Below are 576,716 nucleotides of genomic sequence, written 5' to 3' on the forward strand. Positions count from 1 at the left end.
GGCTTGATGAAGCAGTGCTGAATGTGTGTGCTTAGCACACACATTCAGCTCTACTTCATCGGGCTAATAGAATGCATTGGCCAATCAGCGCTGGCCAATGCATTCTATTAGCGTGAACTGAGTTTGCACAGGGGTTCTAGTGCACCCTCGGCTCTGCTACATCAGATTGCTACATCTGATGTAGCAGTGCCGAGTGTGCATCAGATGTGTAGTTGAGCAAAACTGACTCAGCACTGCTAAGTCTGCATTCGCATAGGAATGCATTGGCCAGCCTTCGGCCAATCAGCGCTGGCTCTGCCGGAGGAGGCGGAGTCTAAGGTCGGACCTGAATGGAGACTGGTGTGGAGCTATCTTAGACTCCGCCTCCTCCAGCAGAGCCAGCGCTGATTGGTCGAGTTCCGTACTCTGGCCAATCAGCACTGGCCAATGCATTTCTATGGGGAAAAGTTAGCTTGCGAAAATCGCAAACTGACAGGGATTTCCATGAAATAAAGTGACTTTTATGCCCCCAGACATGCTTCCCCTGCTGTCCCAGTGTCATTCCAGGGTGTTGGTATCATTTCCTGGGGTGTCATAGTGGACTTGGTGACCCTCCAGACACGAATTTGGGTTTCCCCCTTAACGAGTTTATGTTCCCCATAGACTATAATGGGGTTCGAAACCCATTCGAACACTCGAACAGTGAGCGGCTGTTCGAATCGAATTTCGAACCTCGAACATTTTAGTGTTCGCTCATCTCTACTGATTGTCAATAAAGCTTTTTTTAATTAAAAAAACAAACCAACACGTAAATGACTCAGGAGAGTTGTGCTTGCAAAGAGCCAGTTCACAACTTTACTGGATCAGGATGCAAACAGTAAGCAACAGCTACCCCAATGGTGGACGTAGAGGTCTTACTCAGAGGTCCACTGTGGATGTGGGATGAGCTTGGTGGTCATGGTTCCAGCAGCCTATGCTTTGGTCATGACTCTTTAAAGCCAGGGCCCCGCGTGATGGAAATGCCGTGATTTGACCACGGTGGAAATGCTGTGGGAAAAATTGCAGTACAGGCAAAGTGCATGGGATTCTAGCAAATCCCATGTCTACTTTGTGGTAAAAACCGCCATGCGGACACACCGCGATTTCCAAAACTGCCGCTGCTTTAGAAATGGCAGCATGTCAATTATACCTACGGAAACGCCGGCGGTTTCCCCATAGGTATAATTATAACAGAAAGTCCGCGGAGGAAAACTCTGCGAACTTTCTGTTTAAAGTGCTGTGGGAAGAACCATGATGTGTTCCTGCCTTGGTTTTTCCCGCAGCGCTTTATTGCTGCAGTATGGACCCGTGGGGTCTTAGCCTAAAGGCTTCCCTGTCTTATGGCACAGCAGGGTCTGTAATATAAGGCTTGTGCTATAAATATCTTGTAAACTCTCCACATTTCCAAATATCTTTTAGACAGTATTAGGCTGCGTTCACACGTAGTAAAGTGGAGCGCAATCTGGCACGTATACGGTGTGTCAGAGTTTGCATGCTCAAAAAGATCCAATTGATTTCAATGGGAGTTAAGAGGGTATACGCTGCGTAATTTTGCGCCCGTAGCCTGATCTATGTTCAGGGTTTCTGTCCCAAAACCTGCTTAAAAAATGCAGAGAGGAAAGTCCAGCAAGCATCACTTTTATTTCTGTATTTTTCAGGGGAAACCTTGTGGACCGCATTATAATTCATGGGGCCCGCGGGTAACCACTTTTTAAGTGGATTAGGTTTGTGTTCTTCAGGTCCCCATGCAGACTCAAAGAACGGAAAGCCAATCGCTAGTATTAACGAAGCCTAAAATAGCCCGAAAGGACCCAATGACTAAAATGGTTTCTGTTGGATCTTTATTCTTTTCAAATGAAATTTCCAGATAAAAAAAAAGTCAGGATTTTTTTGCCCAGTCCTTTTACATGGCCACTGTGACGGAGTCTTGGATGTAAATTCTATCACAGATGTAATCCTAGTCTTAGTAGTAGAGCAGCACGTATCTACACAAATGCAAATACATAGATAAAATAAATCTATATTATATTATGTCGAAGCTAGTGGAAGATACCAAATAGCAATAGAACACATGTCTGCATAGTGACTAAATAAAACTTCCTATACTGTGTTATAGCTACTGGCAGATACCAGATAGCAATAGACCAGCACATGTCTACAAAGTGAATAAATTAAACTTCCTATATTGTGTTATAGCTACTGGCAGATACCAGATAGCAATAGACCAGCACATGTCTTCATGTAGATTCTCCTCTTACTTTTGCTTTATTGCACTACATACAGGTGGGTTTGGGGGGGATTCTTGCATGTGCTAAATTGCATTGTCTCCTTGTGAATCCTAGCCCCTGTAAGTGGCGCCCCCTGGGACATGAGCAATCACACACATTAGGTATTGTAGTGACTCATAGTTAGACTTGGCTTTGTCTTTGTAGTCCTTCTAGACTTGCTTGCCATTTGTGCAGTTTGTCTTCATCTTCTCCTGTATTGTTCTTGCTATCACCCTTCCTATCTATATAATTATTTCCATTTCTCTCATTCATGTTCCATAATTTCGCTGTGGGTGGGCTCTTGCAGATTACATACATATTGTATGGATTGCCATTCTGTATGATTCTTGCTTGTCTGACACTCGCAGACGTCCCAGCACTTCTCCCCCTTCCCACCCCCTGATGCAGCTCCTGTAGTATACATATAGTCTATGTAGCTGTGTATTCAGAGATCAGCTTCTCTCTTCCTCCTTGCACATTCTCCAGCCCCAAAATCTATGGAGCAATCGCCTGCACTCCCCCCTGCCACCCTGTGACACACCCAGCACTGTGTACAAGCGGAGCCCAGGACTCATCTTCTGGATACGAGTGCAGCAGTCTGCAACATGGGACCAAAGTCTTCCTCTGGCTTCTACCTGAGCAGGACTTCTGCTGCTCTGCTGGCACTGCTGCTGGCTGCCCTGCTCCTGGCACTCATTGTACTGGGGGCTCTGTATGCCAGGACTAGGAGAGCAGACCTGGCAGAGGGGCACACAGACAGTGCCACTGACAGCCCCCCCTGTCACAACATGACAACCCCCCCTGTCATATTTACTTTGTCTCCAGAAGCCACAGGGCGACCCGGGATTTGGGACAATCCGAGGCTACCCCCTGACCTGGTGCCTCTACACTACGACCTGGAGCTGTGGCCAAGGACAGAACATGATGATGGTGGTAACTATCCCCTGTCTGGGCAGGTGAACATCAGTGTCAGCTGTGTGCATGGCACAGACATCGTGCTGCTGCATAGCTTCAACCTGAACATTAGCCGGGCACAGCTGGCACTACTGACAGAAAGCTCCAAGTACAAGAATGAGCAAACTCAGAGCAAACACTCACAAGTGGGACTCAAACTAAGTAATGGAGCCAGAGACAACCTCTATGAAGAAAAGAGCTCCTCACACTTACAGGACACAAGTGCCAGCTCCCCTGACCAAGGGCACACCATTGCCATCACAAACCTATGGCATTCTGAGCTCCATCAGTACTTGGTGCTGGAGTTAGAGAGGCCACTTGTAGCAGGAAACCTGTATCTGCTGGAGCTGGACTACCAAGGCTTCCTGAGTGTGGACTATTCAGGACTCTTCATAGCAGAATACAAAGATTTTAACATAGACAAGTAAGTGACTAAAAGTGTCCCGAAGGTACTATATGTTCATATGATCCTTCTGTAGTGCATGATAGGTGTCAGGTAGGGACTGTATGATCCATTGTTCCTTTTGTAGTGTGGGTGTAAGGTAGGTAATGTAAGTTCCCTAGATCCTTCCATAGTACTTGGTGTCTGTTAGGTAGGTAATGTAAGTTCCCTAGATCCTTCCATAGTACTTGGTGTGTGTCAGGTAGGCAATGTAGGTACCCCAGATTCTTCTATAGTACTTGGTGTGTCAGGTAGGTAATGTAGGTTCCCCAGATCCTTCTATAGTACTTGGTGAGTGTCAGGTAGGTAATGTAGGTTTCCCAGATCCTTCTATAGTACTTGGTGTGTCAGGTAGGTAATGTAGGTTCCCCAGATCCTTCCATAGTACTTGGTGTGTGTCAGGTAGGTAATGTAGGTTCCCCAGAACCCTTCCATAGTACTTGGTGTGTCATTTAGGTAATGTCGGTTCCCCAGAACCCTTCCATAGTACTTGGTGTGTCAGGTAGGTAATGTAAGTTCCCTAGATCCTTCCATAGTACTTGGTGTGTGTCAGGTAGGCAATGTAGGTACCCCAGATTCTTCTATAGTACTTGGTGTGTCAGGTAGGTAATGTAGGTTCCCCAGATCCTTCTATAGTACTTGGTGAGTGTCAGGTAGGTAATGTAGGTTTCCCAGATCCTTCTATAGTACTTGGTGTGTCAGGTAGGTAATGTAGGTTCCCCAGATCCTTCCATAGTACTTGGTGTGTGTCAGGTAGGTAATGTAGGTTCCCCAGAACCCTTCCATAGTACTTGGTGTGTCAGGTAGGTAATGTCGGTTCCCCAGATTCTTCCATAGAACTTGGTGAGTGTCAGGTAGGTAATGTCGGTTCCCCAGATTCTTCCATAGTACTTGGTGTGTCAGGTAGGTAATGTCAGTTCCCCAGATTCTTCCATAGTACTTGGTGTGTCAGGTAGGTAATGTAGGTTTCCCAGAACCCTTCCATAGTACTTGGTGAGTGTCAGGTAGGTAATGTAGGTTCCCCAGATCCTTCCATAGTACTTGGTGTGTGTCAGGTAGGTAATGTAGGTTCCCCAGAACCCTTCCATAGTACTTGGTGTGTCAGGTAGGTAATGTCGGTTCCCCAGATTCTTCCATAGTACTTGGTGAGTGTCAGGTAGGTAATGTCGGTTCCCCAGATTCTTCCATAGTACTTGGTGTGTCAGGTAGGTAATGTCAGTTCCCCAGATTCTTCCATAGTACTTGGTGTGTCAGGTAGGTAATGTAGGTTTCCCAGGACCCTTCCATAGTACTTGGTGTGTCAGGTAGGTAATGTCGGTTCCCCAGATTCTTCCATAGTACTTGGTGAGTGTCAGGTAGGTAATGTCAGTTCCCCAGATTCTTCCATAATACTTGGTGTGTCAGGTAGGTAATGTAGGTTCCCCAGATCCTTCCATAGTACTTGGTGTGTGTCAGGTAGGTAATGTAGGTTCCCCAGAACCCTTCCATAGTACTTGGTGTGTCAGGTAGGTAATGTCGGTTCCCCAGATTCTTCCATAGTACTTGGTGTGTCAGGTAGGTAATGTAGGTTCCCCAGAACCCTTCCATAGTACTTGGTGTGTGTCAGGTAGGTACTGTAGGTTTCTCAGATCCTTTTATATTGTATGCCTTCAGTTTCCATTATACATCATCATAGTACATGTACTGTAGCTGTATGATGAAATGTGTGATGTCAATATCCATTATCTTATAAATGGAAAGCAATGATTTTATTGTCCATAGACATGTACCGTAAACCACACATGTAAGTACAGCTATTGCAAGCGTGATCTGGTGTCATTTTGGCCAGATGTACAAAGCAAATGAACAGAGAAGGCAAACAACTCAGTACAATGTTACAAAGATAAGGTTTCCTCTAAACGCTTCCTGGTTATGAACACAAGTGTTTTTGATAGAAGGAGGAAGAGTTCATGGATTACACTAATACTGGTTAAACAAGAGCCTTGGGTATAGTTTAGTTCACATTTGTCCTGCCTCTGAGCAGGGGTCCTGTGGAGAACACATATGCGGGAGTTTTTTTTTACGTGCATTTAGACTGTTATAGTGGTGAAATACATAAACTGATCTCTATGTATGTACAATATTTCTCCATGAAGCCGCATACCGGGTAAACAGACATTGCCCTCCCCTGTTTATGAGGCCAGAACTGAGAAATCCAATCCTAATAAAATATCCATTATATAGTTAAACTCTGCTTGCTTACAACAGAATATCCCTTTAAGAGGCAGACTATGATAAATGACTGTAGAGTTATCAGTAACACACAGAGATGTTGTAGTAAACAGTGACTATTACATGTAATTGACATGATATTTTAAGATACTAAATATTTAGTTTGGAAGCTTTTTACATAGTTATGTTTTAAACAGGATGTGAGCTGTTCTACATGGCTTGAGTCTATAGCATTGTATTATTCCCATAGAGGAATCAGGCTATGTAATAATCACTTCTGAAGATTGAAAACATTTGTTACGTACATGTCTTTCAACATGTCTACGAACAAGGGGAGGCCTGTGGATGGAAAGTATATACACTAAAAAAGTAATGTGCAGGCCAGTTAATGTAATAGGTTACTGCAGCTCTGCAGTACTCTGGCATGGCCACTAGGCAGGGGTCAGCGTCTACTGGTTCCAAGTACATCCCTTGTATAGTTTACAGCTTCAGCGACATCCCAGAACAGTTAACCAGATCATGGTCCAGGTGTCATACCCAACTGATCTGATAGGTCATCAGTATCAAAATGGGCCTGGGGAACACTAACCACTTTAAAGGGTCATTTGCTCACTTTCTGATGTTTTAGCACGTTCCTTTAAAGAGGACCTTTCACCACCTCCAACAAGTCCAGTTCTATTCAGGTGTTGATCCACTCATTCCATCACAGTTGGAATTCTCTATCCTTCACCATTCCTGAGCAATAAATGGTGCCTGATGTGCTATTTAGACTCTGTACTGTCAGAAGGGTGGTCTCAGGCAGGAGCACACATCAAATCTATCTGCGCTTGTTGCTTGGGAATGTTGGAGACTAGAGAAATATTCCAAATACACTGGAATGAATGGTGCAGCACCTATTAAATTATGCAAAGAACTTGAATTGGTGCTGCCCCGGCCCCCCCGTCTTTGTCTTGTGGATGCAGCAGGCCTGTCCGACACCAGTGCACCCATGAACCCTGGGCCCCCACCTAGCACCCTGCCTGCCCCTTCCCCTCCTCTCCCCCTGGCCCCCCATCTTTTTCTATACCTGGTCCCCTATTCCCTCGCTTCTTCCCCACTCCCCAACCCCAGACCCCCTTACCCCCCACCTCGTGCCCCCTTTCCCCCTCCCTAAAGGTCCCCCAACCTGTGCCCCCTTTCCCCCTGCCTAACCACCCACCTACCCGAACCTACGACCCCGGCCTCACTACACCCCACCCCGGGCTCCCCGTGCACTGAGGTTACAGGGGTGCATAGGGTTGGCAGACCGTGCAGCACAGCTGCTGTGGCCATGCACGGCGCATGGCACAGGTACACAGCGGTTCGCGGGACTTCGACACAGTTCACTCTACCCCTTCCGACCCCCGGCGGATTCACCACTCCAAGACGTGCGCCGGGCTCCAGTGATGCCGGCATGTGCGGCTCTCGGCTGCCGGCATGCACGCCGCCATTTTCTTCATGTCAGTAGGCGGCCGACTTTTGGTTCTATAACTCCGCCCCCACAGTCCACTGGTCCAATCGGAGCCCCACGCCTGACATCGTAACGTCATCTCAGGTCCTGCAGCCTACACCGAATGTGAATCCGGTGCCCGCGGTCGGCAAACCTGGCAATATATGGGGATGGTGAGGTGCCTATGTTCTTTTCCAGGTGCCATTCTAGGTAGGTGCAAAATTTGAGTGAAATCCGTTTGCCCATTGCGGCGTGATTGCGGAAAAAACATCCAAACATCCAGACACACAAACAACTAAACACACAAACTTTCATTAGTAAGGCTATATATATATATATATATATATATATATATATATATGTATGTCTGACTGATTTTCGATAGGGACAGTTGGTTGTAAAGGAATAAACATGACTTGGCAAAATATCTGGTTTTGTGATTGCAGGAAATTAATAGCCTCAATATGCACAAACAATATTATACCTGGATAATACACACATAAGCAATACAATTTGCGAATGATACAGACATACACAATACATACACTAATGATTTACAAGCGTAAAGCATTGTTAGGCAGATCCATACCATATTCACCTTGTATTTTTATGGGAAGAATATGCAAATCTGTCTTCCATGATGTAAATAGGAAGACAGTGCCTCAGTCATGCAGCCCACTAGGGGGCGCTCCCTTTATCATCAAGCCTGATCTTCCCAGAGGCCTTTTCTGCAATCATGTGGGATTTTACCAAGTACAGTCTCTCAGCTGAGGACAGCTCTTTCGATCTATTTGGATATCTTCAGCCCGGCGTAGAGAAGACTGACTTGGCAGAGGTGAGAGGCTTCTAGACAGGGTTAAGGGGATATCGTCAATCCTTAGGGAGAGACCACCATGTAGGTGTGTGGAGTCTTATTAAGCCATAGACGCTTCACTGTGAGGGAAATGGGAAGAATATGCAAATCTGTCTTTCATGATTTAAATAGGAAGACAGTGCCTCAGTCATGCAGTCCACTAGGGGGCGCTCCCTTTAACATCATGCCCGACCTTCCCAGAGGCCTTTGCTGCAATGATGTGGGATTTTACCAAGTACAGTCTCTTAGCCTTGGACAGCTGTTTCGATGTATTTGGATCTCTTCATTCTGGCGTAGAGAAGACTGACTTGGCAGAGGTGAGAGGCTTCTAGACAGGGTTAAGGGGATATCGTTACTCCTTAGGGAGAGACCACCATGTAGGTGTGTGGAGTCTTATTAAGCTATAGACGCTTCACTATGAGGGATCATGGGAAGAATATGCAAATCTGTCTTTCATGATGTAAATAGGAAGACAGTGCCTTAGTCATGCAGTCCACTAGGGGGTGCTGCCTTTAACATCATGTTCGACCTTCCCAGATGTTAAAGCGAGCGCCCCCCCTAGTGGGCTGCATGACTGAGGCACTGTCTTCCTATTTACATCATAGAAGACAGATTTGCATATTCTTAATAAGACTCCACACGCCTACATAGTGGTCTCTCCATAAGGAGTGACGATATCCCCTTAATCTTGTATTGTTAGTATTGTATTGTATTGTTAGTATCTTCAAATATACAATCACAGAAACAAAAGATTTTTAATGTTTTGCATTATTGATCAGGCCCACTGGGGTTCAAGAACCTTGGGGGGACTAACAATAACTGATTAAAAAAAATAGACAGACAGACAGACAGATACTGTAGATAGATAATTAAAAAATTTAATGACCCCGCTTTTCCTAGAACACATATAAAAGTAAAAAAAAAAAATACTGTGAAACACATACACATTAGATTTCTCTGTGTCCAAAAGTGCCAGGTCTACAAACGTTGTAGTAGGAAATTTTTTTTTAAAAAAGCCGAACCGCTGTTTTTTTGCTATATCAATTCTGAGAAAATTTTTGAATAAAACGTGATCAAACCAATAGACACTCACAAAAATTATATAACTAAAAAGAACACTCTGTTGTAGAGATGTAGCGGAGCTGAGTGTGTGCTGAGCTCTGCTACACACGAGATGTGTGTCACAGGAGGAGTAGGTGGAGGGATGGTTGGGAGTAGTGCAGATACACCAGAGATGTAGCAGAACTGGCCGATGTAGCAGTCTGATGCAGCAGAGCTGAGTGTGTTAGTCTGCTGCATCAGACTGCTATATCTGCCAGCTCTGCTACATCGAGCTGTGCGCTCAGCTCAACTCCAGAGTAGTTGAGCTGAGTGTGCAGTATCGGATTAACTCCCTCCCCCTCACTGTTGTCCACTTACCTGCAGTTCCCAGCTCCTCTTCTTGGTCCGATCCAGTCCTCTGTCTGGTCTTCAGAGCGCCCTGCCCCCTTTCCCCCCGACTAGTATTATAGAGAAGGTGTGGCTTAGGAGAGTGTAGGTGGGTCTCCCTGCCCAGTACCCGCCCACACTCTCCTAAGCCCCGCCTTCTCTATAAGACTAGTCAGGGGATGGGCGGGGCTTAGGAGAGTGTGGGCGGGTACTGGGAGGGAAGAAGTGCATGATGCCCTGCCTACTAAGCCCCGCCCACTCCCTGCATCTCTACAATACTAGTCTAGGGCAGAGGACCCCGCCTCCCTAGACTAGTATTGTAGAGATGCAGGGAGTAGGCGGAGCTTAGTGCGGCTGGAGAGTGTGGGCGGGGAGACATGAGTGCATCACTCATATCTCCCCTTCCAGTACCTGCCCACACTCTCCTAAGCCCCGCCTTCTCCATAATACTAGTCTCGGGAGGCGGGGGCAGGGCGCTCTGAAAACAAGTGGACAGAGGACCGGACCAAGAAGAGCTGGGAGCTGCAGCTATCTAGGTAAGTGGACAACGGTGGTGGGGGGGTGTTAATCACTACACGGTGTGGGGGTCCAACAATTTTTGGACTACATGCTGTGTAGTGAAATGGATCGTTTTTAAAATCTCTGAATGATCTGGAATTGGATTTTAAAAATGATCCTGATATGACAAGATCAGCTCAACCTTAAGTGCTGGCGATGTAGCAATGTCCAATGTAGCAGGGCTGGACCTGCTACACACTCAGCGCTGCTGCATCGGATTGCTACATCGGTACAGCTGAGTGTGTAGCAGCTTCAGCTCTGCTTCATCTCGGCATAGGAATGCATTGACCAGCGTTGATTGGCCGAATGCCGTACTTCTGTATGGCATTCGGCCAATCAACGCTGGTCAATGCATTCCTATGGGAAAAAGTCAGCTCGCGCATATCGCAAGCTGACAGGGATCACGATGAGATAGAGCCCCAAAGAGCTGGGTGAGTAACATTCCCCCCCAAATAAAGGTAATCCCTAGCTAACCCTGCCTGTAGATCTATCCCTGTCTCACATACTTCAGAGTCTCAAATTAGTCGAATGGTAAATCCACCATTCGTCTAAATTGGAGGTTATCTGTTTCCGGCCGCCAATTACTTTTTTCGTTTTTTTTTTTTCACTGCCTCCATTGTCGTAGATACAAATTTTTACTGCGTTTGCGGCCTTGTATTCCATTGTAATCGAATATCCCGAACGGCCTGATATTCAATCGAATCTGTATTTGATCGAACGGCGTTCGCTCATCTCTAGCAGGTTCCCCTCACAATAACTTCAAAACATATACAATATCCCTGGTCCAACGTATTTCCCCCTAGAATATCCCAGGGCTCCTCAGGGGACACAATTAAGTCCTATACATCTGATATAGTAACAGACCAAACACAGATATATGATAATATACTATATACAACTTTTCAATGAAGACTTTTCCGACCCTCCACCACCAAATTCTTTTCACCCTTTAATAGGGGCTGCTCCACTGAGTTTGGCACAGTTTTTCCTCTAGATCCTAATGTTTCCAAGCAATCAGCGCAGTTTATTTTTGTGTCTGACATCCTAACTAGATTCTATAATGTCAAGTGGGTGGTGTCAGGAAGGAGCAGGTGAGGGGGGTGGTTAATAACTCAGAGTCAAGCCCAGTTGCCTGATTCTGCCTGACACCACTCACTTGATGTTAGAGAATCTAGCTAACATATCAAGTCACCAAAACTAACTGCGCAGATTTCTCAGGAATGGAGGGTTTTAAAAATGCAAGTTTTATGGTGACAAAAATGAGAATTTGTATGCAGTGTTTATAATAAAGTGATATCATATCAGTGACTTTCATGCCATTGAAAAGTTATGCTCATTTGTGCTGAAAAAAATGATCAAGTGTTTTTCGTTTCTTTATTTGATGCAGACTGATGTAATATAGTTCTTAATACATTTCTATACCATACCTTATACACATGTATACACCACAGCCTATACACATATATATTATACATGTTCAGGACAAAGACACTAGATGAAAGAAGTTGGATGTGAGCCACGCATGTGTGATATCATAGCAAAGTAATAGGGTTTGCACAGTAAAGCGGCCGTGTCTTTTTACAATGCTAATTAATGGGTCTCTCGTGAATACATTAGCCTCGTAACATTCTGCTATAGAAAATCAACACATTTATTCACCGTTTGCAGGTGGAGAAATGATAATCACATGAAGATGCTGCACCTTGATACGGTTATTCATTTCAGTACATTACATCTTCATTAAAATGGACGGGGGCTTTATAATAGATAAATGAAAGCTGTATTGAACTTTCTGTATAATAATCTTCTTGGCTCACAATAACGCTGCATACAACAGGTAAATCAACCACAATACTTGTAATGGAGTCTCACACGTTTTGAGTATTTTTGCTGAAAAGATGTGTCAGTCTGAATTCACACTAGTGTTGGAATCCACCGCAGAATCAGCCTAAAATCGGCAGAGGGAAATATCCTGCAAGGAGGACCAGTTTGATACTGAACCTGAATTATAGTCTAAGGGGGGTTACCACATGTTGCCGTTTTTTAAGCAGACGGGGTCTCCAGTTTCAGGGTCCCCATGCGAACCTGAAAGACATAGACCCGAACACTAATGTGAACCTAGCGTCAGTCTGTTCCACAAAGTATTGTACCACCAAGCAAGATCATTCCTGAACAGTTGGACCATTATCCGTCATAATCTTGCACATTTTCTTCTAATCATGTGAGGCATTTATCGGAATGCTGCATTTACTCTCCTAAATCATGGTCAGTACATTTGACTGTAAGTGTTAAACCTGATGGCAATGTTTCCATTGTGAGGTTTTGTTCACATCTACGGCGTGGCCTACATTTATAACAGAAGGCAAAAAGCTGTCATGGACAAAGTACCCAATCGACCCCAGTGACTTATGATGGGATCCATTGGGTTCTCTCCTGTGGTGTCTTGTTTTACTGGAAGAGGATGCAGCATGTTGCATTATTTTTTTTCTATCAATGGGATACTACCATCAGAAATATCAGACACCACAGGACTCTTATTATCCTTTTATGTCCATCAGTATCTATAACGTATACTATCATGTATATTTATTTGCACTCAAATTATACATTTTCTTAATCACAGAGGTCCAATGAACAAAGAATAACTTGGTCTTTATGCAGCCTCTTGGGCCCATGCCACAGATTTAGAGAGTCAGTTGGAAATGAGGAACAGAATACTTGTTAAACTTAGGCAAAATTAAGGGCTTGGAAACCACATGTCCATACAGTGGCGTAAATACCAGGGTAGTAGTGGTAGCCTCTGCCATAGGGTCCGGGACACTAGGGGGCACAGCAGGCCCCTGATTTATTTATTTTTAAAAGGCTCTTACCTTCTGGAGTAACCCCATTAGGTAACGGGCCCTATTTACTTACCAATCCCCACTGTTGTTCACGGCCACCTGCACTTCCTCTTCTATGGAAATGAAGACGGCTGTGAGCAGGAGGCAGACCCCAGAGTATAATGATTGGAGACCCAGGGGAGGTGATGGAACATAAAATACAGTGTTACTTCTCCTGCACATTGGCAGACTTCGGCCTCATTTGGTGATGTCCCTGATGTCACATGGGCCAGTCTGGCATCATTATGCATAGCATCTTTATGCATAGTGTTATACTATGTAGGGTCCAGGATAGGGGCTGTACGCCGTGTCGGGGGGGGGGGGGGAAGGCCCCAAGTATAAAGTTTGCTGTGGGCCCAATCTTTGCTAGTTATGCCACTGTGTGCATATCATTATTACTTTAAATGGGTTTCATGTCTTTTTCTTGCTCTCTGGTGAAGTAACATATAGAATATATTCACTGATGCATTCAGCGGGGGATCCAGTGGGAGGTCTCCGTTTAGGTTCCCAGTCTATGATGGCGCTATATAGATAAGCCAAATAAATACATAGAAATAAATAAATAAGATATTAATTTTATATTGGTGTGGGGTAAATAAGATTTGGAACACCCCTTTAGATGTGACCCTTTTATTTGATGAATGAATCTTTGTACCAACCCAGAGAAGATTAGGGCCACTTATTCGTCTGATTCCCTGACAACAGGACCACTTACGTTGCCCTTATGTTGGCCCTTAGTCTGCTTCTGACATTTTTTGTTACCCCTGTTCTTTTTTACTTTGTATCACAGAATTCTGACTACATATCACAAAGTTCATCCTCTCTCTTCCATTTCCTATTTTTGTACCTTTATACTACATTTTAAGTATAAGATAATTGCATTAACTCATTCACTCCCTTTAGCAGAACTCATATAATCAAACACATTATCGTGACCTAAAGGTGAACAAACCTCCTACTCTTTTTTGAAAAAAAGAAAACATCTGAGACCTTAGGTCACAAGTTCTAGCTCTTTCTCTAAAGCATTCACTTGTTTTATTTTGAACCATTGACCCATGCTAAGGTTTGCATTCCAAATAATTTTTGCAGCTAGAATGAATTCAGAGTCGCATGTACGCAGCTTGGATTTATTATTAGTTTGGTTATATAAGGCAATATCTGCTTCATAATGTCAGGGCACACATAGAGAGAGGGCAGTATAGAAACGGCGAGATAAGTAGAATGGAATAGAACAGAATAGAATAGTACAAACTGTGAGACCCTAATATAACCCCCTTGATATTTTACATTTTCTGTTGCTGTTAAAGAGAGAGATTGCCAGGGGAATAAATGATCTTCTCAACCTTTCCTTGCCACAATACGATTAGATGGACCTACTGCTGAAAGAGCTTTGTTGACTCTGACACACCTGGTAGAGAGTGTATGGGATTACCTGCAATAGATAAGAACTTCCTTATGATCATCCTCTGCTGCACTATAGTCTCCCAACTTCTGATGTCCTACTACGGCCCTGTTGCTAAGTTTGCCAATCTTTTTTTACATCAGTGGTCCTTACTCAAGAAGTGACTGCATAGAACCAAGTCCCAACAACCACAGAAATTAGAAATTATTCTAATAACTCTACTAACTACTCATGTTCCACAACCAGAATCATATTGAAAGTCTAACTTTTTTACAATCTATAGAGAAGGTGCTAACACTGTGCCTTGCAGTTCACTCCCTATTTGAGAACGATCCCAATCGAACAAGTTCTGATCTCTTCTTGAGATAATCACTGATCCAGTTCAGCAAACAATGAGCGACCATCATCTCACCTTTTGTCCAAGCAGCTCCGGCTGGATAGTATCAAAAGAACAGCTAAATCAAAGAAGGTAATCCTAACATTAGACACCCAACCCTCCAAGTATAAGTAAATCCTTTGCAATAGATTAAGAACGGCATCCTCTACCCCTACAGTATAGAAACTCCAAGCAATCTATGAATGTGCCAACCCACGCTCTCAAGAAAGACAGAACAAGGTGTTCAATCATGACCTGCAAAGTCAGGGAAGTTGGACGGTAGTTACTAGGGATAGGTGAAATCATATTCACCTTCCCTTACCTCATTTGGCCCTGCTTGTGGTGTCCTGGTGACAACCTTACATAACAGTGCCGGATATCAGCCCAGGGTCATGGCTGAGGGCAGTGGCGTAACTAGGAATGGCGGGGCCCTGTGGCGAACTTTTGACATGGCCCCCTCCCCCCACCGACACCGACGCCGAAGACCTCGACCGACCCCCTCCTACGCATTCCTGCGTGCTCTATTATGCCCCATAGTGGCCCCTTCACACAGTATTATGTCCCTTAGTGGCCCCTGCACACAGTATTATCCCCCATAGTGGCTCTTTCACACAGCATTATCCCCCATAGTGGCCCCTGCACACAGTATTATGTCCCTTATTGGCCCCTGCACACAGTATTATCCCCAATAGTGGCCCTTGCACACACTATTATGTCCCTCAGTGGCCCCTGCACACAGTATTATGCCCCATAGTGGCCCCTTTACACAGTATTATCCCCCATAGTGGCCCCTGCACACAGTATTATCCCCCATAGTGGTCCCTGCACACAGTATTATCCCCCATAGGGGCCCCTGCACACAATATTATGTCCCTCAGTGGCTCCTTCACACAGTATTATGTCCCTTAGTGGCCCCTGCACACAGTATTATCCCCCATAGTGGCCCCTTCACACGGTATTATCCCCCATAGTGGCCCCTGCACACAGTATTATCCCCCATAGTGGCCCTTGCACACACTATTATGTCCCTCAGTTGCCCCTGCACACAGTATTATGCCCCATAGTGGCCCCTTCACACAGTATTATCCCCATAGTGGCCCCTGCACACAGTATGATCCCCCATAGGGGCCCCTGCACACAGTATTATCCCCCATAGTGGTCCCTGCACACAGTATTATCCCCCATAGGGGCCCCTGCACACAATATTATGTCCCTCAGTGGCCCCTTCACACAGTATTATGTCCCTTAGTGGCCCCTGCACACAGTATTATCCCCCATAGTGGCCCCTTCACACGGTATTATCCCCCATAGTGGCCCCTGCACACAGTATTATCCCCCATAGTGGCCCTTGCACACACTATTATGTCCCTCAGTTGCCCCTGCACACAGTATTATGCCCCATAGTGGCCCCTTCACACAGTATTATCCCCATAGTGGCCCCTGCACACAGTATTATCCCCCATAGGGGCCCCTGCACACAATATTATGCCCCATAGTGGCCCCTTCACACAGTATTATGTCCCTTAGTGGCCCCTGCACACAGTATTATCCCCCATAGTGGCTCTTTCACACAGTATTATCCCCCATAGTGGCCCCTGCACACAGTATTATGTCCCTTATTGGTCCCTGCACACAGTATTATCCCCAATAGTGGCCCTTGCACACACTATTATGTCCCTCAGTGGCCCCTGCACACAGTATTATGCCCCATAGTGGCCCCTTCACACAGTATTATCCCCCATAGTGGCCCCTGCACACAGTATTATCCCCCATAGTGGCCCCTGCACACATTATTATCCCCCATAGGGGCCCCTGCACACAATATTATGTCCCTCAGTGGCCCCTTCACACAGTATTATGTCCCTTAGTGGCCCCTGCACAGAGTATTATCCCCCATAGTGGCCCCTTCACACAGTATTATCCCCCATAGTGGCCCCTGCACACAGTATTATCCCCCATAGTGCCCCTAATGTCCCGGGCATGGTGGCAGCTGCCTCTGCTGCTATGGCAGTAGTTACGCCACTGACTGAGGGCTGTGATTGGACCACCAGCAGTCATATCAGCACACGGAGCCTAGAAACTAGAGTATGCGGTGGCCATTTTAGTTAATTCAAGATGAATCTCCATTGATTCAGTGTTAGCTAGCAATTGTTTTTGGTCGAACTTGGCTTGGTACAAATCCATTCACACATCTCTAGTAGTTACCCATGTTACAGCTTCTTAGTACATTGTAGGGAATATTAAATGGTAACATTACAAATTTGTCCTGCAAAAATGAAGCCCTCCTATGGCTCTGTGAATGAAAATATAAAAAGTTTTGACTATAGATAATAGAAATAATAGACTAACCTGTAACATGTGGCTGCAGACCTTATACCTTATATTTCTATATGCATACTCCTTTATGCTGTCACGTATGATTTAACACACAAGTGACCGCGCCATTGTTTATAGGGATATAATGCTTATATTTATTCCTACTATTTCCAGACATTGCCGTTTGTTTTTAGCCCTGTATGATGTTATCCGACAGTCTTCCACAATGAATTATGAATGCATGATTGGTACCGGAAGGTGCAGCTCTGCCATCTCATGTAATGCATTTGACAGTCTTTATTAAAGTATATCTGGCAAAAAGAGGGCAAAAAAATAAGTGCAAAAAAACAAGATTATTTATTTATTATTTAAAAAAAGCTTCTCTGTCTGACAGGGAAGTTACCGGCAGATGAAATAATTGGAGGTGAATGTGAATGTATGAATGTGTAATATACATTATATCAAGCTTGTTTGGACGTATCTTTCTAGATTTACTAAGACTATCGTAGAAGATGAAAATTAGCCATAAAGCCAATGTGTCCTCCCGCTTTTATAATTAATGTGTCCAGTCATGTAAAGAGATATTTGCTATATTGTCAATAGTCTGGTCCTGATCACTTAGTATCTTACTGAGATGTCACTGATACAGACGGATTCATTCAGCTAGAGGAAGGAATACTGATGGGATAGACTGACTAATCTGCACATATTAAAGTTTAGTCCCCAAACCTTGTGTGGGTGAGTGCAAGGAAGGGCGATTTAGGTATTTATAGATAATACCGAGCTGAGATTGCTGGATGTAGCAGAGTTCATTTTGTTATTTAGCACAACATAGTGTGATGTCATAATGTGATGGCAGATAACCACACTGCTACTATACAACACTTTGCATTAAAGGGGAATACTTCTATGATTCTCCTTAGACATGTTATATAAAAGTGTCGAGGACCAGAACAGCAGACACATGGACCGCTAAGATAGTGGACACCGATGGTCGGGTGTCTATTCTTTTAAAATGAAACCACTGGATGAAAATGATACCACATAGTAAAAAATGTGTGCTCGATCAGTATGCGATCTGGGTTTTTCCCGGATAGCATACTGACCCATTCATTTTGGTGGGCCCGTGCACATGACCATATATTACACAGATCAGTGTGTGGGCCAACAGTCCGGGGAACAAAACACAGGACATTCCTGTTCTGTTTTGCAGCTGTACCCTGCGGCCACTATTCACTGGATGAATGGGGCTATGGAAGCACGGCCAGTGCATGGGCGACACACGGATGACAGTCATAGCCGGAGGCCCGTACATGGTCGTGTGCAACCAGGCTTAATCTATTAACGGAGCTGTAAATGCAGATAAAAATGGTATCTGTCCATTTTTTGATGGCCTATTAAAAATGATCATAAAAAATGGCCATGCGAATTACTGAAATTCATAGTTGGAAGTCATCGTTCCCTCTATACCAAAAAGCTGATATTGAGCTGCACATCTACAAATGTGGGCATTGCAGGGCAGCCGATTCATAAATCTCTTGGTCGCAATGTTTTCTAAAAACGTCTGTTATAAAAACGTCCATCACATGGCTTTTTTTCGTGTTCATAAATAAGGCCTAAGAATAAAAGGGATAAAATGATTAAAGTGCCATAAAAAAGTATGTGCATCTTCTGGGGCAATAACTGGGCATTATTGCCTTCCAATGGGGCCGTATTAAAGTAAAACCTGTATTTGAATGTTAGATATATATTTGAATAGGTAAGTATTTTATAAGCGAAATGTAAATTCTTGTTATGTAAAATGTAAGAAAAACAAGCAGCTACAAGCATATTGCTATCTACAGTACCACCAACTGATATGCCCTGCAGACCAAGCATTGCATCCTGTGTGATATATGCAACCTCTCAGATAGAAAAACTTGTTGATAGCCCTGCTAATTTCTATCTTAGACTGTAAACTGTAGAAATTTTTGGGCAGCAAGTCCTGGTATTGGGAGATGTCAGTATTCAGAGCACTGAACTGGAGCATGAGGTTTAGATTTGGAATCTCTCCGCTTGTTTATCAGCAGTCAGAGTCTTCTGAGCAATAATTGCTTCATTATTAACTGAGACTGCACACTGAATAATAGAATGGAAATCACTTTTCGGAATAATGATATGTATTTTTTGCATTTACAATTCCTTCCGATGCGATTTTAAATAGTTGAAAATCATGCAATTGATGGTCATGCTATTCTGCCTCTATAGCAAGAGTCATTTCACACTGTGCATGGCAAGTTAAGAGGCAGGTTGGGTAGCAAACTTTCATACTGGCTGAATCGCTTCAATTTGCTTTTGATTGCAAGGAAAAGTGAGCACCTAATCTGACTTTCCATAATTTAATATGTGCACACGACTAACATACACCAAGATATTTCCTTCCTAAGCCACTTGTAGCAGTTTTAGTACAGAGACGGACGGTAAAGTACGTATCATGTGTGATCTGCAGGAATAATTCAATGTAACTAAATGTGGATGAATGCAATTTAAATCCATAGGCAGGGGAAATATTGGATGTACTCATAGTGAGCGAGATACCATGAGCATGCCGGCGGCTAACTCACTGCAATGTATAGTAGCAGCATAGTGTGGATAACATTTCTACAGATCTTATCCACATGGTACAACTAAAACCCATAGCACAAAGCGACCTACACAGCGACTAGCAAACTCACAGCATGCCATTATTGCTACAGGTTCCACTCGCAGTTTTCATTCCTTGCAATGTAAAGATTTAGGCTGGATACTGACATGGGGGGGATTTATTAACTCATTGAGATTGGAGTTTCTTACAGCAGTCATATGCCTGGTTTACATCAGCGTTTGGTAATCTGTTTGGGGAGTCAGCATGAGGACCCCTCGAACGGACTACCGGACGCAATGGCAGGTGGTGTGCAGTGAATGTACACAGACTTCATAGACTATAATAGGGTCCGTGTGCATTCCGCACGCTGCCCACACGAATCATGAGGACATGAAAGTAGATCAAAATCTACTTTTCTGTCCGCATGTTCCGTGCGGGCACCGCGCGGAAAGCACACGGACCCATTATAGTCTATGGAGTCTGTGTACTTTCATAAGTTCACCGCTTGCCAGTGCATTTGGTATTTTGTTTGGGGGGTTCCCGTGCAGACTCCCCGAATGGATTACCAAACGCAGATGTGAATTAACCCTTAATTAATTCCTTGACAGGTGCAAGACATGGCAAAATTGCTATAAGACTGCTTTCACACAGTCAGTGTTTAGTCAGTGATTTTCATCAGTAATCGTGCACCAAAACTATGAGTGGGTTAAAAACACAGAACAAGTACAAATATTTCTATTATACCTGATCTCAGTGTAGTCTCCTAATTTTGGCTCACAATAACTGAACAAAATCACTGACCAAACACTATGAAAGCAGCCTAATGCTTAGTTCACACAGAGTTTTTTGGACCAGATTTTGCCGCAGAATCCGCCTCCAAAAAATGACTCCCATTGATATCAATGGGAGCCGCTCACTTCTTTTTTCCGCTAGCGTTTTTTTCCCGCTCATGCAACATGTCAATTATATCTATGGAAATAACGGCGGCTTCCCTGTACTGTAGATATAATGTTAACAGAAAGTCTGCGGAGGAAAACTCAGTGAACTTTCTGATAAAAGAACTGCGGGAAGAACCGCGATGCTTTCCCGATGAAGTTTTTCCAGCAGTGTTTTAGCGCTGTGGATCGTCCCCTAGGGCCTTAGCCTCAAACATCGTTCCAGAAATGAATAGCACAGGTCAATATAAGAAATATTGTCATATATGTTACTAAAGAAAAATGTTTCCTCCTATACTTAGAGTAAATTATGGCTCAGGCCAGATCACATCAGCGTTCAGTATTCTATTCAGGGAGTCTGCTTGGGGACCCCCAAAAGGAACACTGAACGCAATATAAAGTGGTTAGTAAAGAAAGCACCCCATAGACTATAATGGGGTCCGTGTGTTTTCCACACGGAGTCTGCACGAATCACGTGCTGCTTGAAGTACTTTTCTCTCCGCATGATTCGTGTGGACACTGCGCGGAAAACGTAAGGACCCCGTTACAGTCTATGGGGTCTGTGTGCTTTCTTTGCTAACCACTTGTTAATGCATTCGATATTCCGTTCGGGGGGTCCCCAAGTGGACTGCCTGAACAGAATACCAAACATAGATGTGATCTGGGCCTTAGATAGAAGTCTATGAGGAGGAAGTGGGAAAGCAATTCTGACACTACATTATATTTATAAGATAAGGCAATATCGCTGCACAGATTGTGGCAATAAATGATTTAACCAGCTGGCAGCGCCTCCTCCTAAACAAATCATTTCCCACCACATTTAATGTTTCCATACATCCACAGACCCACATGCAAATCATATACCATGGGGTATGGTCACTTTGTGGTGCCATACAGTATAGAAAGCACAGTAGGCTGTGAAGGAATAAATATATCCATGTATATGTGTGTAGCAGAAGGAAAATCTGTCTAGCACATGGGATAAAAGCAGATTAAGAACAGATACTGTGCTTGAGAAGTAGTAAATGCCTCTTGTGTGGTTATTGTAATGAATTTTTGAAGAAAGGCAAAACTTTTATCACATATAATATCATCATATGGACTTTTCCCTCATATCTAAGACTATGTATGGAAAGCTTAAATAAAAGACAAACGCATATATAATTTTATTACAGCCCCGGAAGCTGAATATAAGCTATGTGTATGAATGCGCTGCTCTCATGGCCACTTTTTGCTCATCGGAGTGGACTTTGGACAGACAATATACTGTACGGGGCAGTGCAGATTCGCTTGACAAGCACAATTGTTCTGCTTCACAGTATAAGAGAGATTTTAATGGCCACATCACTTTCCTCAAACATTATATATCTCAGAGGTGCAGATGAATATAAGAATCTCCCCAGGTGTTCTTAAAGTAATCTATTTTATCAGAGAAAATTGACTTTTTCAGTTAGACTCTTTTGTTCCTTTCCCCATTCACTCTGAGTTATCTGCTAAATCCTTCATGGTCTCCCAAGACAGACTGTCAACTCAGAGAATTATCCGAGGGCAAAGGTGAGGCTTTGCTGAGTGAGAGAGAAGCAGAATCACACATAGAAATGTTACTGTAGCTAACCTTTCTAGCTCACCCCAATGCTTTATTCACATTAGGGCTAGTTCATACGGGCATAGAGGGGACGGATTATGGCGCGTAATCCACGTCATAATCTGCCCCCTGACAATGGCGGTCGGGCAGGCTGCCCTTTCTTCAGGCGGATTCCGCGGTTCTTCGAGCCGCGGCGTCCGCCTCGCGGCAGCAACCTCCGGAGTTGGCCCATTCATTTGAGACTACTCTGGAGGGGAAGCCGTGTCAGTTGTGGCAGGCAGGTTTATGCTCCCCGTGTGAATTTACCCTTACTACTCCTATTGAGTATTGTCCTCCATGCTACCTCGGTGTGCGTGACTATTCATTCTCCCACCAATACCTAACAAGAAGCTCCCATCTATATGCAGAAATGGATGCACGCTCACTCAGCTGTTTCCTTATCTCCAATAAAATTTAATACAAAGTCACCTTGCAAAGTCTCCACCTTTTCCCAGTATTTAAGGATTTGGATATCTCCTTTCAATTTATGAAGAAACCTCGTAATTTTTATGTAGTTCTCCTCCAAAAAGTATATATTTAAGCTGTCATTTTTCAAGGAGGTTTTACAAATTATAATTATTTCTAGGAACAAACGCAAAAGGAACATTTCAGAAGGTTTCTGGGTCAGTAGTTTTTGGCCATTTGTGGTGAATGTGTTGTTAAAGGAAAATGATGGGCTTTAATCTCATATGGCTTAAAAAGTTCAGAGAGAGTTTTAGTTTTATTATGTGACCTTTTACAACTTACAATTAGCCTTAGATATTGTTGGGCGCTGATGATATAATATAAAATGGATTTACGGCTACTATAATAAAATTAAAAAGAAATATGAACACAATAAAAGACTTGACAAATTTAAGGAAATGCACAAGATGAAATGACACAGTGGGGCCCATTTACTAATAGTGTCCAAGGTTTAGACTTAAACTTAAACTGCTTCAGATTATTAGAGTTTCCGATACTTTTTGATAAATCTCTATCTATTGTTAGACTGTCTAGTCCAACATTACACCACTTATTAGTTGACTTAATCCCGTTTTTGGTGCATTTCCGTAGCACAGGAGCCACAACCCTTTCCCATAAGGCTTCGCAGCCTCTTTAACACAAGCTAGAAAAGCCTCGAAAACACTTGAGAAATCCAAACAACATTAAAACAGAATTCTGGAAAATTTTGCTTAATAAATCTCTCCAGGTGTTCTTAAAGTATTTTGATATCTTAGTATTAGACTGTTAGACTGGAAATGCAAGAAATCCTGGAACACTAGTGCAATAAGGATACAAAACTGATTTTATGATACATATCTGAATGTACTGTCCAGTGGTGTAACTAGGAATGGTTGGGCCATTGACATGGTGTCCCCTCCCCCCCGACAACCCATCCTGCACAAACTGCATTCCTGCATACACTATTATGCCCCATTATGGCCCCTGCACACAGTATTATGCCCCATAGTGACCCCTAAACACACTATTATCCCCATAGTGGCCCCTTCACACAGTATTATGCCCCATAATGTCCCCTGCACACACTATTATTCCCCATAGTGGCCTCTGCGTACAGTATTATGCCCCATAATATCCCCTGCACACAGTATTATGCCCCATAGTGGCCCCTGCACACACTATTATGCCCCATAGTGGCCCCTGCACACAGTATTATGCCCCATAATATCCCCTGCACACAGTATTATGCCCCATAGTGACCCCTGTACACAGTATTATCCCCTATAGTGGCCCCTGCACACAGTATTATGCCCCATAATGTCCCCTGCACACAGTATTATCCCCCATAGTGGCCCCTGCACACACTATTATTCCCCATAGTGGCCTCTGCACACAGTATTATGCCCCATTATGGCCCCTGCACACATTATTATGCCCCATAGTGGCCCCTAAACACACTATTATCCCCATAGTGGCCCCTTCACACAGTATTATGCCCCATTGTGGACCACCCATGAATAATTATTATACTCTGGGGTTAACACAAACTGTAGGAGAGAGCTGTATGCTTATGTCTAAGTGTACTGCTGGCAACCAAATTCATTAATATCCTTAGCCCCAGTTGTAAGTCTTAGCTAGGTGTCAGACAGAGAGCCCATTGGTTGGTCTTCCCCTTTTACTGGTCAGCTGACTGACCACTTACTCAGATCTCCGTGTTACAAAGTAATGTGTTACACTAACATAGTTACCAGCATAGTTGCTAAATTTGCTACATCTAAGTCCTGTCCTGAGACCATTCCCCAAACACCTAGTATTTGGCAGGGTTTCCATAAACCACTTTGGGCTGGGACAAGCCAAATTTGCTTATATTGTCTCTGATATGTAGGACCAATCCCTCTAACTTTGGGATAGCACTAGCGTCTTCTGTTACTCTTGTTTCTTTCATTTCTACTATTTTAGTTGTGTGGCAGCCTATCTGTATGAACCAGTCTACAAGAAACATTTACAAGTGTTTTTCCTTAACAGAGATTCCCATCTCTTAATGATTCAGTCTTATAAATAGCTTCTAATGTTGTATGAATATCTGACATACATTCCCAGGACAGGGATTAGCGGGTTAGTAAATCAGCCTGTGTATGGATAACATCTGCAGTAAATACTCCAGCCTTTAATTCACTGGATCCTTCACCCAGTATTGGAAATAACATTATAACGGTTTTATTTTATGATATGCAAAGAAACCACTTACGTGGAAAGACGGTTTAAATGTCACAAAGTAATAAAGTTTTTAACAAAAATGTGAAAATTATACTTTAGAAAAGCGATTTCCATGAGAATAAAATCCGATCTACTTTGAGTTGTATAAATGATATACAGTAATCCATAGTTAATAGGTTATGGGATTAAAACGCTACAAGGTGCAAAGTCATTAGCTCACGGAGAATAATGTTAGCAATCATGGCACAATCTTAAAATTATAGCTCTGGACAAAAAAAGACTTGTACAAAATGTAAAGAGTTAAGTGCCCACACAGTGGCTCTGGGCCGATAACCTGATAGAAACGTTCACACTGCTGTGCATTATTCAAAGATTTAGGGGGGATTAAAGTTCTACTTTGTTCTTGGTACAGACTGTACACACAAGCATATTTCAATGCTTACATGAGATTGTTCTCAAATTAGCTTTAATTTTCTTTCTTTTATTGAGAGTTTACAAGAGAAATGAATCTAATTTACAGTTCAGGACAATGCTATCTCAGTTGCAGATTTCCATTTTCATGATCACTAAATTTACCTGTTTTAAAAATAGATTTATATGTATTCCTGGGGGTCATTTATCAAAGAAAGCGTTGTGATAAGGTACATGTTCACCCTCAAGGCACATATTCGATGATATTCCTATTCTACTGTGTGATGCAGAACTGAAGAAATACCAGAGGTCAAAAAGTGTAAAAAAATAAGAACCTGGCTGCTGGGGTGAATTCATTCCCTAAAGTAAAGTATTGTAAAGGAAACATATGAGACCTGTTCCATCTAAGCTCTTGTAATGAGAAGAAACTGTCTATTAGCAGTAGGCGCACTCTTTACGGGACACTATGTTTTAAGAGGTTGTGCTATTAAGGACACTTACCCCCTATCCACAAGGTAGGGGATAAGTGTCAAATCTTGGAGGTCAGACCGCTTGATCCTCCTGCAGTCAGGAGAAGGGGGGACTGATAGTCCTCCTGCATCCTTCCCATGAATCATGTGGCCATACACTTGCATGACCTGTGCTCTTTTCGTTTATATTGGGCCACTAGGACCACAGTCTCCAGAAGCAATATAGATGTAAATGGAGTGCCAGTCATGCAAGACTTCAGGGGGACTCTCCTCCATACTCCTGCTTGCTGGGTGATCCAGTGCTCAGATCCCAGCTATCTGACTTTTTCATTATCCTTTGAAGAGGGACTATGTGTCTTTAATTGCACAGCCTCTTTAACTCAGATCATGGAGAAGTGTCCATTGGGTGTCTTACCTTCAGACTCTCCTTGCCCGACTTGGCTTGATTGAAAGGTCTCTCCCTGTTTCCATACAGATAACTGTCAGTCAAGTCTACCTAGATTGTATAATCCTAAGGGTCCATTCACACTGAGTATTTTGATGCTGATTCTGGCGTGGAATCCGTGTCAGAATCAGCATGAAAAAAAGCCTCCCATTGACGTCAATGGGTTCTGTTTTTCACGCAGAACCCATTGAAATCAATGGGATGCTTTTTTTTTCACGCTGATTCTGACGCGGGTTCCAAGCCAGAATCAGCGCCAAGATACTCCATGTGAATGGACTCTGAGGGTAAGCGCCAAGTGAACATGGCTCACTGTACCCAAATGACTTTAAAACTATAAAACAGAGAGGGGCAAAGCTATAGGGGTTTCAGAGGTATGTCACTCTAGAAGTTGGGGGCAACCCAAAGGTCTCACTGCCACATAATATATACCACTATTCTAAATGGCACAAAGTATTAAGGGGCCTCATTATAGAGTGTACATTGGAGTCCAGGAGCTGCATGCTACATCTCTGTATGTATGTTTATCTGAGCTGACATGCAGGTGTATAGAGAAGATGGAAGTAATAGCTGTTGGGTGTATATGTCTATCCTTAGTGATATGCACTACTGTAAATGTACTTGTATATATGTATGTGAAATTCCTTATGATCTCACTTTTCACATTTAATGAGCAAAAAAAGTAATTATCATAAATTGTGAAAGTTCTAGAGGTAGAGTATTAAGTTACTGTCAGATTGTTAGAAGGTTTATTACTTGTTCTCTTTTCCTTCCTTGTGATCCAGTCTATATTCTGTATAAAACCTTTCATCCACATGATGCTTGAGGTCATGATCACTATCACAGTTTCTGTCCACAGGGTCCTAATTGCATCAGAACTGGAGCCGACATCTGCTCGGACAGTCTACCCCTGCTTTGATGAACCTGCTCTTAAGGCAACTTTTAGAACTAGAATTGTCCATAATTCAAGCTACGTGGCATTATCTAATATGCTGGCTATAGGTATGTGCAAAATTATTTATTATTTTATTATTTATTTTTGCATTTATTTCCAAAGGAATATTTTCCATAATTTGTAAATTTAGATAAAATTTGGGTAGACTGGTTGATATACAAAAAAGTCACAATGCCTTGTTCATGATATTGGGGTTTCTGATCAGTCATCACTTCAAAGATTTATTCCACTAAAAACTAAAACTTTCATGAATGACTATAATTTCCTATCCTCATCACACTTTCACATGTCCATGAGACAGAGATAAGGCCTGACTTTGGAGAACTAGTCCTGCAGGATAAGGAGTCAAATAAATGTGTTTAAAGCTAAGGCTCCATGTAGCATCCTGCAGCACTTTTCACAGAAAGTCCGCGTGTTCAGTGCAAAAGTAGAATTAGGAATAAAGTTCCTCCAGTCGGTAACGGCTTATTAAAAAAACCCAAAAAACGCAGAGGTCCCCTAATGTCCCGGGCCCTGTGGCAGCCTCTACTGCTGCTACCCCAGTAGTTACGCTGGTGCAGGGATCTTTTACTCATTTATAAAGTGGCCGGAGCATCTTCATGGTCCCCTGTGGGAGTCAGGCGCCTGGCATACAATACGCCAATCTTAATAAATCTTATCTATTGTATGTTCACATTTTAGAAATGTTCCTTTGCAATGATATTTTTCAAGAATTATTAGAGTAGTGTACCTGTTTGTGAGACTCACTTGTGAATGCAGGAAGTAAAGCACATTAATAAAATGACTAATTCATGCACAAAGCAAAAAGCTGGTAAAATTGTTCAAGTGTTGTAAGCTTTAGCTAGTGTAAATGTAATTGTAAATTCCATTTTTAATTGGATCCTGCTTGGAAATAATAACTATTACATGATGCTCTGTTATGAGAAGACGGTACCTCGCTGGTGTGGCCCTCCCTCCACTAAAGAAATATTATTTGCATATAAAATTGAGGAGCTTTTACAAATAAACAGGTGTAACAAGAGAGAATAGCAAAAAATAATAGCATAACCAGGCAAATATAAGAAGTAGATAAAAGCTATGAAAAATATAAATAAAAACTTTATTATTTGTACACAAGAAATAGATACAAAAGGTCGAAACCAATAAAAAGTACCATGTGGATTGCAAATTCCCAATAGGTCCTGCTTTACCTCTATAGTGTGGATTGTGCTGACCCCCATCTACAATATAGTTGGGACCCAGGTATAATGATATGGAACATACTGAAATACCAATCCAAAATTCCTTACATTACACCATATCCCAAATAAGGCATGTTTCTTCACTGTATTACATGATGTTTGTCACTACTATGATCATTCCCATTACATCAATTATAGCTCTATTACATACTGTAATAGTAAGTAAAAGGAGAAATGGGATTTTTGTATGTAGTAGGTATATTTGTATGTCTTTGTGCAGTTTATTTTATGTATTGAGTGTTTCTGTGACCTGACATGTTCAGGCTCCATCTGCACATAACGGGACACTGACTGGTGACGGCTCATACAGCTTTTCTTATATGTGTAAGGAAAATAACCTTTAACATAAAAACAGCTGGTCCATTGTATAAGCAATACTACCTCCAATGCCGCCCCTGCTACCTCTTGTGCCACCCCCTCTACCTCATAGACTGTAAGCTCCTGGGAGCAGGGCCCTCAATCCCATTGTGTCCCATCCCAATCCCATCTTTGTCTCCTGATAAAAAATTATTTGATCGAAGTGCCCTGAAAATTTTTTATTTGTTCAGGGGTGCCCTGAGTCCGAAAAGATTTAGAAACACTGCCATGTGAATGTCTGTACCCTGTGCCTGGTTTGAATACGTCTGTACTAAAATGAATTCAATTTCTCCAGCTACATCCGAAAGAGAAGATATAGATGGAACTAAATGGACCGTCACAACATTTAACACTACTCTGAAAATGTCAACCTATATCACGGCTTTTGTAGTCTGCGACTTTGATTACGTCAGAACAACGGAGAGGGGCAATGAGGTAAAGCGGATCTACTTAAGAAAGTGTTTGGCAGCTCTGCTAAGGCAATAACGTTCTCAGATATTTGGATTCTCATGTAGTAACCTTTTAAGAACATTTCTTTTCAGTCACTTTGATCCTTAATGAAGAACACTTTATACCGTATTTTTCGGACTATAAGACGCACCGGACCATAAGACGCACTAAGGTTTTAGAGGAGGAAAATAGGGAAAAAAAAAATTTTTAAGGAAAAAAAATTGGTGAAATATTTAATAACCTAATAATATAATATTTCACCAATGTAAATAGAACCGGGGGCTTTCGGACACAGGGATACCAAATGTGTATGTGTTTCACAGTAATGTTTTTGTTTTATATGTATTCTAGGGATATAGGGGTGATTTGAACATATATCTCTATCTATCTATCTATCTATCTATCTATCTATCTATCTATCTATCTATCTATCTATCCGTCTGTCTGTCTGTCTTTCTGTCTATCTATCTATCTATATCTAATCTATCTCATCCATGGATGGAAAGAGACACCCTGAAGTGAAGCTATGCAAGAAGAGAAAAAGGGGCGGGCCAGACGGGTGAAGGAGGTGTGGTTTTCTAAGCAAACTTGAAAACACACCTCTTTCACCCGTCTGGCTCGTCCCTCCTTCACTGCCTCTCAGATCTTGCTTCTGCAATGAAGCCACACAGGCAGGGAAGTAGGGGCGGGCCAGACGGGTGAAGGAGGCGTGGTTTCAAGCTTGCCGAGAAAACCACGCCTCCTCCTCCCGTTTGGCCCGCCCCTCCTTCCCTGTCTGTGTGGCTTCATTGCCAGAGCCAGATCTGAGAGGCAGTGAAGGAGGGGCGGGCCAGACGGGAGAAGGAGGCGTGGTTTTCTCGGCAAGCTTGAAACCACGCTTCCTTCACCTGTCTGGCCCGCCCCTACTTCCCTGCCTCTCATATCTCGCTCCTGCAATGATGCGACACAGACAGGGAAGGAGGGGCAGAGCAGGCAGGCACCTTGCTGCTCTCCTTTTGATTCACACAGACGGGACACAGACGCTGCACACGCTGCATTCGGACTATAAGACGCACACACATTTTCCTCCCATATTGGGAGGAAAAAAAGTGCGTCTTATAGTCCGAAAAATACGGTACATAAGTTGCACTTCAGACCACTTGTGATACTTTACACTTTAGTTCATGAATGGGTCTTTATAAAGCTTAGCTCTATATTTCAGTATAAGAACGGGTTACTTAGATGTTTTATAGTAATTCCTTCTCAAATCCTTTGCTTTACTGTTGAGTTACATGGCGAGTTGCTCATCTAGCCAATTCTGCATTTATAAAGTGAGTTGGTTTTCTGTTAGCTGCTATATCACATCTTCTCTCTGTATAGGATATATTCCACTCTCCAGTGGCTCCTTAGCAGAATCTTGAAATCAGTTTAGAGGAACCTGAGAAACTTTTTATTGTTTCCATGGATGGTTATTTTCATAGTTATGTTAGGGGTTATTCTTGCCTCTGCTGCTGTGTGTGTTTGGTGTACGTTTTTGCTGTGCCCGACTGCGCAAATAATTGCTGGCTCTGTGTATATATATATATATATATATATATATATATATATATATATATATATATATACAGTCCTATGAAAAAGTTTGGGCACCCCTATTAATCTTAATCATTTTTAGTTCTAAATATTTTGGTATTTGCAACAGCCATTTCAGTTTGATATATCTAATGACTGATGGACACAGTAATATTTCAGGATTGAAATGAGGTTTATTGTACTAACAGAAAATGTGCAATATGCATTAAACCAAAATTTGACCGGTGCAAAAGTATGGGCACCTCAACAGAAAAGTGACATTAATATTTAGTAGATCCTCCTTTTGCAAAGATAACAGCCTCTAGTCGCTTCCTGTAGCTTTTAATCAGTTCCTGGATCCTGGATGAAGGTATTTTGGACAAACAATTCAAGTTCAGTTAAGTTTGATGGTCGCCGAGCATGGACAGCCCGCTTCAAATCATCCCACAGATGTTCAATGATATTCAGGTCTGGGGACTGGAATGGCCATTCCAGAACATTGTAATTGTTCCTCTGCATGAATGCCTGAGTCGATTTGGAGCGATGTTTTGGATCATTGTCTTGCTGAAATATCCATCCCCGGCGTAACTTCAACTTCGTCACTGATTCTTGAACATTATTCTCAAGAATCTGCTGATACTGAGTGGAATCCATGCGACCCTCAACTTTAACAAGATTCCTGGTGCCGGCATTGGCCACACAGCCCCAAAGCATGATGGAAACTCCACCAAATTTTACAGTGGGTAGCATGTGTTTTTCTTGGAATGCTGTTTCTTTTTGGACGCCATGCATAACGCCTTTTTTTTATAACCAAACAACTCAATCTTTGTTTCCAAAATGAAGTTGGCTTGTCCAAATGTGCTTTTTCATACCTCAGGCAACTCTATTTGTGGCGTACGTGCAGAAACGGCTTCTTTCTCATCACTCTCCCATACAGCTTCTCCTTGTGCAAAGTGCGCTGTATTGTTGACCGATGCACAGTGACACCATCTGCAGCAAGATGATGCTGCAGCTCTTTGGAGGTGGTCTGTGGATTGTCCTTGACTGTTCTCACCATTCTTCTTCTCTGCCTTTCTGATATTTTTCTTGGCCTGCCACTTCTGGGCTTAACAAGAACTGTCCCTGTGGTCTTCCATTTCCTTACTATGTTCCTCACAGTGGAAACTGACAGGTTAAATCTCTGAGACAACGTTTTGTATCCTTCCCCTGAACAACTATGTTGAACAATCTTTGTTTTCAGATCATTTGAGAGCGGGCTGTCCATGTTCGGCGACCATCAAACTTAACTGAACTTGAATTGTTTTGTAGAAAGAAATGGTCCAAAATACCTTCATCCAGGATCCAGGAACTGATTAAAAGCTACAGGAAGCGACTAGAGGCTGTTATCTTTGCAAAAGGAGGATGTACTAAATATTAATGTCACTTTTCTGTTGAGGTGCCCATACTTTTGCACCGGTCAAATTTTGGTTTAATGCATATTGCGCATTTTCTGTTAGTACAATAAACCTCATTTCAATCCTGAAATATTACTGTGTCCATCAGTTATTAGATATATCAAACTGAAATGGCTGTTGCAAACACCAAAATATTTAGAACTAAAAATGATTAAGATTAATAGGGGTGCCCAAACTTTTTCATAGGACTATATATATATATATAACTAATAGTATTAGTACAAAAAAATCCTAAAAATTAAAGCTATTTACTGCTACAGATGCTGTAGATGTTTTAAATATGAACATAAACAGATGCAATTACAGTCTTTGTTACCCACTATTGTACTCTATTGAGATTATAAAGAATTGCAAACCAGAGAGTTCCTATTATATATAAGACATAAAGAAAATCTGGCAACCAACCTAACTTTTTTTGTTTCAGTAAATACTTGTATCCACTATAAAATAACAATTCTGGATCATCATTTTTTAAAACTCTGCAAAGTATTGCTCCACCATTACTCCTCCTGAAAATGTAGGAAAAACTTGACAATTCAATGAAATGTTTCTGATCTGACCGAGCCATACTTTGTAGGGAGGTGCCGTACTAAGGTAAAATGATAGAGGACAATGATAGAGCATTTCAGTGTTTTGGTGACCGTAAAAAAACAGCCATGTCAATAGACATGAACAATTCAATGTGTTGTCAAAGCGACGAAAAACCAGCCATAATGTGGCCTTTCTTCACAGCCCTAAATCAGCTCACTGAATCATAGCTGACTATGATGCAGTGACTTCTATGCACACTCAGTCCAGGTCCTTCTGCCCACATGGGGCCATTTCCCATGGACAGGACTCAGTCATGTGCAAGTACCCTAAGGCCCTATTCACATTTGCGTTTGGGTTTCCATTCGGGGAGTCCACTTGGGGACCTCCCGAATAGAAACTGATATGCATTAAAAAGGAGCTACCTAAAGAAAACCCCCGGACCCCATAGACTATAATGGGGTTTGTGTGGATTCTGCTCAGTTTCCGCATGAAATATGCGGTGAGAAAACTGCTGCTTGCAGGACTTTTCTCTCCACATGTTTTGTGCAGAAACCACACGGACCCCATTATAGTCTCTGGGTTCTACGGATTTCCCAGGTAACTGCTCTTTAATGCGTATAAGTTTCCGTTCAGAACGTCCCCAAGCAAACTTCCAAACGGAAACCCAAACACAGATGTGAATAGGGCCTAAGTCTCCTTCTGATCTGTAAAGTGACGACTGCAATTTTGAACGAATCATGCGCAATGAATCCCAAAAGTTTCAGATTCAGATTTCAACAAATTATGGTAATTGTATATTGTAGATCAAATAATTGTTTTGCAACTTGGCAAATAGCCAGCCATTACCTTCCAAATATCACAATACATAGTCATAACGTTGTCTGTAGTCTGTTACTGTTAATGTCTGTGAGTCTTCTGCCATCTAGATTGCAGTTTTACTTTGTGCTGCGAGTTGACTTTACTTGTAAGGTGAAGCCATAAAAAGCAGCATATACTGGAGGGCATAGAGATGAAACAGAGGAAGGGCATATGCATCAAAGGAATGGAAACATTCATGTCAGTCCTACAGAGAGTAGAATGTTGAGAGCACCATCAGAAGATTTCTGAACCTCTGCTTTAAATAACATAGTAATAAAAACTCACATAAAACAGTGTAGTGGGAGGCAGATGGTTATTCTTATGTTGTAAATTAGCCTAGAAAAGCAGTTTCAAAGCCTAAGCATGTGCTCTTATATTTAAGAATATTTTTTACTTTTTGTGTAGTTTGTTACTATGTTAATTATATTGAACTTGAGATTGCACTTAGGCTATTATGTTGTACCATTAAGGTGTAAATAGATATTGTTTTCTATTAGCAATATTCTGTTATATGGCTTTTTAAGAAATTGCTCTCATGTTCTTTATCTTTATCTTCTATTTTGTAATTGCTTGGAACCTTGTGTTTATACAAAAAACAGCAGTGAAACATCATGTTCTTTTCCCTATACAGTCCTAACCTATCCAAATGTGTGCTGTAAAAAAAAAATCAAAAAAAAAATCAAGTGAATATTAAGCCATCAGCTACAGATATAGCCATATAAGTGTTGTCTTCCAGTATGATGCTTAGTGCTTGTTAGTACTCTAGTTTCTTTTTCCTACTGCCTAATATAAAATGCAGTAGTGAAAATCCTATCTAAGGTGTCGTTCACATCTACGTTTGGTAATCCGTTTGGGGAGTCCGATTGGGGATCCCCCAAACAGACTACCAGATGCACTGGCAAGCGGTATTCAGTGAAAGCACACGGACCCCATAGACTATAATGGGGTCCGTGTGCTCTCCGCACGGTGTCCGCATGGAACATACGGACAGAAATGTACTTTGTGATCTACTTTTCTGTCCACATGATTTGTGTGGGCAGCACATGGAAAGCACACAGACCCCATTATAGTCTATGGGGTCTGTGTATTTTCATAAGCTCACTGCTTGCCAGTGCGTCCAATAGCCAGTTTGGGCGGTCCCCATGTGGACCCCCGAACGAATTACCAAACGCATTGTAGCGAATGTTATCCACACCCTGCAGAAAAATACTCTCAGCAGACATGCTGCTTTTTCTGCATTTTTCCCACAGTGCGTTTTTGCTGTGACCTGCTACTTAAAGGCTAAGGCAACATTCAGAGTAATGCAGTTACATAAACCTGCAGAAAAAAACACAATGGAAACAACAGAAAAAAATGGAGCAAATTTTTCATTTTTGCCTTCGACTAGGTTTTCTGCAGAAAACAAAATCTAATTCTCTTTGCTGAGACTGTATAAAGCTAAGGCCCCCTGTAGCAGGCCGCAGTATTGAAGCGTTGCAGGAAAGACCACTGCGGCTACACATCATGTTTTTTTTTTTCATAGCAATTTTCACAGAAAGTCAAGAGAGATTTCCTCCTCAGAGTTTCCGTTACAATTATAGCTATAGGGAAACCAATACTGTTTCCGATGGTATAATTGACACGCTGTGATTTCTAAAACCACAACAGTATTGGAAATCCCAGCGTGTTTTTTGCAAGATGAGCATATCCCATTCACTTTGCAGTGACTGTAAACACTTTTTCTGTGGTGTATTCACCTAAGGGAGCCTTCACACGGAGTTTACGCTCCGCTCATTCAGACGCGTAAACACCTGTCAAAGTGACCGCTGTAAAACACAATCCCATAGACTTCAATGTGTGCTGGTTTTACGTGCGCTACACATTGAAATCAATGGGAGGCTTTTAAACCCGTTGATTTCAATGTGTAGCTCACGTAAACCAGCACACATTGAAGTCTATGGGATTCTGTTTTACAGCGGTCACTTTGACATGTGTTTACGCGTCTGAATGAGCGGAGCGAAAACTCCATGTGAAGGCTCCCTAACATACTATTTTTTTTGCCACGTTTCTACAACAGCCAAAACCTCTGTATTTCCTGAACTTGTGGCGTTAACACATTTTCTTTTCAAAGCGCAGAAGGCTTTTCTGCAATACCTAGATAAAGTGAAAGGGTTAAATTTCCGGGATAAAGTGAAAGGGTTAAAGTTGTCTGGGATAAATTAAAACTTTACCCCTAAGCTAAACAACCTTCCCCACCTAACTTCTAATATATTTCCTTAAAAAAAAGTATACTCATGTGACTGCCCAAGTCACATTTTCTGATTTCCTGGTGACATTCTATTTTGGCGTTTCCAGAGACTATAGGCCACCAGTTCTCCTCTCTCGCTCCCTCCGTCCCCCTCATATTCACCAATGCTGACTTCCTATTCTGCTGTCAGTTGCTTCCTTCATAACGGAGCCAGAGCCGGCGCCTGTGCAATGTGTACTATTGCACAGGCGCCAAGTCCGGATCCCAGGTGAAGAGGCAGAAGAGGGGACAGTGGCACCCCAAAGTCATCTCCAGGAAGAGAAGACGCGTAAGTATTATGGGGGGGAGAGGGGGTTGGGGGACTGAATTAGGTAGCTAGGTAAGTAGATAGGGCTTGTAGTCCGTGGGCTAGCTAGAGAAACAGGGGGGGGGGGAGGGAGAGGACACCATGAGCTCCCAGAGAAAGCCAGAAATTCTGTGTTTTTTCCACTGTTTGCTGCAGCAGCCAAAAGTGCTGTGTTTCTGCAAGATGGGACTGTAGCCATTTCATTAGATGCGTCCAGCTCAGGCAAAACTAAGGTTCCTTTACACCATATATTTTGTTTCAGGCATAGTAAAATCGCTGCAAGACAGCAGGAATGTAAGAAGTCCTAGCAGCAGAGATAACCATTGTACATTATACTAGGAGTTCCTCTCCCAACATGATGTTCAGGCCAGTAAATCCGGCGAATGCCTGGACGGGTGAAACTTGGTCGTGTTAATGAGCGGTAACAAAAGTGCAGGAATCTGAAAACCATGCTCTTGGATGCAACACTAAATGACTACTTACACTACGTTCGCACTAGCCCTAGCTCTGCATCGTTCAGATCTGTAGATAGACTGCTAAAACAGCAGTTACATACGGAACCTGCTGGACCCCAATTTCTGCCATTTAACACTATGCCATATGTTAGTGTTAATATTTTGAGCTGATTTTTTTTACAATATAAAAATGTAGTTGATTTGACGGTGACTCTTAACAAGTTAAATAGTTCCAAGAAACTTTGCTTCAGCTTTTTCAATGGCTCTCATTGGCTTTGTGATCAGATATCTGACTGTCATATTCCACTGACATAATATGTATCACCTTAACCCCTTTTTTTAAAGCTGATGACCACTATGCTGCAGTTCAGCCATCATAACTACCGGGTCCATTACAGTGGAACTAATACCCATTATCAGGGCCCCTTCACATGGCGTAAGCGCTCGGCTCATTCCGAGCCGTACACGCGAGCGCTTCTAAACACTTCCCATTCACTTCAATGGGAGCGCTCGTAAAGCTGCCTTTACACGCGCTCCCATTGAAGTGAATGGGAAGTGTTTAGAAGCGCTCGTGTGTACGGCTCGGAATGAGCCGAACGCTTACACCGTGTGAAGGTGCCCTAATGAGAGTGAAATCTGATAGCAGACACTGCACTGTGGTGTGGTGAACGCTGTAAAAACTACACCCCTAAGAAAGTCACACAAGTGCACTTTTTCGCCAATTCCAGCCCATTCAGAATTTTTTTTCCCCAGTACATTGTACAGAATAAAAAATGATACCGTTATGAAGAACAATTTGTTCTACAAAGATTAAGCCCTCATACGGCTCTGTGAATAGAAAATTTAAAAAGTAATGGGGTGTAGAAGGAGAAGAGTCAAAAAACGAATATCGAAAAATTTCTCTGGCGGGAAGGGGTTAATATTTTGGCTGGGATATCCAATAAACTCCTGTCTCTGCATAGTGGAATATACGTACAGGCATCCAGAATTTTACCATTTAACGTTTTGGGGCATGAAATTTGATGGGTTGTGTGTATCCTGTTCAGTCTGTTATGTTGCAATGTTGATTTAAAGTCAGGCAAACCTCCATGAGCCAGTTCTTTGCATGTTATTGTGAATCATAAGGAAATTCCTGGATCAACAACTCATATTCAGTAATCTAGTAACTACAATTTCTATTGCCTTATAACAGCATATAAGTGGTTTAGAAGTGATTAGAAGACTCTCTTCTAATGCTAAGGACCCACATGGCATCCCGAAGCAAAAATGCACTGTGAGAAAAACTGCAGCATCGACGCATTGTGGTTCTAGACAGAAAGTTCGCAGAGGTTTCCTCTGCGGACTTCCTATTTTAATTACACCTATGGGGAGACCGCTCTCATTTCCATAGGTATTTTTGACATACTGTGATTTCCAAAACCACGTCAGTTTTGGAAATCGTCGCATGTCCGCAGCGTGGTTTTTACTTTTTAGTGGGCATAGGTTTCGCTAGAATCTCATCCACTCTTCTCTGACTGTAAAACACCACGTGGGGCCCTGGCCTAAATGTGTTCACCATGACAATCTTCTATGGCAAATAGTTCATAGTTTTACTGATCTTACAATAAAGAACACTCCTATATTGAAAGCTCAGCTGTTATAGCTCCAGTCCTGGATATACGGTACCTTGGGGGGGGGGCGTTGTTTCTCATTGAAGAGTTCCACTAGTGTATGGAGATCTAGTTATCAGGCAATGCTCCGTAGGAAGAGAAAGTACACATTAACTCATACCAGGTATTTGTCTAGTACAAGTTAATGTGCAGTCCTGAGTATAAATAGATTTTGGGGAAGGTCTGAGAACCAGGTCATACTTTTTCACCTATCTAGATTAAAAAAAAGCATTGTTCAGGGTAGATGTTCACTTTGAGAGAACAGTAAGGCTGCCTTCATACCTGCACTTCAAACCTGCACTTTTTTAATGGTATCTTCAATTTTATTTTCAGACACTTTTCTTTCTTTCTTCAATTTTTTTTATCACTTCATTTATATCTTATTGATTTCATAGAACTTGCCGAGTTGCCATATTATGAAAAATCTAATGTGTCTTTTCATGTTATTTAGATACGAGTTTGGGCACGTAAGGAAGTAATAAAGAATGGATATGCAAACTTTTCTTTGGATATTGTGGGGCCAATTTTTTCATATATGGAGGATTTACTTAATACCACCTATCCTTTACAAAAAACAGGTAAGATTTCTTTTCAGTTTGAACATAAATACATTATTAGATAAAGATCGGATTTTTTCCCTTCAAACATTTACATTTGTAGACAATTAAATGGTAAACTTTTTTGTGAATATAAATAATGCAGAGTTGTAAAAATTCTCGCCCATGTGTGTAGTCTTCCAGCTTGATATCCCACCTACAATAAGAAAATCATGGCTGACACAAGATTGTACAGTGCTGGTCAAGCCTGTTGCCACTGGAATCTTTAAAACTCTTTCAAAATTTACAATTATTTATATTTGCAACAATGTTTAGTTTATAATTTTCTATAGATTTTAAATGTAGTTAATTTTATTGAAAATCCCCATTACGGCAGGACCCCACATCTTTAATGCTAATGCTCTGCAGCAAAAACCACGGCATTTTACGCTGCTGTTTTTATTGCTGCATTTCACTACCTAGGGCTTTAGTCTCACACTGAAGCCCCACATTGTTGAAAAGCTGCTTTTCATGTAGAGTTTGCTGTACTTTCTTCAGCCAAAGCCAAGAATGGCTACAAAATATTGGGGACTATATAGGAAGATCTTATAACTTCTTCCTTCTGCTTAATCCACTCCTGGCTTTGGTTTAAAAAACCACAGTAAAATCTGCATAAAAAATCCCATCCACTTTGCAGGTACTGTCAAATGCAGCATTTTTTGCCATGGCCTTTCTGCCGCAGCTAAAATGCTGCATTTTCGCAACGTAGGGCTTCAGCCTTAAAGAGAACTTGTTACCACTCTTGACATGTCTGCTTTGGTAAACACAATACTTGAATTTACTATAAAGTAACAATTTTTGAGCATCTTTTCTCAAAACTATGCATTACTTGGTTATTTTTTTCTATATATTTATGTAGAAATTGACAACTAAACATTACCATTTTCCCTGCCAAAGGGGTGTGTCTCACAGTCCAGCACTATCATTACTGATCAGTGTCAGACTGTGTAGAGACACCCCCAACTGGTAACCAGTTGTCAATTATTCATACATTTCTAGAAGATACAGTAGATAAACAACACAGTGTAAGTTGTAAGAAAATTCACTCTAGAATTGAAATATTATGGAAAATAGAAGTATTAACTAAATCGGGCATGTCTGGACTGCTGACAAATTCTTTTTAAGGCCAAGGTGTTTTCAGTAGTCCATAAGCTCCTTGACATAAACTACACTTCATCAAAGACAATTTATCAAATTTCTAGCTTGATTAATATTTTAAATAGTTTTTTTTGCCTCATTTTGAGATTTTCTGCATTTTTGCAGCTTTTCCAAACAAAGATTGTTATGCTACCAATTCTTATTACGGTGTTGCTTGTCTGTGTATTCAGTAGTGTAACCACCTACCTACTTTCCTACCAGCAATTCCAGTTCGTTGCATCCTTTAATACATACCACTGCACTGATTCTGGCACAGTTGGATTTTTTTCCCTAGTTAGTTTAGAGTCTGGTATGTTAATTAATCTTTTTTCATTCTGCCTCTTGGCAACTAATAGCCTATTGTGTAGTTACCCAATTATACACACTTATAGTCCATTTATTAAATATTTAAAAACTATTTGCATCCGTAAAACCTACAGAGTACAAAAAATTCCCTGATTATAAATAAGGAAAAGGGGAGGCTTTGTGCTTAGTATACTGCTCTTTGAAATCTCTTATTCAATATGCCACAATCCTAACTCAGAGTCTAAGGCTGGTCTTACATGGCCGTAATGTAAGTCCGCAAATGGTCACAATTGAGGGTTTTCAATCGCGGACTATTTGCGGACACATTATACTCAATGCGGCCTCTTACACCACCGGATATTTTATCCGTGGTGTGGCCGGACCGCAACCATGGTCCGCAATTTATACAACATGTCCGTAATGGCCGTGAATTGCGTCACTGCACGGACTCGCCCATAGAACTCTAAGGGCGAGTGCGGCAGGACACGGACGTCTGCGGAGTCTATGTTGCCGATCAGCAGGATCCCCATTGTGAAAAGCAACTAATGACCCCCGACATGTTTCATTGGCTCTCCTGCATCTTCAGAGGTATCAGGGCACTGTGTGGGTGAATAGTGTCTTGTTTTCCCTCGAGATGCTTGAGAACCAGAGAAACAAGTTAGGCGAGGAAGGAGGGGGAGGGGGGGTCATTAGTTGTTTGTTTTGTTTTTTTTTTTTAGTTGTTTTAGGCCTCGTTCACATCTGTGTAGGTAATCCATTCAGGGGAGTCCGGGACCCGCCTGAACGGACTACCGAACGCATTGGCAAGCGGTGTGCAGTGAAAGCAGATGGACACCATAAACTATAATGGGGTCCGTGTATCTTCCACACGGTCTCCGCACAAGTCATGTGGACAGGAAAAGTGTGGACTCCCCCGTACGGATTACCGACGCAGATGTGAATGAGGTCTCAGACTTCCAAAAGAACTCTACAACATTAAACACTTAGTGGTAAGATTATTATGACCACCTACTTTTGTTTTGTCCATACTGATATGTATATAATCATAACATAAGTATATGAACTAATTTGGTTTCATGTACAGTACAGTATGTTTGCTTGTTTGTAACTCCGCTCACTCAGCGCCCTAGTTGTAGGTTGAATACTTGTAATTTGATTTTTTTTTTTTTGTCCCAAGATTTGAAAACTTTGAAATGTTACTCCAATTGTCATAGAAACATTTTAAAAACTTGATAAAGTTCATATCGGTCTATTCTAGAAGTAGCACCAAAATTTCAGCCATTGGGCCAAATTTCTACACCAAAATTCTGTTGTAAACTAAGCCAACAACTGAGTGGTGTGAAGTTAGAGTAGACAGACTAAAAGATTGGTGGTTTAAGACTGTGTAGTTAATCTACTTTGCACCATCTAGTTAGACAGCTTTAGTTTATCTGCCCTAATGTGTCTCTAACCATCACGATTCACTGAAATGTACTGTATAGAACAAAACAGAAGCTTTCTATCGTCTTGTTTCTTTACTTTTCAAACAGAAGACGAAATCCTTTAGGCTTCCATCTTGTTTTACATTACAGTGAATAATGATGGATGCAAACAGTATATGGTCCATATGTGTCTATTATGATATTAGTTTTTCAGCCTGTTGCTCTGATCCAGCACAGATCAGCACAACAGACTGGTGAGAATGTTGCCATAATGGCGCAGGTGAATTTAAGACACTTTGTAATAGATATTCTTAAAGAAAGCCCTGGTGGTGATATATTGAGACATCTGTACAGGGCTCAGCTTGTAATTGCCTTGTAGCATGTATTTGATACACAATTTTTGAAATTTCGTTATATCATTTTCTCTTAGCGATTAGAAATAATATGTGTTATTATCACTGGTGGCCAAAGGAAATATCGTCCATCAAGTCCATGGTAACTTAATCAAATTGTGCCCCTGTCCCTGGTGATCCTGTGGAATAATGCCCGATAACTGCTGACCTAGAAGTGTAATAAAGTTGTTGATGGAAATTAACAAATTGGTACAAGTACTTTTTGGGCTACAGCCACCATTATGAATGTATGCATGACAATCTTTATGTCTTCTTACTACATTTTTACTACATGATGGTTTTAGATATCTTTACCTTCTTTTCACAGTATTGTCAACACCTGTTAAACTGTATACAGTAGTCCTTCAAGTTACAATGGTCTCAGGATACAACATTTTCAATATATAGTGATCTTTTATGGCCCATTTTATCTTGAAACAGACATACAATACTTGTCTGAAGGTTCCAAAAAATCAGCATGGTCACTTCATTGGTAAGACCCCTGAATTAGTGAATTGCATGCATTGACTGACTGGTAGCGCCTCTCTACAGTATAGAACGGTACTACATATTCTGTACTACTCTTTATTTGTGCCAAGATGAATTGCTCCTTTGGAAGTAAGGAGACACGGCATGTTATTTTTTGGGTGCACTGTCACCATCATAGAAAGATTTACAGCTTCCAGTAGATCTTTCTGACTTTTATGTGTAAGGATCTATGTTAGTTATCTGGTAATTTTTTTTCATCTACATTTTTTCATATTTTTGTAACATTTTGGGATTTTCAGAACCAATTACTAGTTTTCCATAGAGTTATGGTTTCAATTTACAATGGCTGCCCAGGAACCAATTAATATTGTAACTTGAGCGACCACTGTTCTACATGATAGCATTTTAATAAAGTAGAGCTCATAAAGTGATCAAAATCCATCTCCCTTTCTTTCAGATTTAGTAGCAATGCCTGACATCGGTGTTGCCGCAATGGAGAACTGGGGATTAATTACTTTTCAAGAAACCTCCTTGATGTATGATCCCAAGCAGAAGTTTAGCAATTCTAAGGCTCTGACATGTTTGATTGTTGCTCATGAGATAGGACACCAGGCATGTGGTAAAATGTCCCAAATCTTTATTCATTTCTTTGTTATTTCCGAATGTCGTGAATGGACGGTGATTGTTCGAAACTGAGTTATAACAAATCAATAATTTCTAACCAAAATGTTGAATAAAACAAAATCCTTATAGACTTTAATAACTTTTAAAAAAATTGCAAACTTAAAGGCATTTTCTCAACCTCAGTAGAATATGCCATCACCCTCTTATCGATGGGCATCCTGGCAGTCACACTCTTGTTGATGAGATAATTCTGAGAATATTGGGACTCTGTGATCTATGAACTGTTTTTTCTTCACAGTTATGGAAATAGTATAGCTAAGTGTGCTTCGCTGTTTCTGTAGTTTCTGTTTTCTTTTATGGGAGTTGCAAGAACAGCCTAGAGCAGATGACTTTCATTGAGGCACACTGAACAGCTTGGTAGCACACATCAGCTAGTATTAGCCCCTAAAGTGGGTCATTCACTAGTGATTGATGAAGCTAAACAACAGATTTTGGGAATTGTGATTTGTTGATCTGAACTTTTTAATGTCTCAAAAGGCCATATTTGAGAAAAAAAAAATAGTTCCTGAAATTTGTCTTGGACTCAGTCTGGAATGTTGTATTTAAACTGATTTGTACAATGTCTACCAATAAGTATTTGGACACCCATGCAAATGAAGATATATGGGGCCGTGATGTACGTCATGCCTTCCACCGTAGTGCATTGGCCTTAGTCACATGCAAGATGCCACAAAGTGCAGAGTTTCGAGAAAGGGGTAACTGTAGGGTACCACAGAAATGGTCGTTCCTTAAGGGACATAGCAAGTGAACTGAATTACCCAAAATCGACAGTGGCCTATGTAATTACAAAGTGGAAGGTGAACAGTGATTGTTGGAATGTGCCCCGAGTCGGCAGACCCCCGAAACTAGGAGATAGAGTCCGACGAGTGCTGGTCAGAGAAACCGCAACCAACCGATGGCTCACATACATCAGGAGTTTCACCAGGCATCCGGGAGTATTGTGTCGATCAATATCATCAGTAAGGAAGCATCTGCTGGGGTCTACCAACTATTGGATATGAATAAATGTTGTTTTTCTATTCTACCACAGGTGTCCAAATACTTATTGGTAGACAGTGTATGTTGAAGATGACTACTTTTATATCAAATCATTCATCACAGTTCAATATTATGCAGTTCCTGTATCCTATCATGACACATCTGTTACTGTTGGCTTAGTTTGTAAACTGGTGGTTATCAGCTAAGGGAAATCCTTCAGTTTACTTCCTTCACTGTATGCTTTGCCAGTCAAAAGCTGTAGTATACACTGTTTCTAATTTGATGCAGTTTTTATAGACAAGCACAGAAGTGAATACAAAAGAGAGAAGTCAATATATTTCCTTCTGGATCTAAAACTGGATCTAAAACTGCTACATGAAATGCATTTCCAGACTTTTATGCAGTACGAATACTAATATTATGGTATATTAAAGGGTTTTTCCCATCTCAGGATTTCACCTGCTTTGCTGTCTCCTCTCCCCTCCACCTCCTGGTTTCTATGACAAGTTCATATGTGTGCTCCTGAGATTAAACTGCCAACTATCTCTAGATTTAGATACAGATAAAAGGCACTGTTCAGGCCTTTGTCAGAGATCAGCAGTTAAATGCACATAGAGATGGACCAACAAGCCATACTGCTAGATAGCTGAGAAGGGCTAAAACTTAGGCAACAAGCTGTAAACACTGAAAGTACATATTCAGCAGTATCTGGCAAACAGAACAAGACAGATGAAGCAATGTATTTGGTACATCACTTCAGTTAGATTAAACTATGAGTTTAAATATGGTTCTGGAGATGAGAGTATCCCTTTAAGAAGAATAAATGGGAATTCTTTTTATAATTCTGCAAAGCTAAATTTAAAAACTGATCTGAAATTGAATGCTGAAACCTAACTTTTTGGGTTGTTTTATAGATTTATAATGATCTATCTAAAGTAAGTAATAATTAAAAAAAATGTGTTTGACTTATTTGATTATGCTTGACTATGTTAACAGTTTTGGGTAAAGTTATCTAAAACATCACATACTGTATAATTCACGTTCAATAGTGTTAAAATGGACATAGACGTATGACGTTTTCTGCCAAGTTTATCACTATTAACATGCATTCTGAAAAAATAGGATAACTCAAAGAGGCTGATTTTAAAATCAGTCTATCTATCTATCTATCTATCTATCTATCCTTCTATCTATCTATCCATCCTTCTATCTATCTATCTATCTATCTATCTATCTATCTATCTATCCTTCTATATCTATCTCCTATCTATCTATCTATCTATCTATCTATCTATCTATCTCCTATCTATCTATCTATCTATCTATCTATCTATCTATCTATCTATCTATCCTTCTATCTATCTATCTATCTATCCTTCTATCTATCTATCTATCTATCTATCTATCTCCTATCTATCTATCTATCTATCTATCTATCTATCTATCCTTCTATATCTATCTCCTATCTATCTATCTATCTATCTATCTATCTATCTATCTATCTATCTCCTATCTATCTATCTATCTATCTATCTATCTATCCTTCTATCTATCTATCTATCTATCTATCCTTCTATCTATCTATCTATCTATCTATCTATCTCCTATCTATCTATCTATCTATCTATCTATCTATCTATCTATCTATCTATCTATCCTTCTATATCTATCTATCTATCTATCTATCTATCTATCTCCTATCTATCTGTCTATCTATCTATCTATCTATCTATCTATCTATCTATCCTTCTATATCTATCTATCTATCTATCTATCTATCTATCTATCTATCTATCTATCTATCTATCTATCTATCCATCCTTCTATCTATCTATCTATCTATCTATCTATCTATCTATCTATCCTTCTATCTATCTATGTAAGATGGACCCACAGTCTCAACATTGACTTTTTGAGTGAGAAACCAGTCTTTTTGGCCCTGATTTTCACAATATGGACAGCCTATTTACTGAAATGTCCTCTAACTATTATAGTTGATACTTACAAGGGAGCATATCAACAGCTGGTGCATGGACAGCAAGAATAATGTACAAGAATATTTAATATCTAAATAAAGGTTATGTTTTAGTGCCATTAAAGTGTACCTTCAGTTATAAACAACTTTTCACAAATGAATAGTACAGTACAAGTAAATATAATAAACTATGTCATATATATTATTAAGGAGATCTGTTTCCTTCACCTCTATTTAAGCTATTCTCTGGCTCCAAATCTTCAATCTCACTGCTTGTTGACATTATATTTGTCTTACATGTATTCAGTCTGACACACAGAGCTCTATAGAGGGGGGTAAGAGAGATTGAGATTCTCTTACTGGCTGATTAATTGATTTATTGCCTCCTTCTGTGTGCTAGCAGCCTCTTATCTACAACCAGAGTAGAACAGCAGCAATTATTGGAGTGTCTTTTCTACCCCCTCCTCTTTTCTTAGACTAATTTGGAGAAAGTAGCTACCTGAAAAGTGGAGAAGAAAAATATAATTCTTTGATAGGATATATAATACAAAGTTTCTTATTTTCACCTGTACTATTAACCTATGAAAAGTTATTTATAACTGGAGGCATGCTTAAATTCTCTGAATACTCTAATTTAAGGTATAGCAGTGTAACAGAGGGACCAAAATTAGGCATTTCTCTGAAGTATATGGGCAGTGTGCTACATATTTTATAAAATTGTGTATATATTGTATGCATTTTTCTTTTTGCTATAACACTGTCTGTAAGGATTAATCAAATTTTTGATCACACAAGCAATTGTCATTTCATATTTCTTTCTTTTTTAGTGGTTTGGAAATCTTGTTACCATGAAGTGGTGGAATGACATTTGGCTGAATGAAGGATTTGCCTCTTACCTTGAATATATTGGTGCCAGTTTCATTGACCCTAAATTGAAATTGGTAGGTATAATACATTGAAATTAATGGCAGTAGAGATCCGTGGCTCTCTTAAGTGACATCTATTACATCATATCTGGCGTATCTATCTCTTTATTTCAGTTCTACGGGTTCCATCCATCATTTCCCATCAAATTAGTAGAGGCATCTTTTATGATGTGGCTGTATTTTACACTAATTTCTTTCAATGAACGGAGTTTCTTAGATAGTTATTTTTATATTGTTATCTACCCAATTATTTGAGATAACTGTATAATAATACTTTGAACAGCCATGTGAAGTACCATTCTATATATGCGCCTTTCCTGGGATGTATGCAAATAAGCTCTTCCCCTAAAGTAGATCAACGTCCTTGTCCTCATTAGTTTTCGCACAGTTTCAATATATTCAAATAGGGTTTAGGTCTACATATATAGAAGCAGCTAGCTAGGAGATGTTGCCAGACTCTCCCTTCCTGACACCACTTTAGTATATATCCTTATTTTACCAAGAGACTCTTGTAAAATAAAGAAGTATCAAATTAAAGCTGTCAAACTTTCACAAAGAGGGGCATGAAGGAGAAAGAAGTATTTTTCTCTGATAAGATATTATATTAATGGGATTCTACCATTAAACTACCTTTTTTCTAATGAACACGTCGGAATAGCCTTAAGAAAGGCTCTTCGTCTCCTACCTTTAGACGTGGTCTCCGCCGCGCCGTTCCGTAGAAATACCGGTTTTAACCGGTATGCAAATGAGCTCTCCTCAGCAATGAGGGCGGGCCGATGAGTGCATCCCCATTGCTACCCAAGAGCTCTTTCCTGCGCCGCCTCCTTCTTCTGCAGCAACTCCGCCTCTTCTGGCTTCTCTTGCTCTTGTAGTTGTTTACAGGAGTATAGAGAGGCCACCCCAAAATGGCCGCCGGCCAGCTCCTGTATTGAACTGCAAGAGCGGCTACCGCAAAATGGCCGCTGGCTGGCTCCTGTATTGAACTGCAAGAGCGGCTACCCAAAAATGGCTGCCGGCCATTTTCGGGTAGCCGCTCTTGCAGTTCAATACAGGAGCCGGCCGGCGGCCATTTCGGGGTCTCTATGCTCTCTATGCTCCTGTATAGAACTACAAGAGCAAGAGAAGTCAGAAGAAGCGGAGTTGCTGCAGAAGAAGGAGGCGGCGCAGGAAAGAGCTCTCGGGCAGCAATGGAGATGCGCTCATCGGCCTTTCAGCGCTGGGGCCTGCCCTAATTGCTGAGGAGAGCTCATTTGCATACCATTTAAAACCGGTATTTCTATGGAACGGCGCGGCAGAGACCACGTCTAAAGGTAGGAGACGAATAGCCTTTCTTAAGGCTATTCCGACGTGTTTATTAGAGAAAAAAAGTAGTTTAATGGTAGAATCCCTTTAAGTTCTTTATTTTAGCTTTATTGATTTATGCAAAGTTTGTTGGAACTACAGTAACCATGTCACATTTATCTTTATATATAGACAGTAGTACTCAAACGACTTGATACAATAGAAAAACATTTGATGCATCAATTGCAAAAATTCTTTAGCTACATTGTTGATAATTTCTGTGTCCATTAATAGGGCACGATGATAATACCATTCGGGTGAATTACCAGACTAGGTTTTTGTACAGAATGAGATTTCAATGAAAATGTATCATTTGAGGCTTTTACATCAGAGGATAATAAAGAACAACATATCAGAAATATTTAAAGAGGGTCACTGAGTGTGTCGAGAGTAACTTTAGGATTCATTTGTGAAAGGAAACAATCTCGGGTATATTTTTCCTTTGCTTATTGGAAGGCATTTGCTATGGCAGCTTTTATGGACAATTATGGTGGTTCTTTTTTTGTTCTCTTTAACATGGCAGGGTGTAGTTTCCTATTGGTTTCAGCAAAAAGGCATTCACCTCCAAATGGAAATGAATTTTCTGGTATGTGAGAGCTTGGAATAATTATCTCTTATGTACTGTGAAGGAGCAAGCTGTGCCATTTAGAAAGCAAAGAGCGTTTTCATCTCCACAGACATCTCAGAGTAGTGCTGAAAGATTTCTGATATTCTTTAAGTCTCTAAAACCCTAAAAGAACAAGGAAAGTAAAATAATTTTTAATCATCATCATCTTATCTAATCTGTAATGGGAAAAACAATGGAGAAAATATATATTGTAATGAAGGAACCTGGCTGATTTCAGCAAGGCAAAGTTTTTATTTGAATAAAAGGGACAAATGAATATTTAGACGTGATTATTTGTCTTTTTTTGCAAAATCATGTTGAGAACAATTCTTAGCGTTAAAATATAATTTATAAAGTTTGTTCCTCAAAGTGATTGTTGAGTAACAGATGATCACAGCTTTTCCTTCACTCAGTGACAAGTCTGTTAGTTTTAATAAAAATCCGCAGGTCTCATAAGATTTTCTGGAGATCTTCTGGTTGTCCCGCAAAAAAAAAAAATTGATAATGCCCCAATCCAACACTTTACGCTAGGTTCACACGTGTGTTGGGGTTTCTGTCCTTCAGATCTATTTGGGAATCCAAAACCCAATCCACTAATAATAGACTATAATGTGGTCCGCCGGGTTTCTGCTTGGTTTCCACATGAAAAATTCAGAGACAAATTCCTGCAAGTCCTTATTTTCCAAGTGTAATGGGGGACAGAATCCTTGAATGGTCACCCAATGCAGGTGTGACTTTAGCCTTACATAGGGAAGCCTACTCTGTAAGGAGGTTTTCTTTTATTGCATAAGCAGTGAGGTGAAATAAAACTGAAAGCTTGGGAAGCTATCAACACCTTAAGGGCCCCTTCGGAGTATACGCTGGCTGATTCTGAATGTGTAAACGTTCAGAATCAGCGGCGTTTAAAACAGATCCCATTGCTTTCTATGGGAGCTGGCATACATGCGCTCCCCATAGAAATGAATGGAAAAAAGCAGCCCATTCATTTCTATGGGGAGCGCATTAGTCTGGTATGTGAATGTTGTAATAATAAAAAATAAAAAATAAAAACACTGCCAAAATTGCCAAAATTGATTCTCTTTTTAAAACCTGCTTCCCACAAAACAGCATCAAAGTTAAGCAAAAGTTGTGCTAAGGTTGTAAAACAAAAAAAGGTTTAGTTGGTATTGCTGTAAATAATACTAAAATAATACTAATACTAATACTAATACGCAGAATAAAGTTACAGTACGTTACCATCTGCACTATCCTATACTTAAAAACAGACAATGGATCCCAAAAATTGCAGACATTAATGGATCATGCGGGACTTTTTCGTCCGCCGGTTTCTTACAGACACTCTGCACAGATGACTGTATCCTGGTTTATATTTGGGCAAAGGATTTTCTGATCTCTTCCATATACCAGGGTCCAACTGCTCTTCTGTTGTATCAAGATTGCGGCTGGCCAGGGATTGCAAGGGGTCCATATTTACCGTGTAATTGCTCTCACATTACGGTGCCCTTGGATATTATAAAGTTAACATGGTTTTCCAGGCTTATTAAATGATGACTGATCCTTAGGATCAATCATCAATGGAGGATTCTCAGGGGTCTGACACCTGGGCCCCCAACACGTGCAGATCAGCTGTTTGAAAATCAAGCACAATGCTTGGTATTGTAGCTCCGTCCATTCACTTAGATGAGAATAAGTTGTGAACAGGACAAGTGACTGTTGAATGTGACATCACATGGCAGGTGGAGCAAAAGCAGTGTTCAAGAAATGCTGCTGTCACTTCCAACAGCTGATCTGCGAGGTTTCCGGCCATCAGACCCATGGTCATCTACAATTGATGACCTATCCTAGGAGTAAGCCATCAGCTAATAAAACCTGGAAATTTCTTCAATAAAAGTGAACAATATCAACCATAATGTTCATCAACACTGAACAATCTTTATAGCCAAAAGATGACACAATATCATTGGATGAAAAGAAGTCAATCATATGTAAAAATTTTGTGATATGAAAGATTTTTTTCCTTATTTTTCTTTGAAAAAAATCTTTTTAGAATATACCCGGAACATTCTCAGAAAGACTGTTTGTCCTTTGAACATGTGTGGCCAGTCTAAACCACTGTAACAATCGAGTTGGACGTTGATGTGTATGGCTGTGCCCATGAAATGATAGTCCACCACCGGAAGATGGTTCATTCTATGGTTGTTGACCATCAACTTCCTTCCATCTACTGTTTGTGCCTTTAGGTTACATAAATAGTCACTGATAACTTTTATCCACAAAATAACTTATTTATTACTTACATTGAGAACTCCCTTACTTAAAGCAATCTCTGCTAACCTATATCACAGATGATTTATTACTGTAAGAATAATTGGGAAGGTCAACTGGTTAGGTTCTGTTTTAACTAGTTTTGTAGACAAGCCCAGTGTGTGCATTATACAGTGGAAACTCGACATACGAGCTGCTCCACATATGAGTAATCCAAGTTACGAGCCTCGATGTGAGCGGAATTTCAACACACGAGCTCAAATTCGGGATACGAGCCGAGCTTGCGCGTCACCTCTCTGACCCAAAATCCCCTTGCATCCGGTGATGTCGGCCATTTTCTTTTGCATCATGGGTCCCAAGAAAGTAATCGCTGACAAGAAGAAAGTGTTGTTTACATAGCCTAAGGGAGCGTTCACACTACCGTCGGTGTCCGACAGCTAGTGTCCGCTGCTAATGTCCGTGCAAAATTTTGTGCGGACATTAGCATCGGACACTAGCTGTCGGACACCGACGCTAGTGTGAATGCTCCCTTTGTCCTGTGCAGTCAACTCGTCCTTCCTCCCCCTCGCTTGTCCTTCCTCCTTCCTCCCTCGTCCTTCCTCCCCCCTCCGCTCGTCCTTCCTCCTTCCTCCCCCTTGCTCGTCCTTCCTCCCCCTCACTCCGTTAGCCACACTTGTCTTTCGCCAATGTAAGATTACAGTACTGTACTGTACCGTGTACATTTAATTAAAAATGTTGGGGTTTTTTTAACCTTTTTTTTACTAATTTTTGGACTTTTTAGAGGGCTGGAACCAATTAGATTTATTTTACATTATTACCAGCTTGGGTCTGGAACAGATTAAACTCGTATGTCGAGGTACCACTGTATAGTTGTATTCATATTGGCGAGTATGCATTGATGTTTAAATGTCCTCTCTATTCTATTTTTAATATTTGCAGAATGAACTATTTATGATGCACAGCTTGGTGAACATTTTTGAAAGAGACACTCGGGCATCTGCCAGGGCTGTATCAGTCAAAGAAGAAGAAATTAATAATGTTGAGCTTATAGAACCATTATTTGATGAATACTCCTACAACAAGGTAACGCCATCATATTAATAAGTTAGCTATTTTGGGCATTTTTGAATTACATCCAAGATTTGCATTGGATCCAGGAATAGAGTATATATAAGTCATTCCTTTATACTCTACCTTCCTGCTCCTTAGCACATACTGCTCATTATAGTAAAACATCAAAATTGCAAAAAAAAAGAATCAAAAGTGTAACCTAGAAAATGTATTTCTGTTAATAAATATGGAAGAGATGTAGGATGAACGACTAAACATTTTTCTTGTATATATATATATATATATATATATATATATATGAAAAATATAGTGACTATAGGTTATTTATTCACATTACCTAATACCATTATATATGTATATAGACCTTGAAAACTGAGCATTTGAGAAATAAATTGGGTCGAATATTATTTATATTAAATATATATTGTTGTAAGACCTCTTAATTACATAAAATAATTTCTTCTTAAGAAGAACAATATGCATCATCTTAAGATGGTGGCCTATTTTGGCCCTTGAGATGTCGCCTATTTTTCGCCTCTTTTTTTATCCGTCTTCTGAGAACTTTTATATTTTTTCACCAATTTAGTAATATAATGACTTGTTTTTTGCAAAACAAGTTGTATTTTTAATGGAACAATTTTTGGGTATATATAAACTTTTATTATTTTTATTGGTGGGGTTGGTAATTCTGCAAATTTTTTGTTGCTTGGATTTTGTTTTTCTGTAATTAACTGTGCTGAATGACTGACAAATTAACTTTATTCTGCAGGTCAGTAATAATATAGCAGTACCCAATATATACATTTGCCTATATTTAAAAAATTTTGCACAATAAAAACAACTTGAAAAGTAATTTGTTCTTGCTTTGCCACATTCTAAGAAAAACACTTTTTTAAAATTCTTTATTTGATAAAGCATGTAGTTTTTTGTGGGAGGAGCTTTGAGTTTCATTGCTACCTTTTCAGAGTAGATTAAAATTTCTGAACACTTTTTATTCCATTTCCATTTTGGGTGAAAGATGAACAAAACCAGCAATTTTTGTGTTTTTCAATGTATATATTTCTACAATGTATTTCTAATGATATAACTTTTACGGTAGTTCCAATTGTCTTGGACGCACCCAAACCAATTACTGGTATTTTTGTATTATTTCATGTTTTTTACTTAAGAAACGTATGTGTGAAACAAAAACATTTTTATTTTTTATTTACATTTTTATTGTTATCCCCACTAATTTGAGTCTGTGGTGGACACAGACAGTAGAGAGCCCCTGTGTGGGAAAAGTGCCTGGGCCCATTTTTATTCCAGATCATATCATACAGCAGCACTCTTATTTTTCTCTAACAATGTATTATTACTTCAATGGCTATTGACTGTGGCATCTAAGGAGTTAAACTGTTCCGTCTTCAAGTAAATGGCAACTGAGTTGCAATGATGTGACATAGTCACTAAACAGAGCCAGTGTACACACCCTTGCATACATGGATGCCAGGTTTCAAACCCCCGCCAATACTTTTTGACAATCTACACTTGGATTTCCCACTCTACTTGGTTGATCAACAGTTGGCTATACAGATCACTCCACTGTAACCAGTAGAAGGAAGTGTCAACAATTGTCAGCCATTGTGACCCTATGTGTAACTATCTTTAGTCACCCTTAAAGAAGAGAGCTTCACACAAATATGTGCCACCAAATAAAAGTGTTTTATTGGTAGAGCGTGATGGAGCAAACGTTTTCGGCCACAATAGGCCTTTTTCAAGCTCTACATGAAAAAGATAGTAACAACCAAAATCAGTATGTACAACACCAGCACACTTCCAATATACAATTTCACCAATATTTACATATGGACATTTATATACATAGGAGAACCATGTGAATGTTGTTATAATTATACTCCGGGTGGTTTCAACAAGAGAAACTAAGAGAGACATAATATATAGTAAACTGAGTTAGGGTAGATGAACATGCCAGAAAAGGTACTAGAACATAAAGACAACCATCTATCCTGGACTCCTATACATATCAATCAGCATAAGCCATGACAGTATTATATCATATCAAATAGTATAGGGAGCAGAGGCCAGAATAAAGCAAAGAGTAAAGAAACAATGAACAAAGAATACACATATACCTGTATGTATGATGCAAGAAATCAATAAAGACAAAGTCCAGCAGGTCAAGAGGGGTCCAGTTTCCTAGGAGTACCATAAGGTTCTAGTTAGAACCAAGAAAATAACATGAATGTATGCACCATGAGAGCTCGTCTCTAGGGGTCCTTACCTCTGCTGCCGCTATCCGGAAACCCGCTCCCCAGATGGGGAAAATGAAAATAAGTGAATGACACTATGCGCACAAGAATAAAGGGGTTAACTCCCACAGGAAAGCGCTACAATCGTGGCGTCTCCCCTGCTATAAATAGAGCACAGGATCACATGTGATCCGTAGTGCCTGCGCGTGTACCCGGAAGTGCGGGTGTAGTTGAAATGCGCGTGCGCGTGTCAAAGCCGACTCGCGCATGCGCAGTGACTAAAAAATGAAACTTAGTAAAAAAAGGGGCAGAAAGACTGGACGGACGGCGCATGCGTGCGCCCAGCTCGTCCGGTAATATACAAGAGGAGGAATAAAGTGATTGTAAGTAGCGAAATGTAGTAATAACAAGTGAACTAATACACATCCTAAAGGGGTAAGAGAAAATAGATAATAATCTAAGGGGATACACCAAGATTATGATAAAAGGAAAAAGGCATGAGTGACAAGAGTGAAAAGAAGACAGAAAGAAAGAGAATGGAACAAAAAGAAAGGAAAGAGAGAGGAAAGAGAATGCAACTTAAACTACAACTAGACAAAAACGAAAAAAGTAAAGAATAAAAAATAAAAAATAAAAAATAAAATATGAAAAATATAAAAGATCATAAAAAATAAAGAAAAACGAATCTTATGCACAATGAAAAAATGAAAAACTGAAAAATAAAAATTAAAAAATAATAATATTTAATTAATGAAAAAATAAAGAGAAAAATTAAAGAAAAAGTGCAAAGTTTCGGCAAGGATACTGTTGAAGGCGGGCCCAGTAGGGTCAGTCAGAGGTAGACCTAGCGAGCCTGTGGAATAAAATACATACAGGTAAGTATAATTAAATCATGGCATGTTAATCAATGAATATAATGAACAATAATCAACAAAGTAGATAGAACATTGGTTTACAAATACGCATGAATTTCGTATTCTCGGTTCATGCCATGTGGCTCCATAGTCTGCAATCTATGGATCCAGTGAGCCTCACGTTTTTTGAGAAGAGTGATCCTGTTACCGCCTCTACGTGGATTTTCCACGTGTTCCAGAACTTGAAATCTAAGTTGGGAAACACTGTGCCCTGCCTGAATAAAGTGTGCTGGTATAGGTAAAAGTAGATTATGACAACGGATGTTTGATTTGTGTTGTTTGATGCGGTCTCGCACACGTTGGGTGGTCTCCCCAACGTATGCGAGACCGCACGGACATTTGATAAGATATACTACAAAATTGGTGTTACAAGTGAAAAAATCATGGATGGGGAAAGTCTGACCAGAGTGAGGGTGGTAAATTTTGTCGCCTTTAAGTATATTGGAACATTGATGGCAGCCAAGACATGGAAAGGTACCATGTCTTTGGCTGCTAAGAAATGTTTGGCGAGGCTCCTTAATTTCTGATCCTAGGTCAGCTTTAACCAACCTGTCCCTCAGATTTTTGGGACGTTTAAAACAGGCACGAAAATTATTCTGAAACTCGGGGATTTCGGGATACGCTCTGGATAGTAGGGGCCAGTGTCTTCTTAGAATGCTATGAATTTTGTAGCTAAAAGGATGGTAAGAATGTACAAAAGTGATCCTCCTGTCTTCCTGCCGGGGGCTAGAAGACGTTGGGGCAGCTTGTTTGGCCTCAGTCAAGGCTTTCTGTAGAATTTTTTGGGGGTAACCTCGAGTTGAGAATTTGTTCTCCATTTCTTTGTATCTCAGCTCCCTTGTCGCAGTATCCTGAACTATTCTCTTTACACGAAGGAATTGAGATTTTGGAAGAGAATTTTTAGTAGGTTTCGGATGGCAGCTGGAAAAGTGTAGGATACTGTTGCGATCAGTTTCTTTACTGAAGACGTCAGACCTAAGTTCACCTGTTTCTGATTTAGTGATGAGTGTGTCTAAGAAACTGATACTTCTGATGTCATAATGGAGTGTAAATTTCAACTCGGGCCAAATGTTATTTAGATAATCAACAAATTCCATAAGGGTAGTGATAGAACCCGTCCAGACGCAGAAGACGTCATCTATATATCTTTTCCAAGTGGTAGCATGTTCACGGAATAGGATGTTGGTATATATGAATGATTCCTCAAACAATGCCATGTAGGCATTGGCATAGGGAGGAGCCACATTAGAACCCATTGCGGTCCCGCGTTTCTGTGCATAAAAAGTGTCTTGAAACATAAAATAATTCTCATTGAGAATGATTTCTAATAAATCAACGCACAGATTAACGATTTTTGAATCTACGTTATTAGATTCCAACAGAATGCGGCTTGCCCGTATGCCTTTGTCATGTTGTATCGATGTGTAAAGACTAACCACATCGAGTGTGACAAGAAGTGCATATGGTGGGGGTGTATCCATACTGTGGATAAGATGTAAAAATGCAGATGTTTCGAGTAAAAAAGAACGAGTGTTTTTGACGTGTGGTGTTAATATTTTTTCAACAAAAATGGAGAGTGGAGAGAGGACCGAGTCACTGGAAGCCACAATTGGACGACCAGGAGGATCGATCAGGCATTTATGAATTTTGGGTAAAATATAGATGACTGGAGTTATTGGATCATGTTTATTGAGAAAATTGGCGGTGTATTGATCAATGGTATTTGTAGCCAAATGTTTGGCCAGAACTCCATTAATACGGGTCACAATTTTAGGTAAGGGGTTATGTTGTAAAGGGGTATATACATCAGTATCAGCTAGCTGTCTTTTAATCTCCTTAATGTAATTAGATTTATCCATGACAACAATCGCGCCGCCTTTGTCGGCAGGTTTTATAACTAGAGAGTCATCTCTAGTTAGTTGTTGCAATGCTATCCTATCGTTTTGGGAAAGGTTAGATGTACAAGTGAGTTTATCCTTTTCAATATTATTACGAAAGATTTCAAGATCTTTTTGAATTAATGAAATAACTGTTTCCACAGCAGGAGAATTCTTTGGAGGTAGAAAAGTACTTTTCATAGTTAAGCCCAATTCTTTACATGATATTAGGCTAGGTGAATCATGTGTGGTAGGAATACTCGGGGATTTTGAAAAATGTACTTTTAATCTAAGTAGTCTAAACAATCTATGCATATCCAAGTCATGTTGAAACAAATTAAATCCATAGGTGGGACAGAAAGATAAGCCCTTTTGTAGCAAATCGATTTGTGCTGGACTCAGAATCTTAGAGGAAATGTTCACAACCAGTGATCCCCTTTCATTGTGTGGGGTTACAGTAAGGGAGGGGGAGGAGATAACACCCTCTACCTCCACCATGTCCACAAGGTCACAGGTAGGAATCTCCTCCCCCCCCCCCTCCCTTACTGTAACCCCACACAATGAAAGGGGATCACTGGTTGTGAACATTTCCTCTAAGATTCTGAGTCCAGCACAAATCGATTTGCTACAAAAGGGCTTATCTTTCTGTCCCACCTATGGATTTAATTTGTTTCAACATGACTTGGATATGCATAGATTGTTTAGACTACTTAGATTAAAAGTACATTTTTCAAAATCCCCGAGTATTCCTACCACACATGATTCACCTAGCCTAATATCATGTAAAGAATTGGGCTTAACTATGAAAAGTACTTTTCTACCTCCAAAGAATTCTCCTGCTGTGGAAACAGTTATTTCATTAATTCAAAAAGATCTTGAAATCTTTCGTAATAATATTGAAAAGGATAAACTCACTTGTACATCTAACCTTTCCCAAAACGATAGGATAGCATTGCAACAACTAACTAGAGATGACTCTCTAGTTATAAAACCTGCCGACAAAGGCGGCGCGATTGTTGTCATGGATAAATCTAATTACATTAAGGAGATTAAAAGACAGCTAGCTGATACTGATGTATATACCCCTTTACAACATAACCCCTTACCTAAAATTGTGACCCGTATTAATGGAGTTCTGGCCAAACATTTGGCTACAAATACCATTGATCAATACACCGCCAATTTTCTCAATAAACATGATCCAATAACTCCAGTCATCTATATTTTACCCAAGATTCATAAATGCCTGATCGATCCTCCTGGTCGTCCAATTGTGGCTTCCAGTGACTCGGTCCTCTCTCCACTCTCCATTTTTGTTGAAAAAATATTAACACCACACGTCAAAAACACTCGTTCTTTTTTACTCGACACATCTGCATTTTTACATCTTATCCACAGTATGGATACACCCCCACCATATGCACTTCTTGTCACACTCGATGTGGTTAGTCTTTACACATCGATACAACATGACAAAGGCATACGGGCAAGCCGCATTCTGTTGGAATCTAATAACGTAGATTCAAAAATCGTTAATCTGTGCGTTGATTTATTAGAAATCATTCTCAATGAGAATTATTTTATGTTTCAAGACACTTTTTATGCACAGAAACGCGGGACCGCAATGGGTTCTAATTAGAGATGAGCGAACACTAAAATGTTCGAGGTTCGAAATTCGATTCGAACAGCCGCTCACTGTTCGAGTGTTCGAATGGGTTTCGAACCCCATTATAGTCTATGGGGAACATAAACTCGTTAAGGGGGAAACCCAAATTCGTGTCTGGAGGGTCACCAAGTCCACTATGACACCCCAGGAAATGATACCAACACCCTGGAATGACACTGGGACAGCAGGGGAAGCATGTCTGGGGGCATAAAAGTCACTTTATTTCATGGAAATCCCTGTCAGTTTGCGATTTTCGCAAGCTAACTTTTCCCCATAGAAATGCATTGGCCAGTGCTGATTGGCCAGAGTACGGAACTCGACCAATCAGCGCTGGCTCTGCTGGAGGAGGCGGAGTCTAAGATAGCTCCACACCAGTCTCCATTCAGGTCCGACCTTAGACTCCGCCTCCTCCGGCAGAGCCAGCGCTGATTGGCCGAAGGCTGGCCAATGCATTCCTATGCGAATGCAGAGACTTAGCAGTGCTGAGTCAGTTTTGCTCAACTACACATCTGATGCACACTCGGCACTGCTACATCAGATGTAGCAATCTGATGTAGCAGAGCCGAGGGTGCACTAGAACCCCTGTGCAAACTCAGTTCACGCTAATAGAATGCATTGGCCAGCGCTGATTGGCCAATGCATTCTATTAGCCCGATGAAGTAGAGCTGAATGTGTGTGCTAAGCACACACATTCAGCACTGCTTCATCACGCCAATACAATGCATTAGCCAGTGCTGATTGGCCAGAGTACGGAATTCGGCCAATCAGCGCTGGCCAATGCATTCTATTAGCCCGATGAAGTAGAGCTGAATGTGTGTGCTAAGCACACACATTCAGCACTGCTTCATCACGCCAATACAATGCATTAGCCAGTGCTGATTGGCCAGAGTACGGAATTCGGCCAATCAGCGCTGGCTCTGCTGGAGGAGGCGGAGTCTAAGATCGCTCCACACCAGTCTCCATTCAGGTCCGACCTTAGACTCCGCCTCCTCCAGCAGAGCCAGCGCTGATTGGTCGAGTTCCGTACTCTGGCCAATCAGCGCTGGCCAATGCATTCTATTAGCCCGATGAAGTAGAGCTGAATGTGTGTGCTTAGCACACACATTCAGCTCTACTTCATCGGGCTAATAGAATGCATTGGCCAATCAGCGCTGGCCAATGCATTCTATTAGCGTGAACTGAGTTTGCACAGGGGTTCTAGTGCACCCTCGGCTCTGCTACATCAGATTGCTACATCTGATGTAGCAGTGCCGAGTGTGCATCAGATGTGTAGTTGAGCAAAACTGACTCAGCACTGCTAAGTCTCTGCATTCGCATAGGAATGCATTGGCCAGCCTTCGGCCAATCAGCGCTGGCTCTGCCGGAGGAGGCGGAGTCTAAGGTCGGACCTGAATGGAGACTGGTGTGGAGCGATCTTAGACTCCGCCTCCTCCAGCAGAGCCAGCGCTGATTGGTCGAGTTCCGTACTCTGGCCAATCAGCGCTGGCCAATGCATTCTATTAGCCCGATGAAGTAGAGCTGAATGTGTGTGCTTAGCACACACATTAAGCTCTACTTCATCAGGCTAATAGAATACATTGGCCAATCAGCGCTGGCCAATGCATTCTATTAGCTTGATGAAGCAGAGTGTGCACAAGGGTTCAAGCGCACCCTCGGCTCTGATGTAGCAGAGCTGAGGGTGCACAAGGGTTCAAGTGCACCCTCGGCTCTCCTACATCAGAGCCGAGGGTGCGCTTGAACCCTTGTGCAGCCTCGGCTCTGCTACATCAGAGCCGAGGGTGCGCTTGAACCCTTGTGCACACTCTGCTTCATCAAGCTAATAGAATGCATTGGCCAGCACTGATTGGCCAGAGTACGGAATTCGGCCAATCAGCGCTGGCCAATGCATCCCTATGGGAAAAAGTTTATCTCACAAAAATCACAATTACACACCCGATAGAGCCCCAAAAAGTTATTTTTAATAACATTCCCCCCTAAATAAAGGTTATCCCTAGCTATCCCTGCCTGTACAGCTATCCCTGTCTCATAGTCACAAAGTTCACATTCTCATATGACCCGGATTTGAAATCCACTATTCGTCTAAAATGGAGGTCACCTGATTTCGGCAGCCAATGACTTTTTCCAATTTTTTTCAATGCCCCCGGTGTCGTAGTTCCTGTCCCACCTCCCCTGCGCTGTTATTGGTGCAAAAAAGGCACCAGGGAAGGTGGGAGGGGAATCGAATTTTGGCGCACTTTACCACGCGGTGTTCGATTCGATTCGAACATGGCGAACACCCTGATATCCGATCGAACATGTGTTCGATAGAACACTGTTCGCTCATCTCTAGTTCTAATGTGGCTCCTCCCTATGCCAATGCCTACATGGCATTGTTTGAGGAATCATTCATATATACCAACATCCTATTCCGTGAACATGCTACCACTTGGAAAAGATATATAGATGACGTCTTCTGCGTCTGGACGGGTTCTATCACTACCCTTATGGAATTTGTTGATTATCTAAATAACATTTGGCCCGAGTTGAAATTTACACTCCATTATGACATCAGAAGTATCAGTTTCTTAGACACACTCATCACTAAATCAGAAACAGGTGAACTTAGGTCTGACATCTTCAGTAAAGAAACTGATCGCAACAGTATCCTACACTTTTCCAGCTGCCATCCGAAACCTACTAAAAATTCTCTTCCAAAATCTCAATTCCTTCGTGTAAAGAGAATAGTTCAGGATACTGCGACAAGGGAGCTGAGATACAAAGAAATGGAGAACAAATTCTCAACTCGAGGTTACCCCAAAAAATTCTACAGAAAGCCTTGACTGAGGCCAAACAAGCTGCCCCAACGTCTTCTAGCCCCCGGCAGGAAGACAGGAGGATCACTTTTGTACATTCTTACCATCCTTTTAGCTACAAAATTCATAGCATTCTAAGAAGACACTGGCCCCTACTATCCAGAGCGTATCCCGAAATCCCCGAGTTTCAGAATAATTTTCGTGCCTGTTTTAAACGTCCCAAAAATCTGAGGGACAGGTTGGTTAAAGCTGACCTAGGATCAGAAATTAAGGAGCCTCGCCAAACCTTTCTTAGCAGCCAAAGACATGGTACCTTTCCATGTCTTGGCTGCCATCAATGTTCCAATATACTTAGAGGCGACAAAATTTACCACCCTCACTCTGGTCAGACTTTCCCCATCCATGATTTTTTCACTTGTAACACCAATTTTGTAGTATATCTTATCAAATGTCCGTGCGGTCTCGCATACGTTGGGGAGACCACCCAACGTGTGCGAGACCGCATCAAACAACACAAATCAAACATCCGTTGTCATAATCTACTTTTACCTATACCAGCACACTTTATTCAGGCAGGGCACAGTGTTTCCCAACTTAGATTTCAAGTTCTGGAACACGTGGAAAATCCACGTAGAGGCGGTAACAGGATCACTCTTCTCAAAAAACGTGAGGCTCACTGGATCCATAGATTGCAGACTATGGAGCCACGTGGCATGAACCGAGAATACGAAATTCATGCGTATTTGTAAACCAATGTTCTATCTACTTTGTTGATTATTGTTCATTATATTCATTGATTAACATGCCATGATTTAATTATACTTACCTGTATGTATTTTATTCCACAGGCTCGCTAGGTCTACCTCTGACTGACCCTACTGGGCCCGCCTTCAACAGTATCCTTGCCGAAACTTTGCACTTTTTCTTTAATTTTTCTCTTTATTTTTTCATTAATTAAATATTATTATTTTTTAATTTTTATTTTTCAGTTTTTCATTTTTTCATTGTGCATAAGATTCGTTTTTCTTTATTTTTTATGATCTTTTATATTTTTCATATTTTATTTTTTATTTTTTATTATTTTTTATTTTTTATTTTTTATTCTTTACTTTTTTCGTTTTTGTCTAGTTGTAGTTTTAGTTGCATTCTCTTTCCTCTCTCTTTCCTTTCTTTTTGTTCCATTCTCTTTCTTTCTGTCTTCTTTTCACTCTTGTCACTCATGCCTTTTTCCTTTTATCATAATCTTGGTGTATCCCCTTAGATTATTATCTATTTTCTCTTACCCCTTTAGGATGTGTATTAGTTCACTTGTTATTACTACATTTCGCTACTTACAATCACTTTATTCCTCCTCTTGTATATTACCGGACGAGCTGGGCGCACGCATGCGCCGTCCGTCCAGTCTCTCTGCCCCTTTTTTTTACTAAGTTTCATTTTTTAGTCACTGCGCATGCGCGAGTCGGCTTTGACACGCGCACGCGCATTTCAACTACACCCGTACTTCCGGGTACACGCGCAGGCACTACGGATCACATGTGATCCTGTGCTCTATTTATAGCAGGGGAGACGCCACGATTGTAGCGCTTTCCTGTGGGAGTTAACCCCTTTATTCTTGTGCGCATAGTGTCATTCACTTATTTTCATTTTCCCCATCTGGGGAGCGGGTTTCCGGATAGCGGCAGCAGAGGTAAGGACCCCTAGAGACGAGCTCTCATGGTGCATACATTCATGTTATTTTCTTGGTTCTAACTAGAACCTTATGGTACTCCTAGGAAACTGGACCCCTCTTGACCTGCTGGACTTTGTCTTTATTGATTTCTTGCATCATACATACAGGTATATGTGTATTCTTTGTTCATTGTTTCTTTACTCTTTGCTTTATTCTGGCCTCTGCTCCCTATACTATTTGATATGATATAATACTGTCATGGCTTATGCTGATTGATATGTATAGGAGTCCAGGATAGATGGTTGTCTTTATGTTCTAGTACCTTTTCTGGCATGTTCATCTACCCTAACTCAGTTTACTATATATTATGTCTCTCTTAGTTTCTCTTGTTGAAACCACCCGGAGTATAATTATAACAACATTCACATGGTTCTCCTATGTATATAAATGTCCATATGTAAATATTGGTGAAATTGTATATTGGAAGTGTGCTGGTGTTGTACATACTGATTTTGGTTGTTACTATCTTTTTCATGTAGAGCTTGAAAAAGGCCTATTGTGGCCGAAAACGTTTGCTCCATCACGCTCTACCAATAAAACACTTTTATTTGGTGGCACATATTTGTGTGAAGCTCTCTTCTTTAATATTGAATACGGGGTGGGACCCTAGCTTCAAACACTGGGACATCGACTGTATCCCTGCGAAACTATCTTTAGTCACCCATCACTGAATATCCATTACAATTCTATAAAGCACTGCTACTGCTTTCCTCTCCACCTCTGTCATACATGCATGTTGCTTCCATAGCCTTACCCTGCGGCTTTTTGGATTAGTAAGGAAAGTATATCTGTCTACCTTTGTATGTCAATCACACATTTATGGCATATACTGTTATCATGCAGGTCAGTGTAACCCTTTAGGAGCATATACCGAATTTAGTTGTTACATTATTGAGACACTATTATAACATTACTTTGTGCATCAAATCCCTTTTACTTAGACTCCGTTGAATTCTCTATGTTTTTAACAGTTCCAGAATGTGATAGCCGAAGATAATAAAGCTGATCTCTTTCACTACAGGCAGCTGCTTTAATCCGAATGGCTTCAACCTTTCTGACAGAGACACTCTTCTTCAAAGGGATCAGCGTGAGTTTAGAAAATCATTTTTGGAATTTATGAACTTTTGGCAATATAAGACTAGACAGATACATGGATCTCTCTGCTTACCACCTGAAGAAGTAATGACCTTCCATTTGTCTCATCACAGTCATACTTGAAGAAATTTTCATTCTCAAATGCTGACCAAGATGGTTTGTGGAATCATTTACAAATGGTACATTTTCTATATTTCTTGCCCAGTGTGGCATCCATAAAATATTCAATGTCATTGTTGGTGATTATTAACATTTAATAACTTTTATTTGGCATTTTCTTGCATACTAAATGATAGACAACATTCAACAGCTGGGAGGAGAGGGGATGTAGTGGGCAGAGCTAGTAGTAGCAAAGGAGTTTGCAGGCAACTGGGTTTTTTTTCTAAAGCCGGTTGTCCGTGTGCTAACCGGCTGCCGTTAATGAATGGCACAGGAGGTGCATGGGGGACACATGGATGTCATCCGAGTGCCACCCGTGCACCAGCTGTGCATCTGCGGCCCTTTTCATTCACTGAATAGGAGCCATAGAAGTAGGGCCGGAAAATCGGACAGTAATAGGACCTGTTCCATATTTTGTGGCCCAGACTGTGGGCCCCATACACATGATCATGTCATTCAATGGTCATGTGTACGGGCCCATAGAAATGAATAGGTCAGTGTGCTATCTGTGAAAAGCCTGGATAGCACACTGGCCATCTATACAGTCATGTGCAAGGGGGCTAAGCCTGTAATAGCTTTCAGCCTTTGTAGTGCAAAGGCTGAAATCCATGGGAAAAACCTGCAGCAATAATTGACATACTGCGGGATTACAGCCTGTAGTCTCTTTGTGCTGCAGGGTTTAGTTGCAGAATATAGATAAGATTTGTTTAAATCATCCCAGTGTGACCACTGTAGATGGCAGCAGGTTAGCCACCAACACTTTTGCTGTGGCTAACTCGCTGAAATCCCTGCCTGTGCTAGCATGGTGTAAAGTGGTTTTCCTGAGAAAGATATTTATTGTATACTGATTATAAATTTCAAGAAGCGGGTCCAGGTCCATGTTCCTAGGGCTTAAGTGGCCCTTGTCTATGAATGTTAATAAAAGCACCACTTTTTGGTACATAGTGGTCAGATCTTTTTAGCATATCATATTGAGAAGCCAAAAATGTCTTTCATATAAAAGTTTTGTATTTATTCATATCAATAAATTATATGAACACTTGAAAAATAAATGACTAAAAATATTAGCAAGTTAATTTAGTTATTATAGTGGAAATTAAAGTAGTGCACGGTGCCAAGCAGTGGTCCGGAGAGACCAGGACAAAGAGGATGACATGTTTGTTCTGACATGTCTTCCTACTTTATGCCATTCCTGTTATTTCTCCTAGAGTAGGTGTTAGCATTTTCATTATTAAACGTGTGATCTTACACAGTGATCACTGAATGAACAGTGTCAAAGAGTGATAGGGCCTACCCCCAGCTAGTAAGACCCAGATGTCAATCTATAGATCTGTTTAATTGGCTGTGGTTTACAGAGAAAGAGGTTTCAAGAACAAGCAGCATGGCTTAAGATGTTGCAAAATTGCACCAGAAGTTTGGTACAAAATTCTATTGCAAAGCAATGCCCTATTCACACGACAGTGCTGTTTTTGAATGTCTATTCTTGACAGTCGTTTTGCTTTCTGCTTTTGATGGCTGAGTGTCATCCATATTGCATCCATTTTTAATGGGCCACTAAAAAGCAGATGAATTTAATTAGGCTAAGGCCCCACAGTACGATACGCAGCACTAAAGCACTGCAGGAAAAACCACGGCGTGAATGCATCCTGGTTGCTCCCGCAGCGCTTTGAACAGAAACTTCACACAGTTTTCCTCCGTGGACTTTCTGTTACCATTATATCTACGAGAAAGCCGCCGTAGATATAATTGACAAGCTGCGATATCCAAAACTGCACCGGTTTTGGAAATCGCAACATGTCCGCGCTGCAGTTTTAAATGCAAAGTGGTCATGGGAAACTGTAGGGCCCCGGCCTTAGCTAGTTTTTTTGATCCAGCTGACTGATCTGGTTTTACAAACATAACTCAGACATTTTACATCTGTTAAAAAACAGTTCATTGATGGTATTGATGGATTACTGGTGTAAACCTAGACTAGATAGTCCAATGATACACTAAATTTATTTCCCCAGCATGAGCCTCTTTGAAAACATTTTTAAACTAATCTAATCTAATATTGCACGTGTCTTCATCTTAAACAGGATCAATAAATCTGCGTAATCAATTGTAGTTGACTCTGGGTCTGGTTCCATTCTGGTTGAATAAGAGCTATGTCATGTTAACATCTAACATCCTTGGCCCCCATTTCCCCAACAATCTTTATCTGTCTTTGAGAACATGATATTTTGTAAGCATCACGGTTATATAACCTTAAAATGTATGAACTTTTTATACTATTGTTGATACAAACAACAACATGGTTAATGTTCTAAGTTTATAGATGACCAGGATGAAGTTCAGTTGCCAATACCATTGAAAAATATCATGGATTCGTGGACATGGAAAAAAGGCATACCTCTGGTAACGCTCAATACATCTACTGGAACACTAAGTCAAGTAGTATTGAAGACAGGCAACCATGAAAATATCACCAGTGATTCCAAGTATGTTCATATTATATAACACCAATATTATTACTGAGAAAGACTAATGCCATATGCCTATGCTAAGAGTATAATAACAAAACATAAATCTAACTCTTTTCAGTTGTAGTACTAGTATTCTAGATATATGTATTATTAAAGTGTACCTGTTTGTTTTCACATGACAAAACCAGATAATATGATGATCGCCTACAAGAACCTGAATTACATGTTTTCATAGCTGGCCATTTGGAAATTCAGTATAGCAAAAAAAAAAAAAACAACTGACCTATTGCTTCACAAGGGTTTGTCCAAGAGTATAATAAATGAAACTACATGCAGAATAAGAAGCCAACAAGTTGTCAAATCCATTGTCACTCAATCTCTATTGCTCCTGTGGTCCCTGCAGCAATGATGTGCCTTAGATACACGTGACACAGAAACACAGAAGAAAGCAATGGACTACTTAGCATGTCATTGCTGCAAAATAAGTAGCCAAAGCACATGGGGGACCACTAAAGCAAGGAGCTGGAGCAATGCAAGGTGTCACTGTAAGGAACTGTTGGTTTATTTGTCTTATAACATTTCTTGGAGCAAGGCATTTTTATATCTTCTGAATATGTTAACTTTTGATGTTTTTTAAGGTTTTTTTAATGTCTTTTTTCATTTCCTGGTTCACCATGTGTACAACCTAGAATGTTTAATTTTTCACACTAAACAGTGAACCTAAACAATATGCTGACACTTTCTGCTTTAAGGAGATCACTTTTCAGCATTCATTTCATTATCATCACAGGCAGGAATACAATAAAAGGCAACACCTCAATTATAAAGATGGGAATAAATAACACAAGATCAAATTACTATATAGGTGTATATATATATATATATATATATATATATATATATACCCTATATACTATATAAATAGGTGCTGAGTAGAGATGAGCGAACAGTGTTCTATCGAACTCATGTTCGATCGGATATTAGGCTGTTCGGCATGTTCGAATCGAATCGAACACCGCGTGGTAAAGTGCGCCATTACTCGATTCCCCTCCCACCTTCCCTGGCGCCTTTTTTGCTCCAATAACAGCGCAGGGTAGGTGGGACAGGAACTACGACACCGGTGACGTTGAAAAAAGTAGGCAAAACCCATTGGCTGCCGAAAACATGTGACCTCTAATTTAAAAGAATAGCGCCGCCCAGGTTCGCGTCATTCTGAGCTTGCAATTCACCGAGGACGGAGGTTTCCGTCCAGCTAGCTAGGGCTTAGATTCTGGGTAGGCAGGGACAGGCTAGGATAGGAAGGAGAAGACAACCACAACAGCTCTTGTAAGAGCTAAATTCCAGGGAGAAGCTTGTCAGTGTAACGTGGCACTGACGGGCTCAATCGCCGCAACCCAGCTTTCCCAGGATCCTGAATGGAATACACTGTCAGTGTATTCCCGTATACCCGATATATACCCCCGATACCCGTTCCAACGGTGTGCCCCCCCACCTTCACCCCAGAAATACCCTGCAAGTCCCCTAGCAATAGAATTGGGGCTATATACACCCACTATTTTTGCTACTGCCATATAGTGCCAGTTTCTGACTGGTAATTCAAAGAATATATTGGGGTTATAAATACCCTCATTTCTTGCTACTGGTATATAGTGCCATTGTCTGACTGGGAATTCAAAGAATATATTGGGGTTACGTGCACCCACAATTTTTACTACTGGTATACAGTGCCATTGTCTGACTGGGAATTCAAAGAATATATTGGGAATACAAATACCCTCATTTCTTGCTACTGCCATATAGTGCCAGTTTCTGACTGGTAATTCAAAGAATATATTGGGGTTACGTGCACCCACAATTTTTACTACTGGTATACAGTGCCATTGTCTGACTGGGAATTCAAAGAATATATTGGGAATACAAATACCCTCATTTCTTGCTACTGCCATATAGTGCCAGTTTCTGACTGGTAATTCAAAGAATATATTGGGGTTACGTGCACCCACAATTTTTACTACTGGTATACAGTGCCATTGTCTAACTGGGAATTCAAAGAATATATTGGGGTTATAAATACCCTCATTTCTTGCTACTGCCATATAGTGCCAGTTTCTGACTGGTAATTCAAAGAATATATTGGGGTTACGTGCACCCACAATTTTTACTACTGGTATACAGTGCCATTGTCTGACTGGGAATTCAAAGAATATATTGGGGTTATAAATACCCTCATTTCTTGCTACTGGTATATAGTGCCATTGTCTGACTGGGAATTCAAAGAATATATTGGGGTTACGTGCACCCACAATTTTTACTACTGGTATACAGTGCCATTGTCTGACTGGGAATTCAAAGAATATATTGGGGTTATAAATACCCTCATTTCTTGCTACTGCCATATAGTGCCAGTTTCTGACTGGTAATTCAAAGAATATATTGGGGTTACGTGCACCCACAATTTTTACTACTGGTATACAGTGCCATTGTCTGACTGGGAATTCAAAGAATATATTGGGGTTATAAATACCCTCATTTCTTGCTACTGCCATATAGTGCCAGTTTCTGACTGGTAATTCAAAGAATATATTGGGGTTACGTGCACCCACAATTTTTACTACTGGTATACAGTGCCATTGTCTGACTGGGAATTCAAAGAATATATTGGGAATACGAATACCCTCATTTCTTGCTACTGCCATATAGTGCCAGTTTCTGACTGGTAATTCAAAGAATATATTGGGGTTACGTGCACCCACAATTTTTACTACTGGTATACAGTGCCATTGTCTGACTGGGAATTCAAAGAATATATTGGGGTTATAAATACCCTCATTTCTTGCTACTGCCATATAGTGCCAGTTTCTGACTGGTAATTCAAAGAATATATTGGGGTTACGTGCACCCACAATTTTTACTACTGGTATACAGTGCCATTGTCTGACTGGGAATTCAAAGAATATATTGGGAATACAAATACCCTCATTTCTTGCTACTGCCATATAGTGCCAGTTTCTGACTGGTAATTCAAAGAATATATTGGGGTTACGTGCACCCACAATTTTTACTACTGGTATACAGTGCCATTGTCTGACTGGGAATTCAAAGAATATATTGGGGTTATAAATACCCTCATTTCTTGCTACTGCCATATAGTGCCAGTTTCTGACTGGTAATTCAAAGAATATATTGGGGTTACGTGCACCCACAATTTTTACTACTGGTATACAGTGCCATTGTCTGACTGGGAATTCAAAGAATATATTGGGGTTATAAATACCCTCATTTCTTGCTACTGCCATATAGTGCCAGTTTCTGACTGGTAATTCAAAGAATATATTGGGGTTACGTGCACCCACAATTTTTACTACTGGTATACAGTGCCATTGTCTGACTGGGAATTCAAAGAATATATTGGGGTTATAAATACCCTCATTTCTTGCTACTGCCATATAGTGCCAGTTTCTGACTGGTAATTCAAAGAATATATTGGGGTTACGTGCACCCACAATTTTTACTACTGGTATACAGTGCCATTGTCTGACTGGGAATTCAAAGAATATATTGGGGTTATAAATACCCTCATTTCTTGCTACTGCCATATAGTGCCATTGTCTGACTGGGAATTCAAAGAATATATTGGGGTTACGTGCACCCACAATTTTTACTACTGGTATACAGTGCCATTGTCTGACTGGGAATTCAAAGAATATATTGGGGTTATAAATACCCTCATTTCTTGCTACTGCCATATAGTGCCAGTTTCTGACTGGTAATTCAAAGAATATATTGGGGTTACGTGCACCCACAATTTTTACTACTGGTATACAGTGCCATTGTCTGACTGGGAATTCAAAGAATATATTGGGAATACAAATACCCTCATTTCTTGCTACTGCCATATAGTGCCAGTTTCTGACTGGTAATTCAAAGAATATATTGGGGTTACGTGCACCCACAATTTTTACTACTGGTATACAGTGCCATTGTCTGACTGGGAATTCAAAGAATATATTGGGGTTATAAATACCCTCATTTCTTGCTACTGGTATATAGTGCCATTGTCTGACTGGGAATTCAAAGAATATATTGGGGTTACGTGCACCCACAATTTTTACTACTGGTATACAGTGCCATTGTCTGACTGGGAATTCAAAGAATATATTGGGGTTATAAATACCCTCATTTCTTGCTACTGGTATATAGTGCCATTGTCTGACTGGTAATTCAAAGAATATATTGGGGTTACGTGCACCCACAATTTTTACTACTGGTATACAGTGCCATTGTCTGACTGGGAATTCAAAGAATATATTGGGGTTATAAATACCCTCATTTCTTGCTACTGCCATATAGTGCCAGTTTCTGACTGGTAATTCAAAGAATATATTGGGGTTACGTGCACCCACAATTTTTACTACTGGTATACAGTGCCATTGTCTGACTGGGAATTCAAAGAATATATTGGGAATACAAATAACCTCATTTCTTGCTACTGCCATATAGTGCCAGTTTCTGACTGGTAATTCAAAGAATATATTGGGGTTACGTGCACCCACAATTTTTACTACTGGTATACAGTGCCATTGTCTGACTGGGAATTCAAAGAATATATTGGGGTTATAAATACCCTCATTTCTTGCTACTGCCATATAGTGCCAGTTTCTGACTGGTAATTCAAAGAATATATTGGGGTTACGTGCACCCACAATTTTTACTACTGGTATACAGTGCCAATTTCTAACTAGGAATTCAAAATGCGCAAGGCTCCCGGAAAGGGACGTGGACGAGGCCGTGGGCGAGGTCGGGGGAATGGTTCTGGGGAGCAAGGTAGCAGTGAAGCCACAGGGCGTCCCGTGCCTACTCCTGTGGGGCAGCAAGCATTGCGCCACTCCACAGTGCCAGGGTTGCTTGCCACATTAACTAAACTGCAGGGTACAAACCTTAGTAGGCCCGAGAACCAGGAACAGGTCTTGCAATGGCTGTCAGAGAACGCTTACAGCACATTGTCCAGCAGCCAGTCAGACTCTGCCTCCTCTCCTCTTATTACCCAACAGTCTTGTCTTCCTTCCTCCCAAAATTCCAAAGCTTTACAGAACAATAACCCAAACTGTCCCTGCTCCCCAGAGCTGTTCTCCGCTCCTTTCATTGTCCCTCAACCTGCCTCTCCACGTCACGATTCCACGAACCTAACAGAGGAGCATCTGTGTCCAGATGCTCAAACACTAGAGTCTCCTCCATCTCCGTTCGATTTGGTGGTGGATGACCAGCAACCCACCCTCATCGACGATGATGTGACGCAGTTGCCGTCAGGGCATCCAGTTGACCGGCGCATTGTGCGGGAGGAGGAGATGAGACAGGAGTTGGAAGAGGAAGTGGTGGATGATGAGGACACTGACCCGACCTGGACAGGGGGGATGTCAAGCGGGGAAAGTAGTGTGGATGTTGAGGCAGGTGCAGCACCAAAAAGGGTAGCTAGAGGCAGAGGCAGAGGTCAGCAGCTTAGGCGAAGCCAGGCCACACCCGGAATCTCCCAAGATGTTCCAGTTCGTACCCAGCCCCGAAAAACTCCCACCTCGAGGGCACGTTTCTCGAAGGTGTGGAGTTTTTTCAAGGAATGCGCCGAGGACAGATATAGTGTTGTCTGCACAATTTGCCTCTCGAAATTGATTAGGGGCTCTGAGAAGAGCAACCTGTCCACCACTTCAATGCGCCGTCATTTGGAATCCAAGCACTGGAATCAGTGGCAGGCAGCAACGGCAGGACAAAGGCCGCCTGCCGTTCACGCCACTGCCACTGCCTCTGCCACTGCCTCTGCCTCTGCCACTGCCACTGCTGACTGTGCTGGCGATGCACTCCAGAGGACGAGCCAGGACACCACTTCATCTGCCTCCGCCACTTTGTTGACTTCTCCCTCATCCTCCCCTGTTCCTGTCTTATCTCCTTCTCCTGCACCATCAAAGGCACCATCAGGCGCTTCTTTACAACAACCCACCATCTCTCAGACATTGGAGCGGCGGCAGAAATACACTGCTAACCACCCACACGCGCAAGCCTTGAACGCCAACATCGCTAAACTGCTGGCCCAGGAGATGTTGGCGTTCCGGCTTGTTGAAACTCCCGCCTTCCTGGACCTGATGGCAACTGCGGCACCTCGCTATGCCGTCCCTAGCCGTCACTACTTCTCCCGGTGTGCCGTCCCCGCCTTGCACCAGCACGTGTCACTCAACATCAGGCGGGCCCTTAGTTCCGCGCTTTGCACAAAGGTCCACTTGACCACCGACGCGTGGACAAGTGCATGCGGACAGGGACGCTACATTTCACTGACGGCACACTGGGTGAATGTAGTTGAGGCTGGGACTGCTTCCCAAACTGGCCCGGTGTACCTCGTCTCCCCGCCTAACATTCCTGGCAGGGACACGAGAAGAACACCCCCCTCCTCCTCCTCCTCTACCGCCTCCTCCTCCGCCACCGCCTCCTCCTCCGCTGTTAGATTGACCCCAGCTACGAGTTGGAAACGTTGCAGCACTGGCGTTGGTAGACGTCAGCAGGCTGTGCTGAAGCTGATCAGCTTGGGGGACAGACAGCACACTGCCTCCGAGGTGAGGGATGCCCTCCTCGATGAGACGGCAATATGGTTTGAGCCGCTGCACCTGGGCCCAGGCATGGTCGTTTGTGATAACGGCCGGAACCTGGTAGCAGCTCTGGAGCTTGCCGGACTCCAACATGTTCCATGCCTGGCCCACGTCTTCAACCTAGTGGTGCAACGTTTCCTAAAGAGCTACCCCAATGTTCCAGAGCTACTGGTGAAAGTGCGGCGCATGTGCGCCCACTTTCGCAAGTCGACAGTAGCCGCTGCTAGCTTAAAATCTCTCCAGCAACGCCTGCATGTGCCACAACACCGGCTTTTGTGCGACGTCCCCACACGCTGGAACTCAACGTTTCAGATGTTGAATAGAGTGGTTGAGCAGCAGAGACCTTTGATGGAATACCAGCTACAAAACCCTAGGGTGCCACAAAGTCAGCTGCCTCAGTTTCACATCCATGAGTGGCCATGGATGAGAGACCTTTGTGACATCCTACGGGTCTTTGAGGAGTCCACAAGGAGGGTGAGCTCTGAGGATGCGATGGTGAGCCTTACAATCCCGCTCTTGTGTGTTCTGACAGAATCCCTGATTGACATCAGGGATAACTCAGATCACACAGAGGAGTTAGGGATAGCATCCGATCCGTCACAGCTGGAGAGTAGGTCCACACATCTGTCCGCTTCACTGCGTTTAATGGAGGAGGAGGAGGAGGAGGAGGAGGAGGAGGAGGAGGAGGAGGAAGAAGAGTTGTCCGATGATGTGATGGTGATACAGGAGGCTTCCGGGCAACTTCGAATCGTCCCATTGTTGCAGCGCGGATGGGTAGACATGGAGGATGAGGAGGAAATGGAGATTGAACTTTCCGGTGGGGCCAGAGGAGTCATGCCAACTAACACTGTGGCAGACATGGCTGAGTTCATGTTGGGGTGCTTTACAACCGACAAGCGTATTGTCAAAATCATGGAGGACAACCAGTACTGGATCTTTGCTATCCTTGACCCCCGGTATAAAAACAACATCTCGTCTTTTATTCCGGTAGAGGGGAGGGCCAATCGCATCAATGCTTGCCACAGGCAATTGGTGCAGAATATGATGGAGATGTTTCCAGCATGTGACGTTGGCGGCAGGGAGGGCAGTTCCTCCAGTAGGCAACCAAGTTCTCACCGGTCCACACAAACGAGGGGCACACTGTCTAAGGTCTGGGACACCTTGATGGCACCCCCTCGCCAAAGTGCCGCCACGGAGGGTCCTAGTGTCACCAGGCGTGAGAAGTATAGGCGCATGTTGCGGGAATACCTTTCCGACCACAGCCCTGTCCTCTCCGACCCCTCTGCGCCCTACACGTATTGGGTGTCGAAGTTGGACCTGTGGCTTGAACTTGCCCTATATGCCTTGGAGGTGCTGTCCTGTCCTGCCGCCAGCGTCCTATCTGAGAGGGTGTTCAGTGCAGCCGGTGGCATCATCACTGACAAGCGCACCCGTCTGTCAGCTGAGAGTGCCGACCGGCTCACTTTGATAAAAATGAACCACCACTCGGTAGAGCCGTCATTTTTATGCCCACCTGTGTAAAGCACCCCAACATGAAACTCCATGTCTGTACTCAACCTCTCCAATTCCTCCGCATCCTCATACTCATCCACCATAAGCGTTGCACAATTCTGCTAATACTAGGCTCCCTCCACCCTGATTTCCCCCAACTCTGCTGGTTAGAGGCTCCCTCCACCCTGATTTCCACCAACTCTGCTGGTTAGAGGCTCCCTCCACCATGAATTGGTCCAAACTGGGCTGTTTAGCGGCTCCCTCCACCATGAATTGGTCCAAACTGGGGTTTTTAGAGGCTCCCTCCACCATGAATTGGTCCAAACTGGGGTTTTTAGAGGCTCCCTCCACCATGAATTGGTCCAAACTGGGGGTTTTTAGAGGCTCCCTCCACCATGAATTTGCCCAAACTGGGCTGTTTAGAGGCTCCCTCCACCATGAATTGGTCCAAACTGGGGTTTTTAGGGGCTCCCTCCACCATGAATTTCCCAAAACTTGGCTGTTTAGAGGCTCCCTCCACCATTAATTGGTCCAAACTGGGCTGGTTAGAGGCTCCCTCCACCATGAATTTGCCCAAACTGGGCTGTTTAGAGGCTCCCTCCACCATGAATTGGTCCAAACTGGGGGTTTTAGGGGCTCCCTCCACCATGAATTTCCCAAAACTTGGCTGTTTAGAGGCTCCCTCCACCATTAATTGGTCCAAACTGGGCTGGTTAGAGGCTCCCTCCACCATGAATTTGCCCAAACTGGGCTGTTTAGAGGCTCCCTCCACCATGAATTTCCCAAAACTTGGCTGTTTAGAGGCTCCCTCCACCATTAATTGATCCAAACTGGGCTGTTTAGAGGCTCCCTCCACCATGAATTGGTCCAAACTGGACTGTTTAGAGGCTCCCTCCACCATGAATTTGCCCAAACTGGGCTGTTTAGAGGCTCCCTCCACCATGAATTTGCCCAAACTGGGCTGGTTAGAGGCTCCCTCCACCATGAATTGGTCCAAACTGGGTTTTTTAGAGGCTCCCTCCACCATGAATTTGCCCAAACTGGGCTGGTTAGAGGCTCCCTCCACCATGAATTGGTCCAAACTGGGCTGGTTAGAGGCTCCCTCCACCATGAATTTCCCAAAACTTGGCTGTTTAGAGGCTCCCTCCACCATTAATTGGTCCAAACTGGGCTGGTTAGAGGCTCCCTCCACCATGAATTTGCCCAAACTGGGCTGTTTAGAGGCTCCCTCCACCATGAATTGGTCCAAACTGGGGTTTTTAGGGGCTCCCTCCACCATGAATTTCCCAAAACTTGGCTGTTTAGAGGCTCCCTCCACCATTAATTGGTCCAAACTGGGCTGGTTAGAGGCTCCCTCCACCATGAATTTGCCCAAACTGGGCTGTTTAGAGGCTCCCTCCACCATGAATTTGCCCAAACTGGGCTGGTTAGAGGCTCCCTCCACCATGAATTGGTCCAAACTGGGTTTTTTAGAGGCTCCCTCCACCATGAATTGGTCCAAACTTGGCTGTTTAGAGGCTCCCTCCACCATTAATTGGTCCAAACTGGGCTGGTTAGAGGCTCCCTCCACCATGAATTGGTCCAAACTGGGCTGGTTAGAGGCTCCCTCCACCATGAATTTCCCAAAACTTAGCTGTTTAGAGGCTCCCTCCACCATTAATTGGTCCAAACTGGGCTGGTTAGAGGCTCCCTCCACCATGAATTTGCCCAAACTGGGCTGTTTAGAGGCTCCCTCCACCATGAATTGGTCCAAACTGGGGTTTTTAGGGGCTCCCTCCACCATGAATTTCCCAAAACTTGGCTGTTTAGAGGCTCCCTCCACCATTAATTGGTCCAAACTGGGCTGGTTAGAGGCTCCCTCCACCATGAATTTGCCCAAACTGGGCTGTTTAGAGGCTCCCTCCACCATGAATTGGTCCAAACTGGGTTTTTTAGAGGCTCCCTCCACCATGAATTGGTCCAAACTGGGCTGGTTAGAGGCTCCCTCCACCATGAATTTCCCAAAACTTGGCTGTTTAGAGGCTCCCTCCACCATTAATTGGTCCAAACTGGGCTGGTTAGAGGCTCCCTCCACCATGAATTTGCCCAAACTGGGCTGTTTAGAGGCTCCCTCCACCATGAATTGGTCCAAACTGGGTTTTTTAGAGGCTCCCTCCACCATGAATTGGTCCAAACTGGGCTGGTTAGAGGCTCCCTCCACCATGAATTTCCCAAAACTTGGCTGTTTAGAGGCTCCCTCCACCATGAATTGGTCCAAACTGGGCTGTTTAGCGGCTCCCTCCACCATGAATTGGTCCAAACTGGGGTTTTTAGAGGCTCCCTCCACCATGAATTGGTCCAAACTGGGGTTTTTAGAGGCTCCCTCCACCATGAATTGGTCCAAACTGGGGGTTTTTAGAGGCTCCCTCCACCATGAATTTCCCAAAACTTGGCTGTTTAGAGGCTCCCTCCACCATTAATTGGTCCAAACTGGGCTGTTTAGAGGCTCCCTCCACCATGAATTGGTCCAAACTGGACTGTTTAGAGGCTCCCTCCACCATGAATTTGCCCAAACTGGGCTATTTAGAGGCTCCCTCCACCATGAATTTGCCCAAACTGGGCTGGTTAGAGGCTCCCTCCACCATGAATTGGTCCAAACTGGGTTTTTTAGAGGCTCCCTCCACCATGAATTTGCCCAAACTGGGCTGGTTAGAGGCTCCCTCCACCATGAATTGGTCCAAACTGGGCTGGTTAGAGGCTCCCTCCACCATGAATTTCCCAAAACTTGGCTGTTTAGAGGCTCCCTCCACCATTAATTGGTCCAAACTGGGCTGGTTAGAGGCTCCCTCCACCATGAATTTGCCCAAACTGGGCTGTTTAGAGGCTCCCTCCACCATGAATTGGTCCAAACTGGGGTTTTTAGGGGCTCCCTCCACCATGAATTTCCCAAAACTTGGCTGTTTAGAGGCTCCCTCCACCATTAATTGGTCCAAACTGGGCTGGTTAGAGGCTCCCTCCACCATGAATTTGCCCAAACTGGGCTGTTTAGAGGCTCCCTCCACCATGAATTTGCCCAAACTGGGCTGGTTAGAGGCTCCCTCCACCATGAATTGGTCCAAACTGGGTTTTTTAGAGGCTCCCTCCACCATGAATTGGTCCAAACTTGGCTGTTTAGAGGCTCCCTCCACCATTAATTGGTCCAAACTGGGCTGGTTAGAGGCTCCCTCCACCATGAATTGGTCCAAACTGGGTTTTTTAGAGGCTCCCTCCACCATGAATTTGCCCAAACTGGGCTGGTTAGAGGCTCCCTCCACCATGAATTGGTCCAAACTGGGCTGGTTAGAGGCTCCCTCCACCATGAATTTCCCAAAACTTGGCTGTTTAGAGGCTCCCTCCACCATTAATTGGTCCAAACTGGGCTGTTTAGAGGCTCCCTCCACCATGAATTGGTCCAAACTGGACTGTTTAGAGGCTCCCTCCACCATGAATTTGCCCAAACTGGGCTATTTAGAGGCTCCCTCCACCATGAATTTGCCCAAACTGGGCTGGTTAGAGGCTCCCTCCACCATGAATTGGTCCAAACTGGGTTTTTTAGAGGCTCCCTCCACCATGAATTTGCCCAAACTGGGCTGGTTAGAGGCTCCCTCCACCATGAATTGGTCCAAACTGGGCTGGTTAGAGGCTCCCTCCACCATGAATTTCCCAAAACTTGGCTGTTTAGAGGCTCCCTCCACCATTAATTGGTCCAAACTGGGCTGGTTAGAGGCTCCCTCCACCATGAATTTGCCCAAACTGGGCTGTTTAGAGGCTCCCTCCACCATGAATTGGTCCAAACTGGGGTTTTTAGGGGCTCCCTCCACCATGAATTTCCCAAAACTTGGCTGTTTAGAGGCTCCCTCCACCATTAATTGGTCCAAACTGGGCTGGTTAGAGGCTCCCTCCACCATGAATTTGCCCAAACTGGGCTGTTTAGAGGCTCCCTCCACCATGAATTTGCCCAAACTGGGCTGGTTAGAGGCTCCCTCCACCATGAATTGGTCCAAACTGGGTTTTTTAGAGGCTCCCTCCACCATGAATTGGTCCAAACTTGGCTGTTTAGAGGCTCCCTCCACCATTAATTGGTCCAAACTGGGCTGGTTAGAGGCTCCCTCCACCATGAATTGGTCCAAACTGGGTTTTTTAGAGGCTCCCTCCACCATGAATTTGCCCAAACTGGGCTGGTTAGAGGCTCCCTCCACCATGAATTGGTCCAAACTGGGCTGGTTAGAGGCTCCCTCCACCATGAATTTCCCAAAACTTGGCTGTTTAGAGGCTCCCTCCACCATTAATTGGTCCAAACTGGGCTGGTTAGAGGCTCCCTCCACCATGAATTTGCCCAAACTGGGCTGTTTAGAGGCTCCCTCCACCATGAATTTGCCCAAACTGGGCTGGTTAGAGGCTCCCTCCACCATGAATTGGTCCAAACTGGGTTTTTTAGAGGCTCCCTCCACCATGAATTGGTCCAAACTTGGCTGTTTAGAGGCTCCCTCCACCATTAATTGGTCCAAACTGGGCTGGTTAGAGGCTCCCTCCACCATGAATTGGTCCAAACTGGGTTTTTTAGAGGCTCCCTCCACCATGAATTTGCCCAAACTGGGCTGGTTAGAGGCTCCCTCCACCATGAATTGGTCCAAACTGGGCTGGTTAGAGGCTCCCTCCACCATGAATTTCCCAAAACTTGGCTGTTTAGAGGCTCCCTCCACCATTAATTGGTCCAAACTGGGCTGGTTAGAGGCTCCCTCCACCATGAATTTGCCCAAACTGGGCTGGTTAGAGGCTCCCTCCACCATGAATTGGTCCAAACTGGGCTGGTTAGAGGCTCCCTCCACCATGAATTTCCCAAAACTTGGCTGTTTAGAGGCTCCCTCCACCATTAATTGGTCCAAACTGGGCTGGTTAGAGGCTCCCTCCACCATGAATTTGCCCAAACTGGGCTGTTTAGAGGCTCCCTCCACCATGAATTGGTCCAAACTGGGGTTTTTAGGGGCTCCCTCCACCATGAATTTCCCAAAACTTGGCTGTTTAGAGGCTCCCTCCACCATTAATTGGTCCAAACTGGGCTGGTTAGAGGCTCCCTCCACCATGAATTTGCCCAAACTGGGCTGTTTAGAGGCTCCCTCCACCATGAATTGGTCCAAACTGGGTTTTTTAGAGGCTCCCTCCACCATGAATTGGTCCAAACTGGGCTGGTTAGAGGCTCCCTCCACCATGAATTTCCCAAAACTTGGCTGTTTAGAGGCTCCCTCCACCATTAATTGGTCCAAACTGGGCTGGTTAGAGGCTCCCTCCACCATGAATTTGCCCAAACTGGGCTGTTTAGAGGCTCCCTCCACCATGAATTGGTCCAAACTGGGTTTTTTAGAGGCTCCCTCCACCATGAATTGGTCCAAACTGGGCTGGTTAGAGGCTCCCTCCACCATGAATTTCCCAAAACTTGGCTGTTTAGAGGCTCCCTCCACCATTAATTGGTCCAAACTGGGCTGGTTAGAGGCTCCCTCCACCATGAATTTGCCCAAACTGGGCTGTTTAGAGGCTCCCTCCACCATGAATTTCCCAAAACTTGGCTGTTTAGAGGCTCCCTCCACCATTAATTGGTCCAAACTGGGCTGTTTAGAGGCTCCCTCCACCATGAATTGGTCCAAACTGGGCTGTTTAGAGGCTCCCTCCACCATGAATTTGCCCAAACTGGGCTGTTTAGAGGCTCCCTCCACCATGAATTTGCCCAAACTGGGCTGGTTAGAGGCTCCCTCCACCATGAATTGGTCCAAACTGGGTTTTTTAGAGGCTCCCTCCACCATGAATTTGCCCAAACTGGGCTGGTTAGAGGCTCCCTCCACCATGAATTGGTCCAAACTGGGCTGGTTAGAGGCTCCCTCCACCATGAATTTGCCCAAACTGGGCTGGTTAGAGGCTCCCTCCACCATGAATTGGTCCAAACTGGGGTTTTTAGGGGCTCCCTCCACCATGAATTTCCCAAAACTTGGCTGTTTAGAGGCTCCCTCCACCATTAATTGGTCCAAACTGGGCTGGTTAGAGGCTCCCTCCACCATGAATTTGCCCAAACTGGGCTGTTTAGAGGCTCCCTCCACCATGAATTGGTCCAAACTGGGTTTTTTAGAGGCTCCCTCCACCATGAATTGGTCCAAACTGGGCTGTTTAGAGGCTCCCTCCACCATGAATTTGCCCAAACTGGGCTGTTTAGAGGCTCCCTCCACCATGAATTTGCCCAAACTGGGCTGGTTAGAGGCTCCCTCCACCATGAATTGGTCCAAACTGGGTTTTTTAGAGGCTCCCTCCACCATGAATTTGCCCAAACTGGGCTGGTTAGAGGCTCCCTCCACCATGAATTGGTCCAAACTGGGCTGGTTAGAGGCTCCCTCCACCATTAATTGGTCCAAACTGGGCTGTTTAGAGGCTCCCTCCACCATGAATTTGCCCAAACTGGGCTGGTTAGAGGCTCCCTCCACCATGAATTGGTCCAAACTGGGCTGGTTAGAGGCTCCCTCCACCATGAATTTCCCAAAACTTGGCTGTTTAGAGGCTCCCTCCACCATTAATTGGTCCAAACTGGGCTGGTTAGAGGCTCCCTCCACCATGAATTTGCCCAAACTGGGCTGTTTAGAGGCTCCCTCCACCATGAATTGGTCCAAACTGGGTTTTTTAGAGGCTCCCTCCACCATGAATTGGTCCAAACTGGGCTGTTTAGAGGCTCCCTCCACCATGAATTTGCCCAAACTGGGCTGTTTAGAGGCTCCCTCCACCATGAATTTGCCCAAACTGGGCTGGTTAGAGGCTCCCTCCACCATGAATTGGTCCAAACTGGGTTTTTTAGAGGCTCCCTCCACCATGAATTTGCCCAAACTGGGCTGGTTAGAGGCTCCCTCCACCATGAATTGGTCCAAACTGGGGGTTTTAGAGGCTCCCTCCACCATGAATTTGCCCAAACTGGGGTGTTTAGAGGCTCCCTCCACCATGAATTTGCCCAAACTCTGCTGGTTAGAGGCTCAATCCACCCTGATTTTCAAAACAAATGTTGGTGCCAACCTCAACTTACTACAAGGGCCAAATTCACTGCTGGTGACAAGCTCTCCTCACTGCAAGTGCCAAATACACATGTTTCAAGGTGTTTTCCTACTGTCAGAGAGGTGGTATTGAGTGTGTAAAGTGTGTAGTTGTTAGGCTGTGATGTTGGGGTAATAGAGGGTCTTTGGTGTGTTAGATGCCCCCAGACATGCTTCCCCTGCTGTCCCAGTGTCATTCCAGAGGTGTTGGCATCATTTCCTGGGGTGTCATAGTGGACTTGGTGACCCTCCAGACACGGATTTGGGTTTCCCCCTTAACGAGTATCTGTTCCCCATAGACTATAATGGGGTTCGAAACCCGTTCGAACACACGAACATTGAGCGGCTGTTCGAATCGAATTTCGAACCTCGAACATTTTAGTGTTCGCTCATCTCTAGTGCTGAGTATATCTCATCATGTCTCACTCCTTCAATTGTCTCTCTTGTGATTGGACACCATCTCTTGTTTCAGATATGATGGATCTGAACTGTCACTTATGGCAATGGTTGTCAACCATTGATACATGTACTCTAGGGGATATGTAGTCTATGTAGTCTCAGGGGGTATGCGCCATGGCTGAAAACCGGTGCTCTAGAAATTACAGATATTACTAATTTATCAAGTGCCCAGATCCTGAAGCTTATGCGGGTCTGGTGCCACTCAAACTACATACCATATTCAAATACTGAAACACAGTAGCTGCCATGCAGAATCAGATGTCAGGGGATGTTGTGTCAAAGTTGTGGGGGAGGGTCTCTGAATAGAAAGATAGCTTCTGATGAGCAAAAGTTAAAGGACCCTCAGAACTTTTAGTGTGCCTACCACAGGTACCCTCATAAGCAATAGCAATTACTTAGCAAGCTATGCATGCCAGTTTTTTCTTCCCTTTTTGAGATCGGCAGTAGGATCTGTCATATGATACTTGGTTGGAATTTTTTTCACATAGGGATACTTGATTTGAAAAGATTCTCCATAGTATTCTCCATAGGAGACAATAGGTTATTTTCAGGCTTAGTATTCTTAGGTCAAAGCGGCTGCAAATCCCAGAACTGCTGCTTAAAGCTCTAAGCAGCTACCTGGGCAAACTATCTCTATAGGTATGTGCAGAAAATAGTATAAAGAAAAGTACATAAGAGAGTCAAAATAAATTCTAAAACTAGTTACCGGTATACCATTAAAGAGGATATTCACTTTCTAATATAGATGGCCTCTCCTTAGGATAGCTCATCAATGTTAATTGTATGAGGGTTCTGGGTGTCAGACACCTGCAGATCAGCTGTTTTGGGACCGCATGGATTCCAGTAATGTTTACACGCCAGGGGGTGAGCTGCTTACTCACTGTACAAAATGTAGAGGGGCAGCGCTGCAACCTAAAACTGATGTTACACATTACCAGGAGCCATGCTCCGATCTTATACTCATAACCAAGATCAGAATAGGTCATCAATATTAGACAATGGATAACACCGGTGTTTTAAATAGCATTGATGATCTTGTTATAATAGCACTTGTTTATTGAACAGTCAGTCCTTGAAGGTTCTTGACTGGTGTTCCTTGTATTCAGTCGTTAGTACCTACCAAATATGGTCCAAATGACAACAGGGTTGTAGACACTCAAGACTCAAGTCCCTAGCTTATAGTTTATATAACTTATAGGATCTGCTGCTAACATCTATCTGCCATATACCACAGGACACCTTCAGAAGTCTGGTGGAGAGCAGATGTCAGTATCAATAGACAATACAGTATCAAATGCCAGAGGCCTAGAGATATTCCCAGTATCAACAAAACCCTTATAATTGGCATCTAGGTGACCCATTCAGTTCAGAAGCACATTTATCCTGCAGAACTGTATTATTAATGTAAGTGAGTGTCATATATTTCCCATAAATCAAAGCATAGTTCAATCCTATATCTCTTTTCTATAGTCATACGTGGATTATTCCAATTTCTTGGATGAAAAATGGAGTTCAACAGCCATCAATATGGCTAGACACTAAGACAAGTAAGTAACTATTCTTACTTTCTATGGCATGATTTTTTTCTCAGTGGGCTTTGTGACTGCAAAAATTAAGGGGTTTTTCCCCTGTTAAAAAAGACAGAAACCTGCTTACCGTAGTTAAAAATCCATGAATATGAACTGAAGCGTCACTAAATAAATTTGCAGTGTTGCCTATTTTTTCCAGTTTGAATCCAATGGATTCTGATATAAATCTGATTTGTGGATTGTCATACAACACATTCCTCTAATCCAATCTCAATTTGGTCAGCTTTATAGTTTTAATGTATACCATTTTGTTTAGTTTTTTTCATATCCACATTTCAAAAGCCAAAACTTTTCAAACTCTTCTGTCATTGTAGCAGAATACGAGCTTGATTTTTACTGAAGGATTTATATTTTTAAATAATAACATTTTGGGCTACATAAAAAAATATTATGTAAGTTTTATAAACTTGATGTGGGAGATAAATTAAAAAATACACCAATTCTTCAATATTTTAAGGTGGGGAGTTAGTTTTTACACTGTTCACCATGTGCTATAAATTACATGAAAATTTTATTCTAACAGCTGGTATAATTTCTGTAATTTTTTTTTAAAAAATGTTTTTCTACTTCTGCACAATAAAAACACCATTTTTTAAAAAATATATTTTAATTTTGGTCTATAATATTCTTACATTTCAATCAATGAGCTTGTTTGCAGAACAACTTGTATTTCTTTCTTATCTCTACCATATGGACTTAGATATAATCACTTTTTTTTATTTGGCAAATTAACATTCAAAATGTAGTTTTCCTATTTATTCTTAGAAATTGTCCCAGAAATGAAGACTACACGAGATGATGAATGGATTATATTAAATATTAATGTCACTGGTTACTATAAAACTAACTACGATGTCAAGAATTGGAACAGCATTGCAAAGAAGCTTGAAGATGATATCGAGGTAAAGATACGCAGAAAAAAAAATATTTGTCCTTGGTTCTTTTTTATTTGCTTTATTTTCTGTACAGGTTCTGTTTGTTCTTGGGTACTGGATTCTAAAAAGGTAAGGGCTCGTTCACATCTGCGCCCAGGTGTCCGTACTTGAGGTTTCCGTTTCCTGCCTAAAACAGAGGCAGGATACGGAAACCTGCAGGAGTCTCTCTCACCCATTCATTTGAATGGGTGAGAGAGATGTCCGGCCGTGAGCGGCGGTGAGCGTTTTGTGCTCTCCGCCGCGAAACCGGGTTTTATAATCCGGACACAGAGTCGGACATGCAGTACTCTGTGTCCGGATAAAAAAAATCCGGTTTCGCGGCGGAGAGCCTAAAACGCTCACCGCCGCGCACGGCCGGACCCGGTCTGTGGTTTCCGTCTTCTGGCATGCAGAAGACGGAAACCATAGAACGGAGACCGTGAACGCAGGTGTGAACCTAGCGTACGGTGTTTCTTAGTACTGTAATTCACATCACTTTTCATCTTGGAGCCAAGTACTAGAAATGGATCATAAAAATATATGGGCTAGAGCTTCCTTTGTTAAAAACTTTAAAAAACCATTAAAAATTTATAACAGCAGCTTCAACAAGTAACGAAAGCATGGTGATGCTACATGTTTGAGACAGTAACTGTCCTTTGTGATAGTTGATAAAGGACAGCTCCTGTCTAAAACACATGGCATGGCAGTGCCTCCATTATGTATCGAATCTGCTGTTATGTTTTTAATTATTTTTTTAATGGTTTTCAATTAAAACAAAAGTTTTTAACATATAAAGTGCTGGACTGTAAAATTTTATGATTCTTTTGATCAACTTCCTAGTTGGTGAGAGGAACCATGCACTCAGGATTGGGCCTGACTGCTCTAGAAGAAGAAAGTGGTTGAGCACTATATTATTACCAATATTAATAATAATTTTTCTAGTACTAGAAATGTACCATCATGTACTGTCAATAAAACAGAAATAAAGTATTCTATTGGTAATTCAGACTGCTAATGGTCTGTCTTCAAGGAGCGTTGCTAGGGTCATATAGGATCTGGGGCCCAATACTTAATGACTTGCCTGCCTATCTTCCCATGCCAAAAACAGTACTGATCACATTCAAACATGAAAGACAGAAAATCATGCATACTGTTAGAGAGTTGCTTAGATGACAATTCCCCAGTAGCTGCTGGAGAACCCTGGAGGAAGGGGCACAAGAGACAGTGAGCCCTAAGATGAAACCCCCAACTGTCCCTTCCTTTTGCCAGGCCCTATCCTATGTAATAGGTGGCAACTTGGAGACGATCCCTTCCTATATATGTGAGACACAAAGCGCAGACAAGACAAACAACAACAAAGGGAGGTCAGCTAGCCAGGGTTCGGTAACAGTCGAGCAATACAGTGCCATATCGGAGTCCAAAAGAATAGTCAACAGGAAAAGCCAATGGTCAAGGATTAAGAATACAAGTAAAATAACAGCAAGAGAAAACCAGCAAGCACGAGGCAATAACACGCACCAGTGTGAATTTGAGCCAAGGCTAAATAGGAGAAGATGAACCCACCCTAGACTTGACAGGAAGGCAGGCTGTCAATCACAGGGCAAGACCAAATTTAACTACTTCATGGACAGAGGCAGACAAAGGCAGGAGACAGGTGTGGTGCAGATTCAATTAAAGAACTAGAGCCGTGTTCACACAGTGCACCAAAAACTCTAAGCAAGGAATTAAACTGCACACGTCTCCTGCACCGCCGCATACGAGCATAGGGTGGGTGGTGAAGTGACCTGAACAGGCAGACATGTTACACATACCTATTGCATCTAGTGACTCATAGGTGTCATCTGCTCTGATTGTGATTGCTCTCTTTCCCTATCTTCTCCATAAGACCCAGACCACCATTTGTGCTCTTCCAACACTGCAGCTTTACCATGCAAACAACTAAAGTTCCTCACTTTTCCTTCATCACCTCCATCCCTAACATTGTCTTCTTGATGCAACCACTAATACTAAGGCTGTCCAATATCCAATTTTGTACTGGACAAAGAGTGCATTATAATAATAATGATTACTGAGTGTGCCCTATTAATAAAAGTGCTCTCAGTATTAATAATGTACCCCTATGGATAGAGGGTAACTTGCTATGGCTGCACAACCCCTTTAATATGAGGCACATTTCTAAAGTATTAACTCCAAGTGCTTCATGTTAATAGTACGATATAAATCCATCATGTACATGACCTCCTCATATTATTAATACAAAATGCCCCACAAATAACACAAAGTAAAAGGAAGAGTGAGGGGGCTGCAGTTGCACAAGTTACCCTAGAGACAGTGAGATTGAATACATAGGACAAGGTAGGTACTTATTCTCTATTGTGTGTATTCCATTAGTCTTGGCTGTACCAGCGGTGTGGCTAAGAAGGCACAATGGTATGGAGGGAGTGAGGCTGATAATGAACAGGTCACCATGTAGAGAACACTACATGTCCTATGTATAGAAGGGGTGGACAGATTAAAAAGAGACAAACTTCAAATTATTCTGGGGTACAGCGGCAACCAAATGATGTATGACATTTAGTATTTTGTTCATGATGACACTGTAAGTCATGTCATTTATCATTCTATTTATACACCTGGCTAATATACCAAATATATATATATATATATATATATATATATATATATATATATATATTAGGAAGAAGCAGAAGTTGAAAAGAAATAGAAAGGAGTGTGACCAAACTACATGGTTTGTTATGGTGTTTGCTGTAATGGAGAAGCATTAGTCTATATAGCAGCTGTAGACACAGAACTCAGTGGCATAGCTAGCAAGGGGGGAGTTGGGGGTTTGGGGCAGAGTGGGCAACTGACCTGGGCCCACTGACTCTGTGGGGGCCACCCAGGGGGCCGCCATTAATACATCCTTTACTTTTAACTAGATTGGTGTCTGCAGACACTGATCTCATTAAAATGTATCCGCAACTTAACTGGCATGTAAACCGCAAGCCTTTTCAGGCCTACAATTTACAAGACACAAAGACCACAGACAGGGGATGTCTGCTTCTTGGCCAAACATTGAGCCTCCTGCACGTTTTTTTTAGCACAGTTTTAGGTAATTTTATAGTATAGTAGAATGGGGAATTAAGGAGCGATGGGGGGGGGGGTGTCATTTATATAAAAGTTATTAGGGGTCATTATGAATACAAGGGGAAGGTTATTTATATAAGGGGCCCTTAGTGGGCATAATTTATATTAGGAGGCATTATGTAATAAGGGGGTGGTCATTTATATAAGGGATCATTAGGGGTGCAGTATTTATGTCAGGGGGAATCAGGGGCATAATATGAGGGGACAATTAATTTAATTAAAGTGGCACTTGGGTGTTATTAAGACTAAGACCCTATGTAGCGTGTTCGCAGAAAAAAGTGCTGGTGGTTTTTCCCGTAGCGCTTCTCACAGAAGGTCCACCTTGGTTTTAATATGAAATCAGTGAATCACCCACTGATTAGCTGTATGAAGGGACTATGGCACCTATTTATATCACACGCTCTCTGTTTATAGTGACCATGCGATATAATTACATTATTGTCACAGATGTGTATAGGACCAGGTAGTAGTTACATTATGTGACTGCTATGAACGACGCTATGTAAAGAGAAAAGGGGTCACTATGCTTACACAGGTACCGCAGTTCATTCACATAGCTGATCCAGGTATTGGAACCCCACTAATATTTTTTTTCCTATCAGTATGTCTTTGGAGTGTGGGAGGATACACACGCAAACACAGGGAGAACATCATTTGTTTTATACCTTTAATTAGGAAATATCTGGGGCAATATTAATAAAGGCCTTATTTAAAGAGTGTACACAGGGAAGTTATTAATTTAAAGATGCACTTTGGGATATTTTTCATTATTGGGGGGGTTTATATTATATATTTTATAATTGAAGTAGCAGCAGGATAGGTGTGCAAGTAAGGACAATGTGGAAAGATGTCTGTGCTCCAAACTTTACAAAGACTGGAAGAAGTGGTCATGGCTGTCCAGATGAAAGAGATGGGTAAATGGGAATGTTTAGTGAGAGACGTCACTTGTAAGTCACTAGCTGTTACTGCACTGTATTCACCTAAATGGCCTGCAGAGCACTGGGTACAACCAATGTATAGGCACCATATTGCGATAATATTGGTATATCACTTGGACATGTTGGCCCCTCAACCTTTGCTCAACCCCCTAGCTACACCTCTGCACAGAACACTAGGCTATTTTTTATCATGACATTTGCAGTGAACTTGGGCATGGTCTTTAAAGCCTTTTTTTAACCTTTTATCATATTTTGTCCTTGTATTATGAAGACTATAAATCATGAATATTAACATACTAATGTGTTCTTCTGCTTCCACTTATATTTTGTTTCATTTATGTACAGCCTCTGCCAGTTGTTAACAGGGTGCAGATCATGGATGATGCATTTACATTGGCAAAGTAAGTATGAAAATTGCTGACTGTTGAATACTTTTAATAAGTAGATTAAAACCACTTTCAGAAAGCAACCACAATATAGCATAAAAGCCTTTACTCCACTGCCAAGGAATAAGAGGGGACTAAAGGACATTGCTCCATATGGTAGATCTTACAATATCCTACTCCTTACCTGACCCTTAATCGATCTACACACTCCCTTGGTACCCCAAGAAAACTTCCATCCTAACCATACTGCATCAAAATGCCTATTAAAGTAATTACAATTTGCAGAATTGAACAACTCTTTCTCTTTTTTTTATTTAATTTACTAGTATATGACCAATTTCATGTTATGGGTGTGAGGTTGCTTAGGATAATTAACAACACTTGCAATACTATGCATTTTCCTCCCACGTTTTTGCATGTCCTGATATCTTCTTCTCTCCAGCTGTCAACCTGGTATCAGTAACCACAATGTAAATGCCTGTTGATAGACATAAGGACTATGGTCACTGGTAGTTATAGTATATAATATATGTATATACCTATGATACTGAAAGGAACTGTTATTGCATTAGTGAGTGCTAGTGCCTCTACATTGTGTACAGCTCCATACAGTCAGCAGAAACAATGCCTGGCATTAGAGTTAAAAAGATTTTCTGGCCTTATAAAATTTGGGACGTCTACCAATCAGCTTAATGGAGACACCAAGCTGAAAACCAAGCACTGTGTTGTATATTGGGTAGTGGCTGTGCTTGGTATTGCAGATTTCTTTCAATTTAAGTGAACCGCAAACAGGCCATGTGGACAATAAATGTGACATCATGGAGTGCTGGTTCATTTCAAGCCCCTGATGCATGAGAGTTCTGCGTGTCTGACCCCTGCTGATCTACTATTGCTGGACAGAATACCTCTAAATACTTACCGTACTCTTATTAGGGGAGACTGCAGTACCAGGTACAATCACTACAAATTGTATAGAGCTGAGGAGCCTAGAGATAGGCATCCACTTATTTTTTATTCTGTGTAAAGGCTTAAAAACCCCTGTAAGGAAGTAGTAGCATTAAATATACACTAAGTCTGGGTTCACACCTGCGCTTGATCACCGTTTGTGAATTCCATCCCCCATTCCGCTTGAAAAGCAGGACTTTTCTCTCCGTATTCTTCAGGCCAAAACCCAGCGGACCCCATGATAGTCTATGGGGTCCACAGGATTCCATGGGTAACCACTTAAGTGGATTGGGTTTCCATTTTTCTTATTCCCAAGTGGACCCAAAGAATGGAAAGCCCCAATGCAGGTGTGAACCTAGCATAAATATTTCATATACATAAAGTAAGAATTTTATTGTGATGCCATCAAGTGTTGTGATCTGTTCTTGTATAATATACATGGGCAATGCAGCTGGCAGAGCCAATATGTACATTATAATAATGCAGGGATCTGGTTTTACAATAGATGGCCCCATTGCTGAAGTTGACAGTCTACAACTTTGTAAGCATGGTAGTCTAATGTGAAGCTCCTGGGCCCCAGTGGAAAAATCTGTAACAGAGCCCTCAAATTATGACATGTAATGTATAATATTATAGTCTTATGTGGCAAAAGGGATTTTGAGCTGCCTCATGCATTAGGTCACAGGTGACTTGTAGGGAATTGTAACAATTGTATCCAGATGTAAATATTTTCAGAAAACCAGGAATAATCCAGATTAGTAGATAAATTATTATTAATATCTAACCGACCTGGTGTTTTTTTCATTTCTAGTGCTGGTTACATGGAATATGAAACAACTCTTAATTTAACAAGATATCTGGAAAAGGAGATGGAAATCCTGGTGTGGTACAGAGTTCTGAAACACTTAAATAACTATAAAAAGTCACTGGTCACATATCGCTCTTTTCCACTAATAAAGGTATACACAATATTTTTTATGTTATCAATCACAACAGTTATCCAATGTAATGTTTAAAGCTATTAAGGGCAATCTTTAAAAAAAAAAAAAAAAACATCTTCATTGAAATGTCTGTTATGGTATATACTTGTCTTTCCTATAAATAAAAAATTCTGTTGCGCTTTTTCTTAGAACTCTGCATTGTGCCTTTCTCCTCCATTGTTTTACCTAGCAATGCATGAATAAACTGATATGATTAGGATTCTTAGTGTGTATTCTCCTCACTGCAATACTGCTTGCTACTGTTTTTTAAGGTTGCTATGCCCACATATGAAGCTTTCTCTGAGTGTCTCGCTAACCAGAATTCTGTAATGCTAAACCCATCAGCAGCAGAGGAGACATATTTAAACCCTCTTCCTTCTCAGCCAGGTGCCTGCTAATTGGTTTTACCTGGTGTGGCTTTCTTATCCTGATCGTGTATACTGAACTGCTCTGAATAGATCTTTGGCTTGTTACTGGAAATCTGCTTGTCTTCTGAATTTGGCCCTGGCATTACCTCTCAAAACCAACCTTTGGTTTGTTACTGGATATTCGCTTGTCTTGTGATTTTGGTTCTGTCACTATCTTACAGCCTGACTCAGACTGACTGTTGGCTTGGATGTTGACTCTCCTGATTTAGCTTCCTGATTCTAATCTACCTTGTAAGGTATCAGTGGTTTTGGTGTGACCTCAGTTTGTGGAGCATTTATTTCTTGTACGAGTTTCTGTGGTGATAATTTGGACCTCAACTTCAGATAAGTGCATCCATGGCTTTGTGGCTGGCTTTGGTAAAGGCTTTAGGTGTCTGGGCTCTATCTTTCAGCAATGTGTAGGACTTAAACAGCTAGTTCTACTCCTTTCTGTTGTCAGCCAGTTCCTGCAATTTCTGATATTTCCTATTACAGATATTTGGAATTACCTTTTTTAGTAGGGTGTGTCTCCACATACTCTGACACTGTCCAAACATTTGTGACCCTGTCAGACTTCAAGGACACATCCTGTTGGAAAACAGATTAAATTTTTCATTATGGGCAGTGCCGAAGTCAGAGATTATTCCGGATTCCTCCCACACGCTGAACAACATACTGATAGGGAATTTAGCTTGTTAGTCCTACTTGGGAGAATGAGTGATGACAATATTTGTAAATCTCTGTGAAATATGTTAGCGCTTCATAAGTAAGGAAAATAGAAGCAAAACTGTAGAGTTCTAAGACAAGATGTCCCAGAATGGTTACACTATGGGGAAAAAAAAGTATTTAATACTGGATACATAATTTAATTTAATATTGGATACATAAATTGAATTTACTAAAATATCTACCGATGGCAAAGTATATACAGTATTTGACGCACAGCCCCGATTTCACTTTTCTGCTTCTGTGCCCGCTAGCCACTCACCAAAAAAGTGAGCAGAGCAAAAGTCAAAGTGGGTGGGGAGCAGACACCTCAGCCCATCAGATTTACTTCAATTTGTGCCAGAAAACTGGTGAAAGTTATAGTCAAAATCTAAGCCAGTCCATGGTTTTCAATTCCGGCTCATGGGACCATCTGTCCGTATCTGAATCCGTCTTTTTCTACACGTTACAGCACTGAGAAATGGCATTGACTTGCATGTATTTTCTCATAGAAATATATTTTGAAGAGAATGAACCCAATATTCCAACACTATGCAAGTATGATTCGGCGAAATTTTGAGGAAACGGCTGATGATATTTTTGTTCAGTAAGTACTTCACAGTTCTTCCTGTTATATAAGTAATATTGATATACTTTCTTTACTTGAAGCAATCTTTATCAATAGTCTGTATTTTAGTGGTAGGCTATACTTGCCTGAGCAGGCTACCTTCAATCTACTGTACATAAATGCAAAACCTATTATAAACCATTATACTACTTCACTGATGAAGGATCTTTGGACCTTATTGTAAGTCCTTCCGGTGTACATTGCCTGGAGAGCTTTGTCTAACTGAATGGAGAACTGCAAGCTCACTGCAAGCTTCCAGAAAACAACAGGATGTGAGAAGGAGCTTCTTTTAATGATGTTTGATTAAACAGAACTTCTCACAACTAATTTACAGTCTTTGGGTGCATTCACACAGAGGAACATGGCACTGAATTTGGTGTGGAATCCGTGTCAGATTCAACGCTGATAAAAAAAAGCCTCCCATTCACTTCAATGGGTTCCTTTTTCTGCTAGCAAAAAGGAACCCATTGAAGTGAATGGGAGGCTTTTTTTCAGCGCTGAAATTCCACACCAAATTCCTCACCATTTTCCTCCATGTGAATGCACCCTTAGTGCTGTGGTGCTTGTTTTCTACATAGTCGCCTGACTACCTAAACACAAGGAGGCACGTTAGTTGAAAACACTGGTTTTGATATGCCCTGGGTCAGCTGAGGAGGCGCGTAAATTATGGCAAAACACAGGCCTCATCCAGCAGTTCATGCCTTGATACTGAAACGTACACTAGCTCATAGCTGACATAGATTTCCGACATGATTTATGAAAGATGTAAATGTTGACAAAATAGGCCGGGCCTACCCATGACATGACCCTACCATGTCCTGTTATTGGAAAGTAGAGAAGGCAGTGTAAAATCGCTTGTTCTGACAGAGGTTAGTGACTTTTTCCTCCAGAAAACTGGTGTACTTCAGTAATAAACATGGCGTAGGGTTTCACAACTCTGGAAAACTACAGCTCACCATGGGCACCATCTAAAAGGTTATCTGGGCAAAATAAGTATTTTTAAAAAGGCCACTGAGGCCAATCAGCAGCCTCAGGAAGAGACCCCGAGACCCTGGAACATCACAGGTACCCATGTACCCTTCACTGAGGCTGTTGATTGGCCTCAGCGGTCATGTGTGGTGGGGAAAACAATGCACCGGCAGAACCAGGCCACACTGGCAGGCACCGCAGCATTGGGGGAAGGTGAGTAGGATTTTTTTCCCCACATCCCCAAACCTATTTAAAATATAACATTTTTGCTTACACAGAGTGTATTCCATAAGCATATGTTCTGCTATTGAAATAATAATGATGTTATGTTTTTATCAACACTGTCTTATTTTTATTTTTTTAAGTACAGCAATAGATGACATTTTTAAGACCGCCTGTTTTCTTGGAATGAAAGATTGTCTTAACCTGGCAAGTGAACTCTATACAAAGTGGATGGCTAATACTTCCACTAATGAGTAAGTTACATACTATGGACACATGTTATACAATCCTGGGTTAGGTCTCATATACTGTATTAGGGCTTTGTTTTGTACAGAGCGATAAAAGTACATAGACCCTTTACTATATCTCCAGATATCTCATTTTGTACAGAAACATGCAGAGATATTCCAGATGGATTCCCTTGTTTGTGGAGATTTTCGGTCCTTGAAGCATTACTCTAAAGTGTTGTAGCTCTCTATACATTGGAGCATTGTATATATGCATACGGTATGTCTGTTTCACTGTAGAAACCTGTGTGTTTTGCTTTACAGGTATCATATGCATGAGGACAAAAGCAAAGCATTTCTTAATTTCATATGTTATAGTGTGACCAGGCATGAGGGAGAACAAGCAAAATGCTTAGTTACATAGATGAAGGTATACCAATAGAAGGCTAGAGATTGTGATTCAACTGTATAGAGCTCTAGATAGCCCATACACGGTTTACTGTAATCAAATCTGCAGACCTCATCTAGTATACTGTCACCAATTCTCACCTGCACAAAGACAATGCTAAAACAGAGTGAGTCTAAAAACAGGCTACAAAGTTGGTGGATGGTCTTAAAAATCATGAGAGCCTTCAAGAAGTTAATCTGTGTAGTCTGGAAGAAAGAAATGAAAGGGAGAAGGGGGGCATGACTGAAACCTTTAAATATGTTAGAAGTATTTTATTCTTTTGCAGAATACCTCAATCTATCAAAGGTTCAGTTTATTGCTATGGCATTGCCGAAGGTGGAGAAAAGGAATGGGAGTTTGCTTGGAATTATCATAATAAATCTGAAAGTGAAGATCATTGGATGTTGGCCTTCCTTAAACAGGGTTTGAGTTGCACCAGAGAACCTTGGCTATTGTATCGGTAAGCAGCAACATGCCATTCTTCTTATACTAAAGAAAAATCTCTGCTCTCTGAATTTACTTCAGTTTACTTATTACAATGCATTGACAGGTACTTGAAAGATAGCATGGCTGGTGAATCACATAATATGTTGGATATCCTGTTACATATGATGAAAAATGACATAGGAAGACACATAGCTTGGGATTTTTTGAAGGAGAACTGGATACAACTTAATGATAAGTGAGTATTTATTGTGTTCTTCATACAATAATTTACAAGAAATGCTTACCCTTCAGAAATATAACTTAATAGAGTTTATTCCTCTTGCTTTGAGATAAGATTGGTAATACGATAGGTTGGAGTCTGATCAGTCATTAGAATCCTGATTACCCATGTTCCTGTGCCATACAACTGCACCATAAAGACGCAGAGGTGGAGCAGTAGTCAAGTGGCTTCTGAATAGAATAAGAGAAATTCAAAGTTGTGTTATTCCAAGAATTGCAGAAAGTACCTTTATGTGTGGAGTAAAGTAGGTTTAATATTCAGTTTAGGAAAGTGATCTTCACAGTAAGGCTATGTTCACATCCGTGTCTCTGTTGGAGACTCCGCAGCAGAAATTTTTCTCTCTGCTGCTTTCAATATGAAAACGGTGGACACCAGTGATCCCCATTGACTGCAATGGAGTCTGCTGGTTTTCATGATTAACTTCTGTTTTAGTAGTCCGGCTCTCCATTATTCAGGTGCCGCAGATAACCCCAACGACAGATGTAGATGTGAACATAGCCTTAGAGTAGCGGTGTCAAAAGGCAGTTTGTGTTGAAGAGGTTGAACTTGATAGACATGTATTTTCTTTGCCATGTATATTCCTACTATAAATATCATGTGTATACTGTATGTCTCAATATATCTGATTTATTAATTTATGCATTTATGTCTGCATTTATATTTGTGTTATTTAGAAACATGAATGATTCCAATCACTTTTATGAAATGTTATTACCAGAATTGGGATCAAAAGCTACTTCTGAGCTGCAGTTCCAAGAGGTGAGTTTACAATACCTGTGAGTTTAGTACAGTCTTATCTGTTTCAGGGTTTAATTCTATCGCATTGTTATGAATTTTTGTCTGGGAACACTGTTTCTGCATATGCCGATCTTGTAACCTATAATATTAGGCTCATTGTCAATTCCAGTTTCTGATCTTTCCTATTTAATCTAATATAAACAATTGCTCCTATTTAGATTGTGGGGTGGATAAACTGGGGAATAATATGTCAAAGAGAGTCTGGGAGAAATAATATGACTGTTAAAATATTGTAGCATTGTAGTTAGAGGCATACCCAAGGGTTTAGCCACTAGGTAAGCCAGAGGCCTATATAGTTGAAGGTGCTGCTTGTGTTTGTGGCAGCCTCAGGGTTGATCCAGAGAGCCAGTGTGTCCAGGCTGCCGCCTCTGTCCCCCACTAGCTGTCCCCCCCATTGTAGTATATGCCATAAATATTTATTGTGGAAAACCATTTTTAACAATCATGCTATCTAGTCCTAATATCAATATACATTGTAACATGTGTGGACACGTAGTCCTCCTGCCAAAGATAGATAGCCTTAGCAAGGTCTGAAGGTGTAAGGCTAAGGCTAAAGCCGCATGTTGCAGAAACACAGCTTTTTTGTTGCAGATTTTGTTGCGGTTTTTTGAGCTAAACCTGGGAGTGGATTGAGCAGAAGGTAGAAGTAAAAGAACTTCCTCTATATATCCCATTCATTTGTAGCCACTCTTGGCTTTGGCTTTAAAAACTGCAACAAAATCTGCAACAAAAAATAGCTGCGTTTCTGTAACGTGAGGCCTTAGCCTAAGAGGGATTATGGAGAATTCATGCAGCTCACGACATCCATCTCATGCTTAGCATGCAAGTGGTTTGTGATATCACAATGAATTAGCTAACATTTTGGGGCAATATACCGGGTACTAAAATAGACACAAGATGAAAGTCATAGTATGACCCTCTCATAATGTTATCATGCTCACTTATTGTCAAAGGTGGGTGTACAGATTATCTTGACTTCACACCACAATGATATGTCCCTTTTTTTATGAGTAACACATCGGAATAGCCTTAATAAAGGCTATTCTTCTCCTACCTTTCGTTATCTTCTCCGCGCTGCCGTTCTGTAGGAATCCCGGTATGCAAATGAGTTCTCTCGCAGCACTGGGGGGGCAGGCCCCAGCGCTCAAACAGCACTGGGGGCGTCCCCAATGCTGTGAGAGAACTCTCTCCAGCGCTACCTCCATCTTCATCAGCAGTGTCTTCTTCATCCTCTTCTTCCGCTACAGGTTTCCAACTTCTAGGCCTCGGGCCTTGGGCAGAGCAGACTGTGCATGCCCACAGGCCATGAGAAAATGGCCGCTTACAATACTGTGCAAGTGGCCAAAAAAAGGGTTTCTATGATAGGATCCTTTTAAAGGTGTTATCCAGGGAGCAATAAAGCTTACCAATGAATTCTCTGCATTGGTTAGGCTTTATTAGTAATATACATCCCCCTCCCCTTGAGCCTCATTCAGTACTTTTGTGTAGGGCTGCAGGGAAGGCTATAACTCCCATTCCTCTGTCTCCCCTGCAGCCCTCCTGCTCTGTAACATCACTGACTCCCTAGAGACTTGGGCCACAGCTCCATTCAGTAGAATGGAATCAGCCATGTGACCAAGAATCAGAGTGGCTGCAGGGAGGCAGAAAGAAGAGTTTTAATGCATTTTAATGTATTATACCAACTAAAAATGCATTCAATAAAACTAAATGGGGTTGTTCCTGCAGTTTGAGCATTGACTTCTGCAAGCTCTTTTTGTATGAATGGGATAGTTGCAAAATGAATCTGCTATACGTGAGTATGTCTTTTAGGTCCCATGTACATGACTGTAGTTGCTTTCCATATATTATTCACAATTATGGATCTGTAATTACAGATAGTATATAGACCTATTCATTTCTATGGCCCCATACACATGTCCATGGTTTTTACAGATCAGTGCTCACACCATAAAAACAATCCATCCATACAAACAATCCCATCCATATTTGTGGCACTAACTCGCCCATACAGGTATATGGGATCATACAAGTCTTTTTGCAGATGAGTGATTATAGATGACATACAGATGCAATCCCGACATTTTTTTTTATTTTTTGTGGATGTACCCACAACTCTTCTCCCAATGCTACCTGGTCTCTGCTTCCTGCTTCACCAATGACATCCAAACAGAGGGACACGTAATCATGGCAGCCAATCGCTGTGGTGACAGCAATGGTTAAATGTCCCTGTGTTGGGATGTCATACAGCCAGGAATACAGACCAATTGGGGGACTGGACATTATTGGAATGGGAGAGGTGGGGATGTGAGGTGTGTCTGAAGTTTAAGGAGTACAGTTTTGCATAATTTGCTGAATATATTTAGTTTCTCCTTGTTTTTGTGTTTCAGTTGGAGCTATTTATCACAACTACTATGGATGAAAGCAGTAGAGACAATGAACTTGAATGGCTGCAAGCTAAAAAGAAATCGCGCTTAGAGTGGATAAACATTGTGAACACCAGAATTACTGACTGGTTACAGAGGAATACACTGGATTCTGATTTCTGATATCTATCATTTATAATGCAGCTTTTGAGATTTTGTAGCTATTTTCTAAAGATTATTCTCTTATATATAAAAGTTCCAATTATTTTTTGCTTAGAAAGCAAACCTCTTGATATCTATTTTTTTACATGTGAGGATGTGATTAAACTTGTGCTGATTTACAACTTACCGAGTCTGTTTTATTCAAATCAAAAGCAATATGTATCATGTAATGGTAGGATCGCACAAGCTCCAGGCTCTTCGGCGTTCAAGTCCCTCAATGGACCATAATAACGAAGAACTTTTTAGTGATGTGGACAGTTAATGTGTCGGCAAAGCCCTTTTTGGAATGTGCCCAATAAACATATCAAACCACAGGTCTCAGCGATGACCCTAGAGCACAAGACTTCACCCAGGGGGCTGAAAGAGGACCCAGGGAGAGTGACGGATGCCATGAGACGGCTCAGAAGAGGGGAGGTGAAAGTGTGTATAACAGGTTATATTATTACACCTCTCCTGGGCCTATTATAGTAGAAAATATCACAGCACTCAAAGTAATATGGAACGTGGCTGTAGGATTGAGGTGCTTCACTCATTCATTCTGCCTGAAGCACCTCAGTTCTATTACTTTGATATTTACTAATGAAGGTGGGATATATCGAAACGTCTACATTGAATATCTTGTCTTCCTGATCTCTGGATTATTTGGTGCTGTAGAGAAATAAAACTACTATATTTCTATGGCATTTATAAAGGAGGGCTGTGATTTTTTTCTACTATTGGAGTGACTGTGATACGTCCTGCATGGGCACACTATCATCTACCCAGAGAGTGCGGGGACATTATCTATATAATCCATCTACACAATCCAGTCATATTAATGTGACCACCGCCTACTTTTGACGTCAACGTTAAATAACCAATCGCAGAAGGCACGTGTCATCAGCCATCTGGGTGCACTCATCATTGTGGAAGGCATGATGGATCAACACAAGTATGCATCTATCCTTGCGGACCATGTTCATCCCTACATGCAAATTGTTTTCCCTCAGGATGATGGCATCTACCAGTAGGACAATGTGTCGTGTCATAAAGCTCGCAGTGTACGTGCGTGGTTCGAGGAGCACCAGGATGAGTTTACCGTACTCCCTTGACCAGCAAATTCCCCGGACTTGAACCCAATCAAGAATCTGTCGGATCATCTCGATCGGGTTGTTCGCACCACGGACGCTCAACCGCGTAACCTAGCGCAGCTAGCCACGGCATGGCTCAACATCCCAGTGATCATCACCACAACATCCCCTCTCTTCCTGCACGTCACGCAGCGGTCCGCTCTGCTAAAGGTGGTTATTCTGGATTTTGATAGGTGGTCACATTAATGTGACTGGACTGTGTATTATACTCTGTGATTTGAAGAGACCCTTAAATATAATAATTTGTCTTCCAATTCATGGGTGAACAACCCCAAAGTTTCAGATTCGGGTTGAACCTGAAATATTTGGAAACTTTGGGACAAATCTGGTTCAGTCTGAACTGGTTTGCTGATATCCATTTAGGATCTTTATCTATCATTATAATGAATTCCGGCAGTACTCATACGCACCCCATACAAAGCACATTTTATATTATCACTATAAATGCCACATTAGTCAGAAAAAGTCTGTTACAAACACTATTAAGCATATCCCAATTACAAACATTATTTTTCACACCTTCACTTACATAGAGAGAACATTTTCCTATAAACCAACGAGATAATTGCTTCTTCTTTTATGCAGAAGTCCGAAAGAACATGAAAAACTAAAAAGATATTCACTTTATGGATGCAAGGGAAATGACCCATAAACCTAATGATGTTAACCATGCAGAGTTGTGACAGAAAAAGTGCTGCCTAGTTTGCCGTACATTGTATTCAATGATTTAATGGCGTATTTGCGAAAAGGCTGATCCATGTGAATGAGGCTGAAGGTTATTCTGGAACAACAAAGATGTTTTCACAATGTGACATCTCATCTAAGAGGTCAAAGTATTTTCTCAAAGTTGATTTTTTAAGCAGGTTTCCAGCTGCCAGCAGTTCGATGCTTTCCCATGGGTGAATTCCATATAACTTTAAATAGATTCATTCTGGAAGGAAATCTAACGTTTACTACCGCTTTCTACCGCTTTGCATTCTTGCAGCAGGTCTTTTTATTATACTATTATTCTACAGACGATTACAATTTTATGTGACATTAATGCCCTCGGCTTGTCAAAAAAGAAAGAGCTTCATAATACTGTATTACCCACACACCCATGGACATAAAATAAACCTGTAAATGTATGGCCACTTTTGAAAACCATTTTATAGATATAATCTATATTGAACAGTAACTATGTATACAATTCTGCATTCAGAACTCTGTAAACTTAAAGGGCTTGGCCAGAATTTTATAATGTATGCCTTATTCTTAGGATAGGCCATAAATATCTCATCAGTGGGGATTACAATGGAGCCAGGAGCTGTTGGCTCTGGTCCCTGTATAGTGGGTGAACGCTGTCACTGCAGCTCAGCTCTCATTGAATTCACAGGATAAATTCCTGATCAGTCGGGTCTGACCACTGAGACCCCCACCAGCCTGAGAATTGGGGGTGTTTTTTCTTTCCAATTGACAATGTAGCAGTGGACGCACATGCACCTCCAGTCTATTAATTTTTAATGGGAGTACTGGAAATAGCTGAAGTACAGTACTCAGCTATCTCCAAAGCTCCCATTGAAAAGGGGGCCCAACTGCGTCCACAATTACATTCTTAAAAAAACACCCCCTTTCTCAGGAAGGAAGGTGAAGTCAAGTGTTCATAAAGTGCCTATGTCATGTATAATATGAGCGGCTGATTCAGGAGCATCCCAGAGGGCCTGGATGATTCGCCCACCTGGATGCCAGGAGGTCCCCACTTTTTCCAGGAGCTTCCTGGATGTTTCGGGACACTTGACAAGTATGTAGTCAGCACTGACTGGTTTAAGCACATAGTGGGCTCCCTCTAATACAGCACTCCTTGTCCGCCAGGGATTGGATACTTGTGAGTGGTATGTTTTCTTACAATGGTAGCGGGGTTCCCTATGGACAGGTGCTCGGGTAAGATTCTACTGCCTCTGGGTCAACATTCACAGAAAACCTGGCACTTCAAAGATGATGCTCCCTTTTCTTTATGCATGTGTGTATGTATGTGTGTAAGAGACACAAGACGTTTTTTGGAACTTTTTATCTCTATGAACATGTGCACATTGAGGACAGATAAGAGCCGGGAGGGGCAGGCACAGATCTAGCACACTGCAGCAGGCAACTGCACAATCCACACTACTGATCCCAGCACCCCCATGGTATTACTGACAGTACAGAGTAGTATTTACACACATGTACAGAGAGTGGAGGAAGAAACTGCGCTGAACTATACAGGCCATGCCTGTTACTACACATGCGTGTCCTGTTTAGTAGCAAACATCAAGAGGACGGGTGTAGAGCAGAAGAAAGACGCTACATTCATCTGTAAGTGAGTTTATATTGAAAGGCAGATAATGTGGGGCTTTCCTTATTGCACTTTCCATAACACTATCTTCAAAATACGTTGGTGGATATCCAGTGTGGTGTGGACAAGATAGGATGAGCTACAATATACACAAATAGCTTTGCAAAAAAAAAAAGTTTTTGTCATTCACACTAACACCATGGTGCAGATGACCCCTAAAAACATAGAGCTCAGCCTCCCTATAAGAAACCTCTGCTGTCTGCAGGTTACTATCTGCTCTAGCCTGCTTGTAAAGGATACAGAAATAAAACCTTAGAAGCGATTGATCTGTCATAGCAATAGTATTATATATAGATCACCTCCAGTCTTCAGCTTTCCTCGGATCAGACAATGGTCAGATGGATAACTAACGTCTATTAGGATCAATAGCAGGCATCATGAATTACACAAGGTTACCCAGAGGGGTTGGGTATTGACTGTTGGAGCCATCTGGCAATAAATGCAGGTATACCCTAGAGAGCCATCCTCAATAAACACTGGCACCACCCTCTCCACCCTGCAAGGCTCTAAGTCTCTATTGTTACTTCACAGGTGAGAGAGGAAGCAAACAGAATCCACAGGTATGTCGCACACCACTCCTTCCCATCCATTGTGAAAAATATAATATTTATAACAAGTTACTTTCTGTTATGTGCATAGGAATTGCAATAGCATAGACAATAGAGAGTCCTCTTGACCTCTTGATGATAGATTTGTATACAAAGATATTGACATAGAGATGTAGCAAGGTGGAATCTGTAATAGGTCACCAGACTCAGCAGTGCTGGCCAAATGGTATGGCAGAGTAGAGTTTAAACAGATCACTAGATGCAGCAGAGTTGGCCACAGGTATACAAGAGTAGCGTCCGAACAGGTCAGAGGATGCAGTAGAGTTGGCCACTAACATAATAGATTTGAGTCTAAACAGGTCACTTGATGCAGCAGAGCTGGAATCTAGTAACGCAGTATGGAGGCTGCAACAGATCACTATGCAGCCAGACTGACCACTGGTATTGCAGATTGGTCCAGCAGTATTAGAGCAGACATTAGAGAGGCCGTAGGATTCTGCTTGACCTGGGGTGAAAAAGTCCTGGAGTTGTGACATCTGTGAGCGCCTGGTTGCTGCAGCTGAGCTAGGCAGATCACTCACAGATATGATATGATGTAGAGATGATGTTCAATGTCATTTTAGAATCAATAATCATTTGACATAAATATGTGAAAACATAAGCCTTTTGAATAATTTCAAACGTTATGGACAAAGAATATGAGCTGCTAGTTGTGTACTGCTCCATGAAAGGTATTCTCTGCCTACAAATCTCCAGATACTCAGAAAATACTGTACCATCCCTCCTATTTCCTTGCACTTAGTAAACAGTGACAGATGTTTATATTCAATGAAAGAGACATATATTTTGCATTTCTTGGTAGATGAGTGGATATCTGCTGACACTCAGTCTCTGGTTTTGCACAGTAAGGTAGTTGAAACATAGGGAAGTTTACAGAAAATACCTATTAGCATATAGATGCGTAGGAAATGTTGGGCATATCATTGCAGCTTTATATAACACACCTGGCGTTCTAGTTCTATTTATGTATTTTAGCCCAGTCCAGCGAGTATCTAAACAGTATTTTACAATATCCAGTGTATAGTGAGGGTGTTATTTGTCATAAAATTCCAGACGTCCTGAGTTACAGTTGTTCAAGGATGAGATCTCTCTGATCCATTCAGGTAATGTGCTATGACCTATTCTATGTCTCAGTATGATTCCAGGGATACCAAATTGATTTTGTTTTATTTATATTTTAACCCCTTAACAAAAATTTAAAACTTTATAACAATTTTTTTTTCTAACAGTCGCCATACTCTGACACCAGTAACTTTTTTTTTTATATTTCTGTGCATGGGGGATGTATAGGGCATCTTTTTTTGCAGAGCCAGGTGCACTTTTTATCTCTAGGTGCACTTAGGTGCACTTTTTATGCCTCCTGAGGAAGCCTGAATAGGCGAAACGCGTAGAGGCGTCCTGGGCACAGTTTGTTGCGATCTGCATCTTGCTTCCTATACACCATGGCCACAGGTATATCACTTGTCCCTAATTCCTGGCTGTGATTACTTATAGTGGGATGTGATATTGTTGTGGGATATGTATGACACTCGTATTGGTTGGTTGGTTGTTAGTCCATATTAGCCTGGATACTATTGTCAGTGGGTTATCTACATCATATATTTAGTGCCTCTGTCCAGCACATATTTTGTGGTACAAAAGAATCTTTTCTGGTTCAAAATTGCACATATATATTGTTAGAAAGGCTACCTTCACTGTTTACCATACCCCCTGACATACAACTACCTTATCATCTCTTGATATACTCATATGCCATGATACCTGGTGTGTAGTTATATATATTTGTGTCTGTACATTTATCTTGTATACTTTGAAAGATTTACTATTTAGTACATACACTTTACTATTATGTTGTTGTTTCCTTGTCTGTATTGTTCAAATTGCTATTTCCATCTGCCCTGCTGAAATGAATTTTTAGTATTTATTTCAATAAAATTTATATATTTTATAGCTATTGTATTGGATTCATTTTTGACCACTATTTCTATGGTATGTTTAGGTGTTTGCTTTGTATGTGGTCTTTATATTCATGAGGAAATGGTTTAAGTGTTGGCACTTTTTAGCTTGGCAATTTTGGGGAATATCTATGGCTTTAATAACTTTTTATTCAAATTTTTATCAGAGGCAAAACTACGAAAAAACGGTGGTTTGACACTTTTGATTTGTTTTCTTGCTACAGCATTCACCTTATGGTAAATATTATTTCTATAATTTTGTAGACCTGGCATTTTCGGATACAGAGATACCTAATGTGTATGTGTTTCACAGTAATTTTTTTTTACTTATATATGTATTCTAGAGAAAGGGAAGTAATTTGAGCTTTTAATTCTATTTATTTTTTTTTTATATTTTTTTTTTATACTTTATTTATTAGACCCCCTAGGAGTCTTGAACCCCAGGTGGTCTGATCACTAATGCAATGCAATACAATGCTAATGCATTGCAATTCTTTGCAAAATACGGGCATTTGTATGACAGGCTGCATAAAGCAGCTTGCTATACAAATGAATGGCAGGCAAGCCTGGAAGCTTTCAATCGGCACCTAGCTATCATGGCAGTGTATCACCAAGCCCAAATCTTGTTCTGGGTGTCAATGATCCTTGCCATAATGGGCAAAGATCACGAGCATTAGATTTGGTCTCTGGATGTATAGTACAGCAGAGACCTGGGTGTCTAGGTTGGCACCTGAGCTCCTTAGCGACTGCCATATTTAAATACCCGACATCCGCTGTACAATTACGACAGATGTCAGGAAGGGGTTAAAGTGGATCCTGGGGATGGACAGTTTATTTGTGTCTTTTTGATATGAGAGGTTGGCAAAGATTATGGGATTTAAGACATTCTTTTAAGCTGTTTATAAATATGAAAGTCATTAAAGGGGCTCTATCAGCAAAATCATGCTGTATGAGCCCCACATATGCATGAATAGCCTTTAAAAAGGCTCTGTGTGCACAGCAAAGCCGGCTGCCGACTGCCAACTGCCTTTGCTGTCCGTGCTGCTGTAGGATGAGCTCTCCCAGCTCATCCCAGAGGCAGCAGCCGGCATACAGAAGAGACAGCAGCCGGTTTTCCTGTGCACACGGAGCACAGAGCACAGCTGCTGTGTCAGTGAAGTGGGGATCGCTAAGCCCCGCCCACGAAAGCTCTGCTAAGCCCTGCCCACCACGGCCAGGACGAACAGCAGCACCAGTGCTGCTAGGAAGATGGGAAAGGTAAGTATGATACCTTCTCCCCCTCCCCTCCCCTACACTACCTACAACCGGCAGTCATGCTGACGCTCCACTAAGGAAGTGCCGGCATGACTGCCGGTTGTAATAAGACATCCCCCGAAAATAAGACAGGTCCTATATTTAGGGCAACAATTTAATATAAGACACTGTCTTATTTTCGGGGAAACACGGTATGTAAATCATACCTTAGCGTGCACACTGGCCGGTGAACCATGGTCCAATGTCATCTTCTGGCACACCTACCTCTTCTTTCTTCTTCTTTAGGCGACGACCTCCAGTCCTGGCTCTTCCCTGGCTTCATCGTCGTCTTCGTCCGGCGGTGCAAATCCGATTGGTTCAAATCCAGCCTGTGTGCGCAGCAGCGCTCCCTCCGGAGCTACTGCACACGCACTGGCGCCATTTTCTCAATGGCAATGCGCACATGCCGGATTTGATCCAATCGGATTTGAACCGCTGGAAGAAGATGAAATGAAGCCAGGGAAGAGCCAGGATTGGAGGGCATCGCTGAAAGAAGAAAAAAGAAGAGGAAGGCGTGCCAGAAGATGACATCGGGTCGTGCACGACCGCCCAGCGTGCACGCTAAAGTATGATTTACATATATGTTTTTATAGTTTTATTTTAAAATGGGAGGGGGAAGATTAGCGGTGCCTGAATGGCCTTTTTAAAGGCTATTCACACATATGTGGGCCTCATACAGCATCATTTTGCTGATAGAGCCCCTTTAAGTCAATTTTAAGGCTAAGGAAAACCGCGGCAGCAACATATTGAAGTTTTTCCCACATTGCATTTCACAGAAAGTTTGCAGAGGTTTCCTCTGTGGACTTTCTGCTTCAATTATACCTATAAGGAAATTGCTGATGTTTCTGTAGGTATAATTGACATGCTGTGAAGTCACAATGTGTCTGCTACATGTAGAATCCCATCCACTACACAGTGACTGTAAAACGCTGTGTTTCCACCACGTGGGTACCGGCCTAAAAGTTATTCTGCATTTTACAGGCAGCCACTTCAGTGAGGGGAGGATGGAGGTTATGAGAGCATGTCGGGTTGTCTAGTTATTAACCTCGCTGCAGCATTTTAGACTAGCTCAGGCTGATGTATTTCTTTATATGGAAGATATGAGTATAGGGCATTAGATTAATTCAGAGTTGATGTTGTGAAGGCACGGACCACCGTGAAGAGATCTTCTGTTGGAATAAGGTGTTTGATTTTTGCAATGTTCCTCATGTGGAAGAAGATTTGATAATGGGGAGTACCTGGACCCTGAGAGACAGTTCGCCATCAATAACTACACCCAAGTTTTGCACATAGTTTTTGAGCTTTGAAGGGTTGTGGTTTTTAGGGATAGGGGTGTTGAATATACAGATTGCCCTTTTGTCATTAAACGTTGACCTCCAACCGTGAGAACTTCAGTTTTGTTTGGGTTCAACTTTAGCCATCTGGAATTCACTCATTCATGTGGGTCAACTAGGCACGAATTTATGGCTAGATATGAGTCATTGACTCCGGGTTTAAACACATAATGCTAAACTGTGGAATCCATCAACAAAGGATTCCATTGTAAGAATAAAAATGTACACATTTACACGTGCGTTCTCTTACCGGACTAATGGTGCTGCCGATCAGTTTACCAACAGTTCCTTACATCTTTTATGTAGTATAAAAGATACAGTTTATTGGCATCTCATTGCCCAGTGTGAATAGGGATGTGCTGACAATAATCCATAATAATTAGAGATGAGCGAGTAGTATTCGATCGAGTAGGTATTCGATCGAATACTACGGTATTTGAAATACTCGTACTCGATCGAGTACCACTCGCTATTCGAATGTAAAAGTTCGATGCAGAACCAGCATTGATTGGCCGAATGCTATACAGTCGTCCAATCAACGCTGGTTCTTCTCCTACCTTTAGAAGTCTTCTCCGTGCAGCTTCCCCGCGCCGTCTTCCGGCTCTGAATTCACTCTGCCAGGCATCGGGCCCGGGCAGAGCTGACTGCGCATGCCCGCACTACATTTTCTTGTAGTGCGGGCATGCACAGTCGGCTCTGCCCAGGCCCGATGCCTGGCAGAGTGAAAGAAGAGCCAGAAGATGCCGCGGGGACGCTGCACGGAGAAGACTGCACGGAGGATCCAGCCCAACCCTCACTCGTGGACTTGGTAAGTGTAATTTGATTGAACGTTGCCTACCCCTGAAACGAGCATTTTCCCCCCCCATAGACTATAATAGGGTTTGATATTCGATTCGAGTAGTCAAATATTGAGGGGCTACTCGAAACGAATATCAAATATCGTTTTTACATTTTACTGTTCTCTCATCTCTAATATAATGTGTAATAGAGTGATACAAATGAGCGCCAATTGTCAGCACTCATTCTCATCCAATAGGACCTTTAGATGGGACTCCACAGAGAAGGCTTTTTACAACATGTAATAGGTACAACAGTGATGAAAATAAATAATCGATTCATCTGATTTTCTAACTGGTTATCAGAATAAGAATACAATATGAAGTGAAGGCTACTGTAGTATAGACAGTACACATTTCAGGGATGTGACACATGCAGCATTGCAAAATGTAGTTCTAATAATAAGATATTTACATACAATCAGATATTGAAGGGGTTTAGGATAGGTAATAAAGTGAAAATTGGCAGGGTTTAACAACTGGACCCGCACTGACTCTTCAACTGTTTGAAGAGACCATAGTGTTCGGAAGTGCACTATGGTCTTTTCCCACATCACCAAGCACAACATTATACTTTCAAGAGTGGCTGTGCTTGGTATTGCAGCTCAGCTCCTTTCACTTGGGTACGCTGTATGCTTATTAGGGTAAGGCTGCCAATCACTGAGGGAGACCCCACTAAACACAGAAAAAACCCCCCAGATTTTAATAAAAAAGTTACAAGTCTACTCAACTTTTGCTCTATAATTTGATGTTGATTGTATAGTATTTTCATGGTGGACATTCCCTATAAACTTCTATTGATATGATTGTCCTATAGCTTAGAGTGACCAGTAGCTGAAGTCTATGAGTAGTGCTAAAGAAGTCTGGGTGCTTTACACATCAATTTCATTCGAGAAAAAACTAGCGGTCCAAGATCTCAGATTTTATGATCTTCTCAGACGCATCTAACATGTCAGAAGATCACAGGCTGATTTCCTCTGTGATGAATATTTCACTTTTGAAAGACAGAATACAACATGACTTCTTCAAGAGTCAACAATGTTCTTAAGAAAAAGGGTAGGATAGGGATTGAAAGACATTATTTGCTGATTTATAAAATATTAAAGTATACGCAACCATTCAGAATGCAGGTTTGTTTGTTTTTTTGCTTTGACTCATCAGCAGATGTTCTTAATGTTTAGTATTTTAAGGACGTAATAATTATACATTATTCCCAATTGGAGTGTAAAATTACCAGATTTCTCTGGGGTCATTTGTGTTGTCTGTGTTATATGATTGTCATTCCCTCACCATTAGATGTGTCTGAATGGAAGTGCTAAAACAACTATTAAAAACACGATATGTAGCGCTCGTAAACTCACTGAGCAGGTAATACATTACACTGCTTATGTACAGAGATTCAGTAAAACTGCTGCAATGTCTGTGTCATACACACTTCATTGTTCATTGTCTGTTTATCGCAGTTGGCAGACATAACATTGTTGTGATTGGACTATAAATATGTAAGGCTGAGGCCTCATTTACACGTCCACATCTGCAATCCATGATTTTGTCTGTGATTGCAAATCAATTTTTATATTTTAATTTTGCTATATTTTAATGTCTCTGGGTCCATGAAATATGGATGTCACACGAATTTCATTTGTTTTCTTTACACAGACCCAAAGACATTTATTGATGTGATGCATCAGTGAAAAAAAAAAGACATACTAATGTTGTTTTTTTTGGACTTATAGCCTGAAAAAAGGCACTGAAGTCTGAATAAAAACATTAAAATGAATGGGTACATACGGCACTCATGAGGCTGTCATACGTACATGAAATACAAACATGATTTATTTTATTTTATAAAACTGAACATGTCCTATTGCTCATTTTTTGGCTCTTTTTATTGGGGAGTTTCAATGTCCACAATTATACCTATATAGAAACTGACAGATTTCCAAAAACTCAACGGTTCACACCAGCGTTGGCTCTACATATGGAGATTCCATTCCCCTCTCAGCTTGAAAAATGCAGCAGCGCTTTTTTTCAGCATTTTCGGGAGGAAACCACACGGACCGCATTAAAGTCTATGGGGTCTGTGGGTAACCACTTTTTTAAGCAGATTAGATTTCCATTCGGGGGTCCCCAAGAGGACCCCCGAACGGAAACCCAAACGCAGATGCGAAGCTAGCCTTAGACTAGTTGTAGACAACTGTGTGTATTTTGCGGTCAGCAAACTAGTAATTAGTCTTCAGATTTTGTGGACAGATGGACAGAGCGTCTTCAGTGTTTCTTCAACAACAGTGAAGTAAATCCGCAAAAAATGACAGCATGTCTGCAGTGTGCCATCAGTGTGTGATCCTAGTTTGTGGATCCGCCAAACCGCCCCCCCCACCCCCCCCCCCCACAGGAGACAGCTAATGATATCCCCAGCTTGTCCGCAAAAATAGGCGGCACACTGATAACACACTGACTACATCCATGTGCCATCCTAGGTTTTTAGTCTACCATAGGCTTCTATGGACGAGTCAGTTCTGCAAACACTGAGCAGTGGAAATCACGGTTGAGAGCATGTACCCATAGAAATGAATGGGTTCAGTGTGCTATCACATTGAAAAACACGGATAGCACACTGATCTTGCCCATGGTAGTCTTCAAGGGGCCTTACGCCGGTTGCAGACCACCGTGCTGCAACCAGTCTGTCGCGATTTAAAAGCATGGGCTGCACACGGGAAAAACAGGGATGTCCCCATGTGCCGTCTGTGCACAGGCTGTGCTTCCGTGGCTCCTTTCATTAAATGAATAGGAGCCATGGAAGCAGGGGCTGCAAAGTAGGACAGGAATAGGACGATCGTAACCCCCATTGAAATCAATGGGATATTTTTGAGCGCGCAAACTCTGACACGCCGTATACGTGCCAGATCGCTCTCCACTTTACTCCATGTGAATTCCCCCTTAAAGTGTATAGCACTGTGCATGTCCACGTAATGATCTGAGTGCTGGTGGATACTAATGCTCATTCACTCTATCCATAGACAGGTCTGAGAAAAGTGATCGGGATCGGAATTCCGATTGCGATCGTGAAATTTTCTTGATCTCCCATCGGAATCCGATCTTTTCCGATCCCGATCGCTCAACCCTACTCACTGCTTGAAACATTTCATGTAATTATATGATATATGCTGTTTTGCAGTTTTATAGATCTCCCCAATGTCATGAACGCAATTGTAGTGCCAGATACAAAAAAGAATGACATCAAATTGATGTTCATGTGGATGCCAGCAGCTGACATTGTTTATTACAAAACTGTATTGAAGATAAAATAATTTGTTATACAATTTCCAGTTTCTTGTGCAATAGTAACTGCAGAAACATGTAATACTAATAACAGCAATGTTTTTCACATAAAAAGCTTCTATTATTCATATTAACACTTACAAGTTCTAGGCCTCACCTGTTAATACTTATCTATTTAATTCCAATTATCATTGTTGTTTGTGAAAACAAATAAATATAATTAGTAGAGATGAGCGAACAGTGAAATATTCGAGATTCGTTTCAAGTAGGGTCTCAATATTCGACTACTCGATCAAATATCAAATTTCATTATAGTCTATGGGAAAAAATGCTAATTTCAGGGGAAACCACTATTCGAATAAAGGAGAGTCACCAAATCCACGAATAGCAGGAGGAGAGTGTTTAGGAGGAGAGCTGTGCAGTTAAAGCGCACGGATCCCATTATAGTCTATGGGGTCTGTGCACTTTAACTGCACAGCGCTTGCAGTTTCGCTGATAAAAAGTCAGCTCCCTCGTAACAGCAAGCTGCCAGCTCTCCTGACTAGCAAGGACGAACCTGCAGCAAATCAACGCTGGTTCTGCAACAGGCTCGTCCTTGCTAGTCGGGAGAGCTGGCAGCTTGCTGTTACGAGGGAGCTGACTTTCTCATAGGAATGAATAGACCAGTGTTGATTGGCCAGTGTACAGCATTTGGCCAATCAACGCTGGTTCTGTCGGAGGCTCGTCTGTGAGGAGGCGGAGTCTAAGATCAGACCACAATGGAGACTGCTGTGGACCGATCTTAGACTCCGCCTCCTCACAGACGAGCCTCCGGCAGAACCAGCGTTGACTGGCCGAATGCTGTACACTGGCCAATCAACGCTGGTCACTTCATTCCTATGAGAAAGAGAGTCAGCTCCCTCATAACAGCAAGCTGCCATCTCTTCTGACTTGCAAGGACAAGCCTGCTGCAGAACCAGCATTGATTTGCCGAATGCTATACACTGTATAGCATTCGGCCAATCAACGCTGGTTCTGAATCCAATATTTACTGCGAATAGCTAGTAGTATTCGATCAAGTACGAATATTTTGAATGCCGTAGTATTTGATCGCTCATCTCTAATAATTAGAATAAAATGTAAATCACTTTTACAACTCAATTTTGTTTGTTTAAAGGTTATCTGAGCCTAGTTTTCCCCATTCATTATCTTATTGCAAAGCCAAAAGGTTATATCTCCACAGAAAAAGTGATGACATTTGATGTTTTCTGAAACAATAAGGTTCTATCTTCAAAAGTCATTGCTTATATTAAGTAAAGTATAAACAATTTAGATTAAAAAAACCCTTCCTATATTTACTTTCATTATTTATGTACAGTAAAAAAAAAATAAAAAAAAAAAAAAAATCAGCATGATTCACTTATTTATTTATCAATTATAACTTCCAAAACTTCAAGATCAAGTTTCCATAAAATAGGTTGTGTGGTGATAGAACCCTTTTGATCTAACACAGCGAAATATGTATCTGCTAATAACCAAATCTGTATGGAGACAGATGAGTTGTTTACAGAAACAAATATTGGCAATTTGGACTTCAATATTCCTGATTCCCTGACAAAGAAACCCCTGCCGGAGATGTTTGGCAGCAGCTTGTCTCCCTCTCTTGCCCCATAATGATTATAGATCAACCAAAGGGAAGTGTTTACTGGGAAGAAAACCTCCTGATACACCATTATCTGTAGTATGTAGCCAAATATAATGATTTATTAGTAACGTCATGCACTATACGAATGCAATGTATTTGCCAAATAATGTTACAATGTTTATGAAGAGACAAAAGTAAAGATACAGGGTGCAGCAGGAAAGTGATCCCTGCTCATTGGGCTTGAAAACTAAAGTAGTAGGTAAATTCTAGAAAATGGAGACAATTGTAAGCAAGGATAAGCCTGCACTGTAGACTGAGTACAGTCAACATTACGATTCCCGATAAATAATTCTTTCATCTGGTGTTTCTCTGTACAAGTGTATCTGTATACCGCTATGGTAATAATCAACTATAGCACGGTTGTGACATCTGCTGGAGAAAAAGCATAATACAATTCACATGATAACCGAAAGATAGACTTTATGCACATACAAATAGTATGAACTAAAGGTTAAAGCAATCAGCTTAATTACATATAATGTATCCACACCGGGATATTGAAACACACAAAGTGTCTGTGTTAACAGTCCCAATAGATTTGATGGGATGTTTTCAGATGGCAAAGTCTACAGTCTAATATTACATCACCTTGCAAATACAGAAGGGCAGCATTATGATTTCTGCCTGTTAAAAATTATATAAATGTATATCATAGTAGTGTACATTTTTATTTATAACAACAAAATGGAATACATTTTGAATTCCTATCATAAAAACTAAATTGTTTTGTTTTCTTTTTAACTTCCTAAAGTTTATAATGAGTGAAAAATCAGCCAGCGGAAAAACCAGCGAAGGGCATGAAGGAATGGAGACCGATGTAGCAAAAGAAGATCCCAGACCCCAGAAGCAGTTGGTATGGCTTTCACAATCTAATTTTCTGTTCTACTCAATCCATTCTGGAATTCACACAAAAACTCGATATTCAACATTTTTTTTTTTTTTTACTACATCATAGCTCATTGCTATGGCTACAAATGTGAGAAAATAACAATATTCTGTACTACAGTATATGTAACGTTGTGTATTTACTTCAGGAAAGACTAGACAGTCTAAAATACACCGGATTTATCAGGGCTGTAGAGTTGGAGTTGGGACTTTTTCACTTTAATAGAACTTCAGTCACTGGGTTTATTTTAATATAACTTTTTTATATTTTCATATATAGAACAGTGTGAGTGTTTGATCTATGGAGATGAGCTGTAGTTTTTATTGGTAACATTTTGTGGTACATATGACTACTTACTGTGAGTCCAGACAGAACGCAGAAAATATTCCCGATAAATGGACTGTATTTTCCAGACTGTAAAATTCCATGAACAGCTGGCCTTATGCTCTGTTCACATCAGCGTTTGGATTCCGTCTGGGGGAGTCTGCATGGGGCCCCCCCCGAATGGAATCACAAACGCAAGTGCAAAGCGCTGTGCTGTAAAAGTGCACAAACCCCTTAGACCAGGGGTGCCCAATACGTTGATCGCGATCTACCGGTTGATCGCAATGGATGTATGGGTCAATCGCGGGATGCAGCCAGGGATCCCCGGTGTCTGCTTGTTCACAGTGCAGGCTGAGAGTCGAACGTCGCTGTCTCCTGCTCTCACGCTCCCCGGCCCCGCCCACATGCCCACCCCCGCCCACAGAACGCCCCGCCCCCGCCCACAAGAAGTGGGTAGTAGATCTTTCGACTTGGTTATGTTATAAAGTAGCTCACATGCTGACAAAGTGTGAGCACCCCTGCTTTAGACTATAATGGGGTCAGTGTGCTTACTTGCAGATGTCCGCAGGGATCGTGCGGACAGGAAAGTAGTTCCCAATCTACTTTCCTGTCCGCATGATTTGTGTGGGCAGCGCTCGGCAAGCACACAGACCCCATTATAGTCTATGGGGATCCATGTGCATTTACAGCACAGCGCTTACAATTGCGTTTGTATTCCGTTCAGAGGGGTCCCCATGCAGACTCCCCCAGACGGAATACAAACTCTGATGTGAACCAGGCCTTACTTGCATACCACTGAAAATGGTAATAGAGAAAAACACTGCGTAAAACCCTGCCTGACAGCCAGGGTATAGTAGTTACAGGTTGGAAGAGGTAGCAATTGCTACTGCACCCTGGAGGCTTAGCACCTGGTAAGTGGGAGCCCCATTATAGATTTAGTATTGGTGACCAGGAGCTTCAAGTTATACCTTTGCTGTCAGCTGTTCTAGATCTGTCAGCATCACCAGAATTGTGCTCAGCAAACCTTATGGATTGACTTAAAGACATGACAACTGTATGACCGTTACAGTATGTATTATCCTGCAATATAGTAATAAATTGTAGCTCCGACTTAGAGTCCTCATGTAAGCAATCCAAGGGAAAAAGAAAAAAAGAAATAAAAGAAATATAGCAGATTAAGTATTAACTCTGTACTAAGAAAGGCTTGGGGGAGATATATGGTGGAGATCAGGCTGTGTTAGGCACAGATCACATTTATAACCTCTATTGCTATTGTTTTTACAGCAAATTGAGAGACAATTGAAATGTTTAGCCTTTCAAAATCCAGGACCTCAGGTTGCAGACTTTAATCCTGAAACTCGAAAACAAAAGAAGAAAGCCTATATGTCTCAGATGAATGGATATTACACTACCAACAAGTAAGGGCACTAGATATTGTATACTGTAAATGGATTATTTTACAAAAAATAAACATGACATTCCCACCGAGCTGAATCTGTCCAACAAAAAGAAAAAAAAATGCTCCAAATAATTAAAGAGGACATGTGTACAATATAGTGTAGAACATACATACATATGCTATCATATGGGGCGTACTGTTATTCCTTAGGTAAATAAACAGTATCCTCACATTCCAACAAAGGCCTCTAATCCAGCCAAACCAGTTCTCTGCTCTGCACTGATGAAGGAAAATCACCCCGAAATAGCTGTCAGCAAAGAAGTGTCTGGTTTGGCTGCAAGTTACATTAATTTGTCAGCAATGAAACCATAGACTATAATGGGGCTTGTGTGCTTTCCACGGAACATGCGGACAGAAAAGTACTTTATGATCTACTTTCAAGTCCACATGACCCGTGAGGGCAGCGTGCGGAAAGCACACAGACCCCATTATAGTCTATGGTGTCCATTTGGTTTCACTGCTCACCGCTTTTCAATGCGTTTGGTATTCCGTTTGGGGGAGTCCCCATGCAGACTTCCCGAACGGATTACCAAACGCAGATGTGAACCAGGCGTAAGTCTGACCTATCAAACTGTGGTTCTGGTTTTATATGCTTCAGTCAGGTGACAGACTCCCATTAATGGCACAACCCCTTTAAGATTGAATTATTACACAGAATAGCTGGTAACTGTCTGATATGTGGGGGAAAAACTGCTGAAATCTTGATCACTGAGGTTCCAAGTTCTCTGCTTAAATGGATTGACAGCTGAGCATGTCCACTGCAACTCCATTCAGAGTACATGGGACTGCCAATTGGGTTCTAGCAACTGGACCCCACAAACAGACACTAATCACTTTTACTGTGGCTATGTGATTAATCTTAGGACATCCCCTTTAATAACATTAGCCCATACTGTAGCACATCGACTAATCTCTGACATCTTATATCATTTAACATGTTATGTCTTTCTCAGGGTTTCGCTTAAAAAATATGACAAGCAAGGTAAACTCTTGTGTAATAACCGGGACCTGTGTGACTGTCTGGAGGAGAGCTGCCAAGGGTGTTTCTATCCATGCACTAAATGCAGCTCCAAAAAATGTGGACCAGAGTGTCGCTGCAACAGGAAGTGGGTCTATGACAGAATACAGACGGAGACTGGTGACATCATTAACAAGCTGCCGTTTTATGTTCCTAACTAATATGGTGAAAAATTTCCTTACAACTGTTTTGCTATATGATGAATTTACATATTTGTGTTGATATTCAGATATGCATAGATGATTAGGTTAAATCAGAAGGAACTTAAAGGGGCTCTATCATTGGGAAAAGTAATTTTTAACTAAGTACATACTTGCACAGCCTTTAGAAAGGCTATTCCACACCTACCTTTTGTATGTAAATCACCTCAGTGGTTTTTGAATGAGACCGTTTTTATTCATATGCTAATTAGCCTCCAATGTGCACTCCAGAAGTGTCGGTGAGCACCGTCTGCTATTCTCTATGTGTGTGAGAACAGAGTGATGAGTCATCAGCAACAGCAGCCTCTCTGCTCTCACACACATAGCAGAGAATAGCAAAGGGTGCACACAGACACTTCCGGAGTGCACACTGGAGGCTAATTAGCATATGAATAAAAACAGTCTCATTCAAAAACTACTGAGGCGATTTACATACAAAAGGTATGTGCGGAAAAGCCTTTTAAAGGCTGTGCAAGTATGTGCTTAGTTCAAAATGACTTTTCCCAATGAGAGAGCTCCTTTAAAAGCTGCTATGACCCTCACTATAGCCAAGAACAATCCAGATCAAAAAAACAATGGACAATCATGGAAGTGAATAGATATAGTTACAGAAAACTCCACTAACGGCCACCACCAGCATCTGTTATGGGTTGGTTGGGGTTTCAAGTCTTTTAGTACCTGTCATGACATTATTGGCACCACCCCATAGCTTACTTATGTTAAGTAATGTAAGTTCTAACATTTTCAGCTTTCTGTGTCTCTGAGTTCATATACAAGGTGTGTGTGTGTGGTGTGTGTGTGTGTGTGTGTGTGTGTGTGTGTGTGTGTGTGTGTGTGATAAATTCGCTAGCGGCTAATCTGTAACAATTTCTAGTTGCAGCACAGAGGTTGAGACTTAATAAAATCCTATTCACATGCTGCTTAAGAAACAGCCTGCAATGCAAACTGGCTTGAACTGCTTGAGTTTCAATCCCCAGTTTGTCAATTATTGCTGTGGGTTTTACCCACAGATTTCAACTTTTGCATTGCCCTGGGGGAGCTGCAGAGAAATCTGTAAGTGAGCCTCAGCAAAAACCACTCATTTTACAGTGAGTTCATGCCAAGGATATCTTATAGAGCAAAACACTACTGAAGATTCCTGCAGACATTCAGCAGTGTTTTTGTTGTGTGTGGCCATAGCTAAGGCAGCATTTTCAGTTCAGTTTACAACAAAGAGTCTTTCATATTTCAAATGTTGTATTTTTTAGGGATAAGAATGAACATATACAAGAGACTATGCAAACCTTTATTACAACAATACTTTGTGGTTATTTCTATGTCCTTTGTATTTTTTTATGAATCAGATTTATTTTTCAGAAAAATTACTATTTTTGTGTTATTGTATTGTAATTATGTATTTGTATTCTGCACAAGTTTTACATTTTGTATAAAGAAAGTTATGGTTTATATTATGTTCATTGTTTGATTATATTAATAATTTATATAGGTTGTTTTTATAAACATTTATATAACCAGAGTATTATTGTCTGTTTCTTAAATGCTTACTATACCGCCCAACTATGTCCATTAGAGATGAGAGAACACTGTTCAATCGAACAAATATTAGATCGAATATCAGGCCGTTTGAGGTATTCGATTGGAATCGAACACCACGAGGCAAATGCACTAAAAATTCATATCCCCCCCACCTTCCCTGATGCTTTTTTGCACCAAGAACTGTGCAGGAGAGGTGGGACAGGAACTCGACAATGGAGGCATCGGAAAAAAAATCGGAAAAAGTAATTGGCTGGCTAAATCAGCCAATTTAGACGAATGGTGGATTTAACATTCGATTAATTTGGGACTGTGAACTATGTGACTGTGAGACAGGGATAGATGTACAGACAGGGTTAGCTAGGGATTAGCTTTATTTAGGTGGGAATGTCACACACACGGCTCTTTGGGGCTCTATCTGGTCGAGATCCCTGTCAGCTTGCGATATGCGCGAGCTGACTTTTTCCCATAGGAATGCATTTACCAGCTGCACACTCAGCCCTGTTGCATCTCAGATGTAGCAGTGCTGAGGGTGCGGCAGTCTCTGCGCATGCACATGATTTCAATAGAAACCGCCGATGATGCAAGCGGTGAATAAGCAGGAGGAGGAGGGCTTGGAGGCAGTGGTGGGCGACCAGAAGGTATGACACAAGGGGGTGCACGGAACGCTCACCGAGCACGGTGGAGCTGATTTGCATCTCGATTTCCACGGTAATCAACAAAAATGGGGGGGGGGGGTGTCTATCTACAAACGATCTACTTATATGAAATGGTGTACCGTATACTTTGTGACCTGTAAGTTTTCAATTAGCTTGTATTAGTTTGTTTCTTTTCTACTTTGTAGATATTTTGTAAATGGATAAAACTCATTAAACTTCTATTGAAATAGAAAAATGCATAAACAAAGCAGCAGCTGCAGACAATGACAAAAACAGAATACAAATTTTTGAGGATTTGACCTCATGCATGCAGCAAACATAACTTTCTGCCTCATGAACACAAAATCCACAGCAAATGGAACAAAAAATATCAATTGATTTCAGAACCAGATGGGGCACCCGTATATGATACATCCAGCCGCCTACACTATGCGCCAATATTCGTGATTCACCACTACTGTTGCCATTGCCTCAAAAGGAGAAGTACCACTGCATAGAAGCAATCGTGTTGGATCTGGTATTTTTTTTAAGACTGAGTTTTTATACACAAAAACACATTATGGCTAAGGCCCCATATAGCGGGCCGTACTAAAAAAGCGCTGAAGGAAAAATTGTGGCGGCTATGCATCATTGTGTTTCACACAATGCTTTTTACAGAAAGTCTCTGAGGACTTTCTGCTTTAGTTACAGCTATAGGGAATCTGCTTGCATTTCTGTAGCTATAATTGACATGCTGCGATTTTCAAATCTGCAACAGTTTTTGAAATCTCATTGTGTCCGCTGCGCGTACTTTTTCAAAAGATGTGAATGTGATTCGCTAGTTTGTAGATTTTTTTGAATAAAACAAAGCCTAAGGAAACTTTCAGACAATTAAGGTACAAAACAGTTTTGAAAAAAAAGTTTATTTTATACAGCTGTCTTGTACCCTAGGGGCGCCCGTTATCAGGGATCTCCCATATGTTTAAGAATATGGAGGAATTTGTAAAAATGGTCAAAAATAGGACATGACTTATATTTTGACGGTCCGTGATAATGGACTGGTAATGTGAATAGATTTCATTCAATGATATTGAATCTAATGATGCTGTGCAACATCCGCTAAAAAAAAACAGAGTTCACACAGCCATTAATAACTCTTGTATGAATGCAGCCTTAGGTGCATACCTCTCAGTCATCCTAGATTCAGCGAGACAGTTCCAGATTCCGGGTGCTATCCCATGTCCCAGTTGGTGAGAGGATTGTTCTGGTATCAACTCATGCATGATAGTTAGATACAATGATGAAGCAGGAGCTGGCCACAGACAGATCGTTCCTCACTGCTCTGTGTGAAGAAAATCTGTGTGCTCCGGCCAAGGAGTTGCTGGCTCGATATAATTATGTCACTCATATTGTGCATGCAGTTCCCTGAACACTCCAGAGGGGGAGACATTAAACTGTGGGCAGATGCAGGGGTAACATTACACAGGAGGCAGATGAAGGGGGTCATTAAACTGGAAGTACATGAAAAGGGGACATTAAACTGGAGGCAGATGAAGGGAGACATTCAATTTGGAGGAACATGGAGGGGGCAGATGAAGGGGCAATAAACTGGGGCAGATAGAGGGTGGTATTAAACTGGGACAGATGAAGAGGAAGCATTAAATTGGAGACAGATGAAAAAGAACATTGAACTGGGGGGGGGGGCAGATAGGGCATAACATTGAACTGGAGGCAGCTGAAGGGGGACATTAAACTGGGTACACGTTGGAAGGTGACATTAAACTGGGTGGCAACTGGAGGAGGACATTAAACCATGCAGGTAGCTGAAGGGGGCATGTTTGCCTCTAGTTGTCCTCAGTTTAATGTCACTGTTCAGCCACCCCTATGGTTTAATGTTTAAACTGGGGCACAAGGAGAGGTACCGTGGGACAGTTGGACAGGAACATTATAATATGGGGACATATAATTTGTATGAGCATTATACTGTGTGGGCACATAGAAATATAAATGAGAGTGGGTGGGGTCAACATAGAAGTGGGTGGAATACGAAAATACAACAAAAGGGCATAAAAAGTAGAGGTAGATACTTAGAAGATCAATACATTTGCCCAAAACAAGGAAAGACTACCAAAAACATAGTATAAAAATATAACCAAAGTTTATTAGTGTATAAATACATAAAACACATATAAATCAAAAACATAGAAGAAAAAAGAAGAAAAACACATCCAAAATTAAACAGCATAGAGATAGGTATGGTGAATAGTATAAATAATCACAAAAAAGGGGGAATGCAAATCAAATGCCAATAAAATTTGCAAGTACCAATGTCATGTGTAAAGTGTAAAGTACAAACATAGCGGGGGGCGTGGCTAGCCGTGTATGGGAGCGGACGCATCTCCTGGAGCTCTCCGTGTCCTCGCTCTACATCTTACATCTACCGGCGCCATCCTGCTGCACAAACTTCTGGGCTGCCCTGAGGCTTTCCCCCGAGCCTCCGTCTGCTAAATTTGGGCGCCATCTGCCAGCTCCTGCGTGGTCCCGGGCGGTTTTGGATCCTGCGGCCTACTACACTGCTTGTGTCCGGCCGCCATCTTGGCCTCGCGGCCTACCCGGCTCCTCCAAATCTGCGCGGTGGCCTGACTGCAGCGGCTTACCTGTCTGTCTGTTCGGTCCCTCTTCATCCCGGTGGAGATCCTCTGGTGCCTCCTGGTGTTCTCCGTCTGCCGGTCTCCCCGTCTGCAGCGCTGCCTCCTCTTCATAACGCTGAGGCCGCCATCTTGGATTTGCGGCCCACCTCCCGGCTGGCTTCTCTGTAGGTGGTTGCCTCCTGTGGACCCTGCCTGCTGCTCTTCAGTGACCTGGCTCGGCGAGGTCCTCTGGTGTCCCTCCTCTGGTCTTCCTGATCCTCCTGCAACATCTGTGGAGACGTACAGCCTGCTCCTTCTGGAAGGCTTCACTGTATTGGGCCCTTGATCTACCTGCTGCCTGGCATCCCTGCATTGCCTGAAGTGGAGACACCTCACCCCCCCCCCTGCTGTCTGGCTCCTATCCTGACATTTTCTGCTGGGACATTCTGCTATCTCTGTGAGTACTCCCTGCTGTTTTTTTTTTTTTTGGACTTTCTTATCCTCTTCAGAGACATTCTTAGCAGGGAATTTTTGTTATTGTGAGCTGCAGTGGTGTGAAGGGAGTGCTGAGCCCCTACTCCACCATCAGGGGGGGCTCCTCACCTTCCTCCACTTGCTATGTGTTATATGCTCTGCAATATATCCCCACGGACCTAGCACTTCTCCCACTGCTCTTTTGGCACCTCATGGGTACCGGGTTTGATTATGGAACTGTGTGACCGCCTCATGTAAGGCCTGGTGATACTGCGAGTGTACCTTCATTACCCTCTATGGTCGCTTCTCATTGTGATATGTCCAGAAGACGTCCTAACACCTCTACTGCTTCTTCCCGCACCCCGGGCCGCTCTCTTACTCACTCACCATCAATTTCTACCTTCCTGTCCCGATCTGGAACCTCGGCTACAGGGTCTGGCACTGATGACATGGCTCCTCCATCTCCTCCGCTACGCCAATCGCAGCCACCTCCTTCACTGTCTGCCACCCTCCCTGGACATGACATGCAATCCTTGGACTCAACCTCCTTGCCCTGCTCGGCAGCCCATATTGCCTCTGCGGACTTTCAGCTACTTCGGGACCTTATTCAAGCTCTGCCCACTAAACAAGACCTGGATGCTGTAGTTTCCCGAATGGAACAATCCCAGGCACAGGCCCTCGGTGCGATCCAGTCTGATGTGTCTCAACTTACTACTAGGGCTGATGCTACTGATCAAACACTGTCCTCTCTGGAACAACGCCTGTCCGCAGTGGAGAGCAATCAAACCCACTCTGAGGCCCGTCTCCAGCATATTGCTTTGCTCCTGGATGACCAGGAGAACCGGGGTCGCAGAAATAATATTCGATTACGAGGAGTGCCAGAAAAAGGCCCTCAGGATGATCTGATCAGCCGTGTTAATGCCATTTTCAATATGGCGACTCAACGCCCGCTGGATGCTACCTTCATGATGGACCGTGTGCATAGAGTCCAACGATCTGGCCCGCTTGACCCTGCTAATCCTAGAGATGTTCTGTGTAGACTACATTACTTCACAGACAGGGAACACATCCTGAGGTGTGCCTGGGATATGGGATCGGTGCCTTTTGAGAATGCCTCTGTCAAGCTCTATCCTGACGTCTCATCCCGCACTTTGGCTATGCGCCGTGCCCTTCAGCCGGTGTTAACTCTGATTAAGGACTGTGGAGGTTCCTATAGGTGGGGTCATCCCTTCCATCTGATTGTTCGTGCTGGCTCGTCCTCGATTGTTGTCCGTTCCCCGGCGGACTTGCCCGATTTGTTTGCCTCCCTGGATGTGCGCCCTGTCTCAGTCCTGAACTGGCTTGCTCTGGATTCCTCCCGCCCTGCTGTATCCAGGCGCGGCCGCGGTTCCAGGCATTCTTCTTCGGCTGCCTCTAGAGAGAGACCTCGGCGAAACTCATCTCCACGACGTCTTCCAATACCGGGTCCGCCTGGGTCTCCGCTCCGCCAACCAGATCTCTCAGCTCAGCTTCCCATTGAAGCATGATTCCTCATGCCGCCGGGTTTTTGATCTGTTCACAGGATGGTGCTAATATCCTTTTATGCTGAGTGGTCTCGGACTTGTTTTGTGGTTTGTGGACATTTTCACTGTGTTTATTCGGTCCTGTGGCTACTCTGTTCCTCTTGATCCTGTTCCTGATGGGCTTTATAGATGGCCCTTGTTGTTGATATTGCTGTTTTTTTTTTTATTTTATATACAATGTTGGACCTTAGAGTCACTTTGTAGCCCCGTGCTTCCTATCCCGTTACACTTTGTTGGGGATAGAGGCATGGGGTCTTCCTTACCAGGTACACTCGTGGTGCTTGCGGGCCCACTTCTCCCCCCATCTTTTCTTACTCCCTCACTCCTTCCTGTTTGTTGTTGTGCCCCTGGCTCATTTGTCTAGGGGTAGTTAGATTTGTTCTACTCTTGGTTCTTTTTCCCTTTCCTTTTTCCCCCCCATACCTTTACTGCTCTCCTTTTTCTACCTTCTTATTTTTCTCTCCCCTTTACCCTCCTCAATTCTCCGTCCTCTCCCCTTCCTTCCTCCCTCCCCCCTTTTTTTTTTTTTTTTTTTTTTTCTTCCTCTTCTCTCCTAGGGTGTGAGCTGGGAAAGCCCGTCTCCCTCCATGCCTCCGCTTGACCACCTTTCCTCCATCACCGTGGGTTCCCTCAATGTGAGAGGCCTTCATAGTCCAGAGAAGCGCTCCGTACTCTTCAATCTGCTCAAAGGTAAGCGCCTTCATGTTGTGTTTTTGCAGGAAACTCACCATTGCTCTACCAAGCCATACAAGTTGACTAATGCTTGGTTTCCTCATGCATATCATAGCTCTTCTCCCGACCCGAAATCCAGAGGGACTAGTATCTTGATTTCTCGCTCCCTGCCTTGGGAACATTTGGAGACTCGCACTGATTCTGAGGGGAGACTTGTTATGGTCAAGGGTCGTATCTCCTCTCAGCTTTTTACTTTTGTTTCTTTGTATTTACCTAACTCGGGACAGGGTCGTGCTCTTAGTTCTTACTTGGGGCTGTTGGACGGCTTTGTGGAGGGCTTCCTGGTGGCGGGAGGTGACCTCAATCTGGTCCTAGACCCTTCATTGGACTCTTCTACTGGCGTCTCTTCTCACCCTTACTCACTCATCAGGAGGGTTAAGAGGGATCTTCATTCCCACCAACTTATGGACTCCTGGAGGTTACTCCATCCATTAGATAGGGATTACTCCTATTATTCTCCGGTCCATCACCGATATTCTCGTATCGACTACCTCTTTATCCGTCACCAACATCTTCATTCTTTATTGGCTGCAGAAGTCGACAACATTACTTTCTCCGACCATGCTTTGGTTACTTTGTCTGTTTCCTTGTCCTCCCCTATTCCCTTCCAGCGTCAGTGGAAACTTAACGCGTCACTTCTTGATGACGCAACCATCTTGGATGACATTAAGACCCGTTTGGGGGAATATTTTGAGAGGGAGGAACTGTCGGGGATTGCTCCTCCAATGGTGTGGGAGGCTCACAAATGTTTTATCCGGGGTATCCTGTTGCAACATGGTTCCCGCTTGAACAAGGAACGCCGGGCTTGCATTGAATCTCTGCTGCAGCGGATCCGCTCATTGGAACTTCTTCATAAACGCCAAATCACTCCTGATGTTTATTCTCAGCTTGCCAGCGCCCGAGAGGAATTGCGTACGCTCGTCACTGATAGGGTGAAGGGTACTCTAGCTAAATGTAGACGTCATTTTTACGAGTTCGGAAATAAGAGCGGGCGTTCCCTAGCTAGGGCCCTTCGGGTTCAGCAGTCCTCCACCTATGTTTCATGCATCGGTTCCGCCCAGGGTACTCGATTACACATGCCCCTCGATATTGCGGCTGCCTTTCGGGACTACTATGCCTCTCTGTATTCTGTAGACTCTGGCCCTTCTCCTCTCCCTGAAACGGAGTTCCGAGATCGCATTCGTTCTTATCTCTCCTCCTCTGGTCTCCCGTCGCTGTCCCTAGAAGACTTGACGGCCTTGGAATCTCCTATTGTTGAAGAGGAAATTTCTTTAGCTGTCTCCAGTATGGCAACGGGTAAGGCCCCAGGTCCAGACGGCCTTACCTTGGTATACTATAAGAAACTTGGCCCTGAACTCCGCCCCAGACTGTTAAAAGTTTTCAATTCTCTCACTGATGGCTCGGCCCTTTGTCGTGACTCCCTGCGTGCTCACATAGCGGTTATCCCCAAACCCGGAAAAGACCCTCTTCTGTGCTCTAACTACCGCCCCATTTCGCTAATCAATGTTGACCTAAAAATTTTAGCCAAGATCCTTGCGACCCGTTTATCGCCCTTGTTAGGAGATATTGTTCACCCGGATCAAGCTGGATTTTTACCCGGCCGTGAGGCTCGAGATAATACTACCAAAGCTATCAACCTCCTGTATGGGGCTAAACAGTCGGGCTCTCCTCTCATGCTTCTTTCAACTGACGCTGAGAAAGCCTTCGACAGGGTCAACTGGCGGTTCATGGAAGAGACCCTGTTACATATTGGTCTTGGACATCGCATGATGAGTTGGATCATGGCTCTATACTCTCTCCCTACAGCGATGGTCAGGGTGAACGGTTTATTGTCCCAGTCCTTCCCTATCCGAAATGGCACTAGGCAAGGATGCCCCCTCTCGCCTCTCATTTTCGTCCTGACTCTTGAACCCTTCCTCCGCCAAGTTCGAGCCGACCCGAACATCTCAGGCGCTGCTCATTCTTCCCGTTTGTACAAAGTGGCGGCTTATGCAGATGACTTGCTGTTTTTTCTCTCCTCCCCGCATGTCTCTCTTCCGGCTCTGATGCTCGCCTTTCAAGTTTACTCGACCCTTTCGAATTTTAAAATCAACTTTTCGAAGTCGGAAGCCCTTAATGTGACCCTTTCCTCCTCGGCGGCCTCCTCCTTGAGTCAATCTTTCCCTTTTCATTGGGCCCCCACTTCTCTCAAATATTTAGGGGTTTATCTTACTCCGAACCCAAAAGATCTCTTTCGTTGCAACTTCCCCCCACTTCTGGCGTCTATCAGGGCTGATTGTACCTGATGGTCCACTGGAGCCTTTACTTGGTTCGGGAGATGCGCGATTTTTAAAATGAACATTCTCCCTCGTCTTCTCTACTTGATGCAGGCGCTTCCCATTCACATCCCTCTGTCTTTTCTTAGATCCCTCACTTCCGTTCAACTGAAGTTCATCTGGTCGGGCAGACCCGCCCGAGTGAGCAAGGCTTTTCTCTTTCGTCCCAAGAGTTGCGGTGGTTTATCGCTTCCGGACCTGAAGTCCTATTACTTGGCTACCCACCTGACTCGTGTCGTGGACTGGTGTAGGCATGCTGTTTCTAAACCTTGGGTCTACATCGAACAGGCATTCTCTCCGATCCCTTTGCAGGTTGCCCCTTGGTTGGACTCCTCCTCATTGTCGTCTCTCTTTTCTCACCCTACCCTTGGTCCCACGCTTCGGATTTGCTCCAGGGGCCTTGTTCGCTCCACTCTCCTCCCTAAGGATTGCGCTCTTTTTCCAGTGCTGGGCAATCCTGCCTTTCCACCTGGAATGTTTGACCGAGTTTTTCGTAATTGGCGCCGTCATGGGATTTTCCGTGCCTGTCACTTCCAGGACGCAGGGGGATGGACTACACTCCTGAATTCCCAGGCCCCTCCCGAGCTGCCCCCTTTGGACGCTTGGCGGGGGATGCAACTTCGTCACTTTTTACATTCTCTCCCTGCTCCTGCAGAGTTCCGCGTCGAACCTACCCCCTTGGAGAGGATTTGTGTTGGTGCTGGCCCCCTCCGCCACTCCCTCTCGCTTGCTTACCGGATCCTGGTTGAACCTCCGGAGGATTTTGTTCCGCCGTTCTTGCTGAAATGGGAATCTGATTTGTCCCTTTCCCTCTCTCAGGAGCAGCGTAAGCGCATTTTTCGCCTTTCTCATGCTGCTTCCATCAGCTCTCGCCACCAGGAGGCCAGTTACAAAATCTTGTCCCGATGGTATAGGGTTCCTACGAGACTCCATGCTATGTTTCCTCAGGTCTCCCCATTATGTTGGCGCTGTGGCGACGAGGAAGGCACGCTGCTACACATCTTTTGGTCCTGTCCTGCCCTTTCGTCCTTCTGGGAGGGGGTCAAACGGATAACCCTCCAGCTTACTGAAACTTCTCACCATTTGGGCCCTGCCCTGTTCCTTCTTAATCACTGTGAGTCTTCTGTAAAGGTCTTTAAGCGTTCCCTACTTAGATTCCTGATCCTCGCTGCCCGGGCTTGTATCCCCCTTTTTTGGAAACGAGTGGATCCTCCTCCTCTCTCCCTCTGGATTTCGAAGGTCAACGAGATAATGCGCATGGAAAATCTCACGTCTTTCCTGCATGGCACGACTGAGGCGTACATCAAAACCTGGTTCTACTGGTTCAGGTTTCAACAGTCTGCAGAGTACCGGACGCTTCTGGGCTCTGACCCCTCCTCTGATTGATACTCTTGTTGTTCGTCTCATGTATTTGACCAGTGGTTGCTCCCGAGCCCTTCCCAACTGGCTGTGGTATGGATGACCTGGCGAGTGCTCTCACTGGTTTCCTGACTGCTCACACTCACCCCTACCTACCCTTTCTCCCCCCACATTTAGTCCTCTCCCCCATCCATCTGTCCCACTAACCCCCTCCCCCTTCCCTTCTTTTTTTTTTTTTTTTTTTTTTTTCCCTTTTTCTTTCTTCTATGTTGTTTTCTTTGTCTTTAATTTTATTTTTTATTTTTTTCGATTGTATTTTGTGTTGCACTGTGTGCTTTTCCTGTTCGCAGGGCGGGTGTTCGCCCTGTACCTTGTACTTGTTTTTTCTTTTCTTATTGTAAAAAATTTTCAATAAAAATTTGAGTTACAAAAAAGTACAAACATAGCTACACAATGGTATTTGATTCTAAATAAAGTGTTGCATAAAACAATAAAAGTGAAAAATACCAATGAAAAAGTAGTGCCATATTCTTACCATGTATTGCATGGACAACGCCTCGACGTGCGTTTCACCTAATCTGGCTGGATGTGTTTTTCTTCTCTGTTTTTGATTTATATGTGTTTTATGTATTTATACACTAATAAACTATATGGTTATATAACTTGGTTATATGTTTATACTATGTTTTCGGTAGTCTTGCCTTGTTTTTGTTAAATGTATTAATAGAAGTGGGTGGAGCTAAATATGCAGATCATTCTGTCGCTCTTTCTATCCTTACAATGTTGGTTGTATGTTTTAGGCGTTTTCTGATTGGCTTCTCTATAAGATAAAAAAGCTCGAAAACAAAATGCTACAAAAAGGTGCTAAAAACATGCAAAAACACATGAATATTATTTTACAAGCCCTAAAATATGCAAAGGAATATGAAAGGCTTAAGGAACTAATATGTTCGCTGCACAGAACGTCATGGTCAGAAGTCACTTATTTTTGGGGGGCAGTCTGGAGAAACTCACAAAAAGCTGTGTATAAAGGAAGGCTTGATATTCCTCGGTTCAATAAAATATATAAAATATATATATATATATATATATATATATATATATATATATATGCACATATATGGCTGCTGCGGCTGGAAACGTTGCAACAATAACCTATTGTGAGTCCCAGGCAAAAAAAAAAACAAAAAAAAAAACACTGCCGTGACGGTAAGCGACTTTTATCACTTCTTGAAGCACACGAGCCACCGTACTAAACTAGGAAGCGTCCTGACAGCTGACTACTGATCACATGACTTCTCCTCCTTAATCCACTGAATTGAAGCAGGACCGGCGCGAAGAGGTGCAGACAGCATCCTAAGTGCAGGACTTGTCACCATGGCGGCAGCGATATTCAAGGAGACTGCGAGGTAGTGGGATAGGCATAAGGGCGGGACAGGAGCTCTCTGCCTGACAATGGCTCACAAGGGAGAGTTGGTGATCTGTGCTGAGCCTGATACCTGCTGCATTATACAGTCTATCTGCTTGGCTATACACTGGTCGTAGTGACCAGTAGATGAGTCTGATTGTGCACACCCCCCTATATATCAGGGTGTGAGATCAGTGGGGTCCCGTCCTGAGCACAGGGGTTAGTAACTACAATACCAGGGGTCTCCACATGTATGGCCAAAAACTCCATATATGTCTCCATGCACCTGCAGCCTGTGTGATGCACTGTACATAACAAGACAATGAGGGGTGTGGGGGCACCCACAGTCTGGAGCCTTCTGCCGTGTTCACAATGCCCAGCTCAGCAGGTGCTATAGGCAGAGGATTCTTTATTTTCAAACCCTCTTATTTTCCATTATTAGAGTGACATGGTTGTATGTCTTATCTATATACACTGCATATGGGAGCACATTTCTGTAGACTGCTCCCTGACCTCTGTTCCGTGCTATAATACCTATATAAGTGTGCTGCCGGTTTAATATGCTTTGCTCCGGTGACAGATTTCTCCTCTTCACTGATCCCTTTTGTTTCTTATTGCAAATGGATGAAGCCACTCTATTCCTACCCACTTAACACCAGAGTAGCTCTCAGTACAGGGCTAGTTAATTCAACCCATAACCTGCGCCCCTCAATGACACTGTAGGCATATGTGTTCTTCACCTGCTCCAGCCCTAGTTGGACCCCGCTGATCACATTTTTATGGCACATCCAGTGCATATCCCATAAAATAGACATATCAGAAAATCCCTTAATCACTGTTATTTTTTCTTCTTGACGCTTGAGGAATTTTTCCATGCATGTCAATTGATAACCTATTCTTAGGCCTCCTGATGATCTGTAGATGATGAACTATCCTGCTATAGGCTGTCCGTTTATAAAGGCCAGAACGCCCATTTAGGCCAATGCCCTACGGGAAAAAAATGCATTGTTTTACAGTCACTGTGTAGTGGATGGGATTAAAGTGAATCATATCCCCACACTGCGGTAACATACATGCAGAAGACACGTTGCGATTTCCAGAATTGTTGAGGTTTTGGTAATCGCAATATTTCAATTATATCTACGTAAATGCGGGCAGTTTCTCTATAGAAACTGCTTGCATTTTTCGTAAGTATAATTGAAATATTGCCATTGTAGCAGAAAGTCCGAAGAGGAAACCTTTGTGAACTTTCTGTGAAAAGTGCTGTGGGAAGAACCGCAATGCTTTGCCTTCGTGTTTTATTTCTCGCATCAGTTTTTTGCTGTTGGATGCTATGTGGGGCCTCAGCCTTAAAGGGATTCTATCATTAGAATACCATTTTTAAACTAAATACACGTAGGAATAGCCTTAACAAAGGCTATTCTTCTCTTACCTTTATTATACTGATCTGTGCTGCCATTCCTGAGAAATATCTTCTTTCTTCCTTATGTAAGTGAGTTTTCATGCTCCTTTTCGTCCAAAAGCACCGACTGCGTATGTCTGTCAGCCATGGCCGATGGACATGCACAATCGGTGCTTTTGGACGAAGAGAAGAGGAGCGTCGGAGAAGAAGACAGTGGCCGTCACTGGAGAGTTTTCAAGCAGCACTGGGGATGCCCTCACTGCTTTTTGAGCGCAGGGGAATGTCCCCAAGTGCTGAGAGAAAACTCACTTGCGTAAGGAAGAGGAAGATATTTCTCAGGAACAGCGGCACGGATCAGAATAAAACAGGTAAGAAAGAATAACCTTTCTTAAGGCTATTCCTACATGTATTCCTACATGTCTAGCAGTCAGCAGATTATTTTACCAAGAGGTACTATTCAAAATGAGCCTCTGAGAGCCTTTTTATAGGACAGTGGGGGGATCACTTTGATGCCCTCTTGTGGCAAGACCCAGTGTTTAGTCAGACCACACCTTTAATAATTTACATATATGCCTGAGACATAACTGCCTGCTGAGTTTTGCAGGGATCTCTGTTTTTTTTTTTAGTCAATGAGTGTATATTTGTCACTAAGGGGCAGTTCACATGGAGTAAACTGGAGCGCAATCTGGCACGTATACGGCGTGTCAGAGTTTGCGCGTTCAAAAAAGATCCCATTGATTTCAATGTGGGTTACGATCGTATACGGCGCGTAATTTTACGCATGTGAACTGCCCCTTAGAGAAGTTTGTAAAAAGTGGTACTAAGCAAAAAATGGGGGTTTTGCCCACAGCAACAAATTAGTTTTAAGATATTATTTTACTCCCTTTTGTAGAAGAAGGAAATATTGGCCTTATTGGTGGCGTTAATTTGATAAATTGCCCCCATGGCTTGTGCAATGTTAGAATAACTGCGACGGAAAGTTTTTGGATAAAAATCAGTCCATGGTCATGTGATATCCAATCCATAGTTATGTGATGGACACACAACTTGTTACTACACAGATGGCTGATTACAGAGTTGTGTACCTGTGTGTCCAACCATGGACCAAAGGACAACATCTGCAAGGAGTTTGTATGTTCTCCCCTTGTTTGTGTGGTTTTCCTTCGGGTACTCCAGTTTCCTCCCCCACTAGCAAAAGACCTACAGATATGGAACTTAGAATGTGAGTCCTGCTTGGAACAGTGATTGATAATGTCTGTAAAGTGCTGCAGAATATGGTGAAACAACAAGCAGACTGTATGTCACATGACCTTGGACTGATTCTATTTTGTCCAAGTGCATCCTACTTATGATAGGAGAAACTGTGAAAATTAAGACAAAGTGAAGCCTAGCATTTTAAGACTCTGCCATATTTCTCATCAAGGAGAACTGCAATAGATTGACCAGTAATAGTAAATCTGTTCACAGTGGGTAACAACCAAGACCTAATATCAGTGTATAGCGCATACTGTATAACCACATGGCTGTATATACCAAACCCGTGGAATCACGCAATGAGACATCCTTCACATTCTGCCCATAGAATACATGTACAGTAATAATGCTGACATACACTGTGTTGCAGACTCCATGGATTGCACATGCTTTGTGCTTTGTAAAAGGCCTTGTACATGGGCCTAGCCGGCAGTAATTCTAGTTAACTCATGTTCCCAGTCATTGCCCATTTTTGCATTTCCATCTTGCGTGAACAGATTGGTTGCAATTGTTGGCAGCATGTTGCTCTGTTTGCACGTGGCAATGTGCTGTTAGTCAGGTGGTCTTATGATGTATGTACATTTACATTGGTTATTTATTGGGAACGAGTGCTCCCAGGAACCCTTTTTCTCAATACTTGGCCTGAGCGTTTGGCTCCCTAGAGGGGTCTTTACTCAGTTTAGGTTTATGGACTGTGGTTGTTCCATCCACACACTAATGCAGAGCAGATACAATACTTATCCTGGTATTTTATTATATGTCTTCTTTAATGTTATATAGATACTGTATGTGGCATTTCATTATCCAGCTCCTGACAATGTATTATTTCTGCCTCCCCCCCCCCCCCCACCTGTGTATTTGTATGCAGCATGTTACTAACGCTAACATACAAAGCGATCCACAACCTGTCCCCTCCATATATCTCTGACCTCATCTCCCGCTACCTGCCCACACGTAACCTCAGATCCTCCAACGACCTCCTACTCCGCTCTGCCCTCATCCACTCCTCACACAACCGTCTCCAAGACTTCTCCCGTGCATCCCCCATACTCTGGAACTCCTTACCACGACACATAAGACTGATCCCCACAATCACAGGATTCAAGAAGGCCCTGAAGACTCACCTATTCAGGAAGGCCTACAACCTCCAATAACACTATCACCGCACCGCCATCTGTACAGTCTCCCCCTCTCCTTCTGTCTCTACTCCCTTCCCTCATAGATTGTAAGCCCTCGTGGGCAGGGCCCTCTACCCCACTGTGCCAGCCGATCACTGTTAGTATGATATGTACCTGTATATTTTGTGAATTGTATGTAACCCCCAAATGTAAAGCACCATGGAATTAATGGTGCTATATAAATAAACAATAATAATAATAATGTTGAGGTCTATTCTTTGGAGACATCCATATGTTGTGTATAGTCTTGGTTCCCAAGATCTCAGCTTGGCATCTGCATGTTAAACACTTGTTGAGTTGTTAATGAATTTTTCCAGCATACATAAAGATTACAATGTGTGGTTTCTGATAATTTATTCTTGTCTTTACCAGCATAAAACAAGCAGTCTCAATTATCAATGACATGGATGCTGGAAAATTTCCCAGGCTTCTTTCACGTATACTTCAAAAGCTTCATCTGAAGGTGAGTTGTTAACAATATAGCAAGTATAAGATGTTCTGGACCATTAGCTGCATGAAAATAGAACAATCTGAATGAGTTGTGGGCTTGTCCTTCAGTCAGGTACTTCTTCACTAAATAGCAGTATTGCATGGCAACGTTCTCTTCATTTTATACAGGTGCCATGCAGGCCACTTGTTCCACCTCTAGGAACTGGTAAAGATTCCTCAGACCTCTTCAGACTAAAAGACATTAATACATAATGCTAGGTTAGGTTTACACTTGCATTTGCTCTTTGCTGTGCACTTGAACGACGGAAAGCCCGCCTGCTAAAACAACGATTATACGCGGACTCCATGACCTATTATTTCAGTATAAAACTGGCAAAGAGAAAAGTCATCCATGCGGGACTTTTTTCTCCACCGAGTTTTGGAGGAATCTGTGATGGAGTCTCGTACATAGACTCTGACGCAGATATGAACGAAGCCTCAGTTATTGTTTAGCAAAACAATTACCTGTACAAGTCTTCATAATAATGTAGTGTTATATTGAGGATATTGAAACCATGACCTTAGGCTATGTTCACATCTGTGTCAGAGTCTCTGTTAGGAGACTTTGTAGCAAGGTGCATCTAAAATCACCACCCGAAATGTCCTACATGCATGACTTTTTCATCAGACGCTTTCAGATTAGAAACGTCGGATACCTGATGGACCCAGTTATAGCCATCAGGCTCTGTATGTGTCTACTATGTTAGCAGCCCGTTTGCCCGTTGCTCTGGTTCTCTGACTGACCAGAATAATAGACGCAGGTATGATCCCTAGCGTAGATGTGAACTTATAGAATTATGTTATGTTGACATCTGCGCCGGGAAGTCTGTAAAAATGGTCTGTCTCATGATGGAAGCATTCATGAACACAAAAGGAACCTGACGGACGCCATTGACTGTAATGGGATCTGTTAGGTGTCTGTTTTTCTTTTTTTTGACTTTCTGTACTTCTCTGTCAGACGGACACCTGACACAGATGTGAATGTAGCCCTAGGCCCTTCACCAGTTATAGTGTAGTTAAATGAACTGTCTAGTCAGAACCTCAAAATGGTATGTACAGATTTGTCCTTCTTTATCTTTTCTCTTGGCTCAAGATATCCCAGTATGAATAGTGTGAATTGACCTAGGTCATTGTTTGGGAGAATGAGGATTGGCTGACAATATAACACCTTGGCTGCTGCACTCTTATTCTTTCTGATGCAAACTACTTGTACTGTACATGAGGACGGAACATAGAGTATACATAGTTACATAGTAGATGAGGATGGATAAAGACATCAGTCCATCAAGTCCAACCTATAACCCTACAATCCCTACAGTGTTGATCCAGGAGAAGGCAAAAAACCCCGTGAGGCTCATACCAATTGCCCTATTTCAGGGGAAAAAATTCCTTCCCGACTCTAAATCTGGCAGTCAGTATAAAACCCTGGATCAACGTGTCCTTAAAATCTAGAGTCCATAACCCGTTATATTTTTCTCTTCAAGAAAGGCATCCAGGCCCACTTTGAACTTGTTTAATGAATCCGCCATCACCACTTCCTGGGGCAGAGAGTTCCAGAGCCTCGTTGTTCTTACTGTGAAGAATCCCCTTCTATGTTTCTGGTGAAACTTTCTCTCCTCCAGACGTAGAGGATGTCCCCTTGTCACTGTCCTAGGAGTTAAATGATCCTTAGAAAGTTCTTTGTGTTGTCCCTTCATGTATTTGTACATTGTTTTTAGATCTCCCCGTAGATGTCTTTTCTCTAAACTGAATAACCCCAAGTTTGTTAATCTATCGTTGTGCTCCAGTCCACCCATTCCCCTAATCATTTTGGTTGCCCGTCTTTGCAGTTTTTCAAGTTCACTTATGTCTTTTTTTGTATATTGGGGTCCAAAATTGTTCACAATATTCTAAGTGTGGCCGTACCAGTGATTTGTATAGAGGCATAACTATGTTCTTGTTGTGAGAATCTAGACCTCTTTTGATGTATCCCACAATTGTATTTGCCTTGGCAGCAGCTGCCTGGCACTGGTCATTAAAGGTAAGCTTGCTGTCCACCAGAATCCCTAAGTCTTTTTGATTGGCAGTCTTACCCAGTAATTTACTATTAAGTACATAGTCATACATTTTATTACGTTGACCAAAGTGCATAACCTTACATTTGTCAACATTAAACTTCATTTGCCAAGTCTCCGCCTATGCTTCCAGTTTCCTTAGATCCCCTTGTAATATTATACTATCCTCTTCATTATTGATTACCTTACAAAGTTTAGTGTCATCTGCAAATATAAACACCCTGCTTTGTAAACCCTCTACCAGGCCATTAATAAAGATATTAAACAAGAGAGGACCTAATACTGACCCTTGTGGCACCCCACTGGTGACTGTGGTCCAGTCTGAATATTTACCATTAACAAGTTCCCTCTGTTTCCTATCAGTGAGCCAGTTGCTAACCCAAATGCATATGTTTTCCCCCAGTCCCAACAATCTCATTTTGCATACCAACCGTTTATGTGGAACAGTATCAAAAGCCTTTGAAAAGTCCGGATACACCACGTCTACTGCGTTACCCATGTCCAGTCTTGAACTGACCTCCTCATAGAAGCTGATCAGATTAGTCTGACAGGACCGATTCCTCATAAACCCATGCTGATTTGGTGTTATAAGATTATTTACATTGAGATACTCCAGGATAGCATCTCTTAGAAAGCCCTCAAATATCTAACCCACCACAGAAGTTAAACTTACTGGTCTATAGTTTCCAGGTTCACTTTTACACCCCTTTTTGAAAATTGGCACCACATTTGCCATTCTATGGATGAACATGGAGTATGATGGATGATGGATGAATATAGAGTATGAAGGATTGTTAGCAGCACATCCTTGCCTACATATATTCTGCTGACATTCTGCATAAAAGATGTAGTCAGAAGATAAACAAGCCATTGCTTCGTTGTGGACATTGTAGACATTGGATGTTGAAGGGAAAGACACATGCTGCTGTCTGGCCTTCGTTTTTTCAGCTAACATGGCTAAAGATTTATTGATGTGTTACTGCCTGGGACTTTTTATCTGCACTGTCGTAACCTGCAAAACTATGCGGCCGGCAAGAAGCTATCAGTAGTAATAAATGAATTTTTCACTATGTTAACGGAGAAAACACCAGAGTGCCCTGTTGAAGCAGTACCAGTCTATACCCTTAAATGCTGCAGTTGTCAGGAATAAGCATTCTACAGACCCTTGTTCCTGATAATTGGCAAATAATCATCCATGGGCATACAAGTCATTAAAAACAAGGGATGATAACCTGATTTCTATTTGCTCTTATGTTCATCCTTGGCTGCTTTCCAGCATAGCTTCTTTAGAGCATAGGTTTGACTGTGACTAAAGATTAGCTACTTTGTCTACGGGACGTCTGAGGTAGGCTAAGACATACCTCCTGTCTATTTTTTTTTTTTTTTTCTTTCAATACTTACTAAGCCCCTTCCCACAGAGCTCTTTGCAGAATGCAGATCTCTGGCTCGATGAAGCAGGCCTGCTGCGAGCTGAATGCAGTACTAGTCACAGCCTAAATGGCGGAGCAGTTTATTCAACTCTGTGTATCATTTGCAAAATTCTTAGTTGCACTGGCGACTATTTTGATCATCATCTAGAGATCTGAGTTTGGGGGCTCACTTTAAAACATCCTTACAATCTCAAAATTTGCATTTCAAACTCTCTTTCAGAACATCTACGGCAAACTTTCAGTATGTGACTATCATGTACATCAAGGACACTATATTGTAGTCTGGAGCTGTATTCACAGTTCTGCCGCTTGTTAGAAGGTTTGCCGTGCTCATATAATGCAGTGGGACAGTTGGTGGTTTTATAGAGTTTACTGTATTGTCTGGCATCAAGTTTCCATTTTCCAGTATATAAATTAGCAGAGACAGCCCTGTGTAGACATTGAGCTGATGGTGAGTTCAGTTCCAAAATGTGTGAATTGTAGATGCGGGTTTATGCTATTCTGTATGCTGTTATTCCTGAACAGTACAAGATAAATAAGTCTTACCATGCAGCGGTTTCCTAGATATCACACTGTGGGTTTTATTAAATCCCATTCTAGGAAATAGTAGTAGGATCACAATCATGAAGCTGCTTCTTATATACGATAAAAGAGTGGTCACTGATTATTATTTTCATTTTTTCTTTCTCAAATTGTTCAACTTTCTGATTTGCCAATACTGCCATGCGTGACTGAATAGGTACATCAAATATGTACTCACATAGCCTTTTATACTCATTTCGCACTAGCGTTTGTCTCTCTGTCATTCGGGTCCGAATGCGGACCTGAAAGGAAGAGAACCTGTGCGCTAGAAAATCGACTACCCATAGACTCCATAGACGATGGGGTCTGACTGGTGTCTGTCAGGTTTCATTCAGTTTTATACTGAATCTGGCGGAGAGAAAAGTCTTCTGTGCAGGACATTTCTCTCCATCAATTTTAGACGGGATCTCTTACAGAGACTCTAACGCAGATGTGAACCTAGCCTTATCTGAACCCCACACCTCTCTGACAGATGAGATTGCATAAGGCTATGTTCACATCTGCATGGGTTATTGTATTATTGAGATTGCTTTGAGTTTGCATGGGTTATTGACCCTACATTGATCCATCAGAAATCTTGTGCAAAAAAAGTCCCTCGGATCTGTTCATATCCATCATTAGACAGATAGTTTTTCCATTCTTCTGATCCTGCAGTGGACCAGAACAACAGACTTCCTGATGCAGATGTGAACATAGTGTAAAACTTGCCCTTTGGGGACACTGTGTCCATCAGGGGCATTGGTGAATAGGAACCACTGTAAACGTTGGGGCAAATTTACTAGGTTTTGGTGCAAAATCAGAAACTACAAATTTGTTATTCAGTTGCACCAAAAAGAACAGATGTTTACACCTTGCTAGACACTCTTGAAAAGTGTGTAGAAAAGTTGGCGCATTCCAGTTTTTTGCCGCACAATGCTAAGGCATGAAGACGTATAGAGCCTAAAGTGGCAAAGATGTGCCAAGTCTGTTGTGCACTACTGGGATGTTGTGGTAGATCTGGCACATCTTCTGGCTACCTTGCTGACGTTTATGATGTCTAAACATGAACCATTATTAGTAAATCTGCCCCAGCGAGCGGCCAGTGGTGGCCAGGGTCATCCGCTACTAGTCACTTCATCTTTATATGGCCACTAGATTCTATTGGGCTAAGCTGGATCTGTCACTTTCACCTGAAATATTACTTCTGTAATACGCCCATGGAGAGATGGAGACATTTCTCAGCCTGTTTGCTCCATTTTGTTGTGTTCCTCTTAAAGTGTAATTTTGTGATATGGCAGCTCTAGAAATAGAGAGAGAGGGCTATAGGATACTTTGTTATTACACTGCAGTAAAAGTTCCCGTATTATGTTGTCAGGCAGTAGTTGTAACTTGAAGAGATAAGGAAATATTCCGGGCATTTGTGTTTTGTTGTTTCCATTATCTGGTTTCCGGATGATTCTGCGCTCTTGTCTATCAGATTATTTCTGCATTTTTTGATTGAGTATACATAATAATGAGCAATGTGCTCTTACATCTGCTCTGGCATCGCCTCTCGTCTTTCCTACATATTTCAGAGCTTTATCACTATAGTTGCAAATGCTGCTCATACATTAAACTGATACAATTGGTGGCGGCGATGAATAAGTGAAGGCAGAGATTGTCACTTTCAATGAATATGTTATTTTAGCCGTTCCAGATGACTGTCCTTCACTTGTGAAGACTGATTCATTTTCATGAGGTTTTAGTTATACACAGATAATCACACTGGTTATTTCTTGAAGATGCTTATATCCCCTTGTATACCTGATCTGACCTCATTCATTACATATACTTTGTAGTGGGATCACTGTGTAGCTTGTGTTTATTTGTCGTGTTGGGATGCGTTCATGCTGCCATCTTTCAAGTCTGTTACACACATCCGCCATAGGATCAAAACAATGGACTGGAAGGCCATCGGAATGACTGATGCATATGAAGCCCCCTTCATTTGCATCTCTTTCCATTCACCATCTTGGTTGTTGCATGAGGGACTTTATCTTCCGTTGAAAAACTAAAAACAATTTAGCGTAAATTTTGTGAAGCTGTAATGTCCGGCGGAGAATCTGCCTGATGCAGGCCTTATCATGAATCTGATGACCCTCCGCCATCATAGCTGATGATGATATCTACCACTTTAACCCTGATGTTAAATTTTGCTGCAAATGGGCACCAGAAGACTGTTTAGGTCAGAGTCTGTTGTGAAAGCTGTCTATTACATAATTCTAGGGGTCCTTGACTCATCCCTGATGTCAGATGAGGGACAGACACTTTATTATCTGCTTGTGTGAATATGCCCTAAGGTGCCTGTATGGCCAGGAACTGTATTTTGTAGCGCTGTAAAACCAGGTATGGGTCAGAAAGAGGGAGAAAGTATGTAAGACGGGTGATATTCCCCTTTTATTCCATCCATGCCTGGAATAAAACACTGAACATAGTAACCCCTCCTGAAGATACAGTTGCTGACTGCACAGTGTGCACAAGGCTTGCAGCCATAACAGGCTATCATGGTAAAGCTGTACCACATGGCAGCACAGTACCACCATGTGTACAGGTACCATAACAGTCTAACGCGTTCTCAGCCAATGACTAAAATGTAGACCATGAGCAGTAATCGGTTTCTGTACTATAACATACACTCACCGGCCACTTTATTAGGTACACCATGCTAGTAACGGGTTGGACCCGCTTTTGCCTTCAGAACTGCCTCAATTCTTCGTGGCATAGATTCAACAAGGTGCTGGAAGCATTCCTCAGAGATTTTGGTCCATATTGACATGATGGCATCACACAGTTGCCGCAGATTTGTCGGCTGCACATCCATGATGCGAATCTCCCGTTCCACCACATCCCAAAGATGCTCTATTGGATTGAGATCTGGTGACTGTGGAGGCCATTGGAGTACAGTGAACTCATTGTCATGTTCAAGAAACCAGTCTGAGATGATTCCAGCTTTATGACATGGCGCATTATCCTGCTGAAAGTAGCCATCAGATGTTGGGTACATTGTGGTCATAAAGGGATGGACATGGTCAGCAACAATACTCAGGTAGGCTTTGGCGTTGCAACGATGCTCAATTGGTACCAAGGGGCCCAAAGAGTGCCAAGAAAATATTCCCCACACCATGACACCACCACCACCAGCCTGAACCGTTGATACAAGGCAGGATGGATCCATGCTTTCATGTTGTTGACGCCAAATTCTGACCCTACCATCCGAATGACGCACTAGAAATCGAGACTCATCAGACCAGGCAACGTTTTTCCAATCTTCAGTTGTCCAATTTCGATGAGCTTGTGTAAATTGTAGCCTCAGTTTCCTGTTCTTAGCTGAAAGGAGTGGCACCCGGTGTGGTCTTCTGCTGCTGTAGCCCATCTGCCTCAAAGTTCGACGTACTGTGTGTTCAGAGATGCTCTTCTGGCTACCTTGGTTGTAACGGGTGGCTATTTGAGTCACTGTTGCCTTTCTATCAGCTCGAACCAGTCTGGCCATTCTCCTCTGACCTCTGGCATCAACAACGCATTTCCGCCCACAGACCTGCTGCTCACTGGATGTTTTTTCTTTTTCGGACCATTCTCTGTAAACCCTAGAGATGGTTGTGCGTGAAAATCCCAGTAGATCAGCAGTTTCTGAAATACTCAGACTAGCCCTTCTGGCACCAACAACCATGCCACGTTCAAAGGCACTCAAATCACCTTTCTTCCCCATACTGATGCTCGGTTTGAACTGCAGGAGATTGTCTTGACCATGTCTACATGCCTAAATGCATTGAGTTGCCGCCATGTGATTGGCTGATTAGAAATTAAGTGTTAACGAGCAGTTGGACAGGTGTACCTAATAAAGTGGCCGGTGAGTGTATATTGTCATCATGGTGGTCTTGTAGGCGCTGACAGAGCGATAAGATTGGGGATGTAATACACGACCGTGCTCCTGTCACAACTACCTGGATATTAGAGAACTGTGGTGCTGACGTTTAACCCATGAGTGCTCTGATCCAACATGTTTTCTGCACAGTACAAGGGAGGAAGCCCCGTTGTAGCATTGATTGCTGGCCCTGGCAGAGTACACGACAGGGTTAATGTCTCCATGGAGACAGCTCTGGACCCGACAGAGTTCCCCAAGGCTATCTCTTATATATGCCTCTCAGAGCTCACCGCGTACGTCTATGCACCAACGCAAACTAGGGAAGATATTTGAAACCTGAAAATTCATGTATACTGCTCTTGAAAAATGAAAGTTGTCCTGAAGTCCAGGCTGTCTGAGTCTATGACGTTATAGAGTTTGCAGCTACATAACCTTTTATCCTAAAAGCATCAGCATTCTATGATATCACTGAGAAGAATGCTATACTTACTGAGACTAGAGAACTACAGGGTGCAGCCAGGCCCTATGGTGTGGGATGGAGACCTCATAGATGCAAAAAGCTCACGTACCTCCCAACTATGGAAAGGGGTAGATGCTTGGTAGTCTGAACCCCTGTCACATGCGCTGCATATTGGTAAAGGCCATACTACTAGATCAGGTGAGCCCTCTGTAAGTGCACGCTATAAGATCTGACATGTAGTCATGACAGTCAAGTGTGATATTGTGGCTACCCAATCTGCATCATGAGTCTGCAGTGTCTTGGATTTCCCTAAACTAAAATCTAAAACTACTCACTGATAAGGACATTAACCGGTTAAAATGACAACTTGTCACTGTGAATAGGCATACTTACTCATGTAGGGTTAACCCTATAGGGACTGGGCCTGTTTCAGATGTCAGGACAGCATTGTTTTTTTTTGGTTACTGTGTTTCAGAAGAAATACCTTTTTTATTTCTCCGTCAGCAAAGCTATTTGAAGTTTTATTTATTTATTACTAGCTGGTACCCGCGACTTCGTCTGCGGTGATTGTAGAAGTGGGTATATACAGGCGCGGGTAAGGTTTTCGTACTGTGTATAAGGTCTGGGATATGAAATGTAACTTTGTATCTTGTTTTTGCTGTAATTCAGAGAATACGTGAGACTTTTGTGTTGAAGTTACTTTGTATTTGAGCTGCTATATATACGGTGTTGTGAGAAACTTTACATAGTGACTTTGGGACAGAAGTATTTGAAGTTAACCCTTTCCTGCCGATGGCATTTTTTGATTTTGGTTTTTCGTTTTTGACTCCCCTCCTTCTAAACCCCATAACTTTTTTATTTCTCTGCTCCCAGAGTCATATGAGGTCTTAATTTTTTTGGGACAAATTTTTCTTCATGATGCCACCATTGTTTATTCTATATAATGTACTGGGAAGCAGGGAAAAAATTCAGAATGGGGTGGATTTGAAGAAAAAATGCATTTCTGCGCCTTTCTTACGGGCTTAGATTGTACGGCGTTCACTGTGCAACCACAATGACCTGTCCCCTGTATTGTGTTTCGTTACGATTCCGGGGATACCAAATTTATATGGTTTTATTTACATTTTGACCCCTTAAAAAAATCCAAAACTATGTTAAAGTTTTTTTTTGAAAAGTCGCCATATTCCGACAGCCGTAACTTTTTTATACGTAAGTGTACAGGGATGTATAGGGTGTCTTTTTTTGCGGGACCGGGTGTACTTTATAGTTCTACCATTTTCAGGAAATGTTATTGCTTTGATCACTTTTTATTCAAATTTTTATCAGAATCAAAACAGTGAAAAAACGGTGGTTTGGCACTTTTGACCATTTTTTCCGCTACGGCGTTTACCGAACAGGAAAAATATTTGTATAGCTTTGTAGAGCGGGCGATTTCGGACACGGGGTTACCTTACATGTATGTGTTTCACAGTTTTAAACTACTTTTATATGTGTTCTAGGGAAAGGGGGATGATTTGAATTCTTAATCCTTTTTATTTGTTTTTATATATATGGCTGCTCCGGAGCGTTATAGAGCGCCTCCTGGAGTATCGTTAAGGTGAGGGGCAAAGTGGTAAAGTATATGTATATGTGATTGTGTGGGGTTAGGGGCGAGGCTGTAGAGGGCAATAGGAATTTTGTGGCTTGCTATGGTCCAAAGTGTGTGAGATTGCAGAGATGGTGGTGTGAGTTTGGGTTTTGTGGGGTTCCTGGCACAAATGTATGTGCGCTATTGTGACGAAAACTAGCCTATTGCGCAATCGGGTGTATTAACTATGTTTGTGGAAACTTTCAGCCAAATCGGTCGAGCGGGTTTTGCGTGATTGAGGAACAAACATCCGAACATCCAAACTCACAAACCCACAAACTTTCACATTTATAATATTAATAGGATTTCTTTTTTTGGAAGGACAATTAGTATTTTAGAATTTTTATAATGTATTGTGTAACTTTCATTACAGGGTTTTCTGGGCTAAAAAAATTGATGACCTCTTGTAAAGTCAGCTCTCGTTTCTGCTAGTGCCTAAACGGAGTTCCTACATCTTAGGTCCCATTCAGTTGGTGTTGATCTGCAGTAGCCTGTTCTGGCCACTACAGACAGCACTGTCTGCTTCCTGCTGCAGTCTCTATGTATCAGACGCTGAGAACAGCTGATTAGTGACTGTGCCAGGTATCGGACCCCGCTGATTTGATTTGGATGACCTATGCTTTGAACTGGTCAGCATGTGGTGTTTTTTTTTTTTGTCTAAAAAAACCCTCCTTAATGTTTACTTTTTATAGCAGAACAGAATTCATGATCGTATTAGGGATGTAGTGATACCAATCCTGCTAATATTATAAATGTGAAAGTTTGTGCGTTTGGATGTTTGTTACTCAATCACGCAAAAATGGCTGAACGGATTTGAATGAATTTGGCACATAGTTTGTAACCTCAATTAACACACAGGCTACTTTTTATCCCGGTAAATGACATGGCTTCACGACTGTTATGAATTTATGTTCACATACTATATTAAACTGTTCCCGCAGCAGCCTTATCTCAGCTTCTGATAAAGCCAGGTCTGTTATCTCTCTATGTAAACACTCAGCTAACCCTCAGTGGAGTGTGTTCATGCATTTGCATATTATCTGATTATCTGGCAGTTTTTCAATTTTAAATATGACGGGAACAAGAAAATCTAATTTGTCGCAAAATTCAAAAACAACGAGAGCTATGAATGTCGCCAGAAGTCACAGAGTTCTCCTCAAACAGAGCTGAGGGGGATCATCAACGCCAACAACACACTAATTATATGACGTCCCAGCGTGCTGCTGAGACGCCGGAGCAATGACAAGTTAAGCAGCAGGACAGCTTAAGAGCTGCCGGAGCAGGCAAACCATCGATGGCAGTAATTTGCTGAATATAGGCGGATCATTAAAGCCAACAACAAGCAAAGTCGCGGGCAGAGGCTAATAATATATATTTTTATTATGGAAAAGAATATTTTCTAAAAAGGGCAGTTTTTTGTATTATTACTATGACTGTCAAATACAGTGTCTGCATAGGTTTTGGTGCCTGGCAGATCAAAAAGCTATTGTTGGCTCCACCTTCTTTAACCACTTAGGTGCCATGATTTATATTGATCGCTTCCCTTAAAGAGGACCTTTCACCAACTCTAGTTCTTAGTATCTATTAGGAGCTGCTGGTCCTCTGCCCAGTTGGAATTTTTTTTCTATCCTCCATCATTTCCAAGTAATAAGTGCTGTTAGTTTTGTTGCCGAATATGCTATTTAGGCTATGAACTGTCAGGTGGGTGGTGTGAGGCTGGAGCAGGCAAGGGATGTGATGTAGACCTGCAGTCAGAGGTGGACAGCGTCAAATCTTTGTATCATACCCCTTGTCTACTCCTTCCTGACATCACCCATCTGACAGTAAAGAGCCTAAGTAGTGTACAAGGCACCAAAACAAACTGAGGAAAGTCCTGCATGGAAAAGTATTCTCTCCGCCAGTTTCAATATAAAATTATATAATTATAGTCTATGGGGTCTGTGGGTGTCTGCGAGTAAGTGTTTTTTTTTTTTTTTTTTTTTTTTTAGTAGGCTCTCCGCTTTTTTTTATTGGACCCCAAGGGCAAAGAGTTGAACGCTAGTGTAAACCTGATGCAAGAGTCACGAGATTTCATATGGATTCAATCATCAGCTGGTTTGGCTGAGAGTTGTTCGAAGCATATGGGCTGTCTGAGGGGACGTTCACACTTGCGTCCCTGTACGCCCTGTGTCTGTCCTAAGCCCTGTAGAAACTGGACAGGGGACGACTTCCTGGTGGTCAGTTTTAAAACCCATTCAATGGAATGGATTTTAAAACCAAGCCGCTGGTTTCCATATGTAGCTTCCCCAAATGAATAGGTTTTAAAACTGACCTCCGGGAAGTCGTCCCATATGCAGTTTCTCTGGGGAATAGAACGGAAACCTGGCGGACTGACATAGGGCGCACAAGGGCGCAAGTGTGAACGCCGTCTTACTTTCCAAGCTCATTCTATAGTTCAGTTTTTTCTAAATGTGTTACACTATTCCTTTGTTCTTTTGTGTAGATTTGTCTTTTATTGGCTAAATTTGTGACATTATACCCAATGAAGAGATCCAAGTAGTCTTGCTTTGTACATGATTTATTTCATTTGGCCATTAAACTCTATCTTAATAGCAAGACCCTTATTTTATTTCTTTAGCGCAATGAGATTATCTAAGGCTACCAGGACATCACATTTTCCGCATGCGTTAGGATTGTTCTGTTCATGCCTTTAAAGCTAGACTGAATCTCTGCGGATCCTGTTTCAGCCAAATGGGGTATATGGGTCAGTGGTGTATCTGGCAAAGTGTCATGGCACGGAAACTTCAACAGGAGCTCATTTCAGTTCATGGATCCTTGTTTTTTCAGTTGTATGACAGATCTAGCATGACATATTATAAGCGGTATGAACCTAACCAATGTCAGATCCATTCCGTCCCAGAAAGAGGCATCAAGTCGATTTAGTTCTGCTTAGTGTAAGTTTACATGACTTCACATCCTCAATTGATGGATCTCTATCCAACTCGGTGTATCAGTGCAAAGAACAAGATAAGGTTCTCTCTGGCATCACTAGATTGATGAATGCAGCACAGTCAGAGTCTCAATTATCCCCCCGAGCCCATTTATTTTTTGGATTTGTTATGTGATCTAAGCCTTGGCATTATCACAAGAGGATTTTCTTGACTGGTGTAAAAGATACAAATAGCAGACATTAGCTCTCGATAGTTTGGAATTTTTTGCACGCTTTCTGCATTTATGTGTTTTATGCAGATAAAAATATGAAGTGATACATCTGAACCAAGCACAATTTATTCATCACAATCCAGTTTTCTGAAGTTAAGATATGAGTACAGATTATTTTAAGATAAGGTGTTTGCCCTTCTGAATAAGTATGTGTTATACCGCATATATATTTCTTTGTAAACTTTATTATCTTTTTTTGTTGTGTTTTTTTTTTTTTCTTTTAGGCTGAACAGAGCTTTAGTGAAGAAGAAGAAGAGAAGCTTCAGGCAGCTTTTTCATTGGATAAGCAAAGTCTAAAATTGGTTTTGGAGACCATTTCCTTCATTTTGGAACAGGTATTTGCTCTTCAAAGTAATGAAAGGAATGATTAACTCCTAAGGGACTGTTTACATGGCAGAATCTGTCACTGATTTAGAGGTGGATTCTGCCCCCAAATCATTAGCAGATTTGATTTTTAATTGGAGGCAGAGATTGGAGCAAGATGCTGAAAAGTATACAGGGAGCCTGGGGTCAGAAAATGGAGAAGAAACTGAAATGGATGTCCGCCTCAAATGTCTCTTCATTTTCCAAAGCATGAACGAGTAGAGATGAGCGAGTACTGTTCGGATCAGCCGATCCGAACAGCACGCTCGCATAGAAATGAATGGACGTAACTGGCACGCGGGGGGTTAAGCGGCCAGCCGCCATCAAAGCGGAAGTACCAGGGTGCTGCAAATTCATTTCTATGGAGCGTGCTGTTCGGATCGGCTGATCCGAACAGTACTCGCTCATCTCTATGAACGAGGCCTAAAGGGCTTTTTCAACTATAAATAATTCTCCCCATTCACAGGATAGAAGAGAAGTATCTGATCCGCAAATAGTCTTATTACTGCGAGGCCTTCAAGTTCCCTGTGTGAATGGAGAAGTAGTGCACATGTGTGACCACCATTTTACTTTTCTGGGATTGACAGAGACAGCTGACACCTGGACTCTACTGCTGTATTCACATAGGGGACTCTTCTTGTGATCACTGAGGTCCCAGTATTGTGGACTTCCATTGAACAGACACTTAGTGTTGTAAATTTGAAAACAACTATATACTTTTGTGTTCTGGCCGTGATACATTTTCTAGAATTGCCACAGTTCGGCAGTATCGAATGAGGCTCTGAGTATGGGACAATATACCTACGTTTGTTCTGTACCTGCAGCATCATAAAGCACTATTATGCTGTGAGTTCAGTTCAGTTCAGTTGTGCATGGACTGGGACCTGACCTAGAGAAACGTCATCACTACTCTAGATCGGAACGCCATTTAAAAGGATTATGTCATAAAAAATATGTATCCTCTGTCCATAGGATAGAGGATAAATTACTAATCGCTGGTGGTCCGAATGCTGAGATCCCCACTCTCTTTGAGAATTACACAGATGCACCCCTGCTACTTTATTTCAATAGGAGCACCCCCAATTCTCCGGATCAGTAGAGGTCTTAGTGGTCAGACCCCACCAATCATCAATTTATCATCTATACAATGGATAGAGGAAAAATGTTTTCCTTGGCTTAGCCAGTTGTCTTACAGCCACGAACAGTAGGAGATGAATGGCTGATCTCTCAGGACACAAAAAATGTATTCATGTATATCTCAGTTTTAGCTGTTGTGAGAGACAATAGGATCAAAGGAAAAGAGCAAATATAGGTAGGAATTGCTAGGATTTCTTTCTGTTCATCTTCAGCGGTGTGGATAGTGCGCAGTGCAGTGTATATTATAGTAACATATGGTCATTTGTGTTATTTTGCAGGCCGTGTATCACAATTTAAAAGCTCCAGTTTTTCGCCAGCAGCTGGAGAACATCCATCTTGAGCAGAGCAAGACTGAAGCATTTGCCATTGTCTGGGAAAATGCCGGGCAGGAGACTGTGGAGAAATTCAGACAAAGGACTTTAACTCCAAAAAAGGTAATGATGCCACTGAATATGATGATGACGGTTCTTCATTTTTATTATTCACACTTGGATGTGGATACAAAAGCACCATTTGGTCTATTTAGGACTCACTCCTGGCTTTGAAAAAGGCATTAAAAGCAATGGCAAAATCATGTGTTAGAGCTTGCAGTGCTGCAACTTTAACCAGGGTTATGTTTTCCCTATAAAACCTGTTCCAGAAGGTATTCATAGAACTGGTTGTGTAGATAACTGCAATCTTGGTACCAAGGCTAGTGGGGAAAAAAACAGATAATGAAATATCTTCACTAAAGAAACTGTGTATCTTGTGGAAAGTACATTTTTTACAGTGTGTGTGTGTGTGTGTGTGTCAAATTTACATTTATGCCGGGGGGTTCCACATAGTGTAAACACTGTGATTTGGCCATGGTGTTTTACATTACCTGCAAAGTGAATGGAATATGGGTATAATAGTGCCAGAAAATCCACAGAGGGAAAACTTTTTTTCTGCAGCTTGCGATGTGAGTCCTTAGTCTTAAAGAGAATGCAGTTGCAGTATAGGATCCAGGTGGAGGACAGCGGCATGAATATAGACATCCAAAAATCATGGTAATAGCTTCTGTAATTTACAGTGTTTGCTTCCACGTGTTCCCCTTGGTGCTACTTCTAGTCTTTGCTGCAGGGGGTCCGCTCCTCTGACAGTATAGTCCTTTCTTACGTCCATGTTACTGTAGAGGCTCTGATTCCTATTAGAAAGCCAATTCTTTTGTGATGTTCTGCTTTGAACAGGAGGTCTGAGAACAGGGCCCTATGTCTCTACTACAGCCACTGCTACTAGATAGCAGGGGTGGCCAGAAACCTAGATAATAAGTGTAAACACCAAGAAGGCATATTAAGCAGTCTCTGGCAAACAACGTAATATAGATAAAGCAACATATTAAATAAAGCACTTCAGTTAGCATACGTCTATATATGGATCCTGGAGGTGGGAATATCCCTTAAAATTCTGTACACACAATACACTATTGTGTCGTGCAATATCTGCTTGTATACGCATATGTTAAAGGGGTTATCCACCTTTTAACAGTTAATGACGGACCATTAATTTTAGATTGGTGGGGTCTGACTGTCAGAAACCCCACAGATCTGCTGTTTTCCGGAGTACACATGATGGGTGTTGTATTGCTTTCTTGCTGTATTTTTGGTAGCAGTGGTTATGGCTACTTCAGTGGAGTCCCATTCAAGTCTACAGGACACTGCTGCAATACCCACAGCTATCACTATCAGGAGTAGGGTGAGTGAGCAATGCAGCATCTGGCATTTAAAGAGGACCTTTCATGTCCTCGGCCCCTGCAGTTTTATATACCGCTAGAAAGCCGACAGTGCGCTGTGCCCCTGGTGAAGAGCTATCGGTGCCAATACCTTAGCTCTTCACTGTCAGAAGGACGTTTCTGACAGTCTGTGAGTCCAAGGCGCTCTACTGTCATAGGGGGCATTCCTCACAGCTTAGAGCAGGGGTGCTCACACTTTTTCAGTGTGTGAGCCACTTTGTTAGCTGACCAAGGAAAAGATCTACTAGGGCGGGGCCGGGGCGGACCTGTGGGCGGGGCTGAGGTGGGCTTATGGGCGGGACCGGGTGTTTATGTGGGCGGGGCCAAACAGATCGTGAGAGCAGGAGACGGAGTTCTGTGGCCGCCCAGGGATCCCCGGTGTCTGTTCACAGCGCAGGTTGAGAGTTATCTCTAGACACTGGCAGGCTGGGGCTGCGGCAGCCCCGCCTGCCAGTGTCGGGAGATGACTCAGCTTGCACTGTGAGCAAGCAGACACCGGGGATCCCTGCATCCCACGATCGACCCATACGTCCTTTGCGATCTACCAGTAGATCGCGATCGACGTATTGGGCACCCCTTGCTTAGACTCATCACTTGACGGTAGGAATAGCTACGGTATAGCTCTTCACCAGGGGCACAGAACGGGAAAGCCAATAGTACGCTGAATTCGAATACGCTGGCTTTCTAGTGATATATAAAATCGGAGGTGCCCGAGGACCTGAAAGGTCCTTTTTAAGGAATGACAGGAGCTACACACTTGGGAAATAGCTGACCTGCAGGGGACCTGAAATGTGGATCCTTGTTAATCTATCAATATTTAGAAGGTGGATAAACCCTTTAAGACTTTACAAAGGAGCCAGCAGAGTTTCCTTTTTAGATGTCCCATATTGTTTCCCTGTGTAGGTATATCGCATATAAAATCTCTTTTTCGATTTGTATTTAATTTCCTACATTTACATGGTATTACCGCAGCTCTCAGTTTTCCAGTCAATTTCCTGTATCATCTGTTCGCTTTGAAACCAGGAAGGATTTTTTTTTTCTCTGCTGCTGGCAGATTTCATTCAGGTATCTGGATGGTGACACAGAAGATTTGTGTGCCTTCACTTCCAGACACATCCAGGGTGGACGCTCTGGCTCTTGGAGATGTAATCTCCATTTCCTCAGCTGACAGGGATCAAGCTCCTGTTTGGCAGCTGATTCATACATCAGAATTAGCAGTCTATAGAGCACGTCACTGCTATGCCACATTAAATGGGCAAACCAATAACCGTTTACAGCAGGAAATATGTATACGACACCTTCTTGTTTAGCTATAAACCTAAAGGATCAGAATCATTAACTGTCATGAAGCGTATCCAAGAAAGGTGCGCTCTGATCTGAGTTATGACTTCTCAGGAAATTGCTCTGTGTACATTCTTATAAATGCCGCCTTACAGTTCCCGTCACAGGTTATGTGTTTCTGATAAAAGTTGTTGTCGACTTCCTGAGAGGCTTATAACCATCAGCATGTTACAGGTCTCTTAGTTCTCTGCTATCATTATGATCATATCATCCACCATCTTATGGTCCAGCATTTCCAAAGTACATCCACCTTTTTTTTTTTTTTTGTACCTAAAAGTGTCCATCTTGGTAGATATAAACGGGAGGTGCAGAAGATGTCTAATTAAATTTACAGCAATTGGAGCATAAAGATGGAGCAGAGTCTACCTTTATACCTAATTCATTAAATACACAAATGCAGCAAATGTTAAAGGATTTTCTGGATCCAAATCGATTTGTGGGGGTCTGACACCCAGACCCCATACAGATCAGCTATCACAGCAGCCACTGGATGCAGGAAGCTGCTACTGATTGCAGGGTACATGCAGGCTGCTCCTATACTACCCATCCACTTGTTACTTACAGTACCCGGAGGCTGCTGCAAAAGCTGATCTGAGCAGGATCTGGGTGCGAGACCATCAGTATCAAAAATTGATTTGGGGGCCAGGAAACCCCTGTTAAGTAATGTATAATAAACACTGTTTATTAGACATTACTAAAGCTTTAACATTTTAAAGTAATTTACAATAAACTTTTTTTTAGTAATACACTTTATTAATGAATTCTCATTCTCATATTGTGATACCTCATCAAAGTAACATCCACGTTACTGCTAGGACCCAAGCACAGTAAAGCGTGCCAGATCAGATCAGAGCCCCCGAACGGAATACAAGCGCAATTGCAAGCGCTGTGCTGTCAAAGCGCAAGGACCCCATAGACTATAATGGGGTCCGTGTTTTTGCTGCGCACGAATCATTCATGCGGGCAGTGCGCGGCAAACATTATAGCCTATGGAGTCTGTGTGCTTTGACAGCGCTTGCAGTTGTGCTTGTATTCTGTTGGGGGGTGGTGGTGTCTCGATGCGAACTCCTTCCAGACGGAATACAAACGCTAATGTGAACCAGTGGTAAGGCTCCTTTCAGATTGTGTGTTTTTTTTTTTTTTTTTTTTTTTAAATAAAACATCTTTCTCTTTTTTAAAAAGTGCAATTATAACAAAAAAATAAATAAAAAATGCATCCATTTCCGTCTGCTTTTTTGGACAGGCACAAAAACATAGCATACCATAATTTTGTGTTTGTCTGAAAAAAAATCGGAAACAGGTGCGTTTTTGTTAACAGTGGTTTCTATGTAAATGGATGGCCATCTGTTTGCATCCATTTTTTACATCCGTTCATGGATCTGCCAATCGGATGTTAAAAAAAATCAGATCTGAATAGAGCATAATCTTGTTGTCAACCCATGACAATTCGTCCCTTGTCAAAGTGGATCTGTTTTTTTCAACCTGCTGCCTAATATATCCCACCCAGTCAGGTGATAATCAATGTTATTACCTTCATGAGGTTTTAATGTTCTGGCTGATCAGTGCATTTTTACTGCACTTTTATTGGTAATTTCTCCAAAGACTTATAAAAGCAGTATTTTAGTGACAGATGTTGTCAAGACTCTACAAAAGTAGTGGAAATTACAACTTACTGTAGATATTTTCACAATTGTTGACAGACCTGGCAATGTCTTCATCTTAAGGTCATGTGAAGTATCCACATCTGGTATATCATTTGTCTATAAAGTCTTTGTAGGAAAGCTCGGAATATAGCTGCTCTGTAAATAAATAAGTTAATCTTTTTGCAAATGCTAAAGCGTCTATTCCCAGAGCAATGTTTCAACAAACATAGCCATTAGTCCAAATTTTCCAAAATTTAGATTGTCTAGTCTAAGTTATTCCACCTTTTAGTTGGCTTACTTTGAGATGGAATATACCCTACACACTTTGTGATAATGTGGCGCATGTTTGGCGCAAATTGCTTTTTTTTTTTTTTTTTTAAAGTAGATTGTGAGCCCTATATAGGGGATGGGGGGGGGGGGCAGGGCAGAGATTCCTCGGTCCCACATATTTATAGTAACTCATGCCAGTTTTCTGGATGAGTTATACAGGAAATATATGGCATTTCTGAACGTATATCTCCATTCTGGTGCACAGTCATTTCCTTGATTTATAAAGAGACTGAAGCCTCTTGATGCATTAGTTATGTCTTCTGCCTGTCAGGCCCTTTTATTAAAGGGGTATTCCCATGTCGCATACTCGCCAGTCTTCACTGCTATAAAATCTTTTTTCTTCCTGGTTTCTTGCATCATTTGGTGGGCGGGGTTTCACATGCAACCTGCCGTTTAGCTCCACCCCCAAATTAACGTGTAGCTCCGCCCACTGCATAGCTTGATCCTATGGGGCGGCTGAAGGGCCTGTGATGTCATCAAAGGTCCTTAAACACTATATGCACAATATTGGACTATGAAGTACAGGCAGGAGCAACTCCATTCTGTGTTACATAAAGAGACTGCCTGTCTCTGCCATAATGAACACAATTAAATTAGCTAGCCTGATAACTGGGAGAACAGAAGACGAGTTCAGAAATGAAAGCAGCTCCTCTCCCCTATCTGATAGCAGGACCTAGGTCATGTGGTGTAGACACAGGAATAGCTAGATACACAGGCTGGCTCCCTGCACTTAGCCCCTCCTCCCTCCCCCCTGAGAGCAGGCAGATACATCATTTGACTTTTGAGCAGATAAGTCAGGGCTGTGTCAACAATGAATTGAATAAAGTAAGATAGTGGACAAACAAAGCAGTTTTGCTGAAGCAGTGTATTTAGGAAAAGTCTTACATCCACATTAACAAGCAGTATAGATAGGATCCTTGTGATGGGACAAAATATATTGGAAAGATTTGTTCTTTTGTGTTTTTTTTTTTTCATGTACTCCTGGTATTGGCTTCAAGTATGACTGGACATAAAAAGGAGAGACACTTTCCTTGCTTTGTAGGACAGTCTGTGTTGCATTATACACACTTTTTATATTACAGTACTTTCCTTGGCCATGTTGTATTCGGTTACAGGTGGAGGAAGCGAGCTTTCTCCATTGTCTGCTGTCAATGGTGGATCCTGTGCTGTCTTCCACTAGTTTTGTGATAGGGATTTTACCTTTCACTGTAATCCTGCTTTCTGATAATAAGGCTATGTGTGCATGTGAGAAAACGGCTTGGAAGGCACAACTCGAATATTTGTGTGCTGTCTGCGCCCTTCACAAACCCATACACTTCAATTATTGAGCATGGACTGCAACGTGGACAGCAATAGGACCTGTTCTGAGTTTTGTCTCTGTGTTCATCTTCCTTCTCATGGACCCGTGATGATATATGGTCGTGTGTAAGAAAAGGAGTCTGTGCACGATCTGATAAAAACATGGCTAGCACAGTTACAAAGCACACTACCATGTGCACATGGCCTAAGTGATATGACTGCAGAGCCGGCCCCCAGTGTAAACAGCACAAGCAGGAAAATGATAGGTGTGCAAATATTTTAGGATGTTCACATATAAAATGGAACAGGAACATGTGTAAAATAAAAACCACATGTCATCAATAGACTCTTTTTAACCCTCCGCCTTTCCTCTTCTAAACATAGCCATTATCCTTCATCCCCTGCCCCAAACGGTGATCACAAAGCAGTAACTTAATTAACCTCGTCGCTTGTATCGGGAACTAAAGAGCCTCATTCATCAAAGTCTTACGCCATTGAGGTTAATGATGTTATTGTTGCACAAAGGCTAATCTCTGCTGTGCACAAAATGGCTGTGGCATGTTTATAGCGGTTATATGAATAGGGCACATTCTCTCCCAGGGGTCAAGGGAAGTAGAGTATAATATGTTTTCCCTGAAAGGGGACAGCAGTACTACAGACCGTAATGCATAATGAAACTCCTGTGCTAGCACATCTATGTTATTGAAGATGTGTTATTGCACTGAAGCGATATGAATATTTAGGAATCCATATTGGTCACCTGGCTTGGCATCACTAAAGTTTAGGGTAGCGCACATTCAGGTCATGCACAATGTACTGTCCTCGGCTTCATCAAGCTTGACGGCCCAAAGTACGCTCATAGACTTGACTTTCCCCAAAGTATTATTTATGAAATTCTTAGGGCCCCTAAACCACATCTACCTAAACAACATTATGCCAGTTTAGTGGCCCTGAACCCATTGACAGGTTCCCTTTAAATTGTGGTGTTACACTGGATTACTACTGTTTGAAAATGTCCCTTTACTTAGTGGAAACCTTATTTATTTATTTATTTCTAATGAAAACTCTGTGCAAAAGTTTTAGGCCAGTGTGGAAAACTTCCTCAAAGTAAGAATGCTTTCAGAAATAGAAGTGTTAATAGGTTATTTTTCTCAATTACCAAAAGATCAGGATCAGATGGGGGCCATAGCATCACTTCCAGGATTCCTCCTCTAAAGGTGGCCGCGCCAAATATTGATTTCATTTTAATTTCCCTTTTGCTCATTCAATTTCATATTGTTCGTTGACAAAAATAAACTATTAAAAGCATTCTTAGGGTGCATTCACACTAAGAATACGCTGAGCTGATTCTGAACGTAAAACGCGTTCAGAATCAGCGCGTACAAAGCAGATCCCATTCATTTCAATGGAAGCCGACATACGCGCGTATCACATTGAAACCAATAGGGAAAAAAGCAGCCCATTCATTTCAATGGGGAGCGCACGTATACCGGCTCCCATTGAAATGAATGGGATCTGCTTTGTACGCGCTGATTCTGAACGTGTTTTACGTTCAGAATCAGCTCAGCATATACTCAGTGTGAATGCACCCTTACTTTGCAACATTTTCCCCGCATCTGCCTAAAACTTTGCTCTGGATTATATACTGCTAAGGGCTCGTTCACATCTGCGTCCCGGCCTCTGTTCTGCAGGTTTCCGTTTCCTGCCCGAAACTGGAAACCTGCAGACGGAAATCTGCAGTCATTTTTCAAACCCATTAATTTGAATGGGTTTGAAAAGTGTGCGGCCGTAAGCGTCGGGGAGCGTTTTGTGTGGCAAAACAGTTTTTTTTTTTTTTAAATGTAGATTGTGAGCCCCACATTGAGCTCACAATGTACATGTTTCCCTATCAGTATGTCTTTGGAATATGGGATGGAAATCCACGCAAACACGGGGAGAACATACAAACTCCTTGCAGATGGTTTTTTGCCCTTGGCGGGATTTGAACACCAGGACTCGAGCACTGCAAGGCTGCAGTGCTAACCACTGAGCCACCGTGTGGCCCCCTTTTTTTTTTTTTTTTTTTTTTTTAACCGGACCCAGAGTCGGACATGCAGGACTTTTTGTCCGGTTTTAAAAAAAACGGTTTCGCCGCGGAGCGCTCAAAACACTCACCAGCGCTCACGGCCAGACTCGGTCTGACAGTTTCCGTCTCCTCATAACGGAGACCCGAACGCTGGTGTGAACCCAGCATCAGATGATGTGTATTTGGTTTCTTAAACCAATTTTTTTGCTTAACTTTCTCTTGTACCCCATAGGGCACATTAACATAATGGAGGGGGATCCTGATCATGATTCATTCATTTTAGCCATACCTGACTATTACCCTGACTTTAGATTCCTTACTGGATTGTCTATATTAATTCTTGCATGACCATACATCAGCTTACAGAGTTTGTCTTTGGGTCAATACTACTTAATACACTACCGTACAGCAGCTTACAGTGGTGTCTATGGGTCTGTGCTACTTAAGGGGGTTTTCCAGACAAAAAAAAAAAAAAATGTTAGTGCTATTAATGGATTACTAAGTGCACCCAAATACCCTTAGCAGTGTTTTGACTGATTTCTGGGTTTCTCTGGGAGCTCCTGGCATCCCTTGCATTCGTACATGTTGTATCTTCCTTTGCTTTTATCCTACAACTACCATGATGCATTGCATGAGCTGACTCGCACTACCTTCCTCTCACTCCCAACCTCCTGCCTCTCTCTCATTCCCCCTCCATGTCTCCCTAGCTATCCCACCCACTACCAGTCCTTCCCAACTAACTAACTAACTCGGTCCACCACCCCACCCCATCATACTTACCTGTCTTTCTGTTCAGATCTTCTGGGCATAGGCGATGATATCCTTCTTTGGGGATTGCTCCTCCTCTACTTTGAAGTCTACCGGCGCCTGCCCAATAGAGCATTGTGCTGTAGCCGACACTCCATCTCTAATGTGCAGCCGTGGGTTCCTCCCACTTACAGGGGTGTCAATGGTTCTACACTACTTCATGTACCATCATACAGTAGCTTACTCCTGTGTCTGTAGGTCTGCATTTATTCATGTACTACCATACAGCAGCGCACAGGGGTGTCTGTAGATTAGTACTACTTCATGTACCACCATGCAACAGTCTACAGGGGGTGTCGGTGGGTCTGCACTAGTTTATATTGTAACATATAGTAACTTATAGGGGTGTCTGTGATCTGCACTACTTCATGCACCACCTTACAGCAGCCTACACGGGTCTCTGTAGGTCTGCACTACTTCACATACCACCGTACAAGTTAGTGTATACAACTTTTATTCCTAGTATGGTAAAATCCCAACATCATTGCAAACAAAGGCCTCTGAGAAGGTCGGCATGATGTTAAAGGGAGCGCCCTCCATTGGGTTGCATGAATGAGGCTCTGTCTTCTTGGAAGATAGACTTGCACATACTCAGTGAGCGCCCTCTATTGGTGTGCATGACTGAGGCACTGACTTCCTAATTACATCATGGAAGTCAGATTTGCATATTCTTCCCATAGTGTATTTTGTAGCATTATATTATATAAGTAGCTCAGCGGGTAACATGAAAGATGCTGATCCACTGTGGGAGGTGAAGGTTATGATAACCTATGATGAATGCTGTTTTCATTGGACTTGTATAAAAATATAATTCCCTAGTGATTATTGTGTCCTCTTAACTAATTATAGTAATATATCCTGCGGTAAGATTAATTCTAGAGTTATAAACAGCACCAAAATACATTACATAAGCCCGGCTACAGACACGTCTCACTATGGATTAAAGTAAGGGCGTCTTATATTAAGAGCAGTGAATGGAAATCAATAACTCGTATACAAAGACCGCTTTCACATAGGGCAGATTTAGATGTCTTTTTTTATATTAAATAAATCAAACCCAGGAGTTCATCCAAAAAGGTATCAAAAATTACATCAAACTACTCTGTGTGAATTTGTCCTAAGGCACATTTCAAAATACGGGTGAATATCTGATCACCTGAATGAACAGCATTATAAGGGTCAGTTCACATGTGAACCGTCCGCACAGGTTTTGACACAGAGAGAGATGCGGTGAGCCGCGTCTCTTTCTGGTCAAAATCCGCTTGCCGTGACCATCGTGGTCGCGGTTTTCCCCTCCTATGTCGGCTCAAATGAATGAGCCGACATAGGAGGGTGCTGCCCTAGGCGGAAGCCGCGATCCAGCGCGCCGCGACTTCTGCCTGAAGAAAGGACATGTCGCTTCTTTTCTCCGCTAGCAGCAGCCCGCCGCTAGCGGAAAAAAGAAGCCCGGCGGTCTGCATAGACCACCATTGTAAGGGGCGGATTTTGGCACATGGTCATCATACATTGTTTCATTGTCAATGTCAACACCAGTGCTAAGTTTGGAAATGTGACAATTCACAATAAATCCTAGTGATTGGTGGGGGTCCCACATTCGGGATATCCGCTTATCAGGTGTTTGAATGAGCCGCAGCTCTGATGTACACTGTGGCCCCCTTTATTTTGATGATGTCACAGTCATCAGTCACATGGTACTGCAACAACTCAGACCCATTCAAATGAACAGGGATGAGCAGCAATACCAAGCACTGTCTCTGCAATATGTACAGCCCTGTGATTGGTACTGGGTAGAAATGAGCGAGTACTGTTTGAATCAGCCGATCCGAACAGCACGCTCGCCTAGAAATGAATGGACGTAGCCGGCACGCGGGGGGTTAAGCGGCCGGCCACCGTCAAAGCGGAAGTACCAGGTGCATCCATTCATTTCTATGGAGCATGCTGTTCGGATCGGCTGATCCGAACAGTACTCGCTCATCTCTAGTACTGGGTAAAGAGGCTCTAGTGCTCACTAAAACACTGCGGCCTTTTCAACCAGCTGATCTGTGGGGATCCACCAATCAGATACTGGTGACCTGTCCTAAAGATAGATCATCAATGTAGAAGTCCCAGAAAATCCATTTAGGCTGAAGCGCCACGTTGCAAAAAAACGCAGCGTTATACAATACCTGCAGAATGGATTGGATTCTGGCTAATCCCATCCACATATTGTAGGAAAAAATCAGCAGCGAAAAAACTGCATTTTCAAAAATGCATCAAGTCAATTATACCCGTGGAAACACAGGAATTTTCCAGATAAGTATACAAAGGCAGAAAGTCCGCAGTGGAAAACTCTGCAATATTGCAATGATAAAATACTGTGCAAAAAACCGCCATGTGTTTCTACTGCATTTTTTTTTTTGCATCGTTTTTTTACCTCGCTTCACAACGCGGTTCCTTAGCTCTAGGTTCAGAGCCTATTTTGTGGGACTGCAGCTTTTTTTTGTTGCAGATTTTGCTGCGGTTTTTTGAGCCAAAGCCAGGAGTGACTTGAGTAGAAGGTAGAAGTATAAGTACTTGATATATTTTTCCCATTCTTTTTGTGGTCATTCTTGACTTTGATTTAAAAAACAGCAGCAAAATCTGCAACAAAAAAGATGCATTGCTGCATTGTGGGGCCTCAGTCTGTTTTTCATGCTATGGAAAAAAAAGCAGAGTTTTACAATACTAGCAACGTGAATTAGATTCTGGCTAATCCTATCCATAGATTGCAGAAAAAAAATCTACTGTGACAAAGCTGCTTTTTCCCAATAGGTTAAATTAGGGTAAAAAAAATCTGCAGTGAAAATTCAGAAACGCATTGGAAAAAAACACAATGAGTTTCCGCGCTATGTATTTTTTTTCTGCAGGGGGAAGTAAAATGTTGCAGATCTTGCTACATTTGTTGAGCCAAGAGTGGTTCCAGAAGGAATGGGAAATATAAAGGAATCACTTATATGTCTGCAAAATGTTCTTCTTGTATTGGCTCAATGAGCTGCAGCAAAACATGCTGCAAAAGAGCAGCTTTTCTGAAACATATGGCCTAACCTTTCAGGACCTATGAAAAATCTCATCTGTACATCACCCAAACCAGGGTACCTGGACTCCTTGCATCATGGTGGTATACGGTGTTAGAAGTCCCCGCCTGATAGATTCTCTGGCCCAGATTCCCCTGTGTTCATGGGACCTAATTTTTTTTTTAAAATAAAGAATAGGCAGTATATTCTGCAGCACTTCACAATTCACAGGATACAGACCAAACATGACATAGATTATCAATTTATAATAAATTATTAACAGTTTTGGCGGGAATAGTGAATTCACTGCTCATAGGAGCTTACAGTCTAAGGCTCCATTCACACAGAGTAACATTGGCGTTTTTTGTGCTTATTTTGTGCTTATTTTGGCACATAGCGCCGCGTAAACGCCACATTTGCGCCGTTCAACGCCACCGCAAAATAGCGCGGCGCAAACGCGGCGTATACGCGGCGCTATATGCCAAAATAAGCACAAAAAACGCCAACGTTACTCTGTGTGAATGGAGCCTAAGATAGTGACACAGCCATCTGAATATTCCCTTAGGATATGTGAAATTGACCTGTGCTTGCAATTTGGTAGATTCTGTATGAAACTGGGGGCAAAGAATGCAGGTTGAGTATGGCCCCATATCAGCATATACATAACCATTCCATACACATACCTCCCAACCGTCCCGATTTCCGCGGGACAGTCACGATTTGGGTGACATGTCCCGCGGTCCCGGTTGGAGGGAGGTATGTCCCGATTTCAACTCAGATCTGCGTCGAACACATATGCGGTTGAAGGAAGGAGCTGACACATGTCAGCTCCTCGCTTCGCCACTGCGCGCCTCTCTGGAAGACACATGCGGCTGAAGGAAGGAGCTGACACAGGTCAGCTCCTCGCTTCGCCGCTGCGTGTCTCTCTCGCTGACACATATGCGGCTGAAGCGAGGAGCTGACCTGTGTCAGCTCCTTCCTTCAGCCGCATGTGTCAGCGAGAGAGGCGCGCAGAGAGCGGCGGAGGAGAAGGTAAGTTTAATGTGGAGGTGGAACGTGAATCTGGGGGCAGATGAAGGACTAAACAGCATGACACTGGGGGCAGAGATGGGGGGACATGACACTGGGGGCAGAGATGTGGGGACATGAATCTGGGGGCAGAGATGGAGAGGACATGAATCTGGGGGCAGAGATAGGGGACATGAAACTGGGGGCAGATGTCCCTCTTTCAGTTCTTCAAAAGTTGGGAGGTATGCATACATATTGCTATATACAGTCTATCTATCTAGTTTATATCTCCACAATATAATAAATATATTACTTCCCATACTCCATTTTAATCAGTGTCCTGTCTATAAAGACTCTTGTGCAGCTGTTGGCCTTGAGGACTCCTACATGCATGCATTAAAATTAAGGGTGCGTCTGCATTCATGCTTATCATGGCTGTTAAATATCCACCATAAGCAGACATGTGAATGAGCCTAACAACTAAATTGCATGGTCAGTAATGAGAGCAAGCCTGTAACTGGTTAATGTTTGGTGAAAGCACCTGTGACCCCCAGCAGGGTGCAGTGAAGACCACGTTGGAAAAAACTGCTTGCACTTTAAGGGTGCATTCACACTGAGTAAACGCTAGCTTATTCTGAACGTAAAACACGTTCAGAATAAGCGGCGTCTAAAGCAGCTCCATTCATTTCTATGGGAGCGGGGATACGAGCGCTCCCCATAGAAATGAATGGGCTGCTTCTTTCACTCCGTGCAGTCCCATTGAAGTGAATGGGGAGTGCCGGCGTGTACGCTCCGGCATGAGCAGAGCTTGCCGTATACGCCGGCACTCCCCATTCACTTCAATGGGACTGCACGGAGTGAAAGAAGCAGCCCATTCATTTCTATGGGGAGCGCTCGTATCCCCGCTCCCATAGAAATGAATGGAGCTGCTTCAGACGCCGCTTATTCTGAACGTGTTTTACGTTCAGAATAAGCTAGCGTTTACTCAGTGTGAATTCACCCTAAGACTAAGTGTATGCTCCCATGACGGAAAAGGTGGCGGAAACCTTTTCCTCCGTGTGAACTTTCTGCGTGGCTAGCCACAACGGGATGCTAATGCAGCATCAGCATTCCGTCGTGGCATCCCGCTCCTGATTAGGCCTGAATGAATGGGCCTAAACAGGAGCGTGTCTCGAGCCGCAGAATCCGCGGTAAGATGGGCCTGTCACTTCTTTTTTCCACTACTAGTCACTGGGAGCTAGTTTTCCAGGTGGATTTTGAGGCGATTTCCTCGTCAAAATCCATCTGCAAATAACTCTGCGTGAACATATCCTAAGGTTTTTTTTTTTCTTGTTTTGGTTTTTTTTTTATTAGCAAAGTCAGGAGTGAATTTATTTACTTATATTTCCCATTTGCAATTAAAAATGCTGCTTTTCTGTAAAGTGGGGCCTTAGACTAAGGCTACAACTCTAAGTTTGCATCCAAATAGAAAAGGTCATATAGAACTGCATCTGTGCCTAATAACTCCCTGCACATAGACCTTCCATCTGATGGATATTATAGGCTATTTAGTTTTTGTGGTTATGAGAAGACATGTCCATGTAAATCTAAGCATTAGTGACATGTATGGACTTTGTAGATCTGGAACATTTGCAATTTCGATGCAACATTGTATGAAGACATCCTTGAGTGCGGGTGTACAGTTTTGCAATTTACCAGGTGTCTCTTTTAAGAAAATATATGGGTATTTTGATGGTGATTTTTTTTTTTTTATTATTATTATGTTGTTTTTTTTGAAGTAGTATGTACCTTCTCATGGCAACAAAAGAGTTAACTCCATACAGTCCTCTCTTCTCAGAACAGATAAGGCCCCTCCTCATAACTTCTCATTAAAGGTGTTATCCAAGACTGACATCTAATGACCTATCCTTAGGATAGGTCATTAATTTGAGCTTGGTGGGGGGTGCGACACCCAGGGCCCATGCTGTTCAGCTATTTTTACCACAATGTACGGAGGTGGAATCAGATGGCCTTCTTGTTAATGTGTGTGACAGATATTATTGTTGGACCATTAGGGTCTGTTCACTTGGGGCAGTAGTGATACAGTTGAAAGCACAGTAGGAAAGCCACAGATCTGTTTTTCTGCCATTTTGACTTTGATCGTAGTTCTAGAACATCTACAGCAAGAACAGGCATGGATTTCCCAGCAAATTGCAGTTTGTATGGAAACCAATATCGGGGGGGTAGAAAATTTTCCCTACCTTCTCCTTTAAAGGGAATGTGTCATCCAAACAGGCCATTTTTTATACCAGTTATTTATGAGAAAGTTTTAACAAATTTTTCAGATCACTATCTCTATTTTAAAAGAGTACAATCTCCTACAATTTTCTCTGTGGCCACTAAAACCTAATAGCAGCCTCACATTTGCTAATTTTCAGGTATTTTCATTTCAGCACCCGCTGATATAGTTGATATCTGTGGTTGTGGCAGGAGGTGAGTATTTGTTGGGTAAAACCTAGCGAGATTCGTGTCGCCGATATTCTCCAGGTTTGGACAGCAGTTTTGTTCGAACATGTCCAATCCGGAACCTCCCTTAATATATTCTGGAGTCTCTTTAGACCATAGGATAGTAAGCAGAGGCCCAGTAGAGGTGAGCAAACATAACATAACAGTGTTAGGGTATGTTCACACGGTGGAATTTGCATTCATTTATATTCTGCGTGGCTAGCTGGAACAGGATATTGGTGCACTGTACCGGCATCCCGTTGCGGCATTCCTCTCCAGATTAGGCCCGAAGAATGGGTCTAATCAGGAGGGAGCTTCGCGCTGCGGACGCCGTGGCTGGGTCAGCTCTGGAATCCGTGGCAAGATAGGACAGCTCGCTTCTTTTTTCCGCTACTAGCTATACTTCAATGGGAGCCGTTTTTGGAGGCGGATTTAGAGACAGATTGCGCGTCAAAGTCCACTCCAAAAAACTGTGTGTGAACATACCCTTCTTCATCTCCCCTGGGCTCTGGTCCATCCTCTTTGGGCTTCTTCTAGCCACCTGAATAACATCAGGCGTGATGTGGGTCACACAAGTGTAATGACACACAGACAAAAGTGATGCTGACGTTATGCTGAAGAGTATAATGGTAGTTTTTGGGTGGTGAACCACAAAAATTTTGTGTTTGGTCCAAAAATTTGTATCAAGAACTCAATCAGTCAGCCCAATGTGGAGGGGCCACTATGGGACATTATACTGTGTGGAGGGGCCACTATGGGACATTATACTGCATTGGGGCTGGTATGGAATATTATTCTGTCATGGGATTCTTTGGCATGAAGGGGAGCCCACATTTTCTGAACTGCCTTGGGCCCATGGTATCCTTACTACTTCCCTGTATGTCAAAGCTTATCCACTTTCCCTCCCTTCACAGAGCATGTCTAGAAAACTTTCCCATAGACCTCAATGAGTCAGCTGGCAGGCGTGCCTTGTTTTCCAAAAAAATCCCCAAACCTTCCAATGTGACTATAAAAGAGTTCTCCATTGTCGCATAATTCAAGACTGCTTCATGAGTTTGTCAACATTGAGCTTCAGTGATGACACTTGACATAAAAGCTGTCTTTGTGAGTGCCACCCCTCTGACGCTGGTGTAAGTGTCCTATGTGACCGTCCTTGTGTAGTGCTACCCCTCTGACGCTGGTGTAAGTGTCCTATGTGACCGTCCTTGTGTAGTGCCACCCTTGTGACGCTGGTGTAAGTGTCCTATGTGATCGTCCTTGTGTAGTGCCACCCCTCTGACATTGGTGTAAGTGTCCTATGTGACCGTCCTTGTGTAGTGCTACCCCTCTGACGCTGGTGTAAGTGTCCTATGTGACCGTCCTTGTGTAGTGCCACCCTTGTGACGCTGGTGTAAGTGTCCTATGTGATTGTCCTTGTGTAGTGCCACCCCTCTGACATTGGTGTAAGTGTCCTATGTGACCGTCCTTGTGTAGTGCTACCCCTCTGACGCTGGTGTAAGTGTCCTATGTGACCGTCCTTGTGTAGTGCCACCCTTGTGACGCTGGTGTAAGTGTCCTATGTGATCGTCCTTGTGTAGTGCCACCCCTCTGACATTGGTGTAAGTGTCCTATGTGACTGTCCTTGTGTAGTGCCACCCTTGTGACGCTGGTTTAAGTGTCCTATGTGACCCCCGTTCACTGTTGAGAGCTCGTACAGTAATGCCTCGTGTCACTGTAGTTTATACTTTAGAGATTTCTAAATACTCACTTAATATCTGAGAACAAATTCTCTTCTCAGGTCTCATCCTGTCTGCCTTGCTGCACGAATGAGTGCACACTGTTACATCTTGACATTAAATCCATCCTGAAATGAAAGGTCTTTCTCCTTTCCGCATTGCAATGCAATTTAAACCCTAAGGGAAACCTGTACGTCCGCACACGGGAGCTTCTCTCCTGGCAACACTGTCTGCTAGAGCCGCCTGTCAGTGAAGACCCGCTCACACGGTTTCAATCAATGGAAGAGAATATAAAATTGTGTCTCTCAAAGTCCGTGTAATACATCAAGTCTTGTTCTCTTCCTCAAAGCTTTAATGAGCTCCTGGATGTTGCAGCCGAGCATGAACTGATGAATTGCCTGGGCGATAAAAAGTCTGGTTTTATATTGTTGTGATTTATTCATGCAAACTGTAAATATATGAATCACGGTATAAAGCCTGACTACTACAGAAGGAGGGTAATAAAACTCCCCGCGCACGCCTCGCTTCTCTTGGTGAAAGTCCCGCTATTTCGGACTTACCTGCATGATATAGTGGGGACCCCATCATAATTATGGGTCTACTGGTGACAGCAGCTGACAGGACATGATGGCTCTTGTAAAAAAAATATTTGCTGGAGGAACTGGACATCTGCTCTGTAAAATCACATGATATACTGTAGTCAACACCTATAATTCCTAGAATATTTAAAGAGAATCTGTCACCACCATTATGTTGTGTTTCTTAAATTTTAGTGCGGCATCTTTATGTCTGTCTGCTGTGAAGTTTTTGTGCAGTTTAGTAGTTTTAGCACTTGCATTGAAGTGAGAGCAAAGAGTTCTTTGTATTCATGAACTGCGGGCAGACCCCTGCTCTCCAGGTGCTGATTGATGTCCTTCTCCCTATTACTGTACATAGGGAGCAGGCTGTCAGTCAGATGCTAGAAGGCGGAACTAGCCTGCAGTTTGTGAGTATGCAGGAATATGGAGTTTGTGCATATCATTAAGAGGACTCCAAGGGCTTTAGGCTGGTCTTACACGGCCGTAATGTAAGTCCGCAAATGGTCTGCAATTGAGGGTTTTCAATTGCGGACCATTTGCAGACACATTATATTCAATGTGGTCTCTTACACCACCGCATATTTTATCTGTGGTGTGGCCGGGCCGCAATTGTGGTCCGCAATTTATAGGACATGTGCGTAATGGCTGTGAATTGCGGCACTGCACGGACTCACCCATAGAACTCTATGATCAGCAACTTGTGGACCGTACATTCAATACGTTTGTGTAAGACCAGCCTTAGTGTGGTACAAGCAACTGATAAACTGTGCAAATCTATTCAGCAAGCAGACAGAAGAAAAGCAGCATAGCATATAATGGCCATGATGGCTCAGACATTGTTTTCTCCTAGATAAGATGAGCCATTGTCCATAAGGACTGAGAGCAGATTACTACACTGCATTGGCAGATACCCCTATAGGCCAGATGGAGCTTGATGTGCTTTCCTAGCTTTGCAGCTTGTGGGTGACTTATATATAATTGCATAGTATAGTGATATGTACCAGGAAGATATCCCAGTGCGTAAAACAAATGTGATGTATACCAAGCGCCATTAACTACTGCCACAGTAATGTGATATCTATTATAGCAACATAGTCACTAATGGTTTTGGTGATATTTCAGCTTTAGTGATATCATTAAGGAGGTTATTTTTTTTTTTTTAAACCAACTCCCCCAGGTATATTCAACTGTGTTGCAGAGCACATTGCAGTGATAAAAAGCACATTGCAGTGATAAATATTTTTGTTTTGTGTGTCACTTTTGTAGTTTTGGGATAAAACAGCGTTGGCATTTTATGCAAATAAGGAAGTTGGTGCACTGGGAACAAGGCTTCCACTCCGTATTTATAAAAAGGGTAGCAACACCTGAATATCCTTTTTAAAGGCTAGTCAGGCATATGAATATCAAAAAACACGTTATTTCAATGATAGAGTCCCTGTAAGCAGCAAGAGCAGTGCTCCCAGGGCTGAAGGCCCAAACTGCCTCATTTACATAAGACTGCAACGTTGTTTTTCTCCAAGTCTACAAAAGTATGTATTTTGTATGCTTGGGGTAGACGGTAAACATCAGGTATACAATATGCCTTAAAATATTACACTTCTTTACAGCACCATTGGAAATGCCATTAATATGTTTTGTTTTTTTTTTCTCGAGAAGACTTTCTACAAGGTTTTGGGTTCTGTCTGTGGAATATTTTTCCATTCATCCAGAAAAACATTTGTGAGGTCTGAGACTGATGTTGACCGAGAGGACCTTGGTTGCAGTCTGCATTATGTGGTGTATGATAGGCTTTAGGTCTGGGCTCTGTGCAAGCCAGTCAAGTTCTTCCACAACAAACTCACCCAACCTTACCTTTGTGAATGTTTCTGTGTGCAGTAGATGCAGTCATATGGAAACAGAAAAGCCTAACTTATGTATCTGTTGGTTTCTGGCCTGGTACCAACACTGGATCACCTGCACCCAGCTCCTGAGTCATTTCTCCTCCACCCTACCCTCCTTTCCTGTTCACTTCTAGTTACATGTATAATGAAGGCTAGCGGAATAAATCAATATATTAGTACAGGTAACTAGCAGTGAGCATGGAAGAGGAGGGAGCAGGAGGAGCCGGGCGCTGGTTCTGATTGGTTTGTACCTGCCCGAAAACCCATACTCTGTCACAAATAGAACCACAAATGTTTGAAGTATGTATGAAAATACTCCTTTAAAAGAGTTTATCCTATACACATCTCCATATTGATGGAGTATAGCATTCAGTATATTATTCCCCACTGTTATGTATGAGTGTGATTGAGTCGGGGACATTCAGAAGTACAGTAGGGCCCCATGGAGTGGTATGGGTGTTGTTTTAATGCTCTCTGTAGTAGAATTACCTATAGTAGTACAGTATATCCTGCTTTATTATAATGCACGTGTCCTTTAAATTAATTAAAGATAATATATGGATTGGCCCTTTTCTATTTTTGCACATGTATAATTTGGGGCTTAAATTAGCACAGAAGTCCTGGTCTCCTAAGGAAATGAATGGAAATGAGGCGCGTTCTGTTGCTGTTTCCTTCTACTTGTCAGTCAGTGGCATCCTCTTGTCACTTGTTATATTTCACCTCCTACTCTGCATCTCTAAATTGCGTATTTCCACAAATAGAAATTAAGACACAATTGTGGCTGGTTCTGATAAAGTGATGATAAGGTGCTGGGAGGAATCTATATTAGGACAGTAAAGTAATGCTGATATTTAGCAGCATGGAGCAGTGTTATACAGCTCATCAGAATGAATGCATTAGCTCTTAAAATTGCTTCTTATGTCGCTGCTTTACTTATGCTTGGCTATAATCTGTTCTCTTCACATCAGTCTGGAAAGGGTTTCTTTCTGGTCTTTATTTTTACTGCATGCACTGACAAGGTTGTGGTCAGTACACAGTACTAGCCCATATGACTGCCATGTGACTGCTATCATTGAGCTTAGGTTTCTGTGTAATATGGTGGTCAGCTTGCTTAACGTATTAAAGAAAGTTCAAGATCACTGATATAAACGATTGTAAGCGCCCCCCACCAAATATAAATGTCCCCTTAGTGGACCCCACATAATATAAATGTCCCCTTAGTCGCCCCACTCAGTATAATATCCCCTCAGTGGCCCCCGCATCATATAATGTCCCCTCAAAGCCCCCATATTGTATAGTCCCCTGCGGGGGACACTGAAGGGACATTAAGCTTTGAGAAGTCACCAAGGTGGAATTAGACTGTGCGGGGGAGATATTATACTATGTGAGACCACTTGGGGACATTATAATGGAGCATCATCATTGTGTGTTATATAGTTAAGGGCACTATTACTTTGTTAAGGCACAAAGGGACTTTTTAGGAATGGGTGGGGTCAAGGGGGACAAAAGGCAGGGTTAGGGATGAGACCTAACACACAAAAATAAATTGCAGCGGTTCAACTTGTTCACTTGTATGTCTTAAATCAGTGGTTGAGGAAGAACATAGGGAACTGTTTTACTGTGCCCACCAATGTCCTAAAATGTTGACCACGCAAAGCTATAACAACATTCTGCTAACACCAAGAGCATTGCTACTAATACCTTATCCAAAAAACATGAAGATGAGGTCCTTGGGCTTATATGGTTTGATCAAAGTGGTAACAACCTCTTTTAGATGATACTGTACACTGTAATGACTCTACTCTCTCTGGGCTTTGACTTTCAATGAATTAAAGGTAATGTGGTAGGGGTTGTGCGTCGAATTAGGGCTCACAGTGGATCAGTATCTCTCCTGTAAATGGAGCGGACTAGCCCCCTCGAAAGGAAGGCAATAAGCAGCGCTCGCCCAGGTGGATAAATATAGACATTTATTCACACATTATTAGTGCGAATAAAGGTCTATATTAATCCATCTGGGCGAGCGCTGCTTATTGCCTTCCTTTCGAGGGGGCTGGTCCGCTTCTGATGTTGTTGCCCTGACGTATTATCCAGCTGCTGCCCTGTCTACCTGTGACATACCTGTGATATACCCCAGAGGTTGTTGTGTCCTACACAACCTCATCAGGTGTGCGGCCATTTTTCAGCTTACCTTGGACTGTTACTGAGTTTTTCGCTATACTACACTAGGGTTGGCTCAGTGCCTCTTCTTCTTTTTTTGCTCTCAAGTAAATGGGACTGAGCTGTAATACCATTCACAGCCACTACTATAAGTGCCTGATAGATAATGGAGAGGGCACAGCGCTCCTCAGAATGCCTTGGCTACTTAAAACAGGAGTACTGGGACTTAGACTCCCACTGACCTTAATATGGAGTATGAATTTACATTACATATGATATTATGTATGTGTGTGTATAGATAGACATATAGAACACAAACAGAAACTTATTGTTGTGCATTACACACATTTAGTTGGGTGCCACTTTTACGTGGTCTCCAATATGTCCACCTAATGCATTTTATGTAATATGTTGAAACTCCTTGCCAAGTCAACCGACACAGATGGCATAAAGAAGTAGACACGTTATAATAATATTCTCTGTTTGCCAAAACTGCTGTTCGACTTTTTGTGTATATGAGCTGAGAAACGCATAGAATAAGTAACTATTGCCTTTTGTGTGTTCTTGTCTAGCTGGAGACAACCGCCTGGCAGCTCAACCTCCAGATGGCTCAATCCACCCAAGCAAAAATGAAATCTCCCCAGGCTGTGCTAGAACTTGGAGTTAGCACTGAAGACACAAAGGTAGGCAGACACATCTGCTGCTGAGCTCTCTCCGCTCTCCTCTGGGCGACTGGTAACATCAGGTCTTTATCCTACCAGCATTGTTTAACCCCAGTGCTCCTATATCACACGAGGGGTTAAGCAGAAGGTGCATGACTTGCTGTTTCCAGTCTTTTATCTCTTGGTAAATATGTCATTATTACATTTCAGGCAGAGCTTAGCAGGTTTATGTTCAGATTGAAGTCATTAGGAAGTGTTGCCTGCAGACATGTGATCTCGCCGCCTGCATTGAGTAAAGTAGCCCTCTAGTCTTATCATTATCCCAAGTGTGGCATAGGATTAAGATCTTTGTGCAAAAAATACTCATCCCAGCCGTAGCGGCTTGGTACATCTAACTTCATTTAATTGATGGCGTCTTCACAAACGCTTTGATATATATCAAACAGACACACAGTTCGGACCCATCTCTGCTATTCAATAATACACTCTGCAGTTTGTTTCTGTAATATGTGTAAAGAAAGGACAGACCTTTCCTATGTACGATGCTAATACCAATCACAAGTGCATTAATCCAACATGGTACCAATCAGGTGACTGTCAGGAAAATGCTGCTGTCTTGGTGGGGTCTGACTAACAATAGAAGTAATTGGGGAACATTTTTCAAGTGCTGCATTCCTGTATTCTGGGATAAAAAATTCACAAACTGCAACTTTTACATTTGTGTACTACTCACTTTACTTTTGACAAATGGGCGTGAATATTGGCATGGTTTTTTTTTAATCTCACCCTTTTTCATTGGAAAATGAGCCTACAAGTAGTGGAGTGTATATATAGATTAATCTACAAGTAACTTTATTGTGAAGTTATGTGCTCCCCTCTGGAGAACCTACCTGTTCTGCTGCTCTCATACACAAAAGGCAGGGGGATAATCATCAATTGTGCCTAAAATGACTTGACTTACCACATCTAATGTATAACAATTGCGTAAATTGAGACAAATTCATCAAATAATCGTAATGCTTGACATTTTTGGTACAATTTTTTTTTTATTTAAAAAGGCGGTCTTTTGTAAACTGATGTATTTCATCCTTATCATTAATTATTTTTCACAACTCCTGTGGGATTGTGGTTTACCATATATACTTGAGTATAAGCCGGCCCGAATATAAGCCGAAACCTCTAATTTTACCATAAAAAGCTGTGAAAACTTATTGACTTGAGTATAAGCCGAGGGGGGGAAATGCAGCATCTACTGGAAAATTTCAAATATGAAAATGGTCGGAGTTTTTGGGTGCAGTAGTTTCTGGGTGCTGGGGAAGGGGAGGGGGTGTTTTGGTTGTCTGTCTGCGCCTTCCCTGAGCTTGAGGACTGTTCCCCCCCCCCCCCCCCCCCACTTGGAATTCAGCCTGGCTGAATATAGGGTATCTGCAGTGCTCCTATTAACTCCTTCCCGACGGAACAGGAGCACTGCAGATCCCCTATATTCAGTAGACCGGGCACTTTCAGACACAGGGATACATAATGTGTATGTGTTTCACAGTCATTTTCTACTTTTATATGTATTCTAGGGAAAGGAGGGAGTCAGAACTTTTATTTATTTTATTATATTTCTTTAAAGCTTTTTTTCCCCCCACTATTCTATGGGAGATTCTATACATTACTATTGCATCTGATCATAGACCCCCCCCCCTCCCCCCCAAAAAAAAATTAAAAAAAAATTAAATAAACTTTTTTTTTTTTTTTTTTTTTTTTGCTTGACTCGAGTGTAAGCCGAGGGGGCTTTTTCAGCACGAAAACTGTGCTGAAGAACTCAGCTTATACTCGAGTATATACAGTATTTTTTAGCTGAAGTACATGTACAATTCGACTTTTTAGAGATGTATGCCCTGGTCAGGGAGGAGTGTTTTTGTACCTAGAAATGCAACTTTTGTGTTAGTTGCAATTGTTTACTTTGACAAATTTTTGGCACCATGTAGACCATACCCACTTTTTTTGCAAGAATTCACAAATAATACCATAATTCTGTCAGAAAATAATGTAAAAGGATAATGAATATGGCTAATAGTGATTACAGATGAAATTAGGTGCAAATTACGTCAAACCATCAATGTAGGTCTATTAGAACCTTAGTCTGACTCCCATAGACCTACAGTTAAACCATGCATTTAGCCTGTACACTGGGAAAAGCTCCAGGCATATATGTTAAAACGGTTATCCACATATACAAAATGGATGGCCTATTTTTAAGATGGGTCTATCATTTCAGATTGGTGGGGGTCTGCCTATCTAGTGGGGGATCCTTGTGCAGCTCTCGGCCTTGTCTACACGCCCAGCACTGCACTGCTCACTCACCATTCCTTTATTTCTGCCAGCTATCGGTACTATAGTGACTTCTCATAGACATTAGAGGAATATTTCTGTAGTACTGATAACCACAGCTGCTAAAAGTATGGTGAGTAAGCAGTGCACACCTTGTATATAAACAATGTCAGGAGCCGTGCACTTCAGGAAATAGCTGATCTGCGGGGCATCAGTTTTGTAAAGGTGAATTATCCCTTTTAATGTGCACATTATTTAGTTTTATTCATTATTAGGGTTTTATTCATCTGTTGATAGCCAAGAGAATTTTTGTTTTTTTTTTGTTTTTTTTTTGTTTGTTTTTTTCTGCCTCGGGCCTAGGATATATTAGTTTATCTTTTTATTTTTTTTTTATTTTTTTAAAACTTTATACACTACTATACTCTTATAGGTATCCTAATGCAGTGTACCACTCCCACCTCTAGGAGGTGCACCTATCCTCTCATCTGCATATAGCAGGCAAGAGTTATGGAAACGGCTGAGTGGACTGTTATATACTGTTTACATGGCTCTCATAGAAGTGATTTTTGGTTACAGAAACAGTGTAGCACAGTCAGGTACATTATGTCCGGGGCTCCTGAGTTATAGTGCTATGCTCTTTCTATAGCCAACGTTTACTTCTTAGAGAGTTACAGAAACGGCCATGGCTGACATAGGAATTCAAGCGTAACCATGGTTTCATTTTTTTTTTTTTTTTTTTTATTTTTTGGGCTATTGTGTAGGGGGCAAAGCTTCCAATGGTCTAAACCAGTGATTCCCAAAGTGGTCCAGGTGGACCTCCAGGAGTCTCAGCCGTAACGCACATTTCCATCGTTAGATCTAATCTTCACATTTTTTTTACGAGTTTTGGGAATATAGTAGAAATGTAGCAACAGGGGGTACACCGAAACCAGTTAATATTTTGAAAGTGGTCTATGAGAAAAAAAAAGTTTGGGAACCTCTGGTCTAAACTATTTGTTTCATATAAGCAGCAATATTATGTGCACGGTCATTCTTGATACATCCCCTTTAATATTCTTTACAATACGACTTACAAGTTTTTTCCAGCTAGAGAAAGCCAGAAATGACTGCACTATTGCTCCATAATGTATCTCTGGGCCAGCATTTCTCTTTTCTGATGATCCTGTACCTACAGTTGTATATTGGGGTCAGGTACAATGTTACATCAATAAGACCTGTAAGCGGATCTGTAATTTTACTGATGAGACCATAGAACTGTTCTAAGCCTCTTCCATAAGATTAGTTTCCATTTCATTGAAAAGTATTTCATATTTCCATTGACTGTTCACTATACTTATAATAATCTGTTAATTTTTGGTTGAAATATGTGATTTGCTGACACCACATATTTTTGTGAATTTATAGGCAGTGTTCAATGTGATTTCTCTAGTTCATTTTTTCTTTTACCTATGTGATAGCAGGAGGTGGACAGATCATAAAAGCAGTGGAGCCTGTAAGATAAATGGATATTCATCATTGACAGTAGTTGGATGATGGAACGAGAACAGGAGGGAGTTCATATTTTGTGTAATGTACAGTTTCCATATTTACAATCGGACACTTTTCTCATATAGACTGATTCCAGGTGAATAAAATATGCTGGATGTACATTCTTTTCTCCACTTTCCTCTAGCTGTCTGTTTGTAAGGAGTGACCCAAATTCACAAATGCTCCTTCTCAGTGCTGTCTGCAGTATACAGTACAGGCCTTGGTAATGACACACCAGTGTATGATGGACGGTGCAAAGTACATGGCTCTAGTTACTAATCCAGTGACTTTTCCGTCACGATGAATGCTTTCTAGTGCCATAACAAGTAGTGCTCTAACCCTTCGCGTTCCAGGTGGTTGGTAAATATTGCTATAGCTGACATCACATACACTTTTTAGATGCAGTTTTGTGATTTAAAAAGTGCACCTGAAAAACTGCTTGTGTGATTCCTGCCTAATATACCATATTTTTTATGTTTCAGATCTGTACAGATTTGTGGCTTTTAGTGCAGGATGTATGACCCTTTTATAAGCCTCTTTAATGTCTATCATCAATCTAATGGAGAAAATAGGGATTCGCCTAATCTGTGTTACCTTCCTCTTTGGACCTACTGAGATGTTCACATCTGATCAAACTCAAAGAAATCTCAATGCTATGTAAAACATAGATACCCAACACAAACTCAAAGCTTCAACTTGGAGCTTTGAGTTTATGTTCACATCTGAGTTCTACAGTAGGTTCTTCTTGGAAATCTGTCAGCACGGGCAGTGCAATTCTAGGTGTTCAATTGGCTGAAGCCACAACAGGGCCCTGACAGATCCCATTATAAGTCATTGGAGTGCTATGGGATCTCACCACAGTGTTTTGGCTTTCTTTATGTACCAAAGTCCTGAAGCCAGTGAGAACAGAGCCTTAAATGATCACGGTCTGATCTTCCTGGTTTTCTTATACCAAGACTGACCATTTTCATACTATTTTAACAAGAACTGGAGGAGGAGAAAAATAGTTGCCCCATAAGATACATTTTGCTATTTTCTTTCTTATTTGTAAAATGAACAAAATGTGAGGAAAGAAGAGGAAAAAGTCTTGTTAAGTGTTATTTGGTGCTTTCATCCATTACAAAGCTTCTTTATGTACTTAGCCATATAACCATCTGGAACATTTTAGATCTTTTCTGTAGCATTTTATATACTAACATACATATAATTTTATGGCTAATGCCATCTACCTTGAAAACGGGACCCTACCTGTTCCCAAAAGTGAATGCACAGAGGTAGAAAGAGTTTCCTCCTTGGCTAATTCTGTAAGTCCCATACAAGTGAATGTAGAGACGTATGCCTGTGGGTGGCGAACAAATATCACAGCTACTGATGATGGTTAGACAGGCTACTGTCACACAGTTATAATGGCTGTATACCTGTGAAGAATATAAAGAGTTACTCATGTGATGCTGTGCCGGAGCACCATAGGAGTGATGATAGAGTATAGGAAAAAGAGATTATGGAAAAATCAAGATGGAGTCAGATGGTGAACTGAGACGATGGTGAGCTACATGGCCATGAGTGCAATATACAAAGGAGAAGTGCAGAATGTAAAAGTCATTCAGCTTTCTGCTGCTTTCTATAGACTGTTTTTATGTATTCATATTATATAGTGTAATACTCATGTGTAGCTATTTTGCTGGAGATGCCCAGATGAAATTCAGGAGAGTCACAGTGTGAGGTATATGAAGACAAGTGCAAGAACACAGAAATGACATTTAGAGATGGAGATTGTGTAATATTACTACACTCCTGGGGAACCAAATCTATAACATCTGAGCTGTGAACAAATCCACTGGACATGGAGTAATTCCCACTTTGTAATGTGTGTTCCCATTCTGCATTTAGGAGTCATTTATACCTTTTATTTAGCTAAATACCAGCGCATTGTATTTCATATCAGTACAACATTTCATGCGCTTCTGGCTGTGATACAGGTGTAGTAATTCACAGTACTCACCTGGGATGCCTAGAAAGCTCTTCATTATCCATACATGCTTCTCTATGCAAACTGTAACAATATGGAGTCTCTTGGCAATAGGCTGGCTGTACTGACTGCATTGTATTGCCATTCATACATTAGATTTGTTTTTCTTTTCTTCCCTACACATCCTTGTATTACCTACCTAAAGCGGGGTAGGTATTTTACTATGAGTGTCAGTGGCAGGCTTTATTTTGGTGTCTTTTTCGCTAACTTGTTAGACACCAGAACAAAGAGTCACATTCCTATTTGTTCCTATGAAGTCTTTCTTTAGGGTTGCAAACTTGTAATTTACATGTATATATTACATCTCTTCTTACCAGCTGTTATATGGAAAACAGGGCAAGAAACAGATAGTCCTGTTCTTTGTGTACAAGTGAATGGGAGCTGAGCTACAGTAACTCTGCTCTGAAGCTTCCTGCTCTTCCATACTACAGCATGGATTTTCATTTAGTAAAATGACATACATGATTTTCACACAGATTTCAGAGTGGAAAATGCCCAGGTGAGACATACTTTACTGGTGCCGTGTGATGTTCTGTTTATTTCTGATTACTGAATACTAACCATTATCTCCTGGCTACGTGCACAAGCGTGCATGTGCCTAGTCTGCAGTCAAATAGCACAGATAGCACATGGCACATCGCTGTGCTGCCTGTGCCTCCTTGGAACCATTCATCTAGTGAGCCCAGGAATAGGACCTGTCCTGTGTTTTGCCCCAGCTTCTCTGCCGTATTCACGGGTGTGCAATTATACACGGTCGGGCATATGGGGCTATAGAGGTGAATGGGTCAACATGCTAGCTGTGAAAAACAGCACAATGACAAAGCACATGTATATGAGATCACTTGCTTCCAGTGTCAGACCAGGACACTGAAGGAACAGTGTGTCCAGGCACATTGCTAACGGAAGGGAGCCCGATATCATATGCTGATGGGCCCTTTGCAGTAGAAGCCTGCCCAGGGGAGGTGAGTAGAAGTAACAAACTTTTATACTCGCCTCTCCTTGGTGTTCGACTGAACCTCTTCTGGTCATTTCTTGCCTGTAGCTCATGTCACGCATCCTGGTAGACAGTGCTTTGATTGGGCCACAGCAGTCACATGGGGCACACCGATGTCCATATTTCCAGTGAAGTCCAATCAAAGGTCCTAGAGTTAACCCCCAGGACACTTGACATCAGCTACAGGACTAAAGAGGAGACCAGAGGCAGCCAAATGCCATGAGAATGCCCTGAATAGGTAAGGCAAGGTGAGTATAAGTGTTTGTTATATTTATTCACCTCCCCTGAGCCTCCTGCTATTATTCTTTGGAGTCTGAAGAGACACCAGAGTGTAATAATAACACTGAAACAGGCTGGAGAGCCAAACCTCATTAATATTTGTCGAAACAAATTTCAAGCGGTTCACCTGAAGCAGCTTGAGGCTGTAGGGAGCATTATACTGTAGTGGTGGGTTTTGGGGAGCATATTATTCTGGGTGGAGCTACAGTGGAGCATTATACTACGGGGGCTTTGGGGAGTATATTATACTGTGTGGGGCTTCTGTGGAACATTATTCTAGGGAAGGCTTCCGAGAATCATATTATACTTTGTGGGGGCCACTATGGAGCATCATACTGTTTGGGGATGCTATGGAGCATCATATTGTGGGGGCTGTAGGAAGCATTTCACATTGTAAGGGGCACTATGTAGCACTATATATACTGTGTAGGAGCCATAGCACAGGAAACTGTAAGATACATTGGGGAGGAGCCCACAAATTTTATCCTGATGACAGTCCTGTGTGCTATTCCTGCATCACAGCTTCTTCACTAAAATATTACAGATATGTGGGGTGCTTCATGGTGGTGTCATTCCCCATACAGTACTGTGCATGACCCAACCATGGAGATCTAGGGGCATGTACAGTAATATAGGGCAAATACTCAGTAATGCGCAGTGCTGGTTACTGGATAGTCAGCACATATGCAAAATTTCAGTGAAGAAACTGCAGTGTGGGCTATTACCAGGAAATTGTTGTTGGGCCCCGGAACAAATTCTTCTTTGGTGCCCTAGGCCCCTCAGTCCGACACTGCTTGTTTCTCTCCACTAAATTAAGCTACCGATATATAAAAAAGTCTACATCTATTTGTGTGCACCACTGATATGGTCATTATCATGCCAGAACCCATAACTATTATCATTGAATTCCTCTTCAAGGCTACATGTACCACAAATCAGTAGGTTTGGGATAAAAACCACCACTAAAAGTCAGAGTGGTCAAAATTGTCTCGCCTACTGTTCTCTTCTGTAGTACTTATTAAACTGGAGACCATTTAGTGCTCTTTATTGTTCCATTTCCATGTTCATGAAGTTAATAACATTGAGTCAGTCTAGTAAGAATATTATGGCAGCAGGGGCGTGCGGCACTATTGCTGTATCCCCCTACTCCGCAGCACTGTACACACGAGTCATTACAGACATCTCATCTCCTGTGTTTTTCGCACATCGTCCATATACAATCACATGGCAATTAATTTTAGAAACAAAACAGATTTTGTTTTGCTTGTTTTTTCCTGCAGCAATGCTAACTGCTCCATGTAGATTACAATATAGTACAAATGATATCCTTCTATAATAAACAAGAAAACAAGCCAAAAGCTGGGTTGACTAGATGTCAAAAAAACAATGCTATTCTCGTGATCGACAATTTGGCTCGTGTTCACAAACAGATGTATTCTATGGCGTTGATTTCATCTATAAATCTGTCATTAAGTAACCTGCAGAATTTGTTAAAAAATTGGAAAATGTTCAACCCATTCCAGAACCTGTTGGTTAATGGTAGGTCTAGGAATGGGGAAGGTGATGTCATCCTGTGTGCACGTTCTTACCTTGTGTAGATCTAGTATTGGGGAAGATTATGTCATCCTGTGTGCGCTTCATGACCTCACACAGAACTAAACAATAAAGGCTGCCCCATACTTAAGTGTGCAAGTGTCCCATTGGCAAAGCAAGTAAGACGAAGGACCTGGATGTGAGGACTTTGGTCTTACATGTTCTGTGCCCAATGCTGATTTTGCTTGTATGCAGCACTTTTCATGGATTATAAATGTTAGTTTAACTTTTCGTTCATATAAAGGCACAGACCTTTGTAATACCAACCTTGCTAAGGATCAGTTCACATCTGCACTTGTACTACATACAGAGATTCCATTCCCTTCTCTGCATTTTTCGCTCTTTTCTTGGACGGAACCCGAATGGAAACCATTCGGACCTCGTTATAGTCTATAGGGTCTGTGGGTTTCGTAACGTAACCTCTTTTTTATACAGATTAGGTTTTCGTTAAGAGGGTCCGCTTGGAAACCTGAGTGCAAATATGAACCTAGCCTTCTAACTTGTTGGTGGGCTGTGCCTAGTGTGTATACCAAAGGCACGGTGAGATGAGTAATAAATTGTGATGATGCCAAAAAGCAACTGAAAAGGAACAACGGACTCGCAGCAGGGAATTCTGCTGCTTATGTACTGCAGAGGTCCAACTGGAGACAGACCGAAGGGACTTGAATGAGCTAGAGTGCTGCGGACGGATCTCTGTAAATATTTGCCCCTAAATTTTAGTTGGGGTTAAAGGTAGGCTGCTTAAGGTGCTCTATCATTGGAAAAAGTCAATTTTAACTAAGTACATACCTGCATAGCCTTTAGAAAGGCTATTCCACACATACCTTTTGTATGTAAGTTTCCTCAGTAGTGTTTGAGTAAGTCCGTTTTTATTCATATGCTAATTAGCATTCTCTGTGCACAGGAAGTTGTCAGCCAGCATTCCTCTCTATGCTGTGTGCTATGTATGAGAGCAGGGAGGAGGAGTCATCAGCAGCAGCCTGAACTGTATACACAGCAAACAATGCACAATGAGACTTCCAGAGTGCACGGAGAAGGCTAATTAGCATATGAATAAAAACTGTCTCATTCAAAAACTACTGAGGCAATTTACATACAAAATGTAGGTGTGGAATAGCCTTTCTAATGGCTATGCAAGGATGTGATTAGTTAAAAATGACTTTTCCCAATGATAGAGCCCCTTTAAGGATTCATGCACACGACCAAGTGTGCAGTTCAAGTCTCTTCCAGTCTTTCAGAAATTTTTAGAGCAGGTCCTGTCCAGATCCATTGGCACACAAACCGTAATTTTGGCACAGAACGTCAGAAGAGCCTCAGACTGCACATTTGGTTGAGTGTATGAAGCTTTAGTTTACACCATTAACACTATTAAACTATTTGTTTTTTTGTTTTTATTATTATTGCAAAATTCTAATATCTAGTCATTTTTTTATAACTTTTCCACTTCCAAGTTGCCCTTGATTTTGCAAAGTTTCCACTTTTGAGGAAATGTGTGTAAGAAATGTCACTCAGTTGTTTTCAGTCTGAAAAATACTTTGCTTTCTTCTTTAGTTCGTCTGCAGATAGTTGCTACATGAAAATATATTTTAAGCACCATGCGGAGCTTTGCAAAAACTAAGCTAAATGAAATATCCTCCACCTATTCCCCCACCTTATCATATGATGGAAACCTTCCCATAACTTTCCTTCCTGCGCATCTAAAAGGTGGTTTACAGAAAAGTTGTCGCTAGCTAAGGGAGCCTTTGGGAATATCTCTCCAGACCTTGTCTGGGGCTCTTACCTACATTGGATGCTTTCTCTTGACAGCTATTAACCAGGGAATTTCCATGACAGAGCTAGCACGCTTTGGACATGTTAAATCTACATGCCGAGTGTTGGCTTGCTGAATTTAAGGCATATAGAAAGCCGACCTGTCACCACTCCTGACATGTCTGTTTTAGTAGATACTTGTATTCACCATGAAATAACAATTCTGGAGCTTTTTTATCAGAACTTTGCATTGTTCTGTTCCTCTGTCACTCCTCCCGTATACTTAGAAACAGTATGATCGAGAATTATTGTTTCCCTTATTAAAGGGGTGTTTCCCTACACATGGAGTCGGCACCAATTTTGGGTGCAGTTGGAAACAATTGGAAAAAAAAAAAAGAGTGACTCCATCTTCAATAAAATCATTATTTTTAATGATATAACACAATTATTAATATTGTATATTTAGATTGTTTATATCTCTCTCTCTCTATATAAAATATACCGTATATACTCGAGTATAAGCCGACCTGAATATAAGCCGTGACCCCTAATTTTACTGCATAAAACTGGGAAAACTTATTGACTCGAGTATAAGCCGGGGGGGATTTCAAATATTAAAATGTAAAATGGTTGGAGTTTTGGGGTGCAGTAGACACTGGGGAAGTGGAGGGGGTGTTTTAGTTGTCTGTCTGCCCCTTCCCTGAGATTGAGGACTGGGGCTTTTTTCCCCCACTTGGAATTCAGCCTGGCTGAATATATAGGGTATCTGCAGTGCTCCTATTAACCCCTTGCCGACGGAATAGGAGCACTGCAGATACTCTATATTTAGCATGGCTGTAGTTAGGCTGAATTCCAAGTGGGGGGAGGGGGAGGAACCCAGTCTCAGGGAAGGGTCAGTTAGACAACTTTTTTTTTTCCCGCTACGGCGTTTACCGTACAGTAGAAATTTTTTTAATATATTTGTAGAGCGGGCATTTTTGGACCCAGGGATAACTAATGTGTATGTGTTTCACAGTATTAGTTATTAATTATATGTGTTCTAGGGATTTGAATTTTTATTAACTTACTTTTTTTTTTTTTTTTTTTTTTGCATTTATTAGACCCCCAGGGGTCTTGAACCCCAGGGGGTCTGATCACTAATGCAATGCATTACAATACTAATACATTGCAATACATTGAAAAAATTGTCATTTCTTTTGCAGGCTGCAGAGCCTTTACAGAAGCGCAGAGGGGAATCCCCGGTAGGAGCGCTGAGGGGGGGGCCTGGCATACAGACACCGGGGCGGGTGCCGGGTCGCAGCATAGCCACTCTTGGTGATGCTGTTCATTTCAAACTGCAGAAGTAGTTACGGTACTTCTGCTAGCAGGCCTGGAATGCAGACACACGCCGGGTGCGGGCCTGACCTTACGTGGCCATGTCACCTGGCGTGTTATGGAGGTGGGGGCGAGGTCTGCGTTCCGGGCCTGCTAGCAGAAGTACCGTAAGTACTTCTGCAGTTTGAAATGAACAGCATCACCAAGAGTGGCTATGCTGCGACCCGGCACCCACCCCATTGTCTGTATACCGGGTCTGTAACTATAAATATTGCTGAATTACCATAATGACTCGAGTATAAGCCGAGGCTGACTTTTCAGCACAAAAACTGTGCTGAAAAACTCAGTTTATACTCGAGTATATACGATATATCAGTTTGTAACATAGGAATTTAGTCACTAGCTTTGTCTGTGAATTAGAGGATCTTTACTGCTTCTGATTTCAGCCATTTTTGAAGGCATTGGAGAAATAGCGGTATTGCAGTTAGGGGTTTGGTCTACCGATTCCACAGTCAGAATATGTAAGAACAAGACTCAAACTGGTAACATGCAGTCGTCCATTTTGTTCATGCATTGGTAGTGGGAAGAACAGAGGAATAGCAAAGGACAGTTTTGAGAAAAATGTTCCAAAATGGTTGTTTCATGAAGAATACAAGCCTTTAGTAAAACAGTCATGTCAGGAAAGCTGTCAGAACCTCTTTATAAAGGAGGGTTGATATTTTGATCTTTGCATAATATACTGTTGCGTTATTTCCCATGTTGGCAATGGTTCTAACATCTACCGATTCCTCCCTTAGTCATTACCATTATTCTGTTGTGTGTAATTTTGAGACTTAATCTGGGTGGATTATAGGTTTTGTTTCTGGAAACCAAGGACCTGTCACTCATTCATAAAAACAAGAGCAGGTAAGTCTTTGGGAATATGGTACTTTCTATGTTTCCACCACTAGGAGGCATTGTTGTTCTTTTATTGGTTGGCTGCTCTACTGACACCCTAAATTTATTGTCTTGAAAGCAGCATTCAGAATCAATTGTGAAGCCGGTAGCTGTGGGAAATGCGAAGTGTTTACATTTCTAATCTGTGCCTAACAATGGTCTTCTGTTGCACTTCTAGCAAATGAATTCCTATTCATCAAACCAGGGCAGAGCACAACGGCAAGCCATTTAACCAGTGCAGCTCTAGAGAGTTCAGCCGAGCATCACAGCTTAATTCTCTGCAGGGCTCTCTAGCAAGGAAGAATCACAAACTTATTTTGTTTTCCATGCTCTGAACTTTCACGCTGTCAGTTAAAGGGTTTCAGAGCAGCGCTCCTCCAGTATCGCCGCCTTTCCTTACATTAGGAGTCTTTTCTTCCCATTCCTCCGATTATCGCTTTTATTTCCCCGCAGGCACCACGGTATTCTCTTTCGAGACGGATGGTAAACAAGAGGCGTCTTGACAAAGCTGCTTTGCATAGGTGAAAGGGTTAATTTGGCTCTTTCAGGAGTCTTCCTGAGAACAATATCTATGTTGTGCATAAATCACTTCTACAACACATTTCAGGCCTGTTTGTAAGGATTACAGGACACATATCAATAATGAAGTGAACAGCTGAATTAGTAAACCTTCTGTAGGAAAAAAACAAACTCGGCGTGAAAAAAAAATCATTCACTGACGACATGACAGTCCTACCCTGAATGTCAAGTTGCATTCGTGACTGTATATGCATGTAGGTGTATATATATGGCACTGTGCAAAGGTTTTAGACAGGTGTGAAATAATGCTACAAAGTAGGAATGCTTTAATCTTCTCAATTAACAAAATAAAGAGAAATCTAAATCAGGTCAATACTTGGTGTGACCACATAAACTATTAACACTTCTATTTTTGTAAACATTGTTACTTCACAGCATTTTTACCTACTCGGCAAGCAATTTAACCAGTGAAGCTCCAGAGAGATCAGCCGAGCATTACAGCTTAATTCTCTGCCCGGCAAGGAAGAATCACAGACTTATTTTGTTTATCATGCTCTGAACTTTCATGCAGTTATATTAAGGGTTTCAGAGCAGAACTCCTCCTGTTCCTTAGATTAGGAGTCTTTTCTTCCTATTCCTTCCTATAGTGGCTGCCATACAGGTGCCACAACACCCACAAGGGTCAGGAATGCTTGTATATTTTCACAAGAACAGGAAGCCAATTTATCAGTATATATTTGGGCATATGGATGAAATTGGAGTACCTGGAAGAAACCCACACAAACACTTGACACATAACGTGATAACAAGACTGTGGCACAGTAGTCTGTGTTGTCTTGTCTTTTCGGTTGGTTTCAGTGACTTTTGTTACCTGCTTAAAGGGGCTCTATCATTGGGAAAAGTCATTTTTAACTAAGCACATCCTTGCATAGCCTTTAGAAAGGCTATTTCACACCTACCTTTTGTATGTAAATCACCTCAGTAGTTTTTGAATGAGACCATTTTTTTTTTATTCATATGCTAATTAGCTTCCAGTGAGCACAGGAAGTCTCATCGTGCACCCTCTGCTATTCTCTCCTATGTGTGTGTACAGCACAGGCTGCTGGTGATGACTCCTCTACCTGCTCTTACACAGACAGTGCTCCCTGAGACTTCTGGGGTGCACACTGGAGGCTAATTAGCATATCAATAAAAACAGGCTCATTCAAAAACTACTGAGGTGATTAGCATACAAAAGGTAGGTGTGGAATAGTCTTTCTAAAGTCTATGCAAGTATGTGCTTAGTTAAAAATGACTTTTCCCAATGATAGAGCCCTTTTAAGATATCATGTTGCAGAAAGTTAAGTTAAACAGTGCTACATCTGTGCCTGCAAAACATATATAAATCTTTAGCACAGGGATGAGAATTATACCAGGTATAATGTAGCTTCAATTTACACGTCTGGGTCACACATGCCCAGAAGGCCAGTCTCCCCATTACAGGAACTTATAGTGGGTACAAAGGCAGAAATTGGTACCATGACCTGAAGCCTTAGAAGGCCCAAAGGCCTTTTTATAACATTGGAAGGCACCAAAATTCTAGATAGCACATGATATGTGGGGGCCCGTTACAAATTTTGCATTGGGGTTCAAGAGTCAATGTAAAAACTCTGGTAGAAGACTTTGTCTTGGCATTCTCATGGTTAAAGGGGTTATCCAGATTCCAAAAATTAACTGCAAATACATTCACAGCAGTGCAAAACACTCTCTGTTTCCTAATGCAGTCTTTACCTGGTTTTATTTTACTTTCTGCTGCTTGTGCCACTGTTATTTACATGCAGTGAATCTGTGGACAAACTACATTTCCCATGATTCATCTGCCTGACCTCACTCTGTGTATCCTTCCGTTCTCCACTCTCCCCTGTGTGCATGTCCCTCCCTGCTCCCTGGGTCTGTCCTGCGTCTCACGTTTTCAGTCTAAAACTCTCTTCCTCATGTCTGACCAGGCAATACATCACTCCCATGCGTGGTTTCAAGCCGCAAGGAGGTCGTATACTGCTGTGACGCTTTATTTGCTGGCTGAACTGCTCACAGAGAGGGGTAGTGAGCTTGCAAACAAAAGCTGTGGTTAATGACATGAAAATAATTCAGATAAAAATTGCTTTATTTAACCAAGCTATACATTAGGAAGTGTTTTGTATTGTTACAGCCTATTTGGCCCATGTTTTTAAAAAGACTGGCTAATCCCTTTAACACCTCTCAATATTTTCTTCTGAATACCGTTGCTGTTACTGTTTTCACACATCGCTGGGCTTGCCAGTATAGTTTCTGCCAAGAGGACCTTTTTTTTATACAGTGGGTAAAGCGTGCAGGATCCACATTGCCTTCCGGAGCTCGGAGGAAGTATTAGGACGTATTCCACAATGTTTGTAAACCCCTGTGTGGGTGACAGATCCTCTCATAGACTGAGGTGCAGGTATCAGTCACGTGTAGTTGTTCTACTTGTCTTCTTAGTTGCGATTTATTTTATTTTTCCTTCCTTTGCAGAAGATAAAATCACCTTGGCAACAGAAATAAATCTGATTTATGATATAGGAAGTTGGTCTGGGCTCAGGTTACAGATGGCTCTTCGTTTGTAAGATGGAAATTATGACATTAAGTCAAATTAAATCCTGCTAATGTAAATTTTCAAGGGACAGAATATTCACTGATGTTAGCCACTTTATCACTGAAGGTAGGGTGTTATACTGCCAAATGAGAACTAAGCAGATTTCTTCAGGCCATTTTTCTGTTTCTTGTATCTAGAGTCTTCCACCATCTGTTTGCTATGGCTGGTGATTGATACATATTTTATAGACTTATTAGTTTATTTTTTTTTATACAGCATTTATATGGATACTGTTACATTTAGGTCTTGTTCAGCTGGTAATGATTTCTATTCATTTTGTTCTTTACTGATCTTTCCAGTTCTCATGTGAAAATTCGTAAAATATATGTGCAAGTGTTCCACTAATAGCCCCCCCCCCTTCCTTTTAGTTGCTTCATTGTGTTGAAAAGCTGAAAGAGAAGGAGATTCTTCCATTTATGACAGCTATGCTTACAAAAATATCTGCAGATACGTGCACTGGAGTGCTAAATACTCACTGTTTCCTTGTGCAGCCTTTGCTTGGCTTTATTTTAGTTGCTGCTCCTTGTATCACTTGTTATTTACATGCAGTGAATCTGTGGACAAATTACATTTCCCATGATTCATCTTCCCGCTCTAACTCTGTGTATCCCACTCTTCTACACTCTCCCCTACAATGAAATCACATTTAATATATCACTCCAACATCCAAGGTCATGTGCTGCTGTGATGTTTCATTCGCTGCCTGAAATACAGTACTTAAAGGGGTTGTCCCATCTCAAGGATCCTATCTATACCGGTAGCTTATGTAAATTGAACACTTTTCCTGAATATATTGCTGTCAATGATAATAATAATAATAATAATAATAATAATAATAATAATAATTTTTATTTATATAGCACCAACAAAAATTCTGCTTTGTTCTCCTGCTATGGTGACCTAATTCCTCCCATTGTCTATACAGCGTTGCTATAACTAGGAACCTATAGGACAAGTGACGTCACTTACTCACGGCTCTTGCCAGCAGGACAATCGTTCAGCTAATTGCAGTTTGCTTATAAAGCTGAGTCTGTTATTTCTCTATGTAAACACACAGATAACACTGAGTCCATTATGTACAAGTATCTGCATATTATCTGATCTGTATAAGTGTTGAGACTTTCCCAGCCGGCGTAGCAAGAGGGAAGAAGAAATACAGGAAGTGAGAAGAGCAGATACTGCAGTCAGTCTGCTGATACACTGAAATGGGAAAACCCCTTTAAGGGAGGGGGATAGTGAGCTGGCAAATGGAACATCAATGAGGTAATTGACCTTTAAAATAAATCAGATGAACAGTGCTGAATTTAAACAGGATATACAGTATATTAGGAAGTGTCTTGTATTGATGCATCCTGATATTTGGAACATCAAGGTGCTAATATATTATAGATATAAATTACAATGATGCATTATTTTATATAAAGTTTTGTTTACAGATTTCCTGACATTTTCTTCTAATGGTTGTCAGTTGAGTATGCCACTGTACATGTACATAAAGACATGCATCGCTTTGTTCATTATACAAAACAAAAAAGTGTGTACAGTGCGGTATATATTTTTATGCTTGATGTCTCTGAATGGAATAGTGCAGTTCTAGTCAAGGTTTAGTCGTAGTCATTGTCAAGCTCCTATTGGATTCAATGATCATGTGATTGTCAAGTATTCTCCTGTATAACAGAGCTGTTGGGTGCCGAAGGAGGTTTTCCCCTATAACTGCGGCCCCTATGGAGTTTCTAGTTATAATGGATAATGCAAACCAAGAAAATAAAGTAGTAATGTTCTCTCAGTAGTATTTGCTGATCTTAAAGTGACACTTTAGTGTTTTTTATTTTTTTTTTAAGCTATACAAGATAGTAATGGAAGTAGATTCAAAGTCTGCTATTGCCATATCTCGTACTTGTCTATTCCCTGTTTCTGCAAAACACTGCAGAGCTCATAATAGTGTTTGCTTCTCAGGACCCGAGACTGTGAGGAAGATGTCACCACCGGTCCCAAAAAGTCCTTGTAAAGTTGGACAAATTGCTGCTGGTAACACTAAGGAAAGTAATGGGGGCATGGTAACCAATGGTGGCACTGTGGGCAGTATGTGAGAGAGGGGGCTATAGGGAGCCTATTCTCATTCTCAGAAGAGCTAGATTAGAAGAGCAGCAGTTTAGACTCTGATGAATGTGAGTTTCATATAGTATCTGCAGGAAGCAGACCGAGACTTCCTGTTTACGCAGCAACCTATGGTACAATAAAGAGGTCTCAGGATGATGTGACTTATTGAAGAAGGTAAAAGAAGGATAGGGAAAGACACTCTGAGTAGACAACTAGTACTATTGAGGGCATGGTTATTCAGACAGTATGAGGAGAAAAATAATTAAAAAAAAAACCACTGACCCGTCACTTTAAAACAATCTAAGTCTTCATTACACTCATGCATTGCTTCTATATGTACATATAAATGAAGGTTATTACTGCATAATTTGATTAAATATTGTAACCTATCTGCCCCTGCAAGGAGACTTCACGCAGATGAGACCAGACCTAAAACAAACGTTCCTAAATGTTGATCTCAGCATCTATCATTGTTACCAAAAATACCCATCAGTTGGCAAAGGCCTCACTGCCAGGATCCCCACAGCATAGCGGGCACTGTGCTGCTTACTCGCTATAGTGGTGGACTGCAGTACCCACATCTGCTTCTATCAATAATATGGTGAGTGAAAAGATGGATAACCCCTTTTAACATCAGAAATTATTTTTTTTTTTACTGAATTTATTCATGTATTACTTTTTGTTCCAAAGTCTTATTGGTTGCAGCGCTGCTGCCTTGTCTTATCCAGTGGTCACCAATCCATTGCTTTGTAGCTCTTGCAGAACTAGTGTGTACTCTACAGGTAGGTATTTTTTCATAACCTACAGAGCCACAGTCTGGTGGGCATTAGTATAGTGTATGGCTTAGAATACAACATACCTTCTAAAGAAAGGTATACCAAGGCCCAGCTTCAGCATGGTACAGAAGATTGGAGGAAACACAGTCCACAAACGCCATTGTGTAAAAGCAACATCACAGCAATAGTCATATGGGCAGAAATGGGCACAAAAATATTGGCTTTACCAGAAATGAAATGGGATCCATCGTGCTATATAAGTGCATACTTCCTTTATCATATAATAATGGTGTCAATGAGACTTTTTGTGTTTACTCATTTGTCCCACATTACATTTTGTTTAAAGGACAGCAATGAATTGGATGGGGGCAAATACTTTCTCATAAGACAGTATTCTTTCTGCATAGCCAAATCCAATGCTGCCATAAAATATACATATTTCATCATTTTGCTGATTTCTGTTATTCTTCTGTATAAAATAAGTTTAATAGTAAGGTCTGTGGCATTTGTCACTGCTAAAATCCCCACATTGCAAATGTGTCAAGTCCCAATTATGAAAATCAGCGTGACTTGGGGATACGAAGCATAAAATTAAATTTTAAAGTAAAAGTCTGGATTCTTCATTGCGAGCAACCAGCTGTGCTTAGAAGTCACAGAATTAAGTATTGATTTCTCATTTTTTGACTAATTTAGTCGGTTTAGAAAGCAAAAGTAGATATCTGGTCAGTTGGAGGCAAATTCAGATTTTTTTCTGCTTTAAAAGTATTGAATTTTCTATGCTTGCTTGCTCGCTCATTGTAATAAAATAAAATGTTGCATTTGTATTGTATTAGTGTCTGATGATGATAATTGGGAATATGCAGGTCCAATAAAATTACTAAGGCGCCTTTCACACATATAGATGCCGACAGTCCACAGAACCCACCACTGTGGTGCCACTGACACACCATGTACCGCCTTAAGGTGCATTCATAGAGCTCTATATAATGGTAGAACACCTCTGTCATGTGCCATCCAGTGGAGAATTCCACAGTTTGTTTTTATCAGATTCATGGAGTAAAAATAAAACCTCTGTATTAAATCTGGCACATGATGGTTCAGTGGGTCGAACCAATATTTAGTGGCACCCTATGTTTTGGTGTAAATTAAGCAAATAGTTGGTGTAAAGCTGTCTATAGCAATGTTTCCCAACCTTTTCAAAATCAGGGCACCCCTGATAAATAAAAAAAAAAAAAATCGCCTCATGTCACTCGTGCCAGATAATTTTTACTAAAAGACATTAAATGTTGCATGAAAGCATGCAGTCATCTGCTGCAGCCCCCTGGCAGGTTTCCAAGGCACCCCGGTGTGCCGAGGCTCCACTGTTAGGAATCACTGGCCTATAGTTTTATTATACAAGGTTTATTAGACAGTATTAGTAAATGTGACCCAATATTTACAGAACTCCACAATAGCTGAAAAGGCCCCATGTACCGGGCCACAACGAAAATCCGCTGTGGGGAAAACCATGGCAGAAATGCATTGCAGCACTTTTCACTGAAGGTTCGCATAGCTTTCCTATGTGGTCTTTTTGCTTCAATTATACCTACAGGGAAACTGCCAGTGTTTCTATAGGTATAATTGACATGCTGCGATTTCCAAAAAGGCAACAGCATTTCCAGTATGGTTATTTTCCTACAATATGTAGATGGGATTCATGAGAACTGAAAAACTTCATGGCCAAACCGCAATATTTACGCCACGTCGGCCCCCCCGGCCTTAGGGGCGTTTCTTCTCTTGCAAGGGCTAGTTAGCTACACGTACTATTTTTGAAATTTTCAACTGGATGGAGTCAAGTCTATGAGGGATAATGAAAATATGTAAAACGGCCCACTACATCTGGTGTACATGGTCATGTGAATATTGCCTCAAAGAAGCACCCCGTGTTATTTCTAGCCAAAGATTCAAGTTCTGTCTGGATTACTTGAGACCTTGACGTATGAGACCAGATGCCATGTAAGCTTTTCTTTAAAGGGATTCTACCATTAAACTACTTTTTTTTTCTAATGAACACGTCAGAATAGCCTTAAGAACGGCTATTCGTCTCCTACCTTTAGACGTGGTCTCCGCCGCGCCGTTCCGTAGAAATACCGGTTTTAACCGGTATGCAAATGAGCTCTCTATGCCTCTCTATGCTCCTGTATCGAACTACAAGAGCAAGAGAAGCCAGAAGAGGCGGAGTTGCTGCAGAAGAAGGAGGCGACGCAGGAAAGAGCTCTGGGCAGCAATAGGGACGTGCTCATCGGTGTTTCAGCGCTGGGACCCGCCCTCATTGCTGTGGAGAGCTCATTTGCATACCGGTTAAAACCGGTATTTCTACGGAACGGCGCGGCGGAGACCACGTCTAAAGGTAGGAGACGAATAGCCTTTCTTAAGGCTATTCCGACGTGTTCATTAGAAAAAAAAGGTAGTTTAAAGGTAGAATCCCTTTAAACGACTTGTATGCAGATTGCGCCTGTGCAGTACCATACATTATACCAAAGTGCTTGTCCTTATAAGTGCTTTGCATATTTCACTACCCTACTAGTGGGAAAGTCAGAGGTTTTTAGATACAAAGATTACAAAGATCCAAGATTTGTATATCCTTTCCAAGATCATATTCTGATTATATCTAGTTCTCGGTAATAGTTCTCAGTGCCACAGCCCATTCTTTCTCAATGGGGGTGCCAGAGGCCGTACCCCTACTGATCAGAAAGTGACGCCATATCCTAGATATAAGCTATTCATTTTTGAGCCGGAAATACTTTAAGCTCTATTTATAGAGAACTATACTGTGTTGCAATGACGCAAGTGCCTCAATAAAAATAGAACAAAAAAATGCAATTTTGTTGATGATAATAATGCAAATAGTTAGACATAAAGTAAACTAGTAATTTCTAGATGAATAGAATGGTAAATGTGTGGGGTGGTAATTTGCATGAAGAATTGAGTCAGACGGAAGTTCGATAATTGCACAATAAAACTGCAGATCGCTGTTTCACGTATAAGTGTTCCTATCAGGCATGTATTTGTAGCTGACCTTTATCCAGATGAAGCAAGGTTCACAAGGAGTATGAAGGAGAGAAGAAGGAAAATTCTGCCACAGCAGAGGGATTCTACTTTCTGCAGTCTTAGGTTTATCAATAGGCAGCTCATACTAATGGAACATTTCCAATACAAACTTTGTATATATAAAAAAAAAACCATAATTTTTCAGTCTTCAGATGTTTTCTTAAAAAATATGGATCACTTTCTATGGACTCATTCACACAGTGAAGTGTTTTCATTTATTAAATGACTAGCTTTTACCCGCGACTTCGTCTGCGGTGATTTGAGAATTGGGCGGACACAGACGTGTGAAACTGTAAAAGTGCTTTAAAAAGTTTGGTGGGCTAGCAAATGTGATTTGATGTGTTATATTGTGTATGTTGTGATACAGACAATGTGATGTGTTATACAGCCTGTGTACAGGAGTATATATGTATCAGGTACTGTATATAGCAGTGATAGGTAATACATGTAATTATATAGTATATACAGCCTGTGTACAGGAGTATATATGTATCAGGTACTGTATATAGCAGTGATAGGTAATACATGTAATTATATAGTATATACAGCCTGTGTACAGGAGTATATATGTATCAGGTACTGTATATAGCAGTGATAGGTAATACATGTAATTATATAGTATATACAGCCTGTGTACAGGAGTATATATGTATCAGGTACTGTATATAGCAGTGATAGGAGATACATGTAATTATATAGTATATACAGCCTGTGTACAGGAGTATATATGTATCAGGCTCTGTATATAGCAGTGATAGGAGATACATGTAATTATATAGTATATACAGCCTGTGTACAGGAGTATATATGTATCAGGCACTGTATATAGCAGTGATAGGAGATACATGTAATTATATAGTATATACAGCCTGTGTACAGGAGTATATATGTATCAGGCTCTGTATATAGCAGTGATAGGAGATACATGTAATTATATAGTATATACAGCCTGTGTACAGGAGTATATATGTATCAGGCACTGTATATAGCAGTGATAGGAGATACATGTAATTACAATTTGATGTGTTGTATTGTGTATGTAGTGATACAGACAATGTGATGTGTTATATAGTGGAAAGCTATACGTAAATGTGAGTGAGTAGAGTGAGGGCTACTCCTGAGGTGACAGTAAGGAGTGTGCAGGCAGGTTGAGGCAGGAAATGCCAGGCAGTGTGTGTGAGTCTATAGCTGGGGCTAGGAGTCCTGCTTTTGTGAGTCTCCTGCTAGGAAGCCATGTTGTTTAGTGGCACCAAAAGTAGCCTGTGACTCAATCCTGAGGGAAAACTATGTTTGTGGAAAATTGCACGCAAATCCGTCCAGGCGTTTTAGCATGATTGAGGAACAAACATCCAAACTCACAAACATCCAAACATCCAAACATCCAAACACACAAACTTTCACATTTATAATATTAGTAGGATAATATGTGCTGACACAGTTGTAGTATAATGTTACATGGCGCTCATTCTATAGGCTGGTTGTACATGTAATACATGAGTCCACCAAAATCAGAGTGGCTGCATGTGCTCTCCATTCTCACCCATAGATAATGGTTCCCAAGAAAAACCAGCTCTGTGACATCAATTAGCATATGCGGAACCGAATCGTCCTAATTAGGACTCTGGAGTCAGAGTCTGGCTCAGTGTTTGGTGGAGTCGGAGTCCAAAAGAAGTTACTGACTTTGGCTTCAAAAGAAAATGACTAAATCTTACTAATATTATAAAGGTGAAAGTATATGTCTTTGGATGTTTGTGGGTTTGTGTGTTTGGATGTTTGTTCCTCAATCACACACGGGGCAAACGGATTTGTCTGAAATTGCGCACATACATACCTTGGGTCCCGGATTAAACGATAGGCTACGTGGAATTCCTGTACACCACCGCAATTCACTCCCATGACTGGTGCTTTTCACTGTTGAATTCGTTGCAGGACCTGGGACACTGTAGGACCTGGGATGACATCATCCCAGCCCTTTCAGCAGCTCACCTGGTTGGGTGCTGCTTCTCTATGTGAGTGGAGCTATAGGCCGGCCGCCGTCCACAAGAACATGGCGTCTCACAGAGGTCCTGAACAAGTGCTCGTACTCTGGGTCAGCATCAAGTGTATACGCTGCCCTGCCTGTGTGGCCTCACCACGGGCCCGCAGTGCTCTGCAGCGGCCAGGCAGGGGGTCACCTGCGCCATGCTCTGGAATGCCGGTTCGGCCAGCTGTCCCACAGCGGCTGCGGTCTCTCGGGACTCTACAAGTCCGTCGGGGATGTCAGCACTCTCATTCGCCCCTGGCAGAAGGCCTGTGATGACAGGTGAGTTGGGGGACTTTGAAAAGGAAGACGGATGGGATGTTGGGGGTGAGGAGCTTGCCAGTCCAGTGGGGGACGCGGGAAAGGGGGGCCTGGGCAGGTACACCCGGAGGCCCCTGGGATATGTGTCTTTAATAAGACAAGCCCTTTAGGACCAATTTAGATGGCTGTGTTTAGTCCATATGATGGTCATATTTTCAACAACTGCTTATCCAAGCCCTCAGGTCTGACGGGGAACCCAAGTGATGGAGAGTCGGACTGCTAAAACAGTGGTTACCCGTAATCCCCAACAACTATAAAGGACTACGTCGTGTATCTGTCAGGTTTCACTATTTTTATACTGAAACCTGTGGAGGTGAACGTAGCCTTATATTCTCAAAGTATAATTTGAGTGTGGGACAGTCCACCCCCAGTAATTCAGGAACTCGCATTCATCTCTAGGATACTGTAAGTTTAGTTCAGATGAGCTGTAGTGGGTTTGGGAAAGCTGATCTATGGGTGTTCAACTGCTGGGACCCTACTGATGACAGAATTGCGTGTGGATAGGGAATAACTTGTGTTTACTGAATTACACCTTTAAATTCAAGTTCCCATTTTCAGCAAGCAATACTACATCCATACTTTCTGTCTATATGCCCCCCATGGAATAGCGCTTTTAATGAAGTATCCCCTTAATGTGTTATTTATGTAGCACAAGCACTTCAATAAAACACACAATGTTTCTGAATGAATTCTCTGCTTATGTGGATAGAAAGAGATAAAAACAAATATTCCGAATTACAATGCTTCAAATGGCGTTTCCCAGCTGTGGTTCTGAAGAGCAGTCCTGCAGGCTTTCACAGAAGCAGAAGAAGAGACGTCTTTTTAGAAAACTGTTGGATTTAGCTGCGATGTGACACAACCTGTTCGGCTCTGTAATTCAGACAGCAGGGCTTTAGCACAGGTCCTGATCAATGCAATGACTCATTTGCACTTTAGAGATGCGCTGAGCTAATTTTCCCCAGATTGCTGTCAGTAAACAAATGGAGAGGCGTTCAAAGACCTTTTTATTAGAAAAAAATAAAAGTTTGGAAGAGACTGATAATGGTGTTCTCTCAAGGTCCAGAGTAATGATGTGGCTGAACATGCTCTGTGTTTATTTTATCGGTTGTCCAGTGCGTTAAATACTGTAAATTAAGCACAGAAATGCATTTGAAACATAAAAGCTGTCTCATCTCTCAAATCCCCATCCTCGTGGCAGCACGGTGGCTCAGTGGTTAGCACTTCAGACTTGCAGAACTGGAGTCTTGGGTTTCAATCCTGCCAAGGACAATATCTGCATGGAGTGTTTGCGTGGGTTTCCTCACAAACTCCAAAGACATACTGATAGGGGAAAAAAGAAAAATCCCCCTCCCACATTTTAAAGCACTGCCTGTGCCCTCTCCACGTGAAGCTGCACTCACTGTTGAAGAGGTTGTCCAAAAAATTAAAAAAAACATTTAAAATTATTTATTCTAGAAGTGCTAATGTAAATCCAAACTTACCCTCACCAATCCCTGCACTACTCTGCTTCTAGCCCTGCCCTTGAATCCACTGGTCTCTAATTCCTGGTGTCTCTCAACAAACAGTTTACTGTATTGTATTGGGAAGTGTTTACCAGTGCTGCTGAAGTGGTTAAGAACATAAAAACAACTTTACTCGCCTCTCGCTGATCCTGGCACCCCAGCTGTTTTTCAGATCAATGCTGTAGCCAAGCACAGGCCTCAGTGGTGATACCTTCACAAATAGTGGCACAGCAGTCACATGCTGTTTGTGAAGAGGTCAATGCTGAGATCTGGCTGCAGTGGTCACCTGGTACAAGCGGAAAGTCACTTCTGATGCTAGCCAGGGGCCTATAAATGGAAGACCATCCCTGCCTCCGCTGAAAACTGTTGAATGGGGGAAAGGGAGTAAAGGTGATTTATTTATTTATTTATATATTTTTTTTTTAGTGTTCTTGGCACTTTCAGATTGTAATAAAACATTTAAATATGTTGGATGAAAACATATGTTGGATAACAGGACTTTGGGTTCATACACCGTGACATTGAGGAGGTCCACTAAGGAACTGTGGATTCAGTCTGTGCACCAGAGATGATTCTGAAGAGAACATGGAGTACATCTCCCCAGGCATGGGCAGGCTTGACAAAGGGATATTTGAAATGCTAAACCATTGGTCCATAAGTACCTGCTGCTGATTTAATGTCCTGAATTTACTTACCAAGTTTCTTCTAAAGATCTGGAGTTTCTGTCGGTGACAAGTGACAGTAATTGGTGTAGGAACCATAGATGGAGGACATCAACTGTAAGGCACTTCTGATGCCGCTTTCCCTAGAGAAAATAGAACCGTCTAACCCTTAGATTATGTTGTGGCTTTATTTAGAGATGGTTCAGTGCCTGGGACTCCAAGATCACAAGAATTTAGGTCTTGTTATTGTACAGTGGGTGGATGGAAATCGGTAATATGCAATGAATATCTGTGAAGAAGTCACATTACACCAAACCTTTATTTTCTGGATAAGTTGGTGTCCTGATAAGAAAGTAATAGGATATCCTGTATAATCCTGTTCGTCCTGTCCTCTGCTCTTTATGGTGCTTCATAGCCATAAAGCTGATGGCTTCTTGAGGTGGATCTTGAAGTTTGTACAAGTTTGCCTCATTTTACAAATGGCGGGCAGTAGGTTCATTACCAGAGCTATACCGGATAACCTAGTTATTTTCTTGCTCTCATGTTGTCTCTTTCTGCTTTACTGTATTGTGACTATTTTTTGCATTATGACTATTTTTATACACAAATGTACAGCCAAGACCAAACGATAAGATGTAATACAACAAGAATGGTTGACCTCCAGGTCTCCTCTCTACAGAAAACCTAATTATCCTGCTCCCTAAAAGCATGTACCAGTTTTCTCTTCGTCCCCTCTTGTCTCTCATGTAGGATGTTTTAGGAATACACACAAATAATTGGAGGAACTGACATAAGCACAAGATATGATATAAGCTCTGGAGAGACGGAGAGAAAGATGGTTCAGTAAGATGTTACAGCTGTCTGGAGAATAGAACCAGCATAGAGATACATGGTCTCTGTGCGAGGAGAGTTTGTAGGGTGGGGACAATGTAGAAGCACAAGACAGTAGGAGAATGGATGAACAGTGAGCGTGCTATCCAGCCTGGATAATCATAAATGTGTCGAGGTGAGGAGCAATATTCCAGTCCAAGGGCAAATATGGAAATTTGTCGCAGCCAGTTGATTTAACCATGGCTGGTACTGGTTGAAAAGTCCTTCTCGCCTTTTACCTATGGAAGTATTTCTTCCAGAGGATCCCATCCTGCATAGAAGATAATCACGAGCGGAAATGCAGAGATGATTTGTGCTAAGTATGTTTTGGTTGCCTTACATGAGATGCGCTGTATTTCATAGCATGAGGACAAAATGTTGCTGAAGAAAGAGAGACCAATTCTTTGTTTGTTGTTACAGAAGCACAGCAAGTTCCCTTAAATTCTCTTTATGTGACATTTACTGTGAGAATGTATCAAAACAAGGCTTTGTAAGCCAACTCCTGTACACTTAGTAGTGCTGGATTCCCAAATTAGTCAGCAATAGAGACAGGCAGGGAAGGCTTATTCAGTCGTAGAGCTCGGGTGACTTTCCGACTGTAATCCAATATATGGGACTGAGATGGGAGCTTTTGTCCAGCGTTTGGCCTTGCTGTTTTATAAGACCTTTTATAGGGCACTAAAAAGGGGACGGTGATTTCCTGCACAGATAGTACAAGGACAATATATTCTTTAGCTTTAATAAGAAAATTGTAAAGTTGATTTCTGGCGGAGTCCGTGCAGGCCCAGCTTGACTTTCTAAAACAGAACGGTGAAAAAATGTTGTGATGTTCTGGTCAGCTATGGAAGTGCTGGCTTTATTGTTAGCCGCTAATGAAAGGTATGAAGGCTGCAGGATTGGAAGGGGATACACAATACTTTCAGCCTGATACATCCCTTTCTAAGACTCTTTTTTGCCTTTGGTCTTAGTACTTTGTGGTTCTCGTGAATGCATCTGCTGTAGTTTTAGGATTCACAGCCATTTTTATTGGATTATCACCATGCAATATAAAATCTTCACAGTAATGGGATTAAAAACATCGATTCACTTGCTAAACCAATTCTCGCACACTAGGAAATTGCATATGTAGCAATTCTCTAATTTACTGATGCTGCCGGGTAGTAGTTTTTAGTATAGTTAAGGAGAGTTATTTGTCAATTGCCACAAATTTTGTAGTAAAATATATTTATTTCCCATTGCTCATATAACACCGACCTATTCTGCAATGCTGTACACAAATCGCCATCATTCCCATCAGTTCATGTCCCCAGTAGAGCTTGGCTTTGGCTTGACTACCTAATGTGTATGGCAGTGTCCCCAACTCTCCAGTCACTGCTGATATTACGGCAAAGGAGGTTCAGACATGTTGGATATTAACAGGCTGGATCATCTGTTCGCATGTGAGATAAGTCACTGCCAAAGATTCTGGCAGCACCACCTGTCCCTACTGAGAGCACATTCACTCTCATTTGGAAACTATTGGTCCACGCCTATCTAAGATGCATCTTAAAGGGAATGTGTCAGGAGAAAACAACCGATTTTTTTTAATTCAAGTGTCCTCATAAGTGAGCAAAAATATACCACCTACAGAACAGGAAGTATAAGCACATAATTTGGTTTAGTGGTAGATCTGAATACTTCAGATTTAAAAAAAAATATAAAATTTATGATAAATTGGAAACGTAAAAAAAAACAACCCTCCAGTCATCCAGTCATGCTTAAAAATATGTTTAACATAAGAACTCGATTTAAATAAAATAGGAAATAGAGAAATGTCCAGGGAGTGTTAATGTGCCTCAGTGAGGAGGTAACTCTGCATTAATGGAAATAAGAGACACGGGTTGTCGGTTAAACAAGGGTGAGTAACTTATATCCTTCATGTTTCCCCCACCAGGAATTAAAGACATCGAAATTGATTGAAACTAGAAATAATTGAATAAACGAATGTCCTTTGAGGATGAAAGTAACAAATTAGGGTTATGGTACTTGTTGGATTATTTGAGGTTAGAAGAGCACGGTGTAATAGCAGGAATTGAGAGACCTTGACACTGGGGACGCCGTGCTTGGCATACGTTCTTCTCATAAACATAATGAAGTTAAGGTTGTTAATGTGAGAGCGGGTTAGTGGGGCAATAAATCAAGCGGCCAAGGCAAGTCTATAATTAATTTATTGAAATGAGTTAAAGATGGTAGCGTGCCTATTAAGCCGCGGGATGGCTCCGTTAGTTTTCAATTTTAGAAGATCATTAATGACTGGTCTTAATTTTGCATAGACGTGTAAAGTGCCTGTGTGTACATGGTCATTGTATATGACCCAATGGAAATCCCAGAGAATACATCACAAGTCCCATTTACATCATTTTCAGACTCTGTTTCAGAAATGTTATTGTAAACCTATTTGGGACTGTCACGTTACTTAATCCATGTGACTGCTTTCTCTGCTGTTCCCCGTATCAGTACACTTATGCTCAGGTACAGAATACAGTCAACAGATACAAGCAGCAAAAAAACCTGTATCTGCGTCTATGCAGAAGATTGAACTAGCGGACAGCGCAGAAGTGGACATATGGATAGATCACGTCTGCTGCCATATTTATTACTATGGATGTGGAGAGTACTACTTCCAGTGTTTATACATCCTATTGGCAGCAGGGGATCTGAAGACAAGAAACAGGGGTGATCGATGAAAGGATTTTGACACAAAGCAAAACCTTAAAGGGGCTCTATCAATGGGAAAAGTCATTTTGAACTAAGCACATACTTGCATAGCCTTTAGAAAGGCTATTCCACACCTACCTTTTGTATGTAAATCGCCTCAGTAGTTTTTTAATGAGACCGTTTTTATTCACATGCTAATTAGCCTCCAGCGTGCACCCAGAAGTCTCATCGAGCACTGTCTCTCTCCTCGTGTACAGCACAGGCTGCTACTGATTCACCTCCCTGCATGCACACACAGCAGAGAGAGAGGAGTGCTCATGAGAACTTCCTGTGCTCGCTGGAGCCTAATTTGCATATGAATAAAAACAGACTCATTCAAAAACTACTGAGGCGATTTACATACAAAAGGTAGGTGTGGAATAGCCTTTCTAAAGGCTATGCAAGTATGTGCTTAGTTCAAAATGACTTTTCCCAGTGACAGAGCCTCTGTAAGGGTTTATTAAAAATATGTCAACAGTGACCATTCTCTTAAAGAGGACCTTTCATCAGATCGGGCACATGCAGTTTTATATACTGCTGGAAAGCTGACAGTGCGCTGAATTCAATGCACTATCGGCTTTCCCGAACTGTGCCCGGTGTAAAGCGCTATCGGTCCCGGTACCGTAGCGCTTTACAGTCAGAAGGGCGTTTCTGGCACTTAGCCAGGGACGCCCTTCTTAACAGCAGCGCCTATCGTGCTGTGCTCTAAGACTGGGGAGCAGTCCCCACTCACACTGTGTAGCGCGATAGGCACTGCTGGGCAGAAGGGCGTCCCTGGCTAAGTGTCAGAAACGCCCTTCTGACGGTAAAGCCCTACGATACTGGGACCGATAGCGCTTTACCCGGGGCACAGATCGGGAAAGCCGACCGTGCACTGAATTCAGCGCACTGTCAGCTTTCCAACAGTATATAAAACTGCATGTGCCCGATCTGATGAAAGGTCCTCTTTAAAAGTAGCCTGTTACCAGAACTGAGCCTCACTCATCAATAGGTTAGGGCCACCTGAATCAAACAGTGTTTTCCCCTGATAAATTGTTGCCTCCTTTGCTGAGGTGTCACTGTTTTTGGGGGAATTGAGAGTGCTGGTGCAAACTTCTTTGGAGTGACGGTAACATCCTCTTTTCTCCAAAAACTGATACCTTGGCAAACTACAGAAAGTAAAAAGTTGCTTTTGGGTTTTAATTTCTCCTGCAAGTGCCACACTGATATGAATGGTCACCCATGCACTATATGGTAGGTTCCCAAGGCAAAATGGGGCATCTCTACTTAGAGGCTCTCTCTTCTGGTTAATAGAGTAGGGATCCCAATCAGGAGATTCTGGCGATCTGCTACTATGACTGCTGAGAGCCTATTGAAGGCTCCCAGGCTTGTTCCCTATTCACTTCTAGTATAGGCTCCTATATGCAGTAATAGGAGTGTTGTCATTTTGCAATGCATTAGCATTGTAAGTCTGAGTTCATGTCTGTGCTAGAGTCTCCAACAGAGAAACTGTTGAAAATCGGTAGAGAGAGAAGTCCTCTGTGCAGACTGAAAACGGCGCACACCTGGTGGACCCCATTATATTCAATGGGACTTGTCGGTGTCCGTGTGTCACCGCTGTTTTAGCCGTCTGGATCTCTGTCTTTTGGGTTCCCTGACGGACCCAAGTGATGTAGAGCACAATGTTAAAGAGGACCTTTTATGTCCTCAGATATTTATGATATCATGTCCTTAGATATTTCCCCAATGTGGGACTATTAAAGGATTATCTTATCTTATACATGCGGTTTTCTATACATCTAGAAAGGCCTTCCTGTTATGTGACCAGGGCTGGAGATATTGGTGCCGTTACCAATCTCATTCCACTGTCAGAGGGGCGTTCCTGACAAGCTAGCTGGGTTGTGAGTAATGCCCCCTCGACAGTACTCGCCATAGCCCTGTTCTGTCAGAGGGGCACGCCTTACAGCCCAGCAATGTTGCTGAGCTGTCTGGAACGCGCCCCCCCCCCCCTGTACTAGTCAATCCTCGCACATGGATACCTAACTGAAATTTTCCTCTACGGATTTCTGTGAAATGCATTGGCTGTGTCCTGCTTTGTGGGGTCTTCTCTTTAAGTCGGAAACCAACAGGGAATTGGTCATGTGATTCACAGATTGCGGCTACTCCTTTAAGCTTTATTCATATAAAGCAGAAAACCCCTATAATACAGCCAAAGTAGATAAAACTTGTAATCCGTTGTGTGCTGTCATTCCACCAGGTTCAGGATTCCTCCCATGTTGTCAGTGTTTGGGACGAGGACATGTAATGCTTATGCCAGTCTTTCCTTGGTAACATTATACACAGATCCTTTACTTATGCATTATATATGTCTCGTTGTCTGCGGAGTGTAATCTATAGAAGATGTCTCTAATCAGACTACACAGGAATTTTTTTTTTTGTCTAGAAAGCTCTTGTACATTTTCCCTTGAGTCATCTACCAGCAGAAAAGCGTGTGTTGTTTTAGTTTTTTTCCCCCTGTCTGTATCCTTACAGTTCAATAAATGGCATAGAGAATTTTCCTTCTGGTACAATGCATGGGAGGATGAAAGATTATGGCCGGCGTGTTTCATGTGCTCACCACTGGAGTCCAATGTGTCTTCTATGCACAGCGACACTGTGTCCTTCCTGTCAGTGGGGTTTGTTTAGAAAAACTATTGAAGCTAGATGGGAAAAAAACTAATGTAAAGAAGGTACACCATCTGCAGAGCATTCCTGAAAGTACATGTCAATGTAATGCTAGTGTCTTTTTGCTTTTGTGTAACTTGTAAGTGTGCATGTATAACTACTGGTCCAAAGTTTTAGAACGCTTATTTATTTCTAGTTATTTTTGACACTTTTCAAGAACAGCAAATAACATAAAAAATAAGTTAAAAACATCAAACTGAATTTTTAACCTCAAACACAACCAAAGGGCTTTCTTCCTATACCATCAAAAGGCACTTGGAAACTGCAGGAAACGCCACCAGGAAGAGGTCTGCCAGACCAAAGACCATTACTATATCAGATGACAAGTTTTTGAGAGTCCGTAGTTTGATCAGGGTCTCACAGCACAAAATTTTCAAGCACAGTTTAATGCAGCAAATAATCAGGAAGTTTCCATTTCAACTGTGAAAAGAAGACTACTATCTGCAGGCGACAGGGCATATCAGTAAGAAAACCATTGCCAAGATTGCCAAAGAAAAATACTGTAATGGGCCAAGCAGCACCTCCAATGGCCTACAGGCAACTGTTTCTAATGTGACTCCACCCCAATCTTAAAGAGGTTATCCAGGCATTTTTTTTTTCTAAATATGCCGGGGGGAGGTAAAAAAAGAAAACAAAAAAAAAAACCCACTCACCTGTCCCCGTTGTTCCGGTGTCCTCCCAGCATGGTCCAGTCCTTCTTGCTCTGGCATCTTCTCATGGGGTCTCTTCCTGAGTTCCGCTGATTCACCTCAATGGTCACATGAGGCCTGACTACGCTGGGAGGCATCAGAGCCCTGTGGAAAGGTGGTGAATGAAATTTTTTTTATGTTTTCACTGTCCCCGGATGATTTAAAACTTGCCTGGACAACTCCTTTAACTTCCCTGTATTATGCCGGACCCCATACTCCAGTGAGAACCATGTACAAACTTCAGCATCCAATAGACAAACAGAAGAAAATGGATTCCGGTGCAGGATTTCACAGAAAAGAGCCAATATCTGTTAGTAACGTATAATACAACATTTATTAATGTCACAAATGCTGACAGAAAATCAAACATTATTAGAAAGTTTATTAATGTTTTAAAGGGCTTTTCTGCCCCTAATGGATTTTTTTTTGGCTCTGATGACCTATCCACATGTCACTTCATGCTCTCTTTACTCCTGGGGCCATTTGTATTGTACGGTGTTACTTTTCCAGCTCAGATCTGCAGAGATAACTTTTTTTTACTCTCATTGGAGCAATTTTCAGTGTTTTTTGTTAATGATCTTTCTAATTTTATTTAATAGTGGAAACATTCTGCTGGTGCTTTTGGTTGTTTACAACACACATTAGTATATAGTGTGCTCAATTCTAGTATATGGTGTCTTTTCATTAGTGCCTAATATATTTCTGTGAGATGTCATGCCATATGTTGGAGTAATTCAGTAGATACTAGTAGGTACTTCAACCTTTTCATTTAATTATAGACTACATTTTCTCAGAAAATCTGAGTAAGCGCTTGTTCACATCTGCGCCCGGCACTCCGTTATGCAGGTTTCCGTTTCCTGCATAAAACAGAGCAGGAGACGGAATCCTGCAGGTTTCCTTCTCACCCAATCATTTGAATGGGTGAGAAAGATGTCCGGCCGTGATCGGCGGTGAGCGTTTTACACTCTCCGCCACGAAACCGGGTTTTTTAATCCGGACACAGAGTCGGACATGCAGATAAAAAAAAATTACAGAAATGTTTAATTTGTTTATACTGGTCATCAGAGCAGGCACAATAATCTATCAAGTCCTCCTTTGTGTAGTTGACTTGTCTGCTTTGGTGTATAGACTCATACAATATGAGCAGAGTCACTTCATTCTCTTTAGAAGGAAGCTGAGTAATGACGACTCAAATTTACTGCTAGATGAACACTATCTCCTTCACACGGCGTAAGCGCGCCGCTCATTTAGACACGTATACACGTGTCCGAGCCCTGCGCTTCAAAACAGAGCCCATTGATTTCAATGAGAAGCGCGCGTATATTGGCATATACGCGCGCTTCTCATTGAAATCCATGGGCTCTGTTTTGAAGCACCGCGCTCGGACACGTGTATACGTGTCTAAATGAGTGGCGCCCTTATGCAGTGTGAAGGGGCCCTAAGACTTTTTAGGCCTCTCTCCTGTCACTCCCTGGTCTATGAAGAGTGAGCTATACTCCAGAACTATTATCATTTGTGATATTTCTGTGTAAGTTGACTCTCATTCACTTCAGCCACCATAAAGCAAACACAACCTCAGGAAGAATAGAAGCATGTAACTCCATAATGAGTTACATAATAAGTACTTGAGATGTTCCCTCTAAAGGAGTCACATGTTGTACACTTTATTTTACTGCTCAATGCCCTTCTTTGCTCTTATCATTCCTTTATATCCAGTCTAGATTAGCTAGCACTATGCATAATGTGTAATTTATTTAGTGAATACAAGATAACAGTAAGAGTATGTCTCTATTATGTATCCCCAGTGGATTATGAAGCAAACCTACTTAATTTAATCAGGTTTGATCTTAGACATTTTAGGGTTTATCACATAAAACCACAAGAACAAATGCAAAATTGCCTCCCGTGAAAGGTTATCAATTACACACAAAGGGCTTGCGGTCTCTGATACTACTGAAATGATAAACAGATGAAGAGCAAGGAGTCCTCCGGTGTTCTGGTAGAGCCACAAGAAGGATGACTCTTGTCACTGTGGTGTCACCGAGGGTAATGAAAAGATAATTACACCAGTTTATATTTGTTTTTAGCTCCGTCCCGCAGATATATATGTGCTTATTTGTCTAACATATCCGTATGGTTTATTTGTGATTTTTGTTTTTTAAGAGACTTTTCTAACCCAGGCAGGATATTTCAGTATTTAGCTCCTGGAAATAGTGGAAAGTAATAGCGCCTGCAAGACCGTGAATTTATCAGGATATACAGAAAAATTTCCACACCCATAAGTCAAAAATGATAAGGTCTTTTTCCATTTTAGGCCTAATGGAGCAGATTTATTATGACTAGCATTTGGTACGCCAGCCTTAATAAAGGACCTGGCTGGCACAGAGAACCAGTGATTTCTGAAGAGGCTTAGGTCTATTCATAAGTCACCTGTGCAACAGAATCTATCAATTATAATGAATGGAGAACAGTTAACAAAAACATCTCTTGCACTGGTGGTCTTGTCCTGCAAAATACGAACAGTCCAATTCTTTGAATGGTTTCTGTGCTAACACTTTTTATAGAATTTTTTTGGGGGATAGGGGTCTTCTGTTTGATTTGTAAGGGGTAGAGTTCCATTCTGATGTCACGAAATGGAACATGAACTTTTCTATAATCATCAAAATGGAACAGAGCATCGGAAGTTCCCCCGGACGGCACAGTCGGTTGTATGTCTTTGGCCTGAGTGCAAACTCTCTGCGCGGCTAGCAGTGGACCGAAATCTTGATTAGGCCTGAATAGGGAGTGAATCTCGCACTGCGGACACAGCGGTAGTCCCTTCCTACAGCGCCTGGCTATGCGTCTCCTGACTCCTGAGGTTCTATTCAATGGTACCTCTGAAAGCACGAAACAATGAGCCTGGAGGACAAGAAGAGACACATAGCGAAGTACCACATTAGGAATAGACTCTAAGTACACAATTCATGGAGCAGTAGAGATGCAAGGGGGCGCTAAAGGACCCCATGGCTTAGGGGCCCAGTACCCTATAGCTACACCACTGGCTCTTTTGTTTCCATAACTTCTATAAACTTTAATTTAACAAAGTTTTAGCGCTGCCGAGTGGTTGATAATATGGCATTTTACTTTGGCATTTGACTTTTTTTTAATAAAATAAAAATGAGTTCTTTAGCAATTAGTTTGTAATTGACATAGTAATAGTCATAGGGAGACGGATGGAAGAAAGTGCACCGAGAGACTTAATGTTTGATCTGCGTCTTACATTAATTAGTGAAAATTACATTCACATCCGGGAGATTTATTTAGGACGTGCAAATTGAATGGCTATCTATATAAAGTGTTGATGTCTCTTCTGCTGTTTTTGTCTTTGGAAATCAGGACATAAACGTTATTGAGGTCATTGGTTCAAATTATCTTTAAAATTCACTTCTGACATGACGCTTCTGACTATAGAAGCTGATTCTGATGTTTTCATCTCATCATATAAGGAATCATATATTGTTTTTCTTCAACTACCATAAAGTCCTAAAATAATTTATCTTCTCTTTATCAAGGACTTTATGTTAGTTTTTTGTTGTTAAAAATGTCACAGAAATATGGCAGACATAATTCCCCCCCCCCCCAATTTTTTTTTCCTTTTTTATGTTTCTCCCGACTTTTTAAAAGTGATTGGAAAAGTGAGCTGTGTTTACTGAGAGGGAGGGGAGGGGGGGGGGTGGCACCTCCTATATACATGTTATTCATAATAAAATTTGGCACATTGTACTTGACGGCGCAGAAGACCTGTGTATGAAACATTGGTCTTAATAAAATTTAATGTGCCAAATCGGTATGTTTAAATGCATAGGAAATCACCACCCCATTGTTTTTCCATACTGTACAAGATTAGATTTATAGATTTACATGTGACAATGACCCTGATATAGTGAAGGGCTCTTTACCAATGAACAGGGTCTTTGCACATGGTTTAAAGGGGTTGCGCATGATGAGAAAACATGGCCAATTTCTTCTTCTCAGAACGTGGCATCACATCCATTAGTCTCGTGGCTCATAGGACTTAGCTGTAGCCTTGTGATGTGACCATAACAAACATGAGGTCACTTCTTGAGAAGAAGAGAGCAGCCATGTTTTCTCATCCTGTAAAACCCCTTCAAAACATGTGCAATGACCCTGTTCATTGGTAGAGGACCCTTCCCTACATTAGGGTCATTGTCACTGTTGTAATTTATGACAAGGTACCCGCCTCATTATAAATTAGACAAATCCCCTGGGGTCCATGCGACTTTAGCCCAGATACGTGCTGGCATAGATTTCTGACATCATTTACATCAGAAAGTTGGCGAAAAAGATAAATCTGACTGGGCCCATCAGGAAATGACATGTGGGGTGCAAAGCTAAAAAAAAGTTCCAGTTTTTGTGCATGAGTTCTGACTTGTACAATATATGTATGAGTCTTTTCATGGCTTCTAAGCCAGTTATCTGGGGCACAAGTCATCATAAATCAGTCCCATAGTGTGTATACATGTATGTGCACCATATGACTGATCTGTAATACCGCTACATCATGTGCATAGATCATAAATGACCATTTTCTTACTGACTTGACTAGAAGCTTTTTCTTTAATCAAAACTATTTCACGCAATGCAATTCTATGGTCTATCCAGACAGTAACTTTACCATATAATAGATACCTCCTGTACTGGCAGACAAGAGAAAGTTTTTCAAGCCTACGCAGTGATACGTGGCGTATTCACCCGCTGCTTTACATCAGATCAATAAAATATGCCGCTGTGCCATTAAGCATCAAGTCAATTCATGCATTTTCCTTTGTTTTTCCCTGTGTTAACGCATTCAGCAGTGTGCTTACTGCTTAACTGAACTACTTACGGCATGAAATAGAGTATGTGTTTATAGCGGCGGGTTTATTAGTTAATTGCACGCAGTCGCTAATCACAGTCATTTTTACTTTGCATTGACTCCATTTTTCATGACATTGTTTTTGTGTTACAGAACACTTTAATGTTGCTTGTTCAGTAAATGGTATAACCCGCATAAGGATTGCTATATTAGCAAGTGCCGACATGTTGTCTGTGTCTGTGTAATAGGCAGAATCGAGGACGGGAAAGTAACGCATGGCAGGGTGGGGTGAAGTGGATTTTTTTTTTAGAACTTTGTGTTTGTGACAGGTTTATAAGACATTATATAACATTTCAAATAATGTCCTACTTCATTAGAGAAAGCTGTTCTATAGGTCCTGTGTGTGATACATATATTCTGTGTTGTTGTGGCAGATGTAACTAACGTAATTGGATGATAAATATGTTCAGAGCAGAATATTACGACTGTCTATCCACACCCTTACCTTTAGAAACCGCAAAACAATAACTTGTCAGCTTAGCTCTTGGCTGATATAGTTGTAAGTAGACAATAAACGTGTATTGTATTCAAATATATAACCAATTCTGAGCAAGTGCAGTTCAGTGCAAACATTTTAGGCAGGTGTGGAAAATATGCTGCACAGTGCGAATGTTTTCAAAATAGAAGTGTTAAAGGGGTTGTCCAATCTCAAGGATCCTATCTATACTGGTAGCTTATGTAAATTGAAGCCTTTTTCTAAATATTTTGCGTTAGAAATTCTGCTTTGTTTGCCTGGTATATGAATTTATTCCTCCCATTGTTTACACTGCGTTGCTATAACCACGGCCCTGGGAGATAGGACAAGTGACATCACTTACTCAGTGCCAGCAGGACAATCCATTCAGATAATTGAACTTTGCTGATAAGGCCAAGTCTGTTATCTCTCTAAGGGGCGTTCACACTACCGTAGGTGTCCACTCAGCAGCGTCCATGGCTATTGTCTGTACAAGATTTTAGCAACGGAAACTAGCTGGTCCCTTTGCAATTTCCATTTATTTCAACTGGATTTTATCTTGTGTCCTTTGGTGTCTGTTTACAACCATGTCTGTTTTTTTCAATTGGACAAAAATTTGTGTCCGTTACAATAGGTGTCCGTTTTTTTTTTTTTTTTTAAACGGACACCTTCTGAGCAGGCACCACCAGTAATGTATACCCTACCTAAGTAAACACATAGATAACACGGAGTCTGTTCTGTACAAGAAACTGTATATTATCTGACCTGCAGAAGTGTTGTGTGTCTCATTCAGCAGGAGGGAGGGGGAGGAAGAGAAATACAGGAAGTGAGAAGCAGACACTGCATACGGCCTGGAGAAAGACTGAGATGGGAGAACACCTTTAATATAGATGTTGAATTATATGTCTCTTATGATAACATATGATCTGCTCCATGACTTTTGCTTAGGGCATGAACAGTGTTGTTACATATAAGGGGTTGGCCCTTGTGTGATCACTTGTTAACCTGCAGTGTTACAATAACGATAGTTTTGAACCATAAAGTATATGGCAAATCTGCTATATGGAGGCAGCTAGTGAATCCTCACATGACATCTGCACATGGGGTGCCTAATATGTTTATTTTATTTTGTTTACATTGTGTTTTTGAAATTAAAAGGTGTTTGTTTTTTTTTTTTTTTTTACTTTTTTTTTTATTGTTGGCTTATTTTATATTCTTTATTTTTAACTTTTTCAATTTTTTTTTTTTTTTTTTTACTTTATTCATGTCCCACAAAGGGACTTGAACCTAGGATCTGCTGTATTGCAGTAAATTGCACATATGCTCTGTATGTGCAACAGAGAAAGGCAGCTATGGCAATGCTATGGAGCCAAGGGGCAGCGGATGATCCCTGAACCACCTTGATGCTGTGATCTTTATTGATCATATCATATGAGGGGTTAAGCTGCTGGAGTTGGAGTATTTTCCAACTCTAGCGGCTGTCCCAGAGATGGCCAAAACCCAGAAGTATGGCCGCAGGAAATTTGGTCTTTTGTTTATCCAAATCTCATCAGCCGTTCTAAAGATATAAACCTTCTTAGTGTTGATGCAAATTTGGGTATACTAGCCAAGTGGGTGGTAATTGTGCATGATATACAGCACACAGAGACCCCTCCCCCAGAATAAACACAATGGTTAGTATACCCTACATCAGGTGGTGTTTGGTCAGATGCTGGTTCAGCCAATATCTAATCCCCATGACCACTATAAACATGTACACTTAGGGGTGGGGGGGGGGTGTAACTTATTATAGCCATACAGAACAAAAACAAATGTGACATTTTGAAATCCAATCCCTGACATCTGTTGGCCATGGAGACCTAGGACATGGCCATCCACCTGAGATAACGCACTGATCACAATTATTTGCCAGGTTTGTACATCTTCTATGCAATGGTTTTGGCCACCGTTAGCTTGAAATGATTTTTCCTTATGTGAAAAACAAGAAGGATCCCCTATAATTACAAGCGCTGGATGTGTTGCCAAGCGCATTGTGCTTTTGTATACTTGCCATCAATAATAGAATAAAATGTGTGAACAAGAACCCAGAAGGGAAAAAAGAAGAAGTAGTTTGACATTCCTTTGATCTTTTTTTCTTTTGCATTGCTGGTTATAAAATGTATGCTAGTTTTACATCCATCTCTGTGGAATACTATTTGGGTCGGTTGAGAGAAACGCTCAGTATGAATAATTTAAATGTATGCAAATATGCATTGTCTTAAATTTCATTTTGATTGCTTAGTAAGCTGGAGTCATAAACATTTATCTCCCTAGACCTTTACACATTTTTTTTTGTTCATTTACTTTTTAAATATTTTATACTGAGAGAACTTACACTCATTTATTACAAATAATGCTATTTACTCATCAATAGCTTCTGGCTACATTTACATTACTGGATGAAAATGAAGATTTATTGTCAGTCTGTGGATTCTTAGAACTCTGTACTTTTCCAATAACCTTTACATAATCTATTGAAAAACTAAAGACAATATTATAATTACCAGGAACAAGGGCAGATTCTTCCTCTGCTCCTTGAGGAGGAGCGTCCGACTCCGGTTGCTCCTATCGGTCTGACTAATTGATATAGTGAACCCGAACAGAACACACATCATCAATGCTACAAGTCACGTGAATTTAGAAAACATTATACTAATACTGATGGAATAGCTTTGCTGGTCATACTACGATTACTGATGCCAAATGCCTACTTGCCATGTTCATGGTTACTGCACCTGAGCAGACTCTCTTCATGCGAGTTGTTATCTTACAGCTGTTTCCAGAGCTTGAGCTGCCTCTAGTGACCAGTGTATGATATTACACATAGTATCTTACTCTAGTGGTTAGTGCACACTGCTACATGCCAGCCTCCAGTTTTGAAGTCTTCCCTCTGACATCACTTAACACCTAGTCTAATAGGACTTCATATATAAACATCATTCTAAGCACGAATGGCTGCCAGAGTAGATCCCATCCTCATTCCTTTATTTCTGATAGTATCATTCTATATATCTGACTTATAACTTTGCTTTTGAACCACTGCATGTGACCATGACCTCTGCCTGTTTACGGTCTTTTAACCTGAGCTTCTGACCCTGACTTTAGCTTTGTTTGACTATTGTCTTGGATTGAGAATTGGTACGGCTTCTTCAGACCATCATCTTTCTATATTTAAAGAGGACCTTTCACCATCTGGGGCGCATGCGGTTTTATACAACGCTAGAAAACTGACAGTGCGCTGAAGACGAGTACTGGGGGGGTTTCCTCATCGTTCAGTGTCATCACTGGGCAGTAAGGAACACCCCCTCTCACAGTACAGCGCTATAGACGCTGTTGTGAGGAAGAGCATTCCTGACTGACTGTCAGAAACTCCCTTTTGACAGTTAAGAGCTACGGTACCGGCACTGATAGCTCTTCACTGGGGGCAAAGATCGGGAAAGCTGTATTCAGCACACTGTCGGCTTTCTAGTGGTGTATTAAACCGAATATGCCCCAGATGGTGAAAGGTCCTCTTTAAGTAGCCTACATTAACCCCGATGTGCACCGCTCCATTAATTTCAGTGGGAGTGCCTGGATAGCAGAGCACTGAAGTTGAAATGAATGAAGCACTGCGTGTGATGCCTGACTAATATATGAGTGAGGGGTTGGGCTCCCTCTTATCTGCAAGTTATGTACTTTTATGCACATAGAGCATGACTTGCCCAGATGCAAAGACCCCTTTTAAAGTCAGCATTTCACATTGACAATGCAGTGTAATCTGCAGGCAGCATGTTAGAGAGTAGGAGAATCTGAGCAGATTGATATTTAGTTTTGTGATGAAAAGATTCATCACAGTCTGAGTAGGCGGCCCTGACAACTGTCTCTGCATGCACACTTTTACTGGAAAGGCTGTCACTTACTGAATAGGACCTACCACTGGATTCCTAAGTGCAGAATAAACAGAGGTTGGGATGAATAAACTACTACTTCTTCTGTTTTCTTTCAAAATTATAAAAACCTGTATCTGCTCAGCTCCTCCTGCTCTCTGTAATGTTATGCCCATAGATTGGAGTGCATTTTCATTGTGACATGTTGCCTTCAAGACCTCTCCATATGGACAACTTCTGCTATTTAGGTAGTAGTAAAACATAGAAGATTGTTGGCAGAAAAGACCATGTGGACCATCTATTCTGTACTTCTTATTGGGCAGAGTAGTGCCTATTGTTAGGTTTCAATTTCCATTAGAATGCATGGAAACTTTTGTTTTATAAAGCAACTTATAGGTTCTATTAATTTTTACTTACTGTACTGATCAATTGGCTTTTATTGGTAGCAGGAAAGGTTTCACCCTTGAAGGAGTTAGGGCTTCAGCTTCCTGGAGCACTACTATTGCTCCTCAGAGCCTTACCATCTCCTGATTGTACCACCCTATGTAGTGAGAGTTAATCCTTCCACTGCTATGACATCACTCATCTTACTTGCGCTGTAAGAGAAGTGCTCCGTGGAGCTGAAGGCCTGCCCCAGCACACCAAAATCTATAAAAGAGACCTATAGATGTAGCAGAGTTAACCTGAACTTCTGCAACTGGTTAAACTGCTGTAGCATGATATCTTATCACAGAAGACAACAAAAATCAATGACAAAATTATTGCAAAAGCAGTTATTACTTTTCATTGTTTTTTACATTTGAAGAATCTCCATTTAATGGCTATAGCTTTAAGCTTACTGTACCAAGCTATGAAGCTTCTGCAACGTTCGGGGCTCTCCTATGCTGATCCGATTAGCAGCTGAGGATGAATATTTAAACCCTCTTCCTCCTCAGCCAGGTGCCTGCTATTGGTTGTATATAGTGTGGCTTAAATATCCTGATATTTTGTCCTGGATTGCTATGTATAGACCGTTGACTTGTTACTGGAAACCTACTTGATTGTGGCGGTGACCATTGGCTTGTAAATTCATGCTCTTATCCTAATAGTTCTGATCAAAGTTTTGACCAAAGATATAACATTATTATTAGTATATTTGTATTAATCCACAGTGTAACAATGACATGTCATTTACACCACCCAGTGAACACTGCAAAAACAAAACCCTAGCAAAATAAATGTGTTTTTTTCCCCCCAATGCCACCCCATCTATAATTTTTATGTGAGCAGTAAAAAAGTTATGGCTTTTAAAAGGCAGTGAGTAATAACTGAAAATGGGAAAATGGCCGCGGCGGGAAGGGGTTAAAAAAACAAGATACAAACATAAAATCATGTAAAGTATCCCATTTTGTTTTCTTTGGGAGTGGGTGCTCTCAGGAGAAAGGCCATGGAATGGGCTTCCATTTTTCTCTATTGTAAAATGAAAGTACTTTGCTTTGCAATATAATAAAACAGGACTTGATATATTACGGTAAGAAGATAGTATTACCTCTAGACAAGGAATAAATTGATTGCCTTGACACATGTGGATGCAGCATTGCTGAGTTATACCAGTAATATTTCTGAGATTTATTTGTCTTTAGTAGCGAGAGATATATGCTCGATCCCTGCATGTTATTTTCTATTATTCTAAATCAGCACTTAATGTCGGCAGCCCCACCCAGAAAATGAATGAAATCCGGATCACCTCCAGCAAGTGGGAGACAAAGCATTATTCTTCAAGATGTCTCGGTATATTGATTGTCTTGCACCTTTCTTCCCCTTTTATTCTGCACTCTGCTACAAGGGTCCGAGACGCTTTGCTACCTAGCACAATACGTGTGATGTGGAGAAAACCTTTGCTACGAACATAAGTGAGGTTTTTGGCACACAGCATGGAATATCGTGTTAAGGTAAAGACAAGTATATTTATAGCGAAAGCACATGACACACAGGACGTAATTTCCACCAGCTTCCCTGTAATGCAATGACTCTCAGGGGCTCTTATAAGAAACGCATTAAAAAAAAAAGTCAAAAGATTAATAAAGAATGAGTTGACCTTGAGGTGACCACAATAAATATTTTCCACAAAAACTGCTGCGTCTATTCAGACTCCATAAACAAGAACAGGGGCTCGGGTATGAATGAATTTTTTTATTTTTGGAGATTTGCAGAGAACACAGCAGTGCCGGATGTGTTTTGTAACCAGTCGAACCTGCAAAATAATAATTTGCTTCTAAATGAGGCTCCTTGAGCCGAATAAAGAACAGCTGCAAATACAAGCGGTGAAAGATGCTTGGCTTTCAACTGCTGTGCTCAAGAATATCTGTTTGCCCCTGGAATTTTATATGTGAAGTATTACTGCTCCATACTTTTTGCCATTGTTTTTCTCTCTGCCAACACTATAACGTATATATAGGTGCAGTACACACAATATGTAATGCCTGCCTGCAGTTTGTATAATACACTTGTTTGCTACAGTGTCTGTAAAGGGATGATCTCCATCATCAGACCTGTCCACTGCACAAATAATATATACAGTCTTAGAAAATAAGGACTCTCTAGTAGAGCTGAGCGAGTAGTATATTCGATGTGTTTAACCCCTTGGTGTTCAGCCGCTTACACGCATTCCTATGATGGCGAGGTATTCGATCAAATACTACTCGCTCATCTCTACTCTCTAAGAGACATCAGATCATAACTTTATCAAGAACTGAATATCATATTGGAGTGGAATGAATAGGTGGCAAGTACTTTGCAGCTTTTGAAATCCTCACTTTTCTGGATTATTTTTAGTTTACAAATATTTTCATCCCCTATAGATTGTCACATTTTTTTAAAAAAAAACAAAAAAAACCTAGAATACTGTATGTATGATATTCATTATACTAGGTGGTAAGTTTGGAAGTTTGGTCTCACGAGATGATCTTTTGACAGCAACAGGATAGTCTTCAGAAATTAAAACCTGCTGGATTTCTGGTGACTGTGTTCCGGTTAAGTGACCACAGTCCTTTTCACGGTTTTGTTAGTTGCTATACAGACAGTACGTCACTGTGGTCTTTGGCGGTGTGATGTGTTGTGTCCTAGATTAGATCCTCATAGATGAATTAAAGGGTGGAAAACAGTCCCTTAGATTCCATGTCCAGTGCCACTTGGAATAAGGTTTTAGACTCTACTGACTCTACTCACTGGTACGTGAACCATTAAACAACTGATCAAAATATGGGTGACTAACACTTAGAAAAGAAACTAAAAGATACTAACACAGAGCATAATATTGATACAGCTCTTACACAAATATAACACTCAACAATTCACATTCTGTTCCTTTATTTAGGATTATTTGGGGTAATTCTGCTCAATTTTTGTTGGTAAATTAGTCGACAAGTCTGAGCCAGAATATAGCATTTGTCAAGAATTAATGAATGGTATCGCTTTCTCTATATAAAACCTTAGCTAGGAGCAGGGCTAGATGACCTGTCTGTCCTATTGGAGACCAGACACAGCAGGGAGGCTCCTGCTCTAGCCAGTTTTCTTACAGCTATAGGATAGTGAGGAGGAGGATTTGTCCCTGAGACAAAGTGGAAACATTTGCTTATATTGTATATTATTCTGTATGAACTGTAATAGGAGACAAAAAGGATCAAGAGGAGATGAAGGGAGGATGTGCTGAGATATTTTTCTGCATTTACTGTATTAAAGGTTTCTTTTACATACCGATCCATTATACATTTTTATAGGTTTTCAAGGAAACCGGTTGAAAAGGTCAGATAAGAAAGACCTGGTATATTTCAAGTTACTTATTCTGAGCATATATACAATAGTACAATACAATGGTTCTTCCTAAGAGTTTTAGGGGAAATGAACTACTGGAAAGGTGGCATTTGGAAAAGAAAACAAAATTGGCAACAGGCCTATCCCATATGTTTTTAATTGATTTCTTTGGGTTTTTTGCTAGAAACACGATGCAGATTTTTGTCTCGGTTGCATTACATTTACTGTGATACATATGAGCCTTAAGGCCATATTATCTAAATTCCAAAGCAGCTGTTAGAGATAAATCCAGGCCAATCCACCTTTATGAAGTTAAGAGAATGCCGCTCTTAGAGATAATACATGGATATATGGGAAACTGGTTCTGCAGTCTACACTGTATTCTCCACTAATTGTATAAAGCCGCTTCCCATGTAACAAAATTCTGTGGTTAACCATGGCATTTACTTGGTACTTACTGGGCACATACATAATAATGTATTGTTTTCTGTAATTACTGAATTATTTACACATGAACAGCAATGGTTAAAGTACAAACATACGCAATTTTAATGGTTCGCCCATTAGCAGAAAAATATGCACAGATGTGGCCATAAATGTGTACATCTGATTGAAATAAAGGTGGAAATTCTGCTTAAAGTTTAGCAATTAAGGGATAATGGCCCCATTCTAGGAGTTGTAGTCTGGCTGATTTGTAAGGTTCATGGGATATTTTACCTATTTTTTTTTTATAAGTCTTTATATTTGCTGTGGATCTAGCCACTGTATATCGCCTAACTCAAATAGGGCAGCTAATATTCATTTATTATTTTATTCCCATTGCGAGGTTTATTGAAAATTGGAACCTGCTGTTCATATGGTTACATGTAAAGATTTGTTCCTATATATCCTTTTACATCACCAACTATACTGTTTGTTGCCAAACCATATTAGACACAATTCTCCAAATATATGGTGAATAAGGAATTAAAATACAATTATAAGACTTCGCCTATAGTCATACATTCCTCACATCTATGTAGACATTACAAAATGCCAGAGATATATCTGTGTAAAATGAGGTCTCCTTCCCCCAACCTCAGCTTCCCTTCATTACACAAGAGCCCACCCCATACCCCTAGGGAAATCAATGTACAGCTCACTATGGAGAAACAAGGGAACTATAAAGAAGCATAGGACTTCACTGAAATGAGCCAACATTTGTTAAAAAGTATCTTACAAAATGTTTTAAAGGGTTATTCTCATTTCAAGGATCATATATAAATTTGTAATTTAAGTTAAGTAAAGCATTTTCTGCCCTGTATAAGGGCAACCTGTTTCACCAGCAGGACTGCACCACTGGTAGCCAAAAATAGGTTGGTCTGTTTGGGTGCTAGTTGTGCTGAGAGAAAACCCTGGCATGAGTCTGGTGTATTCATGATGTGAGGGCCTTTGCCTGACCCCTAGGGCTTGTTCATACTTTGGAAGAGGAATGCTGATTCACATTCATATAAGTGGAAAAATAAATCAAACATGCTGCATTTTGTTTTACGGATGCCCGAAAATACATTGAAATAAATGGATAAGTATGTGAAAAATGCAGATGTGAAGTGTGGGCTTGTGAATACGACTTAGGGTGATGGTTGATGGTCTGTTGTGTATAGATATCTTACTGTAAATATACTAGACACGCAAACTATATGAACCAGAGTTCTTTTTTTTCCTGAATTTTATTGTCAGTTGCCTGCTATTATTGTATGGTCATGTAGCTGTTATATGCCGCCTTACATAGGACAGCATTTTAAGCTGATAAATCAAGTTTAGCAGAGTTGTATGATTATTGGATTGCGTGGTTCTTGTTAGGTTTCCCTGATAAGTTCTCACGGCATATCCCACCGCTGTTTCAAGCAGTTATGAGCTGTTAAAGGGGTTGTCCCATGAAAAGCATCCTATCTATACTGCTAGTTTATGTAGATTTAAGACTTTTCCTAAATACACTGCTTTATCAAAACTGCTTTGTTTGGCCGCTATCTTAATTTATTCACTTCATTGTTGAAACTGTGTTTCTATGGCTCTGGGCTTATCTGTTCATTTCCCGAGTGATGTAGCTGCCTGCTCTCAGGAGGGGAGGGAGGGGCTGACAAGCAACGGAGCTCCTCAGATGGGGGAGGGGAGGTGAGAGCCCTGAGATTACTGTGCTATCTTCAGCTTTTCCACTTATCAGTCGGTTTAATTGAATTTGGCTGATAAGAGCTGAGATAAGGAGTCCGTTACCTCTGTATGTAATGCAAACTGACTCAAATCCAGCTCTGCTACATCAGTTTCCACATCAGCCTCATACTGTGGTAATGTATAGCAGATAGCAGAGCAAGTGAAACCCCGCCCACCAATGTGCCGAGAAATCCAGGAAGTGAAAAGAGCACCGAGCCTTCAGGCTGCAGAACAAGAGTTATGGGAATACCCCTTTAACTGTGTGGGAACCTAGAAACATGTTATATTTACCTGTAGCACCTCCGCAGGCAAAATAAAGCATTACACAATTACAATTAAAATCTCTGGACTTTCCTTGTGGATGTGCTCCACAGATAGGGCTGCTTTGTGGAGCCATTCTCAGGATTCAATAGATACGTGTTAAAATTTGGGATGCTGTCTGGTTCCTTACAAGTTGGTTCCTTACGAGAACATTTCAGATGTACAGTTTACAGTATGTTCTTGCAGTGGAATTTTCCAGACCCGCATTCTAAAATGATCCTGAAATCCTCTAGATATGAAAGCTTCAGGTACTGACACCCACCATATTGGTGATTTACGAGTTCCAGAATATTTGTAAGGGTTCTGATTTTTTTTCTATTTGTCTTGGTTTAGTTTTTATCGATCCTCTACTTGGTGTTGTCTTTTGTTTAGTTCTTGAATAAAAACTTCCTGATGTTTTTTGTGAATCTGAAAAATGAATAATTTCGATTTAACAGCCCTTTTGACTAGGAATGAAATAAACAAAAGGGCTTTTGACTTAAATCCAGTTGGAAATGGCCATCATTGTTTTATATTAATATTTCAGGCAAGTCTTTCTGAGCATTGTTACCCTGCACAGACTGTAGAACAAGCTATTTTCTGTCACTGCACCTTGCGCCTTTAGTAGAATTCATGCAGAGCAGATCTGGAGAGCAGTTTAGTATTTCATCATACTGTGTGCTGTTTCTTTCTGAAGGATTGTTTGATGCTTGAAAACAAATAACACAGTAGGGTAACATTAAGCATAGCTGGTAAGAACAACATCAACATTTTTTACAAAGTTATGGTTGTTGCTGAGTTTGTTGAAGCAAATGCCTGGAAGAGTTATGGGAAGACTTACAGAAAGCCGCCGAGTGTTCATTGTACAGGGCAGATGTGTTTCCATTTTTATTTACGGTATTTTCGCGCAGAATGGCAGATGAATTTTTGTTGAGGTTAATATAGCAAGATATTTCTTAGCCCTTACAACTTTGATTTCAGGCCCTCTGCACAAGGCTGAATATGGATTCTTCGTTGGTCGCCTTTCCTGTCTTGAACCCTGTCTGGTCAGTCTTGGCCTACAGTATCACAAAAAAGTGACTACACCCCTCACATTTTTGTAATAATTTCATTATATATTTTCATGGGACAACACTGAAGATATAACACTTTGATACAATCTAAAGTAGTCAATGTCCAACTTTGAACGATAGATGAAGGAGTGCAAGGTCTCTAACATCCACCAGCTCTGTGATGTCGTCTTGGAGGAATGGAAGATGGTTGTAGTGGCAACTTGTGGCGCTCTAGTGAACTCCATGACCAAGCGGGTTAAGGCAGTGCTGGAAAATAATGGTGGCCATGCAAAATATTGACACTTGGGGCACCAATTGGCCATTTTCACTTAGGTGTGTACTTATGTTTATTGCCAGGGGTTTAGACATTTTTAGCTATGGGTAGGGTGATTTTGATGGCACTGTTATACAAGCTGTACACTGACTACTATACGTTGTATTAAAGAGTCATATTTTATAAAAATCAGTTGAAAAAAAAAGTCGTATCTTCAGTGTTGTCCCATGAAAATATATAAAGACATAATTTCAATACAATTATAATATGAGGGGTACACTTACTTTTGTGAAATACTATAAAACAAAATTGTGATTAGTCAGGCATTTTATCTTAATTATGATTAATGATGAGGTTACGCCTTTTATGGCATGAGTATGTGTTGGATGAACCTCGCAAGATGAATTCGCCTGGTGGTTTTGTTTGGACCGAACATGGCCAAACTGGAACTTCTATTATACTCTGGGGTCTCTTCTAACTTCTGAGTATAATAAGCAAAGACCCAGGGGAGGTGATGAAACACAAAAAATACATGGTTACTCACCTCTCCTGGGCTCTGCTGTGACTCCTTGGTGTCTTCGGGTGTTCTTACTGATGTTAGGAACTGCTGAGGCCCAATCACAGGGTTACACAGTAGGTCATGTGGTGTCGTGAGGTATAGACTAAAGCGTTACAATGCTGCCATGGCCTCATGTCAGTAAGGAGGCCCGAAGACACCAGGGAGTCACAACCGGAGCCAAGTGAAGATGAGTAACACTGTTTTTTTATGATCACCTCCCCAGGCCTCTGCTTATTATATTCTCACGTCTGAAGAGACCCTAGAGTATAATGGTAGCAGTTTTGGATGAGACGAGTTCTGAATTAAACTGTATTGTAATAACTGAACAAAATAACCAATGTGAACAAAATCACATGGGTTTTCTTGGTTGATCTTCAGTTTTGATTATTTTTCCAGTGATGGTCCAGCTCTGCTGTCTGTAGACTTGGACTCCACTTAGTTATCAGTCATGATAGGAGTCCTTGCCTCCCCGTGGGATAATTGTCCTGTACTGTAATTATAACGCAACTGTTGGCTCGCAGTCAGGTGGAGACTTCAGCATCATAGATAATTATGATACCATGAGTCCAGATAATACGACAGACCAAATATTTGGATGGGAATGGCCTGTGTACAGGTACCCTGAAATGTTTAGTGCTTCATTTGCTTGCATGTACCATTGATTTTAATGGGCCTTACCACAAATGATCAATACAAAACCATTGACATCAATCTTACAAGCTGAATTACAGTTTTTTTGCCCAAAGTCAAGGGGATCAGTGTACATTACTAAAAGTCATTTTCATCTTGGGAATCATTGGGCTGTAGCTAATGCATCTCCACTAATGTGAATTTCTAATTGAAGAGAACCTGTAACGTTGCACATGCAGTCCTACCTGTAGGCAGAAGGGTATAGAGCAGGGGAAGCTGAGCAGATTGAGGTCTAATTTTTATGGAAAAAAGGAGTCAGTGTTTTATTCATTGAAATGCCTGATCATTGGATTGTAAGATCTGCACCCCTGAGCGTTGGAGATTGCCTAATGCTGTACTACTGTTATCTTCAGTGCTGCCCCTGAAGTGAATGGGAGCAGGTCCGGCTGCATTCACAATGGAGTTAAAACACCTGCCTATTCTAAGGATTGGTGGTGGTGGTGGTGGTGGTGTGGGGTCTCAGCAGTCAGATCCCCACCAATCATTAGTTCATCCTCTATCATATGGATAGTGATACAGATTTTTTTTTTTATTATTATTAAAATAAGTTCTTTAGAGATAGTAGAGACAAGTATTGTTGTTATTACATACAGTATGTCCACACCACATAAATAGATAAAGACATAAAACTGGGCTCTAGTTATTTTGTTCTCAGTTTGCTCTCCGCTACCGTCATGCTCTCCTGCCTGCTGCACAACTGTGACTTGAATTATTGGGTCCGTCTACAAGCTTATTGGCCATGTCTGAAACCAGTTGAAGTACTCGTACTGATAAATATAAATGTACCTGTGCATATATGCTAGGTTTGCTAGAGCACTGCATATGATATAACAAGCAAATTCTCAGCATACTACACAATACAGATTGACAGAGAGGGCAGGAGAAGCCAATGGCATGGGACATAGACTGTAACAATAAGATATTAGCTCCATGAAAGTGGGTATGTGTAACCAGAGGCAGAAGTCCATAGCACTAACGTTGGATGAATGTAAGGTGCATATCTCTTTATTGTTCCTATTTAAAATATTTAGTGATTTTTTTTTATTGCACATATTTACATGTCATCGTAATCTAGTGTGCAGAATAAAGTCTGCTATATACCTTCTGTGAAATCCTGATTGAAAAGAAGTTTAAGAGCGCAAGGACTCAGAACACATGCCAAATAGGTGAGTATAGTAGTTCAATTTATTAAAAAACTGCAGTTTATATATTTGCATATAACATGGAGCTGATGCCTTTTGGACGCTTGTTGTACATATTAACAAGAAACTCCTAGTTACGGATACATTTGATTACATAAGACACCAAGAATGTCCTTGTGTTTTCCACGCGGTGTCTGGACGGAACATGTGGAGAGCAAAGTACTTTCCTCTCCGCATGACTCATGCGGAGTCTGTGTGCAAAACACACGGACCCCATTATAGTCTCTGGGGTCTGTGTGCTTTCATTGCTCACCACTGTGTTCAGTATTCAGTTCGGGGTGGTCCCCAAGCGGACTCTCCGAAAAGTACACCGAATGCAGATGTGAACCAGGCCTTACATGCAACAAAATGCGCCTTTTGGCATAAAATTCTGGCACAAAGTAACCTAACAACTGGGTGTTATAAAGTTAAACTAGACAGGACATCATCCACTGCGATAAATAATGGCGTATTATCAGACTGCTTGTCTAAGTTTACACCATCTTACTGCTAGTAAATCTGGGCCACACTCTAAGCAAAGTTGGTCTTGCGAGACCAGCTAACTCTTTTATGTTTAAGGCTGGTCTGACTCTCCTTTGACTGATATTGGGGGAATAGAATGATCGGACAAGTGTGTATGTGTATGGAGGTAAAGCTGTCTCCCAAAAGAGTGTTTGACAGCTATTGACATTGAATGGCCATAGCAAGTGTTAACTTCTTGCTGCAATCTCTTTAGGAAATCTAACGTCCAGATCCCTTTAATCAGGAATACTGTAGTACAAGTTAAGGTGCGTGTATTTCTTATAATCGAATGTGCCCTTTTCTTCCGCGCAAATGGTTTGATGTTAATGTATCCATATTGCTGTCCAAGGTGAAATGTACCCGCAGGCAGTAATACAGCCCTGAAATTAATCAGAAAATGAGTAGAGCCCTCCTTAGTAACCGAACCGCAGATGGAATATGATAGAATACAGATGGAAAAGTTATCTATCTTTAAATCCTAAATAACCATCCTTTTCAACTGGGATCACGGGGTTAAATTTAGATAGCTGCCATCTGGGCTGCCATATTAAAGGCATTCGTCTCTGAGGTAGAATTTTATCAGCTGTTTACTTTCACACCAAGTAACATCCTATAAAATAATTTGCAACCGTCTGGATCAGCAAACTAATGCTTCATGTTTCTTGTCTCCATGCTCCCCATGTCCTTTCTTGATTTATCTGTAGAAATGCAGGTTGCTTCTGAGCCCTGGATATACTTTATAGGGAGCCAGAAGCGACGGCCTCATTAACTGGCTTTTTGTCAGATGTTGTAGAAAAAAACCTTTAATAATAAAGTCTGGATAGAAAGCAGACAAACCTTTCATTGTAGAGAGTCAGACGAGGAGTAAAGACCTGACACAAATATACTGTTTTAGGCTCGGCTCATGTCCATTTAAGCCCTTAAATTTGGTGTATACACTTGTAAAGGCTCCTATATAGCTTATCCATAAAGCTCCAATCGCTTGGTAGAGACCAAAAGACTGCCCCTTTTGTCCTGACACTGAGAACATTGTGTTTCGGTACAGTGTTGTTTTGGCCTTAGAGGCCTTAGTTTTGCAATGACGCTGGGATTATTACCAGGTATAGTCTCTCAATCGAGGACGGACGTTTCGATGTACTTGCATCTCATCAGCTCGATGTAGAGAGGACTATAACCTGGTAGATGTGAGAGGCTTAGACAGGGTTAAGGGGATATTGTCACTCCTTGGGGAGAGACCACCATATAGGTGTGTGGAGACTTATTAAGCCTTTAGCACTCCACTTCGCAAAGGACCATGGATAGAATATGCAAATCTGTCTTCCATGATGTAATTAGGAAGTCAGCTGCTGCCTCAGTATTGCAAACCAATAGAGGGCGCTCACTGGAATGTGCAAGCCTGTCTTCCCTGATGTAGTTAGGAAGACAGAATTCCAGTGAAATAACCCAATAAAGGTTGCTCCCTTTTGCATCATGCTCGACCTTCCAAGAGGCCTTTCTTTTGCAATGACGCTGGGATTATTACCAGATATAGTCTCTCAATCGAGGACGGCCGTTTCGATGTACTTGCATCTCATCAGCTCGATGTAGAGTGGACTATAACCTGGTAGAGGTGAAAGGCTTAGACAGGGTTAAGGGGATATTGTCACTCCTTGGGGAGAGACCACCATATAGGTGTGTGGAGACTTATTAAGCCTTTAGCACTCCACTTCGCAAAGGACCATGGATAGAATATGCAAATCTGTCTTCCATGATGTAATTAGGAAGTCAGCTGCTGCCTCAGTATTGCAAACCAATAGAGGGCGCTCACTGGAATGTGCAAGTCTGTCTTCCCTGATGTAGTTAGGAAGACAGAATTCCAGTGAAATAACCCAATAAAGGTTGCTCCCTTTTGCATCATGCTCGACCTTCCAAGAGGCCTTTGTTTTGCAATGACGCTGGGATTATTACCAGGTATAGTTTCTCTGATGCTTTGCTTTGTAACTGCTGATGCTTTGTAACTACTGCCAAGTGCACTCTAAGATATCACCTGCATTGCTTCCTGTTCTGGTGCTGCCCCTTTGACAAGCACTATGCCTTCTCAAGATACATTTCAGGCAAGGAACTACTTTGTTTTTACAAAATTACCACTCTCTGCTGATACTGCCCCTTGCCTAGCGCTGTGTTCTTCCTTCAGCGGAGATAAGTGAACTATGACCTCAAAAGACTGGATTTGGCTTCCTCTTTCAAATGACAACAACTTTCTGTTTTATAATGGTTGAGATATAGCCTTTTGAAGTGACCCTTCTCGACCCTCACACACCCTGTACTCTGTACACCCATACTCCGAGAAGCAGGGGGTAGCTCTCAATAGTTGTATTTTATGTCTGATAAGACAGGCCTCCATTCTTTATGTAATGTACTCACACCGATTAGAAATTCAGAGCCATCCTGCATTATCAGTGCTCTTATATAGTAAGACTGTCACATGACTGACTTGAATGGGTTGACCATGGCATTTTATCTGACTACTGGAATGTTTTGCAATCTTTTTTTTTTTAAATCTGTGCTGTTAAATATTCCTATAAAGTCTTCCTAGATAAAATATTCCTAAAGTAAAACTTGTGCATTTAAAGGCCATGCCTCTGATCTATAAAGCCAAGGTGAATGTATAATTGGCTATGTACTAAGCCACTCTGGGCAAGGATTCGTAATGGTAAAGGGAAATTGCAAGTCATCATACATATGAAAGAAAGAAGCAGTACTGATATATAACCAGACCCTTGCCACTTACCGTTCGAAGCTACATGGTTGTCTTTCCTGTCTCCACTTTCCAGTCCCTCTTGTCACTGTGGCAACTAGTGATAGGCTGAGTAGCATTTCTCATGGGTATAGAGAGACCGAATAGCAGAGACCATAAGGGCATTGGCGAGGTGAATATTTTATCAATATTTATTACATTTTTTTAAAATCCATTTTGGAGTCCCTTGTAAAAAAAAAATTGTTTACCCAAATCTCCAGATAGCAGAGAAGGTTATGTAGTTCATGTTTGTATGTTGGTGCACTAGGTCTACAATATGTATTTACCACCATTGTGAGAAGTATTGGCAGATCGAGGGTTAAAAAAGCAAGGCATAAGATTGCAGGGAAATACCATTGTAAAGCTAAATCTCCATGTCATATGTGATATGCATCGACAACTTGTAGACTGAGTTTCTCCTCTCTGATGTGAGTCTTCATTGGTACGTATGTCCTGTTGGTATTCCTTGACTTGATGCATGTCATGGTTAGCACTGCATACCCTTTGAAGCTGGTAGGTACCTGCCCCCATTTACTGCTCCATTTACAATGTACATTCTTTATTCGTATTTAGCCCAGGAATGTGACAGTGTTTCCTGAGCTGGATGATAAATGAGGGCGATTATAATCCGGTAGTATCTGCCGCATGTTCTAACCAGTGGGTCACCAGCCAAGGAACTCCATTTAATACAACAATGTGACAAAGATCAGATGTCATCCATTCAGAGGATTTATTTCTATCCTTCCTTCCTAACATGTCATCTTGTTTTTATTGGAAGTGTTAATATGACAGTGTGAGATGTATGAAACTATTTTTATTGATTTTGCTAGTAACATTAATTTTAGGTTTGCTTGGCTGAGCACAGCTCTGTATATGGATTATTTAGGGTTGACATTGTCTAAAAGTATCACAAACATCCACGTCAAAGTGGAAGACAAAACATTTAATCATGTACAGTACAGACCAAAAGTTTGGACACACCTTCTCATTCAAAGAGTTTTCTGTATTTTAATGACTATGAAAATTGTAGATTCACACTGAAGGCATCAAAACTATGAATTAACACATATGGAATTATACACTTAACAAAAAAGTGTGAAACAACTAAAAATATGTCTTATATTCTTGGTTCTTCAAAGTAGCCACTTTTTGCTTTGATTACTGCTTTGCAAACTCTTGGCATTCACTTGATGAGCTTCAAGAGGTAGTCACCGGAAATGGTTTTCACTTCACAGGTGTGCCCTGTCAGGTTTAATAAGTGGGGTTTCTTGCCTTATAAATGGGGTTGGGACCATCAGTTGTGTTGTGCAGAAGTCAGGTGGATACACAGCTGATAGTCCCACTGAATAGACTGTTAGAATTTGTATTATGGCAAGAAAAAAGCAGCTAAATAAAGAAAAACGAGTGGCCATCATTACTTTAAGAATTGAAGGTTAGTTAGTCCGAAAAATTGGGAAACTTTGAAAGTGTCCCCAAGTGCAATTGCAAAAACCATCAAGCGCTACAAAGAAACTGGCTAATCTCTAATCTCTACAACAACTGTTAAGAGGAGACTTTGTGCAGCAGGTCTTCATGGTAAAATAGCTGCTAGAAAACCACTGCTAAGGACAGGCAACAAGCAGAAGAGACTTGTATGGGCTAAAGAACACAAGGAATGGACATTAGACCAGTGGAAATCTGTGCTTTGGTCTGATGAGTCCAAATTTGAGATCTTTGGTTCCAACCACTGTGTCTTTGTGCGATGCAGAAAAGGTGAACGGATGGACTCTAAATGCCTGGTTCCCACCGTGAAGCATGGAGGAGGAGGTGTCATGGTGTGGGGGTGCTTTGCTGGTGACACTGCTGGGGGTTTATTTAAAATTTTAGGCATACTGAACCAGCATGGCTACCACAGCATCTTGCAGAGGCATGCTATTCCATCCGGTTTGCGTTTAGTTGGACCATCATTTATTTTTCAACAGGACAATGACCCCAAAAACACCTCCAGGCTGTGTAAGGGCTATTTGACCAAGAAGGAGAGTGATGGGGTGCTACGCCAGATGATCTGGCCTCCATAGTCACCAGACCTGAACCCAATTGAGATGGTTTGGGGTGAGCTGGACCGCAGAGCGAAGGCAAAAGGGCCAACAAGTGCTACGCATCTCTAGGAACTCCTTCAAGACTGTTGGAAGACCATTTCTGGTGACTACCTCTTGTAGCTCATCAAGAGAATGCCAAGAGCAAAGCAGGAATCAAAGCAAAAGGTGGCTACTTTGAAGAACCTAGAATATAAGACAAATTTTCAGTTGTTTCACACTTTTTGTTAAGTATATAATTCCACATGTGTTATGTCATAGTTTTGATGCCTTCAGTGTGAATCTACAATTTTCATAGTCATGAAAATACAGAAAACTCTTTGAATGAGAAGGTGTGTCCAAACTTTTGGTCTGTACTGTATATGATGGAGGATATAGATAATATTGTAATAGGCTTCATGCTGTAATTCTAACACTTCAATACACTGGCAGAGTTGGGTACAATACTTGGTGTTCAGTCTCCATTGTGTTAGATTTCTGTTTTCTCTGGCTGGCAGATGAGCGCTGACTGCCAAGCTCCACTACTTGGTAAAAATAATGATGAATTTGATTAGGAGTCAATGGGATCCATTACAATAGAAATCTGTCTTATCCATTATGGTTCTTTACAAAAGGAAACCAGGCAGGATCATTAACTAGTTGATACTCATCACCTTTAGCACTAGACTCTTTAACACCAGTGAGCTTTTATGGTATTCTATGAAATATCACTCTAGCTATACTATAATGCCATATATTCCCTATCTATAACAAATGGCTATGGACACATTTTCATCAATATGTTGTGTTGCATCTGTTATGTAGCAAAATCATTTCCGCAATTGGGTTTAATTAAAAATTCTCAGCTGTTCGTCGTCTGCCGCCTATATGCGTTCTCATACATTGCAGGCTGCTCAGTCCTGTTCAGACTGAAATCCGTCAGATAAGTTGTATTATATAGCCCTTCTCTCTTCATTATGGTCTTCTAAGGCAGCGGTTCTCAACCTGTGGGTTGAGACCCCGGCAGTGGTCGAACGACCAAAACACAGGGGTCGCTTAAAGCCATCGGAAAATACATATCCGATCCGTCACCTGGGGGCGTACTGAGGAGCATATAATACAGTGGGGTGGGCGTACTGAGGAGTATATAATACAGTGAGGTGAGGGGCATACTGAAGTGTATATAATACAGTGAGGGGGTACTAAGGAGCATATAATACAGTGGGGTGGGGGGCATACTGAAGAGTATATAATACACTGAGAGGGTCCCGAGCAGTATATAATACAGTGGGGTAGAGTGGGGGCGTACTGAGGAGCATATAATACAGTGGGGTGAGGGGCATGCTGAAGAGTATATAATACAGTGAGGGGGTACTGAGGAGCATATAATACAGTGGGGGCGTACTGAGGAGTATATAATATAAAATATTGTTTTTGTGATTAATCACTAAGTTTAATTTATGTTTGATTTGTAGCAATGAGAATACTTAAAGAGGACCTTTCATCAGATTGGGCACAGGCAGTTCTATATACTGCTGGAAAGCTGACAGTGCGCTGAATTCAGCGCACTGTCGGCTTTCCCGATCTGTGCCCAGTGTAAAGCGCTATCGGTCCCGGGACCGTAGCGCTTTAGTGTCAGAAGGGCGTTTCTGACAGTTAGCCAGGAACGTCCTTCTGCCTCGCAGCGCCTATCGCACTGTACTGTGGAGCGGGGAAGATCTCCCCCTCCCTCTCCTGATAATACTCATCTATGGACGAGCTGTGTGAGCAGAGGGAGGGGGCTTTCCTCCCCGCTCCACAGTACAGCGCGATAGGCGCCGCGAGGCAGAAGGACGTTCTTGGCTAAGTGTCAGAAACGCCCATCTGACTGTAAAGCCCTACGGTACCGGGACCGATAGCGCTTTACACCGGGCACATATCGGGAAAGCCGATAGTGCGCTGAATTCAGCGCACTGTCAGCTTTCCAGCAGTATATAGAACTGCATGTGCCCGATCTGATGAAAGGTCCTCTTTAATGCATATCAGGTATTTACATTCCGAATCATAACTGTAGCAAAATTGCAGTTTTGAAGTAGCCACCAAATTTCTTATTATTTTTTGGTTTGGGGTCACCACAACATGAGGAACTGTATTGCAGGGTCATGGCATTAGAAAGGTTGAGAACCACTGTTCTAAAGCATCATTCACAAGCGACGTCAAAAACGACCTACTGAGTACATTGGAGCTATTCACATGTCTATTTTTTGGTGGACCATTTTAACAGACTATCAGAAAACACAACATTTTCTCCTTTTGGCTATGAAAGTGACTGCACTACGGATACAAAATGTTTGTAAACAAACTGTTTACAAATTAATCTGTTTTTTTTTTTCAGGACTGTTTACAATGGACATGTGAATGTTATTTGTACAGAAGTCAGCTTAGATTTGTGTTCGGATAACAGAAGTAAGGACTACATGAGCCGACAGTCTGCAACGTATAAAATGCATTAGGACGCTGAAGACAAATGGCTGAGAATTTTTAATTAAAATTAGTTACAAATTAGTTTTTTTTTTATCACAATAGATGATCATAATAGATATAGTTCAATTAAAAAATGCAGAAGTGTCTATAAAACGTAATCTACAAAAGTACATCGGGGAGATTTATTAAGACTGCTGTTTTCAACTCCAAGCTTCATGTCTCCTGCGCAGTCAGAGGGAGCGCTTCATTTTTGACTGAAATCAGTAAACTGGCATAAATGATTACAATTTTTTTTTTTTAAAAAAAACCTGTGGGGCCTCACCCCCACCCCCACCATGTTTCCTTACAGGAAAGTAGCGAGGATAGTGCTAAACAGAAAAGTGTAACATGATAGAGACCGTGTCCCCTCTCAGAGTCTGTATAAGGGAACGGACAATACCGACCTGCATCACAAAATAGATCATCCGAATTGGGGACCAGACTGACTGAACTAAGTTTTAGGCTAAGGCCCCAAGTAATGAAACGCCGCAAAAAAACGCTATGAAGAAAACCACAGCGAACTTAAATTGCATATTTTTGTGTAGCGTTTCTCAATGCGTTTTCAGACTCTCTGTCCTTGTTTCACCTATACAGAAAACCTCAGTATTTCCGCAGGTATAATTGGCATTCTGCAATTTTCAAACACACAAGCATTTTATAAAAAAGCAGTATTTCCGCTATAGATTTTTTTTCTTTAATGTGTGGATGGGATTAGCCAGTATCCTATTCACTTTGCAGGTACTATAAAACACAATGTTCTTTTGCAATGTGGGGCTTCAGCAGGCGTTGTCCAGCCGGTGACTACTCAGTTAGTCATTGGTCACATCATTAAATCTCCTCGGCCACTGCAGTAGAAACTAGCAGCGGGGCTGGAAAGAGTTAGAACAGAAGTGTTGGGGATCGATAAGGTGAGTATGAGTTGTTTTATTTTGTGTACCATTTTGAGTCCTTTAAAAATAAATAAATACATTTATTATTAAAATGTATTTATTAGCTGGATAATCGCTTTAAGTGAGTGTTCATAAAAAATATACAAAGTTGGTGTATCGCTGGTGTATCCCTGGTGTATCCCTTTTGAATTCCTTGTATATTCTTTGTGAATCCCTGGTGAATCCTTGATGTATCTTTGGTGAATCCCTGGTGGATCTGTGGTGAATCCCTAGTGGATCCCTGATGAATCCGTGGTGAAGCCATGATGTATCTGTGGTGAAGCCCTGATGTATCCGTGGTGAAACCCTGGTGTACACTTGTTGAATCCCTGGTGTATACCTGGTGTATCTTTGGTGAATGCCTGGTGTATCCTTGGTATATCCTTAGTGTATCCCTGGTGTATTCTTGGTGAATCCCTAGTGTATCTGTGGTGAAGCCCTGATGTATCTGTGGTGAAGCCCTGAGGTATCCGTGGTGAAACCCTGGTGTATCCTTGTTGAATCTCTGGTGTATCTTTGGTGTATACTTGGTGTATCCTTGGTATATCCTTAGTGTACCCCTGGTGTATTCTTGGTGTATCCCTGGTGTATTCCTTGTGTATCCCTGGTGAATCATTAGTGGAAATGAAAGAAATTGGATTTGTTATCCCAAACAACAGATTATTTTCCTGCTTTTTTAACATACTATTCCTCCCGTACTGTCTTAAACTGTGACTTATTTATAGTAACAAAACTTTTATAAATCTTCTATTTCATAGAAAAATATTGTCAGGTCTTATTATTCATAGTTGTATTTACTATTCATTGTAATTGGTAATTGGTTACTAAAAATAGAAATGGTACGTTCAGGCAGCAAACGTTTCTTTATATATAATCTGCAAAGGCTACAATCCTACTTGGTCCTTGGCACACAATGTGAATTGAGCCCAAGCTGAGACAATTTTTGACCTGTTGGCTTGACAATTGCAGAGGAACGTATGTAACGATTTGGCCAGAAAGTGTATTTTTATGTTCTGATATGGGGGTAAATATTTGTGTATATTAAATATTTATTTATAAATGTACTTTTTAACTATTAAGGTGCACAGTATTTTATAGTTTACAGTAATGCTGCAGATAAGTTTTTCTCAATACAATTGTGTCGATAAAAAGAAAAAACAAGTTGGCAGCCTACAGTATGTCTGGTTGTCAAGAGAGTAGGTAAAAGCTTGCCCTGGCTTGTACTTTGTGCTTTGTCAGTCTGATCATTTTACCTTATGGCACCTGTCATCCCACAGATGGTCAGTGTATCCTTTAAAGTCTCTGTGTTTCTAAGGAGAGCGTTTAAGCTGTAATATTTGATCAATATCGAGCAATGCAGCGGGTCTCCACCATGGTGGCTCACACCTGCAGGCTGTATTATGGACTGTGTGCATATGTAGCATTGCCAGATACATTCATTGCCTGGGACTCTGCTTCAAGCAAGAATTCATGAGCATATGTACGGCAACATCAACCTGAGAAGTGCTAGGAAACAGATCATAGTCTGTACCTCTGGGAGCGTGCCGTATAGTCCAATGCAGGAGATTTTAATAAATTATCAGGACTTCTGACTGTTCCGTCATGCCTTCTGTTTGTTGGTATTTTTATACACTGGCTGTAAATGTTTCTCTTACTATTTAATGATAGCAAGATGAAGTTCATTTGATTTTATGGGAAAAGCTTTATATTTTCTGAATACTGCTGACCATCCATGACAGCTGTCAAAGATGAGATCCTTTATATGAGCGATGATGAAGGATCGGTGTGCTGTATACCATCGTAACTCACAGACCTCTGCTCTTGTTAAGCTTGAAAATATTCATGTCTTAGCTTAGCAAACATTACACCTCTGAGTGTTTGCAAAAGTGCATTACATAAAATACTGACTGTGTTTCAAGAGCTTTTAATGATTTTTTTTTTAACTAACTATATATATATATATATATATATATATATATATATATATATATATATATATATTATATTGGTAGCTCGGTAGAAGCAGTGGTGCGGATTCAACCAGTCGGAGGAAGGGACACAAATCTTGCAGCAAATCGGTTTATTTAAAAAAACAAAACACCAAAATACATCAGGCACAAAAAAATTAGCAAAATAAAATACAGCCTTAACGTAAGGCAAAACAAAAAGAAACAAAATCCTGCTCGTCTGAGCAACTAACTAAACAGTAATAATAAGCTAACTATATGTGTGGCTTACCAAAAGGCACATGAAAAAACAAATAAGCATGATACAGTCTCACCGGACTCAGAGTATTAGGACACACCCAGATGCCTCCTTTCACTCCTTGGATCTGTCCTGAAGTGCAGGCTCTTCAGCCTTATATGGGCCAGTAACGAGCCCAGGGCTCACACCTGGGCTGAGGCCTACTCCAGACCCTCTTGGACCACACATAGGTCACAAACCTAGGGCTGATATAACGGGACCCCAGCACTCTGCCTTTGACCCTCTCACACTATAATGAACCTTCCCGTGTCAAAACATTTCTGCAATGAAAATCATAATATCACCAATGACATGAAAATTTTGGTTTTAAGAGGGAATTTTAAATTTAGGAAAGAGAGGCTGATTTATGAGTACAAATTTATGACCTTGTTTAACACTCGAGAGAGGGATGAATCTCTCACATGGGTTCATGGCATCCTACAGAAATCACTGAACTGAGACAGCCAGCCATAAAGACACTCTGTGAACTGATAAGAACATTGCAAACTGATGAATTGTTTAGCTGTATAACCAATAACCTTCTTCCACCCTCCCGCCTAGAATTCTATTTCTCTGTGCCCCTCTTGTACATAAATATGCATCCTTCAGAAATAGTTTTTAGATATACCTGAAGAAGAAGACGAGAGCTTCAAAACATTGTAATCTACCATCAATATTAGTTAGCCATTAAAAAAGGTATCAACTACTGAAGACTCTCAAGTTTTGGTTTTTTTTTTTATATTTGCTATATGAATAGTTCATTTAACCTACAGTGGCCACTACCGACATGGTCATGTATGACTAGTCACATCTGTTCTAACTACAGGTTACTGAAGCCAAACTTGTGGCATCATCTGAGAACTAGGTTGGATTCCATTAAATAAAATCTTAAGACAGCCCCTCTACAGATGCATAGCTGGGGGCCAAGCAGGCAAATGCATCGGGTGCTGTTGTCAGGCAGAGGTGCCAACAAACCATTTTTATGCATTTAGATACAGAATAAGGGTAATGAATCGAACCTTTCACAAGAAAGCCTAGGTACAACTCTGCCCAATATATTTGTGCATTAGGACTTTGATATCTTTTTAGCTTTTCGTTATGTATACTTGTATCTCTGATCGTATACAGCAGCCTTTACAGTTCCCACTTTGGTTCTCTCCCAAACTTTCAAGACTTGTAAATAGCAAATCTGCCTAGTTATAAATCATCCTTATTTCTAACAGGATGCCAGGCAATGGCAACAAGCCACATGTAACAGACTGGGTACCTGATGTAACGATTATTGCTGTCGATAGTAACTCGGAGGTATTTATAAGACATTTAAACTGAGATTTATGACGCTTTTTGCACTCTGTGCCTGAGCGACATTTGCAGTTTACTAATCCCATGCTGACTGCACACCGTAATCTGCTAACAAAGTATTCCTGTGTCACAGTCAAATGTACACTGTAAAAATATTTAACAGTCAATACACAATTTCAGTATCCCAAGACTATTGGCTGCAGAGAAAAGCTATAAAACATTACAGGTCAACAAGGTTTTATACTTCTGCGTGAGGCTTTCTATTTCCCACTAATTAATCATATAGGACAGGATTTCTGGACGCGGAGAAGAAAGTTTTATGCATCAACATCAGAAGTAGAAGAAATTCTGCAGGTAGGTTATGAATTGCCATCTCCAAGAAGTAACTATGGAACACAGTAAGAGTCTTGTAAGAAAACAGGATTTGTTATACGTTGGCACTACATGGTCACATAAAACCAAGGTAAATCATGGTTGCTGTTCAATGACAGTTATTGCCTATGGAGTAAATAGTTGTACTCTGGTGGAAAATGTGCAAAGATTGCAAGGAGGTGTGAAACTTTTTGCACTCTTGAAGTTACAGAAAATCATATCCATGATTTACCATGATTCTGCAAAAATATCCAGCCTTTATATAGTTAGTATTAAGAAAGCCTCATTAAAGGAAAATTAAGTGTCCAGCCATTATATATATGTGTTATTAAAGGGTTTAATAATCAGCACCGATATATTTCCCCACTGTCAGAAGGGCGGGCATAGTGTTATAGCATAGTGTCATCGCTGGGCTGTGAGGAACACTCCCTGACAGTACACTTTCATAGACTTGCCCTGGGGGAAGGGAGTTCCTCACAGCTCAACATCATCTTTGGGTGGTAAGGACGCCACCTCTGACAATACAAGTCTATGTGAGAGTACAGTCAGGGGGCAGCGTTCCTCACAGGCCAGCGATGACTCTAGGCTGTAAAGCCCACCCATCTAACAGTGGGGAGATATTGGTGCCAAATTTAATGGCACCAATATCTCTAGCTCCGAGGCACATACTAGGAAAGCAGAAAGTGTTCTGAATTCAGCGCACTGTCTACTTTCTAGCGGTATATAAAACCGCACATTGATGAGGACATGAAAGGTCCTCTTTAATTTTGTTAATAAACTATCAACACTTCTATTTTTGAAAGCCTTCTAAAACTTTTGAAAGCATTCAGAAGCCTAAAACATTTGCACCCTCCTGTATATCAGTCCGCTCAGCTCCTTCTACTCCACAACGTGTTTCTTGCAGATTATACTGCATTTTCCTTGTGACTGGTTCCCCCTTAAAACTTCATGTATTTAGTTGTCAGCTCTTTGGAATTATATTGTGTTTAATGTTTGAGTTCTTTGAATGCAGATTGTGAATGTATTTATTATGGTTGCCAAAGGTATGTCCAAGGACATTAATGTATCTATTCAAAAAGTACTTTGTAGTCTTCTAGGCTGTTCCATCCCACAAAAAAGGATACCAAGTCTATCAAAACAATGGAGCCCAAAGAGCACTGATCAGCTCATCGCTGGGATGTCATCAATATAAAAAAGCCTTCGTACAGTCCCTGCATACATGTACATTGAGCTTATATACCTTGATAGTATATAGCAGACTTTGCAGTTCCCACACATGTTGTGAAAGCCTAAATCCCATTGCGTTTGATGGATACCAAGTCTCTGAAGAGCTTCTGTTTATGTACCTTAGACTGTGCATTTCCTCCAAGGGAGCAGAATATCCTTCGAGTGAGATCTCTTATCAGTTTGATTCTAAAAGGGATTTTTTTTAATAATTATACCTTAAAGGGGTTGTTTGGACTGAATTAAAATCTCTTCCTGAATCCGTGTGAAGAGGTATCTCACTGTGCAGCAGAGTTTAGTAGCTATAGTTATGTGTCTTATCCAGCAGCCTCCTCCTCCCCTCTTTATGGACTTCTATGTAAAAAGTAACTTAATCTCATAAATGGATAAGGAAACCTATTTCTTTGATACATTCTATTACAAGGTTTCTTATATTCACCTTTACTCACTGTATTCATTTCTGAAAAGTTGCTTTATAATTAGAGGTACACCTTAAAGGGTTATGTGGCAGAGTGAATTGGTTAGAAATAAGACAGTATCCCCTTCTGCTCTCCACTACCATGTCTTCTAAACATGCCGCTTAGCCAATCTGGCTAATAATGGTCACTGTCATTTGGCAGCCATAGGGGATAGGTACGTAATGGTTTTAGTTTTTCAACATTTTTTGCTCCTTTTCTAAAAATGTTACTCCAATGCCCAAGCACTTTAAACTATTTGAGTTGACATCTTTGATGAAGGGATCACTTAGTTAGGTCAATTTCACCATGTATAAGCTAGGACTTGTGGCCGTCCCTCTTATAAAATGAATAAGACATTGTGCCCACATCCATTTGTACCCACCCAATCTCAGGCATGTCACTGGGTCTGTAGGATATTTACATATTAATGAGGTTATTGGCATTACAGTATGTGTATTATAAATCACACGGCAATACTGCATTATGCTGTCGACTTGTTAGAGCCACATATGCGGTTTAAACAATAAATAATACCCAGCAAGCATTAAGGTAATTTGATTTGGTTGCCAAAGGACATGTGTCTTCTATTAAAGTCATGAGTAGCGACATAAAACACTTCCTGATTAAATTCATTGTATTTTAATATTTCAAATCCAATGCGGCAGATCGAGAGCTTGTTGTGTCCTTTAAGTCTCCTGCAGCTTAGACTGACTGCAGTACATAAAAAGGATTCATGCACTTCTTCAAGAACCTGGTCTCATACAAAGAGGACCATTCATGAGATGACACATTGCCGAACCAGTTTCGATAATGAGAACAATGTCAATGTAGTTCACAATGATCTGACCACAAATAAATATGAAAATCATAATTGGCAGGTAATTCTTGTTTGACAGATTCTTACTTGTGTGAACTATCTATGGGAGATAAATAATATTGGTGATGCTTAAAAGGGAAACTTTATCACAAGGAAATGACCTACTGATTGAATCAAGTTTTTACTTTAAAGGGATTTTGCTGAAAAAATTTTGGTGACCTATCCTTACAATAGAAAATCAATATCTGGTTTTGGGGCACCCAGCGGTCCTAGCGATCAGCTAATATCATTAAAAATGATTGTATTAATTATTGTAGTTCAGGTCCCATTCAGATGAATAGAAGCTGAGGTCCAGTAACTACTAAGGCACTATTCAGCTGATTATGGTTGAAATTGGCCATGAAAAACTGATTCTTCCATGGCTGATCTGCATGTGTGGGGTATCTCTTTTTGTAGATTTCTCATAGACTATTCAGTCTATTCAGAGATCTGTGAAAACTGACAAAACTAGAATGTGCTACTTTTGATGGCCCATTCATACACATATTCACTGTCCACCAAAAAAAAAACAACAGATATGATGGCCTTTCAATAAACTGCAAACATCCATTTAATTCATGTGAATAGTCTACCTGCTACAACACTGTGGACAAAGTTGTTTACTTCTATCTCTGTGCAATGTGTTTTAACGCCCCATGAATTATGATATTCGCTATTTGGAAGGGCCACTGGGTGTTGGGCCACCACCAACCATCTAAGAATAGGTCATCAAAAATTTTGCCCCTTTAGATATAAATTCATTGACAAAAAAAAGATATTGGGGCAGAGATTGAACGGAAGTGCAGTTACCAAAAGGATGTTTTGCAGAGGAGGTGCTTCTGACTGAGGGCGCAATGCGGTCTCCATTATGAGCATGGGTAAAATGTTCTGCTGAGAGTTGGAACTCCATCTAATAGAGCCAAGTCTTGTAAAATCTGTTGCATGTGTGCTTAAGAAAAGAAAACTAATGCCATAGTTCTGTCATCAACACTCCCCCCCATTCCCAATCCATTTGCATACAGCAGCAGTATGAAAAAAAGACTGGGAGCGGGCTATGCATACAGTATATGCAGACGTCCTAAAGTCAGGAGAACTGGTAGACCTGCAGCTTGTACTTTCTATGGAATTCATTGGCAAATCGATGTATATGTCACCTGTGTATATTATTTGGCAGTGTACAAGCTAATATTAGTTTAAGTTTGTTTGACTTAGCACAAACATGCTTGGCACCAGATAGCGGCCACTGGAATTTGGCAATGGTTAGACAGACAGCCACAAATATTCTCTTTTGAGAACCAATGCTGCACCCACTGTACATCTTTAAAGCTGGAAATCTTTTATTGTGGTTGGAATAATACACAGTGTATTACCCAGAAAATTTCCCTTACGTACTTACACCCATTACACAACACCATGATGGGAATCTTACATGTGGAAATGTTGAGAGTTGAAGTTCTGAATGCATTATGTGTTTAAGATGTGACACCAGATCTGAATTCTTCCATTGATACAGTAGACCAGACTAAAATCAATGATCACCTGCTGTCTTTTCCTAATTTCAATAATGACTTCATATGTGTTGTAGATGGCTGACAAGTGACATTTGCTGATAGTGCTAATGAAAAAAGTGACATATATGTATATATGCCATTGTTTTCACACTTCAGATATATATATATATATATATATATATATATATATATATATATATATATATATATATACTAGAGGGAGGACCCGGCTTCACACGGGTATATTACATTTTATGTTTGTGTAGCGGCCCCATAAGAATTGTCCAATTTTGCACTGGTGTATTTTGTATGCTGTTTGTGTGTATGTCCATAAGCGTCATGTGATTATGTGTATCTCATTTTGGATGTCAGTGAAAAACCTGTGATCAGTTGTTATGGATACCTGGAGTAAAGCTGTATCTAATCCTTCCCCGTGTAGTACTGTGTTTAGATGCAAGTATCCAATCCTTGTTGGTGTGGTACTGTGTGCAGATGCACATATCTAATCCTCCCCGTGTGGTATTGTGTGAAGAGGCGCGTATCTAATCCTCCAGTAAGTGAAACTGTGTGCAGACGTGCATATCTAATGACTCTGGCGTGCGGTACCGTGTGCAGATGCGCGTATCTAATACTCTGGCATGTGGTACTGTGTGCAGATGCACGTATCTAATCCTCCCCTGTGTGGTATTGTGTGAAAAGGCGCGTATCTAATCCTACGGCATGTGGAACTGTGTGTAGACGTGGGTATCTAATCCTACGGCATGTGGTACTGTGTGCAGACGTGCGTATCTAATCCTACGGAATTTGGTACTGTGTGCAGACGCGCTTATCTTATCCTCTGGCGTGTGGCACTGTGTGCAGACGCACGTATTTAATCCTCCCCCGTGTGGTACTGTGTGAAGAGGCGCGTATCTAATCCTACGGCGTGTGGAATTGTGTGAAGAGGCGCGTATCTAATCCTACGGCGTGTGGAACTGTGTGTAGACACGTGTATCTAATCCTACGGCATGTGGTACTGTGTGTAGACGCGCGTATCTAATCCTACGGCATGTGGTACTGTGTGTAGACGCGTGTATCTAATCCTAAGGCATGTGGTACTGTGTGTAGACGCACGTATCTAATCCTACGGCATGTGGTACTGTGTGCAGACGCGTGTATCTAATCCTATGGCGTGTACAACTGTGTGAAGACACGTGTATCTAATCCTCCCCTGTGTGGTATTGTGTGAAGAGGCGCGTATCCAATCCCCCGGCATGTGGTACTGTGTGCAGATGCGCATATCTAATCCTATGGCATGTGAACTGTGTGTAGACGCGTGTATCTAATCCTCCCCCGTGTGGTACTGTGTGTAAACACGCGTATCTAATCCTCCCCTGTGTGATACTGTGTGCTGAGACGCGTATCTAATTCTCTGGCTTGTGGTACTGTGTGCAGAGACACGTATCTAATCCTCCAAAGTGTGGTATTGTGTGAAGAGGCGCGTATCTAATCCTTTGGCGTGTGGAACTATGTGTAGACGCGCGTATCTAATCCTACTGCATATGGTACTGTCTGCAGACGCGTGTATCTAATCCTATGGCGTGTACAACTGTGTGCAGACGCGCGTATCTAATCCTCTGGAATGTGGAACTGTGTGTAGACGCGTGTATCTAATCCTACGGCATGTGGTACTCTGTGCAGATGCGTGTATCTAATCCTATGGCGTGTACAAATGTGTGCAGACGCACGTATCTAATGCTCTGGAGTGTGGAACTGTGTGTAGACGCCTGTATCTAATCCTTCGGCATGTGGAACTGTGTGCAGACGCGTGTATCAAATCCTTCAGTGTGTGGAACTGTGTGCAGAAATGCGTATTTAATCCTCTGGTGTGTGAGACTGTGTGCAGACCCGTGTATCTAATCCTATGGCGTGTACAACTATGTGAAGACACGTGTATCTAATCCTCCCCTGTATGGTATTGTGTGAAGAGGCGCGTATCTAATCCTACGGCGTGTGGAACTGTGTGTAGATGCGCGTATCCAGTCCCCCGGCATGTGGTACTGTGTGCAGATGCGCGTATCTAATCCTATGGCATGTGGTACTGTGTGTAGACGCACGTATCTAATCCTCCCCCGTGTGGTACTGTGTGCAGACGTGCATATCTAATCCTTTGGCGTGTGGAGCTATGTGTAGACGCGCGTATCTAATCCTACTGCATGTGGTACTGTGTGCAGACGCGTGTATCTAATCCTATGGCATGTACAACTGTGTGCAGACGCGCATATCTAATCCTCTGGAATGTGGAACTGTGTGCAGACGCGTGTATCTAATCCTATGGCGTGTACAAATGTGTGCAGACGCACGTATCTAATCCTCTGGAGTGTGGAACTGTGTGTAGACGCCTGTATCTAATCCTTTGGCATGTGAAACCGTGTGCAAATGCACGTATCAAATCCTTCAGTGTGTGGAACTGTGTGCAGAAATGCGTATTTAATCCTCTGGTGTGTGGGACTGTGTGCAGACCCGTGTATCTAATCCTCTGGCATGTGATACTGTGTGCTGATCTGTGTATCTAATCCTCTGATGCGTGTATCTCAGTTTGGATATCAGTGTTGTATTGTGCATGTGGAGTGACCGTGTGTATTGCAGTTGGAATATGAGTGAAAGACTTGCAGGTTTGTATTGGCTAAGGGGGGGGGGCACTGTATTTGGAATGCTGTATCTCAGCAACGGTACGTCCGAGCGAGTTGGAGTCTCGTCTTAAACCTTCCCGGATACCTGAAGTATCTCTGTACCAAATTTGGTGAAGATCGGTCCAGTCGTTTGGTTCGCATTAGAGTACAGACAGACAGACAGACAGACAAGAATTCATTTTTATAAGATAGGGAGATATATATATAATGAAATGTGGTTGACATTAATGATAGTGTATACCAAAATTTGTAACCAGTGTGTTTGTAAAGGGAACCTACCACACTCTGGTTATCCCCTATTGAATACTTTTATTGGTGGGGGTCTGACTACTGGGACTCCCACTGATCCTGAGAACAGAGTCCAGTACTCCTATCCTGATTACGCGGGAGATTGAGCATGCACCTTGCTGCTCCATTAATTCTCTATGGGAGCATCAGAGATTGTTGAACACTATACTTGCCTATCTGGTACCCAATACCATGGGTAATGTAGTAGATAAAGATGGAGTAAGACACAGGTCCATTATGTCCAACCTATAACTCTACAGTCTTTATCCAGAGGAACGCAAAAAAAACAAAACATGAGACTGATGCCAAATGCCGCATGTCAGGGGAACCAATCTTAACTACGGTAACTCAAAATCTGACAATCAGTATTAATCCCAATCTTAACTTGTCATCTCCAAAAATCTAATACCCTTAACTTGTTATATTTTTTCTTTCAAGAAAGTCCAGACGCCTTTAAACTGGCACATTGCATGCACCTGTGGCAGTGACTTCCATAGTCTCAATGCTCTTACAGTAAAGCTCAAGATATAGTCCGGACAGATCGGGGTTACTGAACCTAAGTCTGTGAAGACAAAACTCCCTTTCTCTTGAAAGTCAAGTTCAGTATGGTACACTGTGAGAAGCTTCACCCTCAGAGACAAATCTCTAGATGCAGATTGTTTGGCTGATATATGTACTATATACATGTACTATATACATGTTGGTATCTCAGATTGTGCGTTAGCTCATATTGTAGCTGTGCTATACCTGAGCTTCTACATTCACTGGCTTTAGGTGAACCTGGTTCTGTGTAAAGTTGTTTCAGAGACCTTACATTTATATCTAAGTCACCATATAAATCACATGCATGGGGAATTTTTGGGAAGATTTGTTTATATAACCCGTTTTATGTTTTTTTTTCTGATATATAAATGCGTACACTTCCAGCATATGTTCAGAAATTGCCCTAAGATGAGACCTCTTTTGCCCAGGAAATGTGCTTATTTTCATTCACTTGTTTGAAGACTGGTGTGGAAAATTAGCTGAGACTTTCATGTTCGGGGCCTGCATTCAGGTAATCATAAAGAGCCTATAAATTAGCAAGAGGCTGCATCTAGGTCTCCCAAAGGCAAATTCTTATCAGATACCTTCATAAGTTATTAATGAGGCTTCAATCTCCCTTCTACCTTTACCATGTTTAATTAGGTTTCTTGGTCCCTAAGGCCTTTCATTTTCAACCGGAACTCTCCAACCTTCACATGTTCCCGTAATTATAAAACGAAGCAGATACTTTCCTTTTAATTAAAAACATCGTTTAGCTTCTGCCTGTTTCTCCCAAGTTTTCTCTTCTGCGCGGTGTACAAGGGCCTGCAGGGGTTAACTGTCATCCGCATCAACTCAGGAAGGAGAAGACATTTCCCCAATTTTATGTGTAGCCATATGTTTTTCTGAGGACGTTGGAAGTGATCTGAAGAAGTTAGCATTGTATTCTAGTCAGGATGCAACAACTAGAAAGTGATGTTGGCCTACACAAGCAAGCTTTATTGACTTAAAGGGATATTCCACTTCCTTATTTAACTCCTATAAAGGCATAAAATATCACCAAATACTCACTCACCTTTCTGTCAAGCTGCTGGGGGTCCAGTGGAGGGTCTCGGTTCAGGTCCCTGATTTTCCTGGCTTTTGGCCCAGACAATCGGTGACTGAGCAGTGATGTTCTGTTTGAATGTAGCATCATAACTCCATTGACTGGTTGACATGCTTGTGTGCAGGCTGAAGGAAAACAAAGATCGGGGACTGGGGTTGAGCCGATCTTGACTTTTCAGGATCGATTTTAAAATCCGATTTCCGATCATTTTTCATTCGATCTCGATCCCAATTCCGGTCCCAATGCAAGTCAATGGGATTTTTTTTATTAATCGGAGTTCGGATTTTAAAAGCAATCCTATTCACTATACAGCATGGAATCTAACAATTGTTAGAATCCACGCTGTGTAGTGAATCACTAAAGTAGCCAGAGGATTTTTTTTTTTAATCCTCTGGCTACTTAGTCCCCCCTGGTGTCCACTTACCTCCAGAGATGGCTGGTCCGGTGCCTTCCTTCTTCTTGTCCTCTCTGCCGCTCCACGCTGCAGTCTTCTCCCTTCGCTGCCCCCTCCCTGCCAGGTTAGGAGAGTGTGGGCGGGTACTGGGAGGGGAGACGTCACGTCTCCCCGCCCTGTACCCGCCCACACTCTCCTAAGCCACAAGCCCCGCCTACCTAGCGCTTTAAACACTAACCTGGGAGGCGGGGCAGCGAGGCAAGAAGACTGCAGCGCGGAGCGGCAGCGAGGACAAGAAGGAGGGCGGCACCGCAGCAGCCATCTCTAGAGGTAAGTAGCTGCTAGAGATGTTTAGTTTAGCCTCCCATTCGAATGAATGGAGGCAGTCGGCGCACAGGGGGTTAAGGCTGTGTGTCGACTGCTTCCATTCATTCCTATGGAACTGCAGCGGAGCCTTCACACTGAGTATACAGCGTATACTCAGTGTGAAGGCTAAGCAAAGCATTGTGGGAAAAGATCACCGATCTCGATCCCACATAAAAAGATCGTGTTCGGAATTCTGATCGTGATCGTGAAATTTTCTCGATCGCCGATTGGAATCCGATCTTTTCCGAACACGATCGCTGAACCCTATCGGGGACCCAAATAGGGACTCTCCACCGAATTCTTGGCCAGATGGACAGACGAGTATATAGTGTTTATTTTAAGCCTCCCTAATCTGGAACACCCCTTTAACTTTAACCAGTAAGTTGTCAAATTTTACATTCACATGTGCTAGATTTATTGAGGAAATTTAGGTAAATGAAAATACAGTGGGGGCATATTAACTAATGAAATACATACATCAGAATTGGTGCGAGATTTAGGCCTAAAAAGACCTACACGTTGTTTATTTGTTACTTTTTTAGTCTTGCTGTACAAGTGGCCAGGGCTTATTGGAAAAATTTTATGTTTCATATGTGTCATTGAGTGCTGTGGAAGTCAACTCCTCAGTCCGGCTCCTGGTCTGAATCAGATCCTTCATGACTGACAGCGATGGTCATCCAAAACAGCCAGTGATTGACTTTCTATGAAAGTAACTTTGCAGCAATGCATTTATCTAATTACACAGTACTAATATTATATAATTAAAAATATTTAAGTATTTTGTTTGGGAGCCAGTCTGTAACTTTTTTTCTGTACTTCACAATCTACTTTCCTGTTCATATGGCTCGTGCGGAGACCATTCGGAAAACACACAGACCCCATTACAGTCCATCGGGTCCATGTGCTTTCACTGCACACCGCTTGCCAATGCGTTCTGTAGTCCATTTGGGGTGGTAGCCATGTGGACTTCCCCGAACGGATTACCAATGCAAATGTGAACAAGGCCTAAGCAATACCCTCCAGATGCATGACAGGTACCTCATCCAGCAAACCAGTGCAGCATCCCGGAGTGAGATGCGAGTGAGGCCTTAGCTTGGAATTACAAATGAAGTTATTGTAGCAGTTTTTGATGTATTTATTTTTTTTAGCTATAGCCAAAAGTGGATGGGAAATAGATTGATAACAAAGAGGTAGAACTTCGAATTCTTCAGCCTTGTGGATTCACTTCTTGTCTTTATCTCAGAAAACTGTATCAAAAACTGGAGGAAGGTGCATTTAAGCACTTACAAGCTTTATCTTTTGTCTGGGAGTCACTGCCACAGGGGATGACTAGAATTTAGAGGGTCCTGGGTAGTTGCCACTTTTGTCTTCCTTATAAATCATCCCGGCTTTTACCAGCTTGAAGCACACAGGTGAAAATGTGAATTCAGCTTTAATTTGAGGAGTATTTCGTCCTCTGATTTTGAGACATTTCATACGTCAGCAGTACAATAACCAGATAATTTGTAGACTGATCCAAGGTCAGAGTCTGCGGACTCTCACAGTTCCCTTATCTCTAGGAGGAATTCCGCAGTTTGTCGCTCTCCATCTCTTCTCATTAAAAGACTTCTTGCCTCCAGTTTTGATATAGCACTTGATAAATAGCATAATTCATTCTTTCAGAAGCAGACATTAAATTGAGATCGATGGTGCCTAGTCATCCAATTATTTGTTTCTTGGCATTTTTTCTTCTCTTTTACTGTTTAAACTTTTTTTTTTTACCCTGATGGTAATTAGATTTATTAAGTGGCGCTTGTGATAGGCAGAACGTAATTGTAGTCTTTGTTATAGAATTCTACCAGTGGCTTATTAAATTTAATAGGTGACTTTGATTTGTAACTCTTTCTGTGCCATACCTCTCCTCTTAAGTATGAGCCACAAGCTGCAATGTGTGCCATACAGAAATCATCAAGGTAGATTTCTCACCAGTTAACTAATGTATTTTATATGAACTTATATCTCAGACTGACCATTCATTTCAGATTCAGCCAACAGCACACACATATACTTAAAGGGGTTGTCCAGGATATACTGATCTTTCTAATCTAAGCTTCCCCTTTCCTCTCGCCTGCCTTCTAAATGACTTACTTATTCACGGTACTTAGAATCATGTCATGTGACTGCCCCAGACACATTTTCCGATTTTCTGTTGACGTTCCGTTTTTGGATGTGGAGCACTACACTGTATTGCACAAGCATGGGTTGCCAGCAGACCTCAAAAAGCGAATGCGCTGGCCGCCCAGAAGAAATGACGTCCCCTGCCTGGGACGTTTGGATAGGAAGAGTTTTTCTAACTTTATCTAAAGCCTAGAGATGTCTACATTTCAGGCATCTTCTAGCTTGTACATTCTGTTTCCCCACAGATCACTAGAATAAATGGGCTACTTATTTCTCTGCCATGCCCTACTATCTTCAGATTCTAGATGAAAGTCTGCCATTTGCTGAATGAGAGAACTCCAACTACAGAATCAGACACTGAAGGACTGTAAAATTATTGTAAAGCACATGAGCTGTGGGCAAAAGTTTTGAGACTGACACTAAATTTTGGTTTTCACAAAGTTTGGTGCTTCAGGGTTTTTCAATCTTCAATCAGTCAATGGGATTGAGATCTGAGGAGTTTGCTGGTCTTGGACTCAAAGTTTGAATGTTTCATTCACTTGGCTACTTAGTTGTAACTTTTGTGTTGTGATATGGTGCTCCATCATGCTGAAACGTATGGCTCATCACCAGATTGCTCCAGGATGGTTGGGAGAGGTTGCTTGCTCTTGCAGGATATTTAGTATTCATGAAATTTGTTCATCAGGTTCGGTTCATGCTCTGGGGTCTTCTCAGACCAGAGTGTATAATAAATGAAGGCCTAAGGGAGATGAAAATAAGCAGTTATACTCACCTTTCCTCAACTCTCTTGGATATCCTTATGCAATCTGGTGGTCCCCCTTCGCATTTTCAAGCCTCCTCTGGCTGTTGTCATGTGGCCAAGAGACACTGCTGTGGCCAGCAATTGGTCTTCAACGGTCATGTGGGGTGCATGGATGTCATGATGCAGGGTCATAGCCTCATTATGTCGATGCACCCCACCCCACTTGGCAGCTGAGGCCCATTTACAGACCTCAATGGTGACTCTTGGCTGCATGACATCAGCCAGAAACGTTAAGAGGATACCAGGAGAGGTAAACCAAGGTGAGTATAACTGTTTATTTTCCCCCCATTCCCTGGTCCTCCATTTAATATACTGAATACATCCCAAAGTATAATAGTGGTTCATGGATGATGAACCACAAAAGTTTCAGGTTCGAGTTGGGCCCAAAACTTTTGAAAAAAACTTGTATAAAATCCTGTTTGATTTGAATTGGTTCGGTCATCTGTAATGTTTACGTACAATTCTTGGAAGTGTTCTTAGGCAAAATTGTGAATAATCCAACTCCATTGATCTAAGGATACTTTACTGGTGTCATAACATAGGACTCATGGTTGCACTTGCCTTCTCTTGCGTTCTTCAGATGTTTCAGTCTGAAGTTGCTTCGAGTAAATAATTTTACCCCAGTTTTGTAGTCCAATGCCTGTGCTTCCTGCAGAATATCAGTCTGTATTTCATTTTTTTGGTTGTCCGGAGTATATTTTTCAGTTTTTCGGGTCCACATGGGGAACTGAAAAATGGAGAACTTGTCTGCTTAAAAAGCTGTTACCTGGTGGACTCCATAGGCTATAATGAGGTCCACCCGGTTTCAGTATAAAACCACACAGAAAACATTCCTCCTTGCAGAACTTTTCTCTCTGCTTCTGCTTAGGTGGAGTCTCCTATTAAGATTCTAAGGCAGATGTGAACCTATACTTATTAAGGTTTTTTATGTAGGATAATTCTATATGTCACCTGGAAATAACAGTCTCAAACGGAAATAAGGTATCATTTTTAGTAATTTTTACAACCTCTATATCACTATAGGGGCACTTTAAAGGGGTTGGGAAGGTGGAATCTGGGAATCTGTTACAGGAACCGAGAGTATCAACCCAGCCCCACATATAGGTAAGTTAGGAAGGAGGACATTCTCATAACCGTTATTGAGCTCTTTCTCATATTGACAAAAATTGCATTATCTTGAGGCACCAATTCACAACAGGAAAACAGTTTGATTCAGGTGACCCTAAGCTATGTACCTGCGGGGCTGGGTTAATATTCTGGGTTGTGGTGTCAGAATATTATCTTAGACTTTGTTGACCCGTTTCCTCTCTCACTTTCTAAATATATATTTGGACTTTCTTGCATAGTCGCATGCTGTGCTGCATTGTGTTGGTGCCTTTCATTACCGTGTCTGTCTTTGATAGCATAGTGTCTGCCCGGGCTCCTCTGTGTATGTGCTTGCCTTCCTTCATATTGAGACAGCAGGCTCATCCTAATTAATGTGCGGTGCTGCAGTGCTTTATAGGAAGTCTGCTGACTCCTGACACTGGGGAATCTCGCTGCTAAGTGGACTTGTTAGTTGACAACTGGCACATACACTGTGTCATCATTATTCTGCACATACTCACAGGCTCATTTATAAGCCTTGTTGGAAGAGGACATATTACCTCTTTGTGACAAGTTATATGACAGGCTGCCCAAGGCTTGATCAAACACAAAGAAAATAAAGATTTTCATTCATGTGTAAAATCAAACCATGGTTAATGTTCCGTACAAGTCTTGCGTTATGTATTGTAGAGGAGATTATGCCATTGTTGCAAAAGTAAATTTGGTGTTTTAGTAACTGCCATAAAAGTGTTGTCTTTTGAGCCATTTGTCGGTGATATTGCATTATGAAATTTAGAAATAGGCAATCTAACCTTATGTGTATGGGAACTCTCCATGCTGTATGTCATCTGGAAACTCACCTCCCATCTAGGGCTGTGGAGTCAGTAGATCAAACCACCTTCAACTATCTATTTTTCACAGCCCAACTCGGATTTCTGGTCTGAGTCTTGATGGCCATATTCAGATAGAAGCAGTAAAGTATTTCTAATTCACGAAAAAACTACTGACTGAATTCCTATGAAAGTAAATATATAACAAACAATACATCTAATTCAGGGGTAGGCAACCTTTTTTGTTTGGTGTACTGATTTATATATAAAAAAAAATTAAAGATGAGGTCCTCGGAGTGGACCGGTAATAATTGTAAGGCCTACGACCTCTATACTAAAGTCATATACCACAAACCATAACACAGAAGTGCTGTCACCAGATGTTTCAGGACACATGCATTTACTGCTATTTCCTGGGATGCGTCTGTACTTTTCCAAACAATGAAAGTATATGTACAGGTATTATTTCCCATAGCTGTCCCTGCACATGGTATTATGTCCTATAGTGGCCCCTGCACACAGTATTATGTCCCATAGTGGCCCCTGCACACGGTATTATGTCCCATAGTGACCCCTCCACAATGCATTATATCCTATAGTGGCCCCTTCACACAGTATTATGTTCCATAGTGACCCCTCCACAATGTATTATATCTTATAGTGGTACCTTCACACGGTATTATATCCTATAGTGGCACCTTCACACAGTATTATGTCCTATAGTGGCCCCTGCAAACAGTATTATGTCCCATAGTGGCCCCTGCACACAGTATTATGCCCCATAGTGGCCCCTGCAAACAGTATTATGTCCCATAGTGGCCCCTGCACACGGTATTATGTCCCATAGTGACCCCTCCACAATGCATTATATCCTATAGTGGCCCCTTCACACAGTATTATGTTCCATAGTGACCCCTCCACAATGTATTATATCTTATAGTGGTACCTTCACGCGGTATTATATCCTATAGTGGCACCTTCACACAGTATTATGTCCTATAGTGGCCCCTGCACACGGTATTATGTCCCATAGTGACCCCTCCACAAGGTATTATGTCCCATAGTGGCCCCTGCACACGGTATTATGTCCTATAGTGGCCCCTGCACACGGTATTATGTCCTATAGTGGCCCCTGCACACAGTATTATGTCCCATAGTGACCCCTCCACAAGGTATTATGTCCCACAGTGGCCCCTGCACACATTATGATATTCCAGCTTTTATAATAATCCAATTTTCGCCACTCACTCAGAGTCTGTGTAAGGTCGTGGACAAAAAAATCCTGCAAACATGACTTTTTCCTCTGGTAATGTAAGTAACAAAACGAGATACTGGACCCCATTATAGTCAGTGGGGTTTCTAAGGATCCATTGTTGTCCATCATAGAACAGATCCATCTTTCATCTTTAATCCATTCTTCGGTTCCTACAAAAGAGTGGTTTAACAACGGATATGTGAAGTTACTCGACTTCTTGTGACATTTCCATTCAGATCATTGCTGCATCTAATCTCTGGCCTCAGTGGTGGCCTGTACACAACCAGCACATGGTGACTGGCCTCAGTAGTTATGTGCTTTTTGTGTACAGGTCGCTACCCTTGGTCCTTGATTTATGGCATGGTAACCTGTACAGAAACTGAATGCCACAAGGATGTTATCAAAGGCCGACAACAGCAGTCCTTGAACTGCTGGCAAGGAAAATGGACAAGGCTCTTGTTCGCATATGCACTGCATAGGGATTGGTGGCCTAGGTGAGGTCGAGATATACTGTAGAAATTGCTAAAAATCTATGATAAATATATCTTGTTTTAAGACAGTAATGAAGCGACCATGTATAGCCCACAGGCCACACATCACATTTCTGCTGCAGATGGAAATTGAAGCACATCTTTGGCGCAAGGACATTTCTAACGTGCACCGCAAGCTTCAATCCCTGTCCCACCCACATTTGCACAGTGAGGCGGACAAGACACGGAGCCAAAGTGGGGGCAGTTTTCTGATATGAGTTAGAATGGAAATCTACTCCCGTTCCTATGTGGCGTAGTTTTCCTTCTGGCGCTGGGATGTCCAGGAGATTTATGAAGAGGCCACAACTTTTTCATAAATCTACAAATCCCTGCGCAAGTAGGGCCGTTCATTAAGACTGGTGTACGATACGCCAGTCTTAATCAATTTGCTCCAGTGTTTTCCCGTGAAGATCTTTAATTATTTTTTGCACGTATATATCCCAAAAAGGAACAAGTACAATGCCTATCTACAATAGAGAGGCCTCCAGAGACTTCTCATAGTTAAACTACAGCTGTCAATGTGCTATTGATTTTTGTCTTCCATAATGACCTATTTCTGCAATCTATTTCTGTCTTTCAGCCTTTTTATGAGTCATGAAGACTGTGTTAGACACTGAACACAAGACAGATCTGCAAAAGATCTGGTGTGACTTTTTTTTTCAGCCATTGTCAGGTGCAGTCATTGGTAATACTTGTAAAGTTGTTTGCGCTGGGGAACAGATTTTCAGCCTATCAATAGAAGCTCAAGTCAAAAGATCAAGGCAGAAGTCCAGATCATCAATTTGTGCTCTTTGTTAACTTATGATGTTGTCATCTAGGCCAGCTGTGAAAGACAAGTCATCTAGAAAACTGAAATCTCTAGTATGTGACTGGCTTAAAGGGGAACTGTCACCTCTCCTGACATGTCTTTCTAGTCAATACTTGCATTCCCTAAGAAATAACAATTCTGGAGCAGCGTTCCTTAGAACGGATGTTGTCTTGTTACTCTGTTATTCCTCTTGAATATTTATGAATGAATTAACAACTGGGTGTTAGCAATCTCCTTTAATGGGATTCACAGTCTGATACGGTCAGTACTGATTGGACGATGTCAGGACAAACCCCCATGTGGTAGCACCCAGTTGTCAATTTCTACATAAGTATCTCGGTGGAAGAACAGCACAATGCAGAGGTATAAGAAAAGATGTTATAAAATAGGCAATAATTGTATTCCTCATTATATAACAAAACTAGATAACTTGTCTTTCTGTGTACCTTTCAGGACTTGCGAAAGATTCACCAGTACATTCTCATCGACTAGTGTACTAATGGCTTAAAATACCAAGGCACTTTAAAGGAATTTTCTGGGCTAAAAATATTGATGGTCTATCCATTTGATAGGTCATCAGTATCAGATTAGTTGGGATCCAATACCAGACACCTCCACTGATCAGCTTTTCTCTGCAGCCGATACCCAGAGAATGGAGCAGTAAGCAGACAGCTTTCTTTTCTATGTAGTGGCTGGACGAGGTACTGCGGATCAGCTCTCATTCAGTGCTCTCTGCTTCCTGCTCTATTCTCTGTGTATCAGATGCTGGCTACAGCTAATTTATAGGAATATCAGATATCAGACCCTACAGATGTGATATTATTGACCTATCTTTAGCTTTTAAAACTCCTTTACACTTAGTGCCAATGCAATGTGCTGGATCCATGTTACAGCACTTTTTGACTCACCCTCTTGACTTGTAATGGTTTCTGTCAAAGTTTACATTGTTTTGAGAGCAAGAAATGCTGTACAGTTTTTGCATTCAAAAGTGACAGCCAGTGAATGAATGCCATCTAAGATGTAAGTTATGTAATGATGACCCCTTTAGGGTAGTCACTTATAGGCAATACAGCTCAGGAAAAGGTGTACAAATTAGCTCTCCTCTAGTAGTCTAGAGAAACGGCATACTTTCTACTGGAGGAAAACTAATTTGCATATAATATCTTGGAATGACCCTTTTACATGTTAATTACAGCCGGTCATACACACTGCTATTTTATTCACCCTATGCAAAAACCTAACTAATAATTTGGGTTAATCTCTTTGAGAAGGATGTCATTAGATTATGAATAGTAAAGCGAGAACGTGTTTGTGAGTATATTGTAGACAATAGGGAACTATATTGTGGCTTAATTACACAACTCCATATCGGGTTCCATCATTCGCTCAACCTTTCTTCTAAATGAGTATTGTTGTGTTAGTAAATGGCCGGCTCGGGACTTATTTTTTCCAGTAATTGGTTTATACCTTGAGGTAAATAGCCAAGCATTTGAAGAGGTGCCCTTCGTATGACCTGTTATTAAGATCGGAGGCCGCCTTCCACTTCTCTCTCGCCGAGTTCATAAAGCGCCATTTACTGAATTCAATCGCTTAGGGTTCAAAGGAGAAGTTAATTACTCCTAAATGACTCCAAACACTTGTGCTCCGCATAAGAAGCGTCACCTGTCTGACATGATTGCAAATACACACTTCCTGTAAGTGGAAACACATGGAGCAAATTGTGGTCGGACTGACCCCAGCCCTTAGATCACTAGTCCGATCTCACAACAAGGATGGGAGAGTTAAATGGACCTACTGGTTAAACAGGTCCCCGGGGGATAAGTGTGTTAGAAGTCCGGCCTCGGCTGATGGATGTGTTTAAGGCTTCCAGGCTAATGTGCACATTTCATTTTGTAGGTGATTCTAAGCCAAACTGTGATATTAATCTATTCCAGACAGAAGTCTTTTGGAACCGAGAATAGATTATTATATATTGCTTTTGTCAGTGTAATGTTACATTATATAGAAGATCATTCTTTTCATCTCAGATGAATGGCTAGTTTATCCGATACCAGTAACATGGAGGTGATAATGTAGCGTGTATTTTGTGTTATGTCATCACAAGAAATAAACTGGTATTGGTATGAACTACTGATAATAATTGAATATATAGTCAGTGATGTTGACTTCATCGCTACCTAGGGTGAAAACACTGCCATATATTAGCTCAGCCCTTCACAGACCCAAATGTTAGATTCAGAGGAAGGAAAATCAATTATTTAATTGTAGCAAATTTTGCCTCACAGGGGAACAAAGAAATTCCCTAATCCCACAAAGCCAGTCGTATAATTTCCCTGGATCAATTTAACCCCATTCTCCTCCTATGACCCCCTTCTGTACAATGTCAATCTATTGCTCAGTTCTGGGGATTGAAAATTAATTTGTATTGATATGATGTATACAATATAAAATCTATATTAATAAAATCATAAAAAAAACAAAATCTCCACAAAGCACATAGCGTTTTTTCTGCAGCATTTTTCACTGTGTTTATTAAATCTTGCATTAAATTTTTAAGGAAAACTCTTACGATTCTGCAGCTAAAATAAATGTCGCTATTTTGAACATGCAGATTTTCCACAGCTCTTTTTTTTCCACTATATGTGAATAAGATTAATGAATCCTCATTTACACTGGGTTCACACCTGCGCCCCGGTCTCCGCTTTCAGTTTCCGTTTTCTCCCGACAGAAGATGGAAACCTGTCAGACCAGGTCCGGCCGTGAGCGCCGGTGAGCGTTTTGTGCTCTCCACAGCGAAACCATTTTTTTTTAACCGGACACAAAGTCCTGCATGTCCGACTTTGTGTCTGGTTAAAAAAATACAGTTTCACCGCGGAGAGCACAAAGCGCTCACCGGCGCTCATGGCCGGACACTTTTCAAATCCATTCAAATGAATGGGTTTGAAAAATGCCGGCAGGTTTCCGTCTCCTGTCCAGTTTCAGGCAGGAAACGGAAATCTGCACAACAGAAACCTGGGGCGCAGATGTGAACGAGCCCTTAGTTTAATGGTACTGTAAAACATACCGTTTTTGCCACTGTTTCCGCAATGTGGCCAAAAAGACAGACTTTTCTTCGTGTGTGTTAGTGAAATTTTCTAAACGTGATAGAATGTCTTGTTAGGAAAGGGAAAGTATAACTTGTAATTTATTTATTTAAATATTTGCTCTTTCTGAACTTAGGAGTCCAGTGGGCGGTCCTACTCACTCGCTGTTAGTTTATTTAGGAATCCTCTAGTAAAGTCCTGTGTTCAATTCTAGCAAATTTTGTCTCATGGGCAAATGCAAAACATTTATGGGAACTTTTACTGGAACAAAGCTATATAACAATCTGAAAGTCCAATAATAATACTTCAGCGCTCACTCTTTGTACCCATATTGCACACATTAATGCTTCATGTGATTAAAACCAGCAATATCTAGAAGTACACATAGGTTTGATAAATGCTTTAAACGCCTTCATTGAACCTATTATACTTCTGTCCACCTGTCGCAAGATAAAATGAAGTGTGGACTTTGGAATCTCCTGGAGAGTCATGAGATATGTGTGTATCCTGGAAATACAAGGATACGGCTTCTGAATACTCAAAGAATCTGGAAAGCAGTGTTTGTATCAATCTGCTCAGTTCCTCCTGCTCTAAAACATGCTGACTGCAGATTGGTTTGCACTTTTATAGTGACGTTTTTGCTTTAATACTGTTTTTATTAAATCAAGTTTCTATCTCTGAACCCTCTTAAGCTATCCTCCATTCTTTTTTAATAAGGCATTTAGAGAGGGATGATATTATATTAAGATCATGTTAGCTTGCCTGTTATGTAAGCTGTAATTGATTTCATTTTGATTTCTCTTTTATTCATTCACATTCATTCATTTAATTTTGACAAATATAAACTATTAACACTTCTAGTTATGACAGCATTCTTACTTTGCATTTTCCCAAACTTCTGCACAGTACTGTACATACCTGTCAATTCTTTCATATTTGAAAAAGTAGTAGTAGTATTAGTAGTCATATTAGTAGTAGTAGTCGTAGTAGTTGTCATAGTAGTAGTTGTAGTAGTAGTCGTATTAGTAGTAGTAGTCGTAGTAGTTGTCATAGTGGTAGTAGTAGTAGTCATATTAGTAGTAGTAGTCGTAGTAGTTGTCATAGTAGTAGTTGTAGTAGTAGTCGTAGTAGTAGTAGTAGTCGTAGTAGTAGTCATAGTGGTAGTAGTAGTAGTAGTCATATTAGTAGTAGTAGTCGTAGTAGTTGTCATAGTAGTAGTTGTAGTAGTAGTCGTAGTAGTAGTAGTAGTCGTAGTAGTAGTCATAGTGGTAGTAGTAGTAGTAGTCATATTAGTAGTAGTAGTCGTAGTAGTTGTCATAGTAGTAGTAGTAGTAGTAGTCGTAGTAGTAGTCATAGTGGTAGTAGTAGTAGTAGTCATATTAGTAGTAGTAGTCGTAGTAGTTGTCATAGTAGTAGTTGTAGTAGTAGTCGTATTAGTAGTAGTAGTCGTAGTAGTTGTCATAGTGGTAGTAGTTGTAGTAGTAGTCGTTATTGTAGTAGTCGTAGTAATAGTCATAGTAGTAGTAGTCGTCGTCATAGTAGTAGAAGTAGTAGTAGTCATCGTAGTAGTTGCATTAGTAGTAGTCGTTGTAGTAGTAGTCATAGTTGTAGAAATGGTAGTAGTCATCGTAGTAGTAGTATTAGTCGTAGTAGTCATCATAGTAGTTGCAGTAGTAGTAGTTGCATTAGTAGTAGTCGTTGTAGTAGTAGTCATAGTTGTAGAAATGGTAGTAGTCATCGTAGTAGTAGTATTAGTCATAGTAGTCATCATAGTAGTTGCAGTAGTAGTAGTCGTTGTAGTAGTAGTCATAGTTGTAGAAATGGTAGTAGTCATCGTAGTACTAGTAGTAGTATTTGTAGTAGTCGTAGTAGTTGCAGTAGTAGTACTAGTAGTCATAGTAGTATTAGTAGTCATAGTAGTAGTAGTTGCAGTAGTAGTATTCGTAGTCCTCGTAGTAGTAGTCGTGGTAATAGTAGTTGTAGTAGTAGTAGTCTTTTCATTTATTGTATTATGTTCCACTTTTTTTTTTTTTTTTTTTTTAATTCTGTCATTTAGCCACACGTTACATTTTCAACTCTACATTTTCTGTCGATACAAATAATAGCCTTCAGTGTGACAGGCTCACTCACGTCTGCTGTGTGTCTGTATCAGAGAGCTAAAGAGCAGCTCCGATCAGAGACTGCAGGATCTGCATTACATTGAGAGGGCTATTAAAATTGCTTTCCCTGATAGAAGTGGTCAAAATAAAGATCCTGTTCTGATGGATGACCCTTTAAGTCTATGAACTGTTTAATGTCTTATTTCATTGGGTATGTAAGGTTTTTCTGCAATATTATTCATTTCACTTTTTTTACATCTAATCTCATGTTTTGGAAAAAGCTAATATGGCATGATGATGGCACAGTCTTAGGAGCTGATCTGGCATGATCAGACGTGGGTGTCTGCCAGTGACAGAGTCTAATATGTGTACTGTCAGCCTTAGATTTAATAGGATAAAACACTGCATTATAGAAGAATTTGCTGTGTAAGATACTAGCGATCATGCCCCCTAGTGTTCTTATACTGGGACTGAATAGAAATGGAAATTATATTAGTATAAAATTAATATAAACATAAAACTATACTATATTAAACCATTTTAAAATGCCTATTTGGTATTAGTGCTGTGTTTATGGTCACATCATCTCAAAAATGGTTAGAAATTTGCATGCACCCTAGAATTGTGCCCTTCCAATTACTGCCCATCTGGCAAAAAATAAGCCAAAAACCAAAAAATTCAAGTTATCTGTGATATGTCTATTTTGTTACATTGTAATAATGCCTTTATGAATTGTCTTTTCGTGTACCCTATTATTTGTAAAATGCTGCATAATATAGTGGTGCTATATAAATAAAATAATCATTATAAATATTAATAAAATATAACCAATAGGCTACAACTTCCCCCAAAATGGTACCGTTAAAAATACATCTATTTTGCAAAAAAAACCCAAAAACCCTTATATTGCTGTGTTGAAAAAAAAACAAAAAAAACAAAAGTATAGGTTTTGGTATACGATAATGGAAAATTAAAAAAAAAAAAACAGAAAAAAACAAAAAACAACCTTCTGCATCCTTAAGTATCAATCTAGGCTGCAATGTTTTGCACAATTTACTATAGCATGACCAAATAAACCCTTTTAACTCTTAGATCATATATTTTTGACGGGACACCAATCTTTACAAACTAAAGTCAGGTTTTTGAGGCTGAATATTCTTAAAGGGACCAATGGTGTACATAAAGTAGTCTGACAGACAAAGGGTCGCTTTGTTAATATAGACCCTGCTAAAGTAAAGATCACAGACTGACAACAAACGGTAAATAATGGTGATTTACCATTTTTACAATATTCTGTCCAATAATATATTCCTCTAATTTAGTTTGAAGGAGTTTTCTATAGATTTCGTCTCCCCTAAGCTGAGCTAATATATTCAGCTCATGTTCACATGGCATTATTTGAGTTTTAGTTGATTGCTTTGCATGAGAGATCTCTCTCGCCTGTCATGCAGCATCCTGCCAAATTGGGGCAGCGCCCATGCTTAGCATAATACATCAGGAAGAAGGTCAGTGCATATCAGAGCTTGGGCGCCAAGCCTGCTTTTATCCTGCATGTGCAGATTATTCATTCTAACAACAAGAAGGGACCAGATATTTTGTTATCTTCTCCTACATGTACTGACTGGGGAAGGTCACTACTGAGTAGAGTTTTCAGTTCACAATATTTAACTCATTCTGTGCCCCTTGTACCCCCATTAGTAATAAAGTACATTACTTAAACTGTTTCCATGTCCTAGGTTATCAGTTCTGTGTAAAGTGCTAAATATTTATTTTTTATGAGGTTTTTATTTTTGTACTATATACCTCCTAATCTGTATGGTGTACAGCTACTACGTATTACAGTCTTCCTTCCCCAGCACCAGGAAATGGCTTCAAAGAGTTTTCTGTAGGACACAAAACAGATGCAAAAGTTGGAATTAGACAGTGAGTGAAATATCAATTTTCTAGACGGGCGTGTCACACTGATATCAGAGCTATAAATGGTGAACCCTCCTGATTTGGCGCATGAATAAGCTAAGCAATCCTGATGAAAATGAGAATTATGTTCCTTCGCAATGGCGAGTAAATCAAATTAGTTTATGCTTAGTGCCAGCATATTCCATAGCTCTGTACAAAGACCTTCTGTACTGTAAAGAAGACCATTCACCATCTTCATCAATTCTAACTCTTTGCATCCTTCAATAGGCACTACTCCACAGTTGGAATTCTTTCTCTAGCCCCCACAATTCTGTTAGTTTAACTATCCAATATGCTCGCTACTGTCAGGTCTTGTCAGTCTATTGTAGGACCACCCATTTGACAGTAACAGCTCTAATTAGCATATTGGTTAGAAGTGAATGTTCAGCTACAGTAGGTGCTAGAGAGTAAATTCCAACAGTGGAGTGAAACGTTTTGAAGGATTCAAAGAGTTTGAGTTATGGAGGTGATGGAGGTCCTCTTTAATGTTTCATCACGAGAATATACAATTCAGTAAAGAGTATTTATGGCAAAAAGCACAATGTCAACAAGCACAAAATTAGCAATTGTATGTGGCTCATGACTACCAAACATGAACTTCACTAGTCCATATCTGTATAGGACTGGATAGGTAAATAGCGCCTAATCATGGAGGATCAGAAACACTGTGCTATTCCATTCAGCTCTATGGGACCACGAGCCTTGTATTCCAGCCCCATGAAGAATAAATGAGTAGCTGCTCTCATGCTCGATTACCACTGCAAATACTGGCAACATGGGGCCCCTGCTTATATATGATCATTGGGGGTCCTATGGATAAGTTTAAATTGTTGTAAAACCCTTTTATGATCAAGTGACCTCCATCCCTTAAAGTAGTCCTATACAAAACCTCAGATTTATGCTTTGCATACTCTACAGGAAGGCCTACAACCTCCAATAACACTATCACCACACCGCCATCTGTACAGTCTCCCCTCACCTACTGTCTCTATCCCTCTTCCCTCATAGATTGTAAGCCCTTGAGGGCCGAGTTCTCTATCCCACTCTGCCAGTCGGCCATTGTCAGGCCCGGTTCACATCTGCATTCGGTATTCCATTCGGGGAGTCTGCATGGGGACCCCCCAAACGGAGTACCGAACACATTAAAAAGCAGTTAGACTATCATGGGGTCCGTGTGTTTTCCACGTGGTGTCTGCACGAATCATGTTGAGAGAAAAGTACTGCAAGCGAACGGCATACCGAACACAGATGGGAACCGCGTCTTAGTATTATATCTGTTTGTATATTTTTTTATTTTTTATTTTTTTTTAATCAAAATTTTATTTTCAAAATATAGGGGAACAAGGGGTACAGAAAGGAAAACTGGGAACAGCAAGTCAAACAGAGCATACATCCAACATATTGACCCATAACAATGCATAAACAGGGTCGGCTAATGCAAGATATAACAGTCACAAAATATGTATGGTATCTAGGGTAGGACAGGAGACAAGAAGGAGGGAGAGGTAGAGGGGAGAAACAGCGGGGAGAAAGAAAACAAGAAAAAGAGCTAAGAAAGGAGTAGATTAGGCAAGCAGAAAAGAGAGAAAGAAAGAGAGAAGTGGGGGAAGATGACCGAGTCAGAATTTGTGAACTAACCAAGGGGTCCAGACTTTCAGGTATGTATCATGAGTGCGGGAGGACCAGCTAAGCAGTTCTTCAAAGCGGTTGATTTGGTGAACTTTCTCCTTCCAGAGTGACAAAGACGGAGAAACAGTTTGCATCCATAAAAGAGGGATGAGAGACTTAGCAGCAGCAATAAGGTGAGTTATCAATTTGTCTTTAGAGGGATTGTAGGACTGCGAGGGTTTATGTAGGAAAATCATTTCAGGAGTCAAGGTGAAGAAGGGGTAGCTCATGGCTCTGATCTGCGTTTGAACGGCATTGCAGAAAGGAGATACAATAGGGCAAGACCACCACAAATGCAAGTAGGAGCCAGGGCCTGACAAACATCTCCAACATCTGTCAGTTGACGAGAGCTTCCGTTTGTGTAACCATTCCGGTGTGTGGTACCATCTCGTTAGTAACTTGTAACTATTTTCCTGGAGACGGACGCATGGGGAGAAACCATGAGAGGTACACAGAGCTGTATCGATTTCTTCCATGGTCAGAGAGATATTAAGTTCACGTTCCCAAGCGGAGATAAAGGAAGGCTTGCAGGATTTGGGCGGGTCAACGAAACTGTGCATAAAGTGGGAGACTTTGCGTAGCATTGATGTCTTGGACACCAACAGTTTCTCAAATTCAGTTAGACAGGTGCGGAGGGAGAAACGGTGCTGGAGAGCAGTAAAAATCGTGTTAAGATGTCGTTCATGTAGGAAGTTTAGGGGAAAGCCCGTTAACAGTTGACGAATTTCAGGTAGTGGCAGCAATCCTGTCTGGGAGCAAATATCCAATAAAGTATGAGAACCAAATTTGTTCCATAGAGGTGCATAAGCAGACTCCTCCAGACCTAGTAGACGCGGGATTAGGGAGAGGGGTAGCAAAGGCGAGGGCTGAGGCATAAGATCATCGATTAGGGCAGACCAGGCAACGGAGGTATCTGGAAGCAAGGAAGATACAGCGTTCTGCAATCCTGACCGTTTATGCGGGAACCACAAGGCAGCACCCAGGGACACAGACAAGCCATGCTGAAGCAGGATTGCAGGTAACTTAGAAGTGAGAGGGAGCGCTAGGTCTGCCCACCAGTTGAGGCGGATAGCTGCGTGATATTTGGAAACATCGGGCAGACCCATGCCTGTTTGTATATTTTGTGCACCATATGTAAACTCTCAATTGTACAGCACCATGGAATTAATGGTGCTATATAAATAAATAATAGCACATTCAGCTAAGCATAGAAAACCGACTATTACATTGGCAACTAGTTGAATCACTTGCATTAAGAGATGCTAACCTCCTCTAAAGTTTGTAAAGCGGTATTCAGTTCAGAAATATTTTTATTGAACCATATTACAAATAACCACATACTTTCTGTCTAAATTTATTACAAAATCCAATGAATAGAAGTTGGCTCTGCTCCTTGCTGTCATGCTTCCTGTGTATTTAGCTTTGTCTGGATCAGCCAAGGGTTGAGTCTTGTGATACACATCACAGAGCATGTTCTCTGTAGTATTCGCAGACAATTACATTTGATGCACTTACCACCTTCTTACATATCTGCATGCTTCCACATATGCCATATCTGAAAAAAATCTGCACTGCAGTACCTCCAGGCACTATGAATGGAAGAATATTTAAGAAAACCTGCCCCCTATTGTGTATTTGAGAATTAACACTATTCTATGACTTCTAATACAGTGCCGTTCTGCTGCTTCCTTCTGTCTGCGCTGACACAGTCTTGACAGGTTTACTATATGGAATAGAGAATTCTAGTGAGCGGACATCTTAATCCACGCATGACTGCTTTTCTTAATGTAGGAATTAAAGGGAAAAAATAGAAATGTGCTTTCAGTATTCTTTTAATTCAGCCCACATGTGAATTCATTTGTGCTTTTTTCCTATGGTTCTGCTCTTTTTAGATTTTATCATTGAAAATCCATATGTACCAAGAAGTAATAATTCTTGTAAATGTGAGCCAACAGCAGTCTTCGAGTCCTATGTGTAAAGTTGTACATCAAAGGTACCTCAAGTTAAAAGTAAAATAAATATTCTAAAGTGTGGGTAAGTTAGATAAATGACATAAGAAAGTTTACGTAACTCCACTCTGGTCTGGTGGATCCATTATGGCTGTAACTGTTTGAGCAGGTTTCTCGTGCTCGTGGCGGGTGTATTTCCAGGTTCGCTTGGACGATTGGACATCAAAAGAGCTGATGAAATAGAGAGAGCACAGAAAGAAGCTGGATTTTATTTAAAGAAATGTATTGACAGGGAGGAAGTGTCTCCTTCAACCTCACCAAAGCTACAATACTTATAGGGGCTCTATCATTGGTGAAATGTGATTTGAGCTCGTGATATGCCTATATATATATATATATACACTCACCGGCCACTTTATTAGGTACACCATGCTAGTAACGGGTTGGACTCCCTTTTGCCTTCAGAACTGCCTCAATTCTTCGTGGCATAGATTCAACAAGGTGCTGGAAGCATTCCTCAGAGATTTTGGTCCATATTGACATGATGGCATCACACAGTTGCCGCAGATTTGGCTGCACATCCATGATGCGAATCTCCCGTTCCACCACATCCCAATGATGCTCTATTGGATTGAGATCTGGCGACTGTGGAGGCCATTGGAGTACAGTGAACTCATTGTCATGTTCAAGAAACCAGTCTGAGATGATTCCAGCTTTATGACATGGCGCATTATCCTGCTGAAAGTAGCCATCAGATGTTGGGTACATTGTGGTCATAAAGGGATGGACATGGTCAGCAACAATACTCAGGTAGGCTTTGGCGTTGCAACGATGCTCAATTGGTACCAAGGGGCCCAAAGAGTGCCAAGAAAATATTCCCCACACCATGACACCACCACCACCAGCCTGAACCGTTGATACAAGGCAGGATGGATCCATGCTTTCATGTTGTTGACGCCAAATTCTGACCCTACCATCTGAATGTCGCAGCAGAAATCGAGACTCATCAGACCAGGCAATGTTTTTCCAATCTTCAATTGTCCAATTTCGATGAGCTTGTGTAAATTGTAGCCTCAGTTTCCTGTTCTTAGCTGAAAGGAGTGGCACCCATCTGCCTCAAAGTTCGACGTACTGTGTGTTCAGAGATGCTCTTCTGGCTACCTTAGTTGTAACGGGTGGCTATTTGAGTCACTGTTGCTTTTCTATCAGCTCGAACCAGTCTGGCCATTCTCCTCTGACCTCTGGCATCAACAACGCATTTCCGCCCACAGAACTGCCGCTCACTGGATGTTTTTTCTTTTTCGGACCATTCTCTGTAAACCCTAGAGATGGTTGTGCGTGAAAATCCCAGTAGATCAGCAGTTTCTGAAATACTCAGACCAGCCCTTCTGGCACCAACAACCATTCCACGTTCAAAGGCACTCAAATCACCTTTCTTCCCCATACTGATGCTCGGTTTGAACTGCAGGAGATTGTCTTGACCATGTCTACATGCCTAAATGCACTGAGTTGCCGCCATGTGATTGGCTGATTAGAAATTAAGTGTTAACGAGCAGTTGGACAGGTGTACCTAATAAAGTGGCCGGTGAGTGTATATCGTGATATCAGGTGCTGCTACTCGTTTTTGAAAAGACCCCCCCCCCCCCCGTTTTTACTACATATTGGTAGAACCAATATGATTGGAAGCATATGCTATAGACTTTTTAATGCATTTGGTATTCCGTTCGGGGGGGGGGAAGTGTCCTCATGCAGACTCCCCAAATGGAATACCGAATGCAGATGTGAACCAAGCCTGACAATAACCGGCTAACACAGTGGGATAGAGGGCTCTTAGAATCTATGAGGGAAGAGGGATAGGGACAGAAGGGGATGCAATAAAACTGATATGTAAATGAGCCTCTTCGTGCACCCTGGGCGTTCCCCCAAGCCACGGTGCACCCCCCTGCGTCATACCTTGATAACGCTCCCTCTTTTATTTGAGGTGGCTTTATCTAGGTAGGACGCAGGGGGGGTGCACCGTGGCTTGGGGGAACGCCCAGGGTGCACGAAGAGGCTCATTTACATATTGGTTTTACCAATATGTAATAAAAACAGGGGGCGGGGTGTCTTTTCAAAAACGAGTAGCTATTCAGGCATATCACGAGCCCAAATCACATTTCACTAATGATAGAGCCCTTTTAAATAAATACATTTGCTTCTTACTTCCCAACTGTCCCCGATTGTCTGGGTGGCTCCGGAAATATGGGGAGACCTCCAGGACTCTTGGAACAGCTGGCAAATTTCCCAGTCCTGGTAAGATCCAGCAGAAATTTCAACTGAAAAAAGTTCTGCAAGGTGGACTTTTCCGTCCAGTGACGTATGTTAACAGTAACACAATTTTGCAGATCCGGTGACTTCCTGTAAACATCTAAAATGGTAAAAATCATTCATGATGGTTAATGCCAACTAAACCTGGCAAAGTCTGCCCTGCTACCTCGGCATTGCTTTCTATTTACCGGTGTAATAATAAATGACTAGTTCGGTGGGTGTAGGATATTTCTCCTCTGACTACTGTGACTCATCTCTGGAGAAAATAAAATCACAGTTTATGCGGCTCCATAGTAATATCAAACTAAAAAGATCTACTGTACGTAAAAAATTAGTCCCACCCATCTATCCAACATAAATCATTTTAGTGCAAAGTGGTCTGCATTATACATGTGCATGTCCATTTACTGAAATCGCTCTTCACTAACCCAGATATTCCTCTGAGGAAAGCAACTTTATTGAAATCATTGGCGTAAAAGCCATAATAAATCAGTGGCATTTATGTAATTCAGCATGTTGACTGAAAAATTAGATTGAAAGTGCATCCATCATGGCACCTCTACCATTATTCTAGATGCGACAACCTGTGCACAGTTCTCCGAATATCACCACTTCTGCCATTATCGTAGATGCTTTGTAAATATGGCATTTACTTAGACGGCCAGGATATTAAAACTGAGATCTGTCACTTATACTGTGACTGACAGCTATAAAGATTCATGGAAGCAGTCGATCATGTGTATATGTAATGTCAAATTGTCTATATCTGCCCACCTGAAATATGGGGAAACATACATGAAGGTGTTTTCCAGGTAAATGATACTAATGATCACTAGCCACTATATGAAAAATATGGAAATATGCAAGTAGCTCTGTACTCCATGTAGTGGCTGTGCTGAGTTACTGCAGGCCCTATATACATGTATGGGAGCTATTCCAGCCAATCTATGACCTATTCCAAGGATGGGTCATAAATATAATTTGCTTTGCAAACCCCTTTAAAGCAAAATGTTTTTTTGCTAAAGCTAGTTATCTTTATTCATGCAGCACTTGCAAGCCTATATTGTTTGACCAGGGACATAGCTAGGGGGGTGTAGTGGGGCTATTGCCCCTGGTGCCAAGAGAGTGACTGGTTTGCAATGACAGCCTTCCAACACATGTAGTGCCTCTGTCAGCAACAGGTAACTGATATAACTGCCTTGTGTGCAGCACGTCTTGGGCAGCTGATGCCCCTGGGCTGACTTGGTGATGTCTTATCACTGCACTGATCCACGGGAGTCATGTTAGGAGTGCACCCACTGGACTATTAAAGGGGTTGTCCCATGAAAAGCTCTCGGGGGGGGGGGAGGGGCTGACAAGCAACAGAGCTCCTCAGATAGGGGAGGGGGAGGTGAGAGCTTACTGTGCTGTCTATCTTCAGCTTTTCCACTTATCAGCCGGCTGATAAGGGCTGAGATAAGGAGTCCGTCACCTCTGAATGTAATGCAAACTGACTCAAATCCAGCTCTGCTACATCAGTTTCCACACCAGCTTTATACTGTGGTAATGCATTTACAACCAATCCCTCATTACTACTGCAAACATAGCAGATAGCAGAGCAAGTGAAACCCCGCCCACCAATGTGCCAAGAAATTCAGGAAGTGAAGAGAGCACAGAGCCTGCAGACTGCAGAACAATAGTTATGGAAATACCCTGGGGGCGGGAAGGGGTGTGGTTGGGGCGGGGTTAAGCATGGGGGTGTAGATTAGAATCATGTACATATGAAAACACAAGAGAGAGTGCAAACTATAATTTTTATTATATTTAATGTGACTCAAGTTACCGTAAGGCAAAATCAGTGCTATTAAATTCACTACAGCCTCACTACAGCTACATTACATGTCACAGGGACAAGTGACGTGTAATGTAGTTGCCCAAAGTTTGGTAGGTGAGTGCGGGGTGGAGCCAAGACCCGCTGCATATCCTGCATAGTACTAGAATCCCAGACATACAGCGGGTCCCGGCTCAACCCCGCACTTTGCTCACCTTGATGAGCAACAACCAACCATCCGCAGGGCCGGTTTTAGGCAAAATGGGGCCCTGGGCAAAATTAAAAGTGGGGCCCCATTCGTACACACAACATTCGTACACACATTAACATTCTGTTAATTCAATGTGCCGCAGTGCCTATCACTGGTACATGGTACTGGTACTGTTACAGGGATGTTATTAATGTAAATTTGTAAGGTTTTTTTTGCCTAGGCAAACTAGTTCCTTCTGTGCCTTATCTTTAAAGATCAGGTGCAGAAGCAACAAGGCACATGCCCTTCCCCAGACTAAAAAATATTTATATATTTATACAGAATTATCAAATAGGATCGCTATACCAGGACTAAATACTGTCACATCAGCCACTGACCACTATACCAGGACTAAATACTGTCACATTAGCCACTTACTACCAGATTCTCCTCTGCCCCCATAATACAATCCACAAATAGCTATTTTTACTGTATAATTTTCCCCTTCCCGACTTCTAAAGGTAGGAGGCGAATAGCCTTTCTTAAGGCTATTCCGATGTGTGAAATAGAAATTTTTTTTTTTAATGGTAGAATCACTTTAAAGAGAACCTTTCATGTCCTCAGAGGTGTGCGGTATTATATACTGCTAGAAAGTCGACTGAATTCAGTGCTGTGCCAACTTTGCCGGTATTCGACATGACGGTATTTCGGCACCGATATCTTTCCACTGTTGGAAAGGTGGTCCTTCTAGCCTAGCGGCATCACTGGGCGGTAGAAAACGTCCCTCTGACAGTACAAGGCTATGGAAGAGTACAGTAAGGAGGGTGATCCTCACAGCCCAGGAATGACGCTGAGCTATAAGACTCGTTCTTCTAACAGTGGAAAGATATTGCTGCCGAAATTAATTGCACCAATATCTCCAGCACAGGGGCACATACCGTGAAGCTGGCAGTGCAGTGAATTCAGTGCACTGTCATCTTTCTAGTGGTATATAATACCACCCAACTCTGAGGACACGAAAGGTCTAGGTATAGGACAACTATGGGACCTCTTCCATAACTTACAGTTCTTCAATTTGGCCTGGACACACGGCCACAAAACAACGGCCGTGTGTAGAGGACCATTGAAATATAATAGTCCATAATTTTATCCACAATTGAGGATAAAAAGTACAATCGTGCATTACAGTGTAGTAACTCCATGTGCCTCATAGTAATAGCAGTTAACCCCATCATGTCCCTCACATTTAACCCCCTGTGTACTTTGCATAAGAGTTACTGATATGTGAGAGACATGGAGGTAATAATAAGTATATTCATTATTAGTACCCCCATATATCTCACACATCAGTAACCCTTATGTGAAGCATACAAGGGTTATTGTGAGGGCATGATGGGGTTAATTGCCATTAATGTGAGGCACATAGAGTTACTAAAACTAAATTAATAACCCCAAATGCCTGACATTAATAGGCAGAGTAACCTCATGTACCTGGTGGTTTCTTTTTTCACTTTCACTTTGATGAGCTCTCCTTTCCTCCTCTTCTGTGCAGGCTGTAATGGCTAGAGCATGGCAGGGTCTATCTTCTGTATAGGGATAAGCCCAGCCTCCTGTGCTCTCCTCACCCTCTCATTGGTGGGCAGCCAGAGAGGGGGGGGGGGTGAAGCCTCCTGAGCGCGCTGAATGGAGCTTCCTCTATCATAGCTGCAACTCCTGCGCTGGCTGCTATTAGCCGATGCTGCAGCTAGACAGTGCCCTTGCGACATATACTTTCCCTATTTTAAAAGTGAAAGTATTCCACCGACAGGGGGCCCCTGCAAGGGCTGTTGCAATTGCCCAGTTTGCCCCCCCTAACACCGGCCCTGAGTGTCAGTGTTGTGGGGCTAAACCCCGGGCACTCGCCGGCTCCACAGCAGCTGCTGACTCCTTGCCGCTGGTACGCGGACCGGTGCAACATGCCCCGTGGCCCGGTACTGGTCCGCGTATCGGCGGTTGGGGACCCCTTCTCTAAAGGACAAGCAATGTCTGTGGATATAGAGTGTAAATATTGGATATGTATTCACCACCTGGACAACAAGTTCTATATGCATATAAGGAAGCTAGAAACTTCTAGGTAATGGGCATATTATGTATATATAGGCCAATAGACAAATAAGTATATATAATTGGTGATTATATATATTAGAATTATATATATATTATTACATTATAAATACATATGTAAATAGCTGCAGGCATGTCCTCTTTCCTGTAAGCATCTCTTGGTTTGCTCCCATATGCTATGCTTTTTGTTCTCATTTACCGTTTTTCTGCATAAAAATTGTGCAAAAATACATATTTGCTACCACCACAACCATACTTACCCTCAGAATGTAGCTGTCATATTATTTTTCATATATGTGAACACAGTGAGCCCTCCCAGAAAAAAAAAAAATGTTTTTTTTTTCAGTATATATGTACCCTTACGAGGATTCCCACAAAGTATCTCCTCAGGTAGCAATAAATGGTAAACTTTAAACATCATTGCATGATACAAAAATAAAAGAGAGAGAAAGAGAGAGAAAGAAAGGAAGGATCTTCAAAGGCTAGATTTCCTTTGTCCTCTAGGGAATTGTGATATGCAATAGTATGCTTTTCTGTGCAGCATGCACCAGATTCAATAACAAGATGCATATTGCACAGCTATTAGCATAAAACTTAAGATGGGGGTGGGAAACAATCTGAATCTTTGCCCCAGGTGCACAAATGCCAAGCTATGTCTCTGGATTGACTACCTACAGATGTGTCTTTCCTTCCCTTTCCCCTTTGGCAGATGTAATTCAGGAAGTGTGGACCCACTGTGTCACTACACCAGTTTGACTAATGCCCTGGTATTCACCCTTTAACTTCTGTATAGGGATCTGGACTACTGCAGAGATCGACCAGGTTGGTGGATGTAGGAGTAGTCCTGGTGTTCACTGGTGCAAAGCACCGAGGGGACAGGCAGACTTGTGGTCAATAAACAATGTGAGATCAGGGACAGGCAGCGTTTGTGCAATATGGAATATCAATTATAATTATTATATTATAATAATTATACCTATTATAATAGGTCCGGGTAGGCAGAGCAGGTGCCAAGACCCAAGGTCAAACATAGGAAATAGGAAATGCAGCAACAGAAAAGCACTTTCTCAGGATGTATCAGGCTAGGAACCCTTTTAGTCAGGTATCTTCCTGTGGTAACAGTTGTTCAAATTCAACAGAATTGCAGGAGAGTGGCAGGGAGCAAACTCCAACATGTACAGTTGCTTTAAAGGGATCTTATCACTCAGACATGATTTTTTTCTAAGTACCATGTCGGAATAACCTTAAGAAAGGCTATTTGTCTCCTACCTTTCGTCATCTTCTCCTTGCCGCCGTTCGCCTACAATCCCAGTTTTTCTCTGTATGCAAATTAGCTCTCTCGCAGCACTGGGGGCGGGCCCCAGTGCTCAAACAGCACTGGGAACGTCCTCAATGCTGCGAGAGGACTCTCTCCAGCGCCGCCTCCATCTTTGTCAGCAGCGTCCTCTTCAGCGTCTTCTTCTTCTGGCGGCTTGTAACTTCAGGAAAATGGCCGCTTACAGTACTGTGCAAGTGGCCATTTTCCGGTGGCCTGTGGGCATGCATAGTCTGCTCTGCCCAAGGCCTGAGCCCTAGAAGTTACAAGCCGCCGGCGGAAGAAGACACTGAAGAGGACGCTGCTGACGAAGATGGAGGCGCCGCTGGAAAGAGTTCTCTCGCAGCTTTGGGGCAGCAGTGCTGCAAGAGAGCTCATTAGCATACAGACAAGAACCGGGAACGGCGGCACGGAGAAGACGACGAAAGGTAGGAGACAAATAGCCTTTCTTAAGCAACCACACCTACTGCCTGGGAGGGAAGTATGGCTGGCAGAGAGAGACTGCTACAACCAGGTGATGCTACTGCTACACGTGTCCGGATATATGATGAGCTGTTCAAAACAACATGAATATCTATAACAAGGCATCTTATATGTGTCTAGGTGTGCTCATCCACTGGTTGCTTTGGGAATTGCAGCCTTTCAAGAGTATTTTTAGGATGTTGCTATGTTGTATTGAAATCTAGTCCTTATACCAAATTACATCTGATGTAAAAGTTTACATAGCTGCTTATTTTAGACTCGTGTTTGCATCTAGACTCGCAGTGCACATGTGATGTATTCATCCCATTTTATTACTATCAATTGTGTTTTATTATAGAATTTATTAAGGATTTTCTACACTGATAACAAAGAAAACAAAGTGATCTGCCATGTTTAATTACTTAGACCTGAATGAATAACCGAATGCACAGCTACCTACCCCTTCGAGGCAATATTTGGTAGTTGTACAATACATCTGCCAACAATTACAATCTTATGTCTGTGAGGCTATGGTAGGTCTTTTTCCGCCTTCCACATGTCTACACAGCCGGCTTCCCTCTAAGCTCTGTCAAGTTCACATTCCCTATTAGTCTGAGGTCTGGATTCTTGATCAGGTCATTCCAGATCAAGATTTTATTTTTACAGCTATATACTGTAACTCTTATGTTCTAGATAACTTGGATCATGTACACAGATAATCTTAGTCTGTCACTTTTACATCCAGTTGGCTATAGCAGTGATGGCGTGTGTTGTGGGGTCAGTACGTCTTTTACTTTTAATTATTGCCAATAATAGCCAATTCCTTGGGCTGAGCTTTTCATTCTCTTCAAATATAAAAGTCAGGGTTGATATGAAATGTCTATCATATGCATTCAACCCACAAGCAGGGTTGGTAGGAAAAGGCACAATAGACTTGGGCTGTATTCAGATAACGTTTTTATTTATTCAGATAACGTTTTTATTCAGATAACGTTTTTTTTTTTTTTTTACATCCGTTTAGAACGTCTTTTTAACGGATGCAACTAATGGTCATCGTTTACATAGAAAAAAAAAATTAAAATTTTTCGATGGCCCCTATCTTGCCGTGGATTGTTTGGCTGAATCAGCCACAGCGTACGTGGCTCGAGACACGCTCCAGTGTAGGCCCATTCATTCGGGCTTACACAGGAGCGGGATGCTGCGACGGAATGCACAGAATGTTCACACGACGAAAAAGGTTTCTGCGACCTTTTCCTCTCTGTGAACATACTCTTATAAGGCTAGATTTACATCTGCGTTAGAATCTCCATAGGAGACTCCACTGCAGATTCCACCTAAAATTGTCATAGAGAAACGTTCTGCAAGGAGGACTTTTCTCTCTACCGGTTTCAATAGAAAACTGGTGTAAACCCGAGAGACCCTATAATGGGATCTATGGGGTCTGCTGGTGTGCTTGGGTTACCGCTTTTTAAGCAGGCAGCCCCTTCATCTTTCAGGTCCCCATGCAGAACTGAAGGACAGAAAGCTGAATGCTAGTGTGAATCTAACACAAGTCTGTCAGGCTGTTTCCTTTTAAGATTTGTTCATGTGACAGTGGGAACAAAACCCGCATACAGTCCTGATAGCGGTAAGTCCCATACTGGATCCAGCCAAGGGTGTTTCCAATGACTCAACAGATACCAAAAGACAGTGGTCAAGCCATTCATAAAGAAATAATAATAAATACATTTTTATTTATATAGAGCCAACATATTCCTTTGCAATTTATGGGGTTCATGCAGCTCATGATATTTTATTGCAGTCCTACTCCCGCATACACAGACTCTCAAGGTTCACAGTCCTCAGCCTCACCTGAACAGTGTGCATGCGCCATAGCTGGCTTATAATAAGGAGCCTCAGCCAAGCCAGTTGAGCACTGACCTTTAAGACAGCGGCACAATCTTCTTGATTTTTCAGAATGATATGCATGAATTCATGATATGATATGAATTGGTATAGTGATATTTATACAATGCAGTAATGGTGGTTTAGTTGGGGTAAAAGCTCCTAGAGAAAAATGATTCTTCCGCGCACACATTCAAGGTGAAAAGTTTAATACGCGACTTCAACATAATAAAAGCAGAGGTTGATACGCTATGTATAGAAGGATTATAATGCACAAATTGAACAGTAGATCAGTGATAAATGAGGACGCTTTGGTCACAAGACCTTCTTCATGCTAGATCCACTAATGTAAAGGCACAGGTTTCATGGTGTTGGGGTGAAAACTCCTGACTTAAAATATAGAAAGAAAATAAAATTGAGATAAAATGGATGAAATCTCTCAGCCCCGAGGGACAGCCAGGTATTTGGAGTCAGCCTTGACACAGAATCCTTGTACTATTTCCATCCATAGTCCTGCATACACGTGCTGACAACAAATGCGCAGTTACATCTGCTTCAGTAGACAGGTAGGCGATCCTTTGGGGACAGTTTAAAAAAAAAAAAAAAAAAAGCTTGTTTTTTCTTTGTTTCAATGCTAGACAGGACCAGATTCTCGGTGGTAAAAGTTTCCTTTGTTTCCTAGCCTGGCATAGAGAATGAGCGCACAACACAGAATAACAAGCCGGTGCGATTCTGATTGCCTGATGGAGGTATTTTCTGTAATCAGAACAGAGGACCCGGTCCAGCTTCCTCCGGAGCCAAGACTCCAGTGGGCGTGTGGCACTGTGATTAGTTGGGCATTAACATCGTCCTCATCAGTATTTGCAGAGAAGAAGGATTCTGCCAGCGTGAAGTTGGATTTTTACCTTTTATAGAGATAAACACATGTGCTATGCAAATAGATTGTTGTCGTTTATTTTTAGAGGGAGAAATTACTGATTGTTATGACCTAAATGGGAGAAAGTCGAATATTGTTGGACTCCGCTCAATGTTTAATCCGTTTGCAGCCACCGTACATTTCATTGTGTTTCCTTCAAATACAAAATGCCTAACTTAAACTTGGCAAAGACAGAAATAAACTTTATGCTTTAACAATTGGAATTATGTTTTATATAACAAATAGTCATATTACAAATGCAATTGCAACTGGGCGGGGGGAATAGTCATTACTGGAGGATTGGGGTCTAAATGGATCCTGTGAGTAGGAAGGTTCTGAACAATGCATAGAAGCTGTGACAATGACAGCTAAAATATGAGATGAGTTTCAAGTAAACAGAAGATATCAGGATTGAAATCTAATGCTACTTGTAGGGTAATTCATAACATGCTTCCGTGGATAATAGAATCCGCCCATACATCATCTGCTGTATATCTCTGAATGCGGGCTCAGGGATTTCAGTTTTGTATCAGGAATGGTAAACTATAAAATAGAAGGATTGCGATAATAACATGACTCTTCTATATATATTCTTTTTGGTTTGTTTGAAAACTATTTGTTACTTATATATGAGGAGAGGCTTGACTGTAATGCTAGGTTCACGCTAGTGCTGGCTCTCCATGGTTTGGGTCCATTGGCAGACCTGAACAACGCGAGGCGCATCACTAAAGCAGCAGTAAGACACATAGCCCAGTGGACCATGTTGACTATAATGGGTTCCATCAGGTGTTGTTTCTAAACCAGTGAATCAATGAACAGACTACATTTCCCATGATACATCACTTTCTGTGTAGAATCTATGAACAGACTACACTTCCCATGATGCATCACTCTATGTGTAGAATCTATGAACAGACTACATTTCCCATGATGCATCACTCTCTGTTTACCCCTCTCATCTCCACTCTCCCCTGTAATTAAATCACAGGTAATAAATCACTCCCACATCTGACGTCACATGTCCTGTGATGTTTAGTACAAGCTCACTCACCCCTCCCTCCTGTGAGTAGCAAACACAGAGAGTGAGAGGAGGAAGATACATTATGGTAAATGTAGTTTGTTCACAGATTCACTGCATATAAAAACAGTGAATGAAGGAGTCTCTAGTAAATTAATGCCAACAAAAAGCTGCACAAGGAAACAGTGAGTATTTAGCACTGTTGTGAATGTACGTGCAGGTAATCTTTGGAAACTGGATAACCCCTTTAAACTCTTACATACAATTTACTCTCGCCATAGAGTATACTTCTCTGCTCCAACAGACTTTGATCCAGCTTTACGCCTTTTAGTGGCACTGGAAGTTCCAGTGCACCCATGACCGCAAATGACAGCCTCAGATGGTATGTGTTTGAGACCCCTATTATATGCAGTTAAATGTATATTTAGCCAACAGTTGTTCTTCTCTACGGGTTAGAGGATCATAGCTTATAGACAGACATGCCCAATTCCTCTGTTCCGGGAGAGTTGCATCAGAATGCCACCATAGATGTTATATGTTCAATCAGCCCCTTCTCCCTAAAATTGATGAATTGTTCTGACATTTACTTGTTGTTTAGAACCACCTTAACTGTATGTTCAGATAGCAAAATCAATAGTAATATATTAATAGTTAGGTGGTATCTCACAATCATACCGCTTTCCATAAGCCCCATTAGGACATATTAACTAATATTATTTCAGACTAGTTGCTTGTGTTATTGTTTATGAGTTGTTTGTGAGAGACTGTAGGTAATTCTCCTTATTGGAAGGGATATTAGCTGCGTCATAACCTGAATTTGGAGTCCAGTGTCTGTGAATCTCCTGTAGTATGTTCACTTGGGCTTTTGTCAGTGAATTGTTATTTTGCTATTGTACAGTTGCTCCTGGCAGAATTGCATACAAAGGAACCAGTAGTAGTAATAATGGATAGGCAAGGGGACAGTGTGTCCTGTATTGTACACACACCCTGCCTGTGTTGTTCTGCAGTCATGAGGTTATGCATCCATAATGAGGTTATTAGAAGCTGTACAGATGTATGAACCTTAAAGGGAACTCATAACAATGAAAATACAGTCCATTCTAAAGGCAACAGTAGTATAATTTAGAAGATGTTTAATGATGTATTAATCTAAACCTTCATTCATTCTGGGCTTAGCAGTCCAGTAGGTGTTTGAACCCAATCAATGATAACCTCCCCGACACAAGTTTGTGTACAATTACAGCTGACAAACACTGCGTAGGACCTCCCACTTGACTCTGACCTAAACTCAGAATAAGCAGAAGTACTGAATCTTTCCCATATATCAATCTGCTCAGGTCATCGGGCCCTAAACATGCTGCCTGCACATTGGACTGCATTTTCAACATGACTGATTCCTTCTTAAGGAATTAAAAAAAGGATTTTGACCTTGTACAGCTTAAATATCACTAGTCCTCTCTGTCTTAGGTCCCTAACAAACAAAACCCCATAAATTCAGTGTCAGTATGTATAATATATGAGTGAAGTGAAATATTCGAGACATTGCTGTCAATTGAATTTTGATCTTTATGAAAACCTAACCTAATATTAAAATTAGATTTTTCTTATAAACTGTGAATAGCTTTAGAATCAGCAATGCAAGGAGAAAGTTGACATCAATAACAACGTATTATTCTGGTGTCCTGAGGGTTAGTAAACCTTTCCAATGCTAAGTTTAAGCTATTTTTGTGTTTGGCATTTACTTAGCCTCTGGTACAATGAATGCATATGTACTGCAATGCTTTAATTTGACTGATGCTTGCTGAGTTCTCTGGATGCTTTTGTTTTGTCTCTCGGCTCTCATAATTCAAATGTACAATATGTATGTATGCTTCTTATTTAGGTATTCTTAGAAACAAGCAAGCTTTTTCTGCGTTGCTTGAAGTTTTTTTGCTGTGCTAATTGTTAGTCGTCATGGTTTGATAAGGAATTTATAAATTTTAATTACATTATTCCCATATTTCCTGTACTTTGTGCTGCCCTCTTTCATCTTTTATTCCATGTTAAAGGGAGTCTGTCAGCAGAAAAATCACTATCAGATTATCAGAGCTACTTAAATACTTTCCATAGATGCCTATCTTATCCCACATTGCCTATCTTCTTTTATTAATTGGCTCAAAAGTGCTTTAGGAAAGCCCTCCACGCTGCATAACCCGCCCTAAACAATAGTCAACTCTGCCCTACATTGCTTGAGTGACATCTTCCCCCTGCACACATAATCTGGATTGGCCATTACAACAGTAGTACTGACAGCAATGACATCAGGCTGCACCTGGGAGGGCGCTATGGGATAGTGTTTACAATATCTGTAGATATTATGAACTGTGTAGCTGCAGAGTATGATGGCACCATATCAGTAAGTAAAATAAATAAGATGTATACCTGAGCAATATAATTCAGTAATTATATATACTCATGTGGTTTCTTTCATCACACAAAGTGTTAAAATAACTGTCCTATTTGTGTCAGTGAGTGACCGCCCAAACGTTTGGCGGGGAATTGCAAATGCTATCAAGTCATATTCCTTCCAAGAATAAAAGCGTAAATTGTCTTTTGGAGAATTCTTTGGAGAACTTTGGCCCCAGTCCTTAGGTTAGGTACTAAACAACTAGGTTAGGCTAGGTCTTCACTATGATCTAGTATTTGAGTGGCTACATTCATAGCCAAGCATTGAAATGACCACATTCATGAGCAATTTAGAAATGACCACATTCATAAGCAAGTGTAGGAATCATCACATTCATAAGTATGCGTAGGAATGATCACATTCATAACCAAGTGTTGGATTGACTACATCCATGGGCAAGTGTTGGAATGACCACATTCATAACTAGGCGTAGGAATGACCACATTCATAACCAAACATTGGAATAAGTACATTCATAACTATGTGTAGGACTAACCACATTCACAACCAAGTGTTGGATTGACCACATCCATGGGCAAGTGCTGGAATGACCACATTCATAACTAGGCGTAGGAATGACCACATTCATAACCAAACATTGGAATAAGTACATTCATAACTATGTGTAGGACTAACCACATTCACAACCAAGTGTTGGATTGACCACATCCATGGGCAAGTGCTGGAATGACCACATTCATAACTATGCGTAGGAATGATCACATTCATAACCAAGTGACGGAATGGTTACTTCTGTCACCAAGTTTTGGAAAGTCTACCTTCATGACTAATTGTTTTAATTTTTACATAAATAACCAATTGCTGAAATATTTACCTTCTTAATCAGAAGTTGTGCTCCAAAATGTATCTTCAGCTTTACTGAAATTGCTAAAGTAGATAAATGAATTGTTTTATCCACCAATTCCATAAGTACATGAATGAATTGTCTCCCTCTCATGAATAGCAGTAGCGAATGATACCTGGTACATTCTTGCTTCAGTAGCTTCTGCTGTTTTTCTGAACAAAGGTGTATCATGCTGTAACGGTGGAGGATTATTCCAGCATATATGGCGGCTCACCCTGATGGCATTCCCTGCCAACTTCTATTCATATATTGAGATCTGACAGGATTGATAAGGACTCATCTGCATCTCCGTGGTGTGCACAGCCACCTTTTTAATTCTACCTTTGGAATGAGGAGCCTTCAGAATTGATGGTTCATAAAACCACTTTTACATGAAATCCTAGCAGTCATCTCAATAATAATGAATAACCTGCAAGGCCTTTAGAGGTCTGTTGTCTTTTATTATATTGCAAGGCGCCTCCGTAAACTAAAAATTACACGCTTTGTGATTTTTGTAAGAAAACTGCAGATTTCTGAGCTGCGGTTACTTAGAGCCCGAGATGGCTTTCAGCTTTGATAGACTGAGAGTAATTCTCACTTCACACTATAGAGATCGGTCTTGCCGCCCGTGACGAAGTAAAACTGATGTAAATTATGTGTGCATCAGTTTAAAGGACAGGTCTATGTAGCTCAGTCAGGCAGAGCAAAGTGGAGTCTGTTTATTTGTCTCAGCTATCAGAAGAATATAGGCTGCCACAAGAGCATGGAAGAATGAGATAGTGATGGAGTGCTTTGTGATGACCCGCATGCTGCGCCTGCACAAATTACACAAAGTGAAGGTTGTACAAGTCACGGAAAGCTTGAAAGGCTGATTCTCTGTGAGCACGCAGAGGCTTTTAGTAAGCGCGCCCGTGACAAGGATGCAACATTTCGGATAGGCAGGTGTTTTATTCTGTCAGTATAACACATCCATTGCTGGGGTGACTGTATAAGCCTACATTACAGATTATAGTTTAGGTATATATCACCAGCAAAAGTAAACACAGTGTACGCAAATGTATAATTGTGAATAAAGAGCGGCTCTATCAACTACTCATTTTCTAAGCTAGTCTGCTAACACATCATTTTCACAGAATATTTCATTAAAGTCTTTGTAGTACTAGATATCACCGTAGATTTAGCAGAATATACAGCAAGCATTCTGAGATGAAGCCGCCTTGTTGCCCATAGAAACCAGAGATGACACTTTTTTTAAATTAAAAACTGAGTACTGAATTCTGATTGGTTCTTACTGACTACTTTGTATCTGAAGCACACATCATATTCTCTAATTTGGTTACTACAGGATTTAAAGGGGATGTCCAGTTCATTTGTATTAAAGCCCCAGGCGTCAAGGCTATAATTTTATTGTACGGCTGCTATGAATTAGATGAGCTGAGATGTAAACAGTGAAGGGGTCATGGTGCTCACAAGAGTGCTGTGTCCCCTTCACACAGTCACATCCCTACTGATCTATTATTGATAACTGTTCCACGAGGATAGGTCATCAATTTAATTAAAAAGTGGCCAACCCTTATAAGGCTACATTCACATCTGCCTTTTAGCATTAATACATTCCCATAGCAGCAGCAGGGATAGATAGTCATCCCTCTTGTCTGACAGAAGCCATTACATTCCCTGCTGCCACTGTATTCATGTTATATAGAGCAGCGATCAGGAGGAAACAGGGGTCTGGACAACTGGAAGCCGCTCCAAATCCCCGCTCGGACCTCAGTCCACCAATGCACAGCTCTTTGTGTGATAGGGAAAATTGTTTCATCACTGTTTCTTCCGAAAATTTAGCAAGCACTTCGGACTATAAGGCGCAGGCATTTTTTTTAGGAAAGTGCGTCTCATAGTCAGTAGAATACGGTAATTAGTAGTTATATGGGGAAAAGATTCGGGAGAATTTGTAATGTGAAAAACCTACTATTTTTGGGATTAGAAATCCATTGGGTGGCCCAATATAAAATGCAAGTTATATTGCATGGAGAAGATTTATTAATATACTCTTAATATCTAAATACTCTTAATGGCAACCAATCACAGCGCAATGTCATTGTGATAGGTTTCTATGGGCTTTGCTTTAGATCATTTTAATAAATGTGTCCTAATCTGTTCTCACAAAGCCATATAATATTCTGCCCGACCCCTTCTGCTCTGTAACACGCTTCCTACAAAATAAACCACATTTTAAAGGGGGTCTATTGGCCAAAATGCCTCCCAAACCCATAGTAAGACCTTATAATGGCCTTTAATATTTGTAGCTGCAAACCAATAAAGCAATGAAGAGATAATTATATTTTTATGGATATGCAAATGAGCATGTAAAGTACACCAGGGCGGGGCCTGACTTATCAGATTTGTCTTCAGAAAGTTGGCAAAGGCTGAAAGTGTAAATTCCATCTAAAGGAGCAATGGTGGGTGGCAATATGAGAGGAGAGCTGGAGTACTTGTGACTGTTGTAGCTAAGTCTATCGGACTGGGCCCACCCTGGAGGATTTGCAGGACATGACAAGCTATCCATTATAGCTGGTGATGAAGATTATGCAGGAAGGCTCATAGGTTAAAATTCTAGTTGCTTTGTTACGTATATTTCTGACACATTTACTTTTTGCTTTTGGGATCTACAATGTGTATGTCATTCAAGAACAGAATGTCAAGCGAGTGGGGATATACCTGTGTAAGAACACATATACTGTGCAGCATGCAGGACATGAAAGGTTGCAATAGTTGTAGTCCAACTTTTTGATAACCAATATATCTTACAAATAATAGTATTGTATAATACCAATATATTTTTCCTGTATAAAATTAGCATGGCAAAGGGTACAAGCCCAAACAATGTCTATTTTTGCTTATTGGTTTATAGGAGAGATCACTGATCCATAACCGTCCCTACTGTCCAAGGAAACTGTTTGCAGGAATCCCACCATATGTATTATGTGCAGTGGGTTTTTTTTTTTTTTTTTTTTTGCATACCTAATTGTTATGTCATTTCGAAGGATTGGCTGCAAAGGAGGTTATGCACATTTAAAGGGATATGATATTAGGACTATGATATTGAGCATTACTACCTCTACTCATTCAGTGACAGCTCATCCATTAGTCGTACATCCATGCTCAGTCCCAATGAAATGCAGTACCAATCACACCCACTATGGAGTTTACAGGACTGCACTTGGTAAGTAGTGAGGAGGCCATGGCAATCCATATCATAGTCTTGGATAATCCTTTTAATTTCTAAAAATGGAGTTTACTTTGTGTTTTGGCATATTTAAACATCAATACTTGACAACTGTTCCAAATTTTCTTCATTCAGTGTCATATGCTGCCTGCCTAAACCCTGCCTGGTATTTGTGTTACTGCCTGGTTTGGGGTGCTCCTAGAAGTGGAGTCTATTATCAGAACCCAATTTATTAACCCAGCCGCACAGATATATCAGTTAGGGTCACTTGAATCAAATGATATGTGAATTGGATTCTATGACAATGAGATATCACATTTTTTGTGAATATGCAAATCAGCTCTTTATAGCAATGTGGCTACTGCCGTTGTTCCCAAGGGTAAGCAACACCGCCCTTGTTGCTCCAAAAAGTACATTTTCATAATCACAAAAACAATGATCTCTTGGTGAAAACACAGTTTAATTCTGATAACCCTAACCGCAGGTATAGATAGAGAGTGAGACAGCTCAAGATCCTGAGGTTGGACTATGCCTTTAAGAAATGTATTGATTGAGAAGATCTACAAGCTGCGGCCTGCAATTACTATTGTATGTCTCAGATTAGAGCTCAGTATTGCAAATGGAGGGTTATTTCCTCAGGGATTGCTCTCAATACACAATACGTTGTGGTTTGCTTTACAAGAGTAAATCCTGCTGTATTTAAGGATGCTGGGAAATGCGGGTGATTAATGTACATAAATGTGCACCCTGCTAAAGTATATTATACCTATTGATTAACATGGACATCGCACGGCTCCGGGTTGCTGCTGCCGAGAGAATCTATAATTCACAATCCGCTGGCATAAATTATCATTACTACCCTAAAATATATTATTCTGTATAAAATCCCCCTGTTGCTCCAGGCAACAGATCATTAATTGCCATCTCCAGCATCTCATTACAGGGCCATTGAAATGCGGTAATTGTATGTACTTAACCCTCCTACTTAAGACCTAAACATATGTTCTAGTTTATAATAATTGTGATAATATTATCGCTTATGCTTGTCCGCTCATGCATTCTGCAGCCTGTAAACATAACAAAAAATTCTTAAGAGTAATGTTCCTTCAATCCGCCTTGCTTGGCTGCCCACTGCCTCCTAGTAAAGTCCATTGGATAACTACTTGTTTATCTCTTCTCTGGGCCACAAGTCTGCAGGGGGTACGGCTGTTCATTCTTTCTTATGTTCTTAAGACATTAAGAGGTGGCATGAAGCCGCCTGACAATTGGTGGCATGCATAGCTAGGTTTTTTATTTTTTTACACCTGTTTGTTCGATTATGGCCATGAAGGAAAGCGCTTGTTTTGCATTTTCCGGAACGTGTCTGTGTTGTCTTTGTATTCTCGGTCACTTTATAATTATGGCAATTAAGTTATTACCGGCGTAGAACATGGCACTACCTGCTAATTAATCGACAATAAGAGAGGCCGTTCCACCTTATTGCGACAACTCAGGCGTGAAAATCCATCCTCATTTTCCACTGAATTGTTTTGAAAGAAATAATTTTATTTGTATTTATGTTGATGTTAATATTTTAGCATGAGAAATCCTTCTCCTTTGAATAAAACAATTGCGTAAATTTTTCAGAGGTTAAAAATGTGTTTTGGCTTTGGGAACATCTGTACTAGAACTAGGAAACCAACGACATACAACAGATTCCAATGTCTATAATAAGGTCTGTCTGGTTTCTGTCATGGTGTCCATCATTTTACCTTACTTAACAGTGCATATCCTGTTCAGTATTTCTGACGGAATTTTCTAATGCAGTTGTGACCATAGACGCTATAGTTATGGTATATCATAGGGGTCAGCCATGGCTGAAATACGCCTGAAGTGTGGAGGTCGGTACTTCAGGCAGATTTACAAGGCTCTCTCTAATGTTTAAAACACTGCTGCTCCATGTAGTACCTAGCCCTCATGGACCATGTAAACATGGAGGCAAGGAAGCACTAAAGGCGAAATATTGGCATGGCGTGCTTGTGTCCTGGCTGTGAACTAGCCTGGTCAGAGGTCAGCAGTTGCCTGTCCATTTGTACCTCAATTTTGTACTTTGAAGTAAGTGTAAAAGGAATTACAATATGGCAGCTGAACATACTAAAGTTTATAGCAGGGGCAAAAGATTTTTGTCAAGCACCCCAAATATAGATTATGTTGTCCCTCTGGCCTCATAATCCAATATATCCACATTCACAGATTCAGGTGATTGATTTGCGCGAGTACCAGAGCCTACTTCTGTAGTCTGTGAATGAATGGATCACAATTAGAGATGAGCGAGTACTTTTCGGATCAGCTGATCCGAACAGCACGCTCCATAGAAATTAATGGATGCACCTGGTACTTCCGCTTTGACGGCGGCCGTCCGCTTAACCCCCCGCGTGCCGGCTACGTCCATTCATTTCTATGCAAGCGTGCTGTTCGGATCGGCTGATCCGAACAGTACTCGCTCATCTCTAATCACAATCACAGGAGGCATGATTATCTCATTGCACTGCCAGGCCACAACAGTTCAGACCAAACACCAGTTGTGGGTGGTCTACAACCAAGACTGCGGAGTCAGTTGGCCAAACCACCAACTCCATTTCCTCTATTTTTCCAAATTAATTATACGTTAATAATTGTATAAGATAATATTATAAATAATATATAATAATAAGTATAAATAATGAATCATTTTATTTTAAACCTGAGAACACAGACCTGCCTACAACACTTCACAATTCGCCAGTTGTTTATTTTTAAACATTTATGTGGGGTATTTAATTTGGGCCACATTGGGGGAGCATAATTACTACTGGGGCACTGTTACTAATGGGGACATATTGGTGGGGGGGGAACCTTATTACTCTTGGGCATTAAGAGCACTATATCTAGTAGGGGCATGCGGGGAGAGCATTACCAGTTGGGGGGCATACTTGGAGAGCATTGTTACTATTGTTGTCACTGTGTGCACTACTAGAAATGGGGTATGTTTTGGGGGAATTACTACTATTGAGATCACTGTTTTGGTTTTATTATGAATGGAGTGTGCTGAGGGAGCATCATTACCATTGTGGGCACTTTTACTAATTGGGGTGTACTGGGAGAGCATTATTACTATTGGAGGCACAATTCATAATAGGGTACACTGAGGGGGGCACTTTGTGGCCACTGTTACTAATGGGAGCACTAGGGTGGAATACAACCCTTATGACTGACTACTGAAGGTATGGCATTGAGAATTTGGTACAAATAAGATAAGTTAATCCTTTAATAGTCCCACCATGGAGAAATTCAGTGTGCTACAGAAGCATAGATGCATTGGGGTCCAAGTCCTGTATCTTTTTAAACCCTAGATTGTCCCTTATCTACAGTATATGACTACTGTTGCAACCCTCTTTGGGATTGTCACCCAGCTTTCCTGGAGTTCTGGAGTATAATTCTGCCTATTTAAGAATCTGTACGTATAAAAGCAAAGACGACCATTCATTGCTTTAGGAGAAATCTCATGTTAGAGCTGTAATCGTAGCCTAGCTATAGTTGTCACAGAACATGAAAAAGGTTACCGCAAGAACCTTTAATTCCTGATGATTATATTTAAGACTTTACATAGGACAGAAGATGCATTAGTCCAGCTAGAAAAGCACTACCATAATGAAAAAGTAGCAGTGTTACAAATGTCAGCATGTCAGAAGTCTGCGAGACGTGCAGTGTATTACCCAGAGACAATGTTACCTTATAATACCGCTCTTTCCTCATTCATGGAGAGACCTGTCTTTGGATTGAACTTCGATAAAATGCCAGAACTTTTGCAATCATTTTGCTACATGCTTTAGGTTGGCTTTATAGGTAGTGACGCGGTGTGATGAAAGTGTCACAACCATGACAGATGTTATCTGGGTAAGATGACACTCTTGATACATTTCATAGGGTTACTTTGTGAAGTAGTCAGATTGCTGGTCCAGCCATTCACAAAGTGCAATTACTTTTGTATCCCCTTCAGGTTTAATTTGTGATGTTGCTTTAGTTATATAGGTAGCAATCCATAGGAATATATAGAAATCCTTTCTTTTACACTGTAAGCAGGATCGTGATGAGAGGGCAGTGGTTAGATAGATGTATAAAACTAGAAGCTGTCACATCACAAATGTCTTTTGACAGATATGTTCCACCACCTGTGTGCTTTACTGTATAGAGGCATCTATAGTTATTGTGAATTCTGGAAATGTTAGCCATTTCTGGCCTGAAATGGGGCACTATTTGTGCTAACCTCATCCCAAAGTGGGCATTTATGATGGGCATATTTGGTTCTGGGGTGGTGCCAAGGCCCAATTTTACCAGCCAGAACTTTGTGTGTGTGTGTGTATATATATATATATATATATATATATATATATATATATATATATATATATATATATATATATATAAAATTAGAAGGAGGACCCCACTTCATATGGGTATATTTCATATTTTGTTTGTGCAGTGTGTGTGTGTCCATAAGCGTCATGTGATCGTGTGTATCTCAGTTTGGATATCGGTGAAAAACTTGCTATCGGTTGTTATGGATACATGGAGTAAAGCTGTGTGAATTTTGACCTTGTGTAACAGCCTCATCCACAGTGCACTGCCCCTTTAAAGCTGACATACAGCAGTGAAGGAAAATGTCTGGGTTGCTATGGAAACCTGGAGTATTGTGATATTGTGTGCTGAGCTGTGTATCTAATCCTCCGTTGTGTGGTACTGTGTGCTGAGCTGCATGTCTAATCCTCCGGCGTGTGGTACGGTGTGCTGAGCCACGTATCTAATCCTCCGGCGTGTAGTACTGTATGCTGAGCTGCATATTTAATCCTCCGGCGTGTGGTACTGTGTGTTGAGCCATGTATCTAATCCACCGGCGTGTGGTATTGTGTGCAGAGGCACGTATCTAATCCTCTGGCATATGGTACTGTGTACTGAGGCTCGTATCTAATCCTCCGGTGTGTGGTACTATGTGCTGAGGCACATATCTAATCCTCTGGCATGTGGTACTATGTGCTGAGCCACGTATCTAATCCTCTGATGCGTGTATCTCAGTTTGGATATCAGTGTTGGATTGTGCATATGGAGTGACCATGTGTATTGCAGTTGGAATATGATTGAAAGACTTGCAGGTTTGTGTTGGCTAATGGCGGTCATTGTTTTGGGAATATTGTATTTCCGGAATGGTACGTCCGAGAGAGGCCCAGTCTTAATTCTTCCCGGACAACTGATGTGTCTGTGTGCCAAATTTGTCACATAGACACATCAGGGATGCCCTTACTCACAGCAGCGCCTATAGTGCTGTACTGTGAGAGCGGTGAGGAACACCCCCTCCCTCCGCTCCTGATAGTGCTCGTCCATAGACGAGTGATGGGGGGGCCTTCCTCCCGCTCTCACAGTACAGCACTATAGGCGCTGCTGTGAGTAATAGCGTCTCTGTCTGACTGTCAGGAATGTCCTTCTGACGACGAAAAGCTACGGTACCAGCACCGATAGCTCTTCACTCGGGGCACAGAACATTACGGCTGATAGTGCGCCGAATTCAGCGCACTGTCTGCTTTCCAGCGGTATATAAAACCGCATGTGCCCCAAGTGGTGAAAGGTCCTCTTTAAATGGTGTTAAGAGTTCTCAATAAAATTCAAGTTAAGCGTGGACATACCTGTATATATTTCTCTATGTACCTGCTATACAGTGTTTAAAGAGGACCTTTCACCATATCAACCAGTTCCAGTTCTTTATATCTTTTCGTTACTACTATCCCACTGATTTCAGCACAGTTGGACTTTTTTCTGTAGTCTCCACTACTCCTGAGAAGTTAGTTTTGGTGCCTAATGTGCATCTTAGCTCTATGTTGTCAGATAGGCGGTGTCATACAGGAGCAGTAAAGAGGTGTGATTCAGAGCTCAAGTCAGAAGCAGCCAGTGTCATGGCCCAGAATCACACCCCTTGTCTCCTCCTGCCTGACACCACCCTCCTGACAGTAGAGCCTAAATAGCAAATCAGGCACCCAGACGAACAGCACTTGTTGCTCAGGAACGGTGGGGCGTAGAGAAAAAAAAAATCCAACTGAACTGTTGTCCGTGGAGCAGCAACTATTAAATGATGTAAAGATCTGGACTTGGTAATTGTGGTGAAAGATCTTCTTTAAGGGAGCCTTGTTGCTAGCTCTCTCCAGTGTATCGTGTAGTATAGGCAAGTAAACCACTGAGACTGGGTTTGGACATGATATGGTTAAGTTTAGTGATACCAGGATCTGATCATTGTTTGATCATGTTCTAGTTCCTATATCTTAACTGCTCGGAAAAATATATACACAACAAAGGCATTTCAAAAAAATCTGTCACAACAAAGGAATAATAATGTGGAGTAACAGCAGGTTGCAGACAATCCTCTGCCGTTATTTTAATGATACAAACATATGAAACATTACATCAAAAATAACCGAGGTTTATTTCTACAAAGAAGCCATTTTATCTGTATTCACGGAGGAGACCTGCAAATGTATAAACGCCCAATTGTGGGGAATATATAAATGGATCTTATAAGTTTGCCCCTATATCTGCGATTCTTCATGTTACTATTGCATATGAATGAAAATAACTACTGAATGACCCCAGTTCATGAATGATGCGAGGTATTTACTGTTCAGCGCAACTTCGTATTCCATTTTCATATACTATGTTTCATAATCTCCACCATAAAAGGAACACACATAGCGTAACAGCGGTGCTGTATACCGTTTAGCATGGAGCGTTCACAATGTCAACGTCTCACAGAAGCCCTTTCAATTGTAGTCAGCTTAGCGGTCCTATTGTGTGCTGTGGTGTTTTAACATTCGCTGGATTAAAAGAGCCACACTGAGGGCTTTGAAGAGCTGCATGGGGCTCACAATCCACAGGCTAAATACGTCTGTGCCCATGGTTTGACTTTATCTGGTATTAAAACTCAATTAGACTTGTAAATGTAAAGATGTAGAAAATAGTCACCGGCTTATTCCAAAATACACCTGAATAAAAATTAAAATTACTAAATTATTCTTGGGTATAAACTGACATTTTTATTTGTCATCTATTTTTGGCCAAGGTACGGCGATGTGCTTCAGTCTGTTAATATAGCACAGATATATTGTTGGTGTTTTCTACGCATACTTGTAACCTTTTATTATACAGTACTTGTTCTGTTTGGTGGACTAATATTTATGTTTTCTTCCACCCTTATATATTAGGCAATTGTATAATTACCAATGAATTGTTTCTGCTATGAGCCTGTATACTCTTCATGGACCGGCCAAAGTCCTTGCTGCACACTGTTCTCAATGTAAAGCTTAGAAACCTAGGCTGGGATTTAGGCCCTATTCACATCTGACACCACACAGACCCCATAGACTATAATGGGGTCCATGTGGTTTCTGCTCTGTTTCCACACAACACATGCGGAGAGAAAAGTCCTGCAAGCAGCACTTTTCTCTCCGCATGTTTGTGCAGTTTCTATATCTGCCATAGAGGAGAGAATATGAAACAGATAAGCACATCTGAGCTACACTGTTTCGGTTGCTCCTATTCATCTCTTTCAGAGATATGGGAACAGCGTAGAGCGGCAATAGTTCGCTGATCCCTTAAAACACACCGTTAGAATAAGGATTTGAGAGCAGTAATCCCCAGCTCAGCAGCAATTTTATTGCTAAATTCTGTAAGGGTCAGGGCTCGTCCACATCTCCGTACTCCGTTCTGCAGGTTTCCGTTTCCTGCACAAAACAGGGACAGGAGACGGAAACCTGCCGGCATGTTTCAATCCCATTCATTTGAGTGGGCTTGAAAAGTCTCCGGCCGTGTGCACTAGTGAGCGTTTTATGTTCTCCATGGTGAAACCATTTTTTTAAAACCGGACACAGAGTTGGACATGCAGTACTCAGTGTCCAGTTTAAAAAAAAAAAATTTGCCACAGAGAGCATAAAACCCTCACCGGCACTCACAGCCGGACTTGGCATGACAGGTTTCCGTCTTCTGCATGCAGAAGATGGAAACCTGAAAACGGAGTTCAGGAGCTGGTGTGAACCCAGCGTCAGCCACCAGATCGCAGAAAAGCTGCTTTTTGTTGTTGCAGATTTTGCTGTGGTTATTGAGCCAAAGACAGGCTTGGATTGAGCAGAAGTAAGAAGTATAAGTGCATCCTAGATATTTCCCATTCCTTTTATAGCTACTCCTAAGTCTACCTAAAAATAAATGGATCAAAATCTGTAACAAAAAGGCAGATTTTCTGAAATGTGGGTCCTTGGATCTCATGCACACAACCGCGTGAGCAGCAGAATGCAGTTAATATCATCCGAGTCCATGATACATTCCTGTTTATGGGGGATTCTAATCCGTGCTTTTCCGATAACATGGAGCAGGATAGAGAAAGCCCTATTCTGCTCTGTGTCATCGGAACGGACCAGAAGCCTCTCCATAGATGTGACTGTATGATGAAATATACTTGGGTGACGCTCTCAGTGACATCTGAGAGTGAAGGACTCCAGTGGGATCTGAGCTGAGTCTGATGGGACTGCGTCCACTGCAAACCAGGCCACGCATTTGATGCACATTTGATCATTTGGTGTTAATCTTAAAATTGCTGCCTGGGAATAACTGCTTAGGACGGGTTCACACCAGCGCCCGATCTCCATTTCGTAGGTTTCCGTTTCCTGCCCAAGAAACTGGACAGGAGACGGAAACCTGCAGTCAGTTTTCAAACTCATTCATTTGAATGGGCTTGGAAAGTGTCCGGCCGTGAGCGCCGGTGAGCGTTTTGTGCTCTCCATGGCAAAACAGTTTTTTTTTTAACTGGACACAGTTGGACATGCAGGACTTTGTGTCTGGTTAAAAAAAAAACTGTTTCACTGCGGAGAGCACAAAATGCTCACCGGCGCTCACGGCCGTACGCTATCTGCCAGGTTTCCGTCTTCTGTCGGCAGAAGATGGAAACCTGAAAGTGGAGGCCGGAGCGCAGATGTGAACCCGGCCTCAGCCTAAATGTGCAGACAGGAGCTTGATAACTGGGCACACGGTTAGGGAGTAAACAAGTAATATGAGTACACCAAGCTCAGATCCCACTGGAGATTTCCTGCACTGTTCCTTAAAATCCCTTGCTTCATTGTCAGACCATAAGGCATGTTTACATGCTGCAGTGAAATCCAAATTTTGACATAGGTGTGAAATAATACAGATTTTTATTTTTGGACCATTTTCTAAAATATGTATATTTGGTGTTGAACTTCTCCGCAGAATTCACACTAACAATCTGCACCAAATACATTGCATGTGAACATACACTGAGTGGTGTTATATTCCCTGTAAATGCCCTGACGTTAATAGCTGATCACCGCCATCTTTTATCCATAGCATGAACCCTATCACAGTGTGTACATACAATGCACCATTCTGCTAAGTCCTTTTTACATGCATTGTGCTGTACTTTGTTGAATTAGTCTGCAGCAGATATACTGTGTGTGAACTTGCCCCAAAGGAAAATGCCTGTGAAGAATAAAATATGGTAATCTATTGTCTCTAGCTGTGTATTAGCCCCTGCCACTTATACTCCCTGTTACTCTATGGTTTTACCCCAAAGCCGCTCATGCTTGTCACAATGACACATTATTTACCCACACGAGGAGTTACATTATATTAACTTGCCAGGTGCCAATTGCCAAATGTCAGTCATGTGACCCAAGGTAAGAAATGTGATCCGTCACCATGTTCCACAATCCAAAACTAATGTAACTACTAGATACAGTAGGTGCAATGATATGTTTCTGAATATGTCATTTTTGTAACCTCTAGCACTCACACCCAGTAGAATCCCGCAATCGGTCCTGGCGCTGCAGCACTTAGGAGTCATTTCCATTATTTTTCTGAATTTAGGAGTTGTGCGGGTGCAGCGGCATGGCTGAGAGGGACATAGATTGGCAACAATTGTTGATCTCCCCACAATCAGATATTTATGTCCTATCTGAAAGATACGTAAAAAAAACCCCAAAACATGGACTATCTCTTTAATTGTCCCATTGACAAAAATATTATGGATTTAGACAATTTCCAAAACTGGTAAAAACTGGTATCTTTATATATTATTAATGTAGAAATATGTCATAAATTATACACTGAAAGCGACATGGCTAGAACTAATAATAAATATGCAAACCTTCCTTTAGTTGTACTTTTTACAATGGCTTTTCTAAGCCACACATAAACCACCCAAATAAAAGATACATAACAACCGAAAAATAAAAGATACAATACATAACAACCGCAAAATAAATGATACAATTCATAAAACAATACATAAAACTGAAAAAAAAAACAAATGATACAATACATAAAACAGCAAAATAAATAATCCGATACATAAAACAATACATAAAACAGCAAAATAAATGATACAACGCATAAAACAATACATAAAACAAGAGAACAAGTGAAGAGCGCACATTAATACAGTGGAGGGCAATTAGATGTGTGTAAATGGATCATCACTTGAGCGTTGATGAGGATTGCTGTAGTCTCCGCGTAGAACAGCCCCTCTTGGCATTCTGCGTTATCTGACATTGTAACAAGCCATGGAAGGGATAGACCTTGAGGCAGAGGGAGCAGATCTTTAACAAGTTGGCATATACTGTAGGCAGTTGAATTGAATTTTAATAGGTTAATTTCGAAATGTACTCAACCTGAAATTTCATTTTAGCAGAAAGACGTTGAATTCCAATAAGACAGGGATTGGATAGATTTATTGTGATAAATGTTTATGGGGCTCGTCTCTAATCATCCTGGGAAGTAGGAAGATGCATGCTCAATTTATTATGCTGCCCCATAATTGGGTTCAATGTTGAGGTGGTACACACTGAAGATACTGAATGGAGCTGGAATCCCAGTTGCCATGCCAACCGCAGAATTATGCATGATAAGCGTGCTGATTGTTGGGCGGGAGTACGAAGGATGTTGCCTTAACTGCAGCGCTCTTCTCGGAACTGATGATTTCATGTAACTCAGGAAGAGAACAAAGGAAAAACAGATGCGGTCTTACTTTAGGATGTGTTTCCAAAACCTGTCAGTCATTTTCAGCTGTTGAAGAACTCGAAGGACCAAGACCTTGTCTATTATGCTCCAGAGTTCTGCAGTAATGAGAACTTTTTCAAATAAACTTGAAAAGAGCAATATGGAAATGAATCTTATGTTAGTGATCTGACACAAAAAACATAATGTACCATAACACATTTACATCTTACATTTCTAAAGAAGTGGCACCCAGCTGAGCCGAAGATCTGCGACTGCTGAAATCGTCCCCTGGTATCTCATTTCCAAGACTTTTAGGTGAGAGGTAATTAAAGTAAATCGGCTCCCCGGGGGGTTGTCTTTACGCATGAAGCCAAAGGGTTATAGTAAACAGATCTACAACATGCAAAACATATTGTCCACACTTGACTGTGTCTTGTGAAGTGGATCTGAGATGTCTGCCAGGTGGGCAAACACCTGCATAGGTAATTGTGTTGTTTTTAAGCGGACTATATACTACCGCCGGGCCTCTATGGGGTTATCATGGTAATTATGGCAATGGGAAGCAAATGTTGGTTTGGCTTCTGGTATGATTGATGAAGACCGTGTGCAGCGTTGGTGGGCAGTGAGTGGGCTTCATATTCGTGCCCCAGATACAGGGTCATTGTTTTTTGTTTTTATATTTATCTCCAAATTATAGGCTAAATATGCGGAAACATAATCCATTTCACATGGCGCAGTTTGTGATCGTTACTTTTACAGACTCCTGTTACTAAAAAATAGATTTATTGGCATAGATTGATAGATCTTTCTATTATATAGTTGGGGACGCTCTACGCCAGGGGTCTCAAACTCGCGGCCCGTGGGCCGCATGCGGCCCCCCGAACGATTTTGTGCGGCCCGCACAAGCCTAGGGACGCTGGATCCGAGTTGAATACATTGCGAGACGATTATATCCACTAGCCGCTACATTCCAGCTAGCGGACATATAAGCGCGATGTGATGACGTCACATCATCACATCGCGCCTACAGGTCTATTAGTGAAACTGCAGAGCGCGGCGGGGGAGCGTTGGATGGTGAGTATAAGTGTTTTTGTGTGTGTTAAAGAGGACCTTTCACCATTTTGCCCACAGGCAGTTCTATAGCAGAGATGGGGGGACATGAAACTGGGGGCAGAGATGGAGGGACATGAATCTGGGGGCAGATGAAGGGTGTATATGTAACTGGGGGAAAGATGGAGGGGGGACATATAGTTTACGGGTGACTGTAGGAGGATTATACAGTGTGGGTGCACATGAAAAATGAATGGGCGGAGTCAACATAAAAGTGGGCGGGGCTAAATTTGCCGCAGTGCGGCCCGCCGACTGGCTGGGATCTTGCTCTGCGGCCCACATGCTGAGTTGAGTTTGAGACCCCTGCTCTACGCCCTTTCATTTTGGAGTAAAATCAAAGGTTGGGTCAATGTTGCACTGTCCATTGTGAAATGAATTGCGGATACCAGTAGAAGCATTAGAATGAAGCTGATGCAATGTTGTCAAGCTTGCCAGCAGAGTCGCAAGAGGGTTATCCCAATTCGTAAGGTAGATTTCAGACTGCCGTAATGCTTCTTTTACATCGGCAGATAAACTGCCCACAATGAGCCCCAATTGGCAATATACTGTATCCTACAGATTGTACAAATGATCATTTCTTCCCACTTCATCCAATACACTTTCCGTTATCAATGGCAACACGTTACCAGTTTACATGAGAGGATGTGCCAGCCATAACTACAATTGTTTTCACATAAAAGATGTGATCATCAGTGAGAAATGAATATTTTCTCGCTTAGCGTTTGATCACTGGGCAGTGATCAGGATTAAATATTCTTATGAGCATTCACTTGGATGATTGTCGCACCATGTAAAAAAGCCTTATTACTGCTATTTTCTAATGTCCACATTACAATCACAGTATCTAAACTGCCTGCAGTTCTACAAAATGTGACTTGTTCGCCATAGGGTTCTATATTGATCGAACTTACCTTTATTGGCAATGATGTCTGGATGTTGTGTGCTACAGTTGTCTGGAAGCTGGACATATGGATTACAATGTTCTCATAGAAAGTGACCAAAATAGTGCAATTGTCAGAAACAGCGGCGTAACTACCGCAGAGGCAGCGGAGGCAGCTGCCACAGGGCCCAGGCCATTAGGGGGCCCGGTGACAGCCGCTACCGCTGCATTTTTATTTATTTATTTTTTTAATAGGCCGTTACGGGCCCTATTTACTTGCCGTTCCTGGCTGGGCCAGGATCGGTAAGTGACACCGCGGGCCCCACAGATACTGTCATTTTACTCGGGGGTCTTTGCAGAGAAATACTGTACAAACCACATTTCTCACATTATTATGACCTTTGAAACCATAATTTCAATTTTTTTGGAGAATCATTCAGCTCAACATTGATGCCACATTTCTGAAGAGAATCAGCCTTCCATGTTCCTATGTTGCTGTTTTGTAATGTACAATATGAAGAGAGGTTTAATGGGGTCGTCCAGGGAGTTTAATTTACATTACCTCCTCCTGGGATTTATTCAACCCGGATCTGAGGGTTCCAGGCTGATTCCAACCTCCGGTCATGTGATCAGGGGCAGCAGACGGCCCATGGGTTGCTCCACCGCCTCCTTCTTTCCCTGTTTTCACCTATAGCATAGCATACCATAACTATGCTATGGGGTCTAGCTTTACTGTAGTCTGCCAACTCCCAATAGTCGTGTGATCGGAATCAGCCCAGAACCCCTCGGTCCAGGTTGAATAAATCCTGGAATGAAGTAAATTAAATTAAACTCCCCGGATAACCTCTTCAAGATTAAATCCAATCTAGTAAATAGGAATGTGAAATCCATCAATGCCTTGGGTCCTTCTTCAGAATGCTAGAAACTATTTATCTCTAAGAACAGTAATCTTCACTGTTGACCTATGTCAAGTAGCTCAAATTTAGTAAAGCAATTTTCAAAACTTTTCTTGGTCTTAAATGCCAAATGTCCACCTTCGGTGCTTCAGTAATAACCTTTGCCTGTTCGTCTTCTAGTTGGAATCGCCATTCCCCTGCTTCATGAGACATTTAATAGCTTGATAAGGTGCTGGCTGTCTTTATGATGCTGCTGTTTTTATGATAATATGGCTGCCGTCCAAGCTTATTTTCGGATGACCAGTTTCCAACCAGCCCTTTATAACAGTGTCAGTTCATTTATAGTCATATGTTCCGTTGCGGCGCTGCTTATATGCTACAAACATTTTATGCACATTGTTAATGTGTAGTAAATATTGTAGGCTAAAAGGCACTTGATGAAATTCCTTATTAAGAATCATATATTAACAGTGCGTTTGGCTTTATTCACACTCTCTGTGATGCATTATCTCGTATGTTTCATCTAATATATGAGTAAGCACTGTCTTTCATTTTCTGTATTGAATATTCCTTTTGACCCACATTTTGTAAATGTTCCCCTGGAAGCTGTACAGTATTAATATGCCGGCCTGTGCTGTCAGACGTTATCAGCTGCTAAACACCTTGTTGCTCTTTCCTAGAAATGTAATGCTCCTCCTTCAATAATTGGTTTATATACAAGAATTAAAGCTGTTTGTACCATAAAGCCCCCTATGACTCACCTGAACGTTCGCCTACAATGACTCACAGGTATCTAGTTGTACTGCAGTGCTTAGTGATGGCTTAGCCGGCTCCTCCACATACATGGTATGTATACATGTTATATACACCTTTGCCATATTCATTAAAACTCAATTTTTCACAATTCCCGACATTTAATCCTAGTTCACATTCCTTCTCTTATGTCTTCAAAAGTGAAAATATGTAAAGGGGTTTTCCTATTAACATAACCATATTTCAATTTGCATACAATTAAAAGGGTTGTCAAGGATAAACTAAAAATTTACCTCTAAACTAAATCCCCTCCCCCCACCTAACTTCTAATTTACTTCAATTTAAAAAAAATCTATAATTACTAGAGATGAGCAAACAGTGAAATATTCGAGATTCGTTTCGAGTAGAGCTTCAATTATAGTCTATGGGAAAAAATGCTCATTTCAGAGGAAACCATTATTCGACTAAAGGAGAGTCACCAAGTCCACGAATAGCAGGAGGAGAGTGTTTCGGAGGAGCGCTGTGCAGTTAAAGTGCACGGACCCCATTATAGTCTATGGGGTCCGTGCGCTTTAACTACACAGCACTTGCAGTTGTGCTGATAAAAAGTAAGCTCCCTCATAACCGCAAGCTGCCAGCTCTCCCGACTAGCAAAGACGAGCCTGCGGCAAATCAACGCTGGTTCTGCAGCAGGCTCGTCCTTGCTAGTCCAGAGAGCTGGCAACTTGCTGTTACAAGGGAGCTGACTTTTTTGTCATAGGAATGCATTGGCCAGTGTACAGCATTCGGCCAATCAACGCTGGTTCTGCCGGAGGTTCGTCTGTGAGGAGGCGGAGTCTAAGATTGGACCACAGAACCAGCGTTGATTGGCCGAATGCTATGCCGTGCTGGTTCGTCCTGTCAGAACACAGCTATTGCACGAGATCGTGCAATTGCTGAATCTGGGAGCCGGCTGTAACTTCAGCCAGAGCTCCCAGAGAGATGGCAGTGAGGGTTTATTATTCCCGTCCCTGCTTTCTCGATCGCTGTGTATACAGCGCTCAATGAGCTCTTTATACACAGCTATGGGCGCCGCCATCATGCGGCCGCCCTCTGACCCGGCAGTCACTTGATCCGTGTGATTGCATGAGCTGCTGAGTCCTACAGGACCTAGATCAAGTCTGTATACTGTGTATACAGCGTGCAGGAGGCTATATTCTTCCTTCAACTGGGGCTAAATGTACCAGTCCCAGTTGCAAGGGAAATCAGCTTCTAATACAAAAAAATGTCTCTTATGACCTTATGTGGACACCATCTGAAAAAAAAAAAAAATATATAAAGTTTTTAAAAAAATGTAAATAAAATAATTTAAAAAATAAGTAAAATAATACGCCAATAAAATGCCGCTATTAAAGGTTATAGCCCCACCCCCAACAACACCATAGAAAATAAAATTTACCGTAATGGAGAGGAATAACTATTAAGTTTATTTATTATTATATTATTATTATAAAGTTTTTCAGTTGCACTTTGTGTTATTAAAAAAAAAAAAAGAAAAGTGAAAAGCAGACGCAATTTCCCTCCTATTTTGTTTATACTTTCCTGGATATAAAAAAAATTAAAACACATTCGAAAATAAAAACAACATAAAAATAAAGCCCTATGTCTCCCTAAAAAAAGATGCAAAAATTAGTTAAATGAGACGTATGAGAAAAATGTTACAGCCCTCAAAACTGCACATACAAAATAAAGCTAAAACGTGTCTGGTCCTGGACCATAAATTGGCCCGGTACTGAAGTGGTTAATAACCCATTACTAGCACTAACACACCTTTATAAAAAAAAAAAAAAAAAAATTCTATCCGAAATACACCTTTTAAAGGGATTCTACCATTAAAAAAAAAAAAATCTCCCTAACACGTCAGAGTAGTCTTAAGAAAGGCTATTCTTCTCCTACCTTTAGATGTCTTCTCCGCCCCGCCGTTCGGTATATAATAATAATATAATAATAATAATAATAAAAATGATGATAATAATGTCCCTAACGCTACTGTCACTTTGATTATAATAGCATGTCTAATAAGTATAAGGGAACCAATTCTCCTTGACTGCCCGATGACTAGTCACCTTGATATGTTTCCAAGAATGGACACCAACTGGATAGTAGCCCATCTGTATTGGCAGCGCTGCCACTTCAGTGAAATGGGTGCTCGACAGACTTTTTCATGCTTTTCTCTACCAGTCTGCTACTGACCAGGTGGGGCATTTAATAAATGCCAATTTGATGGTGGAGCCACCATGAGAGTTGGCAGGGCATTGTAATCACATCACTCCTATTATTATTGAGCTCATATATATGACCCTATACTTGATACTGTAATATAACCAATCATACAACTATAACCCACCAGTCCCTGGACCTGCTTTGTCTCCTTCATGCACCCAGCTCACATCCATGTCTAATTGCATTTGCCATTGCCATCTGCCCAGGAGGTTTTTTTTTTAGCTGGGCTGGTAAAAAAAAAATATTCTTGCCAATTTTAATGCTAAAACATAACAGAAATAGGAAGCCATTCTCCTCCTAATTCACAAGAGAACATGGAAGCACTATAAATATCAGACTTTCTTTCTTCTCTGTTCTACAATGTCTTGTTCTTGTGCCATCACTCATCTATTTATGTAGTAGGACACAAAGTGCATGAAATAATTAGATACAATGTATTATTTGATGTATGTAAGGCTTGTTGATAATGTATGTTTATTTTCCACTTGAAAAGTACGAGCAATACTAATATAGACATGAGTACATGTTTATGATAGATAATTATGTCCATTAGATAGATCTTCTGAATGGTCTCCATTTATAGAGTGATCTTCTAAATGTTCTCTGCTTACAGATAGAAATTATTGGTAGATAATGTTCTTCCTTTTCTTTCTATGGTCAAATGTTCAGTGGTGACTCACATTAAAGCAGTTCTAGCTTGCTGTATATACGGTGCTCACAATGGCACTTAACAAAGTGTGGATGGGGGTTTGTATCCAAGATCTATTGTCTGAATGCCAGACTAGGACATTCTGTATGCACAGAGCATGAACTACATAAACTATAGATAAGAAATATACTTAATATTAAGAGAGAGCCTCTAAGTTGCTCCCATAAAGGTAAGTGATGTTATTGTGTTCTATTGTACTAGCTTTCTGGTGTCTCTGTTTGCCCTACTACTTCAGATGACTAGTTCCTTTCTGGTTTCAAGTTGTACCTCAGATGCCATACCTGTGACTTAAAGGGGTTGTCAGGGATATACCCAAATTCTTCCCCTATACTAAACACCCCTCTCCCTGCTGAACTTCTAATTTACTTGTATTAAAAAAAAAAAAAAAAAAATGTATAATTACCTAAATCCCTGAGGTGGTCATGTGACCTCCCGAGGGACACTTTCTGAAAATCCAGGGACCTTCTGTTTCACCGCTTCTGAAATGGAACGTCTCCAGTACTGTACCCTTCTTCCGCCATCCCTCCACCCCACCGTGCCAGTCTGTCACTGTTAGTATTATATCTACGTGTATATTCTGTGTACTGTATATAACCCCCAAATGTAAAGCACCATGGAATTAATGGTGCTATATAAATAAATAATAATAGTAATCTTATTAATAATAATAATAATCCCTATCAATGTTTACGTGTCTTCCTGTGTCTGGGACGGCTCCTCCTCGCCTCCTCTCTTCCAGCACCTGCGCAGTCTGGAGGTGATGGCAATCCATCTCTACTGCGCAGGCCTCACAGTTATTTCCGGTCTGTGCACAATGTCTCCAGGTTGTGCACATTAGGTTTACCTTTCCTCTACATCAGGGGTTTCAAACTCATTTTCACCAGGGGCCACATCAGCCTTATGGTTGTCTTTAAAGGTCCATTAGTGATTCTGTAACTGTATAAATGTAGTTATGTCAGTTGGGCATAGTTACATTGATGTCCCCTTGAAGGCAACCATAAAGCTGATGCTAATATATTAATACACATAGGTAATAGTGTACTAATTGTTTCTACCTTACAGGTAGCAGTGTCCCCCATTGGTAGTAGTGCCCCCATATACATGGGTGATAGTGTCCTAATTGTGCCCCCACAGGTAATAGTATCCTAATTATCCTCCTCAGGCAGCAATCTCCCTATATTAATAGTGTCATAATTGTTTCCCCAAATAGATATTGGTGAGCCCCACAGGTAATAGTTCTCCCCAACCCATACAGTCCTGGCCACACTGCATAGCGCTGATGTGATGCCTGCTGTGCACTTCTTCTATTGTCCTCCTGGCTACCCCATCGCCTGCACCATGCTAGAAGATAAGGGTGGTGCGACACAATGTACACAATCTATAGCTGCATGCAGTTCCCAGGCCACAAGTGATTTCACTTCTTAGTATGTTGAAATGGATATCATTACTGGCTGTTTTGCTGGCTGGGCAGCCAATAATAATATAAAACTGAAATTAATAGGCATTTCACCGCTATGGCTGAATCAAGTACATTGTGTGACACCATCCTAACAGAGTTCTTTGATAATCCTCAGAAAACCCCTTTAACAATTTATTTTTGGCACTAAGATAAGGATGCATCACGTCTTTTGCATTGTTGTAACGGATCTGCTAAAAATGGATGCCAACAGATGCCAGCAAAAGAGCCTCCATTTGCATAACATTCAGATTAAGAAGAAAAAAATATTTTTTTGCAGTGTGTTTTCTATACCAGACACAAAAGGGTGGCCGACGACGCTGTTGTGTCCAATATGAAAACAGACTGCAATGAAATTGTGTTTTTTAATGTTGAATCCTATGCAAATTGATGATATTCCATGGACATCGGTATCATCCATGTTTCAGGGCTCCATTAAACACACCTGCTATATGGCTGCAAACAAGCAATGGCCCGAAACACACTTTGTTAGTACAAGTTGCCTGGATTTCTATGTCAGATGGGATATCACAGTACTTTGTGGCAAATGACAAAAGCAGCTTTGTAATTCTAACAAATCCATCATGGCGATGTTTGAAGGATTGTGTTGCACAAATATATTACACGCCTGTGTACTATGATAATTATATGAAGTGAAGAAATGATGATAGAAGTTGACACATGTCATTATACAGCTACATCATGTATTCTTTTATGACCCATTTAACTATGGCAGCCACCTGTTGCTCCTATGCAGATTGTAGACATTAATTTCCTGGAATTTTGCTCCATCACAGAGAACAGTTAGTTACCTGAAAACGACGGCCAGGCTGACGTGCCTCCAAGTAGCGCTATAAATTATTAAAATGAGTCTGGTTTAGTGTTATTTAGTGAAGGTATGGCGCTCGGCAGAATTGTAGCCTGGGATTACTGTCTGTCTTGTTGTGTTCTAAGAACAATGATGTAATTTCATCGCTTTTTGCCGCTAGACCATTAATTACTTGAATTGTCACTTTTCATTAACACACGGTTGTCAGTTTTCTACCCTTTGAAAGAATGTTATAACATTAGCATTTCTAAACATTTTCTTTATCGTATTATTGTGGAGTCCGCTTATGACAATGGTGCCGTTATGAAATTATTCTACATAATTACTCACTCAGGTGTCAGATCTGCAAGATTTTAACAGGACTGTAATAGCAATAGCATATGCTGACAAAACACTGTGTAATATGGTAAAGAGTGGGCTCTCTGTATTCAGACATAATAGAGTTATACTTGACACATAAGGATTTTTCATTTCTTTGTAAATAAAACTTAAATGGTTTTCCAGCAAGATAAAGATTACAAAAAAAATTAAAATGAGCATTTCTCACTTCAATGGTATCCCGAGGCTGCTGGTCCATTGTTTACTGGGTCGTCTTTGGTGACTACTTTTTGGTTCCGGCATAACACACAGAGAGTGCCTGCAGACCAAATCACAGACTCCGACTCCTAGTCTTTCATAGCCATGGTCAGTCAAAAGCAGTAAATTAGCTCTAATTTATTAAAAAGATAGTGATTGAATTCCTATGAAAATAAAAATCCAATAACAAATGGCAAATAATATTAATCCCTCATCATGGGATCTTTGTGCTGGTCTTTTTCTTCCTGATTTGAGCATGCATTTAAATAGTTGAAATCTTTTTCTAACCTGTCTACTTGTGATCCCCCCCCCCCCCCCCCGCCGCCTCTCCCACATATGTCTAAGCCTTCAGTTATGTGGGCCTGTAGGAGAGAACTACACAACTTTACAACTGTCTACAAGTAAGCCAAGCTAAGATATTGTTTTCTGGTCCTGAAAAATGAAAGCTGTATTGTGATTTGTTGCTTTGGACAAGTGTACACTGAAGCCTTTAAAGATTACTAAGAAGTAGTGGAATAGAATGTTTAACAAGGAGGAGCCTCATTTTAAAGGCAATACCTACCTATGCTGTATTTTTTTGTTCTTTTCACACATTAAAAATTTTTCAGATTATTATAAAGGGCTTGTCATCCGGGCATCTTTGTTTGAGTTTAGAGACTCTATGATGATAGTGGGGATCCTGAGCTAAAGTAGCGAGCAGATAGATATGAGAAGATTCCTGCCATATTCTGCCTTTGTATTACAGGGTCAGACATTTTTTTTTATTTTTATTATTATTATTTTTTTGTTAAATGTAGATTGTGAGCCCCACACAGAGCTCACAATGTACATTTTTCCCTATCAGTATGTCTTTTTGGAATATGGGATGGAAATCCATGCAAACACGGGGAGAACATACAAACTCCTTGCAGATGGTTTTTTGCCCTTGGCGGGATTTTGAACACTAGGACTCCAGCGCTGCAAGGCTGCAGTGCTAACCACTGAGCCACCGTGTGGCCCCCTAGGGTCAGACATTTATGTGAATAGCCAGCATATAATATTACATTTCCCCAGGTAAACTGTATGGCCAGAATATAATATTACATTTCACCAATGAAACTGTATGGCCAGTTCCTGCTTTTCTTGACAATAAAAACTGATTTTGAGCATTGGAGCCAAACCTGTATTTCACTGGTCACTAGAGCTACTTCCTTGTAAGTAGAGGTTGTCATTGTGAGACATTGTGAGACATTCCCTTTGACTATAATCCCTTATTGTTTTGTGTCTATAGCAGCTATGTGTTTCCATAATAACAGACTATAACAAAACCTTGTGTGCCCAGATCCTTTAGTTACATAGCCATATAACAGCCCTGTACTTCATGCTAACCTGAATTTTACAAATAATTAGGGTACCGATAGAAGAACGTCATGATCAGACCATACACGGGTTGTCTGTAGTTTCTTACCATGGAGATGCATTACACACAGCAGCACAACATAACCTGAGACTTTTTTGAGCACCTATCCACAGAAGCAGCTGATGTTGTGCTTGTATATCTTCTTGTATATCTCCGTCACTCCTGTAGACTTTGTATGGAGCAGGAGCAGAGCGCGTGCTCGGTGGTCAGTCTCTTCACTCCTGTTCTAGTGAGTGATTGGCTCCAGCAGGGGCAAGCACAGGGAACCTGTGCAAAAACTTTTATTGTCCCCTTGTTTTCCAGTAGCTCAAAACGGAGCACCCCCTTTATGTCTGTAACAATCCAGCAGTAATCCAAGGGGCCCCGGTACAGCTGAACAGGTTGCACCAATGATATGTCCGCCCCCTGCCCTCAGTATTTATCATCTGTACTGTAGATAGACCCTTCCATGATACACTGCAAACTGTACTTTTTTCATGAGAAAATTCATTTTATAAAAATAAAACTTTATTCTAAGGTTTCTCTGCTCATTGTGTTTCTCCGTTAATGTGGCTTCCATCACTCAGCTGGGTTGTAATGGATTCCTGCTCATAGTGCCATTCATCTGTTTACTTTTGGTCTGCTCCCTTGACATGTATTTTAAGAGAACACATGCCAGTAAAAGAAGTTATGGTTCATCCATTTGTCAACGTATCCAACAGCTAACGGTCTAAATCAGGCGCAGTATATTTACACAATCCATCCAATGCATTCACTTGCATTAGACTTACAAAATGTCACTTTGCACATGAACAAGGTATAGCAGATCTGTGCGTATGACCGCTCTGTCATTTGTATGAAAGTTAATACACTTTCCTAGCCCATTGAAGTAACACAATGCTTTCTATCATCAATATCATATATCTAATACACATCTAGCACCCACAAAAGTGCTCCATTAGCGTGTGTAAAGAGCCATAAGCCAGTGATTATGAGCTCGGAAACCACACACATTTTAACCTTCCAATTGATTTTGGTGAAATTACAGCCTGACGTTTATTGTATATTAATATTCCCAGGGCTGTGATATGTGCTCAACCACATTTAATAGATATATCACTTTAAAGAAAAGCATAACTGCAAAGGAGCAGATGGGAAGAAGTGTTCAACTTGTCGAGCTGGCTTAAGTCTTATAAATAATTGAGTATGCACTTCACGTGCGTGTTTGGGAATGAAAAAGCCATTGCTTAACCTTAACTGAACTGGAAGAACAGAGGGGTTTTGTAGAAAGTGGCATTTTCCTCCTTTTACCTCGAGCTGTCAATATGGTTTTCTCACAGACAGGGCGGCTGGGTGAGTGCGAGGAAGGAGGGTGTTGTAGAAGGTACTGTAATAGTGGGAGCTGTCACCAAATTAATTAATAGTATTGCTGGATTGACTATTGAACATCCTGCTCCGTCAGGAACTGGATTACTGCATAGAGCTGGCAGCGCTGCAACTACTCCTGTATTCTGTGCAAATGAGAAACCTATTTCCTAACTTCAGTCATTAATAACCAGAACAAGACATATTTTTTACTGTATACCCTCTGGCGAGTTGATGTTTTAGTCTGCTACTTTCACAGCACCACTTGTAAAAGAGTAGGAATAATTCTTAAATAACATTACCCCCTACTGTAGGAAATAGCTGCAAGTCTGAACTTTCCATTTTCTTTCATGAAGCCTTCTGTAGCTACAGTGTTTCTAAGTTTTCTTGGTTTTGCAGGTGACTACCATTGGAGGCGAACATTACACTGCTTAACAGCATGATCATTCTGCTTTCTAAAATACTTAAAGAGGACCTCTCACCATCGGGGGCACATGCGGTTTTATATACTGCTCTCGACAGTGCATTGAAGTCAGCGCCCTATCAGCTTTCACGTTCTATGCCATCGGTGAAGAGTTATGGGTGCCGATACTGTAGCTCTTCATCTTCAGAAGGGCGTTCCTGACAATCAGTCAAGAACGCCCTTCCTATCTGGCACGCATAGACAGTGTCCCTTGGGACTAACTGACAGCACTTCCACTGGTGAAGGGGTTAATGCAGTGTGTAAGGGAACTCTTCTGCTCTCTGAACCCCTTGCTCTACCTGCTGCCTGGCCTCCCTGCATTGCCTGAAGTGGAGACACCTCACCCCCCCCTGCTGTTTTGGCTCCCATCCTGACACTTTCTACTGGGACATTCTGCTAACTCTGTGAGTACTCCCTGCTGTTTTTTGGACTTTCTTACACTCTTCAGAGACCTTTCTAGCAGGGAATTTTTATTTTTTTATTTTTTTTTGTTGCTGTGGACTGCAGTGGTGTGAAGGGAGTGCTGAGCCCCTACTCCACCATCAGGGGGGGGCTCCTCACCTTCCTCCACTTGCTGTGTGTTATATGCTCTGCAGTATATCCCCACGGAACTAGCACTTCTCCCACTGCTCTATTGGCACCTCACGGGTACCGGGTTTGATTATGGAACTGTGTGACCGCCTCATGTAAGGCCTGGTGATACTGCGAGTGTACCTTCATTACCTTCTATGGTCGCTTCTCATTGTGATATGTCCAGAAGACGTCCTAACACCTCTACTGCTCCTTCCCGCACGCCGGGCCGCTCTCTTACTCACCGTCAATCTCTACCTTCCTGTCCCGATCTGGAACCTTGGCTACTGGGTCTGGCACTGATGACATGGCTCCTCCATCTCCTCCGCTTCGCCAATTGCAGCCACCTCCTTCACTGTCTGCCACCCCCCCTGGACATGACATGCAATCCTTGGATTCAGCCTCCCTGCCCTGCTCGGCAGCCCATATCGCCTCTGCGGACTTTCAGCTACTTCGGGACCTTATTCAAGCTCTGCCCACTAAACAGGACCTGGATGCTGTAGTTTCCCGAATGGAACAATCCCAGGCACAGGCCCTCGGTGCGATCCAGTCTGATGTGTCTCAACTTACTACTAGGGCTGACGCTACTGATCAAACACTGTCCTCTTTGGAACAACGCCTGTCTGCAGTGGAGAGCAATCAAACCCACTCTGAGGCCCGCCTCCAGCATATTGCTTTGCTCCTGGATGACCAGGAGAACCGGGGTCGCAGAAATAATATTCGATTACGAGGAGTGCCAGAAAAAGGCCCTCAGGATGATCTGATCAGCCGTATTAATACCATTTTCAATATGGCGACTCAACGCCTGCTGGATGCTACCTTCATGATGGACCGTGTGCATAGAGTCCAACGTTCTGGCCCGCTTGACCCTGCTAATCCTAGAGACGTTCTGTGTAGACTACATTACTTCACGGACAAGGAACACATCCTGAGGTGTGCCTGGGATATGGGATCGGTGCCTTTTGAGAATGCCTCTGTCAAGCTCTACCCAGACATCTCATCCCGCACATTGGCTATGCGCCGTGCCCGTCAGCCGGTGTTGACTCTGATTAAGGACTGTGGAGGTTCCTATAGGTGGGGTCATCCCTTCCATTTGATTGTTCGTGTTGGCTCGTCTTCGATTGTTGTCCGTTCCCCGGCGGACTTGCCTGATTTGTTTGCCTCCCTGGCTGTGCGCCCTGTCTCAGTCCCGAACTGGCTTGCTCTGGATTCCTCCCGCCCTACTATATCCAGGCACGGCCGCGGTTCCAGGCATTCTTCTTCGGCTGCTTCCAGAGAGAGACCTCGGCGAAACTCATCTCCACGACGTCTTCCAATACCGGATCCGCCTGGGTCTCCGCTCCGCCAACCAGATCTCTCAGCTCAGCTTCCCATTGAAGCATGATCCCTCATGCCGCCGGTCTTTGATCTGCCCACAGGACAGTGTTAACATCCTTTTATGTTGAGTGGTCTTGGACTTGTTTCGCGGTTGGTGGACATTTTCACTATGTTTATTTTGTTCTGTGACTACTCTGTTCCTCTTGATCCTATTCCTGCTGGGCTTTATAGATGGCCCTTGTTGTTGATATTGCTGTGTTTTTATACAATGTTGTTATTTGGACCTTAGAGTCACTTTGTAGCCCTGTGCTTCCTATCCCTATACATTTTGTTGGGGGTGGGGGCATAGGGTCTTCCTTACCAGGTACACTCGTGGTGCTTGCGGGCCCACTTCTCCCCCCATCTTTTCTTACTCCCTCACTCCTTCCTGTTTGTTGTTGTGCCCCTGGCCCATTTGTCTAGGGGTAGTTAGATTTGTTCTACTCTTGGTTCTTTTTCCCTTTCCTTTCTCCCCCCCCCCTCATTCTTTACTGCTCTCCTTCCTCTACTCTGTTACTTTTCTCTCTTTTTTTTTTTTCTTTCCCTCCCCTTTACCCTCTTCAATTCTTCGCCCTCTCCCCTTCCTCCCCCCCCCCTTTTTTTTTTTTTTTTCCCTCTCTCTGCTCCTAGGGTGTGAGCTGGGCAGGCCCGTCTCCTTCCATGCCTCCGCTTGATCGCCTTTCCTCCATCGCCGTGGGCTCCCTCAATGTGAGAGGCCTTCATAGTCCAGAGAAGCGCTCCGTACTCTTCAATCTGCTCAAAGGTAAGCGCCTTCATGTTGTGTTTTTGCAGGAAACTCACCATTGCTCTACCAAGCCATACAAGTTGACTAATGCTTGGTTTCCTCATGCATATCATAGCTCTTCTCCTGACCCGAAATCCAGAGGGACTAGTATCTTGATTTCTCGCTCCCTGCCTTGGGAACATTTGGATACTCGCACTGATTCTGAGGGGAGACTTGTTATGGTCAAGGGTCGTATCTCCTCTCAGCTTTTTACTTTTGCCTCTTTGTATTTACCTAACTCGGGACAGGGTCGTGCCCTTAGTTCTTACTTAGGGCTGTTGGACGGCTTTGTGGAGGGCTTCCTGGTGGCGGGGGGGTGATCTTAATCTGGTCCTAGACCCTTCATTGGACTCTTCTGCTGGCGTCTCTTCTCACCCTTACTCGCTCATCAGGAGGGTTAAGAGGGACCTTCATTCCCACCAGCTTGTGGACTCGTGGAGGTTACTCCACCCATTAGATAGGGATTACTCCTATTACTCTCCGGTCCATCACCGATACTCTCGTATCGACTACCTCTTTATCCGTCACCAACATCTCCACTCTTTGTTGGCTGCGGAAGTCGATAACATTACTTTCTCCGACCATGCTTTGGTTACTTTGTCTGTTTCCTTGTCCTCTCCTATTCCCTTCCAGCGTCAGTGGAAACTTAACGCATCACTTCTTGATGACGTAACCATCCTGGATGACATTAAGACCCGTTTGGGGGAATACTTTGAGAGGGAGGAATTGTCGGGGATTGCTCCTCCAATGGTGTGGGAGGCTCACAAATGTTTTATCCGGGGTATCCTGTTGTAACATGGTTCCCGCTTAAACAAGGAACGCCGGGCTTGTATTGAATCTCTGCTGCAGCGGATCCGCTCATTGGAACTTCTTCATAAACGCCAAATCACTCCTGATGTTTATTCCCAGCTTGCCAGCGCCCGAGAAGAATTGCATACGCTCGTCACTGATAGGGTGAAGGGTACTCTAGCTAAATGCAGACGTCATTTTTATGAGTTCGGAAATAAGAGCGGGCGTTCCCTAGCTAGGGCCCTTCGGGTTCAGCAGTCCTCCACCTACGTTCCATGCATCAGTTCCGCCCAGGGTACTCGATTACACATGCCCCTTGATATTGCAGCTGCCTTTCGGGACTACTATGCCTCTTTGTATTCTGTAAACTCTGGCCCTTCTCCTCTCCCTGAAGCGGAGTTCCGAGATCGCATTCGTTCTTATCTCTCCTCCTCTGGTCTCCCATCGTTGTCTCTAGAGGACTTGACGGCCTTGGAATCTCCTATTGTTGAAGAGGAAATTTCTTTAGCTATCTCCAGTATGGCAACGGGTAAGGCCCCAGGCCCAGACGGCCTTACCTTGGTATACTATAAGAAACTTGGCCCTGAACTCCGCCCCAGACTGTTGAAAGTTTTCAATTCTCTCACCGATGGCTCGGCCCTTTGTCGTGACTCCCTGTGTGCTCACATAGCGGTTATCCCCAAACCCGGAAAGGACCCTCTTCTGTGCTCTGACTACCGCCCCATTTCGCTAATCAATGTTGACCTAAAAATTTTAGCCAAGATCCTTGCGACGTGTTTATCGCCCTTGTTAGGAAATATTGTTCACCCGGATCAAGCTGGATTTTTACCCGGCCGTGAGGCTCGAGATAATACTACCAAAGCTATCAACCTCATGTATGGGGCTAAACAATCGGGCTCTCCTCTCATGCTTCTTTCAACTGACGCTGAGAAAGCCTTCGACAGGGTCAACTGGCGGTTCATGGAAGAGACCCTGTTACATATTGGTCTTGGAAATCGCATGATGAGTTGGATCATGGCTCTATACTCTCTCCCTACAGCGATGGTTAGGGTGAACGGTTTATTGTCCCAGTCCTTCCCTATCCGAAATGGCACTAGGCAAGGATGCCCCCTCTCGCCTCTCATTTTCGTCCTGACTCTTGAACCCTTCCTCCGCCAGGTTCGAGCCGACCCGAACATCTCAGGCGCTGCTCATTCTTCCTGTTTATACAAAGTGGCGGCTTATGCAGATGACTTGCTATTTTTTCTCTCCTCCCCTCATGTTTCTCTTCCAGCTCTGATGTCTGCCTTTCAGGTTTACTCGACCCTTTCGAATTTTAAAATCAACTTTTTGAAGTCGGAAGCCCTTAATGTGACCCTTTCTTCCTCGGCGGCCACCTCCTTGAGTCAATCTTTCCCTTTTCCTTGGGCCCCCACTTCTCTCAAATATTTGGGGGTTTATCTTACTCCGGACCCGAAAGATCTCTTTCGTTGCAACTTCCCCCCACTTCTGGCGTCTATCAGGGCTGATTGTACTCGATGGTCCACTGGAGCCTTTACTTGGTTCGGGAGATGCGCGATTTTTAAAATGAACATTCTCCCTCGTCTTCTCTACTTGATGCAGGTGCTTCCCATTCACATCCCTCTGTCTTTTCTTAGATCCCTCACTTCCGTCCAACTGAAGTTCATCTTGTCGGGCAGACCCGCCCGAGTGAGCAAGGCTTTTCTCTTTTGTCCCAAGAGTTGCGGTGGTTTGTCGCTTCCGGACCTGAAGTCCTATTACTTGGCTACCCACCTGACTCGTGTCGTGGACTGGTGTAGGCATGCTGTTTCTAAACCTTGGGTCTACATCGAACAGGCATTCTCTCCGATCCCTTTGCAGGTTGCCCCATGGTTGGACTCCTCCTCATTGTCATCTCTCTTTTCTCACCCTACCCTTGGTCCCACGCTTCGGATTTGCTCCAGGGGCCTTGTTCGCTCCACTCTCCTCCCTAAGGATTCCGCTCTTTTTCCAGTGCTGGGCAATCCTGCCTTACCACCTGGAATGTTTGACCGAGTTTTTCGTAATTGGCGCCGTCATGGGATTTTCCGTGCCTGTCACTTCCAGGACGCTGGGGGATGGACTACACTTCTGAATTCCCAGGCCCCTCCTGAGCTGCCCCCTTTGGATGCTTGGCGGGGGATGCAACTTCGTCACTTTTTACATTCTCTCCCCGCTCCTGCAGAGTTCCGCGTCGAACCTACCACCTTGGAGAAGATTTGTGTTGGTGCTGGCCCCCTTCGCCACTCCCTCTCGCTCACTTACCGGATCCTGGTTGAACCTCCGGAGGACTTTGTTCCGCCGTTCTTGTTGAAATGGGAATCTGACTTATCCCTTTCCCTCTCTCAGGAGGAGCGTAGGCGCATTTTTCACCTTTCTCATACTGCTTCCATCAGCTCTCGCCACCAGGAGGCCAGCTACAAAATCTTGTCCCGATGGTATAGGGTTCCTACGAGACTCCATGCTATGTTTCCTCAGGTCTCCCCATTATGTTGGCGCTGTGGCAACGAGGAAGGCACGCTGCTACACATTTTTTGGTCCTGTCCTGCCCTTTCGTCCTTCTGGGAGGGGGTCAAGCGGATAACCCTCCAGCTTACTGAAACTTCTCACCATTTGGGCCCTGCCCTGTTCCTCCTTAATCATTGTGAGTCTTCTGTAAAGGTCTTTAAGCGTTCCCTACTTAGATTCCTGATCCTCGCTGCCCGGGCTTGTATCCCCCTTTTTTGGAAACGAGTGGATCCTCCTCCTCTCTCCCTCTGGATTTCGAAGGTCAACGAGATAATGCGCATGGAAAATCTCACGTCTTTCCTGCATGGCACGACTGAGGCGTACATCAAAACCTGGTTCTACTGGTTCAGGTTTCAACAGTCTGCAGAGTACCGGACGCTTCTGGGCTCTGACCCCTCCTCTGATTGATACTCTTGTTGTTCGTCTCAGGTATTTGACCAGTGGTTGCTCCCGAGCCCTTCCTAACTGGCTGTGGTATGGATGACCTGACGAGCGCTCTCTCTGGTTTCCTGACTGCTCACACTCACCCCTACCTACCCTTTCACCCCCCACATTTAGTCCTCTCCCCCACTCATCTGTCCCACTAACCCCTCCCTCCTCCTCCCCCCCCCTTTTTCCTTTTTCTTTTTTTTTCTATGTTGCTTTCTTTGTCTTTAATTTTTTTTTATTTTTTTTTTTATTCTTCTATGATTGTATTTTGTGTTGCACTGTGTGCTTTTTCTGTTCGCAGGGCGGGTGTTCGCCTTGTAACTTGTATTTGTTTTTTCTTTTCTTATTGTTTAAAAACATTTTCAATAAAAAATTTGAGTTATAAAAAAAAAAAAAAAAAAAAAGAACGCCCTTCCTCACAGTACCACCTATAGCTCTGTACTGTGAGAGCGGGGAGGAACGCCGGCGTTCTCAGCACTGAGCACCATTGCTGGGTGGTAAGCAACGCCCCCTCTCACAGTATAACTCAATAGATGCTACTTGAGGAAGGGCATTTCTGATGGTGAAGAGCTACGGTACCGGCACCGATATCTCTTCTTCGGGTGCACAGAATGGGAAAGCCAATAGTGTGCTGAATTCAGCGCACTGCTTTCTTGCGGTGTATTAAACCACATGTGCCCCAAATGGTGAAAGGTCCTCTTTAAAGGGAGTTTTTCACCAGAGCCCAGCGTATCAACCCAGTCCCGCAGACAGGGTATGTTCACATGGAGGAGAAGGTTGTGGAAACCTTTTCCTCCTTGTGAACATTCCAGGTGGCTAGCTGCAACAGGATGCTGATGCAGCATTGGCATTCCGTCGCGGCATACCGCTCCTGATTAGGCCCAAATGAATGGGCCTGAACAGGAGCGCGTCTCGAGCTGCGGCTGACTCAGCCGTGGAATCTGCGGCAATATTATCTCACTTCTTTTTTCCACTACTAGCTAGCATGAAAAAAAAGCGAGCGTCTCTCATTGAAGTCAATGGGAGCCATTTTTGCAGACGAATTTTGAGGCGAAATCCACTTCAAAATCCACCTGCAAAAACTCTGTGTGAATATACCCATAGATAGGTTAGAGTTACCTGAATCAAATGATGCTTTTCACATGTCTGTTGGGGGTCTGAGTCTGGATGCAAAACTCAGGAAATATCTTGTATGTTTTGCTGTTTGTGTGTCGCCTGTTACATTTTTGGGGAAATGTACCTGCATAAAAATAGGATATTTTAGGAATCTGTTCCCAGAAACCAGAATATCAACTCAGCCCTGTAGTAGATACTTGTTGTTGTCAATGCGCAAATGAGCAGTTTGAAGCAACAAAGGTGTTTCCATTGCTCCAAATAGCTAATTTGCATATTGCTAAAAACTACTGTATCTCAGTCACAGAGGCACTAATCCGCTGTGTATGTTGAGTCCATATTCTGGACTCTGGTGACAGAATGCCTTTAAGATCCTATTCTGTGTAGGTAAATTTCCCCAATGTTAACTACATGTGGTCCATGATAAATGTAACTGGTGATACATGGATGTTCTCCTAAGATCCATTCACATCAATGAATAAGCCCAGATCACAAAACATACAGCAATAGGATATGTCCTGAGTTTTCCATCTAGACATAGTGTGTCTATGAAGCCATGGAAGAAAATGGCTCAATGTATTATCTGTTACAAAATGGATGCTTTCAATAAAGGAAAGAAGGGAATAGGAAGGTTTCAATACTTTAGTTTACAGATCTTCATGAAAATTGGTTTAGTACATTACTGTGTTATCATGCTAAGCCACCTGAGTATTCCAATAAACCTATAAATGCCTCCTTATATCACATCATCCCATATGCCAATTGGGAATAAAATCTGCACACATGTAGGGCGCAAGCATGCTCAAAATATATCCCAAGGGTAAATCATTTTTTAAAAACAGTCTTGGATGGATGCTAAAAATGTGAGGTTTACCTTACCAGCCCCTCATGGCTCTTTTTCCTGGCTAAGCGGGTCAGGAAATTGAATATTTAGTGCCAGGTCTCCATAAAGATTATTGGGAGTCTGTGGAGAAAAATTGTACTCTTCTGTACTAAGGATCCTTTAAACAAGTAAGCAATGTTCAAAGAAGGAAACCCCTTTAAATGGGATGTCTGGATTTAGATAATTTAAACTGAGGCCCCACATTGCGAAAACACTGCTTTTTTTTTTTGTTGCAGATTTTGCTGCGGTTATTTGAGCAAAAGCCAGTAGTGGATTGAGCAGAAGGTAGAAGTGTGAGACATTCCTATTTATTTCCCATTCCTTTAAACGCCACTCATGACAAAAAATTGCAGCTAAATCTGCAACAAAAAAGGCAGCTTTTCTGCGACATGGGGCTTCAGCCTTATAGTGTAATAAACTTTGTAATCTACTTTTCTTAACACATTTTGGCTCCTTTCGGTGAAGTCCTGCATTTCTTTATTGTTTCCCTGGCTTCTCTATTGAGAGCTGTCCCTGCTTTCCACTGGGTATGGTGTACAGGATTGTTATTGTAATGGAGAGAAAATGAGGGTAGGGGAGGGTTATTTTGAACAGTTATATCTTGGCCAACATAAAACATAGAAACCTGCCCAGGGGTGACCCTGCCCTTTTCGCTGCCTGAGGCAGCCGACAGAAAGCCCCCCCCCCCCCGGGAGGAGGGGGCGGAGCGGAGGGGGCGTGATGGAACGAAGAGGCGGATGACGCGAAGGGCGCGGGGCTTAGCGGAGTTCGCAGGCAGAGACCAGGCAGGGAGAGGACCTGCTCTCTGCCTGAGCCTGAGGGGAAGCCGCTGGATCAGCGCTGCTCCAGCAGCCTCCCCAATCCACCGCTCGGGGCTAAGCTGGTCCAGGACAGCTTGTCCTGGACTGGCTTAGGTAAGCAAAAATGCTGCCCTCCGTGGGGCCCTGACATAGCGGTCGCTTCAGGTCGCCTCATGGGAGGTGCGGCGTTGAACCTGCCCCTGGGGTCACCTGAATGAACAGATTATCTTATTTCATACGATACTAAGGGCTCATGTATACAACCATAGTTTTTATCTGCAATTGTGGATGAGTACGGTCCTATTCACTTCTACAGGCCCAGACACACAACCACAATACTGTCCATGTAGTGTTCAAATGAGTGCAGGGCCCATCCCACAATTCAAATGAATTGCTTGGCAATGCAAGGTAATAATGCAGGCAGATCACGCTAGTGCAATCCGTCTGTAATAAATGCTACATCTGTATATAAAACAATTTCACAAACTAAGTGGGTATGGGTAGATAATGAAATATAATGAGTGGAAGGTACATATATATTAGCTACTGTCAGTGTCAGTGATGAGCAGGGCAACTTGACAGGTTGGTGGATCCTTAAACTTCTGTGTTCACCAGGAATACTATTGGAAAATGATTTGTAAGCTTACATTTTAATGTACCGCTGTGTTCTGTATGCAGGCAGCACCCTGCCAGCACTTAATATGCACATTTCTTCACAAGGTTGCAAACACAGAGATCTCTAATTTTAGAATTACATTGTCAATTTATGCCAACCCTTTTTATCTTCAAGAAGATTGTAATGAGCCGGAACGACTGCTTCACAGGCCATCACAATGGGTTTTTTAACCAACAAACTGTTAGAAGTTTTTTAGCTAGTTAGAGTGATAAAGTGAATATTTTTAGAGCAATGGTGCAATAATGCTGGTTGCATACTATCCAGCGATAACACTAATCTGTTCATGACGGTAGTGTTCAATTTATATCTTATTCTAAAGTCATTTTATACACTGGCTTGCTTTAACCCTCTAAACTGTGAAAAGGAAACACCCAAATAGTGATAAGATCCGTCTGCATACGTATATAGATGCATACAAAGTTGTATGCACATGTAATATAGATGAATGCAGGATTTTGTCAAGGGTTAGGTGGGATACCCAGGTAAAGGTACTGTACACACACATGCACATAATTAAACAGTTCCTCATTCAGAAGGAAATAATGTTGTTATATAACGTTGCTACACAAAAGTAATGCTATTGCCAGTGGCGTAACTAGGAATGGCGGGACCCCATGGCAAACTTTTGAAATGGGGCCCACCCCTTCCTGACCGACACCGAAGACCTCAACCGACCGACCCCCCCCCCCATTCCTGTGCGCTCTATTATTCCCCATAGTGACCCCTGAAAATACTATTATGCCCCATTGTGGCCCCTGCACACAGTATTATGCTCCAAAATGAACAACCATGAACAATTATTATACTCTGGGGGGTTTTCAGACCCCAGAATATAATAATCAGAGACCAAGGGGTATACAAACATAAAAACCACTGTCATTTACCTATCCCCGGCTCCACTGCAGTCCTCGGTGGTGTCAGCCATCTTCAATGACATCAGGAACGTCATTTGTGCCGGGATGCAGGTCCCGGTCAGGTGATGTCAGGGATGTCACACAACTAGGCCCGATGCCTGTATGGAGCGCGGAGAGGTAAGTAACTGCGTTTATTTGTTCTCTTACCTTTCCTTACCTTACCTTTTCAGACCCCTGAGTATAATAATAGTGTTTGAGGGGACTGTTATAGTCAGCTATACAATATTTCTAATTGAGAGTCTGCCATAAAGTGTGGTACAAGCAGTACAGGGTTAATGGGTTCATCCCTGATAGTTAAACAACACTATTATAATATTACTTACATAAGTACAATTCTACAGAGCTTCTTATTTCTGTTCACCCATGAAAGAGTCCAAAAGACCCAGGTGAGGACATGGAAGACTAGAAACTCAGAGTATTCAGAGTATATACTGGAAATTACTGTATGTTCAGTATTTCTATTGAGGGATCATTAGCTATGTAGTTATATGTATGTGTGTGTGTACACAGATAATTAGATAGACCAGATAAGTCATAGAGAGATGATACTGGTTGTTTCCAGCCGTTCTCACGTCCCATAATCTTCAGATTGCAGACATCAAACCTGTAAGTGGTTTAAGGATAAATCATGTGTGCCACATCCCATCCTTTAAGGAATAAAAACCTGAGCACTACATTATATTGTCTGTCCATTCAATCAGACCTAAAGGAATAAGATCAGGAGCCGCTGACAGCTTAGTCTTGATTTCTCCACCTAGCAGGATGGATGCCGGAGCTGGCGTACTGTACACGTTACATAACTTTGTGGTAAACCTTCAGGTCTGTTTTCAGGTTTGACAACGATAAAAACAAGCAAGTCAGATCGTCATAGGATCACATTATCCCAATGTTCATAACAACACAGGATATTTCCAGATGTGTAATGATCTTCAAGTAATTCAGAGAAGTCTCAACATGTGACATAATGAGTGTAAAAGCAATGTGAAAGATGGCAGCTATATCAGGTTTTTGCAGCTGACATATTTTTTGCATTTCTTAGCACCTTTTTCACATAAATTCACATTTAGTATCTAAAAGACCACCAAGGTAATGTGTGTGCCTTTTAATGATTGATACTATCGATTTTGCTGCATCTGCAAAAACAAATGTGGAAGATTGTTGGGTCCTAGAGTATGGCATAGTGGTGCTTTAAGGGGCATTCACACGGAGTAAAGTGGGGCTGATTCTGGCACGATAACTCGCAGCAGGATCAGTTCTGATAAAAAAAAAAAAAACCCTCCCATTGACTTCAATGGGTTCCGTTTTCCACGTGGAACACATTGAAATCAATGGGAGTCTTTTTACCAGCACTGATTCTGCCACGAGTTATCGTGCCAGAATCAGCGCCACTTTACTCTGTGTGAATGCCCTCTTAGAAGGTAAACTGACCAAATAATTTGCACTTTGAACTAATACCCAACACGTACAGGCCTGTTAATGTATAATATATAGCTAATTGAAATAGAAATGTACACTCACCGGCCACTTTATTAGGTACACCATGCTAGTAACGGGTTGGACCCCCTTTTGCCTTCAGAACTGCCTCAATTCTTCATGGCATAGATTCAACAAGGTGTTGGAAGCATTCCTCAGAGATTTTGGTCCATATTGACATGATGGCATCACACAGTTGCCGCAGATTTGTCGGCTGCACATCCATGATGCGAATCTCCCGTTCCACCACATCCCAAAGATGCTCTATTGGATTGAGATCTGGTGACTGTGGAGGCCATTGGAGTACAGTGAACTCATTGTCATGTTCAAGAAACCAGTCTGAGATGATTCCAGCTTTATGACATGGCATTGCATTATCCTGCTGAAAGTAGCCATCAGATGTTGGGTACATTGTGGTCATAAAGGGATGGACATGGTCAGCAACAATACTCAGGTAGGCTTTGGCGTTGCAACGATGCTTAATTGGTACCAAGGGGCCCAAAGAGTGCCAAGAAAATATTCCCCACACCATGACACCACCACCACCAGCCTGAACCGTTGATACAAGGCAGGATGGATCCATGCTTTCATGTTGTTGACGCCAAATTCTGACCCTACCACCCGAATGTCGCAGCAGAAATCGAGACTCATCAGACCAGGCAACGTTTTTCCAATCTTCAATTGTCCAATTTCGATGAGCTTGTGCAAATTGTAGCCTCAGTTTCCTGTTCTTAGCTGAAAGGAGTGGCACCCGGTGTGGTCTTCTGCTGCTGTAGCCCATCTGCCTCAAAGTTCGACGTACTGTGCATTCAGAGATGCTCTTCTGGCTACCTTGGTTGTAACGGGTGGCTATTTGAGTCACTGTTGCCTTTCTATCAGCTCGAACCAGTCTGGCCATTCTCCTCTGACCTCTGGCATCAACAACGCATTTCCGCCCACAGAACTGCCGCTCACTGGATGTTTTTTCTTTTTCGGACCATTCTCTGTAAACCCTAGAGATGGTTGTGCGTGAAAATCCCAGTAGATCAGCAGTTTCTGAAATACTCAGACCAGCCCTTCTGGCACCAACAACCATGCCACGTTCAAAGGCACTCAAATCACCTTTCTTCCCCATACTGATGCTCGGTTTGAACTGCGGGAGATTGTCTTGACCATGTCTACATGCCTAAATGCACTGAGTTGCCGCCATGTGATTGGCTGATTAGAAATTAAGTGTTAACGAGCAGTTGGACAGGTGTACCTAATAAAGTGGCCGGTGAGTGTATATTGTGCTTGATCCCCCTTCTTTCTGTTATTCTGACTGCTTGTTTTGTTCATTGTCACACTTTAGTCATAGAGGTTTTCCAAATTTTCTAAACACAGTTGAAAACAGGAAGGCTGTGATATCCTCTTCAATGTGCTTTCCTTGAGCTTCTCAGCCACGGGAAAGAAGCTGTATGGCTGTGGCAAAATAATAATGGGTTTGTTTTGTCTTTCTTAAGTAGCGTTGGCATAAAGCCTTCTTCTTAGTGTTGCTCCTGGCACAATAAGGGTGTGATATTTATCCAAGCCAAAGGTTCGACGGAGATCTAAATATCCGCAGGAATATAAAATGTAAACTTCTCCATGTCACTTACAAGACAGACATGCACTTGTTATATTAGATTGTTATTGTATTTTTAGACTTGACAATCTGTAATTTATGTTTCGGCCTAGATGCCAGCTTTAGTTGGATATTAATGTCTTGTCCAAATAAGATTTGGGTGGAGGTGCCATCTCTTAAGCAGTTGGCACACTGGGGCATTATAATGGGGTGCTGATATGTTGTCACAGAGCTTGTAGCCCATTGAAGGTTCCTAGGCTTGTCATCATATGCTGCTACGTGCAGCATGTAATAGGCCAGCAGTAATGTTATAATATTGAAGTATGTTGTATGAGTGATAAAATATCTGCATGTTTAGACCCCTTAGGAGTTCTAAAGATAATGATATAAAATAAATATATAAAATATATAACATAATTTATTTAAAAAATGTAAATATAAGGGCATTTTGTTAAAAAATTAATCCCTTTTCCCAATTATAATAAAAGTGTAAACAATGAAAAACATAAACGCATATGGTATCTCAGCGCCGATGAATGTGCAATATATTAAACTTCATATTTGTCCACTGCCATGCAATACCATTAGAAAAGAAGAATACCAATGGCCACAATTGCTGTTTTTGGTTACCTCTGATAAAAAACTGGAATAAAAAGTTGTATGTGCAGTGCCCTAAAATGATATCAATAAAAGCAACAGCTCAACCTCAAATAAAACTCCTTTAACTGTCCATTAGCAGAAAAAATAATCAAAGTGACATAAATTTGGTGTTTCTCAAATGTACTGAACCACAGAATACAATAAATGTGTCATCTGTACCGAACAGTAAACTGCATTAAAATGAAACCCAATTAATAAAATAGTACAGTTGCATTTCATCTCCCATTCCACTCTATGGTTGCACAATCCATTACATAGAACGTTGAATGCCACTGAAAAATAAAACCTGTCCCTAATATGGCAGTACTGATGGAAATATTATGGAAGTTGGGGAGGAAAAACAGAATGAAAAAATGAAAATAGTCTTGGTACTTTAAGAGAGTCTGTCAGCAGTAAATTGGTTTATAAGCCTGATCACAGGACCTTGTAGAGATGACTCTAATATTCAGCTATGGATCTTCATTTTCATGTAAATAATTTCTATTCATATGCAAATCAATGGAGAAGTGCTTTGCTCAGGCATGAGTCTAAAGCCTAGACAAACTAAGGCACACCCCCCAAAGCACTTTTCCCCTCATTTGCATTAGAATAACATGGAAATTTCTTCGAAATGGGGCTCCAAAGCTACCGCTGTAAGGTACGGGGATTAGGATATTCTTAGGAACATGACTGAGAAAATTAGGTTTAATGAAAAGTGAAAAGTCAAACATTTTAACAATAGTATCATATGAAAGATGATATCCTCAGCTATCTAATGACAGCAAGATCACAATTCTTCCTGTATTCTTCCAATTTACTGGTTTAAAACACTGCAGCAGCTACATATAAATAATGTATGCCTATCCAAAAATTTGTTTTCAGTTCTTAAAGTAATACAGGTAGAAATTGGAGTCATATGAAAGCTGTGGATTTCATCTTTCATATGGCACCTGAATCACTATTCTAGGTGTTACATTGCCTGAGATATATTTGTTTGCAGTGACGCCCCTCCAATCTCAGCTTCCCTGCATTATACTGCAGCCTGCCTACCTGTGCTCCTGTATGAAGCTGTGTACACTAGAGAGTTCAAAAGGCAATAGAGAAACTGGAAAGAAAAAATAAAGGACAGAAAGTGGATTTCATTGTGTGTTTGAGAAAGAAGCCAAAGTTGGTTAGTAAATTATATTGAAATGTTTATTAATGTCACATATACTGCCAGAAACTCAAAACTTTTTGGAGAATTTAGTTTTTAAGTGACTTATTGATGCAGCTAGGTTGTGCAAAGGTCTCTAAAGATTAGATGCACAAGTCCCAAGGCATATATTTTACTCTCCCTCCTCTCACTAACATATTAGCCACTGATTGGCCGATGCCTCATGTATAGGCCTAAGGTCAGGAATGTCGGGGACCCAAATGGAGACTCTGTGCTGAATCCCCGGCTAACCGGACAGGTGAGTATGAAATGTTTATTATTATACGTGTAACTATAAATTAGTAAATCTGCCCAAAATACCTTATTAGCTGCCTGCCCCTCCCCTCCCCCTATACACACTTATACACTGAGTATTACAATATTTTATTTACATGAGTTTACACTGACTTTCAACAATAATTTCATTTTGGCCCATAGTGACATCATTTATAGTATGATGACATCACTGTTCTTTATGTCAGCGCTCCAAAGACTTGATAAATAGATATATAGATATTAATGAGAAGTGATTCCACTGAACCATCATTCTAATGGAAATGTGTTCGATTCTTCTCTCTCTGACACATGAAATTTGTAAAGTAATAGGAATCTGGAGTCCAATTCATTTGGGTAATTTTTCCAATTCACATCTGTGATGGAAAAATCTTTTTTTGCTCAATAAGACCCGGAATTAAACTATACATCTTGAAATATATTTGCTCATCTTCAATATTTTAACTTGCTTTCAAATTAGAAGGACAGTGTGTTTTTTTGTATGACTATTGATTTTTATTACATTGCATATAGTCAGCAGGACATGGAAATTGATCTTGTAATGGGAAATAAGAGTAAGACAATACCTTCTAGATGTACAGTGAGAATAACAAATGTGCCGCAGTCATCTAGGAATTGTAGCTTAATTGGGAAATTGCAGAAATAATGAATTGTCATAAAATACAAATACAATAGAAGTATTTGTTATATATGCAAAATGTTTCTAGATTTTTTTTATAATTGTTTTGCCATTGATGAAATTGGGTTTTCTCACAAAAGATATTCATGGCATATTTTTAAGATATCCCATCAAGGTCCCATTGGTGTGTCTGATCACTGTGGCCAGTTTCTATTTTGGAGAAGTTACTATAATGGACTTGGGCAAGAGCCAAATGACAAAACCAAAGTAGCATTCTCCTAGCATCAGTGCCCCTCCTTTCTAGACATCAGTGGGGATCACATTGGTTGGATGTCCCACCATTTATACAATATTGGCATATCCTAGCACTTTGGTTAGATCTTCAATTGTTTCAGTTGCTTACCATTTTCTAGGCTGAAACCGACTCCTTAGTTTAAGGGGTTGTCCAGAATTTACTTTATTTTTATTGTGTATCCTTAGGATAAACTAGAAATATAAGATGGATGGGGGCCGACTGCACTGATCAGTTGTACTGGGCTGTTTCCAATGCCTGTACGATACACTGGTGCTCAGTGCCCATTGACTTCAAGTGGAAATGCGTTAGGATAAGGACTTTGCATTCCAACTTTCCTAAGCATAAGGCTTCAGTATCAGATCGGCGGGGGGTCCAACACCCAGAACCAACAACAGCTGATGCACACAGAATGCAGCGAGAAGCAGATAGCTCCATTCTCTTTGCAGTGGCTGAATTGAATCACTGTAGGTCAGCTCCCATTGAAGTAAATGGAAGATGATTTGCAGTAACATGGTCTGGCCACTGTGCTTATAATGGAGCTGTCTGCTTCTTGCTCCATTCTCTTTATATCAGCTGTTGAGAACACCTGATTGATGGGGGTGCGGGTGTTGCCCATATATCTGATATTGATGACTTGTCATTAGGAATGAAATCAATAATATTTTTAGTCCATAAATCGGATTTAATATAATTTGTTTTATGTAATTATGTTAATATTTTTCTAATACAATTTTTTTCATTTTTTGTGTGATAACTTGTCCAAGGATAGAAAAGTCCTTTAGGGAATCCCATTTATATGCAGAGGATTTGAGTGAGCCAAAGAAGATCAGTCGTTAATTCTCCAAGAAATTTGGAACAACCTCCCTGTCCTATTCCTTTAAAAACTTTGTGCGAGTGTACCTAGAAGAATTGATGGAAGGCAATGGGTGGTCTCACCAAATATTAAAGTGATTTAGATTTTTTTTTTTCTGGTTCCTTCACTTGCACTTTTCTAATTAACAAAAATAAACTATTAACACTTCTATTTTTTAGAAAGCACACACAGATACATGATATTATATCAAAGAAGATGGCAGGTTAAGGTGAACTCTGCTACTTCTGTGTGTGCGCGTATAATATATATATATATATATATATATATATATATATATATATATATATATATATATATATATACAGTGCCTACAAGTAGTATTCAACCCCCTGCCGATTTAGCAGGTTTGATAAGATGCAAATAAGTTAGAGCCTTCAAACTTCAAACAAGAGCAGGATTTATTAACAGATGCATAAATCTTACAAACCAAAGTTATGTTGCTCAGTTAAATTTTAATAAATTTTAAACATAAAAGTGTGGGTCAATTATTATTCAACCCCTAGGTTTAATATTTTGTGGAATAACCCTTGTTTGCAATTACAGCTAATAATCGTCTTTTATAAGACCTGATCAGGCCGGCACAGGTCTCTGGAGTTATCTTGGCCGACTCCTCCATGCAGATCTTCTCCAAGTTATCTAGGTTCTTTGGGTGTCTCATGTGGACTTTAATCTTGAGCTCCTTCCACAAGTTTTCAATTGGGTTAAGGTCAGGAGACTGACTAGGCCACTGCAACACCTTGATTTTTTCCCTCTTGAACCAGGCCTTGGTTTTCTTGGCTGTGTGCTTTGGGTCGTTGTCTTGTTGGAAGATGAAATGACGACCCATCTTAAGATCCTTGATGGAGGAGCGGAGGTTCTTGGGCAAAATCTCCAGATAGGCCGTGCTATCCATCTTCCCATGGATGCCGACCAGATGGCCAGGCCCCTTGGCTGAGAAGCAGCCCCACAGCATGATGCTGCCACCACCATGCTTGACTGTAGGGATGGTATTCTTGGGGTCGTATGCAGTGCCATCCAGTCTCCAAACGTCACGTGTGTGGTTGGCACCAAAGATCTCGATCTTGGTCTCATCAGACCAGAGAACCTTGAACCAGTCTGTCTGAGTCCTCCAAGTGATCATGAGCAAACTGTAGACGAGCCTTGACATGACGCTTTGAAAGTAAAGGTACCTTACGGGCTCGTCTGGAACGGAGACCATTGTGGTGGAGTACGTTACTTATGGTATTGACTGAAACCAATGTCCCCACTGCCATGAGATCTTCCTGGAGCTCCTTCCTTGTTGTCCTTGGGTTAGCCTTGACTCTTCGGACAAGCCTGGCCTCGGCACGGGAAGAAACTTTCAAAGGCTGTCCAGGCCGTGGAAGGCTAACAGTGGTTCCATAAGCCTTCCACTTCCGGATGATGCTCCCAACAGTGGAGACAGGTAGGCCCAACTCCTTGGAAAGGGTTTTGTACCCCTTGCCAGCCTTGTGACCCTCCACGATCTTGTCTCTGATGGCCTTGGAATGCTCCTTTGTCTTTCCCATGTTGACCATGTATGAGTACTGTTCACAAGTTTGGGGAGGGTCTTAAATAGTCAGAAAAGGCTGGAAAAAGAGATAATTAATCCAAACATGTGAAGCTCATTGTTCTTTGTGCCTGAACTACTTCTTAATACTTTAGGGGAACCAAACAGAATTCTGGTGGTTTGAGGGGTTGAATAATAAATGACCCTCGGAATAAACTTTTCACAATTTAAAAAAAAATTAAACAAATAAATAACATTCTTTTTTGCTGCAGTGCATTTCACACTTCCAGGCTGATCTACAGTCCAAATGTTACAATGCCAAGTTAATTCAGAATGTGTAAACCTGCTAAATCTGCAGGGGCTGAATACTACTTGTAGGCACTATATATATATATATATATATATATATATATATATATATATATATATATATATATATATATATATATATATATATATATACAGCAGCTGAGGTGTTTCAGTCACAAAGTTTCTATTAAAATGAATGTTTTTCATCTGCAAGCTGATAAAATAATGACTATGGCTTAAAGTATTTGCCTCTATGTGTTGATTTATGTAGAGTTACAAACATGTGGCCCAGAGAAAATTATAGTTGTAATCCCACATCCGGCAGGATTCTAGAATAAATCAAGTTCTTGCCGTGTACATTGCTTTTCCAGGCTACATTTCCTGATTTAGTATAAAAAGTGTTCATTAGCTGGTAGAGATTAGTTATGATGCTTTATGTCTGGACATTATTCTTGGGTTCATAATTCCCATTAATGTAATCAGCACTTTTGTCTTTCCCCCATTACAATATTGTATTACTTGTCTTTGTGCTATCTCTTCCTCTCCTGACGTTATATACAGCTCATGGTAACTTTTCTTGACAAAAATCCCAATAAAATATGCCTGCTATAGCTATAAATACACAGGGCTGTTTGCTGTTGTGCGATTTTATTGAGTTTTCTCGGAGGATGGAAGAAATTGGACAATATCAGAGCAGTTAATTATTGCATCTTTTCTGAACAAAGTACAAAGTGAGTATTGGAGGCTAAATGTCATCATTCAGTAATAGGCTGAATAGATGTGTCTCCAGGGAGTTACTCATGTACCGATCCAGAGAGTTATATTATTCTGACAAGGTCTACTGTCTGATACACTGCTGTCTGGCTTTAGTTTGCTAACAAGTGAATGCACATTTAAAGGGATTTCATCACACCTTTCACAGAATGGAGCAGGAACACAAATCAGCCAACAGATGGATTAGGAAAAAAGTATATTGGTAGCTCCCGGGGTCTTGAAGAGTACAAGCGTGCCTTTATACGGATTCTCCAGGTCTAGTATGTATAGCTTTAGCACATAGGCTGCATTATTCATTCCGTTTCGACCTCCTGATATATTACCAGAGCACTCTTTGCTAATGTTGTAATGACAAAAACATTAAGAAGTTTGTTATTGTTACCAAATTATACCCGAAAAGCATCCAGCACAGTGGACGACGACAAACATTTGTAATACGCTTTATTCCAACCAATGAGCCACCCTACTGCCCAGTGAAACAGAAGACATTGCTGGGCAGTACTAGTTGTTAGACAGGTCCAGGGCTGCTCAAAAAGTGCGCCTCCCCCTCCCCATTCAAGCCAAAGATCCATGTGACAGAATAATGTCCCATAGGCCACTTCACACCGTATCAATTCCTATAGTGGCCCCATACAGTAAAATGTTCCATAGCATTCCTTCACACAGTATAATGTCCCAGAGTGGTCCCTGTGCTAATAGAAAAAAAAAAAATCACATACACACATAATAGGGATGAACAAATCAGTTTGTAACCAGCCAAGCTGTTACAAATTTTCAAGAAAATTTTGGGGCTAGCGCCGACAAGCCATTGTTATACTTTGGGTTCTCTTTAAACCCCAAGGTATAATAAGAATAAGTAACTAACATATCAAACAGCCTTACTCACCTCTTAAGCTCCCTCATCCTCTTCTTCCAGCCTACTGGATGACGTGTTTTGTTTTTTTTTGTTTGTTTTTTTAAATGTAAATGCCACATAGGGCTCACAATGTACATTTTTGGCTATCAGTATGTCTTTATTTTTTGGAATATGGGATGGAAATCCATGCTGACATGGGGAGAACATATAAACTCCTTGCAGATGTTTTTTGCTCTTGGTGGGATTTGAACACCAGGACTCCAGTGCTGCAAGGCTACAGTGCTAATCACTGAGCCACCATGTGGTCCACTGGATGACGTTTTGACGCATTTGGTGTACACATTTATTGTGACCTAGTTTGTTCCTGGTACATAATAATGGTTTTATGGTCTTATCCATAAATTATACATCATATATTGTTTTCTTGGCCTTCTGAGTAATAAAACCAATGACACTCTGGATTTGCATCAGATTTAGCCAGGGAGCCATGTTTCATGGGTGTTCTACAATACCTTGTTATAAGAGAGGTATGTATAAGTGATCTTAACGTGTGTTTGTATTCAGACATGATTAAGAACACTTCCTGCTGAAACCTAGCCGTCTGCAGGACATTCTGCTTATATGGTAAGGAAATAAAGTGCGTTTTTACGGATGGAGCTAGACTTTCAATTTTATGTCTTTTTGGAACTGATAATCTAGTGTTTGTGTAAGTTACTAGACTTCTAGGGAAAGGGCATGCTGGATTGATAGCTCCCAACCATCCCACATTCTGCGGGACAGTCCCAATTTTAGACAGCTGTCCTGCGGTCCCTCATGGCTTACTGTATGTCCCGCTCTAGCCCTGAAGTGTTTTGCTTACTAAAAGACCTTCCCCCGATCACCATCTGCTCTTATAACAGATAAAAGGTTGCAACTGGGATAAGAGTTGGGGGTGATCGGGGGAAAGTTTGACTCCTGTAATTAGAAGGACCTGTGTGGCATCAGACCATCATGCGACCAGGTAGGTGTGTCTTTGTATCCCATGCAGTCCAGGAAGAGATGGGGAGATGTGGGGTCTAAGGTACTGGGGGAGGGGGAATGTGAGATGCAGGTTGGACTGTGTGTGAGGGGGGATGTGGGATGCAGGGTGTACTGTGGGGAGATGTGGGATGCAGGTTGGCCTGTGTGTGGGGGGGATGGGAGATGCAGGGTGGACTGTGTGTGAGGGGGAGATGTGGGATGCAAGGTGTACTGTGGAGAGATGTGAGTTGCAAGGTTGAATGCTGGGGGAGAGATGTGGAATGCAAGGTGGACTGGGGAGGGATGTGGGATACAAGGTTGACTGTGGGGGGAGAGATGTGGGGAGTATGGGTGTTCTGTGGGGGATGAAATGTGGGGTGCATGGGTGTACTCTGGGGGGAGAGATGTGGGGTGCAGTGTGTACTGTGTGGGGGGAGATTTGAGGTGCATGGTTGTACTGTGGGGTGCATGGTGTACTGTGGGGGGGTGCAAAGTTGACTGTGTGGGGGAGAGAATTGGGGTGCATGAGTGTACTGTGGGGGAGAGATGTTGTGTGCAGTGTGTACAGTGTGAGGGGAGATGTGGGATGCATGGGTGTACTGTGGAGTACAGGGTGTACCCAATGAGAAATGGATGGAGTCGATTTAGCAGTGGATGGAGCTAAATTTGCCACAGCCCGTCCACATTTCTGTCTTTTAAAAGTTGGGAGGTATACATGTCCTGCCATTTGTGCTCATAACTTCTACCAGTGAAGTCAGACAGCAACCTGTCTTCCTATTCAAAAACACACAAGCTTTAGTGAGTGAGGAGGAATAGTTGCTGACCTAACAAACCCTCAGTTGATCGGTATATTAATAGTATGGGGACCTGGAAGTGGCCCATACACATTAGATGAAAGTTGACCAAAATGATATTGTTGGCCATGACATCTGATGTATTGTGTACTGAGTGTATTGTTTAAGGAGACGGTTTATGCTCCGGGACCAGTCTGAAGGAATAGTTGTCTCCTGGACAAGCATTTGAATGACATCACATGTAAATTTAAACCTATGGATTGGTATAGATTCAGCTTACCTATTGTATTTTAACATAAGTTGCCCTGACATGTGAAAAGACTCCTCAGGTTTCAGGAGAGCCAGTTTTCTTTCTTTTGGAGGAGAGCTGTTTTGCATGTCAGAAGAATACATGTCAAAAACTAGTTTCCTGGCTGCAAAGCCATCAAAGATAGGTTATCAGACAGTGTTCAATAAATATGGCCTATTCTAAAGGTGACATATCTAATGAGAGGAGGTCTACCTCCTGACATCATGTTGTCCTGCTGACTGTGCGGCCTCAGGCCTATATTATTCTCATGGCACAGCTCTGTACCGTGGCTTGTATTGTAGTAAAAGGGCTCATTCACATGACAGGGCCGTGTGCTTGGCTCTGAAAAAATATATTTTTCATGATTGAGGGTAATCCATTTTCACAGATTCCTCGACTTGAGTCTATTGAGAAATGTGTGAAGAAGGCCTCGAGAAATAGTAAGTTCTGTTATTTAACAGATGGGTCACATTCGCCATTAAAAATTTCAGACTGAAAAAAAAATGGACCTGAAGTCAGTGTGTCCCGGTAAATCCAGTAGATACCATGTTCCCAGCCTAAACTCGACGTGAAATGGCCGCACCTCAGTACTGTTTACGTCATCTCCATAGTTTAGTTAGACTCTTTAAGACTTTTTCAGCTTTCCTTATGATAGCACAACTTTACAGAAGGAATGGCAAATAACCTCTAGAGAAGAGCCATGACAGGCCATAACTGCATTGCGCATTTCCTTAGCAAAATTTATTTAACTTGACTGACAAAATATATTTAGTAATCAATGATCTTTTTATTGTAGTTTATCCTCTTCCAGTATTACGGCGATGAATGATCGTTTCATGCCTTGGGTTGTTACCTAGATAATATTTCAGACGCCTGACTGGTACAAATGACCATTTGCTAATGTTGTTAATGGAGCAGAAAAATAAAATAGGAAGACCAGTTTCATTACTTTGCTATGAAATACAGCGGCCAACTCCGTAATATCACTATTACCTACTGAACTGCTGGGCTGAAGTTTGATGAAGCTCACAAATTAGCTCTGCCGGATGACATGTAGGCTTCCACCTGCGTGTCCACATCGTGTATTTGCAAGAAAGCAGACATTTCCATTTCCCTGGTACGCTCGCTAGTCATGTATATCTCACCGTATCTCTCTGCTCATGGCATCGCGATTGCGATAGCTGATTTCCACTTTTTTTTTTTTCTTTCCTCACACAATGGATTTTCACCTACAAATTTACAATTCCAATTTCTTTTGGAGCAGGATTTATTTTAGAAGCCGTGTATTTCGTTCTGTTTTTCCAGCTGATGTTTTGCATAAACCTTTCTCTTTTTTTTCCCTTCACAATGCTTAAGCCACTTCAGCTTTTTTTTCCTCCTTTTGATGTTTTATTTTTTTTTTTTCTTACTTCCGAATAATAAATGAAGTGCACATGAAACGCGCACAGATAAGTTATTGGCGTTAATCCTTTCCATGAGCGCGGCTACCTATTAATCAGACATGCTAGTTAGCTCAATGACAGCGTTTGCACATGAATGGTTAGCAAATGTGCTCTTCATTTTGCAAAGTTGAATTGCATATTTTTGCAAATCTTCTAACCATTGTTTCAGAAATATATCTCAACCATCTTTTTATGTCTCTGCTAGAAAGGTAGAAGCAAATATTACTATATGATCTGTAATATGTCATTTCTTATAATTGGAGCATGATCTCTATAGTGTGGAAGCTGCACAATGCGCTCACCTAAGTACAGCGGAGGGTGAATCCATTAATGCCCATATATACGAGCACCATCAATTGTAGCAATTAATCTTTTGTGCTCTTAAGTACCGTAACATCCTTGTTATGTCCTAATTGGTTGTGGTATATATAATATGCAGATGGAGGTCACAGTCTTTGTCTTTTACTGCATGGTTTGCGTAATCAACACGAATGGTTGAGCCTTTCAAGTGTGTTTGAACCTTTCCATTTTTGATGTTTTCTTGGCTTTGAAGGTTAATGCATCAGGTATATTGGTTTATTTTCATGTATTTCTAGATATTAGTGATTGGTTTGTACAGTCTGCACAGAGAACCCGATTTCTCTGCATTATCCCCTACTGGGCATATTTCCATGGAAATACTAGTAGATGAACTGTTTTTGATACCTACTTTATACTCTTTCTGTATTGATATCTACAGTGATGCTAAATAAACATCATACAAACATCTTAGATAAAGCAGAGGTAAGTCATAACCATGATCACGGATTACCTGCTATTGACTAGCTTTGTGTGTGTGTGTGTGGAGGGAGGGGGTAAACATGCCAATTATATGGCACAATTTGTGCAAAATCGCATTAAAAAAAGGGACACAACTATCACCTTAGCTGTTTTTTTTCCGGTTGATGACCCTAATTCTTCTCCATTTGCTACCGTACAACCTCTGAGCCATGTCTATGAGACCAAATATTCGGAATTGCATGTATCTCTTTGCACTTCGGTGGGCTGCAGCTGTCAATATTTTAAGGGGTCATGCCACTAAAAAAAATTATCTTCTATGGAATAGAGGATAAACTACTGATCAGTGAGTATTTATCTGCTTAGAACTCCCAGTGATCCTAACAACAAGGGGGGATTAACCTCCATTATTAATGCAAATGCACACCCACTCCACGCATTTCAATGTGAATGCTTGAGACATGGCAAAGTACACCACTCGGCTATAGCTGTCCTCCCGTTGAAATGAATGGAGCAGGTGTGTGTCTGCATCCACTGCCACTACATTCACAATGGAGGTTAAACCCTGTTTTCAGGATCAGTGGGGGTCTCCTCAGTCAGATAGCAATTTATTTTTTTATGTAGATTGTGAACCTCATATAGAGCTCACAATGCACATTTTTTCCTATCAGTATGTCTTTGTAGAATGGGAGGAAATCCTTGCAAACACGGGAGAACATACAAACTCCTTGCAGATGTTGTCCTTGGCAGGATTTGAACCCAGGACCCCATCACTGCAAGGCTGCAGTGCTAACCACTGAGCCAACGTGTTGCCCCTCACCAATCAGCAATTTATCCTCTATCCTATGGACTTCTTTGAAGCCTGCTAAAAAATTATCTAAGTGACTCCCACTGATCAATGACCACATTTTAGCTGCACTTTTTTGTTTTGGAAGGGGGGAGGTAGTCTGAAATCTTTAAGCAGCCATTCAATCTGATGCTTCACTTTACAGTTCTCTGAAAAAGACATTATAAATCATATCACTGAAAAAGAGGCCATATTTACCTGACACTAGGTGAAGCAATGGTTCACAGCAGGATGCAGTCAGGCCTAAATAAGAATATGGTAGAGTCTGAACTAATATATCATTCACTCACACAGCTACAGTCTATGAGGTGGTGAAGCAGAGCATTCCATGTGCACTCAGATAAGACTTATATAAGGTGCCAGTCACTTTACTTTAAACTGCAGCTCTGATTTTCCGCTCTATATAAACATCATCTTACAAGAAACATGAGGTATGGAGTGGTGATATCTGTTACTGACATAGAATGATGGTTTACTTTCTTGTAGTTTATAATTGATATTAAGTGCCTCACATATATACAGAGGTAAATGTATGGGGGAACTCCTGCAATGAAATATATATTCCGCATTCTCAGAATTACTGAAGAGTTGATCTTCTTAGGAATGATCTCATACAGGACATTACTCACCACCTTTTTTATAATTATGACCTATTCAGGATTCAGACTCTCATTTAATTGCTAATATCTTGTGAAATGACCTAAAAACCTTTCATGTTGGAACGTCTCTTACCACTTGATCTCACTAATAATATGCTCTAGGTATGTAAGTGAAAAAAAATTGTTATTAAGTCCCTGAGAAGGAAAATGGGCTATGCTTGTGCTATTAAAATAGCTAGCTATACTTGTAGGAGAAGTGATGCAGGAGAACTCAAATCTTTGATGTCAAATTATCTTTGAAATTGGTAATAAATGATGTTTGATAATGGTAAAAGCAAACCAAAAAGTAAAAATTATGTTTAATATGGATTGCATACAGGATTTATAAGATAGCTACCATAGGTTTACTGTATATCAAAACCGCCCCCTCAGTCCCGTGTAGGTCCCACTTATGGTGCCAAAACCGCTCTGACTCCTTGAGCCTTGAGTTGTCATCCTTTCTGAGTTGCTTTATGAGTCTGACTTTTAGTTATATCTGTTTTCCTTTTTATTTTCCCCCATATCGACATGTAATATACACACAGATGTAGCAGAGTTAAACTGAACTTCTGTAATTGGTAAACTGCTGCAGCGTGATATATTATCCTAGAATACAACAAAAACCAATGAAAAGTCATACTTCTACATGTCCACACTTAACTTATTCCACACTTAACTGGTTAAAGCCTCCACTCACTCTTGTCATACACAGGCATATGGTTAGAGTGTTAGCTAGACCTTGCATCTTGGAGAAAAGATTCAGGTTACTTTTCTAGCCATATAGCTACTGTGGGGAAGTTAGCTTAGCAGAAGCAGTGGTGCGGACCCAAACAGGCAAGACAGGACACACAATGCAGCAAACTTATTTAGAAAAAAACAAACAAACAAAAAAACAGGACAATAAATAAACCTTGACTTCAGGCACAAAATGAGCAAAACAAAATACAGCTTTAACTTCAGGCAAAAACAAAATAAAATACCTACTCGTCTGAGCGACGAACTAAACAGAACTGGTAATCTAACTATTCGTTTAGCTTATGTCCAGCCACACGAACAGAACAAGCTCAATACTGTCTCACAAGACTCAGGGTTACAGGACAGAACCATACACCTCCTGTCACCTCATGTAACTGCCCTGCGATGCAGGAGCTGTAGCCTTTTCTGGCCCAGTAATGAGCCCAGGATAGACACCTGGGCTGAGGCCTACTCCAGATCTACCCTGGGCCACACATATGTCATAAAGCTGGAGCTGATATATCCGGACTCCAGCAATCTGCTTTCCAACTTCTCACACTACATACCCCTGCCAAGAGTGGTTTGTTGGCACAAAGTAGAGTTCAGCATTTTTCAATTCATATAAAGTGATAGCATATTGTTAAGCTATGCCATCACCATATGACCAGTGGGACACACAAGCATCATGAGAAGTTTGCTTTAACATTGCTTCCCTTTTTATTTGCCCAAAGATCCCTGAACTGCAGGAAACAGCGGACCCCATTCACCTAGGGCCAAACTGAGTTCTGTGGCCAGGGTGACTCTGTGCAGTTAAACACAGTAAAGGGGACTAGGGACTACACCACCGAACCAATGATGGGTACAATGAGAGTCCCAGATATCAGATCCCCACCAATCATAACGTGATGGCATGTCCTAGCAATTCAAGAAAAAAAATCTCCATAAAAGTTAGCATCATCACTGATGTGATAAATTCAGGCTATCCCTTGGTGCTGAACAATGACACGCTTGCTCCTAGATTTGTTTTACTTGCTCCTGTAATAACAGGTATAAAATATCTTCACAATGTAGAAGCATGATGTGCTTTAGAGCTCTCTATAATTTGCTTGTATGGTTTCACTGCAAACGAATTTCACAAATAAAAAGCCGTTCAATAGTTCATAAAACCCAGGGGCAATAAAGATGATAGACACAAAAAGACTCTACCTCATATACATAAAGCAGAGATTTGTGCTAATGGCTGCTAAGGTCTGGTTGGTAGGCTTATGTGGCACACAGACCAAAAATACGATCGCACATAAACTAGCCGTACTCCATAACACATTGGTAACAGGGTATCAGTCAATTAAATACAATGTGCTTAAGCTGCCAGACGTTCAATGAAATAATTAGACAATAAAGTGTAGGAAACTGCCGGGGTCCGCTTGGTTGGCTTCCAAGGTTTGTAGACCAGTGCTATAGCAGTATATAACTGAAAATAGCAGAATCGTATATATACAAATTTAACTGTGAATGCATAAAAGCAGCAGAAGGGTTCATAGATGTTCAGCAATGTGACTTTACTCTCTTATTCGGACAGCCAGCATACTGGGAACCAACGAAATGTCAGATCCTATGGAATTTCCAAAGTATTAGAAATTTGGATACACATACGTAAAAATATATACATACATGCTTAATTTATTTTGTTGATTCACACTAGTTGGCTTTTTGGAGTTTGTGTTTCTTGAATACCCATCCTTTCACGGTCCCCTTAGAGACAGCTATATAACAGCGACGCATACATGTGCTTTGAATGTGAGAAGTGTGTGTGACACTGTCAGACACTTCTAGTGATGGTTTATCTCCCTTGAGAACAAAAATATCTGGCATGTTAAAATCCAACAACCTGCTCGTTCTTTCTGTGATGTCTACCGATCAGTCGGGCCACCCTCTTGCCCATTTGATAGTCTTCCTGTCCCACCAAGATCAGCAGGCTTGACCAATGTGTAAGGCCAGCTTTAGTCTTATACCAACTATTTTTTACTTTGCTTGTATCAAGAGAATAAGTTTACTGAATGTGATTATAATTATTGGCACAGAAAGATGATTTCCACTTATAAAAATAGGACCAGTCCTGGGATTTAGGATTTCACAAATTATAACTATTCTTGTATGTTTTATGCCAGTGTTTCCCAATCCAATGTACTATTTCATTATTTTCTCATGGGATTGGGCCTTATTCTGAATATTTTACTTAGGAGCGGTATTCATGGTTTAGACCAATCATATCCATGTATACCGACAGTGAGTGTGAAGTCATATGACAGACCAATCAGCTATCAGTATGTAAAGGAAGTTCCGAAGATGTGTGCTCTAGGGTGGGGAGCTCCAATGTATGAGCAGATATTTGTAAAATATGCAAATCTATTCTCCAGGATGTAATTAGGAGAACAGTGCCTCTGTTTGCTGCCCTGTAGAGGCAGCCCTTTAACATCAAGCATGGCTCGTTTAATGAGCCTAATAACATAATGCGGGGCACTGTTCTCCTAATTACAACCTGGAGAATAGATTTGCATATTTTACCCATAATCCCCAGCGGAGCAGAAATGGCTTGTAAGTCTCCGTACACCTTTGTAGGTGCACACTCTCCCTAATGAGTATGATTATCCCCTGATCCAGATATTTGTTATAAGAAATAGCACATCTGAATGCTATGAGCATTGCACTGTGTGTTATAGGGCAAAGTATATTTGTTATGCTAGGTTCAAACTAGCGTTTGGCTTCCGTTCTTCATGTTTACTTAGGGACCCCAAGAATGGAAATCTAATCTGCTTAAAAAGCAGTTACCCACGAACCCCATAGTCTATAATGGGGTCCACCTGGTTTCCTCCTGAAAAATGCTTGTACAACTTTCAAATTTTTTAAGCAGATTTGGGAACAGAAAGCCCGAATGGAGAATGAGCACCGGTGTGAACCTAGCCACATTTCTAGATAGGAAATGAACATTGGACTAGATTGGAAAGTTATTTTATTGGAAGATTTTGTGATTTTTAATATATGTACTATCTATCAATTGCTTAGCATTTACAAGATGTCTGCTTGGAGTGGCCATGGTGCAACCCTGTACAGAAAAAAATCTGGCTGCTCATTCATTCTTAGGAGTCACAAAACCTTATAATCTTAATATAAGGGCTAGTTCACATGGGGCAAGAGGGGGCAGATTTTGGCACGGAATCCACCTCAAAATCCACCCCCTCACGATAGAGATCTATGTAGACCACTAGCGATCTTTTTTCCGCGAGCGATTTGTTCCCGCTCACGGAAAAAAGAAGCGAGCTGCCCTTTCTTGAGGCGTCCGCTTCAAGACAATCCCTCCGGACTAGGCCCATTCATTTGGGCCTACTCCGGAGTAGAAAGCCGTGACTGTCAGAAGCTTCAACAGTCGCTGCTAGCCGCGGCAGGCACATTTTGATCCTGATTCTGACGCACTTCCTGCATCAAAATCAGGACCTAAATACGCGGTCTGTAGCCCCGTGTGAACTAGACCTAATAATATATCATTGGGATATGATAACCCTTGTACTATTTTCATGTTTTCGCCCCTACATTGAGACATAGCAAAGTTTAACGTGATATCTTATCACAGAAGACTGCAAAAGCTGTTAAGTTGCCCCAGTGTTGTTTATGTGTTAAGTATGATCTTTACTTCGCCTGTATATTAGAATTATGTTATGTTCGCAAATGATACACCAACTAAGTCAATTATACATGTAATGAGACAACATGCAAACTAATAGGAGTGTTAACAAGTTATCATTTCTCTTGCTTACCTAGCGCCAACATAAACTGCAACACTATACAGAAGCTGTCATCTCTCACTGACCCAGCAGGGTTCACCATCTAAATTCCCCATCAATATGTATTTGTAGTGTGGGAGGACACCCACGCTAACACCAGGGGAACCTAAAAACTCCCTGCAGCTGTTGCTCTTGGTTAGATTTGCATCCCCGGGTCTGAGATGTAACAGTGCTAACCATTGAGCCCCTGCACTGCCACATCCACTTAATCTAATAAGTAAACCAAGCTGACGGCATGGTCATGTACAAACTGAATAAACTAGTACCTGGAAGACATTGAATTGATTTTGTCCTTGTTGGATTTTAGTTCTGTTTTCCCATACTGTGGTACATCTGGGTATGTTTAATGGAAGATGACATGCTTGATAAATTGGGGTCCAAAAAGCAAAACTGTAGAGTATAAGCTGCAGAGCACAAGCTTGGACTTGGCAATGTGCAGCTTAATGTTCAGGCGGCGTACGACTCTGCTGCTGCTTCAGTAAGACCACTGAATTATTTAGAGAGTGCCAATTCCATCCCAGATGCTTATGTAAATGACGCACAACTGGTCATTCCAATGGTAATAATGCAGTCAGCAGCCTGTAGGTTTTGCTTTATGTGACAGCTGCCTTGGCTTTTTACCCTTGCTTGTGTATTACATAGGCTTCTAGTAATATGATGCTGTATTGCTGGTGATTTTGCTCCAGTTAAGCAGCCCCACCGTTCCAGTGCAATGCTTCTTATTTAGGTCAACCCAGAAATGGTAGCATAATGCTAATTATTTTGTACTACCATGCAGTAAATGTTATGACATGGGTCAGGCCCGCTGCTCATAGGAAAGAAGGTGCCAAGACATAGAAACTAATTCAAACTGAGTTTATTCATGGTGTTCTACCATAATAGCACATTTTTTTTTTTATCATTGACGCATAGGAATAGCCTTAAGAAAGGCTATTCTTCTCCTACCTTTAGTTGTTTTCTCCGCTCCGCCGTTCCGTAGAAATCCCGGTTTTTGTCGGTATGCAAATGAGTTCTCTCGCAGCACTGGGGGCGGGCCCCATCGCTCAAACAGCACTTCACGTGTCTTCTTCCGGGGCAGGTAGTCAAACTTCTAGGCCTTGAGCAGAGCCGACTGCGCATGCCCGCGGCCACAAGAAAAATGGCTGCTTACACAGTAAGTTAAGAGGACATTTTCTTGTGGCCTGTGGGCATGCGCAGTCAGCTCTGCCCGAGGCCTACAAGTTTGATCGCCAGCGCTGGAAGAAGACGCGTGAAGAAGACATTCCTGAAGAAGATGGAGGCGTCGCTGGAGAGTGCTCTCGTAGCATTCGGGACGCCCCCAGTGCTGTTTGAGTGCTGGGACCCGCCCCCAGTGCTGTGAGAGAACTCATTTGCATACCGTCAAAAACCGGGAATTATACCGAACGGCGTCGCAGAGAAGACATCTAAAGGTAGGAGAAGAATAGCCTTTCTTAAGGCTATTCCTATGTGTCAACGAGAAGAAAATGTGTTTTAATGGTACAATCCCTTTAAACTTCAGAATTAATATTAAAGGGGTTCAACAAGATTCTCAGAAGCTGCCCTTGACTGAGTGGCTGTCATATGAATGTGAATGTGGAATCGTACGCCTTATCTTCACAGCGACACCCAAATTACTGATATTTCCAGCCTTTGTATCCTTAGTACATTCCTTTTGCTTCATTGTTACAGCTGAGGCAGTCAGTGATGTGTTGTAGCTTTGACAATGGTTGTCCGAGCTTCATCTACCTGCTGGCAGAGTTGTAGAAAGACATTGCAGGTACAGAAAAAGGGTGTCCTATGCTTTGATCACTAGATGTTCACAGCAGCAGTCAAAATGGCTAATCTAGTGATCGACATCACATAGACTGTTGATGGTGTCCTTCTGCAGTTAAAAGACATTCCCGCTCTGTACTTCTATTCTTCCGAGCATTGTACTGAATATTGTGAAGTGATACTCTGAGTATGGACGGCTTCACAAGTCTAAATTAACCGGAGTGGCTTTCAAGCTTCAATGCCCTGAATAACAAAAAACTTGCAGAATGATAAAGTTTTCGTTATTTTATATCAGAAATGTTCAACCTTTGTCACCTTATTTTGATCAAACTGAATAACTAAGCCTTAGGCCATGGCTACACTGTAAGTTTGGTAGAATAACACTTTAGTCATACAAGTTATATAGTAAAGCATCATTTGTGCTTCTTATATGGCTTGCCCGGGACTATGATATTGATTGTGGTGGTCTCGCACCGTTCGTTGTATGGTGGCCGTGCTTGGTATTGCAGCTCAGCCCCATTCATTTGAATGCGACTACAGAATGGACATGTGACCAGTATATGTGATGTCACTGACCTGAGAAGGTGAAATGGAGCTCAATTTTAGTAGTCCTAGGCAATCACAATTTGTGCTTCTTAAAGGAGTTGTCTGGAATTCTGATATCGATTGCTGTGGACTCCTCATAGTTTATCAAGCACAGTGCTATCTATTGTATTGTGGCTGTGCTGGGTATTGCAGCTCATTCACATTCATTCATTGAATGGCAATAAGCTGAACATCGCAACGTGACATGATGTCACTGCCTGAGAAGAGGAAGCAGCGCTCAGTATCATAGCTCTGGAAACCCCTGTTATACCTCTGCAGTTTTGAATTGCAGCAATGCAACGTCTATGTCGCACTACAGTTACGTCACTTTTCATGGGAGATGTGCGACTTCTGTGAGTCATACCAGTACTTACTGGTAAAAAATTGGAGCAAAACTGGGAAATGACATTAGTTGGTTGTAGTGCGCAGGCGCAAGCATGTGACTCAAGAAGACAGGCACTTCATTCCACACAACACCAGCTACTGAATAAACAAACAGACTGAACAGAAGGTGCGAGTCAGTCCAGAACTGTTTTCTCTGAAACCCTGCAGCATTTCATAGTAAAACATATCTGTTTGTACCAGGGGAGCATGTCAGGACTTCACACTGCCCATGGTTCGAACAGCGTGAATCTCTTGACAGGTTCCCTTTAAATTATACCTTCAGTTATACAGTAGATTCTGGCTACCGATCGAAGAGTCAGTCTCTTGGGGTTGAGCAAAATAATTGGGCAGTCCTGTATCCTAGACAGCTTTACCAAGCTGAAAGCTTCTCTTGCAAAGCTCCTATTATAACCCACTGTATAATAGGAGCTATGCATGACAGGTGACTGGCTCGGTACAGTAGCCTAAGACGCAAGACTATTCTTTATCATTCCCCCAATGGAAATATTCAGTCATATAACTGAGGGATACACTTTAATTTTCTGCACAAGGATTGGCCTCAGAAGGGTCCAAATAAGTAGGTAGATGAGAGGACTAGGTACACAATGTTTAGTATAATAGATCCAAATACCATTATTTTAATGGTGATGTCCCATCTCTATAAAGAAGCAATTTGGTCGCATTTACTTTTGATTTTCCATCTCCTTGACTTTCCTTGCTAATCTTTTTTATTCTTCCATGTCATACACATTTGAGGATGCTGTAACCTCTTTTGCTGGAGGCCAAGTCATTTATCAGATTTCACTTTAATCTAGTTTACATTTGCCATCCGTAAAGTGTTGCAATGATTGTCGGTGTTGTTACCGGCTCTGAATTGTCTTTCCGAGGTTGCTGAGGAATATTTAATTAGGTATTCATCTTGATGTAGACCCTCCAGGACAAGCGTCTTGGAATCAGACACTGCGCTGAGCAATTCATTATGGCAAATATGAAAATATTAACTTGCAGTTGAAGACGTCTAGGTAAAAAAAAAGGACTGAGCTACAGTCATAAACAAGGTGGGATGGTGTTATTGCTTCTTATGTAATCCGATTTACTTATTTGGTTTTATTACATTTGTCCCCTTTTCCTCCCTGGTGTGCTGTTTTATTAAACTATCGGATATCTTTATAAAACAGGTTTTTTTAGCTTTTGGCTCCTATGAAGAGGGATGACTTTTTCACATAGTTTTCTGTAAAACAGTTTTAATTAACATAAGCTTCCTAATATGGTTATTTTTTTTTGTTTTTGCGGAAAATCGTTTTTCAGAGATCAGAACACAGGTTTGAACTGCTATGTAAAAATATATTCTTCACTTTCTTCTTCGTGTGACACATTCATGAACTAGAATGGTCATGATGAGCATTGAAATTTTCTTCTAAGGCTAAATTCATATCTGCGTTCGGGTTTCCATTCGAAGGGGACCCCCCAAATGGAAACTAATCAGCATAAAAAGTGATTACTTTAGGAAACCAGCGAACCCCATAGACTATAATGAGGTCTGTGTAGTTTCCGTACGAAAGATGTCTGAAAAGTCGTCTCCTCCATTGGTATAGTTGTCTCCTCACAGTGTCTTTCCTTATCCTGCTTTCATCTTCTTCATTAAGTTACATGACCGTATTATTAACTCTATTTTTCTAGCATGGGTTGCTGTATAAACAGGAGCTCTGTCTTCAGATAATATTGTAACCTCCATTTATCAGAGTCCCAATCCCTTATTCTTCTCTGAAAAGGCCTCCCAACTCCTCTTCTGTGTCTCACACAATCTGCTCCCTATGGTTCCCCCCTTTCATACTATGCCTAGTACCCCTTCTCTCACAGTCAGGCCCCCATTACCTTCCCCAATGTTATCTGCAGCAGTTAGTGCACCTTCCGGACTTGTGGTTACATTCTCCTGACAGTCTCAGGTCCTGAAAGATCTTTAGCAGGGGTACTGAACTACTTTTAGCAAAGGTCGCTATCGGTTGAAGGTCTGAGCCAAACATATCCAGTATTTACTATATTTTCAGATATTAAGTCGCATCTGACTATAAAACACACCTAAGGTTTAGACAAGAAAATTAGGAAAAGATATTTAACATTAGTTTTATCATTTTTTTGGTGGAGATGAATGGAGTGTAAGGGGGCGTTCACACTAGCGTCGGTGTCCGACAGCTAGTGTCCGATTCTAATGTCTGTTCAAAATCTTGCGTGAACATTAGCACCGGACACTAGCTGTGTCCGTTGCATTTTGCTTGATTTTAAATGGGACATCATGTAGTGTCCTTTACTGTCCGTGCCTGTCCTTAAGTGTCCGTTCACAAAGATGTCCGACTTTTCAAGCGGACAGCTAAACCCTACATGTAGGATTTTGCACGGACATTAGCATCGGACACTAGCTGTCGGACACTGACGCTAGTGTGAACGCCCCCTTACTAATCGGTGAGGGAGCACTTAGAAGCTTTATACTGAGTGCTCTAATGGGCCTATAGTGCATGTAACATGGTATTATACTGTGTGGGAGACATTAATGTGCCATTATACTGTGTGGGAGCTACATATATTACATTTTTCACCTATTCACTGATGTAACAGGTGATCAGTATAATCCATATCCTGACTTGTTACGTCAGTGTAAAGGCCTCTTTCCCCCCACATTATACTTACCATTTCCTCTGGATCCGGGACGATGCATCATTCAGGGATGGCCACCTCCTCTTCTTTCTTTGTGTGCCTGCTCCCCACGCATGCACAATAGTGCCTGTGAAGCCAGCTCACTGTACTTACCCAGCTTCTCTTGCTTCTGGTCCGGAGCTGAGCTGTGTGTGTGTGTGTGGGGGGGGGGGGGGGGCAAGGAGGGGATGAGTTAGTTAGTTATTTAATTAAGAAGGGTCAGTAGTGGGCGGGCTAGCTGGGGAGACAGGGAGGGGGTTTGAGAGAGGGAGTCAGATGGGGAGGGAACAAAGCATTATGGTATTTGTAGGCTACAATCACAGGAAGCTACACCAGATAAACAAATGCAGAAGATGCCAGGAGCTCCCAGAGAAGCACAGAAATCGCTCAAAACTGCTAAGGGTATTTGGGTGCACTTATTAACCCATTAATGACACTAACAGACCTTTTCTAAAATTACAAATTTGGGCCCGAAAACCCCTGTTAAACCTGATACATTACAATGGCAGCATTATATGACAACGCCCTCATTGGGCACATGACTGGTTTGCAGTTCAGTCCCATTCACATGAATGGGGCTGAGTTGTAATACGAAGTACAGCCACTAAACAATGTATGGCACTGTGCCTGGTTTCAGTGAAGAAGCTGCAGGGCTCCTATCAACCCTGTGATCCCAGATGTTAGGCAAAAGCTTATTGCACACTGAGAACACATGCACCCTCAGCTGGGGAGAAGTCATACAGTCCTATGAAAAAGTTTGGGCACCCCTATTAATCTTAATCATTTTTTAGTTCTAAATATTTTGGTGTTTATAACAGCCATTTCAGTTTGATATATCTAATAACTGATGGATACAGTAATATTTCAGGATTGAAATGAGGTTTATTGTACTAACAGAAAATGTGCAATATGCATTAAACCAAAATTTGACCGGTGCAAAAGTATGGGCACCTCAACAGAAAAGTGACATTAATATTTAGTAGATCCTCCTTTTGCAAAGATAACAGCCTCTAGTCGCTTCCTGTAGCTTTTAATCAGTTCCTGGATCCTGGATAAAGGTATTTTGGACAAACAATTCAAGTTCAGTTAAGTTAGATGGTCGCCGAGCATGGACAGCCCGCTTCAAATCATCCCACAGATGTTCAATGATATTCAGGTCTGGGGACTGGGATGGCCATTCCAGAACATTGTCATTGTTCCTCTGCATGAATGCCTGAGGATTTGGAGCGGTGTTTTGGATCATTGTCTTGCTGAAATATCCATCCCCGGCGTAACTTCAACTTCGTCACTGATTCTTGAACATTATTCTCAAGAATCTGCTGATACTGAGTGGAATCCATGCGACTCTCAACTTTAACAAGATTCCCGATGCCGGCATTGGCCACACAGCCCCAAAGCATGATGGAACCTCCACCAAATTTTACAGTGGGTAGCATGTGTTTTTCTTGGAATGCTGTTTCTTTTTGGACGCCATGCATAACGCCTTTTTTTTATAACCAAACAACTCAATTTTTGTTTCCAAAATGAAGCTGCCTTGTCCAAATGTGCTTTTTCATACCTCAGGCAACTCTATTTGTGGCGTACGTGCAGAAACGGCTTCTTTCTCATCACTCTCCCATACAGCTTCTATTTGTGCAAAGTGCGCTGTATTGTTGACCGATGCACAGTGACACCATCTGCAGCAAGATGATGCTGCAGCTCTTTGGAGGTGGTCTGTGGATTGTCCTTGACTGTTCTCACCATTCTTCTTCTCTGCCTTTCTGATATTTTTCTTGGCCTGCCACTTCTGGGCTTAACAAGAACTGTCCCTGTGGTCTTCCATTTCCTTACTATGTTCCTCACAGTGGAAACTGACAGGTTAAATCTCTGAGACAACTTTTTGTATCCTTCCCCTGAACAACTATGTTGAACAATCTTTGTTTTCAGATCATTTGAGAGCGGGCTGTCCATGTTCGGCGACCATCAAACTTAACTGAACTTGAATTGTTTTGTAGAAAGAAATGGTCCAAAATACCTTTATCCAGGATCCAGGAACTGATTAAAAGCTACAGGAAGCGACTAGAGGCTGTTATCTTTGCAAAAGGAGGATGTACTAAATATTAATGTCACTTTTCTGTTGAGGTGCCCATATTTTTGCACCGGTCAAATTTTGGTTTAATGCATATTGCGCATTTTCTGTTAGTACAATAAACCTCATTTCAATCCTGAAATATTACTGTGTCCATCAGTTATTAGATATATCAAACTGAAATGGCTGTTGCAAACACCAAAATATTTAGAACTAAAAATGATTAAGATTAATAGGGGTGCCCAAACTTTTTCATAGGACTGTATATAGTTGTCGGCTATATCAGCTGACAGCTATTAAAGGAGTACGGCCAGAATTTGCCATTATTAGGTATCCAACAAAGTCCATGGGCCCTTTGCAATTCAAAATACACAATGTAGCCCAGTTTTGAATTGGAGGGTTATGGGGTCCGCACTCTTTTCCGTCAGTCCTCCGCTGAATGTAACCAATGATATTATGACTTGTTTCTTTAGGAAATAGAAGAACTTTTATAGTATAAGAATTTGTTGCCTTTAGACAGCTTTAAAGTCTTCCAAACTAGCTAAGAAGTTTCACATATTAACAAGGGGCGTCACAAATAAAGCCGAACAGTTGAAAGCCTTTAGAAACCATTTTTACCTTCCTCCTGAGACTAGCGCCTGCAATCTTACTTGCTACCCAAATTCCAACCTCTTTACACAATTTACTGCTTTATTTTCTTTTATTGGCAATGTCTCTCGCGCTCTTTATCTCATTTTGTGCACCTCTATTTGTAAAATCCTTTGTCTCTCTATATAGCCTGACCCAAGGAAGAGAGTTTATCTTTGAAAAGCCTCTTTGTGAAATCTGAATATATCTTTCAGTTTTCTCCTTCTTGCAGTAAAAGAATGGTGCACTTTATTTAATGCGTTGAAAACGGAACAAGAACATTTTGTAAAATAGCACTGGAAATAGAGGTATGTGTTGAGGACCTCATGGACCCGTTTTACCCAAGTTTAATAATAATAAAAAAAATGACAGGGCTATAATTGACCTTTTTGTCCTTTTCTTAAATCAGAAAAGGGACGGGCGTTATTGGGAAATTGGAGTGCAAATGCATTTGTTCCTCCTTTAACCGATACAGCTCGGATCTTATAATGAGGAGACCTAGACAAGCCTATTTTCAAGAGGCGATTCAGTCATTGTTTGCTTCCACTTATTCTTTGCATTTTTCCAGCTGCTCCGTGTTTTGTGTGAGAGGATAGGACACTTCTTTTATTGTTACTTTGCACCGTGATGTGTCACAGTTTGTTCTGTTGAGTTTCTAGGTCATGTCTGAATAGCCTTCCAAATTGGATATAGTATGATCGGCTCATTTACCTGATGCTGCTTTTCCATGTAAGTGGTAAAAATCGCCTCTGTTACTTAAAGATCACTAGGACACAAAACAATGGATACTGTATAAGATCGCGGTGTAGAAGCGATGTAAACACAATTACAGGCCGACAATGAAGGGCAGCCAATTAGTTAGCCGTCCCGACTTTGTCATTCTGTGCTCATGGTTCCTTACCAATGCTTATTTGCTTGAAAAAAGCAAAGAGAGATCTACGGGGAGCAGAAAAACCACAGGGAATATCAAATGTATTTGTGACCTCTCTGTCAGGCTTTATCTACTTCTCCATGCAGCTTTCCACTTCGCAGTTTCTGTAATTCCTATAGAATTTCTATGCTGCTGTAGTGTATATGACTGACCACCACTCCATACCAACTCTTTCCTCATTCAGTTTCATTTAATACAGCATGAACCAAAATGTAGTGCTCTTACTTTAAGAATGTTGCTGTTTTCTGCCTGAAAAACTTTATTAAAACTTCATTAAATTTCTTGCCACTAGGTGTCTCCCTTTTTGCTAATTTACCTTTCACTCTCTGTTACCATTAGGCTCAAGAATTGAAGGGGAAGAGGCTAGGTCTCTCTTTGTAGACTTACTCTATGCTCCCTGCCTATTTAGAGAGAAGTCTGCATCTTGCCCCAGCTTCAGCAAATCTGCAGAAGTGAGAGTAAAGGAGTCTCTGTACATCTGACCACTATCCACTACCCTATGACTAGTTTATTGTTAAGGTTGATGGTCTCACTAACAGCAAGCAGTTTTTTTTCTTGTGCCCAGATCACTCTTTTTCTTTGGCAGGGGTCATAGTAGAATGTTCATTTGGGCTTTTCTTTGCTATTTGATGTAAAATGGTATGTGTGAAGATACTTACCTGAATGTCCAGAAGGTAATATAAAGTAATGCATATGAATTAACTATTAGCATTTTTTTAATAATATAGGTAGTTGATATATGAGCCTGCTTAAAGGGGTTTCCTATCTCCCTGCTGTCTCTTCTTCTCACTTCCTGTATTTCTTCCCCCCTCTGCTTGCTGAACGGGACTCTATGAAGTGTCACAATACTTATGCAGGTCAGATAATATGTACATGCTTGTACAGAGTGGACTCCGTGTTATTTACATAGAGATAACAGACTTGGCTTTATCAGCAAACTGCAATTATCTGAACCGATTGCCCTGGCACTGAGTAAGTGATGTCACTTATCCTATTCCACAGGTGGTTATGATAACGCTGTGTAAACAATGGGAGGAATAAGTTCACATTTAGGAAAAGTCTTCAATTTACATAAGCTACCAGTACAGATAGGATCCTTGAGATGGGACAACCCCTTTAAAAAGAGGACTGCACAGGTTTTTGTAGCACTTATTGTATGTTCTCAGTATGCTATAATAGATTTTTTTTAAATGTCCTTGCACAAAGCTATATCTGTACTTTAAAAAATGTATCTATGGACTCTCTTATGTTATTTATTCAATATAAACATTCTAATAATCCATTACTTACTGTACCACTTGGCTGGCCTTTAAATCTATAGCCTGTTATTCTTCTCTTTTACAAATATGTCTGTACAGAAATTTCTTTCCTTACCCTCCCACTTGACTTGATGTGTCCAGAGTTGAATGCTGTTGCCCTGTACCAGATTTGGTGGAAGATGTATGTATATGTGTATATATATATACAGTATACATATATATATATGTGTGTGTGTGTCGATGTGTGGCCACCCAGTGGCTGTGATGTGCATTCCTGTCTGTAAAGGGTATTACTAGTATGCCATGAAAGTCAATTTAATTTATAGTCTGAGCATTTGAATTGGTTGAATGCTAAGAGTAAACACATATGTCTATCAGTGAAGCTGTTCACACTACTGCATTGCTCTGGAGCCAAGTCATAGAGTCTCTTAAATGTATTAAAGTAACTAAAACGTAAGCCTTTGGTCGCTAATGATTTTACATACTGGACAGGGCTATGATAGATACCCTAAAATGGGTTAATGCTAGATCTGTAGCCCACCTTCTCCAGCAGCGTTGCCCCTGATTGAATTGGCATTTGTGCCAGCTTATAGTAAACACTGCTCACATCCCGAGCTTGGCTGAATTAATGTAATTATTCCCGCGGAAGGGAAAAGCTGACATTTCCTATTAGCTGATTCCGAAGACTGAAGTGTCAGATGACTTTAAAATGAAGGCGAGCGAGGATCGAGATCCTGACACATCTAATCAGATTAATATGCATGGCTTCTTTATCCACTGCCTGCTGCAGAACTGCATTGAGTGCTCAATTGACCGAACATTCGGTTATGGGCAAGACTAAAAGCTGCTATTCTCAATATAAAAATTAATGGACTGATGCGGAGGACAGATGGATCCTTTAAAAATTGTGCGATAATTAATTTCATTATGACCTAATGAATAGAATGGTATTTTTCTTCATATCAGTTCATTTAGCAACTGATTACTAAGTGTCCAACTAAACAGTTTCTCTCTTCCATGGCCCATTGACTGCCAGCACTAAATTTGTTTTGGTTAGTCCTATCCATAGGTTGGGGATTGAAATCAGCTGCCATTGTAGTCACGGAGCCTGGTTCAATTTATTATGCTACAATTTTCCCATATCAACAAGTAAATGATGCATGTTTTACTGGGGAGGTTTTCGTTATTTATCTGAAACGTTACCAAGCCGCATTTGGCTTAGGCAGCTTAAAAGAAGTTGAAGTTATTGGCTGCCTTCTAAAGCTCTTACTGTCGGCTCCGCTCTTTACAATCCTTTGGAATGTATTCGCTTCACTTCTGCACAAGTTTTATTTGATCTTTGATTTTTTTTTAACTATTTAGTTTTCCCACTTCGGGTCCTGATATATTTCTGTGCGTTGCGGGATATTTCTGCATATCAGTAGTTGTTTAACAATGTAAGCAGATAAACAGCATGGTCTTGTTTCTGATAGAGAGGAAGGTGTACCTAGGGATCTGGTACTCACATTGATTTTCCAATGTGTCTGTTAGATATGAATGAGTAGATGGATTCTCTGTATCAAAAGACTAGATACAGGTGACAGATGGATACCTGTTGTCAGATCAGATGGATTAGTATATTAGATAGGTATGTACTGTATATCAGAAAGAAAATAAGGCACTGTAGATACTATATCTCCTGTAGGAACACAGAACTGGACTGAAATCCAACATCCAAATCCTGTCTTTCTGTCCCCCACCATCTCCTGTTGGAGGAGAGTTGAGACATCTCCATCCATGTGAGTCAATATGTTTGGCAAACTGTCTTTTTACGTGAACAAATACTCAAAGTCTTAAATTTGTCATATTATCTAAGGCTGAATTCAGACACATATTATAGCTGAAAAATCCCTTCCAGACATCCGGTCCAATTACCTGAAATTATAGTACCATAGATCCTAGATCCATGGTTGTTATAGGATCTGCAGCCATAATACAGACCATATAATCCTGGCATATTACAGACATCTGAATCCAGCCTAAGATCTTTTTATGTTCTATTGAGCTTTGTTTTACATTGGTCTACTGATATGAGACTTATGGAGCAGCCCATACAGCTTCAATACCTGTTTTCTGAGAGCTATTGCTCCCAACCCTCTCATACGCTAGACTCTAAATTCAGCCATATGTACAAGTGTTCTCAGTGTGGAGTCAAGCCATTGCCAGACACCTCTGGTGACAGTGTATCTCCTCCGAGAACTAAAGGATCAGGTGTGGAAATATGACATGCTCCTATTTCTCCAGACATTATCCGTTGGGGGAACAAGAATTGCTTTGGGTCCCCATACACATAAGATAATCTATAGGTTTGGCCATGTATTCTCTAAAGTATATGGGGCTAACAGTAGTCATTAAAGTGGCTGGATTCATTTCCATCAAGCACTCTAAAGACCCTATATCAGTGATGGCGAACCTTTTAGAGACCAAGTGCCCAAACTGCAACCTAATGCCCACTAACTTATTATTATTATTATTATTATTATTATTATTATTATTATCACAAAATGCCAACACAGTAATTTAACCGTAATACTGTACAGATCCACAATTATGGACGGTCTGTAATAATGTCACTTGTCTGCTATAAAATAGATATTCTGTGATCAAAATAGTAAAGGGCTCCCACACAGTACAATCTGCTCCACAGTGGGCCCCCACACACTACAATCTGCTCCACAGTGGCCAATACACAGTACAGTTTGCTCCACAGTGGGTCTCACACAGTACAATCTGCTGCAAAGTGGCCCCCACACAGTATAATCTGTTCCACAGATGGGTGCCCACACAGGTGCCTTAGGTTCGCCATCACGGCCCTATATGGTATATATTTGGATGGGTGTCCCATATTTCCCCACTTCTACTGTTTTCCTGTATGCCTTATTCTATTCCTGAAACTTGAAGCTCAGGATGAACCGCCTTACACCCTCCCTTGTATGAAAACCATTTCTGAATATGAGCAGACTAAACAATAAAAATGATGTTTTGTGGGTAATATTTTGTGAGTGTGTATTGGCAGTGCTTAGTTCTGTGTGTCATTCCTCCCATTCCCACACATTACTATTCACTATTTTATGTGCAGTTCTCTTTCATGATTAAGGTCAGTCATTGTGTGAATTGCACCCTAGATTTACAGGTACAGTACATGGCCACCAATTATGTGCACAGATGCGATCCATGTGTTGCTTTGTGGCAGTAATCCAGTGTGGTTTTGCTTTTTGTCTGCACTATGTGGAAGTCTGCTGGCTTTGTAATCCAATTCCCAAGTCTTTGTTTTTATATCCAGGGAAAATAACATAAAGCCGACAGATTTATTTCTACTGGCAATTAAAGGAATTCAATGGTTTCCTGAGTAGTAACATTTTTAACCCAGTACTTTTGTATCTTCGTTATTACTTGTGACATATTTTGATACATATAGACTGTGTGTGCTAAATAGTGTAGTGCAGAATCCTAAACCTGGTCATTACATTAAAAGGATTGTCAAGTTTAGACATTTGATATACTCATTCAGGGAATTCTGGTACCCTGTTCAGGACCCTTATCTCTTGGCTGTTGTGGACTGTGGTATCAAACATTGTCTTTTGCACCGAAGGACCTGTTTTGCACTACAAATACATATCATGGATTTATATGGTCATTATGTAATACTAAATTTCTCCTGTGGTGGTGCTGCAGTGAAATTAGACACTTATGGGCAAGTTACCCATCTGTAGCAGTGTTGTTGATCAAACATGTATGAACTATGGCTACTTCACTTGTGATCTTTTTTCATTAAATAATTGTCTGATGGTCTCGTAGATTTCTGACATTTGTACCACTGTAGCAGCCAATGCCATCAGGCATGCTTTTGTGGGGATCGACATATGAGAATGATGATGTAGGACTGACTAGCTGTGTGCTTTCTGTATCATACATGAACATATGTGCATTTTAATTCCACTTTAAACAGGGCAAAGAGTTTTTCACATTTTCCCATGTTTTATAACTTGCTGGTTGGTCTGGTCATATCCATGCTCTTCCTCTTGCAAAGAAAAATCCTGCAAAAGAATTCTATCCTAAAATTCAGTAGACATACGCAACAGAAACCTTCTAGATTCCCTGATACCTTCCTAAATTACCCATTTTAGAATCTCGAAGGGAGAGGACACAGTGTGGTCAGCACAACATTCATCTTCCCACCCATGGTGGCAATAACAGCACATTGCTGTGAGTATAACCTCAGGTTTAACCACTTTGCTTGGCCATGCATGGTGTGTGGGTGCAGCTTCGGAAACTATAATGAATGTGGCATCGTTTGTCCTCTAAACTACTAATTAGTTTTGTTTAATCGATGAGTCATAGTGAGTTAAGCTGGTTATAGTTGTGGAATGGGAACTAACCACAAGGTCATTTGTACTTTGGGTTGCCAGCATGACAAATATGTATAGCCACATGCAGACTCAGATTGTAAGATGCAAAAGTCAAACATCCCTCTGTATGCGCCTTGTTAAATGGGTTATTAATGTTTTAAAAATGTATGGCCTATACGTGAGAGGTCATCAATTTTAGACCAATTGGGGTCTAATTGTCGAGGACCTCTACTGATCAGCTGTTTCCTAAAGCACATTTCTTTATTTCTTCATATCTCCTGACAAGTTATTTGCACATTTCATTACATTTTAACCTTTGCTTCTGACTTTAGTTTTGGTTTTCCCTTTGTAATAACCTTCTTATATAATTCTAGCTACCTGCTCCATGTTCTTGCAATGAACCATAGGAGGCAGACTGCTTAGCATCCTGAAATAAGAATTTGTATTCATTTTGGGACTCTAGTCTAGTTGATTATTGTCATTATAGTTTATGCATTTTTTTTTTTTTGCTTAAATTATTTTTAAAATTGTGCAAAATCAAAGAGATGTATGAGACTGAAGAGTAGTAAGAGTGCAACATTATAACAATATTATTGCCGTATTCCTGTCTTTCTCCAGTTCATGTCAGGAGCTTTGTCATTGTTTTTGTTCATTCCTTTGTGAAGTATCTCTGTTCTTCAATTACTAGAATTTCAGAATACTTCAGAACAGAGCACAGTATTAAAGCCCAGAGTGCATTCATCTAAGCCGCAATCAAATGTGGTTTTAGCTGTGTTTGAAGGCTAAACCTCCCACCCACCTCATGAGCATATACAAGAATAGCCTCATTCTACACTATGCCAATTCCATTGTTCTTTTTATCAAAAGCTTGTAAAAATGTTTCATAGTTACATAGGCTGGAAAAGACACACATGCATCAAGTGTAACTTTTTTCGATCAATCATACATCATTTGCTAGATTAATTATAAGCCTCAATGTTATATTTTACTGGAAGAAAGTTTATAAAATGTTAACTTAATATCTGCCATTACTAACTCTTCGAGTAGGCCATTCAATAGTTTGAACAATGTAAGGCCTCGCTCACATCTGCGTCGGTAATCCGTTCAGGGGAGACCGTATGGGGACCCCTCCCCCGAGCGGACTATCAAGCGCATTGGCAAGCGGTTTACAGTGAAAGTAAACGCACCCCATAGACTATAATGGGGTCCATGTGCTTTCCGCACGGTCTCCGCACGGAACATGCGGACAGAAATGACTCGTGCGGAAAGCTTGATAGTCAGTTCGGGGAGGTCCTCATACAGACTCCCCTGGACGGATTACCAACACAGATGTGAACCAGGCCTAACTGTAAAGATCCCTTTCCCATTCTTATTGATGTCTTAATTGCCTTCTTTATTGCATAGTGAGGGTTCCTTGGGTCTTTGTAAAATCCTTTTCAACATTTTTTTGTACTGACCACACATATATTTCTACTTGTATAATAAATGGGATGACCTCTAAGGGATATTTGTAAAGCTAAACAAGCCCTGAAACCTCTCCTACAGATGTGTTCTTCCATATCTTTCCTATTGGCTCAACATATCCTGTAATCCTGAGTTTGAAACAAAAAAAAAGATTTTGAGATACTCAGTCATGAGGTGTTTATCCTGTATGTGTTTATATTTAGCCACTCTGATTCTTATATGAAAGGCAACATTTTTGTTAGCTTTGCACAATATTATATTGAATTAATTTAATGAGAAATTGTAATCTTTAATAAAATCCAAGCTAAGGGTAAGAGTGGACAGATCTAAATATGTTTTTATAATGTGAAGTCTAAAACTGAATCTCGTAATTTGATGTCTGGTCTTCTGCTAGCAATTTCAAGGGCTGTGCCATGGACATTCATAAGATGTAGCTCAATAGCATTCACATGAACTGGACAAAGAAGTGATTCCAGACACAACTCATGGACATTTATGTAGTAGCTGCCTTTTTGTAATTTTAGACATCCTTTTTAATATGGAAGCTGGCACAGCAAATCTGCCTGAGAGACCATTAGCAAACAGCTGGATTTGCCAGGGGAAGTTCCTTTGTTTCCACCAGATCCTACAGGGATACATGACAATAATTTAGATGAATGGCCTTCCATATATCACACAAATAGACCAACACCACAAGAATTGCAGCTTTGTATAGCTCTCTAATCTGGCTCATAAAAAGGGGGAACCTCTTATGATGTCTTTATGCCTTCGCAAAGTATGGAAGGTGTTATTTTGTTGCAGAATCCCCTTTAAAGCAGCTCTGTTACATTGAACACACACTCCGGACTGCAGCAGCATATTGCACAGGAATTAGTTTACAGTTTGTAGGATCTACTTTCTGGATATCCCTGTTCTGGGTTTAGAAATCCAGTGGGCTCTTAGGGTTCGTTCACACTTGCGCTTGGTGTCCGATGTGTGCATTCTGCCGAGTTTCCCTCCTCAGTTCCGATGAAACTGGACAGGGGACGGAAACCCGGCGGTCAGCTTTAAAACCTATTCCCTTGAATGGGTTTGTAAAGGTGACGTGCTCCCTGTCCGCCGAAGAAACTGTTTTTTTTTAGTCGGACATGCAGGACTTTGCGTCCGGCTAAAAGAAACGGTTTCCCTGCTGACAGACAGCAGGTGGACACCGCACGTCACCTTTACAAACCCATTTAAGGGAATAGGTTTTAAAGCTGACCGTTGGGTTTCCGTCCCCTGTCCAGTTTCACTGGGGCTGAGGACGGAAATCCAGTGGAATGCACAATCTGGACAACGAGCGCAAGTGTGACCAAACCCTTACTCTGTGACCAATTGCTCATTCTGTTTAAGTGTACATACAGAGATAGCTGTCAGTCACTGAGCAGAGCAATATTTGGTGTGACCACCCTTTAAAGGAGGAGTCCTAGAAGTGATGATATGACCCCCACCAGAGCATTTGTATTGTTGAATGCATTCTTACTTTGCAGCACTTTTTTCTCACCTGCCTTATAGGTTTGCACAGTATTAGGGAGCCTTCAGACGGTGTTACGGTGCGCTCATTCTGATCGTAAAAACACGTTCAGAATGAGCGCGTAAATAGCAGCTCCCATTGACTTGAATGGGAGCCGGCATAAGTGAGCTCCCCATTGAAATCAATGGGAGGCTTTTTTCCCTATTGCTTTCAATGTATTACGCGCATAGAACATTGAAAGCATAGGGAAGAAAGCCTCCATTGATTTCAATGGGGAGCGCACGTATGCCCGCTCCCATTCAAGTCAATAGGAGCTGCTTTTTACGCGCTCATTCTGAACGTGTTTTTACGATCAGAATGAGCACACCGTAACACCGTGTGAAGGCTCCCTTATAGTGCAATTTGGGCAATATTTTGTGATTTTCCTGGTTTGATTCAGTACCCATATACTTGCTTATTTGGATGACTCTGAAGGCAAAAGGCAAAGAGCTCTCCAAATCCTTTCTTTAGATGTAACACAAAAATAGTATTCTAGTAAATCTAGTCTTATTATGCTACTCCCCAGGATAGAATAGGTGAAAGTCCAGTGAATTTGGGATCTTAATCGACACTTGGGAACTTGTTAAGGGGTGCGAACATAAAGTGCAGTAGAGCAATAAAAAGGAGAAAGAGAAAATGGTGTCTGTGCAAGAAGTGAATTTTTTTTCTTCTCCAAAAGATGGACGTTTGGGAACAATACCACAGATATTTTGTGTTAACATTTAGAACTACTATATGCCGTATTGTGGCCATTTGGAGGACAATATTGTTAGAAACTTTTTAAGATGACTGATGGATCTTAACTTTACTCAGTTGACTCAAATCTAAAAAAATAAACATACACAAACTTAATATTATGGGTAATACTGTATACTCTTTAGAGGATGCACAGCAGAGCCCTGCCCCCACAGCAGTCCCTATTTTTCTGATGTCACATGCATTAAGCATGATTTGATCAAAAGTCAGTTTTTTTATGAACAATGTGAATTTTATATACTGTTCACCCGACCGAAAATTAAAAAGAATTGAGTCAGTCTTCCACCTCAGATTCTTCTCCATTTTCCAATCTTCAAGCTCCCTAAGGCGGAAATCTAAAGCAGAGCATTGGCCTTTCACTACGGCTTTCACTTATCCCAGTGTAAATGGGGCTAATTATATGAGGGTCTTGGGGGTGGACCTGCCATAAGACAACCTGAGGTGACAGCTTCAGGTGGCGCTTCCTGGTATATTCTCAAGGGCTGCTTTTTTTCTTTCAATCAGCCGCTACCAATTGGATTATTCCAACAGGTTGCAGCTAGAATTCTGCTCACCGACCACCACTTCTGTCAAGTCCAACCTCTGCTTCTTCCTCCAGAGGGTGCTGCAGAATTCATCAGCTTCCGGACTTACTGTATAGCCTATTCTGGAAGCAGAATCAGAGGCCAGACTGTACAAGAGCGTGGACCAAGGATTAAAATATGAACCAGCACCTGTTCGATCTGTTGAGTTATACTCTCATCTTCTGGCTATCTTCCCGCTGACCAGAGGATCCCTGGAGTCCCCTTTCAGCCTCTGGCTGACATCACATTCCCTGGGGTCACAACTGAGGCCTGTGATTGGGTCTCAGCGGTGACCCTGAGGCTCTTGATTTCTGTCAGAGGCTGGATGAGGATGCTGGGGAAATACTGGGTGCCACGAAAATGCCCAGGAGAGGCGAGACAAGGTTAGTAAAACTGCTTGCTCACCTCCCCTGGACCTCACCCCAGTGTATAATAGTGTTTTGTGGGTGACAAATCCCAAAAGAATCTGGTTCTATTTGTACCACTTCATTCATCTCTATGTTAGGCTATCATATCATTGTGTGGCCCCCAGGAACAACTTGATCTGTAATAGGATTTCCATTTTAGTTCACTTCAGATGCGAGTTAGAAAACACTTCACATTATGTATTGCCTTTTACAGTACTTGCCGCTTGCGCTGTTGTACTTTAGCTAGAGGAACTGTATAATTCATTATTGACATTGAAAAGGTTAAATAAAGCCTTTGGCTGGTATAGAAATGAGCATTTCTTCTGTGCAAATGTGTGCCAAGACTTTTGTTATGTGGCATAAGTATCCTCTGTAGTCCTTCAATGGGGATATCTATTTAATCTGTCCAATGTGATCCAGGGCACTGCTTAACTATATTAGTCAGGGATGCCAAATGTCCCTAAATTCAGTGACCGTTTTTACAATGAGAATGTTTTGTCGAGGTCAATGATCTGCTGGGGTTGGAGCAGGTTATGCTGGTTATTGTGATATCTATCATCACGGGACAGTACATAGTTGTGCTGCTACTAGTACACAGTCCAGTCACATTAATGTGACCACTAGAGATGAGCAAGTACTGTTCGGATCAGCCGATCCGAACAGCACGCATGCATTGAAATGAATGGAAGCACCTGGTACTTCCGCTTTGACGCCGGCCGCTTAACCCCCGCGTGCCGGCTACGTCCATTCATTTCAATGCGTGCGTGCTGTTCGGATCGGCTGATCCGAACAGTACTCGCTCATGTCTAGTGACCACCTGTCAAAATCCAGAATAACTACCATTCGCAGAGCTTACTGCTGCAAGACGTGCAAGAAGAGAGGGGATGTTGTGATGATGTTCACTGGGATGTTGAGCCATGCCAACTCCAGTGCTGTGGCCAGTTGCGCTAGGTTACGCGGTTGAGCATCCGTGGTGCGAACAACCCGATCGAGATGGGTTCAAGTCCGGGGAATTTGTTGACCAAGGGAGTACGGTAAACTCATCCTGGTGCTCCTCGAACCACGCACATACACTGCGAGCTTTATGACACGTCGCATTGTCTTGCTGGTAGATGCCATCATCCTGAGGAAAAACAATTCACATGTAGGGGTGAACATGGTCCACAAGGATAGATGCATACTTGTGTTGATCCATCATGCCTTCCACAATGATGAATGCACACAGATGGCTGATGACATGTGCCTTCTGCGATTGGTTATTTAGCGTTGACGTCAAAAGTAGGCGGTGGTCACATTAATATGACTGGACTGTGCATCTGAGCTGTAGACATATGTTACTGATAAACTTTAATTTTGACTTTCCAAAATTTTTGGGCTGGTCATTGATTTTTGGTTTAGCTGCCCTAGGAAAGCGATGTAACAGTTTCTCTTTAATGACTTTAAAGGGATTGTCCAATGATAAAACAAAAGTAACTTTCTTCTAGAAACAGCACCACACCTGCCCCATGGGCAGTGTCTGGTATTGCAGTGAATAGAGTTGCAATACCACACATAACCAATGGACAAGAATGGTGCTGTTTTTGCAAGAAGGAGCCATGTTTTTCTATTACTGGACAACCAAATGCTGTTTTTGCTCCTATTTGGTACTATAGTTGGTAGGATGAGAAATCTTTGAACTAGAAGTTGTTTCTCCTTGCAGTAACGCCAGCAGTCCTCTGGGATCTTACTGGTAATGCTTCTTCTCAGTCAACTAGTACCCTGATTTGTATTAAGGAGACAGAATCCTAAAACTGCTTTCTGCACATGGATGCCTCTGCCTTATGGGGAAGATTCTGGTTTAGCTGATATGCCAAGTCATGTTTAAAGGTCTTTTAATGTGTTGGATATTGACTTACCTGGTAATTACTTGTATTGGGTATTAGGGTGCATTCACACTGAGTAAACGCTAGCTTATTCTGAACGTAAAACACGTTCAGAATAAGCGGCGTCTAAAGCAGCTCCATTCATTTCTATGGGAGCGGGGATACGAGCGCTCCCCATAGAAATGAATGGTCTGCTTCTTTCACTCCGTGCAGTCCCATTGAAGTGAATGGGGAGTGCCGGCGTATACGCTCCGGCATGAGCAGAGCTTGCCGTACACACCGGCACTCCCCATTCACTTCAATGGGACTGCACGGAGTGAAAGAAGCAGCCCATTCATTTCTATGGGGAGCGCTCGTATCCCCGCTCCCATAGAAATGAATGGAGCTGCTTTAGACGCCGCTTATTCTGAACGTGTTTTACATTCAGAATAAGCTAGCGTTTACTCAGTGTGAATGCACCCTTAGGGTGCATTCACACTGAGTAAACGCTAGCTTATTTTGTAGAGTAAAATTACACTTGTAAATTTTGCTATCCCATTGACTTCAATGATATTTTTTTACAAGTGTAAAAATACGCCTGTAAAAAATACGCCTGTAAAAAATACGCCTGTAAAATGTCATTGAAGTCAATGGGATAGCAAAATTTACAAGTGTAATTTTACTTTACAAAATAAGCTAGCGTTTACTCAGTGTGAATGCACCCTTAGACTGTTTTCTTCCTTCTTTAGAAGAAATAACTTAGGGAGCCTTCACACGATGTAACGCTGCGCTCATTCTGATCATAAAAACACGTTCAGAATGAACGCGTAAAAAGCAGCTCCCATTGACTTGAATGGGAGCCGGCATACGTGCGCTCCCCATTGAAATCAATGGGAGGCTTTTTTTCCCTATGCTTGTGTATTACGCGCGTATCACATTGAAAGCATAGGGAAAAAAGCCTCCCATTGATTTCAATGGGGTGCGCACGTATGCCAGCTCCCATTCAAGTCAATGGGAGCTGCTTTTTACGCGCTCATTCTGAACGTGTTTTTATGATCAGAATGAGCGCAGCGTTACATTGTGTGAAGGCTCCCTTACATGTATTTTCTATAGTAGAGCCTGTAAGACTCTATACAGCAATGAGCATCTCTGCTAATGCAAACAGTGCTCTTCAATAGTCATATAAAAGGCCAACAAGCCTTCTGCTGAGGGGAACATTACCTGTAAGACTCCATCTGCCAGCTCGGGTCTCTACCAAGAGACACAGAACCCCCCAGCTTTGCAGCTTTTAGTGATTTTTGCTTATATTAAATTGTGAGATTATATTATATTTATTAGTCAAGAATTGAGAGTGGGAGGTAAAAAGAATATAGAAAAGTGATGGCGATTGCTGCTGAATTCTCTACAAAATGCTTAGAACTACATATTTCTTTACTATCAGCTCAAATGGTGGTATCTGAACACTGGCTGTAGCGTATACTGTATGTAAATATACATGAAGAAACTGCAGACTTAACATCTTAAACTTAAGTGATTCATGAGAAGATTCTAGGTTCTTATTACCAAGTAATAAAGATGCTGTATACAGGGGAGAAGTCACACCTTGTGCCCTAGGGCTTCATACACATTGACAGCTTCTTGGCCCTCAGAGACCCTCTGTAATTTGAGGAGTAGTGTCAGACCCAGGTTGTACCCTTTGTTCTGTGTGTTGCACCGGTGAATGTTAATTGGTCTCGGTGGATTATATTTTTAGGACTTTATAGAAACTATCCTCTCTCTAAATGCTCACTACCATATTGTGTAATATGTATACAACAGAATATGCTGTAACGTATTGGCTTTAATCAATGTAGTTCAAGTAGGGTTAATGGAGCTAAATATCGGATTGAATGATGGGAAATATACTTTATAGTAGTCCTGGATTATCTCATACAGCATATTACACATTAATTCTACTCTACTGTGTTTTCGGATAAGAAGTTTTGCAAGGTTTCCTTCACTCGGAGCAAAGAATCAGTTCACTGTTGTGTATCTTTATCCCCATAGATAAAGTATTTATAGTAAATGATCAGTAAATTATGTCGTCGATGTGTTTATATGTGGTTGTCATCATGTAAGTATTGTCATCTTTCTGTGATCATAGTCAAACCCTCCATGGTTCTGTCACCCATGGTCTGTACTCAGAATACAATTTGAAGTAGTACAAAACAGATAAAGGGGGTGTCAGTTGCCAAACAGAGGAGCTGCTTCTTGAAGGGGGGGGGGCATTCAAAGAGGGGGCATGTTTAAATATGAGCCTATCATTTCAAAAGCTGTTAATGCCAAGAAAACTTTGTCACACCTTTTTGGGTCAGCAACAATCTGGGTATTGGCCATCCGATCTTAGATCCTCCAAGCTCCATGGAATCAAAAGGACTTTCTGTTTTTATCCTTTTTATTATACAAACTGTTCTGCTTGTCTGTGTCACCTTTGTTTGTCTTCTTTATATAAGTGTTGAACCATTAGATATTAAAACATTCAATTTACTGGTGGTCCAGGTATGCCCTATTAATCCATTCCTTTTAAAGTGTTAGCCATCGGACTGTTTGAGATAGGTGTGCACATGTGAGTTGGGTTCCTACTATCCTCAATAAAATCAGTAGGTTTTGGCAGCATGTATCTGGGGTGTGTGGACTGTCTCGGGGTGTGATTTACACAAATAGCCCTCTTCTTGCATGCACCTACATATCAAGTATAAAATCTCTATTTATAAATTACTCCTCCATTTTAAAGAGATTTTCTGGCCCCAAATGGATGTTTCATACTAACGATTAATTCACCAAAAAGGCCATCCGTATCTAATGTATTGGGGTCAGAAGCCCGGAACTGGCTCAGCTGTTATGGCAGACTCTAGAAGCCACTGCAGTGGACAGGGATCGTGTGCAGAGTCCACTCCTGTTCCAGTAATAGGAGCAGCACTAATGCCCATTCCACTGTATGGCAGTGGTTCCTGGGAATTGCATATCTGCTCTTATTACTCCGCTCCCCATCCACTGTAGCAACTTCCGATGCCTGGAACCCACCAGGGACAGCTGACCTGTGTAAGGTCTGGATGTGGGACCCCCACAGATTATGTACTGATGTTCAGTCCTAGGGATAGGTTATCAGTATGAAAACCCCATTTGGTGTTGGGAAAACCCTTTAATTTCCATGTGGACTAGTAACAGAAATATATTAATAAGCTAATTCACATAACAATGCTGCATCTACAGATTATTTCTTCCTGCATTCTACACTTTCCATATTATTAATAAAACAAGGACTGTAATATAAAATGTTTGTTAGAATAATACAATTGGATTCTCATAATTCCCAATAATGGGTTGCATCATTCAGAATTCATTATCATTATGTTGAATTGTATGGCGATGGTGGTTGGAGGCTCTATAGGTATACAATCTAATATATTCTGGGAACATTTTACTGATATCATTCATGCTTATCTTTTGTGAGAAAAAGAGCATGCTGATACACATCCATATTTATATGCAAATATGTAGAATGTTATATTATGTGCACAGTAATTTCTACAAATCTGCAGCTCAGTGGACATGTCCAAGATAAAGGCTTACGGAAATTGAGTTTGCTTCAATGGCCATGTAATATAATTATTTTCTAGGAAGATTCTACAATGTTTTTTCATTTTCTTTCTTTCTTTCTTTCTTTCTTTCTTTCTTTCTTTCTTTCTTTCTTTCTTTCAGCATTTTGGGTTAAACTTTTCAAAGTATTTGTAGGAAAATGTCTTTAATACCTATGTTTTTTTAGGTTATGGAAATAAATTTAAAAACCAGATATTTTTGTAAATTTGTGTCCGCCATCAATAGAGACCTCCCTACTTTTAAATCTTATGACTGAAGGGATGCCACATTGATAAATTAGAAGACGTCATATGAAGTTTCCATCACACAGATGTAAATAGTGGTTTTAAATTCTGTATCTGAAATAAATATTATACTCTGTAGCATATGTTTTCTATTGTAAAAGAAGGGGAAAATACTTAGTGCCAACCAGTTCCGCCATATGTTTTTCCAGCCAAGCCTAGTTCCTCCATAATCTGTGCCAGCCGGCCTTAGTTCAGTCGTAAGCCGTGCCAGCCCTAGTTCTGTCATAAGCTGTGACTGTGTCAGTTTCATCACAAGCTGTGCCAGCCCTAGTTTCATCATAAGCTATGCCAGCCAGCCTTATATCCCCATAAAATTGCCACCCATAGTTTTACATAAATGTAGTCATCAGAACACATTGGCAATTCTGTATATATATTTTACATATTTAGCGTTCTGTGAGCGCATAAAAGTATCAGATAAACATACACTACTCTGGGTAAAGTCTTATAACACCAATTGGAAGTGTGTATAGTTACTGCTGTGGGGTTAAATTATTCTATAATAAAAAGTTGTCTATACAGATGTATACAGATTTATACAGATGTAGTGGTCGCCTAAAGGAACACTTGTCGCATTAGTGTTCATATTGCTATTTTCTTACACTGTAGGAAGATACCAGGTGGGAGGCTATTATATGACACCAGAACTGCCAGAAAACTGGACATCGCTATTTGAAATCACCCCTTCCTCCAGAGTATCCCCACCTTAACAAGTTATCCCCTATACATAAGATAAGGAATAACATGCAGATTGTTGGGGTTCAACTGCCACCAGTCATTAGTAGTAGGGGAGTTTTTCCCCATTTCTGCATGGAGCGCTGGTCAGGCTGGCACACTCACATCACCATTTATTTCATTTGGTGTGCCATTGATATCCGAAGTACAGTTCTTGGCTATCTCTGGTGCTCACAATGAAATGAAAGGTGTGGTGCATGTGCCAGTTTGATCACCTCTTCATTCAGAACGAGGGACAAAGCTTCCTTGTTCTCCTGAATGGTGGAGAGTCCAAGTGGTTGGACTCCCACCAATCTGCTAGCTATTTCATTCCCTATCCTACAGCTAGGGGGTAAATTGGATGGAAATACCCCTTTAACATATCATAAGACCGCAATGTTGGTGTTATTTTAGTGAATACTACATCTGTATACTGTGGCCACTTGGGAAGGTCTTGTTGTATTAGTTCCCATAGCAGAGTTTTCAGAATACACCTCCACAATTTGTCCTAGGTTAAAGCGCCTTTCTCCCAATACCACCAAACCCTCTTTTCACATAGTATTTGAGCCTTCTTTTGGAGTTATATGTCTGACAAGAGGTTCTGATACATTGTATGCCGCAGTGTAGTCATCCAGTACCTTTAGGGCTTGTTTACAAGGGTACTAAGGGGGCGGATTATGACGTGTAATCCATGTCATAATCCGCCCCCTCACAATGGTGGTCTGTGTAGAACGCCAGGCTGCTGTTTCTTCAGGCGGCTACCACGGCCCGTCGAGCCGCAGCGTCAGCCTGGCGGCAGCAACCTCCAGGGTTGACCCATTCCTTTGAGCCTGCTCCGGAAACCATGACAGTCGTGGCAGGCGGGTTTTGACCCAAGAGTGACGTGGCTCCCCGCGTCACTCTCAGTGCCAAACTCCGTCGTACCCCCCCCCCCCGTGTGAGCTTATCCTTATTTTTCTTGATTTTATTCACTGGATGCCTGTGCAAAGACTAATGTAGTCCACTATAATATACGTAAGGAAGGTATACTGATGTTGACTTGGCATCATCACATGAATGGAGCTTTGTGGATACATTTGATTTGACACCATCTAGGACAAATGTAGGTCTCTAACATGATAGGAACACAGCTACATTTTAAAGGTGGCAATGAAAAGTGTGTTGATATTGTGTCCATGCATACAGTGTAGTTCTGAACAGTGTTTGACACATCTATGTTCACTAACCTAATGAGCTTCCAATCTAAACCCTATTACCATTGACATTGTTATTTGCTTTTCCGCCGTAACTTTATCTACAGTCAAATGTTAGCGTTTTATCACACAGCCCATGAGACCGTGTGTCTATTGTAATGCAATTGAGTTATAAAATGGAGCGAGGAAATAAAGTTAACATACGGACCCTCTAACATTTGGCCTCAATTATTCATCACCAATTACACGTTATGTTATTGATTTGTTATACTGCCATGTGAAGGGGTTGCTGAATACTGTATTGTTTGCACAGTTCTTAGGAAGAAGAATTAATGACATTAAACGAACCATGCGTATAACAAATATATAATCCTCAAGTAATGGAGTCACTAAAGCAGTGACTTATAGTATATCCAGTTATGAGCCGTACGGTTTCTACCACTGTCAGTGTATCCAGCTTTTTATCTCCCGTCTTCTGTCGGATATACCAAGTAAATTAGTGAATGAAGACTGGCGTGCAGCAATACAAATAGACGTGAGCATATGCTGGAACCTATGAATGTGTATGATAATACAAAAGCTCCCACCAGAAAATGTATCATAGATACATGCGATTGTACTGTTTTAGCAGAAAATATGAGGTCACGTGATCTAGGTGTTAGGACATCCATTAAAGTGTCTCTTTCAGACAAGTTCAGGCCGATAAATAGAAGTCTCATGTCAGTAATACCAGGCTCAGGGCGCTACATTCTTCATTCTGAAGTAGAAAAACCTGAGATCTGACAAATGGAAAGCTCTCCTTTGAGAGTGGAAGTCTGCAAAATTCAGGAGCAGTTTCCAAATCCCTCACAGAATTGGAATTAGTTCAGCTTCATATGTTACAGACTTGTTGTTTGGTTCAAGGTATAGTCGTATTATCTCAGTTGGAAAGGACATCCTGAGGGATCCAGCCCCCAGAATTAATTGGCTTCTCTTAATTTGACTGTAAAACTGGGAAGCGTGTGTATTTTGCCTTAAGAGCTAACTTGTTTTTAACAGAATTGCTGATCGTTACCTAATTACCCACATAAAAGACTTAAGACGCTCATTTGCATGAAGTTGCATCAAGTTAAAACTGAGAAATAAGAACAAAGCTGTTAAAATATTTAATTTGTGGGGATATATATATATATATATATATATATATATATATATATATATATATATATATATATATATATATATGGGTTTCTGACCGTCTGTCTGTTCTTTATGTGCGACCAAACGACAGGACCAATCTTCACCAAATTTTGCACACAGATACATCAGGTGTCTGGGAAGGTCTTAGATTGGACCTCAACTCTCTTGGACGTACCATTCCAGAGATAAAGTATTCCCATATGATTATGCTCGCTTACTTTTCCTACTTTCAAAAGATCAATTTTGTGTGTATCACTCAGTTGCCACTTTATTGGGTGCACTTGAACATCATTGTGTTAAAGCTGCAATTTAAAAGAATACGTTAAGTCACATGTATTCTTGTGGACCATACATATCACCAGTGAGCTATAGAAAGTCTCCAGGTGGACCAGGACGTGGGGTATTTGGGCATCTAGGAATGAAGAGTCTCTACATAGAAGGTCTCTTACATGGGATGAGTCAGTATAACTATGTGTGTGGTCCAGTCATGTGAATATCTGTTGGTTAATACATTTCTTCTATAGCAACACTTCAGGGAAATACTAATCTTCTACCTAATAACTAAACCCCTTTGTTGTTCCAATATGTCGGTAAACTCATTGTGCAAACTGTTACCAAAAGACCTTCCCGGCCCAGGACACTACAGGTGCAACACCTTTCATACACAATTCATTTAGTAGGTTGTTGCATTTTTCTGTATGTAATGATTTAGCCTTTCTTGTTACTATATTACTGTTTGACCACTTAATATATACTAAAGGAAAATAATAGTTTAGTGCAGTCTTTTATGTGGTTGTCTGCCATTGTTGTGCTGTGACCCGCGACTTCTCCCCAGATGGATATATAGGATGACTTTTAACATTGCCCTTTTAAAGACTATTAGCCCTTCAAATGTTATATACAGTGGGAATGGCAAATTGCCTTCCTTACAACCTTGACTTTCTCAATATAAAGCAGTATTATACACTGCAATCTTTTTCCTCTGCTTGTCTCTCTAGCCGTTCTTTTATCTTGTCATCCTACAGGAATATAGCAGCAGTATTAACATTTAGTCATGTAGATATACTGTACTCCATATGAAATTTGTTTAAGGTTATTGACCTGGCATACCATGGTTTTCTACCTATTCAGGACTAGGAAATTCATTTTTTACTACTAGCAATACACACAAATCAAATATGTCTATGATCTTGAGTCCTCTATGTGTTGTCCTATCTCTAAATAAATGTACTGTTGATTTAATAAAAGATAAGCAAACTTGTGTCGGCTCCTTCCATCTTCTGCTGATTTAAAGAGGGAGCAGCAAATGAAATGTTCCAGTGCTCAGACGCTATAATCCCTTCTGCTTTTCAATAATGCAAACAGCGGGCGGAATAAAAAGGCATAAGCTGGTAGTACTAGAGTGATAACCTTGCTACACCAGGCTCATTTTCCCAAACCACGGGGTTAAAAAAAAAATATGAAAAACCAGATAGGCCATTTGCGTAGATAAAAGTAAGCTAATGAAATTACATTGAATGTTTTCCTCTTCGCTCTCATGAGAATTACTTATAGGCGGCTATGTGAAGCAGCACTGCACAGTGGTATAAATCAAATCCCGCTTGGTGGCTGAAAGTAGTCATTTCTCCCTGCCCACTTAATTATCACCTCTCAGCCCCGGCTGTAAGTGTAGCAGTGCCAAGTGGCCTGAGATCTCTTTCCGCATAATTCTCTAAGGCAAATGTGTTAGGAAATCTCTAAGTGACCATAAGCCAGCTCTGCTGCTCCATGTCTAATTATTTGTTTTAGGTTTCATGTTAATGGAAACAATATCTTTCTTTTGCGTTACTGGTAAAATATCAGAAAGTCGCATTCTGTGCTGCTGGAATATTGGAATCTATTTTGTTATTCCTTATTATAAGCATTTATTACATATGCCATCAATGCCATGGGGGTTATGGAAAACCATAATCTACAGTAGATGGGTCCCCACTAATGCCCAGTGAATGGGGCAAAGCTGCAACACGCTACTGTGAAGTGTGTGGCATTTCGACTATGAACAAGCCTGCAACCTGATATAAACACTGAAAAACTGCAAAGCTCACACAAATGCTATTGCTCAGGGGCAATACGTTGGCGCAGTGGTTAGCCCTTCAGCCTTGCAGCACTAGAGTGGGTTCAAATCCTGCCAAGGACAACATCTGTAAGGAGTTTGTATGTTCTCCCTGTGTTTGTGTGGATTTCCTCCCATACTCCAAAGACATAGTGATAGGGAACAATGTACACTGTGAGCCCTATATGGGGCTCATAATCTACATTAAAAAATGCTATTACCCATTCAAGCAGCCAATTGCACCAACAGTCAGACCCTCGGCTATAATTACATAATAATAATAATAATAATAATAATAATAATGATATAATAGTAAGGATTCTGAACACCCACTCTCTATACAAACACATGTGACCCTGGATGCCACTGTAAAGGGGACTCCACTTGTACATTCCCTTCCACACTTGCCTATCACACTAGGCTACAAAGGAGTAAAGTCACCCAAACCCATCCACACAAATAGCTACCACCATCCATCCATATGGTAGATGAGACATCAATATACCCAGAACACTTATGTCTGATACCACTGGGTCACACAGTGAATCTTTAGCACACAATGACAAACAAAAGTGTAAGAAAGCACAGTGGTATTTTCTATCTATGGGGATGTTTAGAGCCAAGAACAATCCTTTTAAGTTTTAAGATTGAATATACACAAAAAGTACAGTACTTACAGGAAGAAGAAGTAATAAGATATAAATACAAATATAAAAAATAAAAAGGGAATAAAATAAGTACAGACCTAATCTCAAGCCTGGTTGAGGAGATCGTCAAGAAGTTGGACCGACCACGTTTGGCTTTGTCTCCAAGTATGTGACAATGGAGATCTTGTACATCACCTTTCTGGAAACTCTGGGGCCGGCTATTTACAAGCAACAAATCCTGAGAGCTATGACATATTTTGAGAATATGCCATAACTGTGAGTAGGTACCACCCATAGCTAAGATATGCCTGGTAAGTGTTATCAAACATTTTTACAAGTCCTGGCATACCAAACATACAGATGAAATCATACTACCTTCAACAGATACCTAATTTGGGGTGCCTTTTAACGCTGAAAGTCCAGCCTATTGATGTCACTGACCGCTTAGGGTTCTTCTTTAAACCTTTCCCGACATCTACCTTAATAGTATGGCAGACGTTGAGTATTTATTATACAGTAGTGACTTGACAGCAGTGCCTGAACTGATTGTGGACATTATTCCATTATTATTTATTAGTCCCAGATCCGGCACAGTTATTTAGTAAAGCTATTGTTTTCAGCATGAAAGGAAGACTTTGCCTCTGGCAGAATTTCATAGAGATACTATTGAAGGTGACATGAGGGCCTTCAGTAGGACCTTCATCACTATGACATTGCATTGCATTGGTTCCAATGGGGTGGGCAAACATCATTATTGATGATGGAACCTGATGGCCCAACTTTGACATTACTGATTATGTGGACCAACATTGGAATCTGATAACGTACTCTAAAGTTTAAAAGTGTCTACAAGATGCACGTAAGGAAATACATACATAGTCTCTTTAAAAAAAAAAAAAAAAAAAAAAAAAACTGAAAGGAAATGTCCTAAAGGGAATGAAAGCTGCAATAATTAAATATAAAATTTAGACATACAATTTACATAAAAAGATATTCATTTCATTTCTACCTTGTGTATGTTTACCTGTGTCAAGCCTATATACAATAAAGAATTATACATGCCTTGGCCTTGGTCATAACCATGGCAACAAGTATGAAAACATACTTTTTTTTTCCCACTAAGATAGTTGCGTCATGGATATCATTCACAATGGAAGCCATGATGCTGTGAAGGATCCAATGCACAGATCCCAGTGACTTGAAGTGTGTCAAATGTGTCTTAAATATGTGTCAAATGTGTCTTAAAGGGATTCTACCACTAAAACAACATTTTTTCTATTTACCACGTCGGAATAGCCTTAAGAAAGGCTATTCGTCTCCTAACTTGCTCAGTCGCCTCTGGCCCGCCGTTCCGTAGAAATACCAATTTTTACCGGTATGCAAATGAGTTCTCTCGCAGCAATGGGGGGCGTCCCCACTGCTGCCAGAGAACTCTCTCCAGTGACACCTCCATCTTCAGCTGCATCCTCCCCTTCTCTCGTCGTCTTCCATCTGGTCAACTTCGATGCCTGAGCAGTCGGCTCTACTTGTGTCTCACTAACAGAGTCTACCAGTGAGATACAAGTAGAGCTGACTGCGCAGGCATCTGAGTTGACCCAGTCGGAAGATGATGAGAGAAAGGAGGATGCAGCTGAAGATGGAGGCGTCGCTGGAGAGAGTTCTCTGGCAGCAGTGGGGACGCCCCCATTGCTGTTTGAGCGCTGGGGCCCACCCCCATTGTTGTGAGAGAACTCATTTGCATACCGGTAAAACACGGTATTTCTACGGAATGGCGGGCCGGAGACGAATAGCCTTTCTTAAGGCTATTCCGACATGGTAAAGAGAAAAAAATGTTGTTTTAGTGGTAGAATCCCTTTAATTTATTATGACAAAATTAATGCTCTATGCTGCGCTTAGGTGGTGAACAGTAGTGTGAACACTGCCTAATAGAATAGATTCAAAGAGTAAAATAATGGGCAAACTGTACATTGTAGAGTTACTTTATTTCCTGAGTGCACAGCTTGACTTATAGATTGCAGAGCCCCTTTAAACATTGAGTGGATCAGAAATACCCTGTATATTAAAAACTATGCATATCAACAGTGTGTTTAACACCTAGATCAATAATGTTTATGTTTGCAACCATTTCTAGCTCAGGTACCATGCCGAGAGCGCAGTAGGACTCAGTGGGAAATCAACTGAATGTTCAACACAACTGTGCATGTAATCTAATGCAGGATTGTAACACTTGTATGATGCCGTATTCTCTAGTTCTCTAGCGGAACTCAGGACCTAGGATCTGGAACGTTAACAAGCCTTCTTTTTCCCCCAAGTCGGCTCATAATTTATTTTAGTTATAGCAATATCATTGAGTATTGGGAAAGTGTAATGGATTTAGTGTAGCTATGCATTAAGGAAGATGTGCAAGCACTTATCCGGCAGAAGTGAAGCAAGAATAATCCAGAAGTAAAATATTGACATCTTTAATAGTAGGGAGTGAAATACTAAATTGCATATTTATGGATATTTTTAATTGACAATTTAATTGGCAGCAAAAATTAAAATAATTGGATGAGCATAGTAAAATAGTTCAGTATGTATATGAAATCTAAAATATAGTTGAAGTTGTTAACATTGGTGTGAACAAAGTATCTCATGGCCTATGCTTTCTAGAAGGATATAGGAATTAGAAGATCTCTCATTGGTTTCATTCAAGAGGATCTGTCACCAAGTACAAAATATATTGACAATTTTGATCAAACTTGGTAAATAAAACGGGAAAAATGTCATGTTTTTCTGATGATTTGTAAAAAATACTCAACAATGCATACATGGGAATCCTGCGTGTAATAAATATTTTATAGTGGGGAGTGGTGCAGATTTTTCATATCCAAACAATTTGGTTATCTATAGATATCTCTTTGTCATATTAAACACTGTACTAAACATTCATATAAGATATGCGGCCGTACAGAAATAGCACACATTTGATAAAGCCGGATAGTAATAACATTGGAAAGAAAGCAGCATGAAATAATATGGAAAATGTTTGTGGAGTGATGAGCTTTGCCATGTACAACATTAGCTTTACATTATTATCTTTCATAAAGATGATGCAGATTTAACCAAATGCATATGTTTAGTCCACCCACCTTACAAACATACTATAAACTGCATTATGTTGTGTGTATATGGTATGATATATATTTGTACTCAGATATGAAAGTATAATTTTGTTTTCTATGCTATTCTCTAGCTATATTATTTTGATTCTGTAAGACTCTGTTCACATTTCCTTCAGAGACTTATTCAGAGTTTCTGCAATTTGTGAAGAAATAGGAGTGAATGTGAGGAATTTATTCCCATGAGATCAATGAGGTCCCAACAAATTCTGCTATAAGTCAATGGTGATCTGTTGAGTATCATAGCAATCTGTTGTACAGTCGATCCAGCAGAGCGGTGTTGCTATACTGTAGTTTATCAATGGATGCTACCTGGAACCCTCAAGTTGTCCAGAGTTAGAAAGAATGATCAGTTTTTTTTTCTTTTTCCCTAGAAACAGTGTTACCCATGTCCATCAACTGTGTTCCCTTTTCCAGCTCAGAAGCAATCTCAGCCTGGACAGTCCCTTTAATACGGTATCTACCTTTAACAAAGGGCCTCTAGGTCTAGACTTGTCTCCTTTAATCCCAAAGAATTAGGCTGATGCATATCTGCGAAACCCATAGATTGTCATACAGTCCTAACTCATATCCATATTCCTTATCAGACTGTATATGCATTTTATGCTGTTACATTGGATAGGTTTATATTGTACCAGTATTAGTAATGTTTTATTATTACATTGATTCTTTGCTCATCTTCCTTCTGCCATCCTTCTCTTTTTGGTTATTGCTTATGTAGGTTATAGATAAACCTGCATAGGATATACCCAGCATAACCCAAATGGATTCATAAGAAGATATGTACTTTTATTTCTATGAGTTTTTCCACTGGGATCTCCAGTGATCACTAGAATCTGGGGTCCCAATCCCCTCATTGCTTAGCAGTTTGTATAGAGGGCTGATCACCTCTGGGACTGATAGAGATGTACAGATCTTGATCATTTTTTGTTCCACACCCCTCTTAGTTACGCCTGAGTTTGCTCCAACTGCTTTTAAAAGATGGTCTTTTGGAGAGGTTTCCGTGTATTTGTATCCTTGCATGTATTGTAACTTTTGAGTTTTTCCATTTATTTTGTCATAATTTATATCCGTGAACATAATGTGAAACAGTCCTGAATAGTCAGAGAAAATATATTTACCTCATAGAAGTGGAGCATAAAGAAAAAGAATAATTCAGCAGTTGTGTAATGCGATTAATATAATGCTCCAGATCCTCGATGAAGTGGGGAAAATAAGAATACACAACTTCGAGAGCAACCTACTTCTTTAACTGCACAGATCGAGTTGTGCACTTACGGATTTACATAAATAATTTCTGTTATCACAGCACGACAGGGCGGAAGTATGCAAATGTAGCAAAAGATGGTGAGAAATCAGACAATAGATTTGTATGCAGTGTTGAGTATAAAAGCCAAAAGGTAGGGAAGATGCTCCAGTATTAACTGTTTCAGCTAAGAAGATCTACAAAGGAACGGAGCCACGAAGAGCTTCTTAGGAAACTGGGTCATCTATACACTGTTCACACCGTAGACGTCACCTTATAAATATTACATGTGTGACATCAATTTTACATCAATGACAAGGAGGAATTCAGGACCAACAACATCTAGTTCAAAAATGGAGCTAGCAAAACACAGCTTAATATTTAACCTGGAAAGAGCATAATAAATGTAAGAGAAGCCTAAGAAAACCATTAGAATTCCAGTACTAGCATCTAGTAAGAAACAGTCCTACAGTATGGTTAAAGAGAAGTATTTACCCCTGATTTCCCTTATTATTGGGAATTTGTCATACTTAATGGCCCCTGTCTTTGTAAAGCCTGGTTACATTAGCATATGTGTTCCCTCCGGAAGGAGTCCGCATGGAGACCACTCGGACGGAATACAAGCGCTCTTGCAAGCGCTGTGCTGTAAAAGTACACGGACCCCATAGACTATAATGGGGTCCGTGTGCTTGCCGCGCACTGCCCGCACGAATCTTTCGTGCGGGCAGTACGCGGCAAGCACACGGTCCCCATTATAATCTATGGGGTCCGTGTGCTGTAACTGCACAGCGCTTGCTGTTTCGTTGGTATTCCTCTTGCGGACTCCCCTGGACGGAATACATACGCTAATGTGAACCAGAGGTAAGTAAGTGTAAGTTGAGTGAATGTGGTGATTTTTTTTTACTCACTACTTCTTATTAGAGAGGAGTTTAACCCAGGGGTTCTCAAACTGCGGCCCGAGGGCCACATGTGGCCCACCAAGCACTTCTGTCTGGCCCTGCCGACAACGCTGGCAGGCGTGCATTTATAATGAAGCTCCTGGGGAGCTCGGGCCAGGCCATGGAGCGCACTTCACTTTACCTATTGGAGGGCACCGCTCCTGATGTCTGTGCGACCTGCTCTGCCTCCGGCCCACTGTTTAAAAAGTTTGAGGACCCCTGGTTTAACCCCTTGGTGTTCGGCTGCTTACACGGATACCTATGGCGGGGAGGTTTTTGATCGAATACTACTCGCTCATCTCTACTTCTTATATGTAAGGGAAAAAATTATCTAAAACCCATGTCTTGTGAAATTTACGTACTGTATGTATCTTTTAGCAGTCTTAACAATTTTTATTTTTATAAAAACACATCCTATTCCAAAAGGGATTAAAGACTAAAACATTGATGCAATATATATAAGCCTGGAAAGTCCCTTTGAAGTTTCTGGGATCGTTTGTGAGGCCTTATCTTGAGATGTAAAAACCTTTTGGCAATGATGAATCCTTCCAGATATGACCGGAATTATTTAAAAAGTGCAAGAGTAACTTATTCTGGGAGCCATCCAAATAATCTGAGCTGAGATCACGTCTCAGGATTGTACGACAACTCTCCCAACGTCCCCACATTCATACATAGTGGGCTCATTGAACATTCACCTGTTTTGAATAAGGAAAGTAGAGTAAGCTGCTGCTAGACACCACTTGGTTTAACTACCTTGAGAACAAACTAACTGGGCATGAAATTCAGCTATTCCATCCTTCTCGCCTTCTACATCTCCATTAGAGGAGGTCTGGAGGCCCCTATAGACATTAGATGGTCCGCCAGTATCGCTTACATCAGAGGGTATGGCCAAATTTACTATTATCTTATTATTTTTTTTAATTTAATCCACTAGAACGCATGTTTGAAAAAGAAAGCATCCCAAATTCAGGAATATGTTTTCAATTGGGAATCATTAGAGCCATTATGCCATGCTATTAATCTCCTTATATTAGCTACCAAAATTAGATCAGCTATAGGCAGAATTGAATATAACCTTAAATGTTTCCAGTCTTCGATATTCTGTAACCTAATTTGTGATTCCTTATGTAGAAATTCTAAACGTTCAGTTGTAAAGACATTTAGTTAATTTATGATACAGTTTATAGGAATTGACATAGTAATCCTGGTATACAATATCCCTAAATAACTAGCATTTCATAAGCATTCTTATGAAGTACATGCAGTACTGTATAATATATATGCAGTATATAATACAGTACGGGTCTCCAAACTGCAAACTAATACATTCTGAGTTTCTGCACATTAGAATGGATATTTGGATTGCTGATAAATGTAAGAATGGTGAGGAACCTTTTGCTATCTTTGAATATACGGTCAGGGACATGTTTGGTCAGCCCTCCATCTGAACACCTCCTAGATGTGGTCTTCTAATGTACCAACAAGGAACTGGTATTCTTGTTCTTGCAAGCGGTCATACCTCCACCAATCTACCATTTATAACTGGGTCCTGGGTCCCCTTTTTTTCAGAACTACACTGGCACAATTGAGTTTGGAGTAGCATGCGAGGGTCAGTAGGCATCTCTAGCTACATGTCTTTTGGAGATGCCCGCTGACCCTTTATTAATCAGGTTGCGTGCAGCTCCATTGGTCCTTTGGTCAGTAGTGGTACCCAACATTGATTCCCAAGTGGCCCTGTGAATAGGTGATACATATTTAATGGCTAAAATATTTTTTAACTTTCATTATTATTTTTATTATTATTAATCATTTTACAGATCTGATCATCGATTGTATTCTTGATTATAGTAACAGTAAAGTAACCCTTTTAGTCAGTGACAATGACCACGCCAGATCCCCAGCAACAGCTCAGACCGCTGAGCCTAAACAAGCGAGTCCTTTCCCCAGTGAGCAATTACAGTGGAAAACATATTTTTACACTCCATTTTCCAATGAAAGCTTCCATAAAGCCATTACGACCTACCAATAGATTGTCATCTCCATCTTGCTATCCTCCTTGGACAGTATTTTTGCCTCTGGCCTTTGCTTCTAATCTTTTAATCATTTCATTTGCACTCTGACCCATATTTTAGGATCAAATGTGATCCCTGAGCTCTATTTTGATGCCATCTTTCCAATGGGACTGGATGATCAGTGACCTGTTAAAGTAGAACATTTTCTATCTTTCCTAATAAAATGCACTGTAAAATTGGCTGTGCCCAGAGCACCTGCATTTCCTTATAGAGATACTGATCTGTATGTGAGATTCCATTCCCTCTTTGTAGATGTCGAAACGGGACTGATAGAAAATGGAAAATTGATGTCTGTGTGCATATTGCCTTAATTTAATTCTTTATATAATCTTACAAGAATCTGCGAAGACAGAGAAACTGCACCATAGCACTTCAGAAGACATGGCATTCTGTTTCGTGAGCTGAAGTTCCCCCTTGGCAAGGTCTGGAATATGTTCGTTAAACTCACGGAGAGTTCAGCCAAATTATAGCATAAAGCGATAGTTCATGTTGCAATCATCCACTTCTCGCTTTTCATTTATATTTCATGGTGTGTGGAGCGATGGCTCCTTTGAATATAAATTGAGCAGATTATGTGATTTCAAGTCAATACAAATTCCTTGATACCTTTGAAGTCTGAGCGTTTATGTCGAAAAGTCTCGTGGCCATGTACCTGGGCTGGATCATTGAAAACAACCCAATCTAAATGTATCCATGTTTAATATTGTTCTGAGCACCTGCTGCTTGACTGACTCGCACCACACTTTACAATTTTCCACACAGATATCACAGATATTCAATGCCTTGGTGGCCTCAACTACACAACTTTTCAAATGTACCATGTACATTGTAGTGAGCACACTTACAATGCAGTGGAAAAGGCGTACATGAAAATAAAAAAGATGAAGGAAACCTTCCAAATCTTCCCTTGGCGTTCAATACTATACATTCTAGATAACAAAGCAGATCCTCTCAATATTGGAGACCTGTAAGTCCTGGTTATCTTCTATGGTATGGCTTTGCTTCTGAGCAAAAGATTCAATACATTGGTACCCAAAGAGGCTATTCTTCACTTAGTAAGGCATGGGAAGAAGCAACCATTATTCTATGTAAATTGTCATATGAAGGTGGAAATTCCCTTAAGGCCCCTTTCAGATCACATTAATGGCCACCACTTGGCACATATATCCCTGGAAAAGGCTCCTTACATATTTGTCAAGCATGTTCATAGGTTTCCATTTACCAAACAGGTGCCAAAAGGGTCACCATTGTTCTAGTATCAGATCAACACCAATCTCCAGTTTACTTCAAGGAGTTGTCCGCTTTCAGACCGATAGTGAGTGGCCAATGTTATTGTTTTTATAATAAAAAAGTTTCCAATATACTTTCTGTGTCAATTCCTCAGTTTTCTAGATTTCTGCTTTCTGTCATTCATTCTTCTTACTCCCAGTAGATAAAAATCAGTCCATGGTCATGTGATATACAGTCCATGGTCATGTGATGAACACACAGGTGCACAACTCGTTATAGTCACAGCATAGTAATCAGAGATCCGACTGGTAAAAAGCTGTACAGCTGTGTATCCTTCACATGACCATGGACTGCATATCACATAACCATGGATTGCATATCACATAACCATGGATTGCATATCACATGACCATGGACTGCATATCACATGACCATGGACTGCATATCACATGACCATGGTCAGAATTTCATCCACTAGAAGGAACAGAATGAATGATAGAAAACCGTGATGAATTGATACAGGAGTATAATGGAAAATTGTTTAACTTTTTGTTATAAAAACAATATTATGTGCACTATATGAGAAGTTCTTATACTTCTACGTTTTGTTTATTGCACTCCTGGCTTTGGCTCAAAAAATGCTACAAAAACTTGCAACAAAAATAGCTGTGTTTCCACAACGTAGGGCCTTAGCCTAACTTGTTAAATACATATCTGTTCATACTCATCCATGGGCAGATAAGGAAGGACAATGCACAACAAGAGATATAGTGTTTTAGTCTCCCCTATTACTTACAATGGAATGTAGTAAAAGTAATATTCCAGATGGTTACTTTTTTTCCCCCCAATGTCTATACAGTGGAATACATTGTAGACTTCCTTCAGTAAAAGCCTCCCAGATGCATACGGTTCTTCAAATGGTGGCCATTATTGCAATAAAAACAAGACCTTTAAAATAAAGCAAAGTCATTGCAGTATATACAATCACTTCTTTACCAAATACTCAGAATACAAGTAACTAACCTTTACATAACAGTTCTCTTAAAAGTAAAATGAAAAAATTTAGACATTAAAATAATTCTGTACGACCGTATCTTGAAATCCAAGATGGGTATTATATTTAAAGTTTTCACAGCTGCAATGCTGAATATTTTGCTTAAAATATGTATTTTTTCCCCCTAAGACCAATACTGTAGAGAAAGTTCTGAGTGAGAGATAAATCCTACTTCACGAAACCACAATTCGCTCCATTTGTGTCAGAAGAGTTATGTGGGAAAGACATTATTGCTTATATTTAAGGTCTACATTTGGCTGGGACACAGTATGTGCTGCAATAAATCAGGCTTTTTTTTCATGGACATGACTGTATTATTTTGCTCTGCACATGCTTGGGTTAATGGAGGAGTGTGTTTCACAGGCTGGAAATGTCACATTAAACTTTAAATGTTATTCCTGAACCTCTTTACATAATTAGACATTAAGATAATAATTACGCATTCTGTTAATGTCATTATTATACAGTACGGAGGAAGCACACATGGCTTTCCAGTACTGACATGGGATTTTCTAAATGGTGTATGGAATGGAATTTCATATGATAATAGATTATACTCCCTAACAGTGACGCTACGCCGTAGACTAAGACCTCATTCAGACAGGTGTATTATACCTTTATCTAACTGCATATTCCTGTATTGCCTAGGCTTAATGGGGTTGATTTTTTTTTTTTTTTTTTTTTTTAATGACCTATCCTTAGGAAAGACTCTAAGATTCTGATCAGTGGAGACCTGGCAGTCAGCCCAAGAAGGATCAGATGTGTAAGGCTTCTATGTATCCAGTACTATACAGTACATAGCACAAGAAGCAGATGGTGCTGTATAGTGACCCGGTGGCGTTACTGGAGCTCAGTTCCCACTGATGTCACCCAAAACCAGTATTACACTCATTAATGGAGGCATACATAGGGCTGAGGTTAACAGGTTTGGGATCCTTAACCCCAGCAGCATAAGGACTTGATGGACTAATGTCTTTATCCAACCTCATCAACTATGTAACTATGTAAGGATCATTTTGGTTTAAGGGCGCAAAAGGGACCTTATGTGTGTGAGAGCATCTACCCCTCATGAATGGTAGTTGTATGGGTGGCTGTTCATCACTTGCTGGGTACTGGTGTTTAACTAGCGCCTATAACAGTAAGTATGGGATTGTCCAGTGATATGTTTTAACTGTTTTACGTCATTGGGGGAAAGAAACATTGTTGCAGTTGAGAAGTTTTATATATCCCTGTTCATACTCATGCACACTAACCAGAATGCTTGTTGTGTTAGGTGGCCTGCCTCTTACCTCCATTGTCTATTACATGATGTTTCTGACATTGATAAATGACTTTGTTAATAATTTTGCACGCCCTGCATTATACTTAACATCTCCATTGACTTCTGGGATTATTTTGTGGCACATTATGATGTGGAATGATCTTTACATGTTCTTTGCACAACCTGCTGTTTCTGATTGCTTTCTCTAAACTCTTTCACACTACATTTAACACATCTGATCTATGTGACAATAAGGCGCAAAAATACGCTTTCACCTACAGCTATATATCCTTATTTGTTGTGAGTGATATTTCCAGAATCCTTAACATACTGTACCTGTGCTTACAGCTCATCACCTTAGGGTGGGGGGCAGGATGGGTGTCTGTGCTATATTCTAGTGCTATGATATGTTTAGGGTATTTCATATATTTATTTAAAGAGGACCTTTTACCTCCTGGGGCACATGCGGTTTTATACACCACTAGAAAGCTGACAGTGTGCTGAATTCAGCGCACTATCGGGTTTCACATTCTGTGCTATCGACGCTGGTACCATAGCTCTTCACTGTCAGAAGGGTGTTTTTGACAGTCGGTCAGGAACGCCCCTCCTCACAGTAGCATCTATAGCTGTGTACTGTGAAAGGGGTGAGGAACGCCTCCCTCCCCTCCTGATAGTACTCGTCCATAGACGAGTACTGGGGGGTGGAAGGGGGGCGTTATTCACCACTCAGCGTCATCCCTGGGCAGTAAGCAATGCCCCCTCTCACAATACAGTGCAATAGACGCTACTGTGAGGAAGGGCACTCCTGACTGATTGTCAGAAACACCTTTCTGACTGTGAAGAGCTACGGTACCGGCACCAATAGCTCTTCACCGGGCACACCGAACAGGAAAGCTGAATTCAGAACACTGTCAGCTTTCTAGCGGTGTATAAAACTGCATGTGCCCCAGGAGGTGAAAGTTCCTCTTTAGGCACTTTATTAATTCACTATCTCATCATTGTAGAACACATTTACATATCTTTGCCCCCCTTGTGAATTTACCCTAAAATCACAAAATCCTGTTGTTGCTTCTTTTTTTTTTTTTTTTTTTTTTGGGGGGGGGGGATGGGGTTTTTTTTTGTGGTTTTTTTTTAGAAAAGCAATTAACTTGTATTACACAGAGAGGACAGGTAAGAAGGGACACATCTATAGCTGTATTTTCTTATCATTAAAATCCGAACAGAAGCCATATATCTCAGATGACTTCAGCCTGAGTAGATACATGGCGCCAATGTAGCATCTTTCTCCTCTGTATGCACCACATTGCATTTCTATATAATTGACTTGTTCATGGAATATATTATGGCATTTATTATTTACATATTTTCAGTGGTCCTGTTTACCATGACCTGTATTCTACTAATATATAATTCATATACAGTGTCATTGACATGTATATCATCATGAAATTATAATCCTAATGTAATCTCGTACTGATTCATACACAGACAAACTAGATGAGAATTGCATTTTGTTCTATCTTGCTCAGCTTCTAGCGTCTATTGTGTTTTTCTCTCCTGTTTCCCAGCCTTACTATTGTGTCTTTGTACAAGTTAGCATGAAATGTTTTACTGTCGTATAAATCCACAAAGATCATTACAGCAGGCATCCCATTCAATAAAACCCATTACACTCATGGTGTCCATTGATAAAGCTTGTAGTATATATCATGCTTTTCCTTTTGAAATAATAAATGAAGTATGAATAATTTGATGCCAGTCTGTGCAGCGAGTTAACCCTTTCTTTTGTAAACAGCCGCGCTTTATTATCACCGGTAATGTTCCTCTGGATGCTAGTGCTGTGCAATAAAACGCTTTCCTCACACAGCAATACGGCTGTATTATTTACTGACTACTTTGTCAGGTATATCTTCCGCTGAATGTATCATTCTTGAGTTTAAGGATGCTCTGGCTTTGAAACCACTTTATATATTACTGTTATTGACTTAGACTGCTCTCAAAAGACTGTGGCAGTCTGAGTGTTTGGATGGTAGTGAATAGATGACTATCCTGCTGCAGTTCTGTGCAGGTCTCAAAGTCTAATCCTATATAATACTCAATGTGTCATAGAATTTGCTAGTTCTCCAGTGGGCTACTGAGCTGAAAAAGGGGGCATTAGGTTCTTTAGGTATAGTTTGGTTTCACAAAATAGCACAAATGATGTTAAGATGTCTACATCTAGACTATTTACAGAAGCTCTATATGCATGAATGTAGGGACCCAGCACTTGGCACCATCTCTCCTTTCTATGCAGCCAAGAGGTGGGGGTCAGAGGGCCTCTGCTATTGACACAGATTGAGGTCCTGTTATATGCCATGGGACAGACAAAGGGAATGGGTTTGTTGCAATCCAACATACCTAAATCTTCTCTCCCCAGTCATCTGCCCTTACATATAGTATAATGTCCAGGAGCGAGTGGTGAGCTGGATTCCTTGCCATCAGTACTTATGGAATTATTCATGCATTTCTAAATTGCCAAGACTGCATGCTAGAGATAAAGTAAAAAAAATGTGCCCAGGGCCGTGTACAGGTGTTCAGACTTACTAAGCAGGGGGCACTTCAGAAGGTGCATAGCCGTTCCACTTATTGGGAGCAGTGTTGATTTGCTATCCAACATAATAATGTGCATGGCTCTTATTATCAGTGGCGTAACTAAAGCCCTGTGGGCCCCGGTGCAATCTTTTGTCTGGGCCCCCTACTTCATCCCTACAGAGAATTCTTGATAGTGATGGTTATGGGTGCTAAGGAGTTTAATCAACCTTAGTGCAGTTAGGGTAATCTATAGGTTTCCTTGGCTAATGGGTTAGATGGAAGCTGCCATCTCAATACTGATGCCAGTGCTTATGGGCCCCCTAAGGCTCCTGGGCCACCCCCTCAAGTTACACCCCTGCCTATTACACCCTGGGGTTTGCATAGTTGGCCATTGATTATGACATCACCTGCCCAACCATCACCAGGATGAGTTCAGCTACCTCGCTTAGTAGTTCATTATCTGCTTGTCCAAGACTTGTTTATTCAGCAGTGGGAGACATCATTTTGATTCATGACTTGGGAATGTTTTTTTTTTCCCCCTTCTGTCGATGTCCATCTGTCGTAGGTACGCGATTACCAGTGCAACATTCATGTACATGAATAGTGATGTGTTTTTGAAACCGATCCCAGCTGTTATATGTATGCTCCAATATTGTATGCAGCTGCCATTACATTGTCCAGCCAGCCCAATACTTTTAACATGCAATTTGTTTCCTTGTACAATTCCTTTATCTTTACAGTAGAGACGTGTTTTTCTTTCATGGTAGATTTCATGTGTAACCTGTTAAGTGGTTTATATGTGATCACACATGCCAGAGATGATTATTCTTAAACTGTTGCAGCTGGGATACAGATTCGCCAGCTTTTTCACTTTCCGGGGGCTGTTACTGGCTGATGACCATGACTCCATTCTGTAAAAATGTATGTCTACATTGTGATTGTGTGTATTTGAAGAACAGCTCTTGACTGTATTATTTTCAGCAAAAGGAAACATCTTCTACAGGTGATTTTTACACGATACTGACATAAGCCTTCATGCTTCATCCTTTCTCATTACCATAATATCTATATTAAAGGGAATCTGTCCAGAGATCCATACCATGTGTAGCATGAAATCACAAAAGGCTTCCATGTGACAAATAGCTATTTGGTTTTACAGAAAACATAGTTTAGAAATGACCCAGGAACCAGGAGAAGTGTTCTAAGGGTGGCCCTAAGATGACATCTCCCCACTTGGCTGAACTTGATTGACGGGCCTGTTCCTATTTGTGAAAAGGCCTGTCAATGAAGCCCGCCCAGGCAAAAAGAAGTTAGTTTTCTTCCAAGTATTTTCATTTCCTTCCACACCTAAAAACCATGTCTCTTGTGGCATGGACTGATGTGAATACATTTTATACAGAGTGTTGTGGATTATCACATTACTGTGGATTATTATAAGAATGTGGCTATACATTATTAGAATGTTATGTACAGTATTAAGGAGTATATCTTAAGGTTCTAGAGGACCCAGATAATCTGGTAAGGGCAAGGAAGCTGCAGTCCTCCTGTAACTGGTGCTAATGTATGCCAAAAAAGTTAAATTGCCTATTATGACCTTATGGGTGTGGCACAATGTATAAAAAAACAAAACACAAAAAAAAAACCCCACATCTTCCATTCCCACGTCACAACAGGTTCTAGCTAAGATGGGGTTCACACTAGCGCCACTGTCTGCCCTTTGTGATTCTGCCGAAAAATCTTGCATGTTCGACTTTGGGCCTGTGCAAAAAAAAAAAAACAGTTTGACAGCGGAGAGGCTGCATATGGACAGCGGCAATTTGCTTTAAAAATCCATTGAAATGAATTGCTTTTTAAACTAACTGCTGGCAAGCTGTCCCCAAGCAGTCTTTCCTGGCTTTTTGGCGGAATCACAAAGGGTGGACAGGGCCGCAAGTGTGAAGGCCCATTAACAGTGAGGGAAAAATATTGACATTTTTATAGTAGCACTTGTGCTATTTAAAAAACAAAAGCATATAAGAATAAAGCCCTATTGATCACTGAAAAAAGATGGAAAAATTATTTGAAAAATTCAAAAGAAAAAAATGTTATATCCCTCAAACTGTATGTACTAAAAAAATAAATAAAAAAATAAAAATGTTTCTGATTCTGAACCAGGAGAAATGGCCCGATCTTGCAAAGGTTAAACATTACTACATTTGTGCAAGCATTGTATGGTAACACCCATGCAGGGTACAGACCCTGTTCCAGTGTTAATCATGTTTCATTATTATACTTGTCAGAAAAACACAAAAAAATCAAGCATGCCAAAAAATAAAATTTAACTTTTACTTCATATTAGATAAAAAAAATAGTCCAATAACATGAATCCATGAATCAAAACAGAACAAAATACAGCTTAGGGCGGGTTCACACCAGCACCCGATCTCCGTTTTACAGGTTTCCGTTTCCTGCCCGAGAAACTGGACAGGAGACAGAAACCGGCAGGCAGTTTTCAAAACCATTCATTTGCAATGGCTTTGCAAAGTGTCCGCCGATAAGCGCCCGTGAGCGTCTTTTGCTCTCCGCGGTGAAACCATTTTTTTTTTAAACAGACACAAAGTCGGACATGCAGGACTTTGTGTCTGGTTAACAAAAAAAAAAAAAAAACAGTTTCGCCACGGAGAGCAGAAGACGCTCACGAGCGGACACTGAATGCCGGGTTTACTTCTGTCGGCAGAAGACGGAAACCTCAAAATGGAGATCTGACACTGGTGTGAAACCGCACCTTACGCGTTTCGGGAATGCATGGTGGATCCCTTACTCATACTTGTTGTGTATATAGTTGAAAGTAAATTCAGGAGTCCAGGTGCAGCAATGTGATTCACTCTGCCATTGAGCTGTCCACCAAAATGTGATATCTTGGTCAGGGTAAGTCTTGTGGGGTGTTTTCAAAATGCGTTGGTCAGTACCTAATAAAAGCGTTACAAAGAAGGAAAAGCAGTGAGCTGATGACCAGGCCATAGGAGAATAGGTTGGCCCATCTGGTCAGATCCCGCAAATAAAAAAAAAATTTAAGGCAGCAATAGTAGGACGGTGTCAGAACAAACAGCCCATTATAACTTGCTGCATAGTCAAAGACTGACCAGGGGTCTCGTGCTCACCCCTGTCCTCTGCCAAAAACACCTACAATGGGGAACGGTGGCTTGTTCACCTTTTTTTTTTTTTTTTTTTTTTTTTTTTACATAAGGTGGGTGAATAAGTGTGTGTGTGTGTCAGTTACATTCGGAAGAGCTGGCACTAGGATGCACTATGGAATCCAGGCAAACTTGTGGAAGAAGTTGGACACTGGACAATGTCTTTGTCACTTGGATATTAGGTCTTTGCAGCAATGAGGACATTTCTATTGCTCCAAACAGCTCAGCCTCCCATCACGCTGTAAAGCGCCGCCAATACTTGCACTGCTCTAAATAACTTTATTCACAAACTGACAAAAGTGGCAGAGTCACCAATTCACAAGGAGAAAACGCTGTTTGATTGAGGTGACCCTAAGCTATTGATCTGTGAGGCTGGATTGGCACTGACTGGTATCACCTACCTAAACATTGCTGCGGGCTACATATACCATTTCATGGAATCAGTATTTCCGAATGTCTGTGGCCTCTTTCAGTAGGAAAATGCCCCCTTAACACTGCAAATATTGTTCACATATGGTCCGGGACACATGATAAATAGCTCAATGCTGTGAAGGGTCAGTGTTTTTTTTTTTGTTTAAACAATATTTTGCAGTGTTCACAAATGTTTTGTCTGATCGTATAGCTCTACTGCTCTTATATGTATACTGCACTAGTGACATATGTACATTTCATACTCATCTTTTCACATAGATTGATGTAAATTGCAACAATTTCTATGAAGCCGTGCAGACTGTCAGACATTATTATACGATCCTCCATGATCATTAGAGTTTGGCTTTTGTGGGTTTGGTTCTGTAATTCCTAGTCTTGCTGTTAATTCACATTTCTTTTATACAAGATACTTGCAGTGTATGAGACGGGAATTTCCTACTCATATTTTACAGTAGCAAATTGTAAGTATCAGATTGCAGTCAGTAGGTAGTTTAGATTAGTTTAAGCGGAACACGGTAGTTTTACTTACCACATGTAAATAGATACACTACCAAGCGTGCCATAGGTAACAAAGGTATATTATTTATCACTGTAATGTGCATTCAATATGCCTGGAGGAGCTGATAGACTTTCCCATTAAAGCTTATGGGTACATGGGTAAAATACTTGAGTTTTGGGTTTCTACTGCAGGTATTTTGCTTATCGCCAGCCCGGCGCAGCTTCACTGCTTTTTCCAGTACAGAATCTGTGTTAAGATAGAGCAAAACATTTTAGCTTGGTAAGTATATGTACTGACAACAATAAGATGCAGATTTCAGGAGTTTTTATACAAAAAGTTCATTTTCTGTATTGCAATTATCATGAAAAAACACTGTGCGAACAGCCTGATTTTATTTTATTTTTAAATTTTCCTCATTAAAAAAAATGTAAATGTTAGGCCTGGTTCAGATCTGCGTTCGGCGAGTCCGCATGGGGACCCCCCCGAATGGATTATCGAACGCATTGGCAAGCGGTGAGCTTATGAAAAAACACGGACCCCATAGAGTATTATAGGGTCCGTGTGCTTTCGGCGTGGTGTCTGCATGGAACATGTGGACAAAAGAGCACTTCATGATCTACTTTCCTGCACGTATGACTTGTGCGGACACCGTGCGGAAAGCACACAGACCCCATTATAGTCTATCGGGTCTGTATGCTTTCACTGCTCACCGCTTGCCAATGCGTTCTGTATTCCGTTCGGGGTGGGGGGTCCCAATGCGGACTCCCGGAACGGATTACCGAACACAGATGTGATCCAGGACTAAGCTAGTTAAATAAGCCATTGTATTGCCTTTGGTTGTTTAAAATTAGCTAGAGACAATTTTATTCCCGTAGTGGCTTTAACTCATCTTTCTAAAAATCCAGGAGGGAATGCTACAGAAAGATCCTTCTGATGAAAATGAAGGAGGGCAATATCTTCCGATTTGTGTTTTTTTGTGTGCATTCTCTTGAAACTCATTTCAGATTTTCTTTATAATTTACTACTATAGCATTTGCCGACTGCTGCAGCCTTAAGCCACGTTTCTATGCAGAATGAATTCTAATAATGTGTATTAGGCGTATTGGTATTTATGTCTGCTCCTCTAACTTTCTCATCTTGCTATTAAATTTATTGAGGAGCGGACTGGTGGTGAAGCATTAACATGTATTCACTTTAAGGAGAGTTAATGCATTATTGACTTTGCATAACTCTTTACAGAATAGTAATGAATCTAGAGCTGGGTCTACTGTACAGAGGAGATGCTGCTGTGTTTGATGGAATACATGGAGCGTTTTCCAATCAGTAAAAAATAGGCAACGCTTTTAATCAAGCTCGATGTCAACAATACTCGCATAATCTATTGTACCTTTTACAATCTATTTCATTCCGCAGAAAATCATAGCTGCGCTACTGCTCATAGCCTCATAAACTAACATGCATGGATTTAGGCTTCACACATTCAGCATATATGCCAGAAAATTCCCCCAGCCTGCACTTCAATTGCTATAGCCCAGATGTATGTAGCTGTCTGCCGTACAGTTGCATATATTGCTCTTTATGGTTTGTTAAGAAATTAGTGATATAGCTACAAAATAAATATAAAGCTTAGTTATAGGGGTTTTACAGGATTATGGTATTGATGCTCTATCCAATGAAACAATCAGCAATCGAGTACTTGTCATCTGTCCTGTCTTTAGGGAATAATATTTGATTCTGGGACAACCTTTTTTAAAGAAGACCTGTCAGCTCTCCTGACTTGTCTGTCTTAGTCCAAATGCTTGTATTCTTCATGATAAATAATTCTGGGGTGGTTTTTTTCTTGTTTTGGTCTTCTTAGAAGAAATTTACAAAGAAGTTGACCACTGTGTCCAACCATTCTCCTGGGAAAAGAGGTGTACCTCTACACAGTCTGACACTGGAAACATTGATTGGACAATGTCAGAGTACAGTGTCTTGCGACAATGAACTTTTCAACCTTTTGCCACATTTCAGGCTTCAAACATAAAGATATCAAATTAAAATTTTGGGGGGAAGAATCAACAAGTGGGACACAATTGTGAAGTGGAACAAAATTTATTGTATATTTTAAACTTAAAAAATAAACTGATAAGTGGAGTGTGCAAAATTATTTGGCCCCTTTACTTTCAGTGCAGCAAACTCACTCCAGAAGTTCAGATCTCTGAATGATGCAGTGTTGTCCTAAATAACTGATGACGATAAATCGAATCCACCTGTATGTAATCAAGTCTCCGTATAAATGCACCTGCTCTGTTATAGTCTCAGGGTTCTGTTTAAAGTGCAGAGAGCATCATGAAGACCAAGGAACACATCCAAAAGTCAGATTTGGACACGCAATCATATTGAAATGGAAGGCGTATCAGACCACTGCAAATCTAAAAAGACCCGGCCGTCCCTCTAAACTTTCATTTCAAACAAGGAGAAGACTGATCAGAGATGCAGCCAAGAGGCCCATGATCACTCTGGATGAACTACAGAGATCTACAGCTGAGGTGGGAGAGTCTGTCCATAGGAAAACAATCAGTAAGACGAAAGCCATTTCTCAAAGATATCCATAAAAAGTCTTGTTTAAAGTTTGCCACAAGCCACCTGGGAGACACTAAACATATGGAAGAAGGTGCTCTGGTCAGATGAAACCAAAATCCAACTTTTTGGCCACAATGCAAAACTATATGTTTGGCGTAAAAGCAACACAGCTCATCACCCTGAACACAGCATTCCCACTGACAAACATGGTGGTGGCAGCATCATGGTTTGGGTCTGCTTTTCTTCAGCAGGGACAGGGAAGGTGGTTAAAATTGATGGGAAGATGGATGGAGCCAAATACAGGACCATTCTGGAAGAAAACCTGTTAGAGTCTGCAAAAGACCTGAGACGCAGATTTATCTTCCAACAAGACAATGATCCAACACATAAAGCAAAATCTACAATGGAATGGTTCACAAATAAACATATCCAGGCGTTAGAATGTCCAAGTCAAAGTCCAGACCTGAATCCAATCGAGAATCTGTGGAAAGAGCTGAAAACTGCTGTTCACAAACGCTCTCCATCCAACCTCACTGAGCTCCAGCTGTTTTGCAAGGAAGAATGAGCAAGAATTTCAGTCTCTCAACATGCAAAACTGATAGAGACATAGCCCAAGCGACTTGCAGCTGTAATCGCAGCAAAAGGTGGTGCTACAAAGTATTAACGCAAGGGGGCGAATAATTTTGCACGCCCTTCTTTTCAGTTTTTTATTTGTTAAAAAGTTTAAAATATCCAATAAATTTCGTTCCACTACACAATTGTGTCCCACTTGTTGATTCTCCCCCAAAAGATTAAAATTTGATATCTTTATGTTTGAAGCCTGAAATGTGGCAAACGGTTAAAAAGTTCAAGGGGGCTGAATACTTTTGCAAGGCACTGTATGTAGGAACACACCTCTAACTGGTAACACTCAGTGGTCAGTTTATTCTTAAATTTCTAATAGGAATCACAGAGAAACAGTACAAGATACAGAGACAAGAACAGCAAGATCTAATATGGAGAATACAAATTGTCACTAAAACAAATGGCAGAAGAGCTATCAGGTCCTCTTTAAGACAGCATGATCTTACTAAAAAGTTGCCTTTAAAAGAGTATCCTCTCATCATACCCTTATGACCTAACCTGTGGAATTGCCATAAATCTAAGAATGGACTTCCCCTTTAAAGTTGAACGTTCTTGGGGACAACAGCGTATTATATGTTATCATCTGTGCACTACAATGTCGTAATATAGATGACCTGGTAATATCACTTGTGTCCTATATAAATGCAGCCTGATTCATATATGCAGGAAGCTTGGTTTTGAAGCATAACCTGTTTTTATAGTGCTTTTTTTGCTTACTGTTCAATGCAATTCAGAGAGGTGCCTGTATATAGAAATTCAGATTCGTGATATTAATTTGATACGCAGAAGTTTAATTTTTTCATATAAATTTCATTTTTCGGCATAAAGCTGATTAGTCTTTCTTTTCTTTTAGGATCTGGAGAAGATCTTTGTGGAGTTTAACCACCAGGAGCTTTTGGAGTTTTATAACAAGGTATGCATAGTTCCCAAACTTGTCTTTTTATCTGAACCCTTGTGCTATTCATTGCTCCAGCTGTGAAAGCTGCCAGTGTACAGCACATCTGTTCATTCACAGTGCTTTGCTAGTGATGCCATTACTGGCATATGGGCTGATAGAATACCTACTGCTTGTTGCTTTATACCTTACCGGTAATGGAGAAAATAATATGCTTCTTTTATTGTCATTGTCTCCGCTTGATATACACATGTGCAGGCAGCCAAAAAATTTCAAGAGAATAACAAGCATCCTGCTAAACTTTTCAGATGATAACAGTGAGGTAGTCGAGGCTTATGTAATTTTCTCACACTGGCATTCACCGTGTGATATTATGGACGATGATGAGTTCTAAAAATACCGTACCAACTTTCTCAATGCTCAACTGCACACCTCAAAAATTTCTTTACCTTAAAGAACCATAAAAATAATAATAAAAAAATGTGTATGAAATAAATAAAAGGTTAAGATATTTAATATATATGTTAGCTTGTCTTTTCTTTTAGAGAGAAATATTGGCTATTATTATGCAGTCCAGTCTACATTAATGTGACCACCTGTCAAAATCCAGAATAACCACCTTTGGCAGAGCGGACCGCTGCGAGACGTGCAGGAAGAGAGGGGATGTTGTGATGATGGTCACTGGGATGTTGAGCCATGCTGACTCCAGTGCCATGGTCAGCTGCGCTATGTTACGCAGTTGATCATCCATGGCATGAACAACCCGATCGAGGTGGTCCCACAGATTCTCCATTGGGTTCAAGCCCGGGGAATTTGCTGGCCAAGGGAGTGTCGGTAAACTCACCCTGGTGCTCCTCGAACCATGCACGTACACTGCGAGCTTTATGACACATCGCATTGTCCTGCTGGTAGATGCCATCATCCTGAGGAAAAACAATTTGCATGTAGGGGTGAACATGGTCTGCAAGGATAGATGTATACTTGTGTTGAGTCATCATGCCTTCCACAATGATGAGTGCACCCAGATGGCTGATGACACGTGCCTTCTGTGATTGATTAACATTGACGTCAAAAGTAGGCGGTGGTCACATTAATATGACTGGATTGTGTATTGTATTATTGTTATTATTATTATTATATTATTTGTGCCAGGGGCCATTTTTATAAAAAAAAAAAAGAAAAAAAAAAGGCTGCTTTTCTATTTTGCCTCATTTAAGAATAATAAAAAAATATAACTCAAAAAATTCAGTACAATGTAAAATATAATGACAAAACTTTCTCTCATAAGCTAACTCTGACTTGCTAATATATGGCAGTTTTTTATTAAATCTTCCTTATGTAAAATAATGTCTTAAATGCAGATATTTCTCTAGTGTGGGTCTTCAGACATCAAATGCAGTATAAAGGCAATAGTCAGAAACCCCTATGAGAGAAGTAACCTTTTCACACTTCAAATTGAGACAAAAGGTTATTATATTATGCATTTCACTTTTGGACAGATTTAGCCACTGCCATTAAGAATAAAGTAAAAGAAAAAAAAAAGATGGACAGAAAAATTAAGGCTTGGATATATCAGATATTAAATAATAGGAAAATTACAGTGTGATCTTATATAGGAAGAGTAATGGTCACATGTAGAATCTAATGGATGCCAGGAAAATTCAACCAAAATATCACAATCTAATGGATAGTTGACAGTAAAAATAGAGGTAAAAAAAAAAAAAAACTTTAATTCGGGGACTAGAAATAAAATAAAGGAAAATAAAGCACGTACCACCGTTAAAGAAGGTAGTAAAATATGAAGTGTTTCTAAAATTAGTTAAAATAATAAGAAAATGAAGAAGAAAGAATTTTGGAACCCAAGACACATGATTTATATAACCTTTAACAAGAAGCATAAACCTTTGAAAGAGAAACTAGTAAAAACATTTTCTGTATTAAAGTTTAATGAACTAAGGGAAGAGAAAAAGGACCTGAAAAATACATATATATAAAACCGAGCTATTAACATTGAAAGGGTTTCTAAAATAACATACCGATAATTACAGAAGAAATATGGATATGTGGAGAGAGCTGTGAAAATATGTAAATGTGAATGATTTAATATATATGTATGTATAATGCAGAATCAAGGGGAGATATGGGCTTATAGAATAATGAAAGAAAAGTACTAATATGGGTAATGAATGACAAACATTATTGAAAGTGCCTCATACTGTGAAGAATGTGCAAATCCATTTCTAGTATTGTAATTATGTATTGTATAAGACCAGAGAGATGAGCTTTTAATGGTAGTGTTAGGAATTTTTTTTTATATTTAATATAGTAAAGCAACATCTCTGTCCTTGAAAAAGCAAAACTGAATGATAGTTATTGTTCTGGGTGTTTTAGAAACTTGACTATATACTTATAGGGATATTTCCAATGGATAAGGATATGGAATATAGCTGGTCTATACCATTAATTTATAACATGAGCATACCCCTTCAAGGTGCCTGTAGATGGACCAATCTTTCACTGGCCTAGACAGATGACATTCATAGATCTTGAAACTTTTTAAAACATTTTTAGTTCTAGGATGAGTATAACCAGTCTCATTCCTCTAAGCCCCTATGTCTAATATCAGGTGTTGTCCTAGAAGTTGTAGCACGTGGTGCTCTCTTTATAAAATTATTTAAAAAAAAAAACTGCAGCTTTCTTCTAAGGGACAAAAACCCATAATATGGTGTCCTATGGTGTACTATGACTATGTGTGCCAGAGTAAAGCCTCCAGCACACAATTCTTCCAAGGTCCGTAGTTTGCCCCCAATAAAAAAAAAAGAGAATTTTAGCGTATTTAACCATATTATTGTATATAATGCATATTACATATATTAAATACATGAAGGAAGTAATTATTTGATCCCTTGCTGATTTTGTAAATTTGCCCACTGAACAGGACATGAATGGTCTATAATTTTAAGGGCAGGTTAATTTTAACAGTGAGAGATAGAATATCAAAAATAAAATCTAGAAAATCACATTTTATAAATTTTATACATTTATTTCCATTTTGCATAGAAAAATAAGTATTTCATCCTTCTGATAAACAAGACTTATTACTTGGTGGCAAAAGCCTTGTTGGCTCGCACAGCAGTCAGATGTTTTTGTAGTTTGATGATGAGGTTTGCGCACATGTCAGGAGGAATTTTGGTCCACTCCTCTTTGCAGATCATCTCTAAATCATTAAGACTTTGAAGCTGTCGCTTGGCAAATCAGAACTTCAGCTCCATCCATAAGTTTTCTATGAGATTAAGGTCTGGAGTAGAGATGAGCGAATACTATTCGAAACTCCAGTTTTGAATACCTCGCTCCCATAGGAATGAATGAGAGCAGGCGAACTACAAGGCGTTAAGCGCCGGCCGCTCCCCTTCATTCCTATGGAGCGAGGTATTTAAAACTGAAGTTTCGAATACTATTCTCTCATCTCTAGTCTGGAAATTGACTAGGCCATTCCATGCCAAAGATCTCAAGTTTTTTCTTATCTGACCACAGCACCTTCTCCCAATCACTCTCAGAATCGTCCAGATTGGTCAGATAAGACAAAAATTGAGATCTTTGGCATTAACTCATCTCACTATGTTTGGAGGAAGAGAAATGCTGCCTATGACCCAAAAAACACCGTCCCCACTGTTAAGCATGGGGATGGAAACCTTATGTTTTGAGGGTGATTCTCTGCTAAGAGCACAGGACTACTTTACCGCATCAATGGGAGAATGGATGGAGCCATGTACCATAAAATCCTGATTGACAACCTCGTTCTCTCCGCCAGGACATTAAAAATGGGTCGTGGCTGGGTCTTCCAGCAAGAAAGTGACCCAAAACATACAGCCAAGGCAACAAAGGAGTGGCTCAAAAAGAAGAACATTAAGGTCATGGAATGGCCTAGCCAGTCTCCAGACCTTAATCCCATAGAAAACTTATGGAAGGAGATGAAGTTCCGAGTTGCCAAGCGACAGCCTCAAATTCTTAATGATTTAGAGATGATCTGCAGAGAGGAGTGGACCAAAAGTCCTCCTGATGTGCGCAAACCTCATCATCAACTACAAAAAACGCCTGACTGCTGTGTGCGCCAACAAGGATTTTGCCACCAAGTAAAAAGTCTTCTTTGCCAGAGAGATCAAATATTTATTTCTGTATGCAAAATGCAAATAAATTTATAAAATGTATACAATGTGATTTTCTGGATTTCATTTTTGATATTCTGTCTCTCACTGTTAAAATTAACCTACCTTTTAAGGGACTCTATCATTAGAATCCCTTTTTTAGCTAAGAACACATCAGAATAGTCTTAAGAAAGTCTATTCTTCTCTTACCTTTCTTTTTCTGATCCACGCCACCTTTCCTGAGAAATTTCTTATTTCTTCTATATGTAAATGAGTTTTCAGACAGCACAGGAGGCGTTCCCCGTTGCTCAAACAGCACAGGGGGTGTCTCACAGTGATGCTTCTGTCTTCTTCTGCCGGTCACCGCTTCGCCACGTCACTGGTCGCATCTTCATCCAAAAGCACTGACTGCACATGCCATTTTCCTGTGGCCTCTTAGACGAGTGCTTGTTTGGCCACAGGAAAATGGATGACAGACATGTGCAGTCGGTGCTTTTGGATGAAGATGCGGTCGGTGACATGGCGAAGAGGCGGCTGCAGAAGAAGACAGAGGCGTCACTGGAGACTTTTGAGGCAGCACAGGAGACGCCCCCTGTGCTGTTTGGGCCCCTGTGCTTTCTGAAAACTGATTTATAAATGGAGGAAATAAGAAATTTCTCAGGAATGGCGGCGCGGACCAGAAAAATAAAGATGAGAAGAATAGCCTTTCTTAAGGCTATTTCGACGTATTCTTAGCTAAAAAAAAAAAAAAAAAAAGATTCTAATGAAAGAATTTCTTTAAAATTATAGACTGTTCATGTTTTTGTCAGTGGACAAACTTACAAAATCAGCAAGGGATCAAATACTTATTTTCTTCGCTGTATATATACTGCATATAATACAATTATTGATCGCGTAAGTTATACAACTCATGAATATATATATATATGGCCATTTGATCAGAGCTTGTAAGCTTAATAGCCAACTTCAGAAAGCACCTGCATTTATGTTGCTGTGCACAGAAGATTAAGCACAATCAAAGATGAATTTTTTTCTCCTCCGCGGCTCAGCCTCCACTATAGTGCCAAATGCGAAGTCGTAATTTGCCATTATAAAAAACAGGTGTTCAATTCTCTGAATTCCCGCATATTCATTTAAGCTTTCAAAGGAAGTGGCTTCTTACGAAATAGATATTGTAAGATTCTGCTACATTTTTTAATAACTCTCTGCAAATACATTTAATATGCATAGTCTCAACACTGCTCTGTTTTGTATGTGTGTAAATAATCTTTATACATGAAATCTCTTCTTTTTTTTAATAGCTTGAGACTATCCAAGCACAGCTGGATTCCCTTACGTGATGTCTTAAAGATGGGTTCTTCCACTGCACTCCTGCCACCTCATTATTTTGTATAGAAGATAGATTGCCAAGCTGTGTTTGTTAAAGGAATCAATGGGCTGCTTCCTGTAAAATTATATGGCTTATCTCCTCTTAGAGTAGCAACATTAGCCGAGGGAGATCATTGTGAAGAATGCCGAGAGTCTAATTGACTTTCTGGTTGGATTCTGTGAATACTGGGTACGTTAGAAATTATTGTAATAGCGCAGAAAAAAGTAATGATCATACTGTTCATCATATCCGTAATATAAAGAGTGAGAATTATCTAAAGCAGAATACTAGGTGTAGCCTTGAACCAAGGGTGGTCTGTAAGATTCACAAGATACCTGGGAGACTTTACTTGGTGCAGATGTTCTAGACATTAGTTGACTATTATGTCCTGAAGATCCTGAATCAATGAAGAATTACAACATCATCCTCCATAACTACAACATCTCTATTGAGGGTAATGGATCTTGAAATGAGAATAATGGAACATGTCAGTGAAAACAATGGAACCATCCAGTCAACGGCATTCAGCTACGGTGCCAGAACCATAAAGGTTTTCTGCCATTCCCATTAAGATCACTAGCATAAAGGCTCTATCAGACAAATGACAACAGTCCCTAATACATTATAATTGTGAAAGGAGAGTGTAAAGAGGTCGATTTGTCTCACAGTATCTAAATAAAGCTTGGCTATTGTTCAATAAAAAATAAACTACTCTGCATTTTTTAAGATTTCTGCCATAATGTTTGTGTATATTCAGATGGTGAATGTTTTGGTGAAACTGGAGAAAGATTACCTTATAGATAGCAATAGAGGGAATCTGTCACCAGAACCTTGCAATTCTTCCCAGCCACATAGATAGGCTTAGGCTCACCTGAATCAAAGGTTTTCCCCTTGGGAATTGGTTCCTCCATTGCCAAAATATCAATGTTTTTGTTAGTATGAAATTGGTGGACAAAGAAGTCCTGCATGCACGACTTTTTCATTCTGCTCTTTGAGTTTACAAACAACAGACAACATTATAGTCAACCGGGCCCATTAGGCTCCATATGTGTCCACTATTATAGCAGTATGTCTGTCTATTGTTCCGGACCAGTACAACGAACTGCTTAACTTTAGTTTAAAGGATCCATGGAATAAGTTCCATGACAGAACCGAACTCTGTAATGTACACTGCAAATTCAAACCCAGTTTTATTGAATAAAATGGTCAGAAAGAAAATTCATAATATCTGATATATGCAAAAATGTTATCATTTCCAGCTCTGTATTCCAGCTCTTCGTACTAGATGTGCTCTACATACGGCCATTTCCTTTATTCACCAGTTGACTCTTGTAATTGAACTCACAGGCCATAACATGTCCTTGTGTTTTCTAACAATGTAAACTGTTGCTGCTTTTACAGTACATTGCTTTGTAACTCATTTGTTATTATTATTCTCATACAAGGCATAATGTTGATATGACATCTCCAATGATCTTCCCTTAGGGCTTGTGTTGCAAAATAAAGTGACAATTTAAAAAGATGGAAAATCTTAGCTGAGCGTGAATGTTATTGTAGTGTTTATCTCTCCATGTTATACTTTATAGGCACCTATCAACAGCTAGGCATCTCCGCCGCACTGTGCACAGAAGCCCGCTGTGTAAATTGACACTAATAAATGGATATTCAAATTGGTGGTTAAGTGATGATATGATTTTTTTATTGGTGATACAATAGTTATTTCTTATATTCAGGCTCAGAAATGTAAAGGAATTAATATGTAGTAAATGAAATAAGTTTAGTACCACTCATGGTCATACAGGTGATATATAGAGAGAAGGATTTATCAATGCAAGTACTTAAAGTGCACCTCCTGTTATGTATAATTTTGCATAAATGAATACTACAGGTGAATATAAGAAACTTTGTAATATATCTTATTAAAGAAATTAGTTTCCTTATCCACTTTTCAAGCTGAGTAATTTTCTTCATACAGGTCTACAAGGAGGGGAGGGAGAGAAGGAGAAGGGAGCTGCTGAAAAAGACACTCTACGGGTGCATTCACACTACGTAACGCCGGGCGTGTATGAGAGCCGTACACGCCGGCATTACGGCAGACTGCCGAACACTTCCCATTCACTTCAATGGGAGCGCTCGTAAACGCCGCTGTTACGAGCGCTCCCATTGAAGTGAATGGGAAGTGTTCGGCAGTCTGCCGTAATGCCGGCGTGTACGGCTCTCATACACGCCCGGCGTTACGTAGTCTGAATGCACCCTACTACTCTGTGAGTGACGGAGAACACTAGTGATACTTCTATTCACATGGAGTTATTTGGTCAGGAATCTGCCTCAAAATCAGCCTCCAAAAAAGCCTCCCAATAGAACTCTATTGGGAAGCTTTGTTTGGATGCTGATTTAACTCTGATTGAACTCAGCCTATATCTTCTGGATTAGACTTTGCTACTTGACAGAATGAGGCAATAAATCAATTATCCAGCCATCAGCAGCTGCCTCTTCCCTCTCCCTTCCCTCTTCTGTGTGAGGCTGGATAGAGAGATATCTACGTAAACATATATTCGTGATTAAGATAAGGAGAGCAGCTTAATAAGTGGTAAAGGAAGTAGAATTTTTTTAGGAAGATATGTTACAAAGTTTCATATATTTACCTGTACCATTCATTTCTAAAAATAAATGTTGTCTATACTGGAGGTTCACTTAAACTTTTCTTGTGTTATTATAACAGTGGTGCAGATTTACTAATACTTAGAGATGAGCGAGTACTGTTGGGATCAGCCGATCCGAACAGCACGCTCGCATAGAAATGATTGGACGTAGCCGGCACGTGGGGGGTTAAGAGGCCGGCCGCCGTCAAAGCGGAAGTACCAGGTGCATCCATTCATTTCTATGGTGCGTGCTGTTCGGATCGGCTGATCCAAACAGTACTCGCTCATCTCTAGTAATACTCTCCAAACAACCATAAACTGTTCCAGATTTATCAAAGTGTCTAATGCTGTTTGATAAATCTGTCTCATCTTTAGACTGTATAGCCTAGCTTTACACCTCCTATTGGTCAGCTTAGTTTACACCAGAAAAGTGCACCAAAATGTTGGCATTTTTGGCACGTTTTCACACTTTAGGTCATAACCACTTAAAAGTGTCTAATAAGCATTTAAAACAATTGATGTGCTATCAACCATGTTAGGCGATTTTTTTTTGGCGCAAATTACACAAGAATTCTAGCGCATTGTGGTTGATAAATCTCCACCAAGATATCTTGAGGCCTATAGATATATTGGGGAGATATATTTATGGCATATCCTATGTATATCGTATTTTGAAATCCTCCTTTTTCAGGGGGTATGCCAGTTTGCATAGTTATCCTCTATCCATAGGATAGAGCAGTGTTCCTTATCCTTTTGAAACTGGGGTACCTCTAGAAAAAAAATATTTTCCTCAGGGCACCCCTTCCAAATAATTGTTACTAAAAGACAAAGCAGCAATTTTGATATAGTTTTTAGTGCAGTTCATGAATTTATATAATAAATTTGTTTCACTAGCAAAATTAGAACCTCACCAGAAACTGCATCAATGCTGTGAGCATTTTTCAATGCAGTTTTGATACAGTTTTAACTGCGGCACAACTGCACCGTGTGAATGTACCCCCAAAATTACACTATCCCATGCTTCCCACCCACACCCTGCATATATAAAATTCATCTTTTCCAGGAACAACATCTGCAAGGAGTTTGTATGTTCTCCCCGTGTTTGTGTGGATTTCCTCCCATTCTACAAAGACATACTGATAGGTTTTTTTTTTTTTGTTTTTTTTAAATGTACATTGGGATCCCTATATAGGGCTCACAATCTACATTTTAAAAAAAAAAATCATCTTTTATCAACTCATATTTCCTTACTAACCTCCATATAGTATCATGCTCTCCAGTGGCGAAACACACAGTATATTGCCCCTAGACACTTTATAATGTACCCAGTGGCCCCTATGCAAGTAGTAATGCTTGAAGTGATGGCCCCCAGTGGCATCCAAACAAGAAATAATGCTCCTGTGTAGCAACCAGACAATAAATAATGCTGTGGCCCTCAGACAAGTAATAATGGTCCACAGTGGTCAGTTGTGCCATATGACTATGAAACAGTAACGTTTACACATCCTTGTTCCCTTGCAGCTGTCACTTGCTCTGTCCTTCTTGTTTAGAGCTCAATGTAGCAGGCCTGCACTGAGCCGCAGAATTCAATAGCAGATGCCTGAATGGTGGAGCAGGAAGCTAAAGGCTGCCTGCTCACCATTGTATTCAACCATATACTCAGTTGAATGATTACTTGCAGCCATGTTCCCAACAGATTGTTGTGGCACCCCAATTAGTAATGGCTGGTATAGAGAATAAGCAGCGTATTGTGGACGCCTGATTGTTGAGGCCTAAACCAATCTTGAGGATGGGGATGTTTTATCCCTGTTGTGAAATCCACCTGAATGCAGGTGTGAATTTAGGGACATGCCTATATATAGCCTGGGTACATTCTGGCTTAATTAAAAAAGAAAAGACACCCCTGTTCTCAGGATCAGTGGGGGTCTGACCACTGAACTATGGATAAAAATGCTTTGTGGCATTAACCCCTTTATGCCGTCTGGATATTTGGCAGCTATGGGGAGCAAAACACCTACAGTGAAGAGTGTATAGTTCTGTTTGTGGTACCTTACTGATCCAGTATACTGTAACTGAATAGCGCTGTATCTTTTAGAGCTAAGACAGCATACAGTATTTATTGGTATCGACCCTGGACCAAGTCCGTATGTGGGTATGTGATACCTGAATCTGCAATTCAAAACACATTGAAGAGAAGAAAACCCGCACAGATCTTTACTAGAATCGGTTCAAGACTTGATTTCCAAAATATCCCTTGGCACGGAGAAGTTGAAGAGCTTTTTATTTTATTGCGATCACCTATGGCTTCCTTCTCTATTTTTTTTGTTCTCATCCTCCTGTGTAACTGATCTTTCCTATATTTAAGATGGATTTTACGTCCCTAGATATATGTGCTGGTGGTTGGAGGCAGATAGTTTTTATTTCCCCCTCCTGCTTCACTATAAAGAGTGACTGCTTCAGGAGTCCCTGTAGGGCCGTTGTGCTCAACAGGAGTTGATTCAGTATGAGTCTCACGGTTAGAACGGTGTGTTTGCAAGAACTCTAATTTTATATTTCCTAGAAGAATTTCAGCTAATATTAATGTGCGGCTCGGCACAGCAGATCTCTGTTATTGACCATTACATCTGTATGAAACAAAAATGCTACCCCTTATACATTAGATTGGCTACTCTGACTACATAGACATGAATATCATAGTGTAAAGTTATCAAGTGCATTGACTTTCTATTTATTTGCTATTTAGGTGTAAATTTTGCCCTACAGGAAGCTGATAAATCCTTCCAGGACCAGTGGTATTGTAGTCTATATTGATGTTATCATTGGTAACGGCGGCATGATCTTTGATCAGTTTAGTTATCCTCTACCTACTAGTTTTTCTTCTGACATGTATTGAGATATGTCAGGAGGTAGCTTCAATAGCTTGGATCCTTACCAACTAATAACATCACCTTTTAGTTTAATCTCTATAGCTGTACCTTGTTGGTAATTTGTTTGCCCTATACTACAGCTGTCCATGTGCTGTCAGTAAAGCCAGACTAGTAGACTTCTGCTCCAATACTAATGCGCCAGACCTCAAGTGCATGTGTAATGAAGCCAAGGTGTACGGCCCTGGCTTCTGAAACCATAGGGATAAGTCTCATTAAACTTATTGGACTCTTTTTTTAAGTAAGTATAAAGATAGCATAAGTATATTATGTGATGTACGGGGATTCAGAAGCTCTGGTTTCTTTCCCAAAAGCAGTCTTTATTGCAGCAGACAAGCTTAAAGGTAAAGGTACAGGTAATGCTGCTCAGCATCTCATCATGTCAAAACAAACAAATGAAAATAAAGACCTACGCCTGTCCGGCGCCTTACTAAACGAGTTATTCCCTTACTAACCAGGGGGTCAGCCTACTGCTGACCTCCTAATAAACAGGGTTCACAAGTAAACAAGGGGTACACATACCTGGCACTTTAACAGCATCCTTTTTGGCAGAGCTTTCTCAGGCTGGTTTACTGTGTCAGTGTTTCAGTATCTCTCCTTTCTCTCACTAACCAGCACACCTGTGCTACTTACAGAGCTCTGCTGGTCTGTTTCCAAGCCTGGAATGGATTGCCCTGCAGGAATGGCCCGAACTTTACTCCAGTCCTGGACCTACAAGCTAAACGCCTGTACATACTGCAGCAATCTGGGGGAAATATAGCGGTTCTCCCACACTATACCCCTCTCCACTTCACAATTAATATACATATATTTTATATTTTAATCCTGGCAACAGCACTGACCTATTACTGGTTTAGAGTTGCACATTTACATGATGGGTTTCCTTTTTAAATTAGGAATTTCCTGCATACTGTGTAATTATTGCTATAATATTGGCAGTATGTAGGAAGCTCTTAAGCTCCCTCTAGTGTTTGTGGCTGGCAGACAGAATTTGATCATTTATCTAATGGCCATATGGAGGGGACACAGATTTGGAATTTATTTTATCAGAAAACCCCTTTAGAGGTAAATTATAAAAATATATATATTTTTTATTATTAATTTAGATTAAAATGAACAAACCTGAGTTAAAAGTGGTGGCATTGTGTTTGGATTAATTCATGTATATTAATATTATGATTTGTTTTTTTCTTTAAAGCTTAAATGTAACACCAGGTTCAGCATTAAGTGGAAATATCACATTAAGATGGTGCTGACTTTGTGAAAAAGATGGTGAAAATGAGTTACATAAGACACTTTACAGTCTGAAAGTAGCAAACTGAAAAGCTCAGCCAGTCTTATATAAAACTGGTGTTACTGTTGGAAAACCATGAGATATGCATAAAATACAGAGAGGTATTTGAGGTGGTCTTCCGTCCCAAATTTCTCTCCAAATACTGCTCTGTAGGACCTGCAGCTTAAAGCCAAAGCAAAGCTTCAGCTTTCCACCATAGGTTTGCATGCTGGTTAGCCTCAGATAAAACCATAGTAAGAGGACGTCATGTGTTCTGGACAGAGATCAATTGGGATTTACAAAAATTGTCCATCACTGCCCCCCATTAAAAATGGAAGGAGCATTCAGTTGGAATTTTCATTTGCAGTTGATTTTGAGGCGGAATCCGTCTCTCTGGCTATGATGATTGGTTTATTTTTTTGGGGGTTTTTTGTTTACAGGCATATATAATCTCAGTGCTGGACAGAGGTTACCAGTCTCTAGTATTCCTGCCAGAGTTTTAGCTTTTATGGTAATTTTGTGAAATGTACTCAGTAAAGAACTGTTACTTCTGTCTCCTGCACCACCCCATCAAGGTCTCATAAACCTCCACAAGGCTAAAGTCCCAAGTTGCAGATAAGCTGCTTATTTTGCTGCAATTTTTTGAGCCAGTCAGGCAAATGGATTGAGCAGAAGGGAGACATACAAGTGGTTCCTTTTATATTTCTGATTTCTTTCGTAGCCCCTTTTGTTTCTGGCTCACAAAAATGCAACAAAAAAAGCAGCTTTTCTGGAACATGGTACCTTACCCGAGGGTTAGCCAAGGATTTTAGCCACAGACACTAGCTGAACCATCAGAAATCTGTTAAAATTTCCATTAATTTCAGTGGTATTTTATCTTGTGTCCATTAGTGTCTGCTTGTGTCCATTTACCCCCAATCCATCAGAAATCCATTTTTCGCGGTGAAAAAAAATCTTACAAACAGGACTTTTGTGTCCATTTGAAAAAATACAGATTCTTGAGGGACGGCAAGGGTCTGTTATTTTTTAACATTAAAGTCTATGGGCAACAGACTTATAGTGGACAGTATAAAAAAAACCGGACACTAACTATTGCTAACATCAGTTAGTGTCCGTTAGTGTCTGTTCTGATAGGTGTCTGTTTTTTTGGGGGGGGGGTGGGGGTTTAACGGACAACTTCATAATGGAATCCAATGGTAGTGTGAACCGTGCCATATCATTGATGGGCCTGACTAAGAAAACTGCTACCACCATTATCAACATTTGATGGAAACTACAGTAGTCAATTGACCACACTCTAACAAGAAGACTACTACTCCCATCTCCTTCTCACTCCTCCCTGGCCTGCATAATACATATATAGTACATATGTTGTAAGTTGTTTTTTTTTTTGTTTTGTTTTGTTTTTTAAAAAGACATCAAGCTTGACCTATAATCCTACAACATTGATCCATAGATAGACAAAAATTCCCTATGAGGAAGATGTCAATTACCCCATGCTAGGGGAAAATTCCTACAAGACTTGTATGTAGTGTGTAGCCTTTTTGTAATGCTGACATGGTACCTGCCATTACTAGCTCCTGGGGTAAGACATTCCTTAGTCTGACTACTCTAATAACTGTAAAGAACCCTTTCTTATACAGTACAGATGTCTATTCTTGTACAGACCACATATATTAATACACGTGTATGAGATCATCTATAAGACATTTTTCCAAGCTGAAGTGAGACCTTCCATCCCATTTGATAATCTAATAGCCCTCCTTCGAACCCTTTGTAGACCTTCTATATCCTAACCAGTGTGTAGCCTATAACTGAATGCCATATACAGCCATACAAGGGATTTATAGAATATGCCAATATTACATTAAGATCCTAGGTTTTTATTTATTTTGTATGCATTCTGATATCTTCCTACTTGTAACCTTCTCTTGTTTTATTGTTCCAGTGGTAGTCGTAACCACAATAGTGTACACGTATGCCATTGGTAAGCAGGCATAGTAGGTTCTAGATCACATAAGTCAGTACATGACTTGTGTTCTGCATTGCCATGCACCATGTGCTATGCTACCTGCATGCAACCATGCAAATAATGGGGATCAAGCCTGGTTCACATCTGTGTTTGGGCTATTCTGTTCCCCTCGCCCCATGAAAAATGCAGCAAGCAGCACGTTTCTCTCCACATTTTTTGTGTGGAAACTACACGGACCCCATTATAGTCTATAGCAGGGGTAGGGAACGTATGGCTCTCCAGCTGTTACAAAACTACAACTCCCAGCATGCATACTGGCTCTGCTGTTCTGGGAACTCCCATGGAAGTGAATGGAGCATGATGGGAGTTGTAGTTTCACATCAGCTGGAGAGCCAAAGATTCCATACCCCTGGTCTATAGGGTCTGTGGGTTTCCTAAAGGTAACCGCTTTTTTATTTGGTTTAAGTTTGCATTTAGTGGGTCCCCAAGCAGACTCCCTGAATGGAAATCTGAATGCAGATGTGAACTGGACCTCCCTCTCTTATCACCAATATAGAAGTGAAGCTGTAGGTACCATGCTTTCCATTCACTTATAGTAAGTGTATCATATATTGTTCAGGAGGCTGCTTTCTTGTAGGATATTTACCATGATCAGGTGTCATGTATTTGCAGCATATGTTATTTATTAATGTCAGTGTGTGGATACAAAGTTTACAATTTGCTTTATAGAGTCATATTATTTTTGTACTCTAGTTAAAGAAGGGCAGTGCTGTGCCCCTACTAAGATGGCAGGCATGGTGTCATAGAGCATCTCCTGGTCATACACACCATTTGTGTGCTATGTATATAGATATGTATATAGATATGCATTGTTTTACATTTATTTATAATGTTTTGACAACAATTGCAGTTGAGCTGCTTGAACTGTTTAATAACATGAGGAGTGTATCCGCCATTGATCCCGCAGAGCCTGATAGAGGTCACTGCACTGAACCTCATTGTCTGGAGCAGTGTTGTACAGAATGAGAATTGTTATGGCAGTGCTGTCCGGTGCTGTAGATCCCTCCTTATAAGGCTGCATGCACACGGAGTTACGCCAGGCTTGTAAAAATACTCATTCACAGCCGTACACGCGAACGGCTCCCGAACACTTCCCATTCACTTCAATGCGAGCGCTCGTAACGCCTTACGAGCGCTCCCATTGAAGTGAATGGGAAGTGTTCAGGAGCTGTCCGCAGCACTCGCATGTACTGCTGTGAATGAGTATTTTTACAAGCCCGGCGTAACTCCGTGTGCATGCAGCCTAACACTTAACCTTGTCTCATCCTCAACTAACAACAATAATGAGGCAAAATAATAAACCACTCCGCACAGTCCGTGATGTTAGAATAAGCTATTCAGGAGATTTGTGAAGCCGTCTAGATGTAAAACTGTATTTACTGTCCAATCACAGTGCTGTGATTGGTTGCAATGGGCAACATAGACTGTTTATCTTTTAGACAGTTTCATGACACTATTTGAAAGCCTGAGATGCAAGAAAAAGGGACATTTTTTGCATCCTTCTTGCATCCATGGGGTACCCATCCTCATAATTTTTAGTCTCTTGAATGATCCATGAAAACAGGGAAAATTGGAACATTTTCTGTTGTGGACAATCAGTTAAAACGGTCCATCAAAAAGTCGATTCACATGAATAGACCAATTCACAGGAATTGATTTTAATGCAATGTGATGTGCTATACATTCATTTAGGTATAACTTGCACCTAAATTTCTACACGGGTTGAGCATAACAATCACAATACTTAGAAAACTGGTGACATGGTACAGAGATAAAAATAGGGGTGTATAGTGGGTGAAATGATAGCAGCTAGATAACAATAGGACTGCAGTGAAACACTACACTACACTGGATAAGAATAGGACTGCACTGTAGGATTACACTACACTGCAGAAGGAAAGAATTGCACTGTAGGATTACATTACACTGGATATATATATATATATATATATATATATATATATATATATATATATATATATATAGGATTGCGCTGTAGGATTACACTACACTGGATAAGGATAGGACTGCACTGTAATTAAAGTTGAATGAAACTTTCTATGTGCAAATGTAATGATGTTATATGTAAATGATTACAATATTAGAGTGAAAGTGAAAGTTTATTGGGGGAATCTGTATAATTGAAGGAGATTCTAGTGCACTGTTTGGCCATGTCTAGACTGAATACAAGATGGCATACCACTCAGAGCAGAGGCAAATAGGTTCTGTATGGTATCCTGTGGCACATTTGCCAACAGATGTTTCAGCTGGGCCTGTAGATCCTGCACATTTTTAGGCTGGTCTTAGAGTATAATAAGCAAAGACGTAGGGGAGGAGCATAACAAATCTCCTGGGCTCAGTCGAGACATTCAGGGGTTCCTTGGTACCTCTTCTAGGTACCAATTGGGCCTCTGGGTCATATGAGGAATACCGTTGTGTAGATGCTTAGATGCAAATGTCATGTCATCCGCATGCCCCATGTGAACTCTGAGGACTGTGACATCATTCAGGATGCCCAAAGAGGGCAAATCTCACCTGAGACTTATTATACTCTTGAGTCTGAATAAACTGCTGGGTGAAACTTGTGAGATTTGCCCAACACTACTGGCCCAATATTAAGCCATAGAGAAATTACAGTATACATCTTGATATCTACAGTATACTACTAATACTGTATATACAGTGAGTGCAGTATCAGCTCAGTCCTAGCATAGTTTCCAACAGTCCAGAATTTGCCAGAAATGTCCCAAATTTTCATTTATAATCCCAGCAATGTCTGCTTGTCCCAGCCAGAAAACTTGGTTTGTATGTTTTATCAAGGAAGACAGTGAAAATGGATGAAAAATATAGCCGTAACAAACAAACCATGCTGATATAAAGTTAAAGATATCTGTGTTGACAGGCTGCTTTAGTATCGTGATTCACATTAAGCACAATTGGTGGATGTTTAGTCAATATCTAGAAGTGTTCTTTTCTAATGAAGACGTGACAACTTTAGACTTTCGTTACACTGTTTCAAGGTCGCATCATAGAAAGTGAGTCTTGTCATTGACTTTGCAATGTTTCTGGATTCTATGAAATAAATATACTCCTTGTAGCCTCTTGCTTTCTTATTAAGTGGCCATTATGATGGATTCTGCACAAGCAGCTTATAAACACAAGATATTAAACAGAAGCCATTATTCTAGTGAACATGTAAACCCCACTTGTAATACGTGGTATCAATGAAAGCCCTTACAAATAGATTTTGTTGCGACTGTCCTATTGCTGACCCATCATTCTAGAATGTTTTTTATATTTTTATGTATGTTTTAGCTGGAGGTGTGAAATGTAAAACTCAGATTCAGATCTGTACTTGTACTTTGATTGTTTAATCACCCATCTATATAGATAAATACATATTTAATAATATATGTGTAAGGGGGTCAAACATTATCCTTAAACCATATTTGATGTGCAATTTTTGTGCTATGCATTCATTTAGCTATACTGTAACTTGCACCTAAATTTCTACATAGGTTGAGTGAAACATTCACAATACCTATAAAACTGGTGACACTGTACAATGTAAAAATCATGCTGAGAGTTTAGGATAAGAATGGAAGTGTATAGTAGGCGAAATTTTAGTTAGCAGCTAGATAAGGATAGGACAGCACTGGACAAGGATAAACCTGCACTGTAGCACTACTACACTGTATAAGGATAGGACTGCACTGCAGGACAACATTGCACTGCATAAGGATAAGACTGCAGTGTAGCACTACTACACTGTATAAGGATAGGACTGCACTGCAGGACAACATTGCACTGCATAAGGATAAGACTGCAGTGTAGGACATGAATCTGGGGGCAGAGATGGAGGGGACATGAATCTGGGGGCAGATGAAGGAGACATGAATCAGGGGGCAGATGAAGGGTGTATATGAAACTGGGGGAGAGATAGAGATATATAATTTACGGGTGACTGTAGGAGGATTATACTGTGTGGGGGCACATGAAGAATGAATGATAATGGGGGAGTCAACATAAAAGTGGGTGGAGCTAAATTTGCTGCAGCGCACTATGCGCGCCACATATTTTGTCCCTCTTCCAGTTCTTCAAAAGCTGGGAGGTATGCACTTTCTGGGTCATCCATGGCTGGTAGAAATACTGGCACCAGTCTAGTGGCAATCCTACTTGGATCCCACCCAATCTAATATTTGTCATCAATATTTGTAATATTTGCCAGTGATAAATGTTTCTTCCTCGAATATTTTTTTAAGTGAAGTTAAGAGGGAACAGAGGCAGAGTAAAAGACCAGGTAGATTAGATGAGGACAGATGCACCTAACAACTGACTACACTTAGAAATGTGAGGTTCTTAGCGCACAGTTCAGCAAATTGTGCGAGCCCATCTGCCACGTCACGGCGACCTCATTCAGATGGGTCCCTACACTAAGACTTTACTTCTATAATAAATGTTGTACTCCCAATATATAAGACTCTAGAGACTACGTTCTTAGATACTCTAATGTACAATGAGTATATAAGAAGGTTATCTCCTGTCCTATAGAGTGTATATAAAGTGTTAGTCTAGGGACCCATCATGATAAGACCACTAGGTGGTCGATGGGAATCAAAAATGTCATGTAAAGTATGTGCTATAACATCAATATTCTACTGATAACTATAGAGTACAAGCAGTCCTACCGCCCCATAAGCAAATCATAGCATATCATAGTAATATGTTATATACTTATATGTATATATCTATATACACACACATAAATAAATATATGGATATACAGAAGTAGCAAACATTAATGTGACTCAGCAAAGGTTAACCTGACATTTAGCATTTTACTTGCCATTGAATTAAAGGTTCAGGTCCTCCAGGAGCCAGAAACCAAGAAACTTTGTTCTACCTGTTTTCTACTACCTAAGGCTGTTCTCCTCCTTCTCCTTATCTTCATTCAGACTGTTTGCATAGAATCCATATTCACAGAAGTCTATGGAGAGGGGAGGGAGAAAGAGAAGACTGCTGCTGCTGGGTAGTTAATTGATTTATTGACTTTGTTATGCCTCCAGCAAGGCTTTTCGTATTACCTATCATAGCCCCATCTAGTGGCCATGGTGCAAATTGCAAACTACCAAACCTTTCCCTGTGTGTCCCTCAAAGCATGGTCCTGATAACACCATCCTAAATGATCTCCAGAACTTTGGGCCTTTAGCAGCATCGTTGGTGCATAATAGCTATACCCAGCACTGTACCTTCATGTATTTATGCATATTGTTGTGTTTAAACCCCTCTAGCGTAATTTCTATCTGTAGTTGTTCTGGCTAGTAGACCATGCTTGTTGGAGCCAGACCAAGCTCCCATTCCAGACCACATGTAGATATAGGCCTCATAGATGTCCATCACCTCCGCACTACCACAGTGTATACACCTGATGTTTCTTGTAGTAATACATGCATAGCCTGTGTTATAGAGTGCTGTTATATAATAGTAATGGCTGCAGAGTCCATGCCATAGAAGATTACCACATGCCCATTGTAACTGCAAATGTACTGTTTTTCTGTCCCCCAGTTTCACCCTATCTTAAATTTGGATACCGCTCCAGAGTTTAGCTGACTGTCAATGTATGCCCCACATACATAGGGAGGACAGAACAGTGAAACAACGACTTCTTACAGGCCAAACAGTGAGATTCTGAACCCTGCATAGTGCTATAGTGCGGCATCACAGCTACCAAACTCCCAAGACAGTTAAGGTACAAGCCTTCCTACAGCACCACCATGTCAGCACACAACAGCAGACCCTTTGAGATGTCTTAAAGGGTCTCAGCAATCTCCAGGAACTCAAAGACGTCAGTGAGCAGCTCCACGGCAAAGGCTAAAGCAGCCAAAATACGCGCAGCCTTTGCAGAGAAGGAGATGCAAATGGAGATAGATAAAGGACGCCTGGAAGCAACCGCTGCAGAGCAACAATGCAACTGCAATTAGTGAAAGCATGCTTAGAAGCTTCACTGAAGAAGCTTGCAGTAGATAGGGGAGCAGCAGCCGCTATGGCAAAAGCCCTAGAGGAAGCAGTAGACCCTACAAGTGACAGACCCCGTAGCGTACTTGGACTTGAATCCAGCCAGAATGTCAGCATGCAGCATACTTCAGACTACGTGCTAAAACATGCCAAACCAGAAAGCATCTTGCACATTGGTCCGGAAGACTGTGATGACCCTGGTTGTCCTGGCTAGATCCTGTCAAACAGCAAACACCTTCACCATACTATCGGCTCTCAGCGCAGTCTGTAACCAGAACAACAAATGCCCACAACGCGGACATCCCCCGTAGGAGAGAACGTGAAGATGCCAGCTACTACAGAAACAATGCATTCTCAATTGGCTACGGCGCACCTCATCCCCCTACTCAGAGGCTCCACTCCAGAAGTGGCACCCCCAGATCCTACGATGCATGACTTCTTCCAGTTCTTCACGCGACGTGAACTGATAACCAAAGTACTCACAAAGTTTAAAGGGGCTCTATCAGCAAAATTATGCTAATAGAGCCCCACACATGCGTGAATAGCCTTTAAAAAGGCTATTCAGGCACTGTAAATGTTATATTAAACCCCCCTTCCATTTTTAAATAAAAGCATTAAAACATATATGCTAATCGTACCTGAACGTGCACCATGGGCGGGGATGCACAGTGCGACGTCAGCTTCGGGCACGCCTACCTCTTCTGTCTTCTTGTAGTGATGCCCTCTGGTTCCGTGTCTTTTTCCGTCTTCTTGTCTTCAAATCCCGCGCCTGCGCAGTAGCGCTTCCCTCCGGAGCGCTACTGCGCAGTACACGCATTCACGCATGTATTCACGCATGTATGGGGCTCTATTAGCATAATTTTGCTGATAGAGCCCCTTTAATGACCATCCCGAGAGCTTCAGAGCCTGGTGAGCCTCATTTGAAGACACCATCAGAGGTCTAGGTCTGTCAGAAGAGAAGAGGTGGGCCGCCTGGTCAAATGACCTTTGGACGAATCAGCAGAGCATGCTAGACTCTTCAGGGACACCAACGTCATGTACCCAAACTCCTCACACGAAACTTACCGCACTGCAGAAACCTCAACGGAAGACCTGTGCAGAGAAAGCCCTCTGCACAAGAAACCTCATGCACTACTAAAATGCAGAGGGTTTAGAGAGAAATCTATTGAACATCGCAAGACCTTCCTCAAGGAGAACCAAATTTGCTACGGAGACTGTGCATAAGCTTCCCATCTTGCAAAAGACTGTACAGCCAACATCAAACATGCAGAATGTGGGTACAGAGCACGACGGGGAGGAGGTAGAGACGATGCCTGGGACACATCCTACATGCCTTGTATTCACACTATAGATCAGTTCAGATGAAGGTCTACACGACCGAAACGTCAACTATTGTGATCTATTAGTCTTTTTCATATTACTGCGACCCCTATGTCCAAAGGCACAACAAATGATGTACACAGTGTTGTAAATAAATTTATTTCCCTTTTTGGCAACAAAACCTGTGTGTGCAACACCTCCTGAAGTGACAGCCCAGTGCACTCAAGTCTGCGGGAAAGGACTTAGTGATAGATCTTGCTCCAAGACCTGTCTTGTTACAGTTTTCCCCATCAGCAACAAGGAAAAAGTGGCAAAGCTATATACAGTCCTTGATGAACAAAGCAACAAGTTGCTTGCAAGCTCATCCTTCTTCGACATGTTCAAAATTGAGGGACACAGCTCCTCAAATTCACTCAAGACATGCTCAGGTGTGAGCGAAGAAACAGAAAGAAGAGCCACCAGCTACCAAATTGAATCTATGGATGGCGAGACATCCTTACCTGTACCTACCCTAATCGAGTGCAACCATCTTCCCAACAACAGGGAAGAGATCCCTACACCGGAAGCAGCGCTACACCACGAGCATCTCGAAATCATAGCACCCCTCATCTCTGCATTGGACTCATAGGCTCAGATAGTGCTCCTGCACAGATGAGACATCATAAGAGTCCACAAGTAGTGAAACAAATAATGGAACCGCACCGCTACATCCCAGACCATGGGGAGGCCATCTCCCCAACAATAGAGATCAGGCACCAAACTGTCCTACTTCACCTGGATGCAACTCTCAAAGAAAACCAGAAAAGAAGGGACATTTCCCCTCCTCCATGAACCAGGCACTTGAGCACGGGCCGCACAGAGGTAGCTCAACCCCCAACAGAAAAGAAAGTAACACAGCCACAACGAGACTAGTAGACCTTATGTCTACGTGAACAATAGATGCCAAAGAGGTAGGGGGTCAACACAACCTGCCCAGTGACGCAACAAACCGACTGACCTTGGCCCAGCAGACCACACTACAGGAGCCGTACCGGCACTTTGCCAAAAAAGTGCTATATGGCGCATAGGGCCAACATTCCTGTACAACCCGACAAATAGTCCCCTGAAGAAGACCCACGTGGACTACTAGAGCCAGAATCAGATTCAAAGATTTGGCCTCAAGTTTTCATAGTCACCATGACAGTTCCCAACGTGCCGCTTGGGCCCAAACGTCCTACCAAGCTCCCTGCTTGGAAGTCGTTACACAAAAACACATGGAGACGAGTGCAGAACTTGGCAGCTACCTTCTGGAAGAAGTGGAGGCTACTATATACCTCTACTTTACAGACAAGGAACAAGTCGCAAGCCAGCCAACCCAGCACGAGAGTTGACGACATTGGTCTTCCAAAAGACTATCAGTCCAAGATAAATAAGGGGCCTCTAGGACTGGCTACCAGAATGTCCCCAAGTGAAGGTGGGAAAGGCAAGAAAATGGAATCCAAGGTTTACAGGCAAAGTGAACCTAGACTTCTCTTCAGATCAGTGATTGAATCAATCCTGCTGTTCTCCCCAGAGACACTTTAGTGTGGTACCCTTTAGGTACTAGGCGGGGAGTGGTATGCCTCCAACATACATAGGGAGAACAGAACAGACTTATTCTGTAAAGTCTTATCTTAAAGATTCAGCAGAGTCAGAAAAGCTTCCTGACATACCGTGTAGGAGAGTAGCATTAGCAGTAATTTATATGTGTTATTCTGAAGCCCCCCCCCCCCTCCTATCTCCAAAAAACTAATATGTAAAAAGTAAAGGAGTCTGATAAGTGGAGGAAACCTATTTCTTTAATAGTAAATATATTATAAAGTTTTTTGTATTCATCTGTATTATTCATGTATTTACAGTTGTTTTATAACTGGAGATACAGTTTAAAGGGGTTGCCCAGTTATAGACTCTTATGCCCTATCCACAGGCAGGAGATAAGTGTCTGGTTGCTGGGGGCCCTCGTGAATGGAGAACCATCCGCTTGCGTAATTGGTGCTCTATTCATTTCTATGGGGTTTATGGGACTGTAGTCTCCAGCAACGCACGCAGATTCGTAGGAGAGAATGGAGCTCCTGTTACACAGGCACACTGGCGCTCCAGTCATAAAGGGGCCTTAGGAGACTTTTGGACTCCACCTTCCTCATCACTGGTACCCAAGGATAGGACTCTTATCTCTTGTTATGTGGATAGGAAATTAGTGTCTATAATGGGACAACCGCTTTAACTGTCAAGTTAACATTTGCAACTATTTTAGACTATATAAATATATAAAAACACCTTACACAAACATCTCTATATTTACATGTATATCTCTAAACATAGTACACAAACCTTAGACGTAGCGTATAATATAAATATACACATATATACTCCTTACACTTACAGTATAGAGGTACTTTAAAAAAAACAAACGGACATTTAGTTACAGATTTGTCAAGATTATACATACATGACTAAAATATATTTTATTCTAATCTATTTATGCGGTGTAATGTACTGCTAGACAGTGTGACACCGATATCCCAGCCCTGTCAGAAGGGCCCGGTCTTAAAGATCTGCACCTGCATTGATGCGCCAAAAGGCCATATCATGGCGGGTCTGCGGTGGCTAGTAGCTGCACAGCTCTGCTGTTTTTGTTATTTACGACCACACTTCTCTGATATCCTTGTACTGTGACATTGATGTGCCAAAATACAGGGTTAAACCATAGTGGGGCCCCCACCGCTAATAGTGTCCACAGCCCCTCTATCCTTTGGTGCTAGTTGCAAATGGATCAATCCTTATAGTAAGTAGAAATATGAATTATATAACTTGTACTGCAGATCTGACACACATGAAGTATACATACATACATACATATATAGTGAGAGAGTATTTTTGGTACTTTACATAGACATACACACACCTTACACTTTTATAATATAAAGATATATACTACACAAATTGATGCTACTTACAGAAATATCCAAGTACATATACATATAGGTGGATATGCACACACACACACACATGCCGTATATATAAATATGTATGACATAGACTTGCAAAAATGTCTAAATACATTATATAAAATATATATTATAGTACATTTATATAGTACATTTACATGCATATACAGATACAGTATATCAGACAGACTGAAGAAACTTGGTATTTTGATACCTCTGTTGAATAATCTTTTATATCAGGGTCAGGGGTCTGCAGGTACCAGGTATGGGTGATTATTTGTACCAGAGGGTATCTTCTGACCCAATGTATATTATATTACACATTGATACATTCTGATAATATTTCTTATAATAACATATCTGTCTATAAAGCTTTTTCTCACATGGTGAGAGACGTTCAGTGAGGTTTCGGGCAGTGGGGACCCCACCAACTCCTGAGAAGTTCAGTTTCTCCAAGTTATAACTGTGGAATAGCAGGAATGACCGCGCTATTCTGTCTGCTCCATAACACACCAATCTTGACTGAGATAACTGATAACAACTGTCACCAAGAAATCTTATTGAAATGACTGGAGACATTAATGGAAGTATTTTTATATGTACAGTATTCTGCTCCATGATTTATATGCCAGAGAAGCCCATGTGAACAGAGACCAAAAGCGGCCGTTTATTAAGTATCACCCGCACCCCGTCCCCAGCTGTTATCTGTAACTTGGTATATCTAATGTATGCTTGTGTCTTAGGCTAAGGCCCCACGTTGTGGAAACACAGCTTTTTTTGTTGCAGATTTTGCTATGGTTTTTTTGAATTGAGCAGAAGATAAAAGTAGAAGGACTTCCTATATATTTCCTATTCCTTTTGTAGCCATTCTTGGCTTTGGATCAAAAAACAGCTGCAAAATCTGTAACGATAAAAGCTGCATTTCCGTACAGTGGGGTCTCAGCATTAAGGCCTTTAGTATTAGGACTAGATCCTGATCTCACCCCAAGGAAGTCGCCGCACAGTTGTCACCGCTGCAGAGCCGAGCGTGTCACCGTCCATCTCCTCCATCGCTGTAACTGACTGCGGCCAACTGTTTTTACAAACTAACATCCAGCAATCCTATTGGCTGTAAGTGTCCGTGCAGTTACCGTGGTGACAGATTTAACCCCTTACATACCAATACTGTTAACATCATGGTCTTCTCTATTTCCCTATAGACATTGCTGTATGAGACTTGTGTATTGCAGGATGAAGTGTTTCTCATTAGTACTAAGCCAAGTACCCCCTGCTGAAATACATTAATCTGAAGTATCACCAAAGCAGGGTATCACGCCAAATAGCCACCATTACAGATCCCATAGGGGGCACGCTATTGTCTAGTTAGGCCCGGATGTGCCCCTGCATTTGTATAGATAGGACAGTCTGAGTAACCTGGTGATAATCTGTGTTGGTCTAATAATGAGTAATTCTGACCTTGCCACTCTATTGGGCTTCCATTGACTTCGGCCTACGCTATATCTTACCTGAGGCCTGGTTCACATATGCGTTCGGTATTCCGTTCAAGGAGTTTGCTTGGGGACCCCCCCAAACAGAAACCTATACACATTAAAAAGCAGTTAGCCAAGAAACCACATGGACCTCATAGACTATAATGGGGTCCGTGTGGTTTCTGCTCGTGTCCGCACGAATCATTCGGAGAGAAAAGTCCTGCAAGCAGCACATTTCTTTCCACATGTTTCATGCGGAAACCGAGTGGAAACCACACAGACCCCATTATAGTCTATGAGGTCCATGTGGATTCTTGGCTAACTGCTTTTTAAGGCGTATAGGTTTCCGTTTGGTGTGTCCCCAAGCAGACTCCCTGAGCGGAATACCAAAAGCAAATGTGAACTGGGCCTAAGGTAAACAGTTTGTACACCCCACTGAAGGCCTACCGCATGATGTTATGTTCGGGATGCTTCAGGACACATTCATTATTAGCACATCCAGGTAATAAGATATATGAGATAAATGAAACCTGAACAAAGCCGTGTCTTCTGTGTTTTTCTCTGTGTTTTTTGTTCTCCTATCAAATATATAGGAAAAATACTTGGAATTCGTTAAAATAAATACTGCGTTTTTCAAAAATGCTGCTATTTTCACTGCAATGTATGAATAGGATTACACAAAATCTCATTCACTTTGCTGGTTCTGTAAAATGCAACATTTTTTCAGTTGTGTTTTCACAACGTAGAGACTTAGCCTTAAAGGGAGTCTATCACCTCCCCCAAGCAAATTCGACTGATGCCAATACATTTCAGAGGACAGTACAGTGATATACAATACCTTTGTTATGTCACTTTTGTGGATTTGGAAAAAAACAAGCTTGACATGATATGCAAATGGGATGACTAATTGGTGTGAATCCCATTTCTCTTATTCATGTTACATTATAACTGCTGCACTGTGTAACCTCTCCAAATGTCTTAAAGGGGTATTCCCATCAATGGTACCTTATGGTAGCGAGGAGCTTTGTTTTGCAGCCAGGGAAGTTTGCACACAGGCCTGTCCATTCATATGTATATAGCTGAATAAGGGACATAGCTATACGAGGTGCAGAGGTAGCAATTGCTACCAGGCCATGGATTTTTAGGAGGGCTCCAATTAGAAATTATGCCCGGGAGCATCATCTTACACCTCTGGAATGAACATATCTGAGGCTGCTTGCTCTGCTAGTGGAATTTCCATACAAGATGAATACAAAGACCCCAGGCATGTGTGTCTTGACGTCCGTGCTGCACAGTGATCTCTGAGGCTCAGCAAGGAGGCAAGAAGATGCTGAGGACATCTGGGACTAAAGAGTGGATGCTGCTGCGGAGCCCAGGAAAGTTTTCCGAATCTTTCCTGGCCTCCAATTATTATGCTCTGGGGTATGAAGGTGACTTTAGTATAATAATAGCATTTCTGTTTAGAGTCAAACAAATATTGCAGAAACACATTTTCATCCCTGATCCCATTCTTGAGACATACCTCCCAACCATCCCGGATTCTACGGGACATTCCCAGATTCGGTGTCCTGTCCCGCAATCCCAATTGGCGGGAGGTATGTCTCAGTTTCAACTCATCTGTTTCCTCTGGGGGGGAGGGGGACATGAAACTGAGGGCAGAGATGGACGGGGGGAGGGACATGAAATTGGGGCAAGAGATGGAGGGGGGCATGAAACTGGAGGCAGAGATGGAGGGGGGACATGGAACTGAGGGCAGAGATGGGGGACATGAAACTGTGGGCAGAGATGGATGGGGGGGACATGAAACTGGAAGCAGAGATGGGGGGCATGAAACTGGGGGCAGAGATGGAGGGGACATGAAACTGGGTCAGATGGAGGGGGGACATGAAACTGGGGACAGATGAAGGGGTTATATGAAACTGGGACAGAGAATGGGGGGACATGAAACTGGGGTAGATGGAAGGGGGTATATGAAACTGGGGGAGAGATGGCGGTGGGACATATAATTTACGGGTGACCGTAGGAGGATTATACTGTGTGGGGGCACTTGAAAAATGAATGAGAATGGGCGGAGTCAACACAAAAGCAGGCGGAGATAAATGTTCCGCAGCGCGCTGCACATTTTGTCCCTCTTTCTGTTCTTTGAAAGTTGGGAGGTATGGTTTACCCACTCGGGATGTTGTAGAAGGCAGGGAAATACAGATTGTAAGAACAGACTTTCCTGCAACCTCCCAAGTGACAACTGACATTACAGAGTCTCTCATACAATACCCCTATTCTTTTAAGTTCAGAACAAGCAGCAGTGGGTTTTTTTCTAGTTGTATCGAGCATTTGTAGTCCCTTGAAATAATTCACATTTACACTTACTGCAGTCGTTTGCATTTTGGCAGATGGTTGTTGTCATATTGTCTTACCTGCTCTGCCGACCTCTGCACCCAGATCATAAACAATAAAATACCAGCCCAGAGTCTCTCTGACATTGGCAGCAACAAAGCTGGCACCGATACTTTACTTTGAGATGTTGCAACTCTTTGAGGTTCACTCTTACTACCGCCATTACTCTCACAGTCTGGAATATCTCATCATGCTTCCCTCAGAACGGTCAGTACCCTCTGACTTGGCATCACTCAAGTCCTGAATGCTTGTGAGGCAAAAGTTAGTAAGCACTATGCTAGACTGCCTCTGTCTTTGTCTCCGTTCTCCTGTACTCCAGTCACATGATCTGCATTTTCTCTTCTTGCATCCTGTGACATTTTGCTCTGTCTGTAGCCTTTCTCCCTGCTACAACAAATAATGATGGCGTCAATGAGAATGCAATAGTATGCAATGTATTTTAAATTACTTTGACTCTAATGGCTATTATCCTCATATAATACTTTTGTGATGTCACAGGCTACATGCTCATATAATCTTTATATAGGTATTACTCTACAGAACATTTACCCAACTTTATACATAACATCAATAATATAGCAAAATACTGGCTTGATAGTACATGAGGTAATAACGTGGGTGGTATAGCTAATGTTATAGGGTCAACAGTAGTTAGTCTGTGAAGTACACATACTATATACAGTGAGACAGGGTGTGAACAGCATCTTTACAAGGGTTGTGTTAGCATGCTGTCATACTGTGTTCAATTGCTTTCATTAGAAGTTGGAGTACATAACCAAACTGTAGGTCAGTTAAGTGTGGAGCATGTGTATGTAAGCTGGATAATGTGTCTGAGGTTAGGGTGGAAGAACATTTCTGTTCCATTGACCACCAATGTTTATGACATTATGTTTAACACTGAAGACAGACTGGGCATAATCATACACTACTACAAAAGTGTTAACACTTTAGAAGGGCAAATTTCAAGAAAAATGGATGTATCACCAGTGGTCTGTGCCCACCAGCACAATGCACTTTCCAGTAGGTATCATCAACAATTTTCCTCTGCCACGCACTATCTATTCCCTGCTCCTCTACAATGTCATGCACATCTCACTGCTGTAGCACCTGATCTCACTATAGGGCAGGCATGGCCTTCCTTCTTGCAACCTGAAACTCTAATAAGTACACCTGTGAGCTCTCTACAGACCATCACAAACAGCTCTCATCTATTCTGAATGCCCAAGCCATCTTGGATCTCGTGCTACAGATTCTGCAAGGGTTCTGTGTCACTGAGCTCCTGTTGGATTCTTACAGTGGGGCAAAAAAGTATTTAGTCAGTCACCAATAGTGCAAATTCCACCACTTAAAAAGATGAGAGGCGTCTGTAATTTACATCATAGGTAGACCTCAACTATGAGAGACAAAATGAGAAAACAAATCCAGAAAATCACATTGTCTGATTTTGTAAGAATTTATTTGCAAATTATGGTGGAAAATAAGTATTTGGTCAGTAACAAAATTTCATCTCAATACTTTGTTATACATCCTTTGTTGGCAATGACAGAGGTCAAACGTTTTCTGTAAGTCTTCACAAGGTTGGCACACACTGTTGTTGGTATGTTGGCCCATTCCTCCATGCAGATCTCCTCTAGAGCAGTGATGTTTTGGGGCTGTCGCTTGGCAACACGGACTTTCAACTCCCTCCAAAGGTTTTCTGTAGGGTTGAGATCTGGAGACTAGTTAGGAAACTCCAGGACCTTGAAATGCTTCTTACAAAGCCACTCCTTCGTTGCCCTGGCGGTGTGCTTTGGATCATTGTCATGTTGAAAGACCCAGCCACGTTTCATCTTCAATGCCCTTGCTGATGGAAGGAGGTTTGCACTCAAAATCTCACGATACATGGCCCCATTCATTCTTTCATGTACCCGGATCAGTCGTCCTGGCCCCTTTGCAGAGAAACAACCCCAAAGCATGATGTTTCCACCCCCACGCTTTACAGTAGGTATGGTGTTTGATGGATGTAACTCAGTATTCTTTTTCCTCCAAACACGAAAAGTTGTGTTTCTACCAAACAGTTCCAGTTTGGTTTCATCAGACCATAGGACATTCTCCCAATACTCTTCTGGATCATCCAAATGCTCTCTAGCAAACTTCAGACGGGCCCGGACATGTACTGGCTTAAGCAGTGGGACACGTCTGGCGCTGCAGGATCTGAGTCACTGGCGGCATAGTGTGTTACTGATGGTAGGCTTTGTTACATTGGTCCCAGCTCTCTGCAGTTCATTGACTAGGTCCCCCCACGGGGTGAGATTTTGCGTGGAGCCCCAGATCGAGGGAGATTATCAGTGGTCTTGTATGTCTTCCATTTTCTAATTATTGCTCCCACAGTTGATTTCTTCAATCCAAGCTGGTTGCCTATTGCAGATTCAGTCTTCCCAGCCTGGTGCAGGGCTACAATTTTGTTTCTGGTGTCCTTTGACAGCTCTTTGGTCTTCACCATAGTGGAGTTTGGAGTCTGACTGTTTGAGGGTGTGCACAGGTGTCTTTTTATACTGATAACAAGTTTAAACAGGTGCCATTACTACAGGTAATGAGTGGAGGAAAGAGGAGACTCTTAAAGAAGAAGTTACAGGTCTGTGAGAGCCAGAAATCTTGATTGTTTGTAGGTGACCAAATACTTATTTTCCACCATAATTTGCAAATAAATTCTTACAAAATCAGACAATGTGATTTTCTGGATTTGTTTTCTCATTTTGTCTCTCATAGTTGAGGTCTACCTATGATGTAAATTACAGACGCCTCTCATCTTTTTAAGTGGTGGAACTTGCACTATTGGTGACTGACTAAATACTTTTTTGCCCCACTGTATCTATTTGCCTAGGCATGTTTACTGAATAAGATGGAGCCCAGGCCTGTTCTGTTACATACCCGTGTATGACCTCTGCCTTTCCTTATCTTGTGAACCAGTGCTGCCTTCCCTGACCCATCAACTTGTTTACTTGCTGCTTGCCACTGATCTTTGCACCAGAGTCTGTCTGGTCGCTGGTGTGATGCTACATACAATGGGATCACTCCAAGAATGAATGATCTGTTAGACTCCCTGCAGCAAAGATCACACAGGGATTAAAGGATGAAAAACAGGGAGGCTACTTGGATAACGCCCTTGAGAATGGCCCAACACCAAATCAGTTAGGTGACATAATGGATCCACAATTTGCTGCCTTTAATATGGGGAAACAGGAATTAAAAGGGTGCAATAAAACAGCAGGAGAATATATCCAGTGGACATTATTAATAGGGCCTCCTTAAAGGCAGCAAAACTGTTTGTCTGGCAGACTGGTAAAAGAAGAAAGCGACCACTATGGTTTACTAGAGAAATAATATAGTAAAATAAAACCAGAAGTATAAAGAAACTGGAAGTATAGCTGATAGAGAGCTGTACAAAATAATAATACAGAAGGAGGCAAAACATATTATCAATGCTGCTAAACATCAAAGGAAGAAGGAATCGGTAAGTCTATTAAGAAGGGGATTAAAACCTTTAAGTAAATTAGTGGTAGAAAGAAGAAAAACTGTGACAATATTGATGGGGACAAGGCTGTCGCTACTTTTGTTCAGTAATATCAGTAGACAGATTTCAGAATTGTAAGTTATATTGGAATGGTGTTACCCCTAGTTTGGTTGCTCCCAAATCATAGTGGATAGCATACCAGTTAGTGCTGTAATACAGACTGCTGAACCCAAATTTACCTACATAAGCACAGCTAGCTAGTTTTGTTCAAAGTTAAAAAAAAAAAAAAAAACCATCAAATACTTGATATAGCTGTTCATTTGTGTAAAATTGATAAATATGTCTTTTTGAAGTTACCTAGTGCTTGCAGTTTCTGATATGATGAGTTATATGATGGCATAGCTAGGATCACCTGAATGTGGCCACAGGGATACTTAGTGCTGCTGTTACGCTGGGTTCACACTAGTGTTCGGCAGTTCGTTCCAGGTTTCTGTCTTCTGCATGCAGAAGACATAAACCTGTCATGCCGAGTCCGGCCATGAGCACCGGTGAGTGTTTTATGGTCTCCGCGGCGAAACCATTTTTTTTTTAAACCAGACACAGAGTACTGCATGGCCGACTCTGTGTCCGTTGAAAAAAAAAACGGTTTCGCTGCAGAGACCATAAAACGCTGACTAGCGCTCATGGCCGGGCACCTTTCAAACCCATAAAAATGCTTGGGATTGAAAGAGTCCTGCAGCTTTCCGTCTCCTGTCATGTTTTGTGCAGGAAGCGGAAACCTGCAAAACGGACTCCCGGGCGCAGATGTGAATGAGCCCTAACAGGCAATTAATCCTGTAATGTGTTTCAGAGACAAATGCACTAGTTACCTACAATGTGCATAGAGTTATACAGTGGAGGTCGCTGATGGATGCTTCTGTCCATGTGCCCCTCCATTAGCTGCCATGTTGAGACAAGTGAGATGTGTAAACAGCAGAACAGCAGTACTATACTAGGGGCTACACTCTGGGGCTGGGGATATGGCACTAATGGGTTAATTATATCAGTAAGTTGCTCTTGGTATTGTCTCCAGCAGATTTGTAAAAGTTAAGCTATAGCATCCGATCCATTTAACAAAAAACAGGGGCGGTAAATGAAAAAGGAAAATAGCTGCAGGATCAAGGTAAGCCATTGCCTGTTTATATATGAATAGATTGTGCCAAACAATGGGGTTTATTAGCTTTTATTACAATATCTACATTATTACAATATCTATCTAATGACAAAGGAGTTTAGTATTCCAGGTAAATAAGAGTCAGACATGTCTAGGCCGCTCGTAGTGGCAGCAATTGTGTGCAATATACCAACCTTCTGCTTTTCCATTGTTCAACTGGTAATGAATAGAGATGAGCGAACAGTGTTCTATCGAACACATGTTCGATCGGATATCAGGGTGTTCGCCATGTTCGAATCGAATCGAACACCGCGTGGTAAAGTGCGCCAAAATTCGATTCCCCTCCCACCTTCCCTGGCGCCTTTTTTGCACCAATAACAGCGCAGGGGAGGTGGGACAGGAACTACGACACCGGGGGCATTGAAAAAAATTGGAAAAAGTCATTGGCTGCCGAAATCAGGTGACCTCCATTTTAGACGAATAGTGGATTTCAAATCCGGGTCATATGAGAATGTGAACTTTGTGACTATGAGACAGGGATAACTGTACAGGCAGGGATAGCTAGGAATAACCTTTATTTAGGGGGGAATGTTATTAAAAATAACTTTTTGGGGCTCTATCGGGTGTGTAATTGTGATTTTTGTGAGATAAACTTTTTCCCATAGGGATGCATTGGCCAGCGCTGATTGGCCGAATTCCGTACTCTGGCCAATCAGTGCTGGCCAATGCATTCTATTAGCTTGATGAAGCAGAGTGTGCACAAGGGTTCAAGCGCACCCTCGGCTCTGATGTAGCAGAGCCGAGGGTGCACAAGGGTTCAAGTGCACCCACGGCTCTGCTACATCAGAGCCGAGGGTGCGCTTGAACCCTTGTGCAGCCTCGGCTCTGCTACATCAGAGCCGAGGGTGCGCTTGACCCCTTGTGCACACTCTGCTTCATCAAGCTAATAGAATGCATTGGCCAGCGCTGATTGAAGCAGAGCTGAATCTGTGTGCTTAGCTCAACTACTCCACCGGTGCACACTCTGCTTCATCAAGCTAATAGAATGCATTGGCCAGCGCTGATTGAAGCAGAGCTGAATCTGTGTGCTTAGCTCAACTACTCCACCGGTGTAGTTGAGCTAAACACACACATTCAGCACTGCTTCATCACGCCAATACAATGCATTACCCAGTGCTGATTGGCCAGAGTACTGAATTCGGCCAATCAGCGCTGGCTCGGCTGGAGGAGGCGGAGTCTAAGGTCGGACCAGAATGGAGACTGGTGTGGAGCAATCTTAGACTCCGCCTTCTCCAGCAGAGCCAGCGCTGATTGGCCGAATTCCGTACTCTGGCCAATCAGCGCTGGCCAGTGCATTCTATTGGCGTGATGAAGCAGTGCTGAATGTGTGTGTTTAGCTCAACTACGCCGGTGGAGTAGTTGAGCTAAGCACACAGATTCAGCTCTGCTTCAATCAGCACTGGCCAATGCATTCTATTGGCGTGATGAAGCAGTGCTGAATGTGTGTGTTTAGCTCAACTACGCCGGTGGAGTAGTTGAGCTAAGCACACAGATTCAGCTCTGCTTCAATCAGCGCTGGCCAATGCATTCTATTAGCTTGATGAAGCAGAGTGTGCACAAGGGTTCAAGCGCACCCTCGGCTCTGATGTAGCAGAGCCGAGGCTGCACAAGGGTTCAAGCGCACCCTCGGCTCTGATGTAGCAGAGCCGAGGGTGCACAAGGGTTCAAGTGCACCCTCGGCTCTGCTACATCAGTAGTTGAGCAGAGCACTGGCCAATGCATTTCTATGGGGAAAAGTTAGCTTGCGAAAATCGCAAACTGACAGGGATTTCCATTAAATAAAGTGACTTTTATGCCCCCAGACATGCTTCCCCTGCTGTCACAGTGTCATTCCAGGGTGTTGGTATCATTTCCTGGGGTGTCATAGTGGACTTGGTGACCCTCCAGACACAGATTTGGGTTTCCCCCTTAACGAGTATATGTTCCCCATAGACTATAATGGGGTTCGAAACCCATTCGAACACTCGAACAGTGAGCGGCTGTTCGAATCGAATTTCGAACCTCGAACATTTTAGTGTTCGCTCATCTCTAGTAATGAACACTAGCTTCATAGAAGGTTATATTTGTGCCTCTAATAACTACACCTTCATGCTCAAGGTAAAAAGTCATCAAAACATATCATATTAATTATCAAGTAAATGTTAGCAAAGGTAGACATGCTATTTCATAGCCCGGTGCCTCCATTTTATTGCCATGGCTGCTGCGGCTGGTCGGCACCATACTCTGATGTGAATTCTGCTCTGTTGTTAGTCCCAGTTCTGTCTGAAAGGTTAATGTTATTACATTGCAGAATTTAATTTCCTGAATTTTTGATGAAAAATGAAATTTAGTATCTAAATCTGATTCTCTTTATTGTTTTCGTTATGCTTTTTATTCATTTTATTTAAGTTTTTGCTCCTTACATGTCCTGCATTTTATTTAAGTTTAGCTCAATGTAAGTTTGTAAATGAGAAATAAGGTGTTTGGTCTTTTTTTCAATTTATTTATTGAGTTTTTTTTGTACAGATATCCAAAAATATCACAAGGAATGAGATTCTTGCAGGACCTAATCAGACAATAGGTAATACGTTTTACAGTAGTTCTGTAACCTCACTATGTCAAAAAATGAAGTGAGCACAATGCACAATGCTTAGGTAGTGTTCATACACTGGTTTACTCAGAAGTTTTCTGCTAGGACATTTAAGATGGCTACCATAGCGTATACCCAGTGTACCCACTATTCCTAACCTTCTTCCTTTATCTTTTATATCGTTATCTAAAAAGTTCATTCATTTTCATATGCCCCCAGCATTACCATTCTGCTAAAGTGAATGGGGTTATCATCTGAATAAACTCTTTAACGTAAAACGAAAGCCCTCCATTTCCCAAAGAAGTGCTTGATCTTTTTGGATTTACGATGTTCAGCCTCAATCCACTCTATGGTGTGTATGTCACTCTATTAGATTTGAAATAGTGGATTGCATAAAACTTCTAAGTGTTTAAGACTGTATGAGATTTATAAGACTGTATAAATGCTTGACGTCTATACTAGAGATGAGCGAGTAGTACTCGATTGAGTAGGTATTCGATCGAATACTACGGTATTCGAAATACTCGCACTCGATCGAGTACCACTCGCTGTTCGAATGTAAAAGTTCAATGCAGACCCAGCATTGATTGGCCGAATGCTATACAGTCGGCCAATCAACGCTGGTTCTTCTCCTACCTTTAGAAGTCTTCTCCGTGCAGCTTCCCGCGGCGTCTTCTGGCTCTGAATTCACTCTGCCAGGCATCAGGCCTGGGAAGAGCCGACTGCGCATGTCCACTTGTAGTGCGGGCATGCGCAGTCGGCTCTGAACAGGCCAGATGCCTGGCAGAGTGAATGAAGAGCCGGAAGATGCCGCGGGGATGCTGCAAGGAGAAGACTTCTCGGAGGATCCAGCCCGACCCTCACTCGTGGACTTGGTAAGTATAATTTGATCGAACATTGCCTACCCCTGAAATGAGCATTTTCCCCCATAGACTATAATAGGGTTCGATATTCGATTCGAGTAGTCGAATATTGAGGGGCTACTCGAAACGAATATTGAACCTCGGACATTTTACTGTTCGCTCATCTCTAGTCTATACAAATAGAATGAAATAATGTGAATGACCCTCTTTTCTGCATTTCCCCACTCTTCACACTTTCCTCGAATAGTGGAACAAACATGATATTGCATCCATTGGCAAATGCAGGGACCACAGCGTATTGATCAATTGAACCGCAAGGCGCCATAGAACCTGGGATTTGGGACAAAACCATCAATCATACAACAAGACTGATTCTTCCTCACTGCTTTTTGAGCATTTCATTAGGTGAATTGAATTATGTTTGGTCTTTTTTCTATTTTTAAACTTCCTTGGGCGCCATATTAAAGACACATTTTCCTTTTGTATTGTCTGTAGATACAATTAAGCAGGGTGCGCGTGGTTTATGGCAGCTAAAATTAATGATAATGAATTGACGTGTTATAGATTTGTATAGTCCCCATATAGTAATGCTTTACAGCTTAGTCCCAGAAATGAGATAGTGACAGGTGAGATGAACAGATGTGTCCTCTTTGGCTGAACATGTCAGATGTGCTTATCATGAATTACGCTACGTTCACACCTGGTTTCTGGTTTCTGTTCTTCAGGTCTACTTGGGGACCTGAAAAATAGAATAAAAATCCAATCTGCTTAAAAAAGCGGTTACCAGCGTTTTTCTCTCTGCATTTTTCAAGTGGAAAGTGGAACGGAATCCCCGGGCGCAGGTGTCCGGAAACTGGAGATCAGTTGAGCTGGTATTAACTCTCACACCCTCCAATGACTTTACTCATCCTGTCCCAGTCTATACAGTAAATACAGAAGTCCGAAGCCTATTGTTAGCTTATTGTGTCTAGTGATGAGTATGGAAAATGAAGATATTTCTGTATGTGGTCAGTTATCTTAAAATAGAATCCAAGAAAACAAAGAATGGAAAGGTTTTGTAATAAAATAAAAAAATCCTCAAATCTCGTCTTCTGATAATGTATTCCCTTAAAGTCCTGATGGCCACTCTATTAGTGCTGAGCGAATCAGTTCCCGTCACCCAGCAATGTCTTCCAAAGATCAGAAAAGCGGTAAAGAAGTCTTTCTCATAAAAGTGTTTGCTGTTCTGAGGGGAATACGATTTTAGTACTTTGGAGCCAAAATAAAATGCTACAGGCTCGGTTCATTCAGGTACTTAGTCACAGTTTGTCAATGTTTGAAGCTTTAACAGAGTTTCCCCATCACAAACTCATAAACCATTTAATCACTTCAGGGAAGTTATGGCCTACGGCTGTATAACACAGCGCAGAACAAGTATTGAAGTAAAAGACAGTTTGTTTGAGGAGATTTAACCTGTTTGTTGGTGGAGAGACATTTATTTTAGATATTGTGTTGACATCCTCAGTTAAGTGGCGTCCTGGCTTGACCTGGACTGTGTAGGTTGCTGGTCTTCTTGCTGTGTGGCAGGACCTAATCTTAAGTAACCATGTTCTAAGACTTGAGGCGTGGAGCTTTCATTGACTGCTAATGAGCTTTCTAAAACGGCTAGACTTGTCTTTTTGCCTAGCAGCTTCTGAAATCATAAAAATAGCTTTTTTTTTTACCTGTTTTTTTTTTTTAGACTTGTACGGTTTATAATGGACAGTTTTGACATTTTTATAGGACTCCCTTTTAGAATGTATTTATCCTCATCTCTCTTCACGCCACTAATTTGAGTGATGTTTTCATGCTTAAAATATCTTGTCTTTACTTTTTCGCTTAGGTTTATTCTCTGGGGCACAGCACTTTTAACCTGTCTGAACCTATTAAAAGAGAAGCGAGAAGAAAAGTTTCATACTGCAGCCAACTATGTTTGCAACTGTCTGTGCGAAGGCAAACAAGCAAAGCAGGAGCCAGACGCTCGACCTTCTATCTAGCCAGGTTGTGTCTATAATATGCTTTATCGCTCTTGTTTAGATGGTTGGTGATTGATGGGGATGAAGCGTATAGCACTGGATAAGACCGCTTTTATGCATCTGTGACAGTCCTGTCCAAAAAATTCTGTTGTTTGGCTTTATTTTGTAGGATCCTTTTTGTTGAAAGGGTCTCCTGATAATAAAGTGATCACTTCAAGGAGCCATGATGTGTGACGAAACCTTCAGCAAGTCTACAGTATCCCAGCAGCACCACCAGAGGTGAAATAAAATATCACTCAGTTCCTAATACCTTTCCGCCGCAGACATTTTTTGATTTTTGTTTTTGACTCCCCACAATCCAAACACCATAACTTTTTTATTTTCACAGAGCCATATGAGCACTTCATGTTTGTGGAACAAATTGTACTTCAGAGGGTACAGTAGTTTAATATTCTATACAGTATACTGGGAATCTGATAAAAAAAATTCTAAATGAGGGGGCCACACGGTGGCTCAGTGGTTAGCACTGCAGCCTTGCAGCGCTGGTGTCCTGGTGTTCAAATCCCACCAAGGGCGAAAAACCATGTGCAAGGAGTTTGTATGTTCTCCCCGTGTTTGCATGGATTTCCATCCCATATTCCAAAAAAAGACATACTCATAGGGAAAAATGTGCATTGTGAGCTCTATGTGGAGCTCACAATCTACATTTAAAAAAAAAAAAAATTCTAAATGGGTCGAATTGGAAAAAAACTTCCTTTAGGCTTAGGCCCCACAGGCCATAAGCGCAGCACTAAAGCGCTGCGGGAAGATCCGCTGCGTGAACGCATTGCGGTTCTTCCTGCAGCGCTTTGAAGAGAAAATTCACTGAGTTTTCCTCCACAGACTTTCTCTTATCATTATATCTACGGGAAAGCCGCCGGTGTTTCCGTAGATATAATTGACATGCTGCGATTTCCAAAACCACAATGGTTTTAGAAGTCGCAGCGTGTCTGCGCTGTGATTTCTTCTGTAAAGTGGAGATGGGATTCACATGAATCCCATCCACTATGCAGATACTGTATAACGCCGCGATTTTTCCCGGTCAAATTGCGGCGTTTCCAGCCTGTTGAGGCCCCGGCCTTATGCAACTTTCTTAGGGGGCGTTCACACTACCGTCAGTGTCCAACAGGTAGTGTCCGCTCCTAGTGTCCGTTCAAAATCTTGCATGGACATTAGGAGAGGACACTAGCTGTGTCCATGACACTTGTCATTCACTTAAATGGCGATCGGGTGCGTTCTTTTGCACTCCGTGCCCTTCCTTCACTGTCCGCATGTAAAGATGTCTCACTTTTCAAGCGGACAGAAAAACCTGATCGCCATTTAAATGAATGACAAGTGTCATGGACACAGCTAGTGTCCGCTCCTAATGTCCGTGCAAGATTTTGAACGGACATTAGCAGCGGACACTACCTGTCGGACACAGACGGTAGTGTGAACGCCCCCTTAGGGGAGTTTGTTTTTACAGCATTCACTGTACAGATGATTTCTATTCAATGGGTTGGTATGATTTCAGCTATATCAACTCTATGTAGTATTTTTTTTCTGACTTAAACACTTATAAAAATCCAAAACTTTACAGAAAAAAAAATTCTTGACGTGGCCATATTCTGACAACCGTAACTTTTTTAGATTTCTGTATATGGGCATGCATAAAATGTCTTTTTTTGTAGGGCCAAATGCACTATTTATTTAGACCGTTTTGGGGAATGTCTGTTGCTTTGATAGTTTTTTTTTTTTTGTTCAAATTTTTATGAGAACTAGTATAAAACAATCTGACTCTTTGACACTGATTTTTTTTACCCTGCTACAGCATCCACTGTACGGGAAAAATATTTGATACGTTTGTAGACCAGGTGTTTTAAGACACATGGATACCTAATGTGTATGTTTTGCACTCAATTTTTGTTTATTTCATATTTGTTGTGAGGTAAGGATGGTGACTTGAATTTAATATTTTCATATATATATATATATATATATATATATATATATATATCTTTTTTTTAAAAACTGTAACTTTTAGGTGCCCTAGGTGTATTAAACCCCAGGTGAATCTGATCACTGATACAATGTAATGCATTAGGGATAGGGCAGCCTGCAATTGAAGTGTATTGCAGACAAGCCTGGGAGCCTTGGTCCACTTTAATGCCGGTCAGTTTTGTTGCCTGATGCGCTATTTATGCCAGTGTCAGGGCTCAGAGTCACACCCCTTGTCTGCCCCAATCTGGCACTGCCCTCCTGACAGTATAGAGCCTAAATAGCATATCAGGCACAAAAACTAACAGCATTGATTGTGAAGACTACAGAAAATATTCCAATGGTGCCGAACTCAGTGGAGCAGCGCCTATCAAATGACGCAAAGATCTGGACCTGGCAGAGGTGGTGAGATGTCATCTTTAAAGTGGTATTCCCACGTCGCATACTCACCAGTCTTTACTGCTGTAAAATCTTCTTTCTTCCTGGTTTCTTGCATCATTTGGTGGGCGGGGTTTCACATGCAACCTGTCATTTAGCTCTGCCCCCAAATTCACGTGTAGCTCCGCCCCCCATATTGGACTATGAAGTACAGGCAGCAGCAACTCCATTCTGTGTTACATACAAAGACTGCCTGTCTCTGCCATAATGAACACAATTGAATTAGCTAGCCTGATAACTGGGAGAACAGAAGAAATGAAAGCAGCTCCTCTCCTCTATCTGATAGCAGGAAGCTAGGTCACATGGTGTAGACACAGGAATAGCTAGAAACACAGGCTCGCTCCCGTGCACTTAGCCCCTCCTCCCTCCCCCCTGAGAGCAGGCAGATACATCACTTGACTTATGACCAGATAAGTCAAGGGATATGTCAATAAAAAATGAATAAAGTAAGATAGTGGACAAACAAAGCAGTTTTGCTGAAGCAGTGTATTTAGGAAAAGTCTTACATCCACATTAACAAGCAGTATAGATAGGATCCTTGTGGTGGGACAACCCCTTTAAGTAAATCTCTGTGCGAATGATGTCTCCAGTAGGTAATTGGACAAAAATGTTTAATTTAAGGAGGTAAGTTTGGAAGGGTAGGTTTTTTGGTACTTTGCTCATTAAAAAATTGCACATAACACTGAGACTGACAAATCTGGTCTGTATGTGAACCATTGTTAGTATGAACCATCCCTTGAGGCAAACAATTTTCAGATGTGTTACAGGAATGTATAAAAGCTAAAAAAAACCCTGCAATGTTTATTAAAGAAGCAGCGTGCCCAAAAGTACATAGGTCCTCAATTATAAAGTACATAATGCATACATAGGATGGTATTTCTCTATGTTAAATAATTGTTGGTCACTGACAGTACTACCCAGTGCTGTCACGGTCTCATACATTGGATGGGAGTCATTCTCCCGCATGGAGCTCACCACGGACAGTGTCCTTCTGTCACTCACACCTGTACTGGGTTCACGGGGCTCCCCAGGACAGAGCTTGCCCTTCTGATCAGCATGTCAAGTCTATTTCTGTCCCTGGTTCATATAAAGCTCCCCCAGCAGGCCACACCCCGGAAAAAAAATGGCTGAAGCAACCACAGAGTTGAAAAAGGCCCTAGGAAGTGGCCCCTGGACTCCAAAGGCCCTCAGCCTTCTGAGCAAGTAGAGTCTGCTGTGGCCCTTTCTGTGATCAGCCCAGTCCAACTTATTATTGAGGAGCACACCCAGGTACTTATAGGTCTAGATTATTTCAATGCCTGTCCACTGGATCAGTCCACAAGGAGATCACTATGATGCAAGGAACCCCAGTTTCTGGACCACATTTAGTTTGGGAACTGTGAACATTATATGGACTGGATTTTCCAGGTTGCACTCCAGGTTGCACTTGCTCATGTGCTCATTCAAAAGTTTTCTATGGGGCCCAGTCTTTTTTTTTTTCTTTCTTTTAGTTATGCCATATTCAAGCCAAGAAATGTGGGCAATATACTACACATTTGGATCTGCCAGATGATATTTGTGTGCAGGAGGCCAAATAGTAATGAACACATTAGGTGGGCATTCTGAGAGGGAATCAAATGAACAACAGGGGGTGCCATAACAAGTACTGCACGCAGACTCTGACATGGGTAACTATAATACTGTCACAGTAACTCTACAGTGCACCAAGTACTCAAGGAAGATTTATTTAGTCCAAAAATAACCTCCCAATAGGTTTCCTGATGTCTCTGCTATTTATATGCACTTAGTTATTTTTTCAATGTGTTGGGGATTTGCCAAAGTATGGTTTATTTCAGTGTATTTCAGCCATGTAACCTCTATGTACATAGAATTAGACTAAAAATGAGCAGAGAGGCAGATAGAATTCTTATAATTTCATTTATTGCATGTTATTTGAAACTTGTTCAGTAGGGTTTATGGTTTTGGTTCTACCTCCCCTTTTACTACTTTCCTGTCTGCTAAGGAACATAATGTCAGCAGTGCAACTACTGCCCCTGGCTATAATCTTAATGTGTCTTTAACCAAGTGATCTTGGCATAGCGTTCATGAAAAGTAATTATGGTTTTAATACCAGTATATTATGTTAATTTTAGTGAAACTAGATAGTGTTTAAGTATGAACATGTTCAGCCAAACAATAATCCCCATTGACTAAACGCCTGGGAATGGAATACATTATGATCCTATGACCAGTATATGCTCTATGTTAATGACTATACGACTACCACTAATAATTATTCTATTACTTTATAGTGTAGTAGTAAAGCAATAGTTTAATATCATGTTATTTAGGCCATTATTTATGCCAAAGGTTTGGGGCTTTTTCCCTCTCTCTTACCAAGTATATATGCTTCATTAGACTTACTATTTAGGGACGTATCCGTCACTGGATGTTTTTGCATGAAGGCCACAAGTCTGTTTACTAAGGAGTCATATGTATGCACTTGTGCACTTCCATATAGGCTTCATGCACATCACTTAAATACCCCTTTTGTTCTTACAATGTTATTTTTCTTCCTGACAGTAAAAGTCTGTGTATCATAAATCTTCTTCACCTGTCACATTACAGCTCACCAGAGGGCAGGGGCTATAACTTTACATGCACATGAAGCCATCAAAAGAAATCAGAAAGGAGATGAAACCCCTTTAACCCCTTCCCGCCGATGGCACTTTTTGACTTCCTGACCAAGCTCGATTTTTCAAAACTGACATGTGTCACTTTATGTGGCAATAACTTTGGAACGCTTTAACTTACCAAAGTGATTTTAAGATTGTTTTTTTCGTAACACATTGTACTTCATGTTAATTGTAAATTTTGGTTGATATGTTTTGTGTTTAATTATGAAAAAATTGGAAATTTGGTGGAAATTTAGAAAAATATGCATTTTATAAAGTTTGAAATGATGTGCATTACATACAGATAGTCAGACCGCCAAAATTATATCATGAATCTCATGTCCCAGATCTCTGCTTTATGTCGGCATCAAACTTTAGGAGCCCTTTTAATTTTTACGGACATTATAAGATTTACAAGTGAAACAACAATATTCAAAATTTTCAAGAAATTTCCAAAACCCATTTTTTAAAGGGCCTAATCCAGTTATGAAGGCGTTTTGAAAGACCCTTGTATTAAAGCCCCCCATAAATCACCCCATTTTCAAAACTGCACCCCTTAAATAAGCCAAAACAACATATACCTAGTAATTTAACCCTATAAGTGCTTAACAGGAATTAATACAAAATGGAGGTGAAATTTTCAAATTTGAATTTATTTTACTAATATTTTCGTTTAGCCTTAGAATTTGCACATTCACAAGGGGTTAAAGGAGAAAACGCGTCCCACAATTTGTTATGCAAGTTCTCCCGACTACCATAGTATCCCACTTGTGAGTGTAAACTAATATATGGACGCACAGCGAGACGCAGGAGGGAAGGCGCGCCAAAGAGCTTTTAGAGGGCAGATCTGGCTGCGATCAGTTTCAGGAGCCATGTTGCATTTACAAAGCCCTTGAGGAGTCAAAACAGTGGAAACCTCTAGAAAGTGACCCCATTTTGAAAACCGCACCCCTCAAAGAATTTATCAAGTGATGTAGTGAGCATTAGTAACCCCGAAGTGAATGTGTAAGCTGTGCGGAGTAAATTGGGCACACCAAATCCTATTTTATTTTCCCACTAGCTCCTATGACACGGACAGGGAAGAGGGGCATTCTGGGGGATCAGCGCTGGTGTCTTCTCTCTCATAAGCTCTAAATATGGGGTGTCCCCTGAAAACGCTCGCACCGCTTACACATTTCCTTTTAGTCGCAGCCACTTATGTCCTAATGATTTGGCGACTTTTGGGGTTTTTGTCTTCACATTGTACAAGGTAGATTTTTATTTTCTGGCAATGTGGCCATATGAGGGCTTGGTGTTTGCGGTATTAGATGTACTTTTCAATGCCACCATTTTGGGGCCTGTAACTTATTGACTACATTTTATTAACTCTTTCTGGGTGGGATGTAAAAGGAAACATCAATTCTGGCATTGCTTTTTAGCATTTTTTTTTTCCCGTGCAGCGTACAGCATAAGTAACATGTTACCTTTATTCTGCGGGTCGGTACGGTTACGGCGATACCTCATTTATATGATTTTTTAATGCGTTGTATTTTTTTGTGCAGAATAGAATTCAATTCAGGGAAAAAAATCTATTGTTTTTGCATCGCCATCTTCTGAAAGGCATAACGTTTTTATTTTTCGCTAGACAGAGCTGGTTGAGGGCTTATTTTTTGCGGGATGACCTCTGCTTTTTATTGGTACTATTTTGGTTTTCATCTGACCATTTGATTACTTTTTATTGAACATTTTGTAAGGGAAAGGTGGTGAATAATCATTATTTTGTGCGGTTTTCTACGTTTTCTTTTTACGACATTCGCCGTTCGGGTTAAATAATGTTTTCATTTTATTGTTCAGGTTATTACGGACGCGGCGATACCAAATATGTAATGTTTTTTTCTATTTTTCTTTATTTTACATAATAAAACATTTTATATGGGGAAAATGGGATTTTTGGGGCTTTATTTATTTCTATTTTATTTTAAACTTATTTAAACTTTTTTATTTTTACTTTTTTGTAACTTTTTTTTTCTGTCCCCATGGGGGATTGAAGCAGTGATCTGCTGATCACCGCTTCACTACATATACACTGCAATACACGTGTTACACGTGTATTGCAGAGTATAGGAAGCTGTCAGCCTGTGTAGACGCACAGGCTGACAGCTTCATTTACGGCAGGATCGGCCAGGCGCGAGGACGGGGTAAGTGAAGGGGCAGACCCAGGGTCACTGATCAGACCCCGGGTTGCCCCCTACGAACACCGGCACCCCCCGAAACCGGCGCGGGGGGTGCCGATCGGCACCATATGACACTGTAACCCCGGAGGTGCCGGTGGTCATGTTGATCACCGGCATCTCAGGGGTTAACACCCGCGATCGGACCCGGTTCCGACCACGGGTGTTACGGGGCATTGTCAGCCGTGTATTACGGCTGACACCCGCTGTGCATGGTGCGCGCACAGTTTCTGTGTGCGCACCATGCATCCGCAGTAATAGTACGGCGGTTTGCGGGAAGCCCTTCCCAGCAGCGCCGTACTATTACGGCGAATGTCGGGAAGGGGTTAATCAGCATTAGTGTTGTGAGGGTCTCCTGTGGTCCCGGCCACAGCTGCAACCTGTATAGTTACACCAGGGCTCCTGGGCCATCTACGACTACACTCTCTGCACCCTCTGAAGTTATACGTCTGACCATTGGTCACGCTAGAAGGGTTAGAACAGACAACAGCAAAAACACAAGAGCAGTGAGAACCAAGGACTGATAGTCTTTAGGGGATGGTAAAACAGAAGGATAAAGTGGTATGGCACTGAGATGCGGCAAAAATACAGAGATATTTACTTTCTGTATGTATTTAATGCATATTTCATGTCCGCTAGAGACTTTCAAACCCTAAATTACAGCTTATTAATGTATATCTTCCTATAACTCCTGTAGTCAGTTTCTATTTCAAGGATACACTGATGCTGAAAGCATGAATAATTCTCGCTGTTCAAAGGACACAGTGAACTTTTATTTTAATGACTTTGTTCCATTTTGACTTTCAGTTTATTATTGTGAGATAGAGAAACTTTGTATTTCTTCTTTGCATTTGTTTTCTATACAATAACTTCAAAGTGCGGAAAGTTTTAGCAATAGATTGATCTCCTCCTTACTAACATTTGTGAAACAATCCACTCGCCAATTAAACACAACTTAATTCCTGCAGTAAGACGATGTTCTCTTTTAATTAAGCCTAATTGATCACTGTCCTCGAGGCATTCACTTTACAGCCTACTGTATGTAGACACAATGTATCTTTCTGTGTGTTCCGTGGCAGATTTATTGCTTTACTCTGGTTTCTATAGGTCTTCTACTTCCATTTTTGAAGTATTTTATACATTTTGAGTCCAACAGTCGATAGAAATCAGAAATGATGCCGTGTATTGTCCTCTGTGATGCTGTGGGCCGGGACACTGATGCTTTCCATATAATTTTAATATTTGTTTTTACTATTATGGAAGAGTTATTAACATTTATATTAACCTATTTTACTTCCTTATAATAGAAAATAAGCTGTAAAGTTGTCCCTAGTAAACATCTAACTGAGCAGAGCTTCTGGTGTTGTATAAAAGCAGAGATTCTCAGAGTTCATGTCCTACTAATGATCACAGGTCTAGCTGTAAAAGATCACAATATCACTAGTTAAAAAGCTCAGTCGGGAATGTGAGCTAGGCACTAGTTCATATTGCATATAAAAATCACATTCCTGACTTTGTTTTTAACTAGCTAAATCTCGTTTTTATAGCTAGAACTAGGGAATCTCAGCTTTTATATGACATCAGAACTATGGTTGTAGGTATTACAAACATGGAGAGATAGCTATTTATTGTGACACTTTCTACCTTTGGCAACTGCTACAGTTTGACATACTGGCAATACACGTTGAGTATGTTGTATGTGCCAGAATATGTTTAGTTAGGGCATTGCTATGGAAAAGTTTGCAGCCTGTTTTCTTCTAAATGGAAGTAAAATAGGATTTGACACATTTTAGAAAAATGTTCACCAACGTTCCACACAAAATAAAATGTGAATTGGTACTTATGCTTTCATTTAAGCGATTCACTGATTTATTATGGGTTTTTCTTTATCATTGACCATGCAATATCTATAACCCTTTTCAAGGCATGTGCAGAAAATCTACTGAGTGTGTCAGATATTTAAACTCAGCTCCTGAACGGATTCTGTATCCTCAGGTTCGTTGTTTTACACTGCAGAGACCTAGCAACAGTGCCTGCCTTCTCTATCATCTCAGATGCCACGGTCAGGTGCAACCACGGCACCTAAGGGGTCATGTTTACTTTGTTCCCCTGCCATCCAGGAGCTATTCAGTTGCTGTGGCAGCTGGAAGCCCCCTGTAGGCTCCCAGATCTGCCATATTAATATTAATATTCAGCTCTGCCTGTGACATTGTTACTATAGATTGCATTTCAGTAGTATTGGTAGAGGTATACATGATCTAATGATTGCAGGTTCAATCCCCTTCTGCATGCCTAAATTAAAGATTTCCCCCTTCCCCTAAATCACATATAAAATAACTAAAAAAAACCCACATTTTGGTCATTACTGCATATAGTAATACCCCAAATATAAAAATATTTATTCCATATAGTGAACTGAATTGCTGGGAGAAAAAAATGGCCAAATTGCTGCTTTTCACCATTTTTCCTCCTGCCAAAATTTTAATAAAAACGATACATATAACAACTACGACTTTCCCTGCAGAGGGAGATGCCTTACACCGCTCCGTACGCAGAAATACAAAACAGGTGTCACAACATGACAAATAAAATAAAAAAAAATTAGAATGGGAGGGGGTTAATAATGAGAACTTGTCTTTAGGATAGATAGTCAAGATCAGATTGGTCGGGGACCCAGACAAGTGTTCTGGACTCTTGGAGACTATCTTCAGTCACAGTTCCTTTCAAGTTCATAAGATTGGTCTGCAATACCAGGCATGGCAGCTGCACATTGTATGGAGTCGTCTTTGTTATACAGTGACAAGGTCTCAGCACACGCTGGGGGTACTGTGGCACTTTTTACATTATCAGTTGGGTTTCCTTTAGTTGACCCCCTACAATCTGATAATGATTACCTAAATGTAGGGGTCAAAAAAAGAAAATAAATCTCTTGTCCAACATGCCAGAACTCCTTCCTGTATGCATGATATTGATGAAACAGAGACAAATATACAGAGAGAAGTCAGCTCACGGTGACAGAGTATTCGCACTCCTCTATGTGAGATTAACAGATGGTGCAGTTAAGGAAAAGGTCCTCTGTAGTCATGGTGTGAACAGTTAGCAATAGTTAATAAGGTCATGGGCCTGTTCATTTCTATGGCCCCGTACACGGATCTATTTAGACGGATGTGTATGTGGGGGCCATAGGGGCAAGCCACAAAATATAGAGCAGGAACTATCCCTGCCTGTTTCTGTAGCTCGGTCTGTTTAGTCTAATGATAGGGTCTGAGAAAAATATTGAGAGCGCACGGACGCCATCTTCTGCTGTCTATCGTCGGATGACTGAGGTGGTGAATTGAAATCATGAGCATGCGCAGTAGGGCTCCCTCCGGCGCGCTACTGCGCACACTCCAGCGACATTTTCCCATACAGAACATTGCAAGCTGTCGCTGGAGCAAGCACAGTAGCGCGCTGGAGGGCGCACTACTGCACATGCACGTGATTTCAATAGAAACCGGTGAATAAGCAGGAGGAGGAGGGCTTGGAGGCACAAGGAAGAGCGGTGGGCGTCCACAAGCTATGACGCTTAGGGAGCGTTCACACTACCGTCGGTGTCCGACATGTAGTGTCCGCTCCTAGTGTCCGCTCAAAATCTGTCCCGGACACTAGGAGCGGACACTAGATGTGTCCGTGACACCTGTCATTCACTTGAATGGGCATCGGGTGTGTTCTTTTGCACTCCCTGCATGCAGGGTTCCTCTGTCCGCTTGAGAAGTCGGACATCTTCTCTTGCGGACAGGGAAGGACGGGCACGGAGTGCAAAAGAACACACCCGATGCACGGAATGCCCACCGTGCTTGATCAAGCTCATTTGCATATTGATTTCCGCGTAATTAACAAAAATGGGGGAGTCTTTTTACAAACTAATAGCAGCACTTGAATAGTCTTTTAAAGGCTATTCAGGCATATATTTAGCTCATAACACGGAAATCAAGTGATAGAGCCCCTTTAACACAAAGATATTTGAAAAAAAAAAATGGATGAACATAAATATTTGGCACTTTTCTTGTATCTAAATTGAATGCTACATCAGATAGTGAAATCAATCTACTGAATAGACTGGTGAATTTGTGAGTCTCTATATTGCAATGAGTCACATGAAACCTTTTTCTGTATATTTTGGATCAGCATATGTTTTATATACATATTCTCATTGCCTTTATGTATTTACTTTCATCGGTTTATGCCAACACAAACTCCTGCCTAAGACTCCAGACCCTTATGCTATCATATGATATGAGAATAATAATACTATTGTGAGCCACCCTGCAATATACGATTAATAATAGCCATGTCTTCAAGCAAACTGCATAGGGTAGAAAGTATAGCTTAGAATAGTTTTATATTAGGACATAGCAGACACAGCAAACAGATGGGACGCAGAACTGACTCATAGTTGTGCCTTTTATTTTAAGGTTGCTATCCTAATAGGGAGTTTTTGGTAGCAAAACATATGTTCTGTAAATTTCACTGACACCTACCAGTAACAAGAATTAGGCTAGTAAAAGACGCCGCATTTCAGAATTAGATACAAAGTGTAACAAGGACTTGTTTCCCTGCTATTCTCTTCTAATGCATATCAGGCATATATTAATTGAACAAACTGATACAAGATTCAGTGCCATGTGCCCTTGGAAATGTTACCATTGATATAGCATATCTATAAAGCGTACAAGCCTAATAGGATGGTTAACCTTCACAGTAAACATGCTGCTTTTTACAATGCATGTGTGGGGCTTTTTTGTACGCTAGAACATGAAATAGTAAAGACTTTCCCAAATGAGATTTCTGTAGCCTTGAAATCTGTGGCCTTGAATGTTTCTCTGCTCTTGTCGCTTAATTTCAATTGCCTTCAGCCATACTAATAATAATTATTAATTCTGCAGCAGATAGAGGTAAGAGCCTTGCCTCCTGGCCTTTGCTGAGCTATAGTCTAAGCTATCATTTTACTCAAAAGTGCATGCCTTATTATATTTCTACTTTGGACCATATAATGATTTTGTTCTATGAGCTTTTCTCGTTTTAGATTTCCTACTATGGAGTATTAAAGCTTTGGCATTGACCATTGATGTACCGTATCTCCCTGACATTGCATTTTGGATTGAGTCTATACAGTACGTGCCATCAAGAGCCTGAGTTATGTGAATACAAGAGGGCACTCAGAATACTATTTTAGGTGAGACATTGGTGTGTTAGGTGACTTTGAGGATTTTTTAATTATTGTACCAGGTACAGTATACTACCTCAATTTCTTTCCAGCAGGATCCCTATAGGGAACAGCCAGCGTGAGACCGGATTGTCTTCTATATATTCTAGTCTCAACTGACAGACACGAGATATGCAACATTAAAGGGATCCTATCATTAAAACTCAATTTTTTTTGTCTACCACGTAGAAATAGCCTAAAGAAAGGCTATTCTTTTCCTTCCTTTAGATGTCTTCTCTGCGCCGCCGTTTGGTATATAATCCGGTTTTCGTCGCTATGCAAATGAGTTCTCTCACAGCACTCTCCAGCGTCACCTCTTCTTCAGGAACGGGTCTTCTTCGCGTCTTCTTCCGGCTGTGGCTTCAAACTTTTAGGCCTCAAGCACCTCACTGCGCATGGCTGTTGACCACAAGAAAATGGCCGCTTACAATACTGTGTAAGCAGCTATTTTTTTGTGGCCATGCTTTGCCCGAGACCTAGACGTTTGAAGCCACCTCCGGAAGAAGACATGAAGAAGACCCATTCCTGAAGAAGATGGAGGTGGCGCTGGAGCGTTCTCTCGCAGCATTGGGGACGTCCCCACTGCTGTTTGAGAGCTGGGGCCCGCCCCCAGTGCTGCAAGAGAACTCATTTGCATACCGACAAAAACCGTATTATATACCGAACGGCGGTGCGGAGAAGACATCTAAAGGTAGGAGAAGAATATCCTTTCTTAAAGCTATTCCTATGTGCAGTGGCGTAACTAGGAATGGTGGGGCCCCGTGACGAGCTTTTGACATGGGGGCCCCCTCCTGACCGACACCTGCTGAAGACCGCAACCGCCCCCCCCTGCACTCCTGTGCTCTCTATTATGCCCCATAGTGACCCCTGCACACATTATTATGCCCAATAGTGGCCCCTGTACACAGTATTATGCCCCATAGTGGCCCCTGCACACAGTATTATGTCCCATAGTGGCCCCTGCGCACAGTATTATGCCCCATAGTGGCCCCTGCACACAGTATTATGCCCCATAGTGATCCCTGCACACAGTATTATGCCCCATAGTGATCCCTGCACACAGTATTATCCCCCATAGTGGCCCCTGCACACTGTATTATGCCCCACTGTGGACACCCATGAACAATTATTATACTCTGGGGTCAGACTCCAGAGTATAATAATCGGAGACCGAGAGGGGATACAAACATAAAAAACAATGGTACTTACCTATCTCCTGCACCGTTGCAGTCCTCGATGGTGTTGGCCTTCTAATTTCATCCGGTAACGGGAAAAAAACCCGCAGCGGTAGCGGCTGTCGTCGGGCCCCTAATGTCCCGGGCCCTGTGGCAGCCACTACCCCTGTTACCCCCGTAGTTACGCCACTGCCTACGGAAGGCAGAAAAGATTGAGTTTTAATGATAGGATCCCTTTAAGTTTTTCTAAGCCTTAGATCACCAGTTACAGACATTAAACCTATTTCTGCCTTAGAACTCAGCAATGTTACTAGAAACCCATTTGTATCCTAGCCAATGATAGAAAGTCATGTGGCCATTCACAGTAATATTTATTTGCTGAAGTTTTGGATTGCTCTGATGTAAAAGATTTGAAATTGCTCCAGTCCTTAAATCTTAAACTAGCTGCAAAAGCTCAGGCTGAGATCCCAAATTTAGGAAATGCAGCTTTTTTTGTTGCAGATTTTGCAGTGTTTTTTTGAGCCAAAGAAAAGAAAAACAACTACAAAAGGAATGGGAAATATATACACTTCTCAAAAAAAATAAAGGGAACACTTAAGTAACACAATGTAACCCCAAGCAACACTGATTGACAATCAATTTCACATGCTGTTGTGCAAATGGAATAGACAGCAGATGGAAATTATTGGCAATTATTGAGACACACTCAATAAAGGAATAGTCCTGCAGGTGGAGGCCACAGACCACATCTCAGTACCAATGCTTTCTGGCTGATGTTTTGGTCACTTTTGCATGTTGGTTGGTACTCGTGGTAGCATGAGACGGACTTTACAACCCACACAAGTTGCTCAGGTAGGAAGGTTTGCTGTGTCTGTCAGCGTAGTGTCCAGAGGCTGGAAGCGCTACCAAGAGACAAGCCAGTACCCCAGGAGATGCGGAGGGGGCCATAGGAGGGCAACAACCCAGCAGCAGGACCGCTACCTCCAGTCTCCGCCTCAGGTTCCGGTCCAAAAAACCCAGTCTGAACTTACCCTTATAGGGAACATTCTTGGAAATCCCTATTCACAGCAGTTTCCGAGGTTGGTCAGTATTTTTCATTTAAGGGACCCTTAACACGAAGCTTACGCTCCGCTCATTCTGAACGTAAACTCGTTCAAAGTGAGCGGCGTAAAAAAACAGATCCCATTGACTTCAATGGGTGCCAGCATACGTGCGCTCCCCATTGAAATCAATGGGAGGCTTTTTTACCTACTGCTTTCACTGTGATACACGCATATCACATTCAAAGCAATAGGAAAAAAATCCTCCCATTGATTTCAATGGGAAGCGTGCGTATGCCGGCACCCATTGAAGTGAATGGGATCTGTTTTTTGCGCCGCTCACTCTGAACAAGTTTACGTTCAGAATGAGCGGAGCGTAAACTCCGTGTGAAGGCTTCCTAAGTCTCAAGCATCCAGCCGAGGTGTGTAAGGACATTATTCTCTATGGATCAAAACAAAGTGGGTACACCATTTGTCAGACATATTCACTATAATACAGAATGCTATAATGGTAAAAACATTATATATGAACATACAGCAGGCTGCATATAACTTGGTAGTGCTGCTGAGACTGCGGAAAGACATAAGAACAAATGGTTATACACAGGTTGGACAATAATAGTACATCTTTATAAGAAAACTTTTTAAATTATTACCATAAACTTATATGAAGACTAGTACCATATAATTCAAGAAATTGAGATATATTACATTTGCTTTCTGACCCTATTCAGATTAATGCTAACTACTTAGCAAGTGTTTGTGTGAAGTGATCTCTCATGTATAAGCCGTGCTGGCTGCTGCTGACCATATTATTAGCTATGACAAAAAAAAAGCCACGCTAAGGCGAAACGCGCGTCAGACATCTTTTCTTTGTCCCACGTGTGGCATCCTGGTAGTTATCCCCTGAATAAGCGTCACTGACACTGTCAGAATGTCAATTGGTATGTACTAAATATTTGACTATGGTTGGTTCTTGTGCTGTAAATGCCTGACTTGTGGTGTCTTTGTGATTGTCTATTACTTGGATCAGCCACTATCTTGTACAATATATGTATGCTGCTATTTGGACATTGCTTCTTATTAGACTGCATATATATCTCTATCTTTATTATTTATGTGTATGTGAATGTGTATATTTTATATATTCAGGGGTTACTTCCAGTTAGCCATTAGTGGGAGGGTTGCAGTATTTGTCCGCCAAACATCTTGGTGGACCCTCCTTTGTTGTCCTCCATTGTCCTGTATGTCTTTTTATTGTCTTGGATATTTAATAAAATATATTTTTGTAATTTGTATGTGATTCTTTTTGGTCTTGTTTCTTGTTGTTTGCATATTATTAGCTATGGACAATGTAAGACCACTGGCTAGGGCTATGACAGAAGATCAATGCATCACATACTTGCATACTCATTCCACTATACCACTGTGTCTGTTTTATTGACTTTTCTGATATTTTCAGCCTTGAAGATTATTGGTCATTTGCTAAAAATTCTTTAAACTCTTCTTTAGTTGCTCCTGAAAGTTCATGGATTATTAGCATTGCTACCAACTTTAAAGCATTGGTCACAAATAACCAGCTGTGAGATTGCTTTGAAGGGAATTTAATTACAATGCAGCGCACACCTTGTAGCGGCACAGAAGATCAAAACCATATGGATTCTCACTATAGGTCTGTATAAACTTTAGATGTGCACCCAACATCTGCTGCGAATCTATCCAATGTCAGCTCATTGGGGTTTGGGGAATTAGCTTTATGTAATCAGTTATGACCTTTAAAAGAAATCATAGAAAATAAACTTCTGTGCTTAAAGGGGCTTTTCTGTTTGACACATTTATGACATTTATGTATATCCACAAGACATAAGTGTGTCATAGATGCAGGCCCAACCTCTCAACAATGGGGGTTCCTAGCACCCATTTTGCTGCCACTAATAATGGAGATTTCTTCTTCCTTCTGCGTCTCTCTCCATTCCATCCATTTCTATGGGAGTTCTGAAAATAGCAAAGCAGGTACCGGTAGCATTGTGGGGATTTTCCATAAATGGGTGGGATGGAAGTAAACTTTTAAGACTCTAGGACCTTTTACAGTGCATGCAGAAATCTGAGAAATTACAATAAAAAAAGCACAGAGAATTACTGGGCCATGGGTTAGGCTGGACATGCAGAAGCCTATAGTACAACTGCCTTCATTGCCAATGGCGGCTGGTGCATCAAAATCCCTTATATATATAAAAATGAGTTTCTGTCTGTCTGTCTGTCCTCTATGCGAGACCAAACAACTGGACCAATCCAAATTTTGCACACAGATACATTAGGTGTCCAGGAAAGTTTTAGACCAGGCTCCAACTCTCTTGGACGTACTGTTCCGGAGATACAGTATTCCCAAAACAATGACCTGCTTTAGCCATTGCAAACCTGCAAGTCTTACACTCATATTCCAACTGCCATACAGAGGGTCACTCAACATGCACACAGCATTACACCAGGTGTTTCCAACACTGATATCTACCACTGATATCCAAACTGAGAAACAGGCATCAGAGGATTAGATACACAACTCAGCACACAGTATCACATGCTGGAGGATTAGATACACAGATCAGTACACAGTATCACACGTCGGAGTATTAGATATATAGCTCAGCACACAGTATCACATGTTGGAGGATTAGATACACGACTCAGCACACAGTATCACACGTTGGAGGATTAGATACACAGCTCAGCACATAGTATCGCACATCAAAGCTTTACTCCAGGTTTCCATAGCAACCCAGCCATTTTTCTTCCCTGCTTAAGGTCAGCTATAAAGGGGCAGGGCACTGTTGATGACACTGTTACACAAGTTCACATTCAGCTTTACTCCAGGTATCCATAACAATAGATCGCAGGTTTTTCACCGACATCCAAACTAAGATACACATGATTTCATGACGCTTACATAACATATTTTATATGTTTGATACACACAAACAATATACAAAATGCACAAGTGCAAAACTGGGCAATTCTTATGGGGCCACTACACAAACAAAAATTAAATATACCTGTGCGAAACCAGGTCCTCCTTCTAGTACACGATATACATGATTACATATATCATAAGCAGTGGTGTAACTACCGGGATAGCAGGGGTAGCGGCTGCCACAGGGCCCAGGACATTAGGGGCCCGGCGACAGCCGCTACTGCTGCGTTTTTTTTCTTTTCTTAATAGGCCGTTAATGGCTGGAGTTACTCCTGCCGGTAACAGGCCCTATTTACTTACCGATCCTGGCAGGGGCTGGGATCGGTAAGTGATGCCACGGGCCCCACAAACATCATTATTATACTCGGGGGGGTCTTTTCAGACCTCCGAGTATAATGATCAGAGGTCCAGGGGAGGTAAGGTAACACAAAAAAACGTGTTACTTACCTCTCCAGGCAGGTTTCTCTTCAGAGATATACAAACACAAAACTGGAACAGGCCAGATGGTTATCGACACTCAACATATCCAACTACAAGTTCAAGTATAAAAAATATATACCTTTATTAACACAATGTTAAAATTATATACATCAATATAGAGAAATACACATATACTGGACAGATGCAAAACACCGTATAAAACAGTACACATAGATGGATCTGAGTGAAATAGTATTGCACATATATATATACAGTCCTATGAAAAAGTTTGGGCACCCCTATTAATCTTAATCATTTTTAGTTCTAAATATTTTGGTGTTTGCAACAGCCATTTCAGTTTGATATATCTAATAACTGATGGACACAGTAATATTTCAGGATTGAAATGAGGTTTATTGTACTAACAGAAAATGCGCAATATGCATTAAACCAAAATTTGACCGGTGCAAAAGTATGGGCACCCTTATCATTTTATTGATTTGAATACTCCTAACTACTTTTTACTGACTTACTGAAGCACAAAATTGGTTTTGTAACCTCAGTGAGCTTTGAACTTCATAGCCAGGTGTATCCAATCATGAGAAAAGGTATTTAAGGTGGCCAATTGCAAGTTGTTCTACTATTTGAATCTCCTCTGAAGAGTGGCATCATGGGCTACTCAAAACAACTCTCAAATGATCTGAAAACAAAGATTGTTCAACATAGTTGTTCAGCGGAAGGATACAAAAAGCTGTCTCAGAGATTTAACCTGTCAGTTTCCACTGTGAGGAACATAGTAAGGAAATGGAAGACCACAGGGACAGTTCTTGTTAAGCCCAGAAGTGGCAGGCCAAGAAAAATATCAGAAAGGCAGAGAAGAAGAATGGTGAGAACAGTCAAGGACAATCCACAGACCACCTCCAAAGAGCTGCAGCATCATCTTGCTGCAGATGGTGTCACTGTGCATCGGTCAACTATACAGCGCACTTTGCACAAATAGAAGCTGTATGGGAGAGTGATGAGAAAGAAGCCGTTTCTGCACGTACGCCACAAATAGAGTTGCCTGAGGTATGAAAAAGCACATTTGGACAAGGCAGCTTCATTTTGGAAACAAAAATTGAGTTGTTTGGTTATAAAAAAAGGCGTTATGCATGGCGTCCAAAAAGAAACAGCATTCCAAGAAAAACACATGCTACCCACTGTAAAATTTGGTGAAGGTTCCATCATGCTTTGGGGCTGTGTGGCCAATGCCGGCACCGGGAATCTTGTTAAAGTTGAGGGTCGCATGGATTCCACTCAGTATCAGCAGATTCTTGAGAATAATGTTCAAGAATCAGTGACGAAGTTGAAGTTACGCCGGGGATGGATATTTCAGCAAGACAATGATCCAAAACACCGCTCCAAATCCTCAGGCATTCATGCAGAGGAACAATTACAATGTTCTGGAATGGCCATCCCAGTCCCCAGACCTGAATATCATTGAACATCTGTGGGATGATTTGAAGCGGGCTGTCCATGCTCGGCGACCATCTAACTTAACTGAACTTGAATTGTTTGTCCAAAATACCTTTATCCAGGATCCAGGAACTGATTAAAAGCTACAGGAAGCGACTAGAGGCTGTTATCTTTGCAAAAGGAGGATCTACTAAATATTAATGTCACTTTTCTGTTGAGGTGCCAATACTTTTGCACCGGTCAAATTTTGGTTTAATGCATATTGCGCATTTTCTGTTAGTACAATAAACCTCATTTCAATCCTGAAATATTACTGTGTCCATCAGTTATTAGATATATCAAACTGAAATGGCTGTTGCAAATACCAAAATATTTAGAACTAAAAATGATTAAGATTAATAGGGGTGCCCAAACTTTTTCATAGGACTGTATATAGTAAGATGAACTACACCTGATGCAACCTCCACAAACAATTTATTAAATAATCACACTACCCAAATGCAGCTAAACTACTCTCCTAGTATTGACTAAGCATGTATATAGTCATAATGTCCTGATTGCAGAAAGAACACTCTCCTTAATTCCACATAAAGTCAGAAAATGACCAATAATATGTATTTCCGAAGCAGGAACAGGGATAAACCCATGTTTACAACATATTATCATCAGGGAGGCAGAGCCGCAGGTATAATGCACACATAATGTAAAATACAATAAGGATAGGTCTACATCAAGAAGAAATATGCCATCTTACCCATATAGAATCACTGTGATGTAAAGCAAGAACACCTAGTGTCTGACAAACAGACACTAGGTGTTCTTGCTTTACATCACAGTGATTCTATATGGGTAAGATGGCATATTTCCTCTTGATGTAGACCTATCCTTATTGTATTTTACATTATGTGTGCATTATACCTGCGGCTCTGCCTCCCTGATGATAATATGTTGTAAACATGGGTTTATCCCTGTTCCTGCTTCGGAAATACATATTATTGGTCATTTTCTGACTTTATGTGGAATTAAGGAGAGTGTTCTTTCTGCAATCAGGACATTATTACTATATACATGCTTAGTCAATACTAGGAGAGTAGTTTAGCTGCATTTGGGTAGTGTGATTATTTAATAAATTGTTTGTGGAGGTTGCATCAGGTGTAGTTCATCTTACTATATATATATGCGCAATACTATTTCACTCAGATCCATCTATGTGTACTGTTTTATACGGTGTTTTGCATCTGTCCAGTATATGTGTATTTCTCTATATTGATGTATATAATTTTAACATTGTGTTAATAAAGGTATATATTTTTTATACTTGAACTTGTAGTTGGATATGTTGAGCGTCGATAACCATCTGGCCTGTTCCAGTTTTGTGTTTGTATATCTATGTTTGTGGTTTAAGACATGCTAGGTTTGAAGGGCTTAATTAGGGATGGAGGTAGGATTGAATTATGATGGGTTATACCTATTCCTCCAATAGACGTGCTATACTTTTGGTATATTTATTCAGGTTTCTCTTCAGGCAGGCTTCTGTCACTCTCCCTGACATCACATGACCGGGGCTGACGTCCCCGACATCATTGAAGATGGCCAACACCACCGAGGACTGCAGCGGAGCCGGAGATAGGTAAGTAACAGTGTTTTTTATGTTGGTATCCCCCTTCAGTCTCTGATTATACTCTGGGGTCTGAAAAGACCCCAGAGTATAATAATTGTTCATGAGTGTCCACAGTGGGACATAATAGTGTGTGTAGGGGCCACTATGGGACATAATACTGTGTGAAGGGATCACTATGGGGCATAATACTGTGTGTAGGGGCCACTGTGGGGCATAATACTGTGTTTAGGGGTCACTATGGGGCATGATGCTATGTGTACGGGCCACTATGGGGCATAATACTGTGTGTAGTGGTCACTATGTGGCATAATACTGTGTACAGGAGCCACCACGGGGCATAACACTGTATATAGGGACCACTATGGGGCATAATACTGTGCGCAGGAGCCACTATGGGGCTTAATAGTGTATGCAGTGGCCACTGTGGGGCATAATAGAGAGCGCAGGAATGGGGGGGTTGGTCGGGATCTATGGCGGGCGTTGGAGTGGGGCTATGTCAAATGTTCGCCACGGGGCCCCGCCGTTCCTAATTATACCACTGATCATAAGGCATTTAGAAGTAGTCCTAACAATGCCCTACAGTATTTACAAGACACAATCCCAGGTATATATTGCGATGTCAGATTTTACTATCTGTCTGTAGATAAAGTGTACACCTTAGCTAGTGCAAATCCTGAGATGAGAATCATATCTAGATCAGCATGAGTAACACGCCTGGAAGTAGAAACTTCAGACTTTGTGCAGCCCACAGATCCTCCAACGCCAATGTGAAATTCCTATTCTCTTAAAATATATCTGGTTTCCATGGATAATTTTGCATATGTTACTTGAAACGTATGTGTAGAAGCCTCCATACATCCTACACACTAATAATTTGTTATGAGGTTCCTTGAGTATTATTTTGTGGGGGCATCCATCTACTTTTCTGTTCCATTAGCTTATATCATTGATCTATAAGATAATAATGTATTTTCCTTGGGACTTTTAAGATGTTATTTTGTCTGGGTCATTGGAGAAGACCGCTTTTGGCGTCTTCCATTAATGTAATATTTTTATGAAACATTTTAAAATCAGATCCAGAATATTAATCTGAGCTCATCTATAATGACCAAGTGAGGCTAGTCATATAGCTCATGAAATATGTATATGCATGCTGGATAGACAGAAGGTTATATTTAAGAAAAAAAAGAAGACGATCCCTAAGGACTTTTTACATGTACCAAGACAGTCCATGGTGTCCTTCTTTTCCTTTCTAGAAGACAATTGCACTCCTTTAAAGCAATTATGTATTCTCCACATGGGACTGATATAAATATTGGAGCAATTCTCATCATTCTCATGGTGTCATGTGAAATATTATATTGCATATCCAATTGTTCATCTGCTGTAATTGATGTTGCGACATATATTTCCTAAGAATAATATAAGAGCAAATTTGACCTTATGCCATCCTCAGTGGTGAAAGCCACATTTCTCCCTTTACTCCTCTGAATTAGCTCAGCATATTATTTATCACACCATGTTATTTTATGTCAAGGGGAATATTAGTCATTAAATCTAATGATACATCTGATAAGAGGATGGTTAAAAAACACATGAAATATAATGGGGCTATAAATGCATGAGGGACACAGTATGATATATTTTCCTGGTTTTATTATGCGATTAGATGAACTGGAACAAACACTTGGGGGAAACGCATGTTATAGAACAAGGACAGTATCAGATTGGGATTCCTAGACCCCACCAATAGAATTCATTCTAGGAGCCCACTATACAGATAAATGCAATATTACCTCCCAGTTATTTTAGTGTTAGCTTGGTCAATTTAAAATTCCAGCAACCAATGACTTTATACCTTAGGTTTCGTTCACACTTGCGATCGGTGTCCGGTGTGTGCATTCCCAGTGGGAAACATGGCAGCATGCACACACCGGACACCGAGCGCAAGTGTGAATGAACCCTTACTGGTTTAGGAGGTTTTCAATCAGAAAGACAGGTTAGATCACTATAGACCCAGTTCCTGATAGAACCTACAAACAGTTAATGGGGAAAGTCATGACTATAAGGCTGCGGCAGGCAAAATGTAGTATTACAATGCTGTAATTTAGATAAATGACTATCCAAGTAATACTAGGATAACTTTAGGAAGTACAAGAACCATTATTACAGAATAGCTTTGTAAGAATGGTTGTGTTACAATAGAGTCTCTGGAGTAAATATAAAAATTGAAGGAACTGGTTGACAACAGAGAGCAGTAACACTAGCTGTTTAAATCATATACAGTGCTGAGAGACACCCAAATACTTTCATCAGAGCCAGATTGACTTGTGTTGAATTGTGGGCCCAAGTTGTCATCGCAGAAACTAGTACAATAAATAAATGTTCTACAATCTGAAATTAAACCAAGGCAGATCAGAACCAGGAGGATAAATTAGGAAGTGGAATGTCTAAGCCAAGAGTCAGTCCCTAAGGTAATCAATGAACCAAAATTTGGGGAGAAGTGGATTTGCAGTAACAACCCAAAGGTAACTTCTGAAAGGGTATGTCAGAGCCAAAATCAGAAGATGAGGATTTCCAGTACGCAGCCAAAGGTCAATCCAGTACACATGATCAGGATATAACAGCCATACTAAGTACAACCAAATAGCAGGCACCTGGCTGAGGAGGAAGAGAGTATAAAAATGGCTCCTCAGTTGCTAATTGGATAATACTAAAAGAACACTGAACTATGTAGAAACTAAAGCTAAACTGAGATTCCTGACAGATTGTGAGCATTAAAACCCCCTTAATATGACATACCATCAGGGGTTGTCCTCATGCAGTAACATCATTAATGAATTGCATCTGTCACTTCCCTTTTGTCATTTTCCTGTTTAATCTTAAACTATACCTGAAATCCAAATAAAAATCTAGATGTAGTGGATTAAAAGAGATTTACTTTAATATATAAGAGCAGAAATAATCACTGAAAGTAAATAAATGGAAGATGCGGGATGTGAGAGATGTGTGTATTTAGCAGGGTTTCTAGGGAATTGCAGTCACTAGATTATTATATAAAATTATTGTCTAAACAATGCGCTGACTAAATGCATTTCCCAGCGAAGAGAAACTAACAAAATAAGCAATGATCACTAACCCAGCCTTTGTTCTCGAGAGGCAATAATCAACACATCAACATCACAAACATAGGGTATATTTTCCATTTCTGCTGGAACTACACAGGCTCCATCACCTTTGTGTATTGCAAATCCTGTTCTACTGATAAGAAGGAAATGGAAGCTGACTACAATCATTTCTAAAGATATACTGTGGTGGCATCAGGGAAGATCTAAAAACAGATCTGATGTTGAAACCGCTATCTGCTTCTAAAAATAAAGAGTTTACATTAGAGATATTTCCATGAATGAGGCAAAAAGCAGCTTGGGAAAATAATAACCTTAGGCTGTGCACACAGCTTATACTTATGAGGCAGCAGTCCAATTTAATGGGTCAGCCATGGGCATTCAATAAAATGGCCTGCTGGGGAGGCAACACTGTGCTTTCTCACGGCATATGCCTAGCTTATCCATAGGGCCCTACAGATCTGACCTGTTGGCATGCACCAGGCAGTTATGGGGTGTATTGAAAGCCCCCACACGTTACACTTTGGTTTGAGAAAGGAAACTTAAGACTGATGGACTCCCTACTACTTAAGACAGCTGTGACCTCCCTTAGCTGTCTTCTTGGATAAATAGTTCCAGATATGTGTATCACAAGTGAAGGGTCTTTTCTAAACACAACTTGACATGACAAGTTATCATAAAGTGATATGTTAACAATACTCTTTGTGACTATGTGTGACCTTCCAGTAGGGTAGAGTCAAGGCTTCATACAAGGCGTGATTGACAACTCCCCTTACATTGGCTGTCTCCTTCCTCTCTGCCTAAATACACTGTGCAGTTAGAGTCACCTCTATCCAAACTTTTGTCACTTTGTGGAGGCCTTTGCACATGTCTGCTAGCTGGAACTAAGTTCACTCGTCCAGGTAGTTCACTGCTGAGTGCATGCTGCCAGAGATACATAGACATAAATAAATATACACCCCTGACCAGAGGATCTCTCTTTCATTTGTAGGAGTTTGGGCAGGGGCGAATAGTTCATATTTTTTCTCTAGCCCCCACCATTCCTGAACAGTCAGGGCTGTTTGTCAACACCCAATATGCTAAATACTGTCAAGTGGGCAGTCCCAAGCGGTGATACCTAGTAAAGGATATGAAGAGCTGGAGCTGGTGGAGATGGTCAAAGCTCAGCTTTAAATAGTAAGTAGGGTTCTCCTCCCTACCTTTGTAGCAGTCTTTATCTTATTTAATTCATATTTATTGTACTTGGGTACTTATGCTATGTATGTGAATGCTTTTGAATATGTACAGTGACCTTGAATGAACGGCACTTTAAAATAAGTAATAAAAATCTACATATTGTTAAAAATTAGATCTTCCACAGAAGGAACCATTAGTATTCTGATTTAACCATCTAAATAGTTGGTAGGAATGGGGACCCAATTAAGCAGGGGACCCAGGTTTTTGATAACCACATGTCCTAATATATAAATAGAAATGAAATGTCTTCAGGTGGTTTGTGAAATCCCATGAATTACTGCACCAGGAATATGAAAATCCAGGATCTATTGGTTCATAATAAACATTTGCACCCATTCCATCCTTGTCTTTTTGTAGATGGGGTTCCAGAACTGGACACTCCAGATGTGATCTAACATGATACTAAATGTGTGTTAAATAATCATACTGATGCACTAAGTAGCATATTAAATGCTCATATGTGTAATATCATGTGAATTAGATTCATTTACTGGTAAAATAAGCCATTTTCAGTTTCTCACAATGTAGCGTATTGAATACAGTAAATTACATCTATGACCAAATGGAGTGTCATCTTGACCGGTTCAATGTCAAGAGGGAGGATTCCATTATTAATTTACCTTTCACTTTGGTGCTCAGGCTGTGAGTTTTTTTTAGTGAAGATCAAATAATTAGTTCACATCCTTTATGTATTACCACTGATAAAACGTCCCAACACACTCTTTATCTCCGCCATTAGGCCCTGTACGCTGAACCTTCCTACATTAATCATATGGCATTTCAACATAATAGGGTTGCAATGGTATTTGTGTATTACCTTCAGACTAGACTTAGTCTAGACTTGTATTAAGCCTAGATACCATGTTTACAATTCATATCTGAAAGAGTTTATAATGGCCTATTCTTTCTCTTTTATTCAATGTCTCATTATAGTACCATGTAAAATACTTCAAGAATTTATATGTTATCTGTACTATACATATCAGCTGTAAAGGGATTCTGAAATCTCTCTTATTAAGGATCTCATTTTGTGGGGCTTTAAATTCTGATTATATTTTGTAGTGGTCATGTGACTTTCAGAGTGTAGAGCAATTGGTTACTGTACTGAATTTTATATGCAATCTCTTACCAGTCATCAGTGATGTAACAATCACAGCGGCACCTTCTGACCTGCAGTTAGCTGAAGATGGCCACGGCCCTGCAGCACCATAGTAGCATTCAACAGCCTGGCTCCCTAATGCTATCTCAACTATACATCTTAGGCAGCCAAGATCTGTACTCATTTCGGGTGTGGACAGTGCCATAAATGTAAAAGTGCCCGCTGTCATGTGATGTATGTACATACTGCCGGGCTCCTTTCCTGTAGAAGCCTGTTGAAGGTAAAAGATTAAATGTAACAAATACTTATATTCACCTCTCTTGGGTTTCCAATGATTCCAAGGGTCGTCTTTGGGGCTCTTTCAGTTTGTGACTGAAGTCACACATCTGGGGGTCACAGTTCCCAGTAGTGAACCCTGGGGCTCATTACATTTGGTCATGGAATGGAGAGGCCTGAAGGCAGGAGAGAGCCGGACATAGTAACAATGTACAGGAGAGTTCAGGAAAGAGTAATATAAGGCTCCATTCCCACGGAGTAATGCACCACTCATTCTCACACGTAAACATGTGTCAGAGTGAGGCGCTTCAAAACAGATCCCATTGACTTCACGTGCTACCCATTGAACTCAATGGGAGGCTTTTTTACCTATTGCTTTTAATGTGATACACAATGGTGCTGCCACTCTAGTGCTGTCATTCTGGTGCTGCCACTCTAGTACTGCCATTCTGGTGCTGCCACTCTAGTGCTGCCATTCTGGTGCTGCCACTCTAGTGCTGCCGTTCTGGTGCTGCCGTTCTGGTGCTGCGACTCTAGTGCCTTCTGCTGGTATTTTCTACTAGGATGCAGCAGTGAAATGCCCTTCTACCAATGTGACTGCTGCAGCAAATTATTAGTACACGCTTAGTGGCAGTGCTGAAGCAGCTGGGGATTTAACAGGTGAGTATTGCTTTGTTTGTTAGTTTCACAATCCCTGCCTTTGGCAATATATTTATATTGTCAGGGTTAGTCCAAATCAAAGGTAGAGTTTATTTTCACTCAAAAAGGTAGTGCAGCAACAAAAGGAATCAATACAAAAATAAATACCTACCCGGCTAGGCTCTAACTAAACATAGAATAGGTTACCTCACCTAGAATAACAGGAATCAAAAGCCAGTAGAATCATACAGGACACAGCTCCAAAAATATGACCTCTCTGTTTGGCTCCCCAGCCAAGCTCTGCCCCCAGTCTGCTGCTGGAGCTGGCTTCTTAAGCTCCCTTAACGAGGAGACTCTCTGCAGCTGAGTCTCTACCCGAACATCCCCAAAGTGTGGACTGGAGGGGGATGGAATGACAGGTCCCACTACCACCATACCTGCCATTCCTAAAAATCCAGCCCAGTACTGAGCATTTACCAAAATGCTCAGCAGACGAAAGTTGTCTGCTAGGAACAAACATTCTTCTGGAGTTTTCTCATCTCACCCACCTTAGTAGTCTGGGTGAGATGTACACCTCCTCCATTACCTGACCAGCCATTGACTTACAATATATATATGATTTAAAAAACAAAACAAAACAAAAAACGCTTTAAATGACAGTATATTAGTTGGGATCACATTTTAGGCAAAATTAGTTTTGTTATCTTCTTTTAGTGCAAGACAGCACTACAACAACATTGTCCTTTATGGCACTAGTGTTTGTAAGGCTTGTTAAGCATAATATCCGACGGAAGGATGCACATAAGGGAAAATGTTTGTACAAGCCGAGTATTCCCTGACTCCCTTAGTGTAATGTGCACTGGTCTGAAAGGTCAGTAGACCTTGTGCTGCATAACAGGAAGTCCATTGATGCAGGGGAAGTTCAGGGGGACACATTCACACAGTATATTGCTCATAATCCCTTATGTTACGAGCATCGACTATTCATTAGTGCACATTTGTTTTACTTGTTGTTTAGTCATTTGTTCATCAGGCTTACAGTAAACTGCAGGCTGTTTCTGTCCCATGGAAGAAAATCTAGAATCAATGTAATAATAGTTTTCCTTTCTTCATTTCAACTTAATGAGATTCCGGGAAAGGCAGAGAAATGACGGTTTTCTTTTGGAAAGTGGAATATATGATAGGATATAAGACTAAAATAAGAGCAAGACAGTTTACATTGATGTCTGTGCCATATTCTGTACTCTAAAATGAGACTAGACCGCGCTTATTAAAGGTGCAGATGGCACGGCACACAAGCTTGTGTCTAGGACTGCGAGGACTGCTTTGTACTTTTCTTCTATTAATTCCCGAGGAATCGATTAATAAATTGGCAACTGGGTGTTCCCATTCCCACTGCAAGGATTGGCCTTACACACTCTATGTCACTCCTGATTGGTAAAGTCATGGGAAAAGTGGCACAGCATGGAACCAGAAAAGGCTGCAGATCCTGCATTACAGGGCAGTTCCATGAGGTGAAGGGAGGTGTGTGGTTCTGTCCTGTAACCCTGAGTCCGGTGAGACAATATTGCCCCTGTTTTGTTTGTGTGGATGGAAGTAAGCCACATGTATAGTTAGGTTATCAGTTCTGTTTAGTTAGTTGCTCAGACGAGCAGGTTTTTATTTTGTTTTTGCCTGAAGTTAAGGCTGTATTTTGTTTTGTTTATTTTGTGTCTGAAATCAAGGTTTATTTATTTATTTTCCTGTTTTTTTTCTAAATAAACCAGTTTGCTGCAAATTTAGTATCCCTATTTAGAATGTTTAGGTCTGCGCCTCTGCTTCTACCGAGCTAACTTCCCAACACTTAGTACATTATGACACTCTATCATAGTTACATAGCATGGATCTCCTAATACAAAGTAAATGGATGGCAACTATTTTAATGCTATAGCATGCAAAGAAATTCATTGAACGGCTCCTACATTTGTACCGTATGTGGAGACACTTTCATATAACTACATCATATGGTCAATTCAGTGGGGTGTTAAAATACTGACCTATGACTGTTTTGACTCACCATAAATGTGGAAAGTTCCATCAAATGCAACAGTTACATGATGATGTGACCAAATACAACTAGTATAACATATAACCCAGCCAATACATAACATGTATGTTAATTTACATATATATATAGTTTAGCCTCTACAAAACTAGACACAATATAGAAGTATTCAGTATCATAGAAGCATCAGTTAGATATTCCGTAGGTAGGAATTGGTTATCATTCGATATATACAAAGTATAGAAATAAATGTGACATACAGCTCATCTGTAGTAGCAATGTGCAGTCATTTTCCTTGGACATACGAGATAACAACATCATGAATTCCATTACATTTCTTTTCAGGCTATACCTATCTATATCTGTATTTTGCAGAATAACCTCAGTACAATCTACCACGGAAATATTTCACTGAAATTATGGATTTAAACGTCACAAAAACAAATCTTTCTCTTGAAAATGTCTTATTTGATCTTTAAAGGAATGAAATTCTGAAAAAAATAGATTATTTCCAGTTTTCCTCTCATTCCACTTCTCATAATTCCTCACTTTTGTGCCCTTTTAATATTTTATCTACTGACATTTCCAATCACTTCCCCTATATGATGATGAAATAAATTAATTATGGACAAGTCATCACATTCTTGAACTTAAAGTGACGTGAAAAATAACCAGTCTTAAAAAAGAACACATTACGAAGAAATTGGTTTGAAAACCTTTGCGGTGAAAGCAACTCATTTTCGACCATTGCAATATTTCATGTAAAAGGGAACTGCAGCCAACATAGCCCCATAAGCAACACAATAAACAGGGGGTTGAGTTTACTTAAACCAGCTAAATGGTGGCCATTATGTGAAAGAAGGAAGAAGAAGGATCATATGGGCTTCACTATGATGCCTTGCAAGTCCATCATAACACACTGATCAGATATCCATTCTGTGGGGAGAGTAGATCGGACACTATGGATATACAGATGTGTTACATGTAGGTCTAGAGAAGAAGACTTCAGTTTTTAATTGATGTAGAGAGAGAGCAGAGCCTAGTGAGGCCACACGGTGGCTCAGTGGTTAGCACTGCAGCCTTGCAGTGCTGAAGTCCTGGTGTTCAAATCCCACCAAGGGCAAAAAACCATCTAAAAGGAGTTTGTATGTTCTCCCCGTGTTTGCGTGGATTTCCATCCCATATTCCAAAAACATACTGATAGGGAAAAAATGTACATTGTGAGCTCTATGTGGGGTCACAATCTACATTAAAAAAAGAGAGACTAGAGTCCCTCTGTAGTAGCATGGGCTGTATGTTTCAGTGTGTAGCAGCTACATTAGTCAGTCCATACTTCACTACTATACTTTTACCTCTATCATTGAGTTTTTGCTGTATCAAAGTGGCACTACAAAATGAGACTTTTTTTCATTGTCAAAAAGTAGCACGTTATATACACTCCACTAGTAACTACAGTAGATTTTTTTGGTATCTAAGTGGAGCAGTAAAATGTGACATGTTTTTTATCTTGTCAAACAGTAAAAAAATATTGAGAAGTGCAAATTACTTCAAATTGTCTAAATAAAAAAATTGTAGAATTCAGGGTGGCAAACGACATGGTAATGTAGGGGAAGCTTCCATGCCATGTCATCTGCCACTGCCAGGGAGAATGTGTGTTAGAGCCATCCTGTATATGGTGGTAGTAGCAGAAGGCAACAGTCATACGGCACCAACTGTAATGGTATAAAATTATGGAGGAGATGGATAAGATTGTAGAGTATTGGGCTCTTTCTATTCTATTATCTCTGTCTTCCCTGTCCCCTAGTGATGTTCCTTTATTCCAAGAAGAGACAGCACTCCAAGTGCTAAGGAAAATATTCCTAAAGAAAGTGTTCAAGGTTTGATGAGAAGAGTCAGGGTTTGGACCATGACATGGTCATAGCCAATATATAAAGCCCAATAATGAATGCTGCCATTTTATGGGGATACAGGTTGCAGAGAGATAGTAAATAATAAACCATATATAGAATAGAACTAGATATTGAGGATTAGTGGGTGTCGGTAAGGAGAGGAGATACATTAGATTTAATTTGAAAAATTATAGATTGATAAGGATAGATCCTTTCTGGGGAGCGCAGTCAGTACTAATAGCACTATGTTAGGCAGTAAGTGGAACGATATGAGAGGCAGCAGTCTCTCTAGTAGCGCAGGACCATTAAAGATAAGGTAGGTGAGGGACAGTAGGTTAATTCTATTTCTACATTACAGGGAGAAGCAAGAAACCAACCGCCCAGTCCGTAACATAATTTTTTTCTAATATTGTGGGTTTTTTTTTTTTGGGGGGGGGGGGGGGGATTGCGGCACTTCACAGACATGGACATGGAATTTATGGGCCATGGTTACATAACCATGAGCTTGATGGCAGGATTTCATATCTGTGGAGGGGCACAAGTTACATGGATGGTTCTTGGTTCAGATGGAATCGGGCAAACATGATGGTTGGTCAGGGTGGCTGTCTGGGGAGTTGCCTTTGCACCACTAGCTCATAATTTATGACAGGGGGTGGGGGGGTCAGGCGGGCCTTGGCCCATCAAGTGAGTTGCTGCAATCAGTCAGGTTCACCCAACTGTACTGTACGGTATTGTCAATAAAGAGTGGTTAGCGTCACGAAAATTTGGAACAATACTTTTGTCTTGTTTGGTGTGGTTTTATTTTCTGGATGAATGGGAGTTTAACATGTACACTCCTTATTGATGCAGAGGCATATTGTTCTTAATGCATTTATACAGAGTATTGAAAGTATGTACTTGTACATATACCCTATAGGCGGGGACTAGAGATGAGCGAACACTGTTCGGATCAGCCGTTCCGAACGGCACGCTCCCATAGAGATGAATGGAAGCAGCTGGCACGTACACTTTGCTGGTGGCTGGTCGCTTAACCCCCCGCGTGCTGGCTACGTCCATTCATTTCTATGGGAGCGTGCTGTTCCGAACAGTGTTCGCTCATCTCTAGCCGGGGACGCTACAAAAAATTAGATAATAAGGAACTGTGTTGATAATTTTTTGGAGATATACTAGACTTGTAAGCCCTCATGGGCAGGAACCTCTTTCCCACTGTACCTGTTGACTTGTCTAGTTGCAGTAGTTTTGTGACTTTTGTTCTTGTTCTATGTATGTAAACTCTTCTTCTAGTGTGCAGAACAATGGAATCAGTAGTGTTCTAAAATAGATGATAATTAGAGCAACCAAGAAAGACCCTGTTTATTGTTATTCTATAATGTACTTCTTATGATACACTGGAGAAATATAATTTTTTCACTTAGTCTAGTACTGTATGTTCTTATTATAAAGAGATGGGTGGCAAATGGTGAACATAGCTGTTCCTTGCAATAGACTTCCAGCAGATGTGGTTCTTAGGCCTGTCAGCTAATTAGTTATATCATCATCACCACGCAATGCTTCTATGCCAGGTGCAGTAAACCTACAGTATGTAGACGGCTTGAAAAATAAATGAGTCTAAATTAGAAAACTATGTTAGTGATCTCTTTGGTTTTACTCTTTGCAGTATTTAAGAGTCGAAGAAAGAACATGAAAAAATACTTTTCCAGGATATCAAGAATGGGATCAGTGACAAGGATATATGTACACTGCTAATGTTCCTCAATACGCGTAGGGACACAAGGAATCTTAGTTTTATACACAAATGGCTAGAAATATTGCGTTACTCTCAAAGCCTTATGTATTTTCTTTTCCTATATTTAAGTATATGGTGCGGGTATAGTACAGGGAATATGATTACCTAGTCGTGGCAAACAATTTGATAAAAATTATGCGCTAAGATTTTCACACTTATGATAAATATAGCAGTAATGCAATGTAAAATTATTCAAATATTCACTGTTTGCGTATATCTTAGTTCTATATTTTGTTTGCTTATTCTCAGTCTAAACATGTTGAAATGTCTTATTAAAATTTTCTAAACTGTTTCTAATGAAACATCTTGTATTCTTAGATCTAAAAAAACAACAACAACAATATTATAATGAAAATAGGTTTTCTAATATGATGGTAGAGTGTAGATAATCGATTTAACCCTACGCCCTATTACCAAGTTCTGAGTTAATATATTTGGGTTCTCAGTTTTGGGCTTTAATCTTTTGGGGTAACGACACATTCATTGCAATGAACACTTACCCCTCATTCACATCTGCATTTGGTAATCTGTTCGGGGAGTCCGCATGGGGACCCCCCGAATGGACTACCGAATGCATTTGCAAGCACATGGACCACATAGACTATAATGGGGTCCATGTGCTTGCTGCGAGATCTCCACACGAGTCATGCAGAAAGAAAAGTATATTGTGAACTACTTTCCTGTCCACATGTTTCTTGCAGAGATCTTGCAGCAAGCACACAGACCCAATTATAGTATATAGGGTCCATGTGCTTTCACTGGCACACCGCTTGCAAGTGCGTTTAGTATTCCGTTCGGGGGGGGGGGGTCCCCATGAGGACTCCCCTGAATGGAATACTAATGCAGATGTGAATGAGGCCTTAGTAATGCTTCATTTATCCTGTGGAAATTTACCACTTGTAACCATGTTGGCCCACAGATTACAACTGGTGTTGAAGGTCCCAGCAGCAGGTCTCCCCGGAATCTCATTACCACCTAACAAAAAAGGCTTGTCAATAGCAGATAACTATACTAGAAATACGCTTCATGCAGATTTACCATATGCTGTCTGAAATTCTCTCACCTACCATATTTAGATATACGGAACAACCACAGAAGATTTAGAAGCCACATCAGCACTACAATTTTCATTTTGCATTTTTGCATCTTGACATGACGTTTCTATTGATATTTCTTTTCATCTTTACTGAAAGAATTGAATTTTGGATCAAAAGGGATGTCAGATTTTAAGAATGTTAGGAGCAGTGAGTGGAGGTTACAGCCAAAGTCACCTGAAACCTTGCCTGATGGATTTTATGATAAATAGGACTGAGCAGCCTGCAATGTATGATGGTACAAGCCTGCTGCAGAAACCCAAAAGAGCAATTCTTTACATAACTGCAAACTATGTATTTAATTTAATGGGCAGAGCAGTAAAATAAATTCATCTCAAAATATGACGTGGTAGTCTAGAAATATTGTATATATGTACTATAACTTGATAACATTAGGATAACCCATTAAGTAAGCAAAGATTTCTTCCAAATAGACCAAAAAGTGTTATCTGTTAATACAGTTAAAAAGGCTCCTTAAGGGGTGTTTCCCACAGGATAGGGTATATGTTGTGGATTGGTGGCAGTTTGACCACTTCAGCCCCAACTGATTATGAAGTCAAGGGTGTTGTGAATGGAGCAGTGGTCAAGCAAGCACCCCTTTAATCCATTAATTTCAATGGGACTGCCACAGATAGCTGAGAGCTGTATTTCGACTTTCTTTTGGTCCCATATAAATGAGTGATGTGAAGGCCCGCTTGTCTGACCACCACTCCATGCTAAATGATGAGCAGAAAAACCCTATTTTTATGAACGTCGGGAGCCCTAGCAGTCAGACGCTTGCCATTTTGTAGCTTATCTTCTATCCTGTGAATAGGGTATAAATTGTTGAGATGGAAAAAGTAGATTTAGGCTAATGCTCCACATTGCAGTGTTTTTTCGCCGCGATTTTCACAGAAATTCCACAGAGTTTCCCTTTGCAGACTTTCTGCTTCTATTATACCAATGCAGAAATTGCCAGCGTTTCTGTAGGTTTATAATATCATGCTATGATTTACTAAAATTTGAGCATTTCCACCGCAGAATCCCATCTACTTTGCAGGTACTGTAAAACGCCGCATTTTCATAGTGTAGGGCCCATGCCTAAAGGGCTTTTACAACATAAGCAAGCTATGTCCTATCTATGGGATAAGAAGTAACTTGCAGATCAATGCTTAGACCGCAACTGATCAGGAAAACGCATGTACCGCATCATTAATTTCAATGGAAGAGCTGGAGATAGCTGAAATATGGCGGTCTCATTGAAATTATTAGAGTGGTTCTCGTGCTGCCCGACCTTAGCATTTAGGACAGGGCACATTCTCCTGATCTGTGGAGGTCTAGGCGGTCGGACCTTACCGACCTGCGTGTTATCTTATGGATAGGGGATAACTTTCATATGTGGGAAAATTCTAATAAGGATTATCTTTAGTCCTTCAGATCTTTTTGGCAAATTCCCAAGTGGACTTTCACATATCATTGTTCTAAATAACAGAAATGTTAACGAAGAAAGTTGTATTCGTCCTCCCACATATAAATTTACAGATTATTTCAGTTTAGTACCATTTATTTTAAGTGATCACATTTGCCTGTAGTAAATGACCCTCTGTTCTATTTTCTGTGCTCAATGTTCCTTATAAAATTTCCCCTTCTTAAAAAATAAAAGTTTTCTAAATTGTGGGTTAATATTCTAAGCAGTTTGTAAGCTTTTGCAGAATAATAGCTTTTTGTCCATCTCATAGATTTCTCTGTCTTCCTTAGAAGCAATGTATTTATTTTATCTCTTAGCAACAATGTAATTGCAACTTTGTTCAGTCTCTTGAGAGATTCCAGCTCATTAGTAAGAGCAGTCAGGGATGAGCTTGTTGTAATGTCTACCTATTGATGGAAATGTACCTTTTATTGTATCCCCCAGTCTGCGAGGCTGAACCAAGGGTGGTCCGCACATTTCCATTCACACTATTTTTGAATAATGATACATTCAGAAACCTTCTTCTCTATTTACCAATGACTCACTCGGCTTCCCGGAGACGAAGTTCTTGCTATGTGCTAGAATTATTAATAACTAATATGACTAAAGTATAATCAGAGCGCGGAAATACTTTTGGACTTATTTTAAGGCAATGATAATGATTAAAATTTATTGCAAATGAAGTGCAAGACTAACATTACACATTACAGAGCAAAACTAGGAATGTGTCTTGTTATAATGGAAGTGTTTCATCGGTTCTTATGACTGAGAACTTCTGAAGGAAAATATATGAAATGAGTATATGTGATTGAGCGCCTTAAAGAGCACCTGCCACCACCATTGACATGACTACTATAGTAAATGCTTGTATACTTGAAATAAGGATAATAATTAGAGATGAGCGAGTAGTGTTCGATCGAATACTACAGTATTCGAAATACTCGTACTCGATCGAACACTACTAGCTGTTTGAAGTTTAAGGTTTGATGCAGAACCAGCGTTGATTGGCAGAATGCTATACATTGCCAATCAATGCTGGTTCTTCTCTTACCTTTCCGAAGTCTTCTCCGTGCAGCGTCCCCGCGGCGTCTTCCGGCTGGAATTCACTCTGCCTAGGCATCCGGCCCTGATGCCTAGGCAGAGTGAATTCCAGCCGGAAGACGCCACGGGGGCGCTGCGCAGGGAGAAGACTTCAAGGGGAATCCAGCCTGACCGTCACTCGTGGACTTGGTAAGTATAATTTGATCGAATTTTGCGTACCCCTGAAATGAGCATTTCCCCCCATAGACTATAATGGGGTTTGAAATCCGTTCGAACAGCCGAACAGTGTGCGGCTGTTCGAATCGGATTTCGAACCTCGGACATTTTAGTGTTCGCTCATCTCTAATAATAATAATTGAAATAATTCCAGAGCGTTTTTTCTCATGGCTTTGTGTTGTACTATTCCTCAGTTATTCCTCATGCAAATTCATTAATATATTGACAACTGGGTGATATGAGTTAGGGCTGTGTCCCTGACCAGTCTGATATTGTCCAGTCAAGGCTGACTGACCTTGACAAGGGGAAGGGGAACACCCATTTGTCAATTTATTCACACATTTCTAGGAGGAATTACTAAGACAGGGCACAACTCAAAGTAATGAGACAAGATTCTCATTCAGAATTTCCATATAGTAGAAAAAGGAGGCAATGGTCGCGCTGGCCCAAACGATTATCTTTATACACGACGCATTTCGGGAATACAGAATTGTCATATCAGTAGTGGTGATAGGTCTTCTTCAACCACCAGAGTGACCTGACGGAGATGTGTGTTTTTAATGACTTTATTGGTTTTATTTGTTGGGTTACCAAATTAATTTTTGGAATTTTTTTTGTGACTGTTTTTAATACCTTTTTTTACAGACTTTTTTTCTCTTACAGTTTTGGTAGGGTAATGTGTACAAAAAGTCAGAAAAGTATAACTCAGCCCTACTAAAGGACACCTGCCGATCACGTGATTGCCATGCTCAGTTGGTTCCTCTATTCACCACATAGCACTCATTTAGTTTTTACCTTTGTAGACTTCACAAGAGAAGATAGAAGCACTTACAATCTGCTATTTCTATTTTTCCTCCGGATCTTTGACTGCCTCTGACAGCCAGACACCCAACCTGCTCCTTCTAGATTGCAGGAGCATTAAACCCATGCTGTACATTTACAGTGGCGCGAGTTTAAAGCCCAAGACCACATGCTGTACTTTTACAGCATGAGGTCCTAGAAAGGATAAAATGATGTGTCAGCAGGTACATACTATATTTTTAGCTTTTCTAAATTATGTAATTATGTAGAAGGAATATGGTTAAACCTTTGCTGAATGTACAAGGTACAGAGCTCATGTTATCCATAGAAAAATCCAGTCTCAGATTTTTTTTTACTTTGCGACAAAAGTTTAAAAATCAGAGTTAAACTTTATACATTAGGGATCAGCAGCCTTCAGCACTTGTAAAACTACAACTCCTAGCATGTATACTTGCTCTGCTGTTCTTGGGACTTCTATGGAAGTGAATGGATCATGTTGGGAGTTGTAGTTTCACAGCAGCTGGAGTACTGGAGGTTGCTGACCCCTATTCTATATCATTACAATGGAATAATAAAGCACCACTCAGTTTGGGAAAAGCTCCATATTCTCAGCTACCAGTGATACAAACTAAGCCCAATAATAGGCCTCAGCGATCTATGATTTCATTCATGACATCTTTAAGACCAGAAGAGGCCAGAAGACCCACATGGAGCCCAGGAAAGGTGAGTAACACTTTATGTTTTATGTTTAATCACTTCCCATGGGCTATATATATATAAATACAGTTTTTTCTTCAACTCTACCATATATATATATATATATATATATATATATATATATATATATATATATATATATGGTAGAGTTGAAGAAAAAACTGTATTTCTACCCAAGTGAGTTGTCCAGTATACACCAAAATTGGGAATGTGTAGATAAGACCTGGGAACAGATTTCGGTTGAGACATGCTTGAATCTGATTGAGAAGGATTTAGGTAGTGTTGAAAGTCAAAGGCAGATTTACAAAATACTAACAAAATAATAAAAATGTAAATTTTTAGGAGCAAAACAGTAACAATGCAGTTACATGACAAGAATATTTTATACTGGAGAATCATTGTATGGAGAGCTGCTTTAATATTCAGATACTAGACCACCAGTGTAAAAAAAAAACAGAAAATGATTAGGTAACTGCTAGGTATATACTGTGACAAATGAGTATTAGCAGAGGGAACCTGGAGGGTCGTAGGTATGTATAAACTACATTTGTAGATGATAGTGAAGCATACAGTACAAGCATCAGCTCTTATATGAAGAGCGTTTCCTGCTGCGAAGGTGCGACATTCACACTAGTTATTTCTGTCAATCTCGGTTTTGTAAATTTCAATGAATAACTGCGATCCATTTGTATTTTTCCCTTTGATGGAATAATACTGTATACTTTCTGAGGGTATTTTATTAGCTTTTTTGAGAATAAACTGGATTAACCTCACAGTAACCTGGCTCTAGGTGAATCCAAACCATATACATAGTTTCATAAGCTTTAACACGCAGTATATGGCTTATCAAAGGAACAAAGCCGAATTTTCTCTTCTGTGTTTATTTGTAAGTACTTAAGCTACCAATGGGTGAATCAGTGAGGTACTGACTTCTCATGCCGTATATCCAACCTCTTTCTTCACAGGCTCAGATGCTTCTTAGCATTATGATGGGAAAGAGACAAGATATGTCCTTTCCCAAACTGTGTGCCATCTGTGAGCTACAGATGGAATAAAAGAGACCTGCAGTCCGTGTAGTGTCAGGCTGTGCACTGGTTGAGAAAGATTTGTACCAAGTCAAGGACTCGGCATGGATGAGACGCAAAGTGCCTGCTAACAGATAAGCAGCCACTAAAACAGGGAACCGTATTGCCCTCAAGCTGTGGTGCCAGGTTTTCATAGAGTACACATCATCCTTTATGTGGGTAATGTGTCAAGTTGCATTTATCTAGCTATTTCTCCGACAAAATAAATACAATGTGTTGTTATTGAATGCCTTTCATTATGAAGACAAATTGCGCTTCTTACAAGTGTTATCTTCAGCACCCTGAATATTATAGATTGCTAAAGGAACGTCTCCTGATGATATAATTAGAGTCCCGGCTTCTTTACAATTGTCTTCCGATTCCTGTTTTGCATGAAGTAGGTCCAATCACTCTGCATTCAATTAGGGACCAAGGAATGGATGTTTTCTGGAGGACACCTGAGCGGCTAGACCTGTTTCTGTCTCTTTATACTAGTTAGTGATTCTGTCACAATTAAATGGGAAGGCAGATTTTCTTATTTAACTCTATCATCAAAAAAACCCCATCAAATTGGCGTCTCCCGGCTTCGATAATGAGCTATACATATTATTTCCTTCAAGAATTGCTCATGTCTCTATACTGATGGGATAGCTTATTTAAATGCATTTGATTCTGCACATGTATACAGAAATATGAAGCTATGCATAGGGACTCATTAATAGACGGATATCTAAAATGTAACAAAATAGCTTTATATATTACTGGCCAATTTACATTGGGAACCTGTTAGCACTCCTCTAACCACAAGGGAGGGAGGATCATGGTCATTAGCTATCCAAAAATTTCTGGGGCAGTGTCCTTAAACAATGGATGAATGAGTCTGGGACTTATTTGAACCTAAAGTAGTTTGTACAGGTTAATATTCTTCTTATTATCACCATGTTACAGGTCAACCAGTACAGTAGATGTTGCTAATGTATTACAATTGGATGTGTTGTGTTATATTTCTTAATTTAAAAAAAAAAAAAAATTGTTAAAGTTTTTTTTTTTTTTTTTTTAAATTTCACCCAAAGGAGTATGACTCTTCTATCATTAGATCACCTACATAATATATCACTTATAATACACTACAGTACTACCATTACCCTTGAATGCTGTCAGAAATAGAGCTCAATAGGATTCTTTTTTTTTTATTTATTTTTTTATTAATGTAGATTGTAAGCCCACATTGTACATTTTTCCCTATCAGAATGTCTTTGGAATATGGGTTTGAAATCCGTGCAAACACGGGGAGAACATACAAACTCCTTGAAGATGTTTTTTTTTTTGCCCTTGGCGGCAGGGCCGCCGATAGGCCAGTACTACTGCTACTGGCGTCAGGGGCCCGGCCAAATTTAAAAATGGGGGGGGCCGGGCCCCCTGGCGCCGGCAGCAGTCATTGTATGTCCTGTTTGTTTCAACGCAGATCTGAGTTGAACACATATGCGGCTGAAGCAAGGAGCTGACACAGGTCAGCTCCTCGCTTCGCTGCTGCGCGCCTCTCTCACTGACACATGCGCCTGAAGGAAGGAGCTGACACAGGTCAGCTCCTCGCTTCGCCGCTGCGTGTCTCTCTCACTGACACATATATGCGGCTGAAGCAAGGAGCTGACACAGGTCAGCTCCTCGCTTCAGCCGCATATATGTGTCAGCGAGAGAGGTGGCAGCGGCGAAGCGAGGAGCTGACCTGTGTCAGCTCCTCGATTCGCCACTGCCGCCGGCTACCCAGCAGTGTAGACGCGATGTGGTGACGTCACATCGCATCTACAACTGTGCACCAGTAAGAGAGAGAGGCGCGCAGAGTGCAGCGGGGGAACGAAGGAGAAGGTAAGTGTAATGTGGAACGTGAAACTGGGGGCAGATGAAGGACAGGACGGCATGACACTGGGGGCAGAGATGGAGGGACATGAATCTGGGGGCAGAGATGGAGAGGACGGCATGACACTGGGGGCAGAGATGGAGGGACATGAATCTGGGGGCAGAGATGGAGAGGACGGCATGACACTGGGGGCAGAGATGGAGAGACATGACACTGGGGGCAGAGATGGAGGGACATGAATCTGGGGGCAGAGATGGGGGGACATGAATCTGGGGGCAGAGATGGAGAGGACATGAATCTAGGGGCAGAGATGTGGGGACATGAATCTGGGGGCAGAGATGGGGGGACATGAATCTGGGGGCAGAGATGGAGGGGACATTAATCTGGGGGCAGAGATGGAGGGGACATTAATCTGGGGGCAGAGATGGAGGGGACATTAATCTGGGGGCAGAGATGGGGGGATATGAATCTGGGGGCAGAGATGGAGGGACATGAATCTGGGGGCAGAGATGGAGGGGACATGAATCTGGGGGCAGAGATGGGGGTACAGCATGACACTGGGGGCAGAAATGGAGGGGACATGGATCTGGGGGCAGAGATGGAGAGAACATCAATCTGGGGGCAGAGATGGAGGGGACATGAATCTGGGGGCAGAGATGGGGGGACATGAATCTGAGGGCAGAGATGGAGGGGACATTAATCTGGGGGCAGAGATGGGGGGACATGAATCTGGGGGCAGAGATGGAGGGGACATTAATCTGGGGGCAGAGATGGAGGGGACATTAATCTGGGGGCAGAGATGGAGGGACATGAATCTGGGGGCAGAGATGTGGGTATATGAATCTGGGGGCAGATGAAGGGTGTATATGAAGCTGGGGCAGAGACGGAGGGGGGACATATGATTTACGGGTGACCGTAGGAGGATTGTACAGTGTGCGGGCACATGAAAAATGAATGAGTGGGCGGAGTCAACATAACAGTGGGTGGGGCCAAATTTCCCGCGGCGCGCACATTTTGTCCCTCTTTTGGTTCTTCAAAAGTTGGGAGGTATGGGTACAGGGGGCAATGGAAAGATGTTAGAGGGTGGACGAGGGGGGGATTGTTGGGACATCGGGTGTGCGGCACTGCGGAGAGGGAACTGGGGCAATAATATATAAGTTTTTAGCTGGAGAATAATAATGATGTAGGCTGCTATGCTACTAGCATAGCAGCCTGTTTGGGGGTGGGACTTTCACTTTAAAGGAGTGTTCACATTGCGTTTTTGGCCTCCCTTGCCGGGATACGTTGGTAACCAGTCACAATCAGCTCCCCACTTATCCCTGCACAGAGAACTGCAGGCCCCCCCTTTTTTTAATGGCCAGTTCTTCGTGCAGGGATAAGTTGACAGCTGATTTTGACTGGTTACCAACGTATCCCGGCAAGGGAGGCCAAAAACGCAATGTGAATAAACCCTGACGATTTATTAGGAGGGCTCTTATAGATGGTGTTGGCTCTCTATAGGCGCTGTCACACGTAGCAGATTTTACCTGCAAATAGAATCTGATTAAGCCTTGTAATGCTGCTAAATAAAGGGAAATGTAATACATAATTGGTATGTCGCAAAATAAGGTAGTTTTAAAATGGCGGGCGAGGGGGGCCCAGACACTTAGGCTGTATGGGGCCCCAAAGTTCCTGATGGCGGCTCTGCTTGGCGGGATTTGAACACCAGGACTCCAGCGCTGCAAGGCTGCAGTGCTAACCACTGAGCTACAGTGTGGCCCTTGCTCAATGGGATTCTACCTATAGTAATCTCCAAAATATAAAAGGGCCCTTTAAAAACCATATAATGAAATCTAGAAGAATGGATAGAAATCTTTTTAAGGCAGCTCCTGGTTATTCCTAGTTAAACAGAATTTCCTTTGACATTACGCAGTTCACTTGACATTTCATTTTCCTCATCACCCTCCACAATTTCTCTTTCATTGCATTTTTATTTTCATTATTTGTATAATTGAAGAATATTTTGGCGTTTGTTTTAGTCTCTTTGGCAATGATCTTCTCTTTCTCCAACTTTGCTGCTTTTATCTTTTTACATAATTTATTTTTATCCTTGTAACTCTTTGGTGCTTCTTCAATGTCTTCCTAGTTAAGTAGTATATATTCTTTCTTTAGAAGCCTTTATTGTGGAGTGATGATTTAATGTTCTTTTTGGTGTCTGTTTTTACAGTCATGGCCACAGCCAAGAACGTACAGGTCAAGACAGAGGAAGATAAAAAAAAACCTATCTATTTCTCACAAGGAATCATGCATTCCATCAAAATAGACAACCAGAGACAGTACAGCGCACCCTAGACTAGCACTTGGAAAGGACACAATTTATGGATTAAAAAATTATAATAATTTCGTGTTTATCATACACATATCTCATGATGAACTTGCAAGACTGAGGGTGGGTATGGGTGTGGGGGTGAGCATTTTAAGCCCCTGTATTCTTAAAGGGATTCTATCATTAGAATCCCGTTTTTAACTAAGCCCATGTCCGAAAAACCTTAAGAAAGGCTATTCTTCCCCTATCTTTAGAATCCTTCTCTGCACCACTGTTTGGTAGATATCCTGGTTTCCGTTGTTATGCTAATGAGTCTCCAGACAGCACTGGGGGCATTCCCTGTGCTGCTTGAAAACTCTCCAGCACTGCTTCCATCTTCTTCTCCATTTCCGCCTCTTTTCCTACGTCACAGTCATGTCTTCATCCAAAAGCGCCAACTGTGTATGTCCGTCGGCCATTTTCCTTTGGTCTTTCCTGTTTGGGATGAAGAAGCAACAGTGACGCAGGAGAAGAGGTGAAGCCAGAAAAGAAGCTGCAGGTGGTGCTGGAACGCTTTCAAGCAGCACGTGGTACTGCCCCTTGTGTTGTTGGATACTCATTAGCATAACATTAAAGTCGGGATATCTACCAAACAGCGGTGCAGAGAAGAATTCTAAAGGTAGAGGAATAATAGCCTTTCTTAAGGCTATTCCAATGTGGGCTTAGTTAAAAACAGGATTCTAATGATAGAATCCCTTTAACTAAAACAAATGTTTTCTTATGTAACTATATAACAAATACTAATTTGTATTTATATAGCGCTAATATATTTTGCAACACATTAACTGAAACATATTAACAGTAGAGATGAGCGAACAGTGTTCTATCGAACACATGTTCGATCGGATATCAGGGTGTTCGCCATGTTCGAATCGAATCGAACACCGCGTGGTAAAGTGCGCCAAAATTCGATTCCCCTTCCACCTTCCCTGGCGCCTTTTTTGCACCAATAACAGCGCAGGGGAGGTGGGACAGGAACTACGACACCGGGGGCATTGAAAAAAATTGGAAAAAGTCATTGGCTGCCGAAATCAGGTGACCTCCATTTTAGACGAATAGTGGATTTCAAATCCGGGTCATATGAGAATGTGAACTTTGTGACTATGAGACAGGGATAGCTGTACAGGCAGGGATAGCTAGGGATAACCTTTATTTAGGGGGGAATGTTATTAAAAATAACTTTTTGGGGCTCTATCGGGTGTGTAATTGTGATTTTTGTGAGATAAACTTTTTCCCATAGGGATGCATTGGCCAGCGCTGATTGGCCGAATTCCGTACTCTGGCCAATCAGTGCTGGCCAATGCATTCTATTGGCGTGATGAAGCAGTGCTGAATGTGTGTGTTTAGCTCAACTACACCGGTGGAGTAGTTGGCTAAGCACACAGATTCAGCTCTGCTTCAATCAGCGCTGGCCAATGCATTCTATTAGCTTGATGAAGCAGAGTGTGCACAAGGGTTCAAGCGCACCCTCGGCTCTGCTACATCAGAGCCGAGGGTGCGCTTGAACCCTTGTGCACACTCTGCTTCATCAAGCTAATAGAATGCATTGGCCAGCGCTGATTGGCCAATGCATTCTATTAGCCCGATGAAGTAGAGCTGAATGTGTGTGCTAAGCACACACATTCAGCACTGCTTCATCACGCCAATACAATGCATTAGCCAGTGCTGATTGGCCAGAGTACGGAATTCGGCCAATCAGCGCTGGCTCTGCCGGAGGAGGCGGAGTCTAAGGTCGGACCTGAATGGAGACTGGTGTGGAGCGATCTTAGACTCCGCCTCCTCCAGCAGAGCCAGCGCTGATTGGTCGAGTTCCGTACTCTGGCCAATCAGCGCTGGCCAATGCATTCTATTAGCCCGATGAAGTAGAGCTGAATGTGTGTGCTTAGCACACACATTCAGCTCTACTTCATCGGGCTAATAGAATGCATTGGCCAATCAGCGCTGGCCAATGCATTCTATTAGCGTGAACTGAGTTTGCACAGGGGTTCTAGTGCACCCTCGGCTCTGCTACATCAGATTGCTACATCTGATGTAGCAGTGCCGAGTGTGCATCAGATGTGTAGTTGAGCAAAACTGACTCAGCACTGCTAAGTCTCTGCATTCGCATAGGAATGCATTGGCCAGCCTTCGGCCAATCAACGCTGGCTCTGCCGGAGGAGGCGGAGTCTAAGGTCGGACCTGAATGGAGACTGGTGTGGAGCGATCTTAGACTCCGCCTCCTCCAGCAGAGCCAGCGCTGATTGGTCGAGTTCCGTACTCTGGCCAATCAGCACTGGCCAATGCATTTCTATGGGGAAAAGTTAGCTTGCGAAAATCGCAAACTGACAGGGATTTCCATGAAATAAAGTGACTTTTATGCCCCCAGACATGCTTCCCCTGCTGTCCCAGTGTCATTCCAGGGTGTTGGTATCATTTCCTGGGGTGTCATAGTGGACTTGGTGACCCTCCAGACACGAATTTGGGTTTCCCCCTTAACGAGTTTATGTTCCCCATAGACTATAATGGGGTTCGAAACCCATTCGAACACTCGAACAGTGAGCGGCTGTTCGAATCGAATTTCGAACCTCGAACATTTTAGTGTTCGCTCATCTCTAATTAACAGGCAAGTCTTAGGAAAAGGATAGAGGAGAGAAACTCGTATTAGAGAGACGTGTAATCCGCAGACTTGCATGATAACATATATTAAAGGATATTAGTAAATGCACCTGGTGTGAATAGTGGAATGATTCACACCACTGTTTGGTAAAAGAAATATGTGTTAGTGCTGAATGTAATTGAATATTGTAGGTGAATAATTGAATTTACTGCATTCCACAGTCTGGATTGTGACTACAGCTGAATAAACGTTCAGGTCAAAAGGATGTTTGGTGGTTTGCTGAGTAGACAAGTGGGAAAAGCTGTCAACTATGTAATACTCGGAATCCACTTTTTTACAGTAAGTTTTTTTTTTTTACTGCACTGTAAATTTTTCCACAGTATTTACTATCCCCATGGCGTTATGAAATAAATGGGAACGACCAAACAGTGCAAAATACCTGTATTACTGTAAAACAATGAGCGTGTAATAGCGTACTGTACTAAACAGTGATATTTTCTTCTTGAAAATTAAAAGGTGGTCGTATACATTCAATAGATTTTCTCCTATGTTATCTGTTGTGGAATACCCTCATACACATCAGATAGTTGTCTGACCTTGAAAAAATGGCGGATTCAGCCGGTGTTCATCTAATGTGTAGGGTTATCTGAATGTTCCTCCAGCTTCTACGTTATGGGTGGTCAGACTATTACATATTAGAAAAATCTGCATTATATGAGGGCTTTGATTGTTTTCTGTTACCATGCAGATCTATAGGTCTACGTAGAGCCGTAGAAACAAACAACAGGAAATTTTACATTGAGACCCACTTCATTCATTTTTTATTTTAGATGCATTGGGATAGTAAAAAAAAATACCCAAAAATGTGTACATAGCTTTTAAAGAAGTTGTCATGGAAGGCAGTCGATTTAAGGTCATAAAAAATTCATGCTTATTATTCAAAATAAATACTGTATGTCTTTGCCCGTATCTACAGGAAGAATCAATTCTGTTGCACATCGCCTTAATAGTGATAATCTTAGGTGACACTGACATGTTCTTCAATTTTTAAGGCATCACAAAAATCCTCCAGTGTTGAATGAGACTATTACATTTGTGCACCAGAATGTGTACTAAGGGCTCAGGTAATAACATTGTCTATGGAAAGCTACACTTTAACTAGACATTGCCGTTCTAACAAACTATGAATAAATAAATAGCACAGACGATTAGAAGAAACTTTGTAACATATTAGAGAAAAATGCTTCTTTCTGCCGTTATCACTTTGCTTCCCTGCTTCCTCCTTCTACTAAAATGATTTTCCTTCCCTCTGAAAATCACAGCTCTGTCCATTCAACACTGCAGGTTACATGGCCCATTTTTTACATGCCTATAGAGGTCTATGCAGGGCCGTAAACGATTGTGGTCGCAAGGAGTGCGACCGGGCCCCCAAGAAACAGGGCCCACAACCAGCTGGAGATGGTCGGGGGCCTCGTACAACTATGACAGCAGTCAGGGAAAGTCTGGTTCCCCGACTGCTATACATACCCAGGGGAAGTGACTTCAATTAATAAATACATATACTCACCTCTCCTGGGCTCAGTTTTCACCTGGGCCCACAATACACTTGTTACGCCACTGTGTCTATGGTGAAAGTGAGCAGAAATTGAGTGGGGAAAAAAACTGAATAGAAGCTTTCTATGACTAGCAAGGTACTGTATTCACATTGGTACAGTACAGTTATGTAGCAGATTACTCCTCTTCTGACGGGGAAGCTTTATTATTAGAGATGAGCGAGTAGTACTCGATCGAGTAGGTATTCGATCGAATACTACAGTATTTGAAATACTCGCACTCGATCGAGTACCACTCGCTATTCGAATGTAAAAGTTTGATGCAGAACCAGCATTGATTGGCCGAATGCTATACAATCAATCCAATCAACGCTGGTTCTTCTCCTACCTTTAGAAGTCTTTTCTGTGCAGCTTCCCCGCGGCATCTTCCGGCTCTTCATTCACTCTGCCAGGCATTGGGCCTGGGCAGAGCCGACTGCGCATGTCCACTTGTAGTGCGGGCATGCTCAGTCGGCTCTGCCCAGGCCCGATGCCTGGCAGAGTGAATTCAGAGCCGGAAGATGCCGCGGGGACGCTGCAAGGAGAAGACTGCTCGGAGGATCCAGCCCGACCCTCACTCATGGACTTGGTAAGTATAATTTGATCAAACGTTGCCTACCCCTGAAACGAGCATTTTCCCCCCATAGACTATAATAGGGTTCGAGATTCGATTCGAGTAGTCGAATATTGAGGGGCTACTCGAAACGAATATCGAACCTCGGACATTTTACTGTTCACTCATCTCTATTTATTATGCATTGCATGCCAGTTTTCTGATGTACAAGGCATGAAGAAGTCACAAATTCTTGTACAAATAAGATGTTGATGCAAACTTTCACGGTATGTGATGTGGTGAGGGGACAGATTTATGATAATGTATCTACACCAGTGTAGATATACCTTCCACCAGTGCAAGGGATATGAAGACTGGCGTGTATGACAGCTTGTCTCTACCCACCATCTCAGACTGAACTGTAAACTATAGATAGTACAGAGAGAAAAACTGAGAAAAAACAGAATTAGTGTGAATCCTCATGTGCACACACGTCATCCAGTATATACATGTATAACTAACGGCTGATATATTGAACTACAACGTATAAGGTATTTGTTAGCTGCATGGCTTTCTTTGCTGCTCCAGACTTCTTTAGCTTTGGCTTCACTGAAAATACACTGACAATGTGTTGAAAGAATTCAGTTAATCTGCAAAACAGATCTAAAATATATTTATATTGTGAAATGCATTAACATAAGTGTCATAAGATACCACCGGTAAGTATTGGTTACCATCCTCAGTCACTTCTACTGTTAATTCCTAAGTTATATGAATGGAGATAAAAAGATATTGGCAAAATCAAAATGGAGTTCTATTTGCAGTAAGTTCATGACATGGATGCTAAATGTGATCACGTGGATAAAACCTTTTTGCCTTCACCATCATAAACGCATGTAAAGTCACCCGATTCTTATAAGGTTGAACTATGAGAACAAAACCTGTATGGCTGCACATGGAGTCCATGCAAAAATGTACATCAGCAAAATACAAAAAGGTCTCGGACATCATGTCTTTAATTCAATCTCAAAATAAAAGAGTTTGTTATGGCCGGCTTTTGTCAATGTCTCTGTCAGGTGTTTTATTATTAGGCCATAGCCTTGCAGTGAGATGTTCTGAGCACATGTAGTAAAAGAAGATAAATATTACAGAAACCCTCACAAATCCGCATGGATTTATCAGGCAGCCAACACTTTTTTTAAATGGATAAATCTAACTTTCTGTGATGAATATTGAAAGCATAATACACTGAAAAATTAAAGGGGTTTTCCGGGCAGAATTTTTATTTTTATTTTTATGCTAGTGATGGGTTAATAAGTACACCCATATACCTTTAGCAGTGTTTGGAGTGATTTCTGTGTGTCTCTGGTTGCTGCTACATCCTCTTCCTTTGTTTATGTGGTGTTAGCTTCCTGCTGCTGCACTAACTCTCTCTCACTCAGCTCCCCCCTCCTCCTCTCTCACTCCGTTACAAAACCCTTCACCTCACTAAGCCTAGCCCCTCCAACCCTCACTGTCTCATTAAGCCTAGCCCCTCCCACTCTCACTGACTAGCAGCCCTGCCCATTACTAGCCCCTCCCACCCTCCCTATCTCACTAAGTCTATCAAGCTTGCCCATTACTAGCCACTCCCACCCTCCCTATCTCACTAAGTCTATCAATCCTGCCCATTACTAGCCCCTCCCAACTTCCTCCGTCTCCCTGGCTCACCTATTTTGCCCAGTGCTAGAAGACAGGGAGAAGTCATCAACCGGACACAGGAAGGCTTGGTAAGTATTGATGGGGATAGGGGAGGGGGAAGAGTGATGGTGATGTTCCGTTTCAGAAGCGGTGACACGGAACGTCACTGGATTATCAGAAAGTGTCTCTGGGGTGGTCACATGACTGCTCCAGGGATATGGGTTGTTATAGATATATATATTTTTTTCAATTCTGAGTTTATTAAGTTTTTAACATTTACAAAAGAGAAAAACAATGTAAAACATTGCAGAGATACAATAGGTCCATCAAATAATAGTAATGTATGACAGATATGTTTGTTACAGCAAAAGAACAGGATGGTAATGGCATTGGTATTTATAATCTTCTCGTTAATCCGTGGGATGAGAGAAAAGTCCATAACTGGAGTTGCGAAAATAAGTCCAACAGACTGTGAGTTCGAGAAGAGATATAACATGAATTGACATATCAAAAACTTAAGTGTAAGCCATTCTTAAACAAGATATTTTTTAATTGAAGTAAATTAGAAGTTAGATGGGGGGAGGAAGTTTAGTTTAGGGGTTAATTATCAGTTTATCCTGGACAACCCCTTTAAACTGGATATATTTACAGGATCAGACTACAAAAGGTTTGTATGCAGTCTGTAACCGTAGTTACATGCCAGGTTGAGATATTAATCCGATTGATCAAAAGTAGGGTTGAGCGATTGGGATCGGAAAAGATTGGATTCCGATTGGCGATCGAGTAAAGTTCATGATCGCGATCGGAATTCCAATCCCGATCTTTTTAGGCGGGATCGAGGTCATAGGTTATTTCCCACAATGCTTTGCCACTGGCCAAGCATTGTGAGAAAAGCTAACAATGTTAGCTAGTGACTAGCGTTAGCTAGTCACTAGCTTACATCTCTAGTAGCTAACACTTACCTGCACAGATTGCTGTCACTGCCTCTCCCTGCTGTTCTCGCTCCTCTTCTCGCTTCTTCTTGCCTTGCTGCCCCCGCCTCCCAGGTTAGTGTTACAAACTTAGGAAGAAGGCAGGGCTTGTGGCTTAGGAGAGTGTGGGCGGGCACTGGGAGGGGAGACGTGAGTGATGTCCCTACTTCTCCCCGCCCTGTACCCACCCACACTCTCCTAAACCACAAGCCCCACCTTCTTCCTAGGTCTGTAACACTAACCGGGAGGCGGGGGCAGCGAGGCGAGAAGAAGCGAGAAAAGGAGCGAGATCAGCGGGGAGCGACAGAGATCTGTGCAGGTAAGTGGACACCAGGTGGGACTAAGTAGCCAGAGGATTTTTCTTTAATCACTACACAGCGTGGAGTCTAAAAATTAAAGCGTTCAATTTTTGGACTCCATGCTGTGTAGTGAATAGGATTGTTTTTAAAATCCGATCTTTGATTATTAACAAAAATCCCATTGTCTTGCATTGGGATTGGGTTTGAATGTAAAATGATCGGAAATCGGATTTTAATAACGATCCTGAAATCTCAAGATTGGCTCAACCCTAGTCAAAAGCTGTGGAAACTTTGTATTATATAGATGGAGAAAGGGAAAACATAAGAGACAACATTAGTATTTAATCCCGCCTGGGATAAACACATGTGTATCCTAAAATGGAATTAATATAAGGACAGACTAGATGGACCATGTGGTCTTTGTCTGCTGTCAATCTTCTATATTTCTATGTAATGACATCCTGACTTAATGAAAGGTGAAACAGAGATAAAGTGCCGTCAAGCGTTGATCTGAAATGTGCCGCTCCGCACTTTGATCTGCCCATGAAACTAATTGTGTAACCAGATGATGAAAGAAATATTGAACGATTTATCAGCAGAAGATGGCTCTTAATAGGATGATACAGTGGACAAACATATTTATGGCAGAATATCAGTTGACATTTATCCAACAAATTTATAGCAGTGTTAAGAACTTGGTAGACATTAGTGAAATTGATGCACTTCAGTGGCAATAAGTTATTAAAGATATCTGTAATTGGTGTGTTCATGGGTAATAGGAAATGGATAATTTTCAGCTATAGTTTCGCTCCCAGTAAATGAGGATATTTCTTCTACTTTACTCAAAAATGTAATTTTAGGAAGCTTCAATTCTAGTGAGAAAGTTCCAGCAACATATATTATAAGTGGGCAGCGGAGGATGAATATTGCTTTAAGGAAATTTGTTACCTGGAAGTTATCAGTTGTTAAATCAGGTTGGTTATATTAAAAGGGTCCCCTAAACCTAAACCACTATTGTCTGTGACGCTGGGTTCACACCAGTGTTCAGTCTCTGTACTCAGGTTTCCGTCTTCTGCCGGCAGAAGACTGAAATCTGACAGACCGTGTCCGGCCGTGAGCGCCAGTGACCGTTTTGTGCTCTCCGCGGCGAAACCGTTTTTTAAAAACCGGACACAAAGTCCTGCATGTCCAACTTTTTGTCTGGGTTAAAAAAGAAACAAAAAAACCCAGTTTCACCGCAGAGAGCTTAACAACTCTCACCGACGTTCACAGCTGGACACTTTTCATATATATTGCTTCACAGTGAGCCTAAGGAGTGTATACAGCCACTGTTGAGGGTCTGGAGATTGAACAATTTCACTACATTCCCTCCCCACATTTCCTTCCCAAACCTTCTTGTATGCCAGGACTACCTCTAGTCTAAATCTGTATCCCGCTGGTATCTGTACTTTGCCCTATTATCAGATATTACTATCCCTACATGTTTCCACCCCATTAGAGGGTTTCCTCAAGGGATAAAATAGGCAATAGATTCAATTCTCTGGGGAGCCTGGGCTTCTGCCGTCCAGCATCAAACTCCAGCGTCTCCTCCTCGGCTAGTGTGGCAAGCAAGCTGGGTTTGATCTGAATTTGACAAATTGTTTGGTTTTTAATGAAACAATTAATCAATGTGCAATTATTTTTTTTAAGCAATACACAACACTTAGAGTCAGAACAAAGTTTAGTCAGATTTAATTACAGGCAGATAGGTGACAGAAATCATAGATTGGAGTGAGGGAGAACATCTGTGCCAAAACTCAGGCAGACATGTCCTGTGGCCTAGTCCATCATATTGCGCCCTGCCATACTGCCATTCATGTTGTCACAGCTATCATCACTGCCACCCCTCAACCAGACATGTCCTGTGGCCTGGTCTATCATTTCACACTATACCATACTGTTGGAGCCATAGTGTTCGAATCAAAGAAACCAACACCATTTTGATTTTACATCTGCCCCCATAATGGGATAGATTTTGGCGGCGTATTCTTCAAGAAGCCAATTCTTCATAACTTTTTAACTAGGCACAACCACAGATTTGTCTCCCAAATAAAAACAAGCCCATAGCACTTACAATTCAATAAAATAAGCAACTTTTTATTTATAAAACCATTGCTTTTTGCAATGTAACTGCCACAGGCAAATCCCTTTCCTGATTAAGGCTAAGAAACGCCGCGCTAAAGCTCTGCGGGAAAAATTGCAGTGGGAACACATCACGGTTCTTCCCGCAGAGCTTTGAACAGAAAGTTCACTGAGTTTTCCTTGGACTTTCTGTTAGCATTATATCTACGGGAAAGCCGCCAGTTTTGGAAATCGTAGTGTGTCCGCACTGCAGTGAGTAACGCAAAGTTTAACTGTTATTTTCTGTCTTCCTTGCACCAGAAACTCAAAACAGTTCCAGCATGGACTTGGTGATGATCTGAGCTTTACTTGAAGTCAGTTTCTATCCAGTGGCGTAACTAGGAATGGTGGGGCCCCATGGCAAACTTTTGACATGGGCCACCCCCAACTGACACCGAAGACCCCCAACCGACCGAACCCCCTCCCTCCCCACATTCCTGCACACACTATTATACCCCATAGGGGCCCTTACACGCACTATTATGCCCTATAGTGGCCCCTACACACAGTATCATGCCCCACTATGGATACCCATGAACAATTATTGTACTATAATAATCAGAGACGAAAGGGGGATACCAACATAAAAAACACTGTTACTTACCTCTCCATGGCTCTGCTGCACTCGTCGGTGGTGTCGGCCATCTTCAATGACGCCTGGGATGTCACACGACCCGGAATGCAGGCCCCGGTCATGTAACGTCAGGGACATCACACAGTGGGCTCGAAGCCTGTCTGGAGCCCAGAGAGGTAAGTAACAGTGTTTTTTTATGTTCCATTACCTCTCCTGGGCCTCTGAGCATTATACCCCCTGAGCGGTAGCGACTGTCACCAAGCCCCTAATGTCCCGGGCTCTGTGTCAGCTAATCCTGCTGCTACCCTGGTAGTTACGCCCCTGTTTCTATCATAAAGTATAGTAAATGCATCAGACTGCAGAAGACCACACCCTTTCCATTAGGCCACACCCAACACACCCACTTTTTGAAAAATTGGGTGAAAAACATCATTGTAATTTCTGATGTAAAAGCAGCCATGTATCACAAATTGTCACTTTTTAAAACCATTATTCTCACATAGCATACTGGATTTGATAAATCCTTTTGATTCATTTTCATATGGTACATACAGGTGCCTGCCATAAAGCAATTCTTTTGAGCTTTGCTACAGCAGCTTGGATACGTTGCCTACCATAAAAATAGAAATCAATTCAACTAAAAAATATACAGTCGCAAAATAAAAACAGTTCATATGGATTTAATAAGTTAATAGAGATGAGCGAACACTAAAATGTTCGAGGTTCGAAATTCGATTCGAACAGCCGCTCACTGTTCGAGTGTTCGAATGGGTTTCGAACCCCATTATAGTCTATGGGGAACATAAACTCGTTAAGGGGGAAACCCAAATTCGTGTCTGGAGGGTCACCAAGTCCACTATGACACCCCAGGAAATGATACCAACACCCTGGAATGACACTGGGACAGCAGGGGAAGCATGTCTGGGGGCATAAAAGTCACTTTATTTCATGGAAATCCCTGTCAGTTTGCGATTTTCGCAAGCTAACTTTTCCCCATAGAAATGCATTGGCCAGTGCTGATTGGCCAGAGTACGGAACTCGACCAATCAGCGCTGGCTCTGCTGGAGGAGGCGGAGTCTAAGATCGCTCCACACCAGTCTCCATTCAGGTCCGACCTTAGACTCCGCCTCCTCCGGCAGAGCCAGCGCTGATTGGCCGAAGGCTGGCCAATGCATTCCTATGCGAATGCAGAGACTTAGCAGTGCTGAGTCAGTTTTGCTCAACTACACATCTGATGCACACTCGGCACTGCTACATCAGATGTAGCAATCTGATGTAGCAGAGCCGAGGGTGCACTAGAACCCCTGTGCAAACTCAGTTCACGCTAATAGAATGCATTGGCCAGCGCTGATTGGCCAATGCATTCTATTAGCCCGATGAAGTAGAGCTGAATGTGTGTGCTAAGCACACACATTCAGCACTGCTTCATCACGCCAATACAATGCATTAGCCAGTGCTGATTGGCCAGAGTACGGAATTCGGCCAATCAGCGCTGGCTCTGCTGGAGGAGGCGGATTCTAAGGTCAGACCTGAATGGAGACTGGTGTGGAGCGATCTTAGACTCCGCCTCCTCCAGCAGAGCCAGCGCTGATTGGCCGAATTCCGTACTCTGGCCAATCAGCGCTGGCCAATGCATTCTATTAGCCCGATGAAGTAGAGCTGAATGTGTGTGCTAAGCACATTCAGCTCTACTTCATCGGGCTAATAGAATGCATTGGCCAATCAGCGCTGGCCAATGCATTCTATTAGCTTGATGAAGCAGAGTGTGCACAAGGGTTCAAGCGCACCCTCGGCTCTGATGTAGCAGAGCCGAGGCTGCACAAGGGTTCAAGTGCACCCTCGGCTCTCCTACATCAGAGCCAAGGGTGCGCTTGAACCCTTGTGCAGCCTCGGCTCTGCTACATCAGAGCCGAGGGTGCGCTTGAACCCTTGTGCACACTCTGCTTCATCAAGCTAATAGAATGCATTGGCCAGCACTGATTGGCCAGAGTACGGAATTCGGCCAATCAGCGCTGGCCAATGCATCCCTATGGGAAAAAGTTTATCTCACAAAAATCATAATTACACACCCGATAGAGCCCCAAAAAGTTATTTTTAATAACATTCCCCCCTAAATAAAGGTTATCCCTAGCTATCCCTGCCTGTACAGCTATCCCTGTCTCATAGTCACAAAGTTCACATTCTCATATGACCCGGATTTGAAATCCACTATTCGTCTAAAATGGAGGTCACCTGATTTCGGCAGCCAATGACTTTTTCCAATTTTTTTCAATGCCCCCGGTGTCGTAGTTCCTGTCCCACCTCCCCTGCGCTGTTATTGGTGCAAAAAAGGCGCCAGGGAAGGTGGGAGGGGAATCGAATTTTGGCGCACTTTACCACGCGGTGTTCGATTCGATTCGAACATGGCGAACACCCTGATATCCGATCGAACATGTGTTCGATAGAACACTGTTCGCTCATCTCTATAAGTTAAGTTATGCCCTATAGCAATCTTCTTACCTCTTAAACATAGTAACTGTTGTAAAATATGTGTTTTTATGTCTTCATATAATACTGTACCTCGAGCTTGAAATTTGTGTACAATGAAAATTCAAAAACAGAAATAAAACATAGGTGCGTAAAATAGAGAGGTGATTCTTGGCGATATAGTAAGTACGTAAATCTAAGTTGTGACAGTAAATGGCGGATCAGTAAGCCTTGGAAGCAATATGTGTGTGTTCTGTGTATCTGTTGTTTTTATGTCTTTTCTAAGACTTTTAAGGACAAGTTAATAGTGAAATAATAACACTTAATAGTTCACAATTATTTTCACTTAAAGATCTCGATGGTATCTATTCCGAACGACTGTTTTTCTATTTCTAATGGCAGGAACGTGTATGCACACTCACAGAAATCACAGCTAATATTTGTTCTCCAAAATCTGACGGCAGAACCCTTTCCCCATATTTCTCTTCCTTTGTTATCCTGTGACTCATTTTTTCTCACAGCTGCATACATAATCAAAGCAGGCTTTTGGGAAAAAATGATGGGAAGTTCAATTGGACATGGAAAATGTTTTAGTAACCCCAGTGCTGCTGTGGAGGCCAACAGATGAGAGATGTAAGACGAAATAGCTTTCCAATGTGATTAAATGGACAATTGTTATAATAGAAATTCCCATCGCTAGGAAGAACATCTTTGTAAACCTGTACTATTTGTGTTCACACTTGAAGTATGCCGCCAACGAAGAAAAATATTATGGTACAATGTTTTTAAACTAGACATGTTAGAAATATTTCTTTTAATTTTTATACTTCGTGACTGTAGGAAATATATAATACATGTAACGCAACTTACAATACATTTTGCACATTCTTCTTAGCAATGCACTTTTTGGACACATTTCAAAAGGTAGGTGTTAAAGTGGATGTAATAGTGTCAGATAATACAGCATTGAATGGTCCTGGCTTGTTGGGTTTAGAGTTTGATGATCTTAAATAAACCTGTACTCAGGAATAAGGCAACAAGTGCAGTGGTTATAGCCTCACTTTTAATAGCAACAGACTGACGCTAGCTTCACAACTGCGTTCGGATCTCCGTTCTCAGCTTTCCGTCTTCTGCATGCAAGAAGACGGAAACCACAGGCCGGGTCCGGCGGTGAGCGGCGGTGAGCGTGTTATGCTTTCCGCCGCGAAACCAGTTTTTTAAAACCGGACACAGAGTACTCCATGTCCGACTCTGTGTCCGGATTTAAAAAAAACGGTTTGACGGAGGAGAGCATAAAATGCTCACCGCCGCTCACGGCTGGTCAGCTTTCAAACCCATTCAAATGAATGGGCATGAAAGAGTCCTGCAGGTTTCCGTCGCCTGCCTCTGTTTTGTGCAGGAAACGGAAACCTGTATGTACGGAGACCGGGCGCAGATGTGAACGAGCCCTTAGCCATTTCAACACATCTATACAAAAGAACCTATGGTAGATACCTTCTTACGGAGGAACCCTGCTTGGAAACAAAGTAACATCAGCCCTTAATGCAAAACTCCATCTAGCATTTGCCAGCTTTTGGTGAACAAGTCTCATGCGTAGACTCAGTATATCACAAACCCAAAATCTCTTGGGCAAAACATGTTCTTTTCTTGGCTTCCACACAGTCTGACACACAGATTTAGGCCACAGTTCAGGAAAAATTACCATGCTCAGACTCAGTGTGGCCTCTTCAGTTATACGCAGGAGCAAAGATATTACGTTTGGCGTTTTGTACACGAGTCCTGATAAAGGCCCAGACTGACGCAGGGAACAAACGACTTATAAAGAGGATCTGGCCCCTTTATAAATCAGGTGCAAACAGTTTTACTAGAATGGAGTTGTACTTTAGGAACTGGCATATACGCTGCTCAAAAAAAATAAAGAGAATGCCCAAATCACACATCCTAGATCTTAATTCTGAATTCTCATTGAATACTTTGTTCTTTACAAAGTTGAATGTGATGACAACAAAATCACACAAAAATCATCAATGGAAATAAAATGTATTAACCTATGGAGGCCTGGATTTGGAGTCACCCCCAAAATTAAACTGGAAAAACACACTACAGGCTTATCCATCTTTGATGTAATGTCCTTCAAACATGTCAAAATGAGACTTAGTAGTGTGTGTGGCCTCCACGTGCCTGTATGACCTCCCTACAAGGCCTGGGCATGCTCCTAATGAGGTTGTGGATGGTCTCCTGAGGGATCTCCTCCCAGACCTGGACTAAAGCATCTGCCAACTCCTGGACAGTCTGTGGTGCAACGTGACGTTGGTGGATGGAGCGAGACATGATGTCCCAGATGTGCTCAATCGGATTCAGGTCTGGAGAATGGGCGGGCCAGTCCATAGCTTCAATGTGTTATTTGAGTGTTCCCTTTATTTTTTTTGAGCAGTGTATTTCCATTACAGTTTACCCCTGAAAACTAAGAAAACTGAATTATAATAAATACATTGTGTTGAGACATCTCTGGCCCTTCCTGCTGCACCCACATTCATAAAATGAGGGGTTGATGCAAACATTTGGCACAAGTAGAGGCTAAACACCAAATGTATGCTACAACATCATCCCCCTATACCTCCTCTAGCTTTACACTCTTCAAGCAGGCAGTCTGACTGGTCAAACCCAGGCTAAGATCATGGTTATTGGGTGCCTCGGGCCACACAAAGGGCAGTTCACTAGCTCAGAGGAGTATATGTATGGGAAGATTTTGCCTTTGACCTGTTGAATGTTAGGGTCATCACAGGTCATTGCTGAGGCCATTTCCCACACCTGTGTCTTTTGCAGGATAATTAATAACAGGTGTGATTTCTATATGTGTTCTTGTGTTTCCTTTGTCAGTGCTTAGATCTGTCACAAGGTGATCTTTGCATTCTCCTTATACACCTTTTCCCACACTTGCTGAACTTACGTAAGGCCAAGCTTATCAAGCTCTGACATGCGGTCATGACACAACAATATTCAGAACTCAATCATATACAAAACATTATATATTCCATATGTCCCACCAAAACCCTGCACATAAGGTAAATATACAGTCCTATGAAAAAGTTTGGGCACCCCTATTAATCTTAATCATTTTTAGTTCTAAATATTTTGGTGTTTGCAGCAGCCATTTCAGTTTGATATATCTAATAACTGATGGACACAGTAATATTTCAGGAGTGAAATGAGGTTTATTGTACTAACAGAAAATGTGTAACATGCATTAAACCAAAATTTGACCGGTGCAAAAGTATGGGCACCCTTATCATTTTATTGATTTGAATACTCCTAACTACTTTTTACTGACTTACTGAAGCACAAAATTGGTTTTGTAACCTCACTGAGCTTTGAACTTCATAGCCAGGTGTATCCAATCATGAGAAAAGGTATTTAAGGTGGCCAATTGCAAGTTGTTCTCCTATTTGAATCTCCTCTGAAGAGTGGCATCATGGGCTACTTAAAACAACTCTCAAATGATCTGAAAACAAAGATTGTTCAACATAGTTGTTCAGGGGAAGGATACAAAAAGTTGTCTCAGAGATTTAACCTGTCAGTTTCCACTGTGAGGAACATAGTAAGGAAATGGAAGACCACAGGGACAGTTCTTGTTAAGCCCAGAAGTGGCAGGCCAAGAAAAATATCAGAAAGGCAGAGAAGGAGAATGGTGAGAACAGTGAAGGACAATCCACAGACCACCTCCAAAGAGCTGCAGCATCATCTTGCTGCAGATGGTGTCACTGTGCATCGGTCAACAATACAGCACACTTTGCACAAGGAGAAGCTGTATGGTTGAGTGATGAGAAAGAAGCCGTTTCTGCAAGCATGCCACAAACAGAGTCGCCTGAGGTATGCAAAAGCACATTTTGATAAGCCAGCTTCATTTTGGAAGAAGTCCTGTGGACTGATGAAAGATTGAGTTGTTTGGTCATACAAAAAGGCGTTATGCATGGAGTCCAAAAAAAACAGCATTCCAAGAAAAACACTTGCTACCCACTGTAAAATTTGGTGGAGGTTCCATCATGCTTTGGGGCTGTGTGGCCAATGCCGGCACCGGGAATCTTGTTAAAGTTGAGGGTCACATGGATTCCACTCAGTATCAGCAGATTCTTGAGAATAATGTCCAAGAATCAGTGACGAAGTTGAAGTTACGCCGGAGATGGATATGTCAGCAAGACAATAATCCAAAACAACGCTCCAAATCGACTCAGGCATTCATGCAGAGGAACAATTACAATGTTCTGGAATGGCCATCCCAGTCCCCAGACCTGAATATCATTGAACATCTGTGGGATGATTTGAAGCGGGCTGTTCATGTTCAGCCACCATCAAACTTAACTGAACTTGAATTGTTTTGTAAAGAGGAATGGTCCAAAATACCTTCATCCAGGATCCAGGAACTGATTAAAAGCTACAGGAAGCGACTAGAGGCTGTTATCTTTGCAAAAGGAAGATCTACTAAATATTAATGTCACTTTTCTGTTGAGGTGCCCATACTTTTGCACTGGTCAAATTTTGGTTTAATGCATATTGCACATTTTCTGTTAGTACAATAAACCTCATTTCACTCCTGAAATATTACTGTGTCCATCAGTTATTAGATATATCAAACTGAAATGGCTGTTGCAAACACCAAAATATTTAGAACTAAAAATGATTAAGATTAATAGGGGTGCCCAAACTTTTTCATAGGACTGTACATTTTCAATAGTTCTATCATAGCAATGTATAATGGAATGCAACGTGAATCCAATGTAGCCAACAAGAGCGTATTATCAAACAGTTCATGGATACAAGTGGTAGAGGGAAGCGCTTTTAACCCTCATACATGTACTCTATTAATTTACTGACCAGGAAACAGAATTATAATAATAACGAGAGACTCCCAATAATTCAGTATTCAGATTTTATGTCATGTAGATAGAAACTTCCATATTATCACAGAAAAGCAATACGAGAGACACCAGAGTAAGGAAATGGTTATACACAATACCTTCATTAAGTTTACTTAGTATAAGAGGAGCTTATGTCCTGACCTATATTACACCAGTCATCTCTTATATCTGTCTACATCCTTCCCAGGCTCTCAGTGAAGCCAATGACCTATGGCTATTGTCTTCTTTAATCACAATTTATTTCACTCGTGTCTTCAAGGCTTTTTGTTGCACCTATGGCATATTCTGGAATACTTTCTCTTAGACAATTAATGCTATTGCTTATATAGATCTATTATCTTCCATATTTTAGTATGGACAGATACAAATCCACTGTTCAAGAAAATACAAGAAACATATCAATTAAAATTGCAAGTAGGGTGCAAAGATGTATCAGGGAGACTTCTGCACAGAGTGATATTGCTATTATTATCACTCCTCATGATCTATGTACATGTTAACCTTTTTTCTCACCCTTCTTTGCTTAGCTCTGCAATCATCTTTGAAGTTCTCTCTGCATCACAATGTACGTTATATCTGATATTGCGGGGTGACGGGTTTGTTATTTTTATGTCACAAATCTCACTCCTTTTGCTTCAGTATCAGATTGACCAATTGGTGTAGGATCATTTCCCTTTCTTAAATGAGATTATAGTTGAAAATAAAATTAAATGAACGTTCAATAATGATATATTTATCTTGTGAAATTTTGCTTGGACATCTGAAAAAATTAAGAGTAACAAATGCAGCACCCTGGTAGAGGAGTGTGCAGAGAATGGAGCAGTAGTAGTTGGGGTCACAGCGGCTGTTGTCTTCTCTTATCCCTCTGCACTGGGTAAGATGGGGGTGGGAAGTTCCCTGGAGCACTCCATGTGGTAAAGATTCCCTCTCTGAGCCTGATAGTTGTCAGGGCGCCCTTCATGTCGATGAGTACAGGATTAAAGATTCTGGAGATAATGATTGGTACAAATTACTCAATTTACCAAATGTAAATGGTTTTATGATATCTTTGGTGAACTTCTGGTGATCTCGGCCAGATCTTCCAAAACAATGGAGGGACAAGCTTAAAGGTGTCGTCTGGCTCGTATCTGTATTTTTTAATAGGGCTGCTAATGGGGCTAATGAACATGACAAACCTGTACTGACCTCTCCCTGGACCACTGATACCAGCAGCAGCTCCATTATACAGACAAGTGATGGAGATAGTAGTCTGGGGAGGGGTGAGTACTAGCTTGTTAGGTTTAAGGCCCCATTACCAGCGCTATTAAATAACAATATGAGTCAGACAATCGCTTTAGAAGTGTTAGGACTGGAAATGAGTCTAGTTGGCAGCACGTATTGGGCTCTGTCAGCATCTCCCTTGCTGGGCAGTCTTCCCCTATAATACTATGCTGAATACACTAAAACCACATTTTTTTTTGCAATTCCCTGGCTTTGGGGTGCAGATGTGAAAGTGAGTGCCCTGTCTGGTGTGAAGCTACAAACAGTCCCATACTTATGAGGTCCAGATAACTTTACCAACACATGTTTCTTGCTCACAAACATCACAAAAATAAGTAGAGATAAATCTCATCTCCTGACTACAGAGGAATGCTTGAACAGACTTATACCTGAACTTATACCTCACCCTGAGGATACAAAAGACTTGAGAATGTTCTCAGTAGTGGAACGTCTACCATCTTGTCAACTCCAGCCACACAGATTTAACCCATTTAAAGTTACAGGACATCATTTGTTATTAAGTAAACATGCAAAAATAATATAGAATACTTGAAAACCTTTTTCCAGTGGTGGCCCTATGCCACACAAATATGCAACTAAAAAGCAGAGTTAGGCCCCTTGTAGGCGACCATGGCGTGGGTCAGTTTGGTACTGGGGTTTTTCCAGGATAGTACAGTGGCCCATTCAGTGTGCGGATCGACAGTCTCAGGACAGGTCCTATTCCTGTCCGGTTTTGTGGCTGTGCTTTTGTGGCTCCTATTCACACAAATGACATCCGTATGCAGCTCCTGCGCCAGCCATACCATTCAATTGCGGCCAGCAGAAGGTTTTCTGCAAGGGGCCTTAATCTTTTATTGCATTGTACAGATACATATGGTGCCCATATAGCATACTTTAACCAAATAATGCCATACAGATGAATCTTTTGACTTATTTCCCAGATAAATAACATCCAATATTCCAGATTCTACGAGCAGATGTAATATTCTATGTGACTGGAGTTATATAAACCTGTATCTGCAGATCACTTATTATACGTCCTTTATTGCTGAAAGTGAATGCTAGTTATTATAAAGTAAATGCACATTGATATTTGTATTGACATTGAAAGCCAATGCCCAGTATACACTGTACTTTATAACCAGAGGACTTTTACTTCATAATAGAAATTGTCGATCAAACCTCTTATCCACAAGAGGCTATTTCACCTAATGTATGATTATACACCGATAAAGCGGACAACAATAGCACTCAGTCAGGTGGAGATGCATTTGACATAATGTGCTTGCAACCACACACTCACTATTAAAAATATATATAATTTATCTAATTTTCGAGAGTGGTTTATCTAAGCCAAATATCCATTCCCTCAGCTTGGCAGTATTCACAGGGCTTTGGACAACATACGTAGATGAGCACAGATGTTTTCGAGCTTGACCTCTCCAGATGCAGAGGTGAATGTAATAATAAAATATAGCACAGAGAAGGAACACAAAATAGCTGGCAACATATCATGGCATAGCAGGGGTGAGAGAAGAGAAAGAAACATTAGGCTCATATTTATTCTCTCTGTATGGACTCAACTTGTCATTGATAATGTTCCAAAAAAGCTGACCTGGGCACAACATGAAATGCTTTATAAGTGAACACACAAGATGCCCATCTTTGCCAGAATCATAGCACATCTCTAATCTCATCAGTACATTCATGGAGGGATAAAAGGAATGTTCCAGACTTTATTAACAATATAGGATTTCTAAATGGTTTGCAAAAATTAAAAATGTGTGTGATACCCGGAGTATAAGACTGCATACACTGCTGGATAGAAGGGACTGCATACACTGCTGGATAGAAGGGAGGGCAAATGGACCAATTCCCAGGACTCTCAGCTAACCATTTGCTTCCAGTTTTTCCCAGTACTAAAAGCAGTAAAACTTGGGATTTTTAATTAAAAAAGCACATTTCCAACAATATACGGTAAAAGAAGTGATTTTGTACCAATAATTACAGATGAGTGAGTAGTGTTGGATTGAGTACTACGGTATTTGAAATACTCGTACTCGGTCAAATACCACACGGTAAATGCTGTAAAATTTTGATGAAACCTCCCACCGTCTCTGGCGCTTTTTTACACCAATAACTATGCAGGGGAGGTGGGACAGGAACTAGGACAGCATAGGTATAAAAAAATAATGTATATAGTAGAGATGAGCAAGTAGTCAAATATTCAAAAATTCGAAATTCGATTTGAGTAGACCTCAATATTCGACTATTTGATCGAATACCTACTCAATCGAATACTACTCACTCATCTCTACCAATATTGTATTTTTAATATGGGGTTGAAGCTCCACTTCTAAGTAGAAGTGGAGCCGGTATTTGAGTATATCTATTACCATATGGAGGGGGAGATAAGAAGTGGCATGTTTTTCTTGAGCAATATGTCATATCTTGTTTCCCTCTAGAAACTGGGGGACAATCGGGCCTCTCTTATTCACAATGGCCAGTATATTCACAATGGCCATTGTCCCTGAATTTTGGTATAAGCTGCATCTTCTTGTTAAAGAATGAAAGTTTGCACCTTGCAAAGTGTTCAGATGAGGGGGCATCATTTTGTTGCTTGTTAGAATCTTAAAATATATTGGATTTACAGCTAGTGTGAGCCTGTACTTTGGTACAAACCAATGAACTAAAGCACAATAATCCTGCTAAGAGTTGTCCTAAAACAAGGCGACTGTCTAAGACTGTGATGACGTTGGTGCATCTTATGACTGCAGGGTCTGAGTTTGCACTGTCTAAATAATGAGCAATACTATAAGAGTAAATATATATCCTATTGTGTTGTAGCAGCTCCTCCATCTGCAACTATGTAACAACTATATAAAAATAAATATATGAATTATAAAATATAATTATTTATAGAAGAATACTTTCTATTCCTTCTTGTATATCAATATTCTAGAATTGTCAGACTAATGAAATATTACTGCTGTTTTTATTGGTCTGCACAACACTGGATGCAAGTTTATTACACAAACCCAGAAATGTATGAATGATATGTCCCAGGCGTCTAATGTCCCCATGTTGATGAATATACAGTGATATATTTCAGCTGAGAGCAGAGACCCAATTAATTTACCAGCTATGTTACTCAACCAGGAGAGTGAAAATGCGCTGATGCTACAACGGACATGTTTTTATTCTCTGGTTGAGCCATTAATCTGAAGGAAGTGAACACTATAAAGTAAAAAGAAGGGATTGAAGTTGTAAGAATGGCTTTAATGCAGATTTTGTTGGACGTGACAAGACTTTTCAAAGCAGTAGTGGACTAGCGTAATGATCCACATGAGTATGACTTATTTTTATAAGAATTTTATTTTAGTCTTACTGCTAGAGATGTTCCTATCCAGACCATTTTTATACTATAAATTAATGGACCTACTGTCTCTTAAATTTCTACTGAATAGCCATGAATCCTGCATGTGTGCTCTGGTCAGAAGTCTATCCAACAGAGAATTGTCCTTTCTTGTGTTGATCTTTTCTAATAGACATTAATGCTGAGATAGAAAGTGACATGCTTGCAGCTGCATATTGACTATGTAACCCTGCATATTGACTATGTAACCCTGCATATTGACTATGTAACCATCTCTATTGCCATAGCCTCCAAATTCCCCAGGTCTCAATACCATTGAGCATTTGTGGGATGTGCTGGAATAACAAATGCCAACTGATAGACTTAAAGGGTTTTTTGAGGTTACAAACATTGATGACCTATCCTAAGCATATAGTGTCAATATCAGATTTGTGGGGGGGTTTATGCCAATGTAAGGGTGTGATGTAGTAAACTGTCAGTAACTAACTTTGGTCAGTAGGTGGCAGCAAATTAATAAATGCCCATAGGGAATTAATGCAATTAATTCTTCAGAATGTAAATATTGTTCGAGGTTGCAAACTCTGATTACAGATAATTACTGGGACATTTTGGACTCCTACAAGTCTGGCAGTGTGCTGGGATTGCAGTTTTGATACCTTGCACTGGAGATAGTCATTTGCATCATCCATTACCAGGAAACAGGAAGTAGAGTTCTGTGGAGAGAAGGGTCCTGGCTGGAGGTGATGTGCTGAGGGGACAGTGGAGACCTGACATGCTGGAAGGCAGCCTGTGCTCTGCTGGATGGAAGAACTGCCATGCTGGCTGTGGACTGAGTCTGCAGACACAGAGTCTGTGGTGCTACTTTTGGGACTGAGTCTGGAAAGCTCTGAAGCTCAGAAGGTAAAGGAGACCACATGAGAGGAAGGCCTCAAGGACTTGTAAGTACGGCTTGGCCGCGTCCACGTGTTCCACGTGGTGATATATAAGGGACTCTTACGCTGACACCTTATCATCTGGGAAATTGGCCTGTCTGTTAAGTGGAGAGCTGGAGCATAGGATATAACTGTACGTTTATGTGAAGACCCCATTTCACTGTGGATTACAAATAGTATTGCGCAATACTTAGGGTGCACCCCAACGAGGGACCGATCCAGGAGAACCGTGTTCTTAAAGGACTTGTATCCGGTACCTGTTAAGTAACTGTGGGAACTAGGAGTATAGTGTTAGTTTGCTGCAATATTCTGTTGCATATTAGTTTGTATTTCTTCTCTGTTTATACCGTGTTACATGTTTTCCCAGATCGCTATTCTGTGACTTATTCAGTAAACTTTGTCCTGGGGATTAAAACACTGTGTGCGTCTGTGTGGCATCGTGTACCTGCTGAACCTGTGGGCCCAGCCCTTGGTCCTCTTTCATTTGGCGCTGCGAGCAGGGTACATTGATCGCCATGCAGAACGCTTCAGAGTCCGGGGAAGCTCCACCTGAGGCCCCAGTCAACCCTCCTGCCATGGCAGCAGCTCCGATTATGTGTCTGCCTGCAGGGGCGATCTTGAGTCAATTAGTACGATATGATGGTCAGAATAGGCCACTAGAAGACTGGGTTGCACATCTTAAAAGCACCCTCCGGTTATATAATTTGGCTCCTGATCTGCAGTCAGATGTGGCGCTGAATGCCTTGGAAGGAGATGCCCGACGCACTGTAATGCTGCACCCTGAGGAAGAAAGGAAGACACTGGAATCTATAATCTCGATCCTCGAGTCCATTTATGGAGAAACATCCAGTACCGGTAGCCTTAGATCCCGCTTCTTCACTCGCTTCCAGCGTGAAGATGAGACCATCCCCCAATTTGCCAATGCCCTCCAGGAGATTTGGTCACATGTACGAAAGAGAGAGGCCAGGGGTGCTAATGACCTTGGAAATGGAGATGAAATCCTCCGGGATCAGTTCATCCTCGGTTTGCGAAGCCCTCCTCTGCGCCAGGTGCTCAAGGACCGTATCCGGGTGGATGCTACTTTACAGTTCCAGAGGATACAAGCAGAAGCGGTGGCTCGAGATAAAGAAGAAGAGTATGGAGTGTACAACGTGAGAATGCAGTCTGCAGCAAGTCAGAGAACTCCTTCCAATGAAGAAGATTTGCGAGAGTTGGTGAAGGTACTTAGCACATCGGTGGGAGAAATTCAGAGACAGTTGGAACGGTTACAGGCCCCAGTTCCGCCTGAACACTGGGAAAGGGGTGCTGCTCTGATGGCTACTGCACCATGTCAAGCTCCTCTGGAGGAGGGAACAAGAAACTTCACCATGCATCACCCCAGTCCGTATCCACCTACACCTGGACAGACTTGGGGTTCTGCAAGTTATTCGAGGGCAAGGGGCCCCCAGTGTTGGATATGCCAAGAAAGAGGACATATTGCCCGGCAATGCCCGAGGAACCACGCAAACCCAGAATGTCTTCCGTTAAACGGGAACTCCCTGTGGCAGCGGGGCATGCCGCGGGGGAAGTAAAGTGCCAGGACGCCCCTGAAGACCCTCGGGACCTTGTGGCCGAAAGCCCTTACTTGGAAGTGCTGATTGAAGGACAATGGGTGAGATGTCTTATAGACACAGGATCAGAAGTAACCACGATGCCTTTGAAATTCTTTGAGAGAAACTTCGGCCATCTGATGAAACCTGAGAAGGACACTTTGATTAAGTTGACGGCTGTGAACCAGACTGCTATACCTGTGTTCGGAGTAGCTTGGATGAGAATAGAGCTATGCGGACAAGACGTTGGCAAGAAGGGAGTGGTGCTGGTGGAGAAGCCAGCTCGAGATGAAGCCCCAGTCGTATTGGGAATGAATATCCTGCGAGAACTAGATCAAGTCATGTTTTCAAAAGAGGGCCCTGGTTATTGGAAGAAAGCAACTTCCCATAAGCCCACCCGGAGAGCATTCCAGCGCTTGATCAGAGCATGCGGTATCTGTAAAAGCACCCCTGTGGGTAAACCCATTGGAACAGTATATGCTCCATATGGGACTACTTGCACCGTACCCCCACGTCAGGAGAAGATAATACGTATGCCGATTGGAGGAAACCGGAAGCTGAATGGCATAGATGTGCTAATTGAACCCCTGGGCTTGTCAGAAGCTAGCCGAAGTCCAGTGATCGCCAGAACAATTGTATCAGTTGCAGATGGACAAGTGCTAGTCCGGTGTATCAACGTACATGATTATGAAGTTACATTTCATGCAGGAGAGAAAGTGGCTGAATTGCATGTGCTCCAAGCAGAGACACTCACAGGTAGACAGTTAGCCCTACGGGTAGTGAAAGGTGATGCTTGGACTTTGGCAGTGGACCAGAATTTTGAAGAGGAGCCCACACCTGAGTGGAATGGCCAGCGAATTTTGGAGCAAATGGAAATTGATGCAAGCCAATTCACCTCTGATCAAATGGAAAGAATTGAAGCCGTACTGTGGGAGTTTCAATCTGCTTTCTCTCGGAGTGAGGAAGACTTTGGGTGCACAACGGCCATTGAGCACGAAATATCCACTGGGGATACTCCCCCAATACGAGAAAGATACCGGCAGATCCCACCTACTCTCTACCAAGAGGTGAAGACCATGCTGTCTCAGATGATAGACAGTGGGATAGTGAAGGAAAGCCAAAGCCCATGGGCTGCGCTGGTGGTTTTGGTGCGGAAAAAAGATGGGTCCTTGAGGTTCTGTGTGGACTATCGAAAATTGAATGCAGCCACAGTAAAGGATGCCTTTCCCCTGCCAAGGATAGAAGAGTCATTGACGGCTTTGCAGCGTGCCAAGTATTTCTCAACCCTAGATCTGGCAAGCGGCTACTGGCAGGTACCTGTTGCAGAAAAGGATAGGCAGAAAACTGCCTTTATTCTACCGATGGGGCTGTACGAATTCAACAGAATGCCATTTGGGCTGACGAATGCTCCGGGTACCTTCCAACGTCTGATGGAACACTGCCTGGGTGAATTGAACTTCGAGTCGATACTGATATACCTGGATGACGTGATAGTCCATGCACCCACATTTGAAGAACATTTGAGGAGATTGCGGCAAGTGCTCAGTAGGCTCCGCGCTCATGGCCTTAAAATCAAACCAAGAAAGTGCCATCTCTTTCAAACCAGCATAGAGTATCTGGGACATGAGGTATCTGCTGAAGGAGTTCGTCCTGCAGATAGTAAGGTGGAGGCCGTGAGCAAGTGGCCTCAGCCCAAGACACTTCGGGAAGTGAGAGCGTTTTTGGGACTGGCCGGTTACTACCGAAGATTTATAAAAGGGTTTGCGAAAATCGCTGGTCCACTACATGAACTCTTGAGAGGGACTTCCCAGGGTCCGAAGACACGCCCTATCTCATGGGGGCCGCCTCAGCAACAAGCATTTGATGAACTAAAGAAGGCCCTGACTAGCGCTCCCATCCTGGCATTTGCTCAATTTGACAGGCCATTCATCCTGTATACCGATGGAAGCCTGCACGGATTAGGAGCAGTGTTAGCTCAAGAACAGGAAGGCCAAGAACGAGTCATCGCATATGCTAGTCGATCCCTACGGGACTCTGAGAGGAATCCGGATAACTACAGCTCCTTCAGGCTCGAGTTGTTGGCGTTGGTTTGGGCGATGACCGAGAAATTCTCAGGGTACCTGACCGGGGCCCATGTACTAGTACGAACAGACAATAATCCATTGGCCCACCTGCAGAATGCAAAGCTTGGTGCTCTAGAACAGAGGTGGATGGCTAGACTAGCGAAGTATAACTATACCATCAAATATCGTGCTGGCAAAGACAATACCAATGCTGATGCACTATCTAGAGTCACCTGGGAGGTGCCAGTCAGAGAGGTCGATGAAGAAAATGAAGGAACTGAAATACCTGATCTCAGTCGAGTGCCCCGACGGTCACCCTTGGCAAGCTCAAGTGGGGTGGCTACTGGTGGCACGGTGCTATTAGGGAAGACTGAAGAAGAATGGGCACAGGTGCAGGATGATGATTCGGACTTACGGAAAATAAAATACTGGGTTAAAATGGAAACCTGGCCTAATCTTGACATGCGAAGTCATTTGTCTTCAGACGGATGGAAACTGTTACAACAATGGGACCGGCTAATAATTCAAAATGAGGTCATGTATCGGAGAGTGTTCCTGCCGACAGATCTTGAAGAGAGGTGGCAAATAGTGATCCCAGGTGTCTTGGCCCGAAGAGTAGCCCTTGAGGGACATGAGAAGGGTGCCCACTTTGGAGCAGAGAAAACGTACAGGTGGGTGCAGAGATTCGTATACTGTCCCCGGCTGGAGCAAATTGTCAGGGAAGTGTGCCAAAAATGCCGAGTTTGTGAGCTGGCGAAACCTCCAGAGCAGCGGGCCCCCATTCAAGTGATTCATACATCCGCACCACTAGAAATTCTGATGATTGACTACATCTTAATCGGACAATCAGTGAGTGGGCATCAGTATTGCCTTGTGATGACGGATCACTTCACAAAGTTCTCTGTGGCAGTACCAACCCGTGACCAGACGGCAGAGTCAGCCGCCCGTGCAGTGTGCAGACACTTCATCCAGGTGTATGGATGCCCGAAACGAATTCATTCTGACCAAGGAGCTTGCTTTCAAGGGAAACTGATGGAAGAGCTATGTCGACTGTATGGGATGGAGAAGTCAAGAACAACTCCGTACCACCCGCAGGGCAATGGAGCCTGTGAGAGGTTCAACAAAACACTTCTACAGATGCTCCGTACTCTGGAAACAGATCGTAAAAGGCGCTGGCCTGAATATTTGCCCGAGCTGCTCTGGGCATACAATAATCGTGTTCATAACACTACTGGCTATACCCCGTACATGCTGCTGTTTGGTCGTCCTGGACAGGAAATCACGGAAATGAATCTCAACCCACCTTCTGAAGAGATAACTAGAACCGCTGACTCTTGGGTGCAGGAACACCGAGACAAACTGAGAACCATCCAACGGGTGGTCAATGAGAGATTGCAAAAGCAAGTCCCTAGAGATCATCAACCGGTGCAAACAGTACCATTGTTACCAGGTGAAAGAGTACTGGTTCGTGAAAAGCGGCCCACTAACAAATTGGATCACCGCTGGGAATCACAGCCCTACATTGTGAAACGACAAGTGTTTTCAGAAGGTCCAGTCTATGATGTCCAAGCAGAAAACTCTGATGGGCCAACTCGGAGGTTACACCGTAACATGCTGAGACCATGTCTTTCTGAGGGACGGTCCTTGCTTGAAAATACTGGAGAAGTTGAGCAAAGACGTCCAGACCCAGTGCGTTCAAGAGACACCGAGTGGTGGCTGGTCACTATGCCGCCTGTACAGACGAATGAAGTGCCTACTCCTGAATGTCCTGTGACAAATGATATCCCAGAAACTGCAGTACTACCCCGAGAGGAGTTGAATACAGTTCCTACACCAGTGACACCAAACCCAGGCATTCGCAGGTCGGAGCGCTCCACGGCAGGTATCCCCCCTCAGCGCTATGCAGCTGATGATTTTATTTGGTAGAGTTGTCGGGACGCCAACATTTTAGTGGGGTGGCATGTAAGGGTGTGATGTAGTAAACTGTCAGTAACTAACTTTGGTCAGTAGGTGGCAGCAAATTAATAAATGCCCATAGGGAATTAATGCAATTAATTCTTCAGAATGTAAATATTGTTCGAGGTTGCAAACTCTGATTACAGATAATTACTGGGACATTTTGGACTCCTACAAGTCTGGCAGTGTGCTGGGATTGCAGTTTTGATACCTTGCACTGGAGATAGTCATTTGCATCATCCATTACCAGGAAACAGGAAGTAGAGTTCTGTGGAGAGAAGGGTCCTGGCTGGAGGTGATGTGCTGAGGGGACAGTGGAGACCTGACATGCTGGAAGGCAGCCTGTGCTCTGCTGGATGGAAGAACTGCCATGCTGGCTGTGGACTGAGTCTGCAGACACAGAGTCTGTGGTGCTACTTTTGGGACTGAGTCTGGAAAGCTCTGAAGCTCAGAAGGTAAAGGAGACCACATGAGAGGAAGGCCTCAAGGACTTGTAAGTACGGCTTGGCCGCGTCCACGTGTTCCACGTGGTGATATATAAGGGACTCTTACGCTGACACCTTATCATCTGGGAAATTGGCCTGTCTGTTAAGTGGAGAGCTGGAGCATAGGATATAACTGTACGTTTATGTGAAGACCCCATTTCACTGTGGATTACAAATAGTATTGCGCAATACTTAGGGTGCACCCCAACGAGGGACCGATCCAGGAGAACCGTGTTCTTAAAGGACTTGTATCTGGTACCTGTTAAGTAACTGTGGGAACTAGGAGTATAGTGTTAGTTTGCTGCAATATTCTGTTGCATATTAGTTTGTATTTCTTCTCTGTTTATACCGTGTTACATGTTTTCCCAGATCGCTATTCTGTGACTTATTCAGTAAACTTTGTCCTGGGGATTAAAACACTGTGTGCGTCTGTGTGGCATCGTGTACCTGCTGAACCTGTGGGCCCAGCCCTTGGTCCTCTTTCACCAACATTGTGGTATAGTGGAATGTGATAGACCAGGCCGTAAGACATGTCTGACTGAATGGGGCAGTGGTGGTAGCTGTGGCAACATGAGTAGCAGTACAGCATGGAATAATATGATGGACCAGGCAACAGGATATGTCTGGCTGAGCTGTGGTAGCTGTTTTGGAGTAGAAGGCCGCATAAACAGTACAGTAAATGGAACATGATACAGGAAGACAGGGGCACCTCTATTCAGAAGAATCAGCTGGAGGTGTGTGAAAGTCCCTAAGGATCCATGCCTGAATCATTTTGACCAAACCAATTTTTTACATGATAATGATTGACAATTTCATCTTACTAGCTATTACAACATCACTGGCAGCACTGAACAATCTTTCAGCCATTAGGATTGTTGCTGGAGAAGTGGTGAACAATGTGTGGTTCATCATATTCTACACACTGTACAGCCAACTGATGTTACTGCTTTTACTCCTGTTACTTGCACTGACAAAGAAGGTGGACTGGGCGTGGGAAGAGGCCACCTGGATACACGTTCCACTGGCACTTGCAGTGGTCTCCCTAAATGGTACTAGAAGCTGGGTATACAGCCTACCTAATAATATTCCAATTTTTCTTACATTTGGGAGGCAGGGAAGAACTCCACCATTTTGACTTTTTAGCGAAAGTCTTAGGTCACTTCCATCCAGTACTCATTCCTCTATTTAACGTTAATAATATGCTTGTTGCTGTGTAAGCTGAAGTATATACAGCCTGCCATTCTTGCCAGCAAGTGCACAGACCTAGGTGCCTGCCATATTTGGTATTCTTGGCCAGCGTGGTCGTTATCATCATCATCATCTTGAAATAAATGAGAGTCCACCTCCTCCCCTGGCTGTGCCTGTGATATATATCAAGGGCCCTCTCTGCATCCAAAGGAGAGTTTTCCTCCTCCTCTCCCAGTCTAGGAGTCCCGGTTCTGGCACCATAATGACAATAACCCAAATATTCATCCTTCATCCAGTTCCCCTTGCATTAACCCAGAGCACTGATGTTGACTAAGAGGCGGAAGCTGTTGGAGACCTGAAAAAATAAAATCCCAATCTGCTTAAAAAGTGTTTACCCATGGTAAGCCGTGGACCATATAGATTATAAAAGGGTCCAGCAGGTTTCTGCCCCATTTCCAATCTAAAAATGCAGAAAGAAAAGTCCTGCTTGCTTACATTTTTCAAGCAGATTCAGGGACAAAATCCTTGAACACTGAGTCACCACTGGTGTGAATCCAGACTTAGATAAAATTAGATTATTGGCAAAAAAAGAGTTAACTGTGTTTTGTATGCATTACTGTAGCAATCTGGCTTACACAGCACAGATATTCTCCTTACTCCTGTGTATGATTTCTATCACTACATTTGACTAAACTTTGTTTTAAGTCTCCTACTCCTAGGTTTCTTTAGCTGTATTGCAAGCTTTGCTGCACTAAGTGCAATGTAATGCTTAAGAAAATTGAATAATTGCTTTGGATCTGCACATGTAACCTGATATTTCAAGGAGCTAACCGTCCATCTTGGGAGATCAAGATGGATTCACCAGAGAGTTCAGGGTGAGTGAACAGTCTAGCATGGAGGAGAAAGTGAAAAGGAGCCTGATAATTAGAAAAAGAAGCATTTATTTGTTTATATATACACTTTCTTACTGAATATTCACTTTTATGAGTTATGCAAAGTTTGTTGAAAGGTAATTGACCATTTAATGCATCTGTTTCTAACACATTGGTGCATGAATACTTGAATACTGCATGAATTCTTCTAGTTGATTATACATCTTGGTGGAGCACAGATTTTTTTGACAACACAGGAAGGACCTAAACAATTTTTATGCAGGTCATATTAATGTTATGGATGCTTATGTGTTCAAGATGGTCATATAACAGCTACTCACTTTTAGTTATTGATGCTGCTCATACGTTTTTGTGAACAAACGGCAGGAAAGTAAGCACCAGCTGATATTTTCCGAACGTCTGCCATCCCTGCAGTGAGTCAGTGGTAAATATTGCTCCAAGTCATCCTGTAATGTTCATAGCACTGGCAGATTAATACATTTAGAGAAAATGTTATTTCTACAGTATGCGATGTGACAATCTGGTGTTGCGAAATCCACCATAGTGACTGTACTGTATATCAATGTCTTCAGTGAGAATTGCATCAAAAGTCATTCAAGTAAAACTATTTTGTGTTCTATTTCAAGGAAATCGTCAACTCCGGACAACCTGAATATGTGGGAAACAGAAGTAGTTTCCAGTAATTGATGCTTTGCAGCTTCACAATGAAAATGTCGAGCTAGTAGGTTTCCAGCACAAACCTGGAACGATCCCATTGTAATTATTCATTAGAGGGTAATTAATTGTGTATTACACGTGAATGGAGTTTTAATGATTGTACTAAAATTCATTTATCACAAGTTGCTTCTGTGGAAGGTTTCTGCTTCTCTTTAGACTATTGGCATAAATGACAAACTGCTAACTAGAAGCTTCCGTGTAACTACTAAAGAACAACTGCAGTGGAGTATGGTACTTTATCATATCATGTTATAAGGAGGAACTGTGGCTCTCTGTATTTGGGGATGACATTGCACAGGATACGGAGCTCTGTGGATAACAATGGCTGGTATGTATGTTCTGTGGCTACCACTATTCTCAAGGTCACTGTTCACTATAGGGATGACAATGCTACAAAACTACAAATACCAGCTGTTAGATAGCTTCTTTTATAGGCTAAGGTCCCATGTTGCGGAAACACAGCTTTTTTTATCGCAGATTTTTCAGTGTTTTTTTGAGCTAAAGCCAAGAATAGGTACAAAAGTAACGGGAAATATATAGGAAGTTGGTAAGTTTCTATCTATTGCTTAATCCACTCCTGGCTTTGGCTTAAAAAACTGAAGCAAAATCTGCAACAAAAAGAGCTGCGTTTCTGCAACGTGGGGCCTTAGCCTTAGGGTCCATTCACATGGTGTAAAATGGTGAGGAATTTGGTGTTGAATTTCAGCCCTGAAAAAAAAGCCTCCCATTGACTTCAATGGCTCTTTTTTCTGCTAGCAGAAAAAGGAACCCATTGAAGAAAATGGGAGGCTTTTTTTCAGTGCTGAAATTCCACACCAAATTCCTCACCATTTTCCTCCATGTGAATGAACCCTTAAAGAGGAAAGGTAGAATGTGTATTATACAATACCATGACCAGCTGCTTTTGAACCAGTTCCCCACTTCAGTCCATTTTCTGCTCCAGTCCTAAAACAGTAAAAGATGACTATGAGTGCCACAGGCTGAGCTGAGTCTCTTGAGCAGGTTTTCCAGCCACTTTCTGCTGTTGAGATGGGAGTAGGTCATAGAGCACAATATAGACATGGGCACCAATGGAACACCAGTGGTGGTGAACTATAAAGAATACATTTTTTAACCCATTGCAGCCTACTGACATGCATTTTTATGCAGCTTGAAACCCCCATAGCCATAATTAAAAGTTACTGAGAATTTTGTTGACCTGTATGTAAGCAATAGGCATGCTGCCCTAGGCTTGTATTGTCAATGAATTCCTCTGTGGCTTCTGATGTTTTTAAAACTTGCCTTGTGCATTACATAATGAAAAGATAAAGCCAAACAGGAACATAATGTAATTTTTCAGTTGTCATCAGCTGAACAGGCTCGTCAACAAAGGATCAATTAAAACAACATATGATTTATTTGCGTTATTAAAAATATCTAACGTCATCCACGACTTTTAATTTTGTAACAAAAAAAGAGAGTTTTAAAAATACAAGAAAGTTTACTGTGTATTCTGTAAGTAACATATCAGCAAATAGGGTATACATATCCATCATCTCCTCATAACCTGGTCTATAAAAGAATCATTGTTTTATGCAATTCTTCTAATACTAATATTGTCATTTATATACTTAATACATACCGTATATACTCGAGTATAAGCTGATCTGAATATAAGATGAGGCCCCTAATTTTACCACAAAAAAATTGGGAAAACTTATTGATTTGAGTATAAGCTTAGAGGGGGGAAATGCAGCAGCTACTGGAAAATTTCAAAAATTAAAATACCAATAAAATTACATTAACTGATCACCGATCTTTACATTAAAAATGAATTGATAGGGCTGCAAATGCAGACACATATAGGACAGGTATAGGACACATATAGGACCTGCTCCATAAGTTGCAGCTTTTCAATTTGGCCTGGACACACAGCCGCAAAAGCGACGGCATCTATGTATACGAGCCCATTGAAATGTAATAGTCCATAATTTTATCCACCATTGCAGATAAAAAGTCTGGTCATGTGTATTACAGTTTAGTAACTCATGTGCCTCAGTTTAATAGCAGTTAACCCCATCATGTCCCTCACATTAACCCCCTATGTGCCTCACATAAGGGTTACTGATATGTGAGACATATGGAGGTAATAATTATTACATTAAACATTATTAATGCACTTTATTATTGCGTCCATATGTCTCACATAGTAGTAACCCTTATATGAGACACACAGGGGTTAATGTGAGGGACATGATGGAGTTAACTGCTATTAATGTGAGGAACATGGAGTTACTAAAACTAAATGAATAACTCCATATGCCTGACATTAATAGGAATTGTAATTCCAGTATGTCCCTGTGTACTTTCACTTTACTTTTATTTCACTCTCCTCTTCCTCTCCTCGATGCAGACATAGGAGCAGTCCCGGTCACAGGACTGCAAGGACCTGCATAAATTAAGTGAAGGGGGAGTGTCCTATATCATTACTGTAGCAACCACTGAAGGACACTCCCCCTTCACTTAATTTATGCAGGTCCTTGTAGTCCTGTGCTGCCTGACTGAAGTATAAGCTAAAGGGGGCTTTTTTTTTAGCATAAAAACTGTGCTGAAAAAGTCAGCTTATACTCAAGTACATACATAATTTGAAAAATAAAATGGCACCCCTACAGATCAGCCCGACCTTAAAATCTAGGTAAAAAACAAACAAAAAAAAAAAAGTCAAAACAAATTATGACTGGCAGAATGCTGAGGACAACAAATATTTCGGGTTGTCTTCAAGCCAAAACTCAAAAATCTATTGAGGCGTCACATGGAAATGAATATTCATAAGTGGGTCAAGAATCATGATTTTAAATAATTTAATGGGAGTCTGTCACCAGACACAGTATAGTGCGAGGGACATTATACTGAGCAGTGTACCTTAGATAGCCCAGTAGATGCAGCATTTGCTTGAAAGATCTCTTTTTAGAAATACATAAATGAGGTTCAAGTACAGCTGGAAAGCTACAGCCTCCAAGGGCTTTGTATTCAGACATGAAATCCAGGGGCTCTTGCATGCCCCCATTGCACTTGAACCTCTCATGCATATATCTAGAAAACATGCTCGATGTGTGGTATTCCTCAAGTTATTTCTTTATTGTTGTAGTCAAGACAATTTGCTTCTGGCTGTCAGATTTTGGGATTTTTTGATGGCAGAAATCTGTTTACAGTACATCTAAGTATTAATACAACACAGAAGCACAGTCATCAAGCCAAGGTCAAACCAGAGGGTCAAAGCAGTACCAAACAGTAATCCTAAAGAGTAGTCACAAGAAAAGCCAAAATTCAGAATTCAGTAAGTACAATACAATAAAGAGCAAGTACAATGCTTAGCAAGAACAGAGTCTCAATAGCCAGAAAACATGTGTGAGCTGATGACTTGTTTATAGGAAGTCCAGAATCTGCCCCATACTTGATTGGTAGATAGGTTGTCAATCACACAGGTAAGGTTAAGATAAATTATTTTAGGAGCAGAGGAAAACAAAGCTACCCCAATTTTGACCCATTTGTTTATATGTTCCACACTTGTATGATATACTAATATGATATAAACTACATATTCTTATTTTCAGAAATATGTCTTCCCCAGTTAGTATTCCACAATTCCACAGTGGAACACAGCACTAGCATAATAACATTATTCAATACTAAAGTTCACTGTCTGAACTTATTCTTGCCCTGAGTTGCCCTTTCAGATGAGCAAGCTTTTTTCAGAGGACTTTGTATTAAAAGTAGTAGTAAAAACAAAAAGTAGGTCAAATATTGGATTCCTTATTGACTTTCAGTAATTTGGGCATTCTGGGCAGCTACTTTGAAGAGTACAGATTGTATCAGATGATACTGGTACTACACCTTAGAGCCACACCACGCGGTCTCCAACTTTTGAAGTTCCTTGGTTGTATATTTGAAGACTGACATGACATCTTTGAAGCTTCACTGTTACATCCTTTAAGCAAAGGGCTTGCACACTTGTAGCCTGGAGGTTGAGTCTTTGAAGCTGAGTTCTGTAATATTAAGTGCCTCGGGTGGCACTTTGAAAACAAAGCTTCACCTTATAAACTGGAATATGTTGTTAAGAACTTTTTGGCAATTTCTAAAATTGTTCAACATAAACGTCAATAATTTGTCAAAGAACCTAGGGTTAAGTTTGGTTGCAAATCTATTCAGTATGAGCTATAATCTGCATAAACACCAATGGCAATAAAATGACCGTAATAAATGTGTTAATATGGTGAATTAAATCATACAAACAAGTTGTATCTTATACAAGTAACACACGTCAATGTATACAATACATTACAATAGATTAAATGGGCACTGCTGTTTCAATAAATCACATAAATATACATAAATAGTATGAGTAAAGAAACTCTGCAGTACATTTTATTACAGAAATATACCTCTTTCTCCACTTATAAGTCACATGCCTCCTTACCCACCTCCTCCAATAATCACTTTCAATTTACTCCTAAAATCTGTCTTCAGAGGCAGAGACACGATGGATTATCAATTATAATAATAACCAACAGTCAATGGAGAAGGGAGGGAGAGGAGGAAAACAATGATACTAACAAAGAGAGATCCAGCTAGTTCCAGTAAGTAGGTTTTTACTCTCTGTAAACTTTTTTAAATTTTTTATTTTTACTATTTTGCCTATGTTTTAGTGTTTTGCCGCCTGATCTCAGTGCTGGATTTACAGGTAGATTATTCTTTACTACTGTATGATGATCTTCTCCTCCTCACTGCTGTGTCTAAGTGTTTGTAAGAGAGTGGGGAGCAGAATCTCCTTGTAATGTTTCTGTCTGTTCAGGCCTCTGCACTGCCCTCCACTCATGCTACAGTGCAGGAGGTGTGTTCAGTTATCATTCCTTGCTTTAAATTCTTCTTGTATTGTCTGAACATTGTCCTATTCCCTCACCTCTGTAACTGATTTTCCCCCACACCCATCTCTTACACCCTAGGTTCCCACTGCACCTATAATAGTTAATCTTAGCCTTACCTGTGTGATTGACAGCCTATTTGCCAATCAAGTCTGGGGCAGGTCCTGGACTTCCTATATACAAGTCATCAGCCCACACAGGTTTGCTGGTTATTGTGACTTTGTCCTTGCTAAGCTTTCTATTTGCTCTTATAGTACTGTACTTACTGACTTCTGACCTTTGGCTTTTCTTGTTACTACTCTTTTAGATTGCGATTTGGTACTGTTTTGTCTCTCTGGTTTGACCTTGGTTTGCTGACTCCTCTTCTGTGTTGTTTTGTCTTGTCCTGTTCTGTGTAACACTTATTCAGAGAAGGGACTGTTGCCCAGTCGTTCTTGTCATTAGGACAGTTGTGGCAAGTAGGTAGGCACAGGGGCTCAGTCGAGTTTAGGACTCACTGTCTCTGTCTTCCCCTTCCTTCCTGGTTTCAGCAGCAGCACTGGGGAATTGTTCAATTAGCAATTCCCTTACACTTCTCTGTTCTGTATGTGCTGTATAAAGTTGACATAATAGCAGCTAGTCTCTGCCTAGTCAGATGCTGACTTGGAACAAAAACACAATTAATGAACCCTTCATATAGCTGGTGGGAAATGCATATTAGAGTTGGTAGACTGTATGGTGTTTGTTGGGTAATTTTGGGCTTTATTACTGTATATACCAATGTGTTTGTGATTTGAAGGTTATTTTCTGTTGGTTGTTCTCTGGTCTAATGATGGTAAAATAATAATGATGGTAAAATAATAATAGTTGTCCTGGAGTAGAAATATTTTTTCCCCTCAGTAATAGTGTAACCTTAGTAGTTCTATACTCAGTACAATCGTTTTTGCATTTTTGTTCTTATTTATTTATTAACATTTTTATTTTTATGTTATCAGAGATAAATGAAGGCTCATTTTTTGCAGGATAAAATGTAGTGATAACATTTAATCTTATACATAATGTACTGGAATGTGGAAAAATTCACAGTGGAATTAGAAAAAAAAAGCTGCACATTTGCCATTTCTTTATAGATTTTGTTTTCATGACCTTCATTGTGCAGAAAAAATTACTGTTATCTATATTCTGCCGGTCAGTACAATCATGGTGATTCTAAATGTGTATAGTTTTTTTATGGTTTACAAAAATGAAAAAGTTTCAAAAATAAAAAAATGTCATTATGTCGCAATAATCTGACTTTTTTATATTTCCATGTTTAGAATTATGTAAGGTGAATTTTTGTTTTTATGTGTATCTTTTTGGGGATTATCTGATGCTTTAGCTACTTTTTATTCACACAAGTATCTACTCACTGGGGTTCCCATCTCTTAACTGGATTAGAATAATGTCGGTAGTCTCTTATACTGTATCTCTAAGGTCTTATGAGAAAATTCCTTCTTGTACAATGCAATAAACCAACACTGTGGTTCTCAGTAACAAATACAATACACATTGGCTTCATCAATCCAAGCAAAAAACAAATACTGCACATTTTTGTGATTTTCATACAAATTCATGGATGTTTATTAGGAACGCAAGTGTCCAAAATATATTGAATTGTATATGTCCCCTTTGCAGTGAGGCTTCTTTGTTCAATACTTGACCACACAAATCTGTAGGATATTGTAATACGTAACTAAACACAATAACCAAACACTTCCTTGAATAACCATAAACTCCCCAACGTATCACTAAATCTAATCAATGCTTTTTCCCTTTGTATCACCTAATTAGACTGAAATCGTTAGCTAAATTGATAGAGATAGAACAATAATTAGTACATGAGAGCGGAAATACAATGTGCTGGAATAAAAACCGAATGCTTTTACAAAAATGTAACAAAATCAAGTAAAAGCTTTCATGTTTGGTAATGCAATCCTTCTAGTTAAGTGATAAGTATCTATCTATCCTGCTTATGTATCAATCTCTGCTTGTCTTACAATGTAACATATGATATCTTAGTGTTATCTTAATTCAATAAACCTTCAACAAATGCAACTCATGATAAAAAGCTAAGATACCACTATTGGCTAAGCTATCCCTAATGTGTAACTTGACTATCAAGAATGGACTGTCAGATGGATTGTAGAGTATAAAAAGTAAATTAAAAAGATATTTATATCAGGTATTTTTGTTACATTTTTCAGTTTGTCCTAATTTTACCTATGAAGATATTAAAATAACTCCAAAAAAAATCTAGTTTAAAAAAATTCTTACAAGTTTTGTCTATATTGTCTACAATGGCCTAGAACATGTTTATATGTCCAGGCTGTTCTTGTTCTTTTTATGGTGATTTTAATGTAATATGTCTGCATAGCTACAGACTACAAAAAAAACCCTGCGTGCAGACTGGTTGCAAGTACAGATAGATATGATGATATCTACCCTGTTCACACAACAGTTATACTTTACCAGGGTTACCCAACAAGCAGAATATCCCATAAATCGCGATGTCTTACAATATCATCACAGTATAAAGCTCCTTAGTGCCCCCACACAGTATAATGTCACATTAGTCCCCCCCACAGTATAATGCAACATTATTGTCCCCACACAATATAATGCCATGTGTGCACTTCCCTACACAGTATAAAGCTCCTTACTGCATCCCATACCATATAATGCCATATTAGTTTCCCCTAGAAAGTATTAGTTATTGCCTCCCCACACAGTATAAGACTCCTTCGTGCACCCACACAGTATTAAGTTGCATTAGTGTCCCCATACAATATAATGCCATGTATGTACCTCCCCATAATAGTATTCCTTTGTGCCCTCATAGAGTATAATGCCACATTAGAGCCCCCCAGACAGAATAATCCAACAGTTGTGCCTCCCCATTATATAATGCCACATTAGTGCCTCCCAACACAGTATAAACCTCCTTACTGCCTCCCCACACAGTATAATGTCACAATAAGGCCTCCCATATAGTATAATGCCACCTTAGAGGCCCCACACAATATAATGCCACATTAATGTCTCCCCACACAGTATAAGACACTGTAGTGTCCCCCATACAGTATAATGCCACATTAGTGCCTCCCAACACAGTATAAACCTCCTGTCTCCCCACATAGTATAATGTCACAATAATGCTTCCCATATAGTATAATGCCACCTTAGGGGCCCCACACAATATAATGCCACATTAGTGCCTCCCCACACAGTATAATGTTATGTTAGTATGACATTTACCCCATATCTAAGTTTTCTTGCCTATCTGGTTTCCGTCTTATTGTCAGAAGTATCTTATCATCCAACAATACAGTAAATACTGACCATGTTCAGTTACTGTTCAGATTGGACCTTCACCTTTCGGTAGACTCATTCAATGAAGCTTTACTAAAAGTAGTCTATTACTCCTGTATTATTATTAATATATTAATAGTATTATTATTAAAAAAAAACAGGGCACATCTAGATCCATAACTACTAATGATTTTTTGTAAGAGTTTAATAAAATAGTAAAAAGTATTTTCCTTTTCATTTTCCATAAAAATCACAAGTCTAGGCCCTCATATACCGGACTGGCCGGTTATTACATGTATATTGTGGTCTCCCAATGCATGTTGAATTTCAAGGCACAGTCTTTTTGTACGTTGAGAAGATAAACTGCTCTTAGATTGGTCTGGCAATTGCTTGGCTGGAGTGGGTGCGCTTGTGGGAGATGGGAGGAATCGCTGCTAGGAGAATGATTATTCAACCATCAACTATTAAAGGTTTATATCCATCTTAAATACTCCAGTGTCGACGTGTTAAAAATTCCATCCAACTGCTCCATCAGCTTTATCAGTTTCTGGGAAATTGTGTATCTGCAAGGGCACTGTTTGTCCTTAGAGAGAGGGCTATAAAAGCAAGATAAGTGTTATAGGCCATTTCAGTCTTCTCTGGAAAAAGGTATGCAAAGCTAATGTTAACCACAATATAATACATTTAATAATACATTTTATTTATATAGCGCCAACATACTCCGCAGCGCTGTACAATTTATAGGGTTCAGATACAGACATACATAACAAAGAACGTCATTTCACACAATGGGACTGAGGGCCCTGCTCAAAAGAGCTTACAATCTATGAGGTAGAGAGGGTGACACAGGAGGTAGCAGGGGCGGCATTGCTTATACAGTGTTCAGACAATTTTGTGCATTAGGAATTGTGATAGGCTTGTCTGAAAAGATGCGTCTTTAGTTTGCGTTTGAAACTGTAGAAGTTGGGAGTTAATCTGATTGTCCGGGGTAGAGCATTCCAGAGAAGTGGTGCAGCTCGGGAGAAGTCTTGTATACGAGCATGGGAGGTTCTGATAATAGAGGATGTAAGTGTTAGGTCATTGAGTGAGCGGAGAGCACGGGTTGGGCGGTAGACAGAGATGAGGGAAGAAATGTAGGGAGGTGCGGCATTATGGAGAGCCTTGTGGATGAGAGTAATAACTTTATATTTTATTCTATAATGAATAGGCAGCCAATGTAGCGACTGGCACAGACCGGAGGCATCGCTGTAGCGTCTAGCCTGATAGATGAGCCTGGCCGCTGCATTCAGAATAGATTGTAGAGGAGAGAGTTTAGTGAGGGGAAGACCGATTAGTAAGGAATTACAGTAGTCAAGGCGAGAATGAATCAGAGAGACAATAAGTGTCTTTAGTGTATCTCTGGTAAGGAAAGGGCGTATTCTGGAGATGTTTTTGAGGTGGAGGTGACATGAACGTGCGAGTGATTCAATATGAGGGGTGAAGGAAAGGTCTGCGTCAAATATGACCCCAAGGCAGCGGGCATGCTGCCTAGGAGTTATAGTAAGGCCTGAGACTGCAATGGATATATCAGGGACAGATCTGTTAGATGGTGGAAACAGTAGTAGTTCAGTCTTAGAGAGATTTAGTTTCAGATAGAGCGAGGACATGATATTAGAGACAGCAGAGAGACAGTCACTGGTGTTCTGAATGAGTGCAGGGGTGATGTCTCGGGAAGATGTGTATAATTGGGTGTCATCAGCATAAAGATGGTACCTGAAGCCAAATCTGGCGATGGTTTGTCCAATGGGGGCTGTGTAGAGAGAAAAGAGCAGGGGGCCGAGGACCGAGCCCTGAGGAACCCCAACAGCAAGGGAAAGAGGAGAGGAAACAGAGCCCGCAAATGATACACTGAAAGTGCGGCCTGAGAGATAAGAGGAGAACCAGGAGAGCGCAGTGTCATTGAGGCCAACTGAGCGGAGCATAGTGAGGAGAAGTTGATGGTCAACAGTGTCAAAAGCTGCAGAGAGGTCCAGAAGAATAAGAAGAGAGAAGTCACCATTGGATTTAGCCTTTAGTAGATCATTAGAGACTTTTGTGAGAGCTGTTTCAGTAGAGTGCAGAGCGCGGAAACCAGATTGTAAGGGGTCAAGCAGAGAGTTAGCAGAGAGATAACGGATTAACCGAGAATAAACCAGGCGTTTCAAAAGTTTAGAGATGAAGGGGAGGTTAGAGACGGGTCGATAGTTAGCAGCACAGGATGGGTCCAGGGAGGGTTTTTTCAGTAGCGGGATTATAACAGCATGCTTGAAGGAGGATGGGAAGATTCCAGAAGAGAGAGAGAGGTTAAATATTTTAGTAAGGTAAGTAGTGACAGCAGGGGACAGAGATTGGAGAAGGTGTGAGGGGAAGGGGTCACTACTGCAGGTTGTGGGGCGAGATGAAGAAAGTAGCTGGGAAACTTCCTCTTCTGTGACAGGTTCAAAAGATGAGAATGGACAGTCTAAAGTGTGGCTGGTGAGGGGATCAGTACTATCGTAGGTGTGGGAGTCAATGCCACCTGGGGCTTGGGCAGTAATTTCCTGACGGATCTTATCAATTTTATCATGGAAATACATGGCCAGGTCATCAGCACTAAGGTCTGTGAATGGCGTCTGCACCTTGGGTGTGAGTAAGGAGTGAAAGGTTTCAAAAAGCCTTTTAGGGTTGCTGGAGAGAGAAGAGATGAGGGCGGTGAAATAGTCTTGTTTGGCAAGGTAAAGGGCAGAGCTATATGTTTTAAGCATGAACTTGAAGTGGAGGAAATCTGCAGGTGAGCGTGATTTTCTCCATAGACGTTCGGCACACCTAGAGCAGCGCTGAAGAAATCGTGTCTGTGGCGTGTGCCAGGGCTGATGCCTCCTATGTGGGACTTTACGAGTGGAGGGGGGAGCAACCTCATCCAATGCACAATAGTCATCTCACAACCACACCGGTGTACAAAACCAAATTGTGATCCTGACTAAGTCCTAACTAATAAATCTGCCTGGTTACAGTATGATATAAAAGTAAATGAGGCATGCTGCATAACTACCAGAATTGCTATACGACTACCAATGTAAATGGAAATTCAGTCATATGATGAGAGATCCATAATCACCGCTGGAACTCTTTGCTCTTTCCTGATCTAAAAAAACCTAGAATTTTGTAAAAAAACAAACTATAGAATAATCAGCAGTAAACCTTACAATACATGTTTATAATATTATTATTATTATTATTATTATTATTATATTTTAGATAATTTGACATAGAGTTGACCTATGGCAGGTTATCCTCTCGTCAATAGGGTAGACATGACAAGACATTGGCATCTGTGATTGCATCATACAGAACCATAACACTTACAAACCTTAATCCCACAGTCACAGAGATGTTAAATGGCCAAAAACGGGGCTTTCACAGATTGTAAGATGTCATCTGCATGGTACAATAGGCACCCACTCCCCATGGCACTAACTGAAGTCCGTGCGAATATCATGCTGTAGTGTTATACCATTTTTTTTGTTAACTGCTCTCTTGGTGGAATAGGAAGTCATGAGGCCATCTCTAGTTACAGGGGTTTTCTCATCTAAACAACACCTCTGTATGCTCTATAAGGAGGTTTTAGAACCCTATACTGCTCTCCCTCTGGTAGACCTAGGAGGATATCAGTACTTTTGATAGTGGCTGTGTCTGATACCTGGCACAGCAACTATCGAAAGTAAAGACATGTGCCTGGTAAACAAAGAGAAGCAAAGACAGGCCTATATTAGTCAAATATAAGGAACTTGTGTGTAAGCTAGCAGTAAGCCATGACGAAGGAACCAGCAAGGTTCTGAAACGCGTAGCTTAAACAATCTCTGTACGCTGGGTGTACTTACCTGTCATGCTTATATTTTTTTAATGCGGAAATAAAAGTTAATTTTTACCTTCTGGAGACGCTGGATATTCTTTACTTTTTGCTGGCTATATTAGTCAAGAACAGTCTAAAACACCTTAAGGCTGTGTACTACAGTACCTGCAAAATATATGAGATTCTGGCTAATCCCATGCACACATTGCAGAAAAAAATATGCAGCAGAAATGATGCGATTTTAAAAACCGCTGTCTTGCTACGTGGGGCCCTAGCCTATGACATCATGCTGCACTATTGCAGTAATTTGCAATAACTACTCCCCAGTCCTGATGTAATAGTAAGTTATGAGCAGTAATTGGTTTAAAAACACACCATACAGCATGTTTCCAGCAGGAATGTGTGGATGAAACTTTCTATTTTTCTCTAGGCTGATGGTAATGGCCAGCATTGTATAAATGCAGCATTTTTGCTGCTTGGGAAAGGCCGCGGCATAAAACACTGCATTTTACAGTACCTGCAAAGTGAATGGGAATCTCGCTAATTGGGCGAAATGCAATGAAAAACGATGCATAAAAAATTGTGATGCGATTCCGATGGATTTTTTTCTGCAGCATTTTTTATGCATTTTGCTACATGGGGCCTAAAGCACAAATTTATAATAAGATGTAAACTGAAATGTAGTTAAATATTATAAAGTCATATTCTAAAATATTCTAAAATGTAAAGCTATAGTCAAAAGTTTGAAGTGGCTTTATATGTGAAGTACTTTATCTCCTTTTAGTGATATCATCCAGACCATAAATCCCACCTCTACAGCAGCAAAATTTAGTATTTCTGACAATTCTGACAAGCTACTCTATAGACATTAGAGATGCCATTATTAAATATTCATAATTTTATATGGCTTGTAATGTGATTGTTGAGTATATGCCAAGTCACATATATTCATCCTTGCAAAATGAAGCAAAAGCTTGACTTTTAATGCATAATGCTATAAATCATGCACATGTTTACATATATTGCCATGTTTCAAGCAGAAATCACCAATGTCGATGTGTTCACTTTGTGGGATACATTAGTGTTTTTTATTGTCACTTCACCAAATGAGATGGTTTCCAGGGAAAACCACAAAATGTATTTTATTGCTGCGAAACCATCTAATACCTTCAACATAAAGGAATTTTATGAAGAACTCGCTATAAGACAGCAGAGCTGAACAAAGCATACAGAATCATAGGTGGCTCGTATACAGTGATACAGTGATGTATTATTCTCATCAGTCCACCCAGAATTGATAAGTTGGCATTAATGATAAAATTAAAATCATTCGTTTAGATCTTCCATCATATTATGTGATTTAAAGATTTCATGTATTGGCCTCAGCTATCGTGTTGTCCATATTGATTCCCACCACATTACTCAGAGTAATATGAACTAATAGACAAAACCTACTAAGCGGCCACAGAAAAAACCTTCTTATCTTCCAAAAGGTTTACTGTGGTACCGTATTTCTCCAAAATAAGACAGGCTAGGGCTTATTTTTGGGGTAGGTCTTAATTTTTTCCATGAACAACAATCACACATTTGATCACTTTTTATTCAAATATTTATCAGTGGTGAAACAGCAAAAAAAAGAGCAGTTCTGTAGTTTTGATATTTTTTTTCCGCTACAGCATACACCGTATGGGAAAAATATTATAAGTTTGTAGACTGGGTGTTTTTGGACTCAGGGATACCTAATGTGTATGTGTTTCATAGTATTTATTACTTTTATATGTATTCTAGGGAAAGGGGGATGATTTTTTTTTTTTTTTACTATTTCATTACCATCCTACCAAGGGGCTTGAGCCTGTAATCATCCCATAGATTCTAATACACATTAGACTACATTACTATGACAGGCTTGAGAGCCCTCATAAGGCTCCCGGCTAACACAGGTACAGGTCTGCTACTGCAATCTCACCAACCGGGAACCGGCCTGCAATGAGAAAAATACGGGGACAGTTATGGTTCTTTTGGGGGGAATCACACTTAACAATGTCCTACTATGTCTACTGTGATTGCGGGCATTGGCTCCAGTTCTCTGCTGTCTTACAGCGTATACCAGATGCAGTAGCTATGGGTACCACCAACAAAAAAGGTGGTACAGGGCTGGTTCCCACCGGGAACAACTGTGGACTCTGATCGCAGGCATTAGCTCCAGGTCTCTGCGGTACATTAGTATTAGTACATTAACTATCTTTAAGGACCCAACATCGGATGTTGGAAAGGGGTTAAACTAACTCTAGCTGTAGGGCTTATTTTTGGAGTAGAGCTTATATTTCAAGCCTACTCCAAAAAACCTGCAAAAATCTAGCTAGGACTTTTTTCCAGGTAGGACTTACTCTTGGAGAAACACGGTAGTAGAAAAGGTGCTTTAAAGAGGACCTTTCATGAGTTGGGGCACATGCGGTTTTATATACCGCTAAAAGCCGACAGTGTGCTAAATTCAACGCACGGTTGTCTTTCACAATCTGCGCTCCAGGTGAAGAGCTATCAGTGCCAGTACCGTAGCTCTTCACCATCCAAAGGGTGTTCCTGACAGTCAGTTGGGAAAACCCTTCCTCACAGCAGCGCCTATAGTGCTGTACTGTGAGAGCAGTGAGGAATGCCTCCCTCCCCTCCTGATAATACTCATCCATAGACGAGTATGGGGAAGGGGTGTTCCTCCCTGCTCTCACAGTACTGCTGTGAATAAGGGCCTCCCTGACTGATTGTGCGCCCCTCTGACGGTGAAGAGCTACGGTACTGGCACCAGCAGTTCTTCACCTGTGGCACAGATCGTGAAAGCCGACAGGGCACTGAACAGAGCGTCCTGTCGGCTTTCTAGCAGTATGTAAAACCGCATGTGCCCCAACTCATGAAAGGTCCTCTTTAACAGATTATGAATATGCCTGTCCTTTTCAGGTTTTTCTTATACTCAACATAGGATATCGATATTAGATTGGTGGTGGACGGATGGAATTATTGCAACAAAGGCCAGATTCTGAGGACTCAGCAGGATCTAACATCTGTAAAAAAAAAATTGACCTATATGTCTATTTTTGATGGCTGTTGTTCATCCATTTTGCATCAGTTCTGTTTTACTATTTTCAATGACGAACAGTTATCTGTTTTGCATCTGTTTTTAATGGCGTATTCAAAAAATGGACGAATTTCATTGGTTTTTCATTTTGCCCCAACTCACTGATCCATTCCTAATGGACATAATTTGGACATCAATTACATCAGGTAAGAACGAATCCACTAATTTCAATTGGGCACGTTGCTTCTTCTTTTTTTTATCAGTCTGTCAAAAAAGAGAAATGTGATTATACTCATTCACATTTATTGTTTTTAAAATGGACTTGTGAGGTCCATTAGAAAAACAGCTGTCACATTTTTCTCTGTCCTGTGAATAAGGCTTAACAGTATCAAACTATGTATCTATGTGTCCTTAAAGGGTTTTCTATCCTCAAGATTGGCCCTTATTATATGGTTGGTGGGGTTCTAACTCCTAAAAACCCCATTAATCATCTGTTGGAAGGGATCACAGTGCTGTTGCCCATTCACTGCTCACATACTGTCACAGTCTGTATTGACTGTGAGTGGTAATAAACTTTACCTATTCTCTTCAAATCTGTTCACAGCCACTATCCATTGTGCCAGGATTTTACAAGAGTGGCCACCAAAAGGTTGCAGTGTTCACACCTGTGTCGGTAATCCATTCGGGTGAGTTCACATGGGGACCCCCCCTGAACAGACTACTGAACGCATTAGCAAATGGTGTGCAGTGAAAGCACGAGTCATGCAGACAGGAAAGTAGATCGTGAACTACTTTTCTGTCTGCATGTTTTGTGCAGAGACTGTGCGAAAAGCACACAGACCCCATAATAGTCTATGGAGTCCGTGTGCTCTCAATGAACGCATTGGCAAACAGTGTGCATTGAGAGCACACAGATCCCATAGACTATTATGGGCTCTGTGTGCTTTTCACACAGTCTCTGCACAGAACATGCAGACAGAAAAGTAGTTCACAATCTACTTTCCCGTTTGCATGACTCGTGCTTTCACTGCACACCGTTTGCCAATGCATTCAGTAGTCCGGTCAGGAGGGGGCTCATGCAGACTCCCCCGAACGGATTACCGATACAGATGTGGACGAGGCCTAAGTGCTGCTGCCTCCTCAAACAGCTGCTCCGTGGGGGTGTCAAGATTTGTTTCCCTATTAATCTAATATTGATGACCTGTCCTTTGGATAGACCATGAATTTTATTTTAGTTGACCCTTTAAAGTGTAAATGCTGACTTTCCGAATTGTCAGTATCTTAAAGGAGAGCGTCACTATGGAAAAACGACAAGATTACAAAATTTTATAGTTTGGCATGTTCAACCATTTTGTACATAGAAACCCAATTCAGAAGGCAAATCCAACTTTGCTAAAGGCAGAGACCCAATTTGTAATAAAAAAAGGAAAATTCCTTCCTTATTCTCGCTGGCAATTGGACAGATCCCTAAATCAACATCCTACTTAACAGTAGCTCTATATATTGTGGATCTCAAGCAAGATCGCCCTTTTTTGAAGTTTACCACTCTTTCTGCAGGTAAAATCTGTGGGAGCTTCACTGTAAACCGTAAAACTGTTAAAATATATCTAAAACTTAGTATTTATTTAACATGTTGTTCTGATTTTTTCTTTTATTCATGTTCCAATGAGATTCCTGTTTTTATTTAAAAAATTGGTGGCCATCAATACTAGATCTGTGGTGGTCCTAAGGATAGGCCATCAATTCTAATGCATTGATAATTATAATTCAGTTGATGGTTACAGGTAACCAGTTGGGTTCACTTTTGTCACAAGAGACGAATATTTGTTTTATGGTCTACAATACCAGTAGAATTTAAAGAGGACCTTTCACCACCTCCACCATCTCCAACTATTTGCATCCTTTAATAGGTCCAATCTACAAAATCAAGCGCCATTAGAATTTATCTATCTCATCGCCACCATTCCTCAGCAATTAATACTATTATTTTCAGCACCCACTATGATAATTAGCCTTCCTACAGTGAGCTGATGACCCCAGACTGTCTTCTCCAGGACCACCCACCTCTCAATACAGAACATAATTAGGATATTGGGTGGTGATATTAACAGCACTGATTGGGGGGGGGGGGGGGCAAAAGAAATCTGCACTGGAATCAGGTCCTCTTTAAATAATTCAAAAGCAGGGTAAAGTAAAGTACTTGCAAACTTAAACTTTTTAGAAGGTGAAATATTGTTGAAAGCATACTTGAAATTTACAAGCGGTGCATAACCCACCATATTAATCAGTGACCAAGGTGTTTTATTCATTCAGAGAATACAATCTCACCTTCCATTGGCCTGTCCTTAGGGGAGCATTCATTGCATTCACTGTTTATCAGACACAGGTACTTACTTTTAGTTGCTGTACCTGGAACTGTCGCTCGCTAACTGCAGCTCAATCCAATTCAAGAATGAGTTACTATACAAAGCACGGCCACTATTAAAAGTATTGGTATCATATTGGGCCTGCCAGAATGAGAGCAGAAGGAGGTCCTCTTTCTAATACCTCCATATGCCCAATACAGCATTGGTTGCCTGCTTGAGACATCCCCTTTAATGACTACAATTAGTTTTTGTAAATTTTTCTTGCTACTGGATTCTCAGATAAATCTGGATTCTCAGATTAAGTTTATTTATTGTTTTTTTTTTACAGCAGAAGAATATTTCTCTTGGCCTTTACCAGACTCTTTTAGGGAATTCAGTGTAAGATTTACCGAATTTGACAACAAGCTTATTAAATTTATTGTGTCATGCGCCAGAAAACACAGAGCTTGCTATTGGCGTGGAGAGCAGATATCCTGCCAAGTAGTAATTAAAAATAACATTATGCAGGATTGTAGAAAAAAGTTGCCCAATTAATACTTAATCAGGGAAGCCATGACAACATTTGACTATCGTGGGAGAAGAGCACTTGTATGGAAGGATATTACAATACTTTGTGAAAAGTTTTTGCCTTTTTGTCTGGAATGGCTATTTCTGGCCCTCACATTGTTCCATATGATATATAGCCTTTCTATGTATTGAAATAAACCTACACTTGAATGTTCTGTCATCCTACTCAACTGGATCCACTGGCCTGTCACTCCTATACTTGTTCCCATATTGCCTATGTTCTGCATATATAGAGATTATGGGCAATTATGAGGATGCATATGGGGCCACTTGAATATGGGGGTAAAGCTAACAGTCTACTAAGTACTGACCTCATACTGTACTCATAGTGTGAGAATTCAGCAGGATCGGTCAGGCTTAACAAAATGTCCAACTTTGAAAGTTGGGAGATATGATAGGCTAGTGATTTCATTGGGGTTATAGCCACGTATGCACAACTAAAACCAGAAGTAAAGCACAATGTATAAGGCTTGCTATATACATTAGATAGTTCAACAGAGATGAATGTTTAACCAAAAACTTGTGCATATGTCTTCAATGGGGATAAAGCATCTGGCATCTGTCCCTAAGAACAACAGGATTGTGTATGATGAAATCCGACATGTCCATCCCTTCAACATGTCCATCCCTGTACCACTGGAGAATCAGGACACCTCCATGTGATTAGATTGGCCCCACCAAAATTGACGGGTTTCAGCCTAAATACATTTAATGTGTATTGTCAACTTAAATGGGGTTATCCAGCTTTTTATTTTTTTTAACATTAGATAGTCCATCAATTTTAGATCTTTAGGGGTTAGTCTGTCAGGAACCCCACAGATCAGCACAGATTTGAGAAGATCCCGAATATTTGACTCCAGCAGATTTAATATTGATGGCCTATCAAAATAGATAACACCTACACCTCAGTAGTTTCCAATTGCAAATATATACTATCTACTATGTGTGTATATATATACATATATATATATATATATATATATATATATATATATAATACATTATATATATTAAAGTGAATTTTAAAACTGGCTGGTGGGCATGCAGATAGCAGCATCTGGGCACTCATTCTTGAGGAAGCCTACAGTATACCCAGCATGGTATGATGGCGCACTATCTGTTCTCGATGAAATGATTAATACCAGTATAAGGTAGAAATAGACATATAACTATACCTAATGTATAAAGGTCAGAACATTCCTCATATATCTGATGAGAGCGCCACGTGCTTTCACTTAAACCTTACACTAACAATATGGTTTTCTTTAACATTTCTTATCAATAAATTAGAGCCATAGTAAAACATCTCTTCTAATTCATAGCAAATGCCTAAAAACTGCAATGGAAGGTAGATGGTATCTCTTGTGTTATTCCTAGAGATTAGCCTGTTTTTAGAGGTATTATAGTATATATTTCAAGGGCATGCTTACAACTCTCTGCTTCCTTCGGGTCACGCAGCATTCTTTTTCCATCACAATCACCGGCTTGTATTGAAGTGCAGTTCTGTGTTCGTCTCTTATGTTTCATTTATAGCATAAAACAACTCTATGATAAAAAAAAAAAGTCATCAACCTGCAATAAACAAACTGACCTCTACTGTTTGCTGCATCTCGTTCTATCCCAAAAGAAGATTAATGTTGCCTCAATTATGCAAACTCAGAATAATGAGGCCTAGAACAGATGCTGTTTATGACAAGTTCACTTGCTAACACAGCCAACCTTTATCTTACAAGGCTAGAACTGTGATAAGTTTACAGGTAATCAGCTTCAATACGGCAAGCAGCTCTTGATGTAAGTCTTCATATGCCTATTACTTATCCCTAGCATCATTGCATAGTGCAGCCCTGCAGGAAATTAACTTGTAACCATTGAGACAATAAGGAGAAGACACAGACCATATCAATACCAATCTGACCATTTTCTTGTGAAGAGGCTCGGTATGTTCATGCTGATCCTGGGCTTTGTATTACACATCTCATTGTAGGGTCAAAGAGGGCAGATCCTGTGATTAGATTTTGCTGTAAGGTGTGAAAGAAGCTCAGAGGGTGGAAATAGCAATTGATTTTGTTTATAGCTATTTTTCTTGTCTGATGTAATATAGCAGCATAGGGACAGGATAAATATATAGGTCATCAAGGTTTCGTCTCTTAGAGTCACAGTTCAAGGACAGATGTGCTTCTTATCAATCATAAAGTTATGTAGGATGTTTAGCACAGAGGCTGCTATGTAACCTGACTGATCCTTTGCAAAATTCTGTTAAACAGTAATATAATCTTCCTACTGCATAAAAAGAGCCTAAGAAAGATCTATAATAGATTATTCTCTATTGTACGCAACTCCACGTTGTTCTTAGTGTAGCTCAGCTCGCTCTGTGGCTTTGGACACATATCTACCATGGATCAGTGAAATGTAATACAAGTGATGTCTAGTCACAAAAATCAATGAACTGGTTCCTTAATACCGTATGTATGTGGCCAATACTAAACATGTGACTGTTATATTTGATTGATATTCCCTAGAAATAGAAAGAATATCACTGTATATTTGTTAGTTGCAGGGCTGGAGCCTCTGCAGTGCTGTGTGGAGGCTGCCGGCCCCCTCCTGTGCTCCCGAGTCCCCAGCTTCCGGGTCTTGGGAGGCAGGCCAGAACCTCCGCAGCATTGTATGGGGGTTGCCGGTCTTCTCCTGGGCTGGATGGGGGATTTTGGCCTAGTGGCGGGCCAGAGACTATTTAAGGAGGGCTCTGGCTCCGGTCTGCCACTGGCTATTCAGTTGTACTCTTTGTCCTGGTAGAAATCATTCCTCTTTCCTGATAGCTTGTGCTCTGACCCTCTTGCTTTGAGCTCTGACCTTGCCTTTACCTCCTGATTTGTATACTGTGCCTGTTTTCCTGTTTATGACCCCAGCTTGCCTCTAGATCTCCGCTTTCTGAACACCATTTTGAACTGCGCTACCGTCCCTGTTACTGACCTGGCCTGCCTGATGTTCTCTTTGGATTCCCCACTGTACTGCATTGCCCTCTTGTTGACAATCTGGACCATACGACTGCGATTTACTCTCTGCTTCCACCTGCTGACCACACGCCATAGCCTTTTGGATCCTTGGACCTGCACTGCCTCCCAAGACACCTGCTGGTAAGAGATCTCAGTATCGGATTCTACAGAGATTTGTGGTGCTCTGTGTGTTTGGCTTTCCTGACCTGTATCGCTCTGACCAGCAGTGCAGCCAAGTCCGTCCCCACCATCTTGGGCTCTGGCGAACACCATTGTGGGGTTGGAGTTGGTGCAGCCTGGGGGTGTTGACCACACAGTGCCGTATTAACCATTTTGATCAATGTACCTAGTATAGACCTGCAAAGAGCAACAAGTTTAGACAATGCCCTTCTGCTCAATTGGTCTCTACTTGACTGCTAGAAAGAATTGCTCAGTTATTGCTCAGTTTTATAGAGTCAAATAGAGCTGTAGCACAGACGACCGTGCTGCAAATGGCCTGCCATGAATTAAAAGCACAGGCTGCACACAGAGGACATGGGGATGTCAGCGTGAGCTGCCCTTGAACGGGCTGTGCCTCTGCAGCACCTTTCACTAAATGAATAGAAGCAACGAAAGAAGGGGCCACAAAATAGGACAGGAATAGGACCTGTAGTATTTCATTCAGCCTGGACCGTCGGTCCACACACAGGGGTCTTAACGTACTACTCCATTTTTATTGGAACTCAGGACCTAGTGCATATACAATAGGTGATAAAATTGGTACATCCCCATTACAATGTATCTGATTGTCTTTTTAAAATGAATTATAGGAGGCTGGTTTCCACATTGTGTCCATGCTACAGCTGAGATGCCCTCCACAATGCTGCTTAACTTGTGTCACGTATAGGGTGGGATAGTTGTTAAATAGATTGCAACTTTTATTGGTAATGGAACGGCCATTTAGCCAAATACCTGGGTGACATTTAAAAACTGTGCCACTGCTCAGGTTGGCTCAATTTCAGCTTCAGCTTGGGAGAGGTTCAGCCGCAATGTGTGTATTCAGTCTAACAAACACAACAGTCCCCTCCTGGCTGCATTGCCCAGCATGACAAGTAATACCTTAAATGCTTATAATTAGAGATGAGCGAGTAGTACTCGATCGAGTAGGTATTCGATCGAATACTACGGTATTCGAAATACTCGTACTCAATCGAGTACTACTAGCTGTTCGAAGTTAAGATTCGATGCAGAACCAGCGTTGATTGGCAGAATGCTATACTGTACATTGCCAATCAACGCTGGTTCTTCTCCTACCTTTAGAAGTCTTCTCCCTGCGCAGCTTCCCCGTGGCGTCTTCCGGCTCTTCATTCACTCTGCCAGGCATCGGGCCTGGGCAGAGCCGACTGCGCATGTCCGCTTGTAGTGCGGGCCTAGCAGAGTGAATTCAAGGCCGGAAGAGGACGTGGGGATGCTGCGCAGGGAGAAGAATCCAGCCCGACCCTCACTCATGGACTTAGTAAGTAGAATTTGATCGAATGTTGCGTACCCCTGAAATGAGCATTTCCCCCCATAGACTATAATGGGGTTCGAAACCCGTTCGAACAGTCGAACAGTGTGTGGCTGTTCGAATTGATTTCAAACCCCGAACATTTTAGTGTTTGCTCATCTCTACTTATAATATGTTCAGCTCTTGCAGCGTTCCCTAATAATACCCGCCTGTGGCTTCCACAACATTTTTATTTTCCCCATCTTAGTTAATTATGCCATAGCTAACAATGACAATGACAATTCCTTCCTAAATAAGGCTCTGACAAAATGTAAACATCATTCTTCTCCAATCTGTTCCCTTAATAAAGCATTCCACTTGATTACTACAGGGAAATAGCGAGAACCTGAGGACAGATGAATAGCTCGATACATAAATACTATACCCCCATCATAAATGAAGGCAGAATATATTTCTGATGCTAAACATGAAAACGACACTGTTGTTTTGGGATTACTTTACATGACACAGAAATATTGAATACTATTACAGAAAAACGTAATTGTGCCAAGTTGAATGCAAAACAGCGTAGTCCAGGGTGCAATTGTAACCGAGAGCCATTTACACGTTCTATCACTTTTCTTTATGTCTGATTATGCCAGGTTGTCATAAGTATTGGTCTCTCAAGGCTGTTTTAAGTCAGCACAATTGATTTTAACCGTGAGGAATTGTATCAACAAGCAACAGTCAAAAGACATTAGAAGAAAAAAAAGTAAGTCTACAATATCTATGGTGTTACTAATAGCAGACATCTAAGGCAAACAAATCTACAGAACCTCCCGCCTTCCACTTCAATGCGAAATCATCTACTCGGTTGTCGCCTAATGATTGTTTTTCGGTATGCATAACAAGACACAATTTAGAGCAGGTGCCATTAAGTGAAATCACGGCTAAGGTGACTTCTGAACCATTGAGATGTATTACTGTTATTTGTTATGGCTTCACACAGTGGTGACAATGCCAAAAATCAGCTTACCGTCCAACGCGGCAAGGTCATTACATTTCATTACCTTCCTTTCTAAGCAGGAATAAAATGTTTAGAATCTCAGAAAAGGGAAAATTGATCAGTAAGAAAAATGTTGTTAAATGTATTATTAAAATATGTCATTATCTGTTATTTAGCTCATTCACAGGCCTGCCGGGATATAAAGCCAATATGTTTATCACTTAAATGGTCAGAACATACAGAGTATCGGTAAGCAAAAAAATTAACAAAAATGCATGAACCATGGCCTATGAGAACAGGTGTCTGCCCAATGGGTCAGGGCCATAGTATATGGTTGATGTAAGAGAAGATTCTGCCTTACTACATCCATCTATCCTCCATGCATTGCTTTATCATATTGGAGATCCAGCCAGTCACTGAAGGAATATTACAGGTAACACACCCAGGCAACCAGTGTGCACTTTGGGGCAAGGTTGTAGCACAAAAAAGGTAAGTCAAATCAGAAGATGCACACCATGTTGTACATCACAAAGAAAGTATGCAGCCATATTATATACCACCTAAAGCATGCTATCCAACTGTCCCAAATTCAGTAAGACAGTCCCAGATTTCAGGTGCTGATCTGCAATCAGAGATGGCGAGAGGCATGTCCTAGGGCACAAAGGAACTGAGTGGGAATGGTTGGGGCCAGTGGGCGCATGGACAGGTTGGAGGCATGGCTTATGATATGTACATTTATTGTTTTAGTTCATCTTTCAGTCCTATGAAAGTTTGGAGATAGTTCTAAAGCCAAACAGCTATGAAATGTAAATCTATCTTCTACATAAACTCTCCCATGTTATATATCACCTAAAGACCTGCAGCCATGTTACATACAGTCAATCATGCAGGGGTGTAACTTGAGGGGGTGCAGTCGTATCGAGGCCCAGGAGCCTTAGGCGGCCCATAAGCACTGCCATAAGTACTGAGATTGCAGCTTCCATCTGGCCCATAAGCCAAGGAGACCCACAGATTACACTAACCACACTAAGGTTGATTAAACTCCTTAGCACCAGTAACCATCACTATCAAGAATTTGCTATAGGGACGAGGTATGGGGCCCTGGACAAAAGATTGCACCGGGCCCACAAGACTTTAATTACGCCACTGCAATCATGTCACATAAGTAAGCGCACACATTGAAATAAATAAATCAATAACAACAACAATAAAAATAATAATTATCATTACTGTAATCTTAAAGGGGCTCTATCATTGGGAAAAGTCATTTTTAGCTAAGCACATACTTGCATAGCCTTTAGAAAGACTATTGCACACATACCTTCTGTATGTAAATTGCCTCAGTAGTTTTTGAATAAGTCAATTTTTATTCATATGCTAATTAGCCTTCTCCCTGCACCCCAGAAGTGTCTGTGTCTGTGTGTGTTATGAGAGCAGAGAGATGAGTCATCAGCACAGCAGCCTCTCTGCTCTCACGTATATAGAGAATAGAGGATGCACAGAGAAAACTACTGAGGCGATTTACATACAAAAGGTGCATGTGAAATAGCCTTTCTAAAGCCTACGCAAGTTTGTGCTTAGCTAAAAATGACTTTTCCCAATGTAGAACCCCTTTAATCAGTTAGCCTAAGGGTATCAAGTCAACATTTTCTAAGTAAACACCAGAGTTCACATAATGTGAGAACAGTACTATGAATACTACTACTATTACTACTACTACTACTACTACTACTACTACTACTACTACTACTACTATTATTAATACTAATACTGAGAACATTCATATAAACTCATTTGCATACATACATGTGTATATTTTCAGCACCTTGCATAAGCTTTACTTTGACAACCTATGTATTTAGGTTTTTCTATATATTTTTATTTATTTATTGTGTTTATAAATATTTTATGCATAATATTAATATTTTTTTCAAAGAACTAATAATGAAATGTTTCTTTATGTATGAAATCACTATAGTTCATGGATATCTATTATTTCACTTTCTGGTGATTATTACCATTACTATATGTCATTACAGAATGCTTTAAAAAATTTACAAAAATAATTATATTTAATTTATTTTACTTGGATCATAATGATTGTTCAAAATGAGACGCGCTCCATTTACTAGTAAATACCATTTTGAGTAAGACTGAGTAGATGTTGGCTAGCTAATGAAGAGGGGGTCATGGTAAGAGCTGGGTTTACTCACAATAATGTATGAGAAGCGAATGTGCTGAAAAGACAATCATCAGAATGAGCGATAATAAACGTAACAGACACCAGCATTACCATAATACTGGAGACAAAGTGGCAACTACATTAAAACGCTCAACTTGACCTCCAATGTCAGCACCAGACACAGGCCTCTTGTGATACTTAGGAGAAGAGCACCATCTGTTATTTGGCTTCTTTGATGTCATGCTATGAGCGCAGGTGCACAGACTTTAGAGTTAACACCCACCACAGCCTTTAATTTCCTTCAGTGACATAATATATGATTACATTGTTCCATTACATCTAGAATTTGCACATTTTTACTTTGGTATTGATATAGAATTTAGAACATATAGAACATATGTCATAATATTAACACATATATAACCTTTTTACTATGTAACGTCGTAACTCTTGGTATAAACATTTTCTGCATCTTGCAAAGACTTGTGGCCTTCCACAATTGAATTTAGGCCAAGTCTCTAAACACATGAATGGAATAAAGGACCATGTCCTGATCTTACCTTCATCTTTTATGGTTCTGCTTGTATGACTGTAAGGGTTTGTAATTTGTAATCTGTGATTTCCACCACAAAATCTGAACGTGAACGCATTGCGGTTCTTGCCACAGCGCTTTGAAGAGAAAGTTCACTGAGTTTTCCTCCGCGGACTTTCTCTTACCATTATATCTACGGGAAAGCCGCCGGTGTTTCCGTAGATATAATTGACATGTTGCGATTTTCAAAACCGCAATGGGTTTCGCATGAATTCCATCCACCTTGCAAGTACTGTATAACGCCGTGATTTTTCACTGTGACTCCGGCCTGTGGGGCCCTGGCCTTAAACTGCCTCCCACTGAATTCAAGCGATTGAAACAGGAAGGTGAAAAAATAAGTATTCTCCTCGACCTTGCTGCAGATTCTGTGCTAATACCATAATTTCTGAGGGATAAGATGCGTCTGACAAAAAGATGTTCCCTGAGTTTGGGGAATTTTTTAAAAAAAAATATCTCATGTTAATTTAACTTTCCCTGGTGGAGAAATGGAGTAGAGGAGTCAATGTCACTAACTAGTATGCTATGGAATATTAGGAGGTTAATAGTTAACAATTAAGTCACACACACTCAAAACCCCATTGGTGGACTCCACATGATATAATGTCTTATTGGTCTTCCACTCAATATAGGGGTGTAATCAATTTTTTTATTAATTTTTAATAAAACAACAGGGTAGGTGCACAACACAGAATACAAGCAAAGGTACATAAAACATGATAACACTTGTGCAAATGAACGTGGAAGTCCAAAACAGGTGAAGGAAAAGTAAAACAGAGGTGAAAGAAAAGAAAAAAACAAAAGGGAAGGAGGAGACAACAGAATAATGTGAAGCACACAGACAACAAAGGAAGAAACAAGAGAAGGGGAAAAGCAAGGGGGGAGGAGGACCAGGTAGAGCCACGAAAATAAATTACAGAATTCTGGCAACTCCCAAAACACCACCCCGGCTGACAGAGTGCCTCAAATTTGGAGGAAGTAGGGCAATCCTCTGCAACCAGGACCTCCATCCTTCTAATAAGGAGAAACTCCTGGAGCCACTCCATCAAAGAGGGGGTTACAGAGCTACTCCAGTGGTGCGGGATAACCATTCTGGTGGCCGTTAGAAAGTGACGGAGATATCCGACCCAGAATGAGAGAAAGGAGAGCCAGTTGAGGAGAAGGGACCATGTCCCCTCCGCTTACTTTAGTGTAAAGAGAGAAAACAGAAAACCAAAAGGCCTGGATCTCTCCACACTCCCACCAGATGTGGAGGAGAGAGCCTACAGCGGAACCACAGCACTAACAGGTATCAGGCACCGAGGACAAGATCCTATGAAGGAGGTCTGGGCATCGGTACCAGTGGGTCAAAATCTTAAAATTTTTCTCTTCAGCGCTACAAGGCAGCGGTAGTTTATATGTGAACAGAAAAGATCGGGCCCAATCAGCAGGAGATAGGTGCAAGTCAAGGTCCCTTTCCAAGGAATCGGTGTAGGAGGGAAGACCTGGGGTGGCAGCTGACAGCAAAACGCCATACAGGAAGGAAAGGGAATGCATGAGGAGCTTGTCTTGGAGGAAGATACTCTGTAGGGCCAAGGGGGTATAGGAGAGCAACAGAAACAAGGAAAACTTACGAAGAAAAGGCACTAAAGTGGTTATACTCCCGCCAGGAAAGTGGGGTGTCAGGAAAGGACGTCTGCAGTTGGCTGAAGGGAGGGAGGTACGACGACCCGGTAAGTTTACCCAGGCGAACATCATCACTAGCCAACCAACAGATAAACCGACCAGCGGATACACCTGGTGGGAACAAAGGGTTCTGGAAGAGAAGAGGGGGCTGGGATCCTAGCTACTGAGTCGTTCCTGCAAACACAAACCCAAACTGATAGGAAGTGCACAGATATGGGGGGGGGGGGGGGCGTCGAGGGATCTGTTCGTAGTGAAATGGGATCCAGGGTATGGAGGGAAGGTAGGCTGAAAGTAGCTCGTGCTCTAAGGGCACCCAATGCTTATCCAAGGATCTGTATCACCAGTCAACAGGGTGCAACAGAACGACCGAGCGATAATAAAGATAAAGATCCAGGAGGTCCACCCCGCCGTTGTTTTTTTGTCGCATGAGGGACCTAAAGTTCAGTCTGCTATGAGAGCGACCCCACATGAAGCACCCGAATAAAGTTTGAAGGGACTAAAAGTAGCGCTGGGGGGATGGGATTGGCAATGCCTAGAATAGATACAAAAACCTGGTAACCTCATCCATCTTTAACGTATTAATGCGCTCAAACCAGATTAACCCGAGGAGGCTAAAAGAGTGCAGGTCAGATTCAGTTTTCTCCATTAAAGGGGTATAGTTGAGGCAAAACAAGTCAGAGAGGTCAGAGGGGAGCTGAATCCCTAGGTAGTTAATGGAGCATGGTTGCAATTTAAAATGGAATTGGGTGGCAAGGAGCACAACCTCGGACTGTGGTAAGGACACATTAAGGGCCTCACTCTTGGTTACATTAACTTTAAAGTTGGACGCATTGCCAAAGCATTGGAATTCGTGTAGGATAGCCGGGAAGCAACCGCAAAATCACGGGCGCAAAATAACACGGCGTATATGCTCCTAACTCCCATTGAAATGAATGGGAGCATATTGAGCGCGTGATCTGGCACGTGTATACGTGCCAGATCACGCGCAACGTTACATCGTGTGAACGCACCCTTATACTCCGTAGTGTCGCCACAAAGTATAATGTTCCTCTGTGTTCCCTACAAAGGCCCTGACAGTGGTTGTGAGAAACCCTCACCTTCTGAATACTCTATATTAATACTGAAAGGACAGCGTTTGGGAGGTGAGTGTTTTCTTTCTACCTCCATCATTATGGATACTTGGGACTGAATAGGTACCATAATACACAACCTGCACTGTCCTCTTTCCTGTCTTGCACTATTTCCTTGCTCAAAAGTGCATCTTATAGTCCTAAAAATATGGTATTTTAATGTTGTTAATTAAAAAATTTAAGTGAACGAACAGAAAAGAAATCTCAATGAAATCAATATTTGGTGTGACCTCCCTATGTCTTCAAAACAAGATCAATTCTTCTAGCTACACTTGCACACAGTTGTAAAGCAACTCAGTAGGGAGGTTGTTCTAAACATCTTGGAGAACTAAGCACAGATCTTTTGTGGTTGTAGGCTTGGTCAAATCCTTCTGCCTCTTTGAGTAATCTCAGACAGACTGGATGATGTTGAGATGATTTAGATTTCTCTTTTGTTCATTCACTTTGTATTATGTTAATTGACAAAAATAAACTTTTAACACTTCTACAGTATTTCTGAAATATTCTTATTTTACAGCATTCTTCCCCCCACACCTGCCTAAAACCCTTATATTAATAGATAAATTTTAACTTGTAGCTTGATGTAAATCTCACTTTACTATGGGTTTGGCAGTCCACTGTGTGCACTCTGCACTTACAATCAGCAGTCTCTTCTCTCTATAGGTGAGTGTTCATTGGTTATTCATTCGCCTATACTATAACTCTGAACCTATGTTTCCCATATATTAAATTGTTGTGTGTGAGAGGGAAGCATACGTAGGGACCCTGCAGCACTACCGCACTATAGTACTGTGCGGACTACCAGATATTAGCTATTAACTAGTATTTTTCTTCCAGTGTGAACTGTGAATACTGCTGCCTGCAGCATATGCCATCAAAATTCAGCAGGTGGCACTGAGAACATTAGTCTAGGTCAATTGAGTTATGTGTACATAAAGGACAACTGCTATATACAGACTATACACATACTCTGTGTCAGATACAGATACGGTGTTATTATATGTATCTGGGGACAAAGTAGAATTTGTTATACTGTAGTGTATATCCTTCCTGCTCCAGAGCAACATACACTGACCCATAAAAATTCATATAACCCTTCTTACAAACCTCTGCCATTCCAAATAGTATTGTCAACCATCCTTTTAAATCTTTCATCATAAAAAATGTGATGCAAAATATTACATTCATTTATTAATATGATATACATTTAACATCAGAGTTGTTGCTTCCTTGTGCTGCACTTCAAAAAGCAAACTAAATATGGATTACCATACTTACCACTGTAATAGAATTTCACAAAGATGGATTCTCTGTAATGCGGATCCCATTTTCCCTACCCGTCTATAAGATCCTTTTCAACCCTGTATGTGGCTAGGCATGGCTGTAATGATCAAAGTCACATGGAAAATGACTGTGATGGGGATGGATGGGAAGTGGGCCCACAGTTAGCCAACTGTGCATTCAACTGTATGCACCCCTGCAGAATGATAACAAAAGGCAGAGCAGAGAGCTATTACCTCCCCACCCCACTATCAGGGATATTTTGTGCACAGCTCAATGCTACTTCTCCTTCTCTTGCCTATGGAGGCAAACAAAATGTCTGGAACATGTTTTGTAGGAGGGGGCTCACCTTTGGCCCAAGTATTCAGGGATGGAGGAATTAGAGTTGGCTCAGCCCTCTTACTGGTGTCTGAGTAGTTAGACAGCCAGATGAGGAAGCGTCTGCCATAGAGGAATACTAACCCTTCAGAAGCAAGAAGAGGAAAGGAGAACACTTCAAGACTGGAAATAGTACATGTGAATAGAAGAAACTTTGTAATATATCTTACTAAATAATAAATATGTTTCTACATTTTTAGACTTCTCTCCCCCTTATCGTCATTTAGACTTTTTTTATTTATGTAGAATTCTTCTCCATATTCACTGCACTCATCATAAGTCTATAGAGAGGGAGGGGCCACACGGTGGCTCAGTGGTTAGCGCTGCAGCCTTGTAGCGCTGGAGTCCTTGTGTTCAAATCCCACCAAGGACAAAAAAACAAACAAAAACATCTGCAAGGAGTTTGTATGTTCTCCCCGTGTTTGCATGGATTTCCATCCCATATTCCAAAAAAGACATGTAAAATGTACATTGTGAGGTCTATGTGGGGCTCACAATCTACATTTAAAAAAAAAAAAAAGTCTATAGAGAGGGGAGGAGGGGAGAAGGAGGCTGTTGATTTTTTTTTTACTTTATTTTGTGCAGTGGTAGAGTCTTATCTTCAAAGATAGCAGTGTTAAAAGAACTCCCTGACTCACAATGTATTACAGTTTAGTAGCTTCAGCTATTTGTGTGTCTTTTCCAGAAGCCTCTTCCCATTTCCCTTCTTCATAGATTTGTCTGTAAAAAGTAAAAGCTCAGTCCAACAAGTGGATATGGGAACATTTTTCTTTAATAAAATATATTACAAAGTTCCCTGTATTCACATATACCTGTGATTGCGAACCTATGACACGCGTGCCAGATAGGGCACGCAGAGCCCTCTCTGTTGGCATGCACGCTGTTGCCTGGATCACTCTCTAATATGGAATCTGGTACAGAAATCCCCTTTAGTAAGTGATCACTTTTTCAGATGAATGTGCAGTGTATGTGGGGATACTGTGGCGTATATAATAGTGTGTGTCGAGGCTACTGTGGAGCATATAATACTGTGTGTGGGGGGGCCTACTGTGAAGCATATAATACTGTGTGTGTTGCCTACTGTGAAGCACATAATACTGTGCGTGTGTGTGTGGGGGGGCTTGCTGTGGAGCATATAGTATTATTTGGGGACTCAAGGAGCAGCATATAATACTGTCTGGGGGCCACTGTGGAGCAGATTGTTCTGTGTGGGGGCCCCTTCACTATGTATTTCACTCAGTGTCTGTTTTATACCAGATGCAATATTAGCATAGGCTGTAATAACATGGTCACTAGAAAACAGATCCTATGCGACATAAATAGTGAACATTAATTGTTCAAAAGTATAAAACTACCAAATGAAAACTATTACCTTTCAGTACAAAGTTGTTTGTATTATTGAAAGCTTTGTAAAGCCTCATTTATACAGCCGTGTATTGTTCATCTGTAACTGTCTGCAATTGTGGATTCACACAATACTATGGTTAAAGGAATTTTCCCATCTCACTATTTCAGCTTTGTCTGCAGTCTCTTCTTCTCATTTCCTGTATCTCTCCCCCCACACCCTCCCAGCTTGCTGAACAACACTATGAGGTATCACAATACTTATACAGATCAGATAATATGCAGATGCTTGTTTAGAATGGACTTAATGTTATCTGTGTGTTTACATAGAGAGATAACAGACACGGCTTTATGGGCAAACTGCAATTAGCCGATTCTCCTGCTGGCAGAGCAGTAAGTGACATCACTTGTCCTATCTCACAGGTTCATGGTTATAGCAACGCTGTGTAAACAATAGAAGGAATAAGTTCACATAGCAGGCAAACAAAGCAGCATTTCTAAAGCAATATATTTAGGAATAGTCTTCAATTTACATAAGCTATCAGAAAAGATAGGATCCTTGATATGAGCTAACCCCTTTAAATTATAGTGTTGGAACGGTGATAATTTAGTGGGTGTTGGGTTGCAGTTTGGGCACTCTGTCCCTAAAAGGTTCACTATAACTACACTAGGACAAATTTATTAAGATTGGCGCATCATAAACCAGTCTTCTTAAAATATCTTAATGGTACAAGGAACTGGAGATCAAAACTGGAGATTAAGGCTGGGGCCCCATGTGCAGTAAACCTCTGCAGACTTTCTGTGAAAAGTGCTGTGGGAAAAACCACAATGCGTTGCCACTATGGTTTTTCCCGAAGTGCATTTTTTCTGCGGCCTGCTACATGGGACCTTAGCATAAAACTCGTTTGTGTGAGTTTAATAAATCAATTAGGCAAAAGCGTCCATGTTTCTTCCTGCCCTACAATGTCCACATACACAGAACGTGCAGGACGAAGCACGGATTAGGGATTGTGGTGCATGTTTGGTACAAGAAAAGGCCTTGCATCAAACATGTGCATCAATATCATTCCTCTACACCAGAAAACTGGCATCGAGGAAATTATATATTTCCCGCCATTGTGTGTGTGTCCATTGGAAGTGATGTGTTATTCAATTCTGCCATTGTGCTTTGAAACATCCATATATCATATGCAGTATATAGAAAATTGAAGGCTGTGCTGTCGTATTAGTGTGAAGTGGTAGATATCACAACAACTCAGACACAAAGAGACAGATCACAAAAAGAGTGGGGGTCACTGAGTGCTAAAGTGCATGGCATGTAAAGTCAATGGCATTGCATTACTCACTACAGAGATCTAAACTGTCTCTGCAACTGACGTCAACACAAGATCTCTATGTCAAAAGATATTCGTGAAATGGGTTTTTAATGGTTGCGCAATTGCACACAAGCCGAAGAGCACCAGTTACAATACCAAACATCCACTGGAGTGTTACGTGTGCCACTGCCTTGTTAGAAATATGGAAATTGTGTTACATTACTTTATGTAGATCTGTCTCAAGGTTTTAGATCCATAGCAGACTAGTGACATTGTCAGCAGTTGTGTTAGGGAAATCCACTTGCATATTCTGATCTGTTTCACCAAATGTGGTGTTAATATAGTCTAAGTTTCTTAATAATTTACCCCTCTCAGGAGGCAGTTTATAAGAAAATACATCACTTTAGCTCATTTCCACTCAAGAAGTTGAAAACTTGTAGGAAATGTGATTTTGTGGTTTCTTAAAGATGACAGTTTCATTAAAAGAGTTGTTTTTTTTCTTAAGAAACAGTGCCACTCTTGAATACAGGCTGTGAATGGTACTGCAGCTTTTTTGTACTTTAGAAAACCCTGTTAACATCTAGAAAAAATGGCTATATACAATAACTGCATTGTACTGTAGCCTACACTTATCATATTAAATAACATCTTAATAAGTAGATATTTTACTTACCATGTTGATTAATATCCCACACAAGTCACTTAGCAATGTTTCACTCCGGAAAGTCGATTTCTGATCTTGATGAAGAAATGTGGCTAAAATAGATAAAGTGAAATGAGACGTTGGAGTGATGGAGTCCCAGATTTCAGTTCATGACTTTAATTATGCCCGTTTCTTACATGAGATTTTTTTTTTTTCCATTTTTGAATGCTTATTTTCTAACTTCATCTGACACAGCACTAACTAGGACTTTGTTTGGCCTCGGGGTAGAAAATGTGCTTCAACACCACTAAAGCAACCCATGATATTTTTAATTAGATGTCCTATGGATGGCCGAAGGGGACAATGTCATGGTTTGATTTCTAAGGATCTAGGAGAAAAATGTGTTTAGAGAAAAAAAAAAGTGTATTTATTTGCATATGTCTATGCAGGGCACGCCGTTGTGTGTTGCTTGTTTCGCCAGGGGAACTAATGGGAATCTTTGAGTTGCAGGAGGGGTGAAGTTGTACTTTTACATATTAAAATTTACTCGTGAACTAGTTTAGAAAAGTGTGTTGATGAAATCTGCAATCCAGTGTTAAGAATACTGATAGACAAATTAAAATATAGATGTTAATTTCAACCATTTTACAGTCTTGATTTTATCGGAGCAATCACAATTTTCGCTATTCTCCACTTTAAAGTCAGCTTTTAATCAGCTGAAGTGGGGTCATTGGGGATATATGTCTTTGTTAGCCTGCAGAGTATGCAATTTCTGTATAAAGTGGCCGTTCTCCGCTCTATTGATGAAGACTGAAAGCTTCTTCTAATTAGACCTTTCCTTGTTATCATGTTAGCGCCGTCTGTTACGTAAGAGGCAGATGCAATTTAGTCTTACCTAAATATCAAATATGATATCATGGATTGTACATATCAATGGCTCATTATCCCTGAACTTTAAGATGGTCCCACATTGGATTCCTCATTTAATAAATTAATATATCTATCATAATTAGAGTATTCCAAAATGAAGAACAAATATAATATATAATGCAATGCTGGGAAACAATCCGAAGACTCAAACATATAATAGTCTATATAATATTATAATTACTACTATATATCTATTTTTAAGCAATAAGCTAGTGAATATATGATTATATTCAATAGGGTATAGTAGGAAGTGCCCACTATGGATTTATAAGAAAATCTGAAGCATATCTATTGGAAATCTCAACCCCTTTGTTGATCCTGTATGCATTGTGGATTTTTTGTCCACAGTCCTGCAGCAGAAAGTCTGCAGTGTATATCCTATGAGTACAGTCCTATGAAAAAGTTTGGGCACCCCTATTAATCTTAATCATTTTTAGTTCTAAATATTTTGGTGTTTGCAACAGCCATTTCAGTTTGATATATCTAATAACTGATGGACACAGTAATATTTCAGGATTGAAATGAGGTTTATTGTACTAACAGAAAATGTGCAATATGCATTAAACCAAAATTTGACCGGTGCAAAAGTATGGGCACCTCAACAGAAAAGTGACATTAATATTTAGTAGATCCTCCTTTTGCAAAGATAACAGCCTCTAGTCGCTTCCTGTAGCTTTTAATCAGTTCCTGGATCCTGGATAAAGGTATTTTGGACAAACAATTCAAGTTCAGTTAAGTTAGATGGTCGCCGAGCATGGACAGCCCGCTTCAAATCATCCCACAGATGTTCAATGATATTCAGGTCTGGGGACTGGGATGGCCATTCCAGAACATTGTAATTGTTCCTCTGCATGAATGCCTGAGTTGATTTGGAGCGGTGTTTTGGATCATTGTCTTGCTGAAATATCCATCCCCGGCGTAACTTCAACTTCGTCACTGATTCTTGAACATTATTCTCAAGAATCTGCTGATACTGAGTGGAATCCATGCGACCCTTAACTTTAACAAGATTCTTCTTTCTCATCACTCTCCCATACAGCTTCTCCTTGTACAAATTGCGCTGTATTGTTGACCGATGCACAGTGACACCATCTGCAGCAAGACGATGCTGCAGCTCTTTGGAGGTGGTCTGTGGATTGTCCTTGACTGTTCTCACCATTCTTCTTCTCTGCCTTTCTGATATTTTTCTTGGCCTGTCACTTCTGGGCTTAACAAGAACTGTCCCTGTGGTCTTCCATTTCCTTACTATGTTCCTCACAGTGGAAACTGACAGGTTAAATCTCTGAGACAACGTTTTGTATCCTTCCCCTGAACAACTATGTTGAACAATCTTTGTTTTCAGATCATTTGAGAGCGGGCTGTCCATGTTCGGCGACCATCTAACTTAACTGAACTTGAATTGTTTTGTAGAAAGAAATGGTCCAAAATACCTTCATCCAGGATCCAGGAACTGATTAAAAGCTACAGGAAGCGACTAGAGGCTGTTATCTTTGCAAAAGGAGGATCTACTACATATTAATGTCACTTTTCTGTTGAGGTGCCCATATTTTTGCACCGGTCAAATTTTGGTTTAATGCATATTGCGCATTTTCTGTTAGTACAATAAACCTCATTTCAATCCTGAAATATTACCGTGTCCATCAGTTATTAGATATATCAAACTGAAATGGCTGCTGCAAACACCAAAATATTTAGAACTAAAAATGATTAAGATTAATAGGGGTGCCCAAACTTTTTCATAGGACTGTATATACCCTTAAAGTGTGAATCCAGTTATAAAATAATATTCCAAAAATAAATACTACATGTGAATAACAGAAACTTTGTCATATATATCATTAAAGAAATGTGTTTCCTTTTCCATTTAATGGATGTTGTTTTTTTACATATAGTCTATAGCAGGGGTGGGCAATTAATTTTCCCATGGGGCCACATGAGAAATTGTAACGGTTCTAGAGGGTCATGCGCGCCGTGCCAAATTTAGCTCCACCCACTTCTATGCTGACTCCGCCCATTCTCAATGATCTTTCCATGTGCCCCCACAAAGTATAATGCTCCTACAATCACTGGTACATTATATGTCCCCACATTATAATGTTCCCCTCTAAATATCCCAAAGTATTAAGTCCCTCTCCTGGTGCCCCAGTATAAACTAGCAGACACTAAAGGGGACATTAAACTGGGGCAGGTAGAGGGAGAAATTAAACAGTGGGGATAGTTGGAGGGGAACATTAAACTGGGGGCAACTAGAGGCAGACATATCCCCTCCAGCTACCCCCTATGGTTTAATATCCTCCTCCAGCTGTTCCAGTTTAATATCACCCTCCATCTGCCCCCTAGTTTAATGTCCCCCCTCCATGTGAATTCAGTTTAACTGCCCCCCTACATCTGCCCCTAGTTCCCCCCTCTTGCTCACACATGCTGTCTCTTCTCTCTTCTTTATCATCCATCAGCCTCCCTTGTCGGCAGCTTGCAGCAAGCACACAGTCCCGTGTGGCTCCGCCCACTAACGAGTCATAGCCTATCCTGGTGATAGGCTGTGATGACGTCATCACTAGTCCTTGAACAACTTCAATAAGCTATGCAGGCTGGACAGAAGCAGTCAGAGAGCTGGATGTGGCCCGTGGGCCGGACATTGCCCTGGTCTGGTCTATAGAGAAGGGAGGAGGGAAGAGGAGGCTGCTGTAAAACATATCAGATAAAATAAGACTTTATCACTGCACATGAGGCAATAAATCAATCCACTACCTTGGCAGCAGCCATCCACCCTCCTCCATAGACTTCTGTATATGAGGTTAATACCCCGGTGGATCTCTATGTAAACAAACAGTCTGATTGAAAATAAAGAGGAGGACAGTCTAATAAGTAGAGAAGGAAACAGACTTTTTATATAAGATATATTACAAATGTTATTATGTTCACATGTCCCATTCATTTATGGAAAGTTGTACCATAACTGGAGGTATGTTGTAAGGTTTTCAGATTAGTACTAAACATCCATAAAGCCTGTATTAGAACCCAGAATTACAACATTTTGTAGGTAATCTATATTTATACAGCTGTAAGCATGGTTATATTATATGAATTATGTATATATACAATGTTGCAGCAAAAAATGCTGAAAGAGTTCAGCTCTATAGCCTTGAGAATTGTGGATGACAAAGGCTATAAACAGAGGTGTTATGTGAAACACCAGGGTCCCAATGCAAAATGTGAAACAGGGTTCCTCATCTATTGTACTGTATAATATTAGTGTCTTCTTATGTGACAGAAGTGCCATTGGGCCCCCTAAGGCACCAGAGTCCTGGTGTGACTGCTATCTCTGCATTCCCTATAGCTATAGCACTTCTCTGACTGTAACTCAGGATCAGTAAAAGACAAGTTCTCAAAGCAAACGTTACAGCCTATTAGAATAAAGTAGGCATACAGTCTACGATGAAATGATTTCAATGAAATTCTCCATATAATATGTTTTCCTATATCCTTCTTGCTTGCAAATGTTATTTGTGTGTTACAATAATATCTATTTGTTTTAGTACATTGTTTTATAACTATCCGATACACAAAGCGCTTCATTGAACATTGTGTAGTTTAGTTCATTGCACAGGAAGATAATATCTAAAGAAGATATCAGGCTCGTAATTCGCTTCTTTAAGTTTAAACCATCTTTCAATGGAGCAGAGATGGCACGTCAATGCTGAATATAGGGCACAGGGGGAGACCCCAAGCTGTAATATTGTTTTATTTCTCACGTGTTCAACTCCTGTTAATAGAATGGAAAGCGTGAGCATTGAGCACTCAATTAAATGTATATAACAGGAACATCATTATCGCTACTGAAAGATACAATTCATACAAGATGAGGAGCGAAGTGTGTTATACTGCATAGATTTGCTGGAGAGATTATGGTGCACTTCATAATCATACAAAATATGTATATTTAAAATGCAGATTTTGGTGTAATTTTATTTATTTTTTCTAAAGAAAACCACTAAAGGGAGTCTACAGCACTAAAATTGCTTTTATACCATATTTCTGCTATTGAAGGGCAGTTAGCAGCAGAGAAAAAAAAAACACCTTTTTCTGTGCCAAAGTGTGATCTTGTCTTAGAAAAAAAAACAACTTTTAATCCATATGCAAATTAGCTGTCAGTACAAGAACATGGCTGCATCTTCCAGAGTACTTGTTTGTGTCTGTAGTCACCACCCAGCACCGCTTCCTAACAAAGAGAATGACAAGACCCTATATGTGATGACTACAGGCACAAACAAGTGATCCAGATGCAGCCAAGCACTGGACTGGCAATTTGTATTTGTATTAAAGTTGATTTTCTTTGCAGCAAGATTGCACTTTGACCCAAAAAGGTATGTTCACTGTGCCACTATTTGCACCCTAATAGCATAGTGGTTTAGAGATTTTTTGTAGTGGTAAATTCCTTTCAAAAAACTAAGAGCAAGGCAACACACGATGAAGATAAGAGAATTTTGCAGTGTATTCCTCTGAAAGTCACTGCAGTAAAAGCCACCCAAAATATGGTTTCACAACAGTCCAGTAGTCATCTCGCAAAGGTTGAGAACCCCAGTAATTGCTGAGATTTTAGCCACAGAGTGCGATTTGTTTGGCTCATCCACAGCATACTGTAGATCGACACGTGTTTTATGGCTGCTAACCTGCTGCAATCATGGTATGTGAGGACCTGACATGTGAGGACCTGGCATGTGAGGACCTGGCATGTGAGGACCTGGCCTGACCATGCTTACCTGTTTTCTCTATCACTGGTCCACTACTGCCAATCACTGCCTCACTGCTATTCCAGGTTTTTCAGGTTTTTAATTTTACCCTTTAATTACTGCCAAGATGCTTTTTTACAATGACAATGAGGAGATTGTATACTAGAGTGTCAAGTTGTTATTGAGCTCTAGATTAACCAATACGTGGCAAATTGTGCCATACACATTAGTGAAATGTTGGCCAAATCTAATAATTTTAACAGAAGCCGCCAACTATTTCATGACCAACTATTACCTGACCTGAGCATGGAACTGCGTGGGGAAGATGGATATTGAAATGAGGACTGTGTATACAACTAAGTCCATGGCAGTAATAGTGCATTGTGTATACAACTAAGTCCATGGCAGTAGTAGTGCAATGTGTATACAACTAAGTCCATGGCAGTAGTAGTGCATTGTGTATACAACTAAGTCCACGGCAGTTGTAGTGCAATGTGTATACAACTAAGTCCATGGCAGTAGTAGTGCATTGTGTATACAACTAAGTCCATGGTAGTGTTAGTAGTGCATTTTGTATACAACTAAGTCAGTTGTAGTAGTAGTGCATTGTGTATACAACTAAGGAAGTGGTAGAGCTTTTCCCTACTGTACATGTGTCTAGTAATCTATAGCAAACTGGTGTTGTGAACCAGCTCCATCCTATGGGTTACTGTTATTGCATTGTCAGAACTCATGAATTAAATGCGTAAGATAAGAGACACACAATAATAATAATAAAAAATAATAATAATAAAAAAATCTAAAGTTCTATTCCCAAAGTAACTCTCATATGACATTATATCATAATAAAAAGTGGACAATACAGATTTGTTTTTGCTTTTTTCAGAAAAATAGTTAATAAAACAAATTGAATTTACTTTATTTCTTCTTACATTTTCTACAGAATAAAAACTCAAATTTCTAAAATGACAGTATGTACAGTATAAGAGACAGTAAAATATTCAGTAAATCCAAGCAGGAACAACATAATTTCATCATGAACATGAAGTAGCTAAAATGGTCCAGTTCAATGTCTAATCATTGAAGAATTAAACAGAGAGTCTCTTAAAGTGACAAGATTTTCCTAAAAATGAAAGCAGAGGTAAATGGGAATTCATAAATTGCATAAATGGCTGGTAAAAACAAAATTCAGCAATATCCCTATTTTAGCAATACACATAATAAGTGACAATACAAAACTGAAATATTCTGCTTAACAGTAATATAATAAATGTGGCTGCCCTGGTTACCAGTTAGACGTGTTCCATGATTGGAATGGACAGGCAAGATACTTGATATTAACAGGAAGAGATCAGGAAAATTAGTTGGGGGTTTTGTTACAAATGCAATATAATTCAGCATAAGGGGAGACCCAGATGGCTAACATTACAGCTGCTACACAAATGGATTAGACTAGATTATTGTGAGGCCAACACACGCCAGGTTGTTTATACACATGACGTTATTACTGTGACAAACATTTGGCTTTTAGAGTGTGGCAAGACCACGACTCACATTATAAATAGTCGGCATGAGTTGGCTCTATCACACAGCGAAAGTACTATGTGCGATATTAAGCATATTTGAAGTATTCATCTTCTATTTTTGTTGTTGCATTTGTTTTTCTGGTAAAATGTCAGCTTCTTTGTGTAATTACTTTAAAAACATAAGAAACGTGTTTTATAAATAATGATGACAATTTCACAGCTCGAAACGTCCATTAAATCAGATGTTACCGAGGTTCTGTCAGCTCTCCAGGTGTCTCTTTTTAGTAAATAATTATATTACATACTAAAGAAAATATTGTTAAAGGAGTCTGAGTTTCTCCTAAAAAAAGCATGAATAAATGGACATACAATTATGCGTACCATGGAGTGGAGTTAAGTAGCTGGAGTTAGGCCCAAAGATCTATCAAAGACTGGTCATGTTGGCGATCCTGTTTTCCTGAATTCAGTACACTGTCAGTTTTCAGCACTGTATTACACCGCATGTGCCCTGAGGATGTGAAAGGTCCTCTTTAACTGTCCACAGTGAAGCCCAATGGTGTGGCGTAGTCTAGTCTGCCATAAACTGGTGAACACAATTGGTCTAGACTAGTCTCGGTTCTAACTATTCCCACTCTAGTAAGGAGTTCCTATTTCATATTTATAACTGTACCAAGCTTCACCCACCACTCCTACTTACAAATGTCGTAGAAATCGGAATAATATGACCTTCCCTTAAAGGCACAGTGCAACATTGCTACAAATAGTGTGAAATACTAGAAACAATATCTGAAACTAGCTAGTGAGCAAATAAAGGTTGGGGGATATCTATACTACACAGTCAGATATTGTCAACCATGATTGAATAATATCAGACTTTTCTGTTTTTCTGGGATACACCCCATTAACCTGGTAGAAACCCATGTCAGCATATAGATGACATACAAAACCCATCCAGATGTTGCCTTCATTGCAATGTTGCAAGAAAACACCAACAAGTTATTGTGAACAACTTGTTGACTGGACATATATAGTAGTTAGACCAGTGCAGGAACATTATAAGTAGGACAAAACAGAAATATGGGCTAAGTTTTTGGAACCAATTTATTTGAATGGAAAATAACAGTGTTAAAGAAGTGTATCAATGTATGGAACATCCTTCACTTGGGTCATCCCACAATCACAATGTATCAGCTATCCATGGGATGAGTGATAAGTGTCTAACCACTGATCACAAGAAATGGGGTCCTGTGTCCCCTGTTTGTATAAAGTGATGGGCACCCATGCACACTGTCACTCCAAAATTTATGGGACTGACGAAGATCGTTGAATGCTATACTCAGTGGTCAGTGGGATCCCTGGTGTTAACAAGTTCCAATTGTTAAACATCCCCTTTAAAAAGTTACCCCTTTAAAAGATGCTCCTATGAAACTACTACTTCTGGGAAATAGATTTTCCTTAGCACAGGGTTAGGCCAGGCATGATATAAGTTAGGAAATGAGCTGCATCTTAATTCATGTTATCAATTTCCAGTTAATGGGAACGGTTAGACGGAAATATTAACCTAACCTTGATAAGATAGTGGGAATAGTGATATCAATGGGTAAAGCCTCCAAGAAGAAGGAAGATTGATAAATGAACATCTTAAGTGAGAGCTTAATACATGATTCAAAAGCTCATTTGTGACTTCAGTTCCTCCCTAGTCTTTCCGGAAGAGTAATCACAATGGAATACAATGTTTTCCATCTTAGTCTTTTTTTCTTTAGAAAACTTATACAGACGTATATAGCGTATCAAAATAGATCTATCTCGTCATCTCAGACGGGTAATACTGCTTTCGGTATCATATGATCCAATTATATTCTTGGTTGAGGAGATAAAGAGTGTAGAAGCAAGCTGTGTGAACATTACAACACCTACATCAGGAGGATAACAAGATAACTTTTCAACTGCTGGCAGAAAAATAACCCTTATCATCTCCGAAACAGATAAACATCCAGAGATGTGAACTCCGAAAAATCAATCCATTTCTTCTCTGATGTTCATGGATCTTGCATTCAGAAAATGAGCAACAAAGAAAATAAGGTTTAAATGCAATAACCAAACACAAAAGACCTAAAGCAAGCCATACACCTTAAGTAGTTGTTGGTCAAACACTTGTTTGGACAACTTCTCTATACAAATGCAGGCTTGGACGAGCAGAACATGTGAGCTGGACTGGAAGAGAAGAAAACAAGTGAAATCCATCTAACTAATTATACATACAGATAAAAATGTTGGATTACTTTAATACTTGGTATGCAGTTATGCAAATTTTTACAGGTGTGGTCTGGATAGACACTGGGTCTTGCCACAAGAGGGCATTGAAGTGCTTATCTCAATGGCATATCAAAAGGTTCTTAGAGGCTACTTCTGGGTAGTGTACTTCTTAGTGTGACATCACTGACAACTAGATATGCCTCTACAATACATTCAAAGACATTTGCTGAAGCAAGGAGACCTTGAAGGGAGTGTATCATTGGATAAAAAGAAGCAGGATCTATGTTTCAATGTATCGTTCGCCATCTAGGCTGTTCGGATTTAGCTGTGAGGTTGTGTTGGAAGGAATGCTTATGTGAGGGCAAACACACAGTGGACACTGTCCATTGTTCCCAGACAAACCACCAGTAGAGAGGATTCTCTGATCTGTTAACCAGCACAAGCAGCTCCCAAAATTTCCTTGTCCACAATCCAGACACAAGTGACACCTTCATTAAATACCTCTGACTCTGCCAAGACCATTTTTAGACTCTTAACAAAAGGAAATTTGGTGTCACACCACCCACCATTTGCCTTGATTTTCTGAACAAGAAACTTGGACTGCTACTGACTAGGACTGTACAATCTCTAATGAATCCATGTTTGCGATTTGACAATTGTTGGGTTTGAGTGAGAAAGTCTTAAGGTGAGTACGTCAATCCTTCTTTTGCTATGGAACAACACACTGCCCCAACTACTGATGTGATTATCTGGGGAGCCACTTCATATATAAGTCGGTCACCCCTAGAAGTTATATGAAGGGCACTAACAATTCAGCGATATGCATCTCATATGCAATTCAGCATAAGATATCCTGCAGCCATGTGTTGACCCTCAGCTGGCATTTTTCAACAGGACAATGCTTGGCCACACACAGCAAGAGTGTCTTCAAATATATTGTCTACCGAGCGTTTATGGGACCACCTAGAAAGCCAGTTTCGGGAACCTACAGTAGTGCAGGATCTACAGGCCCACCTACAATATATGTGGGTAAATGTGCTGCAGGATACCATATGGAGGCTGTATCCCACCCTGCCCAACCATATCTCATCTTGTATCCGTGCCAGAGGTGCCTAACAGTTTACTCCAATAAACGTATCCTAATCTTATAATCACTTACATATACCATTATTGCATTCACACAAAGTTTCATTCAGTTCGAACAACTCCTTGGTGCGTTATTTTTTTTGGCAATGAGTGTAATTCCTAAACTCCTTTTGACTTGTAATATGTTTTTGTATTCTTACATATAACAGGGGTAATGGGGCCTATTACTTAGTAATGGCATTATATAATGAGGCAGACTAAATAGCTTCCTAATTACCGAACAACGTTCTTTGGAATTTCCTCAGAAATTTCCTTACAACCTATTTAATGATGGGTCTTTATATAAAGCAGACTGCCTCCACCACTCAGTCTCTGCGGCCTCATCTGTATTGAACTCCCTTTTCTGACGGCTTTCATTGTATAGTCCGTTAATCCTAATCATGTAAAGTGATGAAGGCTTCTCCTAATCTTCAGGGTATGTAATTCTATGCACAACATCGAATACGGATTTGATGACCAGGAGATCTGACAGAAGAAAAATGAGAAAAAATGACCTCCGAATAAAGTCACAAAGGGAACCAAAATGAGTTTAAAGGTCACTTTTATTAATGAGAAAAATGAAATCGTATATACCTTAAATGCTTTTCCTTGGCTGTAAAAGGCAATGCTCTTTTATTATTTCTGATTGCTTCATATTTTCCAAATGTTTCTATTTTTCCAATAATTATAAAGCGCAGATTTGTCCTGACAGCATATGGACTCAATGCTCTAGTAAAGCAGAGTTCGACTATTTAACTATCTGCATGCTTTGAGTATGCAAGTACATAAAGAAGACTTTACTTAAAGGGATTTTTCCGTAGACATCTTTTAACTTTTGCCACTTGACCACTTATCGCTGGGACCCCAGTTACTGGGACACTCATATTCACTTGCATAGATGCTTAAATAGTCTTAAAGGAACATCACTATAGACTCAAGATTAGTATAATTTCAAAATAGCAATTCCTATCCAACCTACATTGCTTCATCCAATTGGCGGTAGTACTTAAAGGCACAAAGAAGCTTCTGAACCATGTCTATCAGTGTTCCCACCAGCCAGCCAGAGGACTATGGGTATTTCTGCTTTAATATTATGCTCCTTTGTAGCCAGTATACAAGGCTCATTACAGTGAGTTTATTGGCAATGGTTGGTAGGGACTGGAACGTCACCCAGCATCCACTTATAATCAGTTGCCTGATACCTCCCCACATGTAATCTTTGATCCTTTCTTCACTCTCCTCTCCTCTTCATACAACCACTTGCAAGTTTTCTCCAATGTCTCCCCCATACTCTGGAACCCTATTATATCATATAACCATGCTGCCATGGTACTAACATGTGATTATCTGCCATGTTCACCTATTGCCTCCATAAAGTTTCCATTGAAAGATTGTAGGCCCTCATGGGCAAGGTCCTCTTTCCCTCAGCACCTATTCGGTCACCTAGTAAGCTTTGTGCTTATTGTACGTGCACTATGTACACTATGTAAACCCCTTTGTCAAATGTACAGCACCTAATAATAATAATAGAAAATACAGCCACTGCTTCTCCAGTTTATATGGCAGAACATAGGCTTGACCACCATGTCATAGAGCTCCTTCTCACAGTGGAAAGTCTTCTTAATCTGGATCCCTATGCTAGTCATTAGTGTGGCTCCCAGAGCTCTAAGGGTCCATTCACATGGAGGAAAATGGCACTCAATTTGGTGCTGAATTTCAGCGCTGAAAAAAAAGCCTCTCATTGACTTCAATGGGTTCCTTGTTCTGCTAGCAGAAAAAGAAACCCATTGAAGTCAATGGGAGACTTTTTTTAAGCGCTGAAATTCCACCCCAAATTCCTCACCATTTTCCTCCATGTGAGTGGGCCCTAATATTTATCACCCATCCTGTGGTTAAGTCTTAAAGGTTGTCAATGGACAATCCCAATAAAAAAAACATTTATTGCACCACCAGACTGGAAACTGTTATGGGGATGGGTGTTTTTTTGCCCAAATTTCATACTTTAAGGTGCACCTACATAAAAATTTTGTCTACGGACATACAGGTGCAATTTCAATTCACACTGGACACTTTTTTTCTGAGCAATTCATCGACAGAAAAGGATTATTTCCTTTTTTCAGTGTTTGATTATGGAAGTTCCTATCCCTTGAAATTGTGTCTTCAGTATCTGTAACACTTTCATTGTTGGGCGCTTTCCATGGAACGTTTCTGAACATCTGGTCAATGTGATATATTGTGGCAAGTGAACATCTGTTTGCTCTTTTCATCTGTGAAAATGTGATTATGAAATATTAACCTTTTCCGTGCAGATGGCCTTACAGTCATTCACATTGGTACTGTGAATTTGGCTCCACTGGCACCAAAGGAGTGAACACAAAACATCTCAAGAAATAGAAGACAGGCTCGTCTCAGATTTCTATTAAATTGAGCTTATCCATGTGAAAATTCTAGTTCCTCAGAACAGATTAGTTTGGCATTTAGGAAGAAGCCTCTATAACTAGTGTTTGGCTTTTATTTAGGGAAGCTATCACTTACCAAATGATGAGACTGCTATATTCTGCAATTTTTATAATTTGTCTGGTGGTCACGTGCTGTATATCATGTGTCTTACCTTTTTAGAGACCTTTCCGGTATGATTTTATGGAAAAGTAGCTTATAGCATACACAGGTTTAACTTTAGCAAGCAAATACAATATTTTGCAGTTAGGAAAAGAAGCATTATAGGAGTTCATATACTTTTGTTGTTGGGTTTAGTCATAGAGGTTGCAGAGGTGTTCGTTGCATCAGGTCTGTGGAACTTAAGGGTGCCTAAGATACCAATTTCATAAATGGCACATAGTGGAGTCCTGCCACAGAATTTTCTGAAACTTTAAGAAACTCCGACACTTCTGGTGGTGCCTATTGGTAAAAGGTAACGAGTCACATAAAATATCCTATTTTATAAATATAGTTTATGTATATAATTTGTTGGTATGCAGTTTGTCTCAATGTCAAGTTTTGCTATCTTAAAAGAAAAAAAAATAAAACTCTTAGGCCTCGTTCACACGGGGCACGGGACAGCGTAATTTGGAAGCCTTATCAGAATTGAACCAAAATGCGCCTGCCACAACTGTATCGGCTTTCGATAGTCGTGGCTTCCCCCTTCGGAGTAGGCTCAAATGAATGGGCCTAGTCCGGAGGGTGCTGTCACGAGGCAGACGCTGCCGCTGACTCAACTGTGGAAACCGCCTGAAGAAAGGACAGCTCATTTCTTTTTTCCGTGAAACGGAACATACCGCTCACGGAAAAAAAGGAAGCTAATGGTCTACATAGACCTCTATTGTGAGGGGGCGGATTCTGAGGTGGATTCTGCAGGTGTATGCTTTTTTTTCTTTTTACTTTTTTGTATTTCTATGGAAAAGGGAATGATTTGAATTGTTAGTTAATTTTCATTTTTACATAAGTACATATTTTTTGGACTGTAATTATTAGACCCCCTAGGGGTATTGAACCCCATGGGATCTGAGCACTACTGCAATGTAATACATTAAAATACAAAAAGATGGCATTTCAATTACAGGCTGTATAGAGCATCCTGTAATAGAAATGAATACTAGACAAGCCGGGGAGCCTTCAATAGCCTTTTGGCTGTCATAGTGTTAGGGGTCTGGTCAGGGCTGGCATGGGTTAATCTCTGTATGTCTGCATTCTGTGTTTTGGGTTAGGTTTTTCCATGAAATTCTTCCCCACCCTCTGGTGTGCTACTTAAGCTAGGTTCTGTGCAGAGACCATGCAGAAAGCACACAGACCCCATTATAGTCTATGGGGTCCGTGTGCTTTCACTGTGCACTGCTTGCCAATGCGTTCGGTAGTCCGTTCAGGGGCCACCATGCGTATTCCCCTGAATGGATTACTGAAGCAGATGTGAATGAGGCCTTAGTCAGGGTCAGTGATAGGGAAACTTCCCCTGCTGTTATCCACCTGCCTATTTTGTTTAGGTTTACTCTTATTTTGTCTGCTCAGGTTTACTTTGCATTTCTAAATAAACCTGTTTATTTCTCATGTTCATTTGTTATGGCTTGGTTTGGAGACAAACATAACATATAGTAATGGAACCATGGGAAAATGGTAGCACCTACGTGCTGTAGAGAAAATGGTGAAGCCCCGAGGAGGGGGGTTAATGCACTATGAGCACGCATGGCTTTTCCACACTTTCATCTCACTGTGTCAGGATATATGATGTGGAATTACATCATATTAAAATACAAAAAGATGGCATTTCAATTACAGGCTGTATAGAGCATCCTGTAATAGAAATGAATACTAGACAAGCCGGGGAGCCTTCAATAGCCTTTTGGCTGTCATAGTGTTAGGGGTCTGGTCAGGGCTGGCATGGGTTAATCTCTGTATGTCTGCATTCTGTGTTTTGGGTTAGGTTTTTCCATGAAATTCTTCCCCATGATGTGGAATTACATCATAATATCTGTGTATTACTGAGGAGATCAATATCCATTCATCTTGATGGAAGGCACAGTATACAGTTTACCAATTCTTTATTCTCATAATACAGCCCTTATAAACTTAAAGGAGCCCTAGGGTATTCATTTCATATGGAGGCATACACAGTTTGTATCTGTCATATTCCCCCAAATTGTGGCATGTTACATCAGATACTCTTTCATGTTGTTATTCAACCATCAAATTGTTTAGCTCTGTAATAAGTCGCTTCCCTTTGGCAGCACTGGGGATGTCTATGGTTCAATAGTATGGAGCATTGGGTACTTCCCATGCGGCTATATCTTGTGTATGAGGACTTAACTGCAAAAAAACATAAAGCTAATGTTTTCCCCCATGCACAGCTCCTGGCATATTTCCTTATTTGTTTTACAATAGTAGGTGGCACTGACTGCCAATACTGCTTGCTCAGTTTAAAAATCAGCATACCCTTTTTGGAAGCAAGCTCTTTCCATGGCGTTGTCTAGTTGATCTTGCAATAACAATGGCAGCCTTGCCTAATCCGTGAAGCAATGACACATTTAGCAGCAGGCACTACATTATATACAAGAACACTGTCACTTGTTTCAAAGTATAAAACATTTTTAATCTATGTGGAGTTTGTTTTAGTTTGTTCTTTCATATGGAAACCTTGTGAATTTCTGACAGTTTCTTTTCTAGTATGCTATTTCTGAATGCAGCCACAGCATCACCCTCTGAAGTCATCTGGAAATGTGTACTAGTTCTGAAGAACATCTCTTATGTCTTCACAGTAACACTTTGCTTTATTTAGTGAAGAAGGTTCAAAGTTCATAGTTCACGTTGAATTTTCTTCAGCTTTTTCCGTCAATCTTAATGCAGAATTATTTAATTTTTTACGGCCTTCCATCATCACTAGCAATGTTTTTAAGCTTGTGGTTCAAGAAGGTTATTGCATTTTTATTTGAAGTCTGTTATTCATAACACATTCTGAAATAAATCCATTGGATATAATTGATACACAACCTGCTGTTAAGATACCTCAATATGTCTGCTGTTTTCATTGGAGGGTGTAAAATTCTGTGAAGAACTATGAAGGGAGAGCATTTGCTATACTTAAAAGTGACTTTCTGACACATGATCTATTAAAGGGATTCTATCATTGATGTAAGTGGTCTTGAGATAAAGACATGCCTGGATAACCTTTATAAAGGCTATTTTAATACTACCTTCTTTTTTTTGATTCTCCCCGCCATTCTGTTGTAATCCTGGTTAGTTACTTTATGTAAATGAGCCCACCAAGCACCTTGAGCATTCCCCAGGGCCTCCGAGCACCCCCCATGTCATACCTTTATTCAGGCCCCTCCATTGCTTGTGTCCTGTCTACCCTCCTCCTCCCTGGTTTTCTGCTGGTCACATCGCGCTGCTGCATTTGAATTCTTGGGCTTGCGTAGTTCAGCTCCATTCAGAGCGGTACTGTCCATGTCCAAGCTCCATTTTGATGTAGCTCTCTATAGAACTAAGCATACTGAGCATATCTATTTAACTCCCATCTTTTATAGAATGAAGTTTGAAATATTTTTGTCATTTATTGAATTTAGAAAATGTGTCCATCAGCCCTCTTCCCTACCTTCTCTGATGTCCAGAAGAAGTTTCCGTCTCCTGTCCAGTTTCTCAGGGCAGAAGACGGAAACCATCCGGATTGGCTAAAGTGGAGACCGGGTGCAGATGTGAACCAGCCTTAAGTGGTTGTGGTCTCATACCTTGCACCTCCATTGACCAGCTGTTTCAGCATCTGATACACAAGCAATGGAACATGAATCAGACAGGGCTGTAATCTGTGTAGTAACTTAAAGAGGACCTTTCACGTCCTCCAGCAATTCGAGATCTTGGCATCTGTTAATAGGCAATGTTCTACTTATTCCACCGATTCCAGCGTTGTTGCAATTTTTTTTTTTTTTTATGTAGATTGTGAGCCCCACATAGAGCTCACAATGTACATTTTTCCCTATCAGTATGTCTTTGGAATATGGGATGGAAATCCATGCAAACACAGGGAGAACATACAAACTCCTTGCAGATGGTTTTATGTCCTTGGCGGGATTTGAACACCAGGACCCAGCGCTACAAGGCTGCAGTGCTAACCACTGAGCCACCGTGTGGCCCCTTTGTTGCAATTTTTTATTTAGTCCTCACTGTTCCTGAACAACAAGCACAGTTAGTTTTGGTGCTCGATGTGCTATATAAACACATGTATGTATTCTCAGAAAAGGCAGTGTCAGGCATGGGGGCGTGATCTAGAGCTTCAAACAGAGGCAACTAATGTCAGAGGTCGGAATCACACCCCCTTATCTGCTTCTGTCTGACACCGCCCTACTTACAGTACAGAGACTAAATAGCATATCAGACAGCAAAACTAACAGCATTCATTGCTGGGAATGGTGGTGGGGTGTGGTGGGGGGGCAACATTCATTGCTTGGAATGGCGGTGGGGTGGGGGGTATTAGAGAAAAAAATATCCAAATGAATTGGAATGAATGCAGCAGCTTCTACAGATGCGAGGAACTGGAATTGGTGGTGAAAGATTGACTTTAAGGGTGCATTCACACTGAGTAAACGCTAGCTTATTCTGAACGTAAAACACGTTCAGAATAAGCGGCGTCTAAAGCAGCTCCATTCATTTCTATGGGAGCGGGGATACGAGCGCTCCCCATAGAAATGAATGGGCTGCTTCTTTCACTCCGTGCAGTCCCATTGAAGTGAATGGGGAGTGCCGGCGTATACGGCAAGCTCTGCTCATGCCGGAGCGTACACGCCGGCACTCCCCATTCACTTCAATGGGACTTCACGGAGTGAAAGAAGCAGCCCATTCATTTCTATGGGGAGCGCTCGTATCCCGGCTCCCATAGAAATGAATGGAGCTGCTTTAGACGCCGCTTATTCTGAACGTGTTTTACGTTCAGAATAAGCTAGCGTTTACTCAGTGTGAATGCACCCTAATGTAATCACTGCAGCTTAGATCAGAACTGATCTGCAGTAACCTTACCTGGTCACTACACAGAGAACAGTGCTGTCTGATACCTGATCCATTCAACTCTAAGAACAGCGGATGAATGGGGATATTGGGTGACATTTAGCATTTTTTAAACTCCATCCACCCATCCAAAAGTTGCCAACCCTGCTTAGATGGAAACTAGCTCTGATTCTCCAAATGGGTGGTAACCTATTATTTTCTCAGAGAAATACGTTAACACCCACTTAGCGAATTAGAAGTAGTTTACATATAAGCTTTTAAGGGCCATTTATTTTGAATAGGTGGACGGATTTCAAATAAATAAATAAATAAATTATATATATATATATATATATATATATATATATATATATATATATACCAAATTGTTTATGGGCACAGGAGCAATTATAATATCATTTGGCATCTTCTACTTGTTGACCGGTCATCTTTATGGAAGACATGAATGACCAAAAGGTTAAAAAACAAACCCCATGTCATGGATCGCTTTCTCCTCAGTGTAGTCTAAAGTGACTGTTTACAATGATTCGGTGGCTTACTGCATCTTATTGTATTCAAGCAGTGAAATATTCTGACATCTAATAGGAATAGGGAAATAATTGACACTTTTTATTTAGGTCTTAGTATTAGTCATTTTACATACTTGTTCTGTGATAGTTTTTTATAACTCACTGTCATATAACTAGAAGCAGTAAAGCTCGTGGCACTGAACACATGGCGTAATACAACTATATTGTCACGCAGTGTAAAATATGCTTTTTTTTAACTATGGCACAATGGCCCTACTCATGAACCATATGGATATTTCAGAATCATGTAATTATGTTTTTGCTGGTGTAACAGTTTGAAGCTAACACTTTAAGGTTCTGAAATAATTGAGTTATATTAGACACAGCTGTGCAAGCCCCAGATTTTAGCCTTCAGCCTTAAATTGATTGTTGGTTAATTTCCAAGCTTGAAAAGTGAAGTTTTATTCAAGACATTGTAACTGATGCAGATGCCGGTGGGGGTGGGCCAGTCATTTTAACTTCAGACTGTTGAAACCGTAAAAAAAGGAAAAAATCTATTGTAGGCAAAGGAAAATCAATATATTCAAGTTACAGGTTCAAAAGACACTAGTACACCTGCTGAGGACTCAATCTTCAGATACTCAGTACACTATATAGATCTAGGGTGAATCTCTATTGACACGTTTGTAGATACATTAATGGCTGTAAACAAGGAGAGTTCTGATGTCACCATGTGCTGACTGGAAAGAATTGAGCAAGAGATGAAGGAGACGACAAGGAACAAAGCAAAGAAGGAGAAATAATGACTTTTTACATGTAGTCTAAAACTTTAAAGTGTAAAATACGTAGTACTGCGGATGTCCTCCATAGTCTGACACAGAAATCTGGTGAAGCAAATACAATGAACTGTATGGCCCACTGAGGTTGTAACCTTCATGGAAGACTTCCTCTTATAACAAGCGGCTGAGCTCATTGACTTGGAAGCTTGTACTTATTTACCTCAACCGGTCGGGATAACTCTCCAAAGCTATGACGTACTAATATAACGGGGGGGGGGGGGGGGGGGAATTTCTCAAGTTCTGTACGCCAGATACAAACAAGTCCCTGTCTTGTATGAGATGCGCTTGAATTATTTAGTGGCTCTGGACTCTGAAAAGGGTGATTCAGTTTCAGCACATAAATGCTATTGTTTGTTTAAAGAAAATGTATACAATGTATACAATTTTCCAATATACTGTACTTTCTGTATTACTTCCACATGGTTCTCTAGATCTCTTCTTGCTGCCATACTTTGTTTACTTCCAGTGGGTAAAAATCAGTCCATAATCATGTGATATACAGTCCATGGTCATGTGATGGACCATCCGTGGTCATGTGATATACAGTCCATGGTTATGTGATATACAGTCGATGGTCATGTGATATACAGTCGATGGTCATGTGATGGACAGTTCGTGGTCATGTGATATACAGTCCATGGTCATGTGATGGACAGTCCGTGGTCATGTGATATACAGTCAATGGTCATGTGATATACAGTCCATGGTCATGTGATATACAGTCCATGGTCATGTGATATACAGTCCATGGTCATGTGATGGACAGTCTGTGGTCATGTGATATATAGTCCATGGTCATGTGATATACAGTCCATAGTCATGTGATGGACACACAGGTGCACAGCTTGTTACAGTCACAGCACAGTAATCAGACATCTAGAACTACCGCCATAGCGGAACTGCCATCATTAGGGGTCCAGCCAGACACATTTATTTTCTATTTAATAGGCCGTTTCCTGCTGGATTATACCAGCATGTAATGATCGACTTTCACTTACCCATCCAGCATTGCATGATATACTTATGCAGTAGGATATGTCACAGCCATCAGTTTCGCATACTATAAACATCAGAAGCTTTTCCCATTGTTTGCAGAGGTTGAAAATGTTATGTGAACAGGCCTTTATATACTGTAAATGGGATATCCCTTTTAAATGAGTTTTATTGTTTGAGTTCGACAAACTTTACTTCATGGTCTGTTTCAATTTTCAGTAAATGAGCTTTAGATGAGACCCATTTATAAATCTAATAAAGTATACTTAGAAGTGTAACTATTTCACATTGTAGCAAGCATTCTGAATTCCTCTGGATAATATTAATAATAAATTAAATTATTTTGTATGGATGAAATGTCATGCATCATGTCAAGTCCTGTGAGTCATAGCACATCAAATAGTAATATCACATGGCCTACTTTTGTATTAATCCTTCGCTAGCTTATGCAAATGAATAGTATGTCAGACTTAACTAATGCGTGAAGAATTGAAATTAAGTATACTGGATTAAAAGGATTCATTTTAGCACAGGTTAGTCATATAGTGAATATGGCTGCTAGAATCCTGGATATTAATACAATCTTCCAATTAATATAGTATGAATTATACTCATGACTCTGTACAATTTTCCTGCCTGGCTTTGATTGTCTTATCCTATTGGATAATGTTTAACCATCTTCAGAATAATCTGATTATCTTGTATTCATATATTCTAATTTTCTGTGAAACCCTGAAAATGATCATAACCATAACAAGCATGATTCCTTCCAGTAATTACATGCAATGTAAAATGCACTTCTGTCTAATAATTAGTGATAATACAAGAAGACTTCAAGTAATGTCTAGTCTGGAAGCACAAACTTAATTAGCTAAGGTTTCTGTAGCATACAGTACATTCTACTCCTCAAAGAACTGTCCATAATTTCATCAGTCAATGTGACTCTGTAGTTAGTACAAAGGAGTGTGTTACAGTTAATACAAAGCCCGATGATCTTTGAATACTGTTTCAAAGGTTTTTGTATTAGAACAGAACTAAGGGCTGCTACTGAACACAAATCATAAGGCAAAGTGGGAAATGAAACTCTAACAAAAAAGGACAAATCACGGATGGACGGATACTAATTTCTCAACTTTAACACGATTCTCATTAATCTTAAATTTCAAGTGTTGTGTCATAAGTTAGGAGGTCATGAGTTCATCATGTTCAGTGTCCCCATATAAAATGTTGAATTCCCCTCTGCTTTGATTTATTTTATTTTTTTACAAATAGTATGTGCCAACTTTGGAAAAGATCACAGGATTCAAAGTGGACAAATACATAGTTTGAGCCCTGTGCAAAGTGCTATAGCTTATGCCCCTCATTTATTTAGGAGATGCCCTCAACATGTCATATTTGAATCACAAATACAATATATTAACCCCTCACCATAAGCCAAATGAATAGAACACACAACAGTCCCCATAAACACATAGAGACCCGTAGGTTACTATAGATAGTCTAATACACTAATAGAGAACACATACCCAGCATCTAAAAATCCTAAATAGATGTATAAACTAGAGAGTATCAACATATAGATGATATAAAAACTGTGTATCATCCCCATAAGGTGGCGGAATGTCACTAATGTAGGTGGAGAAGACTAAGGATAATAACACACCAGCAGGAGAGTGAACAAAGCAGTTTATGTCGGAGTAAGGAAAGGATTTCCCAGTATACAGCAAGATGGATTGAAGGAAAGTCAAGTAGGCACCAGACTCCAGACACCTAAGTAAGTAAAAATCAGGAATAGCAGAATGATCAATGTGGAAAATGGTGTACACTGGATAATTGGTTATTTTATACAATGCTTTTAGAGAAAATTTGATGCAGAAAAAGACTAAAGCAACAAAATGAAAAACATACAATAATAGTATGGTTGGAGAAAGAATTTACTGTATCTCTAGTAATGTGACTTTTATATAAGTTATAATTAAATGGTCAACAGATTGGACAACTTCCATATTATACAATTTGCTCATCCTGTGGAACACTGTATCTGAGTTTTCTTTTCCTTATTTTGTTACTGTATAATTTGTAAAATGCCAATAAAAATTGAATAAAAAAAAAAAAAAAAAAAGATTGGACAACTTCCGTAGAGAACCTTTCTATCACCTCCTCGAATATGACAAAGCAGTGTTATAAATATTAGCAACTGATTGTTCAATAGCCATGCTGCTTGTCTGGTAGACATGATTTACTATTCCTATTCATGGTGATTCCTCATAATAATAATAATAATAATAATAATAATATTTTAATAATAATAATACATTTTATTTATATAGCGCCAACATATTCCTCAGCACTGTACTATTTGTAGGGTTTAAGAGTAGACAAAAAGAGACATTACAGAGTCATAAGTCAATTCACATAATGGGACTGAGGGCCCTGCTCACAAGAGCTTACAATCTATGAGGTAGATCGGGTGACATCGGAGGTAGCAGGGGCGGCATTGCTTATACAATGGTCAGACAATTTTGTAATCGGGGTTACTGTCATTACACATAAATAAAGCTGTGCAAGCTGTTACCAGTCATATCTTTTAACATGCAGATGGTGCTTGAACATATAAGGTTACAGTCTGATATGGCATCATATGCTGTGGAATAATGCAGGAGCGTGAACAGTTGAAGGTTAATTTTAAGGATTCTAACTGCAAAAGGGTTTACAAGAAGTGTCTTTAGGATTCACTTGAAGTTGTAGAAATTATTGTTGTTGTCCGGGGTAGAGTATTCCACAGTAGTGGTGCAACTCGGGAGAAGACCTGGATACAGGAGTGGGAGGCTCTGATAATAGAGGATGTTAGTCTTAGGTCATTGAGTGAACAGGGAGCACAGGGTTGGACGATAGACAGAGATGAGGGAGGAAATATAGGGAGGTGCAGCATTAGGGAGAGCCTTTTGGATGAGGGTGATAAGTTTATATTGTATTCTGTAATGAATAGACAGCTAGTACAGTGACTCTTTTGCAATGATATCCTGTGGTGGAGGTCAGCAGAAACTTAGGCTGTGACTATAATCATTCTGGTGCTCACATTGGTTACACATCTTTGTAGAAACCCAAAGCATACTCTTACTATGAGTATTAGGCTTGAGCAATTGGAATTCCAATCCCGATCTTTTCCAGTGGGATTGAGGTTGGAGGTTATTTCCCACAATGCTTGGCTACTGGCCAATCATTGTGGGAAAAGCTATCAGATGAGCGAGTACTATTCAAAACTTCCATTTCAAATAGCACGCACCCATAGGAATGAATGGGAGCGTCTGGCACCCAGACTTTGCCAGCGTCTGGCCGCTTAACCCCCTGTGTTCCGGCTGCGTCCATTCATTCCTATGGATTTACCGCAACCTGCCACTCTTCTGCTTTGTCCCTGTTTTACCATATACTCAACTCTGCTACATCTGAGATGTAGCAGAGTGAGTATACAGTAAAGCATGGACGAAGCAGAAGAGTAGTATCTATCTACTCGAGAACTTCACTCAACTTCCCTCCGCTCCGCCACCGAGACACACGGGACAGAAGCAGCAGCAGCTCCGGGGGATGAAGCACTCCCCGCTCTCCAGTCTCCAGGCGGCCGCGGGCAGGAGCCTTCCAGGCTGGGGGTCTGTGCTGCGGGCACCGGCATTACTGGCAGTGGTGTCGGCTCTGTGCTGGATGCCTGGGCAGTGCCATGTGAGCTCTGAGCCAATCAGAACATCAGAACAGGCCCCACCCCTTAGAATTGTTAAGCCCCACCCAGTCTTTTTAGACTTGTGGGCCCTGCCCGCACAGCAGACCCAGGCCCCGCCGACACAGTAGATCATTTTGACTTGGTCAATTTATAAGTAGCTCAACCCCTGTACAAGTGTGAGCACCCCTGCTATACACTGTATAGCATTCGGCCAATCAGTGCTGGTTCTGAATCAAATCTTTACTGCGAATAGGAGTAGTATTCAATCGAGAACGAGTATTTCAAATACCATAGTATTCGAGTGAATACCTACTCGATCGAATACTACTCGTTCATCTCTACAAGTATCATTTAATGTATTCAAAAAAGTAGAAGGAACTGGGCACTCACCATAAAGCATTCAGTAAAAGCAGTTCAAACTTTACTTCAAAACTTTATTCATGATAAAAAGATAGGAGGAGACATGCCTGGATGGAAAGAGCGATGACCGTTTTGTGCAACTGCACTCTCTCAAGTTTGAGAAAGTGCAGTTGCACGAAATGGTTGTCGCTGTTTACTTTTTTGCATGAATTGTCTTCACGTGTTTTTGAACTGCAGAGCACCACCGAAGACTTAAATAGACGTAACCCTATGATCCATATCTACATACATTTTTTGTCTAACTCTAAACAATAGTGCCACCTTTCTTCATCATCATTTAATGTATGTACCTCTGTCATAGAATCCACCAAAAATACTGCAAAAAAAGACTTTTTTTATCCATAAAATGACGGATACTAAAATAGAAGCCCAACAATCCCTATTATAGTAAAAGGAATCTTTTGGAAGCAGGTGGTGTCCATCATTTTTAAATACCCAGTCCATTATTTTGACTGTTATGGAAACAGAACAACATAAGCCACATGAGAACAACATGAATATACCCTGTCCTAAACGACATTATTTCCATACCTCACTGATGTTGTCTGAGTCTATAGACAATCTACACTTAAAGAGGACCTTTCATGGTTTGGGGCACAGGCAGTTCTATATACTGCTGGAAAGCCGACAGTGCGCGGTCCCGGTACCGTAGCTCTTTACAGTCAGAAGGGCGTTCCTGACAGTCTGTCAGGTATGTCATTCTCCACAGCAGCGCCTATCGCGCTGTACAGTGTGAGCGGGGAGGAATACCCCCTCCCCTCCTGATAATACTCGTCTATAGACAAGTATTGTGAGCAGAGGGAGGGAGTGTTCCTCCCGGCTCACATAGTACAGCGCTATTGGCGCTGCTTGTACAGAAGGACGTTCCTGACAGAATGTCGGAAGCACCCTTCTGACTGTGAAGAGCTACGGTACCGGGTCTGCTAGCTCTTCACCCAGGGCACAGATCGTGAAAGCTGACAGTGTGCTGAATTCAGCACACTGTTGGCTTTCTAGCAGTATATAGAACTGCTTGTGCCCCCAACCATGAAAGGTCCTCTTTGAGGCTATATAGCTATCCACCTCTCCCTGTGGTTCTATATGCATGTTCCACCACTTACTGTATTATCTTTTAGTTAATATAGATAATACACTGGAACTCTGTAAGAAGGTATGAAAATCTCCCATCGTCCATAGAATGTCCTGTTTGTCCAGGGTCATCCATTGATCTCTTTCACTTGAGCTGGCGGTAGGATCTCCATCCATCGTAGATCAATAAAGAATGGTTGCCCATGGATGTTACCAGAAAAACCCTTTGCAGTTGCAATTGTTCTGTCTATAATCCAGTCCTGGTCATAATGTCATTTATTTATTATTCAGAGATATTATCTATTTATATTTCATTATTTTTCATAATGTTCCCACATTGTAGACTTTTAGTCAAATTTGTTTTGAAGTGAGATAAGGAAAGTATATTGTAACTCATATTACGTTCATAAATGTCACATATAGATTACATTGCGGGACACTGCTGTGTGCACTAGGGTCAAAACGAACGCATACATCAACAAATCTGTAGGAAGTCTAGCAAATTTCATTGAGAATCTGAACCGCACAAGGCTTTGGATTTGATAAATATGTTTTCACGCTTTGGATTTCTATAAAGATATGTAACCAATGCGAACACCAGCATGATTCTAGTCACAGCCTAGGTTTCTGCTGACCTCTACCACAGGATATCATTGCAGAAACAGTTTGGAAAGCGTCCAGATCTAGACCACTGAGATGACTGTGTCTTAAGGATATTATTTGGAAGCATTTTTGCTAATTAAACGCATATTTACTTGCTATGTGAAACATATGCATACATTCACCAGAGAAGTCCTTGTGAGAGAAAAGTTATTCTGAAGACTAAGTTGTAAAACTAGCTTTATGTACCGATAAAAATTCATTAGATGGCTGCTTTGTCGTAGAGGAAGGATAATGAAAATCACAGCAGCATCCAAATAAGTTTAAAGACCAAAGTATCCCGCTGTTTAAAGGAATTATCCACCTTTATAAAGCTTATGGCCTATCCTTAAGTTAGGCCATCAATTTTAGATCAATTGCCCGAACCGCTGCAGTATAATGTATTTCTGGGTTGCTCTGCTACTGACATGCCTGGCGGTGCACTGTTTTATCATCGAGCTTGTAGAGGGGGCAATTACTGCAGAGGTGTCCCGTAGACTTTTTTTTTTTTTTAATGTAGATTGTGAGCCCCACATGTTTTCCCTATCAGTATGTCTTTGGAGTATGGGATAGAAATCCATGCAAACACGGGGAGAACATACAAACTCCTTGCAGATGTTTTTTTTTTGCCCTTGGCAGGATTTGAACACCAGGACTCCAGCGCTGTAAGGCTGCAGTGCTAACCACTGAGCCACTGTGTGGCCCCTGATTTTTCATAGGCTTAAGGAAAAAAACTGCTACTGACTCCCATTGAAATGAATAGGAGGCGGATTCTGCCTCATAATCAGCCTGCAAAAAACTCTGTGTGAACATACCCTTAATGTTTGTGTCTGTAGAACTTACTCCAAACCTGATCATATAGAACAAAGGACAGATGACCAATTTTCTTACCAACCTAGTTTTCGTCATTTGTCCTACAATAAAGATGATCAATGTAAATGTCTAGATGTGCTCTATAAGCGCTATATGTATGTTTTGATTTGGATTAATGTAAGGGCCCCTTCACACTACGGATACGCTGACTGATTCTGAATGTTAAAACACGTTCAGAATCAGCACGTATAAAGCAGATCCCATTCATTTCAATGGGAGCCGGCATACGAGCGCTCCCCATTGAAATGAATGGGCTGCTTTTTTCTCTACGAGCGCTCCCATTGAAGTGAATGGGAAGCGCTCGCGTGTATGGCTCGGAATGAGCTGAGCTAGCTGTACACGCAAGCACTTCCCATTCACTTCAATGGGAGCGCTCGTAGAGAAAAAAGCAGCCCATTCATTTCAATGGGCAGTGCTCGTATGCCGGCTCCCATTCAAATAAATGGGATCTGCTTTATACGCCGCTGATTCTAAACGTGTTTTAACGTTCAGAATCAGTCAGCGTATCCGTAGTGTGAAGGGGCCCTAATAGATCACTGAGAATGCATCCAATTATCATTCATCTCACTATATACAGTAGCAAATATCAGCATATTCGCCATTTTAGGATGATCAGGATTTATTTAATTTGGTGCATCTACTTTTGTTTTAGTCACTTCTAATCTTTGGCATAAGGTGGACTGACACTTTTACTATTTACCTCTTCTCAATGAATAAATTGTACCACCCCGCAAGGGAATATGGGTTATACGTTAGACCCCTGAAAATGTCATTTTGCTCACCACAATTCTCCACAGCTAGGAAATAAGTAAAAGACATCTTTATCCAAGTAATATAAAGCGAATGACACAGTGTGCCGGAGAGAATTGCCAGTCTTTGAAGTTAGGTGTTTAATTGAGACAGATGTGACAGCGGCCAGGTATTGTTATCCACAGGTGGGATTAGCTCATTCCTTCAGAAACAGAAATACCCATAAATGTCACATCCAACCTTTTATCCTTCTTCGCTTTCCTCTGGGGCACACAACTTTAACCTCATTTGCAGGGCTATGCCAGGAAATTAGCAGACCCTCATATTTAGGTTACAAAAGGTGGCAATACTCAGGAGTATAATTCTGTCTTTGGTACAACATTTACCTGAATCACTATTGCATCTATCACACTGTAAACAGGTAAATGCTACATAGAAGTATTTTTCCTATTTTCTGTAGGCGTGTACAATCATTTAGGGAAGTTGGTTTGGGTTGACAAACCATAATTCGCTCTGATTCTGGGCATCAACGCCAAAAAATGCCCCTCCAGTGGTGAGACCCCCACCCTGCCCACTCACGTTCTTCCAGTACAACTCCTGTACTGCAAAATCATTGGAGGTGTCCAGTGCTCATGAAAATGGGAACCTTGCAAAAATATTAGATACCCCCATTCTTATGATTTTTAGGGGGTTCCAGCAGTTGGCTCCTATCCTGCTGATTGGGAATAAATTGTATTTTGGGAAACCCTTTATCTTAATGCAGAATTGGAGAGCCCATTATGTTGCCTGTTGCATTGATAGGAACACCCATGCCCAACCCAAATGGCTTCTGAAAGAGAAATGAAAATTATTTTCGACTGGGCAATAGTTGGAGACCTTAGTTTTCAAATTTCTAGACCTAAAAACACTTATTTTCCAAATAGTCAATTGAATGTAATATCTTAGGATATTGCTGGATTTCCTTTGCAGTGCTCTGCACATCACCGTGACTTTGTAATATGTTCTGCCGAATTTCACTAAATATTAACCATTCAACATGGTGTGATTTACAGCTAAATAAACACGCTCGGTGACCCCTATGTCACCAGTGAGAAGCATCCAATCAGGGTTGTATATTACTGCTACACTACCAATGCTGTTCGGAAATCCTCTGGGACTTTGTATGAGAAAACGCAGAGCTGTAACAATAGCCATTGACCTGAGGTCAATTGGTTGGTATGACTGTAAGGCTGATGGTGCTAAAAGACAACGTTTCAAGAGGTTGATGATTAGGAACCACAAATACTGAAAATGAGTAATAATAAACAGAATATGTAGTCACTATTTGGCATGACATCTAAACCGTAGGTGTCCTAAGTGGAATAATACACTAGACATATCTGGAATGTTTATACTCAATTAACTTTGAGCTGTATGTTTTATGTTAATTTTCAACAGGGGGTTAACAATTCAGGAGGGCATCCCACTAAAAAAAACAGGCGGCCAATGATAGGCAATTTTGCCAAAATGCATTGTATAGATTAGCAAATTATTTTGGGACTACAAGGCTACAATGGATACCAAAGAACCGCAGTGAAAAACAGATGCAGTGTCCTTATTATCCCATTCATTTTGCCTCTGTGGGCCAACCATTTTCACGCATATCTCATAAACTTGACTCTATTGACAAATCCTTAAAAACTGACAAAAAATAGGACTTGTAAATAGTAGAAATGGGTGAGCTAAAGTCCTGAAGGTTAGTTTTGTTTCAGGTTCAGGTGACTCCTTTCAGGGTGAACTTGTTTGTCACAAAGTACAAGTGCTATAACTATACTATAGGGTCTCTTCATGGGTCAGAATGGGCTCACCAAGCCTCATGACGTTAGCGTGAGCTATTGCTAAGACTTAATCACAGGCCTCAACTGCCCTCCCAGGATACATGACATCACACAGGAGGCCGGAAGAGGACCCCAAAGACAGCCCAGTAAAGGTGAAGGTAGGTGAGGTTTTGGTATGTTTCTGCAAATGCTCTGGGCCATCAATTACTATATTCTGGAGTATAAAGAGACTCAAGAGTATAATAGGGCTTTACGAATGATGAACCCCAAAGTTTTAGGTTTCGGTTTATCCCATAACTTTTGAATGATTCAGATAGAAACCAACCCAGTGTACTCATCTCTAGTAAACAGTCCCATTAAAATCAATGTGGAGAATTTATAAAGCCCTGCACTCCAGAATTCTTGCGTTAAAAATGCAGGGATTTGCAACAGTTTCTTTTTCCCATTTGCACAAATATTTTGCAACTTTTTGATTTCTCCACTAAATCTGGATAGGGAAATGGATGTGATTATCGAGTCGTCTGTACTCCAGATTTATCTACTGTGACTTTAGAAAAAGATGCAAAAACTGTCCAGCCAGCAAACAGCTTAGAAGGGCGAGAAACTTTTGAAGACAGATATGCCACACATAGATACAGCTAATTTATCAAACATCATGTGACAGTTAATAAGTTGAGAGCAAATTACAGCAACGCAGACTCCGACAAAACTAACTTTAAAAAATCCCCTTGTGATAAATCTCCCTCATCGTGTTTTTAGATTCTGCGGCTGACAACCGTTACAAAAACAGCTGTCATATGCGCGGTTTTTCCACTGTTATGTGAGTGAGACAGAAATTTATGCATGTCATGGATACAATGCTACCAGATATATAGAAATTATTAGCTTGTGTACAATCCGTTTCACCTGCAGCAACTGCCTAAAGCACAACATTGACATTTACAGTGCAGCAAGTGTGAGTCAAAAAGATGCCATGTAGCCAATGCCTTATATTTTTTTTAGTAATCATTCTACAATTTTGGTTAAAGAGCTAGTCCACAATTCCATGGAAGTGAACACTGGACTATAAATAAATTATACAATAATAATAAATAAAATAGCATACAAGATAGGTAATCAGTATCTGATTTATCGGGGTCCTATGCCAGGAGAACCCTTTAAAGAATACTAGGTATCTCTCCTGGTAACTCTGCTGAGTAAGAACAGATATATTGTATTCCCCATAAATATCAATTCTAGAGCATCGTTTAATTTAATTTTACACTGCCCAACTTTTCTGAGAAAAATATCAATAAAAGCACAATTAGGTGCTACCATTCCTGTGTTGAAAGTGGTGTGTTCCTACACAATCTAATATTGTTGTCATTGATTGGACAGTTTCCAACTGTGTAAGGACATGCCTGATAACAGTAACACCCAGTTGTCAGCTTATTCATATACTTCTAGTAGGAGTAACATAGGAGCAACACAATGTAGCGTTATAAGAAAACATAGTCCAATATTCTTATATTGTGGAAAACACATTAATTTTAGACATTCTCTAAGACCATCACTTCCTGAATCTCTGGCAAATCTAGTCACCAATAGGAAAATTTGGAATCTGTATGTGCCTTTAATGCTGCCATTCCAATTGTAAATTAATAGAAAGGGAATCAAATACAAGATACGAAGCGCCCCGGTTTATGAAAGCCAGGAGGTTTGGAGTAGTAGTAGAGTGAGACCCTTCAGTACTCCTCAAGTACTGGTGCAATGAAGAGTGGGCCTGCCTTGTGGAAGATGGTGGTTGTACTATCCATCAGGACACTTTCCTTTAGTCTGCAATGCCCAAATTGTGGGTGCTGGTTATCAAATGGTGTCCAGTTTGAGCCTGGGGCTCATTGGCTGGGTTGTAGCTATTAGGTCTGTCCAACAATTACTATTATAGTCATTTCTTTATACACAAGTCCACAAAGTAAGCAGGGTGATAACCCATCTCCTGAATGTGGAACAACACAGTGGTTGTGTTATTGTTGACAGGGTTTAAACCTTTCACTGCCGAGGGTCTCTGGAAATTTTGCACCTCCAGTAGCCAGGACAATTTTCACAGTTTTGAGATGGACAAATCAAACTTAGATTGCAATATTAAAAAATCATCCAAACCCCCCCCCCCCCCATACCTATATATTTTCTTAAAGTAGACACCTGCAGCATTGTCAGAATGCCACTTGGTATTGTATGCGAACAGGCACCTTCATGCAATTTTGATATAAAGTGAATGTTTTATGAAACAATGCAAATAAATGTATATTAGTTAAGAAAAGTGGAAACCAAACAATAAATTATATGCACAAAACCTCCTAAAAACAAGAGTTCAACATGTGCAGAGTTCATTCATATCACTAAGGCCTACACTTGCATGCACGTGTCTTCAGAAAATCGCCAGAATCGGAAGGAACAAAAATCTGCTTTGAAGATGGAAATGTTAAAAAAGTATCATCCTATAAAATGTAGGGATTACACACCGTGAAAAGCAAGTGAACCCCTAAACCCTATATATTTTTTGAAAGTACATAACCTGAAGATTACAAATGTCTCAATGGGTCATCAATAGCCACATCCACCTTCATGCAACTTTATGACAAACACAAATAATTTTTTGAAAAAATGCACTAAAACACATATTTGCACCTAAAACTCATGTTCAATCTCACATTCATATACAAAATACATTTAAAATAATAGTTTAAGGTGCAGACAATGTGTATATGTACTATATGTACCACAAACATAAACTACAACAAGAGCTCGGACTCCCAAAAACACGAATACAAAAAACAAGCAGGATTTTGCTGTTATTCATTAATATGTTAAAAAGCTATACTGCACCTAGCAAACTGTGATACCAAAATCTAACTTTTTGGAGATTGCACAGCATACCGTATATAAAAACACAATTTAATAGTTCATATATAGCAGGGGTGGGCAATTAATTTTCCCATGGGGCCGTATAAGAAATTGAAACTATGCTAGAGGGCCGCGCCACGGCAAATTTAGCTCCACCCACTTCTATGTTGACTCCGCCCATTCCCAATCATCTTTCCATGCCCCCCCACACAGTATAATCCTCCTAAAGTCACCCGTACATTATATGTCCCCACATTATAATGTCCCCTCCAACTGCCCCACAGTAATAAGTCCCTCACCTGGTGCCTCAGTATAAACTGGGGGAAACTAGAGGGGACATGAAACTGGAGCAGCTGGAGGGGGACATTAAACAGTGGGGTAGTTGGAGGGGGGCAATAAATTGACAGCTGGAGCGGGTACATGAAACTGGGGGCAACTAGAGGGGGATATTAAAATCGGGAAGCTGGAAGCAGACATTAAACCGTAGGAGTAGCTGGAGGGTGACATTAAACTGGGGGCAACTAGAGGCAGACAGGTCCCCCTCCACCTACCTCCACGGTTTAATGTCCCCCCAGTCTAAGTGCCCTCTTCATCTACCCCCAGTTTCATGTCCCCCCCCCTCCATTTCTCTCTCAGTTTCATATCCCCCTTTATTTTCCCCATTTCATGTCCCCCCCCCCTCCATCTCTCCCCCAGTTTCATGTCCCCCCCTCCATCTGCCATCTCTGCCCTAGTATAACATTCCCCTTCCATCTCTGCCCCTAGGTTGCTAAGACACACACACAGATAGACAGACACATATAGACACACACACACACACACATATAGACAGACACATAGACAGACAGACATAGACAGACACACATATAGACAGACAGACACACATATAGACAGACACACATATAGACACACACACATACATATATAGACAAACAGACAGACACACATATAGACAGGCACACATATAGACAGACACATAGACAGACACACATATAGACAGGCACACATATAGACAGACACATAGACAGACACACATATAGACAGGCACACATATAGACAGACACATAGACAGGCACACATATAGACAGGCACACATATAGACAGGCACACATATAGACAGACACACAGACAGACACACATATAGACAGACACACATATAGACAGGCACACATATAGACAGACACACATATAGACAGACACAGACAGACACACATATAGACAGGCACACATATAGACAGACACATAGACAGGCACATATATAGACAGACACATAGACAGGCACACATATAGACAGACACACATATAGACAGGCACACATATAGACAGGCACACATATAGACAGACACACAGACAGACACACATATAGACAGACACACATATAGACAGGCACACATATAGACAGGCACACATATAGACAGGCACACATATAGACAGACACACATATAGACAGGCACACATATAGACAGACACACATATAGACACATATAGACAGACACACATATACAGTAGACAGACACACATATAGACAGGCACACATATAGACAGACACACATATAGACAGGCACACATATAGACAGACACACATATAGACAGGCACACATATAGACAGACACACATATAGACACATATAGACAGACACACATATACAGTAGACAGACACACATATAGACAGGCACACATATAGACAGACACACATATAGACAGGCACACATATAGACAGACACACATATAGACACATATAGACAGACACACATATACAGTAGACAGACACACATATAGACAGGCACACATATAGACAGGCACACATATAAACAGGCACACACTCTCTCTCTCTCCCCCTGCAGCTCACCTTACATCTCTCAGTACTTTATGACACGCTCCACATCTCCATCTTCGGCCGGCACTAAGACACGCCCCCTAGACACGCCCACTAGACACGCCTCCCTAGTCAAAGCTGTGCGGGCCGGACTGAATAAGTCAGAGGGCCGGATATGGCCCGGGGGCCGGACTTTGCCCAGGTCTGATATATACAATCACCTTCATGCAACTTTGCAGGAAACAGAGATTGCTAGCAAAAATTGCACAAAAATTCTAATTTGCCATGAAAGTGCAGCTCAAGCAATCCCTTTCTGCAAACAAAATGTACTTTCTAAAAAACTGCAAGATATGAGGAGTTCATACATACCACACATGTATATATCTACAGGTGCAGGGATTAAAGAAACGCCAGAATTGCAGAAATGCGCCAACCCATTTTGTGCATGCAAATTAAATAGGACTTTACTTAAAAATGTTATTTTCTACCCCCCTAAAATTTTTTAGCAAGTTATACGTTCATCTCTAGTGATTACTATTATTTTAGCATGTAACGGATATCACTAGAGATGTATTTTACTGTAGAAAGCTCAGGACAGGGATTGGGTGAAATGTAAACTTTATTCATGACTTTGTGTATGTGATGTGTAAGTGTTTGGTGCAACTCTTTTTTGGCGCTGCGACCTGGACAATGGTAAACGTCTGGGTGACAGCGCCAATGAACTTCCTGGTTGTGTTCAGAGGGTATAACATAAGAATACCCCACTGGTAAGGCTCAGAGGGAATTACATTACACCTGTATGTGACAATCAATCAATCTCTCTGATTGGCATGAGAGGGGTTAACAAGGACTGAAAGCCCCTGCTCCCCCCTGTTATGCACAGAGGTGAGAAATCTTTCTCTTCTCTGTGCTGTCTGCTCCTCCTCCCCCTCCCCTTCCTACTACAGTTCATAAGATGCTTCCTTAGACAAGGGGGGGGGACACACTTTAGAGCCCTATATCTCAAGACTGGATGCATCTTGATGGTTTAGGATTCAAGATTCCGCTGTCAGGAATTGAGATCTGCAATGGGTCTCAATACCAAATAGCGTTTTCAACGGTGAATCACTCCATAACTAATAAG

General features: G+C 41.2%; 3 protein-coding genes across 4 annotated transcripts; all 3 read left to right on the forward strand.

Moving 5' to 3' along the window:
• Window positions 1–2,507: 2,507 nt before the first annotated feature.
• LVRN (laeverin) lies at window positions 2,508–99,928 on the forward strand. The gene is made up of 20 exons (XM_075272243.1): window positions 2,508–3,663; window positions 27,198–27,340; window positions 29,187–29,326; window positions 38,864–38,990; window positions 43,211–43,365; window positions 47,218–47,331; window positions 52,469–52,612; window positions 64,852–64,917; window positions 65,039–65,104; window positions 67,395–67,564; window positions 84,678–84,754; window positions 85,562–85,698; window positions 90,141–90,196; window positions 91,938–92,085; window positions 93,731–93,825; window positions 95,181–95,291; window positions 95,999–96,172; window positions 96,263–96,394; window positions 97,114–97,198; window positions 99,625–99,928. The coding sequence occupies exons 1-20, from the start codon at window positions 2,891–2,893 to the stop codon at window positions 99,781–99,783; spliced, it is 3,072 nt and encodes a 1,023-aa protein (XP_075128344.1). The 5' UTR covers window positions 2,508–2,890; the 3' UTR covers window positions 99,784–99,928.
• A 3,236-nt stretch (window positions 99,929–103,164) lies between these two features.
• On the forward strand, window positions 103,165–118,244 carry ARL14EPL (ARF like GTPase 14 effector protein like). Its single transcript, XM_075272266.1, has 5 exons — window positions 103,165–103,283; window positions 103,855–103,883; window positions 115,067–115,168; window positions 116,810–116,943; window positions 117,938–118,244. Exons 3-5 carry the CDS (start codon window positions 115,073–115,075, stop codon window positions 118,161–118,163), a joined length of 456 nt encoding a protein of 151 aa, XP_075128367.1. The 5' UTR covers window positions 103,165–103,283; window positions 103,855–103,883; window positions 115,067–115,072; the 3' UTR covers window positions 118,164–118,244.
• Window positions 118,245–130,704: 12,460 nt separating this feature from the next.
• Window positions 130,705–475,362, forward strand: COMMD10 (COMM domain containing 10). Of its 2 annotated transcripts, XR_012715648.1 has the most exons (8): window positions 130,705–130,854; window positions 135,060–135,150; window positions 148,635–148,745; window positions 150,189–150,344; window positions 172,572–172,682; window positions 392,243–392,302; window positions 397,731–398,441; window positions 475,351–475,362. XR_012715648.1 is itself a non-coding variant. In XM_075272265.1 (7 exons), exons 1-7 carry the CDS (start codon window positions 130,823–130,825, stop codon window positions 397,767–397,769), a joined length of 600 nt encoding a protein of 199 aa, XP_075128366.1. In that variant the 5' UTR covers window positions 130,705–130,822; the 3' UTR covers window positions 397,770–399,451. The 2 variants fall into 2 exon arrangements, 1 of the variants encoding a protein (XP_075128366.1); XM_075272265.1 differs by lacking the exon at window positions 475,351–475,362 and having other exon boundaries at window positions 397,731–399,451.
• Window positions 475,363–576,716: the final 101,354 nt, after the last annotated feature.

The sequence above is a fragment of the Leptodactylus fuscus genome, chromosome 1 (assembly GCF_031893055.1).
Source record: "Leptodactylus fuscus isolate aLepFus1 chromosome 1, aLepFus1.hap2, whole genome shotgun sequence".
NCBI lineage: Eukaryota > Metazoa > Chordata > Amphibia > Anura > Leptodactylidae > Leptodactylus > Leptodactylus fuscus.

Excerpts from the sequence above, each read along its gene's own strand:
- ARL14EPL (XM_075272266.1), top strand. The coding sequence starts at position 115,073 with ATGAGTGAAAAATCAGCCAGCGGAAAAACCAGCGAAGGGCATGAAGGA. Across the intron at positions 115,169-116,809 it reads CCAGACCCCAGAAGCAGTTG|CAAATTGAGAGACAATTGAA; the intron begins GTATGGCTTTCA and ends TTGTTTTTACAG. Across the intron at positions 116,944-117,937 it reads GGATATTACACTACCAACAA|GGTTTCGCTTAAAAAATATG; the intron begins GTAAGGGCACTA and ends TGTCTTTCTCAG.
- COMMD10 (XM_075272265.1), top strand. The coding sequence starts at position 130,823 with ATGGCGGCAGCGATATTCAAGGAGACTGCGAG. Across the intron at positions 150,345-172,571 it reads GGACTTTAACTCCAAAAAAG|CTGGAGACAACCGCCTGGCA; the intron begins GTAATGATGCCA and ends GTTCTTGTCTAG. Across the intron at positions 392,303-397,730 it reads TTTTGGAGTTTTATAACAAG|CTTGAGACTATCCAAGCACA; the intron begins GTATGCATAGTT and ends TTTTTTTAATAG.
- LVRN (XM_075272243.1), top strand. The coding sequence starts at position 2,891 with ATGGGACCAAAGTCTTCCTCTGGCTTCTACCTGAGCAGGACTTCTGCT. Across the intron at positions 64,918-65,038 it reads TCTTCTTCAAAGGGATCAGC|TCATACTTGAAGAAATTTTC; the intron begins GTGAGTTTAGAA and ends GTCTCATCACAG. Across the intron at positions 65,105-67,394 it reads TGTGGAATCATTTACAAATG|TTTATAGATGACCAGGATGA; the intron begins GTACATTTTCTA and ends TAATGTTCTAAG.